The following is a 465,020-nucleotide window of genomic DNA, read 5'->3' on the forward strand; positions in this document are numbered from 1 at the left end:
TGGAACAAACACAGACAGATACGAAAGGGATTATGGGTAAAATGTGCCTCCGTTAAACACTGATTGGTTGACTCATTCATTCTATGTAAAAACCAACACATTAATGTGAGGTGTGTTGTTGGGTGTTTTACATATATAAATGTACTTGTAAAATATGCCATTTTTTATTGTTAAAAAATAGGCATTGTACAGAGCCCGCCTGGGGACATGGTAGTTATTTATTTATGTTTTGGCCCAGATTTATTGCGTTCCCTCGCAACTAGTTTTTCGTTCCCTCGCAATAAACCTAATATCATATTAAAGCTCATGCCTATCAGAGCACACAATGAGTGGAATCAGGTGGGGGGAGACTGAATGGCATATGCGCCCGTGCACACACATACGCACACACAGACACACAGAGCAGACAGCAACAGGATTCACGACAGATGAGGGAGTAAGTGCAACACCTTGCACAGCTGTAAGACCACTGTATGAAATATAGTTTATTTATACAACAGTGGTAGTAAGTAGCAACACTGTTAGTGTGCCTTATGCACGTTTATGTTTTCCTTCCTTTTTTTACCGTCCTCTCGTGAATCCTGTTGCTGTCTGCTGTGTGTGCGCACATGTGCATATGCGTTCAGTCTCCCACCCCACCTGATTCACTCACTGTGTGCTCTGGCAGACATGAGCTTTAATATGATATTAGGTTATTGTGAGGGAAGGCAAAAACTATTGCATGGGAATGCAATAATATGCGACGGGAACGCAAACGGTATTGCGAGGGAATGCAATAATATTGCGAGGGAAGGCAAAAAACTATTGCATGGGAATGCAATAATATTGCGAGGGAACGCAAAAGTATTGCGAGGGAATGCAATACTCTGGACCAAAAAAAAATTATAACCACCATGTCCCAGGTGGGCTCCCATACATTTGCAACAAAAAAAGTCAAGTTGTAATTAAATAACCGTCTGATATAACCTGTGTCAAAATAAATACTTCCATCTCCTGGCATCCAGAGCTCATACTTCCATGAACACTACTGGCCAGTAGATGGCAGCAGAGACCGTGAAAACTTACCAAAACAAAATTCCAGATAATCCGTGTCTACTACGTTTAAGATGCATACAAACACAATAACATCTATAAACCCAGAGAATGTATTAACGAGAGTTTAGGCACACTATACAAAGAGTTTAATGCAGTTGTCCGTTGTGGAGCCTGATCAGAGTGTCTCAAATTTGTGTCTCATTTCTTTTGTCGTGATACCCATAATACACCTCTCGACACAGCATGGCCACACTAAAACCTTCAAAATTAGTGCATTACTTTAAAACTAAAACATATATCTGATATTTTCACGTTATAAAACTCCAGACGTGATGAAGGAGGAGAAGAAGGAGAAGTGGTATAAAGGAGGGTTTTATTAAAAAGAAGACCTGAACGTTCAGCTACAATTTGCCAGAAGGTACACCTGAGATGCAAGCCTAGATTAATGCTTTGGTGAAAGAAAATCCTCCTCTATACCACTCCATCATGAAGCTGTATAACTGGGGATACAAAATGTAAAACATGCACTATTTCTCCAATCACAGCCACAGAACCTTATAACTTCTTCTGGGTTGTCTGGGTGTCTTGGTGTCTTTCCTTACTCTTCTCCTTGCACAGTCACTACGTTTTTGAGAACTGTCTCCTCCACACAAATTTACCAGAGTGCCAAACTGTTTGTATTTCTCCATAACTGATGCAAATAAAATCCAAGACAGCAAGAGATCTGGTCAGAGACGACAGCATGTGAGAAAGCAGTGTAAGGCCACTGACGCAGAGAGAGATGGTGTCATGCTACGTCATCAAATGCCGATTGGCAACCTTGCAAAAACAGAGAAATTGAGGAACCTTTGCAGGAGGAAGTTACACACAAGAACATGATTCTATAAAAATCCCTTCAAGTTCATCAAAGACCTTTTCACTAAGGTAAAGCAGAACCCTGAAAACTCCAAAGCAGGAACTGGAACAACATCTGGAAAAGGTCTATCATTGACACAAAAAGGTACGAACAGTCAGTTATCCTGTCAGGTTTCAGCTCCGGGCTGATATGCTTCTCGTATTCCCCTTTCCCAGTTTGATATTCTAGTCATTGTTTTGTTCATCTTGAGTTCATCATTTATTTTATTTTCAATATTCTGTAGTCTCTGGTTTTGTTTTCTGTTCATTTTGTATTTTCTGTTTTTCATACTTTAGTCATGTGGCTATTCAGTTGTAGTTTCTGTCCAGTTATTGTTTTTTCCATTGTGTTATGCTTTTGTTTCTGGTTTTATTTGCTGCTTCTTATTATGTAGTCTTTAGTTGTTTCATTCCTTTTTTTGTGCTACACAATATACAGTTGTCTTGGGTTTTGTTTTCTGTTATGCAATTATGCTGTTTATCTATAGGTTACTCTGTTTTGTTTTATTATCTTGTGGACTTCAGCCATGTGTTTAGTTTGTTACCTTTATAGTCACTGATTTTGGTCACCATTTGCATGCCCTCACTTATACTCTTGCACCTGACTCTCTTCTTTGTCTCTGTTTCCCCATGTGTTCACTTACACTCTTGCACCTGCCTGTTTCATCTTTGTCTGTCTGCCTTGATCACTCCTCTCTCTCTTGCATTTCTTCCCTCTTCTTGGATCACCCGACCACACCTCCCTACCTCATTGTGTTTAGACCTTGCCTTGTTTACCGGACCATGTTTTTGAATCAGCCCGTGATACAATATCTCTCCGTGACTTTGAACCCAGCCTGTCTCTCGACCACGTTTTTGCCTAGCACTTACCTGTATCTCTGCTTCGCTGCCTGCCTTCCCGTGTACCATACCCCTGCCTGTTCAAATGGTAAAGATTATTTTTTATCTACAACACCTTGACCTTGAGTCTGCATTTTGTGCCCTCCCACAATCTGTGCCATGCATCCTCGAGTCCTGACAGTACGAAATAGCCAGAACCTGGGCACAGCGGGCTCCAGCCTAGGTATGAACTCTGCTCAACTATGTCCAGACCTCGGCACCATCAAGGACATTTTTGCGGACATTAGATTCTTTTTTGTGTGCTCGGGACTGTTTCTTCCCAAAAGATAAATTTGATTATCTCAACCAGGCTTGAGATCTTGTGGAGGCAAACTCGTGGTTGTATGCAGCCTTCTCTAAATTATTAGAGCTGGATGACTTGTTTTTTGAGGTGAGACTCCCTGACTGGGTGAGGCACCCAGAGGCACACCTGCCATCCACTCTGTCACCTATAGACAGAGAGTCCGAGTGGAAAGACATAGATGAGGATGAGGATGAAGCCAGCAGCAATGTTGAATCCTCTTGAGAAATGGGGATTGAGGCTTCAGGACACTGCTATTTAAAATCCAGGACTTGTTTTTTGAGTTTTTGGGCAAACCAGGGCAGCAGCACAAGCAGCATATTTTTACCACTCTGGATGAGATACGACAGACTGAACCTAACTTGATCCGGACATTTCCAGAATTATCTTACATAAGGACCCTGTTTGAGCATGGTCAGCTCCCTCTGTTCATCAAGGATCCAATGGACTATCTTTTTGAAGCAGAACTTAATGAAGTCTGCCATGAAACACCTCAGGTGGTAACACTCTCCACTGCAGCCATCACGCCCCCATGGAGGGACCCTCTAACCACTCCTAGTCTGCCGGCCGCAACGATGTGCGCAGAGCTTAATCAGCCTGGCCTACGGCGTTGGAAGCTGTCAAGTTGCCTGGCTTCCCTGTTCACGCAGGGCCATCAGGAAGCTACACATCACCACATCAGCTGGCGACAACCGCTCCGCCTTCAGCAGCACACTGGCTCCGGGAGGCGTTGAGGCACCTCGGCATGCCTCAACGCCAGCCACAATGATCACGTCACGCATAACTTCATGGCTGCCCAGAGCGCCGGACAAAACCATCCCAGCGCGCACTTTGCCACAGACAGCAGCAATGCCTGCCACAGCCATCATTGCACTCACACCTCTGCTGACCTCAGCAGCATCAGCTGATGCTATTTCAGCGCCCATTTCTCCACTGATGTCCACAGCGCCAACGGAGGCAGTTCCATCACCACCGCCAGCAGCCTTGCCATTCAAAGCAGCTACAGTGCGTATCGCTCTGTACACAGCTTCAGACCCAGCTGTGCGCACAGGACCAACCTCGTCTCCAGCATGTGCCTCAGAGGGGAACTCAACCCAGAACATGATTTCAGGACCTTCACGACTCCTCTGTTCTACTGTGGCATCACCAAAACAAACCATGGACTCCATTGCCTTCATGACTGTGAGATTTTCTCCTTTTTATTTTTTCTTCTTTGGACTACTCTGCTGGGTGTGTTTGTTTCTACTATTTTGATTGGACATGCAGTCTGGTTTCCTAAATCAGTGTCTGGTTCCATTTTCATCAAGTCATCATGTTACATCAGTTATTATCAGTGGTGGGCACAGCTAACCAAAAAATTAGCTTTGATAACAGATAATCAGCTAACTGAAAAGTTATCTTTTATAAGCTAAACCGATAAACCATCCAAAAATTTATCAGAAACTACAGATAACGGATAAATTCCAGTATTGTCTCCAGTACACTTGCACCTACGAACAAGCTGATTTTGAGTTTTAACACCACAATTGCTTCTGGGAGCATCAAAGGCAATGACAGACCCAAACAATGAGTGAGCTTCCACCTCCGTCAGGCAGAGGTCTTGGAAAATAAAGCAGTGCTGACTTATGGTTGGTGTGTAAATAAAATTAATACTGATAGAATAACTCCATTAATGTCAGTTCTGTCATTTGTACAAAGTTAAAATATAACATATACTGTATATTGTAATGTTGAATAATGCACTAATTCTGAAGCTTTGTAACAAACACAGACAGATGGAAAAGGATTATGGGTAAAATGTGCCTCCGCTAACACTGATTGGTTGACTCATGCATTCTATGTAAACACCAACACGTTAATGTGAGGTGTGTCTTGTGTTGGTGTTTACAGATAAATGTGCTATTTGCCATTTTTTTATTTGTAAAAAAAGGCATTTTCAAAAAAAAAGCCAAGTTGTAATTAGATAACCGTCTGATATAACCGGTGTCAAAATAAATAGAACACTGCCATGATCAACTGGTGCCAGACTTCAGTACTTAAGCTGGGCTTACACTGTGTGAGTTTTGGCCCTTTTTCAGCTGATTTTTCACTCGTGCGAGAATTTTTTGGATCGCGCCGAGTTTCAGGTTAATCCCGCGTCCTGCATCATGTACAACCCCTGGAAAAATTATGGAATCACCGGCCTCGGAGGATGTTCATTCAGTTGTTTAATTTTCTAAAAAAAAAAAGCAGATCACAGACATGACAAAAAAAACTAAAGTAATTTCAAATGGCAACTTTCTGGCTTTAAGAAACACTATAAGAAATCAGGAAAAAAAAATTGTGGCAGTCAGTAACGGTTACTTTTTTAGACCAAGCAGAGGGAAAAAATATGGAATCACTCAATTCTGAGGAATAAATTATGGAATCACCCTGTAAATTTTCATCCCCAAAATTAACACCTGCATCAAATCAGATCTGCTTGTTAGTCTGCATCTAAAAAGGAGTGATCACACCTTGGAGAGCTGTTGCACCAAGTGGACTGACATGAATCCTGATCAAAAATGACTCCAAGATTTCCCACAGTATTACTAGAGGTCAGGGTAATGCCATCCAGAGTAAAGATCTGGTTAGACACCATGTTTCTAAGATTTGTGTACTATGATGAATTCTAAACGTGACTGAAACTCTTCAAATAGACCATTCCTCTGCAGATGATCAGTTAGCTGTTTTACAACTACCCTTTCATGAAGGTTTGAGAGAAAAGGAAGGTTGGAGATTGGCCTATAATTAGCTAAGATAGCTGGGTCAAGTGATGGCTTTTTAAGTAATGGTTTAATTACTGCCACCTTAAAAGCCTGTGGTACATAGCCAACTAATAAAGATAGATTGATCATATTTAAGATCGAAGCATTAATTAATGGTAGGGCTTCCTTGACCAGCCTGGTAGGAATGGGGTCTAATAGACATGTTGATGGTTTGGAGGAAGTAACTAATGAAAATAACTCAGACAGAACAATCGGAGAGATTGCCAAAGATAACGATATGTCTTTGGGATGGTTATGAGTAATTTTTTCTGTAATAGTTAAAATTTTATTAGCAAAGAAAGTCATGAAGTCATTACTAGTTAAATTTAAAGGATTACTCGGCTCAATAGAGCTCTGACTCTTTGTCAGCCTGGCTACAGTTCTGAAAAGAAACCTGGGGTTGTTCTTATTTTCTTCAATTAGTGATAAGTAGTAAGATGTCCTAGCTTTACGTAGGGCTTTTTTAACTCGTGTTCTCAAGAAACCACTTTGGCATGTGTTTTAGCTCCCAAGATGGTACTTTAATATGTATTTTGGCTCCCAAAGGGCACTTTGACATGCGTTTTGGTTCTCAAGAGGGCACTTTAGTATGCGCTTTGGCTCCAAAGACAGCACTTTAACACATTATCACTTTACCGAGGTGTTGCTAGGCTGGTAGCGTAGATTACGTTGACGCTACTTGGCTATACCCGCCCGCTGTGCATAAACAAATGACGTCATAGCGCGCAGCCCAAGAACTGTCCACACAGGAAAAGATAAAAAGGCAAGAAGTGTGTGTTGGTTCCAATATACAACCCCTGGCAAAAATTATGGAATCACCGGCCTCGGAGGATGTTCATTCAGTTGTTTAATTTTGTAGAAAAAAAGCAGATCACAGACATGACACAAAACTAAAGTCATTTCAAATGGCAACTTTCTGGCTTTAAGAAACACTATAAGAAATCAAGAAAAAAAAATTGTGGCAGTCAGTAACCGTTGCTTTTTTAGACCAAGCAGAGGGAAAAAAAATATGGACTCACTCAATTCTGAGGAAAAAATTATGGAATCACCCTGTAAATTTTCATCCCCAAAACTAACACCTGCATCAAATCAGATCAGCTCCTTAGTCTGCATCTAAAAAGGAGCGATCACACCTTGGAGAGCTGTTGCACCAAGTGGACTGACATGAATCATGGCTCCAACACGAGAGATATCAATTGAAACAAAGGAGAGGATTATCAAACTCTTAAAAGAGGGTAAATCATCACGCAATGTTGCAAAATATGTTGGTTGTTCACAGTCAGCTGTGTCTAAACTCTGGACCAAATACAAACAACATGGGAAGGTTGTTAAAGGCAAACATACTGGTAGACCAAGGAAGACATCAAAGCGTCAAGACAGAAAACTTAAAGCAATATGTCTCAAAAATCGAAAATGAACAACAAAACAAATGAGGAACGAATGGGAGGAAACAAGGTTACAATGGGCTAAGGAAAAGCAATCGTGGACTGTGGATGACTGGATAAAAGTCATATTCAGTGATGAATCTCGAATCTGCATTGGGCAAGATGATGATGCTGGAACTTTTGTTTGGTGCCGTTCCAGTGAGATTTATAAAGATGACTGCCTGAAGAGAACATGTAAATTTCCACAGTCATTGATGATATGGGGCTGCATGTCAGGTAAAGGCACTGGGGAGATGGCTCTCATTACATCATCAATAAATGCACAAGTTTACGTTGATATTTTGGACACTTTTCGTATCCCATCAATTGAAAGGATGTTTGGGGATGATGAAATCATTTTTCAAGATGATAAGGCATCTTGCCATAGAGCAAAAACTGTGAAAACATTCCTTGCAAAAAGACACATAGGGTCAATGTCATGGCCTGCAAATATTCTGGATCTTAATCCAATTGAAAATCTTTGGTGGAAGTTGAAGAAAATGGTCCATGACAAGGCTCCAACCTGCAAAGCTGATCTGGCAACAGCAATCAGAGAAAGTTGGAGCCAGATTGATGAACAGTACTGTTTGTCACTCATTAAGTCCATACCTCAGAGACTGCAAGCTGTTATAAAAGCCAGAGGTGGTGCAACAAAATACTAGTGATGTGTTGGAGCGTTCTTTTGTTTTTCATGATTCCATAATTTTTTACTCAGAATTGAGTGATTCCATATTTTTTTCCCCTCTGCTTGGTCTAAAAAGTAACCGTTACTATGATCTGCTTTTTTTCTACAAAATTAAACAACTGAATGAACATCCTCCGAGGCCGGTGATTCCATAATTTTTGCCTGGGGTTGTAGTATACATAGAGTAACGAGCTGTGTTTAACATCTCACGACCACCACCTGATCGGCAATCAGGTCGATGAAAATCAAACCTGTTTGATATTCTGGTCGGCCATCGTGAGGGTATCCCGCTGCTGAAGTGCTACAAGCGTCCAACCTCTAGTACTGTCCATGTGCAAACACCAGAGAGAGTATAAACAGTGATCATCTCTTTGGGAGAGCACCTTCTGTTTCTACCCCCCCCCCCCCCCCCCTTCAACTCATGTAAAGTCTTGTAATGTTTTTTTTTTTAACTTTGATGCCGCCCATCGAGAGTTTTTGTAAAAATAAGAAATGTAAATAAAGTTTAAAAAAAACTTCTGTTCAAATCAAATCAAATTTAACAATTTTATTTATATAGCGCCAAATCACAACAAACAGTTGCCCCAAGGCACTTTATATTGTAAGGCAAAGCCATACAATAATTACGGAAAAACCCCAACGGTCAAAACGACCCCCTGTGAGCAAGCACTTGGCGACAGTGGGAAGGAAAAACTCCCTTTTAACAGGAAGAAACCTCCAGCAGAACCAGGCTCAGGGAGGGGCAGTCTTCTGCTGGGACTGGTTGGGGCTGAGGGAGAGAACCAGGAAAAAGACATGCTGTTGAGGGGAGCAGAGATCAATCACTAATGATTAAATGCAGAGTGGTGCATACAGAGCAAAAGGACAAGGAAACACTCAGTGCATCATGGGAACCCCCCAGCAGTCTAAGTCTATGGCAGCATAACTAAGGGATGGTTCAGGGTCACCTGATCCAGCCCTAACTATAAGCTTTAGCAAAAAGGAAAGTTTTAAGGCTAATCTTAAAAGTAGAGAGGGTGTCTGTCTCCCTGATCCGAATTGGGAGCTGGTTCCAGAGGAGAGGAGCCTGAAAGCTGAAGGCTCTGCCTCCCATTCTACTCTTACAAACCCTAGGAACTACAACTAAGCCTGCAGTCTGAGAGCGAAGCGCTCTATTGGGGTGATATGGTACTATGAGGTCCCTAAGATAAGATGGGACCTGATTATTCAAAACTTTATAAGTAAGAAGAAGAATTTTAAATTCTATTCTAGAATTAACAGGAAGCCAATGAAGAGAGGCCAATATGGGTGAGATAAGCTCTCCCCTTCTAGTCCCTGTCAGTACTCTAGCTGCAGCATTTTGAATTAACTGAAGGCTTTTCAGGGAACTTTTAGGACAACCTGATAATAATGAATTACAATAGTCCAGCCTAGAGGAAATAAATGCATGAATTAGTTTTTCAGAACCACTCAGACAAGACCTTTCTAATTTTAGAGATATTGCGCAAATGCAAAAAACCAGTCCTACATATTTGTTTAATATGCGCACTGAATGATATATCCTGATCAAAAATGACACCAAGATTTCTCACAGTATTACTAGAAGTCAGGGTAATCCCATCCAGAGTAAGGATCTGGTTAGACACCATGTTTCTAAGATTTGTGGGGCCAAGTACAATAACTTCGGTTTTATCTGAGTTTAAAAGCAGGAAATTAGAGGTCATCCATGTCTTTATGTCTGTTAACCAATCCTGCAGTTTAGCTAATTGGTGTGTGTACTCTGGCTTCATGGATAGATAAAGCTGGGTATCATCAGCGTAACAATGAAAATTTAAGCAATGCTGTGTAATAATACTGCCTAAGGGAAGCATGCATAAAGTGAATAAAATTGGTCCTAGCACAGAACCTTGTGGAACTCCATAATTAACCTTAGTATGTGAAGAAGATTCCCCATTTACATGAACAAATTGTAATCTATTAGATAAATATGGTTCAAACCACCACAGTGCAGTGCCTTTAATACCTATGGCATGCTCTAATCTCTGTAATAAAATTTTATGGTCAACAGTATCAAAAGCAGCACTGAGGTCTAACAGAACAAGCACAGAGATGAGTCCACTGTCTGAGGCCATAAGAAGATCATTTGTAACCTTCACTAATGCTGTTTCTGTACTATGATGAATTCTAAACCCTGACTGAAACTCTTCAAATAGACCATTCCTCTGCAGATGATCAGTTAGCTGTTTTACAACTACCCTTTCAAGAATTTTTGAGAGAAAAGGAAGGTTGGAGATTGGCCTATAATTAGCTAAGATAGCTGGGTCAAGTGATGGCTTTTTAAGTAATGGTTTAATTACTGCCACCTTAAAAGCCTGTGGTACATAGCCAACTAATAAAGACATTTTGATCATATTTAAGATCGAAGCATTAATTAATGGTAGGGCTTCCTTGAGCAGCCTGGTAGGAATGGGGTCTAATAGACATGTTGATGGTTTGGAGGAAGTAACTAACGAAAATAACTCAGAACAATCGGAGAGAAAGAGTCTAACCAAATACCGGCATGACTGAAAGCAGCCAAAGAGAACGATATGTCTTTGGAATGGTTATGAGTAATTTTTTTCTCTAATAGTTAAAATTTTATTAGCAAAGAAAGTCATGAAGTCATTACTAGTGAAAGTTAAAGGAATACTCAGCTCAATAGAGCCCTGACTCTTTGTCAGCCTGGCTACAGTGCTGAAAAGAAACCTGGGGTTGTTCTTATTTTCTTCAATTAGTGATGAGTAGTAAGATGTCCTAGCTTTACGGAGGGCTTTTTTATAGAGCAACAGACTCTTTTTCCAGGCTAAGGGAAGATCTTCTAAATTAGTGAGACGCCATTTCCTCTCCAACTTACGGGTTATCTGCGTTAAGCTGCGAGTTTGAGTTATACCACAGAGTCAGGCACTTCTGATTTAAAGCTCTCTTTTTCAGGGGAGCTACAGCATCCAAAGTTGTCCTCAATGAGGATATAAAACTATTGATGAGATAATCTATCTCACTCACCGCGTTTAGGTAGCTACTCTGCCCTGTGTTGGTATATGGCATTGGAGAACATAAAGAAGGAATCATACCCTTAAACCTAGTTACAGTGCTTTCTGAAAGACTTCTACTGTAATGAAACTTATTCCCCACTGCTCGGTAGTCCATTAGAGTAAATGTAAATGTTATTAAGAAATGATCAGACAGAAGGGGGTTTTCAGGGAATACTGTTAAGTCTTCAATTTCCATACCATAAATCAGAACAAGATCTAAGGTATGATTAAAGTGGTGGGTGGACTCATTTACATTTTGAGCAAAGCCAATCGAGTCTAACAATAGATTAAATGCAGTGTTGAGGCTGTCATTCTCAGCATCTGTGTGGATGTTAAAATTGCCCACTATAATTATCTTATCTGAGCTAAGCACTAAGTCAGACAAAAGGTCCGAAAATTCACAGAGAAACTCACAGTAACGACCAGGTGGACGATAGATAACAACAAATAAAACTGGTTTTTGGGACTTCCAATTTGGATGGACAAGACTAAGAGACAAGCTTTCAAATGAATTAAAGCTCTGTCTGAGTTTTTGATTCATTAATAAGCTGGAATGGAAGATTGCTGCTAATCCTCCGCTTCGGTCCGTGCTACGAGCGTTCTGGCAGTTAGTATGACTCGCGGGTGTTGACTCATTTAAACTAACATATTCATCCTGCTGTAACCAGGTTTCTGTAAGGCAGAATAAATCAATATGTTGATCAATTATTATATCATTTACTAACAGGGACTTAGAAGAGAGAGATGTAATGTTTAATAGACCACATTTAACTGTTTTAGTCTGTGGTGCAGTTGAAGGTGCTATATTATTTTTTCTTTTTGAATTTTTATGCTTAAATAGATTTTTGCTGGGTATTGGTGGTCTGGGAGCAGGCACCGCCCCCAGGGGGATGGGGTAATGAGGGGATGGCAGGGGGAGAGAAGCTGCAGAGAGGTGTGTAAGACTACAACTCTGCTTCCTGGTCCCAACCCTGGATTGTCACGGTTTGGAGGATTTAAGAAAATTGGCCAGATTTCTAGAAATGAGAGCTGCTCCATCCAAAGTGGGATGGATGCCGTCTCTCCTAACAAGACCAGGTTTTCCCCAGAAGCTTTGCCAATTATCTATGAAGCCCACCTCATTTTTTGGACACCACTCAGACAGCCAGCAATTCAGGGAGAACATGCGGCTAAACATGTCACTCCCGGTCCGATTGGGGAGGGGCCCAGAGAAAACTACAGAGTCCGACATTGTTTTTGCAAAGTTGTCATTACTGCTGACATGAATTACAATCTTACCAAATTTACGCTTAGCCTTAGCCAGCAGTTTCAAATTTCCTTCAATGTTGCCTGCTCTGGCCCCCGGAAGACAATTGACTATGGTTGCTGGTGTCGCTAACTTCACATTTCTCAAAACAGAGTCGCCAATAACCAGAGTTTGTTCCTCGGCGGGTGTGTCGCCGAGTGGGGAAAAACGGTTAGAGATGTGAACGGGTTGGCAGTGTACACAGGGCTTCTGTTTAGGACTCCGCTTCCTCCTCACAGTCACCCAGTCGGCCTGCTTTTCCGGCTGCTCGGGATCTGCCGGAGGGGAACTAATCCCCATTAGTTCCCCTCCGGGAACTAATCCGAGGGGAACTTGTTTACATTTTGCTTCTGGAAACACGAGTCCTACGTGTGGTTTTTGAACATACAATCTGTGTGAGAACATAAATCCTACACTCTGAACTTTTACATCGTGCAGTTTTGACGTACAGTTTGACCTGGAGCCTGGAGCCCTGCCCAGATTTAGGGTGAATACTGCCATGAACACTACTGGCCAGTAGATGGCATTAGAGACCATGGAAACCTGCCAAAACAAAATTCCAGATAATCCATGTCTGCTATGTTTAAGATGCATCGAATTTAATAAACGCACACAAATGCTATAACAACATCTATAAACTCAGAGAATATATTCACAAGAGTTTTAGGCACAATATACAAAGAGTTTATGTTGGGAAAGTGTAGTGACACGGACCCACAACAGGGGGCGCAAATGAACGGTCAATAGATGAGCCAAAAGGTAACAATTTAATGTTGTGAATTGTGCACAATGAACATACAGACAATCTCAGAATATCATTACAGTCAATCCACAAAGGTGACGTGTGGGCAGGCTCGAGGATAGAAGACGTCCGTCCTGAGAAGAGCCGGAACCACACGATTTCCGCCAGCCACAGAACCTGGTGAATACTGGAGCCGCCAAGTCCCGAATTCCCAGGTGATCACCGTCCCCGACTGTCGGATCTGGTACTGCTGGCGAAGAACAAAGACAGTCAAGTGTGGGTGTGTGTACACCCAGTAACAACAGCGGTGGGAATGCCACCTCCACTTCTCACTCAATGCTTGCAGCGATCCCTCAGAGGAAAAAGAGTGCCGTCTTGCACAGCCTCCACAAAAAGGACCGGTACTCCTGCAAACACTCACAATAAACTGATTTACAAAAGATCACAAAAAGGCTGAGGATATTACCTCCAATGAAGTATGATATCTCGGCGATGAGGTGGAGATGACGTCTGGGTTTTATGGAGTGGGTTGATGAAGAATGAGTGACAGCTGTCATGACATAATGAGTAACAGCTGTCACTCCCGGCTGTGTCCGTGGCGGCAGCGTCCTCTTGTACCTGAAGCCCGCACTTCAGGCAGGGCGTCCTCTGGTGGTGGGCCAGCAGTACCTCCTCTTCTGGCGGCCCACACAACAGGACCCCCCCCCTCAACGGGCGCCTCCTGGCGCCCGACCAGGTTTATCGGGGTGTCGGCGGTAGAAATCGGCCAGGAGGGCCGGATCCAGGATGAAGCTCCTCTTCACCCAGGAGCGTTCTTCGGGTCCATACCCCTCCCAGTCCACCAGATATTGGAACCCCCGGCCCATTCGACGGACGTCCAGGAGGTGTGGTATGGTTTGAGTTTGGAGACGTGGAACACCGGGTGGATCCAGCTCCAGCTCCCAGCTTCACTGCGGCAGGGCTGAGGACCTTGAGGATGCGAAAGGTGCCGATGAACCTGTCCATCAGTTTCAGTGACTGTACTTGCAGAGGGATGTCCTTCGTCGACAACCACACCTCCTGCCCGGGCTGGTATGCAGGGGCCGGGGACCGCCGGCGGTCTGCATGGGTCTTCGCTCTCGTCCGGGCCTTCAACAAGGCAGAACGGACGGTGCGCCACACCCGACGGCACCTCCGAAGGTGGACCTGGACCGAGGGCACACCGACCTCTCCCTCCACCACGGGAAATAATGGGGGCTGGTACCCCAAACACACCTCAAATGGGGAGAGGCCGGTGGCAGAAGACACCTGGCTGTTATGCGCATACTCGATCCAGGCCAGATGGTTACTCCAGGCCGTCGGGTGCGCAGATGTTACACAGCGGAGGGTCTGTTCCAGCTCCTGGTTGGCCCGCTCTGCCTGTCCGTTCGTCTGTGGATGGTACCCGGACGAGAGGCTCACGGTGGCCCCCAGTTCCCTGCAGAAACTCCTCCAGACGTGAGAGGAAAACTGGGGACCATGATTTGAGACTACGTCAGTGGGTATCCCATGCAGACGGACGACGTGGTGGACCAGGAGGTCTGCTGTCTCCTGGGCCGTAGGGAGCTTTGGGAGGGCCACGAAGTGGGCCGCCTTGGAGAATCGGTCCACTATCGTGAGGATGGTGGTGATGCCCTGGGACGGTGGGAGACCCGTGACAAAATCCAGGCCGATGTGGGACCAGGGGCGATGAGGCACAGGAAGCGGTTGGAGCTGACCTTGGGACTTCCTGTGGTCAGCCTTGCCCCTGGCACAGGTGGTACAGGCCTGGATGTACTCCCGGACGTCGGCCTCCATAGACGCCCACCAGAAGCGCTGCCGGACAACTGCCACGGTCCTTCGCACCCCTGGATGACAGGAGAGCTTGGAACCGTGACAGAAGTCCAAGACTGCAGCCCTGGCCTCTGGTGGGACGTATAGCTTGTCTTTTGGTCCAGTTCCCAGGTCCGGGCTTCGTGCCAGGGCCTCCCGGTTGATCTTCTCTACGTCCCAGGTGAGGGTGGCCACGATAGTGGACTCCGGCAGGATGGGCTCCGGTGGATCCGACAGTGCAGTTTTGACCTCCTCTTCGTGTACCCGGGACAAGGCATCCGACCTCTGGTTCTTGGTCCCGGGGCCATAGGTGATCCAGAAGTCAAAACGCCCGAAGAACAGTGACCAGCGGGCTTGTCTGGGGTTCAGCCGCCTGGCGGTCCTGATATACTCCAGGTTCCGATGGTCAGTGAAAACCGTGAAATGCACAGACGCTCCCTCCAACAGGTGTCTCCACTCCTCAAGAGCCTCTTTCACCGCAAGGAGTTCTCGATTGCCGACGTCATAGTTCCGTTCAGCCGGGGTCAACCTGCGTGAAAAGTAGGCACATGGGTGAAGAACCTTATCGGTCTCTCCGCTCTGGGACAGCACGGCTCCTATCCCTGAGTCAGAGGCGTCCACTTCAACCACGAACTGGCGGCTAGGGTCGGGCTGCACCAAAACTGGCGCAGTAGAGAACCGTCGTTTCAACTCCTTGAACGCGGCTTCGCACCGATCCGACCAGGTGAAGGGGACTTTTGGAGAGGTCAGGGCTGTCAGGGGGCTAACTACCTGACTGTAGCCCTTAATGAACCTCCTATAGAAATTAGCGAAACCGAGGAACTGTTGCAGCTTCCTACGGCTTGTTGGTTGGGGCCAATCTCTCACCGCCGCAACCTTGGCCGGATCAGGGGCGACGGAGTTAGAGGAGATGATAAACCCCAGGAAGGACAAAGACGTGCGGTGAAACTCGCACTTCTCGCCCTTCACAAACAGTCGGTTCTCTAACAACCGCTGCAGGACCTGACGTACATGCTGGACATGGGTCTCAGGATCCGGAGAAAAGATGAGAATATCGTCCAGATATACGAAGACGAATCGGTGCAGGAAGTCCCACAAGACGTCGTTAACCAAGGCTTGGAACATCGCGGGGGCGTTGGTGAGGCCGAACGGCATGACCAGGTACTCAAAGTGACCTAACTGGGTGTTAAATGCTGTCTTCCATTCGTCTCCCTTCCGGATCCGAACCAGGTGATATGCATTTCTAAGATCCAGCTTAGTAAAGATTTTGGCTCCATGCACGGGGGTGAACACGGAATCCAACAATGGCAACGGGTATCGATTGCGAACCGTAATCTCATTCAGCCCCCTGTAATCAATGCATGGACAGAGTCCGCCATCTTTCTTGCCCACAAAAAAGAAACCTGCCCCCATCGGGGAGGTGGAGTTCCGGATCAGCCCGGCAGCTAATGAGTCCTGGATGTAGGTCTCCATTGATTCGCGCTCAGGTCGTGAGAGGTTGTACAGCCTGCTGGACGGGAACTCAGCGCCTGGAACCAAATCAATGGCACAATCGTACGGACGTTGTGGGGGAAGGGTGAGTGCCAGATCCTTGCTGAAGACGTCAGCAAGATCGTGGTACTCAACCGGCACTGCCGTCAGATTGGGAGGGACTTTGACCTCCTCCTTAGCCTGTAAACCGGGAGGAACCGAGGATCCTAAACACACCCGATGGCAGGTCTCACTCCACTGAACCACCACCCCAGACGGCCAATCAATCCGGGGACTGTGCTTCAACATCCATGGGAAGCCCAAAATCACGCGGGAGGTAGAAGGAGTTACAAAAAACTCAATCTCCTCCCGATGGTTTCCAGACACCACCAGAGTTACTGGTTGTGTCTTGTGTGTGATTAAAGGGAGGAGGGTGCCATCTAGTGCCCGAACCTGCAATGGCGAAGGAAGCGCCACCAGAGGGAGCCCTACCTCCCTTGCCCATCTGCTGTCTAGCAGATTCCCTTCTGACCCCGTGTCCACCAGTGCTGGGGCTTGAAGGGTTAAATCCCCGCTCAGGATTGTGACTGGGAGTCGTGTGGCAATCTGTGTGTGTCTCACTTGAATGTTTTGACCCCCCCCTTAGCCCAGTCTCTAAGGGCGAGTGTTGTCGTTTTGGCCGTTTGGGGCAGTTTTTCTGTATGTGCTCTTTTGAGGTGCAGAGAAAACACTCCCCGCGGATCAGCCTTCTCATTTTGGCCCTGTGCATTTCCCTAACAACGTCAGCAGGGGGAGCTGTTGCCCCACAGAGCGCTGCGGCTGTGGAGCGTGGGGAGGGCGGCCCCTTTTCGAACCCGGAAGGGAGAGGGGCAGCGCGTATCCGGTCACGTCCTTCGCCTCGCTCCCGACGGCGTTCCTCCAACCGATTGTCTAACCGTATAACGAGATCGATAAGCCCATCTAAGTCCCGCGGTTCCTCCTTAGCTACCAGCTGCTCCTTCAGGACTAACGACAGTCCGTTTATGAAGGCGGCGCGGAGCGCAACGTTATTCCAGCCGGACCTTGCAGCCGCGATATGGAAGTTGACTGCATAAGTGGCTGCGCTCTCGCGTCCCTGTCTCATTGACAGCAGCATGGTTGAAGCGGTCTCTCCTCTGTTAGGGCGATCAAACACTGTTCTGAACTCCCCCACAAACCCAGTGTATGCTGATAACAACAGTGAATTCTGTTCCCAGAGCGCCGTAGCCCAGGCGCGTGCTTTACCCCGAAGCAGAGCAATCACATAAGCTATTTTACTAGCATCTGATGCGTACATGACAGGACGTTGTGCGAAGACGAGCGAACATTGCATGAGAAAGTCCGCGCACGTCTCCACATAACGTCCGTACGGCTCAGGAGGGCTTATGTATGCTTCAGGGGATGGTGGGAGGGGTTGTTGAACCACCACTGGAACGTTCATATCCTGCACAGGGTCGGCAGGAGGACGAGCTGCAGCAGCGCCCTGAGCGCTCGCCGCTATCTGTGCGGAGAGAGCCTCCACCCTGCGGTTCAGGATGTTTTGCTTGGTCATCTGATCTAACCGAGCCGTAAAGGCGGTGAGAATGTGCTGCAGCTCACCAATCACGCCTCCTGCAGACGCCTGCGCTCCCTGCTCTCCCATTGGTCGTTCAACAGCCGGGTGACGCCCCTCAGAGTCCATGACGCTGGCCGAGATATCCTGTTGGGAAAGTGTAGTGACACGGACCCACAACAGGGGGCGCAAATGAACGGTCAATAGATGAGCCAAAAGGTAACAATTTAATGTTGTGAATTGTGCACAACGAACATACAGACAATCTCAGAATATCATTACAGTCAATCCACAAAGGTGACGTGTGGGCAGGCTCGAGGATAGAAGACGTCCGTCCTGAGAAGAGCCGGAACCACACGATTTCCGCCTGCCACAGAACCTGGTTAATACTGGAGCCGCCAAGTCCCGAATTCCCAGGTGATCACCGTCCCCGACTGTCGGATCTGGTACTGCTGGCGAAGAACAAAGACAGTCAAGTGTGGGTGTGTGTACACCCAGTAACAACAGCGGTGGGAATGCCACCTCCACCTCTCATTCAATGCTTGCAGCGATCCCTCAGAGGAAAAAGAGTGCCATCTTGCACAGCCTCCACAAAAAGGACCGGTACTCCTGCAAACACTCACAATAAACTGATTTACAAAAGATCACAAAAAGGCTGAGGATATTATCTCCAATGAAGTATGATATCTCGGCGATGAGGTGGAGATGACGTCTGGGTTTTATGGAGTGGGGTGATGAAGAATGAGTGACAGCTGTCAGGACATAATGAGTAACAGCTGTCACTCCCGGCTGTGTCCGTGGCGGCAGCGCCCTCTTGTGCCTGAAGCCCGCACTTCAGGCAGGGCACCCTCTGGTGGTGGGCCAGCAGTACCTCCTCTTCTGGCGGCCCACACAACAGTTTAATGCTGTTGTTCGTGTGGAGCCTGATCAGAGCATCTCAAATGCATTTCTTCTGTCATGAATGTAGTGAGATACACATAATGCACCTGGGCACAGCATCTCCACACTAAAACCTTCAAAATTAGAGCATTACTTTAAAACTAAAACATATATCTGATATTTTCACTTTATAAACCTCAGAAGTGACGTTAATTTAAATGACTTGTCCGAAATTAGTTTGGTTAAAATTTGAACCACAAGTTAAACCTGTATGCCTCTGGATGACTTGGGTGCTATTGCCAGCGTATTAGTATGGGGTCAAAAGAAATGAGTTTTTTCTTTTTTGTGACCATGCAGTTCTCCTTTGTCTGCAGAGGACAGAGCGGTTTCTTCTGGAACCAGTTCTCCTCTCTTTACGCAGGATAAAACTACACGTCTGTTACAAAACATTTAACAGGCAGGTGCTCAACTAATTTTAAATTTTTCAAATGTTTATAGCTATTCAGCTTTACCACATACGTTAGCAGTCTAAAAATTATTGGACCAAAACTTATCGGAAGATAATTATTCCGATAATGGTTTTCAAAGTTATCTGAAAAGCTAATCCGATAATGAAAACATTATCTTCGATAATTATCGCTGAACTGTGCCCACTACTGGTTATTATCATTTCTTTTGTTTTGTATGCCATGTTTTTCATGTTTTTCTGGTTTTGACATGTGTTCAAATTGAAAGGGAAACCAGTAATTTCTCCATATGACGGATGGGTAAAATTCTTCCTCGGTTTCTGGCCTAAGTTAACCATTTTTTGTCATTTTTGTCGTCAATCACATTCTGTTGGTTTGTTCTTCTTTTTCATTATTTCCCTGCTATGGTTTGGGTCTCTTTTAATTGTTTTGGTTCATTGGTGTCCCAGAGTTTTCATGATGTTTCATTTTGTTTTCTGCGTTGGTTGGGCCCCAATTCCAAGTACAATTTTTCTTTAGGTCTTTTTCCCGTCTTTTCCCGTGGTTTGTCTGTTTTCATTTGCCCCCTATTATGGAGTGTTTCTTTTTTTGCCTAATCCTTCCTCAGTTTGGTGCCCCCTATTGGTTGTTTATTAGTCTGTTTCCCTTTTGTTGCCCTGGTAACGGTTTTCTGGTTGGTTTTTTTGCTTTTCTTGTTCCTCACAGTCCTTTTGTTGATTTAATTGTCCTAGGTTACTTCCTGGCGAGGTCTTTATGTTGGTTTTTTTAAGGGGGTACACTCTTGGTTTCCTAGGCTCATCTCCCCTTTGTTTCTCCCCAGTCCCTCCTCCACTCAGTTGTTTTTTTTTTGGGGGGGGGGGTTACTTGGTTTTGGTGTTTTTTTTTGTTTTTTTGTTTTTTTTTATTCCTCGCTTTATGTTTTCAGTCTGGACACAGGCCATGGTTTCTTTGGTATGTCATGTCCGCTATGTTGATCCCCAGTGGTTTGTTCCCAATAAGGGATCTAGTTTTGATTCCTGCTTCCACTTTTGGTCCTCCCTCTCTTACTGCTGTGGCTTCCCGGCTGTCTTGCCACACTGAGGTACTGAGGCACTGTGAAACACAGTGCACTTCATTCAAAGTACTTATTTACATTGGTCTAATGGAAAATTGTGGTTTCCAGTTTAAATCTGCTGGAATCACTTTACAAAATCATAAATATACATTGTGAGAAACTAAAAAAATTAGCTGTAACAAATTACATCAATTTTTTTAAGTTGATCCAAAGTATCATTTTTTTCAGTGCATCTGTTTCCCCAACGAGTTGGGAACCTTTGGTTTTCATGGTCACCTTCCTGATTTTAGTGTTGGTCTATCTCTTGGTCGATCCCCATGGTTGTGGTTTTGTCCGTGGACTGTCACCTTTCTGTTTCTGTTTTTTCCCTTTTGGCCACTGGCATTGGGGCCCTAGAGTATAGCCCTTCAGTGTGGTTGGGCTGGGCTCAAAGAACAGCAACATAACCCGCACACTAATCCTCCCACTCCATATCCTAGGTCAGAAAAAAGTGTACGGTCAGCTCTAGGATTGACTCAGGAAAGAAGACACCCCTGCCCTGCATGGTCCCGTGGGCCGTGCCATTTAAACAACCATGCAGTTTTCATGATTGGGCATGGGACAGAAGCTCAGGCTTGATCACCCTGTAGCTGGTCAACTTTGATGAGGTTGTCTAGTGTTAAAAGGCCAAAACACCCCATGATTCAAAGGTATACTACTGATGATGTGTCCCAAAATCCGCATCCTTTCCATGTCTGAGAAACAGCTCCCATACCACTCTTAATATTAAGGTAAACCTCATGTGACTACATTGGCACAGTGGACAGGTTACCATCACGTCCCGTGTTTTATGATTCACTTCAGCCAGATGGATGGATTGTCTTGGCTGACAACTATTTTAACAAATTTGTGAAAAAATTTTTTCAAAAAGAAATCTTTTTCAGTCAAACATTTCTTCTATCTTGTACTAAGAATCATGAAAAATGGGCATGGAAACAAAAATATTATGTTTTGAAAATTTACATATATTAAAATACCCAATGTATTTATTAATCAAACAGTTTATTATTCTTAATGTTTCATGTAAAGCCAGCTGAGGTGGTTCAGGCTTCTGGTAAGGATGCCCCCTGGGTGCCTCCCTCGGGAGGAGTTCCAGGCACGTTCACCTGAGAGGAGACTGAGGCCTTGTCCACACGTAGCAGGGTATCTCACAAAAAGTTATTTTTGTACAATTCGCCCTATCATCCACACGTAAACACAGATGTAGGACCGTAAAAACGATTATTTGTAAAAACTCCGACCAAAGTGAAGATTTGGGAAAACTCTGGTTATGCGTTTGTGTGTGGAAGTGAATTCCGGAGATTTACACTCACAAATGTCACTGCCATGCGACCCAAACATGTTGACGTCAAATGGGCGACCCGTGTTTACATTCAGAAACATGGATGCTCTCAAAGTGTTGGTATTGTCCATTGTTCAGGCGCTTTTTGTGTGCATATATTTGCAAGCCCAATTCTTGCTTCACGTTGAAGATCAGAGGCGTAGAAGCAGTATTCGGTCAGCTGTATTCAGCAATATTATGACCCTACATCCACGTCCAAAGCATATTTTTCGGGCAAGGCGGTGATGCAGATTTTGGGTCAGACTGGGAAGTCGTTCTCCCGGAGGAATGGAAAGAAAATTTCCGAATGTCTCGGTCCTCACGCCATCAAGGGGAAGACTACAGTCATGCGTTCACCGGTTAGTGTGGTCAAGAAAGTTGCCCTGACACTGTACTACTTGGCAGATGAGGGAAGACTACGCAAAACCACGAATGCGTTTGGATTGTCCCAGCAAGTCGTTTCAAAAACTGTAAGGCAGGTGTGTAAAGCTATAACAGTACACTTGGGACCACAATACATACAGCTGCCAAAAACTGAATGTGCAGTGCAATCACTTGTTGCTGGTTTTGAACAGACGCATGGCCTTCCCCAGTGTTTAGGCGCTGTGGATGGCACGCATGTGGGGATAAAGCAACCGTCTGCAAATTGCACAGATTACCTCAACAGAAAGGGGAACTTTTCTTTAAATATCCAAGCCACTTGTGACTACAAATACTGTTTCATGGACGTTGTGGTCAAATGGCCAGGGAGCGTACACGACGCTCGTGTGTTTGCCAATTCTACCATAAATGAGTTTTTCAAAAAAGAAAAAATTCCTCCTTGTCCAAGGCATCTGGTTGACAACGAAGCACCTATTCCAGTGTACATTTTGGGTGACCCTGCTTACCCCTTGCTGCCGTATCTAATTAAAGAATACGCTAACAGTGGAAGCACTGTTCAAGAACAATATTTTGGACTGTCTTTGTGCAGAGCGCGGATGGTAATAGAATGTGCATTTGGGAGATTAAAGGCCCGATTTGGTGCATTGAGGAGACCTATGGACATCAACCTTGAAGAACTGCCCTTTGTAATTCATGCATGTTTTGTGCTGCATAATTACTGTGAGGCTACAAAAGACTCAATCGTGTTACTGAAGCTATTGAACATGACAGAAAACAACCAGCTGGACTCAGAAGCAGATGTCAGAGGTGATAGCTTAACACATGAAGGCAAACGGGTCAGAAGAGTCCTCACCCAGTATCTTGATCCATAAAAGACTGTGTTTTTGGGGAGAGATGCATTAAGAGAGCAAATATTAAGCTAAATTGAAAATACTTTTTCTAGGTTAGTGTTCATGAGGAACCCATTATAAAGTGTTTACATATATTGCAGAGTTACAACGCATTGATTTAATGCAATTTCAAATAGTTTAATTTTGTTTTTGAAAATATAAACACAGTGCATATCACTGAACATTTGACAGAAAATGTGCAAATAAGTAGTTAAATTCTAAATATCCAAAAACATACAAACCACCTGAAAGAAGTCTTTTGAGCTCTGTGCAAATAAAAGTTTCTTTCACACTGTTGTAACACTTTTTATTTGAACAAATGCCCTCAAAATTAGTCAAAGTGCTGCCTTAAATATAAAACAAAGTTAATATTTTTAAACCAAAACACCTGGCATGTTATTTAACATTTTTTACTTTCTGCCCGTAAAACTATAGGGAACAAAGAATTATTACTCATCACTAAAAAGTGCTTGGGTTTATGAAAAACCTGTGAGCCCTGTGCTCGGAGAAGGTGTGCTGTAATGGGATGCATCATGTGCATTAGTGTGGATGTGATTCTGTTGTGTTTCTCCGATTGAAGATGAGTGGTTTGAGAATGAATGAAATGACGGGTGTGGGTGGTTTGACTGTAGAGATGGTGTGTGTGGATAAAAGTGCCCTCTTGCTTCATATGGCATGTAATGTCATTGTTGTGGTGAAGGAGCCTGAATGACTTGTCTTAGGAGAGAAAACCCCTCAGCAATGGAAGTAGTGAGCATGTTGAGTGTATTTGTAATTTTTGTGAAGTTTTCATTTGCTTGTTTTTCTGAAGTTTCCAAAATGTCCAACAGTTTCTTTGCACGTCCACGGTCCTTTTCAATGGCATTAGTCCACTGGGTCTCAGCTGGCAGTTTTCTCTTCAGGCGGTCATGCCGATGTCCCTCCAGTTGAGCCTGTATAAAATAATAAAAGTTAACATTATTTTACATTACCTATTGTGATATTTATGTGGGAAAGATTTATTTATTTTACAAATAACATTAAGACATGTTTTAAAAACAAAGGAGAAGCAAATACATACCTGAAGCAAGTCTCTCCTCTGTTATACAACGGGTGCACTGCTCTTCTGCTCAGTGTCAGACACATCAGGGGGTTCTACGATGGACGAGATGGACGTAGCAGGCGACGGAACAGGGAGGCTATCATCCAAGTCATTTGTTTCTATGCCCGACGCCATGGTTGTTGTTGCGGGTGAGCCGCCCCATATTTGTTCACATTGCTCAAAGTAGAGAAGAACAACTCGACCATGACCACTCCTCCGTCCGCTGTCAACTGCAGAACGATATTTGCCCCTGACTGCCTTTATTTTTGTGGTCAATATAGCCCGAGTTAGCTCCCCCTATCCATGCGGAAAATCTTCAGAGGTCTCTGCCGGATATTGTGTTCCGAAAACATGTTCAATATGTCCAAGTACTTGCTCTGGCAAGACTCCCAATCGACATTTTCCTGAGTTTTGTTAACTTTGTATTCTAAAACTACACTTAGAAGTAATTTCGACTCCTTATCGGTCCACACAAACGAGGTTGGCGCCATGTTTTTAGTTTTTGCGGAAGTGATGACAAGAGATTGAGGCTCCTGATTGGATAGAATTTTAATCAGTACCGCCACCCAAAGGTTTGGTAGACTAATTACAACACATTTATACAGTTCGATGTGGATGGATTTTTTTTTAAAACGACGTAGTGTGGATGAAGTTTTTTCCCCAAACGGAAAGGGTAAGATATTCGGTTTTATAAATACCCGACAACGTGTGTACATGGCCTGAGAGGAGACTCTGGGGAAGACCCAGGACTAGGTGGAGAGATTATATCTCCATGCTGGGCTGGGAACGCCTCGGGATTCCCAAGACAGAGGTGGTTAATGTGGCCCGGGAAAGGGAAGTTTTGCTGGAACTGTTGCCCCTGTGACCCGGTTATGGATAAGCGGTTGAAGATGAATGGTTAGCCTTCTTGCGCTCGGTCGGGACGGTCGCATTTTTCTTTCCTACTCCCTCCCCAACTTTCCTGCTACTGTAGCGTGTTTGTCTGTGAGGCTGGTCTCTGAATGCAATTGACACTATTTTTTCTACAAGACACTCGGGAGCAGAGGACCCGACCTGTCCTGCCGGGACATGTGGCGGGTTACGTGATGGACAGCTGGCGGAGGTGGCAAGTCATGTACCTGTACACGTTGTTTGTGGAGGACGTTGAAGATGTTTACTTATTGGAGGCTGGGTGACCGGGTTTCTGCTGTGTGGAGCGGCCATAGCACTGGTTTACCGGAAAGTTAAGAGAGGTGGAGGCAGCATAATTGGCCCGTCCGGCTGCCCCGCATGATCGATCGATTGGAAGGGCAGTGTCCAGCTCAGTCGGTGGGTGTTAACCGCACGTTGAATCCATCTCGGGGAGAATGGCTGCACTGGAAAAACCGCTTTGATCGTCAGTAATGACCACATCTCTTCTCCTCTATTCAGATGTATTTGGGAGCCACTCTGAAGTTTCAGACAGTGGAATCTTCAGGCATCTGTTAATCTGGATATCTATTGGTTTCCAAACACCAGCTGCCCTTCAATGCCGCTGAGATAAATCCTCACCCCCGAGGAACACTCCTGATGCCCTCGCTCCTCGTCTTACCCTGCCTCTCTTGTCTTTCCCCCTCCCAGTCCTGTGATGTTGACTGTGGGACCTTGGACTCTGGTGGGACTGATTCAGACTGGGATCCCCCCCCCCCCCCCCAGAATGGACAGATAAGTCCTGTTGATGGTGCCAAGGGTGGCCATCCTACTGTCTGTCTGAACACTGGACACATTCAGTCTCGGCTGTCGTCTGTTGTCTGCTGTGATTGTTTACCACCAGTGCCAACCACCAGTGAGAGCCACTGGTGGTTGGCTCTCACTGTGGTATTTGTATCACTTCCTGTTCCGGAGCACAGCGGTGTTTTTCTGTATCGTTAGCTGTTTAATCTGCGCAGTTAGATTGATCTAGTTATCTAGATTACGATTTGTTCCAGTGTAATCTTTACGTGCCTTAACTAAAGCACTCCTTCTGCTGAATCACCTCTAAATTATTACACATTATTCACTTTGTGTGTTTTAGGAATCCGCTAGCTTAGCGTAGCTACTAGCTCTTAGCCGATTTAGCCATGGCGGCTTCTCCTGTCCTCTCCCGCACTTTTCTGCTCTGGGTGTGAAATGTTTAGTATTCCTCGGCCTCCTTAGCAGTAACGGTACTTGTAATAAGTGTAGCTTATCGTAGCTTTGGAGGCCAGGCTGGGCGAATTTAGACTCTGCTCCGCACCCGTGGGGGGGAAAATTCTACAGCTAGCCAGGCCCCTGTAGTCCGGTGGCGGACCAAGTAGGTTAGGCCCGCCATTAGTTACCCCCTGTCAGATCCCGAGGCAGCCGGGGAAAGCAGGCTGACTGGGTGACTGTGAGGAGGAAGTGTAGCCCTAACAGAAGCCCCGTGTACACCGCCAACCCGTTCCCATCTCTAACCGTTTTTCCCCACTCGACGACACACCCGCCGAGGATCAAACTCTGGTTATTGGCGACTCTGTTTTGCGAAATGTGAAGTTAGCGACACCACACCATAGTCAATTGTCTTCATGGGGCCAGAGCAGGCGACATTGAAGGAAATTTGAAACTGCTGGCTAAGGCTAAGCGTAAATTTGGTAAGATTGTAATTCACGTCGGCAGTAATGACACCCGGTTACGCCAATCGGAGGTCACTAGAATTAACATTAAATCGGTGTGAACTTTGCAAAAACAATGTCGGACTCTGTAGTTTTCTCTGGGCCCTCCCCAATTCAGACCGGGAGTGACATGTTTAGCCGCATGTTCTCCTTGAATTGCTGGCTGTCTGAGTGGTGTCCAAAAAAATGAGGTGGCTTCATAGATAATTGGCAAAGCTTCTGGGGAAAACCTGGTCCTTGTTAGGAGAGACGGCATCCATCCCACTTTGGATGGAGCAGCTCTCATTTCTAGAAATCTGGCCAATTTTCTTAAATCCTCCAAACCGTGACTATCCAGGGTTGGGACCAGGAAGCAGAGTTGTAGTCTTACACACCTCTCTGCAGCTTCTCTCCCCCTGCCATCCCCTCATTACCCCATCCCCGTAGAGACGGTGCCTGCTCCCAGACTACCAATAACCAGCAAAAATCTATTTAATCATAAAAATTCAAAAAGAAAAATAATATAGCACCTTCAACTGCACCACAGACTAAAACAGTTAAATGTGGTCTATTAAACATTACAGGTCTCTCTCTTCTAAGTCCCTGTTAGGTAAATGATATAATAATTGATCAACATATTGATTTATTCTGCCTTACAGAAACCTGGTTACAGCAGGATGAATATGTTAGTTTAAATGAGTCAACACCCCCGAGTCACACTAACTGTCAGAATGCTCGTAGCACGGGCCGGGGCGGAGGATTAGCAGCAATCTTCCATTCCAGCTTATTAATTCATCAAAACCCAGACAGAGCTTTAATTCATTTGAAAACTTGACTCTTAGTCTTGTCCATCCAAATTGGAAGTCCCAAAAACCAGTTTTATTTGTTATTATCTATCGTCCACCTGGTCGTTACTGTGAGTTTCTCTGTGAATTTTCAGACCTTTTGTCTGACTTAGTGCTTAGCTCAGATAAGATAATTATAGTGGGCGATTTTAACATCCACACAGATGCTGAGAATGACAGCCTCAACACTGCATTTAATCTATTATTAGACTCTATTGGCTTTGCTCAAAAGTAAATGAGTCCACCCACCACTTTAAATCATATCTTAGATCTTGTTCTGACTTATGGTATGGAAATAGAAGACTTAACAGTATTCCCTGAAAACTCCCTTCTGTCTGATCATTTCTTAATAACATTTACATTTACTCTGATGGACTACCCAGCAGTGGGGAATAAGTTTCATTACACTAGAAGTCTTTCAGAAAGCGCTGTAACTAGGTTTAAGGATATGATTCCTTCTTTATGTTCTCTAATGCCATATACCAACACAGTGCAGAGTAGCTACCTAAACTCTGTAAGTGAGATAGAGTATCTCGTCAATAGTTTTACATCCTCATTGAAGACAACTTTGGATGCTGTAGCTCCTCTAAAAAGAGAGCTTTAAATCAGAAGTGCCTGACTCCGTGGTATAACTCACAAACTCGTAGCTTAAAGCAGATAACCCGTAAGTTGGAGAGGAAATGGCGTCTCACTAATTTAGAAGATCTTCACTTAGCCTGGAAAAAGAGTCTGTTGCTCTATAAAAAAGCCCTCCGTAAAGCTAGGGACATCTTTCTACTCATCACTAATTGAAGAAAATAAGAACAACCCCAGGTTTCTTTTCAGCACTGTAGCCAGGGCTGACAAAGAGTCAGAGCTCTATTGAGCTGAGTATTCCATTAACTTTAACTAGTAATGACTTCATGACTTTCTTTGCTAACAAAATTTTAACTATTAGAGAAAAATTACTCATAACCATCCCAAAGACGTATCGTTATCTTTGGCTGCTTTCAGTGATGCCGGTATTTGGTTAGACTCCTTTCTCTCCGATTGTTCTGTCTGAGTTATTTTCATTAGTTACTTCATCCAAACCATCAACATGTTTATTAGACCCCATTCCTACCAGGCTGCTCAAGGAAGCCCTACCATTATTTAATGCTTCGATCTTAAATATGATCAATCTATCTTTGTTAGTTGGCTATGTACCACAGGCTTTTAAGGTGGCAGTAATTAAACCATTACTTAAAAAGCCATCACTTGACCCAGCTATCTTAGCTAATTATAGGCCAATCTCCAACCTTCCTTTTCTCTCAAAAATTCTTGAAAGGGTAGTTGTAAAACAGCTAACTGATCATCTGCAGAGGAATGGTCTATTTGAAGAGTTTCAGTCAGGTTTTTAGAATTCATCATAGTACAGAAACAGCATTAGTGAAGGTTACAAATGATCTTCTTATGGCCTCGGACAGTGGACTCATCTCTGTGCTTGTTCTGTTAGACCTCAGTGCTGCTTTTGATACTGTTGACCATAAAATTTTATTACAGAGATTAGAGCATGCCATAGGTATTAAAGGCACTGCGCTGCGGTGGTTTGAATCATATTTGTCTAATAGATTACAATTTGTTCATGTAAATGGGGAATCTTCTTCACAGACTAAAGTTAATTATGGAGTTCCACAAGGTTCTGTGCTAGGACCAATTTTATTCACTTTATACATGCTTCCCTTAGGCAGTATTATTAGACGGTATGCTTAAATTTTCATTGTTACGCAGATGATACCCAGCTTTATCTATCCATGAAGCCAGAGGACACACACCAATTAGCTAAACTGCAGGATTGTCTTACAGACATAAAGACATGGATGACCTCTAATTTCCTGCTTTTAAACTCAGATAAAACTGAAGTTATTGTACTTGGCCCCACAAATCTTAGAAACATGGTGTCTAACCAGATCCTTACTCTGGATGGCATTACCCTGACCTCTAGTAATACTGTGAGAAATCTTGGAGTCATTTTTGATCAGGATATGTCATTCAAAGCGCATATTAAACAAATATGTAGGACTGCTTTTTTGCATTTACGCAATATCTCTAAATCAGAAAGGTCTGTCTCAGAGTGATGCTGAAAAACTAATTCATGCATTTATTTCCTCTAGGCTGGACTATTGTAATTCATTATTATCAGGTTGTCCTAAAAGTTCCCTAAAAAGCCTTCAGTTAATTCAAAATGCTGCAGCTAGAGTACTGACGGGGACTAGAAGGAGAGAGCATATCTCACCCATATTGGCCTCTCTTCATTGGCTTCCTGTTAATTCTAGAATAGAATTTAAAATTCTTCTTCTTACTTATAAGGTTTTGAATAATCAGGTCCCATCTTATCTTAGGGACCTTGTAGTACCATATCACCCCAATAGAGCGCTTCGCTCTCAGACTGCAGGCTTACTTGTAGTTCCTAGGGTTTGTAAGAGTAGAATGGGAGGCAGAGCCTTCAGCTTTTCAGGCTCCTCTCCTGTGGAACCAGCTCCCAATTCAGATCAGGGAGACAGACACCCTCTCTACTTTTAAGATTAGGCTTAAAACTTTCCTTTTTGCTAAAGCTTATAGTTAGGGCTGGATCAGGTGACCCTGAACCATCCCTTAGTTATGCTTGCTATAGACGTAGACTGCTGGGGGGTTCCCATGATGCACTGTTTCTTTCTCTTTTTGCTCTGTATGCACCACTCTGCATTTAATCATTAGTGATCGATCTCTGCTCCCCTCCACAGCATGTCTTTTTCCTGGTTCCTCCCTCAGCCCCAACCAGTCCCAGCAGAAGACTGCCCCTCCCTGAGCCTGGTTCTGCTGGAGGTTTCTTCCTGTTAAAAGGGAGTTTTTCCTTCCCACTGTAGCCAAGTGCTTGCTCACAGGGGTCGTTTTGACCGTTGGGGTTTTACATAATTATTGTATGGCCTTGCCTTACAATATAAAGCGCCTTGGGGCAACTGTTTGTTGTGATTTGGCGCTATATAAAAAAAATTGATTGATTGATTGATATGACAAACTCCTTTGAATCCTTGAATGAGTTAGTATCATCTAAAGTCCCACTGAAACTCGCAATTAACAAAAGGACAGGAAAAAAATACTGTTTTGTGGTAATGTAAACTACTCTATATTATGCTGTATGTATATGATTTTAGCATTTAACATATGCTTTATTGGACTTGTGGATTTCAAATATAGAGTTTGTGTGAAGCAGTGAAATAAGCTTGCAAACAATGTTTTCTGAACATGACCAACATTTATTCATAAATTTGCAAAAGAATCCAAATGTTGAAGGGAACTTCTAGCAGTGATGTCATCGAGGCCCAACACCTTGCTGGAAGTGACATCATCAGTGAAGAAGACTTCCTCTCGGTGGACGCCACAGCAAGCGTGAAGGTTCTCACAGATTCCGGGCACGAAGAAATGTCTCCTCTGCCCACAACAGGTATCATTGACGTACTGCCCTGGAACAAAGGTTACAATTTAACAATTAAAAAAGGGGTTTGTAATAATAATAATAATAATAATAATACATTTCAATTATAATGCACCTTTCATTAATAAAAATGTCAAAAGTGTACAGGAAGAATAAATAAATAAATAACTAAATAAAACCCAGAATAAACAAGAGATTAAAAACAGAAAAGCTTAAGATAAAAAACAGTCAGCATAATAGAATAAAACCAAAATAAAATAAAATGGAATAAAAACACTAAGATGCAAGGGATTCAAATTATTGAGACCTGTGATAGGCCTGTCTAAATAGGTATGTCTTGAGGCTTCAGTTGTTTGTGGAGCCCTCAGATGGTCAGAGAGGGAGTTCCAATATGAGGGACAGCTAAACAGAAGGCCATGTCTCCCATGGTGTGAAGTTTGGTGCAAGGGGAAGGAGAAGATTAGTGTTGTAGAACGGAGAGAATGGGAGGATGTGTGAGGAGTTGAGGAGGTCTTTGAGGTATGTGGGGGCATTGCCATGGATGCATTGGTAGGTGATGAGAGCAATCTTAAAATGGATTCTGTAGGTGATGGGAAGCCAGTGAAGGTTATGGAGAATAGGTGTAATGTGTTTCTGTTTACGTACTATCATCAGAATTTTAGCTGCACTGTTTTAAATGTATTGGAGCCTATTAAGTTTTTTTTCCAGAGGTTTATGCTACAAATATTGTTACATTACAATGGATGTTAACCAGTTTCTGTTTTTAGGGTTGTGATTGGACAGATAATAATGTTGCAAATTAAAATAAACACAAAAACAGAGCAGATCTTAGTTTGTACCTTTGTAGTTCATTTCCATGCAGTGTTCCCCTCTTCCACCATTGTTGGTTGACCCTTGGCCCACTTCTTAAAGTAAAACCTGTCGCCGTTGCTCCACATCCATATACCCTCCTGAAAGAAAAAAACGTTAAAGGTCAGTATGCCAACATTATTAATGGGTTTGAACATTGTTTTTAAGTCTCTAAAATAGGTCGAGGTCGTGAGGCGTCACAGCGACCGTTTGTTCCTGTTGTTCAGTCACTTACTTCGACGGCATCATGACCCCGAGCCAGACTTGTCTGTACGCACCAGTCACTCTGTAAACATAACCTCTGAGGAATCCAGCACGCCATCGTCGGGGATCGAGGCCAGATTCCCACCACGGTGTGTGCAGTAACGCTAAAGAGGAAACAAAATAAATATAAAATAAGACAAGAAATGAATTACAAAACAAAGAACAAGCCACAATGAAATCAGAGACTATTTAAATTATTAATATAAATGCACAGATGTGACTGTAAAGTACAAATATCAATGACAGTCCAGTTTTTGTCTTTGTGATTCAGAATTAGTGGACAATGAAAATCCACATTGAATCTATTTCAAATGTCTCACTGAGCTTCAAATTCAGTCTCATGTGAATCTTACAAACAAACACTGTTTTATAAATACAGATTTCCTTTAGTCTTCGATGAATGTTGAACCTTGAAGACTTTATTTTGGCCTGTGAGCTCAGACTTTGTAGTTATAACTTATTTCATGTTTGCAGAGTCGTATTTGTACTCTGCTTGAGCCCAGGTCATTTGCTGGTAGAAGACATGTAACACCGTTTCCATAGCGGATCCAACCGTAAGGGCATCTGGCACAGCAGTGATCTGCAACACAACGGTCACATTCGAGAAACACAGCAATGTCAAACCTGAACACAGTTTCATGTTTGTCTGTTGTGTGTTGAAGAAGCTGAATTTGTAATCCATAAGCTGACATCCCCGTTTTTATTACAGCTGTAGATCCACAGTGTTTGGAACATTTTGCTGATTAATACTTACACAGTGGTCGACATGGCAGGTATGATTTGGTTAATAATTTCTTTTTCTTTAGTGCCTTTGAACACAAAAGAAGAAAACATAATTTTAAAAAATGAACTCAGTACACTGTTTAATGACTTTATCAGAATATCATTTATTCAGTACTTTTATTAAAATTTTTCCAGGACAGTGGAAGAAAAAGTGACTCTTCAAGCTCAGAAACATCAGTGGTGACTTACGTTTGTTTCACTCCAAAGTCCACAGACCAAGACGAGGAGCACAATGAACTTAAGAGCTGATGCCATCTGTGAAACGACAAACTGAATGTGTCACACAAACCACATGAACAAACACACCTGCTTCTGTGTTACACAGATGTGAATTTAAATTAAGAACTAACATTTTGGAAACTTATTCAAAGTTATTTTCCCAACGCTATATAAAAACACTCGTGAAAAATAGAGGATGCATTGTGAAATAAACAGTCACTTGTTCTTTTGACATGCAGAAAGTAAAGTGTTACCTTTCTGTGATGATCAGTCGTCGTTACACTTGAAGCAGCAGGTAGCTGGATGTGCTGGAAAAGGAAGCTCAGCCTTTATATATGTTGTCTGTCGGTGCTTTGGTTCCACAAGCTGCAACGTGGCATCGCTGATGCTGAAATACTTTGTGCCACAGCCTCAGGTGAAGGATCAGCTCGCTGTTTGTTGTTTGAGAGAAAAGCATATTGTCTAAATTATCCAGCCTAGATAATCTGCCACGAGCTTTGAGTTTGCTTCTGTACACCAAGACAATGGAGCTGAAATTAAACACTCAACATGTGCTTGGACCAGAGACAAGTTCTCATGCAAGAAAACAGATGAAATGTTGGTGATTAATCCAGTACATAAGTGTGTGAGAGTCGAGGACCCCAGTGGCTGGAGAAGGCCTCGGGGACACGCACGATTCACTTGGGTGTGGCACCTAGATAGTCAGTTTATTATATAGAGTCAAATCACAACAAAGTCACCCCAAAATGCTTCATAGGGTAAGATCTAACCTGACAAACACCCCTGAGCCAGCACGTACGGTGCACCCAAGAAAGTATTCACAGTGCTTCACTTTTTCATATTTTGTTGTGTTACAGCCTTATTCCAAAATGGATTAATTTTATTCCTAAAAAAAATATACACACAATACCCCTAATGACAATGTGAAAGTTTTTTCGTTGTTTTTTCTAAATTTATTAAAAATAAAAATAAAAAACCCCCTAAGAAATCACATGTACAGTGGGGTAAAAAAGTATTTAGTTAGCTCCTGATTGTGCAAGTTCTACTACTTAGAAAGATGAGAGAGGTCTGTAATTTTCATTATAGGTACCCTTCAACAATGAGACAAAATGAGAAAAAAAAAAATCCAGGAAATCACATTGTAGGATTTTTAAAGAATTTATTTGTAAATTGTGGTGAAAATAAGTATTTGGTCAATAACAAAAGTCCAACTCAATACTTTGTAACATAGTCTTTGTTGGCAATGACAGAGGTCATACGTTTCCTGTAAGTCTTCACCAGGTTTGTACACACTGTAGCTGGTATTTGGCCCATTCCTCCATGCAGATCTCCTCTAGAGCAGTGATGTTTTGGGGCTGTCGCTGGGCAACATGGACTTTCAACTCCCTCAACAAGTTTTCTATGGGGTTGACATCTGGAGACTGGCTTGGCTACAAGGAGCTTGAAATGCTTTTTACGGAGCCACTCCTTCGTTGCCTGAGCGGTGGGTTTGGGATCATTGTCATGCTGGAAGACCCAGCACATTGCATCTTCAAAGCTCTCACTGATGGAAGGAGGTTTGGCTTAAAATCTCATGATATGGCCCCGCTCATTCTTCCTTAACACGGATCAGTATCCTGTCCCCTTTGCAGAAAAAACAGCCCCTTCCTCCAAACACGAGTTGAGTTTTTACCAAAAGTTCCATTTGGTTACATCGGACCATATGATATTCTCCCAATCTCTTCTGGATCATCGCTCTCTGGCAAACTTCAGATGGGCCTGGATGTGTACTGGCTTAAGCAGGGGGACACGCCTGGCACTGCAGGATTTGAGTCCCTCTCTGCGTAGTGTGTAGCCTTTGTTACGTTGATCCAGGCTTCTGCAGGTCATTCATCAGGTCCCTCCGTGTAGTTCTGGGATTTAGTTCACCGTTCTCATGATCATTTCAACCCCACAAGATGACATCTTGCATGGAGCCCCAGATCATGGGAGATTATCAATGGTCTTGTATGTCTTCCATTTTCTTACAATTGCTCCCACAGTTGATTTATTTACACCAACTTGTTTGACTATTATAGATTCAGCCTGGTGCAGGTCTACAAATGTCTTCCTGGTGTCCTTCTACAAGCTCTTGGTCTTGGCCGTGGTTGAGTTTGGAGTCTGACTGTTTGAGGCTGTGGATAGGTGTATTTTATACAGATAACTAGTTCAAACAGGTGCCATTAATATAGGTAACAGGTGGAGGACAGAAGAGCTTCTTAAAGAAGAAGTTACAGGTCTGTGAGAGCCAGACATCTTGCTTGTTTGTAGGTGACCAAATACTTATGTTCTACCATAATTTACAAATAAATTCTTTAAAAATGCTACAATGTGATTTCTTGGAAAAAAAAATTCTCAGTTTATCTCTCATAGCTGAAGTGAACCTATGATGAAAATTACAGACCTCTCTCATCTTTCTAAGTAGGAGAACTTTGTAGCGGAAAGCTGTGATCAAACAGCCAACATCCTAAGTTTGCATTATGATGGGGCCCTTGGACTCTTTCAAAGAAAAGATAAACCCCATACAGCAAGGCCTGGTATATCTCCAGGTACCAAAGAGGAGACAGTTTAAGCCATGCACACTTGGATCTGTCAACAAAACCCACTATATTCAAGATTTAGAACTTCCCCAAAGTGCATTCTCCACATAGCTGGGAATTCTTATCAGTGGCCCAAACCAGATGCCACTCAACACCCCCTTTCACAGCTCTGCTATATAAAAAAAAATATATATAACCATGGAACAAGAGTGACCCCTGTGGAACGACTTGGGAAGGACAGGTTAATTGATGTCCTGCAAGTCTCAAACTCCTAACCTCGTTTTAAAAAAAGGGAGTTTCATTGTATTGTTGTAGCGAAAGAACAAAAAAAAGAGAAAAGGAAACATGTCACTCTTTTCTATGCATGCATGAAAGTGTTATATTTGATGTGTTATAACTCTGTTCATTGGGGAATGTTTACTTATTGTGTTCTTATACATATATACACTCAACAAAAATATAAACGCAACACTTTTGGTTTTGCTCCCATTTTGTATGAGATGAATCAAAGATCTAAAACTTTTTTCCACATACACAATATCACCATTTCCCTCAAATATTGTTCACAAAACCAGTCTAAATCTGTGATAGTGAGCACTTCTCCTTTGCTGAGATAATCCATCCCACCTCACAGGTGTGCCATATCAAGATGCTGATTAGACACATGATTAGTGCACAGGTGTGCCTTAGGCTGCCCACAATAAAAGGCCGCTCTGAAAGGTGCAGTTTTGTTTTATTGGGGGGGATACCAGTCAGTATCTGGTGTGACCACCATTTGCCTCATGCAGTGCAACACATCTCCTTCGCATAGAGTTGATCAGGTTGTCAATTGTGGCCTGTGGAATGTTGGTCCACTCCTCTTCAATGGCTGTGCGAAGTTGCTGGATATTGGCAGGAACTGGTACACGCTGTTGTATACGCCGGTCCAGAGCATCCCAAACATGTTCAATGGGTGACATGTCCGGTGAGTATGGCGGCCATGCAAGAACTGGGACATTTTCAGCTTCCAAGAATTGTGTACAGATCCTTGCAACATGGGGCCGTGCATTATCCTGCTGCAACATGAGGTGATGTTCTTGGATGTATGGCACAACAATGGGCCTCAGGATCTCATCACGGTATCTCTGTGCATTCAAAATGCCATCAATAAAATGCACCTGTGTTCTTCGTCCATAACAGACGCCTGCCCATACCATAACCCCACCTCCACCATGGGCCACTCGATCCACAACATTGACATCAGAAAACCGCTCACCCACACGACGTCACACACGCTGTCCGCCATCTGCCCTGGACAGTGTGAACCGGGATTCATCCGTGAAGAGAACACCTCTCCAATGTGCCAAACGCCAGCGAATGTGAGCATTTGCCCACTCAAGTCGGTTACGATGACAAACTGGAGTCAGGTCGAGACCCCGATGAGGACGACGAGCATGCAGATGAGCTTCCCTGAGACGGTTTCTGACAGTTTGTGCAGAAATTCTTTGGTTATGCAAACCGATTGTTTCAGCAGCTGTCTGAGTGGCTGGTCTCAGACGATCTTGGAGGTGAACATGCTGGATGTGGAGGTCCTGGGCTGGTGTGGTTACACGTGGTCTGCGGTTGTGAGGCTGGTTGGATGTACTGCCAAATTCTCTGAAACACCTTTGGAGACGGCTTATGGTAGAGAAATGAACATTCAATACACGAGCAACAGCTCTGGTTGACATTCCTGCTGTCAGCATGCCAATTGCACGCTCCCTCAAATCTTGCAACATCTGTGGCATTGTGCTGTGTGATAAAACTGCACCTTTCAGAGTGGTCTTTTATTGTGGTCAGTCTAAGGCACACCTGTGCACTAATCATGGTGTCTAATCAGCATCTTGATATGGCACACCTGTGAGGTGGGATGGATTATCTCAGCAAAGGAGAAATGCTCACTATCACAGATTTAGACTGGTTTGTGAACAATATTTGAGGGAAATGGTGATATTGTGTATGTGGAAAAAGTTTTAGATCTTTGAGTTCATCTCATACAAAATGGGAGCAAAACCAAAAGTGTTGCATTTATATTTTTGTTGAGTATATATATATATATATATATATATATATATATATATATATACACAAGGTCTGTTAGAAAAGTATCGTACCTTTTTTTTTTTCAAAAACTATATGGATTTGATTCATATCTTTTTATGTCAGCCAAGCTTGAACCTTCGTGCGCATGCGTGAGTTTTCCATGCCTGTCGGTTGCGTCATTCGCCTGTGGGCAGGCTTTGAGTGAGCACTGGTCCACCCCTCTCGTCGTTGTTTCATTGCGGGAAAATGGCGGAATGATTTGGGCTTTTTTTCCATCAGAATTTTTTCAGAAACTGTTAGAGACAGGCAGCTGGAAACCATTCGGAAAATTCACATGGCTTTCGGTGAAAATTTTATGGGCTTCACAGAGATTAAGGAGTGTTACTACCGCTTTAAGGACGGCCCACAATGGCGCACGGCGCGCCACGCTCCGAGCCGCGATCGACAGGCAGAAGCGACCATTTCATTTCTAAACAGATGGCTGTGTGGATCCGGGACCATCGTGTGCAATTTCTCTGGTTATCACAAGAGCTGGACATCAGCCATTTTCCGGCAGATTTCACTTTTAACAAGAGATTTTGTCATGGAAAGCCGCGCGGAGGCTTCGCGCGTCACCAGATTCACTGATGGAGCGAGACAAAGAACACCTCCGTTTTGGAGTGTCAGAGGACAAGTTGGGACATGCCTATCTCGGCTTTCAGTGGCTTACCAGTCGAGTGAGTATAAGACAAATTGTGGAGAGCTGGGCATGTCTCAACTTGTCGTCTGACACTCCAAAATGCATGAAGGTTCAAGCTTGGCTGATGTAAAAACATATGAATCAAATCCATGTATTTTTTGCATAAAATAAAAAGGTCGGATACTTTTCTCACAGACCTCGTACATACATACATATATATATATATGTGTGTGTGTGGGGGGGGGGGGGGGGGGGTATATAATTCCAGGTAAACCAGTTACAAGATCTATTCTGCAGGACTTGGTTTGGTTTCAAAGCGGAATGTTGGAGCCACGTTGATTTATATATATAAAACTAGACAAAGGAAACTCCAGAAACTGTTGTGAAAGTGTAGGTACACGGACCCACAACAGGGGGTGTAAATGAACGGACATTGGAATAAGCCAAAAGATAACAATTTAATGTTGTGAATGTGCACAACAGAACAACAGACAACACAATTTAGATTAACAGTCAATAATTCACGGTGACGTGTGGGCAGGTGTTTTGAAACACAAGGTTCGGTCAGATCGGCACACAGAAATGATCACACAGACTGCATTTTGCTAGAATAAAAAGGCGTATATTTATTCCCCATAAAAGCAGTTACATCAAACACAAGTGGTTGCAGCGCATTTTTCTCTCTTACCGTGACGCCTTTAAGGTGGAGAGCCAACACCTTCAGCAGAGTGCGCCTGTCAACCGGCTGGGCGTTCGTACGTTAACCCGCAGCAGACTCTATTGAAGCATGGTTCTGCTCCCTCTTTTCTAGTGTGTCCGCGAAGGGAGGGTGAGTGGCCAACTCAACCTCCCTGGCGCACATAATTCCTTTAATCAACAGGCATCTGAAAGTTCTTTCCTCTTGCAAAAACATCTCTTCACTCCCAGTCGTTAGTGGCTACAAAAACAAAGTTGTGTAATAATAACAAGTACATCCAGCTCTTCCCTCCCAGTTCAGACTGACCCCAGCATGCTAAAACAAAGTTGAATAACAAATACATTCTCAGGGTTACTTTAAGACAGGTGCAAAACAGCACAATAACATTTTTATTATACATTCCACTCTTGGTGTTTTGCACCAGTCAATTTATGTAACCACTAACAGATTCAGGTAAGGCTGGGCTCCAGCCTATTCCAACGATTATGTCCTGCCATAGCATTTCCCACATTTCTTCTAGTGATTCACAAACAAAATTTTGAGTAATATAGTCTTGATTATACCTGTTCCAAACAATATACTCATAACAGTGTCAATTTCATCGCATTCGTTGAAATATTACCCATTCCACCTCTCGCCTTAAACGTATAACATAGATACATGTAAAAGTGTTACAAAAAGTCATCACACATATTGCTATAATTAATAGTATCAAAGGTGGCACTAAGGTACTCCTGGCAGTGACAGACATCCCTGAAAAGATATCCCACCAATGATGTGCTGATGCTTGCTGTACTAATTTTGCCACGTTTTACCCGGTCACTAGCTATCAATGTAGACACCATGAGACTGGAGATGTTGGACGTATGTGACTCTATTAATTGCTGAATTTCCGTAGATTGTTCCAATGCGCATTTGAAACGCTCCAGGGAAAGACTCCATGGGGAATGCAATACATCCCATTGTACCGAAGTCAGCCAACTTGATACAGAATAATTAGTCAAACGATACGTCCGGTCTCCCCAATGTCATAAGTGCACATTGTTCAGGCAGCCAGTAAACGGAACCGAAGGTACTTGTGAATTATTTTTCATTGTTGCAACACACAGAGCATGTGGGCCGATCTGCCACAACATTTCTCTTGGTGTTTCCCTAGTCCAGTCACAAAGTATAACCTCTGAGTCGGTTAGACATGGATTGGCATATCCCGTTTGCAGCACACAGGCCATACCTTTATCTGTTTTGTCACACATTTTGGTATCAAAAGTCGTATTAGTTTTGGTTCTAACCACTCTCCATCCATATGCAAGAACCAATAACCATTAGCCGTTATCACAGGTAACACTTGATATTTACAAACAACCTTTGGTTGTGTCACATTGTACTGGGTCCAATACCCAGTACATACTGTTTCATTACATTGTGTATATTCTGGATGTAGCTTTAACCATAAGGTATCAGTTATATTCCAAATCCATTTCTAATCATGATAGTTCCCTGTGGTAACTATACGCTGAAATCTTTCTCTTTGAGCTTCAGCATGAAGAGTTTGTATAGCACATGCTGTCCAATTTCCCATATGAGATAAATTTTGGAAGACATTAAATGTTTCATTCCATAATGCCAATTGCCATTTGAAATTCTTTTGCCACAAATTAGTATTTTGTACTTGTCCTACCAATGCTGTGGGCATCCACTCTCCAACCTGATGAACTACTTGGGACGAGTATTTCCCAGTGTTTGATAACATTGTTCTGGTTACCTCATTATCTACTGTATTCGACACCCCCAGGACAGTTCCTGTTCCTCCTAATAGAGTGTCATACCACGCCCTTCGACGTCTTCTGCAAATTGGAATTTTTGGAAAGGTAACTTGCCAATATACCTTTGTCTTCACTGTTGCTTGTGGATCAATTTTCCACATTTTGATGCTTTCTGTAGTATGCTCTATCATTTCTCCTGAAATCATTCTTATCAAGGGTGTGGATCCTGACCCTAAAGGTCGATTGTTCAGCTGATCCACAGCAGTAGTCAAGTCCTGTTTCCAATGTCGCATAGTGCGATCTTTTGACAGCTTCCGTAGGGTCTCTTTAAGAAGCCCGTTAATTCGCTCTATTAACCCCGCCGCTTGCGGGTAATAGGGAATATGATAAATCCATTCAACATGATGTTCTTGGGCCCACTCTTTCACTTTATTTCCTGTAAAATGAGTACTGGCAAACCATAATACTGCTGTATTATTTTCAAACACTTAAGTGTGGCCATTTGATTTGCAAATTTACATGGATGCACTACCAAGATCTACAGCAGTGCATGCATGTCTACATCCCTTAGACATGGGCAGTGGTCCAATAAAATCTAACTGCCAAATTTGACCAGGACTTTTTCCACGATTTAACTGCCCATGCAAATGTTGAGGAACACCCTTCCGGTGGTGTTGACATTGTTCACACTCAGTGATTGCTGTTTTCACATCATCCAATTTTAGATCAATACCTCGATCTCTGGCCCATTTTAGGGTACCTTGAACCCCCCAATGTCCTGCTTTGACATGAGCCCATCTAGCCAATCCTGGGCTGGATTGTCTTAATTCAATCATTACTTTTACTAATTGATCTGCAGCTTTATTATATAAAGCTTCTGAGTCTTGTCCATTTGTGTGTGCATCTACATGCATCACAGTAATAGGAATTGTTTTAGCCTTTTCCCAAATGTCTTCCCACAATTCTCTTCCCCAAACTTCTTTAGAATGTATTTTCCAATTAGTGGCATGCCATGTAGGCATCCAGGTAAGTAGTCCTTGGGTCACTGACCATGAGTCTGTATAAATATGGAGGCCCTGTGGTCCTCCCTGCATGACCACCATATGCACGGCCTTCAACTCCGCCCACTGACTGCTTTTTCCTTCTCCTAATTCTTCCAGAGACTGACCTAATTGTGGGTTAAAAGCTCCTGCTTTCCATCGCCTTTTTCCTGCTTGATATTGACAGGAACCATCAGTAAACCATGCTCGACTTTTCTCATCATCTGACAAATCATCCCACCTTTTTCCTGCTTTAACAGGAAATTCCTCCAATGGTTGAACTTCAAAAGGTTCCTCATCTTTCTCAGGAGCATCAGCTACTTGTTCATGCAGCAATGACACCCCTTTTTCACCTGGTTTTACACGCTCTGACACATACCATTTCCATTTTATCACACTAGCCTCCTGAGCTGTCCCTATTCGGTGAGTGGTGGGATTACTCATCACCCATGAGAGAATAGGTATTTGTGTTCTCATCATTACCTCATGTCCTACTGTTTGTGATTCAGTTTCAATTAGAGCCCAATAGCATGCTAAAAGCTGTTTTTCAAAAGGTGTATAACGCGTACCCGCATCTGGGAGTTTCCTCGACCAGAATCCTAAAGGTTTGCGTACCCTGTTTTGTTTTTGCCATAAGCTCCAATTAGCATAATCATTTAGAGCAGACACTTGAAGTTCTACTGGTCCTGATTGCATTTTCCCTAAAGACACAGCCTGCTGTATGGCTTCCTTTGCCATATCAAATGAGCATTGTTGTTCCTGTCCCCATACAAACTCCTCTTTCTTTCTAGTGCATCGATATAAAGGCTGTAAAATCTGTCCCAAATGTGGAATATGATGTCTCCAAAATCCAAATAAACCAATATATCGTTGTGCATCTGTCTTACTGTGAGGTACTGGAAAGTTAGCTATTTTCTCTTTAGCTTTTGGTGTGATTTCCCTCTCTCCTTTATTCCAAACTATTCCTAAGAATTTCACTGTTTGAGCTGGTCCCTGAATCTTTGCTGGATTAATTTCCCAGCCAAATGATTTCATATGAGTCACTAATTTCGGTAGATATTCCACTACTTCTGCTTCTGTATCTCCTTGAAGCATTATGTCATCAATGTAATGTGAGATCATCATTCTCATTGGAACCTGGAACTGTTCCAAATGCTCTGCCACCACTCTATGACAAATAGTGGGACTGTGTAAATATCCTTGTGGCAATCTTGTGAATGTATATTGCCGTCCTTCCCACGTAAATGCAAACTGTTCCATCCTATCCTTTGGGATTGGTATAGTAAAGAATGCATTAGCCAAGTCTATAACAGCATACCACGTGCCGCTGTGATGTTGCACTCGTTCAATTATGCTCACAGCATCAGGCACGGCTGAAGTTAATGGAGGCGTGTGTTTATTTAGACCTCTAAAGTCTACAGTCATTCTCCATGTACCATCCGATTTACGGACTGGCCACAATGGATTATTCCATTTTGTTGTCACTGGTTTCAAAACTCCTGCCTCCAAGTAGTCTTTTATGGTTGCAGTAATTTCTGCTTGTCCTCCAGGAATACGATATTGTTTCTGATTAATCACACATGTAGCCTCTGGAATGGGAAAAGGTTTCATTTTTACTTTTCCCACCAGAATCATTCTTACGTTTGCTATCCCAAATTGAAATTTACCCTGTTCTAAATGCAAAGTCATTCCAGCTAAAATATCCATGCCAATTATCCATTCATTAATTGGAGTCACTATTACAGTGTACACTTTAATTGGCATATTTCCAATTTTAAGCGGTATCGATATATTTTTTCCATACACCAATTGTCCGCCTAATCCAGTTAAGGGAACTATAGGTCCCTTCATTTTCTCTGGATTTCCATGAATCAATGAGGCCTCCGCTCCTGTGTCCACTAAAGCCGAGGTGACTTGAACTGATTTTTTCCAAAATATTTCCAATCACACATGGGGTCTAATATCACTTGTGAACCATTGTTTTAATTCTCGGCGGGCCACAAGAGTTTGACCATCATCCTAATCTTCCTCGCAAGGGTCAAAGCTCCAAGAACGCCTTTCTTTATTTTTCCCCTTCTTTTTGTCTTTCTTTCCTTTCCGGACTGCAGCTATTTGCACCAGATCATCATCAGAGTCCTCCTCCTCCTCCTCCTGTAGGGGAGGGGCACTAGGTTTCACTCCTTTCTTTTCTCCCTGCACAATTTCTTTCAACAATGAGGCCAAATCAAACATATCAGGGCGCATCCCTGACACACAAGTCACTTTCAATCCTTTTTGTTTACATTTTTCAGCCAAGACGGAAGTTGGTACACCGTCTATTTCTTCGGCTTGAATTTCCAATTGCTTCACTTGTTGTTCTAATCTTGTCACCTTTTGTGATTTAGCACATTCTGATGAGCGGACTGTATCTAAAGTTAAAACCCGCTCTTTCCAGGCTTCTGCACAAATCCACATCATTTCACTAATTCCTCCCAATGGAGCTTTATCTTTAACCTCCACCCGTTTCAACATTTCACATAAAACTGGCGGAGTCGCGGTGGGAATTGCTCCAGTCCACGACCCAGGGCGTCCCCCACGTCGCCGTAGAAGCTGGCCTATTTCTTTAGAAGTGATCCCATCCCACCCAGGGACCACTTCTTCCTGTTGAGATGCCACCTCCGCATCTCTCTTTCCCAATCTAAAGCAAGACATTTCTGTGTGTAGTCTGAGCGTAACCGTATCCTGCCGACAACGCCAAAAATGTTTTGAAACACAAGGTTCGGTCAGATCGGCACACAGAAATGATCACACAGACTGCATTTTGCTAGAATAAAAAGGCGTATATTTATTCCCCACAAAAGCAGTTACATCAAACACAAGTGGTTGCAGCGCATTTTTCTCTTACCGTGACGCCTTTAAGGTGGAGAGCCAACACCTTCAGCAGAGTGCGCCTGTCAACCGGCTGGGCGTTCGTACGTTAACCCGCAGCAGACTCTGTTGAAGCATGGTTCTACTCCCTCTTTTCTAGTGTGTCCGCGAAGGGAGGGTGAGTGGCCAACTCAACCTCCCTGGCGCACATAATTTCTTTAATCAACAGGCATCTGAAAGTTATTTTCTCTATTACAAAGACATAATAAAAGCAGTTCTTCACTCCCAGTTCAGAATGATCCCAGCATGCTTCACTCCCAGTCGTTAGTGGCTACAAAAACAAAGTCGTGCTATCAATGTAATAATAACAAGTACATCCAGCTCTTCGCTCCCAGTTCAGACTGACCCCAGAGTGCTAAAACAAAATTAAATTCTCAGGGTTACTTTAAGACAGGTGCAAAACAGCACAATAACATTTATTATACAGCAGGCTCAAGGATAGAAGACGCCTGTCCAGAGAAGAGCCGGATCCCACACGCTTTCCACTGCCACCGGATCTGAAGCACCCTGGAGCCACCAAGCGCTGGGTCCCCAGGTGGCCACTGCCTGTGGCTGTCAGATCGGGTACTGCTGGCAGGAAGAACAGACAGGTGATGGTGGGTGCGTGAACACCCAGCAAACAGTCAGCAAGGGTGGGAACACCTCCACCTCTTAAACACAGTCACGCAGGAACAATAACGTGCAGCGCCTGAATGACTACTTATCCGAGGAGCGAAGAGCGTCGTCTCCTCCCAGCTTCCAGCTGCGGACCAGTGATGTTTTGGGGCTGTCGCTGGGCAACATAGACCTTCAACTCCCTCAACAAATTTTCTATGGGGTTGACGTCTGGAGAGTGGCTAGGCCACTCCAGGACCTTGAAATGCTTTTTAAGGAGCCACTCCTTCGTTGCCCGAGTGGACTGTTTGGGATCATTGTCATGCTGGAAGACCCAGCCACGTTGCATCTTCAATGCCGTCACTGAAGGAAGGAGGTTTTGGCTTAAAATCTCATGATACATGGCCACATTCATTCTTCCCTTAACACAGATCAGTCGTCCTGTCCCCTTTGCAGAAAAACAGCCCCAAAGCATGATGTTTCCACCCCCATGCTTCACAGTAGGTATGGTGTTCTTGGGATGCAACTCAGCATATTCTACTTCCTCCAAACATGACTAGTTGCGTTTTTACCAAAAAGTTCCATTTTGATTTCATCGGACCACATATTCTCCCAGTCCTCTTCTGGATCATCCATATGCTCTCTGGCAAACTTCAGACAGGCCTGGACATGTACTGTCTTAAGCAGGGGGACACACCTGGCACTGCAGTATTTGAGTCCCTCTCTGCGTAGTGTGTAACCTTTGTTACTTTGGTCCCAGGTCTCTGCAGGTCATTCATCAGGTCCCTCCATATTTTTCTGGGATTTTTGTTCACAGTTCTAATGATCATTTTGACTCCACGGGATGACATCTTGCGTGGAGCCGCAGATCATGGGAGATTATCAATGGTCTTGTATGTCTTCCATTTTCTTACAATTGCTCCCACAGTTGATTTATTTACACCAACCTGCTTGACTATTATAGATTCACACTTCCCAGCCTGGTGCAGGTCTACAATTGTCTTCCTGGTGTCCTTCAACAGCTCTTTGGTCTTTGCCGTGGTTGAGTTTGGAGTATGACTGTTTAAGGCTGTGGATAGGTGTCTTTTATACAGATAAGTTCCAACAGGTGCCATTAATACAGGTAACAGGTGGAGGACAGAAGAGCTTCTTAAAGAAGAAGTTACAGGTCTGTGATAGCCACAAATCTTGCTTGTTAGTGGGTGACCAAATACTTATTTTCCACCATAATTTACAAATAAATTCTTTAAAAATCCTACAATGTGATTTTCTGGATTTTTTTTTTCTCATTTTGTCTCTCATAGTTGAAGTGTACCTATGATGAAAATCACAGACCTCTCTCATCTTTCTAAGTAGGAGAACTTGCACAATCAGGGACTGACTAAATATTTTTTGGCCCCACTGTACATACAGTGTATCCAGAAGGGCTGGTGGCCAAGTGGTCATTGCGGTTGGATTCAGTGCAGAAGGTTCAAGGTTCAAACCCCACCCCTGCCACATTTCTCCTTGTAATGTGGAGTTGTGTCAGGAAGGGCATCCGGTGTAAAATGTGCCAAACCAACATGCAGGTCCAGCTTGGATCTGCTGTGACGAGTAAAAACAAGGGAGCAGACAAAGCAACTCAGTATACAGTTCATCCAGAAAACATTCACAGTGCCAGCTGTGTGCACAGACATCTTGAAGAGCAGAGGCGAAAAGAAAAGAAAGGGCACATAAAGATGGCGCTGCCGATGCCGCTGCCTGTTATTTCAGTTCTGCCCCCTCTTTTCCTATTTTTAATACTTTTTAATAGTGCTTATTTGTCTTTATTTGCAGTGGGTGGTACCCTGTGCAAGTATGCACATGGGTACCACCCACTGCAAATAAAGACAAATAGTTTTAATAGTTTTATGCTGCTTTCAGCACTATTTGAGGCAGCGCGGAGAAATCCCTTTGTTTCCAACTCTGGATGTCCCATTGTTTATAACCAGGATCAGCTGCTTGGACTAAGAGACTCTATGTACAGTGGGCCGGGTCCCCACTATGCTGAGCACCTGGACATACCTGCGGACATACAGAAGAGACTGAGAGGCTGCAGGGGCAGACGGATGAAGCGGAGAAGGACTTATATTCCGTCTGTGGTCATTGGGAATGTAAGGTCTCTCCACAACAAGAAAGAGGAGCTAACAGCACTGACCCATTTCCAGAGGCTGTATAAGGGCTGCAGTCGCATGTGCTTCACGGAGACGTGGTTGGATAAACGTACTGGACTCGGTCATTAACATGCACGGCTTTACACTCATCTGCACAGACAGGATGTTGATGGAGAGCAGAAAAAAAGAGGCGGGGGGCTCGCCGTTTATGTGAGTGAGAGATGGTGCAATGCAGCCCATGTTCACGTGAAAGATCAGATCTGCTCCTCGGACGTCGAGCTACCCGCGGTGAGCATGAGGCCGTACTATCTCCCACGGGAGTTTGGAAGTGTGATTACGCTCTGCGCATGTATTCCTCCCTCTGCAGACGCCGCTGCTGCCTGTGAGCAGATCCACAGTACAGTCACGCAGCTGCACACGTAACACCCCCGCGCCCTCCTCCTCATCACCGGGACTTTAACCACACCTCCCTCTCCGCCACCCTCCCCACTCTGAGACACACTGACTGGTTGTGACACACAATGTATTCTGTGTAATCATGCAATGTTCATGTCTAGTGCAAATAATGACTGCGTGCCACAGACTTTGCATATTACAATATTTCCTTTGCGTGCCCTGAACAAGATACATCGGGGGGTCCAGCTCATTGGGGGCACAATCGTGATGTGCCGGCAGGACTGGACGTGCCTGATCCATTTCGAGGTTCCATCGAACGTGACCAGAATGCTCCGAATGCAGTCAGACTGCGGTACAACTGTGCTTTGCCCGCCATTCGACTTTTCGTCGTTTGACTGCAGCTTGACAGTGGTGTGAAAATTCACTGCATCTGTGCTGATCCTGCAAATGTGCCCGACTTTGTGGAGTGCACACACGAATGCTGTACAAGGAGTTCGCATGCAGCTCGAAGTTGCACGAATGTCATTTGAATGTCCATTTGTACAGCATTCAAGCTCATTCATGCTCTAGTGTGACTGGGAGGACAGTCAAGACATTCGGCCAGGTGTCGACGTGCTTGAACAATTCGCACAGCCCCTTGATTGCAGTCCAAATGCTTCAAATTGCGTGGGAATTGCTGTATGAATATTACAACTGCAGTCAGATTGCGGTATGACTTCAGCGCGACCGCCGTTCAAATGCAGAGTGCATGTGCTCTAGCGCACAAATGTGCTGACTGCTGCAAGAGTGCTGTATGAGGCATTTGAGTGCAGCTCAAATTTGTCATTTGAATCCTCATTCGTAGAACATTTGGGCTCATTCATGCTCTAGGGTCATGGGGTATTACTAGATTTAAAAAGATATTCCCACAAGACTTAGCTATGCTAGCTCCTCAGCCTAGGCTTTAACATGTGGCATCTCCACCGACTAATAGCACTTCCAGGCTACATACAGTATTATTAACTCATGCATAATTGGTAACTTCAGAGACAGCTTGCTATATTAGCAACCTATCTCACACAGCAGTAGGATACAGGGTTGCACCTCACTCAGCATTAATCCCCCATGAACATTATGTGACCATTTGAGAAAGAGTGTTTTGAAAACTGAATACTTAAATGGATGGAATGGACTTATTTTAACTCATGTTCTCAAGAGAACACTTTAGCATGCGTTTTAGCTCCCAAGAGGGCACTTCAATATGTATTTTGGCCCCAAAAGGGCACTTTGACATGTGTTTTGGCTCTCAAGAGGGCACTTTAGTACACGCTTTGGCTCCAAAGATGGCACTTTAACATATAAGTAAGTAAGTAAGTAAATTTTATTTATATAGCACCTTTCACAGACAAGAGCCACAAGGTGCTTCACAACATAAAAGCACAGTACACCACACAAAACATCAGACAATGGCCGAGACATAAAAACATAAAACATAACACAGGATAGCAGAGCAGCCCAAAAGCTAAGCAAACGCTTGAGTAAAAAAGAAAGTCTTAAGTTGGCTTTTAAAAGTATTGACAGAGTCCAGTGAGTGCAGAGAGAGCGGGAGACCATTCCAAAGCCTGGGAGCAACAGCCTGGAAGGATCGCTCTCCTCTGGTTGCAAAATAGGTGCGAGGAACCATCAACAGATTTTGGTCCACAGACCTCAAAGCCCTGGCAGGAGCATAAGGCTGGATATGGTCACAGATATAGGGAGGCGCCTGGCCATGTAGAGCTCTAAAAGTTAAAACCAAAATTTTAAAATTGATCCTGAAGGACACTGGCAGCCAATGAAGCTCCTTTAAAATTGGGGAAATATGAGTCCTCCTGTTAGCTTGTGTCAGAATTCTTGCTGCAGAGTTCTGTACCAACTGCAGTCGACGCAACTCCTTCTTGTTTAGACACGAAAACAAACAGTCTAAACGTGTTGACACACAAGCATGAATAATAAGCTCTAAATCATTTCGAGACACCATTTTCCTGAGCTTAGAGATGTTTCTTAATTGAAAGAAGCAATTCCTCGTCAGCAGTTTACAATGCTGTACCAAAGACATGTCTTTGTCAAAAATGACACCCAGGTTTCGAAGACGTGATTTAGCAGACTGGCCCAGGTCTCCCAAGTACTGCTATATATTATTATCACTTTATCGAGGCGTTGCTAGGCCGGTAGCGTAGATTTACGTCAACGCTACCTGGCTATACCTGCCAGCTGTACGTAAACAAATGACGTCATAGCGCGCAGCCCAAGAACTGTCCACAGAGGAAAACATAAAAAGGCAAGAAGTGCGTGTTGGTTCCAATATGGATATTCCGGATGATTTTCTTATGGATAGTACGACAATGAACAGCAGCTAACGCAGCCAGGTTGATGAGGACGCACTGCCGAATTTGGAGAGCAGTGCGCACCAGCCGACACGACAAAAGTTAAAGTGAGCCAACTTTTTATGTATGTGTTACGTGTTGTGTATTTCAGTAAAGTGATAATAATGCAAATAACATGCTGTTGTTGTGCGGTATGCATTTTCTGAGTCCCTCTGTCCATGCCGTCGCCCGCAATGACAGATATTCGCCCTCGTCTAACTCGGGCGAATATCTGGGCGTGAACGTTGGGCCTCTGAAAATGCACCAAAAGCACCGCCCTCCAAAAGCATGTTATTGTATTATGGCTCTCAAGCGAGCATTTTAACTGCATAAGCTTCACTTTTGACAACATCCCATAAAGAAACATGAAAACAAAAATTTGGGGAAATTTTTGCAAATTTATTTAAATAAAAAAACTAAAAAAACACAAGTACTACGTATTCTCACCCTTGCTCAATACTTGTTGATGCACCTTTACAGCAATTACAGCCTCAAGTCTTCTTGAATATGATGCCACAAGCTTGGTGCACCTATCTTTGGGTAGTTTTGTCCATTCCTCTTTGCAGCACCTCTCAAGCTCCTGATTGGTGGATTGCTGCAGAGATGGTTGTCCTTCTGGAAAGTTCTCCTTTCTCCAAAGAGGAATGCTGGAGCTCTATCAGAGTGACCATTGGGTTCTTGGTCACCTTCCTAACTAACGCCCTTCTCCCCCGATCGCTCAGTGGCCAGCTCTAGGAAAAGTCCTGGTGGATCTGAACTTTTTCCATTTACGGATGGTGGAGGCTGCTGTGCTCATTGGGACCTTCACAGCACCAGAAGTGTTTCTGTACCCTTCCCCAGATTTGTGCCTCGAGACAATCCTGTCTAGGTCTACAGATAATTCCTTTGACTTCATGCTTGGTTTGTGCTCTGACATGCACTGTGTAGCGGTCATGCGCCACCTTTTGAACACAACTCACCATAAGCAGCCTCATCTCCAGCAGACATTGTGTCCCGTGCAGCGTACATGTGTAACAGTGCCGCAAATGATCAATGTGTGATTCCATGCAAATTAAAGTCTTTTGCCCGCTCTTGATATGCTTCCTGTCCGTGCTGGTGTGCCAGTCATTAACGCTCTTTTCAGACACACTGTCTTTTGTCAGTGTGCCACACAAAGATGTTTCCTGGAGCCAAAGTGCCCAGTCTCACCTCACAATGTGTATTCTATGCAAATTAATGTCTGCTGACAGAACCCCTGCCCAGGTGACGACCGACTGTCCATTCCTGCTTTATACATGTCAATAAGCCAAGACTCATACATCGAGGTGTTGAAACCTGTTCACGTGTTGAAGCCATGCGCTTTAACGGCATGCCCAGAGCTGCCAGATTGGGGAAAATGCACCTTTCACTCACGCCAACCTCCACGCTGGTGATCACGGCTCGATCACACAAACAGCTCCTGCTCTTGTGACGCCTCAACTTCCACAATGGGTAACCCCGCAGCTTCTGCAACTATCAATTGTGAGACCTTATATGTAGACAGGTGTGTGTCTTTGCAAATCATGTCCAAACAACTGAATTTACTCCAGGCGGACTCCAATTAAGGTGTAGAAACGTCATAGATGATCAGTGGAAACAGGATGCACCTGAACTCAATTTTGAGTTTCATGGCAAAGGCTGTGAATACATATGGACATTTGATTTCTTTGTTATTTTTAATTATTATTTTTTTTTATAAATTTGCAAAAATCTCCAACAAAAAAAACCAAAACCTTTTTCATAGTCATTATGGGGTACTGTGTGCAGAATCTTTAGGAAATATATATATATTTTTTTGCTCATTTTGGAATAAGGCTGTAACATAAAATGTGGAAAAAGTGAAGGTGTACGGTAACACTGGCTAAACACAGCATCATTTTCAGCTGATCAATGATTACTCATTTTTCATCAAGTTCTCCTCTTGTTATAGGCCCTTTTAAACTGTACACATAGATCATGTTTGTTTTGTTTTTTTTAAGTTATTGCATAAACAAGCTGGCTGTGATGGATTAATCCTCACTCATTTTTGAAGAGTCATTTCTTTTAAAGCCAGCTTGCCAAATATTTGAGTTGTAAATATGAGGATTTGGAACAGCCTCTGGGACGTCTTTCGCTGTTTGCTGACCGTAAGCCTCCTCTCAGATTGTCTTCACCCCCGCCTGCTCAAGACCTGCGCGTCGCCAAATTATCTTTTTTAGTTTTGATCAGACACAATATTGGTTTAATATTATGAGAAAGAAATTACACTATTTTAATTTGATGTTATAAAACAGTGCAGAAATACTGATGAGTTTGTTTTGCATTATCTGCCTTTACACCCATACTTTGTGCAATATTACTGTTTTATGCTCACTTAAAGTGAGTCTATGTGCAGTACACTCAGTAAATTTTCTATTCTATTTTTTTATGTTGTATAAAGTACACTGTATAACACTAAAAAATGAATGAGAATGTCTTTGTGAAGATAAACATGGGGCAACTTTTTTCTAATAAAAATGCATAAAATGAGACAAAAACAAATTTCAACAAACATTTATTTGTGAATTGTATGACAAACAGAAAGCAGCATTTATCTCAGTTATCAATCTATATTGGTCATAAAAAGACAAAGAAAAATAACCCCAACATTCAAACATTAGCATCAAATTTTCTTCTGTCTTTAACTTTCCTGTATTTTTTGGTTTTCCTCCAGCTTCCAAATACTGTATTTACAGAGAAATGCTCAGCGTTTCTGTGATGTGAGAGAGCCACATACGTCCACAGCATCCGGGTTCAGCTCAGCTGTTGACATTCAGCTTTTCTCAAAGAAACAAAAAATGGAAAGAATACAAACATCTCTTTCTTCACCCCAAAAGTTAACAAGAGGATTCACCGCATTCCTTGAACTTGCTTTTCTTTCATTGCATTCTCCTTTTTAATCGAGAATGACTAAAATGATAAGCAGTCAATCACAAATCTCAGATAAGCTGAAAGTTATTGTACTTGGCCCCACAAATCTTAGAAACATGGTGTCTAACCAGATCCTTACTCTGGATGGCATTACCCTGACCTCTAGTAATACTGTGAGAAATCTTTGAGTCATTTTTGATCAGGATATGTCATTCAATGCGTATATTAAACAAATATGTAGGACTGCTTTTTTGCATTTACGCAATATCTCTAAATCAGAAAGGGCTTGTCTCAGAGTGATGCTGAAAAACTATTCATGCATTATTTCCTCTAGGCTGGACTATGTAATTCAATATTATCAGGTTGTCCTAAAAGTTCCCTGAAAGCCTTCAGTTAATTCAAATGCTGGCAGCTAGAGTACTGACAGGGACTAGAAGGAGAGAGCATATCTCACCCATATTGGCCTCTCTTCATTGGCTTCCTGTTAATTCTAGAATAGAATTTAAAATTCTTCTTCTTACTTATAAGGTTTTGAATAATCAGGTCCCATCTTATCTTAGGGACCTCATAGTACCATATCACCCCAATAGAGCGCTTCGCTCGCAGACTGCAGGCTTAATTGTAGTTCCTAGGGTTTGTAAGAGTAGAATGGGAGGCAGAGCCTTCAGCTTTCAGGCTCCTCTCCTGTGGAACCAGCTCCCAATTCAGATCAGGGAGACAGACACCCTCTCTACTTTTAAGATTAGGCTTAAAACTTTCCTTTTTGCTAAAGCTTATAGTTAGGGCTGGATCAGGTGACCCTGAACCATCCCTTAGTTATGCTGCTATAGACTTAGACTGCTGGGGGGTTCCCATGATGCACTGAGTGTTTCTTCTCTTTTTGCTCTGTATGCACCACTCTGCATTTAATCATTAGTGATTGATCTCTGCTCCCCTCCACAGCATGTCTTTTTCCTGGTTCTCTCCCTCAGCCCCAACCAGTCCCAGCAGAAGACTGCCCCTCCCTGAGCCTGGTTCTGCTGGAGGTTTCTTCCTGTTAAAAGGGAGTTTTCCTTCCCACTGTCGCCAAGTGCTTGCTCACACGGGGTCGTTTTGACCGTTGGGGTTTTCTGTAATTATTGTATGGTTTTTGCAGTAAAGCTTTGTGATTTGACTTCCTCCATTGTCCGTTCATTAGCGCCCCCTGTTGTGGGTCCGTGTACCTACACTTTCACAACAGGATATCTCGGCCAGCGTCATGGATCCCGAGGGGCGTCAACCGGCTGTTGAACAGCCAATGGAAGAACAGGACGCGCAGGCGTCCGCAGGAGGGGTAATCGGTGAGTTGCAGCGGATCCTCACCGCTTTCACGACTCGGTTAGATTTGATGACCGAGCAGAACGTCCTCCTGAACCGCAGGGTGGAGGCTCTCGCCGCACAGGTGGAAGCGCCGCTGCGGCTCTCCCTCCTGTAGATCCTGTGCGTAACATTGACGTTCCACTGGTCGTTCAACGACCCCTCCCTCCTTCCCCGGAAGCATACATAAGCCCCCCCGAGCCGTACGGAGGCTGTGTGGAGACGTGCGCGGATTTCCTTATGCAGTGTTCGCTCGTCTTCGCACAGCGTCCTGTTATGTACGCGACCGATGCTAGCAGGGTAGCTTATGTCATAAATCTGCTTCGCGGTGAGGCACGCGCTTGGGCTACAGCGCTCTGGGAGCAGAACTCACGGCTCCTTCAGACATATGATGGGTTTGTGAGGGAGTTCAGAACTGTGTTCGATCACCCTAATAGAGGAGAAACCGCTTCAACAGTGCTACTGTCAATGAGACAGGGGCGTTGGAGCGCAGCGGCCTACGCAGTCGACTTCCGCATCGCGGCTGCGAGGTCCGGCTGGAATAGCACTGCCCTCCGCGCCGCCTTTGTAAATGGACTGTCTTTGGTTCTTAAGGAGCACCTGGTGGCTAAGGACGAACCGCGGGATTTAGATGGGCTTATCGATCTGGTCATACGGTTAGACAATCGGTTAGAAGAACGTCGTCGGGAACGAGACGAAGGGCGTGGCCGGGCACGCGCCGTCCCTCTCCCTTCCGGTTCCGACCGCGTCCCGCCTTCCCCACGCTCCACGGTTCCGGCGCTCCGTGTGGCTACAGCTCCCCCTGCTGACGAAGCTATGGACACGAGCAGGGCAACATTTAGGGCACCAGATACACAGAGGAGGCAGGTCCACGGAGTATGTTTTAATTGTGGCTCGACAGAGCACCAAGTGAGAAACTGCCCCGAGCGGTTAAACACCAACGCCCGCCCCTAGAGACTGGGCTAAGGGTGGGCCGAGACATTCACGTGGGACACACCCACATTGCCACACGACTCCCAGTTACGATCCTCTATGAGGAATCAACCCTGAAAGCCCCAGCACTGGTGGACACGGGCTCTGAAGGGAATCTGTTGGACAGCAGATGGGCCAGGGAGATAGGGCTCCCTCTGGTGGCGCTTACCTCGCCTGTACAGGTGCGAGCACTAGATGGCTCCCTACTCCCTCCAATCACTCATAAGACACCACCTGTAACTCTGGTGGTGTCTGGAAATCACCGGGAGGAGATCGAGTTTTTTGTGACTCCTGCTACCTCCCGTGTGATTTTGGGGTTTCCCTGGATGTTGAAACACAATCCCCGGATTGATTGGCCGTCCGGGGTAGTGGTTCAGTGGAGCGAGACCTGCCATCGGGTATGTTTAGGTTCCTCGGTTCCTCCCGGCTCCCAGGCTAAGGAGGAGGTCAGAGTCCCGCCCAATCTGGGGATGGTGCCGGTGGAGTACCATGACCTTGTCGACGTGTTCAGCAAGGATCTGGCGCTCACCCTTCCCCCCCACCGTCCTTATGATTGTGCCATTGATTTGGTTCCGGGCAGTGAGTTCCCGTCCAGCAGGCTGTACAACCTCTCACGGCCTGAGCGCGAATCAATGGAGACCTACATCCGGGACTCGTTAGCCGCCGGGTTGATCCGGAATTCCACCTCCCCGATGGGTGCGGGTTTCTTTTTTGTGGGTAAAAAAGACGGCGGACTTCGTCCATGCATTGATTATAGGGCACTGAACGACATTACGGTTCGCAACCGATACCCGTTGCCCCTATTAGATTTGGTGTTCACGCCCCTGCATGGAGCTAAGATGTTCACCAAGCTTGATCTTAGGAATGCGTATCACCTGGTTCGGATCCGGAAGGGAGACGAGTGGAAGACGGCATTTAACACCCCCTTGGGTCACTTTGAGTACCTGGTCATGCCGTTCGGTCTCACAAACGCTCCCGCGACTTTCCAAGCGTTGGTTAATGATGTCTTGCGGGATTTCCTGCACCGGTTCGTCTTCGTATACCTAGACGATATACTCATCTTTTCTCCGGACCCTGAGACCCATGTGAAGCATGTCCGTCAGGTCCTGCAGCGGTTGTTGGAGAACTGCCTGTTTGTGAAGGGCGAGAAGTGTGAGTTCCACCGCACTTCCTGGGGTTCATTATCTCCTCCAACTCCGTCGCTCCTGATCCGGCCAAGGTTGCGGCGGTGAGAGACTGGCCCCAACCCACAAGCCGTAGGAAACTGCAACAGTTCCTCGGCTTTGCTAATTTCTACAGGAGGTTCATTAAGGGCTACAGTCAGGTAGTTAGCCCCCTGACAGCCCTGACCTCACCAAAAGTCCCCTTCACCTGGTCGGATCGTTGCAATGCCGCGTTCAAGGAGTTGAAACGGCGCTTCTCGTCTGCACCCGTTTTGGTGCAGCCCGATCCTAGTCGCCAGTTAGTGGTTGAAGTGGACGCCTCGGACTCAGGGATAGGAGCCGTGCCATCCCAGAGCAGGAAGACCGATAAGGTCCTTCACCCGTGTGCCTATTTTTCCCGCAGGTTGACCCCGGCCGAACGGAACTATGACGTCGGCAATCGAGAACTCCTTGCGGTGAAAGAGGCCCTTGAGGAGTGGAGACATGTGTTGGAGGGAACGTCCGTGCCATTCACGGTTTTTTGACCACCGGAACCTGGAGTATATCAGGACCGCCAAGCGGCTGAATCCCAGGCAAGCCCGCTGGTCACTGTTCTTCGGCCGTTTTGACTTCCGGATCACCTACCGTCCCGGGACCAAAAACCAAAGATCGGATGCTTTGTCCCGGGTACATGAAGACGAAGTCAGAACGGAGTCGTCGGATCCCCCGGATCCCATCATCCCGGAGTCCACTATCGTGGCCACCCTCACCTGGGACGTGGAGAAGACCGTCCGGGAGGCCCTGGCACGAAACCCGGACCCCGGAACCGGGCCGAAGAACAGACTTTACGTCCCACCAGAGGCAAGGGCTGCGGTCCTGGACTTCTGTCACGGTTCCAAGCTCTCCTGTCATCCTGGAATGCGAAGAACCGTGGCAGTCGTCCGGCAGCGTTTCTGGTGGGCGTCCCTGGAGACCGACGTCCGGGATTATATCCAGGCCTGTACCACCTGCGCCAGGGGCAAAGCCGACCACTGCAAGGCCTCGGGTTTGCTACAGCCGCTGCCTGTACCTCATCGCCCCTGGTCCCACATCGGCCTGGATTTTGTCACGGGCCTCCCGCCGTCCCAGGGAAACAACGTCATCCTCACGATAGTGGACCGATTCTCCAAGGCGGCCCACTTCGTGGCCCTCCCGAAGCTCCCAACGGCCCAGGAGACAGCGGACCTCCTGGTCCACCACGTCTTCCGGCTGCATGGGATACCATCAGACATTGTCTCCAATCGCGGTCCCCAGTTCTCCTCGCACGTCTGGAGGAGCTTCTGCCGGGAACTGGGGGCCACGGTCAGTCTCTCGTCCGGGTATCACCCCCAGACCAACGGGCAAGCAGAACGGGCCAATCAGGAGATGGAGCAGACGCTACGTTGTGTGACAGCCGCGCACCCGACGGCCTGGAGTACTCATCTGGCCTGGATCGAGTACGCCCACAACAGTCAAGTGTCATCAGCCACCGGCCTCTTCCCTTTTGAGGTGTGTTTGGGGTATCAACCCCCATTGTTTCCGGTGGTTGAGGGAGAGGTCGGTGTGCCCTCGGTCCAGGCCCACCTGCGGAAGTGCCGTCGGGTGTGGCGTGCCGCCCGTTCTGCTTTGTTGAAGGCCCGGAGGAGGGCGAAGACCCATGCAGACCGGCGGCAGACCCCGGCTCCTACGTATCGTCCTGGGCAGGAGGTGTGGTTGTCCACCAAAGACATTCCGCTGCAAGTGGCCTCCCCTAAACTACAGGACCGGTACATAGGACCGTTTAAGATCCTCCAGATCATCAATCCCGCCGCAGTGAGGCTTAAGCTCCCGGCCTCACTGCGGATTCATCCAGTATTCCATGTCTCAAGAATCAAACCGCATCACACCTCACCCCTCTGCGCTCCGGGTCCGGCACCACCTCCTGCCCGGATCATCGACGGCGAGCCGGCTTGGACTGTGCGCCGGCTACTGGACGTCCGACGGATGGGCCGGGGTTTTCAATATCTGGTGGACTGGGAGGGGTACGGTCCCGAAGAACGCTCCTGGGTGAAGAGGAGCTTCATCCTGGACCCGGCCCTCCTGGCCGACTTCTACCACCGCCACCCGGCAAGCCTGGTCGGGGCGCCAGGAGGCGCCCGTTGAGAGGGGGGTCCTGTTGTGTGGGCCGCTGAAGAGGAGGTACTGCTGGCCCACCACCACCAGAGGGCGCCCTGTCTGGAGTGCGGGCTCCAGACATCGGAGGGCGCTGCCGCCTCACAGGAGCAGCCAGGGTGACAGCTGTCACCCATCACCTGAGACAGCTGATATCAATCACCAGGGAGGTATATCAGCAGGACGGCATCTCCACCTCATTGCCGAGATATCGCTCTACCAAGGAGGTAACGAACTCAGCCAGTTGTATTATTCTGAGAATTAATACTGTGTTGCTTGTGCTTAGGTCAGCTGAAGACCGTATTGGACGAAGTAGGATAAGTACTCACATTCCAATCCTACAGTACTATTTTGAGTAGAGGTGGAGGTGGTGTTTCCACCCGTGTGTTGCTGGGTGCGGCCGCACCCACACCTGACTGTTTCTGTTCCTTGCCAGCAGTACCGGATCCGACGAGCGGAGGCAGTGGCCACCTGGGAGTTCGGGACTTGGCGGCTCCAGTATTCCCGGGGTTCGGTGGCAGAGGAAATCGGGTGGTTCCGGTTCGACTCAGACAGACGTCTCCTATCGTCGAGCCTGCCCACACGACACCATTGGAATTCGGCTTACCACTATAATTGTAATCTGTTGTGTTGTTGTGCGTGTTCACAACAGTAAGCTTTGTGATTTGACTTCCTCCATTGTCCGTTCATTAGCGCCCCCTGTTGTGGGTCCGTGTACCTACACTTTCACAACAGACACTTTAAATTTGGATTGTGATATATGTCCACTTAAAATCAAAATGGGATTTCAAATTATTATCTGAACATGAGTGAATAAAGAAGCGCCATCAGCATAGTATGTGCTGTTTCATTATATCCAAATATGCAGAATTAAGACATCTTAGTAAAAGGAAAGGCACTGTAGTGACCTTCTCATTGACAGACAATATTCTGGCGAACACAAAAAATGTGTAGGAGGGTGATGTATTAATCACATATGAGGTAGAATACAATCTGGTTAATTGGTGAGAGGTTCTCTAACAGAAGGGAGAAAAGTTACTTATTTTTTACTACAGTGCATCCAGAAAGTAATCACAACACTTCACTTTTTTCCCACATTTTATGTTAGCCTTATTCTAAAATGACAAATTCATTTTTCCCCCTCAAAATTCGACTCACAACACCCCATAACGACAACATAAGTTTTTTTTTTAATTTTTGCAAATTTATTAAAAATAAAAACTAAGAATTCACATGTACATAAGTATTCACACCCTTTACTCACTACTTTGTTGACAAGTCTTCATCCAGGTTGTCTCTGTACTTTGTTGCAATCTTTCCCTCAATCCTGACTAGACTCTCAATTCCCACAGCATGATGCTGCCATCACCATGCTTCATCTAGGAATGGTATTGGCCAGGTAATGAGCAGTACCTGGTTTCCTCAAACATGATGCCTGGCATTCATGCCAGAGTTCAATCTTTGTCTCATTAGGCCAAAGAATTTTGTTTTTCATGGTTTGAGAGTCCTTCCGGTGCCTTTTGGTAAACTCTAGGTGGGTTGTCATGTGCCTTTTACTAAGGAGTGGCTTCCATCTGGCCACTTTAACATACATGCCTGATTGGTGGATTGCTGTAGAGATTTTTGTCCTTCTGGAAGGTTCTCCTCTCTCTACAGAGGAATTCTGGAGTTCTGACAGCGTGACCATTGGGTTTTTGGTCACCTCCCTGATTAAAGGCACCTTTGCACAAATTTGATCCCCTGCACTGCCTCGCAATTGGTCGTGCCAGTGCATCCTGCCTTTGTCCTGCCTGACACCACGCTATATAAAATAATCATTTCGTAGCCGATGATGCATTTGCTCTCAGAACCTGGCTGATGAAACCATTCTGTCATCCCTTCCAGAATCACAGAGAAATTATCTACAGCTGCAGGTTGTCTCGTGCACATTGTGCAGTGGAGAACGCATTTGGAATCTTGTCTCAAAGATAATTATTTATAATATATATTGTAAAGGATTGGTAAAACAGTAGCATTTTCATTCCTTCTAATGAGTTAGATAATGTATCTGTCAAGTTATGTAACATCTCGTCATAATCTCTTTGAAGCTCAGATGCCCTACGTGCAATGACATGTATTGACATGCAGTGTTTCCGAATAGATTGTACAATGTTCATGACTAGTTTGTGAAATTAATGCGTGGCAGAAGTTTTAAACATTTCAAAATTTTCTTTGTGCACTGGCACACAGCCACGCACAGTTTACAACTGTTTATGACGAGTTTACTCATTTGCATGCCAGTGCATGGATCAAATTTGCGTAAGTGTCAAGGTGCATTAAGGCCCTTCTCCCCCAACTGCTAGAGCGGCCAGCTCTTGGAAGAGTCCTGGTGGATCTGAACTTCTTCCATTTATGGATGATGGAGGCCACTGTGCTCATTGGGACCTTCAAAGCAGCAGAAATGTTTCAGTTCCCTTCCCCAGATTTGTGCCTCAAGACAATCCTGTCTCGAAGGTCTCCAGACAAGTCCTTTGACTTCATGCTTGGTTTGTGCTCTGACATGCACTGTAAACTGTGGGACCTTATATGTAGACAGGTGTGTGTCTTTCCAAATCATGTACAATCAACTGAATTTACCCCAGGTGGACTCCAGTTAAGGTGTAGAAACATCTCAGGGATGATCAGTGGAAACAGGATGCACCTGAGCTCAATTTTGAGCTCCATGGCAAAGGCTGTGAATGCTTATGTATACATGATTTCTTAGTTTTTTGTTTTTTTTTTAATAAATTTGTAAAGATCTAAAAAAATAAAAAAAAAACCAACTTTTTTCACATTGTCATTATGGGGTACTGTGTGTAGAATTTTGAGGAAAAAATGAATTTCATCCATTTTAGATTAAGGCTGTAACATAACAAAATGTGGAAAAAGTGAAGTGCTGTGAATACTTTCTGAATGCAAAGTAAGTGAGAAGGAGGCCTGCATTTCTGTCATTCTTTTCCATGTAGCAAATGCTCAAAACGCTTTACAATGATGCCTCACATGTGTTGGAGTTTCAGAAAAACCTGAATTGACACCAGAATTATTTGTGTCATAAACTGTGAATAGTCAAAGAATCGTTTGTAAAATTCTCCCCAAAGATAGCATGATTTATGCTGTAATTTGTTTTTATTGTATTATTTGAAAAAGATTAAACTCTAATTCACATACATAAATAATGTAAAAGTAAGACTGACATTTTCCCCATTTCATGTGAAAATTTTAAAATCTTCAGTCTCAGAATTGCTTCATATCCTGAAACACATGAAAGATCGCAATCAGATTCCAGCCACATTAAAGGTTTAACCTGTTTACATTTTAAGAATGAATCAGTGATGATCCTCAACAATGATTTATTTGGCAGTTTTGCAGCACAGAATTGCTGCCAGACAAAATTCTGTGGTATTGTGAGTAAAAAAACAAACATAAAAAACCCCCCCAAAAAACAGAGAACTTGGTATCTTACAGTCTGATACATTTGATAGGATTCTGGTGGTCATAATACTCCTCAAAAGTGACACTGAATGTGAAACACAAACATAGTATTTGACTGCTTAATGGAATTACTTTGCATATAAAGAATTAGATTGGTCAATGATAACAATGTGAAAGAAAAATAAGTTTTTATTTGTTAAAGGTGGCCATGTCCTCCAAAATGTAGAAAACCAAGCAATAAAAACAGTCAAACATTCAGGTCTTCAAAACACAACGTGTTTTAACCATACCCCATGTGGACGTTACAATTAAAATGTAGAATTTTAATGTATCCATTTATCTGTGGTACCTAGAGTTTCCATCTACAACTTTAACTGTAGAAAAGAACTTAAAAGTGTACAGTGTGTCTAAAAGCTGGATGTACGACTAAAGATACATTCATTTTTTTTCGGGTGCTTATAAATATTATTTGTTTCTTCCTGTAAATGTTAAAATATATCTGGTAAGTCTTGCTGTACTTGGGTTATAAACAGAAAAAAAAACTATCATTTGCCTGAGGACCATAAAATATAAAATGACAGTTGTCCTCATTAACTCAGTGTAACAGTTATAAACATTCTTGCTGTCCAAGAGGCTGGAATTTTGATGTACAAAATACAAAAATTTGTAGATGTAAACTGTTGCCCAAATATTATTGGCATACATAATCTTATTGACTGGAGTTTACAGAACAGTTTTTAATGTGATTGTGTTTTTCTTTTGTGTGGTTTTCAGCCAATCAGACGAATGACGTAAAAGTACCTACTGTGTAATTTTGGTCAACAATCATACAAAATATTCCTGTTGATTTAGACTGGTTGTAGACATTTGGTTTTCTGCCAGCAGAGAATGTTGCAGACAGAATACTCTTAATGTCCTATTTAAAACTGCTGAGTCACTGAACAGGCCATTGAAATGCTAAAAGCAGAAAGCTAACAGCAGTCTAAGTAGCACCACGATAAACTAAATACATCAATGTAAAAATAAACTTAATCAAAAATAATTTACTGTCCAAAACACAAAAACCCCTGATGTAATAAAAGTTCATACAGAATATATTGTTGACATTCTATTGTTTTCATCATTGTTCTTCTCAGCTCATTTTTTCTTAGTTTTTGGGTTTTGCAGACATAATATTTGAAGTTTAGATGTAGACAGCAAATAAAGAATGGACACAATGATGCATATTTACTCTCAATGTCCAAAAGTGAAGCCAAAAGTTCAATGATGCCGGGACCTGAAACCAGCTTCAGGTATTTACCGTTACAAGCACAGAATGGTACTTTATTAAATATCTGTCATCATATAAGGGCTGAGTGGATCCTTGTCATTTCATTGGTGCTTTGTATGTCACGTGACATGGGTTATTTGTCCCATTTGTGTTGCGCTGCATTTAGCGTGCAATTTGGTTCCATTTACTGTGCAAATTTCATTCCATATGTTTTGTACCATTGCACACTGCAAACCCCGCCCACAGACACACTAGCGGTGTGTAGCTAAACATGGCAGAGTTTGTTTTGCTGATGGATAATGATATGAACTAGCTAACTGATGGTACTAATTCTTCTAATACAAAAACAAACAAAAAAACAAATATACTACACTGTAAGCCATCTGTAGGGACAAAGAGCTGTTAGGATGAAATTAGGATGAAGAGCTGGATTCATTTCTGACGTGATTTTTTCCCTGGACTGAAGTCTTTTTTACTTTTGTTTTATTTTTGGAAGTACATGAAGTCAGTGCACGGCATCCTGAACTACATCATGAGAAATATTTTGAACTATGTGACTGTTTTTCCAAGTTGACTGGAAACAATTTTGGACACCTATTTAATGTATTTCATTTATATAGCACCAAATCACAACAAAGTTGCCTCAAGGTGTTTCGCACAAGTAAGGTCTAACCTTACCAACCCCTAGAACAAGACCACAGGTGACAGTAGTAAGAAAAAACTCCTTCTGATGATTTGATTAAGAAACCTCAAGGAGACCAGACTCAAAGGGATGACCCTCTGCTTGGGCCATGCTACCAACACAATTAATGAATATACCACAAACACCACTCCCATCTTCTGCTATTTATAAATTAATAAAATATCGAATGACAAGGATCTATTTTAGCCATTATATAAACCAAATAATGAATGTTTTTACATTCTTTCAATGGAACGAATATTTAATTTGATGAAAGTTGGAATGTTCGCTTCGTTGAATGGAACATTCCAGCTTTCACCTCATGAAATATTTGTACAATTGAACTCATAAACATTCATTATTTGTATAATGTAGGGCAGGCATTCAGCCCATCAGAAGAGGGCAATCTGTACCATGTTCGACCATTTCTTTGCATTGCTTTATTTTTTATTTTTTTAGCTCTCAAACTTGCCACCATAGGTTAATTTCTGATTTTTGGTTAGAAGGTAGGCCCTATGTAGTTTCTCTGGGCAGTTCATCCAAACAAAATCCACACCCAGCATGTCAATCCAGTTTTATATTGTATTTGTGTTGTGGAAGCAGCTTGATATCAGTATTTTTGTTGATGTTTTGAAATGTTAAGCTAGCTAATATGTGCAGTTAATTACATGCCACCGCACTCTAAAGTTAGTTTCTTTTTCTGAGCTAGAAGCTTGGCTGTGTGTATAAGTTTCTTTGGGAAATGAATCCAAATAAAATCCACACTCAGAATTTCCAATATTTATTTTTGGTACTTTTTTTTTATGTATAGTGTTAATCGATGGTGCTGTATTTGTGTTGTGGAAGCGGCTTGGTAACAGAATTTTTTTAATTTTGCAAATATGCACTGAAATACTGCGTGACTCAGACTCAAGTTAATTAATGTTTACTGGTTTGATGAATTGAAGATTTTACCTACATTAAAGCCAGCGGTCTTCCCATCATCATGAGTCATATTACAACACTACTTGTCACGTGGCCAGTAACTTAAACACCACCGTTCTAAAATTATTTAGAGGTACATGTGTGCAAATGAAGATCTGTTGTTGTTGGTCCGATTCATGCCACTTTGAGGATCGGCATTAATTTTTTTTTTAACCACAGTTTCATCACTGTGGTACATTTACATACCTGAAGAGAACTACACAAAGTAACACACAAAACCTATAGGAAAAACATCTCAAAGATGTATCTGAATCTTCATTCAGACATGATTTAGTATGTTGAAGGTGGGACAAATGGCCCAAGATAAAATCAGCCACTAGTTGGTGATGGAGACAATTTGGCTTCACTTTTCAATGGCTTCCTGAAAGTCCACTTTTATTTACAGTCTCTGGTCTTAGTGAAAAATAATCAGCATTATGTGGGTTTTAATACCATGCCCCTAACCATATGTCAAATGTGGACTTAAAATTTTCACAATCAGTGAGTGCTCTGAAAGCAGCTGGAAAATTACCATTCCTGATTTCATTAAAATGCTACATTTTCAAATATGTTTATCAAGCTCACACAATAAAAGTTGCTGAAAGAGTAGTAATGTGAGGAACAAAATCTGTGGAGGCTAGCTTGCTAAGGTTGACGTTTACGTGCTAGATAAGAATAAGCTGCCCTAGTAACGCTGAAAAAATAAAAAACAATAACCAAACACAGACAATACCTTAAAAAAAATTCTGATTATCTTATTGTTTGAAGTGTCATATGTTTGTGTCTGTGACTGACTGATGGCTGCTTTGATCCTTCAAAGCTAGTAGCATTAGCATCGTTAGCCATACTGTGTGTGTTTTCTTGCCTATTGGTCACGTTTCAACAAATGTTCTTATGCTTCAGGATGGAGAGGGACTGTGATCGCTAGCAAGTCTTTAATATCTTTTAAAAGTTATAAATTAGTTTCGCGTTTTCTGCAACACGAAATGCAGTGTACATCAGTTATTTTGATTAGAAATAAATGGAGTAATTTTCTTTGTTAATATGGATTTCTCTCACAAATCCCATCTGGATTTATAGTCCATGTTTTATAACATTACAGGAAGAAGGAAGATATGTTTGGGTTTTACCAGTGGGATTACTCAAAAATAATAATAATAATAATAATAAAAAAATAATAATAATTGATACAGTAGTTATAAAACTTGGAATGGTTGGATCTGGTTCTGGTAGCTTTGGTGAGGTTTTTTTTTCTTCTTAAATACTTTTCCATCTTGTTGCATGTCCCAAACACATTTACGTTTCAGTTGTATCAGCTGAGCTTCCTCTTAAATGTCTTACAACATTTTGATAAAACGTGGTGAAATGGTTGGTCCTACCCTGTAACAAGCCTGACAAAATTCTGTGGCAGATCCAGATTAGGGAATGTTTAAAACAAATAAATAAATAAATAAACATTAGAATTATTCTATAACATTGCAAGATCAAAGTGTTGTAACTTTGCAGAAACATGCACTCTAATAAGTGAAGCTCTAACTGCTAACTGAATGTAGTTGGGCTTTGCAGTACTGGTCCAACAAAACAAGGCATCTGTAGACAGTGCAATGAATTGTGGGAAACTAATTTGTAAATTAGTGCATTACCTGATTAAACTATTAATCAGTGTAAGAAATAACTACTCTTTGCTGACATGCTCTGCAGTTATGTTACATATTGTAACTGAAATGTTTGATGATGGTGCGAGTGCACAGCGCACCTTCAGCATAAATTATGTTGACATCAGTGAAAAAATATCTTGCAATTTGTCTACAGTAAACAGCTGAAATTATAAAAATTATTTCCTGACACATTTATGTAATTTTTTTGTTGTTGTTGTCTGTGAGGTTTGCTGAGATGGCTACAGCGCCACATAATGCCCCATTTTGTGGACAAAATCCCTGCAAGAATGCAGCTCCCAACTAACAAACAAACAGAAACCCTATGTGAGGTCAGGTTGATGGTCTCACTTTTAGATGTCACAAAATGTCCATAAAGGCCGTCCGCGTTAGTCACGCTGGGATACGTAGTCCGATAATCCTCTTAAGTGATCCCACAGGAGGAATGCTGAAAAATTTAATCTGCTGTGGCAATAAAGTTGTGTTTCACTGTAATGACGAATCAAAACAACTCGGCAACGTTCCCCAGAAGACAGCGGCTGAGAGACGGTTTCAGAGCTGCTCATGACACCGATGTCTGTAACTGAGTCACGGAGGTCCAAAAATATCTTCTCTTTTTCCTCCTATATATATATATATATATATATATATATATATATATATATATATATATATATATATATATATATATATATATATATATATATATATATATACAGTAGTGTTCAGAATAATAGTAGTGCTATGTGACTAAACAGATTAATCCAGGTTTTGAGTATATTTCTTATTGTTACATGGGAAACAAGGTACCAGTAGATTCAGTAGATTTTCACAAATCCAACAAGACCAAGCATTCATGATATGCACACTCTTAAGGCTATGAAATTGGGCTATTAGTAAAAAACAAAAGTAGAAAAGGGGGTGTTCACAATAATAGTAGTGTGGCATTCAGTCAGTGAGTTTGTCAATTTTGTGGAACAAACAGGTGTGAATCAGGTGTCCCCTATTTAAGGATGAAGCCAGCTCCTGTTGAACATGCTTTTCTCTTTGAAAGCCTGAGGAAAATGGGACATTCAAGACATTGTTCAGAAGAACAGCGTAGTTTGATTAAAAAGTTGATTGGAGAGGGGAAAACCTATACGCAGGTGCAAAAAATTATAGGCTGTTCACCTACAATGATCTCCAATGCTTTAAAATGGACAAAAAAAAACCAGAGACACGTGGAAGAAAACTGAAAACAACCATCAAAATGGATAGAAGAATAACCAGAATGGCAAAGGCTCACCCATTGATCAGCTCCAGGATGATCAAAGACAGTCTGGAGCTGATCAATGGGTGAGCTTCTGTCTGTCACAGCACCTGTAAGTGCTGTGACAGACAGAAGACGCCTGTGTGAAGCTAATTTATTTGCAAGAATCCCCTGCAAAGTCCCTCTGTTAAATAAAACACATGCGCAGAAGAGGTTACAATTTGCCAAAAAACACAACTGGCCTAAAAAGAAATGGAGGAATATTTTGTGGACTGATGAGCGTAAAATTGTTCTTTTTGGGTCCAAGGGCTGCAGACAGTTTGTGAGACGACCCTCAAACTCTGAATTCAAGCCACAGTTCACAGTGAAGACAGTGAAGCATGGTGGTGCAAGCATCATGATATGGGCATGTTTCTCCTACTATGGTGTTGGGCCTATATATCGCATACCAAGTATCATGGATCAGTTTGGATATGTCAATATACTTGAAGAGGTCATGTTGCCTTATGCTGAAGAGGACATGCCCTTGAAATGGGTGTTTCAACAAGACAATGACCCCAAGCACACTAGTAAACGAGCAAAATCTTGGTTGCAAACCAACAAAATTAATGTTTTGGAGTGGCCTGCCCAATCCCCGGACATAAATCCAATTGAGAACTTGTGGGGTGACATCAAAAAAGCTGTTTCTGAAGCAAAAGAAATGTGAATGAATTGTGGAATGTTGTTAAAGAATCTTGGAGTGGAATAACAGCTGAAAGGTGCCACAAGTTGGTTGACTCCATGCCTCGCAGATGTGAAGAAATCATGAAAACTGTGGTTATACAACTAAATACTAGTTTAGTGATTCACAGGATTGCTAAAAAAGCAGTTTGAACATAATAGTTTTGAGTTTGTAGCGTCAACAGCAGATGGTACTATTATTGTGAACACCCCCTTTTCTACTTTTTTTTTTACTAATAGCCCAATTTCATAGCCTTAAGAGTGTGCATATCATGAATGCTTGGTCTTGTTGGATTTGTGAGAATCTACTGAATCTACTGGTACCTTGTTTCCCCTGTAACAATAAGAAATATACTCAAAACCTGGATTAATCTTTTTAGTCACATAGCACTACTATTATTCTGAACACTACTGTACATATATATATAAGCACTTCTAAATCCAACATGGCTGCCAATCCAACAGCATGATGACAAACACGGTGGAATGTTGGTGTTCAAGCAGCCCGACTTGTATTGCCTTGTCGATCTATGAAAGTGAGTTTTTAATCTGAGGAAAAACTTTTCAAAAAAGTTGGCTTGTAAGTGGAGTCATGACATCATTTTACACGGTCGACTCTTTCATTTGCACTTGTTGTGGGCGTGTCTTCTTTCCTTTTGTGCTGGTAGTTTTGTGAAGGGCGGGGCTTGTGTTTTGAGTCCTTGGCATTAGATCGGTGTCTGTGTGTGAGGCAGAGTCTAGACGTTGACGTGTATCCGTGTTTTCGTGGCAGTGACATGCGGCATCTGTGAACAATCGGTATTCTAAATGTGGCTGTGCCTCACTGCGTGTGGCAGTAGGTGTCGTCAGTCCTGGTAAGCGTCTCCTTTCTCCTCGGCTGCCACTGGATAATCTTGTGGGCGGTGCTTGCACTGTCCGAGTGAATGGCGATTGGTCGGTCTTGATGATCGAGAGAGGCAGGGTGCGTGAGACTGGGAAGCGCAGTCACAGGGTGCATCCTGGGAAACAAAAATAATCCATTCTTATTACAAAGACTAGCAGTAGTTCAACAGACTGGTCAAAAGTTATTGGGACAGTTAATGTCCTAAAATAATTAATCACTTTGTTGACTGACAGAAAAATAATCTTCAAATATTTTGGTAAGAAGCAGACGTGGTCTTGGTAGGTTCCAGACGTAGGCCAGACAAGGTCATTTCAAGCTACCGTATTTTCTCCATTACAAGTTGAGGAAGTTGTTAACTAGTTTGGGAAGTCCTTTCACTTATATTCTGAAATGATTTGTACATTAAAAAGAATACTGCATTATCATTTATGGCCACAACATGGCATTGTCTACATGCATGGCAGCTGCTCCTGTATACTCAATGAGGTACTGTGATTCACATTCCGGAGCAGAAAGTGGCAGTAATGCACCATTATGCTGGATGCCAACTGGAATAAAACAAGAACAAGTTCTGAATGAGAAAAATGTTCGTCTTAAGAGAACAAGTGAATTTAATAAAGCATACTCTCAAACTGAAAGCCCATGGTTTTGAATAAAAAGAGGGAATATAACCTTCGTACTACTTCGCACTCCATTTGTTTGGACAAGAACAGCAACACCGGGTCAGCTAGGCTAAGGTAAGGCTATGATTTTATAAAAGAATTTTATAAAATTAATTAATTACATTGCATGTTTAACACAACTATGAACTGTTCAGGGGTGACATTGCAGCACCTTTTCAGGCAACATATCATATAAGCCAATACTTTCATCCCGTGCTTTTAACGTCGAGTTCACAGTGAAATCTTTTCGTCATTTTTAAAAAGGTGTTCCATTCAAGAAATAGCTCCGTTCTCACAGATCCTGTGAAACCATGTGAAAATGCTGTCATACACATGCCAGGCCTGTATGTGCACAAAAATGGAGAAGAAGACGTAGGTAATCAATGTAGCAGTGGAAGCTAAAACTTTAGAAGGAGACACACAGATTAAATAAAGTCTTTATTATCAGACCTGTTGCCAGGATTCATCATCACTGAAAACTGTTCTGCATGTGACACCCTTGTTTTGGAAACTGACGTCTGGAAAAGTGTGAATTCCTTATGTTGGAAGTTACTTGTTAAGGGCTTTTTTTTTTAAAGAAGTCCCTCGGTGTTTGTCTGCTCTGAGTGTGTTTTTTCAGCCTGAGCTGGAGGATGCCGGAGCTTTGTCCCACCCCCAAGAAGAATAAGAAAAAAAATAATATGCCAAATTACACTGTAAAATTACACTCTTAACATGTTAGGCAGGGTGATGACATCATCGTTTCAGTTTTCCACAGTAAGACACTTCTGGCATTTTCAGATTTATGTGATTAGATAAATATTTCACTCATAAACGAAAATAAACATTCATCAATAGAACTAATGGTTTTACACAAAATGAGTAAACCTGACTTTGAATGGCATCACGTTTGACAATGTCATTATGACATCATACTGCAGTGAGTGTAGTTTCAAGTTGCTGAAATGGATCAGTTTTTGCTGCTAAAATATCCATGAGTGGAATTAGAAAGAAGTGAAGTCTGTGTCGCCTCAAGAACTCCTTGTGGAACAGCAGTGGGGACGGAGAAACCAGTGACCCGGTGTCACTCCTGGCAGTTACCCATCAGAGAACACGGCCTCGGACAGCAACTAAATCATTGATGCTTTTGCTCTTATCCACAACAGGCGCATTGTGCTGTTATGTAGACATCAATGGTAAGTGAAAGATTTTCTCCTTTGCCTGCCGTTGGCATTTTTAACTGAGGCTAAAGACCAGTGGTGGGCACAGCTAACCAAAACGTTAGCTTCGATAACAGCTAATATCTTTTATGAAGCTAAACCAATGAACCACCCAAAAAAATTATCGGAAGCTACAGCTAACCGATAACTTTCAGTATTGTCTCCGGTACACTTGCAACTACTAACAAGCTGATTTTGAGTTTTAACACCACGATCGCTTCTGAGTCAGCACTTCTGTCTTTGTGCGCCCTGCCCACTGCTGGAAGCTTCTGTTTACTACATGTCTTGCAGCAGTGAAGCAGTTGAGAGGAGCTAAGCTCAACTGTACACACACACAAAAAAAGCGTCATTATTCTTTAACAGCATATAGCAGTGTCGCCGTGAGGCAGAGGTCTTGGAAAATAAAGCAGTTTTGACTAGGGTTGGGTATCGAGAACTGCTTCTTTTCAAGTATCGTTAAGAAATTATTCGATCCACCGATATCAATATCCTTTTTGCTTAACGATTCCCTTATCGGTCCTTCAGAGCAGCCGTTGTTTTTGAGGGTGTTTGCTGGGAAAATGATCATTCCTCTACATTGATTACAGACCCCGCAGCGGCTCTGTAATCAACCATTTCTGTAGCGCGACACCACTTTGAAGTGTGAACCAATGAAGCAATGCTTCGATCCACTAGTTCGTCGGTTCTTTGATTCGCTGCTCTTCAGAAATGACAAGTTCGCTTCTTAACCCCTCTCAAAGCCATTAAAATATCGTGAGTCACTTTTGTGTGGATTAAAGTGACACTGGGACTCTTGTCTTGTTGCAGTCAAGAAACAAGGATCGTCCTCCATTCTGTTGGCACAGCTCCAAACGCTGCGCTGCTCTCTGCCAAGACAGAGTCTGGTCGGAATTAATAACTTCAAAACGAATTGCTGCTTTAAATAATATGATGCCTCTTACAAGCATTGTGATAGACAAGAAACTACAATCAACTAAAATGTTTTTTTTTCCCCAAAATGAGATGTGCTGCATTCTTTATAAATTACATCCTGACGTGCAGACATTCATGCCAATAATGTCTGAAAGGAAATGCTTTTGACAATAACTACAGATTTTGTTTATTTCTATTTATGTCCAGAGATCAAGTTTCCACCATGTAGAGTTTATTATGTCCAAAGTTTAAGGATCTAGTGACCAATTTCATATTTATTTACTTTAAGACTCAATAAAATGTTGTTCAGTTTCAATTTAATCAGCTTATAAAGTGCCAAATCACAACAAAAGCCGTCTCAAGGCGCCTCACATAGAACAGTTCAACATAAAAAAATTAAAATAAATAAATAAATAAAAATTAAAAAATTCAAATACAGAATTAAAAACAGAAGTAAAAGAATAAAACAGATCAAAAATAAAAACTATTCATAAGAAAGAGAATAATAATAGGCTTTAAGTCTTGACTTAAAAATGTCCACGGACTCTGACTGCCTCATGGTCGCAGGAAGACTGTTCTACAGACTGGGTGCATGATAAGAAAAAGCTCTTTGACCCGCTGACATAGAAAACCTGTAAAGCCTACTTTTAGTACACAAAAAAATTAACAAGAAGTATCAATAAGGGAATCGATAAGGAATCGGATCGATAAGCGGAATCGATAATGGTATGGATATCGATAAAATCTTATCGATACCCATCCCTAGTTTTGACGCGACGCCACAAATTTGCTTCCTTCGCCTGGCGATGGACGTGCCACCATCGCCCGGTGTGTCGCTCTGCTTTCGCTGTGAAAATTTGCCCCAATGCGTCATCAAATAGGAGGAGCTTCCATTCCGCTCTCCGGCTCCGGTTGTCAGTCAAGTCACCATGGCAGACCTTGATCACACGGAGCGAGTTGCTGTGCTCTATTTGTTGTGGAAAGCTGACAAATGTCGCCAGCAGCGGGGAGTTTCATTATATGCTGCAGGAGCTGCATCTGGATGACGGCTGCTTTCAGCGGTCCTTCCACCTCTCCAGGACACAGTTTGAGGACCTCCTGTCCCATTCACGCGTGCACATGTGCGCTCTCCCCTCAAACTCTGTCATCAATGTGTTATAAACCAGTCACCATTTGTTTTATTATACATCTGTGTAGTTAATAAATAAAATTATCTTCATGGATGATTCATTCGTGCGCGCACGTGAAAAAAAAAAAAGGCGACTGCCACTGCTGCAGTTCTGCTGCTCGCTCTCCCCTCAAACTCTGTCATCATTGTTATAAACCAGTCACCATTTGTTTTATTATACATCTGTGTAGTTAATAAAATTATTTTCATGCACGAGTCGTTCGCGCACACACATGTAAACAAAGAAAACAAAAACTGTCTGCCGCTGCTGCAGTGTTGCTCGCTCTCCCCTCAAACTCTGTCATAATTGTGAAATAAAGGACAAAAGGGATATAAGTCCTGCTCACAGGCTGGCTGCCAGAGACAGGACATGTCCACATCAAGTATAAACTCCAGACATCTACACGTTACTACATATCCAGTCCCTGATTGGTCACTGCGGCGCTACAAGACGAAAAAGTTCAGATTTTTCAACTTGGGGAGGAGTGCGACGCGACAAGATATCGCGCCACAAATGCGGCAATCGCTCAAAATCGCGGCAATCGCTCAAAATCACTTCATTTGCGTCTGTTGCGTGGCTTGAAGTTTTGTGGCGCCACAACGCGTCCTTCCATAGGGATTACATGACAACCTGTTGCCGCTGTTGCTCGTGTTGCACCCGGTGTGAACGCGGCATTAGGGCGAATACTGCCATGAACACTAATGGCCAGGAGATGGCAGTAGAGACCCTGAAAACTTGCTAAAACAAATATTCCAAATAAATAATCCATGTCTGCTACATTTAAGATGCGTGGAATTTAATAAACGTAAACCAAATTTCAGACATCTTATATATATTACTCTGGAACAAAGAGGACAGACAGTGTTTGATATAAGCAAGACGTTAAAGAGCAAACAGGAAGCAATTGCACCTCGCAAAGATTCCAATTGAAAATAATGGAGAAGCAACCTGGGCTTCTTCTGGCATTTTTACATAAAACAAACACAATAACGTCTATAAACCCAGAGAATATATGAGGGCTGTCAATAAAGTAACGGTCCTTTTTATTTTTTTCAAAAACTATAAGGATTTCATTCATATGTTTTTACGTCAGACATGCTTGAACCCTCGTGCGCATGCGTGAGTTTTTCCACGCCTGTCGGTGACGTCATTCGCCTGTGAGCACTCCTTATGGGAGGAGTCGTCCAGCCCCTCGTCGGAATTCCTTTGTCTGAGAAGTTGCTGAGAGACTGGCGCGTTGTTTGATCAAAATTTTTTCTAAACCTGTGAGACACATCGAAGTGGACACGGTTCGAAAAATTAAGCTGGTTTTCAGTGAAAATTTTAACGGCTGATGAGAGATTTTGAGGTGATACTGTCGCTTTAAGGACTTTTCACGGTGCGAGACGTCGCTCAGCGCTCTCAGGCAGCGTCATCAGCCTGCTCAAGCTGAAAACCTCCACATTTCAGGCTCTATTGATCCAGGACGTCGTGAGATAACAGAGAAGTTTCAGAAGAAGTCGGTTTCAGCATTTTATCCGGATATTCCACTGTTAAAGGAGATTTTTTTAATGAAAGACGTGCGGACGGGTCCGCGCGTCGGGACGCAGCCGCCGCGACGCTCCGCCACAGGAAAAACACCTCTGTTGAAAGCCTTAAGGACAAGTTGGAACATGTCCTGCCTGTTAAACAATTTCTCATATACTCACTCCACTGAAAGCCATCAAAAGCCGCCTGGATTTTACAAATGGTTATCAACACGGAGGTGTTTTTCCTGTGCCGCTGCACCGCACCGGCTGTGTCCCGACGCGCGGATCCGTCCGCACGTCTTTCATTAAAAAAATCTCCTTTAACAGTGGAATATCCGGATAAAATGCTGAAACCGACTTCTTCTGAAACTTCTCTGTTCTCTCACGACGTCCTGGATCAATAGAGCCTGAAATGTGGAGGTTTTAAGCTTGAACAGGCTGACGACGGCGGCTGAGAGCGCTGAGCGACGTCTCGCACCGTGAAAAGTCCTTAAAGCGACAGTATCACCTCAAAATCTCTCATCAGCCGTTAAAATTTTCACTGAAAACCAGCTTAATTTTTCGAACCGTGTCCACTTCGATGTGTCTCACAGGTTTAGAAAAAATTTTGATCAAACAAAGCGCCAGTCTCTCAGCAACGTCTCAGACAAAGGAATTCCGACGAGGGACTGGACGACTCCTCCCACAAGGAGTGCTCACAGGCGAATGACGTCACCGACAGGCGTGGAAAAACTCACGCATGCGCACGAGGGTTCAAGCATGTCTGACGTAAAAACATATGAATGAAATCCATAGGCACAATATACAAAGGGTTTAACGCTGTTGTCTGTGTGCAGCCTGATCAGAGCGTCTCAAATGCATTTCTCCTTTCGTGAATGTATGGAAATTACCCATAATGCACTGGACACAGCACGTCCACACTAAAAGCTTCAAAATTAGTGCATTACTTTAAAACTAAAACATATGTCTGATATTTTTACTTTATAAAACTTCAGAAGTGACGTTTAAATAACTTGTCCAAAATTAGTTTGGTTAAAATTGTAAACATAAGTTAAAACTGTATGCCTCTGGATGACTTGGGTGATAATGCCAGCGAGCCAGTATGGGGTCAAAAGAAATGAGTTTTTTCTTTTCTGTGACCAGTTCTCCTTTGTCTGCAGGGAACAGAGCAGTTTCTCCTGAAACCAGCTCTCCTCTGTTTGTAGAGGATAGAACTGTACATCTACTCCAAAACATTTAAATCAAATCAATTTTATTTATATAGCACCAAATCACAACAAACAGTTGCCCCAAGGTGCTTTATATTGTAAGGCAAAGCCATACAATGATTACGGAAAAACCCCAACGGTCAAAACGACCCCCTGTGAGCAAGCACTTGGCTACAGTGGGAAGGAAAAACTCCCTTTTAACAGGAAGAAACCTCCAGCAGAACCAGGCTCAGGGAGGAGCAGTTTTCTGCTGGGACTGGTTGGGGCTGAGGGAGAGAACCAGGAAAAAGACATGCTGTGGAGGGGAGCAGAGATCAATCACTAATGATTAAATGCAGAGTGGTGCATACAGAGCAAAAAGAGAAAGAAACACTCAGTGCATCATGGGAACCCCCCAGCAGTCTAAGTCTATAGCAGCATAATTTAACAAGTAGGTACTCAAATCTTTGATGTCAGACTTCATAAATGTTTGTAACTGTTAAGCTTTGTTCACCACGCTTGCAAAAATATGTTAGCGGTATAAAAATTATCGGACCATAATTTATCAGAAGATAATTAGTCTGCTGATGGTTTTCAAAATTATCTGAAAAGCTAATCCGATAATGAAAACATGAGCGTCGATAATTAGCAGTTAGCGGATTAGCGAAACTGTGCCCACCACTGCTGTAGACTACATGTGTAGGTCTGTGGATATTTGTATTGAACAGTAGCCTAGTTTTGTGTGTGATTTTGGTCATTCTGTATGTCATTAGTGACGGTCGCAGATCAGAATGTGGTTATGTGTACGCATGCCCATGAATGTGGCAGAGGTGCAGCAAAGAGCCGTCGCGACACACGAGCCTTCATGTAACGGAGACCAGCAGGAGTCGCTGTGCATATGTAGTTAGTAAAACTTACTCCCCAACTGCCCAAAAGGAGCTTCTGGTCACAAGGCCAGAGCCCTGGGTGTTAGCCCTCTGGTCAGAGAGTCCGCCTCCCATGCCAGGGATTATGAGTTTGCATCCCAAGGAGAGTGAATGGGCGGAGGCAAAACAACGCAGAGTGCAGCCACGACACTTTTTTCATAACACCCTCATAAAAGTGCCAAGCTCCCCCATAGCACCTGCAGAATAAAAATCTCTGAAGCCACCACTGCTGCCCAGAGTTGTATGGCATGACTTACAAAAAGGATCATAACAGAGAGTTTTTTTGTTTTAGTGTGCTTTGGGGGGGGGGGGGGGGGGGGGGGGGGGGGGGGGGTCGGCTAAGATGGACTGACTGCACCAAATCTAACAAATGACCCTTTATTTTAACTAATTGTAGATTAAGAATGCCCACATTTCATCCACTTTAAAGTTTCTGGTAATGGCTCATATATTCTGACTTGGTAATAAAGACACGATGTAAGATGAAGATATTTAAAGATTTATTCATTATTACCTCCGCCAAGGAGGTTATGTTTTCGGTCGCGTTCGTTTGTTTGTTTGTTGGTTGGTTTGTTAGCAGGATTACTCAAAAAATCCTCAGTGGATTTCAATGAAATTTTTACCAGGGGTGTATCTTGGCCTAACTTTGAAGTCATTCAATTTTGGTAAGATCCAGAACACGATCCAGATCCAGTAATTTTTTTTAAGGATTCTTTATCATTGCAGGATAGGGCCAATTTCAACATGTTTTATCTAACTTCATGAAGACGGGTCACAAAGGCTGAACAAAAATTAAGTTACGACACAACAATAATTTAGCATTTGTTTCTCCTCATTGAATAAACTTGTTCTTAGAAAATTAAAAAACGTGTGTCGTTCATGCAGTTTTTCTTTATAAATACATTTGCTGAAGATCTAAGGGTTTAACCACTGAATCTGAAACATGACGGTAGATGCGTGGAATAAGTCACTTTGCCAAAGGGTATTCCATGTGACATCAGTGACCCTATGGCACTCTCCAAGTGCTACTACTAGTTTCAAAATTATTTTGATTTCATACTTCTGTCTGGTACTTCCATAACTCCTACTACCACAACTACTACTATAGCAACTAGACTGCTGGTACAGTAAATACAATAACTATTACTAGCTCTTACTACTACTACTACTACTACTGTTACTACTTTTCAATTTTTCCTTGATTGTGTGTTGATCAGCGGGAGATTCTTCGAGAGTTAGTGGTAAGGAGGTCTTCAGATTGCACCTCCCGTCTCAGAAAAAATATCTAGCTAATGTGTCCGTTACTGATTTGCAGTCTCTGGTGGCGTTGTTGCTTCCAACTGTTTTGATGTCCAGAGCACCATTGAGTGGCTCTGCTGGTACTGCAGGCACAGTTGAACAATCTTCCCACCCCATAAAATTTTTGAAGCACACAGGCACCCTCTGATAACGCCTCCACAGAGCAGCTGTGATCTTGAAGGTGCACTCAACCATTCTCCTGGCATGGAAAAGCCTGAGGTTGTAAAAACCCTCTTTTGTTCCTCTGGTCACCCAGCAAAGGGCCTCAGCTTGTCCTTTCTCAGAGGGAAGGCCTGATCAACCACAAACACATGGGGTACATGGCTCATTTCCTCTGCTCCAAGGAGAGGTCTAATACCTCTACTTAGACCAAGGCTGAAAGCTCTGCAGACAACAAACCTCCATCACTATTTTCTCCCATATGCTTCCACATCAACCATGCAAAACCGGCAGTGGGCATCCATGATGGCTAGGAGAACAACGGAGAAGGTTCCCTTGTAAGGAAACCCCCTCCCCAACCAGCCTACTGTCAAGGGGCACCAGCATGGACTCCCAAAAAATCCTGTACTGTATATTTGTATTGTCAAGTGTGTCAGTAGCATGGCACAAGCAGAGGGTCACCCCTTTGAGTCTGGTCTGCTTGAGGTTTCTTCCTCAAATCATCAGAGAGAGTTTTTTCTTACCGCTGTCGCCTGTGTTCTTACTCTAGGGGTTGGTAAGATTAGACCTTACTTGTGTGAAGCACCTTGAGGCAACGTTGTGATTTGGTGCTTTATAAATAAATGAAATTATAATTATAATGAAGAGGGAACCACTGCAGCTTGGATGATTAATTACACATTTCCCATAGAGTGTAAGCATACAGTTCGGAAAGGCCCAGAAGGTACTGAAAACAGTCTTCCTTCTTACGCACAGGCAGGCGGTCATCCAGAAAGCAGCTCCACACTGCCTCACACATATCCTTTAATATATGCAGCACTGGTGCATAGAATGAAGGACAAACATTGCCAGGTATTAATGTTTACTTTGTCATCATTGAGGAAGATGTAAATGAGATGATTCACCTCATTTACTTTTCAGTAATTAATAGAATTGGAATGCCAGTATGTTAGAGAAAGTGCTCTGCTCTCTACCCAGTAGGTGGCAGCAAAGCACTTTCTGTAAGAGGGTGAGTTTGAGTGAGAGGCAGGACAAAGTAACTGGAGACATGCACAGAGGCTCTCGGCTCCCTGATTGCAGTCTGTGCTCTGGTTACCTATTTGAGGAATACGCGTACTTCAAATTGTTCTCCGATTAGTCAGAAATGTGTGGAACTGGACTCCGTCTACCATTAGCTCTTGGACAAGGCAATGATATAACCTCTGTATTGCTGTGTCCGACAGATTGTTTGGTGCACCCACATCTTCTGTGCACTGCAGCTATCAGGCTGAGTAGTGACAAGTTCATTCATGCAAAGTACGAGGTCACACGTCCAACAACTGGTGTCTGTAGTGGTGGAAAGAACGCAAAAATGGAGAATCTCTGTTAATTGCTTTCTCCATATATGTTGTTGAGATGATGTCAGGGAAGCAAAGCTCACACACACACACACACGTCTTTTTTATTTGGTTTTAAATGTAAATGCTGAAACTGCTGTTGTTTCCGGAGACTATTCGTTTACCGGGTCAAAAGGATTGTACAACATATAACTTTCATCGAAAAAGACACTAAAAATTTGGTGCACAAACTTTAATTTATCACTTTAAACTGGATTTCATCTGATTTTAAACTCTTCCACACCAGTGACATGCTGTGAACAGGCTGTAAATGCTGGAGATGGACACATCTGGAGAGTTTTGTTAACAGAAAATGTAAAGCTGTGTTTTTGGTCTCAGACAGTGTGACAGGCATTTCACAGACTTAACTCAGTCTGTTCATTACTTCTTTTGAGGACTTTATATGTTCAGGCCTTTTTATGGTCGACAGCATGTCTTTAAAAGGCAACAGAATTTCAAGGAACTTCAGTTCAATGGAAATCCTTGGGCTAAGGACACATTTATTACATTTTGAAGTGGATGTGAGAACAAGATTTTTATTTTTATTTTAACCAAAGTCTTCCATTGATTTCAAGGTTATTTGGTGAAACAGCACTCCTCTGAGCTCTGAGCACCATTAATGTAAGATAAACAGAGCATTGATGGCACTTGACCAGTTTACAGGCCTTTTCAAAACTAGTTTTATTTCTTTTTTGCACCATCTTTTGCATCGATGGGGAGGTGATGACCTAGTGGTTAAGGCATTGGGCTTGAGACCAGAAGATCCTCAGTTCAAATCCCAGCCTGACTGGAAAATCACTAAGGGCCCTTTGGCAAGGTCCTTAATCCCCTAGTTGCTCCCGGTGTGTAGTGAGCACTTTGTATGGCAGCAGTGTCACATCGGGGTGAATGTGAGGCATTATTTGTAAAGAGCTATGAGCATCTGACGCAGATGGAAAAGCGCAATATAAATGCAGTCCATTTACCATTTTAGGGCCCTGTCCCACTGGGGAGAGGATTAATTGCGCATGAATTGAGTATACAAATTGCGGGCGTTCGTTGTCGTCCGCAACAAAAATGGCCAAAAATGACAAATGTCCCAGTACGAATTACGGATGTATTAATAATATACAGCGAATATATGATGAACAATCACGGTTATATAACGCATGTAGTGAGGAAACTGATCCGACACATTGAGATTATCACGGCAGTATTACGGGTGTATTATGCATGCATCACGCATGTGTTGCGCGTGCACGGCATCTGCATTGCGGTCATAAAAGAAGCGCACTCGGGCCGTCGGCATCACTATTTACACCAACAATACAGCCTCTGGAGCATTTGCTGGACTTGGACAAGTTGATCACAGAGTTAATTTTCATGTTGTCATGCGAGAGTTAATTGTTCATGAGTTTGGGGAGCGGGAGGGGGGAAGCCGCTTGGGTGTGAGACAGTGTTTTTTTTTTTTTTTTTTTTTTGCATGAGTTGTGGCTGAACAGCAACTCTTCCTTTTGTTGGTGTTAAATAAAAGTCCTGGATTGCAGCAGCTACGTCTTTGTGGATTTACACAGCCGAACCGGCACTGACTGGCAGGTATGTCGCTTTCTGCCACACTTTGGGTTTACGTGACGTGTTTGTTATGCATTCACAGACTGTCCGCAAATCAGCTGCAAAGCAGATGTAATAAAAACTAAAATAAAATAAAATAAAAATAAAATATTATTGATTGTACAACCCCTGGCAAAAATTATGGAATCACCGGCCTCGGAGGATGTTCATTCAGTTGTTTAATTTTGTAGAAAAAAAGCAGATCACAGACATGACACAAAACTAAAGCCATTTCATATGGCAGCTTTCTGGCTTTAAGAAACACTATAAGAAATCAAGAAAAAAAATTGTGGTAGTCAGTAATGGTTACTTTTATAGACCAAGCAGAGGGAAAAAAATATGGACTCACTCAATTCTGAGGAATAAATTATGGAATCACCCTGTAAATTTTCATCCCCAAAACTAACACCTGCATCAAATCAGATCTGCTCGTTAGTCTGCATCTAAAAAGGAGTGATCACACCTTGGAGAGCTGTTGCACCAAGTGGACTGACATGAATCATGGCTCCAACACGAGAGATGTCAATTGAAACAAAGGAGAGGATTATCAAACTCTTAAAAGAGGGTAAATCATCACGCAATGTTGCAAAAGATGTTGGTTGTTCACAGTCAGCTGTGTCTAAACTCTGGACCAAATACAAACAACATGGGAAGGTTGTTAAAGGCAAACATAATGGTATACCAAGGAAGACATCAAAGCGTCAATACAGAAAACTTAAAGCAATATGTCTCAAAAATCGAAAATGCACAACAAAACAAATGAGGAACGAATGGGAGGAAACTGGAGTCAACGTCTGTGACCGAACTGTAAGAAACCGCCTAAAGGAAATGGGATTTACATACAGAAAAGCTAAACGAAAGCCATCATTAACACCTAAACAGAAAAAAACAAGGTTACAATGGGCTAAGAAAAAGCAATCGTGGACTGTGGATGACTGGATGAAAGTCATATTCAGTGATGAATCTCAAATCTGCATTTGGCAAGGTGATGATGCTGGAACTTTTGTTTGGTGCCGTTCCAATGAGATTTATAAAGATGACTGCCTGAAGAGAACATGTAAATTTCCACAGTCATTGATGATATGGGGCTGCATGTCAGGTAAAGGCACTGGGGAGATGGCTGTCATTACATCATCAATAAATGCACAAGTTTACGTTGATATTTTGGACACTTTTCTTATCCCATCAATTGAAAGGATGTTTGGGGATGATGAAATCATTTTTCAAGATGATAATGCATCTTGCCATAGAGCAAAAATTGTGAAAACATTCCTTGCAAAAAGACACATAGGGTCAATGTCATGGCCTGCAAATAGTCTGGATCTTAATCCAATTGAAAATCTTTGGTGGAAGTTGAAGAAAATGGTCCATGACAAGGCTTCAACCTGCAAAGCTGATCTGGCAACAGCAATCAGAGAAAGTTGGAGCCAGATTGATGAAGAGTACTGTTTGTCACTCATTAAGTCCATGCCTCAGAGACTGCAAGCTGTTATAAAAGCCAGAGGTGGTGCAACAAAATACTAGTGATGTGTTGGAGCATTCTTTTGTTTTTCATGATTCCATAATTTTTTCCTCAGAATTGAGTGATTCCATATTTTTTTCCCTCTGCTTGGTCTAAAAAAGTAACCGTTACTGACTGCCACAATTTTTTTTCCTGATTTCTTATAGTGTTTCTTAAAGCCAGAAAGTTGCCATTTGAAATGACTGTAGTTTTGTGTCATGTCTGTGATCTGCTTTTTTTCTACAAAATTAAACAACTGAATGAACATCCTCCGAGGCCGGTGATTCCATAATTTTTGCCAGGGGTTGTATTGTTAAGCCTTAAACATAAATCTGTAATTTGTCATTAATGACTGAGAAATTTCCTTTCAAAATGAATATAGCTGAAGTGATATGTTTTTTTCAAATTATACGCCAATCTCCCTCTTACCACAGTTTTCTATAATTTTGGAAAAGGTATTTGTAATGAGGTTAAATGATTTCTTAACTAAACATCACATCCTTAGCGAGCAGCAATACGATTTTAGAAAGAATTGCACTACTTCATTGGCTGTAATGGATTTTGTTAAATTTCCAATGAGATTGATAATAAGCAATATACTGTTTTTTTTTTTAGATTTACAGAAAGCATTTGATCCTATAGATCATACTTTGCTATTGGACATGTTACAGAAGTGTGGTATCAGGGGATTGGCACATGATTAGATAACGAGCTACTTACACAATAGGTATCAGTGTGTCCACATCAGTGGGACAAATTCTGAATTCCTGAAGATTACATTTGGGGTGACCCAGGGTTCAGTTCTTGGGCCACTGCTGTTTCTTTTGTATATTAATGATATATGTTTGGTTTCCAAGTCCATAAGTTGTATTTTATTTGCTGATGATACGACTGTGTTTTGTAGTGGGGATTATTTGGGACACAGCTCCTGGACACGATGAAGAATGAATTACAGAATTTTAAATGGTTTGATTCAAACAAATTATTGCTCCATTTTGGTAAAACTAAATGTATTATATTTGGGAATAAGCCCAGGAACATAGGCAGAAACTTATTATTACATGAAACTGAAATTGTAACAGATAGAAAATTTCCTGGTATTTATATTGATGACAAATTAAGATGGAAAACACATTATGTTAAATCGACAATGTCTGCATAAAGCACAAGACTTCCTCTCCCAACATTCATTAACCATTTTATATCATACTTTAAAATATGACATACTGTGTTGAAGTTTGGGGAAATACACATAGAACTAATACTAACCCAATATTTCTGTTGCAAAAGAAAGCTATGAGAATTATCAGTAATAAACCATATCACGAGCCAACAAATCTGTTATTTGCTTGTTTACAATTTTTTTAATTCTGGGACTTGGTTGATTACATCACAATACAAATTATGTATAAAGTTAAAAATAATCTTTTGCCTCAACATGTACAGGATCTGTTTAAAATTAGTGACTCTTGCTACAATTTGAAAGGGACATTATTATTTGAGAAACTAAAGAGCCAAACAACTGTAAAAAGTCATTGTGTTTCGGTCAAAGGTACTAATATTTGGTACAATAATTGTCCTGATAACATTACATTACTTGCTACCTTAGTTAGCTTTAAAAGGCTTTACAAAAAGAATATACTGACCCGTTACACTTTGACAAATGAGGTTTACCAATTTTGTCATTGTCTTTGGGATTGAGCACTATTGCATCTTTGGTTGTGTTTTGACATTTTAGTACATTGATTAAGTTATTTGGTTCATCCACATTACTTTTGTATTGTTATGAGTATATATATTTATATTTGTATAGATTATTTTTTATGGTATAAGGGGAGGGTATTTACAAGCTTTGCTTCTGCCTTCACCCTTTCGACCACACGTGTTCACTGTACGTTGTTCTTTTTATATGTTTTGTTATTGTCTTTGTTGTTGTTCATCTGTGTGCCGAAAAAATTCATTCATTCATTCATTCTTTCAGACAATGTCAGAACCTTCTTACTTGGACTAAGGAGAAAAAGAACTGGACCAGTGTTCCAAACCCCTTTATTTTTTGGAGATGAAAACTAATTTTTGAATTTTATTTGGAAATCAAGGTCCCAGAGTGTTGCTTGAAGCGGGGCTGTGAAATGAAAATTGTGAAATACGAGGAAAATTTGCAGGGGTCTCAGACCCTGTGGGGCCCCAGAAACCAGATTTATTTTTTTTATCTAATGATACATTTTCAGCATCTCCTGGAAGAAAAAAACCCCTCACAATTAGTGCATATTTAAATGATCCTATATTCAATCTTTCATTTGAACTGTCAATGTTAATGTTGAAATAACAGAATTTGACATGGAAGTAGGACCTGGAAAAATTTTCCTTTTAATTGTAAACCAAATTATGCATTAACTTAGAACAATTAAACTACATGAAATTCATGAAGACTGAAAAGACTGTTAAAGTACTTCAAAAACCACAGCTAAAGCTTGGAGAATATTTTGAAAATCATGGTAAAATATTAGTAACATACCTTATTGTAAAAAATATTCCACTCCAAATCCACTCAAAGTCAGTCTCTTTTTCCCATGAAAAAAGTCTACATGAACAAAACTCATTTACATTCTTGTGCAAATTCATGTAAATCCATTATTCAAAGCCAATCTTTTTTTTTTAATGAAAGAAAGCCTAGATTAATGAATGAAAAGTCACATAATCTTGTCTAAAATCCTGTTTGAACAGCACAATGTTTATTTTCCAGAGAGAAAAATTCTTACCGTGTTTAGTGAGGGCACAGCTCATTTTCCCCGTTCTTTCAGGTGTGTTCATGAAGCCAGCGACAATTCCACAGATTCTTGTCTTTATCAGACTTTTTCAAATCATCTTTCTTGCCATCTTCTCTCTGTCCGACATCAACCTGTGACACAGACATGCTGCAAAATTCTTCTTTTAAAAACTTGAGAGCTCTAAAAGTTTGCAGTGTCCACATGCTATGTTTAGCTTAAGTGTCTTGCAGAAGCCACACAGCGTCGCCGCAGCAACCAACCAGTCCCGCTTTATGACGACTGTCATAACAGCTATGCTTTGAGTGGCATTTATACTCCGCGAAGTTCCACGGATCCCAGGAAAATGATTTGTATCTGTGACACACAGATCAGTGTCCGCGGACTTCTAAAACGCTTTGCGATACACATTTTAAAAACTCAGTGATGATCACAATTACAGAGTACAACACTAACAACAACGTAGTACTGTACACGTGTTTTCACGATTCAACACTAGCGTTGCCGCTATACGCTGCACTGTGTGAGCAATGCCAAAGAAAGAATTTCTTCACAAAATCTGGGTAATCCACAGAGTTCTTCTAACACTTTAATTGTACACACATTTAAGAGTGGTTTCTGTCTGTAGGAAGTCTGTGTAAAATAAAAATCTTACCTCCATCACTGCGCTGTTGAGCGTTTCCTTCCCTCCTCCCATTATACCAACCATCTCCTCTCCAGCTGTTTGTCTCATCAACCTTTTATTAACAATCTTTATCACACTGTCATTGGCTCCGACCAGCCCAGCCACTGTGCCGATCCCAGCCGATACACACTCTGGCTTGGTCTCATCCCCGCTGCAGAATCCCGCAAGAGTACTCAGACCTCCAACACCACTCAGGGAGTCTCTTTGAGCTCTGTCTGCAGACAGGATGACAGCTCCGTGCTCACGGCTGCTGCAGACATTCTTGAAGAACTCCTGGACTAGGCCTCCGTATCTCTGAGAGGCCGGATCAGAACCACAAGTCACCGCACCAGAGGGTTTCCCTGCCGCAGGGGTCTGCCGTGCTGGACTGGCACCCTGGCTGGCTCCTAGTGGTCAAAACAGAAATATTGTCACAAAAACAGTTTTTAGTTTTAAAACGATTCACACTGTGACCAGCTGACCTACAAAAATTCTTCCTCATATCTTACCACCTCCTTCGCCCCTCCACAGTGACTCTGTGCTTCCAGAGTGCTCCACCACGCTGAAAAGGCTGGAGAGCCCGTCCGTGAGCCCACTGAGGACGGGACTGTCCCTGGTGGTGGTGGAGCGTGCCCAGGCTGAGCCACCGCCTCCACTCACAGGTCTCTGCTGGAAACTCCATAGGCTGCGCTCCTTAGGGGAGGATGTCCCATCCAGTCTGGAGGTGGAGCCTAAAATATTTAAAATGCAGTGTTTTTGCTAGCTGTTTACAGCAAAACATTCAAAGAGTATAAGAACAAATGCCAAAAAAAATGTGTAAGTACCAGAAGAAACCCTGCGCTGTAATTTTGGTGAGCCATACTTCGGTGAGCAGCAAGGCCTGTCGATGCGGCTGTGGACTTTGTCCAGTGATGATGAAATCTGTCGGGATCTAGCCGACACTAACGAGGACGTGTTCACTGCCGTGGGCCGGGGAGACCAGGGTTTTGATTGTAACCCCATCCCCCGGCTGCCGGGGAAGTTGTCGGTTTGAAGTCCCACGCTGACGTACTGGGCAGCAGTCTGTGTCGACCTGGTGGACACGGCTACAGCCTGGGTGGCAGATACAGACACAAAACAGAAGAACAAATTGTAGAGAAATAGAGGAAGTTTTTAGTGTAATGTAATGTAATGCAAGTCCACTGGTCCCCTCTTCTGTTAGTGAGTGCAGATCATAAAGCTCGAGAACAGCCCTAAGAGTGGGGAGCCCTCCTTGATGAAAAGCCTGGGTGTTTATTTTTTTCAAACCGCGGTCAGACCTGGCGCCTAAAGGAGGCAGGCTGTAATCCAAGGCCAGCAATTATTAACAAAATGCTGCTTGCTGTCTGCATTGTAATATGGTGTTAAGTTTCACACATATCCCTGGGTGTGATGAACCAAAGACACCCACTTTAGATCAGAGCCCTCTGTGTGGCTAAGAACCCGTACACCTGCTTTAATGACAGAGGCCCCAAAGGCTGTGATATGTCACTTTTATGTCTTCACTCTTTCTTCTCTCGTCATATTTTAAAAGTATTTGCACTGCATCTGCCAATTACATTTCAATCATGGATCACATATATTTGGCAGAAACGTCCGCAAATATGACCAACTTTACAACACTGAGTCAGAAAAAGACGCTGAATTGACCCGCAATTCATGGAGGGAAACTGTACGTACAATTGGTTTGGAGGTTGATGATTGTATAAAGAAGTGGAACTCGTTGAGGGACAAATTAATCCAGCAAAAGTCACTGTTCCTGCGGCAAATTGCAGTAAAGCAACCACCAACGCGACAGAGAACTTTAGAAGGGTCACGCGCACATCGATGCCATTGCATGGCCATGGAGTTACGGAGTTGTAGAAGCATAAATCATGCCTTAGGATTTTAAGGTACCATTCTTCAGCGAACATAGAAAAAAGAGTGACTCGACAAATGTCATCTTTTTAATGCACATAATGCTCGGAGCTTATTTCAGGCAGGCGTTTATTTTATTTTTTTCAAACTAAGTTTTGACAGAGCCATTAAATGAGGCAGTCCCCTATTCAAGGTCAAGTATTTAATCAAGGAATTATGTAGACCTAATTGGTGTTGGGGATTCCCCATAGATCATTCGGCGCCTCCTGACTGTAACTATATATAATGGATTTTGTCCATTTTATACATAAAACAGATTTTGATTATAATGGACAAAACTCGCTGGTCCACCTGAATCCATGCGAGTATTCAAAATGTTACTTACTTGATTTCCTGGATCCTTGTTGGACTTCCGTTCCAGAGAGGAGGAGCGTATGGCCTGACGGACACAATTGGTCATCTCCTTCATGTCATCACTTAAGTTAGCCGAAATCTCTCCAATCTCCAGCCCATGGAATGTAGACGGCGATGATATCCCATCAACCACACTGTTGGCTGACCCACCAACACTGTTGCTGATGACGCTGGGGATTGAACCAGAAATGCAGCCACTTCTATTCTCCAGTAGCTCTCTGTGCTGGCTGGATAGTGAGCTTAACCACTGCTCATATGAAGACCAAGATGAAGATGGTGATTGTTGTTTCTGAATATCTTCCATTTCCATGTCAGCAGTGTCTGTCTCTGAAGTAGTGAACCCCAGGGAAGACCTCCTGATCTGGGCTTCTTGTTGCTCTGTTGCTTCATGGTTCCTTCTCTGGTGGTCCATGCGCCGTACAGCAGGAGGACTGTAGTAGATCCGGATACCAGTACGGTCTGGAGCAGTGCAACTCCTTTGAATTGTCTCCAGATTCAGTTCTGATGTCACTGAGCTGCTGCAGGAGCCACTGGGTCCATCCCAGGTTTGATATGTGTCCTTGACATCTGGAATCTGAGAACGGTTGAGGGAAAGGGGACAAGAGTCACCAGTTTTGAAGACCTTATTGACATAAGAGATTTGCTGTTCTAAATCAACAGGGATCTAGACCCTGATCGCACTACAAGTGTTGACATCTTTGAAGCTTCCCCAAGATCCATAGTTCCCAAATTAAGGTCCAAGCTCCCCTTGGTGAAGTCGACACCAAAAATCACACTGGTGCCCTCTGTATTGTCTGTTCTGGCATTCTCAAAGTTATGTTTATATACTTCACTGAGGAGCGCACTGGGCTGCTGGGTCTATACACTCCACCAAACAGCTAATTCGTGCGCGGGCTGGGAGGAGCCTCAATCTTTCTTAGGTACAAGTGGGGGAGGCTCCAAAGAAAAAAGGTTGGCAATCGCTGCACTAGAGGAGTTTGGCTTTTGCATCTTGATATTATTTCTACTTGCACATAACCAATTTGATAAATGTGCCATTAATTACCTTTTCATCATTTCACATACACCTAAATAAATTCATTTCAAATTATTCTGATATTTCTAGAAAATATGCAAAACCTTATGAAAAGCAAATTTAAAATGTTACAGGTTGATGTCAGTCTTTGATATTATGACAGCATTATAAGCAGAACCTGCTGGAACAGTTTTAATAAGAGGAAGGACATAAAAGTGCTGTGAGTGAATTTTTTTTTTTTTTTTTTTTAACAACTCCAATCCAGTCTTGGAGGTGTTCTTGTGTCAGTCAAGAGGGAGAAGCTTTGTGTCCATGACTGGAGGATTTATCTGTGAGCCCTCTGATAACAACTAAAATCTTGAAATACCTCATAAATGAGTACACTTGCTTGTTTAAGATACTTCAAACAAGCATTCATTGACACCACAGATTTGTGTGCACAAACTGACATTCACCATATTGCTGTGGTTCCCAAACGTCTTCCGCAGTGCACTTGTTTGGTGAATAAGAATATTTTCAATCTGGTATGTTGATGATATTACTTATTTGCAGTTCCTTCCAAAACAGTACATTAATAGTACATTAAACGTACAAAATAGTACATTAATGATGTCACTGTAACACTATCACTATAAACATATCTCCATAATGAAAGAAGACATGACAACAAACTCTGCAACTAAAAGGTAAGTCATAAACCAATAACCTCATTGGTCAAATATGACCAGTTCTTCCTGGTGAGGTCATCCAGCTGTGGGCGAATCAGAAGAGGCAAAACTGCCAACTGGAATTTCTTGAACTGGTCGTCTGTTCCGTTGACTTCTGGGCTGTGCAGCTCGGACGTGGAGTTCATCCTTTGTCAAAAACAAAGAAGCAGCTGAGCTGATAAATACATAAGAGGAAAAAGTGGAACAAAGAAAGTGGCGAGTAGTAGGATTTGGAGACATTACCTTGGTGACCCCGTTCTGTTCACAAAGTGTACGTCTGCAGATACTTCAACACCAGGCTTGTCAGATTTGGGCTTTGGGGGGGGGGGGGGGGGGAGAAAAGTAGAAACAATCACCACATGATGTCATCACACATCACTATCAGAGTTCATAGTGTGAACCATATTTCCAGAGTATATGTGTCTTTTCTTTTTTTTTCTTTTTTTTTTTTTTACTAGATTTGGCGGTCCTGTGACTTGTATCCCAAAAATCACAAATTTGTGGTTATTAACGTTAATAACAATAACTATTTATGTAGGGCTTTTGGAAGAACGTCAGAGAAAGAGGCATCACACAACACCAATGCCAAGTGGCTGGTGGTCCTAAGAGCACACCACAGGCACCTCCCAGAACAAGGACCAGTCAACATCACAGAACAACGTTACCAGGATCTATAGCAAGGATATCGGGATGTCATTCAGATTGGCTAAGTGTGGCCGAATGGTGGCAAAGAGAGAGAAAGTGATCCAGACTGAGGGGTTGGAGTTGCCAGAAGGCATGAAAGCCATTATACAAGGTGGCTACAAGTACCTGGGAATCCCACAAGTCAATGGAATCCATAATGAAGATGAAAGAAGTTCAGCCACAACCAAATACCTCCAGAGGGTAAGACAGGTGCAGTGAAGCCAAGTCAATGGTAGGAATAACATCTGAGCCATCAATAAATATGCCCTCCCAGCCATCACATACCCAGCTGGGATAATAAATTGGCCACAGGAGATCGATGCCACTGATGTCAAGACACTTGACAATTCAGTACATAGCAGCAGGATGCAAGATGCAAGTATACACTGAGAGGCACAACCAAGTATTGGAATCGTCTACAGGAACATCTGTGCCACATACGTATTAGAAGTCCCCAAGTCCCGATAGGAGATGCCACCAAAGGTGGTTGAGAACGATAGGGCTAAAGTCCTATGGGACGTCAAATTCCAGACAGGCAAGAAGCTGCTGGCCAACCAACTAGACATTGTGGTGGGTGACAAGAGAAAGAAAACTGCAGGTGTGAGTAAGGTGGCAATCCCAGCTGACAGCAACATCAGAAAGTAGAAGCACGAGAAAATCAAGAATTACCAATGGCTGAAGGAGCAACTGGAGCAGATGTGGAAGGGAAAGTACAAAGTGGTAGTACGAGGAGATGTAACCTCCAAATTGGAAGAGTGGCTCCAGCAGATTTTGAGGAACACACACACACAGCGGGTAAAATAAGGATGGAACATGTCACCATTTTTCCCAGAAAATGTATTTCTAAAGGTCCTCCCAACATGAAATTTTCACCAAATGTTGGTAAAAATACAAGTAATTCACATATACAAAGAAATTAAGTTATGTGTAGTAAAATGGAATGACACAGGAAAAATGTTGAACACGCTTACTGAAATTGATTTAATACTTCATATAAAAGCATTTGTTGGTAATGAAGCTTCAAGATGCCTCCTGTATGGAGAAACTAGCTGCATGCATTGCTCAGGAGGATTTTTGGCCTATTCTTCAGCACAAACAGTCTAACTCTTGAAAAACTCCAATCTTTAATTCATTCTATAGATCTTTTTTATAACTGCTGAGTGGATTCTTGTCATTCGATTGGTGCTTTGTATGTCACATGACATGGATTAATTAATCCCATTTGTGTTGCATTGCATTCAGAGTGCGGCTTGGTTCCATTTAGAGTGCAAATTTGGTTCCATACATTTGGTACCATTGCACTCTCATGTGCACGCGCGCACACACATGCACAAGTGCGCACGTCCTCATGTACGTGCGCACGTGTGATCATGCACACACCTGCGTGTGCATGTCCTCGTGCACGTGCAGGTGTGCGCATTCTCATGCATGCGCACGTCGCGCGCACACATGCTCGTGCACACACAAAATGACTGAGGTGATTAAGTTAACTGACGCTGCCACACACACACACACACACACACACACACACACACACACACACACACACACACACACACACACACACACACACACACACACACACACACACACACACAATCCAAAGCCGTCTGGATGCTAACATGAAATGCTGATGTGATTTTTTTGGCTGGACTGAGAAACTACACAGTCTTTTTTTTTATGGAAGTCGAAAGTCAGTGCACAGCATCACTGGACTACACATCACAGTGGAACACCAAAATGTAAGTCTCTTTTCTGTTGTTTATAAATTAATCAAATATAAAATGACAATGATCTATTTTAGCTGTTATATAAAACAAATAATGAATGTTTTTACATTCTTTCAATGGTACGAATATTTCATGAGGTGAAAGCTGGAACATATCATTCAACGAGGTGAAGCTGAGTACCACTGAACTCATAAACATTCATTATTTGTATACTATTGGATTTAAGTCAGGTGATTGGCTGGACCATTCTAGCAGCGTTATTTTCATTCTCTGAAACCAACTCAGTTTCCTTGGCTGTGTGTTTGGCATCACTGTCTTGCTGAAACATCCACCCTCGTACCCTTGGTAGATGGATTTGTTTTTTCATCAAAAATGTTTCCGTACATTTTTCCATTCATTCTTCTTTCAATGATATGAAAGTTTGCCAGTGCTGTATGCTGAACAGCCCGGTACCATAATGTTCCCACATCCAAACTTCACTGTTGGTGTGGTGTGTTTGAGGTGATGTGCAGTGCCATTTATAGTATGTATTATGGCATCCATGGAGTTCAGCTTTGGTGTCATCTGAGCAGATTATATTCTCAAAGTACATCACAGGCTTGCCTAAATGTTATGTAGCAAACTTTAAACAAGCTTCAACATGCTTTTTTCAGCAATGGAGTCTTGTGTGGTGAGCGTGCAAACAAGCCATAGTGGTTGAATGTATTACCTATTGTTTTCTTTGAAACAATTGTACCTGCTAATTCCAGGTCTTTCTGAAGTGATCCTTGGCTCTTGGACAACTCTCCTTATAATTCTTTTCAGTTCTCTGTCAGAAATCTTGTAAGGAGTACCTGGTTGTGGCCGGTTTAGGGTGAACTTATGTTCTTTCTAGTTTCAGATTATGGCCCCAACAGTGCTCAATGGAACATTCAGCTCTTTGCTTTTACTCATTATGAGATGTTTCTCATGTAACAACTTGTTAATCAGACACCTTTTTATACACCATCAGTTGGGACTGAACCAGGTGATATTAATTTGCACTGACAAGGAGCAGGATGGCTTTCTAATTACTGATCGATTTCAGGTGGAGTCTTGGCTTTCCATGTCTCGTTGCACCTCCCTTTCATATATTTACTGAGAAAAATGGAAACACACACACACACACACACACACACACACACACACACACACACACACACACACACACACACACACACACACACACACACACACACACACACACACACACACACACACACACACAAATGCTTCTACTGCTATGGGCCAGCAATCCATGTCCATCTGAGAATTTCTTTTGTTCAAACTTCATCAAATAACATCCAATATGTTATCCAACACCTGTTAATTTGTCCATCTTGGTTTATTTTTGAAATTTAATAAATTAAAAGTCTATATTAAGTAACAGCCATAGGTAACAGCAGCACAGACCACATTGGGTTCCTGTCTGTTGTTAAACTGACCCCCAGGGAAACGCTGTGTTAAAAAGTGAGTTTCACATACAGGAAAAAAGGTGCAACTTGTGCTCTACTGTGACTCATATCAGTTTTTTCCTGTTCAAAATATATTTTTTTGACAGATGCGACTTACACTCTGGAAAATATAGTAAATGAAGGCAAAGACATGCTAAAAAGATAGTAATCCAAAAGACACATGACTTTATACAACACTTACATATTTCATAAAACTGAAATAGTTTATAAATGAGTCTTTATCAATTGGAAATACATCAGATTGAGTTCATTTATTGTGCCAAATACAATTACTCAGACTACCAGCTCTGGCTGCCATGATGCTGACAGGCCTGAGGGAGGCACTATAAATACGTACACGCTAGACATCTGACAACAGACAAACGGTTTAAAGAGGAGGCTGAGTGGTTGTTAGATTAGGGGCTCATAAACACACTATCAGAAGGCTAACACTGCCGCTTCCTGCCAACTGTCCTATGGAGGACACAGGAAGTTCAGACAGAAAGATAAAGACAAGGCAATGGGCAAGCAGAGAAGTGGAGAAGAAGAAGAATCAAGGGGCTTGAAAGGAAAGAAGCCGTCGCTCTCAGAAATGTCAAAGGAAAACGATGTGGATCTTTAAACTAAACCTGACATCGTGAGACGTTAAACACTGATGCAATCCGTCTCAGTGACGTGGTGCAGCAGACTGAACCACTGACCTCTTTTCCTGGTGAGCTCAGTCTGGACCACAGCAAGGCAGCAACACCACAGCAGAGACAGTAATCAAAGTTAAGTGAAGGGAAAACACGGGCCGAAAATAGCTGCTGCCAACGTGCACTTCTGTCTACTTACAGAGCTCTAAAGCCTCTGTTACTTACAGAGCTCTAAAGCCTGAGTTCAGAAAATGGACTGCATCTATATAGCGCATTCCCATCTGAAGCAGAAGCTCAAAGTGCTTTACAATGATGCTTCACATTCACCCATTCACACCTGGATGACCTGCAAGATGCTCAACTGTACACCAGGAGCAACTCTAGGATTAAGGACCTTGCTCAAAGGGCCCTTAGTGCTTTTCCGGTCTGACAGAGATTTAAAGAGGATCCTCTGGTCTCAAGTCCACTGCTTCAACAAGCCGGTCTCACCGCAGTTCGTGATGGCATTACCAAAAGTCTATTAATCTATGGGTTTGTGATATTGTCACAAAAATGGGGTGCTTTTCATGACATGGGCACAAAATGCAGGGTGATTGGGGGGGGGGGATTATGGTTAAGCCCTTTTCACACTGGGGCCAACATAGAGTTGCATACTGCGGTGTACTAACTACGCCAGTGATTTTCAACCTTTTTTGAGCCGCGGCACCCTTTTTATATTTACAAAATCCTGCGGCACACCACTGTCATGTGTCACGTGTCACGCACCACTAACTCGTGTCTCTACACGGTGCGTTAGCACATTAGCAACACGTGCGGTACAGATATGACGTAACATAGTATACTATAGTCATGGAGCTGTATATAAGAACTAGAGAGCGCAGTCCCAATGCTGCACACTAAACGAAAACGTCCCTTCATGGACAGCGACATGCCGTCTCCTAACCGGGCAAAATATTGATGAAGTACCCGGATGTTAATGCATTTTCAATGGAGATTCGCGACTGAACACACTCAGAAAAATGCTCGCAAAATACGTGTTAAAATGTCATTTTGACCTGGATATCGAGCCAGTAAAATTAAATTACATTAAATTATGTCAGGAAAGTATTAAACTTACTCTGACACCCACACATTCACAAATATTAGTGTTGAAAGTGACACGGATCTGAGCTGATAAGCTGCGCTGCTCGGCTGAGCTGCTGCTGTTCAGCGCAGCGCGGCTCCTAAAACCATTACAATACATTTATATATATTATATTTTTACACAATTATCCTTTATTGACCGAGTTTCATTCATGAAGTCAGCGGTGTGTGTGTGCACATTTCTGTGTGTGTGGCAGCACAGCGCGGGTCATTAATCTCATTATTTTAAGGTGCAAAAAAAAAAAAAACTCCCCAGTCTTGTCAAACAAGTTTTAGTCACTAACGACAAGAATTTTAACTAGATATTTGGTCTAACAGTGGAAAATATCAACTAGACATAAGTAAAATTAATGATCCGTGTCATCGGGTGACACAGGTACGGCAGGAGACATACAGCTGTTTATCATTCAAATATCACGGACAAAGTGACAATAACCAAAACCACTTACTTATGGAAGGAAATATTGTCTCCCTTGTTCTTCCGTTTGTGACTTTGCCAACATGCGCAGCTTTCCAGCAAATTCCACCTGTTTCTTGACGAGACTAAGTGAACTTCTACGCACACAAATCACTAACTTGCCCGGAATTAAAATGGCGATCACGCCTCCTTGTCGGCACACGGCTCAGCGCTACTGCGCGCCTTGCTGCCATCTACTGGAATAAAAGAGCATTACACCATCTGCCACACTATTACAGCACATACACCCAATAATATTTGCTAATTGCCCACGGCACCCCTGACAATTGATCACAGCACCCTAGGGTGCCGCAGCACCCCGGTTGAGAATCACTGAACTACGCCAAGTTAAGCATTCTATGCCAAGTTTAAACAGCTCTACACCGTTTTTGCAACCTACGCAGCAGGAAGCTTGATAGACTTTATTCATCCCGCTGGACTTTGCTGGCAGTGAAGCTTCAAAACCACGGAAGAAGAAGAGGTGAGCCAAGCTTCCACGTTCAGAGGACATGTCCATGTTCACTCCTCACGGACTGATTGCCAACAAAAAGACATGTTCGCCGTCTACTTCTCATGGCGGATCGCGCACGGGACCGCCAGGAGCAACTCTGCTTTGCTTTCACCGCCTCCAGTTCTCTCACGATTGTGGCATGTTAATAAAGGCAGTGCGCGCGCCAGCTGACACGGCAAGAGTTAAAGTGAGCCAACTTTTTATGTACACGTTATGTGTTGTGTATCTCAGTAAAAAGTGATAATAATGCAAATAACATGCTGTTGTCGTGTGGTATGCATTTTCAGAGGCCCTCCGTTCACGGCCAGTCGCCTGCAATGACAGTTATTTGCCCTTGTCTAACTCGGGCGAATATCTGTCATTTTGGGCAACTGGGCGTGAACGTTGGGCCTCTGAAAATGCATACCGCCCTCCAAAAGCATGTTATTGTATTATTAACTCCTGGAAATATGTCTTCTGACTTTTTCAAATGTATCAAGCTGTTCATGTACCATTTTGAGAACGGAGCACATTTCCACACTGTCAAAAAAAAACGTAGGCAGGAGTGGACAACGACATACATGGCAGTAAGCAACTGAGAGCAAGACAAGGAACACAACCACATGCAATCACATAACAGCCTACACAGGGATTATACCAAAGCTGGGCAAAAACAGCGTACTCCCTATGCATCACAACGCAACTGTATGCAGGGTGAGGGGCGGAAAGACATGTTATGGCTATGATTAGAGTTAGGAGAAGGGGGAGGATTCTAAACAGTAATATTTTTAAAAATGCGGCACGAAAAGTGCCCCATTTTTATGACGGGGGCCCGAAAATCACTTCCCCCAATCATCAGGTGTTTGTGCTCATCAAAAGTGATTAAAAACTACATGACCAAAACAACAGAGAACAGACCCGTCTTCACTTTTTTGAGTCAGTTCAGCTTCTATGAGCTCCCCCTTCCTGTACATTACTGCCACGCAAAGGATGTGTGATGTTAACACAGCTATAAAGAACAACACCTGTGTCAGCGGAGGAGATGTTTATGTTCACGTACACACACAGAGCCACAAATGGTTTACTCTGCATTCCACATTGACTTTTAAGATTCATGAGCTGTCCACACAACTGTGACGTGTAAAAACACTCGGATGCTTTAATATGGAAAACTGGTGCTATCCCAACCAGAGGGGCAGCGTAAGGAAAAGTCGGTCACATTCCATAATGAATAAATAGAGGCAGATTAAATCAGCTCGCGCTGTCATACCTTTGGCGGCTGTGCGGCGGAGTCTCTCAGCCTCTGTTCCCACTGAGCCTTCTCCTGGCTGAACCTCTCCAGAAGCTCCAGCTTCTCTCTGTTCCAGTTCCTCTCTCCAATCTGAAGCTGATCGGCCCAAATGTGAGTCCAGACAAACAGCCCAAAAAGAAAAGACAAACATGTACAGCAGCACAATAAGAACGCTAGAAAATTTTTTGGAATTTGTATAAAATGAAATTCAGAAAATGGTTGAATAGATTAAAGCTGTTTTAAATCTTAACACCCAAATTGAAGACATTTGTTCAACTAAACAAATTACATATGTTAATGCACATACATTTGTTGTATTTTTGCTCAAGTTTTTTAATTCAACTATTTTCAAAAAAACTTATATGAAGTTTAAAGTCACAGTGAAATTCTTTGCCAATTCTTCACACTGAAAAAGTGTTATACGTTTTACTTATTAATATTTCAGATTTGCTGCGCTGACAGCTGATTATGTGACTGAATTATGAAAAATAGATGATCCATTCATCTTCTGAACCCGCATATTGTTCAGGGTCATGGGGGGGCTAGAGCCTATCCTGGTAGTTACTGAGGAAGAGGCGGGGCTCACACTGGACAAACCCCCAGTCTGCCACAGGGCTGACACACAGACAAACTCAGTCATGCTCTCATTCATGGCTACAGTCAATTTAGACCCCGTTCACTCTGGGGTTGGCAGTCTGGCTCGAGTTGGATAGGTTTTTTTCTGAATCTGAACAGGGCAAATCAGATTTAAGATGGATTATTTTCTATTCAGATCAATCCATGGATTGAGCTGAATTTGAGCCAGATTTGCCGAGGTCCCCCATGGCCCTTAACTGAAGTGGGTATTGAAAATGAATGGATTTGTTGAGGTTTGAAACCACATGTGGCTAGAATTCAACTAGCATGAGGATCAAGATGTCAAACTTCCTTAGTATGTCCGTGCGCCCACAATACCCGCTCCACTGTGGTGGCACCACAGAGATATGTATATGACTACTAGAGTTCACACTCCCAATTCTGCCTACTAAACATGAACGTCCCTTCATGGACAGCGACATGACACCTCCTAACCGGGCAAAATATCGACAAAGTGCCCGGATGTTAATGCATTTTCAATGCGGATACGCGAGTGAACAAGCTCGCAAAATATGTGTTAAAATGCCATTCTGACATGGATATCGAGCCAGGTCAGAATGGCATTCTTTGAGCATTCATCAACTTTTCCAGTTTGTTGTTGCCCCGTCCCAACTTTTTTGAAATGTGTTGCAGGCATCCATTTCAAAATGAGCAAATGTTTGCACAAAAACAACAAAGTCTATCAGTTTGAATATTAAATATCTTGTCTTTGTGGTGTATTCAACTGAATATAGGTTGAAGAGGATTTTCAAATCATTGTATTCTGTTTTTATTTACATTTTACACAACGTCCCAACTTCATTGGAACTGGGGTTGTGTATGAATATATATATATATATATATATATATGTCAATTATTAACTGACAGTATTCCAGAAAAGTTCTCCATCGTGCAACGCAGATGAGACACCTGCAGCTGTAAATGATTTCTGGTTCTACGTATGAGCAAATTATTTCATTAACCAATAGTTCTGAAAGCAAATGCATCAGCCACAAAATTATTATTTTATTTTATTTTACTGTTGAAAGTTTAAACAGATCCAAAATGTTCCAGCTTCCAAATTCTGCAGACATGAAAGCACAATATCACACAATCCAGACGGGCACACAGGCGGCATTAATTAATTCCACACGGTCCACATTAATTAAATCCATTTTTGTATAGTACTGAATAAATTCAGCTTTGAATAAAGTTCCATTCAAGGTGGTTTCTAAATCCTCACGTTTCATACACAAGTATGACACTTTACACCAGTTTATTGCCTAAAACTCACAGAAAAAGTAACAAGAATAACCAAAACTGCTTGATTATATATAAATGTTGTCTCCCTTCTTCCTCCGTTTGTGGCTTTGCCAACATGAGCAGCTTTCCAGCATTTTGCACCTGTTTCTTGACGAGACTCATTGAGCGTCTGTGCGCTCTGCCCACTGAGTTGCCCTGATCCAAAATGGCGACCACGCCTCCTTGTGGGGACACGTCTCAGTGTGACTTCGGACTCTAGTACTCATATATATGTCTCTGTGAGTGGCGCTCAGTGCGGCTGCAACAGCAGGGACACCAAAAAAAACCTCTTCTTTCTCTGCTGCACCTTCTCAGCAAGAAAATCCATCAGCTGTAGTACTTTCCATGTGTCACACACATCCAGAGCCACACACCTGCACTGTCATGTCCAGATCTGCATGCACACACACCCACAGTCTACTTTCCAGACATCTCTTTCAGCTTGAGCTGGACTGAGTCTGGACGTGTGGAGGATGAGCCGGATTTGAACAACAGTTCTGAACACTATCTGGCTAGAAAGTAATCTGGATTGAATCCAGCTCGAGTCAGATTGCCAACATCCCAGCCTGAACGGGACTTTAGAGTCAACAATCCATCTAACCTGCATGTCTTTGGAAGCAGGAGGAAGCCAGAGCACCCGGAGGGAACCCACCAGGTCGTATGCAAATGCAAGACCTTCTCATTGTGAGGTAACGCTGATAACAACTAACGCTATGGCCAAATCAGCTACAAGTAACAAGTGACAGAGGCAAAGCAACGACTTGCAATTAATTTTCAATCAGAGTGTGCATTCTTCAGTAGCAAGGGACAACGGCCACTCTGCCGCCAGCTAAGTGGGGCTAAAATAGACTAGAAGTCTATTTTATGCAAATGATGAGCAACACGACACGGTGACTGCCAGTCCACGTGAAGGCAGCATGATGTCGGCTGGATGTTCCCTTGAACAAAATAATTCAAGATGGCGGAATACACTCCGAAATAGCTGTATTTCTGTAACAGCTAATTTTTTATATAGTTTGTAAAAAAAAATATGTGAGAAATAGACACATCTAAATCTACAAATGTTTTTTGTAACCAGGAAACACCTCTGAAGTCATTTACAAGACATTTTATGGTTAGCGCGCATGCCCATAGGCAACAAAGCCAACCATTTGTGGTCATCACATGTAGCAAACATAAGCCTAGGGTAAGCCACCATGCTGCCCCAAAGTAGATGCATCTATTATGTCATAAAACAGTAAAAAAAAATACCAACTTCAAATGCCAGGAGAGTTATAGCCCATTCTCACATTCACACCCTTACCAAAAAATAGTACTGATAAGTATATAAAAAGTAAACTAGAAGTATACTTCAAACATACTTGCATATACTACTTTTTGGTAAGGGCAACTATGCATCCAAGAAGGTCACAACCTACAGCTGTAACAAACTGGTGTGCGAAGACCACGATTGCTCAAGAACATGATCTATCATGCAGTTTGATGGCATAAATGCATGCAAAAACAATTCTAGCACAGCTGTACTTTAGCAAACCCTTGGCAATTACTGAAGACCTCTTGGTACATGGAAGTGCAAAGGATTCCTAAAGCATTTCAAAGTTCAAGGTGGAAAAAAAATAAATAAATGTTTTTTTGAAAATCTTGAAAATTCCACCAAGGTTAAAACAAGACCACGGTTAAAACAATATCCTGGTCCATCGCACCTTCTCAGACCCCTTCTTTTGTTTACCAAGCTGTGGAAAAGGTTTCAAACTGTGATTATCTGTGACGTGTAGTCGTCAAAGTGAGAAGAGGGTTCCAGATGACATCTTCATTTAACTTGTTTTGACTTGGTAGCAGCTCAAAACTGACAGATATAGACATAAATGACTTAAATGATTTAATCAACTATTAAAATATTTAACAAAATATATGACTACTGAAACAAAAGAGTTGTTGAGTAATAATGAATTTTGTCTTTGAACATGTGCTGTTTGACATGAGGTGATGTTACGGATGACCTGTTCAGAGGCGGTAGAGTCTATTCACCTGCTTTGTTAAGTCCATCACAGCTGTATATGATTCGGCAAGGAGGTGCTGGTGCTCTTCACGCTCCCTCTTCAGCGCCACCTTCAGGTCAGGAGGCTCCAGTGCATCAGTGGAGGACCCACCGGAAGCTGCTTTTCCTGCTTTGGTTTCAAGCTATTAGGAGAGAAGCAGAGAGAGGTTAAAAAACAATTGGATCCCTCTATACTGTCTAATTTCAGGCCTATCTCTAAATTGCATTTCTGTCTAAAGTGTTAGAGAAAGTGGTTCTAATTCAGATCCAATCATTCTTGGTGGCCAGTGATATCTATGAGAAGTTTCAGTCTGGTTTTAAACCATGCCATCGCACTGAGACAGCGCTGCTGAGAGTTTTTAATGATCTAATGGTAACTGCTGACTCAGGAAACCCTGTACTGTTGGTGCTCCTTGATTTGACAGCTGCTTTTGACACTGTGGATCATGGGATCCTCCGAGCACAACTGGAAAAGTGGGTGGGCATCACAGGCTGTCATGGTTCCAGTCCTACTTGACTGACTGGAGTTTGCTGTGCAGCTAGGTGAATTCAACTCCTACTCAGCCCCTCTTGCCTCTGGAGTACCCCAAAGTTCCATTCTTTGGCCAATTCTTTTCATATTGTATATGTTATCATTAGGATCAATTTTATATAAATATAATCTTTCTTTTCATTGTTTTACAGACGATGTCCAGATCCACTTGCGGCAAATCAAATGCTGCTGGTCACCCCAAAAATGAGACTTTAAATGAGACCTTTGTGGCAGCGGCCTCTAGGCTCTGGAACAACCTGCCCTGGCAAATCTGTTCTGCTGGATCTATTGAGGTTTTTGAATCTTTTTTAAAGGCTCACCTTTTCTCTCTGGCTTTTAACCAAGCATAAGTGGACTTTTGGCAAATTTTTAATTTAAGTTTAATTTGTTTTATAGCACTGCGTTACATATTTTAGTATTAGTATTTATTGTATTGCTGCTTTTATTAACTATCTTGTTTTAAGGTGTACAGCACTTTGGTCAACTCTGGTTGTTTAAATTGCGCTCTACAAATAAAGTTTGAGTTGAGTTGAAAAATCCAAACTGTGTCCAACCCTTAGCCGGTGAGGCCGGTGGAGCGATTATTTCAAACTCTGCAGCACTGTTTTTCTTTGTCTTTCTGCCGGTTCATGATTAATATTAGATCGATTCAATTTGGAAAGATCAAACTGCCTGGACCAGTTCACTCTTAAGCTCTTCAGATCCATTTGTATTCTACTGAAATTCCTAAATTTATTAATTTATATTTATACATTCGGAGCTCATAACTACGCTGCTGTTTCTCTCACTCTCTTGCCCTCTAAGTTCTCTCACCTCAAAGTCACACCATCTCCTGTTAATCTGTCTCCATCTCTGAGTCTTCTCACCCCTCCTGTCACACCTCTATTTCAAGCTTCCCCCACCGACCCATTTTTTTTTTTTTTTGCTGCCCATAAATCTGCCCTTTTGTCTCGCAACTTGTCGGTGGGATGGACTCCAATTCTTCCCAGCTGTCCTATTTCCTAAATGTCATATTTCACAGGAGTGAAAGCACCAAAGCGATCAGTTTCACAACCCGGACACACACAGAACCAGACCCATCAATCCTCCTACGGTCTGGTTCTGTGGCGTCCATATGTGGTGCCCATGGAACTGTCTGGCAGCTGATCACAGCCCATCGCACACAGCCCCATTCCAGTCTCCTACGGCAACAGAATGTTTCTCATTAATGATGAATGTGGCCTAACGAGGCCCATTTCTTAACGAGATTTACTGTTGAGGCGTTTAAAGCCAGACAATTATGTTGGATGAGTGGCGTTTACTGGCAGACAAAACATGTACCTGGCTTGCTGCTCGCCATTTAACAAACTAATTTATTTTGACTGATTCAGCCAAAACTAATAACGTCAAACAAAAGCGTATTTGTTAAAGGGACAGTCTGTAATAGTTTGGGTCTAAAACAGTGTCCTCATATTGTAGTTTTTTTTTTTTAGCCCACCCTGCTGAGCAAGGCCTTTGTCGTGCCTTTCAAAGCCATCATTGGGTTGTGGTTGTTAAATCTCAGGGTTTTTTTATTTTATTTTTGAGGTGGGCTGCAGGGGCTTTGCAGGCAGATCCCTACACCGCGTCCTTGGACTCCTTGGGATTTGCGGACTGCATAGGTGAAGAACCACCAAGAACATCTTGGAAGCAGCTGAGAAGGCTTCACGGTGGCTCTGGTTGAGGAGGGGGGAGGCGTGGCGTAGTGCGCTACCTGGACACAAGTCGGGGGACTGATCACCCCCGGCTGGGTCGCCCGAGTGAGGGTGTATGACTAAGAACCGAAACACTCAGTGATCTTGGGAGAGTCACTGAAGATGTGTCCAGGTTGCACCACTAGGTGTATTGCAGGTCTGGCAAAAGCAGTGATCTTCAAATGCACCACTTTTAATTTCCCATCTTCTATAAATATGTAGGGCGGTACAGTAGCTTAGTGGTTAGCACTGTGGCCTCACAGCAAAAAGGTCATGGGATCGCTTCCCACTTAGTCCTTCCTGTGAATTGGAAAGTTTAAAGTGACCGTAGGTGTGTGTACAGGTGTGAATGTGTTTGTTTGTCATTTTATGGCCCTATGACAGACTGGAGTCCGGTCCAAGGTGAACCTCACAATACACCTAATGAATACTGGGATAGGCTCCAGTCCCCGCTCTACCCTTAAGCAGGAACAGAAAATGAATGAATGACTGTAAATGTTGGCAGCACGGTGGATTAGTGGTTAGCACTGTTATGTCACAGCAAGAAGGTTGTGGGATTGTTTCCCACCTAGAGCCTTTCTGTCTGGATTTTAATGTTGGTTATGGGATCTCAGATAAAGGACATAAATCAGTGTCTCAGTGATATTTTGATGTTTTTATGATTTTAATGTAAAACATGAATCATGTGACTTATTTAGAAGGAAATGAAGCAGCATCTCATCACGTCAGTCTTGCAGTAGTACTTCAGCAAGACTTCAGTTTGTTAATCACACAGAATGACCAAGCTTGTTTCCTGTCAGCCTGGTTGACAGGTGGCACAATGTTTGACACCAAGTTGACTTGCTCAGTGACAGCTGAACGTGCGGCTCCCAGCTGGCAGGATGCCTCGGCCCCGACATGGTTAGCAGGTCTGGAAATGCCTAAACACATGTATGCGCCTCATCAGGATGACTTGATGGCAGAGATTATAGTAGTACGTGCAGTTGACAGAACAGGAAGAGTTTCCAGCTGCAGAACAAATATGTGCAGTAATCATTCAAAGGCTGACCTTAAACTCATTAAGTGTTTAGTTTGGCCACTTCCTGGACTGAGGAATTCCCTTGACTTCTTACGTTAAAGCTCCTCAACCTCAGAGAGAGAAACTTCAGCCTGAAACACGGTTTCTTTAAAAGCTGAACTTTCATGCTTTTTTAAAAATGATCTGTCACATTTCTCCATGTAATGTGGAGTTACGTCAGGAAGGGCATCTGGCGTAAAACGTGCGCCAAATCAACATCTCGATCCACCTTGGATCTGCTGTGGTGACCCCAGGTGAAAAGAAGGGAACAACCAAAGGGACTTACTATGTTTTATTACTTATAACATTAATGAATTAGCTGCATCCAAGTAGGTAGAGTCACGTCAACTGCCCACAGTTTGATGAAGCTTGTCTGAATTAAGAGCAAAATGCCTTTGAGGAACTAAACAGGTCTGATCTGACTCAGCCTACCTGGATACCAAGACCTGGATGACAGAGAATCTCCACAGGACCTCCAGCTGCAGGTTCCTACACGGTAAATTTTTCAAAGTAAAAAAATACTCTGCCAGGAAAACATTTGGTCCCAGTCCAAATAGATGCCTCCCATCAGTTCTGGTCCACTGTCCACGTCATTCTGGTCAGGCCTGTGTCTCCCTGCTCTGGTGCCTCCTCCATGATCAATGCAATATTTATTTACCTTGTTATTCAATAAACTGTTACTTTGCTTTCACCACAGCTCCCTGCATTTTGGGTTCAAATCATTCATTGGCTCAGTCGTAACAAGTATGAAGTACTTTCTGCTTGTCTTCCTTACCTGTGTTATGAGACTCTTCAGTTCGGTCCTCTCCACTTCCCATGATGCCTTGGCCTTTGCAAACTGCTGCGTCAGTTCCTGGGAGCCTTGTCTCTCCTGACGCAGCTCCCCACTAAGATCTTGCAGCGCCACCTTCAAGTCTGCCAAGGTGCTGCTCACAGCGCTCGACTGCAAGAAGAGGTGAGCAGATCGCGTAAGCAATGAAGTCACGCCAAGAAAAATGTGTTTCAACAATTAAATTGTGCAAAACAGGAAGTGGGACCCAAAGAGATCATCACTGAGGCTCTGAATGTGTTGTCGTTATGTCAAAGCTTAGCGTCTTGCCGTTACTAACAGGAAGTCAACATAAAGAGATCATCACTGAGGCTCGGAACGTGTTGTCGTTATGTCAAAGCTTAGCGTCTCGCCGTTACTAACAGGAAGTCAACATAAAGAGATCATCACTGAGGCTCGGAACGTGTTGTCGTTATGTCAAAGCTTAGCGTCTCGCCGTTACTAACAGGAAGTCAACATAAAGAGATCATCACTGAGGCTCGGAACGTGTTGTCGTTATGTCAAAGCTTAGCGTCTCGCCGTTACTAACAGGAAGTCAACATAAAGAGATCATCACTGAGGCTCGGAACGTGTTGTCTTTATGTCAAAGCTTAGCGTCTCGCCGTTACTAACAGGAAGTCAACATAAAGAGATCATCACTGAGGCTCGGAACGTGTTGTCGTTATGTCAAAGCTTAGCGTTACTAACAGGAAAGCTTAGTATCTCGCCGTTACTAACAGGAAGTCGACTCAAAAAGATCATCATTGAGACTCTGGACGTGTTGTCCGTCTGTCTTGCTATGTCAAAACAAAAAGCGAGTTACTACAAGGACAAACAAGGATTTTAGAGGCATGTTTGTGGTGAGGACGAGGCTGTCAAAAGCCCATTTTCCGTGCACCTGGCAGCTACAAGGACCCAGCAGGCTATTTTGGACAGGTTCAGCCCTCTTGGGCACTACAATTCCACCTGCTTTGTGCACCAGACGCTGTTTATAAAATAATTATTTTGTAGCGGATTAATCATTTTCTGTCAGAGCTTGGCAGTTGAAAACACCTCTAATCGCTTCGGGAATCAAAGAGGACTGTTTCATCTGGACCCTTTTTTTTCTCTCTCTCCTGCTCCATGAGGAACGTATTTGGAACAGCTTAAAAGGTAAGTATTTGTAATGTTTTAATAGCTTGGTAAAACAGTTGCATGTTCATTCTTTCTTTATAAACAGCTGTAAAAGTATATTTATGATAGATTTAACATCTTGTTATAATGGATCAGATGAGCTCCGCTGTGTGTGCGCACAAACGCAAAGGCTGGCACTCAAGACGAGCATTTACACAAAACGCCAGCTTGCAAAAGATTGATTATGCAGACATTAATGGACTAACACAAAGTTAAAAGTTGGATCACGGTGTCAAAAATGACCGTAAGCTGTTTTTTTGGGGGATGTGATCCACACAGTTGCGGCAGTGAGTGTATATAATTAAAGCGGCCGCCTCATTGTGGTGTCTTTTTTTGTGGTCACAGAGAGCTGGGTGAACACACACAACTGCTGCATTTAATGACTCTGGAACACAGCAGCCTGGTGCACGGATGTGCACACTGGCTGGTGTCGTGCCAAAGTAGTTATCCCTGTCAGAATTTGTATCCCCTGGCGCGGGAGCGCACACTCACTCAGTGCAACGTCTTTTATGGACTGCGTTTAAAAAATACGACAACATCTTGAATGGATGCTGTGAACTGAAAACCCACAGTTTAAAGGGACCAGGTGTGGGAGGACTGGAGGTTTGGACCAAACCCATGCCTAAACGTGCTCCATGAATCATATGACAGGTCAGTGGTGGCTCACTAGAGGTTGATACCTGGCACATGTGAGGTACAAAGAGGCACATAGAGCTGCCTTAGTAGCGGATATGTGACGGCTTAAAACATGGATCATTCTTCAAATAATCTCTGACACACCCATGCGTGGCTCATTATTCACGTCTTATTATTCGGTGGAACCGAGGCTTTACAGGAAGTCGATTCAAAGAGACCATCACTGAGACTCTGGACGTGTTGTTGTTATGTCAAAGCTTAGCCTGTCCTACCTTGATAGTCGGGCTGAGTGGCCGTTCTTCTGCAGCAGCTGCTTTATCAGCCTGATGGGAGGGGCTTGTCAGGTTCTCCTCCTCCAGCAGAAGGTAAAGGTCCTTCAAACTGTTCATCTAAAGAACCAATCACAGAACATCACCTGTCTGTCAATCAATCGCTAAAACTGCTTTGAAAATATATGTTATTGCTGTTTGTGTGTTTGGAAATATTCCACACTGCTACACATTTAGCACAATGGAATGAAAAAAGTTTCTCATTGTTTATGGCTGCATACAATTTTTTTGTCGACAGTTCATCTTGATTAAGATGACTTCCAGTTAACTTTTTTACTATTATTTGTTTTCTGGAACTAACGGTACACAACACAGTACGATATTATCCCTTTGAATGCCCTCATACTTTGGGATAAACAAAAGAAAACCATTGTCCTGGAATTGTACGTATTTACACTATGTGTGAAAGGGCCCTTAAATGTGTTTTCCAACTTAGTTTATCGTCAATAAGGACCCCAAATTTAGTTTCATTTACAAGTTCAATTTCAATATCAATATCGTGGACTAGTAAATTTCTACATTCTCCATACAGTCGCGTTTTGTAGTGGGGAAAGAATGCGGAAATGCCAAAGAAAAAGGTGTATGATATTTCCGTCATCCTACCAGCAGACAACTAACCGCTGCTGTTTTCTAATGCAGCCATCATTCATTTAAATACTCTTTACACTTTATTTAAATATTCTTAATGCTTTATTTGAATACTCTTTACATTTTATTGAAATACTCCAGACCAGTGTTTTAAGCGGACAACTTTTCAACTGTCTTTTCTATTGCTTTTACACTATTTTAAAACCGTTATAACTGATGCTTTTTGCAACTTGCAATAAATGGACATGTGCACAAATTACCACATGAAGAAAACTTTTCTGGGTTTTGTGCTCTAAAAGTAAAATCAGTGACACTGGTCAATGAGAGTTTTTTGACGGATTCTGGGTAATTTGGGGGTGCTGAATCCAAATCTGGTGTTAGTTTTTGCCAATTACATCACTTTTTGGAGATATGAAAACAACATTTTTTTTAATTTATTTTTTTGCCAAAAATTCAAAAAAAAAAAAAAAAATTACTTTGTGTTTAAGAACCCATATATGGAATGTTTGTAATGGAAGGCAGCTACTCCCTTAAGAATGCATTTCCAAACCTACTTTTATGCTGCACCCTCTTTGAGCATGACCACAATATAAAACTACTAAATAAGTGAAATATAATGAAAAAATACAATCTATGGCATTATGCTCATCACAGGTAAGGCAACACTGAAAAGCTAATTTTTTGTTAGTTTTGTGTCTTTCTCACAGAATTAAATTTGCAGCTTTAAACCAAAACCATGCAAAAAATACACGAAAAGGTAACACTGTCACTTTAAAAGGATCAGTAGTGTTGCATAAATCCAAAACATATCTCGGCACAAAAGCAGTCACGTTAAGACATCATAAATTTTTGCAGCTGATCTCTTATGAACTGCATAAGGGACATCTTGCAGTAACCTGCCATCATGTTGCAGTTTCATCGACCTCAGTAATGTTCTTCCATCACTTTGATGTCTTGATGGAAACGCTCGCCCTGCTCCTCACTTACGTCGCCAAGGTTTTTGGGAAACTCGCTCAGGTGGCTGTGCAAGTAGTGCACTTTAATGCTCACCCTTCTCCCTAGTTCTTGCAGGCTGAAGTCTCCAGATACTTGAATGATATGGAGGCAAACCCATAGCAAGAAGAAGCCCCTCAACATCTGTGCAGTAAACAAGCTGGCCATCAGAGTGGAAGTACTTTCTCAGTTTCACCTCTCTATTAAGACAAGATGAAACGCTTATACCAGTTTTGAGATGATGTTTCTCCTGTTGCCTGGAAGCCAGCAGTTCAGCAGACTGCTTGGCAAATTTAAACCTCTGATCAGATCGTTCCAATTCGGACTGTCTACAGAGAAACTCGACGTGCATCCCATGCCTCATATGCTATATCCTCTACTTCTTCATCATCATAAGTGGATGAAGATGTGGAAGAAGTAAACTCGTCCTCGTCAATGTCTGGGAGCTTGTTGAAAATGGATACGGGTATTCCATCACTGTGGGGAACTGGTCGTATAGCAGATGGTACGTGGGGTATCACAAGTGCTGTTTGCTTTCTTATTAAATCCCTTGATGTGTACAGGCAGGAGTAGCCATCATCTAAGTGGATTTTAGGTTCTCTCCAAACCATTGGCACACCAAATTTGAGCTTAGCATTCTTTCCTTGAGACTGGGATCTCAGTGTTTTGACACAAGTTGTGCAAACTTGGTGAGGCACACAATTTTTGTCCTGGTCACCAAGTGCTAGTCCAAAATAAGCAAGGTGCCCTCTTTAGATAAAAGTACTGAAGTTACGTCTTTGAGGTGGTAAAGTGAAACAACCACAGACAGAAGAGAAAATATTTGGGTCATTGCAGCACTTCCTTTGCTTGGAAGTCGTAGACATGTTAACTATGGCAGACTCAGAGCAAAGTCTGAGCCTGTCACACAATAACAAATATATGTTAAGAAACTAATGCTGTTACAGTCAAACATATTAATCTTACGACTTTGTGTGGAAACAGCTTTTTTTTTTTTACTTCTTGGCTACTTTAAGTAAAAGCTACAGTCTCACACACCTCTTTGGTGCCACAAGCGATATTACAGATTTTGTTCACATTTCGTGAACCTGGTTTATAAACAATGCGCTTGAAGCTGCATTTGTGCATGATTAGTGGTGTCAAACCCGTGAGCGAATGCGCATTTTTTGCGTAATCCATCATTTTTCATTTTCATTTTATTTAAGGATTCCCATTAGTCTTTACCAAAGTCGAGACTATTCTTCCTGGGGTCCATTCTCAAATAAAAATATTACAATTACATCAAAGTATTACAATTTATACAGCTCATATGCACCAACTGTACAATTCACAGAACATACACAAGTAACAGTTATTTCTTCACAAAACAAACACAAGCACTGCATTCACTACATTAGGAGAACTATCTTATTGAGTATACATTTCTTAAGATTTTCTTTGAAAACTATATGATTTCATATTAACCTCACACCCAGAGGCAACTGATTCCAATATAAGATGGATCAATATATATCGGGTATCTAAAAAAAAATATGCAACATTTTATCAGCAAAGAAAATGGTTAAAACATATGTCTAGGAAATAAATTTATGGCTGGATAGAAAGCTGAAAGGATGAAGTTTTTCATACCAATGTCAATATTGGCCCTGCATTTTGTCAGTCTCTTAGACAACATGTTCAATGTAGGCCCTGCGTTGGCCAATTACGGCCTGCAAACACTTTGGGGAAAGTGTCCTGAGGAATGTTTCGGATTTTTCAGCAGATGTTTTCCTTCAATGCATCAATGCTTGGCATTAACATAAACTTCAGGGTCTGTGCAAGTAAAAAAGAAACATAATGTTGTGGGCTGGGGTGTTTGGCTGGCTTGGTATTTGTTTTCTGTTTCTCCCACCAGGTGGTATGCATTCAGGACTGAGTGGCTGAGCATTAGGACCTCACCCTGAACACCTGAGGCTTGTTTTCATGTGCAGGTCATCAGGACTCACAGCTGTGGTGTATTTTGTCTTAATCAGAGATTGCTGCATTTAAACCTTGAATGCACAGTGTGTGATTGCCAGAGACTCGACCTTGTGAGCAGACGTGTGAGATCGGTGTCAGGAGAACAATCTCACCATCACGGACGCAGAGACCGCTCCAGGTTTGACGCCACAGTATTGGGTGAGGTCTCACGCTCTTCAGCACACTTCCTGAGGTAATTTGGTTTTGGTGACTTTTATGAAGTAATGACAGTGGATTTGGTGTCCCTCACACCTTGTTGTATCGAGCTGTCACGTTATGCTAATTGTCTAATCAGCTTCTGCTGCAGTGGAGATTTGAACTGAGTTGTTCCGTGCCTGCAGGGTGAGAAGCTGATGTATAGATTTAAGCCAGGAAGTGTTTGCTGATTGCGTGCACCTTTGAGTTGTGTCTCTCTGTGTGGAGTTGGTCTCACCTCCATGTTTTCTTTCTTCACAGACTTGGTTTGTCGCGGCCACCTGGGGGGTGTCGGCGGGGTCCCTGGGTCCGAACTGCTGTGGCTCCGGACCGTTTGCGCTGTTGAGAGCGCGCCGTGTTTCCACCTCACCAGACCGCGGACTTTTTAGTTGTTTAGCACTGCACACTGTTATGTTTATTAAATTCTGTTATCCTTTGAACCGTGCTCTGCTTATTTTATGCTGGGTCCTTTCAAACACTGGGTCGGTGCTCCGACCGCGTCCGAAACATAACACATAAGTGATTAAGTTTGTAGCATTTAAGGGTCAAACCGAGTGTTTTAAATGTATATTTTTTTCAGACACCCTATAAATGTGTTTTTAAAGCAATAGTTTTTGGCAGAGGCAAAACAAAAATAGAACTAGAAGCTTGTCTTGTCTTAAACTCATCCCTATTAATCAATACGGAACATGCAGACTGCAAAAAAAAAAAAAAAAAAAAAAAAAGATGTGATAGAGGAAATCTGAGCTCAGATTCACCTAGCACCCCAAATTACCCTAAATCAGTTCTCAAAGTCCATGCAAGATTTTTTTTTTTTTTGACTAGTGTTATAGGCTGTTGTATAATGACGTTTTATGATTTTATTTATTTATTTATTTTAACTTTTTGTCAACACAGTCATAGACTACTGTTGATTGTGGACATGAATTAACAGACACATAATAAAATGCATGTGTTTTTCAGCACTCCCACTCAGAGTGGAAATGAGTCAGTGGAAAAAGACTTAAAAATAAAGTTGGTTTTCCAGGTCTATAAACTGCCATGAGCCAACTTAGCTTGAGGGTGCAATTTCATGCTTCAGTCCAAAACAAAAGTAGACTTTATACAAAGATGACATTTCATGATTTCCAGAACTTATGAAGCTCAGGCTGGTTGTTTTCATTACAGGTTCCAGTTAAAATCAAGAGATACGTTTCGAAGGTCTCAGATGAGGCACACACGGAAGAAGAAAAATGTTACAGTTCCCTGATTGGCCACTTGTAGCTAGGTAGAAAAGAGAGCAGGTTCCCATTCCAGTCCATGTTTAAAATGTCCAACTTTAGAGCAGACAAACTTTTTTACAGCCTGGTACAAAAAAACATTTTTGGGCTCTATAGATAGTTTCCTCCTCATCACAACTGAGAGATTTTTCTCTAACTTCTTCTTCAGTTTAAGATGTTTTAAACCATGATTAGGGGCATGATCACTTTGAGTGACAGCGGCTGAGCCAAGCTCCCACTCTGGAATGCTAACGGTGTTAGCACTTTTAGCTGGTAGCTTCACCTGTTAGGTCCATTTAATGCACAATTAATGAGCAGTTCCTAACTTTTTTATGCCCACACCAAGGCAAATTGTTATGAGAACCACCGCATCTGAGAGTGGGACAACCCATGTGTCTCCCACCACCTTTTATCTTTTGCGGACCTGCACTGACCTCACATATTGTCTTTGTGGAGTCCAAATGATGGTAATCCACTGTAGTGATGGTGAACTTTAATCCCTGCATACCTCTAAAATGTCCTTCCACTCTGTGTCCACCTTGCAGCCGAGCCGCCACTGTTTGAGGAAGCAACGTAGTTTGAGGCTGAGCAGTAACAGGGCCTGTTTGAGGTGCTGAGACTCCTGGACGAGAAGAGTCCTTTCCTGGCTCCATGACTTCTGCTGCAGCCGGGCCTGGAGACCCAAACTTTGCAGCTGGAAGTCCCAACGGAGCAGAGCCTTCTGGTGTTCTTGCTGGAGCTGAGAGAAGATGGGAACAGGGATGCTGTTTAAAAACCCTTCTCTTCTGTGTAAAGAAGAAGGACAAGAAGCTCAAAACAGACCACGTGGGAGCAAACTAGAACTCCTGTAAATCCAGTTCTAGTTAGAATTACTATTTAAAACAACTTCGAGGGAAACAGTGATGCAAACTTCTGATCCCGACGGTTCCTCTTGGTCTTACATCTTGTCACATCTCGCTGTATTAACAACAGCATGGAACTGCCCCGGGTCCGGGATGTCAACAACCTCAGCAGACTGTGGTCCAAAATAGTCATCTATCTGTCCAAGCCAGGGGAAATGTAGATGTCCCCTTGACCTTTTCAACTTGCTGGGGCCATTAATACTGAAGCACCTGCGTGCTGGATTTCAGCCAGAAAAGCATGCCAAATGCCCAAAATGTCGCAGCTGATGTTCCCTCGCAATGCAAGCAATTCTCCTCATCAAACTCTGTATAAGTACCCATTCTTTGAACACAAATTCTTTCCAGGAGTACCTGAGGATCCTCCAAAGAGTCCCAGTACCAAAGACATCCAGCCATTGCCTTATTTCACTGGTTAGCATCCAAATTTCACAACCATACAATAAGACAAGAAGCACCAGGACCAGAAAGACTTGGACCTTTGTTCTCCTATAAAGGTATCTCCATTGCCAGATGTCTCGTGCCAGGGAACCTGCCTCTGTAAGAACTGTACAGGCATCTCTCCCCCTCAAAAGCTGAGAACACAGAGACAAGATTGTCACTCACAAATTACGTGGATGCCGCTGGACTTTTTCACTGCACACAATAATTATGGAAATTTTGTGGACCCACTGACTGAGTGACTCTATTAACCCTATGCTTGCCCTGGTAATTGCAGGGAATATGCCACTCACATTCTGTATTTTACAGTCAATCCCATAAGGTGGAGAATGCACAGTTGCTCCAAGCACAGCCACAGAAGCCAATAATTTCTTCAGAGTTGTGTGGCTTTCTTGGTGGCTTCCCTCATTTGTCTCCTTCTTCCACAGTCGGCTTTTGACAACTTCGTCTTCCAGACACAGTTACCATGCACTACTATACTGGTTGCAAGACATCCCACTGGTCTACAGCCAAAATGCTTTTGAAATAAATATAATCAAATTTTACTTGGGCAACTAATGATGAAAATGTTTGAAATTGTTGATTAGCTCCAGTTTTAAGATATGTTCCTACTATGTGACTAAGGGTCAATATACAGCGCACCCAGAAAGCATTCACAGAGCTTCACTTTTTCCACATTTTATGTTACAGCCTTATTCCAAAATATACTCAACAAAAATATAAACGCAACACTTTTGGTTTTGCTCCCATTTTGTATGAGATTAACTCAACGATCTAAAACTTTTTCCACATACACAATATCACCATTTCCCTCAAATACTGTGCACAAACCAGTCTAAATCTGTGATAGTGAGCACTTCTCCTTTGCTGAGATAATCCATCCCACTTCACAGGTGTGCCATACCAAGATGCTGATTAGACACCATGATTAGTGCACAGGTGTGCCTTAGACTGTCCACAATAAAAGGCCACTCTGAAAGGTGCAGTTTTGTTTTATTGGGGGGGGATACCCGTCAGTATCTGGTGTGACCACCATTTGCCTCATGCAGTGCAACACATCTCCTTCGCATCATCCGTGAAGAGAACACCTCTCCAAAGTGCCAAACAGCAGCGAATGTGAGCATTTGCCCACTCAAATCGGTTACGACGACGAACTGGAGTCAGGTCGAGACCCCGATGAGGACGACGAGCATGCAGATGAGCTTCCCTGAGATAGTTTCTGACAGTTTGTGCAGAAATTCTTTGGTTATGCAAACCGATTGTTCCAGCAGCTGTCCGAGTGGCTGGTCTCAGACGATCTTGGAGGTGAACATGCTGGATGTGGAGGTCCTGGGCTGGTGTGGTTACACGTGGTCTGCGGTTGTGAGGCTGGTTGGATGTACTGCCAAATTCTCTGAAACACCTTTGGAGACGGCTTATGGTAGAGAAATGAACATTCAATACACGAGCAACAGTTCTGGTTGACATTCCTGCTGTCAGCATGCCAATTGCACGCTCCCTCAAATCTTGCGACATCTGTGGCATTGTGCTGTGTGATAAAACTGCACCTTTCAGAGTGGCCTTTTATTGTGGACAGTCTAAGGCACACCTGTGCACTAATCATGGTGTCTAATCAGCATCTTGATATGGCACACCTGTGAGGTGGGATGGATTATCTCAGCAAAGGAGAAGTGCTCACTATCACAGATTTAGACTGGTTTGTGCACAGTATTTGAGAGAAATGGTGATATTGTATATGTGGAAAAAGTTTTAGATCTTTGAGTTCATCTCATACAAAATGGGAGCAAAACCAAAAGTGCTGCGTTTATATTTTTGTAGATAAAAAAAAAAAATTTTCCCTGAAAATTCCACTCACAACAGCCCATAATGACAACATGAAAACAGTGTTTTTCTTTATTTTTGCAAATTGATTAAAAATAAAAAACTAAGAAATCACATGTACATAAGTATTCACACACTTTGTTCAATGCTTTGTTGATGCACCTTTGACAGCAATTACAGCCTCAAATCTATCTTGAATGTGACGTCACAAGCTTGGTGCACCTATCTTTGGGCAGTTTTGTCCATCCTCTTTGCAGCACCTCTCAAGCTCCATCAGGTTGGATGGGGAGCGTCAGCGCACAGCCATTTTCAGATCTCTCCAGAGATGTTCAATCGGATTCAGGTCTGGGCTCTGGCTGGGCCACTCAAGGACATTCACAGAGTTGTCCTGAAGCCACTCCTTTGATATCTTGGCTGAGTGGTTAGGGACATTGTCCTGCTGAAAGATGAACTGTCATCCCAGTTTCATCCAGGATGTGTCTCTGTACATTGCTGCGTTCATCTGTCCCTCAATCCTATTCACAGCAAAGAGTTCAATCTTTGTCTCATCAGACCAGAGAATTTTGTTTCTCATGGTCTGAGAGTCCTTCAGGTGCCTTTTGGCAAACTTCAGGTGGGCTATCATGTGCCTTTTACTAAGGAGTGGCTTCCGTCTCTTCACTCTATCATACAGGCCTGACTGGTAGATTGCTACTGGAAGGTTCTGCTCTGTGCACAGAGGAATGCTGTAGCTCTGACAGAGTAACCATCTCAGAGGTCTACAGACATTTCCTTCGCCTTCATGCTTGGTTTGTGCTCTAGCATGCACTGTCAACTGTGGGACCTTCTATGTAGACAGATGTGTGCCTTTCCAAATCATGTCCAATTAAGCTGTAGAAACATCTCAAGGATGATCAGTGGAGACAGGATGTACCTGAGCTCAATTTTGAGCTTTGTGGCAAAGGCTGTGAATACTTCCGTTTGTGTGATTTCTTAGTTATTTTAGTTTTAAAACTTTGCAAACATCTCAAAAAAAACTTTTTCCACATTGTTATTATGGGGTATTGTGTGTAGAAAAAAAATCATCCATTTTTGATTAAGGCTGTAACATAACAAAATATGGAAAAAGTAAAACACTGTGAATACTTTCTGGAGGCACTGTATAACTCTTTTGCTGACTGCGAAAGTGTTACAAAAACAGAACAGGTGAAATACTATTATATAAACAATCAGAGAAACCTGAAGAGACCTATGCTTATGATTTATCATGAAAACTCTACTGTCAACACCATATAATTACATAGAAATAAAATGTAAAAGCTTAAATATCTTGGAAACAGCAGCCAATCAGCCATTTTTATTGTCATATTTGAATTCAGCATGCCAAAATCCACAACAAATACCACATTTTATTTCTGAGGCAGACATCTACAAATTTGACATAAATTATGAAACACTTTCAAGAATTCAAAGTTCAGAATTCTAAAATTTTAAAGTAAATTGATTTTTGTGTGAATGCTGGAGGCGTGTGTGCACTCAGTGTCCTCTACTATTTTGTCTTTTGGACCAAACTGACCTGTACAAGTTTGACTGTGTTTTCCCTTCGAGTCTGTTCCTCCTCCAGCTCTTCGGGAGGACCCTGGACAGACACCTCTGCTTCAAAGAGGCGGGTTTGGAGATCACTGGACTGGCCGGGCTGCAGGAGGGAAGGAAAGATAGAAGGTAGGAGGATATATAAAAGGAAGGAAAAATCAGGTAACGTGATGATGCAGATTAAAAAAAGCAAAACACGAGGGTTGGCTGAAAAGTTCTGCTCCCAACGCGATTGTTTTAAATACAAGCAAGATATCAACCGGTACACAAATAATCCTTTACGTCTTGACTACTGTCCTATTGGCTACACCAAACTGTTTTTGCCTTTTTTGTAACACAGGCACATAGTAATTGGTAAAAAAAATGGTGACACACATGGACATGCGTTTGAAACAATGTGCTGTCACTGAATTTCTTGCGGCGGATGGTTGTGCACTCATAGACATTCATTGAAGAATGACTGTTGTCTATGGCGACGTGTGTGAACGTCAGTACAGTCATGAGGAGGGCAAGGAGTTCAAAAATCCAGCCGCGAGGAGTCCACATGGGCAGGCCCATAGAGGGCATTCCATAACAATCACAGATACACAGGATCAATTGCAGGTGCAATGGCATAGTCCTCACAGAATTTTTGAAACATGGCAACGCTGTCAACTCAGTCTGATATGTTGACGCACACTTGAAGTGGGTTTATCCTGAAGAAATCTGAGGAATTTTTACACTAAAAATTTAAGGTCTACCTAAGAAACCACTTGTTTTGCACAAAGTCATTCTAGTGGTACCAAAGAGACCTAGTACCAAAGACGCAATCACTGCCTTAGGTCACTGGTTAGTATCAAAGTTTCAGCTAGGCGACAGAACCCTAAAGACGTGGACCTTTGTTCTCCTACAAAATTATCAGCATCTCCAAACATCTCTATCCAAGGACCGCATTAGTACCTCAACTCTTCCCAATGCTTCTCTCAGTTTCAAAGGCCAAAGACTCACAGACATGAACTTCACTGCACACTGCCGAGTCCAGGAAGCCAGTGAAAGACTTTAAGACAGTTTCATAGTGTGTATAGTGTTACCACCGTGATTCGCCACCAAGAATTGTCACGTTCTTTAAGTCCTGCACGGGTGTTTGCAGAAACCTACCAGCGCATTGTCTGCTTCCTGGTCTTCCTGCTCCAGCTGAGTGATTTCCTGGTTTTCCCTCTCGTGGCTGTGTGATTGAACTTTGACCTCCAGCTCTGATTGGTCCCTAGAATCAGGCTGCTGCACGCATGCATGGGTGAGTTAATGAAGAAAAACAAAAGAGAATCATAGAGGAGGGAGGGATAAAACAGAGAGGAGAGAGGAGACGGGGGAGCAGGGGATGGGGGAGTGACAGAAATGAAATGGGGGAGAGGAGAGAAAATGGGAGAGGCGGTGAATGCAAACAAGACAAACAAACAACAATAACAGACAGAAAAACAAACAAATGGTGTCCATCTGTGTGACAACACTTAGAAAAAAAATAAAAACCAAACCAGAATGAAGGAAAAATCAACATGATCTCACAAGACGAAAAAAAGAATGTAGAGGAAGAAGAGCTTGGAGAGAGAGGAGAAGGAGAGTGTGGAGAAAAGAAAGAAAAGCAGGATGGTAGGCAAGATGAATGGCTGAGGGGGAGGAGAAGAAACAGGAACCAAGGAGCGATGGAGGAAGAGAGGAGAGTTAGGACAGAGAAGGAAGGAGTGAGAGCATGAGGATGGAAGGAAAAGACGGAAAGGAAGAAGTGCGAGAAAGAGGAAAGTCAGGAGTGAAAAAAGAGAAGCAGTGAAGGAGGTGAGGAGGAGCAGGCGAGAGGAGTTACAAAAGGAGTGATGGGGAAGGCAGAGTGGGAAGATAGGAGGGCAAGAAAGAGCATTAGGATGGAAGATTATAGACAAAGATGAAAAGAAAGAAGGGAAAGTCAGGTGTGAAAAAGGAGAGAAGCAGTGAAGGGAGGTGAGGAGTGAGAGAGAGCAAGAGAGAGAGAGAGAGAGAGAGAGAGAGAGAGAGAGAGAGAGAGCAATGGAGGGATGAAGGGGAGGAGAGGGGGAGGAGAGATCGGAGGGGATTGGGGACTCAGAATTGGCCTCTAATGGAGCTCAGAATTTAACCCTAAGAGCATTTTTCATTTTGAATGACAAGAAAACATTTATTAATTCATCAAAACAGCCTAATTATGCTAAAAGAATCGCAAGATTTAATTAAAACCAATTTTATCTCATTACATTTGCTGTAGAAAGATTAACATCAAAATGAGCTCAGGGTTTGATTTTTAAAATGTTTTCTGAACAGCTGAACTCTGTGATGACTATTCTTTTACTATTACTGTTATTTATAATTATTAATACTGGAATCTGATGCAGTCTGCAGTAAAGAACAGTCTGAACTGAAGTTTAAAGCTGTACTCCTTTTTTCACAATTTAACTCAGGACAAAGCTTTTATTTGGCAGCACTATAATTTGACTTGTTAGTATTCAAATAGAAGATTCACAAACTTTACCTAATCTGGAAACAATTTAGGATTTTGAACCATGTGGGCAAAAACTGCAATGACAAGAAGCAAGACACTGGGAAACTCAGTTTCCCAGAATGCTGTTTGAGAGTCTAACAGAACTGTTACTCCACATATGCTGGTTTTAGCAGCACAGAGTTGAAGAAATGCAGTGGATGTTCAATTGTGGCACAAAATGCTCAAAAGCAATGTGAAATGGAAACAGAACCATGGTGAACAACACAGCTAAAAATATGCATAAGCCACCACAGATTCCTTTGGGTTTTGCTGGATTTAAGTCCCTTCGGCTGCTTCCTTGTTTGCACTCGGGGTCGCCACAGCAAATCCAAGGTGGATCTGCATGTTGAATTGGCACAGGTTTTACGTCGCATGCCCTTCCTGACGCAACTCCACATTACATGGAGAAATGTGGCAGGGGTGGGATTTGAACCCAGAGCCATCTGCCCAGAGCCCTGCACTGAAACCAAGCGCATTAACAACTTGGCCACCACCCCTGCTGGGTTTTGCTGGATATCTGCTGGACAGATGACAGGCCTGCCGTGTCACCTGGCAATAATAATGTTAGTTACGGTACTAACTTGTTTAATCAAAATGAGTTAGTGGGGAGATGAAAATTTTACGATATTATTTGTTAGATGTATTTTTTAGAGATGTAAGTCAGAAATTCAGAGGTCCCAATTTACTTGAAATGTAGCATGAACTTAAAATCTTGTTGCAATTTTATGATGTGCCACAGAAAAAAAAAGTACTTTATAATAACTACCGTATTTTCCAGAGTAAAAGTTATGTCTTTCTGTCAAACGAGCTTTTACTTAAAGGGACTCCTATGACCCTTAGTGCTCGCAGTTTTAGGAGCCATTAACATTTTTCCACCATAGGTGCAAATACCGTATCTTTCAGAGTATAAGTCAAGTGACTTATACTCTGGCCATTTTGACTGCACTATTACTATAAGTGAGAAGTGTATTGCGTTTGACATCTTCCGCCACTGTCTGTTTGTGGGTATGTAAAAATAAAAGCACCTGCTTACGGCAGAATGCAGAAAAGACAAAATCTCTGCATGTGTGTGGGTGGATGGGCATTTGTGCATAAAATTTTGATCACGGACAAACTGGGGAGAGCTAACATTTGGCGTTTGGCATGCTTATGTATTTTGGGTCAAGGATGAAGGCTACAAAACAGAACATTGACAGGAGGTAGGCAAACATGCGTGCATGCGTATAATTTCGATCTCAGACAAACTGGGGAGAGCTGACATCTGCTGTTTGGTATACGTATGTACTTTGGGTCAAGGATGAACACCACCAAAACGGAACATTGATACGACAAATCTTTTTTTGGAGAAACTATGGATATTAGCTAAGAACACTGAACAATGGACGTTGATAACTACATTCTGGACCCACCTGCCATTCCAGCAGGGGGCAGGAAATTATCTATATGTTATAAGTGTGCATGCATGATTTTATTTTGAAGAAAGTGAAAACACTTATTTCCATTGTGGTCCATTTAAAAATCAAATGACAAAATAGAAGTAATAAAAAAATAATAACACTGCTAATATGAGCGAAGCGTCGCACAGCGGCGCGAAGCTCACTCATGGTACAGGGCGTCCTAAATAGGAAGTGCCAGTTTTCAAATCCACAGTAAAACAGGAAATGTTCAAATGTGAAACACTTCCTGGATTGACAGACAAGATCCCATGGAATCTCGCGGGAACTCAATGGCAAGCTCACACTCAAACAGGAAGTGTCAATTTATCAGTCACAGTGAGACAGGAAATGTTCAAATGTGAAACACTTCCTGGCATAGGGGGAGCAAGAGCGGAGGCCGGGGTTTCACTGGGCTCCCCTGAAATATGATTGGACACAGATGATTGACATGTCACGGCACCACACGCCTGGTTGAAAGAGCTGCATTTTCAAATCAGTGAATCACATTTACTGCTAGGTTCCTCCTGTCCCTGTGGGGGGTCGAAGCTGAAAGGTTTTTGCCATGCTAATGCTCAATAAAGTCTGAAGAACCTAAATGACATGGTGAGATTGCTCGTTCATGTCCGCGACATATGCATATTAATAATAATAGGGTGTATATGATAACAAGAACCTAAACAATTGATAAAAACATTAACACAGTCAATTAACATGAAAAAATTATGTAATTAACAGGACATAAAAGGGTTGAGTTCTTCCTCTAAAAACTGTTGAGGTCTAAAGGTTCTAAAAACATTGTGGTCTCACAAGCCATTCCAACTCATTATAGAAACTTTGCATAATTAATGACCGCCTTGGAAAAATGTCAGCTACCTATTTCATAAACACTACCCAATCTGGAGCCCATGGATCCCCATAGGCAACACACTAGTGTTTACTTATTGATCTATAAAAGGAAACTCTCTGTGGAACACCTACAACTTCATGTGTTACATCATAAATTAAACAGGACAATTACATCCCAGTCCAAATCTGAAGGGGCCGATCATGTGTGTAGTGGGCGGGGCTTGATCATCATCATCATCAATTTTATTTATATAGCGCCAAATCACAACAAACAGTTGCCCCAAGGCCCTTTATATTGTAAGGCAAGGCCATACAATAATTACGTAAAAACCCCAACGGTCAAAACGACCCCCTGTGAGCAAGCACTTGGCGACAGTGGGAAGGAAAAACTCCCTTTTAACAGGAAGAAACCTCCAGCAGAACCAGGCTCAGGGAGGGGCAGTCTTCTGCTGGGACTGGTTGGGGCTGAGGGAGAGAACCAAGAAAAAGACATGCTGTGGAGGGGAGCAGAGATCAGTCACTAATGATTAAATGCAGAGTGGTGCATACAGAGCAAAAAGAGAAAGAAACACTCATGGGAACCCCCCAGCAGTCTAAGTCTATAGCAGCATAACAAAGGGATGGTTCAGGGTCACCTGATCCAGCCCTAACTATAAGCTTTAGCAAAAAGGAAAGTTTTAAGCCTAATCTTAAAAGTAGAGAAGGTGTCTGTCTCCCTGATCCGAATTGGGAGCTGGTTCCACAGGAGAGGAGCCTGAAAGCTGAAGGCTCTGCCTCCCATTCTACTCTTACAAACCCTAGGAACTACAAGTAAGCCTGCAGTCTGAGAGCGAAGCGCTCTATTGGGGTGATATGGTACTATGAGGTCCCTAAGATAAGATGGGACCTGATTATTCAAAACCTTATAAGTAAGAAGAACAATTTTAAATTCTATTCTAGAATTAACAGGAAGCCAATGAAGAGAGGCCAATATGGGTGAGATATGCTCTCTCCTTCTAGTCCCCGTTAGTACTCTAGCTGCAGCATTTTGAATTAACTGAAGGCTTTTCAGGGAACTTTTAGGACAACCTGATAATAATGAATTACAATAGTCCAGCATAGAGGAAATAAATGCATGAATGAGTTTTTCAGCATCACTCTGAGACAAGACCTTTCTAATTTTAGAGATATTGCGTAAATGCAAAAAAGCAGTCCTACATATTTGTTTAATATGAGCTTTGAATGACATATCCTGATCAAAAATGACTCCAAGATTTCTCACAGTATTACTAGAGGTCAGGGTAATGCCATCCAGAGTAAGGATCTGGTTAGACACCATGTTTCTAAGATTTGTGGGGCCAAGCACAATAACTTCAGTTTTATCTGAGTTTAAAAGCAGGAAATTAGAGGTCATCCATGTCTTTATGTCTGTAAGACAATCCTGCAGTTTAGCTAATTGGTGTGTGTCCTCTGGCTTCATGGATAGATAAAGCTGGGTATCATCTGCGTAACAATGAAAATTTAAGCAATGCCGTCTAATAAGACTGCCTAAGGGAAGCATGTATAAAGTGAATAAAATTGGTCCTAGCACAGAACCTTGTGGAACTCCATAATTAACCTTAGTCTGTGAAGAAGATTCCCCATTTACATGAACAAATTGTACTCTATTAGATAAATATGATTCAAACCACCGCAGCACAGTGCCTTTAATACCTATGGCATGCTCTAATCTCTGTAACAAAATTTTATGGTCCACAATATCAAAAGTAGATGAACAACTTAGATTAAAATTAAGTAATCTGTTTTTTTGTTTTTTTACTTGTATTAATTTTAATTTATTGATCCATTCCTTGTTTTATTTTTAAAATACTGAGTTAATAATTTCAAATAATTTTTGTTAAACAATTTTAGCAAATTAAGATGCTTCACATTCAGGTGTTTTAATAAACTTATTCTTACACTTTAAATCAAATGAATGTGTGAGCCCAAATGATTTTATGTCACAAAACTGGCTTTGAAGTGGACGTCATTCTTTGCGGCACCCTCTTGTGTTACTGTGTGCAGCAATCTATGAGTAGAAATGTAACCGCGCTGCATTAAACTGTATGATAAATCACGTTTATGGTCCTGCTGATGACAACAAACACAGAAATGGTGCTTTATGCGCTCATAATAATCTCACTAGACGCCAGGCAACAAACAGGCTCCATTTGAGACCTCAGACAGCAGCGATAGAAATTACGATTTCAGACTGTTTTAAAACAACGTGAAGACTTTACTGTTAGCTGTTTGTACAATTAAATATTCATTTAGTGATTCACAGCAAAGATAAATCTTCAAGCATTTTTCATTTCATACACTAAATGTTTGTAGTTGTAAAGAAAAATGCAGACACGACCATTTTTTTTAAACAGCCTAATAATCCTTTTTCTTTGCTTTCTGTAAAGTAGTAACAAATTTGATAAACTTTTCTTCATGTTTTGATTTGTAAGAGAATGTGCAGTGTTACCAATGCATTTGTGTGTATAGAAACAAATGCTATTATAAGAATTTTGAACTTTACTCACTTGTTTTGATATGTTATTTTGAACACAACTGTGTACATTTTTCCTGTTAGAATGGTCAGAGTAGATGGTAGGTCTGCTTGAGGTTTCTTCCTATAATCAAAAAAGCTAAGGGAGTTTTTTTTTCTTACGACTGTATCAGTGCGCTTGTTCACAGCATGTGTTAGTGCTACACTTTTCTCATGTATGGCGTGTTTAAGTAACATATTATGAGTTGGTGCTGTATAAACAAGTTACATCAAACTGATCATGCTGCAGTTGATTTTTAGAGTTGATCATGACAGTGTTGGTTCAACTCTATATAGGTGTTATTTAATCCATTAAAAATTAAATGAATAAATAATTCAGCCTGATGCCTTTGTCTGCAATATTCCCACAGTTAATGCTCAATCAATGTTATAAAAATCAAAGTTATACATTTGAGAGTCTTGAATATTTTACTCTTTGGGCAGTGTTAATTTAACTGACAAACTCTGAATAAGTGTTCAAATTAATTCTGTCAGAGGTCATTTAACAGGTGGCCTATTTACTGTGTGTCTCCGAATACAGACCTATTGGAAAATCCCATTTTACATTCATCAAGAGTCGCTAAATCTTTGTTCTTTTTACGTATTTGAATGTGATTTTTTTTTTTAAAGCTAGTTAGCTGACCAGTGGGAGTAACCATGTTCCATGCTTCCATATTAACGTCTTATAGTAGATTTTATACTCTGCAGTCTTGCTTATTGCACATGCTTGCAGATCATAAAGCCAACATTTAAGATGAACACAGTATTTAATCTAATTTCACCTTGGCCCATTTAATTTTCCCTTTGTAAACTGCCTGTTAAAATTCCGATCAGATTTGAGCATGCCGTGGATATCCAGTCTTCGCTGTGAAGAAGAACCAAAGCAACATGTCTGGACGCAAACAACAAATGTGGACTACACATGGGACAAAACATTAATAAAAGTAACAAAATGTAAATGAAGATTCAAACTTGAAAGATAAAGAGCGACACAGGACAGCCTCTTTCTTTTACCTTTTCTTCGACAGTGTTCAGTCCATCCAGGTTATTTGCGGAACACGGCGCAGCCAGCAAAGAGTCACTGGATTTGGGTGAAAGTCGCTCGGGAGAGGTCCCTTCTACTTGGAAGTCTCTCCCACTTCCAGGGGATTTACCCAGATCATCTACGTGTTCCAGGAACACTTGAAGGTGGGTGTGGAGGGCCTGAAGCCTGCTGGTCAGAGCGCCAACCAGAGGCCGGTCTCCCAGGTCTGAAAGTTCTGAAATCTGTAGAAACAAAAAAATTCATTACATGCTGTGAAAAAGAAGCAACAAAAGCACTGTATCAATCAAAGCTGCTGCCTGCTCAAGCTGACAAACAATATGATGGAGACTGATACAAATCAAATACAGGGTGGTTAAAAAAAAGCGCCCCATTTTATTTTTCCTCCCAAATTTGAGCGTTACACCATTTTTTCCAAATTCCAGGAGACTGGAAGTGTAGCAAATGCCAACAAAGGACAGAGCGGTCGACCTCTTTCAGCCAGAACTCCCAGCAACATTCAGACTGTACAGGAACAGCTTGAAGAATCCCCGAGAAAATCAACTCGCCGTCTCTCACAAGAAGATGGCATTTCAAGGTCATCAGTTTTGAGGATCCTCCACGATAAACTTTAAGCTGTTTCCTTACAAAATACAAATTTTGCAGAGGCAGACTGATCACAATAAAGCATAACGAGTACCATTTTGTTGGGATATCAGTCAGAGGATTGAAAATGACCTTGGCTTGTTGGATTTGACAGCCACCACCTGAGTGGCCACATCAATAAACAGAACACATGATTCTGGGCTCAGGCTCAGCCTCATGAACACACCTATTGCCCACTTAGGCAGGAGAAAGTGACTGTGTGGTGTGCCATAGGCCGAAATGGCATCATCAGGCCCGTACTTCTTTGAGGACGAGAATGAGAGACGGGTGACAGTGGACAATGACCGATACATAGCACTCATATGGACTGAGTACATTCCTGCACTAAGAAAGAAAAAGGGGGTGAATATGAACACAGTTACAGTGAGGAAAATAAGTATTTGAACACCCTGAGATTTTGCAAGTTCTCCCACTTAGAAATCATGGAGGGGTCTGAAATTTTCATCTTAGGTGCATGTTCACTGTGAGAGACAATCTAAAAAAAAAAAAAAAAAAAAAAATCCAGAAATCACAATGTTTGATTTTTTAATAATTTATCTGTGTGTTACTGCTGCAAATAAGTATTTGAACCCTGGTGAAAATCAATGTTAATATTTGGTACAGTAGCTTTTTTTTGCAATTACAGAGGTCAAACGTTTCCTGTAGTTTCTCACCAGTTTTGCACACACTGCAGCAGGGATTTTGGTCCATTCCTCCACACAGATCTTCTCTAGATCAATCAATCAATCAATTTTTTTTATATAGCGCCAAATCACAACAAACAGTTGCCCCAAGGCGCTTTATATTGTAAGGCAAGGCCATACAATAATTATGTAAAACCCCAACGGTCAAAACGACCCCCTGTGAGCAAGCACTTGGCTACAGTGGGAAGGAAAAACTCCCTTTTAACAGGAAGAAACCTCCAGCAGAACCAGGCTCAGGGAGGGGCAGTCTTCTGCTGGGACTGGTTGGGGCTGAGGGAGAGAACCAGGAAAAAGACATGCTGTGGAGGGGAGCAGAGATCGATCACTAATGATTAAATGCAGAGTGGTGCATACAGAGCAAAAAGAAAAAGAAACAGTGCATCATGGGAACCCCCCAGCAGTCTACGTCTATAGCAGCATAACTAAGGGATGGTTCAGGGTCACCTGATCCAGCCCTAACTATAAGCTTTAGCAAAAAGGAAAGTTTTAAGCCTAATCTTAAAAGTAGAGAGGGTGTCTGTCTCCCTGATCTGAATTGGGAGCTGGTTCCACAGGAGAGGAGCCTGAAAGCTGAAGGCTCTGCCTCCCATTCTACTCTTACAAACCCTAGGAACTACAAGTAAGCCTGCAGTCTGAGAGCGAAGCGCTCTATTGGGGTAATATGGTACTACGAGGTCCCTAAGATAAGATGGGACCTGATTATTCAAACCTTATAAGTAAGAAGAAGAATTTTAAATTCTATTCTAGAATTAACAGGAAGCCAATGAAGAGAGGCCAATATGGGTGAGATATGCTCTCTCCTTCTAGTCCCCGTCAGTACTCTAGCTGCAGCATTTTGAATTAACTGAAGGCTTTTTAGGGAACTTTTAGGACAACCTGATAATAATGAATTACAATAGTCCAGCCTAGAGGAAATAAATGCATGAATTAGTTTTTCAGCATCACTCTGAGACAAGACCTTTCTGATTTTAGAGATATTGCGTAAATGCAAAAAAGCAGTCCTACATATTTGTTTAATATGCACTTTGAATGACATATCCTGATCAAAAATGACTCCAAGATTTCTCACAGTATTACTAGAGGTCAGGGTAATGCCATCCAGAGTAAGGATCTGGTTAGACACCATGTTTCTAAGATTTGTGGGGCCAAGTACAATAACTTCAGTTTTATCTGAGTTTAAAAGCAGGAAATTAGAGGTCATCCATGTCTTTATGTCTGTAAGACAATCCTGCAGTTTAGCTAATTGGTGTGTGTCCTCTGGCTTCATGGATAGATAAAGCTGGGTATCATCTGCGTAACAATGAAAATTTAAGCAATACCGTCTAATAATACTGCCTAAGGGAAGCATGTATAAAGTGAATAAAATTGGTCCTAGCACAGAACCTTGTGGAACTCCATAATTAACTTTAGTCTGTGAAGAAGATTCCCCATTTACATGAACAAATTGTAATCTATTAGACAAATATGATTCAAACCACCGCAGCGCAGTGCCTTTAATACCTATGGCATGCTCTAATCTCTGTAATAAAATTTTATGGTCAACAGTATCAAAAGCAGCACTGAGATCTAACAGAACAAGCACAGAGATGAGTCCACTGTCCGAGGCCATAAGAAGATCATTTGTAACCTTCACTAATGCTGTTTCTGTACTATGATGAATTCTAAAACCTGACTGAAACTCTTCAAATAGACCATTCCTCTGCAGATGATCAGTTAGCTGTTTTACAACTACCCTTTCAAGAATTTTTGAGAGAAAAGGAAGGTTGGAGATTGGCCTATAATTAGCTAAGATAGCTGGGTCAAGTGATGGCTTTTTAAGTAATGGTTTAATTACTGCCACCTTAAAAGCCTGTGGTACATAGCCAACTAACAAAGATAGATTGATCATATTTAAGATCGAAGCATTAAATAATGGTAGGGCTTCCTTGAGCAGCCTGGTAGGAATGGGGTCTAATAAACATGTTGATGGTTTGGATGAAGTAACTAATGAGAATAACTCAGACAGAACAATCGGAGAGAAAGAGTCTAACCAAATACCGGCATCACTGAAAGCAGCCAAAGATAACGATACGTCTTTGGGATGGTTATGAGTAATTTTTTCTCTAATAGTTAAAATTTTGTTAGCAAAGAAAGTCATGAAGTCATTACTAGTTAAAGTTAATGGAATACTCAGCTCAATAGAGCTCTGACTCTTTGTCAGCCTGGCTACAGTGCTGAAAAGAAACCTGGGGTTGTTCTTATTTTCTTCAATTAGTGATGAGTAGAAAGATGTCCTAGCTTTACGAAGGGCTTTTTTATAGAGCAACAGACTCTTTTTCCAGGCTAAGTGAAGATCTTCTAAATTAGTGAGACGCCATTTCCTCTCCAACTTACGGGTTATCTGCTTTAAGCTACGAGTTTGTGAGTTATACCACGGAGTCAGACACTTCTGATTTAAAGCTCTCTTTTTCAGAGGAGCTACAGCATCCAAAGTTGTCTTCAATGAGGATGTAAAACTATTGACGAGATACTCTATCTCCCTTACAGAATTTAGGTAGCTACTCTGCACTGTGTTGGTATATGGCATTAGAGAACATAAAGAAGGAATCATATCCTTAAACCTAGTTACAGCGCTTTCTGAAAGACTTCTAGTGTAATGAAACTTATTCCCCACTGCTGGGTAGTCCATCAGAGTAAATGTAAATGTTATTAAGAAATGATCAGACAGAAGGGAGTTATCAGGGAATACTGTTAAGTCTTCTATTTCCATACCATAAGTCAGAACAAGATCTAAGATATGATTAAAGTGGTGGGTGGACTCATTTACTTTTTGAGCAAAGCCAATAGAGTCTAATAATAGATTAAATGCAGTGTTGAGGCTGTCATTCTCAGCATCTGTGTGGATGTTAAAATCGCCCACTATAATTATCTTATCTGAGCTAAGCACTAAGTCAGACAAAAGGTCTGAAAATTCACAGAGAAACTCACAGTAACGACCAGGTGGACGATAGATAATAACAAATAAAACTGGTTTTTGGGACTTCCAATTTGGATGGACAAGACTAAGAGACAAGCTTTCAAATGAATTAAAGCTCTGTCTGGGTTTTGGATTAATTAATAAGCTGGAATGGAAGATTGCTGCTAATCCTCCACCCCGGCCCGTGCTACGAGCATTCTGACAGTTAGTGTGACTCGGGGGTGTTGACTCATTTAAACTAACATATTCATCCTGCTGTAACCAGGTTTCTGTTAGGCAGAATAAATCAATATGTTGATCAATTATTATATCATTTACCAACAGGGACTTAGAAGAGAGAGACCTAATGTTTAATAGACCACATTTAACTGTTTTAGTCTGTGGTGCAGTTGAAGGTGCTATATTATTTTTTCTTTTTGAATTTTTATGCTTAAATAGATTTTTGCTGGTTATTGGTAGTCTGGGAGCAGGCACCGTCTCTACGGGGATGGGGTAATGAGGGGATGGCAGGGGGAGAGAAGCTGCAGAGAGGTGTGTAAGACTACAACTCTGCTTCCTGGTCCCAACCCTGGATAGTCACGGTTTGGAGGATTTAAGAAAATTGGCCAGATTTCTAGAAATGAGAGCTGCTCCATCCAAAGTGGGATGGCTGCCGTCTCTCCTAACAAGACCAGGTTTTCCCCAGAAGCTTTGCCAATTATCTATGAAGCCCACCTCATTTTTTGGACACCACTCAGACAGCCAGCAATTCAAGGAGAACATGCGGCTAAACATGTCACTCCCGGTCTGATTGGGGAGGGGCCCAGAGAAAACTACAGAGTCCGACATTGTTTTTGCAAAGTTACACACCGATTCAATGTTAATTTTAGTGACCTCCGATTGGCGTAACCGGGTGTCATTACTGCCGACGTGAATTACAATCTTACCAAATTTACGCTTAGCCTTAGCCAGCAGTTTCAAATTTCCTTCAATGTCGCCTGCTCTGGCCCCCGGAAGACAATTGACTATGGTTGCTGGTGTCGCTAACTTCACATTTCTCAAAACAGAGTCGCCAATAACCAGAGTTTGATCCTCGGCGGGTGTGTCGTCGAGTGGGGAAAAACGGTTAGAGATGTGAACGGGTTGGTGGTGTACACGGGGCTTCTGTTTAGGGCTACGCTTCCTCCTCACAGTCACCCAGTCGGCCTGCTTTCCCGGCTGCTCGGGATCTGCCAGGGGGGAACTAACGGCGGCTAAGCTACCTTGGTCCGCACCGACTACAGGGGCCTTGCTAGCTGTAGAATTTTCCACGGTGCGGAGCCGAGTCTCCAATTCGCCCAGCCTGGCCTCCAAAGCTACGAATAAGCTACACTTATTACAAGTACCATTACTGCTAAAGGAGGCCGAGGAATAACTAAACATTTCACACCCAGAGCAGAAAAGTGCGGGAGAGACAGGAGAAGCCGCCATGCTAAATCGGCTAAGAGCTAGTAGCTACGCTAAGCTAGCGGATTCCTAAAAACACGCAAAGCGAATAATGTGTAAATAATTTAGAGGTGATTCAGCAGAAGGAGTGCTTTAGTTAAGGCACGTAAAGATTACACTGGGAAACAAATCGTAATCTAGATAACTAGATCAATCTAACTGCGCAGATCAAACAGCTAACAGATACAGAAAAACACCGCTGTGCTCCGGAACAAGAAGTGATACAATACCGCAGTGAGAGCCGACCACCAGTAGAGTCAAGTAAAAAAGTAAAAAAAAAAAAATAAATAAAAAGGTAAAAAAGTAAAAAAGTCTTGAAAAAGACTATTAGTTCAAAGTCCAAAGCAGCAGGTAGCAGTCTCTGTGTAAACAGTCCCAACAGAGAGCCAAAATTAACAGATACAGCAATGTTACTGGGCTGTCGTTGAGAAACACGGAGTTTGAGCTCCCTCCAAAGATTTTCTATTGGGTTTAGGTCTGGAGACTGGCTAGGCCATTCCAGAACCTTGATATGCTTCTTATGGAGCCACTCCTTGGTTATCCTGGCTGTGTGCTTCGGGTCATTGTCATGTTGGAAGACCCATCCACGACCCATCTTCAATGCTCTAACTGATTGAAGGAGGTTGTTCCCCAAAATCTCGCAATACATGACCCCGGTCATCCTCTCCTTAATACAGTGCAGTCGTCCTGTCCCATGTGCCCCAAAGCATGATGCTTCCACCCCCATGCTTCACAGTAGGGATGGTGCTCAGCATTCTTCTTCCTCCAAACACGGCAAGTGGAATTAAGACCAAAAAGTTCTATTTTGGTCTCATCTGACCACATAACTTTCTCCCATGACTCCTCTGGATCATCCAAATGGTCATGGGCAAACTTAAGATGGGCCTAGACGTGTGCTGATTTAAGCAGGGGAACATTCCGTGCCATGCATGATTTTAACCCATCACGTCTTAGTGTATTACCCACAGTAACCTTGGAAACAGTGGTGCCAGCTCTCTTCAGGTCATTGACCAGCTCCTCCAGTGCAGTTCTGGGCTGATTCCTCACCTTTCTTAGGTTCATTGATACGCCAAGAGGTGGGATCTTGCATGGAGCCCCAGTCCGAGGGAGATTGACAGTCATGTTTAGCTTCTTCCATTTTCTAATAATTGCTCCCACAATTGATCTTTTTTCACCAAGCTGCTTGGCAATTGCCCCGTAGCCCTTTCCAGCCTTCTGGAGGTCTACAATTTTGTCTCTGGTGTTTTTGGACAGCTCTTTGGTCTTAGCCATGTTAGTAGTTGGAGTCTTACTGATTGTGTGGGGTGGACAGATGTCTTTATGCAGCTAAAGACCTCAAATAGGTGCTTCTAATTTGGAATAATAAGTGGAGTGGAGGCGGACTTTTTAGAGGCGGACTAACAGGTCTTTGAGGGCCAGACTTTTTGCTGACTGGCAGGTGTTGAAATACTTATTTACAGCAGTAACATGCAAATAAATTATTAAAAAAATCATACATTGTGATTTCCGTTTTTTTTTTTTTTTTTTAGATGACTCTCACAGTGGACATGTACCTAAGATGAAAATTTCAGACCCCTCCATGATTTCTAAGTGGGAGTGGGCAGTGTCAGGTTAGTCGGCGGGGGTCAACCGCACGTTGGAATCCACCTCAGGGAGAATGGCTGCACTGGAAAACCGCTTTGATCGTCTGTAAGACCACATCTCTCCTCTATTCAGATGTATTTGGGAGCCACTCTGAAGTTTCAGACAGTGGAATCTGCCAGGCGTCTGTTAATCTGGATATCTATTTGGTTTCCAAACACCAGCTGTCCTTCAAGGTCGCTGGGATAAAATCCTCCCCCCGAAGAACACTCCTGATAGCCTCGCTCCTCGTCTCCCCCGCCTCCTTGTCTTCCCTTGCCCCTCCCTTCCCAGTCCTGAGATGTTGACTGTGGGACCTGGAGACTCTGGTGGACTGATTCAGGACTGGGATCCCTCCTCCTCCTCCCCCCCCAGGATGGACAGATAAGGCCTGATGGCGCCTCAAGGGCGGCCTTTCCGGGCTGTCTGTCTGGACACTGGACACATCCAAGTCTCGGCTGTTGTCTGTCGTCTGTTGTGTTTTTTTTTTTTGTTTTTGTTATAACTGTGTTCTGTGCTATGGGTTTTTTTTTTTGCTCTCCAGTGGTGCTGCGGGAGTTCAACGCAGCAGCAATGGAGGTTTTTCTTTTCCCTTTCTTTCTTTGTGTGTGCTTTTATATGTGTTCATGTACTGGACCGGCTTATGTGTGTTGTTGTTTGTTAAGTGTGTCATGAGGCCGGTCAAGATTTGCTCAGCCCTGCTCGTGACCTAGGGCAGGGATATACATCAGTAGCTGGTCCCCGGGCGCCAAAAAGGTGACCTCTGCTCCTAACAGGCAATTAGGATGGGTAAAATGCAGTAAACACATTTCATTGTGCAGGGAACATGTTCCTATGTGCATATGACAATAAACTTCTTTTGACTCCTTGAATCCTTGTAAACAAAGCTTAATAGTTACACACATTTATGAAGTCTAAAATCAGTTGAGTACCTACCCATTAAATGTTTTGTAGTTGATGCGCAGTTCTATCCTCTGCAAACAGAGGAGAGCTGGTCCTAGAAGAAACTGCTCTATCCTCTGCAGGCAAAGGAGAACTGGTCACAGATAAGAAAAAAGCTAATTTCTTTTGACCCCATACTGATACGCTGGCAATATCACCCAAGTCATCCAGAGGCATACAGTTTTAACTTATGGTTAAAATTTTAACCAAACTAATTTTGGACAAGTTATTTAAATTAACGTTATGTCTAAAGTTTTATAAAGTGAAAATGTCAGATATATGTTTTAGTTTTAAAGTAATGCACTAATTTTGAAGGTTTTAGTGTGGACATGCTGTGCCCAGTGCATTATGAGTAATCTCAGTACATTCATGACAGAAGAAATGCATTTGAGAGGCTATGATCAGGCTCCACATGGACAACAGCATTAAACTCTTTGTATATTGTGCCTAAAACTCTCGTGAATATATTATCTGGGTTTATGTTGTTATTGTGGGTTTTTTTTTTGTTTTTTTTACGTAAAAATGCCAAAGAAGCTCAGGTTGCTTTTCCATTATTTTCAACTGGAATCATTGCAATCGCTTCCTGTTTGCTATTTAGAGTCCTGTTTATGTCAAACAATGGCTGTCGTCTTTGTTCCAGAGTAATATATATATATATATATATATATATATATATATATATATATATATACGATGTCTGAAATTCAGTTTGCGTTTATTAAATTCCATGCATCTTAAACGTAGCAGACGCAGATTATCTGGAATTTTGTTTTGGCAAGTTTTCACGGTCTCTACTGCCATCTGAGCAGTATGAGCATCTGGATGCCAGTCGATGTTCTATTTATTTTAACCCCAGTTATATCAGACGGTTGTCAAATAACAACTTGACTTTTTGTAAATGGCTTTTTTTTACAAATTAAAAAAAGGTATATTTTACAAAAGCATATTTATATATAAACACCAACACCCCCCCCCCCCCCCCCACACACACACACCTCACATTAACGTGTTGGTTTTTACATAGAATGAATGAGTCAAACCATCAGTGTTAGCGGAGGCACATTTTACCCATAATCCCTTCAGAATTAGTGCATTATTTAAAAATTAAAAGATATGTTATATTTTAACTTTGTACAAATGACAGAATTTACATTAATGGAGTTATTCTATCGGTATTAATTTTATTTATAAATTAAAACCATAAGTCAGCACTGCTTTATTTTCCAAGACCTCCACCTCACGGCGACACTGTTATTGGGTAGAGAGTTGAGCTTTGCTGCTCCTCTCAACTGCTTCACTGTTAGAAACTATGTAGTAAACAGGAACTTCTAGCAGTGGGCAGGGCGCACAAAGACAGAAGTGCTGACTCATTATTTGGGTCTGTAGTTGCCTTTGATGCAACCAGAAGTGATCGTGGTGTTAAAACTCAAAATCAGCTTGTTAGTAGTTGCAAGTATACCAGAGACAATACTGGAAGTTATCAGTTAGCTGTAGCTCCCGATAAATGTTTGGGTGGTTTATCGGTTTAGCTTTATAAAAGATAATTTTTCAGTTAGCTGATTATCTGTGATTGAAGCTAACTTTTTGGTTAGCTGTGCCCACCACTGCTGCAAATACAGTTGGACAGTTCAGTAGCTCCCTCTAGTGGATAACTGCAGTATAGCTCATTTCCTCCATGCAAGTCAGGAGCTACATTTACACATAGGTTTGAAATTGGAATTAATCCATTCACAGTGGAATCATTTGTTCAGTAAATCAACACACATCGTTCACACAAAATCAGTCTGGTTTGAAATGTGCATGAAGGAGGTCCTGTTGCTCTGCACAGTTTCATTTCAACGATGGACTCATGTAGTGCCGGTGGCCTGATCGTAATTGTCTTTTTTCGCTGCTCACACTGTATCAGGAGAGATGCTCCAGTCAAGACAGCGACAGCCGTGGAACTACACGGTTTTATTCTGCGCTCTTTAATTCAAATTCTACCTCACCTCAGACCAAAGTCCACAACAGTGATGAGAGGTTCATGTAGATTACAGGACAGCTCCTTGTGTTTGTTCTTAGACAATAAAATGGTCAAATAAAGGAGTTGCCACCGAGACTGTTTGCATATCACCAATCTTCTGTTGCTATGCAAGTGCTGAGCATGAACAGAAAGTTACGGCGACAGAGGACAATCTGACCAGGCACTGTCCCCTGGAGACTCCGTGTTTCACTTGGCCGTATCAGATGGTGGTTACTTTTGAGAGGTGAGGATTGACCAGTTGTCTGCCTGGGTGGTTGCCATCCAGGACCTTGGGCAATTCCATAGTGGGGAGGACGTGGGACCAGCTTGCTCCCAGACTTGACCTGGATTCTTGTCATTTTGATCACAGTTTTGGTCAGATTCAGCTGTTTCATTCTTTATGTTCAAATTTGTAATCATTTAAAATATTTTAGGAATTTTAGGTTTTCATTAACTTAATGGGACATCACTCATCTTGTTGACACAACCTGATCTTCTGTAGCTGTTCTACTCTGTTTAATTTAACACAATCATGTCATTTCTGTTTGAAAACTGCATCATTTATGATGTTTGCTCTCACGGTTCAAGGATGAAGGTGTTAGACATTTTTGGCAAACACACATTGTGACATCCCAAAGACATTTTGTGGTTTTGAGCTGTTTTAATAAAAGTGAAGACAGAAGAAGTAAACTGGATAAAAGTAGAGCTGATGTTGACATGCTCTCGACTGCCAACTCAAGATAACCCAGAGATTGAGAAGAAAGAAATAAACATCCGGGGTGAAGCAGCAATCAGCACAAAAAAGATGAAGTGTGGATGAACGTATAAAAGGAACCTGGCTGGGAGGCGGAGCTTTCTCCAGGTCACATGACTCTGCCGCCTCGGTGCTGCAGACTTTATGGTAGATGGATGGGGTTGAGGAGAGGCAGTTGGACTCAGGGGAGGTCAGGAGCTGAATCGCAGTGGAAACCAAGCGAGCCTGGTCCCTCATGGCCAGCAAAGCATCATGGTCCTCCTGCCCCAGGCACCCGGGCAGCGAGGTTGTTTGGTCAGCATTGTCTTGCATCTTCCTCTTTCTTTCCTTTACCTCCACGGCATCGTTCTCCTCCCCTACCGGCCCCTTTCTCTCTGGAGGGCTGACAAAGAAACAAAGACACACACACACAAATAAATAAGGAAATAATAAATATGTGACGCTGGGTCACATGAAATTACTCCGACGGTGTGTAACATAACATCTGCCTGTTAACAATTAGGCCTTGTCCACACGGATACAGCATTTTCCTAAGCTGATATTTTTTTTTTTCATTTTCAAATAATGTTCCATAAACACGGCCCTGTTTCAAGATTTATCTGCATACACACGAAAACTCTAAAATTATAGAAAACATTGTAGTACATATGCCAGGCCTGTATGTGGTGCTGGAATACTTCCACAGAAAACAGAGAAGAAGGCGTGTGTAATAGCTGACCAGGATAAGACCTAAAATAAGATGATTTTATATTTAGTCAGTGTGTGAATGGATTTTAATATTTAAAACAATATAAGTCAGAACTGTATGAATGGTCGTGTGAGGACTTCACTGCATGTCTCAGCCCAAACCAGACGGCACCAGCGCTTTATCCCACCAACAAAAAGTCTTCTGCAATTATTGTATTTGCATCACAGATCTCTCTTCATTCACACCAGCATTCATCAGACATCCGTCATCTCTTCAGCGTTCTGCTCATGAGGAAAATAAATCCACTAAGACAAAAAAAAAGTATGTTAAATTAGACTGTTAACAACAATGCGTCATTCATTGTGAGTGGCTGATGTTAGATAGACAGGGCTACAACCTCATTGTTTCAGGAAAGCTGTGTATTGCTCGTCCAGACAAAAACACCAAGGCAGTGTTTTCACATTCATCCACTCCGGGACACGTTTTCAGAAAGTATCATTTTCGGCCACCAAAAATGCCGTTTCCGTGTGGACAAAACACCAATACGATACATAACTTGCGCAGATACTGTATGCCTGCACCCATTTCCGTGTGGATGGGGCCTTACTTTGTCAGAAGGCACATGGGAGACCAGCAACTAAATTTCCTTTCACAGCCTCATTTGTGAAGAATATACTTACTTTTCAATTATTAAAAATAGGGAACTACGCAAACATGAAAAGATGTTATTCCTGAAGTCCTGACCTGACCTGATTTGCATGTGATTACCATCAAATTAAAGCTGCTCTACCATAACAGAGTGTCGGTCTGTGTGGGGTTCTAACCCTGTCCACTGCCTACAGAACAGCACAGCAGGCCCTTTCCTTGTGAATGATGAGCCCACCTGGAGGCTACACCATGCAGTTTCTTGAGGCTGGGGTCAACTGAGCCTCATGGCTGTAGGCCACCAGACACTCACCTGTGAGCTCCCCCCTTCCCCCCATCAGGCCTTGCTCCAGGAGGAGGCCCCGTTTTCACAGTCTTTTTTAAAATTTTCTTACCTGGGGCCGATTTGCCAATGGTGACCCTACCAAGAGCTAATGCTCTCAACAACATAACTCCCAGGATCACCTACACACATGCCTACACAATGTTGCACTGAATTATGGGAGAGTACTAAAAAAAGGGACCAGAGAGTGTGGTCCAATTATAACGCAATCACACTTCTCAGCGTCCTTGGGAAAGTCTATGCCAAGGTGCTAGTAAGGAGACATAGACTGACAGGTGAACCTCAGATTTAGTAGGAGTAATCCCAGTTGCATCCTGATCATGGAACAGTGGACCAGCTCTTTTGGAGTATGGCCAACCAGACTACATGTGTTTTGTGGACTTGGAAAAGGCGTACCTTAGAGCTCCTTGAGCTGTCCTGTGGGGGGGGAGCGGTGCTGGGGGAGTATTGGACCACTGCAATGCACAATCTGTATCTGCATTTTCAAAAGCGCTTCAGATGCGGTTCCAGTAGGTGTTGGAATCTGCCAGGCTTGCCCCTGGTCACCAGTCATGTTCATGATTTCCAATAACAGGATTTCAAGGCAGAGGCAGGGATCTAAGAGTGTCCACTTTGGTGACCTCTCAACTGCATCTCAGCTTTTCACAGATGATGTGGTTCTGTTGGCTTCATCAGGCAGTGACTTCTGATGTGCACTGGGCAGGTTTGAGTGTGAATCGACCTGGATGAGGATCAGCACCCCTAAATCTGGGACCATGGTCTTCTGTCAGAAAAGGCTGGATTGTCCCCTGTGGTTCAAGAGAGAGTCTTGGGTCTTGTTCATGAGTGTGGGTAAGACTGATGTTGTGGTGAAGAAAGAGCTGAGCAAGAAGGTCAGGCTGTTGATTTACCAGTTGATTTAAGCACCTATCCTCACCTCTGGTCATGGACTTTGGGTAATGACAGAAAGAACAAGGCTGCAGATACAAGCCATAGAAATAAGATTCCTCATATTACACAGGGTGAGAAGCTCAAATGTCCAGAGGGGACTCTGAGTAGAGTCATTGTTCCTTTGCATCACAAGGAGGAAGCTGAGATGGTTCAAGTATCTGGTGAAGATGCCTTATTATTGTCTCCCTAGGAAGGTCTTCCAGGCACTTCCAACTGGGAAGAGGTCCAGGGGAAGACCTTGGACATGCTGGAGGGATTACATCTCACAGCTATCTTAGGAACACCTCGCGATCCCCCAGGTAGAGATAGAGGACTTGACTGAGGATAAAGTGTGGAATGAACTGTTTATTCTACTGCTACCCAGATAAGTGGCAGAAAAAGAATGAAATGAAAGATCAGTGAGCTCATATCAATTAATATTCACTTAAAACTTTACTTTTCTGTGATAGACAACTAAAAAGAAAAACAACCTTTAGTCAATGTCCAAATATACAAGAGCCGGTGGTACCTGGATGTAAGGCACTCAGCCGAGTCCCCGGCCTCTGCGTCTGTCCCTGGAGACAGACGCAGGAAGGAGGAGGAGGAAGGGGTGTGGTAGGAGGCAAGGTCACAGCGTTGCAGGTTGGACAGCAGCACTCGGTTCTCGTACTGTAACTTCTTCACTTTCCCGCTTAGTTCTCCAATCTGAAGCCTCGCCACTCTAAGCTCCTCCTCCTGTGCTGGAGGGGCTGTGCTGATAAGCACCGCTGCCTCCTGTATAGAAGGCACCGGGCTGTCATTGAGCAGCCCGTCCGTCAGCGGCGTGAGCAAATTAGATGACAACGCAGGCAGTGAAGGCGGGAGTTCAGACTTGTAGCGGTTAATCTCATTCATGAGGAGTTTGTTCTGTTCTTCCATTTCAATCAGGGACCTCCTCAGCAGCTCTGCCTCCTCCTCCACAAATTGGAGGTGTCTCTGAAGTTCCATGACGTTTTCAGAGGAGGCTCCTCCCCCGAGGACCATTGCTCCTCCCGCCAGGGCAAGTCCAGACCCCAAACTGCCTCCAACCGAAAGTTCTTGAGAACCATCTAGAGGAAAAGAACAGAGTCAAACTGAGATACAACACTAACAAATAAAAGAAACTAACATGTACAAGGGTGATTCTTAGACTACGGGCACTTATTGTGTCCTTTGATCATATTGTATGAAAAACAGAAAAAAGGGGAAATTTCACACTTTTATAGTTATCTTTACAATGAAAGTGTTTTAAGAAATTTGTTCTAGTAGTCTACAACCCCTGGCAAAAATTATGGGATCACCGGCCTCGGAGGATGTTCATTCAGTTGTTTAATTTTGTAGAAAAAAAGCAGATCACAGACATGACACAAAACTAAAGTCATTTCAAATGGCAACTTTCTGGCTTTAAGAAACACTATAAGAAATCAGGAAAAATAATTGTGGCAGTCAGTAACGGTTACTTTTTTAGACCAAGCAGAGGGAAAAAAATATGGACTCACTCAATTCTGAGGAATAAATTATGGAATCATGAAGAACAAAAGAACGCTCCAACACATCACTAGTATTTTGTTGCACCACCTCTGGCTTTTATAACAGCTTGCAGTCTCTGAGGCATGGACTTAATGAGTGACAAACAGTACTCTTCATCATTCTGGCTCCACCTTTCTCTGATTGCTGTTGCCAGATCAGCTTTGCAGGTTGGAGCCTTGTCATGGACCATTTTCTTCAACTTCCACCAAAGATTTTCAATTGGATTAAGATCCGGACTATTTGCAGGCCATGACAGTGACCCTATGTGTCTTTTTGCAAAGAATGTTTTCACAGTTTTTGCTGTATGGCAAGATGCATTATCATCTTGAAAAATGATTTCATCATCCCCAAACATCCTTTCAATTGATGGGATAAGAAAAGTGTCCAAAATATCAACGTAAACTTGTGCATTTATTGATGATGTAATGACAGCCATCTCCCCAGTGCCTTTACCTGACATGCATCCCCATATCATCAATGACTGTGGAAATTTACATGTTGTCTTCAGGCAGTCATCTTTAGAAATCTCATTGGAACGGCACAAAACAAAAGTTCCAGCATCATCACCTTGCCCAATGCAGATTCGAGATTCATCACTGAATATGACTTTCATCCAGTCATCCACAGTCCACGATTACTTTTCCTTAGCCCATTGTAACCTTGTTTTTTCTGTTTAGGTGTTAATGATGGCTTTCGTTTAGCTATTCTGTATGTAAATCCCATTTCCTTTAGGCGGTTTCTTACAGTTCGGTCACAGATGTTGACTCCAGTTTCCTCCCATTCGTTCCTCATTTGTTTTGTTGTGCATTTTCGATTTTTGAGACATATTGCTTTAAGTTTTCTGTATTGACTCTTTGATGTCTTCCTTGGTCTACCAGTATGTTTGCCTTTAACAACCTTCCCATGTTGTTTGTATTTGGTCCAGAGTTTAGACACAGCTGACTATGAACAACCAACATCTTTTGCAACATTTCGTGATGATTTACCCTCTTTTAAGAGTTTGATAATCCTCTCCTTTGTTTCAATTGACATCTCTCCTGTTGGAGCCATGACTCATGTCAGTCCACTTGGTGCAACAGCTCTCCAAGGTGTGATCACTTCTTTTTAGATGCAGACTAACGAGCAGATCTGAGTTGATGCAGGTGTTAGTTTTGGGAATGAAAATTTACAGGGTGATTCCATAATTTATTCCTCAGAATTGAGTGAGTCCATATTTTTTTCCCTCTGCTTGGTCTAAAAAAGTAACCGTTACTGACTGCCACAATTTTTTTTTCTTGATTTCTTATGGTGTTTCTTAAAGCCAGAAAGTTGCCATTTGTAATGACTTTAGTTTTGTGTCTTGTCTGTGATCTGCTTTTTTTCTACAAAATTAAACAGCTGAATGAACATCCTCCGAGGCCGGTGATTCCATAATTTTTGCCAGAGGTTGTATGATGACTTTTTCACCTTTTTTCAGCATCATTATATGCAAATATTGCTGTTTTGTGCTTGTCCCACACCCAGACGTTTGATCTTCAATGATAAAAATGAATGGTAAAGAAATGTTTTTTCTAATGTTTTAAAATATCTCAATAAAATATCAGTAAAATAATCAAAACATAATTGGGGTATTCAATGTCATACAACTGTTGTGATTTTTTTTTAAACAAAATGTAGTTGTCCCACACTACTGCCGTAATTTCCACCACAACACTGTAATGTCCCTTTAAACAGTTTGTATGAAAGATTGTTTGGGTAGTTTCTATGGAGATAAACAGTGACATCAGAGCACATGTATATAGCGCCAAATCACAACAAACAGTTGCCCCAAGGCGCTTTATATTGTAAGGCAGTGATGTGGTGGAAATTACATTTACAAGGCCAATAGTGCTCGTAGTTAAAGAATCACCCACAAACGTGCATAAAATAGTTGCTAAAGATTAAAATTTCAATCACAAATATCCAAAAGGGAGAAACACCTTTTAGGGAACAGATGAACAGACAGTGGGATTCAACCTGTTTGTCAACGTGAAACTTGTGAAGTACAATGATGAGTATAAGAATTAAATTTCCTTGTTGAAGCAACTTATTTTATCACCAAATGTCAAATGTGCAGTTTAACATTTTTGAATGTTTATTCAGAACCAAAGTTCTGTCCTCTATTCAGGGCTCTGCCTCAGCTACACAATAATGGCGCTGCGCCATTATTGTGACTTTTAAAGTGAAAATACTTTCAATGTAGTCATGGCAAAAAAAAAAAAAAAACTATGCGAAGAGGGACTGCTGCTGCACGTGCACAGTCGTTAACACAGGCTGTTAAAAACAGCTGGAGACAGCTTGGTGCACGCTCACAAGTGTCTGGTGTCAATGCAGTAACGATGAAAAATCTGACTGCAAGAAATACAGTTGGCACCTTCACACGGGTGGGTTAAGGCCAGTTAAAACTGGCTACAGTGATCGCTACAGACAACAGGCTCCGCCCACATCTGGATACAAAAACTGACAGACTCTCTGAATAAATTAAGAAAGTTGAGGACAAAGTGTTCGTTGTCTCTTCTCTGTATGGTCTTGAACTCACTGACTGCTCAATGCAAGTGCACAGCTGAGAAAGAAAGAAACAGTTGAACCAAGATCAATTGTTAATATTAGATAAGATGTAAAGCTGAAGTTACAGGAAATGGCTTCCACTAGTATTTGAAAAAGGGAAAATCCAAGAGAAGCCAACCTGACTTCGAATGACTTCATGCTCTAAATTTCTGGAGAAGAGACCTACTATTGTCTTAAAATCAGAAAACCTGCTGGACAACTGTCAATTTACTGTCAGTCTTAAGGATTCAGTAAGTTTATCAGCACGTATCACCAGGCTGTGGCAGATAGATGGTTACTTTCAAGTGGGGATGTCTACCAGGGTGGTTGCCATCCAGGACCCAAGGCGCACACTCCTAGATCACAACTAACCTGATCTCAGTCAAATGACAATGTCCAGGATGTCTGACGTAGTCAATGCATTCATAAGACTTCAAATGTACAAAGGGTGGGCTAATGGCAATGGCATTTTTCCCGTGTTTGAATGATAAGGTGTAGACTTAATTAAGGATCCAGGCAACACCTTGAGGACCCTTCATGTCATCCATCTCGGCTCGTAGTCCTCTGTTTTCAACCTCCAGCTCCACAATCCGTCGACTCAACAGGTTGGCCTCTTCTTCCACCAGCTTCAGGTGGATGCGGATTTCTGCCTCACGGGTGTGCGGTGAGTCAGCAACCTGGAAGGAGACAGAGTAAGAAGACATGAGAGAGGATTACCTCCAACACAAAAGTAAGCTGCAGAGTGATGAGACTGTTTTGTATCATCATGACTAGAGATGGGTACCAAAACTAGGTATTAAATGAGCTCCAGGGCTAAATTATTAAAGAATTACCGCTTTCGGTACTGGAGAAATGAAGGAAATTTATTACTACTTTGTAGAAAATAGCTCTCTCAGTCTCTCTCACTTGCCTGTGTGCAGAGCGGAGGCAGCTCGTATCTCTCCGTTTGTGTGTCTTTCTCTTTTGCTGTCTTTCTCTCAGAGCATGCCGGTGTGGTGGTCTGTACACCCACTGTATGATTAGTGTTCAAAACAATGTCTTTCCAGTTTGCTACTGTTGATTGTTTATGTTAAATTAAATGCAGAAAATAAAGCATTGATAAATCTGTTCTTAATTTCAAGAAAGTGCCGATAAGAATCCCTTTAAGTACTGGACTGATAAACAGTACTGCTAAGAGTAGTAGTACTATGAAAAAAATAATGATACCCATCCCTAATTATGATGAGGTCGATACAACAGTTTTTTTCATACAGTGAAAAGACAAATGGACATTTGTTTTACAATATTTAAAGCTAAGACTGGCAACTGGAATCCTGTAACAGCTAATTTGTTGAAATGAATATCATAGACCTAGTTTTCTGCACGATTTGGTTTGATTTTTTTTCTTTTCTTTTCTTTTGTCCAGTGTTGCTGGCCTCAGAAATTAATGAGCTTTGTGGTACCACAACACTCAGAGTTTTGGATTGTTTTACAACACAAATGGATCATTTCAATGTTTCCCAGCCATTATCTTTTTTTTTTTTTTTTTTAGCAGCGTACTGTTTGTACGAAATGTACTATTTGGGTTTTATATGACTACAAAGGATGGAGGTGCTTTGAGGAACCATCAAACTCTAATGAGCTGCTGGCATCACTTTGCAGAAAACAGGCAAACATAAAATTATTAAGCTCTAAATGTTAAGAAAACCCCTAAATCTGAGATTTGGCTTCCTTAATGTGATACCTAAAAAAAAAACAAAATTAATATGGGTTTAGCAAAAATATGCCATTTGATAAATCCAAGACCTCCTTTAAAAGTATTCATTTCAACTCTTTAAATGATTACGTAAAGTCTGACGTCAATAAACTCTCGTGTTTTTCTGTTACAGACAGCTGAACCTTGAAACTCGGCAGCATCAGAGAAAACATTGTGCAGGAATTCACGACCTCGGTTTGTGGAGCGGAACACCCAGAGAGGTCCCCGAGGACACAAAAAAAGGTGCTTTTTCAACCAGTGAGGTAACAAAGTGAGCTGGAACATTTAAAAGTGATTCAAAAGTCAATGATACAAAGCAGAAAACCCTGGACACGGACCAGGTCCAGGATGACATCCTGGCAGATTGGTCAATAAGTGTCCTATTTCCAAGCAAGTGGGACAAAGTCACACAAGTTGTATTCCAAGTCCTGACAACAACAACAATAATGATTTTAAAATGCTTCTGAAGTAACAAATTTCAAACCACTTCACACAATCGATTTCATATCAATATATTAACCAACACAAAAAACAGTTACGCGATCAAATTGTTTATATACAAATTGTAAACAAATAAAACAGTTTTAAAAGTAAACAACAGAAACAAGTAAGTTGCCCATAAGGGTCAGGGACACAACTGGAAGTTGCTTCTTTTTTTTTTTGTCTGTCTGCCAGTCTTATTTTACCCAACAGTTAACTTCTCAAAGGAACAGTCCAGACCTTTTGATTTGAGCAGCTGTTGTCGCCATCTTGTGGGTGAGATGAGCATTTCAGGATTTTTCGACACTTGAAACCCAAAATACAGTAAACAATCAAACAAAAAAGAAAGTCATTTGTAAATGTCAGAAAAATGTAAGATTTTTGGGCAGGCAAATCTTTGACCTCCTAGTATTACTATATAAAACTGGATTTTGAGAGTTTTATGGTTCTTGAGTTTTAGGATGTGGAAGATTTGGGCATACAGACAGAAGGATGGATGGAAGGACAGCAATTTCACAAGCACAACCTACATTTGTGAAAAAGTAAAATTTTAAAACACTTGACAGAAATTTGACAGATTCTACAATGATTGAAGCACAGTTTAAAAAAACAGTTCCAACTCCTGCAGGTTTTTTAACTGTCGGAGTAAATCTGCATCCTGAGACTGCAGAGCACGAGATGGAACATAAGGTTTTACAACTTCCACAAGATAAGAATGTGTACAACTTATTTCATCAGCCAACAGCATGACCTTAAAATCTACTCTCACACTCCCAAGAAGACATCATACAGAGGTACAATGTGGTCAAATTTCACAAGATTTTCTCACCTTTTGGATTAGGAAGATTTTGATTCTTTGAATAACGCCATGCTGTTTCATGACCATATTCAGCAATCGTTAATTTAAAAACACATTTTCAAACCTCCAACATTCTGATTACTCCATGTTCCTGCTCTTCCCCATCCATTAAAATCAAACTCAGAAGCCGTCCTGTGTCCCGTTACCTCCTCCACGGACAGCGACGCCTCAACATCTCCGTACAGCGACCTGTACTTGGCCAGCTCCTCCTTCATGGCCTCGCTGTCCTTCACCAGCTTAGTCAGCTTCTTGCACATCAGAGCTGATTCCTCTTTGGCAAAGTGGAGCTGACACCTCAGGTCAGAACTGTCCTCCTGCTGACACCAAAAGACATTTATGCTTAAACAGATTCAGAACACAGATTTCTGGTCACGTAACATGGATCTGGAATTTTTCAATTTTCCAATGTTTGATCCTCCAAGAACTGATGACAATGATGATGACAAGAACCAGTTGAGAAGATGCAGAGGAGGACCAAAAGTTAGAAAGAGACAAAGATGCTGTTGGCAAAGAGAATCACCGAAAGCAATCACAGCCTAAGGTCTGCAAAACTGTGCTTAATGCAACTTGTGTCTGTTGCATCACACATTAAACAGGTTCATGATAGAGTGGAATAGAGAAAGCTCTTCTCCAAAAGGAGATGTGAACTTTCAGTTACAGATTGCCAGAAAGCACATGGGGTGTATGAGCCTAGATTAAAACAGAGCCTTCTCCATTCCATTGTAGAGTTTCTCCAGTCACGGCCACAAAAAGTGTCATTTTTGAAGAAGAGAATAAATGCTATGTCCATTAAATATTAACGTGTTTTTAACATTTTCAACGTTATTTCATTTATTAACTTAGACTTTGACAGAAACATGCAAAAAAGAACTTTGAACTTACAAATATTACAACATAGATATAATTTATATATAGCTATGAGCCACGATCACATAATTTACCCACCACTAAAATGGTCCTAGCTAGAATCCTGCTTATGTACATGTGATATCTTAGTGTTTTATTTTTAATAAATTTGCCAAAAATTCAAAAACGTTTTTCATGTTGTCATTATGGGGTGTTGTGAGTAGAATCTTGAGGGGAAAAAAATGAATATACTCCATTTTGAAATAAGGCTGTAACATAACAAAATGTGAAAAAAGTGAAGCGCTGTGAATATTTTCTGGATGCATTGTAACTCCTTCACAGCAGTCTGGGTGTTTTGCGGCTTCCCTCACTTGTCTCGTTTTTTCCACAGTGACTCCATTTTTAACAAATGCCTACTCCAGGCATTTACTTTACAGTCCCATACTGTTTGTAATTCTTAATGATTGACATATTCAGTGACTTATAAAAGTTCATGGATTTATCTCCTGAAGAAAACTAACCGTAAAAGTGATGAATTAGTTGTGTTATTTAGTTTTATTTATTGCTTCCTGGGAATCATCAGATGACATGATTTGATTTGTGATTGGGGGCATTGCTCCTGAGCCCTTCCTGTTCTACCATATGCACCCGACAACCTAAAGCTAAAACAAATATGGGTTCAGGGTGCAGTTTGATGCATTTCTCAGCCAAGTCACCACAGGACCATCTGATCACACTTTCATAATGTCCAGAAAGTCACCATATGTCAGATAAATAATAAATCCAGCAGCACCTCGAGAGCTCAGTTTAGACTCAATGAAATAAAATAATAAAAACACAAGAAAAAATAAACATATGAATATAATAAAAAGAACATCAAAAAACAAACATGAATATAACAAAAACAGCAAAAAAACAAACATAAATATAACAAAAAACATCAAAAACACAAACACGTAAATATAATAAAAACAGCAAAAAACAAACACATGGATATAATAAAAACAAATGAAAAAACAAATACATAGATATAATAAAATTACTGATGTTGTATGAAGCCTGATCAGCTGAGTTACATTCTACTGTTCCATAATTTGCACAAATGTAATTACACTCTAATCACTTGTATTTAAGATGTTCTTGGTACAGAAATTCAATAAACCAGTCAGATACACAATTAATTTTTTCTTTACTGTAAGAGCAACAAAAAACAAATTATCATCTCATCATCTCATCTTCAACCGCTTATCAGAAGCGTTTGAAGATGAGATGATGAGATGGGGTCGCGGGGGCAACAGCTCTAACGGGGGACCCCAAACTTCCCTTTTACGTGCCACATTGACCACCTCTAACTGGGGGATCCCAAGGCGTTCCCAGGCCAGTGTGGAGATATAATCTCTCCATCTAGTCCTGAGTCTTCCCCGGGGTCTCCTCCCAGATGGACATACCTAGAACACCTCCCTAGGAAGGCGCCCAGGAGGGCATCCTTACCAGATGCCCGAACCACCTCAGCTGGCTACTTAGCAGCGGCTCTACTCCGAGCTCCCCACGGATGACCGAACTTCTCACCCTATCTCTAAGGGACACATGTAGACATTATTTAATTTTTAAAAATTAAAGAGACGAGGTGCAACTCTACTCAGATTTTGGCTGGTTTTTTTTGGGTTTTTTTTTGTCACATTGTTCTCTGCATAGCTCCTCCAACAGCTCAGGAGAACATATGTCACAAAATGTAAAAACTCACTGCCAGTCGTTGCGCCTTCCTTCTTCTCCTGCTGTCCATGTGCAACTGTTTTCAACGGAGCCAACGAGCACAATCTGTGGAGTCGTGTGCCAGTCCTCCTGTACTTCCCTCTAAGCCTTCACATCGGCACTACAGCAGGTGTTCCAGCACACATCTCCAGGGTGCGAGGTGGCGCGCTCACTCCTGAGGCTGAAGCAGGGCAATTGTCGAGTTGCCGACTATGGCATCAACTTTCGCATTCTGGCAGCCAAGAGTGAATGGAATCCCGTCGCTCTCCTCGACGTATTCTTCCAGGAGCTGGCAAGTGACATCCAGGATCAACTCATCGCCGTCAATCTTCCAGGACCTTGATGAGCTCATCTCGCTGGCAGTCCAGACCGATCATTGCATGTCGGATCAACCCCGCAGAGAAGCTCGGCTCATCCCGCCACATACATCCACTCCACCGACATGGCCGGCAGTGTCCCATCGCTCCACAGTCAACTCTCCGCAAGCATTGAGGACCCATGCAGCTGGGACGTACTCGTCTTTCCCCGGAGGAACATCCCTGACATTGGGAGGTTACATGATCTCCAGCTGTCCAGTCAGGGGTGCCTCCATGCGGTCCAAATCTACTGTGCGGGTAAGTCAAAATTCCATTTCCTCCTCTTTGTCTCAGAATAAAAATCCCGTAAAATTGATATCAGCTCTTTCTTCAGTCTCCATCCCAGTATTTATTGACACTGGTTCAGATGATAAATTAATGTTGTCTTCTGTCACCAGGTCCTTACACCTTAGATTATTTTGCCTCTCCCGCGCTCTGGTGGTGAACGCTGTGGATGGCCACGAGTTGGGTGAAATCACTCACCACACTCTGTCTGTTTGTTCATCGCTGAAAACTATTCTGAATCTATTAGTTTTCATGTGTTCGATAATATGACTCACCTGGTAATTTTGGGGCACCCCTGGCTACAACAGCATGGGCCGAACTTTAACTGAACAAAAGGACAAATCAGCTCTTGGGGACCCGCCTGCTCACAGAACTGTTTAATAAGATCTGAACTACCACCACCTGACACAAACCTGGATCTCGAGGGGGTTCCATCTTGTTATCATGACTTAGCGTAGGTATTCAGCAAGGCTAGAGCTAAATCTTTACCACCACATCACAAATACGACTGCGCCACTGAGCCTCTCCCTGGGGCGAGCCTGCCCCAGGGAAACTGTATTCTCTGTCGGCACCTGAATGCACCGCCATGAATGACTATATATAGGAGTCTCTCATGGCTGGCTTAACCGTTTAATTGTCAACTCAACCTTTTGGTAGAGCATATTGATATCTACGAGCATGTTAAAGGGTTAATTCGTCCCTCGTCGTTTTTCTTCGTTGAGAAAAAAGACAAATCTCTTCATCCCTGTATTGATTATTGTAGCTCGAACGATATCACTGTTGAGAACCGTTACCCTCTGCCCCCTCATTTCTTCCACCTTTGAGTTACTGGAGGGCGCCAAAATATTCACTAAGCCGGACCTATGCAATGCATATCATTTTGTCAGAATCAAGTGGGGAGATGAATGGAAGACTGCGTTTAACACGCCCCACTGGTCATTACGAATACTTGGTTATGCCGTTTTGTCTCACCAACGCGCCTGCGGCCTTCCAGAATTTAGTCAACAATGTGCTGTCTGAATATCTGAACAAATACGTGCTTGCCTATTTGGATGACATACTCATTTTCTCTCCAGACTTTGAATCACACACCCAATACGAGGTCTGTTAGAAAAGTATCGGACCTTTTTATTTTTTTCAAAAACCTTATGGATTTGAATCATGTGTGCTTGCATGAGCAAACCTTGAACCTTTGTGCGCATGCGTGAACTTTTTCACGCCTGTCGATTGCATCATTTTCTGGTAAGCAGCCTTTGTGTGAGGTGTGTGTCATGCGCTCGGCATTTTTTCATTCCAAGGAAAAAGACGGAACGACTGGCAGCAGCGCCGCATCAAATTTTGACAGAAACTGGGCGACAGCCAGGTGGAAACCATGCAGATGATTCAGATGGCTTTCGGTGACTTTTCAGTTGTGTGACTATCCGAGCAATTGTGGAAGAGGTGGACATGTCACAGCATGTCCTGTGAGACTTCAACACAATGATTTTCACCGCCACTCTTTTCATGGCTAAATCTTCTGTCAAAGTGGAATGTGCCGAAAAAGTGCCGATGTCCACCTCTTCCACAATTTCTCGGATAGTCACACAACAGTCCCGCATCACCACAGCGTTCACTTTGGAAATGATCTGGTCATTTCAGCATGCTGATGGCCGACCGGAGCGTGGCTCTCTCTCTACCGTTGTGCGGACGTCTTTAAACCAGTTGTACTGCTCCTTAATCTGTGTGATGCCCATAGGATCATCACCAGTCGTTCCGTCTTTCTCCTTGGATTGAAAAAACACCGAGCGCACGACACACACCTCACACAAAGGCTGCTTACTAGAAAATGATGTAATTGACAGGCGTGAAAAAGTTCACGCATGCGTACGAAGGTTCAAGGTTTGCTCACGCAAGCACACGTGATTCAGATCCATCAGGTTTTTGAAAAAAATAAAAAGGTCCGATACTTTTCTAACAGACCTCGTATGTTCACTCAGTATTGCAGACGTTGCTGCAGAATGAACTGTATGTTAAAGCTGAAAAGTGTGAGTTCCACAAATCCACTGTGTAATTTCTTGGGTTTGTAATATCTGAGGGAGAATTTCAGATGGACCCAGAAAATGTTGCAGCAGTATGCGAGTGGGCTGTCCCCAGTAGTCGTAAGGAGGTACAGAGATTCCTGGTGTTTGCTCATTTTTACTGTAAGTTCATACATAAATTCAGTACTATCGCAGCTCCTTTAAACAGCGTAACCTCATCTCTTCGGTCATTCTCCTAGACGCCGGAGTGTGAAGAGGCATTCAGGGTCCTAAAACAACGTTTCACTGCAGCCCCCATGCTGCTCCTCCCTGACCTCGCGCTTAAGTTTGTGGTTGAGGTTGATGTATCTGACGTAGGTGTGGGTGTGATCCTGTCTCAAATGAACTCCACGGATAAAAAGTTACATCCATGTGCCGCCTTGTCCAAAAAATTGTTTGCAGCTGAACTTAACCATAGCATCAGCGACCGCGAACTGCTGGCGGTTAAGATGGCCTTGGAGGAGTGACAGCACTGGCTTGAGGGGGAACAGATGCCATCTTCACGTATCTCTGCACCGTGAAGCATCTGAATGCCAGCCAGGCTAGATGGGCAGTCTTTTTCAGTATATTTACCTTTGTGTTATCTTTCCGACCTGGTTCCAAGAACGGCAAACCCGATGCTCTGTCACAAGAATATGATAGCCCAGATGTACTGTCCGATCCATTCTGTCCCCCCCCCCCCCGTTTCATTTCAGCTATCACATGGGAGATTGAATCACAGGTTAAATTAGCTCTTGAGAGGACGCAGGTCTGCCCGAATGTCCTCAGGACAAGTTGTTTGTTCCGGTCTCACTCGGGGGGGAAATGATTAGGTGGGGTCATGACAATCATTTTTCTTGTAATCCGGGAGTCTGTGACTCAGAGGTTTTGGTGGCCACAGCTTGCCAAAGATGTCATAGAATGTGTCAATGCTTGCCAGGTCTGTGCTAGCCATAAGTCTTCTACTCGTCCACCTGCAGGCTCGTTGCACCCTCTGCCTGTTTCTAAATGGCCATGGTCATATATTTCTATGGATTTTGTTGCTGGACTCCCTCCTTCTCAGGGTAACACTGTTGTTTTAACAACTGTGGACAGGCTGTCTAAGATGTGCCATTGTGTACCTCTGCCCAAGCTTCCCACAGCCAAGGAAACAGCAGAGGTTATGCTGACTCATGTGTTCTGTTTGCATGGATTCCCATAGGACATTGTTTCGGATCGGGGACCTCAGTTCATCTCTGGCCTTTGGAGGGAGTTCTGCTGTTTGCTCAGGACCACCTCCAGTCTGAGATCCGGTTACCATCCCAAAGCCAATGGACAGACCGAAAGAGTTAATCAAGAACTAGAGAAGGGTCTCAGGATTCTCTCCTCACAACATCCCTCCACCTGATCTCTACAGTTACCCTGGATAGAACTAGCCCACAACAGTCTGCCATCATCTTCCTCTGGTTTCTCCTCTTTCTACGTTGTATACGGTCATCAACCATCTCTGTTCTCCTCCACATACTTACGGTCCCCTGTGCCTTCAGCCCTCAGCCTTGTCCTCCTTTGTCAGCGAACCTGGGAGCTGGCCAGCCGAGCTTTATGCCGTTCCTCAGCATTGTATAAGACTGCAGCTGAGCATACGAGATCCTCGGCCCCGGCTTATATGGCCGGTCAGAACATGTGACTTTCCACTCGTAACCTACCCCTGAGTGGCATCTCCAGGAAACTTGCTCCCAGGTTCTTTGGTCCCATTCCCATTTCTAAAATAATTAACCCAGTCTCTGTCCATCTCTGTCTTCCAAGGTCCATGTGCATTCACCTCACATTCCATGCCAGACACGTCAAGCCATTCCGGTCCAGTTCTTTGTTCTTTGGTAATTTGTAGCTCATCACCTGGGTGTGTTTAAGATCCACCGGTTGCACCTGTTCCCCGCCAGATCGATGCACCTTGTGCCTTCATTTCCAGCTGTATTCACAGTGTTTCCTCATCCTGCTAGCCTCCTTGTGTTTATGACCACCTGCCTGTTTCCTCAACCATGCCTTAGCCTGATGTTAGTTGTAGTTTTGCTCTTGTTGGACTGGCCTTATGTGTACTGGATCCAGCGTACTGTTTCAGTAAACTGTTTTAACCTACAGAGCTATGTGTCAGAGTCCTATATTTGTATTCAGCCATTCCTGTCCTCCGTGCCTGATAGTTGGCTTGTTCTTACAGCTGCTTAATGGAGGGGCATGTATGTGATGTTGTGCCATAAAGCAATTCGTATTTCTCTCGAGACCTAGTCTCACTGAAAGAAGACAGGTCAGGGTCCCATTTTCCCCCAAAACTGTAAAATTAAGGTAAAAATGTTGCATAGTTCCTCATTTAACTTGAAAACAATGAGAGCTTTTTTTTTTTTTTTTTTTACTTACTTGAGTGTTTCGGCAAATAAATGTCGGGGATATAAAACAAAAACTAAAGTACAAAAACAGATACAGCAAAAACTCCTCTCATTCATTCTTCAGGGTTGTGATATGTTTGATCACTTTCTTGTTTTTAAGTTTAAGTTTCACTCTGCTCCCCATTTGGTCCACATCTGTGTGTGGGCGTGCACCACACTCTGTCACTGCACACCTGAGTCTCATTCACAATCATGCACCTGTCTTCAGTGGTAGATCCAGGATTTTGTAAAAGTGAGGGTGCGGATTTGTGAATGTGTCTTGGTCTTGTTTCCCTACAGGGCATCTGGAGGCATGCCCCCCAGAAAATGTTGAATTTTTAGATGCCATTTCCTGCATTGTGGCGCATATTTCACCACAAAATGCAATCACAGAGAAAATATGCTTAATAACCTGTTTTTTTTTTTTTTATTTGAACCTGTATTATACAATCTTGAATGTGATGCTATGACTTTATGATGACCTCTCCTACCGTGGTCAATAAACCTTTAATTTAGAACTAATCCAGTGTGTTTTCTGCCTGTGTTTGGGTTTGATTTCTCTGTAGGCCATTAACAACTTCAACAACACGACATCATCAGCGTAGAATGATATCACAGGAGAAACTGCTCTAAATTTTCCCCAGAGATCAGTACATTGAGGCATTTAGTGTGGATGGCTTCAGTTTTCTTTTTGCATTTTTCTGTAGGTATTGAAATATACACCACATACGTGTCAGTGTTAAATAGCTGTGCCATCAGCAATTAAATAATAGTAAAGACTCTTCTCTTATTCTGTGTCCTGTCATACACTCTAACACTGACTGAGCTATAACTCTCTCATAAGCAGTGTATGGCAGTGTTTGTTTTACATGCTTTCCAGCCACATTAAATCAGGAGAGCTCCTGGAAATTTACAGCCTTTTATGGCATGTGGCTCCAAAAGGAGACATGGCTCACATCAGTGGGCAGACAGTGAGAGAAGCTGGTGAAACAGTTCCATTAGATATTTTATGAGCCTGGACTTTGTTAATATTTGTGTAGTTTATTGTTCTGTAGCTCCTTTTACAGAGGATAAAAAAAAAAAAACTGTTGAACATTTTTTGAGTGATTTGGGGAGAAAAATGTTCAAGGTTTGGGTGGAAGAAGAGATACGAATGAAGAGGGAGCTTTAAAGTGTGATGTTGAGACTTGATCTTTAATCCACATACACACAGTGACTCAATATTCAGGGATTAGATTCAGCACAAACGCCCACAGGACAAAAAGCAGGGCAGGAAAGTGAGACGGGGAGATTAAGGGGCGAAGGGAGCATTCAAGGCCTTAAACTGTCTGCTGTAACTACACGAGGCACACGGAGTGACTCACAATCGATCAGGTATTTAATAAGTAGCACAGCAAAGACTTAATGACACGCGGTGCAAAGCAGTGTGCAGCACGTCACTGTTAGTTTCTGATTGACGCAGTTGTCGTTATCTCAGAGAGCCGCTGCTATCGCAGATGATCAACACACTTGCTTTGAAACTTTGTGCACAGTTTCAGTTCCTCGCCAGAAAACCTCTCATTTCTGCCACCTGCTGACTCCATCAGCTGAGCAGCAGTGCATCAAGGTCACAAGCACACGGACAGTCTGCTGTAATTTATGTTTATGCACAAAATACACCCATGATTAAGTGAGTAAATGCAACCCGTGCACTGCCTAATTTTACTCATATTTTCTGTTTTTCTTTTTTCTTGTGAAACACCTTGTGCTTTATCTTAAAAGGTGCTATATACGTTAAATGTAACAGTAATAATAATAATAATAATAATAAATAATAATAACAATTATAGGAATTATCATTATTATTATTTATTGCAGGGCTGGTGGCCAAGTGATTAAGTGTGCGTGTTTCCAGTGTGTAAGGTTCTCGGTTCAAAGCCAAGCCCTGCTCACTCTCCATAATATGGAGTTGCATCAGGAAGGGCATTCGGTGTAAACCTATACCAAATTGACATGCTGCTCCATCTCAGATTTGCTTTGGCAAACCCAGAGTGAAAACAAGGGAGCAGCTGAAAGGACTAACTTATTATTATTATTATCATCATCATCATAATCAGCTAACATAAACGGACAAAACCCGTTGATGTATATGAATTTTCACTTTCTCTGTGACACAGATTAACGTCACACTCTCAATTTAAGTTGTAAAGGATTACATGTCTAAATATCTTATTGACTTTCAATAAAGAAAAGAAATTTGGAGAAAAAAAATTTAACAACTCTGTCTGTGTGTGTGTGTGTGTGTGTGTGTGTGTGTGTGTGTGTGTGTGTGTGTGTGCGTGCGTGCGTGCGTGCGTGCGCGTTTCACCTGTACACACGGTTTCTTGTCAGGTTTGTTGTTGGGGTCGTGATCCTCGTTTCTTTGAGAGTTCTGTAAAGACACACAAACATAAACACCCCCTGAGTAACTGCTGACACCACCAGGGCTCAATTTGAGGCAAAAAAAAAAGAAGTTTGAAACATACTTTGGTTTTCATTAGCATACCTTTAGTTGGCAAATATGAGACTGTGTCAACCTTTGGTTTGTGAATATGTTGTGGTATTTAATCCAATTATAGACTACAAAATATATATCACTGAGCACCGAAAAAAGGTCTGTCTGACTTACACAACTGGAAAAAGCTTGGACACGCTGTGTGTCCAAACTTTTGAACATCTGGCAACAGACTAATGACGTATTGACTGTTTAAATTAACTTAATTAAATTACTGACTGTTTAAAAGATTAAAAGTCGAAACGTGAGACACATCAATCATAAAGTCAAAGTCACACTGTGTTGGATTGATATCGTTCTTGTCCATTTTTGTCCTGTAGAAGTACTTTTTCTCATTTATTGAATGTGTTCCTTGTCAGCTGATGTCCGGCGAGTCCACTGAAAAGCTGATGTCCATTGATGTCCGCTCAAGTTGGAAACTTTGAGCGGACATCAGACGGGGAGCTTCCCTGGTGGTTGCTGTTTGTTACCGTTTTGTCCTGTACTTGTTCGTTAATTTGCTAAAGGGTGTCCAGTAGACATGAGCTTTATCTGTGTGTTATCTGTTCGTCTTCTTTTCAGCCGGATTTACTGGGTGTCCTCGTTCCATTAGAGCCCAAAATCAACCGTAGACCAACGGATTATGCGATTTTGCCACCAGACAAATGATTTCAATCTGTTACTAATCAGTTTACTCACTCCATCACAGTGTGACAACATTTTAAGGGCTTCTTTGCCTTTGTTAAGTGCCGTGTGACTGGGCCATAAGTCAGGAAGGACATCTGTTTTATACTAAAATATGCAAGTTAACACACTCACAATGAATGAATAAAAAGTCTGCGGGTCACAGAGCTTTCTCTTATCGTGCACCTGTTCTGTGGAATGATCTCCCTGCTTCAATAAAACAGATTCTGTAGAGACTTTCAAGTCCAGACTTAAGATGCATTTATTCTCCCGTTCATGCGGCTAGCACACTGGCACAGCATGTTACTATGCTCTGACCCTTTTAAATTCATTTATTAGTAAACTGTAGTTTTTCTGGCTGACTGATTCTGTTTTTCTTTTCTCTCTGTCTGAGATGTGGTTGGATCACATGCTGCATTAGACGATTTCTGTAATGGACGCTAAACGCACTGCAGGAACAGATTCACTGAGTGGCTCGATGTCCCGACCCCACCCCACACACACACACACACACACACACACACACACCCCACACACACCACACACACACACCACACACACATATGGTGGACTCGACATCTGCATGGACTCTCATCAATTGCTGTTGTGTTGTTGTGTTATGTTCTGCAATGAAAACCTTTTTTGGTAGTATGACGTCAGCAGTGGGGCCACCTGTCTGAGTCTGGTCTGCTTGAGGTTTCTACCTCAAATCATCAGAGGGAGTTTTTCCTTACCACTGTTGCCTGTGTGCTTGCTCTGGGGTTAGACCTTATTTGTGTGAAACACCTTGAGGCAACACTGTTGTGAGTTGATGCTATATAAACTAAATTAATTGAATAAATTGAATAAAAAACATCCTCTGTCCATTCATCCAAAATTCCCGCCGTAGTCGATCATAAAAAAAATAAATTAAAAAAAAATCACTGTCATATATTATATTTTTTAGGGCTTATTTGCATTTATTTTTGCTTGCATTTTATTTATTTTGTTTACTTATTTTTGGCCTCAATTCAATCTTGAAAAAAAAAGGCTGATGACAAAATTTTGTTTTTATTTGCCAAAACTAACCCTGGAGGTGCACTCGCTTACATTTAATGGTAAACTATCTGATACACTGGCAAAGCAACACAGGACAACAGAAAAATAAAAATAATTCACAGCGATTCTTCTGAGTAGGAACAGGTGACAGGACACCGCCTGGCTTCGAACCCTCACCCCTCGCACCACACTCGCTGCTTCATTTACACGTAGCGACTTAATGTTGCTGAATAAATATACTTACTTAGAACTTCCCAATTTTGCTTCAAATTAAAGCACTGATGGCATTTTGTTGAGAATTTAGGAAGGTCTCAAACTATTTTACATTTTGCAAAATGAATTACAGGCGGCACGGTGGATTAGTGGTTAGTACTGTTACAGAGTCATAGAAGACAAAGTTGTTTGGCTTTGAGAAAAAGCACTTGAAAGGCAGGGTCACAGGTCAACAGTTCAGCCCAACACACATACACGGGTGATTTTTGAACTGCTGTTTGGTGAAAAATCTGCTTATGATTAAACACTCGTGTATCACCTTTCTATTAGTCACATGACCTTTCACCTTTTGTAATCTTAAAGGGTCAAACACAAGGTCATGCCTATTTATCTTAAACAGAATATAGCCCATATGAAATAAACTAATTTTGGACAGAAGTGATCAAATGTTACGGCACAGAACCGCACGTTATTACAGTATCGCTGAAACACAAAGAAATTGTTGTGAAAGTGTAGGAACACGGACCCACAACAGGGGGCGCAAATGAACGGACAATGGAGTAAGTCAAAATAACAACGCTTTACTGTTGTGAATGTGCACAACGAATACAACCAATCACGGAAATGAACAAACAGTCAATTCACAAAGTGTCGTGTGGGCAGGCTCGAAGATAGGAGACGCCTCTCCAAGGTAAGACCGGAACCACACGGCTTCCTCCGCCACAGGACCCCGGGAATACTGGAGCCGCCAAGTCCCGAACTCCCAGGTGGCCACTGCCGCCGCGTGTCGGACCTGGTACTGCTGGCGAGGAACAAAGGACAGTTAGATGGGGGCGTGTTTGCACCCAGGACTCCGAACAGCAGGGAAGTTACTCCACCTCTCGTTGGAACAGTAATCCACAAACTAGCACAATCCAAAAAGATACACTCCGTTAGCTTCGATACGTTACCTCTCCGGTAGAAACGATATCTCGGCAATGAGGTGGAGGTGCCGTCCTGCTGATATACCCCACTGATGATGCCGTCAGCTGTCTCAGGTGAGGGGTGACAGCTGTCACCGTAGCTGCTCCCGTGAGGCGGCGGCGGCCCTGTGGTGCCTGGAGCCCGCACTCCAGGCAGGGCGCCCTCTGGTGGTGGTGGGCCAGCAGTACCTCCTCTTCAGCGGCCCACACACAGGACCCCCCCCTCAAGGCGCGCCTCCTGGCCCGGGTGGCGACGGTAGAAGTCGGCCAGGAGGTCGGGTCCAGGATGAAGCTCCTCTTCACCCAGGCGTTCTTCGGGACCGTACCCCTCCCAGTCCACCAGATATTGAAAGCCCCGGCCCATCCGTCGGACGTCCAACAACCGGCGCACTGTCCAAGCCGGCTCGCCATCGATGATCCGGGCAGGAGGTGGTGCCGTACCGGGTGTACAGAGGGGCGAGGTGTGATGGGGCTTGAGCTTTGACACATGAAATACTGGATGGATCCGCAGTGAGGCTGGAAGCCGAAGCCTCACTGCGGCGGGATTGATGACCTTGAGAATTTTAAACGGTCCTATGTACCTGTCCTGCAGTTTTGGGGAGGCCACTTGTAGTGGGATGTCCTTGGTGGACAACCACACTTCCTGCCCGGGGCGATACGTAGGGGCCGGGGTCCGCCGCCGGTCTGCATGGGTCTTCGCCCTCATCCGGGCCTTCAACAAAGCAGAACGGGCGGCACGCCACACCTGACGGCACTTCCGCAGGTGGGCCTGGACCGAGGGCACACCGATCTCTCCCTCAACCACCGGGAACAATGGGGGCTGATACCCCAAACACCTCAAAGGGGAGAGGCCGGTGGCTGATGACACTTGACTGTTGTGGGCGTACTCGATCCAGGCCAGATGAGTACTCCAGGCCGCCGGTGCGCGGCTGTCACACAACGCAGTGTTTGCTCCATTTCTTGATTGTCCCGCTCTGCCCGTTGGTCTGGGGGTGATACCCGGATGAGAGACTGACCGTGGCCCCCAGTTCCCGGCAAAAGCTCCTCCAGACATGCGAGGAGAACTGGGGACCGCGATCGGAGACGATGTCTGATGGTATCCCATGCAGGCGGACGACGTGGTGGACCAGGAGGTCCGCTGTCTCCTGGGCCGTTGGGAGCTTCGGAGGGCCACGAAGTGGGCCGCCTTGGAGAATCGGTCCACTATCGTGAGGATGACGGTGTTTCCTGGGACGGCGGGAGGCCCATGACAAAATCCAGGCCGATGTGGGACCAAGGGCGATGAGGCACGGGCAGCGGCTGTAGCAGTCCCGGAGCCTTGCGATGGTCGGCCTTGCCCCTGGCGCAGGTGGTACAGGCCTGGATATAGTCCCGGACGTCGGCCTCCAGGGACGCCCACCAGAAGCGCTGCCGGACAACTGCCATGGTTCGTCGCACCCCTGGATGACAGGAGAGCTTAGAGCCGTGACAGAAGTCCAGGACTGCAGCCCTTGCCTCTGGTGGGACGTAAAGTCTGTTCTTTGGTCCAGTCCCGGGGTCCGGGCTTCGTGCCAGGGCCTCCCGGACGGTTCTCTCTACGTCCCAGGTGAGGGTGGCCATGATAGTGGACTCCGGGATGATGGGTTCCGGTGGATCCGACAACTCCGCTTTGACCTCCTCTTCGTGTACCCGGGACAAGGCATCCGATTTCTGGTTCTTGGTCCCGGGCCGGTAGGTGATGCGGAAGTCAAAACGGCCGAAGAACAGTGACCAGCGGGCTTGCCTGGGATTCAGCCGCTTGGCGGTCCTGATATATTCCAGGTTCCGGTGGTCAGTGAAAACCGTGAATGGCACGGACGTTCCCTCCAACAGGTGTCTCCACTCCTCAAGAGCCTCTTTCACCGCAAGGAGTTCTCGGTTGCCGACGTCATAGTTCCGTTCAGCCGGGGTCAACCTGCGGGAAAAATAGGCACACGGATGAAGGACCTTATCGGTCTTCCCACTCTGGGACAGCACAGCTCCTATCCCTGAGTCCGAGGCGTCCACTTCAACCACTAACTGGCGACTAGGATCGGGCTGCACCAGAACGGGTGCAGACGAGAAGCGCCGTTTCAACTCGAACGCGGCATCGCAACGATCCGACCAGGTGAAGGGGACTTTTGGTGAGGTCAGGGCTGTCAGGGGGCTAACAACCTGACTGTAGCCCTTAATGAACCTCCTGTAGAAATTCGCAAAGCCGAGGAACTGTTGCAACTTCCTACGGCTTGTGGGTTGGGGCCAGTCTCTCACCGCCGCAACCTTGGCCGGATCAGGAGCGACGGAGTTGGGGAGATGATGAACGCCAGGAAGGACAAAGAGGTGCGGTGAAACTCACACTTCTCGCCCTTAACAAACAGCCGGTTCTCCAATAACCGCTGCAGGACCTGACGTACATGTCGGACATGGGTCTCAGGATCCGGAGAAAAGATGAGTATGTCGTCTAAATATACGAAGACGAATCGGTGCAGGAAGTCCCGCAAGACATCATTAACCAATGCTTGGAACTCGCGGGAGCATTTGTAAGACCGAACGGCATGACCAGGTACTCAAAATGACCTAACGGGGTGTTAAATGCCGTCTTCCACTCGTCTCCCTTCCGGATCCGAACCAGGTGATACGCATTCCTAAGATCAAGCTTGGTGAATATCTTGGCTCCATGCAGGGGCGTGAACACCGAATCCAACAAGGGTAAGGGGTATCGGTTAGAACAGTGATTTCGTTCAGCCCCCTGTAATCGATGCATGGACGTAATCCGCCATCCTTTTTCCCCACAAAAAAGAAACCCGCACCCATCGGGGAGGTGGAATTCCAGATCAACCCGGCAGCCAAAGAGTCCCGGATGTAGGTCTCCATTGATTCGCGTTCAGGTCGTGAGAGGTTGTACAGCCTACTGGACGCTGGAGGGATTACATCTCACAGCTATCTTAGGAACACCTCGCGATCCCCCAGGTAGAGTAGAGGACTTGACTGAGGATAAAGTGTGGAATGAACTGTTTATTCTACTGCTACCCAGATAAGTGGCAGAAAAGAATGAAATGAAAGATCAGTGAGCTCATATCAATTAATATTCACTTAAAACTTTACTTTTCTGTGATAGACAACTAAAAGAAAAACAACCTTTAGTCAATGTCCAAATATACAAGAGCCGGTGGTACCTGGATGTAAGGCACTCAGCCGAGTCCCCGGCCTCTGCGTCTGTCCCTGGAGACAGACGCAGGAAGGAGGAGGAGGAAGGGGTGTGGTAGGAGGCAAGGTCACAGCGTTGCAGGTTGGACAGCAGCACTCGGTTCTCGTACTGTAACTTCTTCACTTTCCCGCTTAGTTCTCCAATCTGAAGCCTCGCCACTCTAAGCTCCTCCTCCTGTGCTGGAGGGGCTGTGCTGATAAGCACCGCTGCCTCCTGTATAGAAGGCACCGGGCTGTCATTGAGCAGCCCGTCCGTCAGCGGCGTGAGCAAATTAGATGACAACGCAGGCAGTGAAGGCGGGAGTTCAGACTTGTAGCGGTTAATCTCATTCATGAGGAGTTTGTTCTGTTCTTCCATTTCAATCAGGGACCTCCTCAGCAGCTCTGCCTCCTCCTCCACAAATTGGAGGTGTCTCTGAAGTTCCATGACGTTTTCAGAGGAGGCTCCTCCCCCGAGGACCATTGCTCCTCCCGCCAGGGCAAGTCCAGACCCCAAACTGCCTCCAACCGAAAGTTCTTGAGAACCATCTAGAGGAAAAGAACAGAGTCAAACTGAGATAACACTAACAAATAAAAGAAACTAACATGTACAAGGGTGATTCTTAGACTACGGGCACTTATTGTGTCCTTTGATCATATTGTATGAAAAACAGAAAAAAGGGGAAATTTCACACTTTTATAGTTATCTTTACAATGAAAGTGTTTTAAGAAATTTGTTCTAGTAGTCTACAACCCCTGGCAAAAATTATGGGATCACCGGCCTCGGAGGATGTTCATTCAGTTGTTTAATTTTGTAGAAAAAAAGCAGATCACAGACATGACACAAAACTAAAGTCATTTCAAATGGCAACTTTCTGGCTTTAAGAAACACTATAAGAAATCAGGAAAAATAATTGTGGCAGTCAGTAACGGTTACTTTTTTAGACCAAGCAGAGGGAAAAAAATATGGACTCACTCAATTCTGAGGAATAAATTATGGAATCATGAAGAACAAAAGAACGCTCCAAACATCACTAGTATTTTGTTGCACCACCTCTGGCTTTTATAACAGCTTGCAGTCTCTGAGGCATGGACTTAATGAGTGACAAACAGTACTCTTCATCATTCTGGCTCCACCTTTCTCTGATTGCTGTTGCCAGATCAGCTTTGCAGGTTGGAGCCTTGTCATGGACCATTTTCTTCAACTTCCACCAAAGATTTTCAATTGGATTAAGATCCGGACTATTTGCAGGCCATGACAGTGACCCTATGTGTCTTTTTGCAAAGAATGTTTTCACAGTTTTTGCTGTATGGCAAGATGCATTATCATCTTGAAAAATGATTTCATCATCCCCAAACATCCTTTCAATTGATGGGATAAGAAAAGTGTCCAAATATCAACGTAAACTTGTGCATTTATTGATGATGTAATGACAGCCATCTCCCCAGTGCCTTTACCTGACATGCATCCCCATATCATCAATGACTGTGGAAATTTACATGTTGTCTTCAGGCAGTCATCTTTAGAAATCTCATTGGAACGGCACAAAACAAAAGTTCCAGCATCATCACCTTGCCCAATGCAGATTCGAGATTCATCACTGAATATGACTTTCATCCAGTCATCCACAGTCCACGATTACTTTTCCTTAGCCCATTGTAACCTTGTTTTTTCTGTTTAGGTGTTAATGATGGCTTTCGTTTAGCTATTCTGTATGTAAATCCCATTTCCTTTAGGCGGTTTCTTACAGTTCGGTCACAGATGTTGACTCCAGTTTCCTCCCATTCGTTCCTCATTTGTTTTGTTGTGCATTTTCGATTTTTGAGACATATTGCTTTAAGTTTTCTGTATTGACTCTTTGATGTCTTCCTTGGTCTACCAGTATGTTTGCCTTTAACAACCTTCCCATGTTGTTTGTATTTGGTCCAGAGTTTAGACACAGCTGACTATGAACAACCAACATCTTTTGCAACATTTCGTGATGATTTACCCTCTTTTAAGAGTTTGATAATCCTCTCCTTTGTTTCAATTGACTCTCCTGTTGGAGCCATGACTCATGTCAGTCCACTTGGTGCAACAGCTCTCCAAGGTGTGATCACTTCTTTTTAGATGCAGACTAACGAGCAGATCTGAGTTGATGCAGGTGTTAGTTTTGGGAATGAAAATTTACAGGGTGATTCCATAATTTATTCCTCAGAATTGAGTGAGTCCATATTTTTTTCCCTCTGCTTGGTCTAAAAAAGTAACCGTTACTGACTGCCACAATTTTTTTTCTTGATTTCTTATGGTGTTTCTTAAAGCCAGAAAGTTGCCATTTGTAATGACTTTAGTTTTGTGTCTTGTCTGTGATCTGCTTTTTTTCTACAAAATTAAACAGCTGAATGAACATCCTCCGAGGCCGGTGATTCCATAATTTTTGCCAGAGGTTGTATGATGACTTTTTCACCTTTTTTCAGCATCATTATATGCAAATATTGCTGTTTTGTGCTTGTCCCACACCCAGACGTTTGATCTTCAATGATAAAAATGAATGGTAAAGAAATGTTTTTTCTAATGTTTTAAAATATCTCAATAAAATATCAGTAAAATAATCAAAACATAATTGGGGTATTCAATGTCATACAACTGTTGTGATTTTTTTTAAACAAAATGTAGTTGTCCCACACTACTGCCGTAATTTCCACCACAACACTGTAATGTCCCTTTAAACAGTTTGTATGAAAGATTGTTTGGGTAGTTTCTATGGAGATAAACAGTGACATCAGAGCACATGTATATAGCGCCAAATCACAACAAACAGTTGCCCCAAGGCGCTTTATATTGTAAGGCAGTGATGTGGTGGAAATTACATTTACAAGGCCAATAGTGCTCGTAGTTAAAGAATCACCCACAAACGTGCATAAAATAGTTGCTAAAGATTAAAATTTCAATCACAAATATCCAAAAGGGAGAAACACCTTTTAGGGAACAGATGAACAGACAGTGGGATTCAACCTGTTTGTCAACGTGAAACTTGTGAAGTACAATGATGAGTATAAGAATTAAATTTCCTTGTTGAAGCAACTTATTTTATCACCAAATGTCAAATGTGCAGTTTAACATTTTGAATGTTTATTCAGAACCAAAGTTCTGTCCTCTATTCAGGGCTCTGCCTCAGCTACACAATAATGGCGCTGCGCCATTATTGTGACTTTTAAAGTGAAAATACTTTCAATGTAGTCATGGCAAAAAAAAAAAAAAAACTATGCGAAGAGGGACTGCTGCTGCACGTGCACAGTCGTTAACACAGGCTGTTAAAAACAGCTGGAGACAGCTTGGTGCACGCTCACAAGTGTCTGGTGTCAATGCAGTAACGATGAAAAATCTGACTGCAAGAAATACAGTTGGCACCTTCACACGGGTGGGTTAAGGCCAGTTAAAACTGGCTACAGTGATCGCTACAGACAACAGGCTCCGCCCACATCTGGATACAAAAACTGACAGACTCTCTGAATAAATTAAGAAAGTTGAGGACAAAGTGTTCGTTGTCTCTTCTCTGTATGGTCTTGAACTCACTGACTGCTCAATGCAAGTGCACAGCTGAGAAAGAAAGAAACAGTTGAACCAAGATCAATTGTTAATATTAGATAAGATGTAAAGCTGAAGTTACAGGAAATGGCTTCCACTAGTATTGAAAAAGGGAAAATCCAAGAGAAGCCAACCTGACTTCGAATGACTTCATGCTCTAAATTTCTGGAGAAGAGACCTACTATTGTCTTAAAATCAGAAACCTGCTGGACAACTGTCAATTTACTGTCAGTCTTAAGGATTCAGTAAGTTTATCAGCACGTATCACCAGGCTGTGGCAGATAGATGGTTTACTTTCAAGTGGGGATGTCTACCAGGGTGGTTGCCATCCAGGACCCAAGGCGCACACTCCTAGATCACAACTAACCTGATCTCAGTCAAATGACAATGTCCAGGATGTCTGACGTAGTCAATGCATTCATAAGACTTCAAATGTACAAAGGGTGGGCTAATGGCAATGGCATTTTTCCCGTGTTTGAATGATAAGGTGTAGACTTAATTAAGGATCCAGGCAACACCTTGAGGACCCTTCATGTCATCCATCTCGGCTCGTAGTCCTCTGTTTTCAACCTCCAGCTCCACAATCCGTCGACTCAACAGGTTGGCCTCTTCTTCCACCAGCTTCAGGTGGATGCGGATTTCTGCCTCACGGGTGTGCGGTGAGTCAGCAACCTGGAAGGAGACAGAGTAAGAAGACATGAGAGAGGATTACCTCCAACACAAAAGTAAGCTGCAGAGTGATAGACTGTTTTGTATCATCATGACTAGAGATGGGTACCAAAACTAGGTATTAAATGAGCTCCAGGGCTAAATTATTAAAGAATTACCGCTTTCGGTACTGGAGAAATGAAGGAAATTTATTACTACTTTGTAGAAAATAGCTCTCTCAGTCTCTCTCACTTGCCTGTGTGCAGAGCGGAGGCAGCTCGTATCTCTCCGTTTGTGTGTCTTTCTCTTTTGCTGTCTTTCTCTCAGAGCATGCCGGTGTGGTGGTCTGTACACCCACTGTATGATTAGTGTTCAAAACAATGTCTTTCCAGTTTGCTACTGTTGATTGTTTATGTTAAATTAAATGCAGAAAATAAAGCATTGATAAATCTGTTCTTACTTTCAAGAAAGTGCCGATAAGAATCCCTTTAAGTACTGGACTGATAAACAGTACTGCTAAGAGTAGTAGTACTATGAAAAAATAATGATACCATCCCTAATTATGATGAGGTCGATACAACAGTTTTTTTCATACAGTGAAAAGACAAATGGACATTTGTTTTACAATATTTAAAGCTAAGACTGGCCAACTGGAATCCTGTAACAGCTAATTTGTTGAAATGAATATCATAGACCTAGTTTTCTGCCGATTTGGTTTGATTTTTTTTCTTTTCTTTTCTTTTGTCCAGTGTTGCTGGCCTCAGAAATTAATGAGCTTTGTGGTACCACAACACTCAGAGTTTTGGATTGTTTTACACACAAATGGATCATTTCAATGTTTCCCAGCCATTATCTTTTTTTTTTTTTTTTTTAGCAGCGTACTGTTTGTACGAAATGTACTATTTGGGTTTTATATGACTACAAAGGATGGAGGTGCTTTGAGGAACCATCAAACTCTAATGAGCTGCTGGCCCTCACTTTGCAGAAAACAGGCAAACATAAAATTATTAAGCTCTAAATGTTAAGAAAACCCCTAAATCTGAGATTTGGCTTCCTTAATGTGATACCTAAAAAAAAACAAAATTAATATGGGTTTAGCAAAAATATGCCATTTGATAATCCAAGACCTCCTTTAAAAGTATTCATTTCAACTCTTTAAATGATACGTAAAGTCTGACGTCAATAAACTCTCGTGTTTTTCTGTTACAGACAGCTGAACCTTGAAACTCGGCAGCATCAGAGAAACATTGTGCAGGAATTCACAACCTCGGTTTGTGGAGCGGAACACCCAGAGAGGTCCCCGAGGACACAAAAAAGGTGCTTTTTCAACCAGTGAGGTAACAAAGTGAGCTGGAACATTTAAAAGTGATTTCAAAAGTCAATGATACAAAGCAGAAAACCCTGGACACGGACCAGGTCCAGGATGACATCCTGGCAAGATTGGTCAATAAGTGTCCTATTTCCAAGCAAGTGGGACAAAGTCACACAAGTTGTATTCCAAGTCCTGACAACAACAACAATAATGATTTTAAAGTGCTTCTGAAGTAACAAATTTCAAACCACTTCACACAATCGATTTCATATCAATATATTAACCAACACAAAAAACAGTTACGCGATCAAATTGTTATATACAAATTGTAAACAAATAAAACAGTTTTAAAAGTAAACAACAGAAACAAGTAAGTTGCCCATAAGGGTCAGGGACACAACTGGAAGTTGCTTCTTTTTTTTTTTGTCTTGTCTGCCAGTCTTATTTTACCCAACAGTTAACTTCTCAAAGGAACAGTCCAGACCTTTTGATTTGAGCAGCTGTTGTCGCCATCTTGTGGGTGAGATGAGCATTTCAGGATTTTTCGACACTTGAAACCCAAAATACAGTAAACAATCAACAAAAAAGAAAGTCATTTGTAAATGTCAGAAAAATGTAAGATTTTTGGGCAGGCAAATCTTTGACCTCCTAGTATTACTATATAAAACTGGATTTTGAGAGTTTTATGGTTCTTGAGTTTTAGGATGTGGAAGATTTGGGCATACAGACAGAAGGATGGATGGAAGGACAGCAATTTCACAAGCACAACCTACATTTGTGAAAAAGTAAAATTTTAAAACACTTGACAGAAATTTGACAGATTCTACAATGATTGAAGCACAGTTTAAAAAAACAGTTCCAACTCCTGCAGTTTTTTAACTGTCGGAGTAAATCTGCATCCTGAGACTGCAGAGCACGAGATGGAACATAAGGTTTTACACACTTCCACAAGATAAGAATGTGTACAACTTATTTCATCAGCCAACAGCATGACCTTAAAATCTACTCTCACACTCCCAAGAAGACATCATACAGAGGTACAATGTGGTCAAATTTTCACAAGATTTTCTCACCTTTTGGATTAGGAAGATTTGATTCTTTGAATAACGCCATGCTGTTTCATTGACCATATTCAGCAATCGTTAATTTAAAAACACATTTTCAAACCTCCAACATTCTGATTACTCCATGTTCCTGCTCTTCCCCATCCATTAAAATCAAACTCAGAAGCCGTCCTGGTCCCGTTACCTCCTCCACGGACAGCGACGCCTCAACATCTCCGTACAGCGACCTGTACTTGGCCAGCTCCTCCTCATGGCCTCGCTGTCCTTCACCAGCTTAGTCAGCTTCTTGCACATCAGAGCTGATTCCTCTTTGGCAAAGTGGAGCTGACACCTCAGGTCAGAACTGTCCTCCTGCTGACACCAAAGACATTTATGCTTAAACAGATTCAGAACACAGATTTCTGGTCACGTAACATGGATCTGGAATTTTTCAATTTTCCAATGTTTGATCCTCCAAGAACTGATGACAATGATGATGACAAGAACCAGTTGAGAAGATGCAGAGGAGGACCAAAAGTTAGAAAGAGACAAAGATGCTGTTGGCAAAGAGAATCACCGAAAGCAATCACAGCCTAAGGTCTGCAAAACTGTGCTTAATGCAACTTGTGTCTGTTGCATCACACATAAACAGGTTCATGATAGAGTTGAATAGAGAAAGCTCTTCTCCAAAAGGAGATGTGAACTTTCAGTTACAGATTGCCAGAAAGCACATGGGGTGTATGAGCCTAGATTAAAACAGAGCCTTCTCCATTCATTGTAGAGTTTCTCCAGTCACGGCCCACAAAAGTGTCATTTTTGAAGAAGAGAATAAATGCTATGTCCATTAAATATTAACGTGTTTTTAACAGTTTTCACGTTATTTCATTTATTAACTTAGACCTTTGACAGAAACATGCAAAAAAAGAACTTTGAACTTACAAATATTACAACATAGATATAATTTATATATAGCTATGAGCCACGATCACATAATTTACCCACACTAAATGGTCCTAGCTAGAATCCTGCTTATGTACATGTGATATCTTAGTGTTTTATTTTTAATAAATTTGCCAACAATTCAAAAACCGTTTTTCATGTTGTCATATGGGGTGTTGTGAGTAGAATCTTGAGGGGAAAAAAATGAATATACTCCATTTTGAAATAAGGCTGTAACATAACAAAATGTGAAAAAAGTGAAGCGCTGTGAATATTTTCTGATGCATTGTAACTCCTTCACAGCAGTCTGGGTGTTTTGCGGCTTCCCTCACTGTCTCGTTTTTTCCACAGTGACTCCATTTTTAACAAATGCCTACTCCAGGCATTACTTTACAGTCCATACTGTTTGTAATTCTTAATGATTGACATATTCAGTGACTTATAAAAGTTCATGGATTTATCTCCTGAAGAAAACTAACCGTAAAGTGATGAATTAGTTGTGTTATTTAGTTTTATTTATTGCTTCCCTGGGAATCATCAGATGACATGATTTTGATTTGTGATTGGGGGCATTGCTCCTGAGCCCTTCCTGTTCTACCATATGCACCCGACAACCTAAAGCTAAAACAAATATGGGTTCAGGGTGCAGTTGATGCATTTCTCAGCCAAGTCACCACAGGACCATCTGATCACACTTTCATAATGTCCAGAAAGTCCACCATATGTCAGATAAATAATAAATCCAGCAGCACCTCGAGAGCTCAGTTTAGACTCAATGAAATAAAATAATAAAAACACAAGAAAAATAAACATATGAATATAATAAAAAGAACATCAAAAAACAAACATGAATATAACAAAAACAGCAAAAAAACAAACATAAATATAACAAAAACATCAAAAACACAAACACGTAAATATAATAAAACAGCAAAAAACAAACACATGGATATAATAAAACAAATGAAAAAACAAATACATAGATATAATAAAATTACTGATGTTGTATGAAGCCCTGATCAGCTGAGTTACATTCTACTGTTCCATAATTGCACAAATGTAATTACACTCTAATCACTTGTATTTAAGATGTTCTTGGTACAGAAATTCAATAAACCAGTCAGATACACAATTAATTTTTTTCTTTACTGTAAGAGCAACAAAAAACAAATTATCAGTCTCATCATCTCATCTTCAACCGCTTATCAGAAGCGTTTGAAGATGAGATGATGAGATGGGGTCGCGGGGGCAACAGCTCTAACGGTGGGACCCCAAACTTCCCTTTTACGTGCCACATTGACCACCTCTAAACTGGGGGATCCCAAGGCGTTCCCAGGCCAGTGTGGAGATATAATCTCTCCATCTAGTCCTGAGTCTTCCCCGGGGTCTCCTCCCAGGATGGACATACCTAGAACACCTCCCTAGGAAGGCGCCCAGGAGGGCATCCTTACCAGATGCCCGAACCACCTCAGCTGGCTACTTAGCAGCGGCTCTACTCCGAGCTCCCCACGGATGACCGAACTTCTCACCCTATCTCTAAGGGACACATGTAGACATTATTTAATTTTTAAAAATTAAAGAGACGAGGTGCAACTCTACTCAGATTTTGGCTGGTTTTTTTTGGGGGTTTTTTTGTCACATTGTTCTCTGCATAGCTCCTCCAACAGCTCAGGAGAACATATGTCACAAAATGTAAAAACTCACTGCCAGTCGTTGCGCCTTCCTTCTTCTCCTGCTGTCCATGTGCAACTGTTTTCAACGGAGCCAACGAGCACAATCTGTGGAGTCGTGTGCCAGTCCTCCTGTACTTCCCTCTAAGCCTTCACATCGGCACTACAGCAGGTGTTCCAGCACACATCTCCAGGGTGCGAGGTGGCGCGCTCACTCCTGAGGCTGAAGCAGGGCAATTGTCGAGTTGCCGACTATGGCATCAACTTTCGCATTCTGGCAGCCAAGAGTGAATGGAATCCCGTCGCTCTCCTCGACGTATTCTTCCAGGAGCTGGCAAGTGACATCCAGGATCAACTCATCGCCGTCAATCTTCCAGGACCTTGATGAGCTCATCTCGCTGGCAGTCCAGACCGATCATTGCATGTCGGATCAACCCCGCAGAGAAGCTCGGCTCATCCCGCCACATACATCCACTCCACCGACATGGCCGGCAGTGTCCCATCGCTCCACAGTCAACTCTCCACAAGCATTGAGGACCCATGCAGCTGGGACGTACTCGTCTTTCCCCGGAGGAACATCCCTGACATTGGGAGGTTACATGATCTCCAGCTGTCCAGTCAGGGGTGCCTCCATGCGGTCCAAATCTACTGTGCGGGTAAGTCAAAATTCCATTTCCTCCTCTTTGTCTCAGAATAAAAATCCCGTAAAATTGATATCAGCTCTTTCTTCAGTCTCCATCCCAGTATTTATTGACACTGGTTCAGATGATAAATTAATGTTGTCTTCTGTCACCAGGTCCTTACACCTTAGATTATTTTGCCTCTCCCGCGCTCTGGTGGTGAACGCTGTGGATGGCCACGAGTTGGGTGAAATCACTCACCACACTCTGTCTGTTTGTCATCGCTGAAAACTATTCTGAATCTATTAGTTTTCATGTGTTCGATAATATGACTCACCTGGTAATTTTGGGGCACCCCTGGCTACAACAGCATGGGCCGAACTTTAACTGAACAAAAGGACAAATCAGCTCTTGGGGACCCGCCTGCTCACAGAACTGTTTAATAAGATCTGAACTACCACCACCTGACACAAACCTGGATCTCGAGGGGGTTCCATCTTGTTATCATGACTTAGCGTAGGTATTCAGCAAGGCTAGAGCTAAATCTTTACCACCACATCACAAATACGACTGCGCCACTGAGCCTCTCCCTGGGGCGAGCCTGCCCCAGGGAAACTGTATTCTCTGTCGGCACCTGAATGCACCGCCATGAATGACTATATATAGGAGTCTCTCATGGCTGGCTTAACCTTTAATTGTCAACTCAACCTTTTGGTAGAGCATATTGATATCTACGAGCATGTTAAAGGGTTAATTCGTCCCTCGTCGTTTTTCTTCGTTGAGAAAAAAGACAAATCTCTTCATCCCTGTATTGATTATTGTAGCTCGAACGATATCACTGTTGAGAACCGTTACCCTCTGCCCCCTCATTTCTTCCACCTTTGAGTTACTGGAGGGCGCCAAAATATTCACTAAGCCGGACCTATGCAATGCATATCATTTTGTCAGAATCAAGTGGGGAGATGAATGGAAGACTGCGTTTAACACGCCCCACTGGTCATTACGAATACTTGGTTATGCCGTTTTGTCTCACCAACGCGCCTGCGGCCTTCCAGAATTTAGTCAACAATGTGCTGTCTGAATATCTGAACAAATACGTGCTTGCCTATTTGGATGACATACTCATTTCTCTCCAGACTTTGAATCACACACCCAATACGAGGTCTGTTAGAAAAGTATCGGACCTTTTTATTTTTTTCAAAAACCTTATGGATTTGAATCATGTGTGCTTGCATGAGCAAACCTTGAACCTTTGTGCGCATGCGTGAACTTTTTCACGCCTGTCGATTGCATCATTTTCTGGTAAGCAGCCTTTGTGTGAGGTGTGTGTCATGCGCTCGGCATTTTTTCATTCCAAGGAAAAAGACGGAACGACTGGAGCAGCGCCGCATCAAATTTTGACAGAAACTGGGCGACAGCCAGGTGGAAACCATGCAGATGATTCAGATGGCTTTCGGTGACTTTTCAGTTGTGTGACTATCCGAGCAATTGTGGAAGAGGTGGACATGTCACAGCATGTCCTGTGAGACTTCAACACAATGATTTTCACCGCCACTCTTTTCATGGCTAAATCTTCTGTCAAAGTGGAATGTGCCGAAAAAGTGCCGATGTCCACCTCTTCCACAATTTCTCGGATAGTCACACAACAGTCCCGCATCACCACAGCGTTCACTTTGGAAATGATCTGGTCATTTCAGCATGCTGATGGCCGACCGGAGCGTGGCTCTCTCTCTACCGTTGTGCGGACGTCTTTAAACCAGTTGTACTGCTCCTTAATCTGTGTGATGCCCATAGGATCATCACCAGTCGTTCCGTCTTTCTCCTTGGATTGAAAAAACACCGAGCGCACGACACACACCTCACACAAAGGCTGCTTACTAGAAAATGATGTAATTGACAGGCGTGAAAAAGTTCACGCATGCGTACGAAGGTTCAAGGTTTGCTCACGCAAGCACACGTGATTCAGATCCATCAGGTTTTTGAAAAAAATAAAAAGGTCCGATACTTTTCTAACAGACCTCGTATGTTCACTCAGTATTGCAGACGTTGCTGCAGAATGAACTGTATGTTAAAGCTGAAAAGTGTGAGTTCCACAAATCCACTGTGTAATTTCTTGGGTTTGTAATATCTGAGGGAGAATTTCAGATGGACCCAGAAAATGTTGCAGCAGTATGCGAGTGGGCTGTCCCCAGTAGTCGTAAGGAGGTACAGAGATTCCTGGTGTTTGCTCATTTTTACTGTAAGTTCATACATAAATTCAGTACTATCGCAGCTCCTTTAAACAGCGTAACCTCATCTCTTCGGTCATTCTCCTAGACGCCGGAGTGTGAAGAGGCATTCAGGGTCCTAAAACAACGTTTCACTGCAGCCCCCATGCTGCTCCTCCCTGACCTCGCTCTTAAGTTTGTGGTTGAGGTTGATGTATCTGACGTAGGTGTGGGTGTGATCCTGTCTCAAATGAACTCCACGGATAAAAAGTTACATCCATGTGCCGCCTTGTCCAAAAAATTGTTTGCAGCTGAACTTAACCATAGCATCAGCGACCGCGAACTGCTGGCGGTTAAGATGGCCTTGGAGGAGTGACAGCACTGGCTTGAGGGGGAACAGATGCCATCTTCACGTATCTCTGCACCGTGAAGCATCTGAATGCCAGCCAGGCTAGATGGGCAGTCTTTTTCAGTATATTTACCTTTGTGTTATCTTTCCGACCTGGTTCCAAGAACGGCAAACCCGATGCTCTGTCACAAGAATATGATAGCCCAGATGTACTGTCCGATCCATTCTGTCCCCCCCCCCCCCCCCCCCCGTTTCATTTCAGCTATCACATGGGAGATTGAATCACAGGTTAAATTAGCTCTTGAGAGGACGCAGGTCTGCCCGAATGTCCTCAGGACAAGTTGTTTGTTCCGGTCTCACTCGGGGGGGAAATGATTAGGTGGGGTCATGACAATCATTTTTCTTGTAATCCGGGAGTCTGTGACTCAGAGGTTTTGGTGGCCACAGCTTGCCAAAGATGTCATAGAATGTGTCAATGCTTGCCAGGTCTGTGCTAGCCATAAGTCTTCTACTCGTCCACCTGCAGGCTCGTTGCACCCTCTGCCTGTTTCTAAATGGCCATGGTCATATATTTCTATGGATTTTGTTGCTGGACTCCCTCCTTCTCAGGGTAACACTGTTGTTTTAACAACTGTGGACAGGCTGTCTAAGATGTGCCATTGTGTACCTCTGCCCAAGCTTCCCACAGCCAAGGAAACAGCAGAGGTTATGCTGACTCATGTGTTCTGTTTGCATGGATTCCCATAGGACATTGTTTCGGATCGGGGACCTCAGTTCATCTCTGGCCTTTGGAGGGAGTTCTGCTGTTTGCTCAGGACCACCTCCAGTCTGAGATCCGGTTACCATCCCAAAGCCAATGGACAGACCGAAAGAGTTAATCAAGAACTAGAGAAGGGTCTCAGGATTCTCTCCTCACAACATCCCTCCACCTGATCTCTACAGTTACCCTGGATAGAACTAGCCCACAACAGTCTGCCATCATCTTCCTCTGGTTTCTCCTCTTTCTACGTTGTATACGGTCATCAACCATCTCTGTTCTCCTCCACATACTTACGGTCCCCTGTGCCTTCAGCCCTCAGCCTTGTCCTCCTTTGTCAGCGAACCTGGGAGCTGGCCAGCCGAGCTTTATGCCGTTCCTCAGCATTGTATAAGACTGCAGCTGAGCATACGAGATCCTCGGCCCCGGCTTATATGGCCGGTCAGAACGTGTGACTTTCCACTCGTAACCTACCCCTGAGTGGCATCTCCAGGAAACTTGCTCCCAGGTTCTTTGGTCCCATTCCCATTTCTAAAATAATTAACCCAGTCTCTGTCCATCTCTGTCTTCCAAGGTCCATGTGCATTCACCTCACATTCCATGCCAGACACGTCAAGCCATTCCGGTCCAGTTCTTTGTTCTTTGGTAATTTGTAGCTCATCACCTGGGTGTGTTTAAGATCCACCGGTTGCACCTGTTCCCCGCCAGATCGATGCACCTTGTGCCTTCATTTCCAGCTGTATTCACAGTGTTTCCTCATCCTGCTAGCCTCCTTGTGTTTATGACCACCTGCCTGTTTCCTCAACCATGCCTTAGCCTGATGTTAGTTGTAGTTTTGCTCTTGTTGGACTGGCCTTATGTGTACTGGATCCAGCGTACTGTTTCAGTAAACTGTTTTAACCTACAGAGCTATGTGTCAGAGTCCTATATTTGTATTCAGCCATTCCTGTCCTCCGTGCCTGATAGTTGGCTTGTTCTTACAGCTGCTTAATGGAGGGGCATGTATGTGATGTTGTGCCATAAAGCAATTCGTATTTCTCTCGAGACCTAGTCTCACTGAAAGAAGACAGGTCAGGGTCCCATTTTCCCCCAAAACTGTAAAATTAAGGTAAAAATGTTGCATAGTTCCTCATTTAACTTGAAAACAATGAGAGCTTTTTTTTTTTTTTTTTTTACTTACTTGAGTGTTTCGGCAAATAAATGTCGGGGATATAAAACAAAAACTAAAGTACAAAAACAGATACAGCAAAAACTCCTCTCATTCATTCTTCAGGGTTGTGATATGTTTGATCACTTTCTTGTTTTTAAGTTTAAGTTTCACTCTGCTCCCCATTTGGTCCACATCTGTGTGTGGGCGTGCACCACACTCTGTCACTGCACACCTGAGTCTCATTCACAATCATGCACCTGTCTTCAGTGGTAGATCCAGGATTTTGTAAAAGTGAGGGTGCGGATTTGTGAATGTGTCTTGGTCTTGTTTCCCTACAGGGCATCTGGAGGCATGCCCCCCAGAAAATGTTGAATTTTTAGATGCCATTTCCTGCATTGTGGCGCATATTTCACCACAAAATGCAATCACAGAGAAAATATGCTTAATAACCTGTTTTTTTTTTTTTTTATTTGAACCTGTATTATACAATCTTGAATGTGATGCTATGACTTTATGATGACCTCTCCTACCGTGGTCAATAAACCTTTAATTTAGAACTAATCCAGTGTGTTTTCTGCCTGTGTTTGGGTTTGATTTCTCTGTAGGCCATTAACAACTTCAACAACACGACATCATCAGCGTAGAATGATATCACAGGAGAAACTGCTCTAAATTTTCCCCAGAGATCAGTACATTGAGGCATTTAGTGTGGATGGCTTCAGTTTTCTTTTTGCATTTTTCTGTAGGTATTGAAATATACACCACATACGTGTCAGTGTTAAATAGCTGTGCCATCAGCAATTAAATAATAGTAAAGACTCTTCTCTTATTCTGTGTCCTGTCATACACTCTAACACTGACTGAGCTATAACTCTCTCATAAGCAGTGTATGGCAGTGTTTGTTTTACATGCTTTCCAGCCACATTAAATCAGGAGAGCTCCTGGAAATTTACAGCCTTTTATGGCATGTGGCTCCAAAAGGAGACATGGCTCACATCAGTGGGCAGACAGTGAGAGAAGCTGGTGAAACAGTTCCATTAGATATTTTATGAGCCTGGACTTTGTTAATATTTGTGTAGTTTATTGTTCTGTAGCTCCTTTTACAGAGGATAAAAAAAAAAAACTGTTGAACATTTTTTGAGTGATTTGGGGAGAAAAATGTTCAAGGTTTGGGTGGAAGAAGAGATACAGAATGAAGAGGGAGCTTTAAAGTGTGATGTTGAGACTTGATCTTTAATCCACATACACACAGTGACTCAATATTCAGGGATTAGATTCAGCACAAACGCCCACAGGACAAAAAGCAGGGCAGGAAAGTGAGACGGGGAGATTAAGGGGCGAAGGGAGCATTCAAGGCCTTAAACTGTCTGCTGTAAACTACACGAGGCACACGGAGTGACTCACAATCGATCAGGTATTTAATAAGTAGCACAGCAAAGACTTAATGACACGCGGTGCAAAGCAGTGTGCAGCACGTCACTGTTAGTTTCTGATTGACGCAGTTGTCGTTATCTCAGAGAGCCGCTGCTATCGCAGATGATCAACACACTTGCTTTGAAACTTTGTGCACAGTTTCAGTTCCTCGCCAGAAAACCTCTCATTTCTGCCACCTGCTGACTCCATCAGCTGAGCAGCAGTGCATCAAGGTCGCAAGCACACGGACAGTCTGCTGTAATTTATGTTTATGCACAAAATACACCCATGATTAAGTGAGTAAATGCAACCCGTGCACTGCCTAATTTTACTCATATTTTCTGTTTTTCTTTTTTCTTGTGAAACACCTTGTGCTTTATCTTAAAAGGTGCTATATACGTAAATGTAACAGTAATAATAATAATAATAATAATAATAATAATAATAACAATTATAGGAATTATCATTATTATTATTTATTGCAGGGCTGGTGGCCAAGTGATTAAGTGTGCGTGTTTCCAGTGTGTAAGGTTCTCGGTTCAAAGCCAAGCCCTGCTCACTCTCCATAATATGGAGTTGCATCAGGAAGGGCATTCGGTGTAAAACCTATACCAAATTGACATGCTGCTCCATCTCAGATTTGCTTTGGCAACCCAGAGTGAAAACAAGGGAGCAGCTGAAAGGACTAACTTATTATTATTATTATCATCATCATCATAATCAGCTAACATTAAACGGACAAAACCCGTTGATGTATATGAATTTTCACTTTCTCTGTGACACAGATTAACGTCACACTCTCAATTTAAGTTGTAAAGGATTACATGTCTAAAATATCTTATTGACTTTCAATAAAAGAAAAGAAATTTGGAAGAAAAAAAATTTAACAACTCTGTCTGTGTGTGTGTGTGTGTGTGTGTGTGTGTGTGTGTGTGTGTGTGTGCGTGCGTGCGTGCGTGCGTGCGCGTTTCACCTGTACACACGGTTTCTTGTCAGGTTTGTTGTTGGGTCGTGATCCTCGTTTCTTTTGAGAGTTCTGTAAAAGACACACAAACATAAACACCCCCTGAGTAACTGCTGACACCACCAGGGCTCAATTTGAGGCAAAAAAAAAAGAAGTTTGAAACATACTTTGGTTTTTCATTAGCAATACCTTTAGTTGGCAAATATGAGACTGTGTCAACCTTTGGTTTGTGAATATGTTGTGGTATTTAATCCAATTATAGACTACAAAATATATATCACTGAGCACCAAAAAAAGGTCTGTCTGAACTTACACAACTGGAAAAAGCTTGGACACGCTGTGTGTCCAAACTTTTGAACATCTGGCAACAGACTAATGACGTATTGACTGTTTAAATTAACTTAATTAAATTACTGACTGTTTAAAAGATTAAAAAGTCGAAACGTGAGACACATCAATCATAAAGTCAAAGTCACACTGTGTTGGATTGATATCGTTCTTGTCCATTTTTGTCCTGTAGAAGTACTTTTCTCATTTATTGAATGTGTTCCTTGTCAGCTGATGTCCGGCGAGTCCACTGAAAAGCTGATGTCCATCTGATGTCCGCTCAAGTTGGAAACTTTGAGCGGACATCAGACGGGGAGCTTCCCTGGTGGTTGCATGTTTGTTTACCGTTTTGTCCTGTACTTGTTCGTTAATTTGCTAAAGGGTGTCCAGTAGACATGAGCTTTATCTGTGTGTTATCTGTTCGTCTTCTTTTCAGCCCGGATTTACTGGGTGTCCTCGTTCCATTAGAGCCCATAATCAACCGTAGACCAACGGATTATGCGATTTTTGCCACCAGACAAATGATTTCAATCTGTTACTAATCAGTTTACTCACTCCATCACAGTGTGACAACATTTTAAGGGCTTCTTTGCCTTTGTTAAGTGCCGTGTGACTGGGCCATAAGTCAGGAAGGACATCTGTTTTATACTAAAATATGCAAGTTAACACACTCACAATGAATGAATAAAAAGTCTGCGGGTCACAGAGCTTTCTCTTATCGTGCACCTGTTCTGTGGAATGATCTCCCTGCTTCAATAAAACAGATTCTGTAGAGACTTTCAAGTCCAGACTTAAGATGCATTTATTCTCCCGTTCATGCGGCTAGCACACTGGCACAGCATGTTACTATGCTTCTGACCCTTTTAAATTCATTTTATTAGTAAACTGTAGTTTTTCTGGCTGACTGATTCTGTTTTCTTTTTCTCTCTGTCTGAGATGTGGTTGGATCCACATGCTGCATTAGACGATTTCTGTAATGGACGCTAAACGCACTGCAGGAACAGATTCACTGAGTGGCTCGATGTCCCGACCCCACCCCACACACACACACACACACACACACACACACACACACACACACACACACACACACACACACACACACACACACACACACACACACACATATGGTGGACTCGACATCTGCATGGACTCTCATCAATTGCTGTTGTGTTGTTGTGTTATGTTCTGCAATGAAAACCTTTTTGGTAGTATGACGTCAGCAGTGGGACACCTGTCTGAGTCTGGTCTGCTTGAGGTTTCTACCTCAAATCATCAGAGGGAGTTTTTCCTTACCACTGTTGCCTGTGTGCTTGCTCTGGGGTTAGACCTTATTTGTGTGAAACACCTTGAGGCAACACTGTTGTGAGTTGATGCTATATAAACTAAATTAATTGAATTAAATTGAATAAAAAACATCCTCTGTCCATTCATCCAAAATTCCCGCCGTAGTCGATCATAAAAAAAATAAATTAAAAAAAAAAATCACTGTCATATATTATATTTTTTAGGGCTTATTTGCATTTATTTTTGCTTGCATTTTATTTATTTTGTTTACTTATTTTTGCCTCAATTCAATCTTGAAAAAAAAAGGCTGATGACAAAATTTTGTTTTTATTTGCAAAACTAACCCTGGAGGTGCACTCGCTTACATTTAATGGTAAACTATCTGATACACTGGCAAAGCAACACAGACAACAGAAAAATAAAAATAATTCACAGCGATTCTTCTGAGTAGGAACAGGTGACAGACACCGCCTGGCTTCGAACCCTCACCCCTCGCACCACATCGCTGCTTCATTTACACGTAGCGACTTAATGTTGCTGAATAAATATACTTACTTAGAACTTCCCAATTTTGCTTCAAATTAAAGCACTGATGGCATTTTGTTGAGAATTTAGGAAGGTCTCAAATACTATTTTACATTTTGCAAAATGAATTACAGGCGGCACGGTGGATTAGTGGTTAGTACTGTTACAGAGTCATAGAAGACAAAGTTGTTTGGCTTTGAGAAAAAGCACTTGAAAGGCAGGGTCACAGGTCAACAGTTCAGCCCAACACACATACACGGGGTGATTTTTGAACTGCTGTTTGGTGAAAAATCTGCTTATGATTAAACACTCGTGTATCACCTTTCTATTAGTCACATGACCTTTCACCTTTTGTAATCTTAAAGGGTCAAACACAAGGTCATGCCTATTTATCTTAAACAGATTATAGCCCATATGAAATAAACATAATTTTGGACAGAAGTGATCAAATGTTACGGCACAGAACCGCACGTTATTACAGTATCGCTGAAACACAAAGAAATTGTTGTGAAAGTGTAGGAACACGGACCCACAACAGGGGGCGCAAATGAACGGACAATGGAGTAAGTCAAAATAACAACGCTTTACTGTTGTGAATGTGCACAACGAATACAACCAATCACGGAAATGAACAAACAGTCAATTCACAAAGTGTCGTGTGGGCAGGCTCGAAGATAGGAGACGCCTCTCCAAGGTAAGACCGGAACCACACGGCTTCCTCCGCCACAGGACCCCGGGAATACTGGAGCCGCCAAGTCCCGAACTCCCAGGTGGCCACTGCCGCCGCGTGTCGGACCTGGTACTGCTGGCGAGGAACAAAGGACAGTTAGATGGGGGCGTGTTTGCACCCAGGACTCCGAACAGCAGGGAAGTTACCTCCACCTCTCGTTGGAACAGTAATCCACAAACTAGCACAATCCAAAAAGATACACTCCGTTAGCTTCGATACGTTACCTCTCCGGTAGAAACGATATCTCGGCAATGAGGTGGAGGTGCCGTCCTGCTGATATACCCCACTGATGATTGCCGTCAGCTGTCTCAGGTGATGGGTGACAGCTGTCACCGTAGCTGCTCCCGTGAGGCGGCGGCGCCCTGTGGTGCCTGGAGCCCGCACTCCAGGCAGGGCGCCCTCTGGTGGTGGTGGGCCAGCAGTACCTCCTCTTCAGCGGCCCACACAACAGGACCCCCCCCTCAACGGGCGCCTCCTGGCCCGGGTGGCGACAGTAGAAGTCGGCCAGGAGGGCCGGGTCCAGGATGAAGCTCCTCTTCACCCAGGAGCGTTCTTCGGGACCGTACCCCTCCCAGTCCACCAGATATTGAAAGCCCCGGCCCATCCGTCGGACGTCCAACAACCGGCGCACTGTCCAAGCCGGCTCGCCATCGATGATCCGGGCAGGAGGTGGTGCCGTACCGGGTGTACAGAGGGGCGAGGTGTGATGGGGCTTGAGCTTTGACACATGAAATACTGGATGGATCCGCAGTGAGGCTGGAAGCCGAAGCCTCACTGCGGCGGGATTGATGACCTTGAGAATTTTAAACGGTCCTATGTACCTGTCCTGCAGTTTTGGGGAGGCCACTTGTAGTGGGATGTCCTTGGTGGACAACCACACTTCCTGCCCGGGGCGATACGTAGGGGCCGGGGTCCGCCGCCGGTCTGCATGGGTCTTCGCCCTCATCCGGGCCTTCAACAAAGCAGAACGGGCGGCACGCCACACCTGACGGCACTTCCGCAGGTGGGCCTGGACCGAGGGCACACCGATCTCTCCCTCAACCACCGGGAACAATGGGGGCTGATACCCCAAACACACCTCAAAGGGGGAGAGGCCGGTGGCTGATGACACTTGACTGTTGTGGGCGTACTCGATCCAGGCCAGATGAGTACTCCAGGCCGCCGGGTGCGCGGCTGTCACACAACGCAGTGTTTGCTCCATTTCTTGATTGTCCCGCTCTGCTTGCCCGTTGGTCTGGGGGTGATACCCGGATGAGAGACTGACCGTGGCCCCCAGTTCCCGGCAAAAGCTCCTCCAGACATGCGAGGAGAACTGGGGACCGCGATCGGAGACGATGTCTGATGGTATCCCATGCAGGCGGACGACGTGGTGGACCAGGAGGTCTGCTGTCTCCTGGGCCGTTGGGAGCTTCGGGAGGGCCACGAAGTGGGCCGCCTTGGAGAATCGGTCCACTATCGTGAGGATGACGGTGTTTCCCTGGGACGGCGGGAGGCCCATGACAAAATCCAGGCCGATGTGGGACCAAGGGCGATGAGGCACGGGCAGCGGCTGTAGCAGTCCCGGAGCCTTGCGATGGTCGGCCTTGCCCCTGGCGCAGGTGGTACAGGCCTGGATATAGTCCCGGACGTCGGCCTCCAGGGACGCCCACCAGAAGCGCTGCCGGACAACTGCCATGGTTCGTCGCACCCCTGGATGACAGGAGAGCTTAGAGCCGTGACAGAAGTCCAGGACTGCAGCCCTTGCCTCTGGTGGGACGTAAAGTCTGTTCTTTGGTCCAGTCCCGGGGTCCGGGCTTCGTGCCAGGGCCTCCCGGACGGTTCTCTCTACGTCCCAGGTGAGGGTGGCCATGATAGTGGACTCCGGGATGATGGGTTCCGGTGGATCCGACAACTCCGCTTTGACCTCCTCTTCGTGTACCCGGGACAAGGCATCCGATTTCTGGTTCTTGGTCCCGGGCCGGTAGGTGATGCGGAAGTCAAAACGGCCGAAGAACAGTGACCAGCGGGCTTGCCTGGGATTCAGCCGCTTGGCGGTCCTGATATATTCCAGGTTCCGGTGGTCAGTGAAAACCGTGAATGGCACGGACGTTCCCTCCAACAGGTGTCTCCACTCCTCAAGAGCCTCTTTCACCGCAAGGAGTTCTCGGTTGCCGACGTCATAGTTCCGTTCAGCCGGGGTCAACCTGCGGGAAAAATAGGCACACGGATGAAGGACCTTATCGGTCTTCCCACTCTGGGACAGCACAGCTCCTATCCCTGAGTCCGAGGCGTCCACTTCAACCACTAACTGGCGACTAGGATCGGGCTGCACCAGAACGGGTGCAGACGAGAAGCGCCGTTTCAACTCGAACGCGGCATCGCAACGATCCGACCAGGTGAAGGGGACTTTTGGTGAGGTCAGGGCTGTCAGGGGGCTAACAACCTGACTGTAGCCCTTAATGAACCTCCTGTAGAAATTCGCAAAGCCGAGGAACTGTTGCAACTTCCTACGGCTTGTGGGTTGGGGCCAGTCTCTCACCGCCGCAACCTTGGCCGGATCAGGAGCGACGGAGTTGGGGGAGATGATGAACGCCAGGAAGGACAAAGAGGTGCGGTGAAACTCACACTTCTCGCCCTTAACAAACAGCCGGTTCTCCAATAACCGCTGCAGGACCTGACGTACATGTCGGACATGGGTCTCAGGATCCGGAGAAAAGATGAGTATGTCGTCTAAATATACGAAGACGAATCGGTGCAGGAAGTCCCGCAAGACATCATTAACCAATGCTTGGAACATCGCGGGAGCATTTGTAAGACCGAACGGCATGACCAGGTACTCAAAATGACCTAACGGGGTGTTAAATGCCGTCTTCCACTCGTCTCCCTTCCGGATCCGAACCAGGTGATACGCATTCCTAAGATCAAGCTTGGTGAATATCTTGGCTCCATGCAGGGGCGTGAACACCGAATCCAACAAGGGTAAGGGGTATCGGTTACGAACAGTGATTTCGTTCAGCCCCCTGTAATCGATGCATGGACGTAATCCGCCATCCTTTTTCCCCACAAAAAAGAAACCCGCACCCATCGGGGAGGTGGAATTCCAGATCAACCCGGCAGCCAAAGAGTCCCGGATGTAGGTCTCCATTGATTCGCGTTCAGGTCGTGAGAGGTTGTACAGCCTACTGGACGGGAACTCAACTCCTGGAACCAAATCAATGGCACAATCATACGGGCGGTGCGGGGGAAGGGTGAGTGCCAGATCCGTGCTGAACACCTCCGCAAGGTCATGGTACTGCACCGGCACCGTCCCTAGATTGGGCGGGGCTCTGACCTCCTCCCTGGCCTGGGAACCGGGAGGAACCAAGGAACCTAAACATACCCGATGGCAGGTCTCGCTCCATTGAACCACTACCCCGGACGGCCAATCGATCCGGGGATTGTGTTTCAACATCCAGGGAAAACCTAAAATCACACGGTAGGTGGCCGGAGTCACGAAAAACTCGATTTCCTCCCGGTGATTCCCCGACACCACCAGAGTTACTGGTGGTGTCTTGTGAGTGATTGGAGGGAGTAGGGAGCCATCTAGCGCCCGTACCTGCACAGGCGAGGTAAGCGCCACCAGAGGGAACCCTATCTCCCTGGCCCATTTGCTGTCTAGCAAATTCCCTTCTGAGCCCGTGTCCACCAGTGCTGGGGCCTTCAGGGTTAAATCCTCATAAAGGATTGTAACTGGGAGTCGTGTGGCGATGTGGGTGTGTCCCACGTGAACGTCTAGGCCCACCCCTAGCCCAGTTTCTAGGGGCGGGCGTTGGTGTTTAACCGCTCGGGGCAGTCCCTTACTTGATGCTCAATCGAGCCACAAACAAAACACGCCCCGCGGGCCAGCCTCCTTTGTGTGACCGGTGCCCTAAATGTTGCCCTACTCGTGTCCATAGCTTCGTCAGCAGGGGGGGCTGTAACCGCACGGAGCGCAGGGGCCGTGGAGCGTGGGGAGGGCGGAACGCGGTCGGAACCGGAAGGGAGAGGGACGACGCGTGCCTGGCCACGCCCTTCGTCTCGTTCCCGACGGCGCTCATTTAACCGATTGTCTAATCGTATAACAAGATCGATAAGCCCATCTAAATCCCGCGGTTCGTCCTTAGCCACCAGGTGCTCCTTGAGGACCAACGACAGTCCGTTTACGAAGGCGGCGCGGAGGGCAGCGCCATTCCAGCCGGACCTCGCAGCCGCGATGCGGAAGTCGACTGCATAGGCAGCTGCGCTCCGGCGCCCCTGTCTCATTGACAGCAGCACGGCTGAAGCGGTCTCTCCTCTATTAGGGTGATCGAACACCGTTCTGAGCTCCCTCACAAACCCATCATATCAATCAATCAATCAACTTTTTTCTTATATAGCGCCAAATTACAACAAACAGTTGCCCCAAGGCGCTCCATATTGTAAGGCAAGGCCATACAATAATTATAAAAAACCCCAACGGTCAAAACGACCCCCTATGAGCAAGCACTTGGCAACAGTGGGAAGGAAAAACTCCCTTTTAACAGGAAGAAACCTCCAGCAGAACCAGGCTCAGGGAGGGGCAGTCTTCTGCTGAGACTGGTTGGGGCTGAGGGAAAAAAACAGGAAAAAGACATGCTGTGAGGGGGAGCAGAGATCGATCACTAATGATTAAATGCAGAGTGATGCATACGGAGCAAAAAGAGAAAGAAACAGTGCATCATGGGAACCCCCCCACAATCTACGTCTAAAGCAGCATAACCAAGGGATGGTCCAGGGTCACCCGATCCAGCCCTAACTATAAGCCTTAGCGAAAAGGAAAGTTTTAAGCCTAATCTTAAAAGTAGAGAGGGTATCTGTCTCCCTGATCTGAATTGGGAGCTGGTTCCACAGGAGAGGAGCCTGAAAGCTGAAGGCTCTGCCTCCCATTCTACTCTTACAAACCCTAGGAACTACAAGTAAGCCTGCAGTCTGAGAGCGAAGCGCTCTAATGGGGTAATATGGTACTATGAGGTCCCTAAGATAAGATGGGACCTGATTATTCAAAACCTTATAAGTAAGAAGAAGAATTTTAAATTCTATTCTAGAATTAACAGGAAGCCAATGAAGAGAGGCCACCACGGGTGAGATATGCTCTCTCCTGCTAGTCCCCGTCAGTACTCTAGCTGCAGCATTCTGAACCAACTGAAGGCTTTTTAGGGAACTTTTAGGACAACCTGATAATAATGAATTACAATAGTCCAGCCTAGAGGAAATAAATGCATGAATTAGTTTTTCAGCATCACTCTGAGACAAGACCTTTCTGATTTTAGAGATATTGCGTAAATGCAAAAAGGCAGTCCTACATATTTGTTTAATATGCGCTTTGAATGACATATCCTGATCAAAAATGACTCCAAGATTTCTCACAGTATTACTAGAGATCAGGGAAATGCCATCCAGAGTAACGATCTGGTTAGACACCATGCTTCTAAGATTTGTGGGGCCAAGTACAATAACTTCAGTTTTATCTGAGTTTAAAAGCAGGAAATTAGAGGTCATCCATGTCTTTATGTCTGTAAGACAATCCTGCAGTTTAGCTAATTGGTGTGTATCCTCTGGCTTCATGGATAGATAAAGCTGGGTATCATCTGCGTAACAATGAAAATTTAAGCAATACCGTCTAATAATACTGCCTAAGGGAAGCATGTATAAAGTGAATAAAATTGGTCCTAGCACAGAACCTTGTGGAACTCCATAATTAACTTTAGTCCGTGAAGAAGATTCCCCATTTACATGAACAAACTGTAATCTATTAGACAAATATGATTCAAACCACCGCAGCGCAGTGCCTTTAATACCTATGACATGCTCTAATCTCTGTAATAAAATTTTATGGTCAACAGTATCAAAAGCAGCACTGAGGTCCAACAGAACAAGCACAGAGATAAGTCCACTGTCCGAAGCCATAAGAAGATCATTTGTAACCTTCACTAATGCTGTTTCTGTACTATGATGAATTCTAAAACCTGACTGAAACTCTTCAAATAGACCATTCCTCTGCAGGTGATCAGTTAGCTGTTTTACAACTACCCTCTCAAGAATCTTTGAGAGAAAAGGAAGGTTGGAAATTGGCCTATAATTAGCTAAGATAGCTGGGTCAAGTGATGGCTTTTTAAGTAATGGTTTAATTACTGCCACCTTAAAGGCCTGTGGTACATAACCAACTAACAAAGATAGATTAATCATATTTAAGATTGAAGCATTAAATAATGGTAGGACTTCCTTGAGCAGCCTGGCAGGAATGGGGTCCAATAAACATGCCGATGGTTTGGACGAAGCAACCAATGAAAATAACTCAGACAGAACAACCGGAGAGAAAGAGTCTAACCAAATACCGGCATCACTGAAAGCAGCCAAAGATAACGATACATCTTTGGGATGGTTATGAGTAATTTTTTCTCTAATAGTCAAAATTTTGTTAGCAAAGAAAGTCATGAAGTCATTACTAGTTAAAGTTAATGGAATACTCAGCTCAATAGAGCTCTGACTCTTTGTCAGCTTAGCTACAGTGCTGAAAAGAAACCTGAGGTTATTCTTATTTTCTTCAATTAGTGATGAGTAGAAAGATGTCCTAGCTTTACGGAGGGCTTTTTTATAGAGCAACAAACTCTTTTTCCAGGCTAAGTGAAGATCTTCTAAATTAGTGAGACGCCATTTCCTCTCCAACTTACGGGTTATCTGCTTTAAGCTACGAGTTTGTGAGTTATACCACGGAGTCAGACACTTCTGATTTAAAGCTCTCTTTTTCAGAGGAGCTACAGCATCCAAAGTTGTCTTCAAAGAGGATGTAAAACTATTGACGAGATACTCTATCTCCCTTACAGAGTTTAGGTAGCTACTCTGCTCTGTGTTGGTATATGACATTAGAGAACATAACGAAGGAATCATATCCTTAAACCTAGTTACAGCGCTTTCTGAAAGACTTCTAGTGTAATGAAACTTATTCCCCACTGCACGGTAGTCCATCAGGGTAAATGTAAATGTTATTAAAAAATGATCAGACAGAAGGGAGTTTTCAGGGAATACTGTTAAGTCTTCTATTTCCATACCATAAGTCAGAACAAGATCTAAGATATGATTAAAGTGGTGGGTGGACTCATTTACTTTTTGAGCAAAGCCGATAGAGTCTAATAATAGATTAAATGCAGTGTTGAGGCTGTCATTCTCAGCATCTGTGTGGATATTAAAATCGCCCACTATAATTATCTTATCTGAGCTAAGCACTAAGTCAGACAAAAGGTCTGAAAATTCACAGAGAAACTCACAGTAACGACCAGGTGGACGATAGATAATAACAAATAAAACTGGTTTTTGGGACTTCCAATTTGGATGGACAAGACTAAGAGACAAGCTTTCAAATGAATTAAAGCTCTGTCTAGGTTTTTGATTAATTAATAAGCTGGAATGGAAGATTGCTGCTAATCCTCCGCCACGGCCCGTGCTACGAGCATTCTGACAGTTAGTGTGACTCGGGGGTGTTGACTCATTTAAACTAACATATTCATCCTGCTGTAACCAGGTTTCTGTTAGGCAGAATAAATCAATACGTTGATCAATTATTATATCATTTACCAACAGGGACTTAGAAGAGAGAGACCTAATGTTTAATAGACCACATTTAACTGTTTTAGTCTGTGGTGCAATTGAAGGTGCTATATTATTTTTTCTTTTTGAATTTTTATGCTTAAATAGATTTTTGCTGGTTATTGGTGGTCTGGGAGCAGGCACCGTCTCTACGGGGATGGGGCAACGAGGGGATGGCAGGGGGAGAGAAGCTGCAGAGAGGTGTATAAGACCACAGCTCTGCCTCCTGGTCCCAACGCTGGACAGTCACAGTTTGGAGGATCCAAGAAAATTGGCCAGATTTCTAGAAATGAGAGCTGCTCCATCTAAAGTGGGATGGATGCCGTCTCTCCTAACAAGATCAGGTTTTCCCCAGAAGCTTTGCCAATTATCAATGAAGCCCACCTCATTTTTTGGACACCACTCAGACAGCCAGCAATTCAAGGAGAACATGCGGCTAAACATGTCACTCCCGGTCCAATTGGGGAGGGGCCCAGAGAAAACAACAGAGTCCGACATTGTTTTTGCAAAGTTACACACCGATTTAATGTTAATTTTAGTGACCTCCGATTGGCGTAACCGAGTGTCATTACTGCCGACGTGAATTACAATCTTACCAAATTTACGCTTAGCGTTAGCCAGCAATTTCAAATGTCCTTCGATGTCGCCTGCTCTGGCCCCCGGAAGACAATTGACAATGGTTGCTGGTGTCGCTAACTTCACATTTCTCAAAACAGAGTCGCCAATAACCAGAGTTTGATCCTCGGCGAGTGTATCGTCGAGTGGGGAAAAACGGTTAGAGATGTGAACGGGTTGACGGTGTACACGGGGCTTCTGTTTAGGGCTACGCTTCCTCCTCACAGTCACCCAGTCAGCCTGCTTTCCCGACTGCCCGGGATCTGCCAGGGGGGAACTAGCGGCGGCTAAGCTACCTTGGTCCGCACCGACTACAGGGGCCTGGCTAGCTGTAGAATTTTCCACGGTGCGGAGCCGAGTCTCCAATTCGCCCAGCCTGGCCTCCAAAGCTACGAATAAGCTGCACTTATTACAAGTACCGTTACTGCTAAAGGAGGCCGAGGAATAACTAAACATTTCACACCCAGAGCAGAAAAGTGCGGGTGAGATAGGAGAAGCCGCCATGCTAAATCGGCTAAGAGCTAGTAGCTACGCAACCTAGCGGATTCCTAAAAACACACGAAGTGAATAATGTGTAAATAATTTAAAGGTGATTCAGCAGAAGGAGTGCCCCAATCAAGGCACCAAACAGGCCATGAAGCAGCACAGGCAACGCACAACAACAGCGAACGTACGACAACGGTGCTAAAATAAAATAAAAATCAACTAAACACGCTGTGGAGCAGCACAGATAACGCATGACAACAGTGCTAAAAGAAAAAAAAATAAAATAAAATAAAAAAAATAAAAACGAAAGCGTTAGCAAGCTAGTTAGCTTGCCAACGCTGATGAAAGTTAGCTGATAAAAGTGCTCCGTCGCGATGTTTCGACCGTTAGAGGTCTTCCTTAGGCGTTGGAGCACAGTAAAAAAGTTAAAAAAAAAAGTAAAAAGGTAAAAAAGTCTTGAAAAAGACTGTTAATTCAAGTCCAAAGCAGCAGGTAGCAGTCTCTGTGTAAACAGTCCCAACAGAGAGCCAAAATATGGTTTGACCGAAACAAACTGTCATTAAATAAGACAGGGATGAAGTGGAGGTGTAAGAGACTCATATGTCAGAAGGAGCCGTGAACTTTGCTCCCAGAGCGCTGTAGCCCAAGCGCGTGCCTCACCACGAAGCAGATTTATCACATAAGCTACTTTACTAGCGTCAGTCGCGTACATGACGGGACGCTGTGCGAAGACGAGCGAACACTGCATAAGAAAATCCGCGCACGTCTCCACACAGCCTCCGTACGGCTCTGGGGGGCTTATGTATGCTTCAGGGGAAGGTGGGAGGGGTCGTTGGACAACCAGTGGAATGTCGCTGGTACGCACAGGTTCTACGGGAGGGAGAGCCGCAGCGGCGCCCGGAGGGCGCGCTTCCACCTGCGCGGCGAGAGCCTCCACCCTGCGGTTCAGGAGGACGTTCTGCTCGGTCATTAAATCCAACCGAGTCGTGAAAGCGGTGAGGATCCGCTGCAACTCACCGATTACCCCTCCTGCGGACGCCTGTGCGCCTTGTTCTTCCATTGGCCGTTCAACAGCCGGTTGACGCCCCTCGGGATCCATGACGCTGGCCGAGATATCCTGTTGTGAAAGTGTAGGAACACGGACCCACAACAGGGGGCGCAAATGAACGGACAATGGAGTAAGTCAAAATAACAACGCTTTACTGTTGTGAATGTGCACAACGAATACAACCAATCACGGAAATGAACAAACAGTCAATTCACAAAGTGTCGTGTGGGCAGGCTCGAAGATAGGAGACGCCTCTCCAAGGTAAGACCGGAACCACACGGCTTCCTCCGCCACAGGACCCCGGGAATACTGGAGCCGCCAAGTCCCGAACTCCCAGGTGGCCACTGCCTCCGCGTGTCGGACCTGGTACTGCTGGCGAGGAACAAAGGACAGTTAGATGGGGGCGCGTTTGCACCCAGGACTCCGAACAGCAGGGAAGTTACCTCCACCTCTCGTTGGAACAGTAATCCACAAACTAGCACAATCCAAAAAGATACACTCCGTTAGTTTCGATACGTTACCTCTCCGGTAGAAACGATATCTCGGCAATGAGGTGGAGGTGCCGTCCTGCTGATATACCCCACTGATGATTGCCGTCAGCTGTCTCAGGTGATGGGTGACAGCTGTCACCGTAGCTGCTCCCGTGAGGCGGCGGCGCCCTCTGGTGCCTGGAGCCCGCACTCCAGGCAGGGCGCCCTCTGGTGGTGGTGGGCCAGCAGTACCTCCTCTTCAGCGGCCCACACAACAGAAATGTCGGCGCTGAATGCAGCGTTACGCTCAGAGTGCCGCGTCTAGCTTGTTTGTTTATGTGCTACATTAAATTAGTTTTGCTTTCGCTCACAGAGCTGGTTAAACATTTCACACTCTGTCCTCTGACAGTGTTTTCATGCAGGTATCTCTTTTTCATTCGGGTAAATGAACTTCATTCAAAGATGGTCAGATGAAGGCTGGCGAATTAAAAAAGTAAAGCTCTCCAAAACACGACAACACACGGCATCTGTGTCACATGACCCAGATCTCTACCCTCGTGCTGTGTCCTAGATGCCATTGCTATGGTGAGGTTTATGGTTCCCATGGCGATTACTGCGACAGTGATATGAGCGTAGAATTACAGCCGGGAGGTAAAGTCACACGGGAGGGAGGCGTGTGAATGACCGGAGGGAGACATGGAGGCCAAAACAAAAGGAAAAACAGACTACAGGAGTGATTTAAAGACACGAGGAGCTGCACACAACGTCTGCACTCTGTATTACAAACTCATAAATCATCATCTGCGTGTTTCCACTGAAAGCCGTCACACATCCCAGCAAACCAAACAGATGCTGCAGTACAACCCGCTAAACTCATCTGGCTCCATCCGTTTCCATGGAAACTGGCTACTCTGTGCCCATCCGCCGACAACAAAAGAGAAAATGGAGGGAGGGATGTGGGGATGGAGAGAGAGAGAAGTGAGATGCACCTAATCAAAGACTGAAGCCACTTTGTGGAATTACTCACACTTATGGAAAAAAGCGACCCGGGAGCGGCTGAAGGTGGACACGCCCACAAGAGACTTCTTCACGGAGAACATGTTTGTCACATGAGGGAAATAATGTTTTATTTTGTCATAAACAGCAGCGTGGTCATCAGTTCCAGAGATCTGCTGAGAAAGTTCATCCTCAGCTCGCTTCTCTCCGTGGATCCTTTCTGCGTCTTGCTCAAGGACACTTCAACACTGAAGGCACCTCATGTTGTCTTCTTTAATTCTAAGTCTTTTTTGTTTTTGTTTTTTTTAGTGCACCGCCTTCTGTCCTCAACAATAAAATATACGAAATGTGAAATAAAAATCTGACTTTAGAGGCACAAATCTCATCTTTCATGGTGTAAATGTAAAAAATACAACATCCACATTGGTCAATACTGCGTAGTAAAATTCATAAAGCTTGATTTAAGTGCAGGTCAAAAACCATTGGTTACAAAAACTATATCAAGCGAATATCTCCGTTGTCAAGGATACAACATCAAATCAGGCTCAAATCTGCATTTGTTCTGTTGTGTTGATTTTCGCCAACACGTTGAAGCAGGACATGGAAAAAGACTTATGCATTTATTTTTGTATTCGCTGTTCTTATTCTGTTGATATTTGTGAAATTATCAGCGAGAACAAGCTGTCAGTCCAAACACAGACATCTTTCTCACATTTGATTATTTATCTTCAGCAGATCTGATGTTGATATTTTATTACATCTGCCAAAGGACGTAATAACATCATCAGCATTTATTTATTTATTTGTCTGTCTGTTAGCAGGATTACGTCAAAACTATTGCACAGACAAGATTTTCACTACAAATAGATATCAGGCCATGGAAGACTCCATAAAATTATGGAGGTGATCCGTTAAAGATATTTACATATCTTTAAATCCCCCTTCAAATATATGGACCTGATTGACAACCTGAAATATGTGATGTGATGGAAAATACTGTAGTTTTGCATAAAATATCCACAGTATATGTACAGAACACAAGGTACGTACCATCTTTATTTATAAAGCAGTTTACGACAATCAAAGCTGTACCAATGTGCTGTACACTAAAACATACAGTTAAAACATTAAGACATATATTTAAACAAGTTAATAAATAAATATAGCGTGCACGCACACACACACAAACACATACACACATTCACAATATGCAAAGAAACATATGTTTAAGAAACAATGAAAATGAGGGGAATATAACGTCTGCCACCTTTCACATCTCTTTTGTAGAAACTAGGTTATAAATATAAAGAGTGGCAGATAGGAATCAACAGAATACTATAAATGCAGCATGAAATTGACAAATATGAATATTTGAAAGTGTGATTCTCACTGGATGAGCAGCTCTGCAGGGGAAAGAATTAATAAAGATGGGTTCAGATGATTTTTATCCACGATATGTCAGTATGTATGTTTGTTTTTTGGTTTGTCTGTAATCATTGCATTTTTCACCTTTAACTCACTGTGCAGCACACAGAGATATCCAAGGGGGAAGTAAACTGTTACACCGAGGGAGTTTTTCCTTAACAATCCTGTTTCAACTTTCTGCCACAGAAACATACGAGGTCTGTTAGAAAAGTGTCGGACCTTTTCATTTTTTGCAAAAACCTGATGGATTTGAATCACGTGTGCTTGCATGAGCCAACCATAAACCTTCGTGCGCATGCGTGAATTTTTTCACGCCTGTCGATTGCCTCATTTGCTGGTAAGCAGCCTTTGTGTGAGGATGGGTGCAGTGCACTGGGCGGATTTTCATTGCAAGGAAAATGGTGGAACGACTGGAGCAGCGCTACTGCATCACATTTTGCCAGAAACTGGACAACAGCCAGATGGAAACCATTCGGAAGATTCAGACGGCTTTCGGTGGCTTTTCAGTCATGTGACTATCCGAGAAATTGTGGAAGAGGTGGGCATGTCACAGCATGTCCTGTGAGACTTCAACACGGAGTTGCTTTTGCTCCGCCGTCAGCAGCTTCGTGCCGAAGCCATCGCCATGAATTTCACCACCACTGTTTTCATGGCAAAATCTTCTGTCACAGTGGAATGTGCCGAAAAAGTGCTGATGCCCACCTCTTCCGCAATTTCTCAGACAGTCACACGACGGTCCCACATCACCACAGCGTTCACTTTGGAAATGATCTGGTCATTTCAGCATGTTGATGGCTGACCGGAGCGTGGCTCGCTCTCCACCGTTGTGCGGACGTCTTTAAACCGGTTGTACCGCTCCTTAATCTGTGTGATGGCCAGAGGATCGTCACCGAAAGCCGTCTGAATCTTCCGAGTGTTTTCCACCTGGCTGTCGCCCAGTTTCTGGCAAAATTTGATGCAGTAGCGCTGCTCCAGTCGTTCCGCCATTTTCCTTCCAATGAAAATCTGACGAGAGACTACACCCATCCTCACACAAAGGCTGCTTACCAGCAAATGACGCAATCGACAGGCATGAAAAAACTCACGCATGTGCATGAAGGTTCAAGGTTTGCTCATGCAAGCACACGTGATTCAAATCCATCAGGTTTTTGAAAAAAAATAAAAAGGTCCGATACTTTTCTAACAGACCTCGTATGACATCATGATGTAAAACCAAGATCAGGAAGATTCTTTCAGCTTCTGAATTAAATATCACATTCCAACATCTTGATCGGATGGACCATTCTGCATCAGTATGCAATTATTGCATTGTGTTGTGCAATCTGGATCCAGGTAAAGCTCGGGTCACAATGTGATTCACATATCTTTTATTTTGAGTCCCTGTCAACCCTTGGTAGACATCAGAAATCTCCAATTACTGTTTTTTTTGTTTGTTTTTTTTTGTTTTCTTTTGGTCTGAATTCTTCCAGCCAACCTTCAGCAATCTGAATATTGCATTTTGAATATGGCTTTTTAAATCTGAGTTTGAGCTTTTTCAAATAAACCTTCTTCCGTATTATTTCCACAGTAAGTTGACAGATGATGAGTGGAATTCTGTGAAGTGGAAAATAGCAAATGTTTGGCATTTTCAGTTCGAAAATGAATTAAAAACAAAGTAAATAACTTCTAGCTTCCTGAAACTTTATTTTAATGAATTGCTTCCGGCAGCTATTTTCTAATGATCTGAAACTGGCGGTGTTACAGCGCAGCGTCAGCATGAAGGACATTTTCTTATTTGCATAATTTGTCTTTCAATCCATCCATGCATCCATCATCCATCACTCTCTGTATCCTGACTCTTCTATCTCTCTGCCATCACTCTTTCCAGGTTCTCTTCCACTCTTCCTTTGCGCCACTTTCTCTGTAAATCTCTCCTTTCTCCTCTCTCTCTGCTGCAGGCCATTTTAAGAACAGTTTATCGGAGAACTAAAGGTCTATAAATGGTTCGATGAGCCTGTCTGATAATGGGCCTATTGATTGTGCATGGGGGCTGAGCCGACCTCGGAACTACAAGATCCGGCTTTCAGCTGAACATCGCGGCACAAAAACAACTGAATCTCAGGCGGCACACTCACTGTACGGAACATCACGTTTTGTTCCACTGTCGTGTGTGACTCCTGATTTTCCACCAAAAACTATGACGTCTTTAACGATGAAGAAAAACAAAATTATATAAAGCATAAATCCAACCAAGATGCTCAGTGGGATCGGAGTTGGACTACCAATATGTAGTCTTGGGTTCAATACCTGGTCACAAAATAAGGTACTTACTCTACATTGCCCTGGTCTACCCGGCTGTAAATTGGTACCAGCCCTGGCTGGGGAAGTAGCCTATGATGGACTAGTGTCCCGTCCAAAGGGGAGTCTTGGACTCTCACCCTTTAAACACAATGATATGTGGGGATAATCACCAGCACCAACAAGAGCATCCTCGGGGCCTATATGGGCACTTTCACATTAAAGGGTACAATCCCAATTCCAGTGAAGTTGGGACGTTGTGTAACATGCAAATAAAAACAGAATGCAATGATCTGAAAATCCTCTGCAACCTATATTCAGTTGAATACACCACAAAGACAAGATATTTAATGTTCAAACTGATAAACTTTATTATTTTTGTGCAAATATTTGCTCATTTTGAAATGGATGCCTGCAACACATTTCAAAAAAGTTGGGACGGGGCAACAAAAGACAAAAAACCAACACTGAATACCCGTGACCTTCGATCCCTCAGGTGGCACTGCATTAAAAACCAACATCATTGTGTAAAGGATCTTACCGCGTGGGCTCAGAAACACTTCAGAAAATCATTGTCAGTTAACACAGTTCGTTGCTACATCTGCAAGTTAAAACTCTACCATGCAATAGGCGTGTCAGAAAAAAATCGATTCACATCCGAATCGTGATTCTAATTTATTACGATTCTGAATCGATCCAAAATGTCCAAGAATCGATTTTTAAAAAGCTTTTTTTTTTTTTTTACATTTTCTTGCTTACTCGCTGTGTGTACTGTTTGTCAGGCAACGGCTTCCGTACTACAGCGTCCCTGCGAGGGGGGGTGGCTTCAAACACTCGTGCGCTGCAGAGTTCAGTGGCTGTAGCTTAGCATGATGGACAAAGAGCTAATTCAGCCAGCACCGTCTTTGCTGAAGGCAAATGTTTGGGCGCATTTTGGATTTTATTATTTGCTGTGTAAGAAGGAGCTTGACATGACTTATGCAGTGTGCAAAATCTGCAAAATGAAAGTCAAGTACTTTGGAAACACTTCAAATCCACAAGCCCACATGCTATGCCATCACCCGGAGCTAAAAGAAGCGGAGCAGCGGTCTCTGCCGACTACTGACCAGCGCTTCGCTAAACTGCCAGCCAACTCTGAACGAGCAAAGCAGATAAGTAAATTTACATCCAGAATCACTTGATTAACCTTGTAAAGCTGCATTTTCTTAAACATAAACATTTTTTAAGCAATATAACTATTTCTCAGAGATCTTTGAATCGAAAATCGATTCTGGATCAAATCGTTACCCCAAGAATCGGAATCGAATTGAATCGTGAGTTGTTGTACGATTCACATCCCTACCATGCAAAGCGAAAGCAATCCATCAACAACATTTAGAAACACCGCCGCATTCTCTGGGCTCGAGCTCATTTGAGATGGACAGAGGCAAAGTGTAAAAGTGTGCTGTGGTCTGATGAGTTCATGTTTCAAATTGTTTTTGGAAATCATGGACATTGTGTCCTTTGGACAAAAGAGGAAACAGACCATCCAGATTGTTACCAGTGCAAAGTTCAAAAGCCAGCATCTGTGATGGTATGGGGGTGTGTTAGTGCCCATGGTATGTGCAACTTACACATCTGTGATGGCACCATCAATGCTGAAAGGTACATCCAGGTTTTGGAGTAACACATGCTGCCATCCAAGCAATGTCTTTTTCAGGGACGTCCCTGCTTATTTCAGCAAGACAATGCCAAGCCACATTCTGCACGTGTTACAACAGCGTGGCTTCATAGTAAAAGAGTGCGGGTACTAGACTGGCCTGCCTGCAGTCCAGACCTGTCGCCCATTGAAATGTGTGGCACATTATGAAGCGCAAAATATGACAACGGAGACCCCGGATTGTTGAACAACTGGAGTCGTACATCAAGCAAGAATGGGAAAGAATTCCACCTACAAAGCTTCAACAGTTTAGTGTCCACAGTTCCCAAACGCTTATTGAGTGTTGTTAGAAGGAAAGGTGATGTAACACAGTGGTAAACATACCACTGTCCCAGCTTTTTTGAAACCTGTTGCAAGCATCCATTTCAAAATGAGGAAATATTTGCACAGAAACAATAAAGTTTATCAGTTTGAACATTAAATATCTTGTCTTTGTGGTGTATTCAATTGAATATAGGTTGAAGAGGATTTGCAAATCATTGTATTCTGTTTTTATTTCCATTTTACACAACGTCCCAATTTCATTGGAATTGGGGTTGTAAATAGTGAAAAACGGCATTAATTGTGAAATTGTGACTAAATTCTTTATTTCAGTAATATTAGCTTCTTGTACATCAGGCCCACATGGTGAATACCACACCAGTTATCAATCAATCAATCAATTTTTTTTTTACATAGCGCCAAATCACAACAAACAGTTGCCCCAAGGCGCTTTATATTGTAAGGCAAGGCCATACAATAATTATGTAAAACCCCAACGGTCAAAACGACCCCCTGTGAGCAAGCACTTGGCTACAGTGGGAAGGAAAAACTCCCTTTTAACAGGAAGAAACCTCCAGCAGAACCAGGCTCAGGGAGGGGCAGTCTTCTGCTGGGACTGGTTGGGGCTGAGGGAGAGAACCAGGAAAAAGACATGCTGTGGAGGGGAGCAGAGATCGATCACTAATGATTAAATGCAGAGTGATGCATACGGAGCAAAAAGAGAAAGAAACAGTGCATCATGGGAACCCCCCCACAATCTACGTCTAAAGCAGCATAACCAAGGGATGGTCCAGGGTCACCCGATCCAGCCCTAACTATAAGCCTTAGCGAAAAGGAAAGTTTTAAGCCTAATCTTAAAAGTAGAGAGGGTATCTGTCTCCCTGATCTGAATTGGGAGCTGGTTCCACAGGAGAGGAGCCTGAAAGCTGAAGGCTCTGCCTCCCATTCTACTCTTACAAACCCTAGGAACTACAAGTAAGCCTGCAGTCTGAGAGCGAAGCGCTCTATTGGGGTGATATGGTACTACGAGGTCCCTAAGATAAGATGGGACCTGATTATTCAAAACCTTATAAGTAAGAAGAAGAATTTTAAATTCTATTCTAGAATTAACAGGAAGCCAATGAAGAGAGGCCAATATGGGTGAGATATGCTCTCTCCTTCTAGTCCCCGTCAGTACTCTAGCTGCAGCATTTTGAATTAACTGAAGGCTTTTTAGGGAACTTTTAGGACAACCTGATAATGAATTACAATAGTCCAGCCTAGAGGAAATAAATGCATGAATTAGTTTTTCAGCATCACTCTGAGACAAGCCCTTTCTAATTTTAGAGATATTGCGTAAATGCAAAAAAGCAGTCCTACATATTTGTTTAATATGCGCTTTGAATGACATATCCTGATCAAAAATGACTCCAAGATTTCTCACAGTATTACTAGAGGTCAGGGTAATGCCATCCAGAGTAAGGATCTGGTTAGACACCATGTTTCTAAGATTTGTGGGGCCAAGTACAATAACATAGGATAAGTTATCTAAGTTGTACCGTGATTTGTTAAAAAGTTATGGCTGGAAATATTTATGGGTGTTTTGAGAGTAAATTTGTGCATCAAAATGTAAGTGTACGAGGTCTGTGATAAAAGTAACGGACCTTATTTTTTTCAAAAACCATATGGATTTGAATCGTGTGATTACGTCAGACATGCTTGAACCCTCGTGGGCATGCAAGAGTTTTTTCACACCTGTCGGTTACGTCATTCGCCTGTGGGCAGTCTTTGAGTGAGGAGTGGCCCACCCTCTCGTCGTTTTTTCATTGTTTAGGAATGGCTCAGAGACTGCTGCTTTGTTTGATCAAAATTTTTTCAAAAACTCTATGGCACAACTGAGTGGACACCATTCGATAAATTCAGCTGGTTTCCGGCTGATGAGAGATTTTGGTCTGGTAGTGTCGCCGTGAGGACGGCCCACGGTGCCTGACGGCGATCTGCGCTTCGAGCAGCGAGCAGCGTCTCGCCGTTTCAAGTTGAAAACTTCCACATTTCAGGCTCTGTTGACCCAGTCGTCAGAGAACAGAGAACTTTCAGAAGAAGTCGGCATGAGGAGTTTATTCGGACATTCCATTGTTAACGGACATTTTGTAATGAAAGAACGTGCGGGCAGAGTTGCATGTCGGGCCGGACCCGACCGCGGGGGGTCGCGACAGGAAAAACACCTCCGTTGGAAACCTTAACGGGCAAGTTGGAACATGCCCAAGCTGTTAAACAATTTCTCAGTTACTCACTTGTTGATAGCCATCAAAAGCCGCTTGAATTTTACAAATGGTTTTCATCACGGAGGTGTTTTTCCTGTCGTGGCGCACACAGATTCACCGAGTCGTCACGGAAACGACTCGGCGAATTTGCGCGCACGTCTTTCATTACAAAATGTCCTTAAACAGTGGAATGTCCGCATAAAGTCCTCATGCCGGCCTGTTCTGAATGTTCTATGTTCTCTCACGACGTCCTGGGTGAATTAAGCCTTAAATAAGAATGTTTTCAGGTCGAAACAGGCCGACGACGGCGCCTGGAAGCGCTGTGCGACGTCCCGCTCCGTGGGAAGTCCTTACAGTGACAGAAACACCCCATAATCTCTCATCAGCCGTTAAACTTTTCACCGAAAACCAGCTTAATTTCTCGAATAGTGTCCACTCGGATATCCCTCACAGGTCCAGAAAAAATGTTGATAAAGCAACGCGCGCCGTCCGCAGCGGCTATTCAGACAAAGAGATTCCGACGAGCGGGGTGGAGCACTCCTCACTCAAGGCCTGCCCACAGGCGATTGACATCACCGACACGTGTGAAAAAACTCACACATGCGCACGAGGGTTCAAGCTTGTCTGACGTAAAAACATATGAATCAAATCCATTTATTTTTTGAAAAAAATAAAAATGACCACTTTTTTCATCACAGACCTCGTATATTTCAATTTGCACTCTTATTAAATTATAAAAGGGAAGACTATATTTTAAATATTAAAAAAAACTAATTTGGCATCTACCAATGCTATCTCATCCATTTATTTATCGCTGGTGGAGGTCTTTTTTTTCCAACTTATCTACTTATTAATCACCCTTGAAAACCAATACAAGGCTCCAAAAAAATCCTAAAAAGATAAACCACACCAAATATATTAATTTTTACAGTTACCTTACAAAACACCTGACCTGTATCTATAAGGGTTCAAAATAGATATAATGCATGTTGCAAAATGTGACTTCTCTTGGTTAAACAGTTTGTTCCCTCCAAGACAACAAAGTGTGGGCCAGATTCAGACAGACAGGATTTTTGGAGGAATGAAGGAGTCCGATGGCATACGCAGCTCTGCTTTAGTTAGGGATTTGTTTCTGTGATAAGGAACATATTTTCTAAATAGGACATACTTTATTTTTATGCCTCTGTGACATATTTCGGGTATCCTTTAACATGAACGTGCCCATAAAGGACTTACTTAAATAATTACAGCTTGTGCCCATTTCTACAAATTCAACAGATCCAAGATGTGCATTTTGTGAATATTGAGGCAAAGAGAATGTTTCGATAAAAATGTGAATGAAACTGAATGAAATGTGATTGGAAAGGCCAACCAACCCCTCCCACCACACAGAACCAGACTAACCCCATTAGCCCGAGGGTGTTAATAAAGAAAAAAAATCATCTTTTTTTTCTCCTTTGGAGTGAAAGAGATAAGAGAGAATGAGAGAGAGGCCGTCGTTCCTCCATCTCAGATGAGGAGGCGGAGCAGTGTGAGCTCTCTCTCTCTTCTAATCGGACCTGATCTACTGCTCAACCAGCTGTGAGTCGCAATCAAAAACATCGAGAAACCCAGTGAAGGCGAGAGGCGGATGAGAGAAGCCTGAAAAGAGTTTAGAAAGTCTGAAACGTGCCTGCAGCAAAGCCGAAACAGGACCGGACCATGTGGCAAAACAGCAAGAGCACACGATCCTCCTCATCTGGATCAGCACCAGAAACTGGACTTTTACTATCATCAAAGTACAGCGTCAGTCAGATTAAAGCACAGAAATGCTGAGGAGTGGATTTAAAAATAAAGTGCCACGTGTCTTTCGACTGTGTAACAGCTGCTAAGAAACAGAAAGGTTTCAAACATTCTGAGAGTGTTAGACAAGAAGAAGAACCACAGAAATCACATTTCTAAACCAGTCAGGCTTGAAAGCTTGAGTGCTGCGGTGCTGAGAGCAGCGGATTTTCAGCAGCCACACTCACTTTTAACCTTTATTTAACCTCACACACTGGTGGCTCGGCTGGTCACCAGACCGAAACTTTAGAAATTAAAGAAACTGACAAACAACCTCATTTTAAGCTACATTTAACTTCAAACCCACACGTCTGTTTAGAGACAGAGAGAGAAGGAAGACCTGTTTGCTTCTCCAACAGCCACATAAAATCCTTTCTGTGGGGTTGTGAGTACTTGTGACTGTATTATCTGGTTTTAAACACATAACCACTGTGAAAAATAATCTTAAAATAATAATTATTAATTTCTTTGATTTTGTACAGTTCTGTTGAAAAACTGTCTCTCTCCCTCTCTCTCATGGACCCCATTCACTGTGTACATCACTCAACCATCTCCCTTGCTTGTTTTCACTTTTAGCTATAGCTGCGGAGTTGTTTGGACACATGGCCATGTTATTTGGCGTTAAGAACCAGTTTTAGGACCAATGAAAATAATTTCTGATTAACAACAGCCCCGTTTCCACTGCATGGCCCATTTTAAGGGTCCGACAATCAATTCAGTTCAATTCAATTATTTATACAGTATCAAATCACAACATGTCACCTCAAAGCACTTCACAAAGGTGCTGACTAACCTTAGTAATACCTTTGTGTCTGCACCACAGGCATCACCCCTGAAAAGTAAATGGACTGCATTTATATAGCGCTTTTCCATCTGCATCAGACACTCAAAGCACTTTACAAATAATACCTCATATTCACTCCGTCGTGCTGCCATACAAGGTCCTCACTACACACCGGGAGCAACTAGGGGATTAAGGACCTTGCCCAGGGGCGTCTTAGTGATTTTCCAGTCAGACTGGGATCCTCTGGTCTCAAGCCAACACTTTAACCACTCGACCATCACCTCCAAAGTGATTTTTCTGAACCTTTTGCAGTGTGGGGTATGCACTTTGACCGGCCCTGAAATGCCAATGGGGCTTGATGCTGATTGGTTGAACTCATGCAGGAGAAGAGAACATCATCAAGCCTTAGGTGTAAAAATAACCAGAAAAGAGCAGAAGGGCTGTTTCACACTCAAGGTACACAAGTATGTGTCACTGGCACCAAAAAAAATCAAAGTGGTTACTTTGGTCAAGTTATTCATCCATATCTAACTGCTGACTGGGGTACTTAAATGGCTAAAGTTTCAGACCTGTCACATGTTTGCATCCATGAGCTCATCTGCTACACTTTCTGGAGAGGACTTGTTTTGACTAACATAATAGTTATGTAAAGTATACAGACTAAGATTAGTGCATCTACCCATATGCACTATCTACTAAAAACAGTTGATGGTAAATATGTACTCAGAGTATACAACTGCTGTTGTGTTTCTGCATTCTCAAATAGTGATGGACTATGAGCATTTCTGGAGAGGACAGTTTTTGACAGACGGTGAGTTACACCCCAATATTAAAGACGTTTGAGCAAATTAGGTACACATCATTTTTGGCATCACAGATAGTGATTACCTCTTTCAAAAAAAAAAAAAAAAAAAAAAAAATTCACCCAACACTGATGCTTGTGTTTGAAATGCCCTCTGTTTTCCAGAGAGAACATTTTTGACATTTTATTTTTGAATGCCTGTTTTAAGTCGTTTCTGCACTGGGCAATGATCCTGGGAGTTAGTTTGTTATACAGTAGGCTTTGAGAGAGAAATTAGTCTATTTAGTGGTTATCTACTAAATAAATAATAGTTCTGGCAGCCCATCAAAATTAGACATCATGGAAATTATACAGATATTTTGGTAAAAACTGGTATAATTAGAGTTCTGCTGGTAAACAAATGGGGAAACCAAGCCAAATGACCTTTGCTGCTGATAGCCCAGTAGTAGTTATCCATGTACGACAAACTAAACTTTGTTGGCTATTTCCACCTTGTCATTAAACCAAACTGTATCTTTAAAATCCACTTATGTACCCTGATTATAAACCAGCCCAGAAGAGCCAGAATGGGGTGAAAAAGGCAACGGATAGACTGACGGGGAGGTACAGGTGATGGATAAAGTCCAGTGAGGATTTGAATTCACAAGGTGGAATGCAAAAATCTACAGTGGTAGACGTGGGACCCCGCAGAATTAAAGACACTGTGAAACAGGCTGAGAGAAAATAGAAAAGTTGGATGATTACAATCATCTGAACACACCATGAGAAGGACAGCTGCACAAAAGAAGAAAAAAATGTTATTCCTGCTTTTGCCTTCAGACTCGAACACCAACGCCGCATGCTATCGAAGACTAGAACGCAATCTTTATTGTGTTTTGTTGCATATAACATTAAGGTTAAACTTTGTTTGCTAGCTCGCACTAACATGACATGCTTGCTGTCACTGCAAACGTGGTGTGTTCTCAACGCAGTGGAAGCAACAGCTGAGAAACAAACACCGAGACATTCCTATAAACGTTTAAGAAATCCGGGAAGTGGTCCAAGTTCCTGCGGTGGAAACGGATCCTTGTATTTCTTTGGGAAAAGAGTCATAATTACTGTAAACAGCAAACCAAAACAGAGACAAAGTCTCTGGACAGTTTGAATGTGGACGTCTGCTGGATCATATCTGTGGAAAGCTTTATGATGTCATACATCAAGAAGCAGATCAAAGGAAGATTTCTGAATCAGATCCAGATCACCACCAAAGTTCAGACAAAATTCCTCCTTGACTGAAGAACAACTTAAAATATCAATGAAATCATTCATGACGTTTTTAGAGCTGTAAAAAATCTGGGACAATCGCAAATCCACTGTCACTCCCGTCAGTTGGCAGTGCTGAAGATATATTCCCACATTTTCCCATTAGCCAGGAAGACTTTGTGCTTACTGCTCGCGACTGTAAACTTTCATGTGTCTTTACACAAACAGCGGCAGGTGACATCTATTTGCCATTTTAAAACTATTTCTGGGAGCTCATTTCGTGGCTGTAGAGCATCTGACAGGTAACCCAACATTTCCTGACACAGCGGTGACCTTTTGCTTTTCCGTGGCTCCATCTCGACTCCGCACGGCCACCAACCGTTTGAATGCAGAGTTACTGTGTAAATCTGACATTAATACTGAAGCAATCTGCAGTCAAAGCTAATGGTGATGGCTTTCAAAGCCTTTTTCTGAAGCTGCTTGGCTGTAAGACCCCAGCAGGCTGAGTTAGCCGTTACTTCACGAGGATTTTATTAGGTTGTGAATGCAGGAGCCAGAAGAAAAAAGCCCGTCAAGGACCGAAACACAAAAGCAAATCCTCGTCTTTGAGGGCAGAAATTAGATCAGATAGTCAGGAAAAGTGCATGCTGTGTGTCTGTGCCTGAGAGAGAAGTGAAAGGAGAGTGATGGTGATGAAACCGATTTGTGTTAAGTGTATGCACCGACGGTCACATCAAGCCTAGACGCGTCCCCTCCTCCGCTTTCCCACAGAGAGGCTGCTGTTCTGTCGGGTTAGCATTTCTCTCTCCGAAGGGGTAAATGATGTTTAACGCGTTAATGGCAAAGATTAACTAACTGATCAAAGTGACCCAGCTGTAGTGATAGATTCTAAGCAAATTTTGGGAGATTTTGATTTTTTTTTAAAATGGATTCGTCTGCCGAAAACCAACCATTTCAATCCCATTTAGTTTGTTTTGTGTGTCGACTGCTTCCCTGGATAGATTGTGTCCCTGAAAAGAAATTGGCAATGGTTTCGTGTCAAGTGCCTAAAAGCTTTGTGTTGCACCTTCAGTGGGAAAAAAAAAAGAAAGACACTGTAGTGGTTTCTTAACACACACACACACACACACACACACACACACTCATCTTCAACCGCTTAGTCCAATTAAAGGTCACGGGGGGCTGGAGCCTATCCCAGCAGTCAGAACACGAGGCGGGGTACACCAGGACAGGATGCCAGTCTGTCACAGGGCCACAAACAGACAAACAGTCACACCCACCTGCACACCTACGGACAATTTAAAGACTCCAATCCACCTAACCCGCATGTCTTTGTACGTGGGAGGAAACCAGAGCACCTGGAGGAAACCCACGCAAACACGGGGAGAACATGCAAACTCCACACAGAAAGGCTACAGGTGGGAACTGAACCCATGACTTTCTCGCTGTGAGGCAACAGTGCTAATCACTAAGCCATCGTGCTGCCCGTTTTTTTAACAATGCTATGAAATTTGTTAAAAATTAATATAGTGGATGTGGGTCAGTGCTTTGTGAATAAAGCCACCCTACAGGCCCTGTCACACCTTGACAATGTAGCCTGCATATGCCAACCATACGTATGTCTCATAAATTAATGCAACTGTCACACCTTGATTTAATCAGCATATACTGACAGCCCCGTTTTCACAGAGTGGTTCAGTTCGGTAATGCACGGTATTATACGTGTCGGAACAGTTAAGTCTGGCTTGGATTGCATTTCCACCGCAGACAGAACACCCTTTACTTGGCAGGTGGAACACTGAAATATTGACGAGCACGTCATCCAGCGCACATGCAGTGTCGCACGATGTCTCCACTCCACACACATGCAAAACCTTTTATTTTTGTCTTTGTGGATCATGGGATTTATTTTCATCACATGCAGACAGAATTGACTGATGCCTGTGGTCAGTGGTGGGCACAGATAACCAAAAAATTAACTTTGATAACAGATAATCAGATAACTGAAAAGTTATCTTTGATAAAGATAAACTGATGAACCACCCAAAAATGTATCGGAAGTTACAGATAACCGATAAATTCCAATATTGTCTCTGGTACATTTGCAACTGCTAACAAGCTGAATTTGAGTTAACACCACAATCGTTTTTGGAAGCATAAAAAGCGACAAAAGACCCAAACAATGCTGCCCCCTTCTCGAGGCTACAGCACTGAAGCACCCTGAGCGCAGCCACAAAGCCAGCTCTCTACCAATCACAATGCTCCGGTCAGGTGGAGGTCTTGAAAAATAAAGGCATCCTGACTTATGGTTTGGTGTGAATACTGATAGAATAACTCCATTAATGTCAATTCTGTCATTTGTACAAAATTAAAATATAACATATACTTTTAATGTTGAATAATGCACTAATTCTGAGCTTTTGTAACAAACACAGACAGATTGCAAAGGATTCTGGGTAAAAGTGCCTCTGCTAAACACTGATTGGTTCAGTCATTCATTATGTAAACCAACACGTTAATGTGACGTGTGTCGTGTGTTGGTGTTTACAGATAAATGTGTTTTTGTAAAATATTAAATTTTTTATTTGTAAAAACAGGCATTTTTATGGAGCCCTGTAAGTGTCATCGCAAAATGTTTTGCATGTGGAGAGAATGTGTGCATGTTTTATTAGTGCCGTTTTATGATGTTGTAAAACGTGCACTCAATATTGTGTTGACACATAAATGTTGGCTTTACACTGTGCAAGTTTTGGCCCTTTTTCAGATGATTTTTCATTCGCGTGAGAATTTTTTGCTCTGAGTTTCAGGTTAATCGCGCATCCTGCATCGTGTAGTGCACATGGATTAACAAGCTGTGTTTAACATCTCACAACCACCTCCTCATTGCCGATCGTATGGTCGAATGAAAATCAAACCTGTTTGATATTATTCTGGTCGGCCATCGTGAGGGTGTCCTGCTTCTGAAGAGCTACAAGCATCCAACCGCTCGCACTGTGCCTGTGCAAACACCGCAGAGCTGTCTTGTAATGTTTTTTGCTGTTGTTGTTTTGTTTTTAAACTTAATTTGTATAAAAAATAAAAAAAAGCCATTTGCAAAGCCAAAAAGTTGATTTGACAACCATCTGATATAACCGGGGTCAAAATAAATAGAACACTGCCATCTACTGGTGCCCAGGCGCTTAGTACTTAGGGTGAATACTGCCATGAACACTACTGGCCAGTAGATGGCAGTAGAGGCCTTGAAAACTTGCCAAAACAAAATTCCACATAATCTGTGTCTGCTACATTGATTTAAGATGCGTGAAATTTAACAAACGCAAATACAATAACGTCTATAAACCCAGAGAATATATTCACGAGAGTTTTAGGCACTAGAGTTTAATGCTGCTGTCCGTGGAGCCTGAACAGAATGTCTGAAATGCATTTGTCCTGTCGTGAATGTACTGAGATTACGCATAATGCACTGCTGGGCACAGCATGTGCTCACAAAACCTTAAAAATTAGCACATTACTTTAAAACTAAAACATGTATCTGATGTTTTCACTTTATAAAACTTCAGACATGACAGTAATTTTAAATAACTTGTCCAAAATTAGTTTGGTTAAAATTTGAACCATAAGTTAAAATGTATGCCTCTGGATGACTTGGGTGATATTGCCAGCGTAACAGTATGGTGTTAAAGGAAATGATTTATTTTTTTTGTGACCAGTTCTTCTTTGCCGACAGAGGGTAGAGTGGTTTCTCCTGAAACTAGCTCGCTTCTGTTTGCAGAGGGTAGAACTATACATCTCTTAGGAAACTTTCAACAGGTAGGTCTCAACTGATTTTAAATTTTAAAAATGTTTGCTGCTGTTCAGCTTGGTTTACTATGTTATCGGTCTAAAAGTTATCGGACGATAATTCATCGGAAGATAACTAGTCCGATAATGGTTTTTAAAGTTATCTAAAAAGATAATCCGATAATGAAAACATTATCTTTGATAATTATCTGTTATCGGATTATCGGAAGTGTGCCCACCACTGCCTGTGGTAAAGGCTGAGCCGTTAATGAATGAGTGGCACTGTGGCAAAAAATGCCGGCATCAGGCTAAGACACGCGCCCAAAGCAGAAAAACACACAGGGACTTGTTTCTTCAACCACGACAAGGAATTAACTTATTTTCAGATGTCGATTTCCAAAATCAGGATGCTTTATGTGGATACGTGTACGTCAGGCTGTGATGATGAATCCAACTGAAACAAACAAGATTAAGATTTTACATTTACTCCATGTGTGAATGGTTTGAATATCTGAAACAGTCTGTTCACATGAGGACTGCAGCTTTGAGCCAATCAGTGGACAGCAGTAATGGACGTATTTCAACTTATAAGTTAATCATAAGAAATGCGTGTTAACAATCGCATAACTTACCTACAACTTATGGTCCGTATGTGAGGGACGTATGAGTCGTACGCTAGCATACGTCGAAAATGTTGTGCATGCCCAAATTTTTTGAGGTGCTCGGCATATTACGACATATAACCGTGTGCTTCAACGTGCTCTTAACTTACACAAAACTTACCCACAACATTAGACATACGCCAGCGTATGCCATCATTTAATACTATTGGCATACGCTGGCGAAATTGTCAAGGTGTGACAGAGGTATACACTACCTCATGTATTGGCTTTGATCACTGGATTTGAATTCACTCTGATGTCGTTATGTTGTACTGACAGCTCTGTTATTAGCTCTACACTTATGTTATTAAAGGCTTGGTTGTGTTTTTGTTCTGTTTCTTGGTGGTCTTTGTGCTGCTATCGTCAATATGTTTCCTGCGAGCTGCTTGAAAGAACTGAGCCTGATAAATAAAATTGTACTGAATTGAAAATGAAATGAACTGAGTGAGAAGGAAACAGATTCATAATTACCTGGCAAAAACGAAATACAGCGAATTGCAACAGTGAAGTAAATTAATTCCACTAAATTTATTCAGTCAGGAAATTAATGAAAACAAAAAGACTTCAGCTGTTCTTTTCTTTACAAATATATCTCTGTGTAATACTTGCTGATCTTGATAGTTTAAATAAATGCAAATGGTTCTGCAACAAATAAAAACATTTAAAACTAGAAGCACTCAGAGAGTGCAAACCTCCGCCAAGGCCATGGGGTCACTGAGGCCATAACATCTACACGCCGTGGAATCATTGAACCTAAAAAAGTCTAACAATGATGTTTGCTCAGTAGTAAAAAAAGTTTCATCTGCTGTGACTGGATAGCATGTATCCTTAGCACTTGGCATCACAGTTTATTGCAACTTGCACCTTTCCCAGAAGCTACTGTCATCTGAGCACTGATATTGATATTGCATGTGCTTATAGACAAAAACAAATAAGAGACAAAATTCAATTTATTATTCTACCAAAATAAATTATTATTTATGAAACACTTCTCTAAATAAATAACAGTAAATTCTGAAATAGAACTATTTTTTAAGTGTTGCATGTGCTACACAAGGCCATAGGGTCACTGACCCTAAATAGATTCTCTCCTTGGCACAGTGATCTATTCAACAATTCAGTGTTACAACCAAAACTATGATACATACACTTTTCTTTCCTTTATATTTGACATCCTTGACCATGAAAACATACCACTAGAACTTGGAATCACTTTTATGTCTTTATTAGTTCAAAAGTTATTGTATAAAAATGATTTTTCGGTAATGGCGGTTTTCTTCTGGATCTAGCTCCATAACATTTGAAGCTACATCAAATCTGATGACACCTTACTGAATCACTACAGATTCAGCTACAATTTGGTGTTAGTTGTGCATCTCTAGCTTCATTTGTCACCTCACACTGACACATTTTCTATTTCCCTATATTTTTGCATATTCTGGATCACCAGATCCGGAATCCGGATCCGATCATCACCAAACTTTGTTGTTTGATAGAATATTTGACTATGTTACATCTTAATTTTTTTCAAGCCTTTCTGCCTTGTTTTTGTGGAGTTAGAAACTATAATGTCAAAATTCCCCCTATCCCGCAATGGTGAAGAATCCTTTAAAAAATTCCTGGATCCGGATCGTGATCCGGATCACCACTAAAATTAAATCACTTGTTCCTCTTGTCATTTCTAACCACTCCACAAAATTTAATAAAAAAATCCGTTTAAAACTTTTTGAGTTATCCTGCTGACAATCAGACAGACAGACAAACAAACAAACAAACAAACTCGACCAAAAACATAACCTCCTTGGCGGAGGTAAAAATGTACACACGGCACACTGAGAAAGTATTCACAGTGTTTTACTTTTCCCACATTTTGTTACATTACGGCCTGATTGCAAAATGGAGTGAATTCATTTTTTACCGTCAAAATTTTACCCCATAATGACGACATAAAAAGTTCTTTTTTATTTAAATTTTTGCAAAAAAAAAAAAAAAAGAAGTAAAAACTACGAAATCACATGACCTAAGTATTCACACCCTTTGCTCAATACTTTGAGCAAAGGGTAACTAAAAGTTACTTTTCTGAGTACTTAATCTTAAAAGTAACTACATTCAGCAGCTGCTGAAATAGCAACTGCTGAATGTAACTAATAAAGTAACTAGTAATCTAACTTGGTCACTTTTAAGAGTGAATAATCAGGAAAGTAACTAATCAGCAAAATAACTAATAGTTACTAACTAAACGTTAGTACTCAATCTTAAAAATAACCAAGTTAGATTATTAGTTATGTTATTAGTTGCATTCAGCAGCAGCTGCTAATAAAATAACTGTATAAAGCAACTAATAGTGTAAATTATCAAAGTTACTGTGGCAACACTGATTATATTGTTGACTCATCCCTTCAATATAATGATAATAAATTAAGTCGATAAAGTAAAAGTACTATTGGGTTCTAGTTTGTAATGTGCTGTTGGAAGGCTAAGTGGACTAGTTGCTTTTTGGGTAATTGTAAAGTTTGGCGGTCAGGAGACCTCCAGTGCCTCACAGCAATATCCTTCATCATTCTAACCTGCACCTGGTAAATAAACCATTTACCTTCCTGCTTCACTGCCCTTTGCTACAGACTAACACTTTTTAGTGTTTATGATTAATTAGTTGAATGGTTGCTTTAATTCGGTTTCGGTATTTATAGAAATAAGTGTGTCATGAAGCCATGTGTGTTAGACATCTCTCAATATTCCACCTTATAAATACCTAAACAATACTGTGCTGGACTCCAGATGAGGATTTATGTTAATCAGTAAAATGCAGACTTGCTGAAAACTCTGCAGTGCCGAACCTAAATGATGCCCCGTGAAGGATGCTGTGGACAGAGCGCCGTAGTTTGGTAAATCACCTGAAGCTAAAGCCGCGTGTTCCCAGCAGACACGTTCCTGTGGCTTTTGTTTCTCCATTTAAATCCGATTACAATCCAGTTCCCGCTACAGCAGCGCGGCACGGTGACTTTATGGAAATATCACACAGGATCTAACGGCCGGTGCGCGTCTCTGAATGTTTTTTGTGGCGTACTGTTGCTTTTCTCTGATGTAAAACAACAATGATCCTGTGAAGGTAAAGAAAATATCGAAATGAACAATTAGCACAGCATGAGAATGACAGAAATAGTGATGAGATGAGATGATGCCAATAACGGTCATCATACTGCCACTAGACATGGGCCGACAACCGGTTTCACGGTATACCGCTGTATGAAAAAGCCACGGTATCAAAACCACTAAAATTTTCCGTTATAAAGTCCCTACGGTATGAGCACGTTATGAGAATTCTTGACAGGCAGAGCGGAGGCAGCCGCTGCTGCCCTTCCCCCTGGTGCGCACCTCTGTCTCTGTTTACAAACAGGCAGCTAACGTTAGCTAGCTCTGCATCATGGCTGAAGGACGCGAAGCCTGCGCTGAACTTTTCCCTCTGTCTAAAAGGACCAAGTTGGCTTTTTTGTTTTATTTTCTGTGGAATAGCCCTTCAAGCCAAAAACAGTGGCAACAAAGCACCGTAGCTATGGCCTGTGTCAGATGCGGGGCGATTCAAGATACCCGCAAAGGATTACATGGAAGGAGTAAAGTTTATCCCATCTTTGAAACCACTGAGAAGTACAAGCGGTGGATTCGAGTCGTGCTTGTGGTCGACCAAATTTCTCCCACAAACATCTCAAGAAAGACAAATAGATCTATTCCAAGCACTCTGTTGGTGATGCTGGGCCATGTATTGAGCATCCGGAGTTCTGGACATTATTCCAGCCACGTTTCTCCCAAAGCAAGTAAGACATGTTTCCCACGGGGCAGATGCTACATGCCTGAAAGAGTGACTATTATTTCGGTATTTTCTCTAAAGTTATCAGTGGTATAGTGCTTGTAGCGGTAGACATTGCGTCAATTAGTGCGCCTGAATCACGTGCGCTTCATTTGCAAATAGCCATAATGTTGTTAATGCACATTTTAAAGCTACACATAATACCGTGAAACCGCTGTATTTTTGCCCACGGTTATCATACCGTCCAAATCTCATACCAGTCCATGCCTAATCGCCGCAAAACATTAATGTGCACCAGCCACCTCATTTTCTCCTCTTTCTCTGTCCGTCTTCCTCACCACGGCTGCTCTTTGCATCTTTTCTTTCTCTCGCTATCCTCCCTCTCTTTATCCTTCAATGAACAGGAACAGACGGATTTGAAACAAACTCCTCCTCCATCTTCAGACACAAACAAAAAAATAAACCAAGGATGGAGAGGGAGAGGCAAGAAACGAGGAAAAGAAGAAAAGTTAAAGGAACAGGAAGGGTGAGGTACAAAAGAAAGAGGAAAGAATGAAGGGATGGCGCAGAGAAAGGAGGATTTGCAGCTCTTTGTTAGCAGCGGTGCCGCTCACTTCCAGCCGCTTCCATTATGCGTGTGTGTGTTTGTGTGTGTGTACACGTGGTTTCAGCAGGCATCAAGCCTGGATGCCAAATGATTCTTTCCGCTCATCCTGTCGTCAGTCCTCAGGGTCCTACTGCCCCAAACACTCATTACAGAGCAACCAGTCCAATGAGCTCAGCCCAGGCGATTATGGTTTGCTTTTCTTTAACTGCTTTCTCATGAAATGCTTCTTCTATCCAGATGTTTTCTTCTTTAAATCCTGTCCTCCTCTTTCACTCCAACTCCGCCTCCAGATGAGGTCACAGGACAGTCAATGACTCCCGTTACCGGGTTTGCCAGCTCTGACACAAGCTGTGTCTCAAGGGGCTACATCTTGTCGACCGCACGCGTCATAGTAAGAACGCAGCCAACAAATTCCACCCAAAAATGAAAGAAACAAATGTATCCTTCCCTTGTTTTGATTAGTTTAAATAAGCACAGAAAATGATTACAAAATTAAGGGTTCAGGGATTAAAGCTAGAAAAAAAATTGTGATTGAATTTTTTTTTTTTTCATGGTCAAATCATAAGATGTTCATCATCTACCTTTTTGTAGAAACCCTTTCTGTGATTGTGTTCTAGAATTTAAGGTAAAACAAGGTGGAGACAGAAGAAAAGAAAAGAGCAAATTGTTCTCCTGCTGAACAATGATGCTTTATGATGCTTTTCTAATGCGGCATCATATTATAGAAAGACTTCAACCTACACATTATTTAGATACTACACATTTTAAGGGGACAACTTTTCTACAGCTGTTACTTCATTCAATACACTACACAGTAAACAGCTACGGAGACGTCCGAAAACAAAGTACTCGTGAGTACTCCAGTGTTTCCGACAAGTGACGTAGCTTCTAGAAGCATCCCAGTGTGCGATTCAATGGAATGTAGCAGCTAACGATAAGAATGGAGGCACAGATTAATTCTACAGTTGACATAAGTGTGATGTCGCGTTATGACTCGTTTTTAAGTGAAAACTGTTCATTTAGATGCAGTCATGGCAAAAGCAGCAGCCCTGCACCTGCACAGCCATGAGCCATAAACACAGCTTGTCAATAACAATCCTTGCTGCAGGATCAGCTTTGTGCACAATTAATTATGAGTGTTATCAATAAAATCTACAAAAAAAAACATCTGCTGCCATTGAAAAAAACATCATGGAGACATTTATGTTCACAGCGGCAGGAGCCTCTCATCAGCTGCACAGTGTGCGCGCACACACACATACAACCCCTGGCAAAAATTATGGAATCACCGGCCTCGGAGGATGTTCATTCAGTTGTTTAATTTTGTAGAAAAAAAGCAGATCACAGACATGACACAAAACTAAAGTCATTTCAAATGGCAACTTTCTGGCTTTAAGAAACACTATAAGAAATCAAGAAAAAAAGATTGTGGCAGTCAGTAACAGTTACTTTTTTAGACCAAGCAGAGGAAAAAAAATATGGAATCACTCAATTCTGAGGAAAAGAATTATGGAATCACCCTGTAAATTTTCATCCCCAAAACTAACACCTGCATCATATCAGATCTGCTCGTTAGTCTGCATCTAAAAAGGAGTGAACACACCTTGGAGAGCTGTTGCACCAAGTGGACTGACATGAATCATGGCTCCAACACGAGAGATGTCAATTGAAACAAAGGAGAGGATTATCAAACTCTTAAACGAGAGTAAATCATCACGCAATGTTGCAAAAGATGTTGGTTGTTCACAGTCAGCTGTGTCTAAACTCTGGATCAAATACAAACAACATGGGAAGGTTGTTAAAGGCAAACATACTGGTAGACCAAGGAAGACAAAGCATCAACTTAAGCATCAACTCAACAATCACAACTTAAAGCAATATGTCTCAAAAATCGAAAAATGTACAACAAATGAGGAACGAATGGGAGGAAACTGGAGTCAACGTCTGTGACCGAACTGTAAGAAACCGCCTAAAGGAAATGGGATTTACATACAGAAAAGCTAAACGAAAGGCATCACTAACACCTAAACAGAAAAAAACAAGGTTACAATGGGCTAAGGAAAAGCAATTGTGGACTGTGGATGACTGGATGAAAGTCATATTCAGTGATGAATCTCGAATCTGCACTGGGCAAGGTGATGATGCTGGAACTTTTGTTTGCTGCCTTTCCAATGAGATTTATAAAGATGACTGCCTGAAGAGAACATGTACATTTCCACAGTCATTGATGATATGGGGCTGCATGTCAGGTAAAGGCACTGGGGAGATGGCTGTCATTACATCATCAATAAATGCACAAGTTATGTTGATATTTTGGACAATTGAAAGGATGTTTGGGGATGATGAATCATTTTTCAAGTTGATAATGCATCTTGCCATAGAGCAAAAACTGCAAAAACATTCCTTGCAAAAAGACACATAGGGTCAATGTCAATGAGCAGATCTGATTTGATGCAGGTGTTAATTTGGGGGATGAAAATTTACAGGGTGATTCCATAATTTTTTCCTCAGAATTGAGTGATTCCATATTTTTTTTCCTCTGCTTGGTCTAAAAAAGTAACTGACTGCCACAATCTTTTTTTCTTGAGTTCTTATAGTGTTTCTTAAAGCCAGAAAGTTGCCATTTGAAATGACTTTAGTTTTGTGTCATGTTTGTGATCTGCTTTTTTTCTACAAAATTAAACAACTGAATGAACATCCTCTGAGGCCGGTGATTCCATAATTTTTGCCAGGGGTTGTACATACACACACACACACACACACACACACACACACACACACACACACACACACACACACACACACACACACACACACACACACACACCACACACACACACACACACACACACGCACAGATTTCAGTGCCAAATTCACACTCAAAGTACAAAAAAACAAAACACAAAAGGGGTAAAATCCTGAAAATGCAAGACTCACCCAGAGGTAGATTTATTTCAAATGTAAACTCCACAAGATCAAAGCCCCCACACACAAGTGTGTGCATGCATGTTCGTCAGCTGCTGCTCCACCTTTAGCTCTGTCACGATTGTGGCACGTAAAGCGTTAACTCCTGAAAATAATGCATTCTGTATTTTCCAATGTAACAAATCCATCTCCGTGTGGAGGGCATGTCCCCCTCACAACCCCACAGCACCCTCTTTTCATCTGGATGCACCCCTGGTTTGCAGTCTCTGAGCAGGAATAATCAAGAATTTGTGTATTTATGTGGAAAGGGCAACTTCACTGAGAGGTAAGAAGGTTTTATGAGTGTATTTTATGTCATGCCGTCCTCAGAAAAAGATTTTAGATGTATTTTGTGAAAAAAAAAAAGTGTTAGTGTTTGTTATGCATCATTGCACTGCAGCCGTTTCTAGTTTAACCACAGTGAGGACACTCACAGAGACACTCAGACACAGCAGACTTTGAAAGAAAAGAAAAGTTAAAAAATATGTTGGTAAAACGTTGCTTGCTGTGTCAGTTGTCACCGTGCTGTGACACAAACACCCGCCACCCTGTCCCCTCCTCCCTGAGCACACGGGCAGACGAGGACTCATTGCCATGAGGAAAAAGACAAAACAAAACAAAAACCGAGACACTATTATAAAATAGATTTTTGAAAATTTTATATCTTGCATTCACCATCAGGACAGTATCAGGGCAAAACCTCCCTTATGGCAGCCCTGTTGATGGAAATCCTTTGTAGTGATGGCGAACTTTAATCCCTACAGATTATGCTGACTATGCTATCTTTTTGCACATAGTTGTAAAGGTTGCCAGGCAACAGGCGGTAGGGGCAGGATAAACTAATCATGAAATTGTAATATGTGCGGCAGTTTGAGGCTGGACCGTCTCATTTCAGAAAGGTTGGTTCTCCCTTGCAGTCTCGCAAGGCTAGATCTTTGTAGCACACAGCCTTAGAACGATACAACCCCATATTGAGACAGCCACTGACACGTCGATCCTGTTCTTGATGTGTTCTTCCTCCTCTGACCAACATTTGGATACTGAGTTGGTCTTCAGTGATAAGTCTCTTACACAAAAAGTCTGAGAAATCAATTGCTTTGGTAGTTTTGCTGTCTAATGCTGATTCCTGAGCTTTGGGGATGCACTCAGAGTAATTCCCTTCCTGGACTATAGTACGTCCCTAACGGAAATCAGTCAGGTACTGCTTTTACTGCTGGGTGAGTGGAGCGGGGGGGCATCAGGTGGCAGTCCTAGGTGGGACTGAAAATGGTGACATTCTGTACAGTAGGTGGCTCAAATCATTGATCCACTCCACCCCTTAATTTTGGTGCATTTACATGTTACATTTACATTTACAAACATTACATGTTTACATGTTCAGAGCAAGGTGCACACAAGCACTGTCATAACTTTCTAGGGGTGAAATTCTTGTTTTTGGATCACACTTTGGCTTGTATCACCATGTCACAATGAAAAACTACTGCAAACCCAAGTCACGGTACAGCAGTGTATCTAGGCAAAGGTAACTGAGGAGCCATATGACCAGACATCACTGTAATGAAGCAAAGTAAAGACTGTGTGTACAAATACAGTGCAGCAAGGATGGCAAATGTGTCGCTACACTGAATTAGGTCAGGTCCACTTTACCACAAGACCGCCTTAGACCCTGGTTGACAACGAATCAGGAAGAAACCAGTCCATCCCCACTTCCCAAAAGTAGACATCTTTCTCCTGCAGCTAAGTGATATGTGGGTGCATCATTGGCCTTTTCTAATTGCTGGTGTCCTCAACATCGAGGTGCCTGGAGGCTGGATCATGCTCAGAGGAACGTGCCATGTTGCCAGAAAATCCCGAAAGTTTTTTTTTTTTTTGATTGGTAAGCATAAAGGCAACATTAAGTCCTAAAAAAATAATAAATGGTAGTGGCTAGCTTCAGCTGGAACTGACAGACCATGTTTCCAGAGACTAGGATACTAAGACGAGTGAGATTAGGTGGCATTTGTAAAAATGGACTAGAAAATGGACTAGTGTTTTCTATAAACATGATAAATCTGTATAAGACTGTAGGCTGGGCATAATTTGAATGGATTTGCTTGAATTTGTTCAATATAGCATCACAAAATTTGGCAAATTGCATAAAAACGCTAGTGTTGGTAGACTGGAAAGGTCAGTGTTAGGATTATTTCTGTGGTACGGTGATGTTCCCTCACAGTGTAAGCACGAAGAACTATTTGAGAGAAAGACATTCCAGCAGTACACACAGACCCTGCAAAGAGACCTCGTACCAAAGACATCCAGTGCCTAAGTCATACAGTCAGACTGGAACCATCAGGACCCACAGGAATTGGACCTTTGTTTAAGTGCAATGATAAACATTGCCATCTCTATCCAGTGACCTCATGATTCCACAAGTTATTCCTCTGTATCACTCAATCTCAATGGTCAAAGGACTGAAGATTTTAATACTTGACCTGACCTCCATTACTCAGGGCAGCCGATCCAGAACGCAAAGGCTGCAGTATCCATTTATCTCCCCCACCCAATATGCCGTGACAACCACAGACCATAAAAGGTTGCCATGGTGACAGCTTCTGCAGCTTGTTGCCACAGCATCCTGTTGGCATCAAGCTGCACTGATGAAAAGATGAAGGAAGAGAAGTAAATGAGGGGAGGATGAATGATAAGGAGGTTAGAGGTGGACAGGGAGGGAGGCGGGAGAAAGGGATGAAAGGAGTGAGGAAAGTGGAGAGAAGGAGTGCAAACTGGATCTTCAGAAAGATTTCAATACGAGGCGTTGCATTTTAAAGCACGAACAATGACATGATGATGTTCACTTTGTCTACTTACGTCTTTTCTCATTTTCACAAAGTACTTTGTTAATCAGACCACAAAAAGAAATTATTTGCACCCTGCTTTTTGTCAGGTGACCCTAACTGACATAAATATAACCTGGAACAAAGAGCCAAACACAGGAGGAAGAGGAAGCCTGAGACTGAGGAACTTCATGAAACAAAGTACTACTTTGCATCACGTGATTTACAGGACATGTCTCTGCTGTTCAAGCTGCCTGATAACACAGATGTATTTCTTAGATTTCACAGTTACATTGATGACAACACTTATAAGTGTGCACAAAGCTGAGGGTCTGGCAGACTTTTTTAAACAGGCTGCATTCATGATGGCGGTGCACGGGCACTAAGACAGTAGAGAGCAGTTACTGTTTTTACCATGACTGCATCAAAATGAGCAGCTATCACTTAAAAATGAGTCATCATAACAGCATCACACTAATGTAAACTTTGTAAAATCTGCAGCTCCGTTCTTAACATTAGCAGGTGCATTCCATTCATTCAGTCACGTGCTGGGACGTTTCCTCAAAGCTACGTAAATGCTGTCGGAAACACTTGGATAAATGAGTACTCGTGAGTACTTTGTTTTTGGTAGTCTCCATAGCTGTTTTTTGCACATTCCGTATACGTTGAGACCAGTCATGGAAGTGCACAAAGTAATCCCAGTGCATCATCCGATGGTCACTAACAGCCTATAGCTTTGTTAGAATTTCGGTGGGACGTCCTTTTACTAACAGCAGTGATATGACTGGTTTTGCATTTCTCATCACGTTGTAGCCATGTAATGACACCAACTGCATAAAAAACTATCAAAATGATGAGAATCTTACTGCAGCTTGTAAAACAGTTCCTGCCACACTTTCTTTCTATTATACATGTTGTGATTTCTCTGTGTGCAGGAAAAAACTGTTTCATTTGTAGACAAACATATAATTTTATTACAAAGCAGTGCAAGTCTGCCATAAACATGAGCTACAGTTTAATATGCACACACTGCTTTGTAAACATGCTAAAATATTCATGTTTGTTAAAGGGGTCCTATTGTGTTTTTCAGCAAGCTAATATTGTTTACCAGACATCTTAAAAAGCCAAAAACAGTCCATAGACATTGAGATGGTGCACCTCAAAAAATAAATGTATTAATTTGTAAATAAATTTAAAAAACAAACATATGTTCAAGTTTTTGATATAAAACGTTTCGGTGCCTGTTGCTTGAATTGGAAAGAAGCAGGTGTTTGCCACACCCCTTCCTCCTCCCAGACGCTGTATGTGCATCTTGCACACAACACAGACTGGCTCAGAGGCTATGTGTCACAGGAAAAAGGCAAAAGTCCAAATATAGGCTTTTGTGACATATGTCACAAAAGTCTAAAATGAGCCATTCCATTTAAAGTGTGGGTGACACATTATGCCATGTTTTATTGAATATTTGAGACTAAAATTAAACAACAGTTTGAAATCTATCCTTTCCTGGTATATTCGGATTTTCGAACTTCGCGGCACTAAAAACCAGGAACTAATGGCCCAGTCACAACGTTAAAGAAGAAGGGGAAAGTGACATCAGAACAAGAACTATTGTCTTAATAGCCCCATTCATTTTTGGATTGATTTATGGATTTTTACAGGCTACTGACAGCCCAGTTTCCACCGAGTGGTTTGGGTTGGAGCTGCACTGTGTTTTCGGTATGAGAGCAGTTATTCTCACCGCCAGAATCCTTTTGATTGGCAGGTGGAAAAAATTATATTGATGAGCACGTAAGCACAGTGTCTGACTTCTCCATCTGACATGGAGGCAAAACTGAGTATTTTCAGATTTTTTTGTTTTATTGTTTTGTGGATCATGGCACAACTTCATCGCGTGAGATGTTATGAGCAGAAGAGGAACTCTGGGAGTCTTTCAACTTGCACCGCAAAGCGGCTCATTAAGGGCAAAGACTCGATCCATCAGCCGCAATAACATCTGAGGCTGTAATCTGGCACCAAACTCCCGTGTGATGAATGGACTTTTCTTCAGTCAAGACAGAAGGAATTAAATTATTTTCAGATGTCGTTTTGTAAAGGTGGATACGTTTAAAGATGAAACAGATAGGTAAGACATTATTTACTCCTTCTGTGAATGGTTTTAATATTTCATAATAACGTGTTATGCTACTAACGGACAGTACACTAACTGTATTCAAAAGGTAAACTATATTTATTTTAAAAACAACTGATTATTTTCAGTCCCTCGTGTCATTTTTCAGATTTCTTTTTCTAAGAAAAAAACTAAATAAAAAATCCAAACTTCCTCATCATGTTTTTTTGATGTCAAGGACAGTAAAACAAACTTTCTTTTTTTTTAACAGCTGATTATGAGCACAGAGCTGGGAGAAAAAGTTTATCATCTGCTGCATGCAGAAATCGCCTGCATTATTTATTTATTTTAAAATCACCATTTTATGTTCTGAACTCTGCCAATATCGTCACTGCAGTCAGACTGGAGGTTTTACTCCAATGTTTAGTCTCTCTCATTGTCATCTAAATAAGGCTCAAAACGATAACACTTTAAGGCCCAGTGTCAAAACAGTGTTTTGTTTTTATCTTGGCACAATATGCACCCACCACCAGAAACCAGAAATAAAAATGCAAAACACAGTTTCTATTTTCAGAACATGTGTGTGTGTGTATACCTGCTCTGGGTGCTTTTAAGTTGAAAATCCCTTAGCTATTCAGAAAGATGCTGTAACATCTTTTCATTTTTGCTAGTTTGTTGCTCAAAATCTATCACACAAAAAAAAAAAAAACTCATCCATGATAGCAGATTGAGTAGATGCTTGGTTCTTTGCTGAGGGTGAGAACTTTTTAATTGCTGCAAATTATAAGATAGTTTTTTGCTATTTATTGTTGTCACAGAAACAAATCCCACAAGGAGCACTTTTCCAGTTACTAGATGGTTCATTTTGTGGCTAATATAGGATTACGAACAGAACTTTACTGTGTTTTAGTTACTTCGTCTTTACTTTCATATAGGAGAGGCTGTAGTTTGCTGGAACAATGTTATGTGGTTGGTAGGGTGCTTATATATGGTTTACATTTTGTGATAACTTCAAACAGCCAAATGCCATGGGGATTATGGGTAATTTGTAGTGGCTAGTTGGCTAAAGGTCAGGTCAGCTCTGGGAACATTTCCTCATAAACCGCAGTACAGAACCATCTTAGATCATAGCACTCCAACTGTCCATCACCATGTCATCAGAATCTCCCTAAAAAATAAAAATAACTAATTTGACAAAAAGTCATTCCAGTGGTGCTCAAGGATCCTCCAAAGAGATCTAGCGCCAGATCAAGACAACCAACTGCAATTTCATTTAGCTAAAGAGGCACAGAAAAAAAAATCCATCTCTGTGATGAACGGCCCATCAATGTGTGACAAATCCAGAGCGGAACTGACTGAGTGATCATTTAATGTAGAACGCAGAATAGTGTGCCACAGAGAACCAATGCAGGCGATTTCACAGATGAACTCCTCCCGTTTCCATTAAGACTGACACTGAGTGGTTGAAATGAAAATGTGCAGACTGTTGACCGTCTGTGACAAATGTTTTTCCATCCTTCACTCAGAGGAAGTAGCAGTGACGCAACATTACCCACCATCACTGATCCACCCATCAGTTACACTGATGATATATAATATGGTTCGGCTTGTATCCCAGAACCCCCCCCCCCCCCCCACACACACACACACTCTGGCTCCACCCCTAAAAACATTCATTATTTGTTTTATATACAGAAACAACAGAAAAAAGACTTAACATTTTGGTATGGTGCTATGACATCAACAACAGAACCAAACTTGCATACCAAATGCAACGCAACACAAATGTGATGAATAATCTATGTCATGTGACATACAAAACAAAAAATCAAATGAAAAGGATCCACTCAGCCTTTATATAATGTTCAACATTTAACAAGCAGAGATGTCCATCGAGCATAAAACACATAACTGACTAGTTTATAATCATTTAATTTACATTTAATTCATAATTTACATTTACAATCATATAATCATGACTCTTTCAAGGTTTCATTCTTTTAGAGCCGCATCAACATTTAATCTTGTTATATTTTGCAGATTAGAGATTTTCCAGAATGGTGGTTAGATTTGCGTGGACAGATGGACGCTGTGAAAGTGGTTCTTTGGAGCAACACGAGCGTTTCCTTTCAACTCGCCTCCAATAAATAAATGTACTGCCAACGTCTCGGCCATGGCTGGCGTTTAGAAGTGCAGCTAAAGGTCAAAATGTTGATATTCTTTAAACATTTCACTACCCATGTTCATGTTTTCACTTCCTGCCACCAGGATGACCCATTTTTAAAAGCAGCCCACAAACCTTGGCTGAAGTCCAATAGTCCGGACCACTTTATCTGTTTCTCTGTGTCTCAGCAGGATGTTTCAAAAAGTTCTGAGTGGATTTGAAGCCAATTTTATAAAAGGATCCTTTTGACAAGCCAAAACCAAACCCTGTTCCTCCCAGTAGTTTGTTCCACTAGAGTAATTTCTTCCAGATACTTTTTCCTCATCAACACCTGTAATGCCCTTGATAACGGTATCAGGATTCAACTCCCAGCAGCACCTGGTCTCATTAACACTTAGCAAAGACAGGAGCAAGCAGACATGTCTGAGGCTGATCGGCATTTCACTTCACGAGGAAACAGATGGAGTTGGTCCTCTGCCAGAACTCTGGAGTTCACAGATCCTTCATCATCACCACAAGAAAGTGTTATTAGACACCAGGATTATTCCACAGCACCACAGTTATTTTAGAACTGTGGTGCTGTGGAATAATCCTGGTGTCTGCTACACTTACTGACTCTCATCAACATGTTCAAAAGGTTGAGTCGGGTCAACTTCAAACTTTGATGTCTTCAAAGAACTACAAGTCGAGTTAACCTGACTCTACCTAGTTGGGTACCACAACCTGGACGACTTGGAATGTCCATCAACATCTCATCAACATGGTTTGTCATTTCTCTGAGACAAATTGTGTAATTTTGAACTAGCAATGGCACCACACCACTTCTTCATGTCCGACACAAGACCGATAACAGCACTTTCCGTGTCTGCTGATACAGAAACCAATCTGTTCCTGTTTTCCTATTTTAGAACAACTACAGTACTCATGTTGGAACACCCTGAGCGTTCCGTGCAAAATTCTGCCTGAAGAGGGGTGGGGCAGAACACCCATTCCTCTATAGATTTCATTAAATGTCTGACTGAATCATAAATACAGAATAAATCAGGAATAACTCACCCATGTCATGTCAGACAGTGTCACATTTGTTCCACCTTGTGCACAACTCTTATACTGCAAACTCTGAAATTGATGTTATTGTCATTTGACTACTACCAGCGCACAATGACGATGTCGTCAAAGGAAGTCACAAGAAAAATGTCGCAAAAACTAATCAATTTTTGCTTTTTATAATGTGTTGTGATGACAAAATTCATTTATTTTAGCGTGGGCATTTAATCAACTTTAATAAAAAATTTATTTCATGTGGGTCAACAAAGTCTTATGAAAAGGGGGGGGCAGATGTTGGGGGAGCATCCCAACGCGCAGATATACTAATCTGTTTATAAATACACTTGTCTGGATGTACTTTGCTAACATCACTGTCTAATAAAACATCAATTTAGAGTGTGAGACATTGCTCACTATGTGTCCCTCTCATCCCCTGCTCTGTGCAGGAGGCGCGGTCAGCCCCCTCAGCCTGCTCTCTGTGTGTGAGGCAATCAGAGGGAACAGTGAACCAGCCATTCGAAGAAAGTGGCCGCATTATTCAAACCAGAAACTTTGGAAACATAAATGGATTTGGTCAATTTAGAATTTAGATCTTCCAAAACATAAACCTGAACATGAAACATGAACCTAAAAGCAAAATCTCAACCTGGTCATCTCAGGTTCGATTCTGCTATCTCTGATGGGTATTATGAGTCAGATTTAACCAGCAGGCATCACAGCTGTTTCCTGTTGTAACTGGAAAATCTACTTCCACACAGTAAATTTTGCTGAGTAAAATATACTCTGCCTGGATAACATTTGGTCCCAGTCTAAAATAGAGTCTAAATAGAGTCAAATCAGCTCTACAGACTTGTCAAATCAAGTGTTTCTACACCAATAAGTGTTGATTTTACACTGTGATAGAGTTGATTTAACTCTATTTTGACTGGGACCAAATGATATCCCAGTAGAGTAATTTTTACTCTGCAAAATTTACTAGCACTAAAACCATTTTTTTTTAGTTTTCTACTGTTCATTATTAGTTTTATCATTTTATTTTAGTTCTATCTGCTGGTCAGTACATTTTATTTTCACTCAATATTTTATTTTGATTCTCCTCATGGATGTGGGCTTTTGTTTTGTTATGTATGTTGAACATTTTGTATTCTGTTCAAAATGAAATAATATGTATAATCATAAGTTATATAAATACATTTTTATAACTCAACTTCAACCAGTTTCACAAGGGTTAAATTTCATCTTTCCCTCCCTCTTCCTCTTTTCCTCAGTAGCAGGCACCTGAGCTGTCAGACATCATTACCACAGAGAGAAACCATATGTGGGTTTGAACACACAAACACAAGCTCCATCTGTTCTGTGTGGCAGCGGGACTCCCAGCAAACCACAACACAACACCGTATTATCGGCTAGAAACAGAGAGTAGCGTCCCCAGCAGGTGTCCCGAAGACTCGTGGTAACAGTTTAGATTTTACTAGCGCGTTGCTCATGGGGATCCATGGGCTCTAGATTGGGTAGTGTTTATAAAGAGGTAGCTGACATTTTTCAAGGGTGGTAATAAATTATGCAAAGTTTCTATGATTTGAAATACCGTGTGAGTCCAGAAGGCAATTATCAATGTCCATTGTTCACGGTTGTTTGGTAATACGCATAGTTTCTCTAAAAATATTTGTCCTATCAATGTTCTGTTTTGGCAGCATTCATCCTTGACCCAACATACATAAACATATCAAATGAACAGCAAATGTCAGCTCTCCCGTCTTTCTCCGTGATCAAAGTCATACTCAAGCATGCATACACGTACAGAGGCCACTTGGCCTTTAATATATAGATTCAATAACTGACTGTCACTCAGTTAAAAACCTTCAATTAACCTTCAGTTCAACATCACCAAGAACAGAGTCAGCTGATGGTGGCAAACACTCACAGACACAAACAAAAGAAACAAATGAGGAGGACAAAGTTTGAAGGGTCAAAGCTAGGCACTGGGCATGAAAGGGACAGCTTTACTGTGTTCATCAGACACGGGCATACTGTAGTCCAGATATGACATCAACCAATCAGAGTGACACCTGCCCTTCACTGTAAACTGGAGTGCACCAGGCACACAGTGCCATGGCATCAAGGATCTAGACACAAATGAAAAGATTTATGGATCATTAAAGGATTAGCGCCAACCTGTCAGAGGACACCAGCCACCAAAGCTGCCTGAGGTGAAGCAGTGCAGCAAGATGAGGTTTTTTTTTTTTTACCGGGAGGTTTTTACTCTTATCTCGTTTAAAAAATGTTATCAAAACACTTTTGTTGTATTTTATGCTTTGCTCCCAATCTATGGCAGTTTTTGTTGTTGTTGTTGCTTTTTTGCCTCTTTTAGCCATAATAAATCATAATATTATAACACTGCTGCAGGTGTCTGGTGGCGATATGTGCAGGACAAATGTATGTACAGTAGGTATATATGTACATATTATATGTATGTAAAGCAAGTCTGACTGTTGTGTTCTTTATACAGCACTAGACAGAGCGGGACTTTCAACCTGGTTTTGGTGGTCTGAGGTGCAAATGCTTTCTGGTGACAAACAATATCAATGCACACTGGTAAACTGGTAAGGTGCAACTTCAATAAAGATTTGAAGAATTTCTATCTTTGCTCCTCCTTTTCCATCTTTCAGGGCCCCTTCCCACATAGTACGAATGTGGTCGAATTGGGCATGAAGTGCACATGAAGCAGGAATCGTATGCAATATGTGTAAACTCGGAACTGCCTCCAATGCCTTGTAAACCTGTTGCACACACCAGCAGCTGAAAGACAGAATGTGCCCTGCGAGAGCGCATTCGATCCCTCCCACGGCAGGTGTTGGCCAAATTCCAGGTGACATACATGAACATCCGACACTGCTAGCTTGGCACTTAGAAAATATGTGGCCATTCGCACTATTAGCATGAAAACAGTCAGCAGATGATCACTTTCGAGCTGGCAGTGAAATTAGTCTAAGTGCCCCCACGAGTGTGGAGTTGCCGAGTACAGATGTGGCGTGCCAGAGTGTCGGCTCCCCCCACAACACATGTGTGGGTGTTTCACGTGATTCACGCGCTCCCGCTCCAACACGTGCGCGGGTGTGTTGTGCCCCCTGCAGGCGAGGCGCCTCTCATCTGATCACAGAGTGACACCTTGGTCTTTGGGCTGAATGGGCAAGGGGGCATGGCTGGCTGCCAACAGCAGCGGTTGTTGACAACTCTGGTCCTGGACGTCACAGCTGCAGAACACGTACCGTGTTTTGATGGACGCACGTGTGTGTGTGCTTGCTGTCCTCATGTGGATATACATAAAAACATATATCGCTTTTGCGACAGGCTGGAGAGCGCGCACATGGACAACTGTCACAGATGTAACAGACCATCAGTTCATGTGGACACGCAGCAGCTGAATATCACATTTGTCTGACAGGACACATATGTCCTGTGAGCGGTGCACCCCAGGACTATATGACAAGCCAACAGTGCAACAAATACCCCACTTACAGTCACATATCAGCAGAAACATGCTGTAACAAACGCTATTTGTTCAGTTATCACAGCGCTTTTTTCTCTTTTTTAAAAAAAATACGTTTATGTCCTTGTTGATTTCAGGTATTTTTCGGCACCTTTTACAAGAAAGTGATGGTAGCGCAGTGGTAAAGTTTCTGGCTGGCAATCAGAACTTTTGTAAATTGCAGGTTGAAATCCCATGGGTGGCATGTATTGTGCTGTTTCACAGCAGCTGCACGATGTGGTTACACATGCTCCAGCTGCTCAATTTCAATTTATTTTCATTTATATAGTGCCAAATCACAACAAAGTTGCCTCAAGGTGCTTCACACAAGTAAGGTACCAACCCCTCACGGTTTCGTGCACGCAACTGTGTCATGCACGAAACCGTCACAGCGGGTTCCTTCATGCCTGCCCGTCGCTCGATGTTTTTGTGGTACACTCATAGGAGCTGTTCCACCGTGATTTGCCCCGATTTGTACTTATTCGTACTATGTGTGAAGGGGCCCTCACCTCTGCACCTGACCAGACCTCAGGTTTATACCAACATGTCCACATGAATACAACTGATATTTGCACCGGGTGTAAGACAGAACCTCTTGACTTTTAAATGTCAAATTTTTAATTAAGCTGTTCTTTGCAACAAACAGAGTGACGACACGGCAAAGTATTTCATAAATAAAGTTTTGTTCCACGGGTGACCAGAACAGGCACACACACCAGAAAACATCAGTGATTTCTCTGTTTGCCTAAACAAACTGAACGCAGCCTCTATATCGGTTTACTGGCTTCCTTCATCTGAGTTCCGTCAGACTCGTGTAATCCAGACCATCCGCCGTTTGTGTCAGGAAATCAAACCAGATAACAAACGCTGATTGGAGCTTTATGTTCGCACTATGTGGACAAAGAGGTCGTGACCTCATCTTGTTTCAAAATAGCTCACACTGCTGTGGATCCATGCTCGCTGTACAACGTGCATGACTGTGGCCACATGTAAAGTTTAATTGTTTCTGGATCGATTTGTGGGTTGCAGAGAAAATATTTAACATTTTGATACAAATTTGATCTGCAGTTTGTTGTTTTCATTTTCATTCCTCTTCTTTCTTCCTCTCGTTACTGCTTTCCTTTTATCCCTCTTTCTTGTCTTCCTTTCACTTTCTTTCTGTTTCTTTCATTTCTCCTTCATGCCTTCCTTTCTTTCTTTCCTCCTCCTTTTCCATCTTTCACTTTTTGTTCCCTCTTTGTTCTTGAGATTCTTTCATTTTCCCTCTGTCTTGATGTTTTCACCCGCTCTCTTTTCTTTTGCTTTCTGTTCATTTCAATTTGCTGTCTTCCCTCCTTCTCTGATTCATGCGCCTGCTCTGATTGGCTGATAAATATTTGAATTTTCAAATGGGGACCCTCCCTCCCTTTGTGCTGTAACAACACTCTTTTCAAGAAACTTTTCTCTGCTTGTTGTCTCTTATGGTTTTTTCCCTCATTATTATTACTGTTTGTAAATTAAAATGTGGTGTGAATGTTGGTCATAATAACAGGAAGAACCAGTTCGGTTTCGACAGTGATCCCAGATCAGGATGTGGATCAGGAATATTTTGTCGCCTCCTGCATTAGTAACAGAGTCACTCTTGGACAGTGAAAGTGTAGATGTAGATGTAGTTATTTCATCTCAGTCAGACTGTGTTGATAATAACTCAAAAACGAAAAATACCATCATCGTAGAACTCACCAAAAGTAAAAATAAAATAGGATGGACTGATTAGTTTGGGATAAACCTTGATGCACCAGATCAACCAAAAGAGCAGTTTTATTTTGTCCATGTAATGTGACACAGACACAGGTTTGTGGCCAAGCTGTTAAGTGCACTTGTTTGCAGCGCAGAAGGTTGCTGGTTCAAAGCCATCTCTGCCCATTCTCTATGTTATATGGTGTTGCGTCAGGAAGGGCATCCAGCGTAAAACTTGTGCCAAATCAATTTGCAGACCCACCTCCAATCCACTGTGGCGACCACAAGTGAAAACAAGGGAGAAATTAAAGGGAGAAATCAAGACATGTCTGCCACCTGCTGGAGATTAGTGGGCACTAAATGAAGTCCTATTTAAGCCTTGAGTCCCATTGGTGCCTTTGCTTACCCCCAAATTTCATAACATAAAATTTGAACTTACATGTAGCTTGGCTGCCACTGGCTGAAACACTAACCATATCATATATTCATCTGAATGCTCTGCCCACCAGCAGTATGCTCCACCCACCAGCACTCACCTTCATGCCAGCGTCAGCTAACATGTTGTTGCTAGCAACCACAGCAATAAACGTGATGGCCAAAATGTGGCCAATATGCGACAAAATATGCAACAGAATAGGAAAGTAAAACCTGAATTAATGAGTAGATAGAATGTGTGACTGGGGATGGTACCACAACTTTTCAACGGCACTGCAAATTGGTGATAGTTAACTCGAAACAGCGCTCTGAAACATTTCAAAACTTTTAAAATGCCTGTGTTTTCCCATGAACCCAAAGATAGCGCGTACTGACTTGCCATCTACTGAACACTGTCACCTGCTGGACAGGTCATGAACATGCATCTGTATCAAATTATGAACTGAATATTTCAAAGGTACAGTCAGTGTAGGGTCTGTTTGTGCATTAGCCTGTATGCTGCTTGTTTTGCTTTGCGAGCCGTTTCATTTTGTCAACAACTCACTAAAAATGTTACTTTGATTTAACAATAAAAATTACTGCCAGCTGCACAGCTCCCTGTTCAGAAACAGTACCTGGTCCAACTCTGAACACAGATCCAGATGTTGTGGATGGTTGGCTGCTGGCGAAACACAAACTCACTCCTCTGTAATTTTGTGACAATGTCTGACATGATGGCGATGATCTCATCACAAAGAGGAAATGTTCTCCACACGGCATAACCTGACCCGATCTGACTAACTTATCTAACAGATACAAACAAAACAAACAAATTTAACACACACATATTAGCGCTGAGTTGTGGTTTTTATCGTCATGTTGCTTGACTGATGTCATTACAAAGAAGGGGGATGAAAAACATCCCAGAGATCAAAGATAAGCAGTGTGGTGCCATTACAGTTTATTGTGTGGTTTTCCTGCTTGAACCAGATTTTCCCCATTAGGCAATAAAGTCTGCAACAGCATGAAATACAAGCAGAAGAGAAGACAAGAAGGATGGAGAGAAAGAACGTCATCAGAAGACCAGCAAACAGCGCAGAACAATTTATTAAAAATATTTTTATAACAGCTGAGTGGATCCTTGTCATCTGATTGGTGGCTTGTATGTCACGTGATTATTCTATTCGTACCATATTCGTACCGTGCATATCATGTGTCATGCTCAGTTGTCACATTACAGGGTAACATATGTCACATTTCATAGAATCCAATGTACATCGACATTGTTTGACATGTACTTTGCAACCAAGCATTCAACACAGTCAAACTATTCCATTTATTGATCCCATTAGCTCAACCAATAATTTGCATCACATTTTACAAAGATTGGAGCAACTCTAACTTTTGACCCCTGTACAAACTGAAATTGACCTTTGTCCTCATTCTTGCCGTTTTTACCCCATAACTCCATAACATTCAGTCATAGATAGTCCAAACTATGCCTTTTTGGAATGTTTGTGATCAGACACATAATGTGATATAGCTTTCAAAATGATTGGAGCATTTTTAAATTTTGACCCCTGTGTAAGTCTTCACTGACCCCTACCTGGCCGCCATTCAAGTGGCCCGCACTTTTTTCTCAAACACTGATTTATGAAGAACATTCATGCCAAATCTGATGCTTGTATCACCAAGTGCAGGATTGTTTCAGTTATCTGCTGCACTATAGGGAATTAAGGACCTTGCCCAAGGGCCCTTAGTGATTTTACAGTCAGGCTGGGATTTGAACCAAGGATCCTCTCACCTCAAGCCCAATGCTTAACCACTAGACCATCACCTCCGCTGAGGTGATGGCTTGTGAGAAGTACTTAAAAAGTTTATTTGTCTTGGAACAGTATGCCAGGTGTACACTATATGGGGGACTTGGAGAGACAGCGGTCTGGGATCCTGTTACATTCTACCTGATCCATATGTGGGCAGCCTGACTATACGGGCGGAGTTAAGCGGGATGCTTTGGCTTCTGGCTCTACAACAGTCTGCAGCAGCACCTGCATTATTGATTCCCAATCTGCCTGTTGATCTCAAGTTCTATTTCGCTTCATTGTAATTCTCCCCATCACCTCACATATGCAACGATTATTAAATCATCACTTACAGCTACTTCGTTCTAGCAATCCAACACAAAAACTTGAATGTGCCGGCCAGAAGGACTGCAGCTCATCGGTTGCTGAGGCAAAAATACTGATGTGGGAGGAGTTTGGAGAGGCCATGAAGAATGATTTGCCAATCATCCTCAATGCGGTTCTGGAAAACTGTGAGACAACTCAGGAAAGAGAGGCAGTTCTTCACCTAAACTGTGTTTGCCAAGGCTGGAGACCAAGTTACTGGGACTGGAAATATCACTGGGTGGCGGAAGGATCTCCTCAACCCTACTGATATGCCATCCTCAGAGGAGACAGGGATGGAAGGCTCGGGCAGATCTGGTGCCATCTTTGTGGCAGAAGTGATGGAGGTATTCAAACAACTCTGAGCTGGCAAGCTGCCAGGAGTGGACAAGGTCTGACCTGGGATGCTGAATTCTCTGGATGTTGTTGAGTTGTTATGGCTGACACGCATGCACAATGTTGGATGGAAGTCAGGGAAAGTACCTCTGGATTGGCAAACTGGGGTGGTGGTTCCAATGTGTAAAAAATATGTTCCAAATATAGAGGAATCACACCTCTCAGTTTCCCCAATAGAGCCTATTCCAGGGTGCGAGAGAGGACAAGTAGACCAATAGTCAATAGACCAACAGATTCAGGAGCAGCAATGCAGGTTACGTCCTGGTCATGGAATGGTGCACTGGCTCTTTACCCTCACACAAATAATGGAGAGAACTTGGGAAATTGGCCACCTGTCTATATGTGTTTTGAGAATTTGGAAAAGGCCTATGACCATGTAACTTGTGAGGGATGCTGCAGGAGTACAGGGTAGCGGTTCTGCTCCAACATTTGATCCATTATTTATAAATATCCAAAAAAGTAGGAGCTGCGACCGCATTCTCAGAAACGCAGCAATCCTGTTCCCAGTGGGCACTGAACATTACCACGGTTGCCCCTTGTCACCAATCCTGTTTGTAATTTTCATGGACAGGATTTCAAGGCTCAGTCATGGATTGGAAGGTGTCCAGGTTAGTGACCTCTCAACTGGATGAGTATTTTTAGTGCATGTTGTGGCCCTGTTGGCCACATCAGAAATTGCCCTCTGATGTACTCTAGGCAGGTTTGAGGCCAAGTGTGAAGCCACTGTGATGAGGATCAGCACCTCCAAATCTGAGACCATGGTCCTGTGTCAGAGAAGGGAGGGCTGTCCATCTCTGGGTCAAGGGAGAGCTACTGCCCCAAGTGGATGAGTTCAAGTATCTGGAGGTCTTGTTCACGAGTGGGAGAGTGCAAGACGATAGATGATTGTTGCTGCATCTGAGATCGTGAGGACGTGGCTCTTAATTTACCAGTCGATATAGGCTTCTGTCCTGACCTGTGCTCACGGGTTTTGGGTAATGACTGAAAGAACATGAACATCGATACAAGTGACAGAAATTAAGTTCCTGCGTACATGTATCTGGGCATCCACTCAGGGACCGGGTGAGAAGCTCGTACAGTAGTGTTCAGAATAATAGTAGTGCTATGTGACTAAAAAGATTAATCCAGGTTTTGAGTATATTTCTTATTGTTACATGGGAAACAAGGTACCAGTAGATTCAGTAGAGTCTCACAAATCCAACAAGACCAAGCATTCATGATATGCACACTCTTAAGACTATGAAATTGGGCTATTAGTAAAAAAAAAAAGTAGAAAAGGGGGTGTTCACAATAATACTAGTGTGGCATTCAGTCAATTTCGTCAATTGAGTTTGTCAATTTTGTGGAACAAACAGGTGTGAATCAGGTGTCCCCTATTTAAGGATGAAGCCAGCACCTGTTGAACATGCATTTCTCTTTGAAAGCCTGAGGAAAATGGGACATTCAAGACATTGTTCAGAAGAACAGCGTTGTTTGATTAAAAAGTTGATTGGAGAGGGGAAAACTTATACGCAGGTACAAAAAAATTATAGGCTGTTCATCTACAATGATCTCCAATGCTTTAAAATGGACAAAAAAACAGAGACGCGTGGAAGAAAATGGAAAACAACCATCAAAATGGATAGAAGAATAACCAGAATGGCAAAGGCTCACTCACTGATCAGCTCCAGGATGATCAAAGACAGTCTGGAGTTACTTGTAAGTGCTGTGACAGTTAGAAGATGTCTGCAGGAAGCTAATTTATTTGCAAGAATCTCCCGCAAAGTCCCTCTGTTAAATAAAAGATGTGCAGAAGAGGTTACAATTTGCCAAAGAACACATCAACTGGCCTAAAGAGAAATGGAGGAATATTTTGTGGAATGACGAGAGTAAAATTGTTCTTTTTGGGTCCAAGGGCTGCAGACAGTTGTGAGACGATCCCCAAACTCTGAATTCAAGTCACAGTTCACAGTGAAGACAGTGAAGCATGGTGGTGCAAGCATCATGATATGGGCATGTTTCTCCTACTATGGTGTTGGGCCTATATATCGCATACCAGGTATCATGGATCAGTTTGGATATGTCAAAATACTTAAAGAGGTCATGTTGCCTTATGCTGAAGAGGACATGCCCTTGAAATGGGTGTTTCAACAAGACAATAACCCCAAGCACACTAGTAAACGAGCAAAATCTTGGTTCCAAACCAATAAAATTAATGCCTCGCAGATGTGAAGAAATCATGAAAAACTGTGGTTATACAACTAAATACTAGTTTAGTGATTCACAGGATTGCTAAAAAAGCAGTTTCAACATAATAGTTTTGAGTATGTAGCATCAACAGCAGATGCTACTATTATTGTGAACACCCCCTTTTCTACTTTTTTTTTTTTACTAATAGCCCAATTTCATAGCCTTAAGAGTGCGCATATCATGAATGCTTGGTCTTGTTGGATTTGTGAGACTCTACTGAATCTACTGGTACCTTGTTTCCCATGTAACAATAAGAAATATACTCAAAACCTGGATTAATCTTTTTAGTCACATAGCACTACTATTATTCTGAACACTACTGCATATGCAGGAGGGACTTGGAGTAAAGCCGCTGCTCCTTCACATCAAAAGGAGCCAGCTGAGGTGGTTCGGGCTGTTAGGGATTTTGTATATATGTTATCACTGTTAAACATTTGTACATTTGTCTTCTTTCTCATGAGAACGGTGTTGTGCTGTTTTGCACTTCACCCTGAGAATGTACGTGTTATTCAACCTTGTTTTAGCTTTGTCTTCTTTCTCATGAGAACGGAGATGTGCTGTTTTGCACCTGTCTTAATGCAATCCTGAGAATTCAATTTTGTTTTAGCACTCTGGGGTCAATCTGAGCTGGGAATGAAGGGCTGGATGTACTTATTATTATAATATAACTTTGTTTTCGCAGCCTCTAACGACTGGGAGTAAGAGAACGTTTTGACTATTGTGATGTGGTGTTTAGTGTGAAGGAGTGTGAAAGACAGGACACTTCAGGCAGATGCAGAACAGCTGGTACCTGCAACAGACGAACGAGATGTGCTGACCTGAAAGTGTTCTTCCTTACAGCTGCACTTATTGACGTATGCGTTTATGTTATGGGAAGAAACTTGTCTTGCGTCATCACCCCCACCCTTAGGACAAGTTTTTTGTTTATGTGATGAGGGCGTCTCTTAATAAAAAGAGCGGAAAAGCAGGCCAGACTTTAGTGTAGCCTTGGTGTACAGCCTGGCCGCACTCCGCGCGTAATATTTGACTTTCTGTCTCACTGGTGTTTCTTGACTCTGTTTGTCTTGTTAAAGGTTTTAAAAATGTTTGGAGGAGAAAATACCCAACACGGGCATCTGATGATGACGATGTTCCCTGGTTGTCTCCCATGGGAGGTCCTCCAGGCATGTCCATCTGGGAGGAGACACTGAGGAGGACCCAAGACCCACACCCAGCTGGATTGGGGAATGACTAGGCACAACCCAGGAGATGTTCGAGGGCCTGTCCAAAGATAGAGAAGTGTGGGATGAGCTGCTTGGTCTGCTGCCACCGTGACCCAGACCCCAGCGACAGAGCCTGAATGAAAAAACATGACTACCTGACTGACATTTACGATTTTAGCCCGTTGTGTAGACTGCGAATCTCAAAATCCCCCAGGAACAGTAATTAACTGAGAAATCTAAAGCAGCGGGCGCTTAAAAGTGCACTTAAGCACTAACTTTGATCTTATGTAGTTAAAGTTCAGACTTGTGACTCTGCCGTGGGTGATGTTTGTGGTAATTATGAGAAAGTCTGTTTAAAGCGAGATGATTTCCAACAGAGAGCATCAGGTCTAAACAAGCGGATGATAATCAGCGGATGATCACATTTTAAGCAGGTTTGAGTCGGTCTTCTGTGTAAATCAATCAATCAATTTTATTTATATAGCGCCAAATCACAACAAACAGTTGCTCCAAGGCGCTTTATATTGTAAGGCAAAGCCATACAATAATTATGTAAAAACCCCAACGGTCAAAACGACCCCCTGTGAGCAAGCACTTGGCGACAGTGGGAAGGAAAAACTCCCTTTTAACAGGAAGAAACCTCCAGCAGAACCAGGCTCAGGGAGGGGCAGTCTTCTGCTGGGACTGGTTGGGGCTGAGGGAGAGAACCAGGAAAAAGACATGCTGTGGAGGGGAGCAGAGATCAATCACTAATGATTAAATGCAGAGTGGTGCATACAGAGCAAAAAGAGAAAGAAACACTCAGTGCATCATGGGAACCCCCAGCAGTCTAAGTCTATAGCAGCATAACAAAGGGATGGTTCAGGGTCACCTGATCCAGCCCTAACTATAAGCTTTAGCAAAAAGGAAAGTTTTAAGCCTAATCTTAAAAGTAGAGAGGGTGTCTGTCTCCCTGATCTGAAAAATGACTTCAAGATTTCTCACAGTATTACTAGAGGTCAGGGTAATGCCATCCAGAGTAAGGATCTGGTTAGACACCATGTTTCTAAGATTTGTGGGGCCAAGTACAATAACTTCAGTTTTATCTGAGTTTAAAAGCAGGAAATTAGAGGTCATCCATGTCTTTATGTCTGTAAGACAATCCTGCAGTTTAGCTAATTGGTGTGTGTCCTCTGGCTTCATGGATAGATAAAGCTGGGTATCATCTGCGTAACAATGAAAATTTAAGCAATGCCGTCTAATAATACTGCCTAAGGGAAGCATGTATAAAGTGAATAAAATTGGTCCTAGCACAGAACCTTGTGGAACTCCATAATTAAACTTAGTCTGTGAAGAAGATTCCCCATTTACATGAACAAATTGTAATCTATTAGATAAATATGATTCAAACCACCGCAGCGCAGTGCCTTTAATACCTATGGCATGCTCTAATCTCTGTAATAAAATTTTATGGTCAACAGTATCAAAAGCAGCACTGAGGTCTAACAGAACAAGCACAGAGATGAGTCCACTGTCTGAGGCCATAAGAAGATCATTTGCTAAGATAGCTGGGTCAAGTGATGGCTTTTTAAGTAATGGTTTAATTACTGCCACCTTAAAAGCCTGTGGTACATAGCCAACTAATAAAGATAGATTGATCATATTTAAGATCGAAGCATTAAATAATGGTAGGGCTTCCTTGAGCAGCCTGGTAGGAATGGGGTCTAATAGACATGTTGATGGTTTGGATGAAGTAACTAATGAAAATAACTCAGACAGAACAACCGGAGAGAAAGAGTCTAACCAGATACCGGCATCACTGAAAGCAGCCAAAGATATCGATACATCTTTGGGATGGTTATGAGTAATTTTTTCTCTAATAGTTAAAATTTTATTAGCAAAAAAAGTCATGAAGTCATTACTTGTTAAAGTTAAAGGAATACTTGGCTCAATAGAGCTCTGACTCTTTGTCAGCCTGGCTACAGTGCTGAAAAGAAACCTGGGGTTGTTCTTATTTTCTTCAATTAGTGATGAGTAGTAAGATGTCCTAGCTTTACGGAGGGCTTTTTTATAGAGCAACAGACTCTTTTTCCAGGCTAAGTGAAGATCTTCTAAATTAGTGAGACAGGGCAAATGGGGGCAAGTGCACGCACACACACACACAAGACTGCAGTGTACCACAGTGAAAGTGCATCACGGTCAGCGAACATGTTAATGACGTGTAGCCGTTTGGATTTCCACCCTGTTAATGCAGCGTACTGATCTCTCCTGGGTCTCAAACTGTGGGGCCGCAGAAAAAGAGGACAAAGAAGCAAAATACAAAGTGCAAATTATTTCAAATGAAGATGATTCATATAAAATAAAAACTATCATGTAATCAATATTCACATGACCAAAAGGACAAAGTTTAATGTGTCATGTGGCTTGAAGCTTCGTATGGAAGTTAAAATAATCACATGTTCATTAAGTTCTTCTATTACAGTTCAGTTGTATTACAGACAGTCACAGACAAGTCTGTAATACAGCTGCATTGTTTCTTTCTGAAGGCTTGAGTCATGCTTTTGGGCTTCCTGTGGAGTCTAAGATAGTTTACATTCATTCATTCATTTTCTATACCCACTTATTCCAATTAAGGGTCATTGGGAGGAAACAGTCTATCCCAGAGGTTATTGGCCTGGGAAGTAGGGTTCAACCTGGACAGGCAACCAGTCTGTCACTAGAGTTTACATATTGTACACCTTGACTGAAAACTTTCAGACTCAGTTTTTCCCACCTGCACACATCTGTAAGCTTCATACAGAGAAAAAAGGACCAAATTAACACCCAAGAATTAATGAATGTTTCTTCTAAAAGTCTGCCAGAAGTTCAGGATCACAACTACGGAACTGATGAAGGAGTTGGAGGCATCAAATACAGTTTGTTTTTCAAAGGAGAAGATCATTGGGGTCAAAGTTTTGATTTTCACTTTGATGTCCACTAAACATAACAAATATATAGGTAGACTTGCTCAGATGAGGCCAAATTTGGGGTCAATCATTGGGGTCTGTCTCCCACCAGGTCCTTTGGCCAATTTTTACCAAACTTGGTATGTGACTGAAGGTCAACCCCAGAATGACTTTTGAAGGGTTAATTTTGGTAAACATCAAGGTCTTTGTGGTCAAGGAAAATGGTTTTTGGCCTGACCTGGAACAAATCTTGCAACTTAGTTCTCAAATTACTCAGGCTGGGTCAAACAAAGCCCAGTCATTTAAGGTCAAGGCCATTGGGTGAAATTCAGTGACCACATCCTTACTGACGCTATTCTTACCCCAACCATCTGTCATAGCTCTCAGTGTCTTCAAGTCCATGGGTAGTATCTTCTAATTCAGTCAAATTAGAATCTGAATCAGCCTAAACTGATGAGTCTGGGTTCAGATGCCCAGTATGGGCCATGAAGCAAAGTTATGGGTGGAAAGGGTGTTGTTTGCAAGCTGGAGTTTGATTTCATAAAACATTTCCACGTTTCTTTGAAAATTTTGAAATATTCATTTCCTTCTACATAGCAGAGCTTCCCACTGCTGTCAGCTAATCAATACATAAGCTAAATGCAGATATCAACTCACCAGAGCCAAACGTTATTGGACAGATCCGTCATTTTGTTTCGATAATGACTGTCCCTCGCATCAACCTGTCGGAGTCATTGGTGCAGCAACGGAGATAAGAATCAGTACCAACTTCATACTTCTGTGCACTGGGAGGTATCAGTAGCTGGATTAGACTTGGACTGGACCTTACCGGGTTCCACCTATGCTTTTGTGGATTGGTCTTTTGAAATGTTAACTATAGTACCGTCACGTCTTGGATCAGTGTGTCAAGAAAACCATCCAGCCTCGTCTGTCAGTGACAGAGTCATCAACTTCTCTGCGTTATGCAGTTATAACCAAAGTGGTTTCTGTTCAGAAGGTAATTTACTTTTCAAACAATTACACAATCAGTCCCCCCACCTCATTATGAGTCTCCTATTCCAGCCATTCTGCAGCCTTTCAGTGTTACCCCAAAGTTCAAAAGCCAGCATCTGTGATGGTATGTGGGTGTGCTCGTGCCCATGGCATGGGCAACTTACACATCTATGATGGCACCATCAATGCTGAAAGGTACATCCAGGATTTGGAGCAACACATGCTGCCATCCAAGCAACGTCTTTTTCAAGGACGTCCCTGCTCATTTCAGCAAGACAATGCCAAGCAACATTCTGCACGTGTTACAACAGCGTGGCTTTGTAGTAAAAGAGTGCCTGCCTGCAGTCCAGACCTATCACCCATTGAAAATGTGTGGCGCATTATGAAGCGCAAAATATGACAATGGAAATCATGGAAACCCCGGAATGTTGAACTGAAATCGTACATCAAGCAAGAATGGTAAAGAATTCCATTAAGAAAGTTTCAACAATTAGTGTCCTCAGTTCCCAAACACTTATTGAGTGTTAGAAGGAAAGGTGATGTAACACAGTGGTAAACATACCACTGTCCCAGCTTTTTGAAACGTGTTGCAGGCATCCATTTCAAAATGAGCAAATATTTGTACAAAAACAATAAAGTTTATCAGTTCGAACATTAAATATCTTGTCTTTGTGGTGTATTCAACTGAATATAGGTTGAAGAGGATTTGCAAATCATTGTATTCTGTTTTTATTTACATTTTACACAACATCCCAACTTCAATTGGGAATTGGGGTTTTACACTAATGAATGAATATTTAACATTTAGGACACAAATTAAACATCTTAGTCAGCGTGGCATCACTAACATTATGATAAATTAGATGTAATTATAATTGTGCAATTATAATCTGAATTACAGGCCTACTAGTATATAATTTGGCCAATAACATTAGCTGATATGAGCTTTTCACAAACACATTAGTATCACTGGTATTTTTTTTATTTTTATTTTTTTACAATGCTGCCAAGCATGGCTGGGACCCCACCACCCCTTGGTTCCATTATCTACAAGAGACAGTGGCAAAACAACCAGCTGCCATTCATTTTGAATCAAAGTGGCCATTTTATAGCAAGAACAGACAAAGCTCACTATGCAGCTAGTAAGGCAGGGCCAAAATAGATTTTGATCATTCAGCATTGTATGCAAATGCTGAACTAGAAGCACTCAGAGAGTGCAAACCACCGCCAAGGCAATGGGGTCACTGACACCATAACATCTACACGCCGTGCAATCAGTGAACCTAAAAAAGTCTAACAATGATGTTTGCTCAGTAGTAAAAAAAAAAAAAAAGTTTCATCTGCTGTGACTGGATAGCATGTATCCTTAGCGCTTGGCATCACAGTTTACTGCAACTTGCACCTTTCCCAGAAGCTACTGTCATCTGAGCACTGATATTGATATTGCATGTGCTTACAGACAAAAACAAATAAGAGACAAAATTCAATTTATTATTCATCTAAACTGCAAATATATGATTTTTTTTAACATTTATGAAACACTTCTCTAAACAAGACCATAGGATCACTGACCCTAAAGAGATTCCCTCATTGGCACAGTGATCTATTCAACAATTCAGTGTTACAACCAAAACTATGATACATACACTTTTCTTTCCTTTATAATATAAAAAATATAAAAATATAATATATTTGACATCCTTGACCATGAAAACATACCACTAGAACTTGGAATCACTTTTATGTCTTTATTAGTTCAAAAGTTATTGTATAAAATGATTTTTCTGTTTGAAGCTACATCAAATCTGATGACACCTTATTGAATCAGTACATATTCAGCTACAATTTGGTGTTAGTTGTGCATCTCTAGCTTCATTTGTCACCTCACACTGACACATTTTCTATTTTCCATATACCTTTGCATATTCTGGATCACCAGATCCAGAATCCGGATCCGATCATCACCAAACTTTGTTGTTTGATAGAACATTTGACTATGTTACACCCTAATTTTTTTCAAGCCTTTCTGCCTTGTTTTTGTGGAGTTAGAAACTAGAATGTCAAAATTCCACCTATCCCGCAATGGTGAAGAATCCTTTAAAAAATTCCTGGATCCGGATTGTGATCCAGATCACCACTAAAATTTAATCACTTGTTCCTCTTGTCATTTCCAACCACTCCACAAAATGTCATCAAAATCCGTTCAAAACTTTTTGAGTTATCCTGCTGGCAAACAGACAAACAAACAAATGCGACCGAAAACATAACCTCCTTGGCGGAGGTAATGATGTGCCATGGGGACTGCCAGTCCAAGTGAAAGCAGTGCAATGTACATTGGTTGGTTGTTGGTTATATTTAGTCATTTATAATAAAGTTTTAATGTTTAAATAATGTTTAAGCAGGAAAACATCAAGCCTCATTTACATTTTTTGTCATAAAGGTTTTACAATGAAATGTTAAGAATCATTGCTATTTTATTATCAGACCTGGTTATTAAAGCTGGTTGGACACAAATGCAGGACACAAACTTACAGCTCTGTAGGTTTACTGAGATTGTTAGCTGGGGTCTGTACACAGTAAGGCAGTCGAAAAGAAGCAAAAGTACATTTATCATCAGGCTGGAGGTGTGGTCAAGGAAGGCAAGCAAGTAGTCAAAAAAACACGAGGCAAAACAAGGCAAAGCAAAAAAATACAAAGGCAGAGCTGGAAAGAAGGCACAAAGCGCATCAATGTGGCGAAGAACTAACACACAAAGTGATCTTATATAACCCCAGGTGATGAGCAGTAAACCAGCAACAGGTGTGCATGGAAAGCACCAGAACAAGGGTGTGGCAAGAGAGAGGGAAATAATGACCACCAAGAGATAGAGAAGAGAAACAGACAGACATACCCAAGCAGAAAAACCCCAGCAAGAGAATACACTTGCAAAAACCAACAAACAAAGAAGAATAACAATCAGACCAGAGAAAGGAAAAAAACAGATAACCAAACAAACTCAAACCCTGACATTTATGTATATATCACCAGATATATCTGTATCATCATTTTTTTACTCCCTAATATTGTTATCGGCCTCTATAAAATCCATATATTTTGGGCAATAATCCCAATACATATATTCTGTTTTTACCGCTGATGACTGCTGCATGAGCAGTTATACATTTGTATTCTGGTCACGTTTATGAAAGCATTGATTCAAATAAAAATCAAAAAAACAACCTCCATTCTGCCATGTGTACATGCAGCACAGAAAAAACACTTAAAGGCATAAATCTCATCTTAATTAAGATTAATTAATAAATCACATCAGCTCTGCTGCTATTTTCCAACACAGTTTTGCTTAAATTTAACACCATAGATGTTTTTTTAAGTTGCCCCAGTAGCTACATGATAATACGTGGTAATACTGACAGTATTATCATATAGTACTGTATCGGCAGCACAGTATGATAACACACTGTAGTACTGCCACTATTACTATGTAGTACTGTATTGGCAGAACTGAAAGATAAGACACCGTAGTACTTGTCAGTACTTCAGTGGCCGCTGAGCTGAATCTTTTCAAGCTGACTGTTCCATCTTCTTCATCACATTGTCTACTCTGTGCCGCTCTTCATCAGCTCCACGGATCCTCACGCTGCCATGTGTCAGTACATGCAATACTGCGATTCCTCAGTACTGGATGATCGCCCTCATCAGTTCTCACAATCTGTTACATTCAGTCATGCACTCCGATTTGTGGAAGATCGTCATGACGACCAGTGGGATGTGAAATGTTTACTTTAATGGTGATAACTGTGTTTGTCAACTGATTATAATTGAAGATAATCCAGCTGTGACAACAAACACCAGTGATCCAGTGATGTTCATAAACTGTTACCAGGTCTTTTCTTGTTTTCGTATTAGGGATAACAGACTGAAACTGCTAGGCTGATTATCGGTCTATCCCTATTAAACACACTTAGGCCCATATTTTATATATATATATATATATATATATTAATTATTCCCTTCGCCACGAAGCACTTTCTGACATTGCTGTTTTTGAAAGGTGCCATATAAATGAAGGAGATACTTGTGGTTTGCTCGTGATTACAGTTTGTAATAAACTGTGTTAAAGCTGTGAAAACACCAGGTTTTAGTTTAGATTCATAGGAAGTAAAAAACTAAAAACACGCAGGAAAACTTTTATGTGCTATATCAACACATAGTAATTTCAATTTCAATTTATTTCATTTACATAGCACCAAGTCACAACAAAACTGCCTCAAGGCGCTTCACACAAGTAAGGTCTAGCCTTACCAACCCCAGAGCAACAGTGGTAAGAAAAATCTCCCTCTGATGATTTGAGGAAGAAACCTCAAGCAGACCAGATTCAAAGTGGTGACCCTCTGCTTGTGCCAAGTAATGGATAATATAAATATTTTAGCGGATATTAAAATTTTCAAATTAATTTTGAAAAGTTGGCTTCAGAGGGATATTGCAATCTTTGGAAGAATTTTATTATTAAAAATGAATTATGTCTCCAGACTAATCTATCCAGCCTATGTCCACCTATGTCTAGGAAATATATAAAAGAAATGAACGATGTCCATCTTAAATTCATATGGAAATATAAATTATATAAGAAAGGAGGATGTTGTTAAAAGCCTTGAAGATGGAGGGCTGAATGTTCCTTGATTTTGATGTTATGAATGGAATGTTGTTATTTTATTCAAAAGTTGTTCACAAATGCATATATTTCAAGACCAAGATTCAGATGATTCTCTGGAAGAATGAATTAAGACTTTTAGGAAATCATTTAAAATTGTAAAAAAAAAAATAATAATAAAGCTTCAAAATTTCAACATTTGATTAACAACTTTGGAGACACCATAATAAATTAGTTTAGCTGCCTGGACAAAAATAATGTTATTTTACTTGCACAACAATATTTTAGTTTAAGCACAATTTGGATCTGATTTCACAACAAAAATGGGCCTAAACAATGAAACAAACAGCCAAAACCTAATATTATCTTCAATGACCAATTTTTATCTTTTAATATTAAATAATTTATTTTAGAAACATTTTTTTTTTTAAAGTTGGGTTTTATTTAATCGGGTTTTTACAACCATGTTATCAAGTGATAACCGGGAAAGGAACCTGGTTGTACATCTACAAAACAAACAAACAAACAAACAATGTTGTGTGGGCTGCTGAAGAGGAGGTACTGCTGGCCCACCACCACCAGAGGGCGCCTTGCCTGGAGTGCGGGCTCCAGGCACCAGAGGGCGCTGCCGCCTCACAGGAGCAGCCGGGGTGACAGCTGTCACTTATCACCTACGACAGCTGTCACCAATCATCTGATCAGCAGTGGTATATCAGCAAGACGACATCTCCACCTCTTTGCCAAGATATCGCTCTACCTAGGAGGTACAGTACTCAGCCGACTGTGTTGTCTTTTTGACATTAACACTTTGTTACTTTTGTGCGTTGAATAGCAGACATTCTTCCGACGAGAGGTGGAGGTGGTTTTCCCGCCATACGTGTTGCTGGGTGCAAACGCACCCACATTTAACTGTTTTTGTTCCTCGCCAGCAGTACCAGATCCGACACACGGAGGCAGTGGCCACCTGGGAGTTCGGGACTTGGCGGCTCCAGTATTCCCGGGGTCCGGTGGCGGAGGAAATCGTGTGGTTCCGGTTCTGCTTTGGACAGACGTCTCTTATCTTCGAGCCTGCCCACGTGACACATTTTGTGAATTGACTTCTTTGTCTATTATTGTAATCTGTTGTGTTTGTTGTGCTTATTCACAACAGTAAAGTGTTGTTATTTGACTTCCTCCATTGTCCGTTCATTTGCGCCCCCTGTTGTGGGTCCGTGTTCCTACACTTTCACAACAGGATATCTCGGCCAAGGTCATGGACCCAGAGGGGCGTCAACCGGCTGTTGAACGGCCAATGGAAGAGCAGGGCGCACAGGCGTCTGCAGGAGGAATGATCGGTGAGTTGCAGCGAATCCTCACCGCTTTTACGGCTCGGTTGGATCTAATGACCGAGCAGAACGTCCTCCTTAACCGCAGGGTGGAGGCTCTCGCCCCTCAGGGCGCTGCTGCGGCTCCCCCTCCTGTCGATCCTGTGCGCAACAGTGACGTTCCACAGGTCGTTCAACGACCCCTCCCACCTTCCCCTGAAGCATACATAAGCCCTCCAGAGCCGTACGGGGGTTGTGTGGAGACGTGCGCGGACTTTCTTATGCAGTGTTCGCTCGTCTTCGCACAACGTCCCGTCATGTACGCGACTGATGCTAGTAAGATAGCTTATGTGATTAATCTGCTTCGTGGTGAGGCACGCGCTTGGGCTACAGCGCTCTGGGAGCAAAAATTCACGGCTCCTTCTGACATATGATGGGTTTGTGAGGGAGTTCAGAACAGTGTTCGATCACCCAAATAGAGGAGAGACCGCTTCAGCCGTGCTGCTGTCAATGAGACAGGGGCGCCGGAGCGCAGCTGCTAATGCAGTCGACTTCCGCATCGCGGCTGCGAGGTCCGGCTGGAATAGCACTGCCCTCCGTGCCGCCTTCGTAAACGGACTGTCGTTGGTCCTGAAGGAGCACCTGGTGGCCAAGGACGAACCGCGGGATTTAGACGGGCTTATTGATCTCGTTATACGATTAGACAATCGGTTAGAAGAACGCCGTCGGGAACGAGACGAAGGGCGTGGCCGGGCATGCGCCATCCCTCTCCCTTCCGGTTCCGACCGAGTTCCGCCCTCCCCACGCTCCACGGCCTCTACGCTCCGTGTGGTTACAGCTCCCCCTGCTGATGAAGCTATGGACACGAGCAGGGCCACATTTAGGCCACCAGATAGACAGAGGAGGCCGGTCCGCGGAGCATGCTTTGTTTGTGGCTCAATAGAGCATCAAGTGAGGGACTGCCCCGAATGGTTAAACACCAACGCCTGCCCCTAGAAACTGGGCTAGAGGTGGACCAAGACATTCACGTGGGACATACCCATATTGCCACACGACTCCCAGTTACAATCCTTTATGAGGATTTAACCATGCAGGCCCCAGCACTGGTGGACACGGGCTCTGAAGGGAATCTGCTACACAGCAGATGGGCCAGGGAGGCAGGGCTCCCTCTGGTGGCGCTTACCTCACCTGTGCACTAGATGGCTCCCTACTCCCTCTAATCACACATAAGACACCACCAGTAACTCTGGTGGTGTCAGGGAACCACCGGGAGGAGATCGAGTTTTTTGTGACTCTGGCCACCTCCCGTGTGATTCTCGGGTTCCCTTGGATGTTAAAACACAATCCCCGGATCGATTGGCCGTCCGGGGTAGTGGTTCAGTGGAGCGAGACCTGCCATCGGGTATGTTTAGGTTCCTCGGTTCCTCCCGGTTCCCAGGCTAAGGAGGAGGTCAGAGTCCCGCCCAATCTTGGGACGGTGCCGGTGGAGTACCATGACCTTGTGGATGTGTTCAGTAAGGATCTGGCGCTCACCCTTCCCCCCCACCGTCCGTACGATTGTGCCATTGATTTGGTTCCAGGCGTTGAGTTCCCGTCCAGCAGGCTGTACAACCTCTCACGACCTGAGCGCAAATCAATGGAGACCTACATCCGGGACTCTTTGGCCGCCGGGTTGATCCGGAATTCCACCTCCCCGATGGGTGCAGGTTTCTTTTTTGTGGGTAAAAAAGACGGCGGACTTCGTCCATGCATTGATTATAGGGGGCTGAACGAAATCACGGTTCGTAATCGATACCCGTTGCCCTTGTTGGATTCAGTGTTCACGCCCCTGCATGGAGCCCAGATATTCACTAAGCTAGATCTTAGAAATGCGTATCACCTGGTTCGGATCCGGAAGGGAGACGAGTGGAAGACGGCATTTAACACCCCCTTAGGTCACTTTGAGTGCCTGGTCATGCCGTTCGGCCTTACAAACGCCCCCGCGACGTTCCAAGCATTAGTTAATGATGTCTTGCAGGATTTCCTGCACCGATTCCTCTTCGTATATCTAGACGATATACTCATCTTTTCTCCGGATCCTGAGACTCATGTCCAGCATGTACGTCAGGTCCTGCAGCGGTTGTTGGAGAACCGGCTGTTTGTGAAGGGCGAGAAGTGTGAGTTTCACCGCACCTCTTTGACCTTCCTGGGGTTTATCATCTCCCCCAACTCCGTCGCTCCTGATCCGGCCAAGGTTGCGGCGGTGAGAGACTGGCCCCAACCCACCAGCCGTAGAAAGCTGCAACAGTTCCTCGGCTTTGCAAATTTCTACAGGAGGTTCATTAAGAGCTACAGTCAGGTAGTTAGCCCCCTGACAGCCCTGACCTCTCCAAAAGTCCCCTTCACCTGGTCGGATCGGTGCAATGCCGCGTTCAAGGAGTTGAAACGGCGCTTCTCGTCTGCACCTGTTCTGGTGCAGCCCGATCCTAGTCGCCAGTTTGTGGTTGAAGTGGATGCCTCGGACTCAGGGATAGGAGCCGTGCTATCCCAGAGCGGAGAGGCCGATAAGGTCCTTCACCCGTGTGCCTATTTTTCCCGCAGGTTGACCCCGGCCGAACGGAACTATGACGTCGGCAATCGAGAACTCCTTGCGGTGAAAGAGGCTCTTGAAGAGTGGAGACATCTGTTGGAGGGAACGTCCGTGCCATTCACGGTTTTCACTGACCACCGGAACCTGGAGTATATCAGGACCGCCAAGCGGCTGAACCCCAGGCAAGCCCGCTGGTCACTGTTCTTCGGCCGTTTTGACTTCCGGATCACCTACCGCCCCGGGACCAAAAACCAGAGATCGGATGCCTTGTCCCGGGTGCATGAAGACGAAGTCAAAACGGAGTTGTCGGATCCACCGGAACCCATCATCCCGGAGTCCGCTATCGTGGCCACCCTCACCTGGGATGTAGAGAAAACCGTCCGGGAGGCCCTGGCACGGAGCCCGGATCCCAGAACTGGGCCGAAGAACAAACTTTACGTCCCACCAGAGGCCAGGGCTGCAGTCCTGGACTTCTGTCACGGCTCCAGGTTCTCCTGTCATCCAGGGGTGCGTAGAACCGTGGCAGTTGTCCGGCAGCGCTTCTGGTGGGCGTCCCTGGAGGCCGACGTCCGGGATTATATCCAGGCCTGCACCACCTGCGCCAGGGGCAAGGCTGACCACCGCAGAGCATCAGGACTGCTCCAGCCGCTGCCTGTGCCTCATCGCCCCTGGTCCCACATCGGCCTGGATTTTGTCACGGGCCTCCTGCCGTCCCAGGGCAACACCACCATCCTCACGATAGTGGACCGATTCTCCAAGGCGGCCCACTTCTTGGCCCTCCCGAAGCTCCCGACTGCCCAGGAGACAGAGGACCTCCTGGTCCACCACGTCGTCCGGCTGCATGGGATTCCAACAGACATCGTCTCCGATCGCGGTCCCCAGTTCTCCTCGCAAGTCTGGAGGAGCTTCTGCCGGGAACTGGGGGCCACGGTGAGTCTCTCGTCCGGGTATCATCCTCAAACCAACGGGCAAGCAGAACGGGTCAATCAGGAGGTGGAACAGGCCCTGCGCTGCGTGACGGCCGCGCACCCGGCGGCCTGGAGTACCCATTTGGCCTGGATCGAGTATGCCCATAACAGCCAGGTGTCTTCAGCCACCGGCCTCTCCCCTTTTGAGGTGTGTCTGGGGTACCAGCCCCCGTTGTTTCCGGTGGTCGAGGGAGAGGTCGGTGTGCCCTCGGTCCAGGCCCACCTGCGGAAGTGCCGTCGGGTGTGGCGCGCCGCCCGTTCTGCTTTGCTAAAGGCCCGGACGAGGGCAAAAGCTCATGCAGACCGTCGGCGGACCCCGGCCCCTGCGCATCGGCCAGGGCAGGAGGTGTGGTTGTCCACAAAGGACATTCCCCTAAAAGTGGACTCCCCTAAACTACAGGATCGTTACATCGGTCCCTTCAAAATCCTCAAGGTCATCAGTCCAGCCGCAGTGAGGCTTCAGCTTCCGGCCTCACTGCGGATCCATCCTGTTTTCCATGTGTCCCGGATAAAGCCGCATCACACCTCACCCCTCTGTGCTCCGGGTCCGGTGCCGCCTCCTGCCCGGATCATCGATGGCGAGCCGGCTTGGACTGTGCGCCGGCTCTTGGATGTCCGTAGGATGGGCCGGGGCTTCCAGTATTTTGTGGACTGGGAGGGGTACGGACCCGAAGAACGCTCCTGGGTGAAGAGGAGCTTCATCCTGGACCCGGCCCTCCTGGCCGATTTCTACCGCCGCCACCCGGACAAGCCTGGTCGTTGAGGGGGGGGTCCTGTTGTGTGGGCCGCTGAAGAGGAGGTACTGCTGGCCCACCACCACCAGAGGGCGCCTTGCCTGGAGTGCGGGCTCCAGGCACCAGAGGGCGCTGCCGCCTCACAGGAGCAGCCGGGGTGACAGCTGTCACTTATCACCTACGACAGCTGTCACCAATCATCTGATCAGCAGTGGTATATCAGCAAGACGACATCTCCACCTCTTTGCCGAGATATCGCTCTACCTAGGAGGTACAGTACTCAGCCGACTGTATTGTCTTTTTGACATTAACACTTTGTTACTTTTGTGCATTGAATAGCAGACATTCTTCCGACGAGAGGTGGAGGTGGTTTTCCCACCATACGTGTTGCTGGGTGCAAACGCACCCACATTTAACTGTTTTTGTTCCTCGCCAGCAATACCAGATCCGACACGCGGAGGCAGTGGCCACCTGGGAGTTCGGGACTTGGCGGCTCCAGTATTCCCGGGGTTCGGTGGCGGAGGAAATCGTGTGGTTCCGGTTCTGCTTTGGACAGACGTCTCTTATCTTCGAGCCTGCCCACGTGACACATTTTGTGAATTGACTTCTTTGTCTATTATTGTAATCTGTTGTGTTTGTTGTGCTTATTCACAACAGTAAAGTGTTGTTATTTGACTTCCTCCATTGTCCGTTCATTTGCGCCCCCTGTTGTGGGTCCGTGTTCCTACACTTTCACAACAAACAAAAAACATTTTAGATTCTTTGTTTCTTGAAAGTGATTATTTTCATTTAAGGAATGAAAAAAAAAAAATTGCATCTGATTTTGTTAGTGTGCCAATATTCAGACATTTCAAATTTAATGCTTTGTTTACCCACTGATGACAAAACATACATATATCAAAAAAAAAAAAAAAAAAAAAAAAAAAAAAATATATATATATATATATATATATATATATATATATATATATATATATATATATATATATATATATATATATATATATATATATATATGTCAAAATTGTACTGTGTCAAAAAAAGAACAAAACTGCACAATGCTGTACCTCACTTTACAATACAAAGCTTGATGGTCTCTTTCAATACAAAGCTTACAGCTGTGAAAGGGCATCACACTGCACATGTAACCATAGCAACACCCATCACACCAGTGATGTAGTTATAGCAACCGTGGTGCAGCCAGACCAGCATCAGCAGGAGGTTCCGGTGACTCCACATCTCGGATTCCACATCACAGCACGAGCCGGCAGCACAGTGATGATGTCACAAACCCCGCTTTAGAGAGGCAAAAAGAACAAAGAGGGGGGAAAGGAGAGAAAAGGAGCGATAACAGAAAAGGAAACAAGGAAACGACAGACTCAGAGCAGCAACCTGCTCAACCTGAGTGGTGCAACAAGAACCAGAACCCAAAGTCAAACCCTTTGATAATACAAGATTTTTAATTTGTATTATTAAAAAGGTTTTTTGTTTTGATGATTTTTCCCCCCCCCCCCCCCCCAAAAAAAAAAAAAAAAAATGAAAATACTGACAAAGATTGACCAATCTGACAGAGTTAATAAATGTAAATAAATTCTGGATAAGCAAAGATTTGGACCAAATTATAAAGGGTACTTATTTGGCTCATTTTCCGCCCCTCCAATATAAAAAATAAATAATAAAATAATAAATAATAAAAACAGAAAACCTGCCAGTCTGTCAGCGTGACAAAGCACCTGGACTCTGACAGCACTTCTATTACACATGGGAGCCATTCAGGTGCATGCTGGGAGTTAATGATCATTCAACATCTGATGTGCCTGAGATCAAAAAAAAAAAAAAAAAAAAAAAAATCCACCTCACACCTGCTTGTTCACTTATAATGTTTCCCAACAAAATAGATAAAGAACTGCAACAAACAGCAATAAATTAACTTAACGGGAAATGATAAGAAGAAATATATGTATGTAGTGAGGAAAATAAGTATTTGAACACCCTGCGATTTTGCAAGTTCTCCCACTTAGAAATCATGGAGGGGTCTGAAATTTTCATCTTAGGTGCATGTCCACTGTGAGAGACATAATCTAAAAAAAAAAAAAAAAAGAAATCCTGTAAAAATCAATGTTAATATTTGGTACAGTAGCCTTTGTTTGCAATTACAGAGGTCAAACGTTTCCTGTAGTTTTTCACCAGGTTTCCAAACACTGCAGCAGGGATTTTGGTCCACTCCTCCATACAGATCTTCTCCAAATCTTTCAGCTTTGGAGTTTCAGCTCCCTCAAATGATTTTCTATTGAGTTCAGGTCTGGAGACTGGCCAGGCCACTCCAGGACCTTGAAATGCTTCTTACAGAGCCCCTCCTTAGTTGCCCTGGCTGTGTGTTTGGGGTTATTGTCATGTTGGAAGACCCAGCCATGACCCATCTTTAATGCTCTTACTGAGGGAAGGAGGTTGTTTGCCAAAATCTCGCAATACATGACCCCATCCATCCTCCCTTCAATACGGTGCAGTCGTCCTGTCCCCTTTGCAGAAGAGCACCCCCAGAGTATGATGTTTCCACCCCCATGCTTCATGGTTGGGATGGTTTTCTTGGGGTTGTTCTCATCCTCTAAACATGATAAGTAGAGTTGATTTCAAAAAGCTCTATTCTGGTCTCATCTGACCACATGACCTTCTCCCATGCCTCCTCTGGATCATCCGGATGGTCACTGCTGAACTTCAAACAGGCCAGGACATGTGTTGGCTTGAGCAGGGGGACCTTGCTGCCCTGCAGGATTTTAAACCATGACAGCATCATGTGTTACTAATGTAATCTTTGTGACTGTGGTCCCAGCTCTCTTCAGGTCATTGACTAGGTCCTCCTGTGTAGTTCTGAGCTTTCTCAGAATCATCCTTACCCCACAAAGTGAGATCTTGCATGGAATCCCAGACCGAGGGAGATTGATAGTCATCTTGTGTTTCTTCCACTTTCTAATAAATAATCATAACAGTTGTTGTCTTCTACCAAGCTGCTTGCCTGTTATCCTGTAGTCCATCCCAGCCTTGTGCAGGTCTACAGTTTTGTCCCTGATGTCCTTAGACAGCTCTTTGGTCTTGGCTATGGTGGACAGGTTGGAGTGTGATTGATTGAGTGTGTTAACAGGTGTCTTTTATAGAGGTAACAAGTTCAAACAGGTGCAATTAATACAGGTAAAGAGTGCAGAACAAGAGGGCTTCTTAAAGAAAAAATAACAGGTCTGTGTGAGCCAGAATTCTTCCTGGTTGGTAGGTGTTCAAATACTTATTTGCAGCAGTAACATACAAATAAATTGTTAAAAAAAAAATCATACATTGTGATTTCCTGATTTTTTTTCTCTTTTTTTAGATTATGTCTCTCACAGTGGACATGCACCTAAGATGAAAATTTCAGACCCCTCCATGATTTCTAAGTGGGAGAACTTGCAAAAATCGCACGGTGTTCAAATACTTATTTTCCTCACTGTATGTATCACCGCTGGGGGACAAAGAACTGAGCTCTGTGGGAGTGAAATCTTAAAATTCCTTCCTGTTGCTTGAATCCGATAGTTTTTTTGTACATCTTCTTGTTGCTTAATGTTGACAAATTATACTGTATTTGATGTCTTTCCGACGCCCGATTCTGTTTTTTCTCCTCTCTGTTTGAGGTGCAGCTCCATCCAGAGATGGGTGTGGTGTCTGTTACTGAGACCCTCCTGTCCTGTGCACCAGCAACATTTCCTGTATATTTGTTTTGTGAATTATTTTGTAAAGTGTGTCAGTAGCATGACCCAAGCAGAGGGTCACCCCTCTGACTCTGGTCTGCTTGAGGTTTCTTCCTCAAATCATCAGAGGGAGTTTTTCCTTACCACTGTCACCTGTGTGCTTGCTCTAGGGGTTCGTAAGGTTCGACCTTACTTGTGTGAAGCATCTTGAGGCAACTTTGTTGTGATTTGGCGCTATATAAATGAAATAAATTAAATTAAATTAAACAGTCAATATCACCCAGCTCAGTTTCACTGTGAGATGAGATTTCTTTTGTGTGTGCCACAAAGAAATGTGCTTATCTGAAGGAATCGTCCTTCATCGTCTGCAGCAGCGTCCTTCCATCGTTTAACTGCTCCGTCAATGTGGAGTCGTCGCGTCATTACAGACAACTCAGTAGAGCGCATTCAACAACAACAACAACAACAAAATAAAAACACGAACCCTGAACCTGAAGTCCATCTTCTGCCTGAATTTAAGGGGTCACATTTTCAACAAGCTAACACAAGCCACCAGGAGCCTCATTTATAAATTTCATTTAATTTAACCTTTGTTTAACCAGGTTAGTCCCATTGAGATCAAGATCTCTTTTACAAGGGAGACCTGGACAATTATAAAAAGTTTCCGATTCACCTAACCTGCATGTCTTTAAATGTGGTAGGAAACCGGAGCACCCAGAGGAAACCCACGCAAACACAGGGAGAACATGCAAACTCCACACAAAAAGGTCACAGGTGGGAATCGAAGCCATGACCTTCTTGCTGTGAGGCAACAGTGCTAACCACTAACTAAACCACTGTGCTGCCCAAAACAGCACAGAGGATTCACACTAAAAGTCCACGTACAAACTAAAAAAAAAAAAAAAAACAGTTAACCTGATCATATGCACACCTGCAAGCAACATCTGCTTCATAGATCACACTGAGATCTCACACCACATAGACCACATTCAACCACAAACTATCAAAGCAAAAGACCTTATGAATATTCAAACATACACACAAAGACTGAAAAGTCAAAAGAGCAGGAAAAAAAAAAAATCAAGGTGCTTCTGTGAGATCACAGCAGTGCCATCACACACACACACACACACACACACACACACACACACACACACACACACACACACACACACACACACACACACACACACACACACACACACACACACACACACACACACACACACACACACACACACACACAAATGAAAAACAAATGCAGTGAGAGCCAACACTAGATGGTGTTGGCAAGCCAACAAGTACTTTGGAATGCACCTGTTGGTAATGTCCATTCACTGAAGATTCCAATTTTTTTTTTCTTATCTTCGGCATCACACTCACTTATGGACATAACTTTAACAAGTTCACCACAATAACCAGAATGAAACTGAAAATGACAATTATTTTTTGTTACAGTTGTCCCTGAATCATTTGCGCTGCTGTGGTGTAATTTAGCTGTTGTCTTTATGAAGACAATCTCTATCTAATAAAATTTATGCAGTGAAAATAATGTGGGCCCATTAATTAAAATAAAATTGCAAAAATGAAATGATTTGTATTTTGAAGAACCTTGTCCAAATGATGGGAATAATCCAGTCATGTCCACCACCAATATATTTACATTTCAACAGCTGCGGCACACGGAAGAAATATTAAACATGGTTTATTTATTCTCCCTCACACATTTATTCCCTCTTTCCTATGGCTAGCATACTGACATAATATGGAAGTTGTCATGACGGGCGGCGCGGGTGGACCCATGATACAAACTCCCAAACCAGGCTTTGAGGTATAAGAAGTCGTCATGTTTATTACAGGCAGAGGTTCGGCAAGGGCAAGCAGGGCGAGGCACAAATGTAGTCATTTCCAGGCAGGAGTCTGAGGCACGAGCAAACACTGGCATATAGGCTGAGGCAAAAAGGCGCGGTCAAGAAACTCAGAGCAAAGAACTGGTACACGGCAAGACTAATCAGGACAGAGACAGAGAACTTGAAGGCTGGAGAGTGTGCTAGAAGTGACAACAAATCTGGTGAGGGACTGTGAGACTGCAAGGGTTTATATGCATGTGGACTAATTAGGAACAGGTGGTGTTAACAAGGTGCACTGAGAGGAAGGAGCCAGAAACGGGGCGTGGCTAATGAACAAAGATACTACATTGCACAAGACAGTGAGGGAGGACAACACAAGGTGGAGAGAAGAAAAGACAAGGATGTGTGAACAGGTGTCAAGAGTGTGACTAAATGAAAACACAAAGCAGACAGAGTTAAAGTGAGAGACAGGGACATATGGCAGGTGCAGAGAGAACATAATCAACTGGCTGTGAGAGATGAAGACCGGAATGCTAGTGCAGGATGTGGAGTGAAACAGAAATAAGCACAAAGCTACAACTGGATATAATATTACTCAAGAGGAATCAAACATGAACATGAGGACTAAACTAAACATGAACTGGCAACACGGACGTGAACACGAGACATGGAGCAAAATACTAAAATTACATTAAACACAAACTGACTAAAGAAAACAAGGCAGTAGGACAAACAATAAGAAAAAGCAGTGAACAAACAATAACCAAAACAAATCCTGACATAACAGTACAACAAATATTTTAACCAAGAGGAACAAGTGATAACTAAATAATCAATGACTAAAAACAACTAGAACAGAATGAAAGGCCAAAGTAAAAAGTAATAAAGAAAACAAAGTGACAAAACAGAGAATAACCATATGATGAAAATAAAATAACTAGTGAATCATAAGAACAAAGTGACAAGAAAAACATGACAGAATAAATCATCATGAAAATAAATATTAATAAATGAAAGCCGAAGCAGACCGAAAGCAACGGAAAGGAGGAAAACAAGGGCTCAGTGCCCTGACCCGGCTAAACCTCTGACAGAACTATGCTTCCGATCCTTTAAATTAATTGTATTAGTAACAGAACATGTCTTGGCCTCAACTTTATCTAAATTCATGGTCTGTTAGTGAAGCTTAGGGCTAGTGGCTAGCAATCACCTTAGCATGTTCTCTGCCTTCCTGTCACTTTATCAATCAATCAATCAATCAATTTTTTTATATAGCGCCAAATCACAACAAACAGTTGCCCCAAGGCGCTTTATATTGTAAGGCAAGGCCATACAATAATTATGTAAAACCCCAACGGTCAAAACGACCCCCTGTGAGCAAGCACTTGGCTACAGTGGGAAGGAAAAACTCCCTTTTAACAGGAAGAAACCTCCAGCAGAACCAGGCTCAGGGAGGGGCAGTCTTCTGCTGGGACTGGTTGGGGCTGAGGGAGAGAACCAGGAAAAAGACATGCTGTGGAGGGGAGCAGAGATCGATCACTAATGATTAAATGCAGAGTGGTGCATACAGAGCAAAAAGAGAAAGAAACAGTGCATCATGGGAACCCCCCAGCAGTCTACGTCTATAGCAGCATAACTAAGGGATGGTTCAGGGTCACCTGATCCAGCCCTAACTATAAGCTTTAGCAAAAAGGAAAGTTTTAAGCATAATCTTAAAAGTAGAGAGGGTGTCTGTCTCCCTGATCTGAATTGGGAGCTGGTTCCACAGGAGAGGAGCCTGAAAGCTGAAGGCTCTGCCTCCCATTCTACTCTTACAAACCCTAGGAACTACAAGTAAGCCTGCAGTCTGAGAGCGAAGCGCTCTATTGGGGTGATATGGTACTACGAGGTCCCTAAGATAAGATGGGACCTGATTATTCAAAACCTTATAAGTAAGAAGAAGAATTTTAAATTCTATTCTAGAATTAACAGGAAGCCAATGAAGAGAGGCCAATATGGGTGAGATATGCTCTCTCCTTCTAGTCCCCGTCAGTACTCTAGCTGCAGCATTTTGAATTAACTGAAGGCTTTTTTAGGGAACTTTTAGGACAACCTGATAATAATGAATTACAATAGTCCAGCCTAGAGGAAATAAATGCATGAATTAGTTTTTCAGCATCACTCTGAGACAAGACCTTTCTGATTTTAGAGATATTGCGTAAATGCAAAAAAGCAGTCCTACATATTTGTTTAATATGCGCTTTGAATGACATATCCTGATCAAAAATGACTCCAAGATTTCTCACAGTATTACTAGAGGTTATGGCTGATGAACTATACCTTAGGTATGGTTTTTCCAGCCGACTGATTCTGCTCTTTTTCTCTCTGTCCGAGGTACGGAGGGCATTGCATGGGAGTGGTGTCTGCAGACAACGGGATGCTGGACTGACCGTGAGATGCCATGACTGAAGCTGATCCAGCAGATGTTTTGATTTCCTGTTTTCTGTTTCTTCAGCTTTGCAAAGCTTTGTAAAAACCTTGTAACTGTTAGAATGGCCCAAGCAGTGGGTCACCCCTCTGCGTCTGTTCTGCTTGAGGTTTCTTCCTCAATATCACCAGAGGGAGTTTTTCCTTACCACTGTTGCCTGTGTGCTTGCTCTAGGGGGTTAGTAAGGTTGGACCTTACTTGTGTGAAACGCCTTGAGGCAACACTGTTGTGATTTGGCGCTGTATAAAATGAAGTAAATTGAAATTTGTTCAGATCTGAGTAAGCTTATATATTTAAGTTGAACAGTCAATCTGGAATAATTATGGCTGCCCATCACATTGAACAATGCTAATAAAAAAATAAATAATTATGGCATAGTACATGACATGCAGGGCTGAAAGTAAGCCGGAATGCAGTGGAACTCGGTACCAGAAAGAACAACTTTTCACCTCTGTTTATAATCGGAGAAGAAAGAAAGAGGAACTTCCAGCAACAACAGCCAAAAAAACGGAAGGTTGCTTTGTGTCTCCAGTTACTTTTTGATTTTTAAAGAGCTGCAAGCTTGATTCACAACACCAAATGGAGATGCATTTCGGAGCACACAAACAGTGCGTTATTCTGCCTTCTGAATTAACACCTGTACACAAATGCACATCCTGTGCAAAAAATATCAGGGGGAGGAAGGCAAACAAAAAACAAAAAAAGATTTGTGAAGCTGCCGATGTTCGTGCTCAGCAGACTCAGTGGAAAACCCGACAAAATCACCGCAAAGCTGCCGTTGGTGCGCGAGCCCTTTCAGTTTTCAAGCAACTTTGTCCCAATGGCAGTTCTAGACCAATTTTATTGAGGGAGGCCTGTCAGAGGGGCACATTCAACCCAGAGCAAAAAATACAAAGATTTGAAATCTTATTTGATTTATTTTTATTTTCATAAAACTACTGATTAGCCATATAATATCACATTATATACATACACACATATATATACACATATATATATATATATACACATATACATACACACATATATACATATACACATATACATACACACACATATACATACACACATATATATATATATATATATATATATATATATATACACATATATATACACATATATATACATACACACACACACACATTTTACAGACTGTATTGACTTGAGAAAATAATCTGCAGATAACTTGATAATACAAAATAACTGTTAGGTGCAGCCTTGATTCAGTTTCTTGGGCCCAAATTATATAAGTACATTGACTGCTCTACTATCACAGCAAGTGTATTCTACGGTTTGGTGATTTATGGCGAACTGATCAACAAATGAGTCAAGACTCAATGCCTTTGCCCTCCTAGACTCAATGCTCAGTACACCCAGACTGCTTAATCTCTTATCATTCATGGTGGATCTGAGGCATGTTTTCACAAGTTTTAACTTAGAAAAACTCAGTTCACAAGAAGTAGTACTCACTGCAATCACAACTGATATTTTACAGAGTCTGTAGAGCTAAAAAAAAACTTCTTTATGTGGCTCAATGAACTGTATGGGCTCTTCTGTATTGGCGGGTCTCTGCATCCCAGTCTGTATTTTCCTGTCTTTAAGTCTGAGCAATTTTCTCCAAAATAAATGTAAATTTGATGAATACATGAAAATAATCAGCAGGATGTGCTGCCTGTGACATGCTGAAGTAGATTTTAGTGTGCTGGACAAATCATTTGTAGTAGGCTACAGTAGACTACAATGTCTAATATTTTCAACATGCTGCAAGCACGTAAAGCTTTTTGAGTGGCAAAATTCCTGCAAGAACTGAATCTTGCTTTCACCCCTGATATGTCATTATATGTGTAGTGCTGACACTTAACCCCTGCCCTAGTCTTCATATGTATGGGTCACAGTTTGCGTACATCGGTGAACATTTTGTAGTCTTGCAGGTTTTAATCGTAGTTGCTATAATTGTCATGTGCGTCATTTAGTGCCCATTTTGCAGATGCGTAATTGTTATAAACGAAGACCCAGGTGTCTTACAGTCTGGCCCAGTTGGACATGCATCCTCATACTCACCTCTATAGAACGTCAAATCCTTACATAAGTGATCCCAAACGTTACATAGGACCAAGTTGTATGTAGCTTCTAGACATAATAAAACCCATATTCAGGACTCGCTTCCCCCCCAAAATAACATGTGCTGTCCTCCAAATAAAGACAGAGAGTTACTCCTCTGGACTCTGAAAACAAATTTACGACTAATGCAACGTTATGACCAAGTGGTACCTAAGGATCCTCTGAAGATCCTTGGGTCCTGCTGGAATGCATGTGTCAAATGAAGATGAGTATCACCTGCACTGTGAGGGAGCACCAGCTATGGCAATTTAGCCACGTGGTGCATTTCTCTCTGCTGAGGATCCCAGCGGCTGGAGAAGGTTAAAAGGAGACGCCCGTGCTTCACATGACTCTGGAAGACAGATCATTATTTCTCTTTTTCTACCTGGGTGGTTGCCATCCAGGAATCAAGGAGATCTATAATTTAAATAGACAGCTCTTCATGCTGATAGACTCTAAAACTGTTGGACCCATTCAACAAATGGAAGTGCTCAGTAAGTGTTCTGCATCATTTTTAACTCCTGCTAAAAGGATATTGATTATTTGATCCAAAGCACACGAATGCAAACAGGCGTCAGAGGAAATTTAACATCATTCAACAAAACCAGCAGAGATGCGGTGACAAGCTACTGAATGATGATCTTTGGGGTTTGCACAGCTGCACGGCACAAGCTTTTGTTGAAGTGTTCGGCCTTTTCCGAGAGCAGAGCTTGGAGCCATCAAATTCTGAGGCACTCCGCTCGTTTAAAAAATTTAAATGCTTTTATTGATTTGTCTGCTGGTGAGTGTGCACGTGAGAAGCCAGGAGTGAAAGCTCAGACAGGCCGAGGCCGCTGCTAAACAGCTCGCCGATTATCTTAGGCCTCTTGTTTTACAAAGCACCAAAACGGCTTATAAAAATCACAGTCGAGTTTGTGCTCACATCTATTATTGTGGAAGAGAATAATTAAACAGAACATTAGAAAAATACTAAGACTGCATATGTTCTGGAGAAAGCTTGTGTGATGCCACCCACAGGTTTACTACAGAGACCCGGGACTGGGCGTCGCCATGTTCACAGCAGCGGCCGCACTAATTCTGGCTACGTCACGATGAACTTGTTAAAGCATAAAGGGGCAGGGCATGGGTGGCTCAGTGTGTGATGAAAGAAGCCTGAACACGCCCCTATCGTCAAGTCCGAACCAGGTAAGCTGACAGGCTAACCTCGGTTCAGGTGTTTATTTAGTGACCGCGCGGTGTTTGTTGTAACGGTGTTCTTTGGTGGGGGTTAGGGTTAGGGCAGTGATGAAAGTGGCCATTGGGGAAAAAAAACTAAAAAAAAAAAAAATTCATGACGTTGGGGTTGCCACAGCTAGTGGGGGGGGAGGGGTCTGGGGGAAACACTACATGCAATTTGGTGCAATCTGGTGCAAAATCCCCTATTGCTCCCAGTGTGTAGTGAGCACCTTGTATGGCAGCACCCTGACATTGGGGTGAATGTGAGGCATAATTGTAAAGCACTTTGAGCATCTGATGTAGATGGAAAAGCACAATATAAATGCAGTCCATTTATTTAATATTTACCTTTTTTATGTTAAATCGACCTGTTATGGTCTTCTGAAACAGTTGATAGATGTATTTTATAACTTAAAAACGGGACAGATGCTAATGCATTAGCATGTCTATGGCATTTTCAATGTTAAAGTTAGCATTAAGCTGTTCGCATCGCAGCACATTTGTGTGCATTTGTTTTCTGTATAATAATTAATGGCTCAGCGTTCGTTGTCGTAAAAGAATCAAAATGTAATTTTTTAAAATTTATTTTTATTCATACATTAATAATAATAGCAACAACAACAACAGTAATAATAACTAATAATGCTACAATACAATTTTAGAGAAAGAGACAAAAAGAACCTGATGAAAAAACATAACAGAAAAGATAAAACCAACTAACAATGAACATAAATAAATATAGAAATAAATAACTGTTTCCTGTGAAAACCTAGTGACTCTTACACCTCCACTTCATCCCTGTTTTATTTACGTTTAATGACAATTTGTTTCAGTCAAACTATATTTTCAATTTGTTAATTTCGTCAGTGATTTCCTCCAAAACTATCTGCAAAACTAGACAACTGCTACATTCTAGTAAGAGCAGAATACTACTGGAATGAATTTGAAGAAGGAAAGTTGGGTTTTTTCTCACCATCCCTAGGCAGAACTATAATCCACAGTCTGTCCGATGGATTAGAATGCGGTGTTATTACTATTCCATAAAAACCACATTTGAATTGGACTGTTACTGTTCTGTCTCTACAGTCATCTAAACATATTACTTCAGCTTTTACAACAACTGACTGCGTCTTAACATGACCAAAAATTAAAACTGATGCAAGTAAAGCTGCACCTACTGTTCATGAAGTTAATATCTCTTTTAGTTCTCAGAAACACTGATTTGAGTTTAAACTAGATTCTTATTCACTTCTATAAATGGGAAACTCAATAACAAGGATTTTTCCATCCATTCATGATGTCAGCATTTCTGGGATACTCACAATTTATGTGTCACGCAAAACAATGCACAAACGTTTTTCACACCAATATTTGACTTTTAGAGCATGTTAAATGTTTATCATATTTCACACCCACGTAACAGAAAAAGCATAAAATGCAGATTTAGCAGGCTGGAGTTTGCATGGAGACAATTTGAAGTAAATTCTTCCCAACAACAGATTTTGAAACACAATATAAAAAAAAAAAAAAAAAAATCAAACACTTACCAGGAGTGTTAGCTTTTCTATATAAACGATGATTAAAATGGACCGTTTCAGTCCATTTTGCTTGTCATTTCAGCACGGTGCAGAGTTCAATGTAAAATCTGTAACGGCGCCTCTCGCTGCTGTGTGAGTGAACGGCGGCATGTAACATTTATCCTTCAGTCACGGATCCGGACGTTAAAACGTGAGACTTAATGTCCACTGTGACGTCTCAGATATGTTTCCAAAGGATTTTACAAATACGAACATCATTGAAATCAGACCACAGACTAAATCCGACGTGCGTCAGAAAAACAAAAATAATCTCCATTCGTCACATGTCCCAAGCCTTGTGATTGGCTGCCAGGTCCAGTAAACACCAAAATATCCGACAGGAACAACTCTGACAACATTTTGCTTCAGCCGATGCTTGATTTTGCCAGAAACTTCCACATTTTCCTGCAAAGAAAACGGAATTCTGGAAATCTTTCGTCGCTGTAGGGTAAGGACCTAACACGGGTGGGCAATCATGTGCCATAAAGGGCCAAGACATTGCAGGTTTTCCTTGCTACCAATCACCTTCGCAGGTGATTTCATTAATGTTCAGGTGTCTCAGCAGGTGATTTCATTGATGACCAGGTGTTTATGTGCAGGGGAGAAGCTCATCAGCAACCCACCTGGTGAGGTGATTGGTTGCAAGGAAAACCTGCAGTGTCTCGGCCCTCATTGCCCACCCCTGACCTAACGGATGAAGCTACAGACAGCTGCTAAAAGTGCTAACACCGTTTGTATACTACATTAAATACGATCAGAACTTCACTCTGCATGAACAGATGATCCGTTAGGACGTTTCACCACAACAAGACAGATTTTTCCAGGTGTTTGTAATAAAATACTCAAAACAGCAACACACAGCCTCCACAACAGCAAGCAGCTGCATCAAGCTAACGGTGAGCTAAAGACGCTATGAGAGGTGTAGAAGTCCAGCTCAGTCGCTGTCACTCAAGGCAACCACGCCCCAATTATACATAACTTTATGGCTTAACCACCCCCCCCACACACACACACACACACACACACACCGCACATTTGTCATGGAGGAGGAAACTATCTACATAAAGACCAAAACTGTGTTTTTGTACCAGGCTGAAAATGTTAATTTCTGCTGGAAAATCTGACATTTTAACATGGTCTTCAGGGGTCAAAATACATTTTTTAACCTACTTGTACTGGTGTTAGCAACAAAAAAATCACTTGCATCAAAAAAAAGTTACTTGCACAACCAAAGGTCAGTCTTATATCAACATTACAACTCCTCCTCTGATGTGTCAGACTCTTCCTCTCTGGGGCGAGTTAGAGGGGAGAGCAGCAGCAGCAGCAGACAGTTTTTTTGGGGGTTTTTTTCCACGTGCGCGTGCAAACGTACGAAACCTGGGAGAGGTCACTTAAAGTGATTTTTTTTTTTCTGGCCATGATAATTTATGCGCACGTTTTGCTTTAACTGAGCCCACAAATTAATAAAACGTGCTGTCAAATTACTAACACGTTCGCACGTTTCCTGGCTGTGATAATTCGTGCACACGTTTTAATGGCCATAATTCGTGTGCATGTTTTCTTTTAATTGAGCCTTCGAATTATAATAAAAGGTGCGCACGTTTTCCTTTCATTCAAAATGATATGACTTAAATTGTTATCCTCATGATGGGGAGACGCTTCGCCCTCAGCATCCTTTTTAATAGGCTTAAACTCCAGATGATGCCATGCTGGGTAGCCAGAGTTCTCTGTATGTCCTTGTGTGCCCAAACCATGATGAAATACCCTGACCACATCCATTTCTAATAAAACGTGCGCACAATTGCACACATTCTCTCCACATGCAAAACATTTTGCGATGACACTTCCAGGACTCCATAGTTTACATGTACGCGCGCGAACGGGACAGGGGGTCCTCAAACTGCAGCTCCTGCAGCAAATAATGAAACTCCCCAAATTGGGAACGTCTCATGAGGATGTTGTGAACCCAGGGACGGGGCCGCTAACGACGTTTGTCAGCTTTCCACAACAAATAGAGCACAGCAACTCGCTCCATGTGTGCGAGTCATAAAACGCAGGGAAGACGAAGACAACACACTGGAAATTGTTTTTTCCTTATTTATTCCTTTATTGATTCATTCTACTGGTGCTTATAGTTGATAAAACTTGGATAGTTACTTGCACCAGTGATAGTGCCGTATAAAATTACGTGCACCGCTCAAATAATACGTGCACAAACTAGCACATGCACATACTATTTCGACCCCTGGTCTTTAATGGGAAACTGCTCACTTTTGGAGCCTCAAGCAGCCACTCAAGCGCCAGCAAATTTTCTTCACCTGTAGGGCTTCATTTGAGGACACTGAAGCTTGCCGCTTGGAAAAATAGCAAGTGGAGAGAAGGATGGATGGTTTTGATTGGTTGTAAGCTGCAGGTATGTATGGATGACATCTTAAATGATTCTGCTTTCATTTTATTTGTTGAAACTGCATGTAGTGTGTGTGTACACACACACACACACACACAGTATTTAAAAGATCTCAAATCTACACACTTATTGTGCAACATAACATTTCTAAAGTACTTTCTCCAGAGTTCATTAGCAACATGTTTCTATTAAAGGCATATTTCACATTCTCACATGTGACTTTTAGCAGGTGAATTAAACACAACAGACCCTGAATCAAATATTTTTCTATAGAGACTATATATACAGTCAGTGATTTAATATCTGCCTCCTCCAAATACATATTTTGCTATTCCATGAAGATCCATGTAAAATTCCTCAGAAATGAATAAGCCACCAACAGTGTTATTGCAAGCAAAAGGTCAACTTTAAGTGCATCTGCATGCACAAGCAATCAATCAACTGCAAATTATTACAGTAAAAAAAAAAAAAAAAATGCCATCATGGTCAAAAAACAGGAGGTTCTCTGGTCCTCACATGTATTGATCAGCAGATTACAGTTATTGATGGAAATTCTGCAGACTCACTGACTGACTGAATTACTCACATGCATGCCAAAAAAGAGAATGCCAAAAATTATTATTTTTTTTTTTTTTGGATCAAATGACTGATTCAGATCCACAGCAAAATTTAATGTGTTCTCCCTTGGCCCACGTTCTGCCACTCAAACAAGCAGTAGGTCCTATAGAGGCCTTAAGGACCGTTGGTTTCCAGATTCTTTAGTGTGAAGTGGGTGAGAGCCAATGACTCCCACTGGACGCCACTTCTGTCCAACACCTCTACCAAATTTTATTTATGTTTTTTTTTGTTTGTTTTTTTTGCATACCAACTTTCTCCAGTGGCCAACTGTGGTACTGCAACAAAAATCTGAAAAATGTTTTCCCCAAACTGTAGACCGACATCACAGAAACAGAACCTTCGTGAAGCTGTCTGTGGAGACTCTCAGTCAGATATAAAAAAAAAATAACATAAAAATAAAAAATAAAAAAAATCTTTAGAATAACTCTGAAAAGATATTATGTAGCAAAAATGTATTGTTTTCCCCCCGTCATAAATGACAAAATATTGATCAACTAATTATCCACATAGTCAACTACTCATCTAATCATTTGTGCTCTAATTTTCATTTTACAAAGAATAAAAATGATCAAGAGACGGAATTCAACTGGTGAAGGCAAACATTTGTTTTGAATCTCGTGTGGATCGAGCGTTTCAAGCAGTTACACCAAGACGACTCTGGAACGCTCGCCGTCTGTCTTAACGCTGCACACACTCTTTTAAAAAGCAGCTGAAGACACGTTTATACAGACGAGCTTTTAGCTCGTCTTGTTTTTGTGCTGTTTTCTATTTTTATTGTGTTTGACAGAATTTTATTTTTACTGCTTCTTGTGAAGCACTTTGTGATTTTCTTTATCTGTGATAAATGTTATAGAAACACATTTTAGTTACCGACTTAGACGTGTGTCCAGACGTGCACAGAAAGACCTCTGCATTTGTCATTTAGGGAATAAACCCTGTTCTGTCTGATGATTTGTGGACGTTAATGCTGGATTCTGCGATAGCAAATTGAGTTTTACCAGTGACGCGTTAGCGGAGCCGGTAAAGCGGGTATTTGTGATTCATAACCTTTCAGCGGAGTCCACCTTCTGCCTCACAGGTGAGATAATCTCCCCCCAGTTAGCTTTTAACAGCTGAAAACCTTTTAATGGTCCAGAGTGATGGAGAGTCGGGGGGGCAGCATCCATTGTTCCTCTCCTCCATCATCCATCTGCTCCATCCTTTTGTGGACTTGCAGTAAAAATCAGCCTGCAGGACAAGTGTGGACCCGTCTCTGTCTGCCCGTCTGAAATTAATTGTACAGGTCGACTGAGATGGAAAAAAGTGGCTCGTTTTGGGGGATGCTCTGTATTCTTTCTTAAAGAAGACATTAGGACATTTTTGGGGGCTTCTTCTGCCAAAGTGCGCACACCATTCTTCATAACCAAGAGACAGTAAAAACTGGATTTATTGTAAACAGGGCACTGGGGTGTGCACCAGGTGATGTCATTTTGTTGGGTGTAATGTGTCAATTTGCACCTCCACAGCACAAGGTCACGCGCCTCCAAGCTACTCTGACATTAAACTCTGCAGAAACCTCAGAGTTATGACAGTCTGCAAAGCTTTTAAGTACATTTCGCAGAGGCCAGCTGGGTGTTGACGTGTCCCTGAGCAAGACACAAACCATAAAACTGCACAACCCAGAGGCACACTAACCCTTACATCCACCCCAGATAATTTTGGTAAGACTTGGACTTTTTACAATACAATATTTGAGGTATTTGATTTATCAGTGTGCTCACAGAGAGGTGTAGGCTGGGATGTGACATCTCAAAAACAGTGTTCCAAAGTCACTCAATTAGACCCTGTTCAGACCAGATAAGTAAACCGGGTGTAACAGTATATCTTCTCCCTTGGAAACCCCCCCCATTTTCTAATGACTCACTTTTCAGTTAGTATGTTCATGCTTAGTTAGTTTCTTGTCATATTAGTATTTTGTTCTGTCTTCAGTTTGTGGTTTATCTTTGTTCTTGTGTCTCTCCATCTCATCTGATTGTGTGTTCACTCCACACCATACCACTACACCGTCTCCTCTTTGTCTCACTCTTGCACCTGTCCGTTTCATCTTTGATCACTCCCTCCTCTTGGATTCACCTGACCACACCGCCTTCTTGAACATTCTTCCACACATGCACCTTGTTCTCCTAATCAGCCTGCCAGTATTAAAGCCCTCACAGTCCCTCACTTCCCTGCCAGTTTGTTAATCTTGTATCTCATCCTTGCGTTCTGTTTCTGTCTTGTTTGCCTTGTGTTTTTCACCTTGCTTGTTTTCTCTGATCTCTGCCACACTGCGAACCTGACCCCTGCTTGTGTACTGAACTATGAATCTGCCTTTCATCTACCTGTACCGCTGCCCCGCTGACTGCCTCACTGTGTACCGTACCATTGCCAGTATTTTTGATAAAGCCTTTTTGACCTTACACCTCAGCCTGCATCATGTGTCCTACCTCCATCTGTGCTACGCCACACCCAGCCATGACAGATTAAAGGTTGCTCTATCCTGATTGGGCCTTACCAAGGTTTGGGTGAGCTTTAATCAGTGCTGCCCTGTAGGAATGTTGCCTTTGAGGGGTGGTGGGAGATTTCCAGGGTGAGGGGAAAGATATCCTAGGATACTATCCAGCTAGAAAGTGAGCCTGATTGAATCAGACTCCAGCAGGAATGCCAACACCAGTATAAACAGGGTCTAATAAAGTAATTGTTAAAACCTGATCATATTCTTATAAAGTGCACGAGCCCGCTGAAAGGAAATGAGCTTTACAGGTGAAAAAAAGTACTGCTGATACTCGTGTTTGTGTTGCATGACGATTCCCAAAGCTAGGACATGGTTGATGGTTGACTACTTGGGTGATTTCACACAAAGATTAACATTTATTTTTGGCTCATGACTCTCTGGTCAGTTCAGATCTGGGAGTACGTGCTGGTGCTGCCTCCACCCCAATGAATCTCACTAGATCTTGAATGGCAATCACCCAAGCAGACAACCAGCCCATCCCCATCTCTCAACAGTAACCATCCGTCTTTCACTGTCAGGTGAAACATGGGCATGTCCTTGTCCTCCAGCCACTGGGGTCCTCAAAACCGAGGTACGTTTATACTGGACCACGCCAATGAGGTCACACCACCTGAACAAATTTCATGGCTGATGTTTCCTCGTAATGCAAATGATACATATCATCTGAGTAAATAACCTCTGATTTGACACAAGGTTATTCCAGTGGTACCCAAAGACCCTCTGAAGATTCTTGGGTACTGCTTCTTGTGTTAGTTTATTGAAAAGGTGGCCTCCTTAAAATTAAGCAAAGGTTTTACTACAGGTTCAGGGTTGTTTGTTTTTGTTCTATTGGCACCCGAGGATGGTCTGAAGAGACCTTGTACCAAAGTCTTCCAGTCATTGCCTTTGGCTAGTATCAAAGTCTCACAACCATACTGTAAGACAGGAACCACCGGGACCTTCAAGACTTAGACCTTCGCTCTCCTGCAAAGTTCATCACCAAACACCTCTATCCAGTGACCTTATGAGTCCATAAGCTCTTCCCAAGTGTCTCTGGATGTCAGAGGTCAAAGACCCAGAGATATTAAAGTCCCTGCCAAGAAAAGTGAATGATTCTGCAAGTTTGACACCAGACACATCCCGTCATAAGCTTGGCTCTTAGTTCTGATCCAGAACAATCACAAACCAACACACACACTCCTCATGCAGCTTTCTCGAGTACTGCAATTGGAGTATCCATTGATTCTTCAAAAAAATCACAGCATCAGCCATGAAGTAAAGGTCAGTAGACTGTTAATCCCCAACAAAGACACTGAGGCAGCTGGTTTCCAAAACCCTTACCAACATCCAGTCCTTGCACGCATGGAACAGCATCTGAGCAAACCTATCCCTTTGTCTTATGGCCCATGAAAGAAAATAATTTGGGGGCTTCAGGTGTGTCTACTGTGTTTCTATGTTTGTGTTTACTGGCTCTGCAATGTAATTGACTAACTGCTCTAAGTTGTTTTAACCATCAAGCTAGAACACTTACAAACACCCCTTTTGAGACCAATGGCAACAACTGGATTTGCCCACAATACTTTTTCAAACTGGCATTCCTTTGAAGTTTTTATGGCCTAATTAAATAAAGTGAAGTACATTTAGTACCAAATTGAAGATTGATGTAATTCTGTCTGCAGGGTGTGTTCGTCAGTGGTGTCACCACATCTCCCTCCATTAATCTAGCCACCCATCATGTTTCTACCCCACAGTCCACTCTGGTTTCTCCTTCTGTCTCATGGTGTGTGTTATTGCTCTCCAGTTGTCCCTTTGTATCGAAACCAGTATTTGGCCTTGCATTACACCTGGCCTCCCTTACTGATTGTGCTGCCTTTATTGAGGCATGAAATTACCTCTCTACCCCCTCTGTGTCTCAAAAGATGTTGGAATGTTTAAAAATTAAATTCATGGTGATGAGAAGAAACACAATGTTAACCATGGGTTTAACGTTTAATATCAAACAGGCGGTGAGCGAGCACACAGCTTTCACCGGACCTGACAGCAATTGTTAAAAATGTTGTTGGTTGTAATTTTCTCCCCTTTAGTACTGTAAAATACCAGAAAAATACAGGGAAACTAACACAATATAATCCACTTTTTTGACTTTGAGGTCAGTGGAGTTGTGTACACGTGTGTGCAAGTGGTCAATGTGTACATAATATCTTGACAAATACTTTGTGTATCAACTTCAAACTTAGTACACAAGGTCAGTTCACTAAGACCTCAGACAACAGTCCCCAAAAGCTTGTGATACCTTGACAAAATCTTTGTATATCAAGGTAAAACCTCACGAAACAGAACACACGAGAATCATGATCTCTCTCTCTGTATCTAGATAGATAGATAAGATAGATAGATAAGATAGATAGATAGATAAGATAGATAAGATAGATAAGATAGATAAGATAGATAGATAGATAGATAGATAGATAGATAGATAGATAGATAGATAGATAGAGGTGTGTTCCAGAATGTTTCTAGCGCCTTAGACCTCAACAATTTTCAGAAGAATAACTCAACCCTTTCATTTCCTGTTAAATACATAATTTTTTTATGTTGGTTGGTTCCGATCCTCATCTATGGTCATGAGATTGGTGGTTGGTGGTTGGCTCTCACTGCGGTATTGTATCACTTCCTGTTCCGGAGCACAGCGGTGTTTTTCTGTATCTGTTAGCTGTTTAATCTGCGCAGTTAGATTGATCTAGTTATCTAGATTACGATTTGTTTCCCAGTGTAATCTTTACGTGCCTTAACTAAAGCACTCCTTCTGCTGAATCACCTCTAAATTATTTACACATTATTCACTTTGCGTGTTTTTAGGAATCCGCTAGCTTAGCGTAGCTACTAGCTCTTAGCCGATTTAGCATGGCGGCTTCTCCTGTCTCTCCCGCACTTTTCTGCTCTGGGTGTGAAATGTTTAGTTATTCCTCGGCCTCCTTTAGCAGTAACGGTACTTGTAATAAGTGTAGCTTATTCGTAGCTTTGGAGGCCAGGCTGGGCGAATTGGAGACTCGGCTCCGCACCGTGGAAAATTCTACAGTTAGCCAGGCCCCTGTAGTTGGTGCGGACCAAGGTAGCTTAGCCGCCGTTAGTTCCCCCCTGGCAGATCCCGAGCAGCCGGGAAAGCAGGCTGACTGGGTGACTGTGAGGAGGAAGCGTAGCCCTAAACAGAAGCCCCGTGTACACCGCCAACCCGTTCACATCTCTAACCGTTTTTCCCCACTCGACGACACACCCGCCGAGGATCAAACTCTGGTTATTGGCGACTCTGTTTTGAGAAATGTGAAGTTAGCGACACCAGCAACCATAGTCAATTGTCTTCCGGGGGCCAGAGCAGGCGACATTGAAGGAAATTTGAAACTGCTGGCTAAGGCTAAGCGTAAATTTGGTAAGGTTGTAATTCACGTCGGCAGTAATGACACCCGGTTACGCCAATCGGAGGTCACTAATTTCTAGAAATCTGGCCAATTTTCTTAAATCCTCCAAACCGTGACTATACAGGGTTGGGACCAGGAAGCAGAGTTGTAGTCTTACACACCTCTCTGCAGCTTCTCTCCCCCTGCCATCCCCTCATTACCCCATCCCCGTAGAGACGGTGCCTGCTCCCAGACTATCAATAACCAGCAAAAATCTATTTAAGCATAAAAATTCAAAAAGAAAAAATAATATAGCACCTTCAACTGCACCACAGACTAAAACAGTTAAATGTGGTCTATTAAACATTAGGTCTCTCTCTTCTAAGTCCCTGTTGGTAAATGATATAATAATTGATCAACATATTGATTTATTCTGCCTAACAGAAACCTGGTTACAGCAGGATGAATTTGTTAGTTTAAATGAGTCAACACCCCCGAGTCACACTAACTGTCAGAATGCTCGTAGCACGGGCCGGGGCGGAGGATTAGCAGCAATATTCCATTCCAGCTTATTAATTAATCAAAAACCCAGACAGAGCTTTAATTCATTTGAAAGCTTGTCTCTTAGTCTTGTCCATCCAAATTGGAAGTCCCAAAAAACAGTTTTATTTGTTATTATCTATCGTCCACCTGGTCGTTACTGTGAGTTTCTCTGTGAATTTTCAGACCTTTTGTCTGACTTAGTGCTTAGCTCAGATAAGATAATTATAGTGGGCGATTTTAACATCCACACAGATGCTGAGAATGACAGCCTCAACACTGCATTTAATCTATTATTAGACTCTATTGGCTTTGCTCAAAAAGTAAATGAGTCCACCCACCACTTTAATCATATCTTAGATCTTGTTCTGACTTATGGTATGGAATAGAAGACTTAACAGTATTCCCTGAAAACTCCCTTCTGTCTGATCATTTCTTAATAACATTTACATTTACTCTGATGGACTACCCAGCAGTGGGGAATAAGTTTCATTACACTAGAAGTCTTTCAGAAAGCGCTGTAACTAGGTTTAAGGATATGATTCCTTCTTTATGTTCTCTAATGCCATATACCAACACAGTGCAGAGTAGCTACCTAAACTCTGTAAGGGAGATAGAGTATCTCGTCAATAGTTTTACATCCTCATTGAAGACAACTTTGGATGCTGTAGCTCCTCTGAAAAAGAGAGCTTTAAATCAGAAGTGTCTGACTCCGTGGTATAACTCACAAACTCGTAGCTTAAAGCAGATAACCCGTAAGTTGGAGAGGAAATGGCGTCTCACTAATTTAGAAGATCTTCACTTAGCCTGGAAAAAGAGTCTGTTGCTCTATAAAAAAAGCCCTCCGTAAAGCTAGGACATCTTTCTACTCATCACTAATTGAAGAAAATAAGAACAACCCCAGGTTTCTTTTCAGCACTGTAGCCAGGCTGACAAAGAGTCAGAGCTCTATTGAGCTGAGTATTCCATTAACTTTAACTAGTAATGACTTCATGACTTTCTTTGCTAACAAAATTTTAACTATTAGAGAAAAAATTACTCATAACCATCCCAAAGACGTATCGTTATCTTTGGCTGCTTTCAGTGATGCCGGTATGTGGTTAGACTCTTTCTCTCCGATTGTTCTGTCTGAGTTATTTTCATTAGTTACTTCATCCAAACCATCAACATGTTTATTAGACCCCATTCCTACCAGGCTGCTCAAGGAAGCCCTACCATTATTTAATGCTTCGATCTTAAATATGATCAATCTATCTTTGTTAGTTGGCTATGTACCACAGGCTTTTAAGGTGGCAGTAATTAAACCATTACTTAAAAAGCCATCACTTGACCCAGCTATCTTAGCTAATTATAGGCCAATCTCCAACCTTCCTTTTCTCTCAAAAATTCTTGAAAGGGTAGTTGTAAAACAGCTAACTGATCATCTGCAGAGGAATGGTCTATTTGAAGAGTTTCAGTCAGGTTTTAGAATTCATCATAGTACAGAAACAGCATTAGTGAAGGTTACAAATGATCTTCTTATGGCCTCGGACAGTGGACTCATCTCTGTGCTTGTTCTGTTAGACCTCAGTGCTGCTTTTGATACTGTTGACCATAAAATTTTATTACAGAGATTAGAGCATGCCATAGGTATTAAAGGCACTGCGCTGCGGTGTTTGAATCATATTTGTCTAATAGATTACAATTTGTTCATGTAAATGGGGAATCTTCTTCACAGACTAAAGTTAATTATGGAGTTCCACAAGGTTCTGTGCTAGGACCAATTTTATTCACTTTATATATGCTTCCCTTAGGCAGTATTATTAGACGGTATTGCTTAAATTTTCATTGTTACGCAGATGATACCCAGCTTTATCTATCCATGAAGCCAGAGGACACACACCAATTAGCTAAACTGCAGGATTGTCTTACAGACATAAAGACATGGATGACCTCTAATTTCCTGCTTTTAAACTCAGATAAAACTGAAGTTATTGTACTTGGCCCCACAAATCTTAGAAACGTGTCTAACCAGATCCTTACTCTGGATGGCATTACCCTGACCTCTAGTAATACTGTGAGAAATCTTGGAGTCATTTTTGATCAGGATATGTCATTCAAAGCGCATATTAAACAAATATGTAGGACTGCTTTTTTGCATTTACGCAATATCTCTAAAATTAGAAAGGTCTTGTCTCAGAGTGATGCTGAAAAACTAATTCATGCATTTATTTCCTCTAGGCTGGACTATTGTAATTCATTATTATCAGGTTGTCCTAAAAGTTCCCTAAAAAGCCTTCAGTTAATTCAAAATGCTGCAGCTAGAGTACTGACAGGGACTGGAAGGAGAGAGCATATCTCACCCATATTGGCCTCTCTTCATTGGCTTCCTGTTAATTCTAGAATAGAATTTAAAATTCTTCTTCTTACTTATAAGGTTTTGAATAATCAGGTCCCATCTTATCTTAGGGACCTCGTAGTACCATATCACCCCAATAGAGCGCTTCGCTCTCAGACTGCAGGCTTACTTGTAGTTCCTAGGGTTTGTAAGAGTAGAATGGGAGGCAGAGCCTTCAGCTTTCAGGCTCCTCTCCTGTGGAACCAGCTCCCAATTCAGATCAGGGAGACAGACACCCTCTCTACTTTTAAGATTAGGCTTAAAACTTTCCTTTTTGCTAAAGCTTATAGTTAGGGCTGGATCAGGTGACCCTGAACCATCCCTTAGTTATGCTGCTATAGACGTAGACTGCTGGGGGGTTCCCATGATGCACTGTTTCTTTCTCTTTTTGCTCTGTATGCACCACTCTGCATTTAATCATTAGTGATCGATCTCTGCTCCCCTCCACAGCATGTCTTTTTCCTGGTTCTCTCCCTCAGCCCCAAGCAGTCCCAGCAGAAGACTGCCCCTCCCTGAGCCTGGTTCTGCTGGAGGTTTCTTCCTGTTAAAAGGGAGTTTTTCCTTCCCACTGTAGCCAAGTGCATGCTCACAGGGGGTCGTTTTGACCGTTGGGGTTTTACATAATTATTGTATGGCCTTGCCTTACAATATAAAGCGCCTTGGGGCAACTGTTTGTTGTGATTTGGCGCTATATAAAAAAAATTGATTGATTGATTGATTGATTAATTTACTGTCTTAATGTATTTATAAATTTAGGTTCTTGTCATCATATACATACTATTATCTTGAGTATTATCATTTTATTTTATTGTTACTTCTATTTTGTCATTTGACTTTTAAATGGACCACAATGGAAATAAGTGTTTTTACTTTCTTGTGTCATCCGTGTATTTCTGTGTAGGCTCTCAGTTGTCCAGGTGGTTGCCATAGTAGAGAAGCTTGAATCTTCGACTGGACTGGGTTGCTTGACGTGAGGACATTGCGCTTCAAATCACAGAAGCTTCCTCAGCTAAAATTCTTGCTCTGGTAGTCTGACTTCTGTCTTGACTCTTGTAGAGACGAATAAACCAGAAGCCAACAAAAGCTGGAGTTTTTTTTAACCTAACCAGACCCCACCTACCGAGAGGCTGACTGCTATAGGCTAGTGACTAAACAATAACTCTAATTAGCACCTATTGTGCTCTAGTTAGCACTCTCCTAATGACAGGACGGAAGCCTCCCCTGACGGCTCCCTTGACGACTCTCTCCTGATGACGTGAATGACTCATTACCATGAACAAAAGATTGAAACTGCTTTGACCTGAGTACCACATTGTAAACAGGGGACAACGCGTGTCTGAGACCCGCTCCGCGGTTAAGACTGGGTTTCAACTGCTTTACAAAGAATGCTTCCTTGAAATGGTTTGAGAGAGGTGTCATCAGGAGAGAGTCGTCAAGGGAGCCATCAGGGGAGGCTTCCGCCCTGTCATTAGGAGAGTGCTAACTAGAGCACAATAGGTGCTAATTAGAGCTATTGTTTAGTCACTAGCCTATAGCAGTCAGCCTCTCGGTAGGTGGGGTCTGGTTAAGTTAAAAAACTCCAGCTTTTGTTGGCTTCTGGTTTATTCTTCTCTACAAGAGTCAAGACAGAAGTCAGACTACCAGAGCAAGAATTTTAGCTGAGGAAGCTTCTGTGATTTGAAGCGAAACGTCCTCAAGTCAAGCAACCCAGTCCAGTCGAATTCAAGCTTCTCTACTATGTCATCTGTATATTTTTAATCTAACTTACTGAATAAAATCACGTACACATTGTTATACTGTAAAGATGATTTCCCACCACCTGCTGGAATGGCGTGTGAGTCCAGAATGTAATTAGCAATGTCCATTGTTCAGTGTTAGCTAATATCCGTAGTTTCTCCAAAAATATTAATCCTATCAAGGGCCGGTTTTGGCCACATTCATCCTTGACCCAAAATACATAAGAAAACTAAATGGCAAATGTCAGTTCTCCCCAGTTTGTTCATGTTGAAGTTATACAAGTTATACACACATGCACGCAAAACTTTTTGTTTTTTTCTGCATTCTGCTGCAAGCAGGTGCTTTCATTTTTACAAACTCACAACCAGAGATGGTGGCAGAAGACATCAAACAGTACAGTTTTCACTCATGGTAACATGACACTTAACCAGACTGACTAAACCAATTGAACTACAAAAACACAATAAATCAATAACACTAACAACACTGTTAAACAACATGAACCACAATAACAACATTTAAAACCTCAAACTTCCATGGTGCATTGCAGTACAACATCCATTGTTCGCTGTTGGTACCTAATATTGCTAATTTCTCCAAAAATATTAGTCCTATCAGCTGTCCATTTTCACAGCATTCATCCTTGACCCAAAATACATCAGCATACCAAACCGTAAATGTCAGCTCTCCCCAGTTTGTCCATGATCAAACCCATACACACGCATGCACTCACACACGCACAAAGAGGCCACTTGGGTACAGGACTTGGTGGAGAGATTATATCTCCACACTGGACTGGGAACATATCAGGATCCCCAGTTAGAGGTGGTCAATGTGGCATGGAAAAGGGAAGTCTGGGGTCCCCTGCTGGAGCTGTTGCCCCCGCGACCCAAAACCCGGCAAAGCGGTTGAAGATAAGTTTTAAACACACACACACACACATATATATATATGTGTGTGTGTGTGTGTGTGTGTGTGTGTGTGTGTGTGTGTGTGTGTGTGTGTGACATCACAGATTTGTAATTGAAACACTCTGCAGGGTTGCAGGTTTTAGCTCCAGCAGTGGTGAAAAGTGAGAAAAATGAAAGGTGGAAGGGAGAAAAAAGTGACAACAGATTTGCCTGCAACATTTCTTAAACACAACCAACATGTGCACAACATTCATCAGCACATATACAAACCTCGCTGTGCATGTGTTTAATAAAAATGCTGTCAGATGAGCAGCAGATGGCTTCATGTGCAGATGTGTGGAACACTGCCCAGCTGGCACTGGAAGAAGGGCAGGAACATCCAGGATTCCGTCAGTCACATTAACGGACTCCACGACAAGGCAGGTGCTCAGACACACCTGCAGGCAGCCTAATGAACAAAACCTGCATGGGATTGGACTGTGGGAGGAAAGACAAACAAACCCACCAAACCAGTCATGTGGGGTTCAAACCCAAGACCTTCTTACTATCAGGCAGCAGTGCTAACCGCTGCACACCTGTGACACTGGTGACATACTGTTATTTCTGTAATATGTACTGTCCCGTGACCGTGTTCTTTGGCCTTGGCGGTTTGTTCTTGGGCTGTGCAGGTCTCTTAGACCTTGAGTTCCCTGAAGGATTCTCTGCTCTCCTATATTACGGTGTGTACGGTATGTTTGCAGGCATCACGTGAACCATGAATGCGTCGTTCTTCATGGTCCCACTGCAGCTCCCATCGACCCACAGATGCTGCCGGCAGAATCTCCATTGTCCTTCCTCACCTCCACTTTCTTTTTATTCCTTTCTCCTGACATTTCTTCTATAGATGTTCTCTCTCTTTGTTTTATTCCTTTGTTTTGTCCTTCAGGTTTAATCCTCCCGGTCTCCCGTCGCCTGTCTGCTTCATCTTTTTACAAAAATTTTTCTGTATTATATCTTTTTCTTGACTGTTGTGCAATCCACACAAAAACTGAGCTGAAATGATTACTTAATTTATGGATTAGTCAATCACCAGAAAAACATTCAGTCATTCATCTTCTACTGCTTAGTCCAATTAAGGGTCACGGGGGGCTGGAGCCTATCCCAGCGGTCATAAAGCATGAGGCGGCGTACACCCAGGACAGGACGCTAGTCTGTCGCAGGAGCACAAACAGACAAACAAGCACAGACACACCCACGGACAAAAGACTCCAACCCACCTAACCCGCATGTCTTTGGATGTGGGAGGAAACCGGAGCACCTGGAGGAAACCCACGCACACACGGGGAGAACATGCAAACTCCACAGAGAAAGGCCACAGGAATTGAACCCACGGCCTTCTCGCTGTGAGGCAACAGTGCTAACCACTAAGCCACCATGCTGCCCACCAGAAAAACAACTTTTTACTATTTTGGTAGATGATTCTACATATATATATATATATATATATATATATATACACATATATATATATATATATACACATATATATATATATATATATATACACATATATATATATATATATATATATATATATATACACATATACATATATACACATATACATATATATATAGCCAAGTTGACTGTGTGCATGCCTGCATGGGTTTGGCTTCAATCACGCAAAAACCAGGGAGAGCTGATATTTGCTGTTTAGTATGCTTATGTATTTTAGGTCAAGGATGAAAGCTGCAAAAACATAAAGTTGATAGGACTAATATTTTTGGAAAAATAAGCAATATTAGCTAACCAGTAAACAATGGACATTGTGCTGCAGTGCACCATGGGAGTTTGGAGTTTTGGGGTTTTAAATGTTGTTATTGTGGTTCATGTTAGTTTAACAGTGTTATTAGTGTTACTGATGTACTGTGTTTTAGTAGTTGAATTGGTTGTGTCAGTTTAGTTAAGTGTCATGTTGTTGTTACCATAAGTGAAAAGAGTATTGCTTTTGATGTCTTCTGCCACCATCTCTGTTTGTGCATGTGTAAAAATGAAAAGCACCTGCTTGAGGCAGAATGCAAAAAACAAAAAAACAAAAACAAAAAGCTCTGCGTGCGTGAGAGCTACTGAGTACAGCATTGCTCTTTGGTGTGCTTATGTATTTTGGCTCAAGGTTGAACTACGCTAAAATGTAATGTTGATAGTAGTAATTTTTTGGAGAAACTATGGACATTAGCTAACTTTGCTAATTATATTCGGGACTAACACGCCATTCCAGCAGGGGGTGGTAAATCATCTTCACATTAAAAGCGTGTGTGTGTGTGTGTGTGAGAGATTTTATTTAGTAAGTTCAATGCAAGTATATAATATAATTGTAAAAAAGTAAAAATACATGGATGACACAAGAAAGTGAAAACAATTACCATATTTCCTTTGTACATTCTGGGAAGCGCTAAAGTACCAAATACTATCCTGCCTTGAATACCAGCCTGCCTTGTTTAGGCACCGGGTCTGCACACGGTTTAAAGAAAAAAACACCCGGGCTATTAATCAAGGAAATATATTTTCATTGTGGTCCATTTAAAAATCAAATGACAAAATAGAAGTAATAATAATAACAATGGTACTAGTATGTATATGATTACAAGAACCTAAACAGTTTATAAATACATTAAGACAGTAACTTAACATTAAAAAATTATATAATTAACAGAAAAAAAAAAACGTTGAGTTTCTCTTCTAAAAACTGTCGATGTCTACGGTTCTAAAGAACTCAGCCACATGGGGTGTGCAGCCAGTACATTCTGAGTGCCGGTGCCAAGCCCGGATAAATGAGGAGGGTTGCGTCAGGAAGGACATCCGGCGTAAAACAAGCCAACCCAACTATGCAGACTCAGAATAGAATTCCCATACCGGATCGGTCGCGGCCCGGGTTAACAACGTCTGCCACCAGTGCTATTGTCCAACAGGGTGCCGGTGGAAATTGGGCTACTGCTGGGCGAAGATGACGAAGAAGAGAAGGAAAACGCTGCCACGAACAGCGGGAGAAGAAGAAAACTAGAAGGGTGGAAATGAGAGTGGGGACTTTGAATGTTGGTAGTATGACTGGTAAAGGGAGAGAGCTGGCTGATATGATGGAGAGGAGAAAGGTAGACATATTGTGTGTGCAAGAGACCAAGTGGAAGGGAAGTAAGAGCAGGAGCATCGGCGGTGGGTACAAGTTGTTGTACCATGGTGAAGACAGGAAGAGAAATGGTGTTGGGGTCATTTTAAAGGAAGAGTATGTTAAAAGTGTGTTGGAGGTTAAGCGAGTGTCTGACAGGGTGATGAGTGTGAAGTTGGAAATTGAAGGGGTGATGATGAATATATCATGCAGTGCATATGCCTCACAGGTACGTTGTGAGATGAAGGTGAAATAAGATTTCTGGAGTGTGTTAGATGAGGTGGTGGAGAGTGTGCCCAAGCATGAAAGAGTGGTGATAGGAGCAGACTTCAATGGGCATGTTGGTGAAGGGAACAGAGGTGATAAGGAAGTAATGGGTAGATATGGTATCAAGGATAGGAATGGGGAAGGACAGATGGTAGTTGATTTTGTAAAAAGGATAGAAATGGCTGTGGTGAATACCTACTTTAAGAAAAGGGAGGAGCACAGGGTAACATATAAGAGTGGAGGAAGGTGCACACAGGTGGACTACATTCTTTATAGGAGATGCAAGCTAAAAGAAATCACAGACTGTAAGGTGGTAGCAGGAGAGAGTGTCACTAGACAGCATAGGATGGTTGTTTGTAGGATGACTTTAGAGATAAAGAAGAAGAGAGTGAGAGCTCAACAAAGGATCAGATGGTGGAAGCTGAAGGAGGAAGACTGTTGTGTGAAATTTAGCGAGCAGGTGAGAGAAGCACTGGTTGGAGGGGAAGCAATTTTGGACAACTGGAAAAGTACTGCAGATGTGGTGAGGGCAGTACTGGGTATGACATCTGGACAGTGGAAGGAAGACAAGGAGACTTGGTGGTGGAATGAAGAGGTGCAGGAAAGCATAAGGAGAAAGAGGTTGGCGAAAAAGTTTTGGGATAGTCGGAGAGATGAAGAAAGTAGACAGGAGTACAAGGAGATGCGGCGTAAGGCGAAAAGAGAAGTGGCAAAAGCAAAGGAAAAAGCATATTGCGAGCTGTACAAGAAGTTGAATAGTAAGGAAGGAGAAAAGGACTTGTACCAATTGGCCAGACAAAGGGACAGAGCTGGAAAGGATGTGCAGCAGGTTAGGGTGGTAAAAGATGCACATGGTAATGTGCTGACAAGTAAAGAGTGTGTGCTGAGAAGGTGGAGTGAATATTTTGAAGAGCTGATGAATAAAGAAAATGAGCGAGAGAAAAGGCTGGATGATGTGGTGAGAGTAAATCAGGAAGTAGAAGAGATTAGCAAGGAAGAAGTGAGAGCTGCTATGAAGAGGATGAAGAGTGGAAAGGCAGTTGGTCCAGATGACATTCCAGTGGAGGCATGGAAATGTCTAGGAGAGCTGGCAGTAGAGTTTCTAACCAAATTGTTAAATAAAATCTTGGAAAGTGAGAGGATGCCTGAGGAGTGGAGACGAAGTGTGCTGGTTCCTATTGTCAAGAACAAGGGTGATGTGCAGAGCTGCAGTAACTACAGAGGCATAAAGCTGATCAGCCACAGCATGAAGTTATGGAAAAGAGTAGTAGAAGCTAGGCTTAGAAAACAGGTGAAGATCTGTGAGCAGCAATATGGTTTCATGCCGAGAAAGAGCACTACAATGTTTGCTCTGAGAATACTGTTGGAAAAGTACAGAGAGAGGTGAAGAAGAGAGTGCAGGCAGGGTGGAGTGGGTGGAGAAAGGTGGCAGGAGTGATTTGTGACCGAAGAATATCAGCAAGAGTGAAGGGGAAAGTTTACAAAACAGTAGTGAGAACAGCTATGTTTTATGGTTTAGAGACAGTGGCACTAACAAAAAGACAGGAGGCAGAGCTGGAGGTGGCAGAGTTGAAGATGTTGAGATTCTCTTTGGGAGTGACAAGAATGGACAAGATTAGAAATGAACATAGAGGGACAGCTCAGGTGGGATGGTTTGGAGACAAAGTCAGAGAGGCGAGATTGAGATGGTTTGGACATGTGCAGAGGAGGGACCCAGGGTATATAGGGAGAAGGATGCTGAGGATGGATCCACCAGGCAGGAAGAGAAGAGGGAGACCAAAGAGGAGGTTCATGGATGTGCTGAGAGGGGACATGCAGGTGGTTGGTGTGACAGAGGAAGATACAGAGGACAGGGTGAAATGGAAACGTTTGATCTGCTGTGGCGACCCCTAACGGGAACAGCCGAAAGACAAAGAAGAAGAAGAAGAAGAAGAAGTCTAAGGTTCTAAAAACATTCTGGACTCACACGCCATTCCAACTCATTATACAAGCTTTCCTTAATTTATTACCACCCTTGAAAAAGGTCAACTACCTCATTTATAAACTACCCAATCTAGAGCCCATGGATCCCCACGGGCAACACGCTAGTGTTGATATAACTAACTTCTTTGGTTCCAGTTTCACTCTAAAGATGATTTACCGCCCCCTGCTGGAATGGTGTGTTGGTCCCAAATGTAATTAGCAAAGTTAGCTAATATCCATAGTTTCTCCAACTTCACTGTCGGTGTTAACATTTCTCCATTTTCCTCCATTGTAAATGGAATACTTTTCCATTTTTACTTTTAATCACACAAAACCAAACATTTCGAGACGTCACTTTGGATTCCAGCAAACTCATTTTGTGACATTTTATACATTAAACCATTATTTGATTTGTTGCAATAACATTATTTTGCAGCAACTGAAGATGTGATTAATAGTCTTTAGCAACTTCATAAGCATGTGAGGGTTCAAGTTCAGCTTTTTGTTTGTTTGGTTTGCAACTGTTACCCTGTAAAAGTGTCAACTGTCAAGTTTAAAATTCTCTTTTTCAAAAAGATCGATGAATTGGCTAATCAGTAAAATTACTCGATAGAAAACTAGTTGTTCGTGGCCACCGTAATTAGGAGATTTCTCATGAATTAAAAAAAAGTCCTGAACCCAAAATGGGCCAACGGTTCTTTCAGCACAGATCCAATAAAACTCTGCTCTTTCAATGAGGAAAACTTTAACGTGGTTTTACAGTCCCACGTTCTCGGGTCATCTTCTCTTTTTCTGGACAACATTCTGAGATTCTGACCCACCTGAAACCTAAAATCAGATAAATCACAGTGGAGTGTTCTCTCGAAACACACACACACACACACACACACACACACACACACACACACACACACACACACACACACACACACACACACACACACACACACTCAGACTCTGGTGTTCAGCTTCCCGTTCTTTGAAGACACTTTTCTCACTAATCAATCACTGTGACCCAGATAGAGCAAAGTTTAAGGCCAGTCTGCTCTGATGTTCTGACCCACTTTACGGCCCGACCATCCCCTGTAGATAACTCGAAGCAACCAGTCCCGATGTTCAGAGACAGACGACAGGGAAAAGCAGAGATCTGTAGGAACGTTGACAAAATGATGACGCCTGATCTGAAGTGAAGAACCCAACATGCCTGTTTACACATGGAATAAACAAAACAACAACAAAAGTCCAGTCACGTCCTCTTCAACATGTCAGACAGGGACTATTCTCCTTCATGGACAGTTTTATGTGGCGTGCTTCCACTGTGTGAAGTTTCATTAAAATCCATCAACCAGTAAAGGAAGATTTGTGCTTCCAGACAGACAGACAGACAGACAGCCAGATGGGGTAATTAATTTCTCCTGCCGTTAAGCACACTGTAACAAATCCAGTGCAAAGGCTTTACGAAGGAAAAAAGTCCAGTGTTAGTTTAAAAAAAAGTGTTACACTGCAAAAAAAAAAATCTAAGGAAGTAAAAAAAAGTGTTACACTGCAGAAAAAAACATATCTTAAAGAAAATTTGACTTATTTTTGTCTAAATAGAAAAATATTCTTGTCAAGCATTTTTTACATAATAAAAAATGTCTGAATTGGGGAAAATGTATCTCACATTTTCTTAAGTTTTTTTTCCAGATGACATCAAGCTGTATTTAACCGCAATAAGGAAAGGCGATGGAGTTCAAATCATCCAAGCAAAGGAGCAAGATTGTTTTCCTTATTTTAAGACAGAGGCTAATCTTAAAATAAGATTTCTGTCTAGTTTGAAGGCACAGTTTGATTATTCAGTGACTAGACATTTTGCTAGTTTTGAGAATTCTAACCAAGTAATTTTTTTACCCCATTGGCAGATGTTTTTGCTTTATACAAGACTATTTGGATAGATTTCAGATTATTTGTCTTATTTTGAGAGGGACAGTTTTTGCAGTGTAGTTTAAGGCATCTGGTTTATCAGCATAATTCTTCAGTAAATAGCTGGAAAAAACCCATTAGCAAGGATTCAAGCCTCACCCACTACAGCCAAACTGATATGGATTTTTTGAGGCCAATGCCAATAACGACATTTGGATGAAAAAAATGCAGATAATCGATAAACCTGCTGATTTGCCGATAGCTGATAAATAAGCCGATATTATTATAAAGTTTTTTTTTTAAATGAATAAAATGTTCTTTTTGGACCCTTAACAAAAAAGGTATGAACTAAAAGCTGAAGCTTTATCCTCATACTGATTAACTTTATAACAGAGCAGAATTTTCAAGTTAAAAAAAATGCAAAAATGCAATTGGAGCAGTTCGGGGGCTATTCAAACGGGCCAACTAGTAAGATATCACTCCTGAAAATGATCTTTGCCATATCACGTGAGGTAAATCTGCCCTATGATTGGATTTTGGAAAATTCCGATTGGACACTCACCCTGCGCACATCATCACACATCTTCTATGAGGAGTACCAAGATGGCTGATGGTGGATCGAAAGTCCTCGGAGTTAACTTTTCAGCAAAAAAAAAAGGAAGTTTCTATCTCATATCATTAAAAAGTTATTTACAATTTAGTAAAGCTGGGTCCCAGCCATCGTATACGACGGCGTCGGCCCCAGAGGGTTAATGGCGAACGGCAATAATTCCCAGAACCCTTCCGGACAACCAGTGAATCTGAATGTTTCAACCTCTTAGCAATAAACAAAAGTTTTTCATGCTAGAAATAAGGTCTACACAACTTGGGCTTAATAAAAAGCGTGAAGCACATTTGACACATTACAACATAAACTGAGTTAATCAAACTGAGTTGAACTGAAACGGGAGAAATGTGAGGTGAATGTAATCGCAAAGTTATTACAAACAACATCCTTATAAACATATGCTTTGTTGTTTTTACACACATTATTGACTCATCTTTGGCTGCCTAGACGAGAAGTCAACAGGTAGTTTTCTTCAATGGCAGTGTCCAATGGCGCACGCTTATTAGCCAGCACATTTTATTCACATTATCATCAACTTGCTCTGTTTCTTAAGTTCAGTGCCGATGCAGCGATATCAGCTAACAGCAGTGTCACAGTCAGCGCTGCAGTGAAGCAAGGTTTAAAAACATATTTTGCGCTCCATTGGCTTCAAATGTCCACCAAGTCCACTTCTGATGTATGATGCTTGTGACATACCCTTCTTACCAGCCAATCAGGTAGCAACTTACACAAACAGGTTTTTCTCCTCTTCAAGTCTCATCAAGTTTTCCTCCTGGAAACAGACAGGACAGGTGTGTAGCTAGAGAACACACACACGGCACCCCCTTCTCATGTTCCAGACAAGTGTTGTCATCAAACCGCGTGTGAGATCACATTTGTGTGAGTGTTCACAGTCACTGTCCATCGTGTGACCTTCCACTTGAAAGTGAGAACGTGGCTTTAAGCTTTAAAAAAAGAACTCGAGTGACAAACGGCACCGTGTGCGGTGAAAACGTAAACACATCTCAAGTGGAGACAACCTTTAACAATGATGTCATCAAGAACAGCGCCCTCACCCGTGAACAGCACAGAAATGCCCTGGAGCCGCTAACTCAACACACAAACAAAACACGCGTGCGCACGCACACAGCAGAGTTTCAGTCACCTTTTCCCCACATTCATCAGCTCACTCCAAACAATAGGCAGCACTTCCTTCAAGTAAGAAATAACAGGGAACAGTTTCCTCATGCAGCAGTAACCACAGAGACACAACTTAAAGGCCCTAAAACACGTGAAGGAATCGACATTAAACGCACCATCAGGAAAAGATAAACAGAGCTGAACACGGAGACATTTGCACATTTTCTGGACTATTAAAAAGCATTTGTGCGTGTCAAATTCAAATCAGCTTTAAAGGCAAATATATTAATAAGAAACCTTCACTGGAGCAAAGAGCCGTGACAATGAAGCAGCACGGTGGCTCAGAGGGCAGCACTCTTGCTATTTGTTTTTTATATTACCAAGAAAGACATAGCATCATGGCGAGCTGTCCCTTTGACTCCACTATGTGTGCTAACGAGGTCATATGAAGTGCTGCTTCATGACACAGTTGGGTTCACTAAATGCATGCTTCAAACATTGTGTGAAGAATAAAAGTTGGTATTTGTCTCAGGAGACGTGTATTGCCATTGATGATAACCTGCATGTATGTCTGGAGCGATTCCACATCCAAAGATGTCACACGCAAGGTTGGGTAGGATTACTTTGAAAGAATACATGTGGATTACATGTATGTATGTATGTATGTACGTACATTTGGTTTACTTGTAATCTGATTACTTTTGGATTACATTTCAAAGTAATCCTACCCAACCTTGGACACGTATGCAAAATCTGTGCACCTTTTAATAGTAGCATTTGTTTTTGCTTTGTTTTGTTTTTCAGTACTGAGTGATGGTCTTAAATTGAACCTTGTGACACTGACAGATTCACCAGAACACAGATTCACAGAGAAAACCTTACCGGGTGAAGTGACAAATGTATTTCTGTAAGTTACTTTGTTCCCGGTGTTCTGACTTTTTGTGCTGCGCCGATATATTCTGCTACCTGTATCTGCGGGCAGCACAATCTGATAAAGATGTTCTGCCAACAATAATGCTGACTGAATGCATGTGCATGAAACTGTGATAACATTAAATAAAAAAACAACAAGAAAGACCCGAACGAGCAAATATCATCAAAATAATTCTGCCTGAAACTTGATACCAGTTGATTGAAACAGCACAAAATCTGACTGAGGCGTCACCTCATATTTCACCGTGCAGGTAAAACTCTGCATTTTTTTTTAGTTAACGTTATTATTTCATTTATTTTCCTGATTTTGCTAAGATAAATTTATGTACTGCTTCACTGCTGAGTGACTGGTGTCCATCGTTTGTTCCATGTGGTGATGGCGGACGGTGAGACGTAGTGGCAACACGTGCGCGGTACAGGGAGTCTACTCTCTAGTTGGTCTGTCTTTCTCTTTGTAACACTGTAACGGTGGTGGTCTTTAATTTAATCACGTCGCTCTGTGCGCCGCGTGATTCAGTGACCACGACTTTAAATGAGAGAAATGGTCAATCCATGAGCATGTGTCCAAGTCAAAACACTGAGCTTTTGGTTGTCAGTTGACTTTTATCGACCCTGTACATGTGCACACACACACATCTTGTAAATGACCTTCAGTCAAACATGCAATAAAGAACGACAGAGAGAATGAAAAGAATTTAAAAATTGACACTGTGGGGAGCTGCAACGGCAGAATGTGACGTTCTGCATTTTTGTCCTTCGCTCTGGACCCACTGAAGATCCCCCCCCCCCCAGTTAAGGTTATTATCTCCCTGTTTGCCAGCCCTCGTACCACGTCCCCACACGGCACATCCTCTCTCATCCCATCATTCCAATGTGCCGTCTATCTTCTATCATTTTTATCCATCTTTTCTGGATCTTTCCCCTTTCTTCTCCTTTATGCATTTATTCTCCCCGTGTCTCCTCAGGGGATTCCTTAATCATCCACACTACTTTGTATTCCTCCATTTCATTTCAGACCATTCCTCCATCTGTGTACCGCTCCTCTTTTTATCCCTTGGTATGAAATGCGGGGGGTTACAGTGATCAGCGTGTCCGTCCATCCACCCATCCGTGTTAGCAAAATATCTCAAGAAGCAGTTGACCGATTTTATTCCTATCTAGCATAAGTGTGTACTTGGGCGATCCCCCCGACAACAGTCAATTACGGTGACCTTGGGGTAAATTTCAAGGTCACAGCGACATATTCTAGATATTGTTATTACTACCCTTGCTGGCGTGATATCTCAAAGACCAGCTGACCAGATTCATTCATATTTAGCCTAAGGGTGCACTTGGATGATCCCCAGACACTTTGTACTACTGATTTGTGGGGACTGGGGGAAAATGTCCTCTCCTGATGACTCTTGCTTCACACCTCCATCCTCCCATAATCCTCAGTTATGTTTTGTTAGAGCTCACGGCTGGAAGAAAAGCTTTTTATTTACTCTTCTTCTACTGATCTTTTTGCCACCTGTGGACAAGCGAGAAGGTTTGTGCATTTAGAAATGAAGGTGTGACATTATTAAACTGTCTGGAAGTCAGATCTGGAAATGTGCACTAGTGCGGCATCCGCTGCACACTACGGAACTGGCATCCTGGATGACAAGCATCTAGGCAGATGGTTCATGTGGCAAATTCTTGTGTTGTTTTTATCTGTTATACTTTGATATAAAAGTTTCAAAAACCACCACATTCTCCATGTAGGATGAGCATCCGGCGTAAAACTTGTGCCAAATCAACATACGGGGGGATCTACTGTGGTGACCCTGAGGAAGACAAGGATAACCTAAAGAAACAGGAGAAACACCACATCAGTGGCGTCCAAAGACATTCCAGAAAGGGCCGAGAGGCTGCAGGAACAGCCTCTTGGCCCTTTAAGGTCATGCACTACATGACCTTGTCGTCATTATTATTCCAAAGTGGGCGAAGTGTCCCAATGCTGAGTAGATTAGGGATTAGAATGTTTTGCTCAAGCGCGCTTTGACACTTAGTTACAGTTGGGAATCAAACCCACCAACCCTTCGGTTATTGGGTTTGATGGTGAGCTGCAGACGCCCTTTCGATTGTCGCTGATTCGCCGATAAACTTCTAGCACCATTATGACGTATAATCTGTGCGAGAAGCAAAGTTTCACCCTTATCAATATTTAAGTTTGATATGCATCAGTGACCAGAAAATGGTCAATCAAGCGGGAGTTCATTTAACAGAGATCCATCCGTCATCCTTCAAAAGGTCACCGCCCCTCAGTCATTCTTTATTCGATCACACGGTGAGCAGAACACCACTTCGCTCTTCGTTATTCCGCTCGTCCGCTCATCTTCTCCATCACAGAAATCCTCAAAGTCCAACAGCAAAGTCGAAAAACAAGCCTCCACATAAATCTGTGTTCACTCACTCGCCGTGCATCACAAACACAATTCATCTCATCACAGCCCGCTGGTGTTTTTTCTATTTTGCTGCTGCTGCAAAAGATGATTTAATTTGTAGTTAAAGGACGACACCACCTTGAACCGCAAAATCCATTTTACACTCCAAACGTTGGTTAGCTCCCTCTACCACGCCAATCAAAGTTTTCATCCACCCCTCCTTCTATCTCCTCCAAACAGCCTCCTTCTCTCCTCCTGCAAGTCCGTCCCTCTGGAAGTCTTGCCCCTCCCTTCGGAACTGACCTCGCCTTCTTCAAAGGTCAAAGAGCTGAAGTGGATCGATGGTCTGGGAAATGACGGAGAAAACAGAAGGAAGAAGAAAGACAAAAAGGTAGGAGTGAGAGAGGGAGGAAAAGCAAGTTGAGGAGGGCTAATGAGAGGAGGAAAAGATGGAGAAAGGAGAGATTCTGAGGGAAGTGGGAGACGAATGAAGACATCCCTGCATCAGTGTTCCTCTGGGCCTCGATGGAAGCAGAAGGAGAGAAGGGGAGGGAGAGAGAGAGAGAGAGAGATGATAATATGTGGGAAGGGGAGGGAGGAGGAGACAAGAGATGGAAGATGAGGAATTTCTGCAACAGCTAATGAAGATGCCCAAAGCTTTATAATGCCGCCTCACATTCACACACAGGCACTCATGCCAATGTGCTCTTTCGTGAGGTCCTAAACTGCACACCAGAAGCAACTTGGCGATTCAGGCATTTGCCCAAGGGACCTTCGGACTTGCTCAGACTGGCAGTTAAAATCTGATTCATGAGCATAACCTGATTTGAATCTGATCCCATGTTGTAAGTCTGAACGGCTAAAAATCACATGAAACCTCTTTATTGCAAATCCGTTTCTACGAGTATGTGAATTTCTAGGTTGTCCGAAATGTAATTTCACATCGTATTTCGACAAAGTTCTTTTCTTTTGAACACTCAGATGGGATTTTGGGTGCGTTCTGATGCGTCACATGCACAGTTTCAGCTGAAACTGATGAAGCCTTTTATTCCGCTCCGTGTTTTTTCTGTGACCATTTTTTGATACATTGTTGAAAGTGAGTATTCATTTTGGCTGTTTTTGCATGCGGGTGTGTGCACACTATTTGTTATGGCTTGGCTGCATGTCCAGCGGTCACACAACAGCACACCTCATACTGAACGTTTTATAATATATAAACTTAAAAAGAGAAATATTTAAGTAGATATAAACTCACCATAAGCTTTGATTATTTTTTAATAGTCCTCATCCTGTAAGTCACAGAGCTCTGAACAAAGCCTGACCCAGTCCGACAGGGAATGAAGAAGGAATCCGCTGATCTCAAGTCCACCACTTCAACCTCAAGACCACTGGTTCTGAAACTGGACCACCTGACCTCCATATTTCCCATCTGTCCCTGCTCTGCCACAAGCTGATTGGCTCATTCAGGTGTGCAGCCATTCAAGTACTAACAGACACCAGACAGACAGTCTCTGGTCCTGGCTTGTACCCACACAAAAGGGGAACACGAATGTCAGCATAAAACAGTAAGACAGACAACAAAACAAAGTGAGGTGTAAAAGGCAGACGTGAATAAAGGAGAGACAGATAAAGATGTCAAAATTGAAAGGCATTTCATGCAAACTGCAACATCACTTTATTTTCATTTGTTTCGATTTGAACAAAATGCTTCCCGACTCCAGTTGTTATGTTTTCACTTCAGACATCAAACCTGTTTTGTGTTTTCATTGTTGCACTCTGTGGCTGCACCACTCGGCACAACAACGATGTTCCTGGAGGAGCCACAGAGAGGCAGGAACAGAAAACGTAGAGGAAAAGTCGACTCGAGATGTGAACAGAGAGATTCTACAGACACCTCTGGGATAACACTTCAGAAAACTAAAATTAATTCTTCTTCTTTTCCTTTCAACTGCACCTGCATGTCCTCCCTCAGCACATTCATAAACCTCCTCTTTGGCCTCCCTCTTCTCCTCCTGCCTGATGGTTCCATCCTCAGCATCCTTCTCCCTATATACCCTGGGTCCCTCCTCTGCACATGTCCAAACCATCTCAATCTGGCTTCTCTGACTTTGTCTCCAAACTGTCCCACCTGAGCTGTCCCTCTGATATGTTCATTCTCATCACTCCCAAAGAGAATCACAGCATCTTTAGCTCTGCCTCCTGTCTTTTTGTTAGCACCACCATCTCTAAGCTGTAGAACATAGTACTCAGTACTCAGGTCTCACGACTGTCTTGTAGACTTCCCCTTCATTCTTGCAGATATCCTTCTATCATAAATCACTCCTGCCACCTTTCTCCACACTGCCTGCACTCTCTTCTTCACCTCTCTACGACAGTCTCCTTTATTTTGGACAGCTAGCCCAAAGCATTTGAAATCATCTACCTTCACCACCTCAATCCTTGCAACCTCACTAATCCACCATGCTCCCTCTCATTCGCACACATACTCCTCACTTTCATTCCCCATCTCTCCAGAGGCAATCTCCTCCTCTCCAGGCTCATGTCAACCAGCTCTCTACTCTCACTACAAATCACAATGTCATCTGCGAACATCATAGTCCACCTGTCCAGCACCACTGTGAACAAGAAAGGACTCAGAGCTGATCCTTGGTGTAATCCCACCTCCACTTTGAATGCATCTGTCATTCGTACTGTCCATGCTGTCCTTGTACATATATTGCACCACACTCACATACTTCTCTGCAAGTCCAGACCTCCTCATGCAATACCACAACTCTTCTTGTTGCACCCTGTCATAAAGTTCCTCTAAATCAGTGGTTCTCAAATTGGTCATTCAGGACCACCCATCCTACACATTTTCCATCTCCTTGCTCTGCCACAAGCTGATTAGCTCATTCAGTTGTCAGTTAGTACATGATTGTTTGCACCTCTATGCCATGAATAGGTTAGGTAGTCCTTGATAACCAGGTTGAGAACCACTGCTGTAAATCCACAAACACACAATACAAGTCCTTTGGGCCTTCATGCTATTTAAACCACAAGATTGAAAATCATGTTCTCATGTTAGCAGATACACCATAGACTGGTCACATATAGTGTCTTCATAGCTTTATGTCAGTATCAGTGTCGATACAGACATGTATCATATGGGTGCAGCTCTAATCAGAATCTTGAAACCCTAGTAATATTTCAAAATAAAAGTCATGTGCTTTCACTAGTGAAGGTCAACCGGTTCACTTTGTGAAAAAAATGTAATAAATCTGCCGTTGTCAGAATTTTTTTTTGTCTTAGATCATCTAGCTTGCACAAACCATGCCTGCCTTTGAACAAACACATGGCTACACTGTAGCAAAAACATTGCATGAAGTTCTACTAACATTTTGCTCAGCGCGTCCGCACTAACAGACCGCATCATACAGAAAGTATTACCAGCAGTGCTCACATTTACAGATTCATCCAGCCTGACTGAAGTTGGTTTATTCTCCACCGTTCAAGTCTTACCTTGTCAATCTCCTGCTGCAGGACCTGTTTGGCGACCTCAAGGTCCTGCAGTTGTACCCTCAGATCCTCATTCTCCTGCTCCAGACGGGTCCTCTTCTTCTCCACGCTGTCCAGCTGGCTGTGAAGACGGATGGACACGTCCTTCGCCACCTGAGACAAAGAGCATTAATATAGGTTAATGCATCTTTTAGTCAGTCAACAGTGAGATAAGGTTTATACTTTATTGTCCTTACTTTGATTAATATCATTAGTTTTCTGTTTTTGCACACTTAATTGAAAAAAAAAAAAGGTCATTTCCTCAAATACCTGAGTATTTAATGTTGTCTGATCTGTTGTAGCGTGAGTCCTTAAGTGTGATGTCACCGGGAAGGTATCAAGTCGTGTTCCCCTCAAATCAGAACTAGGCCAGTGTTGATGATCTGTTCTGCTAACATCATGTTCTTGCCCACGCCTATTTGTTTGTGAGCTGTTGCGACAGCTCTTCTGTTGGAAGGTGTTTGTGTGTTTAATACTTCGCACTTTATAATTCTATATAAATGCTTGTTTACACATATTTTCATCACCGTGTATGTTTGGTGCCAGTTTGTATCATCACGATTCACGTCTACAAACTGTATCTCTCTGCTCATCTCTCAGAGAACACAGTTTGTAATTGTATTTACTGTGTGTGTGCACAACATGAATGTGTTTGTTTCTGCCAAAACTGGTGCCAGCGTGCAGCTGATTTCCACAATGCCCCTCTGTGCTGCCCGCTCTCCCGACACTGGCTGCTTGAGCTCCAGCATGCTCCAATTCATGTTTTAATAAGTGCACGCACTCAGTTTGTTCTCCTTCTTCACATTCCATTTGTCAGGTTCTCTGGAGTCTGTACTTTCCTAATCATTCTCCCAGTATTTGTGTCACTTCTGTTACAATCTCCTGTTCCTCATTTCCAGTTTGCGTTCTATTGTGGGCTTAATGTTTTACACTTCTTATAAATTACATTCTACTTTCATAATATGTTATTTTTGCACTTTCCAGCAAATTAAACATCCACACTAATGACATAAGTATTTGTTGTTACTTTCAGAAGGTAAATAACATTTCAACCAATATTCTATCCCCTCAGACTCAAAGATAGCAAACAAAGATTCCCTCAAACATTTATATGTGTAGTTTTTGTAATAAGTCCTCCCCAAGACAACAGTTTGAATTTAAACTTGCTTTAACGACACAGAGATTCATATTTGAAAAGGGCAGTATATGGGTCCGTCAGTGTCTGAAGTAATGGGTCATTTTATGCATATGATGGGCCTTTCTCAGACATCAATGCGCCTATGCAAATAAGCATAAAATAAAATGTAACGCAAACACAATGCTAAAATACCCTCGGCCCTATGAGCATTGTGTTCTTTATAATTTGCAGTTGCTTAATTAATTACTATTGTCTTACATACAATGTTCAATAAAACCCCTCTATCAATCAAACAAAAACAATATGCTAACCATGCTAACGTCCGCAAAATGGCTTGTAAATAAGTTCAGAGGTGTTATTAGGTTCCAAAAACTGTTTTCAGTTTTAGAAGTGCTTATGTGATAATATATGAGAACCATGTATATAAACACACAAAACAAAGCGATTTTGGAGAGACCAGTCATTGACGTCACAGTGCAGCTCTACTCTGATTGGCTGTCACGCCTGCCACTCAAAAACAAAACTGAACAGACTGAAACAGAATATGACTTTTTAACCTCTTAAAATTGGTCAAGATTAGCCATCTTTGAACTTGTCCAAGGTCTGTGTCCCAAGAATGTTCCCTGTATATTTGAAGACTCTGACAGTAACAGGACTGGACTTATGCTGAACATAGACAGACGAACAGACGCAAAGCCTTTGCAGTCCCCGATGGCCATATTTGATGACCTCAGATAATATACAAGATTTGTCTTATCCATTGTAAGAGCCACAATCTGAGCCAGTTGAAGTTAAGTATGATGCAAATTTCATGGTGAGTGGTCTTGACAATCTTGGAACGCTATGCCAGGCCACCTTCAATTTTTGCCAATTTTAAGGTTGTTTTATTTGTGCACAAATGGTGGCATCTCAGAAAACAATCATCCGTAAGAATTAAAATCATTGTTGGCAGCATTGGCATTCAGCGAACACTACAATCCATGAAATCTTGCACTAGTTAAGTCCCTTCAGCTGCTACCTTGTTGTTCACTTGGGCTCGCTGCAGCAGATCTAAGGTGGATCTCTGCATGTTGATTTGGCACAGGTTTTATAGCAGATGCCCTCATGATGCAACTCCATATTGCATGGAGAATGGACAGGGGTAGGTTTGAAGTAGGAAACTTCCACACTGGAAACAAGCAGATTTAACCACTTGGCCACCACCCCTTCACGTCAACATCTGTAATTAGCTCATGGCATCATGTGCCATTGCTGCTGGATGCAGATTTAATATGGTTACAGCGCTTCAATACAAATGTGAATCTGTAATATTTTAGTGTAATATTTCAGAATAAAAAGTAAGTTGATGTTTGGGAACTTTTCAATAAGTTCCTTAAAAATTAATGCATCAATGACACAAAGTGCATTGAACTGAGTCACCGTTCACATTGGTGATCTCCCTCTCTGTTTTCTTTTAGTTGCTTTTATTGACCATCATTAATGCTGAGAACTATTAGCTACAAGTAGCTCATATTGGCTATTATATCAGCTTGCTGAGATATATATATAATATCTATATATATATATATATATATATATATATATATATATATATAATATATATATACACATACAATATTAATATACATACATATATACACACACACACACACACACAGCATAATTATCTGACCCACATTCCAAAACATTATCAGCAAGACGGGGAGGTGATGATCTTGTGGTTAAAGCGTTGGGATTGAGACCAGAGGATCCTCAGTTCAAATCCCAGCCTGACCGGAACATCACTAAGAGCCCTTGGGCAAGGTCCTTAATCCCGTAGTTCCTCCTGGTGTGTAGTTGAGTACCTTGCATGGCAGCACCCTCACATCGGAATGATGTGAGGCATTATTTGTAAAGCGCTTTGACCGTCTGATGCAGATGGAAAAGCACTATAAAAATGCAGTCCATTTACCATTTATTTAAGATGCTTGAGTAAGTGGCTGAGGCTCACACAAAGTGTAACTAACATCAGTCTGTACAGCCAAAACATGTCAGCAACTAAACACTGTGACATTTACCACTCTGTGTTGTTCTCTGCACTGGGGTATTCCATTTTGCCAAATCCTTACTAAAGTGTCCAACAAAATCTGGTCCGATTTAATATTTTAAAGTATTTACCTTTTGAGTATTTTTATATTTTTCTTAATTTGGTTTGTGAATCAGTTTCCTCAAAATGTTTTCATTGAACTAACTTCATCAGGTTTTACAGTATGCAGACTGTACAGTTAGACATTTGAAATATTAGTTGATGTAAATATGGTACAAGAAGTATATTATTCAATGCCATGAGAACATACTTAACTGACTGCTCCTCAGGAGTATTTGCACCAGTGGAGGTTTAATGGCCTCCATTTACTTGTGTCCTCCTACGCTGCCTTCTCCTCCGCCACACGTCAGTACCATAACAGCCTCCTGTTAAACTCCTTTGTCTCTGACTCTGAATAAATGCTGTACTGTTTTTAAATGTGCAAAGGCATTTAAAGCCAATAACGGTGTAGTTTTACAGTCACCAAGATATGGGATGTAATTAGAATTCAGCTATGGTGCTGAACAGGGTGAGATTTGTTAAAGAGAAAGGGGAAGGGATGGGGGAGTTCATTAAACTAAAAATTAAACATAGGAACAAAAAGCCTACTATACAAGAAATGTATGGCTGTTCTAAGATTGCAACTCAGGCTTATTTTCATTACTGAATGGCAGCAAGAAGGTCGCAGGTTCGATTCCCACCTGTAGCCTTCCTGTGTGGAGCTTACATGTTCTCCTCGTGTTTGCGTGGGTTTCCTCCGGGTGCTCCAGCTTCCTCCCACATTTAAAGACATGCAGGTTAAGTGAATTGGAAACTTCATAATTGTCCAGGTCTCCCTTGCAAAAGAGGTCTCGATCTCAATGGGACTAACCTGGTTAAATAAAGGTTAAATTAAAAAAAAACTGATTATAACCTTTTTGATCTGATGGAGGAAACTAGATTTCTCTAGATTGTATTTGTTTGTGTACAAACAGCTGCTACAACTTTTCTGCTTTACAAGTCAGATGGAACCGGTTGATATTCAGAATGAGACCAAACAAATGGTGAACTCTGTGGAAATAACTACTTGTATAGAACTTTCAGTATGAACACGCTCCAAAGTGTTTCACATCAAGAACTGTGAGAAAAAAAGTCAACCTCATAGAAATATCACTCACCGCAGTCGGCACATGCACAGAAAGACAGGCAAGACGCCCAAACAATGACTTACTCTGAGCATCATGAAATGCTCTTTGACGCGACTGACATCTGACACCAGTAGGACGAGCACGTCTGTCACAATCGCCACTCCTTCAGTACACAGACCGTGGGAGCAACCACGAAATAAAAGCAGGTGTATCCACCCAACAAGATCTGGTCACCTCAGAGAGCAACAGTGGAGGATGGGTGTTACAGATTCCCACTGGTGCCCCACCACTGTAGCAGTTGGCCAATGATATCAGTCGATATGAGCCATTGGGGGGAGGTGATGGTCTAGTGGTTAAAGTGTTGGGCTTGAGAACAGAGGATCCTCGGTTCAAATCCCAGCCTGACTGACCTTGGGCAAGGTCCTTGATCCCCTAGTTGCTCCTGGTGTGCAGTGAGCGCTTTGCATGGCAGCAGCCTCACATCGGTGTGAATGTGAGGCATTAATGTGTAAAGTGTTTTGAGCACTATAATGCAGTCCATTTACCATAGATGAACATATCGCTATCTGCATTTTTTTTTCAGATATAAAAACTTTTATTTCATGAACAAACAAGTCAGAAAAACACTTTGACTATTGGAAATGGTGTCATTGCATAGTTTGTCCTGCAGAGGGCGGTCCAACCGCATGGTTTATACTGTGAAGTGGAGCCCGACCGATATATTGGCCGGCCGATATAAGCCCTTTTCAAAGTACTCACTATCGGCCGAAATTTTGCCAATAGAACGCCAATAATTTCTCATGAACAGAACAGTTACTGAAATAATGTTTGTGTCGGCAATGTAAAATGTCCTTGCACTCTTTGTCTAGTAGATGGAGCTCTGACTCCATTCACTGAGAGCTGCTTACACCACTGATTAAATGTGTTCATCGCCGGCCCCTATAGTTCGCCGTCACACTGCACTGATTGACTGACAAAAGCATATAAGTAAGAATGTTGTTTGTAATAACTTCGTGATTACATTCACCCCACATTTCTCCCGTTTCAGTTCAACTCAGTTTGATTAACTCAGTTTATGTATTAATGTGTATGTGCTTCATTGCGTCGGTCACGCTTTTTTTAAGCCCACATTGTGTAGACCTTATTTCTAGCATGAAAAACTTTTGTTTACTGCTAAGACGTTGAAACATTCAGCTGATTGGCTGATTATCGGCTATCGACAAATCAGCCGATTTATCGATTATTTGCATTTTTTTTCCATCCAAATATCGTTATCGGCATCGACCTCAAAAAATCCATATCAGTCGGGCTCTACTGTGAAGCATGGCTGGGACCCCATTAACCCTCAGCTGCCATTCATATCCAATCAGAGTGGGGGTTGCCACCAGCTAGGTGTGGCTAAAATAGACACCCCCCCCCAAAAGCCCATTTTATGCAAATCCTAACCGATGCGACATTGCGACTGCCAAACCGAGTGAAGGCAGCATGACGGCAGCAAGATGTAGGTGGGTAGTTGTTGGATATATCCTATTTCTTTATGGCAAAGTTCAGGTTTAAACTGTAAAACATGTAGCCTCAATGACACTTCATCATTATATAAGGTTTGATAACAAAATGTCAGGAATCACTGCCATGTTTTTTGTATTATCTACAGATCTATCAGTATCATGAATGTTTCAATATCGGTATCAGTCACGTTTCTGTGTAGGTTTTCAGTTGTCCAGGTGGTTTCCATAGTAGAGAAGCTTGAATCTTCGACTGGACTGGGTTGCTTGATGCAAGGACGTTTCGCTTCAGATCGCAGAAGCTTCCTCAGCTAAATTCTTGCTCTGGAAGTCTGACTTCTGTCTGACACTTGTAGAGACGAATAAACAAAAGCCAACAAAAGCTGGAGTTTTAAACCTAACCAGACCCCTCCTAGTGAGAGGCAGACTGCTATAGGCAAGTGACTAAACAATAGCTCTAATTAGCAACTATTGTGCTCTAGTTAGCACTCTCCTAATGACAGGGCAGCTGTCCCTCCTAATGATGGATGGATGCCTTTCCTGATTGCGCCCTTGATGACTCTCTTGATGACGTGAATGACTCATTACCATGAACAAAAGACTGAAACTCCTTTGACCTGAGTACCCCATTGTAAACAGGGGATAAAGCGTGTCTCAGACCCCCTCCCCGGTTAAGGCTGGGTTTCAAACGTTTCACAAAGAATGCCTCCTTGACCCCTCTCTCAAACCATTTCTTCTCTATGGCTAATATTTTAACTTCCTTGTCCTCAAACGTGTGGTTAGTGTCTTTAAGGTGGAGATGAACTGCAGACTGAGGTCCACTGGCGCCCTCTCTGCGGTGCTGGTATAGCCTTTTGTGTAAAGGTTGCTTAGTCTCACCTATGTAGTGTCCGTTACAGTTTTCCTGACATCTGATAGAATACACTACATTGCTCTGTTTGTAACTAGGGATCATGTCCTTAGGGTGAACTAATTTCTGTCTCAAGGTGTTAACCGGTTTAAAGTAAACTGGGATTTTGTGCTGTCTGAAGATCCTCTGTAGTTTTTCCCCTACTCCTGCTAAATAAGGGAGAGACACTCCTCTTCTTCTTGTCTCTGTCTCCTGTCTATCTGGTCTCTTTGTTCTCTGGGACTTCTGCACTTTGTCCAGGGACCATCGTGGGTACCCACATACTGTGAGGGCTTCCGGACACGTTGTTGTTCTTTAGCCCTTCCCTCTGCAGTTGTGGGCACCTGTACGGCTCTGTGTTGAAGCATCCTGATCACCCCGAGCTTGTGTTCAAGGGGGTGGTTTGAGTCAAAGAGCAGATATTGGTCAGTGTGAGTTGGTTTTCTGTAAACCCCTGTCTGGAGCTGCCTGTTCTCTCCAATCGTAACATCACAGTCCAAGAAGGCTAAATGGTTGTTTCTGGCATCCTCACATGTGAACTTGATATTGGCGTCCACCGAGTTGATGTGTTCTGTAAAGTCCTCAACTTCCTGTTGCTTAATTTTAACCCATGTGTCATCAACATATCTGAACCAGTGACTGGGAGAGATGCCTGTGAAAGACGTCAAGGCTGTCTTCTCCACTCGCTCCATGTACAGATTGGCCACAATGGGGGATACCGACGACCCCATCGCACAACCATGAATCTGCCTGTAGTAATTCCCCCTAAACAGGAAATACGTGGTGTTGAGACAGATCTCCAAGAGTTGGCAGATGTGGTCTGGTGTGAGTTTGGTCCTTTCAAGTAGAGACACATCCTCCAGCAGTCTCTGCCTCACAGCTGAGACGGCCTCAGCGGTGGGATGCAGGTGAACAATGAAGTCACATCAAATGACAATTGTTTCATCTGCCTCCAGCTGCAGGTCCTTGATCTTGTTCACAAAAGGCCAACCAGCACCGCATTCTAGCTCTGTGACGACTCGTAGAATGCAATGTGAATATCTGCAGCGCTTCTTTGCAGGATTCACAAGAAGTTGTTGTGGATCACTGTCAGTCTATACACAGATACTCTGAGTACTGTACAGGATAGAGGCAGAGACTGAGTTTTTCCAAGTGAAGACTGGCATTCATCAGGGATGCATTCTGGTTCCTATACTGTTCAGTGCTTGCATGGACTGGGTGTTGGGTAGCGTTGTGGAAACCAGTGGTTTTGGTGCCTTTGTTGGTGAGGAAAGGTTGACTGGCCTTGACTTCACGGCTGATTCTTTCATCTTTGCAGAATCAGAATGTCAGGATTTGTAACCTGGACCTGTAACTTGACCTGAACCAAGATCCAGGCTTCAATGATTTGTGGATGGCGGCCATTTGGAGTGTATTGCAGGCAATGATTGTGTTGAACTTGTAGAGACATTAAAGTCACTGGTTCATGGGCCTTTGAGATCAAGATGCCTGAGATGACCATAACATCCCTGTACAGAAGTGTACAGTAATGCTGATACCACTGCAGCATAACGATGGTCCAAATCTTCACAGCCCTGTCTGGTGCTTCCTGTCATGCTGCATGTCTTTGGTATGAGGTCTCTTCAGAGGACCCTTGGGTATAACTGAAATGACAGTGTTAAATAAGCAGTTACTTTGGAAGCCTCAAATGCAGAGTATCACTTGCTTTGTGAGAGAACTTCATCTATGGCAATTTGGCCCTGTGACATGTTTTTCTGGGCATAATCTAGCACACAGGTGCCTCAGTGTTGAGTACTCCAGAGGCTTCAAAAGGCCATGGGGTTGTCCACGTCTCACCTGGCTGCAGCGGTCAGATGGTTAATTGACTTCAAGAGGTAGAGATGGACCAGTTGTCTGCGTGAGCTGCTGCTATACAGGACTCAAGAAAGTGTGGTGTGATGATGCGCTGATCCATAGCACCAGTTAGCTGTGTTTTGTTTTGGTTTTTATTTCAATAAATAACAGTAACGTAAGAACAGTCAGCATATTTGCCCTCTTCCCAGCATGCACTGCAGGTCAGTTCAAACTCTCCAGAGAACTTGCTTGTTCATGCAGTAAGTGAGTTTTGCAACATAATGAAGGATCCAGCTTTGAACAAATCTACAGAGCATTTTCTATTTAAAAAAATAAAATAAAAATAATAACACGTTTATCGTTTTGAATTTAGCTGAACTCTGCTTTATGAAATTACAGTCTGTAGCTTCATGTTGGGTAACGATGAGGTCACTAAAACCACAAAAAAATGACAGTCCTTAATGGTGGTGGTGAACCTATTGTTTCCTATAATGATCTGTGAAATGTGCTTACAAAAAACAACTGTGTTGAGGTATTGACCGCCGGCTGTTTCCCTGAACCACTCTGTTTATCACAGACGAGTTTATTGCACAATCAGCTTCTGCTCAATACAGAACTCTTAATTGGTACTGGAACTAAAATGGATTCTGTGTCCGCTACTTGTTTTCAATACTGGCTGAACATGTTCAACCTTAAATTAAACCAAATGAACATTGATGTCATTGTATTTCTAATAGAAACAATAGGTCTCCACAATGGTTGTGCAAGAACTACTCAGGTCTTTGTAACAGCACAATAGTCAGATTCATAATAGCCCTGTTCCACAGGACACAGTTCTATTACAATCCCCCACGAACCAGAAAAAGTGCAAAAACGGGATGAAACGGCTTATTTCAACATGCATCCTATCAGGGTGGCTTATAAAGTGCAGATCTGGCAACAGGCTGGCTTATAAAGCTCTTACCTGGCAACCCGCTTGAAAGCTGCGCCTGGCTGCGTTCTCAGTCAGAACCGCGACAAACGCTACTTTTGCTTCAAATTTTTACCCCAATGGAGCACAATTAAACAAGTTTCAAGCTGTACTCACCAGGACTACCCCGTTTAAAGTGTTTGAACGTGACTGAAGTGGTTAAGATCACAAACACCCAGAAATGGCCGTGTAACAATGCCGATTTGGCAAATCGGGGTGAAATTTTTAAACAGTTTGAAAATTTCACCCCGATTTTAAAAACTGATGCTGATGATGGCAGTAACTACAACATATACCACGTTTGTTCAAGATGGATCAAGAAGTTACTGTGATGCTTCAAAATGTGCCCCGATTTGCTATTCGGGATGAAAAGGGCAGGAAACAGCGCTCTGTGGAATAGGGGTATTACAGACGCACTAGAAGTCAGATATATGTGACTGTCAAAAGCAGTTGTTTTAACAATAAACCATTCTAATGCCAGGTGTAAATACTTAGTGTAATTTTACCACATTCATTTGGCGTAGACTAGTGATAGTGGGTGTCAAAATCAAACCCTGCATCTGTGTCATGACACCTGGGTAACTGATCAAGCAGGGGATTTTGTCTGTTGGGGTGAAATAGAGTGGGGATCTTGTGTGGCCACTACGGTAACCAGTGTTGCCACAGTTACTTTGAAAAGTAATCCAATTACTGATTACTGATTACTGCTTGAAAAAGTAACTTAGTTACTTTACTGATTACTCAATTGTAAAAGTAACTAAGTTAGATTACTAGTTACTTTTTAGTTACTTCCCCAGCTGCCGACAACAACCCTCTGCCACCTCAACATGACAATGATACCTGTTTTGCCAAAACTTACTTTATAGTCACCCTTTCTTGACTTCAATGAAAATAAATACTTGTTTTATAAAAAGTAAAATAAGGAGCTCTTTCTTGACCTCATATTTAACTGTTGACAGCACTGTAACAGTAAAACTTGCAATTTCTAACCTACATTGTTTATAAATGTAACTATTGAATTCTTTTTAAACATTTTTCTAACATTTAAATTCTCTCTAAACACTTTACTTGTTGAAATTATTATTATTTTAAGTAGTATTAGTAGTTGTAGTAAAAAAAAGGCTTCAAAACTGGACCTTTAATCTAGGGGTGTTGTGAGGGGGCACATCCTTGCCCCACGTCCCCATTCCATCTGGATTCACCCTGCTTTGGCGTTTGAGCACAAAGAATGGATAACATTTATTTATGCAGAAAATATGAGCAGATTTACAGGTAAGAAAGTTTTATTGCGTTTTCACAACATGTGTTCCTCAGAAAGAGAATTTAGGTGCATTTGAGTGGAAAATAGTGTTAGTTGTTGACGTGTCGTGGAGGATCAGCTGTTTTTAACGAGCAGATAGAGTGGCTCAGCTCAGAATTCTAAATAAAGGAGAAAAAAAAAAGCATAAAAATGTCTTTGTAAAGCTCAGTGCAAGTGTGCTGTTGGCACCGCGCTTTAAGAGGTGATGACGAGTCATAGTTGCTGCAAAAAAAACGTGGATGAAAAGCTCACAGCTCACTTAAAGTGGGCAGTTCAGTTGAACCCCGACCCCCTGCCCACGGACCAACTTTAATGCTGCTATCGTCCCACAATGCAAAAATAATAGTAACGCACACTGACTTGGAGAAGTAACTTTAATCTGATTACTGATTTGGAAAGATTAACGCTTTAGATTACACGTTACTAAAAAAAGTGGTTAGATTAGAGTAACACATTACCGGCATCACTGACGGTAACCATGAAGGCTGAACAGGAACTCTGAACACGAGACCAGTAACAGGGCTCTGGTAAAACGAGAAGTCCTCAACAGAGGATCAGGTGGAGGAGGTAATAGTCTGTAACTCAAAAAGATGGTTGAAGGCTGCAGCAGGTCCTCAGACCTAGATCGTCTCGGATTTCCCAACCATCAGACCAGGCTAAGGATCTGTCAAGGACTGTGTGTTTGTCAGTGTGCAACAACATTCACACGTTAAACATCTCAAGCACGGGCATCTCTAGATTGACCTTGGATGTAGATTTTCTTTGCGTCTACCATCTTGTCTGGGAATCGATCAAGAGACAGTCTTCCTTGTCACTGAGGGGTTGCCACCACGACTAGTGATAGTATTTGCAGCAAGTTCTTGGTCGATCCCCATGGGGGACAAGAACTTAGCATGTGCAGGAAGTCCCATCTGAACCATTTAAATGGATCTTGCGTGTAAAACCTTAATAGCTTGAGAACAACCTGAAGGGGTTTTTCCGGTATGTTCACCAGTTTCTTGTGCATTGGGGACATTTTCATGTGTTATCCGTCTCCCTGGAGTGTCGACAGTGGGGGTTCCTGCCGCAGCGTCTCATTATCATTCCTGCTTACATGTGAGTTCTCAGCATTCTGGGACCACAAGCAGCTATACTGGTCCTGTATCAGGCCTGCAGACTGTGAATTCAGATGCAAAGAATGTCACTTATAAAACGCTTGCATGGCATGTCCGTGTTCTCTCAGGGGATATGAACTGTTAGTAACTCGGAGACGTTATCGGTCTGGATGTCAGCGTGATGCTGTTGACCTTTTTGACACTTGCCCGACCGGGCTGGCATCTCACAGGCGTTCAAAAGACTATCATTAGTAATTTGCTTGGTGCCTATATATAAAAGCATAATGTGTGAAAGACGGGGAGCATGACAGCTGTTTCGTGCTGGCTGTGATCTATCTTTAAAGGGGGGGAGAAAGAGAGAGAAGGGGGGGGGCAAAGAGAGACATGTGATGAATTCCTTCAATCCTTGGCAGGTTATCTGACACATGATTTCACATTCAGTGTCTCAGAGAATTCCAAACCCATGGCGGCAGGTACAGTCGCCATCTATTGCACAACGGGCCGCCACCTATAAACTGTAATATCTTAAACATTATTTAATATTATTTTGTACCTTCTCACAACAAAAACACCAGTTATGTGGCTTCATTATTCACTTTGGTGGACTTTCTAATCTCATTCAGTTTTTTGTTACATGAGATAGTTTGTTTTGAAGTGATTTGATGGCTCCAACCAGTTTTTTTTTCTTAATAATCTTACTGGTGGTCGGCTGACAGCAACGCAATGTTAAAAAGCCCACTGCTGTCAGCATCAATTAGAGTTAGTAGTCAGAGCTTTCAATAGAAGGCGTCAAACGTCAGGATCTGACATCTGCTCCAGAGATTTTGGCTGCTGCTAACATGACAAAAGTTAGATATTACCCTCAACGCACATTATGTAAACTGACGTATTTACATAATCAACAGAATCAATTATGTCGATGCATCACCGAAGCCAGACTCTAAATGCGTTTTTGCACTGGAGACTTTTTTCATGAAACACTGTCACCATTTGCACGATCCATTGGTGCTGTTAAAACCCATTCTCAGTAACTCCTGTTTCACACCAGACACCTGCAGTGCTAAAGCCAAAGTATCATTTTTTTTTAAAATGTATTAAACTTTATGATTCTTAATATGATCTGCACGATAATTCAGCACATGAATATGGCTACTAATTTGCACCCCACAGGTTACATGTGGCCCAAGTTTGTCAGGGTGTCTAGATTTAAACTGAAGAAAAAAGTGGGTGCACATACTACACCCTGAGGTCTCTCAATGGTGATTGAGATGAGTCAGACAAGAAATATGCACAATAAATTCTCATTATACCCAAATGTATTGTTTGCAGAAATGCTACTGGTGGTAGGGAGGTTTGTGATCTTGAAACTGAGTGATCCTAGTCTTTGGGTGTTCTTTAATATGAAAAATGCTTTTGTATTTTTCTGTGAAAACCAGAAAACCAACAATCAAGCTTTACAGGACTGTGGTAGGATTACATAAATAATGAGGGCATTTAATTTCAGATTCTGTGTTTCTAAATGCTTCATATTTTTCTGTGCAATGCAGCTTGGAATTTTTTTTGTCTGTGTGTGTGGGGGGGGGGGGGCTGTGTGTGTGTGGTGGGGGGGTTATATTCGGGACTAACACGCCATTCCAGCAGGGGGTGGTAAATCATCTTCACATTAAAAGCGTGTGTGTGTGTGTGTGAGAGATTTTATTTAGTAAGTTCAATGCAAGTATATAATATAATTGTAAAAAAGTAAAAATACATGGATGACACAAGAAAGTGAAAACAATTACCATATTTCCTTTGTACATTCTGGGAAGCGCTAAAGTACCAAATACTATCCTGCCTTGAATACCAGCCTGCCTTGTTTAGGCACCGGGTCTGCACACGGTTTAAAGAAAAAAACACCCGGGCTATTAATCAAGGAAATATATTTTCATTGTGGTCCATTTAAAAATCAAATGACAAAATAGAAGTAATAATAATAACAATGGTACTAGTATGTATATGATTACAAGAACCTAAACAGTTTATAAATACATTAAGACAGTAACTTAACATTAAAAAATTATATAATTAACAGAAAAAAAAAACGTTGAGTTTCTCTTCTAAAAACTGTCGATGTCTACGGTTCTAAAGAACTCAGCCACATGGGGTGTGCAGCCAGTACATTCTGAGTGCCGGTGCCAAGCCCGGATAAATGAGGAGGGTTGCGTCAGGAAGGACATCCGGCGTAAAACAAGCCAACCCAACTATGCAGACTCAGAATAGAATTCCCATACCGGATCGGTCGCGGCCGGGTTAACAACGTCTGCCACCAGTGCTATTGTCCAACAGGGTGCCGGTGGAAATTGGGCTACTGCTGGGCGAAGATGACGAAGAAGAGAAGGAAAACGCTGCCACGAACAGCGGGAGAAGAAGAAAACTAGAAGGGTGGAAATGAGAGTGGGGACTTTGAATGTTGGTAGTATGACTGGTAAAGGGAGAGAGCTGGCTGATATGATGGAGAGGAGAAAGGTAGACATATTGTGTGTGCAAGAGACCAAGTGGAAGGGAAGTAAGAGCAGGAGCATCGGCGGTGGGTACAAGTTGTTGTACCATGGTGAAGACAGGAAGAGAAATGGGTTGGGGTCATTTTAAAGGAAGAGTATGTTAAAAGTGTGTTGGAGGTTAAGCGAGTGTCTGACAGGGTGATGAGTGTGAAGTTGGAAATTGAAGGGGTGATGATGAATATATCATGCAGTGCATATGCCTCACAGGTACGTTGTGAGATGAAGGTGAAATAAGATTTCTGGAGTGTGTTAGATGAGGTGGTGGAGAGTGTGCCCAAGCATGAAAGAGTGGTGATAGGAGCAGACTTCAATGGGCATGTTGGTGAAGGGAACAGAGGTGATAAGGAAGTAATGGGTAGATATGGTATCAAGGATAGGAATGGGGAAGGACAGATGGTAGTTGATTTTGTAAAAAGGATAGAAATGGCTGTGGTGAATACCTACTTTAAGAAAAGGGAGGAGCACAGGGTAACATATAAGAGTGGAGGAAGGTGCACACAGGTGGACTACATTCTTTATAGGAGATGCAAGCTAAAAGAAATCACAGACTGTAAGGTGGTAGCAGGAGAGAGTGTCACTAGACAGCATAGGATGGTTGTTGTAGGATGACTTTAGAGATAAAGAAGAAGAGAGTGAGAGCTCAACAAAGGATCAGATGGTGGAAGCTGAAGGAGGAAGACTGTTGTGTGAAATTTAGCGAGCAGGTGAGAGAAGCACTGGTTGGAGGGGAAGCAATTTTGGACAACTGGAAAAGTACTGCAGATGTGGTGAGGGCAGTACTGGGTATGACATCTGGACAGTGGAAGGAAGACAAGGAGACTTGGTGGTGGAATGAAGAGGTGCAGGAAAGCATAAGGAGAAAGAGGTTGGCGAAAAAGTTTTGGGATAGTCGGAGAGATGAAAAAGTAGACAGGAGTACAAGGAGATGCGGCGTAAGGCGAAAAGAGAAGTGGCAAAAGCAAAGGAAAAAGCATATTGCGAGCTGTACAAGAAGTTGAATAGTAAGGAAGGAGAAAAGGACTTGTACCAATTGGCCAGACAAAGGGACAGAGCTGGAAAGGATGTGCAGCAGGTTAGGGTGGTAAAAGATGCACATGGTAATGTGCTGACAAGTAAAGAGTGTGTGCTGAGAAGGTGGAGTGAATATTTTGAAGAGCTGATGAATAAAGAAAATGAGCGAGAGAAAAGGCTGGATGATGTGGTGAGAGTAAATCAGGAAGTAGAAGAGATTAGCAAGGAAGAAGTGAGAGCTGCTATGAAGAGGATGAAGAGTGGAAAGGCAGTTGGTCCAGATGACATTCCAGTGGAGGCATGGAAATGTCTAGGAGAGCTGGCAGTAGAGTTTCTAACCAAATTGTTAAATAAAATCTTGGAAAGTGAGAGGATGCCTGAGGAGTGGAGACGAAGTGTGCTGGTTCCTATTGTCAAGAACAAGGGTGATGTGCAGAGCTGCAGTAACTACAGAGGCATAAAGCTGATCAGCCACAGCATGAAGTTATGGAAAGAGTAGTAGAAGCTAGGCTTAAAACAGGTGAAGATCTGTGAGCAGCAATATGGTTTCATGCCGAGAAAGAGCACCAATGTTTGCTCTGAGAATACTGTTGGAAAAGTACAGAGAGAGGTGAAGAAGAGAGTGCAGGCAGGGTGGAGTGGGTGGAGAAAGGTGGCAGGAGTGATTTGTGACCGAAGAATATCAGCAAGAGTGAAGGGGAAAGTTTACAAAACAGTAGTGAGAACAGCTATGTTTTATGGTTTAGAGACAGTGGCACTAACAAAAAGACAGGAGGCAGAGCTGGAGGTGGCAGAGTTGAAGATGTTGAGATTCTCTTTGGGAGTGACAAGAATGGACAAGATTAGAAATGAACATAGAGGGACAGCTCAGGTGGGATGGTTTGGAGACAAAGTCAGAGAGGCGAGATTGAGATGGTTTGGACATGTGCAGAGGAGGGACCCAGGGTATATAGGGAGAAGGATGCTGAGGATGGATCCACCAGGCAGGAAGAGAAGAGGGAGACCAAAGAGGAGGTTCATGGATGTGCTGAGAGGGGACATGCAGGTGGTTGGTGTGACAGAGGAAGATACAGAGGACAGGGTGAAATGGAAACGTTTGATCTGCTGTGGCGACCCCTAACGGGAACAGCCGAAAGACAAAGAAGAAGAAGAAGAAGAAGAAGTCTAAGGTTCTAAAAACATTCTGGACTCACACGCCATTCCAACTCATTATACAAGCTTTCCTTAATTTATTACCACCCTTGAAAAAGGTCAACTACCTCATTTATAAACTACCCAATCTAGAGCCCATGGATCCCCACGGGCAACACGCTAGTGTGATAACTAACTTCTTTGGTTCCAGTTTCACTCTAAAGATGATTTACCGCCCCCTGCTGGAATGGTGTGTTGGTCCCAAATGTAATTAGCAAAGTTAGCTAATATCCATAGTTTCTCCAACTTCACTGTCGGTGTTAACATTTCTCCATTTTCCTCCATTGTAAATGGAATACTTTTCCATTTTTACTTTTAATCACACAAAACCAAACATTTCGAGACGTCACTTTGGATTCCAGCAAACTCATTTTGTGACATTTTATACATTAAACCATTATTTGATTTGTTGCAATAACATTATTTTGCAGCAACTGAAGATGTGATTAATAGTCTTTAGCAACTTCATAAGCATGTGAGGGTTCAAGTTCAGCTTTTTGTTTGTTTGGTTTGCAACTGTTACCCTGTAAAAGTGTCAACTGTCAAGTTTAAAATTCTCTTTTTCAAAAAGATCGATGAATTGGCTAATCAGTAAAATTACTCGATAGAAAACTAGTTGTTCGTGGCCACCGTAATTAGGAGATTTCTCATGAATTAAAAAAAAGTCCTGAACCCAAAATGGGCCAACGGTTCTTTCAGCACAGATCCAATAAAACTCTGCTCTTTCAATGAGGAAAACTTTAACGTGGTTTTACAGTCCCACGTTCTCGGGTCATCTTCTCTTTTTCTGGACAACATTCTGAGATTCTGACCCACCTGAAACCTAAAATCAGATAAATCACAGTGGAGTGTTCTCTCAAACACACACACACACACACACACACACACACACACACACACACACACACAACACACACACACCACACACACACACACACTCAGATTCTGGTGTTCAGCTTCCCGTTCTTTGAAGACACTTTTCTCACTAATCAATCACTGTGACCCAGATAGAGCAAAGTTTAAGGCCAGTCTGCTCTGATGTTCTGACCCACTTTACGGCCCGACCATCCCCTGTAGATAACTCGAAGCAACCAGTCCCGATGTTCAGAGACAGACGACAGGGAAAGCAGAGATCTGTAGGAACGTTGACAAAATGATGACGCCTGATCTGAAGTGAAGAACCCAACATGCCTGTTTACACTGGAATAAACAAAACAACAACAAAAGTCCAGTCACGTCCTCTTCAACATGTCAGACAGGGACTATTCTCCTTCATGGACAGTTTATGTGGCGTGCTTCCACTGTGTGAAGTTTCATTAAAATCCATCAACCAGTAAAGGAAGATTTGTGCTTCCAGACAGACAGACAGACAGACAGCCAGATGGGGTAATTAATTTCTCCTGCCGTTAAGCACACTGTAACAAATCCAGTGCAAAGGCTTTACGAAGGAAAAAAGTCCAGTGTTAGTTTAAAAAAAAGTGTTACACTGCAAAAAAAAAATCTAAGGAAGTAAAAAAAAGTGTTACACTGCAGAAAAAAACATATCTTAAAGAAAATTTGACTTTTTTTGTCTAAATAGAAAAATATTCTTGTCAAGCTTTTTTACATATAAAAAATGTCTGAATTGGGGAAAATGTATCTCACATTTTCTTAAGTTTTTTTTCCAGATGACATCAAGCTGTATTTAACCGCAATAAGGAAAGGCGATGGAGTTCAAATCATCCAAGCAAAGGAGCAAGATTGTTTTCCTTATTTTAAGACAGAGGCTAATCTTAAAATAAGATTTCTGTCTAGTTTGAAGGCACAGTTTGATTATTCAGTGACTAGACATTTTGCTAGTTTTGAGAATTCTAACCAAGTAATTTTTTTACCCCATTGGCAGATGTTTTTGCTTTATACAAGACTATTTGGATAGATTTCAGATTATTTGTCTTATTTTGAGGGGACAGTTTTTGCAGTGTAGTTTAAGGCATCTGGTTTATCAGCATAATTCTTCAGTAAATAGCTGGAAAAAACCCATTAGCAAGGATTCAAGCCTCACCCACTACAGCCAAACTGATATGGATTTTTGAGGCCAATGCCAATAACGACATTTGGATGAAAAAAATGCAGATAATCGATAAACCTGCTGATTTGCCGATAGCTGATAAATAAGCCGATTTATTATAAAGTTTTTTTTTAAATGAATAAAATGTTCTTTTTGGACCCTTAACAAAAAAGGTATGAACTAAAAGCTGAAGCTTTATCCTCATACTGATTAACTTTATAACAGAGCAGAATTTTCAAGTTAAAAAAAATGCAAAAATGCAATTGGAGCAGTTCGGGGGCTATTCAAACGGGCCAACTAGTAAGATATCACTCCTGAAAATGATCTTTGCCATATCACGTGAGGTAAATCTGCCCTATGATTGGATTTTGGAAAATTCCGATTGGACACTCACCCTGCGCACATCATCACACATCTTCTATGAGGAGTACCAAGATGGCTGATGGTGGATCGAAAGTCCTCGGAGTTAACTTTTCAGCAAAAAAAAAGGAAGTTTCTATCTCATATCATTAAAAAGTTATTTACAATTTAGTAAAGCTGGGTCCCAGCCATCGTATACGACGGCGTCGGCCCAGAGGGTTAATGGCGAACGGCAATAATTCCCAGAACCCTTCCGGACAACCAGTGAATCTGAATGTTTCAACCTCTTAGCAATAAACAAAAGTTTTCATGCTAGAAATAAGGTCTACACAACTTGGGCTTAATAAAAAGCGTGAAGCACATTTGACACATTACAACATAAACTGAGTTAATCAAACTGAGTTGAACTGAAACGGGAGAAATGTGAGGTGAATGTAATCGCAAAGTTATTACAAACAACATCCTTATAAACATATGCTTGTTGTTTTTACACACATTATTGACTCATCTTTGGCTGCCTAGACGAGAAGTCAACAGGTAGTTTCTTCAATGGCAGTGTCCAATGGCGCACGCTTATTAGCCAGCACATTTTATTCACATTATCATCAACTTGCTCTGTTTCTTAAGTTCAGTGCCGATGCAGCGATATCAGCTACAGCAGTGTCACAGTCAGCGCTGCAGTGAAGCAAGGTTTAAAAACATATTTTGCGCTCCATTGGCTTCAAATGTCCACCAAGTCCACTTCTGATGTATGATGCTTGTGACATACCCTTCTTACCAGCCAATCAGGTAGCAACTTACACAAACAGGTTTTTCTCCTCTTCAAGTCTCATCAAGTTTTCCTCCTGGAAACAGACAGGACAGGTGTGTAGCTAGAGAACACACACACGGCACCCCCTTCTCATGTTCCAGACAAGTGTTGTCATCAAACCGCGTGTGAGATCACATTTGTGTGAGGTTCACAGTCACTGTCCATCGTGTGACCTTCCACTTGAAAGTGAGAACGTGGCTTTAAGCTTTAAAAAAAGAACTCGAGTGACAAACGGCACCGTGTGCGGTGAAAACGTAAACACATCTCAAGTGGAGACAACCTTTAACAATGATGTCATCAAGAACAGCGCCCTCACCCGTGAACAGCACAGAAATGCCCTGGAGCCGCTAACTCAACACACAAACAAAACACGCGTGCGCACGCACACAGCAGAGTTTCAAGTCACCTTTTCCCCACATTCATCAGCTCACTCCAAACAATAGGCAGCACTTCCTTCAAGTAAGAAATAACAGGGAACAGTTTCCTCATGCAGCAGTAACCACAGAGACACAACTTAAAGGCCCTAAAACACGTGAAGGAATCGACATTAAACGCACCATCAGGAAAAGATAAACAGAGCTGAACACGGAGACATTTGCACATTTTCTGGACTATTAAAAAGCATTTGTGCGTGTCAAATTCAAATCAGCTTTAAAGGCAAATATATTAATAAGAAACCTTCACTGGAGCAAAGAGCCGTGACAATGAAGCAGCACGGTGGCTCAGAGGGCAGCACTCTTGCTATTTGTTTTTTATATTACCAAGAAAGACATAGCATCATGGCGAGCTGTCCCTTTGACTCCACTATGTGTGCTAACGAGGTCATATGAAGTGCTGCTTCATGACACAGTTGGGTTCACTAAATGCATGCTTCAAACATTGTGTGAAGAATAAAAGTTGGTATTTGTCTCAGGAGACGTGTATTGCCATTGATGATAACCTGCATGTATGTCTGGAGCGATTCCACATCCAAAGATGTCACACGCAAGGTTGGGTAGGATTACTTTGAAAGAATACATGTGGATTACATGTATGTATGTATGTATGTATGTACGTACATTTGGTTTACTTGTAATCTGATTACTTTGGATTACATTTCAAGTAATCCTACCCAACCTTGGACACGTATGCAAAATCTGTGCACCTTTAATAGTAGCATTTGTTTTTTGCTTTGTTTTGTTTTTCAGTACTGAGTGATGGTCTTAAATTGAACCTTGTGACACTGACAGATTCACCAGAACACAGATTCACAGAGAAAACCTTACCGGGTGAAGTGACAAATGTATTTCTGTAAGTTACTTTGTTCCCGGTGTTCTGACTTTTTGTGCTGCGCCGATATATTCTGCTACCTGTATCTGCGGGCAGCACAATCTGATAAAGATGTTCTGCCAACAATAATGCTGACTGAATGCATGTGCATGAAACTGTGATAACATTAAATAAAAAAACAACAAGAAAGACCCGAACGAGCAAATATCATCAAAATAATTCTGCCTGAAACTTGATACCAGTTGATTGAAACAGCACAAAATCTGACTGAGGCGTCACCTCATATTTCACCGTGCAGGTAAAACTCTGCATTTTTTTTTAGTTAACGTTATTATTTCATTTATTTTCCTGATTTGCTAAGATAAATTTATGTACTGCTTCACTGCTGAGTGACTGGTGTCCATCGTTTGTTCCATGTGGTGATGGCGGACGGTGAGACGTAGTGGCAACACGTGCGCGGTACAGGGAGTCTACTCTCTAGTTGGTCTGTCTTTCTCTTTGTAACACTGTAACGGTGGTGGTCTTAATTTAATCACGTCGCTCTGTGCGCCGCGTGATTCAGTGACCACGACTTTAAATGAGAGAAATGGTCAATCCATGAGCATGTGTCCAAGTCAAAACACTGAGCTTTTGGTTGTCAGTTGACTTTTATCGACCCTGTACATGTGCACACACACACATCTTGTAAATGACCTTCAGTCAAAACATGCAATAAAGAACGACAGAGAGAATGAAAAGAATTTAAAAATTGACACTGTGGGGAGCTGCAACGGCAGAATGTGACGTTCTGCATTTTTGTCCTTCGCTCTGGACCCACTGAAGATCCCCCCCCCCCCAGTTAAGGTTATTATCTCCCTGTTTGCCAGCCCTCGTACCACGTCCCCACACGGCACATCCTCTCTCATCCCATCATTCCAATGTGCCGTCTATCTTCTATCATTTTTATCCATCTTTTCTGGATCTTTCCCCTTTCTTCTCCTTTATGCATTTATTCTCCCCGTGTCTCCTCAGGGGATTCCTTAATCATCCACACTACTTTGTATTCCTCCATTTCATTTCAGACCATTCCTCCATCTGTGTACCGCTCCTCTTTTTATCCCTTGGTATGAAATGCGGGGGGTTACAGTGATCAGCGTGTCCGTCCATCCACCCATCCGTGTTAGCAAAATATCTCAAGAAGCAGTTGACCGATTTTATTCCTATCTAGCATAAGTGTGTACTTGGGCGATCCCCCCGACAACAGTCAATTACGGTGACCTTGGGGTAAATTTCAAGGTCACAGCGACATATTCTAGATATTGTTATTACTACCCTTGCTGGCGTGATATCTCAAAGACCAGCTGACCAGATTCATTCATATTTAGCCTAAGGGTGCACTTGGATGATCCCCAGACACTTTGTACTACTGATTTGTGGGGACTGGGGGAAAATGTCCTCTCCTGATGACTCTTGCTTCACACCTCCATCCTCCCATAATCCTCAGTTATGTTTTGTTAGAGCTCACGGCTGGAAGAAAAGCTTTTTATTTACTCTTCTTCTACTGATCTTTTTGCCACCTGTGGACAAGCGAGAAGGTTTGTGCATTTAGAAATGAAGTGTGACATTATTAAACTGTCTGGAAGTCAGATCTGGAAATGTGCACTAGTGCGGCATCCGCTGCACACTACGGAACTGGCATCCTGGATGACAAGCATCTAGGCAGATGGTTCATGTGGCAAATTCTTGTGTTGTTTTATCTGTTATACTTTGATATAAAAGTTTCAAAAACCACCACATTCTCCATGTAGGATGAGCATCCGGCGTAAAACTTGTGCCAAATCAACATACGGGGGGATCTACTGTGGTGACCCTGAGGAAGACAAGGATAACCTAAAAGAAACAGGAGAAACACCACATCAGTGGCGTCCAAAGACATTCCAGAAAGGGCCGAGAGGCTGCAGGAACAGCCTCTTGGCCCTTTAAGGTCATGCACTACATGACCTTGTCGTCATTATTATTCCAAAGTGGGCGAAGTGTCCCAATGCTGAGTAGATTAGGGATTAGAATGTTTTGCTCAAGCGCGCTTTGACACTTAGTTACAGTTGGGAATCAAACCCACCAACCCTTCGGTTATTGGGTTTGATGGTGAGCTGCAGACGCCCTTTCGATTGTCGCTGATTCGCCGATAAACTTCTAGCACCATTATGACGTATAATCTGTGCGAGAAGCAAAGTTTCACCCTTATCAATATTTAAGTTTGATATGCATCAGTGACCAGAAAATGGTCAATCAAGCGGGAGTTCATTTAACAGAGATCCATCCGTCATCCTTCAAAAGGTCACCGCCCCTCAGTCATTCTTTATTCGATCACACGGTGAGCAGAACACCACTTCGCTCTTCGTTATTCCGCTCGTCCGCTCATCTTCTCCATCACAGAAATCCTCAAAGTCCAACAGCAAAGTCGAAAAACAAGCCTCCACATAAATCTGTGTTCACTCACTCGCCGTGCATCACAAACACAATTCATCTCATCACAGCCCGCTGGTGTTTTTCTATTTTGCTGCTGCTGCAAAAGATGATTTAATTTGTAGTTAAAGGACGACACCACCTTGAACCGCAAAATCCATTTTACACTCCAAACGTTGGTTAGCTCCCTCTACCACGCCAATCAAAGTTTTCATCCACCCCTCCTTCTATCTCCTCCAAACAGCCTCCTTCTCTCCTCCTGCAAGTCCGTCCCTCTGGAAGTCTTGCCCCTCCCTTCGGAACTGACCTCGCCTTCTTCAAAGGTCAAAGAGCTGAAGTGGATCGATGGTCTGGGAAATGACGGAGAAAACAGAAGGAAGAAGAAAGACAAAAAGGTAGGAGTGAGAGAGGGAGGAAAAGCAAGTTGAGGAGGGCTAATGAGAGGAGGAAAAGATGGAGAAAGGAGAGATTCTGAGGGAAGTGGGAGACGAATGAAGACATCCCTGCATCAGTGTTCCTCTGGGCCTCGATGGAAGCAGAAGGAGAGAAGGGGGAGGGAGAGAGAGAGAGAGAGAGATGATAATATGTGGGAAGGGGAGGGAGGAGGAGACAAGAGATGGAAGATGAGGAATTTCTGCAACAGCTAATGAAGATGCCCAAAGCTTTATAATGCCGCCTCACATTCACACACAGGCACTCATGCCAATGTGCTCTTTCGTGAGGTCCTAAACTGCACACCAGAAGCAACTTGGCGATTCAGGCATTTGCCCAAGGGACCTTCGGACTTGCTCAGACTGGCAGTTAAAATCTGATTCATGAGCATAACCTGATTTGAATCATGATCCCATGTTGTAAGTCTAACGGCTAAAAATCACATGAAACCTCTTTATTGCAATCCGTTTCTACGAGTATGTGAATTTCTAGGTTGTCCGAAATGTAATTTCACAGCGTATTTCGACAAGTTCTTTTCTTTTGAAACACTCAGACTGGGATTTGGGGTGCGTTCTGATGCGTCACATGCACAGTTTCAGCTGAACACTGATGAAGCCTTTTATTCCGCTCCGTGTTTTTTCTGTGACCATTTTTGATACATTGTTGAAAGTGAGTATCATTTTGGCTGTTTTTGCATGCGGGTGTGTGCACACTATTGTTATGGCTTGGCTGCATGTCCAGCGGTCACACAACAGCACACCTCATACTGAACGTTTTATAATATAAACTTAAAAAGAGAAATATTTAAAGTATATATAACTCACCATAAGCTTTGATTATTTTTTATAGTCCTCATCTGTAAGTCACGAGCTCTGAACAAAGCCTGACCCGTCCGACAGGGAATGAAGAAGGAATCCGCTGATCTCAAGTCCACCACTTCAACTCAAGACCACTGGTTCTGAAACTGGACCACCTGACCTCCATATTCCCATCTGTCCCTGCTCTGCCACAAGCTGATTGGCTCATTCAGGTGTGCAGCCATTCAAGTACTAACAGACACCAGACAGACAGTCTCTGGTCCTGGCTTGTACCCACACAAAAGGGGAACACGAATGTCAGCATAAAACAGTAAGACAGACAACAAACAAAGTGAGGTTTAAAAGGCAGACGTGAATAAAGGAGAGACAGATAAAGATGTCAAAATTGAAAGGCATTTCATGCAACAATGCAACATCACTTTATTTCATTTGTTTCGATTTGAAACAAAATGCTTCCCGACTCCAGTTGTTATGTTTTCACTTCAGACATCAAACCTGTTTTGTGTTTTCATTGTTGCACTCTGTGGCTGCACCACTCGGCACAACAACGATGTTCCTGGAGGAGCCACAGAGAGGCAGGAACAGAAAACGTAGGAAAGTCGACTCGAGGATGTGAACAGAGAGATTCTACAGACACCTCTGGGATAACACTTCAGAAAACTAAATTAATTCTTCTTCTTTTTCCTTTCAACTGCACCTGCATGTCCTCCCTCAGCACACTTCATAAACCTCTCTTTGGCCTCCTCTTCTCCTCCTGCCTGATGGTTCCATCCTCAGCATCCTTCTCCCTATATACCCTGGGTCCCTCCTCTGCACCATGTCCAAACCATCTCAATCTGGCTTCTCTGACTTTGTCTCCCAAACTGTCCCACCTGAGCTGTCCCTCTGATATGTTCATTCTCATCACTCCCAAAGAGAATCACAGCATCTTTAGCTCTGCCCTCCTGTCTTTTGTTAGCACCACCATCTCTAAGCTGTAGAACATAGTACTCAGTACTCAGGTCTCACGACTGTCTTGTAGACTTCCCCTTCATTCTTGCAGATATCCTTCTATCATAAATCACTCCTGCCACCTTTCTCCACACTGCCTGCACTCTCTTCTTCCCTCTCTACGACAGTCTCCTGTATTTTGGACAGCTAGCCCAAAGCATTTGAAATCATCTACCTTCACCACCTCAATCCTTGCAACCTCACTAATCCACCATGCTCCCTCTCATTCGCACACATACTCCTCACTTTCATTCCCCATCTCTCCAGAGGGCAATCTTCTCCTCCCGAGCTCATGTCAACCAGCTCTCTACGTCTCAATACAAATCACAATGTCATCTCGCGAACATTCATAGTCCACCTTGTCCATTGCACCACTGTGAACAAGAAAGGACTCAGAGCTGATCCTTGGTGTAATTCCACACCTCCACTTTGAATGCATCTGTCATTCGTACTGTCACATGCTGTTCCTCTGTTACATATATTGCCACCACACTCACATACTTCTCTGCAAGTCCAGACCTCCTCACTGCAATACCACAACTCTTCTTGTTGCACCCTGTCATAAAGTTCCTCTAAATCAGTGGTTCTCAAATTGGTCATTCAGGACCACCATCCTACACATTTTCCATCTCATTGCTCTGCCACAAGTGATAGCTCATTCAGTTGTCAGGTAGTAAATGATTGTTGCACCTATATGCATGAATAGGTAGGTAGTCCTGATAACCAGTTGAGAACCACTGCTGTAAATCCACAAAACACACAATACAAGTCCTTTGGGCCTTCATGCTATTTAAACCACAAGATTGAAAATCATGTTCTCATGTTAGCAGATACACCATAGACTGGTCACATATAGTGTCTTCATAGCTTTATGTCAGTATCAGTGTCGATACAGACATGTATCATATGGGTGCAGCTCTAATCAGAATCTTGAAACCCTAGTAATATTTCAAAATAAAAGTCATGTGCTTTCACTAGTGAAGGTCACCGGTTCACTTTGTGAAAAAAATGTAATAAATCTGCCGTTGTCAGAATTTTTTTTGTCTTAGATCATCTAGCTTGCACAACCATGCCTGCCTTTGAACAAACACATGGCTACACTGTAGCAAAAACATTGCATGAAGTTCTTACTAACATTTTGCTCAGCGCGTCCGCACTAACAGACCGCATCATACAGAAAGTATTACCAGCAGTGCTCACATTTACAGATTCATCCAGCCTGACTGAAGTTGGTTTATTCTCCACCGTTCAAGTCTTACCTTGTCAATCTCCTGCTGCAGGACCTGTTGGCGACCTCAAGGTCCTGCAGTTGTACCCTCAGATCCTCATTCTCCTGCTCCAGACGGGTCCTCTTCTTCTCCACGCTGGTCCAGCTGGCTGTGAAGACGGATGGACACGTCCTTCGCCACCTGAGACAAAGAGCATTAATATAGGTTAATGCATCTTTTAGTCAGTCAACAGTGAGATAAGGTTTATACTTTATTGTCCTTACTTTGATTAATATCATTAGTTTTCTGTTTTTGCACACTTAATTGAAAAAAAAAAAGGTCATTTCCTCAAATACCTGAGTATTTAATGTTGTCTGATCTGTTGTAGCGTGAGTCCTTAAGTGTGATGTCACCGGGAAGGTATCAAGTCGTGTTCCCCTCAAATCAGAACTAGGCCAGTGGTTGATGATCTGTTTCTGCTAACATCATGTTCCTTTGCCCACGCCCTATTTGTTTGTGAGCTGTTGCGACAGCTCTTCTGTTGGAAGGTGTTTGTGTGTTTAATACTCGCACTGTTATAATTCTATATAAATGCTTGTTTACACATATTTTCATCACCGTGTATGTTTGGTGCCAGTTTGTATCATCACGATTTCAGTCTACAAACTGTATCTCTCTGCTCATCTCTCAGAGAACACAGTTTGTATTGTATTTACTGTGTGTGCACAACATGAATGTGTTTGTTTCTGCCAAAACTGGTGCCAGCGTGCAGCTGATTTCCACCAATGCCCCTCTGTGCTGCCGCTCTCCCGACACTGGCTGCTTTGAGCTCCAGCATGCTCCAATTCATGTTTTAATAAGTGCACGCACTCAGTTTGTTCTCCCTTCTTCACATTCCATTTGTCAGGTCTCTGGAGTCTGTACTTTCCTAATCATTCTCCAGTATTTGTGTCACTTCTGTTACAATCTCCTGTTCCTCATTTCCAGTTTGGGTTCTATTGTGGGCTTAATGTTTTACACTTCTTATAAATTACATTCTACTTTCATATATGTTATTTTTGCACTTTCCAGCAATTAACATCCCATAATGACATAGTATTTGTTGTTACTTTCAGAAGGTAAATACATTTCAACCAATATGCTATCACCTCAGACTCAAGATAGCAAACACAGATTCCTCAAACATTTAGTATGTGTAGTTTTTGTAATAAGTCTCCCCCAAGACAACAGTTTGAATTTAAACTTGCTTTAACGACACCAGAGATTCATATTTGAAAAGGGCAGTATATGGGTCCGCAGGTCTGAAGTAATGGGTCATTTTAATGCATATGATGGGCCTTCTCAGACATCAATTCGCCTATGCAAATAAGCATAAAATAAAATGTAACGCAAACACAATGCTAAAATACCCTCGGCCCTATGAGCATTGTGTTCTTTATAATTTGCAGTTGCTTAATTAATTACTATTGTCTTACATACAATGTTCAATAAAACCCCTCTATCAATCAAACAAAAACAATATGCTAACCATGCTAACGTCCGCAAAAATGGCTTGTAAATAAGTTCAGAGGTGTTATTAGGTTCCAAAAACTGTTTTCAGTTTTAGAAGTGCTTATGTGATAATATATGAGAACCATGTATATAAACACACAAAACAAAGCGATTTTGGAGAGACCAGTCATTGACGTCACAGTGCAGCTCTACTCTGATTGGCTGTCACGCCTGCCACTCAAAAACAAAACTGAACAGACTGAAACAGAATATGACTTTTTAACCTCTTAAAATTGGTCAAGATTAGCCATCTTTGAACTTGTCCAAGGTCTGTGTCCCAAGAATGTTCCCTGTATATTTGAAGACTCTGACAGTAACAGGACTGGACTTATGCTGAACATAGACAGACGAACAGACGCAAAGCCTTTGCAGTCCCCGATGGCCATATTTGATGACCTCAGATAATATACAAGATTTGTCTTATCCATTGTAAGAGCCACAATCTGAGCCAGTTGAAGTTAAGTATGATGCAAATTTCATGGTGAGTGGTCTTGACAATCTTGGAACGCTATGCCAGGCCACCTTCAATTTTTTGCCAATTTTAAGGTTGTTTTATTTGTGCACAAATGGTGGCATCTCAGAAAACATCATCCGTAAAGAATTAAAATCATTGTTGGCAGCATTGGCATTCAGCGAACAATACAATCCATGAAATCTTGCACTAGTTAAGTCCCTTCAGCTGCTACCTTGTTTTCACTTGGGCTCGCTGCAGCAGATCTAAGGTGGATCTCTGCATGTTGATTTGGCACAGGTTTTATAGCAGATGCCCTTCATGATGCAACTCCATATTGCATGGAGAATGGACAGGGGTAGGTTTGAAGTAGGAAACTTCCACACTGGAAACAAGCAGATTTAACCACTTGGCCACCACCCCTTCACGTCAACATCTGTAATTAGCTCATGGCATCATGTGCCATTGCTGCTGGATGCAGATTTAATATGGTTACAGCGCTTCAATACAAATGTGAATCTGTAATATTTTAGTGTAATATTTCAGAATAAAAAGTAAGTTGATGTTGGGAACTTTTCAATAAGTTCCTTAAAATTAATGCATCAATGACACAAAGTGCATTGAACTGAGTCACCGCTTCCCATTGTTGATCTTCCCTCTCTGTTTCTTTTTAGTTGCTTTTTATTGACCATCATTAATGCTGATAACTATTTAGCTACAAGTAGCTCATATTGGCTAATTATATCAGCTTGCTGAGATATATATATATATCTATATATATATATATCTATATATATATATATATATATATATATATATATATACACATACATATATATATATACATACATATATACACACACACACACACACACACACACAGCATAATTATCTGACCCACATTCCAAAACATTATCAGCAAGACGGGGAGGTGATGATCTTGTGGTTAAAGCGTTGGGATTGAGACCAGAGGATCCTCAGTTCAAATCCCAGCCTGACCGGAACATCACTAAGAGCCCTTGGGCAAGGTCCTTAATCCCGTAGTTCCTCCTGGTGTGTAGTGAGTACCTTGCATGGCAGCACCCTCACATCGGGATGAATGTGAGGCATTATTTGTAAAGCGCTTTGACCGTCTGATGCAGATGGAAAAGCACTATAAAAATGCAGTCCATTTACCATTTATTTAAGATGCTTGAGTAAGTGGCTGAGGCTCACACAAAGTGTAACTAACATCAGTCTGTACAGCCAAAACATGTCAGCAACTAAACACTGTGACATTTACCACTCTGTGTTGTTCTCTGCACTGGGGATTCCATTTTTGCCAAATCCATTACTAAAGTGTCCAACAAAATCTGGTCAGATTTAATATTTTAAATTATTTACCTTTTGAGTATTTTATATTTTTCTTAATTGGTTTGTGAATCAGTTTCCTCAAAATGTTTTCATTGAACTAACTTCATCAGGTTTTACAGTATGCAGACTGTACAGTTAGACATTTGAAATATTAGTTGATGTAAATATGGTACAAGAAGTATATTATTCAATGCCATGAGAACATACTTAACTGACTGCTCCTCAGGAGTATTTGCACCAGTGGAGGTTTAATGGCCTCCATTTACTTGTGTCCTCCTACGCTGCCTTCTCCTCCGCCACACGTCAGTACCATAACAGCCTCCTGTTAAACTCCTTTGTCTCTGACTCTGAATAAATGCTGTACTGTTTTTAAATGTGCAAAGGCATTTAAAGCCAATAACGGTGTAGTTTTACAGTCACCAAGATATGGGATGTAATTAGAATTCAGCTATGGTGCTGAACAGGGTGAGATTTGTTAAAGAGAAAGGGGAAGGGATGGGGGAGTTCATTAAACTAAAAATTAAACATAGGAACAAAAAGCCTACTATACAAGAAATGTATGGCTGTTCTAAGATTGCAACTCAGGCTTATTTTCATTACTGAATGGCAGCAAGAAGGTCGCAGGTTCGATTCCCACCTGTAGCCTTCCTGTGTGGAGCTTACATGTTCTCCTCGTGTTTGCGTGGGTTTCCTCCGGGTGCTCCAGCTTCCTCCCACATTTAAAGACATGCAGGTTAAGTGAATTGGAAACTTCATAATTGTCCAGGTCTCCCTTGCAAAAGAGGTCTCGATCTCAATGGGACTAACCTGGTTAAATAAAGGTTAAATTAAAAAAAAACTGATTATAACCTTTTTGATCTGATGGAGGAAACTAGATTTCTCTAGATTGTATTTGTTTGTGTACAAACAGCTGCTACAACTTTTCTGCTTTACAAGTCAGATGGAACCGGTTGATATTCAGAATGAGACCAAACAAATGGTGAACTCTGTGGAAATAACTACTTGTATAGAACTTTCAGTATGAACACGCTCCAAAGTGTTTCACATCAAGAACTGTGAGAAAAAAAGTCAACCTCATAGAAATATCACTCACCGCAGTCGGCACATGCACAGAAAGACAGGCAAGACGCCCAAACAATGACTTACTCTGAGCATCATGAAATGCTCTTTGACGCGACTGACATCTGACACCAGTAGGACGAGCACGTCTGTCACAATCGCCACTCCTTCAGTACACAGACCGGGGAGCAACCACGAAATAAAAGCAGGTGTATCCACCCAACAAGATCTGGTCACCTCAGAGAGCAACAGTGGAGGATGGGTGTTACAGATTCCCACTGGTGCCCACCACTGTAGCAGTTGGCCAATGATATCAGTCGATATGAGCCATTGGGGGGAGGTGATGGTCTAGTGGTTAAAGTGTTGGGCTTGAGAACAGAGGATCCTCGGTTCAAATCCCAGCCTGACTGACCTTGGGCAAGGTCCTTGATCCCCTAGTTGCTCCCTGGTGTGCAGTGAGCGCTTTGCATGGCAGCAGCCTCACATCGGTGTGAATGTGAGGCATTAATGTGTAAAGTGTTTTGAGCACTATAATGCAGTCCATTTACCATAGATGAACATATCGCTATCTGCATTTTTTTTTTCAGATATAAAAACTTTTATTTCATGAACAAACAAGTCAGAAAAACACTTTGACTATTGGAAATGGTGTCATTGCATAGTTTGTCCTGCAGAGGGCGGTCCAACCGCATGGTTTATACTGTGAAGTGGAGCCCGACCGATATATTGGCCGGCCGATATAAGCCCTTTTCAAAGTACTCACTATCGGCCGAAATTTTGCCAATAGAACGCCAATAATTTCTCATGAACAGAACAGTTACTGAAATAATGTTTGTGTCGGCAATGTAAAATGTCCTTGCACTCTTTGTCTAGTAGATGGAGCTCTGACTCCATTCACTGAGAGCTGCTTACACCACTGATTAAATGTGTTCATCGCCGGCCCCTATAGTTCGCCGTCACACTGCACTGATTGACTGACAAAAGCATATAAGTAAGAATGTTGTTTGTAATAACTTCGTGATTACATTCACCCCACATTTCTCCCGTTTCAGTTCAACTCAGTTTGATTAACTCAGTTTATGTATTAATGTGTATGTGCTTCATTGCGTCGGTCACGCTTTTTTTAAGCCCACATTGTGTAGACCTTATTTCTAGCATGAAAAACTTTTGTTTACTGCTAAGACGTTGAAACATTCAGCTGATTGGCTGATTTATCGGCTATCGACAAATCAGCCGATTTATCGATTATTTGCATTTTTTTCCATCCAAATATCGTTATCGGCATCGACCTCAAAAAATCCATATCAGTCGGGCTCTACTGTGAAGCATGGCTGGGACCCCATTAACCCTCAGCTGCCATTCATATCCAATCAGAGTGGGGGTTGCCACCAGCTAGGTGTGGCTAAAATAGACACCCCCCCCCAAAAGCCCATTTTATGCAAATCCTAACCGATGCGACATTGCGACTGCCAAACCGAGTGAAGGCAGCATGACGGCAGCAAGATGTAGGTGGGTTAGTTGTTGGATATATTCCTATTTCTTTATGGCAAAGTTCAGGTTTAAACTGTAAAACATGTAGCCTCAATGACACTTCATCATTATATAAGGTTTGATAACAAAATGTCAGGAATCACTGCCATGTTTTTTGTATTATCTACAGATCTATCAGTATCATGAATGTTTCAATATCGGTATCAGTCACGTTTCTGTGTAGGTTTTCAGTTGTCCAGGTGGTTTCCATAGTAGAGAAGCTTGAATCTTCGACTGGACTGGGTTGCTTGATGCAAGGACGTTTCGCTTCAGATCGCAGAAGCTTCCTCAGCTAAAATTCTTGCTCTGGAAGTCTGACTTCTGTCTGACACTTGTAGAGACGAATAAACAAAAGCCAACAAAAGCTGGAGTTTTAAACCTAACCAGACCCCTCCTAGTGAGAGGCAGACTGCTATAGGCAAGTGACTAAACAATAGCTCTAATTAGCAACTATTGTGCTCTAGTTAGCACTCTCCTAATGACAGGGCAGCTGTCCCTCCTAATGATGGGATGGATGCCTTTCCTGATTGCGCCCTTGATGACTCTCTTGATGACGTGAATGACTCATTACCATGAACAAAAGACTGAAACTCCTTTGACCTGAGTACCCCATTGTAAACAGGGGATAAAGCGTGTCTCAGACCCCCTCCCCGGTTAAGGCTGGGTTTCAAACGTTTCACAAAGAATGCCTCCTTGACCCCTCTCTCAAACCATTTCTTCTCTATGGCTAATATTTTAACTTCCTTGTCCTCAAACGTGTGGTTAGTGTCTTTAAGGTGGAGATGAACTGCAGACTGAGGTCCACTGGCGCCCTCTCTGCGGTGCTGGTATAGCCTTTTGTGTAAAGGTTGCTTAGTCTCACCTATGTAGTGTCCGTTACAGTTTTCCTGACATCTGATAGAATACACTACATTGCTCTGTTTGTAACTAGGGATCATGTCCTTAGGGTGAACTAATTTCTGTCTCAAGGTGTTAACCGGTTTAAAGTAAACTGGGATTTTGTGCTGTCTGAAGATCCTCTGTAGTTTTTCCCCTACTCCTGCTAAATAAGGGAGAGACACTCCTCTTCTTCTTGTCTCTGTCTCCTGTCTATCTGGTCTCTTTGTTCTCTGGGACTTCTGCACTTTGTCCAGGGACCATCGTGGGTACCCACATACTGTGAGGGCTTTCCGGACACGTTGTTGTTCTTTAGCCCTTCCCTCTGCAGTTGTGGGCACCTGTACGGCTCTGTGTTGAAGCATCCTGATCACCCCGAGCTTGTGTTCAAGGGGGTGGTTTGAGTCAAAGAGCAGATATTGGTCAGTGTGAGTTGGTTTTCTGTAAACCCCTGTCTGGAGCTGCCTGTTCTCTCCAATCGTAACATCACAGTCCAAGAAGGCTAAATGGTTGTTTCTGGCATCCTCACATGTGAACTTGATATTGGCGTCCACCGAGTTGATGTGTTCTGTAAAGTCCTCAACTTCCTGTTGCTTAATTTTAACCCATGTGTCATCAACATATCTGAACCAGTGACTGGGAGAGATGCCTGTGAAAGACGTCAAGGCTGTCTTCTCCACTCGCTCCATGTACAGATTGGCCACAATGGGGGATACCGACGACCCCATCGCACAACCATGAATCTGCCTGTAGTAATTCCCCCTAAACAGGAAATACGTGGTGTTGAGACAGATCTCCAAGAGTTGGCAGATGTGGTCTGGTGTGAGTTTGGTCCTTTCAAGTAGAGACACATCCTCCAGCAGTCTCTGCCTCACAGCTGAGACGGCCTCAGCGGTGGGATGCAGGTGAACAATGAAGTCACATCAAATGACAATTGTTTCATCTGCCTCCAGCTGCAGGTCCTTGATCTTGTTCACAAAAGGCCAACCAGCACCGCATTCTAGCTCTGTGACGACTCGTAGAATGCAATGTGAATATCTGCAGCGCTTCTTTGCAGGATTCACAAGAAGTTGTTGTGGATCACTGTCAGTCTATACACAGATACTCTGAGTACTGTACAGGATAGAGGCAGAGACTGAGTTTTTCCAAGTGAAGACTGGCATTCATCAGGGATGCATTCTGGTTCCTATACTGTTCAGTGCTTGCATGGACTGGGTGTTGGGTAGCGTTGTGGAAACCAGTGGTTTTGGTGCCTTTGTTGGTGAGGAAAGGTTGACTGGCCTTGACTTCACGGCTGATTCTTTCATCTTTGCAGAATCAGAATGTCAGGATTTGTAACCTGGACCTGTAACTTGACCTGAACCAAGATCCAGGCTTCAATGATTTGTGGATGGCGGCCATTTGGAGTGTATTGCAGGCAATGATTGTGTTGAACTTGTAGAGACATTAAAGTCACTGGTTCATGGGCCTTTGAGATCAAGATGCCTGAGATGACCATAACATCCCTGTACAGAAGTGTACAGTAATGCTGATACCACTGCAGCATAACGATGGTCCAAATCTTCACAGCCCTGTCTGGTGCTTCCTGTCATGCTGCATGTCTTTGGTATGAGGTCTCTTCAGAGGACCCTTGGGTATAACTGAAATGACAGTGTTAAATAAGCAGTTACTTTGGAAGCCTCAAATGCAGAGTATCACTTGCTTTGTGAGAGAACTTCATCTATGGCAATTTGGCCCTGTGACATGTTTTTCTGGGCATAATCTAGCACACAGGTGCCTCAGTGTTGAGTACTCCAGAGGCTTCAAAAGGCCATGGGGTTGTCCACGTCTCACCTGGCTGCAGCGGTCAGATGGTTAATTGACTTCAAGAGGTAGAGATGGACCAGTTGTCTGCGTGAGCTGCTGCTATACAGGACTCAAGAAAGTGTGGTGTGATGATGCGCTGATCCATAGCACCAGTTAGCTGTGTTTTGTTTTGGTTTTTATTTCAATAAATAACAGTAACGTAAGAACAGTCAGCATATTTGCCCTCTTCCCAGCATGCACTGCAGGTCAGTTCAAACTCTCCAGAGAACTTGCTTGTTCATGCAGTAAGTGAGTTTTGCAACATAATGAAGGATCCAGCTTTGAACAAATCTACAGAGCATTTTCTATTTAAAAAAATAAAATAAAAATAATAACACGTTTATCGTTTTGAATTTAGCTGAACTCTGCTTTATGAAATTACAGTCTGTAGCTTCATGTTGGGTAACGATGAGGTCACTAAAACCACAAAAAATGACAGTCCTTAATGGTGGTGGTGAACCTATTGTTTCCTATAATGATCTGTGAAATGTGCTTACAAAAAACAACTGTGTTGAGGTATTGACCGCCGGCTGTTTCCCTGAACCACTCTGTTTATCACAGACGAGTTTATTGCACAATCAGCTTCTGCTCAATACAGAACTCTTAATTGGTACTGGAACTAAAATGGATTCTGTGTCCGCTACTTGTTTTCAATACTGGCTGAACATGTTCAACCTTAAATTAAACCAAATGAACATTGATGTCATTGTATTTCTAATAGAAACAATAGGTCTCCACAATGGTTGTGCAAGAACTACTCAGGTCTTTGTAACAGCACAATAGTCAGATTCATAATAGCCCTGTTCCACAGGACACAGTTCTATTACAATCCCCCACGAACCAGAAAAGTGCAAAAACGGGATGAAACGGCTTATTTCAACATGCATCCTATCAGGGTGGCTTATAAAGTGCAGATCTGGCAACAGGCTGGCTTATAAAGCTCTTACCTGGCAACCCGCTTGAAAGCTGCGCCTGGCTGCGTTCTCAGTCAGAACCGCGACAAACGCTACTTTTGCTTCAAATTTTTACCCCAATGGAGCACAATTAAACAAGTTTCAAGCTGTACTCACCAGGACTACCCCGTTTAAAGTGTTTGAACGTGACTGAAGTGGTTAAGATCACAAACACCCAGAAATGGCCGTGTAACAATGCCGATTTGGCAAATCGGGGTGAAATTTTTAAACAGTTTGAAAATTTCACCCCGATTTTAAAAACTGATGCTGATGATGGCAGTAACTACAACATATACCACGTTTGTTCAAGATGGATCAAGAAGTTACTGTGATGCTTCAAAATGTGCCCCGATTTGCTATTCGGGATGAAAAGGGCAGGAAACAGCGCTCTGTGGAATAGGGGTATTACAGACGCACTAGAAGTCAGATATATGTGACTGTCAAAAGCAGTTGTTTTAACAATAAACCATTCTAATGCCAGGTGTAAATACTTAGTGTAATTTTACCACATTCATTTGGCGTAGACTAGTGATAGTGGGTGTCAAAATCAAACCCTGCATCTGTGTCATGACACCTGGGTAACTGATCAAGCAGGGGATTTTGTCTGTTGGGGTGAAATAGAGTGGGGATCTTGTGTGGCCACTACGGTAACCAGTGTTGCCACAGTTACTTTGAAAAGTAATCCAATTACTGATTACTGATTACTGCTTGAAAAAGTAACTTAGTTACTTTACTGATTACTCAATTGTAAAAGTAACTAAGTTAGATTACTAGTTACTTTTTAGTTACTTCCCCAGCTGCCGACAACAACCCTCTGCCACCTCAACATGACAATGATACCTGTTTTGCCAAAACTTACTTTATAGTCACCCTTTCTTGACTTCAATGAAAATAAATACTTGTTTTATAAAAAGTAAAATAAGGAGCTCTTTCTTGACCTCATATTTAACTGTTGACAGCACTGTAACAGTAAAACTTGCAATTTCTAACCTACATTGTTTATAAATGTAACTATTGAATTCTTTTTAACATTTTTCTAACATTTAAATTCTCTCTAAACACTTTACTTGTTGAAATTATTATTATTTTAAGTAGTATTAGTAGTTGTAGTAAAAAAAAGGCTTCAAAACTGGACCTTTAATCTAGGGGTGTTGTGAGGGGGGCACATCCTTGCCCCACGTCCCCATTCCATCTGGATTCACCCCTGCTTTGGCGTTTGAGCACAAAGAATGGATAACATTTATTTATGCAGAAAATATGAGCAGATTTACAGGTAAGAAAGTTTTATTGCGTTTTCACAACATGTGTTCCTCAGAAAGAGAATTTAGGTGCATTTGAGTGGAAAATAGTGTTAGTTGTTGACGTGTCGTGGAGGATCAGCTGTTTTTAACGAGCAGATAGAGTGGCTCAGCTCAGAATTCTAAATAAAGGAGAAAAAAAAAGCATAAAAATGTCTTTGTAAAGCTCAGTGCAAGTGTGCTGTTGGCACCGCGCTTTAAGAGGTGATGACGAGTCATAGTTGCTGCAAAAAAAACGTGGATGAAAAGCTCACAGCTCACTTAAAGTGGGCAGTTCAGTTGAACCCCGACCCCCTGCCCACGGACCAACTTTAATGCTGCTATCGTCCCACAATGCAAAAATAATAGTAACGCACACTGACTTGGAGAAGTAACTTTAATCTGATTACTGATTTGGAAAGATTAACGCTTTAGATTACACGTTACTAAAAAAAGTGGTTAGATTAGAGTAACACATTACCGGCATCACTGACGGTAACCATGAAGGCTGAACAGGAACTCTGAACACGAGACCAGTAACAGGGCTCTGGTAAAACGAGAAGTCCTCAACAGAGGATCAGGTGGAGGAGGTAATAGTCTGTAACTCAAAAAGATGGTTGAAGGCTGCAGCAGGTCCTCAGACCTAGATCGTCTCGGATTTCCCAACCATCAGACCAGGCTAAGGATCTGTCAAGGACTGTGTGTTTGTCAGTGTGCAACAACATTCACACGTTAAACATCTCAAGCACGGGCATCTCTAGATTGACCTTGGATGTAGATTTTCTTTGCGTCTACCATCTTGTCTGGGAATCGATCAAGAGACAGTCTTCCTTGTCACTGAGGGGTTGCCACCACGACTAGTGATAGTATTTGCAGCAAGTTCTTGGTCGATCCCCATGGGGGACAAGAACTTAGCATGTGCAGGAAGTCCCATCTGAACCATTTAAATGGATCTTGCGTGTAAAACCTTAATAGCTTGAGAACAACCTGAAGGGGTTTTCCGGTATGTTCACCAGTTTCTTGTGCATTGGGGACATTTTCATGTGTTATCCGTCTCCCTGGAGTGTCGACAGTGGGGGTTCCTGCCGCAGCGTCTCATTTATCATTCCTGCTTACATGTGAGTTCTCAGCATTCTGGACCACAAGCAGCTATACTGGTCCTGTATCAGGCCTGCAGACTGTGAATTCAGATGCAAAGAATGTCACTTATAAAACGCTTGCATGGCATGTCCGTGTTCTCTCAGGGGATATGAACTGTTAGTAACTCGGAGACGTTATCGGTCTGGATGTCAGCGTTGATGCTGTTGACCTTTTTGACACTTGCCCGACCGGCTGGCATCTCAACAGGCGTTCAAAAGACATATCATTAGTAATTTGCTTGGTGCCTATATATAAAAGCATAATGTGTGAAAGACGGGGAGCATGACAGCTGTTTCGTGCTGGCTGTGATCTATCTTTAAAGGGGGGGAGAAAGAGAGAGAAGGGGGGGGGCAAAGAGAGACATGTGATGAATTCCTTCAATCCTTGGCAGGTTATCTGACACATGATTTCACATTCAGTGTCTCAGAGAATTCCAAACCCATGGCGGCAGGTACAGTCGCCATCTATTGCACAACGGGCCGCCACCTATAAACTGTAATATCTTAAACATTATTTAATATTATTTTGTACCTTCTCACAACAAAAACACCAGTTATGTGGCTTCATTATTCACTTTGGTGGACTTTTCTAATCTCATTCAGTTTTTTGTTACATGAGATAGTTTGTTTTGAAGTGATTTGATGGCTCCAACCAGTTTTTTTTTCTTAATAATCTTACTGGTGGTCGGCTGACAGCAACGCAATGTTAAAAAGCCCCACTGCTGTCAGCATCAATTAGAGTTAGTAGTCAGAGCTTTCAATAGAAGGCGTCAAACGTCAGGATCTGACATCTGCTCCAGAGATTTTGGCTGCTGCTAACATGACAAAAGTTAGATATTACCCTCAACGCACATTATGTAAACTGACGTATTTACATAATCAACAGAATCAATTATGTCGATGCATCACCGAAGCCAGACTCTAAATGCGTTTTTGCACTGGAGACTTTTTTCATGAAACACTGTCACCATTTGCACGATCCATTGGTGCTGTTAAAACCCATTCTCAGTAACTCCTGTTTCACACCAGACACCTGCAGTGCTAAAGCCAAAGTATCATTTTTTTTTAAAATGTATTAAACTTTATGATTCTTAATATGATCTGCACGATAATTCAGCACATGAATATGGGCTACTAATTTGCACCCCACAGGTTACATGTGGCCCAAGTTTGTCAGGGTGTCTAGATTTAAACTGAAGAAAAAAGTGGGTGCACATACTACACCCTGAGGTCTCTCAATGGTGATTGAGATGAGTCAGACAAGAAATATGCACAATAAATTCTCATTATACCCAAATGTATTGTTTGCAGAAATGCTACTGGTGGTAGGGAGGTTTGTGATCTTGAAACTGAGTGATCCTAGTCTTTGGGTGTTCTTTAATATGAAAAATGCTTTTGTATTTTTCTGTGAAAACCAGAAAACCAACGATCAAGCTTTACAGGACTGTGGTAGGATTACATAAATAATGAGGGCATTTAATTTCAGATTCTGTGTTTCTAAATGCTTCATATTTTTCTGTGCAATGCAGCTTGGAATTTTTTTTGTCTGTGTGTGTGTGGGGGGGGGGGGGGGTAAGCACAGTGTGATGTTTTAATTTTATTGAAATGCAAATGTAAAGTGTAAAAAATTGAGTCAGTATCCCTCAGTGTGAGTACTACACACTATAACCAGCATTCAAAGCCACACACACACACACACGCGTGCTAATCAGGCAGATATGTTACAAAGCCAGGCAGCCTTCTGCAGAGGATGACAAAGAAGCCACACGCCCATACATCTGGTAAGGGGATAGTTTCAACAAAATTATGCAACCGCTTCTTCATTACAAGCACATCCTTAGAAAACAGCACATAAGACAAACGAAAAAGGTGCTTATACACAAGCAAATAAAACTCAAAATATTACAATAAGAATGCACCAGAAGCCATCACAGAGCACCTATTGTTTTTAAAATTTCTCAGACGGGCATGCCCCAGACCACCCTAGCCACCTTAGTCCAAGTCCTTGGCTGCCTTTTCTGATGTCTCCATCCATCCATACTAGTAAATGGTAAGTGGACTGCATTTATATAGTGCTTTTATGCTTTACAGTGATGGCTCACATTCACCTGTTCACACACACCCATCTCAGGGTGCTGCCATGCAAGACACTGACTACACACCAGGAGCAACTTGGGGTTTTAAGGACCTTGGCCCAAGGGCTCTGAGTAATTTTCCGGTCTGGTCACATTATCGTTCTTATAGGCTGTGCTTGTTAGCCTTCGTTGTTCGTGCGATTATCCATAAACTACAGATTATTCCAGATGTCCCGATGCCATTGTTGGTGTACCTCCCTTATGTCGTTTAGCTGCAGTCTACACTGGACTTGACCTCACAACCTCAGGTAATGGGAGAAGAATGCTCGAACAAAGACACCAAAATCAAAGGAGCCAAACATCTATTGGCACAGCACCGATCCTACTGGTTGCTGGTAGATTAGTACCAGATATTCAGTTCAGATACAGCCTCATGTAATTGTAGTAGGGTTACCATAATGAGTAAGTACAGAAAGTGAAAGAGGGAAGTCAGCAGTTTGGACATATTTTAAAATAAATGAAGATAACAACGGTACGGCAGATTACAACCATTTATCTGCAAAGAAACTCGAACAGTACAAACTGTCTTAAGGGGTTTAAACAACTTCATGAAAACATGCTGATTGTTGCCACTCACTTGAAGGCCCCAGTGCTGAGGATACATTTGGGAGATGGGAGAGGACTGGCCATCCCTAGACATCACATGCTCCCAGACCAGACAAGACCTGACCTGACCTGTGTGTTTATAGCAAAGAGAAGTGAAAACTAAACGAGATGTCTGTCAAAGAGCAGGTGAATAAAATAAACTGCCTTCAAAGTCGCTGCACATTGTAGCAATTATTTCTCGAAAGTGTAAGTGTATATTACTTGGTATTCCACTGAGTGACAACAGATACTAGGATACTCATATTAGTCATCTCTATTTGTCCATTAAAAAAAATTATACTGAAGCACCCTTATTGATTTTCACGAGATCTGCTGTAAAAATGCTGCTTCTTCTCAGTTCTGCTGTGGTTATACTGCCCCCGTGGTTAATTTTGGTATTGCAAGTTGTGGATAGATCACTACGAATTTAGATGATGCCCCCCCCCCCCCCCCCAAAAAAAAACATATTAAAAAAGGCACACGCAGCGACGCTTGCAGATGCACCAATGTGTTAAATAGTGAATACATTCCAGCTCTGCACATAGTAGTAAAAAAATAGTAGTAAAAGTGCTGCATTGTAGGAAAACGGAGTACACAGCGCACAAAGTAGCAACAGGAATACTGCGATAACTTTAAATGAGTCACTGAGCTGCTGCAGAAACGCATGGATCCAGAGTTCCTACTCTGAGAAGGATGTGAAGCGCGACAAACTTCTGACAGCATGACGACGCACGCAGCGCTACAGCGGGGGCGTGTCTGAAGGATCCCGTCGAATGACTGAAGGGCTCGTTTTCTCTCACACACACACGCACACACACACACGCACACACACACACGCACACACACACACGCACACACACTCTTCAATACAGTGGTGAATTACATGCCCCCCCACATCACCTCTGCCACTCCATCCTCCTTGCTCACCCCAAGCTGAGTTTCTCCCCCTTTGCTCTTGTAGTTCTTTTAGTTTGAGTGCGGAAGGTTCCTGGTTCAAACCCCACCCCTGCCACATTGCTCCATGTATGGAGTTGCGTCAGGAAGGGAATCTGGTGTAAAACTTGTGCCAAATCAACATGCAGATCCACCTTGGATTTGCTGTGGTGACCCCGAGTGAAAACAAGGGAGCAGCCGAAGAGTCTTACTCTCCTCTTTCAGTTTCCACACTCATCTCACTTATTTCTCCTTCCTGTCTCTCCTCTCTGCCCCACATATTTCATTTTTTCTCTCTCTCCTCCCACACTTTCCTATGCTCTTTCCTCCCCTTTCTCCTTCACCCATCCCTTCTTGGTCTCTCCCTTCATCTCTTCTCCTGCTTCCCCCTCACTCCCCCTCCCTCTTGATCATCTCTACTCCCTCATTTCCTCCCTCCTGCACCCATGCCATTCCTCCTCCCCTCACTGCCTCCTCTCTTCCTCATCTTACTCCTCTCTCTCTCTCATGTCCTGATATCAGTCTTGCATGATTGTCCCTCTCTCGTCTCCTCCCCGCCTCTCTCTCTCTCACACACACACACAGACACTCCAACAGCGTAGGAACAGCTGATGAACACATCTGTGGGGTTGCAGTGGTTTACAGTAATCCTCGTGGGAAGAAGGTCCTCAGAGGATCTGAACGCTGCGACGGAACCCCACAAAGAAAAAGCAATGGAGAGACAAATGACAGATGGTGAAAAAAAGAAGAGAAAAGCTGGATGACTGAGAAACATTTACCAGGCAGCTCTTAAAGACACCGGGACAGTCTGAGAGTTACAACAGCTACACTGTATTTGTTGACGTTTATACTGTAGAGACTGAACACGTGCCATATGTGGCATCAGTATTTCACAGAGCGGCAATAAGGCTCTCATACTTAACACGCTCCACCGTCGTGGCGTGTTAAGTCTCCTTATTTGGACATACGGCGGTCACAATAAACACTGGTTCAGCTTCCACACAGATTCTGAAAACGCCCTCAACAAGTCGGTCTACTGAACACACAATCACCATAACGCAGCCTTCAACATTAAGGACCAGCAGGATAACATTTTGACTTGTGTGTATATATATATATATATATATATATATATATATATATATATATATATTTATTTATTTTTTTTATTTTTTTATTTTTTTTAAAGTTTAACTGAAAATTACCCCCAAAATAGCCATTTATGTAAGAAAATACAGTGTTGTACCATGTGCAATAAACTCTCAATCTATAATATGTAGCCCTAAAACTATATATGCGTATATTCTGAATCATGACATGGGGGAACAAACTGGTACCATTTTTTTTTTTTAAAGTTAAACTGAAAATTGCTCCCAAAATAGTCATTTATGTAAGCTTGGTGCTCAAAGTCGGTGCTCCAGTCATGCTCCTGCGGAATCTCGACCTACCCAAGCTCTGCAATGGAACGTGACTCACAATTAAGAAGTTGATGCCAAGAGTCCTGGAGGCCACAGTAATGACAGGCAAGGACAGGGGAGAAGATGTCTTTATACCAAGGATTCCACTTATCCCATCAGACTTGCCATTTGAGTTCAGGCGTCTGCAGTTCCCAGTCAAACCCAGCTTTGCAATGTCCATCAACAAGGCTCAGGGACAGTCCCTTAAGGTGTTTTGGACTGAATCTAGCAGGACCTGTGTTCTCCCATGGCCAGTTGTATGTCGGCTGCTCCAGAGTTGGTAACCCAGAACAGCTGTACATCCACTTGCCAGGTGGCATGACAAGGAACATTGTCTATCAAGAGGCTCTTCAAAACTAATGGTCAGAAAACACTAAGTGAATTTCATGAAGAAATATTTCTCCATTCTAATATTTACATTTGCTGTTTAAAGCCATTTTATGTTTGTAAAATTGAAATGTAAAAACAGTGAAATACACCACTACCTAAACTTTGATTAATTGATATTTACATTTACTGTTACCTACCTTTTGTGTGTAATTTTGTTATAAATTTGATTGCAAAAAAAGTCTGCATGAAGGACTTCAAATGTGTTTGTCTTTTAACCAAGTATTTACACTTAGTTTGGGGAGTCCACCTCTTATAGTTCTGCTGGACAAACTTTAGCCCATTAAATATTACACATCAGCATTACAAAAACAAATGTTGGGCAATTGTTTTGATTAAAATGATTGGCATTTGGCTTATGCCAGGTAGCCCAGCTAGTGTGTGTGTGTGTATATATATACACACACACACACACACACACACTTTTTTTAAAGAACTCAACACTATTGAGCAAACTTTTATTCAGTTAAACCTGAATGGATGCAATCAAACATAACTTACTGGTCTGTCTGTCTAGTCAGTAACAGTTAATGGTAACTAGAGGCCACATGATATGGATATCAGGGAGTTAAAAAAAATTACAATACTGATATATCTGCCGGCCGTGTTGGTAGCATGGCCCAAGCAGAGGGTCACCCCTCTGAGTCTGGTCTGCTTGAGGTTTCTTCCTCGAATCATCAGAGGGAGTTTTTCCTTACCACTATCGCCTGTGTGCTTGCTCTAGGGGTTGGTAAGGTTAGACTTTACTTGTGGCAGCTTTGTTGTGATTTAGCACTATATAAATGTAATAAATGAAAATTGAATTGAAAAAGTGTAAAAAAACAAACAAACAAAAAAGCAAAAAACAAATAGGACGCTACACCATCATCTCCCACAGATGAATGGATGCCAGGAGGGAATATATGACAATGACTAATTTTATTATCAAACACTTATGAAAAATAAATGTAACTGAGGCTTGATATTATACAGTTTAAACATGAACTTTATTGTCAATAACTGTAAATATAGCCAACATCCAACCAACCTACATCACACAACATCCCGCATGAAGCCAAGGCGTAGTAAATCTCGGATAGTGGAACTCAGTATTAAAAATGCTGAGAAAATACAGAATATGTTCGCTTTAAACTTTGCACTTGTCCACTTTGGACAACACAATAGAATAACCCACTGTTACGCTGGACAAGTGTTCACTGTGAACCATGGAACAAGAAACAGGTTACCTAGTTTTACAAAAAAAAACAAAAAAACAGACAACCTGTTTAAGGTATTGGGCCACGTTGATAGAGGGACCAAGATTTCAACATATTTTTGAGGAACCTGAAATATAAGTAAGTAAAGGACTTCACAGAATAAACAGAACATCAGTGTGAAGAAAGACAAAGGAATTATATAAAAAAAAAAAAAAACACCTCTGACCTTTAAACAGAACAAAAACAGAAATATATAAATTTAATAAGTCGGAGATGTAAAAAAAAACAAAGAAAGAGAAAACGATTAATCAAATATCTGTGAGTGCCAATTTCCATTAAATTAGCAGCAACAGACACTTTTTTCAATTTTAGTCCACATAATTGTGTTTATAGTGTTTTTGGGTCTTTTTATTTGTTGCTCTTGTAATATTCTATAATGTATTTGACAGTTGTGTTTAAATATGTGTATACTTGGTTTTGTGGTAAATTTTTGTACATTTTTCAGACTTACTTATAGGTTTGCTCTATTAGACATGTATTTCCTTGTACAGTGACAATAAAGATCTCAACACCAACCCTGGATGTTTGAAAATGTCCCTGAAGAGAATCTGATTTGGCACAAATGTGACATTTCAGCACTGCGTCTGAGAGGAAAAAAAGGTTGAAATGACATTACAGTTAACATTCTAAATGCCAACTTTAAATATTTGTCTTTACTGAGGCGCAGAAGAAACTGATGGACACCTAAAAAAATGTTTAAAAGGGCACATTTTATGTGACGTGACTTTGTTAAAATAACGAGACTCCCACAGTGCTACAGGAGGTGTTTCTTAAAATTTTATTCATTAATACTGGATGTATTTCAGCTGAAAACAGGACGAGAGGTCCTGATGAACCACGACAATATCACAAAGTCCGTCCTTAAACAGATGCACAGTTCAAAACCCTGACAAAGTGATGCCTCGCTGAGTGTCACAAGTATCTAACTACTCAACTATTTGTGTGTGTGTGTGTGTGTGTGTGTGTGTGTGTGTGTGTGTGTGTGTGTGTGTGTGTGTGTGTGTGTGTGTGTGTGTGTGTGTGTGTGTGTGTGTGTGTGTGTGTCCGTCCAGATGTCTGCAGGCTGTGGAAATGAGAGCAGTGTGCGACTGGAACAGGAAATGAGCTGACAAATGAACAAAGATCATTTTCCCACATGAGAAATACGACCACGTGACAAACATAAATAAACAGATCACATTCAAATTTCAGTACTGACTGTCTGACTGTCTGCAGGTCAACCCTGGGATTTCCCTTACAAGGCTTATTTTGGCAAAGGTCAAAACTGTTAGGGTCAAAGGTCAATGAATTTGACTTTCAGGCTGATTTTGGCCAAACTTGGGACACACCCACCCATTTGGTTGGACTCCAGAATTGCTCAGACAAGGTCAGCCAGAGGTCAGTGAAGGTCATTTGGTTCAATGGTCGTGTTGTTTAAAGAAGGCGATCGCGTCCTGACTGATGCTACATTTACCCGCCCATCTGCCTGAGCCCTCAAAGTCTGAATACCCGCGGCTACGTTGTGTTTTTATGACAAAGTGATACAAACCGCGTCTCCACCATCGATTGACCTTTTCAGATAGACATCATTTGCTCTTTCAAACCTGCACCTTCAATTTTAAAAGTTACTTCACAGTCTGTTTCAAACTGAACAGGACTTACACAGAAAGAGTATCTGCTGCAGGAGATTCCTCTCAAAGTGGAAACACCTGGATGACAAACGCACCATCTCGAGAACTCCATCCAACATTCAGGCTGCAGACGGTCGGCGTCTGTGTGCCTCTGCAGCGCACGTACACCCGCAAAGTGCCTCCACTGAATACGTCCATGAGGACGTTTACATTGGAACCAGCTTTGCTGCAGTCTGAGTGTCACAGCCAGGGGGCAGTAAAGAGCTCCTATTTATGTGTGTGTGTGTGTGTGTATATATACACACATTTGCATGTAAATGAGTCATCAAATCAGAGCTGGAAAAATGCCAACAGCAGTTAAACCAATTACTTGAGTAAAGCCGCTCAGTGCAGAGCAGCTTAGCAAGTCAAGGTCAAGGTGCACATTACGATGAAACACGGCGCCACATTTCAACTGATGCAACAAAATCCACCTCAGAAATTTTTATAGAGGAGAAATGTGTTCATGTTTGTGTTCTGTGTTGTGTGTAACCAAGTTAGATTACTAGTTAGCTCATTAGTTGCATTACTTATTAGTTACAAGTTGTTGAGAACTGCTAATAAACTTACTGCATAAAGTAACTAAAAAAGTAACTTTTCAAAGTAACTGTGGCATGTAGGTTAGGTGAATTGGAAACTTTATAATTGTCCAGATCTCCCTTGCAAAAAAGATCTCGATCTCAATGGGACTAACCTGGTTAAATAAAGGTTAAATTAAATGGATAAACAGCAAAGTTGGTCTGCACAACTAAAATAAACCATTAAATCTGATTGAAATGGTGCTAAACAGTCAGTAAAGTGGTTTGTTGTGTGGAGAATAACAGTGTGTAGCACAGAAAACTCTCAGCAGATATTCTGAGCTCAAAAACCCCTCAAAAACCCTCGGCTGATGAATGAGACGGTTTGTCCGCCTCCAGTCCAGCAGTTTTTGTACAAACTCGACTTTCATTCATTCATCCTCAGCAGTGATCACTTTACTTTGATGTTTGTCTTTCTTCATTAGCTTTTTGGAGGGGGGTTGGCCTCTTTCTTCTTCTCTCCCCCTACCTCATCCATGTTCCTCCACTGATTGGCTGTCAGCGGTTTGAATTTTCAAATGTATGACCAATCGCGTTGCAGCTTCCACTCTGTCTCACACACAGGATGTTCACTCTTCTTGCTCGGCCCCGCCTCTTTCCTTCCTCCCTTCCAAAACAACCAGACCGTCAGACAGCTGAGGGACGCGGCAGTTCCCCCTCCCCCCGCCCCCCCCCAAAAGAGCTCATTGTGTCATTCATTACGCGGAAAAAATGTCAGAGGAACACTGTGAATCTGCCATTCACCCACAGTGTGGCACAAAACGCACATTCCTAAAGTGCTGCGAACACACTGTGAACGCGTCCACAGCTGTGGACAAAGCATATTAAAGTGGCCGTTCCTCTCTGTGTGCTCTGTCTTTAACTGTGCACAAGTGCACGTGCCCTAGTATGGCGTTCAGTGTGTTTAAGGCAGCGTGACCGCTAGTGTGCATGTTTTAAAAAGGGGGAATTCTTTATAACGCTAACACAGGAAGTCTCACCACAGCCGTGTGACTTGAACAGTGCAGAGAAAATGGGTCATAAGTCCGACTCGATGCACAAAAACACGGCTTCAGTGGAACACCCCGTCTACGCCGCCGCGAGCTTGTTAAGCCAAATGGCTCGCTAACATCTGCAGCCAGCGCTCAGCCTTGGAAATGACAGAAAACTGACAAACAAGCTCATTTCAAGCTAAATGCATCTTTAACCACACCTGCTCCTAATTTTCATCACGTCAGTCATGATAACATTGTTCCCTGAAACAAGCCCAGGAATTTCCAGCAGGTGGCAGACAGCTCTGTGGTATACACAGCATTGTGTAAGCAAAACAAAGTTGTGTTTTGAATTGATCTGTTACATCAAAGTTAGCCACAATTTAATCAGTTTATCCTCATTATATGCAATTTTAATTTGCAGGGTTACAAGATGATTGTGTTTCTTGTTTCTGAACTATCACATAAACCAGCTGGAGGAGGTGAACTCTTCTATCTAGTCACTGCATTTTACAGGCTGGACAGAAAAAATGTATAGAGCCCTATATTTTATTCTGACTCCAATGTTGCTTATGACAAGTAACCAGAAAAGTGCCTTTGTCATCGATGTCTAGAGTATATACAATGAGAATGATGCAAGCTATGCTAAACAAATGTAGATTTAAAGTCAGTGTTTTTAAATGGGGGCTTAAACAAAGAAATGTTGTAAAAGAGCTGCTACCTTAACCTAGTTCGTCACAGTTAATTGTCATTCTGGTCAAATCCCTGTGCCAAAGAAACCATGTTTGGCCACTTTGACTTAGGAGCTGTATTGTCAGTCTAATTATATTAAAATAAAATAAACCCATGTAATATCTATGACACTACTTCGTCAAACCCAGTCACTTACTTTGACGTCTTGTTCCAGTGCCCGTATGAGTTCTCCGTCTACCTGCCCCGTTTGGGCCACACGCAGAGAGCGCCGCTCTGCCTTCCTTAAGCGGTACTGCAGGATGCGGCAGGTCTTATTTGCCTGAGGAGCAGAAACATCTGATGTTACTTGGAGTCCGTCTGCACCGGCCGCGTCTCAGTCCCATCACATCAAATGACTCACGGTAAATCAACAATGATAAGAAACAGAGCTCTGGTATTGGAATAACATCAATATCGGCAGATATAAAATTCAGGTATCGGGATCGGATCAGAAGTGAAAAAACGTGGATTGGTGCATCCCTACTACAAATATTCCTTGATGTGCACAACTTCCGTTTTTGTCGAATGTACACACACACACACACACACACACACACACACACACACACACACACACACACGTAAGGTCTCCGGCAGACGCTGTTAAAACGTAAATATTGTTTACGATTGATTGATAGAGGGACTTTATTGAACACACACAAGTTGTACTAAGACAATAGGATCTTAATAATTAATTAAACAACTGCTTATAATAAAGAACACATTGTTCATACAGCTGAGGATATTTTAGTATTGCGTTATATTTATTCAATTTTAGAGCCCGACCAATATAAGCCCTTTTCAAAGTACTCACTATCGGCTGAAATTTTGCCGATAGAACACCAATAATTTCTCAAACAGAACAGTTACTGAAATAATGTTTGTGTCTGCAATGTAAACTGTCCTTACACCGTTTGTCCAGTAGATGGCGCTCTGACTCCATTCAACAGAGCTGCTTACACCCCTGCTTAAATGTGTTCATCACCGGCCCCTGTAGTTCTCTGTCGCACTGCACTGATCGGCTGACAAAAGCATATAAGTAAGTTTATAAGGATCTATATCCTTATCTTGAACCTATATCTAAGTTGCAGCAACAAGAGGTACAAGATCAGATGTATTTCACAACTCTTTTTAAGGATATGTATTTGCTAATTTCACAAAGGTTTAATTCTTGATTGCATTTTTGAACTTGAAAATTCTTCTCTGTTATAAAGTTAATCAATATGAGGACAAAGCTTCAGCTTTTAGCTCATACCTTTTTGTTAAGGGTCCAAAAAAGAACATTTTATTCATTTAAAATAATAATAATAATAATAATAATATTGGCTGATTTATCGGCTATCTGCAAATCAGTCGATTTATCAAATATCTGCATTTTTTTCATCCAAATATCGCTATCGGCATCGGCCTCAAAAAATCCATATTGGTCGGGCTCTATTAAATTTATGTCATGTTGTGCAGAACAGTTTTCTCTTTGTGTTCCAAAATGCTTCTTTTAAACACTAAGTGGAGCATCATCATTTTGTTGCTGCATTTTTCCGAGCGCAAGAGTACGAGCGCCATCTGAACAGGTCACATGGAGATCCTCTGCTCTCTGCGGAGGAATGAAACAGCCGGTCCTCATGGAAAGAGGAAAGAGTTGCTCTTCCATTCTGGCTGGGAAATCTCTGAGCAAATCTCAGTTCTTGAAGCCAATCCTCAGTGTGACTGTCTACATAAATCACATGAAATGGTTGATGTTTTTTGTAGTCTTGTGTAGTATTTTAGTAGTTTCTTTTGGCTTTAAAGTAACACTGTAACAAAGATTTAAAAAAATATGGCTTTACCTCACAAAGGTTGGCCCTCAAAATGCAGGCAATAGTGTTTCAGAGGGTTCTAAATTTCCCCCAAAATACTCATGCCTGCAGTGCTCGCCGCACGGCTGTGCCATGTTGACTTTTCCCCCATGAAAAGGAGGACGTCATTATGGGGGAAAAACTGTTTTGGTCGGTTGTAGTTTGTCTGTATTACAACGTTTGGAAAGAGATGTCATTTGATTTAAAATGGTGATTTGCTTTGAAGTAATTGACTGCGGAATGATCTGTCTTTCCAATTTTGCTCAGCAGAGAACCACAGCAAATTCCACAACGTACACACACACACACACACACCTGAAGATATTATTATTATTATTTTCCTTTACATGAGGGCCAGTATCTTCAGTTTACAAATCAGTGAAGCGGGAGATATTAATGGTTCAGTCCACGGCAGAGAATCGCGTCATTGGCTGCCACACAAAAAAGGCACGTTAATGAAGAACAAATAAAAACTGTCAGATTCTCACTTCTGCCTGCAACCGGGCCTCATTCACACTGTAGATGGCAGTGCTATGCATTTTGACTGATGTACTGGATGGCAGTGTGAATGAGGCCTGGTTATATCACACGGTTGTTGCCGAATCATCACAACTTAAACCGAATTTTCAGTTTTGCAAATGCCTTTTTTTTTTACAAATGAAAAAAATGACATATTTTACAAATACACATTTATTTGTAAAAACTAACACTCATGTCAACTTGTGTGTTGCTTTTACATATAATGAATCAACCAATCAGTGATGAGTGGAGGCTCAGTTTACCCATAATGCATTTTGGCATATGTGTGTGTTAATGTTCAAAACTTCAGAATTAGTGCATTATTTTAAAATTAAAAGATATGTGTTATACTTTCACTTTGTAAAAATGATAGACTTGACATTAATGTAGTTAAACTATCCGGATTAATCATGTTCCCCCAAAGCAAAATTATAATTTTTTTTTTTTAACACATTTTACAAACTTCATGTCTTGACAGTAGCAAGGCTCCCATTTTGACTTAAATGGGAATTGGTCGGTAATTCATGCAGATACAGTTTGTCCACAGTAGGTTCTGTGATGAATGATATGTGCACAACTTAATCATCGGTCTTATCAGACGGTTTCACCGTGCAGCAAAGTACAGAAGAGTTGGGAGGGAGAGGACTAATTTGATTTATAAATCAAAACCATAAGTCAAACATGCTTTCCTTTTCCGGACGTCTGCCTCACGGCTGGACCGCTGTATGCTGTGAAGGCTAATGACTCTTCCTTACAGCAGTGGGCAGGGCGCACAAAGACAGAAGAGCTGACACATTGGTCGTGCTGAGTTTGTGATAGTCTTTCACTCTAATCAGAAGCGTTGGTGGTGTTTAACCTCAAAACCGGCTTGTCAGTAGGTGAGAGTGTACCGGAGACACTCCTGAAATTTTCCAATAAATTTTTTGATGGTTTATCGGTTTAGCATTGTAAAAGCTAACTCTTCATTTAGCTGATTAGCGGTTATCAAAGCTACGTTTTTGGTTAGCTGTGCCCACCACTGCCTACAACAAGTGTCGGATCAGGACTCTGGATGACCAGATACTCAAATGACTCAAATGACTGATCAGGTTCAGGGGCATAAAATACTTGATGGGGACATCCCTAATATTCCGTCCACAGTGCACTGGCTTTGTCTGTAGACTTGGACTTGGCTCTCTTGCAAAGTCACCCACCTCTTTGGCAGCGTCTGTTCTGCACATTTCAAGTTTTAGAAGAAAATCAAGCCGGGGTTCACAGGCAGGTTGAGGGAGTCAGCAGTTTGTACCTGTTCCACTTGCTGGCGGAGTTCCTGCAGCTGGTACACGTCTTCTTCCATGTACATGTCGCGCATCTCCAGCATTTCAGACCTCAACTCCTCCATCTCATCCTGCAAATCGGGAAAGAAAGTGCAACTGTCACAGACATGAAATAATTGGACTTCGGTAGGACTGTGTAAAATCCTGTCTACGCCAAAATAGCTGCTGCTGCACAATGACGACATTTCCTAATTCAGGCTGTCTGAGCAGAGCTGAAAACGCTGACGCGTATGTGCGAGCAGTGAGCCAATCATTTTGCATCTAACAGCACAGGCACTTTAGATTTCAGCAAATATGTCATAAAAATCATCACGATTAAAAGACCATTTTAAATGAACCTCAATGCCCCATAACCCAGACAATCCATCAGAGCTCGGCATCATTAACCCCGACATCACAATCATCATCATCATCAGGACCACCATCCTGGAAATGGGCGTCTACGTATAACTGTCAGATAAAAGGGGTCATTAGAACTCGAGACCCATGTGGGATAAGGGGCACAATACTGTCGGGAATGATGGAACCTGATGCTCTATTGATTTGCTCTGGAAACTTTATGTCCAGAGAACATCAACGGTCAAGGTCACATTATCACATTAGACGATGTTTAACAGTCGCAGATGACAATACTTCTTTCTTTTTTTTTACTATTTAAGTCATACAAAAGGATTTTATTTGGCACCATTATGATTTTATTCCTTAGTATTCACAATCTTATGCCACCAATATGCGCAAAATTCATCTCACAGGGACAATTTCAACCACACAGTTAAAAATTGCAACAAATGTCATGACACACTGAAAATTGAATTTCCCAGCATGCCATTCAAGGGTCAAAGGACACTACTGCATTTAATCAGTTCAATGAAGCCAACATCAGTAGTGTATCAGACATTCAAAGAAGCAAAAAAAAGGAAAACTATATTTTGAACAGATTTTATTATTTTGGCAGAAACACGTGGCGGGCGTTCCTCAAACTAAGCTTGGAAATAATAACTAAAACTCACTTAAAACCCTTTTGAAAGAACCTTTTTCTTGGTATAGAACAGTTTAAACTCAGTTACAAGCCAATTACCTCATTTTAATTTGTTTATTTGTAATTTTTTAAATATATAATCCCTCCAGGTCTTCCCTGCGGTCTCCTCCTAGTTGGACATGCGTGGAGGGCCTCCCTAGAGAGACAGCCAGAGGGCATCCTCACCAGATGCCCAAACCACCTCAGCTGGTTCTTTCGATGTGAAGAAGCAGCGGCTCTACTCAGAGTCCCTCCTGGATAGTTGAACTTCTCACCCGGTCTAGAAGTGTAAGCCCAGATACCCTACAGAGGAATCTCATTTCCACCGCTTTTATTGGCTACCTTGTTCCTTTTGCCATTATCCAAAGTTCATGCCCATAGGTGAGGATAGGAACATAAATCAACTAGTAAATTGAGAGTCTCGCCTTTGGGCTCCTGTCCTTCTTCACCACGATGGTCCGGTACAATGTCCGTAAAACATCAGACACTGCCTCAATCTGTCTATCGATCTCTCGCTCCACCACCCAACGTGGGAACAAGATCCTGAGATACTTAAAGTCCTCCACCTGAGCAATACCTCTCACAGGACCCAGAGGGGACAGTCAACTATTTTCTGACAGAAATCAGTTCAAAGGGTTTTAAACTGAATAAAAATTTCCAGAGATCAATGAATTATCAAATTAGGCACCTTTTCTCTATTCTTCAACACATTCATTGATTCAGCTCTAATTAAACACAACACATTAGTTTCAAATTCAATCTCATTAGATAAACAATGTACAGATGAAATAATGTCATTTATAAAGTGTGAAGTTTACAGATTCCAATCATTTCTGTCCAGACTCTCAGGCTGGATCAAGTCTGCATGTGATTAATTCACTGTCACTATCTCCTGCTCGTGTACACATATTAGCGATCAATAATTCATTTCAGCTTGCGAGCAGAGCGTGAATCATGAGTTGAGCTGAGTTGTAAACACTCGTGTGTGTGTGTGTGTGTGTGTGTGTGTGTGTGTGTGTGTGTGTGTGTGTTGTGAAATGAACCACGCCCACCATAAGTCTTACACACAGCACTGTACATGACAGCCTGCTTCCCAAAAGCGTGCGATGCGATGATGTTCAAGTGTAATAAGTGCACACTTGTGAGCAGCCATAGTAGCACGGAGCAGCGTAATAATTTACTACAGCAGAGAATGTGGGTCAGCCTCGGCCCAGCACCGCCTGCACGGCTGGAGAATACCTCCCTGTGTGGACTTGTTTCGATATGTGTCCCGAGGACCAGTCTCTTCCCTCTAAAGTGGACATTCTAGCAAAGTGAGGACATTCTAGCTGCTCCGCGCTTTTATCACGTCTCTCATAGGGCGGTTTCACCATAAAGAGTTTTAGTGCAGGAGATAACAGAATATTTGCAGAGGAATCCTTCAAATCCGGTTACAAGCACCAAAGTTTGACTGTGTATACCTTTTGGTATATATTTTAGAAAAATAATGTTAGCCATTTGAATTTGTAATAGGGGCCAATTGAAGAACTGCATAGGGGTCAAAAAAAAATAAATGTTCCAATCATATTGAAAGCTATACCACATTATGTGTCTGATCACAAAGATTCCAAAAAGGTATAGTTTGGACTATCTATGACTGAATGGTCTGGAGTTATGGGGTAAAAACAGCAAGAATGGTGACAAAGGTCACTTTCAGTTTGTACAGGGGTCAAAATTTAAAGTTGCTCAATTATGGTAAATCATGATGCAAATTATTGGTTGAGTTAGTAGGATTTTAAAAAGGAATAGTTTGCCCCATGTGTCATGCTTAGTTATCATGTTACAGGGTAACATATGTCACATGTCATAGAATCCAATGGACGCTGACATTGCTTGACCTTTACTTTGAAGACCAAACATTCAACATAGTCAGAACTATTCCATTTGTTCATCCTATTACTTCAACCAATAATTTGCACCATGTTTTACTAAAACTGGAGCAATTTTAACTTTTGACTCCTGTACAAACTGAAACTGACCTTTGTCACCATTCTTGCTGTTATTACCCCATAACTCCAAAACATTTAGTTATAGATAGTCCAAACTATACCTTTTTGGAATCATTGTCATCAGATACATAATGTGGTATCACTTTCAATATGATTGGAACATTTTTTTAAATTTTGACCTTGTGCAATTCTTCAATTGACTACTACTTCGTTGGCCCCCTATTGAAAATTTAAATGGCTAAAGTTATTTTTCTAAAATATGTACCAAAAGGTATACAAAGTCAAACTTTGGTGCTTGTAACAGGATTTGAATGATTCTTACAGTTATCTGCTGTAATATTTGGGTTTAGGTTTGAGGGAGAGTTGGATTTAGTGGATGATCACACCAGAGAATGGCAACCTGACTTCAGTCTGTGCAGTCTACAGACGTAGGCGGGGCTTCCACTTTGGTGTACTGTACCATAAGCATAACAACTAGAATGGACACTCACAGCGAGCCTCACACTCGCCATACAATCAATCAATCAATTTTTTTATATAGCGCCAAATCACAACAAACAGTTGCCCCAAGGCGCTTTATATTGTAAGGCAAGGCCATACAATAATTATGTAAAACCCCAACGGTCAAAACGACCCCCTGTGAGCAAGCACTTGGCTACAGTGGGAAGGAAAAACTCCCTTTTAACAGGAAGAAACCTCCAGCAGAACCAGGCTCAGGGAGGGGCAGTCTTCTGTTGGGACTGGTTGGGGCTGAGGGAGAGAACCAGGAAAAAGACATGCTGTGGAGGGGAGCAGAGATCGATCACTAATGATTAAATGCAGAGTGGTGCATACAGAGCAAAAAGAGAAAGAAACAGTGCATCATGGGAACCCCCCAGCAGTCTAAGTCTATAGCAGCATAACTAAGGGATGGTTTAGGGTCACCTGATCCAGCCCTAACTATAAGCTTTAGCAAAAAGGAAAGTTTTAAGCCTAATCTTAAAAGTAGAGAGGGTGTCTGTCTCCCTGATCTGAATTGGGAGCTGGTTCCACAGGAGAGGAGCCTGAAAGCTGAAGGCTCTGCCTCCCATTCTACTCTTACAAACCCTAGGAACTACAAGTAAGCCTGCAGTCTGAGAGCGAAGCGCTCTATTGGGGTGATATGGTACTACGAGGTCCCTAAGATAGGATGGGACCTGATTATTCAAAACCTTATAAGTAAGAAGAAGAATTTTAAATTCTATTCTAGAATTAACAGGAAGCCAATGAAGAGAGGCCAATATGGGTGAGATATGCTCTCTCCTTCTAGTCCCCGTCAGTACTCTAGCTGTAGCATTTTGAATTAACTGAAGGCTTTTTAGGGAACTTTTAGGACAACCTGATAATAATGAATTACAATAGTCCAGCCTAGAGGAAATAAATGCATGAATTAGTTTTTCAGCATCACTCTGAGACAAGACCTTTCTGATTTTAGAGATATTGCGTAAATGCAAAAAAGCAGTCCTACTCCTCCTATGTCTTTGTGCTGATGTGATATTGTAATATTGCCATGGGTCAAAGATTTGAACTATTGTAAAAACGTCATTGTGTTTCTGTTAAAGGTATTAATATTTGGAATTTGTGCCCGGATAACATAAAACCACTTGGTAACCTGGTTACCTTTAAAAGGCTCTACAAAAATCATTTAATTACTTGTTATGCTGTGATGAATTAGGTTCAACTTCAAGTTCAAGTTTGTTTATTTGAATATGTGTATAGTACACAAGACAAGACAAAACAGCATCATTACTACATAAAGAAAGTACATATTCAAAAAGGAATGGGAAGAAGTATAGACTTAATCGTCTATACTTTTAGGTTTATTGGTTTTGTTTGTTTAGGTGCACTACTGTTGGCAAGTTTGTCTTTTGAAATTTTAGTTCAGTGATTAATTTATATTTTGTATTAGTTAATACGGGTATATGTATATTTTTATATACATATGCATACATTTTGACTCTTTTGGTCAAAGGGATGGGTGTTTAGAAGCTTTTGCTTCTGCCTGCACCCTTACAGGCACATGTGTGCGTTGGATTGTTTTCTTTGTTATTTTGGGTCTATGTGTGCTGAATAAATTCATTCATTCATTCATTCATATGCAAAGTAAAAAACACAGGAAATTATTAATTTTCACAATAAGTGAGTAAAACTGAGTTTAAATGAAACTGTCTCAACATAGGCATGAATAAGAGACAAATATCATTTTCACCCATTTATCCAGGTCCAGTTCCCCCAGTCAGTGAAAAAAAACGCAGTAACTTTGGGTGGCCTCTTAACTGTTTTGAGCAATGTGTCCTGGGGTGAAAGTATATCTATATTCTTTTGGTTTCTTCTATTTTTGGCCGGTGTGGCCACAGCACATGTGGCATGGATCTGCATGTTGATTTGGCACAGGTTTTACACCATATGCCCTTTCTGATGCATCCCCACGAGGACAAAGAGAATGTGGCATGGTTGAATCGGTGTGTAACTTTGCAAAAACAATGTTGGACTCTGTAGTTTTCTCTGGGCCCCTCCCCAATCGGACCGGGAGTGACATGTTTAGCCGCATGTTCTCCCTGAATTGCTGGCTGTCTGAGTGGTGTCCAAAAAATGAGGTGGGCTTCATAGATAATTGGCAAAGCTTCTGGGGAAAACCTGGTCTTGTTAGAAGAGACGGCATCCATCCCACTTTGGATGGAGCAGCTCTCATTTCTAGAAATCTGGCCAATTTTATTAAACCCTCCAAACCGTGACTACCCAGGGTTGGGACCAGGAAGCAGAGTTGTAGTCTTACACACCTCTCTGCAGCATCTCTCCCCCTGCCATCCCCCCAATACCCCATCCCCGTAGAGACGGTGCCTGCTCCCAGACCACCAACAACCAGTAAAAATCTATTTAAGCATAAAAATTCAAAAAGAAAAAATAATATAGCACCTTCAACTGCACCACAGACAAAACAGTTAAATGTGGTCTATTACATATTAGATCTCTCTCTTCTAAGTCCCTGTTAGTAAATGATATAATAATTGATCAACATATTGATTTATTCTGCCTTACAGAAACCTGGTTACAGCAGGATGAATATCTTGGTTTAAATGAGTCAACACCCCCGAGTCACACTAACTGTCAGAATGCTCGTAGCACAGGCCGAGGGGGAGGATTAGCAGCAATCTTCCACTCCAGTTTATTAATTAATCAAAAACCCAGACAGAGCTTTAATTCATTTGAAAGCCTGACTCTTAGTCAGGTCCATCCAAATTGGAAGTCCCAAAAACCAGTTTTATTTGTTGTTATCTATTGTCCACCTGGCCGTTACTGTGAGTTTTTCTGTGAATTTTCAGACCTTTTGTCTGACTTAGTGCTTAGCTCAGATAAGATAATTATAGTGGGCGATTTTAACATCCACACAGATGCTGAGAATGACAGCCTCAACACTGCATTTAATCTATTATTAGACTCAATTGGCTTCGCTCAAAATGTAAATGAGTCCACCCACCACTTTAACCATACTTTAGATCTTGTTCTGACTTATGGTATGGAAATTGAAGACTTAACAGTATTCCCTGAAAACCCCCTTCTGTCTGATCATTTCTTAATAACATTTACATTTACTTTAATGGACTACCCAGCAGTGGGGAATAAGTTTACAGTAGAAGTCTTTCGGAAAGCGCTGTAACTAGGTTTAAGGATATGATTCCTTCTTTATGTTCTCCAATGCCATATACCAACACAGGGCAGAGTAGCTACCTAAACTCTGTGAGTGAGATAGATTATCTCGTCAATAGTTTTACATCCTCACTGAGCACAACTTTGGATGCTGTAGCTCCTCTGAAAAAGAGAGCCTTAAATCAGAAGTGCCTGACTCCGTGGTATAACTCACAAACTCGCAGCTTAAAGCAGATAACCTGTAAGTTGGAGAGGAAATGGCATCTGACTAATTTAGAAGACCTTCACTTAGCCTGGAAAAAGAGTCTGTTGCTCTATAAAAAAAGCCCTCCGTAAAGCTAGGACATCTTACTACTCATCACTAATTGAAGAAAATAAGAACAACCCCAGGTTTCTTTTCAGCACTGTAGCCAGGCTGACAAAGAGTCAGAGCTCTATTGAGCCGAGTATTCATTTAACTTTAACTAGTAATGACTTCATAACTTTCTTTGCTAATAAAATTTTAACTATTAGAGAAAAAAATTACTCATAACCATCCCAAAAACATATCGTTATCTTTGGCTGCTTTCAGTAACGCTGGTATTTGGTTAGACTCTTTCTCTCCGATTGTTCTGAGTTATTTTCATTAGTTACTTCCTCCAAACCATCAACATGTCTATTAGACCCCATTCCTACCAGGCTGCTCAAGGAAGCTCTACCATTAATTAATGCTTTGATCTTAAATATGATCAATCTGTCTATTAGTTGGCTATGTACCACAGGCTTTTAAGGTGGCAGTAATTAAACCATTACTTAAAAAGCCATCACTTGACCCAGCTATCTTAGCTAATTATAGGCCAATCTCCAACCTTCCTTTTCTCTCAAAAATTCTTGAAAGGGTAGTTGTAAAACAGCTAACTGATCATCTGCAGAGGAATGGTCTATTTGAAGAGTTTCAGTCAGGTTTTAGAATTCATCATAGTACAGAAACAGCATTAGTGAAGGTTACAAATGACCTTCTTATGGCCTCAGACAGTGGACTCATCTCTGTGCTTGTCCTGTTAGACCTCAGTGCTGCTTTTGATACTGTTGACCATAAAATTTTATTACAGAGATTAGAGCATGCCATAGGTATTAAAGGCACTGCGCTGCAGTGGTTTGAATCATATTTATCTAATAGATTACAATTTGTTGATGTAAATGGGGAGTCTTCTTCACAGACTAAGGTTAATTATGGAGTTCCACAAGGTTCTGTGCTAGGACCAATTTTATTCACTTTATACATGCTTCCCTTAGGCAGTATTATTAGAAAGTATTGCTTAAATTTTCATTGTTACGCAGATGACACCCAGCTTTATCTATCCATGAAGCCAGAGGACACACACCAATTAGTTAAACTGCAGGAATGTCTTACAGACATAAAGACATGGATGACCTCTAATTTCCTGCTTTTAAATTCAGATAAAACTGAAGTTATTGTACTTGGCCCCACAAATCTTAGAAACATGGTGTCTAACCAGATCCTTACTCTGGATGGCATTACCCTGACCTCTAGTAATACTGTGAGAAATCTTGGAGTCATTTTTGATCAGGATATGTCCTTCAAAGCGCATATTAAGCAAATATTTAAGACTGCTTTTTTGCATTTGCGCAATATCTCTAAAATTAGAAAGGTCTTGTCTCAGTGATGGTGAAAAACTAATTCATGTATTTATCTCCTCTAGGCTGGACTATTGTAATTCATTATTATCAGGTTGTCCTAAAAGTTCCCTGAAAAGCCTTCAGTTAATTCAATATACTGCAGCTAGAGTACTGACGGGGACTAGAAGGAGAGAGCATATTTCACCCATATTGGCCTCTCTTCATTGGCTTCCTGTTAATTCTAGAATAGAATTTAAAATTCTTCTTCTTACTTATAAGGTTTTGAATAATCAGGTCCCATCTTATCTTTGGGACCTCATAGTACCACATCACCCCAATACAGCGCTTCGCTCTCAGACTGCAGGCTTACTTGTAGTTTCTAGGGTTTTTAAGAGTAGAATGGGTGGCAGAGCCTTCAGCTTTCAGGCTCCTCTCCTGTGGAACCAGCTCCCAATTCGGATCAGGGAGACAGACACCCTCTCTACTTTTAAGATTAGGCTTAAAACTTTCCTTTTTGCTAAAGCTTATAGTTAGGGCTGGATCAGGTGACCCTGAACCATCCCTTAGTTATGCTGCTATAGACTTAGACTGCTGGGGGGTTCCCATGATGCACTGTTTCTTTCTCTTTTTGCTCTGTATGCACCACTCTGCATTTAATCATTAGTGATCAATCTCTGCTCCCCTCCACAGCATGTCTTTTTCCTGGTTCTCTCCCTCAGCCCCAACCAGTCCCAGCAGAAGACTGCCCCTCCCTGAGCCTGGTTCTACTGGAGGTTTCTTCCTGTTAAAAGGGAGTTTTTCCTTCCCACTGTAGCCAAGTGCTTGCTCACAGGGGGTCGTTTTGACCGTTGGGGTTTTACATAATTATTGTATGGCCTTGCCTTACAATATAAAGCGCCTTGGGGCAACTGTTTGTTGTGATTTGGCGCTATATAAAAAAATTGATTGATTGATTGATTGATTGATTGATTTCCAGTCATCTGTAGCTCACACTGTGTTCATGCTGACTGATCTGTAGGGCTGCAGCTACTGAATATTTTTGGAATCGAGTATTCTATTGATTATTTTATTGACTAATCGAGTAATCAGATAAAAAGTACCTTTATGTTTTTAAACAATATCAGTAGTGGCAGGGCTCTCCCTAAGCAATGGCACAATGTTTCTGTGCCATCATGCAGATTTTTAAGTTTAGGGTGTTCCCTGTCTCTGTTTTGCCGGGTTATTAATTTTTTTTCATATTAAGAGTTTTAGAGCTTTGCCAAACCATAAGCCCAGGCAGTCTTTTTTCCTTCTTATTGCATATTTAATTTGCACTTTTTCTTACTGTGATTTATTCAGTGTTTAGTGTATATTTATAGATGCCGTAAAGAGTGTAGCTCAAATCAAAGTCAAATTCTTTGTTTTCTGTGGATACTTGGCGAATAACACAGCCTTTGAAAAACGGCTGTGGATTGCAGTGTTTCCACAAATGTTGCCTGTTGATAAAAACTCTTACCAAATCTGAATTAAAGCTTTTTTTTTTAATCATTAAACATGACTCATTTAAAGTGCGCGTCCTTCTTCATCTGCAAAGGTGGAGAACGGCCAGTGGAGCAAAATGTTTTTTTTTTTAAATATATACAAACACTGCTTCACTTTAAATGCGCAATAAGTCCATTTCAGACGATCCACGCGGACCCTTTCTCTTAAAAGGCTTTATTTTACTCAGCATGTGGCTTTGCAAACTTGTAGCATCGCCTGCTACATTGATTAGCGCTATGGTCTTCGTCTGTATTTTTTGTGGAAGCGTTACAGTGCCACATACAGGCCTGTCGTATGTACTACAGCTTTAAACGAAGCCTCGAGGCAAAGAATTTGCCTTGAATATTTTTTGTAATCGAATTATTCGAATTACTCGAATCGTTTCAGCCCTACTCATCTGATGGAGGGCAATCCCATCCAGGGCCTATTTACAAGGATTTGCATATTTAAATAGGTACATGTGCGCTCAATTTGACATTGACTGGGATGTACAAATGGAACGTGCTTGGATCCATGCGTATGCACACTTTGATAGATCTGAATATTTTTATGTTTACGCCTGTTTCTGGGTTTTGCCATATGGCATGTTTCAGTAGGAAATCCATGCAAGTCGTTGAACATGAGGCCCCTGGTATTGAAAAGTAGCTTTGTTGAGAATCCCTTTCTTCTTCACTTCACAGGTAAACGCCCACTTTTGACTTGTATGTACGGTTCGTGCAGATGGGTTAGGGCACAGCGATAGTGGACCGGATATGCCTCAAAGAGGATCATGGGAGATCTGTGACATCAATGCAAACAATCTATGCATTTGAGCTCGATAATGTCACGTGAATGCTGATAGAAATACCAGATAAGTGACAAAATAACAACTGAAAATCTGCCGTCACATAAAAACCCAGCTTTGAAATGGAATTACACCGCCAAGATGGGGAACCAAACAAGAATTAAAATTCTTCAACACTGCAGAAAGACTCCTCTGGGACAGGGCATGGCACTAATCAGCCCCCCCCCCCAAAAAAAAAAAAAATTAATCACTGACAATTACTGCCTCGTCTGGTCACCATTACTACTTAGGGGCACACTAATGTAACTGATCCTTCCCCAAATCAGCCCCTCCTGAGACTGACGAGTGCGCATGACTGGTGAACCCACATATATCACTTTTCACCGGCTCAGCCCTGTTGGTTTGCAGACGGACACCTTCAGTATGAACAACTACTGTTGACACGTGGCCTCACTGTCACGCCACGCCATGTCAGGCTGATGGTCTGCTTATTCAAGTCAGGTCAAGTCTGGTGGCCATGCATTACCACATCCACAACAAGATGGAACCAATTTGGGCCCTGGATAGCAACCACCCAAGCAGACAACTGGTCTATCCCCGCCTCAGAAATAATCATCTATCTGGCACGGGCACCTGGACAAACATGTGATTTTGGTCTCCTCCAGTCACTGATGTCCTCAACACTGTGGCACTCATGTGCTGAACATGCCCACACTGAGACTCCCCTCATCCACCACCCGCCATGCCAATCCAGACCGATAGTCTGTTTATTAAGTATTAGTATCGGCCTGCCGATCGGCCGATATAAGCCCTTTTCAAAGTACTCACTATCGGCCGAAATTTTGCCGATAGAACGCCGATAATTTCTCCTTAACAGAACAGTTACTGAAATAATGTTTGTGTCGGCAATGTAAAATGTCCTTGCACCATTTGTCCAGTAGATGAAGCTCTGACTCCATTCAACTGAGAGCAGCTTACACCCCTGCTTAAATGTGTTCATCATCGGCCCCCGTAGTTCGCTGTCACATTGCACTGATCGGCTGACAAAAGCATACAAGTAAGTTTATAAGGATGTTGTTTGTAATAACGTTGCGATTACATTCACCCTACATTTCTCCCGTTTCAGTTCAACTCAGTTTGATTAACTCAGTTTATGTAGTAATGTGTCAAATGTGCTTCATTGCGTCAGTCACGCTTTTTATTAAGCTCACATTGTTTAGACCTTATTTCTAGCATGAAAAACTTTGGTTTACTGCTAACAGGTTGAAACATTCAGCTGATCGGCTGATTTATCGACTATCGGCAAATCAACCGATTTATAGATTATCTGCATTTTTTTCATCCAAATATCGTTATCGGCATCTGCCTCAAAAAAAACCCATATCCGTCGGGCTCTATTAAATATATTTGATGCTGGCTCAGGTCGACTGTGAGAGACTTGAACTCACTATAAAAAACAAAAATACAATTTAATGTACAATTACACTTGTTTACTCATTAAAAACAGAGAACCACACACAGTAGAAAAAGTGCTGCAATTCATAAAATGTTTGGTAAATTGTGTGGGACTTAAAAAGGACCGTCTGCATGACCACAATGGTCGATTCAGTGTTTGAAACGACCAAAATATAAAACCGCCATACATGTTATATTATTGGAAACTATTTCTCTAAATCATAAAATCATAAATCTGAAAAGGAGAAGTTACAAACGCCTGTTTTTTACATCAGAGCAAAAAAAATGTGGCGCTCCCCCCCCCCCCGTGCCAACCAACAGACTTCGGACCGTGTGGTGAAAACTCATGAAATTTGGTACACTTAGTGGCAACAGTCCTGCCAGTTTCATCTCTGTGCCTCCAGCACTCTCCCCAACCAATAAGGCTCCAAAGCTTAAGCTATTTATGTGTTTTTGTGGTATAGCATGACATCCCAAAAACATCAAAATCCACTGAGATAGACATTTGTGAAATATGTGCAAACAACGGGTGAAAGATAATATCTGGAAAGTCGCTGATTAGACTCAAACTCGTGCTTCTATATTGTAGGTTCACACATCAAAATAACCAACACCGACCTTTAACTGACAGTAACCTTCCCAGAGAACTAACGATTATCAGCCTGGCTGTAAATATTGAAACTGATGGTTGCCATTTGAGTAACTGCAGTAAAAACGTCCGTTTTCATCTTTTGGATTCAAATCCACACAAGTGAATTTCAGAAATCTATCAGAATCAGTGAAGATTAGTCATTTTGTGCTTCAGTGCATCCAGAAAGTATTCAAATTTGTTATTTTATATTTGTTATTTGTGATGCTACAGTCTCATTGCAAAATAGATTAATTTTTTCCTCAAAATTCCACAAAAAATACCCCATAATGGCAATATGAAAAAGTTTTTTCTTTTTTTGAGATTTTTTGCAAATTTCTAAAAAAAAAAAAAAAAAAAAAAAAAAAAAAAAAAAAGAAAGAAATCACATGTACATAAGGATCCGCAGCCTTTGGCTTGAAACTCAAAATTGAGCTCAGGTGCATCCTGTTTCCACTGATCATCCTTGAGATGTTTCTGCAGCTTAATTGGAGTCCACCTGGAGTAAATTCAGTTGATTGGACATGATTTGGAAAGACACACACCTTTCTACATATAAGGTCTCACAGCTGACAGAGCACAAACCAAGCATGAAGTCAAAGGAATTGTCTATAGACCTCTGAGACAGGATTGTCTTGAGGCACAAATCTGGGGAAGGGAACAGAAACATTTCTGCTGCTGTGAAGGTCCCAATGAGCACAGTGGCTTCCATCAGCCATAAACAGCATTTATGGATGATGTTCAGAAGTTTAGATCCACCAGGACTCTTCCTAGAACTGGCCGCCCATCTAAACTGAGTGATTGAGGGAGGTGGGCTGTAGTCAGGGAGGCGACCAAGAACCCGATGGGTACTCTGTTAGAGGTCCAGCATTCCTCTTTAGAGAGCAGAATCTTCCAGAAGGACAAAAATCTCTGCAGCAATCCACCAATCAAGCCTGTATGGTAGAGTGACCAGACGGAAGCCACTCCTTAGTAAAAGGCACATGGCAGCCCACCTGGAGTTTGTCAAAAGGTGCCTGAAGGGCTCTCAGCCCATGTGAAACAAAATTCTCTGGTCTGATGAGACAAAGATTGAGCTCTTTGGCGTGAATGCCAGATGTCATGTTTGGAGGAAACCAGGCACCATCCCTACAGTGAAGCATGGTGGTGGCAGCATCATGCTGTGGGGATGTTTTTCAGTGGTAGGAACTGGGAGACTAGTCAGGATTGAGGGAAAGATGAATGCAACAATGTACAGAGACATCCTGGATGAAAACCTGCTCCAGAGTGCTCTTGACCTCAGACTGGGGCAAAGGTTCATCTTTCAGCGGGACAATGATCCTAAACACACAGCCAAAATATCAAAAGAGTGGCTTCAGGACAACTCTGTGAATGTCCTTGAGTGGTCCAGCCAGATCCCAAACCTGAATCTGATTAAAGATCTCAAGAAAGATCTGAAAATGGCTGTGCACCGATGCTCCCCATCCAACCTGATGGAGCAAAACTGCCCAAATATAGGTGCGCATAGCTTGTGGCATCATATTCAAGATGACTTGAGGCTGTAATTGCTGCCAAAGGTGCATCAACAAAGTACTGAGCAAAGGATGTGAATACTTATGTACATGTGATTTCTTTGTTCTATTTTTAATAAATTTGCAAAAAAAAAAAAAAAAAAACTTTTCTTGTTGTCATTATGGGGTGTTGTGAAGAGGGAAAAAAGAATTTTCTGTAACATAAAATGTGGAAAAAATGAAGTGCTGTGAATACTTTCTGGATACACGGTATACTGGACACAACATTTAAACAAACTCTCTGTTCTCTAATCTGCCACTTTGTATGTCATCCAATAAGAAACTGATGTGATTATCGTGAGATAGAGAGGAACATCATGGTGTTAAAGCTGTACAGGAGGCAACTGACAAATTTCAAACTCAAAACTTCAGGTTGGAGTTGATAACGGGTGCCATGCTAATACCACTTCACAGTTTGCATATGGTAGGTATTATAATAATGATAATAATACATATATTTATGAAGCACTTAAAATGAAGAAAAAAGTCAAAATTCTGAAAACAGGTTCAGAATAGCATTAAATGGGCTGCATTTACATAACACTTTTCCATCTGCATTAGACACTCAAAGCGCTTTACAATCATGCCTCACATTCACCCTGATGTCAGGATGCTGCCATACAAGGTGCTCACTGCACACCGGAAGCAACTAGCGGATTAAGGATCTTGCCCAAGGGCCCTTAGAGATTTTCCGGTCAATCAATCAATCAACTTTTTTCTTGTATAGCGCCAAATCACAACAAACAGTTGCCCCAAGGCGCTCCACATTGCAAGGCAAGGCCATACAATAATTATGAAACACAGTCTACGTCTAAAGCAACATAACCAAGGGATGGTCCAGGGTCACCCGATCCAGCCCTAACTATAAGCCTTAGCGAAAAGGAAAGTTTTAAGCCTAATCTTAAAAGTAGAGAGGGTATCTGTCTCCCTGATCTGAATTGGGAGCTGGTTCCACAGGAGAGGAGCCTGAAAGCTGAAGGCTCTGCCTCCCATTCTACTCTTACAAACCCTAGGAACTACAAGTAAGCCCGCAGTCTGAGAGCGAAGCGCTCTAATGGGGTAATATGGTACTATGAGGTCCCTAAGATAAGATGGGACCTGATTATTCAAAACCTTATAAGTAAGAAGAAGAATTTTAAATTCTATTCTAGCATTAACAGGAAGCCAATGAAGGGAGGCCAACACGGGTGAGATATGCTCTCTCCTGCTAGTCCCCGTCAGTACTCTAGCTGCAGCATTCTGAACCAACTGAAGGCTTTTTAGGGAACTTTTAGGACAACCTGATAATAATGAATTACAATAGTCCAGCCTAGAGGAAACAAATGCATGAATTAGTTTTTCAGCATCACTCTGAGACAAGACCTTTCTGATTTTAGAGATATTGCGTAAATGCAAAAAGGCAGTCCTACATATTTGTTTAATATGCGCTTTGAATGACATATCCTGATCAAAAATAACTCCAAGATTTCTCACAGTATTACTAGAGATCAGGGAAATGCCATCCAGAGTAACGATCTGGTTAGACACCATGCTTCTAAGATTTGTGGGGCCAAGTACAATAACTTCAGTTTTATCTGAGTTTAAAAGCAGGAAATTAGAGGTCATCCATGTCTTTATGTCTGTAAGACAATCCTGCAGTTTAGCTAACTGGTGCGTATCCTCTGGCTTCATGGATAGATAAAGCTGGGTATCATCTGCGTAACAATGAAAATTTAAGCAATACCGTCTAATAATACTGCCCAAGGGAAGCATGTATAAAGTGAATAAAATTGGTCCTAGCACAGAACCTTGTGGAACTCCATAATTAACTTTAGTCTGTGAAGAAGATTCCCCATTTACATGAACAAACTGTAATCTATTAGACAAATATGATTCAAACCACCGCAGCGCAGTGCCTTTAATACCTATGACATGCTCTAATCTCTGTAATAAAATTTTATGGTCAACAGTATCAAAAGCAGCACTGAGGTCCAACAGAACAAGCACAGAGATAAGTCCACTGTCCGAAGCCATAAGAAGATCATTTGTAACCTTCACTAATGCTGTTTCTGTACTATGATGAATTCTAAAACCTGACTGAAACTCTTCAAATAGACCATTCCTCTGCAGGTGATCAGTTAGCTGTTTTACAACTACCCTCTCAAGAATCTTTGAGAGAAAAGGAAGGTTGGAGATTGGCCTATAATTAGCTAAGATAGCTGGGTCAAGTGATGGCTTTTTAAGTAATGGTTTAATTACTGCCACCTTAAAGGCCTGTGGTACATAACCAACTAACAACGATAGATTGATCATATTTAAGATTGAAGCATTAAATAATGGTAGGACTTCCTTGAGCAGCCTGGCAGGAATGGGGTCTAATAAGCATGTTGATGGTTTGGATGAAGTAACTAATGAAAATAACTCAGACAGAACAATCGGAGAGAAAGAGTCTAACCAAATACCGGCATCACTGAAAGCAGCCAAAGATAACGATACATCTTTGGGATGGTTATGAGTAATTTTTTCTCTAATAGTCAAAATTTTGTTAGCAAAGAAAGTCATGAAGTCATTACTAGTTAAAGTTAATGGAATACTCAGCTCAATAGAGCTCTGACTCTTTGTCAGCCTGGCTACAGTGCTGAAAAGAAACCTGGGGTTGTTCTTATTTTCTTCAATTAGTGATGAGTAGAAAGATGTCCTAGCTTCACGAAGGGCTTTCTTATAGAGCAACAAACTCTTTTTCCAGGCTAAGTGAAGATCTTCTAAATTAGTGAGACGCCATTTCCTCTCCAACTTACGGGTTATCTGCTTTAAGCTACGAGTTTGTGAGTTATACCACGGAGTCAGACACTTCTGATTTAAAGCTCTCTTTTTCAGAGGAGCTACAGCATCCAAAGTTGTCTTCAATGAGGATGTAAAACTATTGACAAGATACTCTAACTCCCTTACAGAGTTTAGGTAGCTACTCTGCTCTGTGTTGGTATATGACATTAGAGAACATAAAGAAGGAATCATATCCTTAAACCTAGTTACAGCGCTTTCTGAAAGACTTCTAGTGTAATGAAACTTATTCCCCACTGCAGGGTAGTCCATCAGGGTAAATGTTATTAAAAAATGATCAGACAAAAGGGAGTTTTCAGGGAATACTGTTAAGTCTTCTATTTCCATACCATAAGTCAGAACAAGATCTAAAATATGATTAAAGTGGTGGGTGGACTCATTTACTTTTTGAGCAAAGCCGATAGAGTCTAATAATAGATTAGACTGGTCAGGCTGGGATTTGAACCGAGGATCCTCTGGTCTCAAGCCCAACGCTTAACCACTAGACCATCACCTCCCCAGTATTAAGCGGAGTACATCACAGAGCAAAACAGCTGAAACCACAAAACAATTATCACTCACTCATCTTCAAACGCTTATTCCAGTTAAGGGTGAAGGGGGCTGGAGTCTATCCCAGCAGTCACTGGGTGTGAGGCCGGGTACACGCTGGACAGGACACCCATCTGTCACACTTTACCTTTCTGTGTGCCGGCCAAAATCAGGTTTAAAGGTTACAGGTTATTTTCTCCATAAAGTGAAACCAGCTCTAAGTCCTTTCCACACACAGAAAAGGTGAACTTCCTGTTTTTTAGTGAATATGCAAATGTGGTACGAGGCCAGATATCAGTATCAATGGTCACATTTACGCTCATATTTAAGTTATTTGACGGTTTGAGGTCCAGAGGGCCCCTGTGAAGACTGAAGCGGCTCCACGTTGAGGAATCATTTGTCTCCAGCCTGAATGTGAGTAAGATCTTTTGGAGTGAGTTTTGCTGGATGCCATCCAAAGTAATTGTTTACACACAGCGTCTGTGTGAAGTAGTAAATAAAACATTAAATCTGTTGACTGTGGTAAACAAAGAGATTTGCAGAGTGTGGGCCCCCACATAAGGACCACCACATAAGAGCCCCCACATAAGGACCCCCACATAAGAGCCTTGACATAAGGAGCCCCACATAAGAGCCTCCACATAAGGATCCCCACATAAGGATCCCCACATAAGGATCCCCACATAAGGACCCTTACGTAGACCCCCACACAAGGACCCCCACATAAGGACGCTTACATAGACCCCCACACAAGGACCTCCACATAAGGACCCTTACATAGACACCCACACAAGGACCCTTACGTAGACCCCCACATAAGGACCCTTACGTAGACCCCCACACAAGGACCCCCACATAAGGACCCTTACATAGACCCCCACATAAGGACCCTTACGTAGACCCCCACATAAGAACCCTTACGTAGACCCCCACATAAGAACCCCCACATAAGGACCCTTACATAGACCCCCACACAAGGACCCTTACGTAGACCCCCACACAAGGACCCTTACGTAGACCCCCACACAAGGACTTCCACATAAGGACCCTTACATAGACCCCTACATAAGGACCCCCACACAAGGACCCCCAACATAAGAGCCCCTACATAACAGCCCCCACATAAGGCCCATATTTTAAAAAGGAATAGTTTGCACCATCTATCATGCTTAGTTATCATGTTATGGGATAACATATGTCACATGTCATAGAATCCAATGGACATCAACCTTTTTTGACCTTTACTTTGGAGACCAAGCATTCAACATAGTCAAAACGATTACATTTATTAATCCTAGTCGCTCAACCATTAATTTGCATCACTTTTTTTTTTTTAACCAAAATTGAAGTAACTTTAACTTCTGACCCCTGTACAAACTCAAACTGGCCTTTGTCACTATTTTTGCTGTTTTTACCCCATAACATTCAGTCATAGATAGTCCTAACTATACCTTTTTGGAATCCTTATGATCACACAAATAAGGTGGTATAGTTTTCGACATGATTAGAGCATTTTTAAGTTTTGACCCCTGTGTAATTCTTTCTTGACCCCTGTAGCTCATTAATCAAATCAAATCAATTTTATTTATATAGCACCAAATCACAACAAACAGTTGCTCCAAGGCGCTTTATATTGTAAGGCAAAAGCCATACAATAATTACAGAAAAATCCCAACGGTCAAAACGACCCCCTATAAGCAAGTACTTGGCGACAGTGGGAAGGAAAAACTCCCTTTTAACAGGAAGAAACCTCAAGCAGAACCAGGCTCAGGGAGGGGCAGTCTTCTGCTGGGACTGGTTGGGGGTGAGGGGAGAGAATCAGGAAAAAGACATGCTGTGGAAGAGAGCAGAGATCAATTACTAACGATTAAATGCAGAGTGGTGCACACAGAGCAAAAAGAGAAAGAAACACTCAGTGCATCATGGGAACCCCCCAACAGTCTAAGTCTATAGCAGCATAACTAAGGGATGGTTCAGGGTCACCTGATCCAGCCCTAACTATAAGCTTTTTCAAAAAGGAAAGTTTTAAGCCTAATCTTAAAAGTAGAGAGGGTGTCTGTCTCCCTGATCCGAATTGGGAGCTGGTTCCACAGGAGAGGATCCTGAAAGCTGAAGGCTCTGCCTCCCATTCTACTCTTACAAACCCTAGGAACTACAAGTAAGCCTACAGTCTGAGAGCGAAGCGCTCTATTAGGGTGATATGGTACCATGAGGTCCCTAAGATAAGATGGGGCCTGACTATTCAAAACCTTATAAGTAAGAAGAAGAATTTTAAATTTTATTCTAGAATTAACAGGAAGAGAGGCCAATATGGGTGAGATATGCTCTCTCCTTCTAGTCCCTGTCAGTACTCTAGCTGCAGCATTTTGAATTAACTGAAGGCTTTTCAGGGAACTTTTAGGACAACCTGATAATAATGAATTACAATAGTCCAGCATAGAGGAAATAAATGCATGAATTAGTTTTTCAGCATCACTCTGAGACAAGACCTTTCTAATTTTAGAGATACTGCGCAAACGTAAAAAAGCAGAGTCCTACATATTTGCTTAATATGTGCATTGAAGGACATATCCTGATCAAAAATCAATGAAAATTTAAGCAATGCTCTCTTGCTTGCCTCTACTGGTGGTTGGCTCTCACTGCGGTATTGTATCACTTCCTGTTCCGGAGCACAGCGGTGTTTTGCTGTATCTGTTAGCTGTTTAATCTGCGCAGTTAGATTGATCTAGTTATCTAGATTACGATTTGTTTCCCAGTGTAATCTTTACGTGCCTTAACTAAAGCACTCCTTCTGCTGAATCACCTCTAAATTATTTACACATTATTCACTTTGCGTGTTTTTAGGAATCCGCTAGCTTAGCGTAGCTACTAGCTCTTAGCCGATTTAGCATGGCGGCTTCTCCTGTCTCTCCCGCACTTTTCTGCTCTGGGTGTGAAATGTTTAGTTATTCCTTGGCCTCCTTTAGCAGTAATGGTACTTGTAATAAGTGTAGCTTATTCGTAGCTTTGGAGGCCAGGCTGGGCGAATTGGAGACTTGGCTCCGCACCGTGGAAAATTCTACAGCTAGCCAGGCTCCTGTAGTCGGTGCGGACCAAGGTAGCTTAGCTGCCGTTAGTTACCCCCTGGCAGATCCCGAGCAGCCGGGAAAGCAGGCTGACTGGGTGACTGTGAGGAGGAAGCGTAGCCCTAAACAGAAGCCCCGTGTACACCGCCAACCCGTTCACATCTCTAACCGTTTTTCCCCACTCGACGACACACCCGCCGAGGATCAAACTCTGGTTATTGGCGACTCTGTTTTGAGAAATGTGAAGTTAGCGACACCAGCAACCATAGTCAATTGTCTTCCGGGGGCCAGAGCAGGCGACATTGAAGGAAATTTGAAACTGCTGGCTAAGGCTAAGCGTAAATTTGGTAAGATTGTAATTCACGTCGGCAGTAATGACACCCGGTTACGCCAATCGGAGGTCACTAAAATTAACATTAAATCGGTGTGTAACTTTGCAAAAACAATGTCGGACTCTGTAGTTTTCTCTGGGCCCCTCCCCAATCGGACCGGGAGTGACATGTTTAGCCGCATGTTCTCCTTGAATTGCTGGCTGTCTGAGTGGTGTCCAAAAAATGAGGTGGGCTTCATAGATAATTGGCAAAGCTTCTGGGGAAAACCTGGTCTTGTTAGGAGAGACGGCATCCATCCCACTTTGGATGGAGCAGCTCTCATTTCTAGAAATCTGGCCAATTTTCTTAAATCCTCCAAACCGTGACTAAGCCAGGGTTGGGACCAGGAAGCAGAGTTGTAGTCTTACACACCTCTCTGCAGCTTCTCTCCCCCATAAAAATTCAAAAAGAAAAAATAATATAGCACCTTCAACTGCACCACAGACTAAAACAGTTAAATATGGTCTATTAAACATTAGGTCTCTCTCTTCTAAGTCCCTGTTGGTAAATGATATAATAATTGATCAACATATTGATTTATTCTGCCTAACAGAAACCTGGTTACAGCAGGATGAATATGTTAGTTTAAATGAGTCAACACCCCCGAGTCACACTAACTGTCAGAATGCTCGTAGCACGGGCCGGGGCGGAGGATTAGCAGCAATCTTCCATTCCATCTTATTAATTAATCCAAAACCCAGACAGAGCTTTAATTCATTTGAAAGCTTGTCTCTTAGTCTTGTCCATCCAAATTGGAAGTCCCAAAAACCAGTTTTATTTGTTATTATCTATCGTCCACCTGGTCGTTACTGTGAGTTTCTCTGTGAATTTTCAGACCTTTTGTCTGACTTAGTGCTTAGCTCAGATAAGATAATTATAGTGGGCGATTTTAACATCCACACAGATGCTGAGAATGACAGCCTCAACACTGCATTTAATCTATTATTAGACTCTATTGGCTTTGCTCAAAAAGTAAATGAGTCCACCCACCACTTTAATCATATCTTAGATCTTGTTCTGACTTATGGTATGGAAATAGAAGACTTAACAGTATTCCCTGAAAACTCCCTTCTGTCTGATCATTTCTTAATAACATTTACATTTACTCTGATGGACTACCCAGCAGTGGGGAATAAGTTTCATTACACTAGAAGTCTTTCAGAAAGCGCTGTAACTAGGTTTAAGGATATGATTCCTTCTTTATGTTCTCTAATGCCATATACCAACACAGTGCAGAGTAGCTACCTAAACTCTGTAAGGGAGATAGAGTATCTCGTCAATAGTTTTACATCCTCATTGAAGACAACTTTGGATGCTGTAGCTCCTCTGAAAAGAGAGCTTTAAATCAGAAGTGTCTGACTCCGTGGTATAACTCACAAACTCGTAGCTTAAAGCAGATAACCCGTAAGTTGGAGAGGAAATGGCGTCTCACTAATTTAGAAGATCTTCACTTAGCCTGGAAAAAGAGTCTGTTGCTCTATAAAAAAAGCCCTCCGTAAAGCTAGGACATCTTTCTACTCATCACTAATTGAAGAAAATAAGAACAACCCCAGGTTTCTTTTCAGCACTGTAGCCAGGCTGACAAAGAGTCAGAGCTCTATTGAGCTGAGTATTCCATTAACTTTAACTAGTAATGACTTCATGACTTTCTTTGCTAACAAAATTTTAACTATTAGAGAAAAAATTACTCATAACCATCCCAAAGATGTATCGTTATCTTTGGCTGCTTTCAGTGATGCCGGTATTTGGTTAGACTCTTTCTCTCCGATTGTTCTGTCTGAGTTATTTTCATTAGTTACTTCATCCAAACCATCAACATGTTTATTAGACCCCATTCCTACCAGGCTGCTCAAGGAAGCCCTACCATTATTTAATGCTTCGATCTTAAATATGATCAATCTATCTTTGTTAGTTGGCTATGTACCACAGGCTTTTAAGGTGGCAGTAATTAAACCATTACTTAAAAAGCCATCACTTGACCCAGCTATCTTAGCTAATTATAGGCCAATCTCCAACCTTCCTTTTCTCTCAAAAATTCTTGAAAGGGTAGTTGTAAAACAGCTAACTGATCATCTGCAGAGGAATGGTCTATTTGAAGAGTTTCAGTCAGGTTTTAGAATTCATCATAGTACAGAAACAGCATTAGTGAAGGTTACAAATGATCTTCTTATGGCCTCGGACAGTGGACTCATCTCTGTGCTTGTTCTGTTAGACCTCAGTGCTGCTTTTGATACTGTTGACCATAAAATTTTATTACAGAGATTAGAGCATGCCATAGGTATTAAAGGCACTGCGCTGCAGTGGTTTGAATCATATTTGTCTAATAGATTACAATTTGTTCATGTAAATGGGGAATCTTCTTCACAGACTAAAGTTAATTATGGAGTTCCACAAGGTTCTGTGCTAGGACCAATTTTATTCACTTTATACATGCTTCCCTTAGGCAGTATTATTAGACGGTATTGCTTAAATTTTCATTGTTACGCAGATGATACCCAGCTTTATCTATCCATGAAGCCAGAGGACACACACCAATTAGCTAAACTGCAGGATTGTCTTACAGACATAAAGACATGGATGACCTCTAATTTCCTGCTTTTAAACTCAGATAAAACTGAAGTTATTGTACTTGGCCCCACAAATCTTAGAAACATGGTGTCTAACCAGATCCTTACTCTGGATGGCATTACCCTGACCTCTAGTAATACTGTGAGAAATCTTGGAGTCATTTTTGATCAGGATATGTCATTCAAAGCGCATATTAAACAAATATGTAGGACTGCTTTTTTGCATTTACGCAATATCTCTAAAATCAGAAAGGTCTTGTCTCAGAGTGATGCTGAAAAACTAATTCATGCATTTATTTCCTCTAGGCTGGACTACTGTAATTCATTATTATCAGGTTGTCCTAAAAGTTCCCTAAAAAGCCTTCAGTTAATTCAAAATGCTGCAGCTAGAGTACTGACGGGGACTAGAAGGAGAGAGCATATCTCACCCATATTGGCCTCTCTTCATTGGCTTCCTGTTAATTCTAGAATAGAATTTAAAATTCTTCTTCTTACTTATAAGGTTTTGAATAATCAGGTCCCATCTTATCTTAGGGACCTCGTAGTACCATATCACCCCAATAGAGCGCTTCGCTCTCAGACTGCAGGCTTACTTGTAGTTCCTAGGGTTTGTAAGAGTAGAATGGGAGGCAGAGCCTTCAGCTTTCAGGCTCCTCTCCTGTGGAACCAGCTCCCAATTCAGATCAGGGAGACAGACACCCTCTCTACTTTTAAGATTAGGCTTAAAACTTTCCTTTTTGCTAAAGCTTATAGTTAGGGCTGGATCAGGTGACCCTGAACCATCCCTTAGTTATGCTGCTATAGACGTAGACTGCTGGGGGGTTCCCATGATGCACTGTTTCTTTCTCTTTTTGCTCTGTATGCACCACTCTGCATTTAATCATTAGTGATCGATCTCTGCTCCCCTCCACAGCATGTCTTTTTCCTGGTTCTCTCCCTCAGCCCCAACCAGTCCCAGCAGAAGACTGCCCCTCCCTGAGCCTGGTTCTGCTGGAGGTTTCTTCCTGTTAAGAGGGAGTTTTTCCTTCCCACTGTAGCCAAGTGCTTGCTCACAGGGGGTCGTTTTGACCGTTGGGGTTTTACATAATTATTGTATGGCCTTGCCTTACAATATAAAGCGCCTTGGGGCAACTGTTTGTTGTGATTTGGCGCTATATAAAAAAATTGATTGATTGATTGATTAATCAAAAATGACTCCAAGATTTCTCACAGTATTACTAGAGGTCAGGGTAATGCCATCCAGAGTAAGGATCTGGTTAGACACCATGTTTCTAAGTTTTGTGGGGCCAAGTACAATAACTTCAGTTTTATCTGAATTTAAAAGCAGGAAATTAGAGGTCATCCATGTCTTTATGTCTGTAAGACAATCCTGCAGTTTAACTAATTGGTGTGTGTCCTCTGGCTTCATGGATAGATCAAGCTGGGTATCATCTGCGTAACAATGAAAATTTAAGCAATGCTGTCTAATAATACTGCCTAAGGGAAGCATGTATAAAGTGAATAAAATTGGTCCTAGCACAGAACCTTGTGGAACTCCATAACTGACCTTAGTCTGTGAAGAAGATTCCCCATTTACATGAACAAACTGTAATCTATTAGATAAATATGATTCAAACCACCGCAGCGCAGTGCCTTTAATACCTATGGCATGCTCTAATCTCTGTAATAAAATTTTATGGTCAACAGTATCAAAAGCAGCACCGAGGTCTATAATTAGCTAAGATAGCTGGGTCAAGTGATGGCTTTTTAAGTAATGGTTTAATTACTGCCACCTTAAAAGCCTGTGGTACATAGCCACAGGCTATAGACCATAGGTCAGCTCCAGGATGTCTCCACATCTGAAAATAAACATTAGTTAATTTAGATATGTGTGCCAAATTCCATGTTTTTTATCACAAACTGAACGACTGTTTTGGTTATCTGCTGCACTATGATGTGAAAATGTTGGGAAGCACTTGGTTTTTAAAGCCACTTACTTTGAGGTAGTCGTTCTCGGACCTCAGCTCCTCGATCTCCCGGATGAACTCCTCCTGCACGCCGTCCATCAGCTCCTCTGTCAGGTCGGAGAAAGCCAGAGATGTGCTTCCAGGGACCCGGCTGTCAAACGAGGTGACCGAGCGCTCGTCACCGGGGGACGCGCTCCCTTCCCCGTTCTCCGCGGCCGCGGGTGGCCGCTCCTTCTCCGCGCTCTTGGCCTTGGCTCTGTCCCGGAGCGGCTTGTCGGCCTCCGGCCCTCCGCCCCGGCTGCTCCTGGACTCGGTGTCGCTGCTCACGGCGTCCGTGGAGAGCTTGTTTTCGTCCGAGGCGCAGTCCGACAGCTCGGAGCTGCTGTCGGTGGCGGACAGCTTCCCGGCGGCGCAGCCGGAGTCCTTCGACAGGTCGGCGGATCCGATGCTGGCGTCTGACGCCTTCCTCCGGGAACCTTTACCCGCTTTCCCGGCAGAAGTCTTTCCCAACGCGGCGGAGGAGGACTTTCCGGGCGGTTTGCCTCCTCCGCTGCTCTTCTCACCTTTACCGTCCTTTCCGCCAAAACCTCCCCCAGGACTGCGCCTCGACACGCGGCTCCCCAGGTGAATGGATCCCGGCTTGACGCTCAGGGTCGGGGTCCCGATCCCTCCCCGGACCTTGGTGAGCGCCCACCCGGGCCCGTCTCTGGGTCTGGCCGGGGACGGAGCCCGGCTGGTTTTCTTCTTCCCCGGCGGAGGCTGACCGGGGAGCTCCGCGGCTTCAGGCCGGGCTTCGAGCTGTTGCTGCCCGCTGTCCGAGCCCTCCGCCCCGCCTCCGCTTTCCATCTTGTGCCGATGGAGTCTCCGGTCCTTGGGGGAGTTCTGCACATCAACCTCCTTTGTTTTTGTCATTCATTCCCTTTAAGGCCCGAACAGGAAAGAAACGAAAGCTCCGGTTCGGAGGAGCACAAGTTCCAAACTGCAGGAGAAACAAAAGGACGCGGAGCGGCTCCTGAGGAGGAGCAGAGCGGAGCACCGAGGAGGAGGAGCCGGAACCGGGTCCGAAAATAATCACGATAAAGTCCAGTTTTAGTCCCGCCGAACATAAATAAACGACACCTCTTTGTTCGGACGGATTTCTCCAGGTTCGTTACACGAACCGGTTCTAGAGAGACAAGATATTCTCTCTCTCTCTCTCTCTCTCTCTCTCTCTCTCTCTCTCTCTCTCTCTCTCTCGCTGTCGCCCCCTACTGCACGTCACAATAAAATGTCAGCTACTCAAATGTGCCGAAAGTATTTAGAGAATTTGTAGTAAGACAGATTTCTAAAAGTCACAAAATTCATGATCATCTCTATCAAAGAGGCCACAACAACAACAACATCTATTTATTGATTAATCTTTAGCTGTCAACAGGATTTTAATGAAAACAGGGTCAGATGTGGGTTTAGTAAAACCCATTCAGCATTAGTTTGGATCTGCATCAGTGGATAGATACAAGCTTTGATGTTTAATGCTAATCTCTGATTTTGGTTTGTCAGATTACAGCAGGGGTAGGCAACCTGTTCCAGAAAGAGCCATGAGGGTGCAGGTTTTCTTTGCAGCCACTGACTTCACCAGGTGATTTTACTGATTAATATAATTTTGAGCAGATGGAATCAGTTAATCAGTGAAATCACCTGGTGGAGTCAGTGGCTGCAAAGAAAACCTGCACCCTCATGGCTCTTTCTGGAACAGTTTGCCTACCCCTGGATTACAGGATCAAAGCAACGAGCACTCAGGATCTAGGTCAGGGGTGGCCAAGTTCGGTCCTGGAGAGCCACATTCCTGACACTCTTAGTTGTCTCCCTGCTCCAACACACCTGAATCCAATGAAAGGCTCATTAAAAGTCTGCTAACGAATCTTTCATTGGATTCAGGTGTGTTGGAGCAGGGAGACAACTAAGAGTGTCAGGAATGTGGCTCTCCAGGACCGAACTTGGCCACCCCTGATCTAGGTCAACTAACTAAGATCAAAGGTTAGGAACATGATTTTTGATGAGTAATCAGAAGCAAACCTCAGCAATAAGGATCAAAGCACAGTGAACAGGACCAAAGATTGGCAAGCAGGATCAAAATGTGGTGGCCAAGATCAAAGGCCAGCAATCAAGATCAAAGGTCATTGAACAGAGTCAACAGTCAGATCAAAGGTTAGCAATCAGGATCAAAATCTACTGAACAGGACCAAAGGTAAGGAATCAGGATCAAAACCTGTTGGCCAAGATGAAAGGTCAGCAATCAGGATCAAAGGGCAATGAACAGGGTCAAAGGTCAGCAATAATGCCCAAACCTGTGCATTCAGGATCAAAACCTTGCTGCCATGGTCAACCATCAGGATCAAAACCTGGTAATCAAGATCAAAGGTTAGCAATCAGGATCAAAATCTACTGAACAGGACCAAAGATCAGTAATCAGGATCAAAACTTATTGAACAGGGTAAAAGGCCAGCAATGGTACTCAAACGTCAGCAGTCAGGATCAAAATCTGTCTGCCAAGACTGAAGGACAACAATCAGAATTGAAATCAAGTGAACACAGTCAAAGGTCCACAATCAGGAACAAAGGCCAGCAATCAGGCTCAAAGTCAAGCAAACACAGGCAAAGGTCAGTAATCAGGATCAAGTCCAAGTGAGCAAGGGGACAAAACCTGCCAACCAAGATCAATGGTTAGCAATCAGGACCAAAAACCTATTGAACAGGACCAAAAGTCAGCAATCAGGATGAAAACCTGTTGGCCAAGATGAAAGGTCACCAATAAGGATCAAAAGTCAATGAACAGGGTCAAAGGCCAGCATTAATGCTTAAACCTGCACAATCAGGTTCAAAACCTTGCTGCCATGGACAACCATCAAGATCAAAACCTGGCAATCAAGATCAAAGGTTAGCAATCAGGATCAAAATCTACTGAACAGGACCAAAGATCAGTAATCAGGATCAAAACTTATTGAACAGGGTAAAAGGCCAGCAATGGCACTCGAACTTCAGCAGTCAGGATCAAAACCTGGCTGCCAAGATTGAAGGTCAACAATCGGAACTGAAATCAAGTGAACACAGTCAAAGGTCCACAATCAGGAACAAAGGTCAGCAATCAGGCTCAAAGTCAAGCAAACACAGGCAAAGGTCAGTAATCAGGATCAAGTCCAAGTGAGCAAGGGGACAAAACCTGTTAACCAAGATCAATGGTTAACAATCAGGACCAAAAACCTATTGAACCGGACCAAAAGTCAGCAATCAGGATCAAAACATGTTGACCAAGATGAATGGTCAGCAATCAGGATCAAAGATCAATGAACAGGGTCAAAGGCCAGCATTAATGCCCAAACCTGCGCAATCACATTCAAAACCTTGCTGCCATGGTCAACCATCAGGATCAAAACCTGGCAATCAAGATCAAAGGTTAGCAATCAGGATCCAAATCTACTGAACATGACCAAAGATCAGTAATCAGGATCAGGATGAAACATTGAGTAGATGTTGTGGTTCAGTCAGAGGGTCACCTGATAGAGTGATCACGGCTGCTGGCGCGGTGAAGGTGTACGATAACACAGGAACTCAGGTTACGGCTTCGCTTTGCGCCCTACGCCGCTCAGATATCAGCCACAAACACCATTACACAAATATCAATGCTATTTCTTAAAAAATAAATGTGTTTGAGCACAGCACAGTCCTTGCACACCTTCAGAGCACGTGGACGAGTGTTTTAAATTCAGGTTGTTTCCCCACCGAGTCTGGATTTCCATGTGGATTATATGTTTAATTATTAATTCCAGAGACCACAATGGAAGTCCAGTGTCTCGCTCAAATGACACAGTTCATGAACTTTGTGTAATAAATCCAACGTGCTGCTGAGCCACAAACTCACTCATATAATAATAATTGTATTATTGCAGGGAAATAACAGATTGCTTATGAATATTTTCAGTCTAATAATGGTCTGATGCTTTTTCCACTGTTAAGCAGCAGAACGCACATTATAAAGTGCACTTCATAATATGCTATGAAACAGCTGAAGTGGTTCAGAGAAGGGACCGCGCATCGCCTCCAGTCTGCAGATGCTGACGGGTCGTGAAAATTGAACATCCACTCGGTTTCACTCTGCAGCAGATTGATGTATAAATTTATGTAATCCAGCAATTAGTCCCAACTTTTGCAAAACTGATCTTTAATGAGATTACACCTTGAATTGTTTTTCTTTTGTGTGTGTGTTTTTCTGATCACATAATTTTATTGTCTGTAATTTGTTACACTTCCTGGTTGTGAACCTATCTGTACAATTAATACATATTGTTTAATTATGACTCATTATATGCAGTAAATCATTAAAAGAAACAGTCAGAAAAGTGATTGTACAAACCATCCAAACCAAAACAGAAACCTGGAGGGAGGAAACCAGATGACAAATATTCATTACGAGCAGACTTTATCTATGATCAAACACTGATGTGTCTTTAGTTGCTGTTGTGTCTGAATAATAGTGTGCACAATTTCCCGTTTTTGTGTTGAATTAAAAAAGGCAATAATGGCAATTTGGTGTCTTTGCAAACTATCATGAGTGCAGGAAGTGGACAGCTGACAGTGATGCATCTGATGTGATGCGTTCTCCTCTTTAACACTTTTTAATTTCACCTGCTTGTGATTATTTTCTGCAGAAGCTAGATGTTTGTACATTTGCACATCTTGGACTCAGTTCAAGCCTGTTTTAATAGCAAACCAAGATTTTAAAGAAACAAATAAATAATAAGTTTGGAAGAACACACTACACACCAGTCAAACCAACACACGAGTTAAACAATTCTGTTCAGGTGGCTGAAAAAATTATCAGGTGGCTGACAAAAAAAAACAAAACAAAGCAAAACAAAACATCAGGTGGCTGAAAAAAAATATAGTCAGATGGCTGACAAAAAATAAACGGTTAGGTGGCTGACAAAGAAAATGTCAGGTGGCTGAAGAAAAAAAAACATGAGTCAGCTTACAAAAAAGCAGCAGGTTGGAACAACATCCATTAACACTCACACACTCATTAACATCAGTTTGTGCAGATGGAATGAGTTCGTCAGTGAACTCACCTGCTGGAGTGCAGAGAAAACACCCTCTTGGTCCTTTCTGGAATACTTTGGACACCACAGTTTGAAATGGGTCAGGCAGGACGTGCTTATCTTAGTTAGGAGAGAATCATCTGGGAAAGTGCCTCATTTCTCTGGAACTTGTCCGTTTAAGGCTTCTGCGACCTTTACCATCAAAAGTGACATTTTTGTCTTGTGTCCCTCAAATAAAATTACTTTGGAGGCACAAAACGTATTACATCTGCCAAGGACATAATAAAATCATTGGATTTTATTTATTTGTCGGTTAGCAGGATTACATCAAAACTACTGCACGGGTTTTGACTAAATTTTCACCACAGATAGAGTATTAGGTCATAGAAGAACCCATTAAATTTTGGAGGTGATTTGGATCAAAATTCTGGATCAAGAGTTCACTTTATAGGCTTTGAAGGATTACACCCCCCCCCCCCCAAAAAAAAAAATAAAATTGCAGATTCTCAACAAATTTTCACCACAGGTAGATATTAGAGCATGGAAGAGTCCACTGCATTTTGGAGGTGATCTGGATTGGTGGACATCAGATTGCTCTTGTTTAACCTTTAAAATGAATGAATGAAGATAACACAGCATATAAATTTTTAAATATATAGTTAAACTTTTTTTGTTTCGTTTATGATCCCAAATCAGAAAAAGACAGGACAATATGAAAAATGTAAGTGAACCCCCCCCAAATTTATTGGGAAGTCTAAGGATTAATCATTACATTTACAGCCAGTTTTCTTCAGACAAATCAGGGGATGAACACATGAACATTTTCAAGTCACTGAATGTCTCAGACTTAATTTACAGGAATCATTCAGAAACAGGGTGGTACTGTGAGGTAAATGTGTGTGGACTGTGGAGTGGGTAGCTCTCCAAAATGAAGTTACCATGCCGGAAGGAGACAAGTGAGGGAAGCCACCAGGACCTCCATCACAGCTCAGAAAGGCCTCAGTGGAGAAAATGGGAAGGGTGCAACTTTTATTTATTTATTTTTTAATTTGCATTTCACATATTGGCCCAACGTTTTTCTGATGTTGCATTTATGAAATTTCAGAACTACTCGAAAGAAGTGTGAATGGAAGAGAACACTGAACTCTATCCTAAGTTCTTTTGGCTTTTCTTCTTTGCCTGAGGCTCCCCACAGCCAATCGGACATGGATCTGCATGTGGATTTGACACAGATTTTACACCGGCTGCTCTTCCTGACTTGACTCCACATTACATTAAGAATGTGGTGGAGGTGGCCTTGAACCAGGAACCTTCGCTTTTGAAAATAGTGCTTGAACTGCTCAGGAAAAACACACTAGTATGTGCAGGTACACTCTGAAGTAAATTGAACAGAACGATGCAGGCTCATTTGACTCCCCATGTTTTTGGAAAGTTAATAAGAGGAAACCCACTTTGAAATAAATAAAATATAAAGCTGTAACCCCCCCCCCCCCCAAAAAAAAACAATCAGCCAGTGTGTAATTTTATTTTGACTGGATTGATGAAGTCATCCTGCTTGTTTGTTTGTTTCCCTCTCAGTCAGTCACATGTTGATCTTGAACATAAAAAACAACTTCGTAACCTCAGGTTCTAAAACACTTTAGGAAAATAACAGCCTATTAAAGTTCTGTGTTCTCACCCGCTGAATGTGATTTCTGCTCCTGAGCGTCACTGCGGTTTCTCCACATCAGGTTTTCTTTATTTTAAATGTGTGTATGCAATGTTTATTGAACATGCTCATTTATCAACATTTTTATTGGGTTTTGACAATTTTAATTGATGTCAGTGTCTCAAATTAGGCACAAATGTTGCCTGCAACTACTGCTTGTGACACGCGCACATGGTGCATAGAGTTACATATATGAAAGCTGGAGTGACACCTCCCTACACAACTAATGTGACTCTGCAGCCACCATTACCAAAAAGGGGGGGAAAGGACAAACAAAGTACCCAAATGTGCAATACAGCATGTGTGCTGAGTGAATGTGGAGGCCAAAAAGCCAGAAAGAAGACAAAAAGAACAAAGAAATAAAAATAAAAACCCAGACGGACACAGCTGTTTGCCCTCTTTGGTAATCAATCAATCAATCAATCAATTTTTTTATATAGCGCCAAATCACAACAAACAGTTGCCCCAAGGCGCTTTATATTGTAAGGCAAGGCCATACAATAATTATGTAAAACCCCAACGGTCAAAACGACCCCCTGTGAGCAAGCACTTGGCTACAGTGGGAAGGAAAAACTCCCTTTTAACAGGAAGAAACCTCCAGCAGAACCAGGCTCAGGGAGGGGCAGTCTTCTGCTGGGACTGGTTGGGGCTGAGGGAGAGAACCAGGAAAAAGACATGCTGTGGAGGGGAGCAGAGATCGATCACTAATGATTAAATGCAGAGTGGTGCATACAGAGCAAAAAGAGAAAGAAACAGTGCATCATGGGAACCCCCCAGCAGTCTACGTCTATAGCAGCATAACTAAGGGATGGTTCAGGGTCACCTGATCCAGCCCTAACTATAAGCTTTAGCAAAAAGGAAAGTTTTAAGCCTAATCTTAAAAGTAGAGAGGGTATCTGTCTCCCTGATCTGAATTGGGAGCTGGTTCCACAGGAGAGGAGCCTGAAAGTGTTGTATGGCTGGGGTGGCCTGGCTGCCTTTTTGTTTCTGTCTTTTGTCCTGTCTTTTGTTTTTCCTTCCAGGTGGCTTGCATTTGGGACTGAGTGGCTGTGTAGCTGAGTTTATCAGGACCTCACCCTGATCACCTGAGGCTGATCACCTGCAGCTCGTCAGGACTCACAGCTGTGGTGCATCTACATGGATTGGAACATGGTGGCATGCCTCCCATTCTACTCTTACAAACCCTAGGAACTACAAGTAAGCCTGCAGTCTGAGAGCGAAGCGCTCTATTGGGGTGATATGGTACTATGAGGTCCCTAAGATAAGATGGGACCTGATTATTCAAAACCTTATAAGTAAGAAGAAGAATTTTAAATTCTATTCTAGAATTAACAGGAAGCCAATGAAGTGAGGCCAATATGGGTGAGATATGCTCTCTCCTTCTAGTCCCCGTCAGTACTCTAGCTGCAGCATTTTGAATTAACTGAAGGCTTTTTAGGGAACTTTTAGGACAACCTGATAATCATGAATTACAATAGTCCAGCCTAGAGGAAATAAATGCATGAATTAGTTTTTCAGCATCACTCTGAGACAAGACCTTTCTGATTTTAGAGATATTGCGTAAATGCAAAAAAGCAGTCCTACATATTTGTTTAATATGCGCTTTGAATGACATATCCTGATCAAAAATGACTCCAAGATTTCTCACAGTATTACTAGAGGTCAGGGTAATGCCATCCAGAGTAAGGATCTGGTTAGACACCATGTTTCTAAGATTTGTGGGGCCAAGTACAATAACTTCAGTTTTATCTGAGTTTAAAAGCAGGAAATTAGAGGTCATCCATGTCTTTATGTCTGTAAGACAATCCTGCAGTTTAGCTAATTGGTGTGTGTCCTCTGGCTTCATGGATAGATAAAGCTGGGTATCATCTGCGTAACAATGAAAATTTAAGCAATACCGTCTAATAATACTGCCTAAGGGAAGCATGTATAAAGTGAATAAAATTGGTCCTAGCACAGAACCTTGTGGAACTCCATAATTAACTTTAGTCTGTGAAGAAGATTCCCCATTTACATGAACAAATTGTAATCTATTAGACAAATATGATTCAAACCACCGCAGCGCAGTGCCTTTAATACCTATGGCATGCTCTAATCTCTGTAATAAAATTTTATGGTCAACAGTATCAAAAGCAGCACTGAGGTCTAACAGAACAAGCACAGAGATGAGTCCACTGTCCGAGGCCATAAGAAGATCATTTGTAACCTTCACTAATGCTGTTTCTGTACTATGATGAATTCTAAAACCTGACTGAAACTCTTCAAATAGACCATTCCTCTGCAGATGATCAGTTAGCTGTTTTACAACTACCCTTTCAAGAATTTTTGAGTGCAGCATGCTCCTTGCTGGCACACGGCCAGGCATGAGTCCTCATTCAAGCTTTCGATATGTGTAACTCTATGACATTGTGCGAGCAGGTGAGTACCACTGGTACCGTATCAGTCGTGAAAGCAGAGCAAGAGATGAGGTGGCACTACGACACTCTCCCCCCAAACGATGTTTCACACTGGCTAAAAAAAACATCAAGATTCTTCAACTTAAAAGACGCTGCTGCTCAGGGGGAGGAGGAAGAAGAAGAAGGGAAAAAAAAAGAGTTATGGACATAGTTTTCAAAGCCACAGCGAGCCGCATGCGACTCGTAACTGACTTGAGTGGGCAAATGCTCACATTTGATGATGTCTGGCTGCTGATCAACTTCATGCGAATGGTGAGAAATGGTGGTCATACCAGATACTGACTGGTTTTCTGCCACCCCCCCCCCCCCCCCAATAAAGCAAAAATGAACATTTCAGAGTGGCCTTTTATTGTGGCCAGCCTAAGGCACACCTGTTCAATAATCACGCTGTCTAATCAGCATCTTGATCTGCCACAACTGTGAGGTGGGATGGATTATCTCAGCAAAGGAGAAGTGCTCATGAACACAGATTTGTGAACAATAATTGAGAGAAACAGGGTTTTTGTGTGAATAAAAAAATGTTTTAAATCTTTGAGTTCAGCTCATGAAAAATGGGAACAAAAACAAGCTGTCATGATCCTGCCCTTGTCATAGTTTTATACTGATTTCTGCTTCCTTGTTTGGTTCCTTATAGTCCGGTCATGCTCATGTTATCATTGGTTTTGTTTTCTGCTCTTCATTTATTTATTTGTGGTCTTCTTTTTGTGATTGTGTGGTTTTGTCTTAGTAGCTGTTTTGCTGTATTATTTTTGTTTACTGTGTTACCTTTTATTTATTTTTTTACTCTTGGTCCCTTAAGTTACTGCAGTCTTAGTTTAGTTCTGTTTATCACATTTATCTCTGCTTTTGTCACTGGTTTGGTTTTCCATTGATGATTTTGTAGCCTCTGGTTTTGCTTCATTTACTTTCTGTGTTTAGTAATCTGGTTATGTTCCTTTAGGTATTTATGGCATTCTGTGTTCATTTATTTTGTGTTGTCCTTCATTGCATCATCTGTATTCTTGAATCAGTGGTTTTGTTTTGTGTCTTTTTTCTGTCATTTTAGGCTGGTCACGTTATGTCCTTGGTTGCTCCCTTTGTTTAGTTCACGTTAAATATTGCTTGTCTTGAGTGTGTCATGTTTTTCACCGTTGGTTTTTCTGTCACTTATTTATCTTGCTCCTGTGTGCTTTGCTTTTTGTCTCACTGCACCCTCTTGCACCTGCCCTTGTCTTTCTTGGTCACGCCCCTTACAGAACCTTCCTCACACCTGTTCATTTACACTTTGATTAACCAGCTCTTTATTTAATCCCTCACTTCTCCACCAGATTGTTGAATGTATTTCACTTTCCAGCTGTTCCTTCTCTTATCAGCCTGCTGATATTTTGACTTCTTCTTGCCTCTGAACACCTCCATACCATGTTTTTTGGACCAAACCTCAGCCTCACTCACGCCTGTCTGTACCTTTACTTTGCTGCTGGCTCACCCGTGTACTGAATCCCTGCTTAACTATATTAAACCTTTTTTTCTTACAACCCCAATTCCAATGAAGTTTGGACATTGTGTAAAATGTAAATGAAAACAGAATACAATGATTTTCAAATCCTTTTCAACCTATATTCAATTGAATACATCACAAAGACAAGATATTTAATGTTCAAACTGATAAACTTTATTGTTTTTCTCCAAATATTTGCTCATTTTGAAATGGATGCCTGCAACACATTTCATAAAAGCTGGGACAGTGGTATGTTTACCACTGTGTTACATCACCTTTCCTTCTGACAACACTCAATAAGCGTTTGGGAACTGAGGACACTAATTGTTGAAGCTTTGTAGGTGGAATTCTTTCCCATTCTTGCTTGATGTACGACTTCAGTTGTTCAACAGTCCGGGGTCTCTGTTGTCGTATTTTGTGCTTCATAATGCTCCACACATTTTCCCCACACTTACACTCTTACTATGAAGCCACGCTGTTGTAACACGTGCAGAATGTGGCTTGGCATTGTGTTGCTGAAATAAGCAGGTACGTCCCTGAAAAAGATGTTACTTGGATGGCAGCAGGTGTTGCTCCAAAATCTGGATGTTCCTTTCAGCATTGATGGTGCCATCACAGATGTGTAAGTTGTCCATGCCATGGGCACTAACACACCCCCATACCATCACAGATGCTGGTTTTTAACCTTTGCGCTGGTAACAATCTGGATGGTCTTTTTACTCTTTTGCCCAGAGGACACGACATCCATGACTTCCAAAAAAATTTGAGATGTGGGATCATCAGACCACCGCACACTTTTCCACTTTGTGTCTGTCCATTTCAACTGGGCTCGGGCCCAGGGAAGGCAGAGGTATTTCTGGATGTTGTGGATGTATGGCTTTCACTTTGCATGGTAGAGTTTTAACTTGCACTTGTAGATGTAGCGATGAACTGTTAACTGACAACATTGTTCTTAAACTGTTGGACTATTTTTTTTCACTCAGTTGCTCACAAAGTGGTGATCCTTACCCCATCGTTGCTTGTGAAAGGCTGAGCCTTTTGGGGATGCTTCTTTTATACCCAATCATGACACCTGTTTCCAATTAACCTGCTCACCTGTGGAATGTTCTAAACAGGTGTTCTTTGAGCATTCATCAACTTTCCCAGTCTTTTGTTGCCACTGTCCCAGCTTTTTTGAAACATGTTGCAGGCATCCATTTCAAAATGAGCAAATATTTGCACATAAACAATAAATAAATATCTTGTCTTTGTGGTGTATTCAATTGAATATAGGTTGAAGAGAATTTGTAAATCATTGTATTCCGTTTTTATTCCCATTTTACACAACGTCCCAACTTCATTGGAATTGGGGTTGTGCTCCAGTTTGCTTGTGAGAGTTTTGCATTTGTGTCCTGCTGTTTGTGCCACATCTGCCAAGTGTTACGTTTATATTTCTGTTCAGTGTAAAAATCAAAGGACATGGGAGTACAAGCAGCACACAGACGTGCCACTTTGACCCCTAGTACTCCCCTTCAGCAAATTTAATCTCCAAACCTGGACAAAGGCAGAATCCAGCTACGTGTGCCAAATTTAGTGTCTCAGCAAAAAAAAAAGAAAAAAAAAAGGGGGGGGGGCGTAGTTGGAGGAAACTGGGGGGAAAATGACTGCAGTGTATGGCAATGACGCATTACGGAACTTAAAAATTACGGAACTCAAAACAAAAAAACTGTAGTCGAGTGTAAAGTAACAATGTGCACGTGAACCATTTAAAGGAGGGACATCATTTTGTAGCACAGGTGTTTAGTATTTAACAGCCGTGCAAACTCTGGGGTTGAACAGCTGCTGTAAAGTTTTTGTGTTAATGGAGGAAAACACGTTTAAATCTGAAACAAGGATTTTGTTAGTCGACATTCACAGCTTGTGTGAATATAAAGATCTGACCATGGTACATCTGCCGGCCTCCACCTCAAACACACATCTGTAACAGCGTAAAACAAAAAAAAACCCTAAAAAAAATTATAAAAAATAAATCAACTGCACAAAATAATATGCAGTTTTGCTCGTGATTACAGCACTGCAACGCTTACATACAAACATATGTCTGAGTCCAGGAGAAAACCTTAACAAAACAGAGACACTTGCAGACATCAAGTCCAGTTTAATAACATTAACAAAACATACAGTCTGTGTTGGTGCTTTTAGCATTTTATCAGCTGAAGTTACATATGGTATGTAGATTTAAATTACAGTACTAGTGTTTGACAAACATTTGTTCCAGAACACAACTTTAAAAAAAAGTACCAAACCAGAATTTTGTGGTTTTAAATCCACCGAAATGTGATAATTCTCTATTTTTTATGTTTAAAACAGATACATTTCTAAATTAGCTTTAAAGGGCTCCTCTGAACAAGTTTGAAATAATTTAAACAGGATATTAGAGTTTGAATTCAGAATTAATGAAAGCTGATTTTTAAAACTGTTCTACATTAAGCTTTGAAATATTTAAACAATTTTAAAATACAACTTAAATCTGTTAGACCCTTTCCAACAGATTTTCACCACCACTAAAATGCAAAATGTTTAATCTGGAGTTGATTGGCTAAATTTTTTTTTTGTTTTTTTTAAAGCAGTTTTATATTTTAGAGAAAAATCAAATTGCAAATCAATGGACTGATTACAAAACAAAAGTAAAGACTTTAAGCTTTAAATGGTTTGTTGATTGCAACTGAAAATCAGGAATGATTTCTTGCAACTTTTGATTTATATAACTTTTTTTTTTTTTTTAAGAAATTAGACAGATGCTTGTCTGAGCAGAAAATACGTACCTTTAAAATAGTAAGAAAATCAGTACGCTTTCCAAAATAAAACTGGTGATTTGCTTTAAACAGGGTTGAACAAGGAGCGAGAAACCCCTCAGACTGACACTTTGGGGAAACAAAAAGTTCAAACTGTATGCATCTTAACCACACCTGCTCCTAATTTCCATCATGCATGTGGTCAGGTTATAAGCCCACATGTCCTCCAGGTGGTAAGCACACAACACACAAGTTCAGCACCTGCTCCTGAAGTCTATCATCATCCTCTGAACCTGCTGAGTTTAAAGACGATCACATTCATCATTTTTGAGTTACTGTGTTTACAACCTGGAGGACGGACTCATTCATTTGCTCACCAAACTATACAGCATATACACAGAGAATTGTCTAAAGCCTCAGAAAACTACTGGTGTAATCATGTACTGCCCTCCATGAAATCTGCAATGGAGTTTGTTGATCAGAGTATAGAGGCTGGAAAACTAGACTGAAGTCATGAGGACAGTCACCTGTGCAGGACAAAGCTGTGAACACCAACCGTTACAAATCACAATTAGATAAAGGGACAAAAAGAAGAAAAAGAAAGTCTGAGGTTTGCTGAGGTGACAGTTTGCCAACATTCACGATGGACAGCAGAGCCACTGATGCGAAACATCAAAGCTGACTAATACACAGGTGGAAACACATTGTTCCACCCAAACAGACTGACCTAAAGTCTGTCCATATATAGATCTGAAGTCAGAGACATCACAGGGGATTTCTTGCTAAAGACATCCATTTCAGTGCATCCAGAAAGTATTCAGAGTATTCACATTTTGTTATGTTAGACTTATTCCAAAATGGGAGTAAATTCATTTTTCCCCCTCAAGATTCTACTCACAGCACCCCATAATAACATGAAAAGTTTATTATTTTTGCAAATTTATTAAACATAAAAAACTAATAACTCACATGTACATAAGTATTCAAACCTTTTGCTCAATACTTTGATGCACATTTGGCAGGAATTACAGCCTCAAGTCTTCTTGAATATGATGCCACAATCTTGGTGCACCTATCTTTGGGCAGTTTTGTTCATTCCTCTTTGTAACACCTCTCAAGCTCCATCAGGTTGGATGGGGAGGACTGATGCACAGCCATTTTCAGATCTCTCCAGAGATGTTCAATCGGATTCAGGTCTGGACTCTGGCTGGACCATTCAAGAACATTCACAGAGCTGTCCTGAAGCCACGCCTTTGATATCTTGGCTGTGTGCTTAAGCCCCTTTCACACTGGTGCAAACGCAGAGCTGTGTATTGTGGCATACCATCTGCGCTGAGTTGAGCAGCTCTACACTGAGTTTTTGCTCCATATGCAGCAGTATGTTGAGGGCTACGCGTGTAGGACGGAAGAAATTAAACGTTAAATTTTTTTGGCGTAGAGCACTGGATGCAGAAAATAAGCAGTTTTAAGCAGGTCTGCGCAGCACGTTGCTACGGCATGCAAGTCTGTGCAACACTGCGCTCCTGTACACATCCAAAAACTGAGTGCGTGCATCCAGAGTGAATCAGCTGGAGAACATGATCACGCAGCTGCAGTGCCTGTGTTCTCAGAACAGCTGATCTGACTGATGGATGTGTGTGTGCTCAGAACAGGGAATTGATCCTCAACTCATAAATCCAGAAACAGAACAGAAACAGCAGGTCGGTTGGTTGCTCTCTCTCTTTAAAATAAAAGCACTGTCGCTGCATGTCGGTGCGCTCATCAGACGCCCTGATCGATCAGGTCTGATCAAGTCACTGGACCTGATCGGAGCAACCAGAGCTTTAAAAGTTTAAAGAGTCACAGCACTTCATTCACAGCAGCCTTTACCACAGCCAGACTCAGCATCTGTACACAATGAAAATGATCTACCAAGACAAAAAAACAAAACAAAAAAACCCCCCCGAAAAACGTGCACTACACCACGCAGTAGAGAACAGCGCACACTTCCAGAGGCAGAAAATGGCAGCTATGGCTACCTACGTGGCAGTATGCAACTTTAAAAACCTGATGATACAGTCAACTGTTTTTCAAGCGCAATGATGTGTTCTGCACAGCCGGCATGCATTAACTGAAAAAGAGTTGAATTGGTTATAAATAGCGGCAACAGCTACACGCAACTGTGTGCAGACATTAAAAAGCAAACACACGCAGCTGCAAGCAAATCTATGAACGCAACGAACACGGACAAAGGCTGAGTACGCTTGCATTTTGCGTGTACTTAAATGAAACGCCGAAATACGCAGCTCTACATTTGTGGCAGTGTGAAAGGGGCTTTAGGGTCACTGTCCTGTTAAAATTTGAACTGTTGCCCCAGTCTGAGGTCGAGCGCTCTTGAGCAGGTTTTCATCCAGGATGTCTCTGTACATTTCTGCATTTATCTTTCCCTCAATCCTGACTAGTCTCCCAGTTCCTGCCACTGAAAAACATTCCCACAGCATGATGTTGCTACCACCACGCTTCCCCGGAGGGATGATGCCTGGTTTCCTCCAAATATGACACCTGACATTCACACCAAAGCATTCAATCTTTGTCTCATCAGACCAGAGAATTTTGTTTCTCATGGCCTGAGAGTCCTTCAGGTGCCTTTTGGCAAACTCCAGGTGGGCTGCCATGTGTCTTTTACTAAGGAGTGGCTTCCATCTGTCCACTACCATACAGGCCTGATTGGTGGATTACTACTGGAAGGTTCTGCTCTGTGAACAGAGGAATGCTGTAGCTGTGACAGCGTGGCCATCGGGTTCTTGGTCACCTCCCTGACTAAGGCCCTTCTCCCCCAGTCACTCAGTTTAGACAGGCGGCCAGCTCTAGGAAGAGTCCTGGTGGAACTGAACTTCTTCCATTTATGGATGATGGAGGCCACTGTGCTCAGTGGGACCTTCAAAGCAGCAGAAATGTTTCTGTTCCCTTCTCCAGATAATTCCTTTGACTTCATGCTTGGTTTGTCCTCTGACCTGCACTGTCAGCTGTGGGACCTTATATGTAGACAGGTGTGCGTCTTTCCAAATCATGTCCAATCAACTGAATTTACCCCAAGTGGACTCCAATGAAGCTGTAGAAACATCAAGGATGATCAGTGGAAACAGGATGCACCTGAGTTCAATTTTGAGCTTCATGGCAAAGGCTGTGAATACTTATGTACACATCTTATGTTTGCAAAAATCTTAAAAAAAACAAAACTTTTTTTCACATTGTCATTATGGGGTATTGTGTGGAATTTTGAGGGAAAAAAATGAATTTTATCCATTTTGGAAACAACAAAATGTGAAAAAAAAATGAAGCACAATACTTTCTGGATGCACTGTAAACAGATCAGCAGGGAACATGAAACCTTTGCAGATTTAATTCCCAATTTAAAAAAAAAAAGACTAAGATTTTCAGTCACTACCTACAAACTGTTTTACACCATTTAATGTAACCACGTTACATTCAGCGACAAGTTTTAATGGATCTGAGATTTAGTCACAAGTCTGTGCATATAACGTGCAAAAATTGTAGTTCAGTTGGTGGGGTTATGGCTGTGGACAGCCACATTTGGTTCTGAAGTTACCTTATTGTGAGACGATTGTGCATGAAAGTTCTCTCCGTTCCATCAAACAGCACTGAACATTAAATTTTTGATGAACTCGGCCAATCCAAAGCAGTCAACCTTGACTGATTATCTGTTGGCTGTTAATATCAACAGATAGGAACCTTTTACAAGCATATCAAGTTATTTTCAACTGCATTGAAATAGTGGAGCAGATAAGTATACCTTTTTAGTGATATAAGCATCAGATTTGGCATGAACGTTCTTCAGAAATCTGTTTGAGGAAAAAAGTGCTGGCCACATGAAAACCCAATATGGCAGCCAGGTAGGGGTCAATGAAGAGTTACACAAGGATCAAAATTAAAAAATGCTCCAATCATATTAAGTACAGCACATTGTCTGATCATAAATATTCCAAAAAGGTATAGTTTGGACTATCTATGACTGAATATTAATGGGGGAAAAACAGCAAGAATGGTGACAAAGGTCAGTTTCAGTTTGTACAGGGATCAAAAGTTAAAGTTGCTCCAAATATTGTAAAAAGTGATGCAAATTATTAGTTTGCACCATGTTTTGGAATATTTATGATCACAAATAATTTGTTGTACTTTTCAATATGACTGGAGCATTTTTAAATTTTCACCCGTGTAATTCTTCATTGACCCCTACCTGGCTGCCATATTGGATTTTCAAGTGGCCAGCACTTTTTTCCCCTCAGACAGATTTCTGAAGAACGTTCATGCCAAATCCGATGCTTGTATTACCATGTGAAGGATTGTTTCAGTTATCGGCTGTACTAAAACTCAAATAAAGGAGAAAAGCCTCATTTACAATTCTTTCAAGCATGGCTTGGACCCCCATCACCCCTTAAAGGTGAAGAAAAGCGACGAGCTGCCGTTCATTTTCAGAGTGGACATGAGACAAGTGGTCATTGTGCTGCCAGCTAAGTAGCACCAAAATAGCTGAGAAGCCCATGTTGAAGGCAGCGTGACGGTTGGTTATATTTATTTATAATAAAGTTAATGTTTAACTGTATGACATATGAGAGTTTGATGATTCCCCCCCTCAAAAACTAAATAAAACCATAATCCACATCCATCAGGCTCTAGTGAACAGCCCAGGTAGACAATGCCAACAGGCCACAGAACATAACATTATTTTCCAGACTTAAACACGCTACATGGATCACACAAAGAAACTGGTCTTAAAGGTGTAATGCTGTAGCATACTTCAGTGGTCACATGACCCACTAGAGGGCACAGGCAAGCACCAAGTGCAATGACAAAACAGCTTGTCCTTGCAAAAACACTCATAACACAAAGCTGCTTATGGATACATCCACTGTTATATCATTGTGATCCATTTTTCATTGTTGCTGATGTCATCTCCCTGAAAGATGGGGGGGCGGGGCTACTGGCAAAGCACCAAAGTGATGACTCGCATTTCAATCAGAGTGGGCATGTTTCATCGGCAAGAAACAACGGTCACTATGCCACCAACTAGGTGGGGCCAAAACAGACCAGAGGTCTATTTTATGCAAATACCGAGTGACGCGACACGGCAACTACTAATCCCAGTGAACAGGCAGCGTTTATATCAGCTGGTTGTTCCCTTGAACAAAATAATCCCAAATGGTGGAATACACTCCATATCAGCTGCATTTTTGAAACCAAATAACATCTTTGAAGTAATTTACAAGACATCTTGTGTAGACACGTGCATGCCCCAGGAACACCAATTACACAACAAAGCCAACCGTTGTCGCTGCCATTTGTACTTCATGTGACTGTCAGGTCGGGCTAGACCGCAAGATTCTTCAGATTTCCACTGTGACATCAAAATAGGAGAGAACATAAACTTGTAATTTTCTGGCACAGATGCATGTCCGTTTAGAGACTTGTGAGCTGTTCTCGAGCATTAGTGCCACACATTTTTGTGTTTCTTCCAAGTCCATGTTAAAGTTTACTCCCACCATTTGTTCCACAGATTAATAAGAAGCATCAGCAACAATGAAAAATAGATCACAATGAGGAAAAAAGCTGAAGCTGCCTGCCAGCATCCTCAAGTAATAAGATACCTTTACTGAACACAGGCGATTTCATTCCCCCTCTGCAGCTGCAAAAGCTCAACCTGTTGCACTTATACAAGGTTCTCTGATCGACTGAGGAGTTAGGGTTAGAAAAGAGTTTGTAGGGGACACAAAATAAGTTAACCAGACAAAACATTCCAGATGTGGCACAAAGTTGTCAAAGCAGCACATAAATTGGAAAAGGGACAACAGACTTGACCTCAGAGTCTCGGGTGTTTCAGTTCTGGTACTTTTATTGTGAAAATTATGATTTAATGATTGCACTGATGAGTTTGTTTTGGTCCAAAATTTTGCCGCTATATATGCTGGCATGACCTCGACCCTGGGAATCAGTTTTTACCTTTTAACTTTGAGAGAAAAGGCAACAATAAGGGGAAAGTCCAGTGCAGAACAACCCAGCGTAAAGCTGCAGACAACTTAAAACAGTGACATGATTAGATCTGAAGTCATGCTATAATGACAGTAAGCTTAATAATAATAATGCAAATTTTAAGGGTTCAGTTTCTAAACCTTGAATCATTCACATTCTTTAAACACACTCAGTTAATATGGCTTTAAGTGTTTGTACATACATCTATGAACATATTCACACAATGAATGCGCACGTGCTTGTGCACGCGCACACACACACGCACACACACAATCTCCGTGTCACTTTGACTGCAACTCCCCAGATTCGACCCACAGACGGAGGATCAATTACACATCTACATCAGATTGGACAATTATTGTTTTCTGCAGACCTGAATCAAGTCTTCAGGTCCAGATTTAGAATCTCTGCCAGGATTTAAGATTTTGATTTTTCAACAAGAGTGGAATTTTTTTATTTATTTAAACCCAACAAACACCCTGCTGTAAAAAACAAAAACAAACAAATCAGAATAAAAAAAATCTTACACAACACTAGAGTTGTAACAAATGGAGATTACTAGAAAGGCTGGATACAATGGACGAGCAACCAAAATCAGGTTATGGTCATTCGGCCACGTTCTCATTACAGGATGAATTTATCCAGATCTAAAATTCTCCCTCAAATGTGTCAGACATTTCTGAGTAAAAAAAGAAAATTTTCGTTTTCGTATCAGATTTGGGACACTCTTGGTACGTGGTTCTGAATCCTTCCTGCGTCAGTAACAGCTGTTAGCAAGGCTATGACTGAATGAGTTTCTCGTCAGCATGATCATCGTATGAATTTGACTTTCACAGTAAACGATTTTCAATATACTGCTTTCAATAAATTATGGGCTTCCTTGTCAATTTACAGAGCCTCCTAAAGTGTGATGGTGGTGGGTAAAGTGTTACTTCGTGAGATCTCACGATAGGTTTGCGAGATCTCAAATGATTCACTTGAAGGCTGGCTTGTGGAATCATGGATGAGGAAGGAGGAGGATGAGAGTTCCTGCACTTTAGAGTGGTCCCACAAGAGGGCACAACTCCTATGTAGAGGGACAAGGTGGGCAGAAAATGCACTTGCTGGAGTTTTGCGAGATCTCAATGTCCTTTAAAGGACTAACAATTGTATACCACAAAAAAACAAGCACAAAAAACCCAAAGCTTACAAATTAGATAACTCAGTACAAAGTCTGACCATTTGAATTTACTTGTATATGTACTTTTTAAATTCTCCAGGATAGGTTTCATAAATAAGTATATATGGCACTAGTACTGGCAAAATGGCTTCAAACTAGGCATCGGATTGGACCACTGGAGGGGAGGAGGTAATTCCATTTTGGCTTCTGTGTGTTTTGAAATTCTTACTTAAACTGCCTGAAAAATAATTTTATACCCGTTTTTAAATTGAAACATTTTACCACATTTATCATATTGTGCAAACGTCACTTAAGTGACCATGGAGTTAACAGAAACTTGTTCACACCGAGATGAACAAGAACTGAAATACGGGTCCCAGTCCACCCAAATAATTCACACTTTGGACGCAAATATTTAACCAAGATAAAAAAAAGAAAACATGTCTACTCCAAAACAAATTGGCACATTTGAAGAGACTTTATATTGTTTTTCCCTGATTTAAATTAAGAATTTTTATTGTAAAAACAGACTTTATTCTCATATTGTGACATTTTTCTCCAAATTACAGGTTTAAATTTGAATTGCAGAATTTCCATCATATTTGAATCCTGTAGTGATCCTAAATTCTCCATTAAATGTGCAGCAAGCAGGAATAAGTGCAAGATCCCAGATTCCTCAGGCAGACACAACCACATCTGCTGAAGGGCCACTGAGCCAAACACCAACGTTTACCTGCTGCTGATCCTGATGACTTGAAAAAGAGCTAAATTTCAGCAGATGGTACAAAAGCTAAGGCTGAGATGAAGGTGTGAAGTGCGTTTTCAGTGTCAGCTGAGTCAAGCTAGCTCAGCTAGCGCAGTTAGCCAGTGATCCAGGTGGCGATTTGAGCGTTCAGAGCTCAGAGTTCGTTAAAGTGTGGGCGACCACGTCTTCAAAATAAAGAAGGTGGAACAGCGAGTCTTCAAATCAGGAGCGAGTCGGGACGATGCTTGAATGGTACTTTTGTTCTGCAGATAAAATATTCCGGCAGATGTACAGAAGCTACAGAGTTTCTGTTCCTTTGGACCTTCCCACCCCCCACCCCTCCACTGTCATTTCCATGGAGATTGTCAGCTTCCATGCTGCTGTCAAGGAAACTGCATTTTTCTAAGAGGTGTCTTGCAGATTAAACATTTAAGCAGCAGTTCATAATGAGTTCATGCTTTTAGCCAACAGGACGTCAATAAATTTTTTTTACTTAGCGATCTGTAGTTTTGTCGTTTCTGTTTCTTCTCACCCAAACCAGCATGGCCTTCCCTGATTTGTCTGTCCGTGAACATCAATCACTGACTAGTCTCACTTGTGTTTCCTTATTAACGATGAAAGGTGACTGAATTTCCTCACAGGACAAAATGTGATTATAAAGATGATAAAGACTCGGATTGTGTTTCAAATGTGCTCGGAATAGGCAGGAGACTTCCTGCCTGTAGCGGTGGTGAGCAATAAAAAGGTTAGTGTGCTGGAGGCGGCGCGGCTGCAACTGGACATCAGCTGATGGAATGATGCAAAAAGCCTGGAGGGAGGAGAAATCCTTTAACTACTCTCCAGCAATGAAGTGTTAAATGAAACATGGGATCGGGGCTTTGGGACTCGTCTTTGCGATTGGTGTTGGGTTTGTTCTTGGTGGAAACCTAGATTCTTATTAGGTGTCTAAAATGACTGACAGGCAGACTGCTGCAGGTTATCATTGACAATGAAGGCTAGCGGGCTCTCAGTAGATATCAGGTAGGTCTTTGTAGTTCCTATTGAAGTAGTCACCGGTGTAGATCCATTCCTGGGAGCCAGTGAAGGGGTTGATACCCATCTGGAACCACCTGGACACAAGAACCACACAGGAAACACTGAGGTTAAACAGCAGCTTCACTCCTGAGTGATCTGGAGCATTTCTCTTCAAACATGCCATCATTTACATTTGTGTGTTTGTTTGTTCCTGTACTCCTCTCAAGTCCTTTGGCCAAGTCCCACCAGACTTGGTATTTAGTTCAACACTGACCCTGGAACTACCATTAAAGGGTTCATTTTGGCAAAGGTCAAGGAATTTGAATTTTAACCCCAATTTGGATCACATACAGCGCACATGTGCAAGTAGATTAAAGAAGAGCCATGGCAAGGTCAGCCAAAGGTCAATCATCCGGGTGAAGGTCAAGGTCATAGCAGTCAAAGGTCACAATGTCACCAGGAAATGAACTCAATCAAATCGAACAACATTTATTGATATCGTCCATTACAGCAGACAAAAGATGTCCAAAGTGCTTTACAGTAAAACCAAGGAATAAACTCCTGGATAATAAAAGCAAACTTACACTAAAATGAAACAAAAAAACATAAGGCACATAAAAGCAAAACATGTCACAGCAACACTCAAGATTAAAAGCCTTTTTAAATAAGTCTTGAGCTTTGATTTAAAAAGTGCCCAGTCAGAAACAGGAGGTAACTTGTTCCACAGTTTGGGGTCAGCTAAAGCAAAAGCACGATCACCCCAAAGTTTGTATTTTGACCTCAGGAAAAAGTTGACCAGACGACAGCAAATTTCAGAGGAGTAGGACAGTGCAAGACCATTAATGGCTTTAAATACAAATATTAAAATCGATTATAAAACAAACATGGAGCCAGTGGAGTGAGTAAAGTACCGGGGTAATATGCTCACTTCTGGAAGTGTTTATTAAAAGACAAGCAACAGCATTTTACACAAATTTGAGGCATGTAAATGAAGACTGGTTAACACCAGTGTAGAGTGCATTACAATCAATCAATTTTTTTATATAGCGCCAAATCACAACAAACAGTTGCCCCAAGGCGCTTTATATTGTAAGGCAAGGCCATACAATAATTATGTAAATAATTATGTAATAATTACAGTAAGTAAATCTGGAGCTGATAAAAGCATGAATGACTGTCTCAGGATCATGTCTGCTGAGGAAGGGAAAGAAGGAAAGAAATTGCTTTGGCAGAGTTTATCTCTTGATCAAACCTCAAACAGCTGTCAAATGTCACTCCCAAATTCTTACCAGCTGGTTTTTGATAATTAGTCAGAACACCAAAGTTTGAGGGGACAACACTGGGCATGCCAGAAGGTCCAAACATAATCGTCTCAGTTTTAAGGTGATTCCAGTAAAGTGCGTTTTGAGACATCCACTGCTTTACATCATCAACTGAGCTGTTTATTTGGAAATTCAATCCTAAACAAGGTGACCACATCTGAGTGACCCTATACTTAGCCCGCCCACCTGCCATAGCCATGAGCAGCGCTGTGCCCACAGGCACTATTGCCCAATTAGGTAGCAAAATCCAACCCCACCTCTGCAATGTGACAACTGGGTAACAGACTGAGTGAACTACAGAGGCGACCTGTGTGCCTCGCAGTCGCTATGGTACCCAGGGAGACCCAACAGGGACGATGAGCACGAGACTGTTAACAGGGCTCTGGGGAAACAAGAAGTCCTCAATGGTGGATCAGGCGGACGAGGTGATGGCTTGTCACCCAGTGGCTGTGAAGGCAGATTAAAGCTGCAACAGGTCATCAGACGCCGATCATCTGGGATTTCCCAGTCATCAGACCAGGCTAAGGATTTGTCACAGACTGTGTGTTTGTCGGTGTGCAATGACACTCACATATTAAACAAACCCCCACACAGGTGTCTCTAGGTCAACCCTGGATGTAGATTTTCTCAGTCGTCTCTGCATCCAGCATCCCATCCAGGAATCATTCGAGAAATGATCTTCACCACAATGATCACCTAACTATTGAAAAACCGCATAAGACATAAGGCGGCCTGATGAATCATGAAATCATGCACCAATTCCATCTTTGTTCTTACCCACATGCCAAACCTAATGCATCACCACATCCATCACACTACAGAACCGCTTTGGGTCATGAATGGCAACGACCCAAGCATACAATCAGTCCATCCCTAGACCTTGAAAGTAAACATCTATGTGCTGCAGTAGCCAGGTGAAGAGACTCTTCTTGGTCTCTCTACATAACACAAAGTCATTCCAGTGGTAAAGGGTAATCCAAAGAGAACAAGTACCAAGGACTTCCAGTCATCACCTTAGGTCACTCACAACCACACAGTAAGACAGGAAGCACCAGGACCTTCATTCTTGTGCTAAGACACTGGCTGTTCAGTGACCTCATGACTGCATACAGATACAGTTCTGGTGGAAATGTCCATAAGTCACTGGGTTTGTGATTTGTTCTGGATTTGTTCTAAGATACAAGTTTTCAGACACCAACTTCTCACTCAGCTTCTCCAGTGCTGCAATCTGGATATCCACTGATTCTGCAAAGATCACAGCATCATCCCCAAAGTTAAGTTCAGTAAACCTTTCCTCTCCAACAAAAACATCTACGCCACAAACACCCACTACATGCAAACATGGAACTAAATGCACATTGTTAAAGAATTTCCAAAGAGTGAGGAGACAAGGACAAAAGACTACAAATTGCATTTCGTCACCTTCCTAAAATAATGGCCTAAGTCGTTTTTCATGTTTATGAGAAATTCACATTTGGAAAAAGATCTCTTAGGCCATTGTAGTAGGAAGGTGACGATTTTATTTCTTAGAAAGCAATCCACACAAATTGAGACTGGTTAGATGTTTTTAAGTATACAGATGTTGGATAAAAGACTGGTGCGACCTCTCACTGTTAGCAAACAAGACAGCAAAGATTAAACATGGTTTCAGACCACTGCAGGAGATCCACTACTGCTGTTACCTGTGTTCAAACTAGCAGTCAGGTGACAAGATACAGTAGCCTGTCACAGTTTTTGACTCCCATTACTCAGAACATTAACGAAGATTAGTATAAACTGTTTTAAAGGTCAGCCTGTCAAAACAGATCAGAATACAGGAGTGCTTTGAAACAGTCATGGTTTATGGCTCAGTTTCCTTAACTCCTGACAATGAGAGCAGGTGGCTCAGTGGAGCTGCTGTTGGTTTGAATCATGCTCATTCAGAACCCAACACACTTATTGAACCAGGTCACCCAAATGGTACCTACCTTGGAAGGGGAAGTATCCTGCATCAGACTGGTGTCGCCTCCAGGGGGAGTCAGACAGTCATCCACTTCATGCTCCAGAATTCGGAGATTCAGGGCCTTTTGAGAACTTAAAAGTCCTCAAAAGGCCCTGTACTCTGGAAAATATTTTCCAGAGTAGAAGTTGTGGGGCATTTTGTTTGTAGAAAACAACAAGCTATGTTCACGGTTCTAAACGGATCACTGAGTACACTCTGGAAAGAAGTCAAACATTGTACATCTGTATTCCTACCTAGTAGACCACTCCTCCTCATTCTTGGCTCGCTCTTTTCTGGCCGCTCGCTGCTTCTCTTCCAGCCTCTCCTTCTCCTGACTCGCTTCATCTGAAAAACAACAATCGCGACGTCAGGTTTAAAGATTTTACAAGCAGTTAGACACTGTGAAAATTATAAATACTGCTTTGTTTTATGTTTTACTAAATGTTCTGTTTGACTGACTGTAACCTTTCTGTTAGTTAAATGTTAAAGACATGCTCAGTGTAAGCAGCCTTGTTGTGGCATATCTGATTAAAAACCATCACCTGAGGTTGCCTTATCACACAAATGATCACTGAGGGACACTGCAAAACTCTGATCAATCACAATGCAAGGAGAACACAGTGGGACATTGCTTCAAGACCACCAAGTGACCCCTGATCCACGCCACGGTGAAAGACATTCTCTTAGATGAAAGGGACTCTTTGATCGTCACAGCCCTGTCATTCTTGGAGATGGAAGGCCAATCATTCAGCATTCATTTGGGACTTTGTTTTTAACATCCTGTTTCTTTTTAATGAACTCTGTGTTTTTGTTTGAACAGATGCATTCTTCTGACACTGTAACTGCCCCCCCACCGGCCCTGACGTGGTTAAAAGCAGCGCTCAGAAAGCCACACTTTATTTACACTGTTCCAATCAGAACACCCTGGTTGGCACAGCGTCCGAAGCTTCGTAATAAAAGCTTGTTATTTGACAAACGGTCAATGCCTTGATTCTTTGACAGACAAGCCTAAAAATCCTTCAGCCTCCACAACACCTACAGGTGGTGATGTGTTTGGAACACGTCTTCTGTGATCTCGGTTTCGGCACCCAACTCCACGAGCATAAAACGCACCTGATTAATTAACACTTGTACTTCGGCACACGAGTTAATGTGTTCAGACGATCTCATCATCTCAGTTTAAGTTAGATCAGTTGTGATAATTTAACTTACAAATATCACTCAATGTTTAGTTTCATCTTCCTCATCTGTGATTGCAAATTGTTCTGTGTGCAAATTACGTGATTGTTAAATCTAAAACCCCAAAATGATTAAATTGATTTTTTTTTGGTTGTTTTCATACATTCAAAAAAAAAAAAAAAAAAAAAAAATCACAACTTTCATGAATAAAAGCTCATGATTCTCTTCCAATAGCAAAAGCTGACACTTTATTAGATTCAGTTATTCTATTAATTAGATCATGAAAAAAAAAAAGAAGCCAAACTCTGCAGCTTGGAGTCTAATCCCAAAAACCCGCCAAGGAACAACAACCATTCTGACTCAGGTAAAGCAAATTCTTGTGTGAATAAATGGTTATTTTATTTCAGTCCAATCCATTCCATAAGAGACCATCACAACCTGTCAGTAGATAGCAGCATAGACCAACTTTTCCTCTTCTTTTCACATGAGGATTCTCATGCAGTCTAAAAGCCTGACAACCAGATGACTGAGGGCTCATGCTCTTCCATTTCATTTATTCTATTTTATTTTTATATTTAATCATTGCTGCTACTGACTGATTGTCACCAATGAAATTTTGCTGTTTATTACAATGACAAAAAAGTCTCTTATCTCTTGAGAATTAGCCTGGCTACGCCATGCTACAAGTACACTGCTGTGAAGACGTTATGCCGAAACAAACAATTCCATTGACAGAAAGACTTAAAAACTACATTACCCATGTTGCCATTTTCCATGGCTCGGATGTCGGGCCTGAACCGACAGTCAGTGGGGGGCAGAACATTCCACATGCTGGGCTCCAGCTCGTTCAGAGACATGGCAAAGCTTGTAAAATTGTACATCTGGGGGACAACAAAGAGATTTTGTAAATTTAGTCCAGTCAATTACAAATCAAAATCAGATGAATTAATGAATACATTAACAATCTGGAACAAAAGAATGAGAACACACACACACACACACACACACGATGCAGGTCACTAAAACATAGAAATATGAGTAGGAAGCCCTGGGATAACAAAACCAAGCATGCAAATAACCTGGAAACAATATATAAATTGCCCATAATTAGACTTGTAATAATTACATTCTGCACATATTTACTTATTTTTTTAATATTATATTTACTTAATGTTGTGTACTGTCATTATCAGATTACATTCCTGAAACGTACAGATTTTTCCTTTGGAAAAGCTTTTATTGGAAGATTACGAAAATAAAAGGCAACTACATGACACGCACGCACACCAGTGGCGCAAATGCATTTTTTGGAGCGCTCACTCGCATCGTATGTCGGATGTATAAGCCCCCCATCCACAGCTCCCCGACAATTCTTTAATACCGTAGCAGAATGTGGCGGTCGGGATTCTATCCTCCAAAGCAGAGTGCTTCCTGGAACAACAGACACCGTCTCCTGGATTTCTGGCATGTCGTCGGCATCATCATTCTCCGCTCTCTGTGGCTCCTCCTAGAAACAGGTAGCTCACTGTCACTTTACAATAAAGTGGGAACAACATCCCTCACATTCTTACAAATGCTTCAACATTTGATAGGGTTTTTATATATATATATATATATATATATATATATATATATATATATATATATATATATATATATATATGCCTTGCCTTACAATATAAAGCACCTTGGGGCAACTGTTGTGATTTGGCGCTATATAAATAAAATTGATTGATTTACACATACACACATACATATATACACACACACACACAAAAATATAAAACGCAACACTTTTGGTTTTGCTCCCATTTTGTATGAGATGAACTCAAAGATCTAAAACTTTTTCCACATACACAATATCACCATTTCCCTCAAATATTGTTCACAAACCAGTCTAAATCTGTGATAGTGAGCACTTCTTTGCTGAGATAATCCATCCCACCTCACAGGTGTGCCATATCAAGATGCTGATTAGGCACCATGATTAGTGCACAGGTGTGCCACAATAAAAGGCCACTCTGAAAGGTGCAGTTTTATGACACAGCACAATGCCACAGATGTTGCAAGATTTGAGGGAGCGTGCAATTGACATGCTGACAGCAGGAATGTCAACCAGAGCTGTTGCTCGTGTATTGAATGTTCATTTCTCTACCATAAGCTGTCTCCAAAGGCGTTTCAGAGAATTTGGCAGTACATCCAACCAGCCTCACAACTGCAGTCCACTTGTAACTACACCAGCCCAGGACCTCCATATCCAGCATGTTCACCTCCAAGATCGTCTGAGACCAGCCACTCGGACAGCTGCTGGAACAATCGGTTTGCATAACCAAAGAATTTCTGCACAAACTGTCAGAAACCGTCTCAGGAAGCTCATCTGCATGCTCGTCGTCCTCATCGGGGTCTCGACCTGACTCCAGTTCATCGTCGTAATCGACTTGAGTGGGCAAATGCTCACATTCGCTGGCATTTGGCACGTTGGAGAGGTGTTCTCTTCACGGATGAATCCCGGTTAGACAGCGTGTGGCGTCGTGTGGGTGAGCGGTTTTCTGATGTCAATGTTTATCGAGTGGCCCATGGTGGCGGTGGGGTTATGGTATGGGCAGGAGTCTGTTATGGACGAAGAACACAGTGCATTTTATTGATGGCATTTTGAATGCACAGAGATACCATGACGAGATCCTGAGGCTCATGTTGTGCCATACCATCCAAGAACATCACCTCATGTTGCAGCAGGATAATGCACGGCCCCATGTTGCAAGGATCTGTACACAATTCTTGGAAGCTGAAAATGTCCCAGTTCTTGCATGGCCAGCATACTCACCGGACATGTCACCCATTGAGCATGATGGGGATGCTCTGGACCGGCGTATACGACAGCGTGTACCGGTTCCTGCCAATATCCAGCAACTTCGCACAGCCATTGAAGAGGAGTGGACCAACATTCCACAGGCCACAATTGACAACCTGATCAACTCTATGCGAAGGAGATGTGTTGCACTGCATGAGGCAAATGGTGGTCACACCAGATACTGACTGGTATCCCCCCCAATAAAACAAAACTGCACCTTTCAGAGTGGCCTTTTATTGTGGACAGTCTAAGGCACACCTGTGCACTAATCATGGTGTCTAATCAGCATCTTGATATGGCACACCTGTGAGGTGGGATGGATTATCTCAGCAAAGGAAAAGTGCTCACTATCACAGATTTAGACTGGTTTGTGAACAATATTTGCGGGAAATGGTGATATTGTGTATGTGGAAAAAGTTTTAGACCTTTGAGTTCATCTCATACAAAATGGGAGCAAAATCAAAAGTGTTGCGTTTATATTTTTGAGTGTATATATATATAAAATTCAGCAAAATGCATTCAAACTAAACCAGTTTCTCACGTTCCTATTTTCTCCGCCCAAACAGCTGAGCCAGACGGTTGGCGTCAGCTGAGTTGTGTGTTGCCACATTGTGACAACACACCAGTCTCTGCCCACGTGGTTCAGATACGTCTACAGACTGGAGAGCGACCTATTTCATCAGGGGACTACAGACAGACGAAGACTTACTCTTCCCACTGAGCTGTGGCTTGCTTGACTAAATTATGCAAAAATATTGCTTTTGGCCACTAACTGCCTGAGATGAAAATTAATCTCAAAGTTAGTTTTTCTTCAGCCAGTCTGGAACAGATCAGATTAAAAAAAACAAACGTTACTGAAATTAATAAGCCAGTGCCATTTTAATTAATGCAGTTTGAATTCACGGAAAACTAGGCCTGTGGAGATTAGCTGATACAAATCGTTATCTAGATACAAACGTGCGCGATGCAAGTGCATCGATTTACTCAGTGTGCTTCAACTTCAATTGACGGGTTGTATCATGTTGCATCGCTCGCATTGATTTTTTCCAAGGCACACTGAATGCACCACGGATGGTTCGGGACACCGGAGTGGCCGTTGCTTTGAGGGTGTTTATCGAGAAAAGGATTATTTCTCTACGTTGATTGCAGACTGCAGCGGGTCTGCAGTGTGCTTGAAGCAACGAAGCAGCGCTTCGACCCGCTGTTCGCGGTTTCTCTTCTTCACTGGTTTTCAGAAGTGGCAAGTCCACTGGCATGAGCACCAGCCAGTGCATAAACTGAAGCTGTCCATCAGGTAAAGGAAACAACAATAATAATCTCTGATTTGTGGGACTAAGTGCACTGCTTCAAAGAGCCGCGCAGATTTCAGTTGGAATTAACAACTTCAGAGCGAATCGCTGTTTTAAAATCAAATCACACCTCTTTCCAAACATTATAATACAAAAACTACAGCAACCAAATGTCCCCCCCCCGCCAAATTGAGACGTCCTGCGTTTTTTATTAATTACATCCTGACGTGCAGTGCAGCCGGCTGAGCTCAGCGAAGAGTTTTTTCTATTTACATCCAAAGATCAAGAATCCAGTGACCAATTTCATATTTATTTACTTTAAGACTCAATAAAATAATGTTGACATTGAAAACCTGTAAAGCCTACTTTTAGTATACAGAAAATTCACAAGAGCTATCGATAATGGCATCAATATAAATAAAATCTTAATGCCCATCCCTAATTGTATCACACCAAACTGCATTGTAAGGCATTGAATCGGCATCAAATACATATCAAATCGCATCGACTCAGGAACGGGGTGAAACGTATCACATCGTCAGTATCATCATGTACTGCATCGCTGGTTGTGTATCGAGGTGCGTATCGAATCGTTGTCAGTGATGAGATTGACATGCCTACAGAAAACCTATTCTGAGATTTGAAGTGTAGGCAGATCTCACATTTTTTTGCTTCTTATTGTCTCCTTTCTTCTCAGACCTCTTGTGAGCCTCGTAGGCCTGAGGATCAATGCTCCACATGCACTCTGTCCACTTCCCGTATATGACACAGTGCTTCTTTTTACTAGACAGAAATACAACACATATCGTGGAGGGGGATTAAAAACAGGAGAAATAAGACTGAGATGTAGAGAAAACTGGACAAAGACAAAAATAAGAAAGTCACAAAAGAACAAGAAAATGCAGAAGAATAGAAAACAAGTACCCCATTTCACAGACTATATGTCACAGTATTAGTTGCATCTGTCAAAAAATGTCATGAAGAGGGGGAAAAAAAAAAAAAAAACACTCCATAAGTTATAGGTATTTTTGAAACATGTTGCAGTTTAATGCAACGAGACATCCTGTCAGGAAAATAACATCTATTCCTCTCCTTGGCAGCTACCTGGGAAGGGAGACAACTGTGCCACTAACAAAGGAGAATTCCATCTAGTTCTCACAACTGCATATCAGAAAAATCAATTCAGAATAAACTGGTTTGTCAACAATCGGTCCCCCAGTCAGGCGATTTCCCAGTCCCACTGTCTATAACACTCAACATCCACATTTTATTATTTATTTTACAAGCGTCTTTGAGAAAGATGTGTAATTTAATCCAATTTTGCAAGAGTGTGACCTTGAAGACTTTGAGAGGAAGTGATGTCATGTCAGGAATCTCAATGGGACAGCGGTAGTGTGGACATGGACTTTAAAGCAGTTGCCACTGCTAGCGACGTCTATGTTTACCAGCTTTATGACAGTGCACGGACAAAGAATGAAATTATGCAAAAGTGACGTTTGCCATCGGATGTTTAGTGACCATCATGTGGAACTTTGACGTACAGTGCATCCAGAAAGTTTTCACAGCGCTTCACTTTTTCCACATTTTGTTATGTTAAAGCCTTATTTCAAAATGGATGAAATTCATTTTTTCCTCCAAAAATTCTACACACAATACCCCATAATGATAATGTGAAAATGTTTTTTTTATTTCTACAAATTTATTAAAAGAAAAAAAAAAAAAAAATCACATGTACATAAGTATTCACAGCCTTTGCCATGAAGCTCAAAGTTGAGCTCAACTACATCCTGTTTACACTGATCATCCTTAACATGTTTCAACAGCTTAATTAGAGTCCACCTGGGGTAAATTCAGGTGATTGGACATGATTTGAAAAGACACACACCTGTCTACACATAAGGTCCCACAGTTGACAGTGCATGTCAGAGCACAAACCAAGCATGAAATCAAAGGAATTGTCTGTAGACCTCTGAGACAGGATTGTCTTGAGGCACAAATCTGGGGAAGGGTACAGAAACATTTCTGCTGCTATGAAGGTCCCAGTGAGCAGAGTGGCCTCCATCATCCATAAACAGAAGAAGTTCTGAACCACTAGGACTCTTCCTAGAGCTGGCTGCCTGTCTAAACTGAGCGATCTGGGAAGACCGGCCTTAGTCAGGAAGGAAACCAATAACACGATGGTCACTCTGTCAGATCTCCAGCATTCTTCTGTGGAAAGAGGAGAACCTTCCAGAAGGACAACCATCTCTGCAGCAATCCACCAATCAGGCCTGTATGGTAGAGTGGCCAGACAGAAGCCACTTCTTAGTAAAAGGCACGTGGAAGCCCACCTGGAATTTGCCAAAAGGCACCTAAAGGACTCTCAGACCATGAGAAACAAAAGTCTCTGCTCTGATGAGAGAAAGATTGAACTCTGGTGTGAATGCCAAGTGTCATGTTTGGAGGAAACCAGGTACTGCTCATTACCTAGCCAATACCGTCCCTACAGTGAAGCATGGTGGTGGCAGCATCATGCTGTGGGGATGTTTTTCAGCAGCAGGAACTGGGAGACTAGTCAGGATTGAGGGAAAGATGAATGCAGCAATGTACAGAGACATCCTGGATGAAAACCCGCTCTAGAGTGCTCTTGACCTTAGACTGGATCGATGGTTCATCTTTCAGCAGGACAATGACCCTAAGCACACAGCCAAGATACCAGATACAACATATCAGATTTGTCTTCCATGACATGTCCTCCTCCTATTCCTTATCACTGTGTCTTCAGCTGTCTGAGGCATTCTTGTAGCAGCTGATCTTGGAGGGCCAACTTTCTGATGTATTCATCATCCTTACACTCACAAATCCTCAGTATCAAAGGAGTGGCTTCAGGACAACTCTGTGAATGTCCTTGAGTGGCCCAGCCAGAGCCCAGACCTGAATCTGATTGAGCATCTCTGGAAAGATCTGAAAATGTCTGTGCACCGACGCTCCCCATCCAACCTGATGGAGCTTTCGAGGTGCTGCAAAGAGGAATGGGCAAAACTGCCCAAAGATAGGTGCACCAAGCTTGTGGCATCATATTTAAGAAGACTTGAGGCTGTAATTGCTGCCAAAGGTGCATCAACAAAGTACTGAGCAAAGGATGTGAACACTTATGTACATGTGATTTCTTAGTGTTTTTATTTTAAATAAATTAGCAAAAATTTCTAACAAATGTTTTTCATGTTGTCATTATGGGGTGTTGTGAGTAGAATTTGGAGGGGAAAAAAAATGAATTTACTCCATTTTGGAATAAGGCTGCAACATAAAATGTGAAAAAAGTGAAGCGCTGTGAATACTTTCTAGTCGCACGGTACAGTCATGTTCAAAATAAGTGCATTTAAAAAAGTGACTAAAGTTTGAAATCCTTGTTATAGCTTTCAATTCCATACACACAAATGCATTGGGAACACTGCCCATTCTATTCAAAATCAAAAGTGGGCAAGGCCAAACTCCAAAGGTCATATCAAGGTCCAAAAAACTAAAAATCTTAACTGTCAGATATGTTCTTGAGCTACTGATGAGCTACCTGTGTACCAAATTTTAGCTCAATATCTTTAAAAACTCCTGACCAATGGCTCTAGGTGGCATATAGCAGCCATGTTTGACATTGGACTGGAATGCCTCAAACAAACTCTGGTGTCCTTACAGGATGGAACATTTATGCCATTTGTCAACTTTACTACCTCAGCAGTTTCAGAGAAGAAAATGTTTCCACGTGCCACCGCTGATGCTGACATATGACATAAGCCCACCGGACTGTAGGTCCAAGTGAGTTATTCCAGCAGTCAGGGAGAGAGGTGAGGTAGAAATCAGCGGGATGCAGTTCTGTTGCAAGGTATGTATTTATTATTAGTTAATTAGTTTGACCAGTCTGGTTTACACCTACTGGATGTACTTTTAACACTGGCTCCACCATTTAGAGCGGAACCTGGAAGACTACTGACTGTAAATCTCTTCAAAGTAAAATTTGTACAATTTACGTACAATTTGTACATGTTCAATAAAGCCCCTCTATCAAACAATCAAAAACAATTTACATTTTTACGGCATCTGCAGGAGGCCTTGCGTTTGCGCATATATGAGCTTTTGACAAAAGCGGAAGTACAAATCAAGGAGTATTTGTAGCTCACACTCTGTGCATTTGCAAGAATTAATGAGACAAATTTTAATGATTGTGAAGCATGGAGGAGTACAGTCCAGCAGTTAGCGTGAACACTAATGTCCGTGTATTGTATATTGTAAATCAGTTCAGAGGTGGTATTAGCATTTTCAGGTTTAGAAGTGTTTATTTCTCACTAGCTTTTACATAATGAGAAAGGTGTTGTTTCTAGCCAAAAAAACAAAGTGAAGTTAGCTACTAGCGACACGTCTGGGAGATCATGCCATAAAATTAGGTACAGAATGTGACATTGTAACATCTTAAAATAGGTTAAGGTAAGCCATCTTTGAAGTTGTCCAAGGTCTGTGTCCCAAGAATATTCCCTGTGAATTTGAAGACTGTGGCAGTAATACAACTGGACAGACAGACAGACGCCAGGTCTTCGCAATACACAATGGCCATATTTTGGCCTTGGGTAAAAATGACCGATTACAGTTAGCCTATCCAGCCTCCTCTGTTACGGTTGTGGCTGTCTCACAAAGGACATGCAAGTTGCGTTCCAGCCCCTCCTCCTCATTCAGCTCACTGTAAAGGAGTAGCATCATACAAATAAACAGCACCATCTTGTGGCTGCAGAGGACAATGCAGGTTCTTTTGACATAAGTCATGTTGAAATTGCAGGACTGGCCAACAAGAAAAAAAGCACAACTTACACTCTGGTAAAATATGGTAAAGTAATGAAGAGGAGAAAAAGAGGTAGAAGGAAAAGAAACCATAAGCACCTTTAGTTGGGGAAAAACAAAACAAAACTCTGTTACCATAAATTCATTATTCCTTAAAATCATTTGCTTATGCAGTACATAAATTTTTTTTACAAAAAACAAGAGAGCTGCTGAAATTAGACACAAATCCAACCTTTTATCCAGAATGTATCCCTCCACTTTGTGCAGCTCTTTGCCGAACATCCCACAGGGTTTAAAACTCAGCACACATTTGTCTCCAGTGCTTTGGAAGAAAGGAGGCGTGAAAAAAGTAGTTAACATTTTTTGCAATGGATTTTATTTGTTATTAAAATGGAACCAAATATTTATAATCTGTCTTGTTCAATGCAGACCAGTGAAGTACCACCTTAAAAAATTTGGCTTTCCAAGTACCACCACGACAACCAGAATTAAAATAATTAATTCCTCTCAATTTATTTATATAGTGCTAAATCCCAGGATAAGTTGCCCCAGAGCACTTCACAAGGCTGAGGTGTAACCTGACCCTCCCCCTGAGCAATCACAAGGGCAACAGTGGTGAAAGAAAAATTCTGGAAGAGAGGGTTCAGTCGGGTCGGGTTCAGTCACTTCAGCTCAAAGACACTGAACGGAGAGAACCTTTGTGAAATGATGTCATAACCCCGCCTCTGTAACCTGAGCCGCTCATAATTAATGACATGTTATTCTTGTTAACAGTGTGATTTAATATATATATTTTTGTTGTCTTGGTGGATCATTAATAAGATTTATTTTGAGCAGAATGCTGAAGTGTGGCAGAAGCAGACCTGTTGGCCCCAGCTCACAGTGGAAATTAAAAAAAAGTCTTATTCTGACCCGTTTCGTCCTTTCAGATGGATTCATCTTCACATCCTCACAGAAATGGTTGTCCATGTAAGATGCCCTTGTTTTGGAAGACGACATCTGGAAATAATTTAAATCCTTCTTGTGGAAACTGAACAAATAAAGCGCAAGTTAAAATCTTGAGAATAATTAATTGACGTGCACCTGAAATGTATCGACAATGACGGACGATGTAACATAATGAGCCTACATGCATGTGGGAGATTTTCCTCACTTTATAACTGCTTTCTGTCACAGCAGAAACTGATTTGTAGCTCGATATCTGAAGCGTATATTAGCAGAGTCCAACTCTTGCGAAGCATTGCTTCATTTTGCTTCACTTTCAGCAGAGAGCGGTGTCAGATCAATTTCGCTTAAGTGTCAAAGCCATTAAATCCTTCATTATGAATAGTCTGCTCCATTTGCTTGTATTAATTCAATGAAAAGATGAGTTAGCCTCAACCTTATCTGAAATAAAGCAGCTGAGTTAATTACACCATAAAAACCGAGTTTGTTCGGTTGACTCTGCGTACCACCAGAGGAAGCCCACATACCACAGTTTGACAAGTATGGATCTAGACCTCCTCACCCCATTAAAGAATCCCAGTGTGTACTTCACCAGCAATTTACAACAGATTACATTAAAAGCATTTTACAGGACAGATTCTGTACATCAGTTACCTGTGGTTAATTATTTCTACTGTGCCGTACTGCTCGATCCACAGTTTGCCCAGGATGATGTTGTGGACACAGCAGTAAGGGTTACTCCACGTGTACACCTCGCTGTGCCTGAAGGAGAGAATTGAAGAAGTGATATAATGGGATGGGAGAAGATGGCACAAATGAAGTTGAAAGATGTGAGAGGTAAAAGCAGACTAAAGCATGAAGAGAAGAACTGGTGGACGTGGCTCTGCATTATGGCAGAATAATAAATTGATGTAATTATGACTACAGACATCTTTACACATGCTAAACTTCAGACCAGATTCAAATGAGACCTGTGGAAACCCAACCGGACCGATTTAACGATCATCTGTTCCGTAAGGCGAGCCAAAATATTCCTAAACCTGTGCAACTAAATAAATAAAAAATAAATAAAAATAGCAACATGAAGCATGACATACGCCCCCCTACCTGTGTGCAGTTTGTGGTCATTTCCGTTATCAAAAGGAACTTACCTCTCAAAGAACAACCCTCACAAAAATTTTCAGATCAAATGCTGAAAGCGTTGTCAAGTTATCTGATGGAAATTAAATGTTAACAGACACTGGTGCAGAGGCCTCGACATAATGCCAAGACCTTAGTAAGTCAGGGGCATATGATGTGTTCAGAAGCCTTTAGGCCATAGGCTCGCTCTCAGGAAGAGCTTAGAAATTGACTTCCATTCCAGTATCATGGGTAATACTTTCTATTGTGGTATTCATTAAGTTAAATAGTTAAACTTCTTCCACAAAAAGTTCCACGAGCAGGCTCTCTGCAGTTCGTGAGAAATTGCCTTCTGAAGTCGTGAGATTCATGAAAATTTGGACCTTTTGGCCTCTGGAAGCATTTTTAACCGTTGTTATCTCAAAAAGTAATGAGGCCATACACTTAAAACTTAAGACTTATACAGACAATCCCATAAATGTTGAATATGTGGAAAATTAAGGTGGACAAAAGTGCTTGTTGTGAAGTAATCTTATTTTAAAAAATTAACAATTCAAAGATTTTCTGTCATGGAAATAAGCACAAAAGGGACCAAATTTTACACATACAACATTTCAGATTAGATTTAATAAACAAATCTGAACGACTAATTGTTCTGAATAAGTTCTCAACATTAATTATACACGTAAAGACCCTGAGGTCCATTTTCTAAAAATATATAAACAAGGGAAATGTATACAAAGTCAATAAGCAACATATCACAATCAACATCAAAGGTCTTACGAGCTCTCAAACTACCTCGCTCACTAAGCAGAATATTACTGACAAACTATTTCCAGTTCAGTATCATATCAAAAAGTAATTATTAAATGTGTTAAATTTTGTATGCAAAACAGTACATCATATTAAATATGTACACAGAGAAATGTTAAAAGGAATCTTTGACCTTGAGTAACTTAAAACATAGGAATAAGACTGAATGTGCCAGTGATGCAAACTCGCACCAAAGAAACTTTTCTATATCATCAAAATGAAATCTACACCTACCACAACTTTCTGTTTCTGCTTTGGCTAACTTATCCTTAACTCTTTCCACTCTTGATGTAATTTTTCTTTTTCTTGCAGATCAAACAGACTTCAGGTAGAACTGCTGAAGAACCATGGATTTCACTTTTTGAGCGTAATCTCTTCAGCGAGGGACCAACACACTCTGAAAATGGAATTGCAATACTAATTTAATTGAACTACAGATTAAGAAATGGCTGCCAGGAGAGCTACTGAAAGAATCTGAAGTCTCTTGTGGACACCCCATCACCTGTGGCTCAAGAACAGAGCAGATACTATTATTATTATTATCTATTTTTTAAAATCTGCAAATCAGGTAGCAACCAAATGCAATCATTCTGCAGACACCGACAAGGTTGACGGTGGACAGCAGAACACCAGCATCTCTGTTCTGATTAGCGGCACAAAATTAAAGTCATCTCACACTACTACAGATACTCGTCACAATAAAAGCACTTCAGAGAGAGAAACAGAGTGCAATCAAACACACAACTGGCGTTACCAAGGAGATCTGAGTCAATTTTCCTTTTCCAGACTCACTTGAGTAGTTCTAGCGTGATTGTTCCCCTAGGCTCTGCTTCAATGCTCTTGCCCCAGAACTTGAGTTTTGGGTAAATGGAGCCGTGGAAGACGAAGTCCCCGGCCAGGCTCTCTGCGTGGAAGGCGCTGATTGGGGGATGGTGGGATACCTGCTCTGATATCAGTCTGAAGCCCTGCTCCTCTCTGTCCAACAAAAGGCAGAAAGAGTGTTGAGGAATAAGTTTTGCAAAGTGAAGGACCTGAAAAAGGCGAGTGCTAGTACCTGGTGAGTTCATAGGTCTCTCCCAGTAGTGGGTTGAAGGGTTTTCCAGTCCGGTCCCACTGAGATGCCACTGCTGACACAGCAAAAGCAGCTACCGCCTGAAGAAGCAACAGATAAATATCATCACATGCTCCACAAAGCCACGGCCTGGCCCCAATAATACATATTTTTTTTAAATGTAATAAAAACGAGAAGACAAAAAAAAAAATAAATATATATATATTTAAAGCTCATCAGAAAACGGGAATCAAACAATTCTGAAATATGTGATTATACTGCAGCTCATCCTTGGTCAGTGCTGATCACATGTTCTATGGTCCAATGAAGCAGTTGTTTTTGTATTTTGGTTATGCAGACAGTGGGTGTATTTGCTCTTTGACCTGCATGCGTTCTATGGAGTCAGACACTGAGCAGGCTTTGTTGATGAGGTAAGTGTGTTCCATGTATTCTGTGATTCTCTGCAGGAAGCTCAGTGGCTCGTTGAAGACGATTGGCATGGTGATTTTGGACAGCTCCTAAATAAATCACAAAGCAAATGTATCCTGTAACACTTCAGTCAAACTCTTAGAACAGTGTACGTGTTTACAGGACACTTGGACAATCTCTTAAAAATGAAATAAAACCATTAAAGGAGAAAACATATCTAAAACACTGAATTTTACCATTATATAGGCCCGGCGGCCACCCTTTCCCATTTTTTCCCAACAAATCCTATAATCCTCTACATATAGAAAGTGAAGAAAAAGCTGAAGTCGCATATTGTCCACAAATTCATCCCTCTAGGATCTGTCAAGGTTAGAAAACCCAGAAAACCATACTTTGTAGCACTGAAATCCCTTTCTTTTCTTAACTAGGCCAACTATTCACCACCTTGTTCTTTTAATGAACGCTGTTGCAGAAAATATACTGAAGACAGGAAAGCTCTTGTAAAATGAACAAAAACAAAAAACAATAATCAATCTCAATGTGAAATTCAATAAAATACAAAAGACTGAAGTTTCATGTGTACTGGATTTTGTCAGTGCAATAATGAACTGTTTAGTGTCCTTACGTAGCCAATGCATTTCTTCAGTATAGTCCAAATACTGATGTTGTTTCTGAAAAACATGGGGGCTGGTAATGCCGTCCTAAAATACAAGAACATTAACAAAGTCAACACACAAAAACAGATAACGTCCCCAACAAGCTGCAACCCATCCAGCTTATTTTTCCACAAATACATTGGCACACAATCCCCCTCCCCCCTTATACACATGTTACACTGATAGCTAGTGCAGCTATAAAGACCACTAATGATTTAACTCTATTTTTTTTTCCCTTCCCTTCATTCTTCGGTTCAGTTTTCCCGGTGTAAGAATTTGCTGCTTTTGTATCTCATGTCCTTGTTTACTTTTTTTATTTATCCTTGAATTACCAAGGCTGGTTAGAAGAAGAACACGCCCTGGCCACACACACAGACACCTGGAAGCTGTCCAGTACAAACACAGCCTGATTTGTTGGCTCCACAGCAGCAGCAACCTTCCCTACACTGAAGCTGGAACCGGCAACTCTCCAGTTATAAAGTCCACTGGTCTAACATTAGGTTATAAATCAGGGAATGTCAAGATTTTATCTCGAGTTAAAAGCCATGCTCATTTAAGTCTTCAATTCATTCAGAATACGAGCTCCACTTCATTGGCTTCCTGTTCATATGAGGTCATATTATCAAGTTTGATTGTTGACAATTTTTTAAAATAGGCCCTCCTACCTTGTAGTAGGGCTGTGCAAAATTTAGAACTAAAAATTAAATACAATTACAATTCCATTATTGAATTTCATTTGAATTTTTAACTGAGGTAGCAGACATGATACAGAATTAGAAGTCTAAAATTTCAAATTTTGCCCAGCCCTGCCTGTGAGATCCTGTAAAGCCTTATGTAGCGGCACAGACTCCGTGATCACAGAACGCAGATTTACTCTGTGCTACACATCAAAAAAAGAAGTTAGCGGGTCACAGAATTTTGTACATGTACGTTTCTTTTCACTCTTGACAAAGAATATTTTTATAGGGCGTCACAAAAAACATTTAAAACACTTGGTTTGACCCTTAAATGCTACAAACTTAATCACTTATGGTTGTTTGTTTTTTTTTTTGTTACATGCAGAGACCCTGAAGTTTATGTTGATGCCAAGCAAGACTCAAGAAAATGCCATTATTAACCATACGACAGCAAACAAAAATTGAGTTTTGGCACCAGACCAAGAGTGTCAAACAGGTGCAGTGACTTTATGCGAGACTGACAAAATGCAGGGCCAATATTGACATTGGTATGAAAAACTTCAACCTTTCAGCTTTCTATCCAGCCATAAATTTATTTCCTAGTACAGTGGTTTCACTGCTGCAGAAATGCTGTAGGACCTGTGCTTTTTGACGCCGTTCTCCTGTGGCAGTGACCCGTTGTTCTTCTGACTGCTGCCATCAAACACCAGCGCATCTTTAAAACTGGCCTCTGACAGCCCTTCACACGACTCGTCCGAGTCCAAGCCTGAAAGACAAAACCAGAGATGGGTTTGGTCACAGGCTTGATTCCTGTAACAGTCTCACTCTGTTCCTGTTCAGTTATCACTGTGATTTTAAGCAAAAGAGAACATTACATGGGACCAATAATAAGAATTAATTCAGACCACAAACTCTGTTACACAGCTTCATGGCCGAGTGAACACAGAGGATTTTGAGTAATAACTATAATAGGCTAATTTATTTTTCCCCTTCATATTTTAGCTTAATGGGGCGCCAACCTGTTTCAAATAATGTCCAATAACGAATTTCACAATTATGGTAACTAACACCATTTTATCTCCATGCTTTAAAATGTTATTAAAAAAAATTGGCCAAAACTGTTAGGAATATAGCATAATTTGCAATTATTATTGTTGTACAACCTATGCTTTCTGTCTTCTTTCAGGAGTTGTGGGATGAAGAAAGAATGCTTTTTTTTTTTTTTAAAGTAATTATATGTATCTAAAGATATTCAGATGTGATATTTTAAAATGTGTCAGGAGGAACAGAGTAGTGTGCCTTGTAAGTGTTCTACTCCTGGCAATTTTATCCACTTTTTTGTAATAACCTTTTAAAGTGTCGAGATAAAACACTTCTATTTATCATAACTTTAAAACCTCATTATCAGGCATTATTTGAATCAAGTTAACTTCTCAATTAAGTGATTGCTAAAATATGAATGGAAAAATAAAATTAGCCATGTTTTTTTATAAGATATCCCTTTTCTTAAAAGGACAACAGGACATTTCAGCTGCAGTTTACCAGAAAGAAGAGATTTAAGTCTAGATTTGATCACATTTCTTGTAGTCAATCCTGTCCCATTCCACTAAGAAAGCTGAATACACACACACACCTCTGTTCTGCCGATCCCATCCACTAAACCCTACAAGTCTTTCAGGTGGTGACTTGGTGGCTTCCCTCACTGACCTCCTTGCACAGTTTACTCAGTTTTTGAGAACTACAGATTCAGGACCAATCAATCCCGACTTCTCAAAGAACAAATGGCTATCAAAGTTATGATTTACTGTCAGTCCAAGGTGTGTAAATACCTGCCACATGCATATTTTATAAATTGCTTTATGAAAACATCTTTTATTATTGAACAACTTTGGACATTTCATTACAACTCCAGATTACCTACCTGCCTGCAGGCAGAAATTAAGACCTGCAAAGCCTGTAGTGGAGACGGTAAGAAAGTTTTGACTGCACAGACTGGAACGCCTTCGAAGCAGCATCTACAGACACTCATGGACTCTGACATCTTAAATCAGACCAAAACCTTCTGCACACATAGCAACAACAAACCCTGGTTTACTGGGAAACTGATGCTGCTCCGCCAGGCCGAGGAGACCCACAGAACTGGGACAGGTTGTTGTACAAGAAGGCCAGGAACACGCTGACAAAAGGAGATCAGAGTAGCAAACAGGAGCTACTCTGATAGGGTGAAAAAAAATTTGTAGCCAATGATTCTGCAACAGTGTGGAGAGGTCTTCAGCATGCTGCCAACTACAGAGGACCAACCCCCACCCCACCCTGTGGACAACCACCGACTGGCTGAGAAGCTGAACCTGTTTTACACCAGATTTGAAAGAGACCCTCTCACACCCCAACAACAACCTTCCAACCTGGACACCTCTTTCCCCCTCCCCTCTGCAATGCCACCTGCACTAATGAATCGTGAAGAGGAAATATGGCAGCAGTTTCACAGACAAAAGATCAAGAAGGCTCCAGGACCTGATGGTGGTTCTCCCTCATGTTTGAGAACCTGTGCTGATCACCTGGCTCTCATCTTCACCCAGGCTTTCAACAGATCTCTGGAGCTGTGCAAGGTCCCCTCCTGCTTCAAATGCTCCACTATTATCCCAGTCCCAAAATAACCCTAAATGGACTGCATTTATATAGCACTTTTACATCTGCATCAGAAGCTCAAAGGGCTTTACAACTATGCTTCGGATTCACCCAGTCACACTCACTCCCACTGATGTCAGGCTGCTGCCATGCAAGGTGTTCACTACACACCAGTTTAGTTTTGCATGAAATATCCACAGTATATGTATAGAACACACAGTACCATACATACCATCTTTATTTATAGAGCACTTTAGTACAACCAAAGCTGACCCAATGTGCTGTACACTAAAACATTAAGACATACATCTAAACAAGTTAATAAATAAATATAGTGCACACACATACACACAATAGTGTGCAAAGAAACATATGTTTAAGATACATAATCAAAATGAGGGGCTTATAACGTCTGCCACCTTTCTCAAATCTCTTTTGCACAAACTAGGTCATAAATATAAAGAGTGGCAGATAGGAATCAACAGAATAATATAAATGTAGCATGAAATTGACAAATATGATTATTTGAAAGTGTGATTCTCAATGGATGAGGAGCACAGCAGGAGAAAGAATTAAAGGTATAAAGATAAATAAATAATTTTTATCCACTACGGCTATAATCTGAAGTTTGACTGAATTTAGGTGACATTTGAAGTGAAACACTGAAGGTTAAGGTCAATCACTTATCCCAGGTAATGGCTTATAAGCAAGGCCTATCACTATGTGCACGCCAAATTTGGAGGCAAAATTTCAAAAATTGCAACCAGGAAGTTGTCTAGTTGAATTGTGTTTGACCATCCTGTGACCTTGACCCTTTTGTGTACTGAAAGGTACCTTGTTAGGGCTGCTACCTGTGAAGTTGCAAGAGTCAGTGATATAAACTGTGAGTTAAAGGTGAAAAATGCAATGATTACAAACAAACCACAACACCACCACCCCCCCCCCCAAAAAAAAAAAAACAAAAACAAAAAAAAACCCACATATATACTCACAACCATATCTTGCAAAACTTCATTTTGGCAAGGTATTGGGGTGGGGGGAAGATATCCTAGGACAATTCCCCCCCGGGTGGTGAGGCATCTAGTTATCAAGTCAGGTTATACAGGGGGGAAGATAAACTGTTACAGCGGCACCAGATCACCTCCAAAATGCAGTGGAGTCTTTCATGCCCTAATATCCATCTGTGGTACAAATTTGGTGAGAATCTTAAGTAGTTTTGAAGTTATCCTTCAAAGCCTATATAAAGTGAAACTTGATCCAGAATTCTGATTCTGATCACCTCCAAAACTTAATTGAGTCTTCCATGGCCAAATACGTATTCGTGGTGCAAATGTGGTGAGAATCTCTGAAGTAAATTTTGAAGTTACCCTTCAAAGCCTATATAAAGTTAAATCTTGATCCAGAATACCTCCAAAATATAATGGAGTCTTCCATGCCCCAATATGCATCTGTGTTGAAAACTTCATCAAAATCCGTACAGTAGTTTTGACGTAATAGACAGACAAATAATAAATAAATAAGGTGACAGGAGGTGACAGTCGGGTGGTTAAGGGTTGGGCTTGAGACCAGCGGATCCTCAGTTCAAACCCCAGCCTGATTGGGGGGGGGAATCACTAAAGGCCCTTGGGCAAGTTCCTTAATCCCCAAGTTGTTCCCTGTGTGTTACCTTGACATCGCTGTGAGTGTTTGTCAGGCATAATTGTCAAGTGCTTTCAGCATCTGATGCAGATGGAAAAGCGCTATATAAATACAGTTCATTTACCATTTCGATAAATAAACAAGAGCAATCAGAGATTTCTGATGTCCACCAATCTGGATCACCTCCAAAATGAAATGGAATCTTATATGCACTACTATACATCTGTTGTGCAAATCTGGTGAGAATCTGTGAAACAGTTTTGAAGAAATCCTTCAAAGCCTATATCAAGTGAAACTTGATCCAGAATCTGAATCACCTTCAAAATTCAGTGGAGTCTTCCATGCCCTAATATCCATCTATGGTGCAAATTTGGTGAGTACCTGTGAAGTAGTTTTGACATAATCCTTCAAAGCATATGGAAAGTGATACTGATCTTGAATCCGGATCACCTCTAAAATTTAATGGAGTCTTCCATGGCCTAATAAGTATCCATGGTGAAAATCTGGTGAAAATCCGTGGAGTAGTTTTGATGTAATCCTTCAAAGCCTATATAAAGTTAAACTTGATCAAGAATCAGGATCACCAACATTTAATGGAGTCTTTCGTGGCCCATTATGTATCTGTTAAAATTTCATCAAAATCCGTGAAGTAGTTTTGACGTAATCCTTCAAAGCATATATAAAATGAAATCTTGATCTTGAATCCGGATCTTGTATCCAGATCACCTCCAAGATTTAATGGGTTCTTCCATGGCCTACCATCTGTGGTGAACATTTCATCAAAATCTGTACAGTAATTTTTACATAATTTCGCTAACAGACAGACAAATAAACACCAATGATTTAATTACATCCTTGGCAGATGAAATAGAGTGCATATGATAAGAACCTAAACAAGTTATAAATACATTAAGACAGTAAATTAAACATTAAAAATTACATAATTAGGAAATAAAAGGGTTTATAGTTCTTCCTCTAGAAACAGTTTATTTCCTGTGGACCCCCACGGGCTATACGCTAGTATAAATGGTAAAGGTTTTGCGTTTCAAAAGTACTACTTTATCATCATCATCATTATTGAGTTATTATTATCATTATTAATTAAATGCTTAGCATGTTGGCTTGAAGTTGTAGAGGCAATGGAACATTGGATGTCAGCTGAGGGTGATTACTACTCTGAATGAATAATACATCTGATCCCAGTATACAGCTGCTTAGATTACCGTATTTTCCGGACTATAAGTCGCACCGGAGTATAAGTCGCACCAGCCACTTTATCCATTATAAAGAAAAATAAACCATAAATAAGTCACACCGGAGTATAAGTCGCACCAGCCACTTTATCCATTATAAAGAAAAATAAACCATAAATAAGGTCCACTGGACTATAAGTCCCATGGACATACAGGTATGTTAACATGAAAAGTTCAGATGATAATATTGTGACGGTTACCGTTTTCGGATGCATATTTCACCAGTCGCAACTTGTAATCTGCAGAGTATGATTTTCTTTTTGGTGGCATTTTTTCGGGCCTTCTCCGTTGTCTTGTTATGTTATCAGTAACGTTAAAATTTTTATTTTTCTATGGTAGTCAGAAGTTGCAGGAACAGTCACACAAGCCTCGAGTGCCCTCTCGTGAGCTGCATTTTACCTACGGATATGTTTGTATTTTGCGGACCACATTGCGAGCCGAACCATGCAGCGCCTACCTGCGCAGCTCATGACCGCCCAGCGGTGTCGATCCAGCTCCTTCCAAGTGCAGACGCTAATCCTCCGCCGTCGCTCAGTGCTCCCATGCAGCTCTCAGCGTCAACTCTGCTCACACTGATATCCAAGGGTTGAAGCTGTCTTGTTAGCCGTCCCGGAATAAACACCATGTTCGTCTGCTTCAAACGCTTTTCACAATCATCGACGCCAGCTCCTTCCAAGTGCACACGCTAATCCTCCGCCGTCGCTCACCCAATGCTCCCACGCAGCTCTCAGCGTCAACTTAAACACTCTGCTCACACTGATATCCAAGGGTTGAAGCTGTTCTGTTCACCATGCCGGAATAACAGCAAGCACCGTGTTCGTCAGCTTCACACGCTGTGGGTGAGGTGAGGAATACGCATCCAAAGTTCTGTTCTCTGATTGGTTATCGCGACCAGCGTGAACTATAGGATGGCCGTCATACTACAGTGCCCATGACGCATTGCATTTCCTTTTCCGGTGGCCATTTTAAAACATAGATCGACTCTGTCACGTAAAATTGTTTTGTTACAGTAAATTAATTGAGATCCTACCGGTATATTTTTCATTTATAAGTCGCACCGGAGTATAGGTCGCACCCCCGGCCAAAACATGTAAAAAAGTGCGACTTATAGTCCGGAAAATACGGTAGTAAGATCATCATATTATTGATGGTGATGCACAGAGGAGCACCTCCACACTTTAATCTTTTATTTATTTATATCGCCATGGAAAGACCAACCTACTAATGACATAATGGCAGGGGCACAGATCAAAAACAACTGGCACAACAAAAGAGATGCTACTAGCAGCTGTCATCCTGCTAACTGTTCTGTCCAGTCCATTGGCCACGAACCAATCAGGAACAGTAAAGTTGTGAAAAGGACAAAAAACTGCAATGGCTAAACATGACTGACAAAACTATGAATAATCAGCTGTTTAAACCAGGCACATGTACTTCAATTTCAATAGCATGTTCATCAAGATTCCAAAATGAGGAAAAATTTAAATTTCTTTAAAACAATGTATTTAGTCATCTCATCTCTCCCCAAACAAACACCTGAATCAAATCAGAACAAGAGAATTTTTAAGGCAAAAACCTGACTAGCAGCCTGGCCGGGTGGTTGCTATCCAGGACCAGAGGTGATTGTGTAGTGTGGCGTACACTGTGACACAGCACCCTCACATGCTCCCAAACCTGATGCAACTAAGGCAAAAACCTACGGGCTGATCCGTCACGACATTTATACACAGCCTGCTCGCTTACCCCCTTTAGATGGAGTGAATCCAAAAATTACCAAAAATCGTCCCACAGTAGGCCAAACATTCACATCACACATCATAAAATGTGTGATACTATGAAACTATTAAATGCCATTAATAAAATGTACAGCAATACACAAAATTCCCAAACTAAAGTGCTGATAATACAGAAAAAAGGAGAGAGTTACACTCCGGTACAACTTAGACTCTGGAAAATGTAACTAAAAAAAAAACAGCTGGACAGATTTTCATCAAACATGGTGGGAATATTACCTTATCAAGAGAGAATTAACTTTGACATATTGGAGAAAAATTGACTCATTTCTTTTTGCCAATGGTGATCTATGAATAACTTGCACGGTTTTTCAGGATACACTCAAAACCGTGTACATATGACAGGCCTGTATATGGCGCTGTAGTGCTCCCACTGTGGAAGCATTTTGTGGAACAAAACAACAGAGCAGATGAAACTTTTGAAAAAAACGACACACTGAGCAAAATAAAACCTTTCAAGAGACAGAGGGTCTGTGTTAATCATCTGAAATAGACTTGCTGAATATTTAAAGAGGTGTGTTTTTTTTTTTGTTTTTTTTAATGCACGTCACTGTGTGTTAACTCACTGGCTAGCTTTAAGTAAATTAAGTTGAACTACTCAAAAAATGGCTTTATTTTAATTAGATCAGTGTTTTTGGCCACCAAAAACTAGACAAGTTTAGGGCTGCAACAAACGATTATTTGGATCATCGATGAATCTGATGGGGTTTCGACACAATTAATCGGATTAGCGAGGAATTTTTAAAAAATGTGCCAGGGAAACAATTTTTCTCTCCTTCCATCACTTTATTTAACAACAGAACCTTATTTGAAAACTTAAAATACTTGAAAATCAACAAATCGTCAAATCTCCCTTGGCTGTTGAAATATAAAATAATAAAGAATAAAAATAATTATTTCAAATGACATTGTTTATCAAAGTGCTGAGTTGCCATAAAACAACACTGAAACATATGTTATAAAATATATGAAAAAAAGAGGTATTTCTGTTGCTGCAAATGAGCAATTAGCATAACCAGTTAACCATAAAACCTAAATCAAAAACTGTAGCCTGACTCATATGTGCAACATTCTCTGTATAACTTGTAAACTATGTGGTCATGTCACAATGACACGTGACTCATGTCTCTTTCTCTAAAATTGTATTGTAGCATTATTAGTTATTATTACTATTATTATTGTTGCTATTATTAATATATAAATAAAAATAAATTTAAAATTATAATTTGTAATACATTTGACTCTTTTACGACAACAAATGCTGAGCCATTAATTATTATACAGAAAACAAATGCACAAACATGCTGAAATGCCAGCAGCTTAATGCTAACTTTAACACTGAAAACGCCATAGACATGCTAACGCGTTTGCATCGGCGTTAGCATAAAATACATCTATCAACTGTTTCAGAAGACTAACAGGTCAGTTTAACATAAAAAAAGTAAACATTCGTCACAGACATATGCTCGTTAGGGTTTTAGTGGGGAAAAATTAAAGATAAAAATAAAATAAATGAAACCAACGAAGCAGCAGCTCAAAGCACTCCATTGGTTCAAGATTCAAAGCAAAGCTCGGTTGATTATGTGAAACAAAACATTTGTGGTAAAACAGTTATTTAGCAACTAATCAATGACTAAATTAGTTGACGACTATTTTAATCGATTAACTCGATTAGTTGTTTCAGCTCTAGACAAGTTGTCTTTTTTCAGCTGAGAACGTGACTGTTGCGTGTAGCTCAGCAAGGGAGAAGGCGCATGTCACACACTCTCCTTACCAGGACCTTTTATTCAAGTAACTTCAACATCTTCAAAGTTTTTTTGGTCTGTCATGAAAATCGAAAGCGCATTTTTACCCTCATTACTTGGCAATGTAAATGCGCATGCTTAATTTAATTATGGCACACTAAGTCTCCATGATGTAACAATCACACACGTGCGCACTGCGGTGGCGCTGTTCAAATGATATATCGTGCGGTCCTATTTTGGAGAGGACTGGACAAAGGTGAAGCTCAACAACAATAAGTGGTGCAATTCTGCGAGATCTCCACAATCAACAAGGGCTTGAGAGATTAAGATTTCTATTGATCAGCAAAACATTTCTGATTGAAAGGTATAAGTAATGTCATGATGAAGTCACATGACTTCCTGCTCATGAATTAGTCCAGTTTTGAAGTAAGAGAATGCTAAAGACCAAAAAAAAAAAAAAACCTTTTAATCAAATTTGAGATTCTAAAAAAATGAATGAAGGTCGCAGGTTTTTGCCATCAAAACTGTACACACTGAAAAACTAGCAAATACTAACATGAAGTACTGGACATGGACACACAGTATCCCCGTGTGCAGAGCGTGAAAGGTTTGCATCAGCCCTCTGATACCCTTCATTTTAGATGTAATGTTAGAACTTTAAAATCTGCATCCCGCAACCAGAAAAATGGTGCTGAAAAACTCTGTAGGCCTTAGTATTTGCACACTAAAAATTGATCAGGGTACCCAAAAAGAATTGGACTGACAGGCATAAACGATAACAGAATTGATAAAAATTTTACTGATTCCCTTCTCCAAGCTTGCCAGGAGTAGCAAGCTGCTATTTATTGACAGTCTAATATTCCTTTTTCTTCATTTTCTGTAAAGTAATAAATTTGATACAATTTTCTTCATGCTTTTATTTGGAATAGAATGTGCAGTGTTCCCAATGCATTTGCATGTATGGAAATAAAAGCTATTCTAAAAATTTTGAGATTTACTCACTTTTTTGCCATTATTGTGAACTCAGTGGTTTCTATTAAACTGTTCAATAGCAGCTCAATCCTGGCCTATTTAGACTATTTGTAAACTAAAGACATCATTTAAGAATCTTTAGCTTCCACAGCTAGTTCAGAATTTTTTTTTGTTCTTAACAGAATTTCGTATAAGCACTCACCTGTTACGGCATCGAAGAACTCATCCTCATTGCTCATCTTCCAGAGACAAATGTAAGCAGTCGTTACAGACAGACGTACAACTTCTAGCACATGTTCCTTTTGTGGGCAGTCTCTCAGTGCTCCTGTGGAGATGGGCCTATTTGACAAGGTCCTTCAAAGGTATCACCACACCAATGACACAATATCCCAGCCACAATGGGATTTGACAGACAATTTCGCAGAGCAGAACGACAGCAGGAAGTGTCGATCAGAGGAACTGTTTTGTTTGGTTAGCAGGCAATCAGTGGACAGCTGGTGTGACTTCAGAGTTCACGGTTTCATTGCTGTTCTGGAACAATGTGAATGAGGAACCTGCAAAGACAAAGGTGGGGAGCGTTATCATTGCAGTTTACTCAAGATTTACTCATGAGAAAAATAATTTTACAACTTTTGTATTGGAAACAATGTCCTATTTCATATGATACAACAGCTGATTGTCCTTTCCTTGTATGTGGATCAGTACAATATTTTTACTTGGTGACTTGCTGTCATGAGAAATTTATGCCAGAGAGATTTTAAGGAGATGAATGCATTTGTTTGTGGGAAATCATCAAATCTGGCTGTGTAAAGAAAACTTTAAAGCAGAGTCACAACACTGTGATGACAGCTAGAACTGACAAATGACAGACGGAACATTACAGGGAATGTTAATATTTGGCTTTGTGCTCGTTTCACCACTGTGGTGTGGCAAGCTTAAGAGTATAAAATACACGCAGTAAACAGAGAAGTGCTGCAGGAAAACCTGAGGCAGTCTGGGAGATTTGCTTGTTTTCCAATTAGATAAAAACCACAAACTAAAGCAATTTTCAAAAGACAATTATCCAAGTCAACATGTGCAAAGCTCAAAAGTCCAACCACAAAGAAGAAGACAAAAAAAAAAAAAAAAAAAAAAAAAAGAGGCTGGAACTGCTGACAAACAAATATTGATTTGTATGAGGATAATACACTTACCCTCCAAAAGTATTGGGTCCTTTGGTATTTCACAAAATTTGTTTATGCCATTTCAAATACAAAAAGTAAATCAAGCTACAATATAAAGTTTCTTTTGGAGGGCACTGTATGAATGAAAATGTCCATTTATGTTTTACATTATATAATTTAGATTTCATTGAAGAGATTATTCAAGCCCGTCAGATTTTTTTAACATTTTAAAACATATAATTCTGGGACTAACATGGCGACACATAGAAAGTGCAGTGTTTTGCTGAGCTCCGGTGATAATCATTTATTTATCTGAGTGTTTTACACGTTTGTATGGTGCAAGTTTTTTTTGTTTGTTTTTTTTTTGTTTTTTTTTTACATTGGAGTGACTTTATAATGTTCACAGACAATTATTTCACCAAAATATCAGCTACGTCCAAACCTAAGACGAAACACTCAAAGCCCATCGACCACACCAAAGGCATTAGTTAATGCTATGGAAGCGGCCAAGTGTGAAAGAGTGAGCAGCAGAGCTGATCCAAACATGCTCCACGCAATGGCACATAACCGATATCAACACCAAGGTTATAGACGCTAAAGTGGATACAGTAGTCACAGCTATAAATGACCATAAAAAAAAAAAAATCAAACAGGTGGCTCATGTTGGCAAGGAGGCGAGCAGGATTGCGAGCGCGGAGACCACAACGGAGTTACTACAAGCTAAAGTGACAAAGCTGGAGAAACAAGTGAGCAGAAAGGTGGAACACATTGACTATTTGGAGAATCCTGCATGTACGTGTAACGGACATGCCATGGGACTGGATGAAGGTACAGAAGGAACAGATGCCATGAGTTTTATAGAGAAATGGATATCAGAGTATCTCAAAATGACAACCAAAGTAGGACAGCTTAAGTTGGATCGTACGCACAGCTCCTTAGCACCAAGACGTGGTGCTAATCGACGGCCCAGACTGATGACTGTAAACTTTCCCAACTTCAGTGACAAGCAACATGTTATGAACGCAGCCTGTGACCTTGGTATGAATGTAGATCAGCCTACACACATTGGACCAAGATTTCTTTTCTCCAACGATTACTCAGCAGCACTAGTATGAAAACGCAAGGCCTTTCAGTAGGTGAAGCAGTGGTTGAGGAGGATGAATATTGATTATGCACAGATCTATCCCGCCACACTCAAGATGATGGTTAACGGGACAGAGAAGAGGTCTGACACACCAGAGGGAGCAGCTGTAGTCCTGGATTTACTCGCTAAATGGTCTATCTGGCTCAGCACAAATGTGGACAGAATAGCTCTTCTCTCTTCTATTTATATTCTAAGTATTGAACTCTGAGTTTTGATTAGACTACATCAGTTACCACTGCATTTCACTGAATTACAATTTGCCATTTGAATTACTATCACATCGCCGTATGCAAGGAGAAACCAGGTTTTTTTCCCCCCTATGGTTAGGGCAACTATAGCGCAGATGTTTCAAATCTGCAGTGATTAAACCATTAATTAAGAACTCTAATCTTGACCCTAGTGTATTAAAAAACGATATAGGCTGATATCAAATCTATGATTTTGCTCTAAATTTCTGGAAAAAGTGGTTTCACGGCAGCTCGTGGACTACCTTACTGAAAATCTCTGAGCCACTGCAGTCTGCTTTTAGAAAATATTATTCCACAGAGACGGCTCTCACTAAAGTGGTGCATGATCTTGTGCTTGCAATGGATTTGGACACCACTACGGTTCTGGTGCTGTTAGATCTTAGTGCTGCGTTTGATACCATGGATCATCACATTCTACTTGACAGGCTGGAGAATCATTTTGGGATTACTGGGAGTGCCCTTGCATGGTTGATGTCATACCTGACCAGTCGTTCTCACTGTGTTTTGTACAATAACACTACCTCTAACCTTAGTGACATGAAATTTGGGGTTCCACAGGGGTCCGTCTGAGGCCCCCTGCTTTTCTCCCTTTAGCACATCTTGCAGCGTTTTGGGGTTACCTTTCATTGCTATGCTGATGATATTCAGTTATAAAAAAAAGTTCTAATCATATTGAAAGCTATACCACATTATGAGTCTGATGACAAAGATTCCAACAAGGTATAGTTTGGACTATCTGATGTAATGTTCTGGAGTTATCTGCTGTACTATTAATGCTGACAAATTACACTGCATTTGTTGTCTTTCTGATGCCTGATTCTGTCCCCCCCACCCCCCCTTCTCTGTTTGAGGTGCAGCGCCATCTAGAGATGGGTGTGGTGTCTGTTTCTGAAACCCTCCTGTCCTGTGCACTGGTAACATTTCCTGTACATTCATTTTGTGAATCATTTAGTAATTTGTGTTAGTAGCATGGCCAAGCAGATGGTCACCCCTTCGAGTCTGGTCTGCTTGAGGTTTCTCCCTCAAATCAGAGGGAGTTTTTCCTTACCACTGTCACCTGTGTGCTTGCTCTGGGGGGTTGGTAAGGTTAGACCTTACTTGTGTGGGGTGCCTTGAGGCAACTTTATTATGCTTTGGGGCTATATAAATTAAATAGGGTGAGTGGTTGGTTATTTGCTCAGAGCAAAAGGAAGGTTGAAGTGTCCCACAGGTTTCGTAGGGAATTTTAGTCTATAGTTAGCATTAGATACTGATAGTTAGCATTAAAAAACATTTGCATACCTTCACAATTCGATAGTGCTCAAGTCTGAAGAACTCATGTTCTGTAGTTTTTTAATTCTCAGAATTCACTGAGAAAAGAATTTACCAGTGTTACATTCCTGAAATTTCCATTTTCTGAGTTCTGAATTTGGTTTTTCTCCACATGAACAAGTAAAATCTTTAGCACAAAACTGAGCTTTGGCCTTTGTGTCAACAACAGATTACAGGGTTTTCTACAATTTAGATCAGTGATTCTCAACCGGGGTGCCGCGATCGATCGTCAGGGGTGCCGTGGGTATTTTTCATATTCGCGATTACCATTAATTATTTATTTTATCCATAAAGCATAAAACGACTCAGCCTCGCGTGCTTCAGCCTCGCGTGCTGCAGCCTCGCTCTCGTCTTAAGGCGGGACAATAACAAGGAGGCTGACGGCCGATTAAAACCGTGCCGTCTCCTTCAAAAGCCGTCTAAAATGCGGAGCTGTTGGTGTGTGTGTGCGCGCGCGGAGTTATCAAGCTGCAGACTGCGAGGGAGGGGGTGGGTGAGGGAGATTCCTGAATGCAGGCGCGACACGTTCAGTGCGCAGCGAGCGCGGAGCAGAGAGGATTGTAAACCCAAGTGAACGTTAACAAAACGGAAACATGAAGCTGCCTTTACTTCTCTCTGAACTTTCTCTAAAGGTGTGATTCTGCCGTTACCGTCCTGTTCACACCATGTGCGCGTCGTATGCTGAATTTATGAGATCATGAGATGAAATAAATGGTCAAATATCTTTAAAAACATATTTAAAAAATGAGAATATATGAATGAACTGAGCCACAAAAAAAAAAAAATGTTCAGATGCAGAGATCACAAAAAGCAGGTGAGAACTCTGAACTTTAACAGCTGTTATTTTCCAAAGGTATTTATTTGTTCAGTCTTGAGCTTAATGCAGTGTTTAAGCACAAAACGTGACTGATGAGAAACAATTTCAGAAATGCAACAGAAACAACCACAAATCAGAAAAAGTTGGGACTGTATGTAAAATGAAGATAAAAATAAAAATGTTGCACCATTCCCAGTTTCTCCACTCACAGAAGCCAAACGTTCTTCCAGAGTTGTGTAATTATACTACAATAGTAGAATATAAAGAAGGGAAAAAAAAGAAAAAACAAAAACAATATATTCGTCAATCGCAATTATTTGTCTGACAATTAATCGTCTCCAGAAATTTGTAATCGTGACAGCCCTACTTGAGATCAGAGCGCAAAATGCTTGAGGATTTTCGAAATGCGGTGTTTTCTGTATCGATTTTCTATTGCGATAATTGGGTTCTGCGCAAAACCAGAGGTAATAGAATTATAATATTATTTTGGTTGGTGGTGTGCCGCAGGATTTTGTAAATACAAAAAGGGTGCCGTGGCTCAAAAAAGGTTGAAAATCACTGATTTAGATAACAGGTGCCAACTTCAAATGAGCAGCTGGTGGCACGCACTGCAAGCCAAATCACCCCCCAAATCAAATTTTGGGGGGGTTCTAGGGACATTTTTTAAGAACTTTAAATTTACAGTTAAATTTACATTTTTTTTTTTTTTTTTTAATAAAAGGATGTAATGGTGTTATATGGGCAGCATGGTTGTTGTTGCTGTCGTCTATTCGGCTGTTGCCTCACAACATGAAGGTCAGGGGATTGATTCCCACCTGTGGCCTTTCTGTGTGGAGTTTACATGTTCTCCCTGTGTTCGCGTGGATTCTCTCTGGGTGCTCCGGCTTCCTCCCACATCCAAAGACACGCAGGTGTGCATGTGTTTGTCTATATGTGGCCTATCGACACCCTGGCTGACAGGGTGTCCTCCGCCTCATGCCCTATGACTGCTGGCACAGGCTCCAGCCCCTGTGACCGTTAATTGGAGTAAGCGGTTTAAGATGAGTGAATGTTATATCTAGAACTTTGAAAGCTCAGCAGCTGAGTGAGGAGAGGCACAGGTTGTGACTGTAGCTGAGTTCCGTAATACACAGATGTCTCCGTGACAGGGATCGGGGCTACAAGGAGCCAGTGACCAGCATTCAGCAAAAAGGTCACATTTATTTTGTAAACAAGAAGAAAGCCACAGACTACTCAACCATGTTAAAAGCAGGTATTCCAATTAATTAAGTTCTAAATAAAAATTCTAAATAACAATGACATTTTCATTTTTACATAAAAACCCTGAAATAAACATCCACAATGTTTCTTTAATCTGAAACAAGTGACATTTTGATCAAAACCATACGGAATAAAGTTCCTCTGCTAAGGAATCCCGTATTTCCTCTTAGAGCAGCCTGCAATAGTTGTACAACAAGCACTTAACCGGCAATATTTCATCACACATCTGAATCATCTGACCGGTGGCCAACATGACCACATTTGCTGTTTTCAGCGAAATCTTGAAGCCAGTCATGTGATATATTACTTACAGGTAAGAGCCCATAAATAAGACTGGGAGGAGCCAGACATTTTTATTTTGAGCAACAGGATACACTACCTTGCCTAATGCCCTCCACCCTCAATCATTTCTGTACCAAACAACACTGAATTCATGTGTGATGCTGTGAACATGAGGCCTCAGTAATTCTGCATGCCTGAAAAGCTTCAAACTGCTTACTCATGGCTTTTCTAAAAACAGTTGAGCAATAGTCATACTGTGTGCGATTATTAGGGAAGTGAGCATTCTGACCTCATTTCTTGGTATACTCTCCAACTCAAAGCTGATATAAACCTGAATTCTTATTGGATGTTAGCATTATCAGGTGATGTGTGTTTGTGTTATGAGGGAAGGTGTGGCCTAAAGTGATTAACACCTTATATTAAGGTGTGCATAATTATCAGGCAGTTGCTTTATCTCAAGCAACATGGAAATAAAAATTTAAGACATCGAAAAGTCAAAAATAATAAAACAGCGTTCAGAAGGATGCAACACTCTTGAAATTGTGAAGCTACTGAGTCAAAAATCACCAAAACAACGAAATGTGTTGCAAATAGTCAAAAGTGTCGCAAACTAATTATAAAATGAAACATGACACCACCAGGAACACATTATCCTTCAGTGCAATTAAATTCCAGACTTGTGACACACCTGGACTATCCAGATGTACAAGATGTTCAGTACTTAATAATTTAGTAATAACTTAGTAATTTTTCACAGGTGTTAAGAACAGATGTAAAGAGTGACTCTTGCTGAACCACATGGATTGGATCACTAATTGACAGACAGCACCAAGACGGAGTATGAGCTAGTTTGTTGTTTTCCGGTTGAAGATGGACTGAAAACACGCACGCGCACACACCTCAGAAACCTACTGCCAGTTTTTAAGAGATACTTTCTTCAAGCAAGAAAATCTGAATTATTCAAGAATGGTGGGATTTTTTTGTTGATGTTGTTAAATGCAGGCCAATGCTCCATTTCATGCAGCCAAGTACTCCACTGCTTTGGCAAGTCAGCAAAAGCCTCAAAGATGACAGGATAATGACATGGGCCCCCCTCCTCACTGGACTGAAAACCTACTGAGAACTTGTGGGCCTTTCTTAAATATAAGATTTCGAGTGAGGGAAAACAATACACCTACAACAGCATTTTGAACGCTGTGGTTGTTACGGCATGAAAAGCTGAGCATTAACAGTTCAAGAAGCTGATAGGCTCCCGAGATGGAAGGTTCATGGCAGTTATTGAAGAGATGGGTGGCCATATTGGTCACTGAATATTTTTGAAATGTCAAGTGTGTTTTTCCATTTAGGGTTGTGGCCGATCCGATACCAACGTAATTTGTGGATCTAACCTGTGTGATTTTCCGGTACTGGAGAGAAACCTTTCTCATGCTGCCTGCTCTCTGCTCTGTTTACTGCTGAGTGGGAGGGGGGAGGTTTCTGAGCTGAAGGCAAGCTGTTTGTTCCACAGACAGTCAAAGGTTTTAAACCATGGATAATGGCCAATTTCTGCCTGGCTCTCAGTTTCAAATGCTCTATGCCGCAGAGCATGGATTTTCTGAAAAATGAACCGAATTGTTCCTGAATAATCAGAATCAGCCGTTTCAATGTCCCGAGTCTGTGAAGCTGCAGCTCGGAGTGCAGTGCAATGCTATCTATCCATCTATCTCTCTCTCTCATGGGAAAAATCTTGATTAAAATCCTTCAGTATTAATACAGTTACTTGCGTGAGTGCTGCTGATGATACACCTAGAAATTTATGGGTTATGTTACAGTTGAAAGGCTTTGTGTTTCCAAAAAGTTCGAAGTTTGCACAGCAGGAAAACACCGAGCGAGCGAGATAATTTTTTATTTTTACTCTAAACACTTGCTTTGACAATGTAAACATGTTTCCCATGTCAATAAAGCTCCATTGAAATTGAAACAGACAAAGAGAGAGGAAGAGGACTTATTTTTTACTGTTAACACTTGCCTTAGCAATGTAAATGTCTCCCATATCAATAAAGCGCCACTGAAATTGAAAATGGAGAAGGCGAGACAGACAGTGTTGTCTTTTCTCTTTAAGTCTATAAAAATAAGGCTATAAAAGTCTATTAAAAATAATAAAGCTACTTAATTTTTTCCAAAACATCAAATCTAGGCTTTCATCTTAGATGTACCTTCTGGCAAATTGTACTGTATTAAACTGTATTATTCGTAAAATTGTATTACTAATTGGAAATCAGGTCTCCTTTTAAAAAAAGAATCCTCATAAAATCAGCAATAATGAAAATTTCAAAGCAAACAGAGCTCTAGTATCGGATCGGAAAAGTATTGGTATCGGCAGATATCCAAATTCAGGTATCAGGATCACATATGAAAAAATGTGAACCGGTACATCCCTAATGGAAATATTTAACTGTACAGGTGCTGTTCAGTATAACTTATCCCGAAAAACAGTTACTGTAAGAACTGAAAATGTATCTTGGATAAACTGTTAATTACTTCTTAATCAATGCTGTGTGACCAAGCATAAATTTCCATTATTATCATCTCAATTACTTTTAACAATGTGGTGATGTCAAGCATCAATTCCCATGACATCATTTATAGTCTTGTTTTGCGGTACACAGCAATCTATTTAATACATATACTTTTTTCTGCTCAACAGGTTAATATTCTACCAGATTTTCTCCATCCCATTTATATTATTTAGGTGTGAATAGCATTTTAAGCTACATTTAATTTTTACTCTCTGGGCTTTTAAGGAAGCTTGACTTCTGTGTGAAGTAGCTGTGCAGATAAATGAACAGAGTTGTTGCAGCTCTCTGACTGGCTGCAACAAGCTCTCAGATCATGTCACCCGTTCCGCCTGAACGCCCATGACCTGTTACACAATTATTTCAGACATGGCACCACAGAGATTGCACCATATTTGGACAACAGTAATAATGATTAAAAAAAAAAGAAAACACAGACACACACCCTAAGAACATAATACTATAACAAGCAGTGACAGATTCATGTATGTGGAAAAACATTTGACAAGTTATGTCAACCTTGGAATCGACATAATTCATTAATACACAAAATGACACTAAAGCACAAGTTCACTGATGAAATCAGATTTGATAGACATTTATTTTTTATTTAACCAGGTTAGTCCCACTGACATCAAGATCTCTTTTGCAAGGGAGACCTGGGCAATTATAAAGTTTCCAGTTCACAGGCAAAGAAGAGAGAGAAGCAGGAAGGAGAGTTACACCATCTACATGTACAAGGTGCTTAACAAGTCCATCCCGACACGGGCATTTCTTCCAAGGCCATGGGCAAACATGGGCAGCAGCAACACATCTTTGCACAAAAGTATAACAATATATTTTTGACATGCAATATTTTCGTCAAGGTGCAAATTAATGAGATGAAAATAATGCAATATAAACAATACAGTCCACAAGCCACGAGAACGAACACACACACACACCAAACATAGCAATAATGGCTAACAGCAGACTGGATTTCATAGAAGCCAACAACTGTAGGGAACCGCAAGGACTGTACAGTCCATCGAATGGCATCATGAGCCAACTGGATCATTCCACGGCTAAATGCTTATGTATTGTGGATCAAGGATGAACGCTGTGAAAACAGAAAGTTGACAGGACAAATTTTTTTGGAAAAGTTTGCAATTTTAGCTAATCAAACAATGGATGCTGTGCTGCAATGCACCATGGGAGTTCAGGATTTTGAAGTTTTAAATGTTATCGTGGTTTATGTTAGTTTAATAGTGTTGCTGATTTATTGTGGTTTTGTAGCTCAATTGGTTTAGTCAGTTTAGATAATCTTGCTCTTACTATGAGTGACTCAAGTTTCATGTTGGTACCATGAGTGTAATGCGTAGTGCTTTTAATGTCTTCAGCCACTGTCTGTTTGTCAAATTCAGTAGTGCATATGTACAACTTCGATCAGGGACAAACAGACCACAGCTGACATTTGCTGTTTGGCATGATTTTGTATTTTGGGTCAAGGATGAACAGCGCCAAAACGAAACACTGATAAGACTAATAGTTTTGGAAAAGCTAAGAATACTGGCTAACATTATTAATTACATTTTGGACTTACACGCCTTTCCAGCAGAGGGCAGTCAGCCATCTTTATATTAAAAGCACGAGTAAGTGCATATAATTGTAAATACATTAAAAATACATGGATGACAAGAAAGTGAAACACTTTTCCATTGTGGTCCACTTAAATAAATCAAATGGCAAAATAGAAGTAATAAATAATAAGAAGAATAATGATAGTGTGTATATGATAACCTAAACACTTTATAAATACATTAAGACAGTAAATTAACGGGAAATAAAAGGGTTGAGTTCGTCTTCTAAAAACTGTTGAGGACTAAGGTTCTAAAAACATTCTGAACTCACACACCATTCCAACTTTATTACCACCCCTGAAACAAACAAATAAACAAAAAAGTCAGCTACCAATTTTAGAAACACTATCCATTCTAGAAACCATAGATCCCCATGGGCAACACGCTAGTTACATTTAAGAGCCAAGAACAGATTAAACAAATCAAAATGGCCACTAGTATCATCCTCCAGAAATGTTGGGTTTCTCAGAATGCAAAAGATGGAGAGCCACACCCTACTTTTTCTGGGTGCAGCTCAAAACTTCGTAGTTGCTTGCATTCATAGTATAGCGGTGTAGCAAATAATTTGTGATGAAATAGCTGAATTAGCAGTGGTCAACCTTGACAAAACACCCCAAAATCTCTATCCTCTATATAGATGTGCCTGACAAATAGGAATGGGTATTGATAAGATTTTAAATCGATAAATGACATTATCAATTCCCTGCATCAATCTGATTCCTTATCGATTTCCTTATCAATATCTCCTGTGAATTTTCTGTGTACTAAAAGTAGGCATTAGAGGTCTTCTATGTCAACAACATTTTATTGAGTCTTAAAGTAAATAAATATGAAATTGGTCACCAAATCCTTGATCTCTGGACATAAATAAAATCTGTACATGGTGGATCCTAGATCTCTGGACATAAAAAGAAACAAACTATAGTTTTTCTCAAAAGCATTTCCGTACAGACATTGACACAAATGTAATGTAAAAGCAGCGGGTCGGAGCACTGCTTCGTTGCTTCAAGCAGAGCCGTGCGGCAGAAGCGGTAGAGTGCAGACCCGCTCCAGGGTCTGCAATCAATGTAGAGAAATAAACATTTTCCCGATAAAACACCCTCAAAAACAACGGCTGCGCCGAAGGTCCGATAAGGGAATCGTTAAGCAAAAAGACTATTGATGTCAGTGAATTGAATCACTTCTTAACGATTCTCAAAAAGAACCTGTTCTCGATCCCCATCCCTACAGACAAATGATATTAAAATGTCCAATCCTCAATCCTTAAAGGCAGCGGGCCAGAATTATTTTCCTTCATGCACATCATGTTGTGTGCTGTGACTCTTTAATGCTTCATTTCAATCCACCAGTTTAGAGGGAGTTGTGTATACAGTAACAACATTAAAAAGCTGCACTGACATCTTAAAAACGTAATTTCCCCACAACAGGGTTAAAGAAATATTTTTTGAGCCTACTGGTCAGGACCAGTAGCACTAATTTTGTTACTGGTCCTGTGGTCCAAGGTAGTGGCCCCAAGTATTTGGAAGCTCAGAGTCGTCACCGGCGAGCATCAGTGTAGCATTAATCATCACATCATGAGCATGTATTCAATCAATATTGTATTTGTAAATCTATAGCATGATAAAATGTTTTCATTTTGTGTTGAATGTATCCATCCATCCATCATCATCTTCCGCTTCATCCGAGGTCGGGTCGTGAGGGCAGCAGCTCAAGCAAAGCCGCCCAGACCTCCCGATCCACACCCACCTCTCCCAGCTCCTCCGGGGGAACCCCGAGGCGTTCCCAAGACACATGCAAGATGTAGTCCCTCCAGCGTGTCCTGGGTCTTCCCGGGGCCTCCTTCCGATGGGACGTGCCCAGAACACCTCTCCAGTGAGGCGTCCAAGGGGCATCCGGAAAAGACTCCCAAGCCACCTCAGCTGGCTCCTTCCGATGTGGAGGAGCAGTGGCTCGACTCCGAGCTCCTCACCCTATCTCTAAGGGAGCGCCCAGCCACCCTGTGGAGGAAACTCATCTCGGCTGCTTGTACTCGCGATCTTGTTCTGTCGGTCATGAGCCAAATCTCATGACCATAGGTGAGGATCGGAACATAAATCAATCAGTAAATCGAGAGCTTTGCCCCCTGCTCCGCTCTGTTCACCATGACGGTCCGATACAGCGACCGCATCACTGTAGATGCTGCACCGATCCATCTGTCGATCTCACGCTCCATCCGTCCCTCTCTCGTGAACAAGACCACAAGATACTTAAACTCCTCCACTTGAGGCAAGGACACTCCGCCGACCTGTAGAGGGCAAAGCACCTTTTACCGGTCGAGAACCATGGCCTCGGATTTGGAGGTGCTGATTTTCATCCCGGACGCTTCACACTCTGCTGCAAACCACTCCAGTGCAAACTAAAGGACCTGATTTGACGAAGCCAACAGAACCACATCATCCACAAACAGCAGAGACAAGATTCTGTGGTTGAATATATATATATATATATATATATATACATATATATATATATACATATATATATATATATATATATATATATATATATATATATACACATATATATATATATATATACACATATATACACACACACACACACACACACACACACACACACATGATCCTCTGCTTTCATGTGAATGTGCTCGCCTTATGCAGCCCAAACAGCCTTTACTCTTGTTACTTGCTGTGTGAGCTCTATAATATCAATGATTTTTTCGGGGCAATAATTATATCTACTGATTCTCCTACTAATATAATCAAAAATGTATGAATAGGCCAAGGGTTTGCAACCTTTACTGTCAAAGGAGCCATTTTGTCCCATCTTGCACAAATAATATTCTTCTAGAGCCACAAAACATTTGACCTTTAAAATGAATGAATAAGGATAACACAACTTATGTTTTTCTATATACAGTTCAACTATGTTTTTAATTGTTCTTTTTTTAAACTCCAAATCAGAAAAGTTTGAATGATATGAAAAATGTGGTGACAAGGGACCCATAATGATACTGACATTTACTTTGACTTCTATTTACTGCAGACTATATGAAAGCAACATATTCCATGTTTTGAGTGTTCAGCTTTATTTTATTATATCCATTCCTACATTTAAGGCATGCAGCATTCTCCAAGAAAAAAAGAGGTTGAGACAGGGTAGCTTATTCTAAATGTAAGAATTAATCATTTTTCCAGCCAGTTTTCTTGAGAAATGTCAGCGGATCAAAACGTGAACATTTCCAACTCACTGAATATTTTTTAGACTCCATTTATATCAATTATTCTGAAATACAAACAGTGTGGTATTTTATGGTAAATCTGTGTCAGGTAGGCAGTTCTCAAAAACTAAATGACCATGCTGGAAGGAGACAAGTGAGGGAAGCCACCAAGACAACACTGAAAGAACTTTTGGTTTATGTGACTGTGAGTGGAGAAACTGGGATTTTATTTTTAATCTTCATTTTACATATAGTTCCAGCATTTTCTGATTTGTGGTTGTTTTCTGTTGCATTTCTGAAATTACATAACTACTATAAAGAAAAATGTTAAGTTTTTTGATTTTTTTTTTTTTTTTTTTTTACTTTGTAGAACTGATGTAAAACACCAAACTCTTATAAAGAAGGAAAAAAATACCCAGGCTTGTGCAGGAAAACTGTTATAAACTGAACAGAACAAAGCAGGCTAATTTGACTCCCCATGTTTTTTGAAAATAAGAGGTATCTTACTTTGAAATAAATAAAACATAGCTGCAGCCTAATAACTTAAAAAAACAAAACAAATGCAGTTTGTATTTTTATTCTGACTGGAGTACATTTTAGTGTGATGGAGTTCATCCTGTTTTTTTCTCCTCCTCAATCACGTTTTGTGCTTGAACATAAAACTACATTAATTCACAATCTAAAATACATACTTTTAAAAAATAAAAGCTTATTAATGTTCAGAATTTTCACCTGCTTAATGTGAGAACCTGCATATTGAGATACTGCTCTGTTCAGGTCAGTCTAGCAGGGGGAAAATATCTACTAGACATAGGTCAAAAATGACTGGTCCGTGACCTCGGACCAGCAGAGTTCTCTACTCCTGCACAATCAAATTTACACTGTTACAAAATTGAGAAAAACTAACTGCTTAGAGCCCTTATAAAGTCTGTATCTGTCAATAACAATTATACATACAAAGATGAGATTACCAGAAACTGAATTTAAGTGGGCAGACTTGAAATAATTTTAATAACTCACAGTACAATTTAAAATGGCAAAGTAACACTAGACCACTAATAAATGTGTAAAACGCTTTTATCAAAACATCAATGACCCTGTCAGCCAACATTTTTCTTCCATTTCATTGTCTTAGTGTCTCCTTATCCAAACATACAGATAACAGCTTGTTACTACGACAACTATACCCCCCCCACCCCCAAAAACAAAAGCAAAACACGATCCACAATCTCATTAGTGTTCATTCAAAAACACTCACATGAGAAAGCTTCCAACATGATTGTTCCATTGATGAACCCAGTTTACAGAGAGTAGCCTAGCAATGAGGCTGTGTGCTGTTCTCTCAGGGCTGAGAGAAAAACATCCAAAGCCACCGGGACAAAAAAACAAGAGACAAGGTGTTGTCATACAAGCTGGGTCACTGTACTGAATCATAAAACATACACACAGATCTGGCTAGATGACACACATACTCAAGAATTGACATGCAAATAACAGTGACAGAATTTTATTGTACATGTTAACTGCCTAGTCTGAAGAAGGCATTCAAGTAAGAATTTCACTGGGCTCTGCATCATACATATGACAGTAATACTTTGAATAGCGATGAGCTGATGCATATTTTTTTCAATTTTATTGCCAGATTCATTTGACTGAACTGCTAATTAGGGATGCACCGATCCACAATTTTTCACTTCCGATCCGGATACCTGAATTTGGATATCTGCCGATGCTTTTCCAATCCGATACCAGAGTTCTGTTTACTTTAATATTATTATTATTGTTGATTTTATATGAGGATTTTCTTAAAAAGGAGACCTGAATGTTGAGCTACAATTTGCCAGAAGGTGTATCTATGATGAAAGCCTAGATCTGATGTTTTGGTGAAAGAATTAGGTACTTTTTATAGCCTTATTTTTATATACTTAAACAGAAAAGACAGCACTCTCTTTCCCTGCATCTCTTCCTGTCTCCCTCTTGCTCACTCTCTAACTCGCTCACTTTCTCTCTCCCTCCGTCTCGCCGTTTTCGTGCTGCACAAACTTCAGACTTTTAGGAAACAGAAAGCCTTTCAACTGTAAAATAATTAGCAGCGATGCTCACGTGCAGGATTTTAATGGAAACTTTTTCCCTTTAAGCGGACAGAATCTCTGCTCGGGTTCTCCTCCTCGGCTGCACGCTGAGCTGGCGTTTTACAGCCTCGGGTCAGTGAAGCGGCTAACTTTTTAGCACACATTTTCAGCAACAATTCAGTTAATTTTTCAGAAAATCTGTGCTCGATGAACAGACAATTTGAAGCCGAGAGCTGGGCAGAAATTTGCCACAGTGAGAACACTGTGGAAGAGAGCTCTCTCAAAGAGCCCAGCTTCAGAAAACCTCCCACCTCCTCCCGGTCAGCAGCAAACAAGCAGAGAGCAAACAACAGTAGTTGAGAGGATTCATAGTGGTTCTTCTCCGGTATCGTAAAATGTTGTGGGCTGGATCAGTATTTTCCGATACATGAATTACGTCGGTATCCGAGATCGGATCGGTCCCATCAATACTGCTAATACAAGGGCTTTTCCTAACCTCCTTAAAACTTATGTGCCTTCCAATCACAGGATTTGAGCTTGCTGAGTGCCCCCAGGGTGAAGAACTCAGCAGGTTTTAGAGCCTTGGCCTACTGAGCTCCTGCACTGTGGAACAGTTTGCATTAGAAATTTCACAAAATATCCCCTCTTGGGGTGGGGGGGGGGGGGGGGGGGGCATAAGTCACACTGGAGTACAAATACAGCACTGAAATGAAAACTGTGAAATCAGAGGAAAAGCTGCAGGGGGTCTGGGGGGCGTAGCCCGCCAGGAGCCGGGGTCTAGGGCATGCAGGGCCCCAGAAACCAAATTAATTTTGTATCTAATGATACATTTTCAGCATCTCAAAAGAAGTGCATATTTAAATGAGCCTAGATTCAACCTTTCATTTGAATTGTCAATGATAATGTTGAAATAACAGAATATGGCATGGAATTAGGACCTGGAATGATTTTCCTTTTAAATGCAAACCAAATTATGCATTAACGCAGAACAATTAAACTACATGGAATTCATGAAGACTGAAAACACTATTAAAACATTTCAAAAACCACAGCTAAAGCTTGTAGAATATTTTGAAAATCATGGTAAAATATCAATAACATGCCTTATAGTAAAAAAGTCACTTATATTCTTGTGTAAATGTCTGTAAATACAGTCAAAGCCACAGTGTCTTTTTTCCAATGAAAGAAAACCTAGATTTTAAAAAGTCACATAATCTTTGAACAGCACAATATTTTCCAGAGACAAAAAAAAATTCTTACCATGTTTCCTGATGGCACAAGATTTTCCTGTTTCTTGTAGCTTTAGAATGTGTTAAATTCAAGACAGTGACAATTCCACGAATTCTTGTGCATATTAAACTTTTTCAAACCGTCTTTCTTGCCATCTTCCTCCCGTGACAGACATGCCACAAAATTCTTCTTTTAAAAACTTGATAGCACTAAAAGTATGCAATGTCCACATGCTACTTTTAGCTTCAGCATCTTGGAGTCTGCACACAGCGTCGCTGTAGCAACCAACCAGTCCCGCTTTACAACAACCATCGAAACAGCCATGCTTTAAATGAGGCATTTTTCTCTGCAGATTTCCGCGGATCCGAGGACACTGATTTGTATGTTACACAGATCAGTGACTACGTTTACATGCCGTTAATATTCGGGTTAAGGTCAATATTTTGGTTTTTGAATATTAGGAATAACCCGTTTACATGCTTAAGCAGACAGAGTTACTCCTGTATACGAGGTCTAATAGAAAAGAAACCGACAGTTTTATTTTTTTTTTTTAAACTATATGGATTTGAATCACGTGTGATTACATCAGCCAAGCTTGAATCCTCGTACGCATGCATGAGTTTTTTCACGCCTGTCGGTGACGTCATTCGCCTGTGAGCACGCCTTGTGGAAGGAGTGGTCCAGCCCCGCTCATCGGATATCCATTGTCTGAGAAGTTGCTGAGAGACTGGCGCTGTGCTTGATCAAAATTTTTTCAAGAACTGTGAGGCACATCCGAGTGGAGACCATTCGAGAAATTCAGCTGGTTTTCGGTGTAAATTTTAACGGCTGATGAGAGATTTTGGATTGTTTCTATCGCTGTAAGGACTTCCCACGGAGCGGGACGTCGCGCAGTGCTCCGAGGCGACGTCGTCATCCTGTTTCAAGCTGAAAACCTCCAAATTTAAGCCTCTGTTGACCCAGGACGTCGTGAGAGAACAGAGAACTTTCAGAAGAGGTCGGAATCAGCAGTTTATTCGGACATTCCACTGTTAAAGGAGATTTTTTCAATGAAAGATGTGGGGACGGATTGGCGCGTCAGCTCGCAGCCGGCGTGGCGCGCCCGCCACAGGAAAAACACCTCCGTGTTGATAACCATTTGTAAAATCCAGGTGGCTTTTGGTGGCTTTGAGTGAGTATCTGAGAAATTGTTTAACAGCAGGGAATGTTCTTAAGGCTTCCAACACCTCCGTTGGAAGCCTTAAGGACAAGGCTTTTCCCTGAAAAGCCTTCAGTTAATTCAAAATGCTGCAGCTAGAGTACTAGTGGGGACTAGAAGGAGAGAGCATATCTCACCCATATTGGCCTCTCTTCATTGGCTTCCTGTTAATTCTAGAATAGAATTTAAAATTCTTCTTCTTACTTATAAGGTTTTGAATAATCAGGTCCCATCTTATCTTAGGGACCTCATAGTACCATATCACCCCAATAGAGTGCTTCGCTCTCAGACTGCAGGCTTACTTGTAGTTCCTAGGGTTTGTAAGAGTAGAATGGGAGGCAGAGCCTTCAGCTTTCAGGCTCCTCTCCTGTGGAACCAGCTTCCAATTCGGATCAGGGAGACAGACACCCTCTCTACTTTTAAGATTAGGCTTAAAACTTTCCTTTTTGCTAAAGCTTATAGTTAGGGCTGGATCAGGTGACCCTGAACCATCCCTTAGTTATGCTGCTATAGACAGACTGCTGGGGGGTTCCCATGATGCAATGAGTGTTTCTTTCTTTCTCTCTTTTTGCTCTGTATGCACCACTCTGCATTTAATCATTAGTGATTGATCTCTGCTCCCCTCCACAGCATGTCTTTTTCCTGGTTCTCTCACTCAGCCCCAACCAGTCCCAGCAGAAGACTGCCCCTCCCTGAGCCTGGTTCTGCTGGAGGTTTCTTCCTGTTAAAAGGGAGTTTTTCCTTCCCACTGTCGCCAAGTGCTTGCTCACAGGGGGTCGTTTTGACCGTTGGGGTTTTTACGTAGTTATTGTATGGCCTTGCCTTACAATATAAAGCGCCTTGGGGCAACTGTTTGTTGTGATTTGGCGCTATATAAATAAAATTGATTGATTGATTGATATTCCGGTTATGAAAGGGTTATTGGCTGCATGTAAACGCAGTCAGTGTCTGTGGCCTTATAAAACATGCACGATGTCAAAAAAACATTTAAAAAATTGCTTTGTGATAGGCATTTTAAAAACTCAATGACGATCGCGATTACAGACTACAACACTAACAACCCCACCCCCATGACGAAATCTGCAGAATTCCTCGGATCTGCGGAGTTCTCTCAATAAGTTGCACCTTTTTCTTTATTATCAATTCTTTAATTTAGTCTTCTGGGTGTGTTGTTAAAATTGTACACTGAACAAAAATATAAAAAACACTTTTGTTTTTGTTCCCATTTTTCACAAGCTGAACTCAAAGATCTAAAACATTTTCTATATGCACAAAAGACCAATTTGCAGAGATGATAATCCATTCCACCTCACAGGTGTGGCATGTCAAGATGCTGATCAGACATAGTCCTGCAGTATGTGACATAACCTTGTTTTGGGTGTCTTTAACCAATCTGGGTAATGCCTCTCTAGCACCCTTGGGCAATTTGCATAATATGCAAATGAAGGCAGCCATTACCAAAATTTCTTTTTTCGGCAGTAATTCAGGTAATATACTAGCTAACAGAATAAAAATGGTATTTATACCCATGTTTTCAGGGTTTGCGGTACAGAAACCCATTTCCGAAATGATCAGGTGTTTTGCATATGCAAAATTATGCAAATTAGTACCAACATTATGCAAAATTACTGTTTATTTGTCCATATATACATGAACGTAAATGATAAACAATAACAATGCATATATCCAGGCCTATTGGGTTTGGTTACAAAAATGCCATTTCTTTGTTAATCTAGTGTTAATTTGCATATGCAAATCATGTAAATGAAGGCAATTACCAAAATTTAATTTGTTCGTTATGGCAGTTTTATTATACAAGGTAAAAGAGTAAAAACAGTCTATCTACACCTATCCTTTCAAGGATGAGGGATTAAGATAAAGCCATTTCCAAACTGATCACAAGATAATAAATAATGTGTTTGCTGAGGGAAAAGTAATTCAGTGTCAAAAGTTACAAGAAAGTTGAATTGGAATTTGAGGTAAATAATGCAGCTCTTTCTACCAGTCTAAGGGCTGAGAATATCATCATCATTAACAGAGCCTTCATCAGCTTCCTCAGTTTGTTTGTTAAATGGATTCCTACAGACATTTGGCTCACCATGACATGTACAGAAGAATGTCCATGGTAGATGAGCAGCTTCACATCCACACTGTGCATTTTGACATGATTCATCTGATGCACAACCACACCTGATCATTTTCGGAACATATGGTGGTGCGAGTGCAACATCTGAGGGGGTTGTGACAGGTATGAGAGTCTTAGAATGTTCATCCTTACTCCAGCCATACTGTGTAACCTCAATGTTTGGCGGGTGTGGTGATAACGCTGATCTCCAAATTGCAGCCTGAAGGTGAGCCTTGCTGACATTTTGTGCAAATGCTTCCCTTGTGGATGGAAGGCATTTCAGATAAGGTGCTGATGTCACACGTTTTTTCGACATCTTTGACCACAATTCCACTCTAACATCAGACATAACTTCCTTGTTTGATCCATAGCACTGTGCCATGAACACTATAGCCTCTGCAATCACTTCTGCCAGTGGAATATGCAGGTATCCAAGCTTGGTAAGACAATGTCCTGCCTTCAAGGTTTTCAAAGCTGATCCTTTGCCTATCCCAAACAGTTGGGCTACAGTGTCACAGCCAGACAAGCAATGCATGGCGAGCAAGTTGGCTACTATGTGTGAATGTTCCTTAAGAGTTTCTGCAATATCAATGACTGTTCGGTCACTTCCCGTTGCTTCCAATATAAGGTTGCATGAGAGGTGAAGATCTGCATAATAATGCAACAGTAAGATGAATACATCTGTATCGTCAGACACAACTGAAATACTTTTAACGCCACATTGTGCCAATCTAGCCATCTGCTGCAACATTATCACATCAGCCTCTTCATGAAATGTTTCCAAGTCCGACCTCTCCCAGCACGTCTTTGGTGACTTCAACTGGTTTGGAATCCTTTCCAGCAACCACAAGTTTGTGGGGACCGCACAGCTCCTTCTTCACTAGTTCTGCACTAATAGATCAATTATATGAGTTTTATTCTCCACTACAGTGAGAACCACGTTCTGTGGGGGAAGAGGACTTGTCAAGTTGAGACGATGGCGTCGGCTAGCAGTTTGACCTGACCGATTTGATCTTGTGACACTTTTAATACTGTACTCATGGTAGCGATCAAACACAACAGACATCTGAAACCTTTGTTTTGTTGATCACAAAGGTACAGAAATTGTCAATGTAATCCTGCACAGTTCCCTTGCAAGGCCAATGTATGCACCAGAGAATAGCACAGCCATCAATGATAGTTACCTTGGCATCATGTACATGACGTGAAGACAGAGTAACTTTAAGTTTCTTTTCAAAGAGGATTTTCCAGTGGCAGTGCGCATATCGCCAGTGTCTTTAAACATTGAGGTTGGCAATGGTGCAAGTTCATGTCTAAGTACATCTGTGAAATCAATGTCACGAGATTGCTGAATGCCCAACACCCTTGAATATATTAGACTCACATCGTAGACATCTTTGTCTCCCACCTTTATCGACTTTTTTGTTGTATTCATTGTGACCACCTCCTTGCTAATTGGTCCATTGAATCTGTCGGGCAGAGAATTCTCGAAAGAAACCATCTGTGCTGTTCCTATTTAAGGCCTGCTCTACGTTCACAACACATGGAGCGATAAGTCCAGTCACAATAGTGACTATGCCATCTGGATGGTCTGATGAATCCAAAGGATCTATGGACAATTGAAGTTTGTCTTTAATTTTGGCTCGATCCTGGTTATCAGCTCGAATTCGAGACGGCTTTTCTTCTTTGTGTGTTGTGACTTCTGTCTCCTTGTTACTACTTGTCATCTCGGTAACTTCTAACTTCGAGCAGATATGCACGCTGAAAGCCCACTTCTTCAAGGCAGATGGTTTCAGTGTAATGCCGATGATGCCCCCAGTGCCATGACCATAACAAATAAATGTACTCTCAATGGGCCTCATGTATCAACGTGCGTACGGCGATATTTGAGCGTATATGGGGTGTACGCCAAAATGGCTGTGCCACTTGGTATTTATCAATGTGGTCGTTGGCGTACGCTGCGCTGAAAATATACACCAGGTCGAGAGGTGTAAATTATACACCAAAATGAACCAGCTCTGGAATCCACATAAAAATGAATATGATCGGCCTGATAAACAGTGTCATCATACAAATCAATGCATATGTTACATAAATAACACTTTCCTGATTATACTACATAAATCAATACAAATCCCACTTTTGCGGGACTGCTGGTCTATCGAGCACGATCCGTGGCCACAGCGCTGACTGCAAAGAAAGCGCTGCACGCCTTTTTCGTCAGACTTCGAGCCTGCAGCCAGAGCAGCGCTGAGCTTAACTACGTGGTGTGATCGTTTTAGACAATGAAATTGATAATTACAACTGTAGTGTTGTCATTCCGCCTTGGGGCAACTGTTTGTTGTGATTTGGCGCTATATAAGAAAAAAGTTGATTGATTCCCTTCGCCTGTGCTGCAATCAGGTTGTGTTGTCTCCATTCATTTGTCACAATAAAATAAATAAAGAAATACATTTTAAGAATAACGAAATCTGAAAAATTAGGCGTCTTATTAATTGAGCAAGCAAATATCCACGTCAAGAATTATTGACATGCGAAAAGAGAATACAGTGGTCCCTCGCTATAACACGGTTCACCTTTCGCGGCCTTGTCGTTTCGCTGAGTTTTTAGTCCAATTTTGCATGCCTTTTTTTTTTTTTAAACAGTGTTCTGTGGTCTGCGTATCTGTTTATAATTATCTTCTCGCCCAGAAGAGAAAAAAAAAAAGAGCGCCAACAACTACTCATAACTGTGTTTGTCACTCGGAAACAGACACCTGCAGAGAGGTGTTAGTGGAAAAATGCGCGGCGTCAGGACGCAGAGGCACGATCAGAGGAACTGGTCAGTCACTATTAATAATTTCTTATGTGTCCAACCTTGTATGTTGATCGTTAAAATTAAATTCATTAGTTCTAAAAGCCATCATAATTATTTATAGGAAAACATTCTATTTTTATTTCTCAAACAAAAGTTTGGGCCTGAAAACAGTTTGGTCTTATTTTTCTACTAAGGTTTGAACTTTGAGAGTGTTTACACACGAGAGAAAAGTGAGAAAATGTCCATGCCTGATTGAGAAATTGTATAAAGTGGTTTTACAGCTTTAAAACGTCTATAATAATTGTAAAAAAAATAACGCTGACTACGTCGCGGTTTTGCGTATTACGGGCTATTTTTAGAACGTAACTCCCGCGATAAATGAGGGACCACTATAACACTTTTTTGATTATACTACAAAACAATTGATGTGACGGCCGCTTTTGACGCTCTACTGGCACGCGTCGTGATTGGTGGAGTTCTTTTTCTTTGCCGTCTTCCTGGCTTCCATGTCGTAAAATGAGGGTGTGTCTGAAGTGGAGTCTGAATATTTATGGTCTTGTTTATTATAATTACGATTGTTTTCAGCCGCCGCATTTATCAAGGTCATGTCAGGCGTACACCGGAAATGGGCAGGTGCGCACTGCTTGATACATGTCACGGCAACTTTGGTGTACTTCAAATTTACACCGTAAATTTACGTCACAAGTGCGCAACTTTGATACATGAGGCCCAATGTACATATCTGACCAAATTGCATTCCACAATCCAGGCTTGTGCCTCATTACGTGATAGCCTTTCATGAAATGGTTCAGAATATCTTTTGGTAATCGTTCCATAGAGCACAAATAAGTTTCCCCTTCATTATTCCACTATTTAACATCTTAATCCATGGATAACAGATTTTCCGTAATGGCCGACTTCATTTGCACATTATCCAAATTGCCCAAGGGTGCAAGAGGGGCATTACCTAGGATCTTCATATGCACCACCCAAGGATATCAAAAGTAAGTCCCTTCGGCTGCTCCCTTGTTTTGCACTTGGGGTCGCCACAGCAAATCCAAGGTGGATCTACCCAAGGATATCAGAACTGCAAAAAAAACTTTGGTGGTATGCCAAAACAAGGTTCACCCAAAAATCAGCATTTCACTGCAGGACTAACAGCTTGATTATTGACCAGGTGTGCCTTAGGCTGGCCACATGAGTCAGAATTCAACTGTTTCATTGTCATTTTAACTTGTTCACAGCCATTTCCAGGCTTCTCAGAACAAAACCAGATCATATTAAGCAAGTGGACAACCAGCTTGTTTAGCACAGTCAATACATGGAAATGAATGATCTGTCTTTTTCAGCAAAAACCCAGAATCAACAGGAAAACATCACTTCATGAACAGAAGAAATTGGGGAAATACTATTTTTTTCAAAAAAAAACAAAAAAAAAAAAACAAAGAACTGACGGCTAATAGCCTTCTTTGCAATGAATAACATTGCTGGAAGCTGTTGTGTTGCTTAAACTGACTTTTTGTTGTGGTCATGTTTCCCCATGCGAAGCGTACTTAAAGTGGTCACACCAGAACCATTCAGCTTCCTCAAGTGGTCTGACAAGTAATCTCTAAGCTTGTCCTTTTCATCCAGCCACAAACATTTAAACTTGTTTTGGATTATGTCATCAGTCAGCGAAATGTTATGACTTTACTGTGTGGATAAGGCTGAAATCTCACTTTTGTGTCCTAACACTTCATCCTACCTCCGAAACATGGCAGTTTCTAGACACGAGCCCAAATGCTCAAACTGTCTGAAAATGCTATAGTTAAGAGCAACAACTTATGATCATTTAAGTTAAATATAATTTTATATAATGGCTGAGTGGACCCTTGTCATTTGATTTGTGCTTTGTATGTCACGTGACATGGATTATTCGTCCCATTTGTGTTGCATTTAGCCTGCAAATTTGGTTCCATACATTTTGTACCGTCGATTTTGCGACCAACTGAGGGCGACGCTTCATCGCTGTAACATCGACTATGCCAAGTGGGAGACCCTTGCCGAAAACCGCACTGAGTGGAGGCGCACCATCATTAAGGGAACAGCCCACATGGAGAAACAACGGCGTACAAGAGACAGCAACGTAAAGAGCGGCTTCCCCTTCCTCGCTCAGTTGGTCAGAGTCCGACAATTTAACCAGACCAACCGCAAATAAGTACTTTTATGCATTTTTTTTCTTGAGGCATTTTGTGAATGCAGAAATGCGCTCTGACCTCAAAACAAGCTTCTGTGACATAAACCAAACGTACCAAATGTCTTCTTTGCTGTTTAATGGCAGCTGGCATCCTTATTGTTGCGTTGCTGCCACCTTCTGCATCAGTCCGTTATAGCAGTACTAAACCCTCTCAAAAGCCAACACTTCCCCCTCCCACTTTAATTTAATCTTTATTTAACCAGGTTAGTCCCACTGACATCAAGATCTCTTTCACAAGGAAGACCTGGACAATGATAAAGTTTCCAATTCGCCAAACGTGCTAATCTGGTCTAAAATACTTCCAACAGAAACTTCTTTCAGGCCTAATATGACAATATGTTTTAGGTTTTTTGGTCATTTTTTTGTCATCTTTAAAATTAATCCAGAATATGCCACTGCCACGTATATGGACTCCTTTTCTTTCTTTAAAGAAGCAGCTATCAGATAAGTTAGGCCACCAAAGTCTGCCAATAAAAATGTTTATTTTAAGAGGAGTTGAATTGGTTGTTCATTAAACTGACTTATTTTCTCTGTCAGGAATTACTGATAAATTAAGTTCAAGTAAATTAATTTTTTTATCCGATTACTCAATCACTAAAATAATCGGTAGCTGCAGGCCTAAACCGAACAGAATGATGCAGGCTGATTTGACTTCCCGTTTTTTGAAAATAAGAGGCACCTTACTTTGAAATAAATAAAACATGTAGAAAGGGCCAAGAGGGTGCAGTTTTTCTTTGTAACCACCGACTCCATCTACTCAAAAGTTATGTTATGTCGTTTTCACACCGGATGCCACGCAACGCCACAAATTCGCGTCCCTCACCTGGCGATGGACGTGTCACCATTGCCCGGTGTGTCACTCTGCTTTTGCGGCAAAAATTTGCCCCAATGCGTCAAATAGGAGGAGCTTCCATTCCGCTCGCAGTCAAGTCAACATGGCAGTCCTTGATCACACGGAGCAAGTTGCTGTGCTCCATTTGTTGTGGAAAGCTGAAACGACGCCAGCGGCACCGTCCCTGGGTTCACAACATTCTCATGAGTCGTTCCCAATTCGGGGAGTTTCATCATTTGCTGCGTCTGGATTACGGCCGCTTTCAGTGGTACTTCCGTCTCTCCGGGACCCAGTTTGAGGACCTCCTGTCCCGTTCGTGCATGTGAAAAATAAGAAAAAAAAAAAAAGACTGGCTGCTGCAGTTCCTCGCTCTCCCCTCCAACTCTGTTATAAACCAGATATCCTTTGTTTTATTATACACCTGTGTAGTTAATAAAATTATCTTCATGGACAAGTCGTTCGCACGTGCACATGTGGGGGGGGGGGGGACTGGCTGCTGCTGCTCGCTCTCCCCTCAAACTCTGTCATACAGTGAGGAAAATAAGTATTTGAACACCCTGCGATTTTGCAAGTTCTCCCACTTAGAAATCATGGAGGGGTCCAAAATTTTCATCTTAGGTGCATGTCCACTGTGAGAGACATAATCTATAATAATAATAAAAAAAAAATAAAAAAAATCCGGAAAAATCACAATGTATGATTTTTTTTTTTTTTTTAAATAATTTATTTGTATGTTACTGCTGCAAATAAGTATTTCAATACCTGTGAAAATCAATGTTAATATTTGGTACAGTAGCCTTTGTTTGCAATTACAGAGGTCAAACGTTTCCTGTAGTTTCTCACCAGGTTTGCACACACTGCAGCATGGATTTTGGCTCATTCCTCCACACAGATCTTCTCTAGATCAGCCAGGTTACTGGGCTGTCGCTGACAAACACAGAGTTTGAAAAACAGAGATGAAAAGTCAGATTTTCAACTGGGGAAGAAGGTGACGCGATGCAACGTGATGTCGTGCCACAAACGTGCCAATCGCTCAAAAAGAATCTTTATTTGTGTCCATCGCATCGCATTACATGGCTTGGACTTTTGTGGCACCACAACACGTCCTTCCATAGAGATTACTTGTCAACCTCTGGCCGCTGTCGTTCATGTGGCATCTGGTGTGAACGCGGCATTAATCAGTGAAATCATCTGGTGGAGTTGGTACTTACAAAGAAAACCTACACCCTCTTGACCCTTCCTGGTATCAGTTTGGCACCTATGCCATAGCAGGTTAGCATGCATCATGTAACTGTGCGCAGTGACACATCAGGATTAAACTATACAACTCATCAAATCAATTCATTATCAACAATGACCCACATCTTTACTTAAAGTAAAGATGTGGGTCATTGTCGGTGGGTCACTGCCACAAACAACTATTTTGATAGTCGACTAGTCAACGATTATTTCTGCGATTAGTCGACTGGTCGAATCATACGTAAATCGCAGCTTATTGCATTTTATCGAATATTGATAGAATTACTGATTCTGCTTATCAATCTGATTCCATATCGATTCCCTTATCAATACCTCCTGTGAATTTCCTGTGTGCTACAAGTAGGCTTTACAGGCTATGTGAACAACATTTTATTTAGTCTTAAATAAATATGAAATTGGTCACTGGATCCTTGATCTTTGGACATAAATAAACTCTACATGGTGAATCCTTGATCTCTGGATATAGATAGAAAAAAAAAAATCTATAGTTTTTGTCAAAAGCATTTCCTTTCTGACATTAACGGCATGGATGTCACTCCATACGTCTGAGCTCAGCTCAGCTGGCTGCTGGAGTCTGCAGGTCTGCACCCATACAGTCTTGGGCTGCTGCACATCAGCCAGGAAATCTCATTTTGGGAGGAAAAGAAAAGATCGATTGCAGTTTATTGTTTGTATTACATTTGGAAAGAGGTGTCATGTGACTTAAACGGTGATTCGCTTTGAAGTTATTAATTCCAAGCAGAGTCTCTTTTTTTTTTGAATGCACGTTTGACATTTATTTCAGCAGCTCCGCCGTGAGCATGCCCAAAAATTCAGAATGCATCATGAACACATCTCGGTTCCACACAGGGAAAGATGAATCTTCTCTGAAAATGCAGGGATTCAAGCAAAACAAGGTTTTTACATTTGCCGACCTGCAGCATTAGTAAAAATTAAACTGCAAAGTTAACAGGTAGGTTGTTTGCTTTGGCATTTTTGCTCCAGAAAAACAAACATTCAACTATTACAAGTAATGGAGCAAGAGCATAAAAAAGACCCCCAACGGTTTACTTTCACAATCATTAAAAATAAAATAATATCCAATTTGCACTGTGGAATACATGAGTGTTTAACCCTCTGGGGCCGACGCCATCGTATACGATGGCTAAGACCAAGCTTTACTAAATTATAAATAACTTTGAATGATATGAGATAGAAACTTACTTTTTTTTTTGGCTGAAAAGTTAACTTCGCGGACTTTCAAGCCAGCCATTGGTCATCTTTGGACTCATCATAGAAGCTGTGTGATGACGTGCGCAATGTGACTGTCCAAACGGAATTGGTTCACCGTCACATGGTTTTCCAAAATCCAATCGTAGGGCAGATTTACCTCATGTGAAAAGCCAAAGATCGTTTTCAGGAGTGATATGTTACTAGTTGGCCCGTTTGAATAGCCCCATGGGTGCTCCAATGAGTACATACTATTACTACATACTCTACGCACAGCAAGAGTGAAAGCAGACGGAGAGCCTCTGATGACAATCTCACGCGCTCAAACAAAGAGTGTGTAACTATCAGGACTGCTCCACTAGTTTGCATGTGAATGTTACTGGATAACTCTGTTGCTTTCTCTGCGTAAAGCACTGTTTACCATATCAATGGACAACAAAACACATAGACCTTTTGTATATATTGTTCAAAATGTGCATTTGTGTTTATTGTTTGAACCTTTTTGTTGTACAGTATTTCACACAAGACCCCAAATTACCTTTATAAAGTGTCAAAACAGTTTATTATAGTTTGCTGTGTGTTTTGAATAAATGTGTGGAAAATTATTTTCGCGTTATTTCTTCCTTGCCTATTTTTGATTGTAAACCTTTATTACACTTATAAAACACAACAAAAACATATATATTATGAAAGCACAGGTTGTCCTGAAAAAAATAGACATAAAACTTGATTGTGGGATGCAGGGAGAGCTGTTAACAGCAATAATAAAACATTTATGACAGGCGAGTGAACTGTCCAAAAAATGCCCTTGGACCCCAGAGGGTTAAAACAGAGCACAGCATGAGAATGGAGTCGTGGCAGTTCACCTTAAAATATATAGATATAAAACCTGCATTAAAAGGAGCACCTCACCAAATCATGGTGTATAAATTAAGTGCTTAAATTATGTGGGACGTGAAAAAAAGAAAAATATCCAGTGAGAACACTGAAAAATGATTTCCAGATGTTTAGTAAAACATAATGTTGTGGAGTCTATCTTTCTGCCTTCCACAGAGGCACAGGGAGCAGCCCCATACCCAGGGGAAGCACGCAGGACGCCGGCATGAGTCCAATTGGGGGGAGCCCCAGAACCACACCCCCAGGGCCATGGCCCCAGAAGGCGTGAGCAAGCGGCAGGAAAGACGGGGGAGCCACCACAACCAAATCCAAAGCATGGGCAGGGACCACCGAGCCATATGAGGGCGGGGCCCAGCCCCCAGACAAGAGGCGAGGCCCAACCCCCGAGGCCAGGAAGCACACAATCTTTCTAACTTGACTCAGTGGCGCAGTGTTGGAGCAATGGAACTAGGACATTCTCATTTCAAAGATTAAAGCAAATGATCGTCGAATACTAATTAGTTGTCGACAGTTTCAACAGTCGACATAGTCGTGACAGCCCTATTAACAACTATGCAGTCTGTGTTTAGGGACGCACTGATCCACATTTTTTAACTTCCGATCCGATCCCGATACCTGAATTTGGATATCTACAGATACCGATACTATTCCGATAACAGCTTCATGATGAAGTGTTTAGAGGAGTATTTTCTTAAAATGAACACCTGAAAGTTCACCTACAATTTGCCAGAAGGTACATCTAAGACAGAAGCTCAGATTTGATGTTTTGGTGAACGAACAAAGTATTTTTATTTATAGACTTAAAAGAGAAAAGACAGCCCCCCCCACCAGTCTCTCTCTCTTTCTCAATTCCAATGGAGCTTTACTGACATGGGAAACATATATTTACATTGTCAAAGCAAGTGTTACAGTAAAAATTAAAAGTCCTCTCTCTCTCCCTCTCTTACTGGCTCTCTGTCTCTCTCTCCCTCATTCCCTCTATCCCTCTCACTTGTGCTCTTACTCGTTCGCCGTTTTCCTGCTGACCAAACTTCGAACTTTTTGGAAACACAAAGCCTTTCAACTGTAAAATAAACCATAACTTTCTAAATTTCTCATCAGTGACACTCACGCGACTAACTCTGGATTATTATTGAAGAATTTTGATTTGAGTTTTTTTTTTGCCATTCAGTGGAGAGAAAGTGAAGCTCTGTTCAGCTCTGCTCCTGACTGTGCTTTGGGTAGCATTTCACAGCCTCAGGACGGTGAAGTGGCTGATTTTTTTTCAACAACAATTCAGTTTATTTTTCAAAAAAAAAAAAAAAAAAATCCGTGCTCGGCAGCACAGATAATCTGAACCCGAAAGTCGTGCGGAAATTTGCTGCTACGCGTGGTTTAAAACCCTCGGCTGCATTGCATGGAAGCTTCAGCTCAGAACCCCCCCCCCACAGTGAGCAGTAAACAGAGAGCAAGCAGCAGCAGCAGTTGAGAGGTTCCACAGATGTAGCTTTCTCTGGTCTTGGAAAATGCCGCAATTTGGATCGGTATTTTCTGATCATATCAGAAGCTGATACCAATACTGGATCGATCGATTGCAACTTTATCTGTGTTGTTGTTGGAGGTGGATGGGGAAACAACACACCAACTACCTGAAGCCAAGACTAGACAATTACCTGATTCCCTGCCCAAACCACCCCCACAAGGAATGCCACAACACCACTTATTTTGTTAAAGTTTTTGCACAATCCAGTATCCCCAAACAGCCCAAGTTAGCATGTTCCAGTGATACCAGCTTCCAAGTAAAACTTGCTAGGATGCTGTACTTCTCACAGGTGTGGTGATAGAAGCCTGCTCAGCATCCTACCTCAAAATGTCTTGCATGTGTCCAGCCTTAAATTCAAACGACACTCCCAGCTCACGTAGACAATGCTCTTGCCAAGTTGGAAAAATCCGGTATAGCTGATTTCTGAATGTCTGACAAGTCATCCTAATGGTCCTGCAGTCAACAAACTGTGATGATGACACTGGTCTAAATTACAGCTGAAATTAATCTGTCATCATCGAGCAGTCTGCTAATTATCATTTAGACAACAGTATGCGCAAGACATTTTGAAAGAGAAAAAGTTTATGTAAAGTAACAAATATGACCAAAACAGAATATCGCAACTTTCTGTCTCAACAGAGACAGCACGTCTCATTTTGTGCCATTTTTTTCTGCATCATAAGCAGAAGCGGCGGGCAGCTAATGCAGCAGTAAGAAGTCTGTCAGTACACACCTCAGGGTTAATGACCGGCAGTACATGGACCTTTATACACACTGCTTTGTTACGCATTTCTCATGACTCAGATGTAGAGGACGATGTAAGCAGTGACAAACCAAATAGGCAGAGGAACATTCTGTCTTTCGGCTGAGGTAGTTCAGTGTGATACGAGGTAACTTCAGCCTGTGTGTTTGCTCAGATAAGGGGAGCTGATGTTGACCTGGCTCTTCCTTTTCTATCCCTTCTCAAATGTTTCTCATCCCAGGAAAGCAGACAACAGATCTCTTCACACAATTTCAACAACATGCTTCATGAATTACCCAGTCAGCTAAAGCTGAAAAAGCTGAGGTTACAGAATCCAACACATCATTCCTATTCTTAAAGAATGGAGCAGCATAAAAATGTTAATTATCAATTCATTTGTAAATTATCTATGAAATAATTTAATATTACTCGAAGTAACTACTAGAATGTCTGCCGCTGGTTTTTCCAGCCAGAAGTGCAAATCCACTAATTGACAGTATTGAAAAACGAGTAAAAAGGAACCAGTGTTCATAGCTAAAATGCTGTAACCAAAGTCTGACATTTTCCCTAAGAAATTTAAAAGTTATAATTGTTAAAACTAATATATTTTCTGATGATGGACTAACTAAAAGTCCAAAGTATGACTGATATAAAAGCGCAACAAAGTGGAGTTCTTTTTCAACATGGGTGAAGAATATTTTTGCATTGACTGATTCATTGATTACTTGTTTCAGCTCTTATCAAATGTCACCCTACAACTTCCAACCTATAATTTTCCTTTTTGTAAGCCACATAGTATTTAAGCCCGTTATCACATATTGCATCATACTGTGGTAGTGGGACTGTACCTCAGACAACAGAAAGACTCTCCGAATACATCATCAAGACAACAACTACAGGATATCTACAGGACCTGATCTTCCCAAAAAGTCAGATTAATGGCCTGAGACAGCTCACACCATGGTCACATAACAGACATGCACAACCAGACTGAGGAACAGCTTCTATGACAGGACACACAACAGCGACCCTTTCTCTCCTCACACAGACTGTCAGCATGACAGAAGTCACAAAATCCCCCCCCCCCCGCCCCCCACCTCCATACACTACCACTGAGCATCCATTCATAAGTGTTTCTGTGGACTCAGAACCAGACATTGCTTTACCTCATTTTAGTCCATCTACTTGTGCATATCACATTTCAGGGCTTTTTTCCCACTGAAATAATAATATCTATATTATAATAGTCAAGTGGCCACTGTGTGCATGTATGCGCATGGCTTTGATCACAGAGAAACTGGGGAGAGCTGGCATTTGCCGTTTGGTATGCTGTATTTTGGGTCAAGAATGAACACCACCAAATCGTAACGTTGATAGGACAAATATGCTTGGAGTAGGGCTGCAACTATGGATTATTTTAGTAATAGAGTATTCTGTCGATTAATCGAGTAATCGGATAAAAAGTACTTTTGCGTTTTTAGACAACATTAATAGTCCAGGGCTCTCCCTAAGCAATGGCACAATGTCGCTGCGCCAAAATGTTGACATTTTGCTGAAATGGCGATGAGATGTGGCTTTCTGTTTTGTTTGTCCAACTTGTAAAATGTAACTATTATTAAGTTTTTTTTTTAATATAAAGGTTGGTGGACGGGATCCCTGTGTGATTTTTTTTTTAATCCCTCTTTCTCTGCGATTCAGCTGGAGGTTGAACATGCAAGCCTCGCAGTCAGTTTTTTTTTAAAATTGTTATTTTATTTAAGTGACCATGTCTGAAAACTCGCGTGGGGCTCCTCGCTTGGGCACATGCCCTTTTTCTCTTCCTCCAATATTTATTTTCTATACTTCATGACTGGCTCTGCCATGGCTATGAACAAGTAAGAAATAAAACCTTCATTGGTTTGTTCTTATTCTATCGGCCGCATAGTCAGGCACTTCCATGACCCCAGGTCATTCATGTGATTAGCATCGCTGGCTAACATGAAAACAACCAAGCTAGGGTTGATTGTTTAAGGAATGCACAGATTGTTTAAGGAATGCACAGATTAATTTGTTGCAATTTTCTTCCATTTTAGCCACCGTTTCAATTCAACAGTAAATAATAGTCACAAATATACACTGTATCTTTACTGTATAACCAACCATGTGTTTTCACGCCAGTGAGTGATGTGATGCAGAAGCTAACCCATACACTGTATATATAATGAATGGAGCCTGCATGACGTTTTCCAGTAGTTTTCTATAGAACCCCAGAAGAAGCAAAATGAAGCTCATGTCTGGGCCAATTTCAGTATGGCACAATGTTCACAGCAGCTAAACAACAAATTCATTAACGCATCAGGGGGATGGTGCGCTGATAGAGATTGTCTCTTGAGCGAGCAGGAAGTGATTTCGCCATGACCCATAGAATAGCCACTAGCTGGCCGATGCCTTTCTGTAAAGCAATGTTTCTTGGGGGACCCTCATTCATTGGAGACTGGGCCCAGTGCCCCTGAAGTTGCAGAGCTAGTTTTCAGCTATGAGACACTTGGGCGGGAGGTTCCACTCTCTGCAGAACATCAAATCATTTAGCAATTACAATTACGCAGAAACTATGAAATTAAGGTTAAAATATTGCATAGTTCCCCTTTAAAACGTATGTCAAATAGAGAGAAAATAAAAAAAACTAAAGCCTCACATCTAAAAAGGCGAATGAAAAATACAAGATTATAAGAATACCTTAAAGTGTTCGTTGGTTCTTAAAAAAAGCTGAATCTGTAAATGGAAGTAATGTTAATCGACTAATCACTTCATATTAACACTACTTTCATAGCAGCCACTAAATGCTGCTTGCTTCTAAATTAAAAATCTGGAAGTTATTGTCACTCCTGATGATTACATCATTTAACTTGATGCAATCAGCAATTACACTGCAAAGTAGGAGAAAAAGAAAAACAAACAAACCCACATCACAATCAAAAATGCTATGCTAACCAAAACTACTTGCTAACACTAGCAAATGACGAACTAATAAATGCGGTGGAGATTCCTGAGCAATAACTCCGTGACCAGGACAATGACAGTAAATTTAAATGTTAAAAGATGATCTGTTGTCGGCAAAAGCCGACAACCAGAGCTCTGACAGCTTTCTGACACCTTAACGTTAACGGGAGGGCAAAAAGAAAAAGGTGGCTAACTAGCATAGTTAGCACAAAATACAAAGCGCATTCTGCGGCCTCAAAAAGACAGAACAGCTGAACAGAGACTGAAGCGCTAAGTGTGTGGACGAACACGCAGTCGTCTTACCTCTTTGCTGTGCCTGGTGTGAAGATTTTGACCAGCCCAACACAGAGGATGAAGAATTTACTGCTCAGCTTTTGGACTGACACAGAAGCGGAAGATACTGACAGTGGGGGCATGTCTCGGCCAATGACAGACAAGGGGTCCCACCAATCACAAGTGACCATGAAAGACGGAAGACAAAACTGATCTGATGACAAACATGCGGTCCCCCGGAGACCAGAAAAAATAGGCACACCTCAGTGAGGCGTCGTAAATATTACCTATAATATGTATATGTCGCAGACATGACGAGCGAGGCTCTTCCGCATCTCAACATGTCATTTAGGTCCTTCAGACTTTTTTTAGTAAATGCTTCGGTGGAGCATGAGCATGGCTAAAACCTTTCAGCTATTATATTAGAAAGATTAAAGAAGAAAATAAGATAATAAAATCAAACCTTCGCTGTGCCTTGTGATAGAATCACTACGATGACCGCTGCAAGGTGGCAGCCGCATTTCTTGTGACTCAGCAACCAACGCGGCGTCTACTCCTCTTTATAATGTCTATGTTCGTCCAAAATGGCGGCTGTATTTCTTGCGGCTCAGCAAACAACGCGGAGTCTACTCCTCTTTATAATGTCTATGTTCATCTGCCGTCTGTTTGTGGCTTTTTACAGCTTTTTACGACAATGTTGTCCACCGGCTTGTGGCCTTTTCTCACTGATTTGTATATATTACAGGATAGCTCATTTGCCCACACCACTGATCTGTATATACTACAGGATAGCTCATTGGCCCACACACACTCCGGACAATCCCCTGAAGCAAACAGGCGGCCATCTTGCCACTCCTAATTTATGCGGACCGCACATAGAACGTCAAAAAATTATAACTGAGCTGATGCTCCCATTTACTTATTTTTGTTCTTCAGATAATGTAAGATTGATCCCTCCTAATCCATGCCTGCCATGATTAGCTATTTAATTTTCTTTCTTTCTTTTACTTTGATACTTTCTTTCCTTCTATTCTCACTTAGTCATATCTCACTGGGACAAATACTCAGTTCTAAAAATTATCATTCTTTAATCAAAGTTTATACAAGTTTTGTGGAATCATCAGCAAGCTTATATATATATATATATATCTGTGTGTGTGTGTGTGTGTGTGTGTGTGTGTTGTGTGTGTGTGTGTGTGTGTGTGTGTGTGTGTGTGTGTGTGTGTGTGTGTGTGTGTGTGTGTGTGTGTGTGTGTGTATTGTTACCATATCATGAACAAAAATATAGTGGATTTTTTTAAATAGTTGCACTGAAAGAATAAAACACCACTTAACGAGCTACAGGAGAGTTGGTTTTCCCTGCAATGACATTTATTACACACAGCTCTAATTAAGCCTAATATTAGTAATAAAGCTCATAGCAACAACACCTAAGGCTCCAAATCGATGCACAAGTAGACCTAGTGTATTGAAAAACTATCGGCCGATATCAAATCTATCATTTTGCTCTAAACTTCTGGAAAAAGTGGTGTCACGGCAGCTTGTAGACTATCTTACTGAGAATAATCTCTTGAGCCACTGCAGTCTGCTTTTAGAAAATATCATTCCACAGAGACGGCTGTCACTAAAGTGGTGAATGATCTTCTGCTTACAATGGATTCGGACACCACTATGGTTCTGTTGCTGTTAGATCTCAGTGCTGCATTTGATACAGTGGATCATCATATTCTACTTGATAGGCTAGAAAATCATTTAGATTACTGGGAGTGCCCTTACATGGCTGACGTCATACTTGACCAGTCGTTCTCACTGTGTTTTGTACAGTCGTTCTCACTGTGTTTTGTACAGTAACACTACCTCTAACCTTAGTGACATGAAATTTGGGGCTCCTCAGGGGTCTGTCTTAGGCCCTCTATTTTTCTCCCTTTATATAGCACCCCTTGGGCACATATTACGGCGTTTTGGGATTACCTTTCACTGCTATGCAGATGATACTCAGTTATATATGCCGATAACTGCTGGTAATCTCGTTCACATAAAATCCTTAGAAGATTGCCTTGCAGCAGTGAGAAGTTGGATGTCTAGAAACTTCCTACTTTTAAACTCTGATAAGACTGAAATGATGGTTCTTGGTCCAGTGAGACATCAGCATCAATTTGACCAGTTAATGCTCAGCCTAGGCTCGTGTGTCATACATCACACTGACAAAGTCAGGAACCTTGGGGTAATTTTTGATCCTTCGTTGTCCTTTGGCCTCCATATTAGAACTACTAATAGGACTGCTTTCTTCCACCTGCGAAATATAGCGAAGATTCGTCCCATCCTGTCTATGGCTGATGCTGAGACCCTGATCCATGCATTCATCTCTTCTAGTTTGGATTACTGCAATGTTCTATTTTCTGGTTTACTGCAGTCCAGTATTAGAGCTCTCCAACTGGTTCAAAATGCTGCAGCCAGACCTTTGACATGAAGCAGAAAGTTTGACCACATTACACCCATTTTGGCCCCTCTTCACTGGCTTCCTGTCCCAGTGAGAACAGATTTTAAGGTTCTGCTACTAACCTATAAAATTATTCATGGACTGGCACCTCCCTACCTAGCTGACCTAATTAAACCTTACGTACCAGCCCGGGCTTTACGTTCTCAGGGTGCAGGACTACTTTGTGTCCCTAGGGTGAATAAGAAGGCTGCAGGTCACAGAGCTTTCTCTTATCATTCCCCTGTTCTGTGGAATGATCTCCCTGCGTCAATAAAACAGTCAGATTCTGTGGAGACTTTCAAGTCCAGACTTAAGACGCACTTCTTTTCCCTTTCATATGGCTAGCATACTGGTACAGTTTTGTTTTACGCTTTTTACTCTTTTAATTCATTTTATTAGCAATTGGAGTGGGCTGCGGCCTCAACTTTACCTAAATTCTGGGTCTTTTAGTGAAGCTTAGGGCTAGTGGCCGGCGATCACCTTAGTATTTCTTCTGTTTTTCTTGTTGATTAATGCTGGCAAATTATACAGTATTTTTTGTCTTTCGGATGCCTGATTCTGTTTTTTCTCTGTTTAAGGTGCAGCTCCATCCAGAGATGGGAGTTGTATTTGTGTTGGTGACCCTCCTGTCCTGTGCACCAATAGTAATTCTTGTATATTCATCCGCGAATTGTTCTGTGAATTGTTTCTGAAATTTATGTCTGTAGCATGGCCCAAGCAGAGATTC

General features: G+C 42.0%; 2 protein-coding genes and 2 long non-coding RNA genes across 6 annotated transcripts; 1 reads left to right on the forward strand and 3 right to left on the reverse strand.

Moving 5' to 3' along the window:
* Positions 1–32,807: 32,807 nt before the first annotated feature.
* LOC117511569 lies at positions 32,808–33,477 on the reverse strand. The gene is made up of 3 exons (XR_004560970.1): positions 33,317–33,477; positions 33,033–33,098; positions 32,808–32,869 (listed from the first exon to the last, which is right to left on the reverse strand). It is a non-coding gene; the product is annotated as an uncharacterized LOC117511569 (long non-coding RNA).
* A 35,891-nt stretch (positions 33,478–69,368) lies between these two features.
* Positions 69,369–376,274, reverse strand: soga1 (suppressor of glucose, autophagy associated 1). The gene is made up of 24 exons (XM_034171735.1): positions 375,279–376,274; positions 349,691–349,792; positions 346,209–346,331; positions 296,256–296,405; positions 180,619–180,681; positions 147,850–148,017; positions 145,153–145,306; positions 141,046–141,604; positions 138,013–138,313; positions 126,838–127,089; positions 119,604–119,723; positions 118,450–118,569; positions 114,242–114,472; positions 108,644–108,760; positions 106,530–106,697; positions 102,444–102,596; positions 98,477–98,593; positions 90,839–90,909; positions 90,595–90,742; positions 88,845–89,447; positions 87,409–87,676; positions 87,097–87,315; positions 86,576–86,991; positions 69,369–69,782 (listed from the first exon to the last, which is right to left on the reverse strand). Exons 1-24 carry the CDS (start codon positions 376,158–376,160, stop codon positions 69,630–69,632), a joined length of 5,658 nt encoding a protein of 1,885 aa, XP_034027626.1. The 5' UTR covers positions 376,161–376,274; the 3' UTR covers positions 69,369–69,629.
* Positions 376,275–394,603: 18,329 nt separating this feature from the next.
* LOC117511828 (oxysterol-binding protein-related protein 2-like) lies at positions 394,604–461,961 on the reverse strand. Of its 2 annotated transcripts, XM_034171737.1 has the most exons (16): positions 461,845–461,961; positions 427,027–427,378; positions 417,435–417,561; positions 416,088–416,163; positions 415,417–415,551; positions 415,037–415,134; positions 414,775–414,957; positions 412,705–412,812; positions 411,338–411,427; positions 406,965–407,085; positions 403,544–403,669; positions 402,920–403,043; positions 401,247–401,328; positions 397,887–397,891; positions 397,669–397,779; positions 394,604–397,603 (listed from the first exon to the last, which is right to left on the reverse strand). In XM_034171737.1, exons 2-15 carry the CDS (start codon positions 427,061–427,063, stop codon positions 397,673–397,675), a joined length of 1,419 nt encoding a protein of 472 aa, XP_034027628.1. In that variant the 5' UTR covers positions 427,064–427,378; positions 461,845–461,961; the 3' UTR covers positions 394,604–397,603; positions 397,669–397,672. The 2 variants fall into 2 exon arrangements, with proteins under 2 accessions (XP_034027628.1, XP_034027629.1); XM_034171738.1 differs by lacking the exon at positions 397,887–397,891 and having other exon boundaries at positions 397,669–397,775; positions 401,238–401,328.
* Positions 411,889–430,464, forward strand: LOC117511829. 2 transcript variants are annotated; one of them, XR_004561092.1, is made up of 3 exons: positions 411,889–411,902; positions 430,100–430,104; positions 430,332–430,464. It is a non-coding gene; the product is annotated as an uncharacterized LOC117511829 (long non-coding RNA). The 2 variants fall into 2 exon arrangements; XR_004561093.1 differs by lacking the exon at positions 430,100–430,104 and adding an exon at positions 415,392–415,394 and having other exon boundaries at positions 411,890–411,902.
* Positions 461,962–465,020: the final 3,059 nt, after the last annotated feature.

The sequence above is a fragment of the Thalassophryne amazonica genome, chromosome 6, assembly GCF_902500255.1.
Source record: "Thalassophryne amazonica chromosome 6, fThaAma1.1, whole genome shotgun sequence".
Lineage (NCBI taxonomy): Eukaryota > Metazoa > Chordata > Actinopteri > Batrachoidiformes > Batrachoididae > Thalassophryne > Thalassophryne amazonica.

What these genes read in the sequence shown, in the direction of transcription:
- soga1 (XM_034171735.1), bottom strand. Translation starts at nt 376,160, where the DNA reads ATGACAAAAACAAAGGAGGTTGATGTGCAGAACTCCCCCAAGGACCGG. An exon ending in TGCAGCAGGAGATTGACAAG is followed by an intron (nt 180,682 to 296,255) that starts GTAAGACTTGAA and finishes TGTCTTTTACAG; the next exon opens with AACTCTCAAAAGAAACGAGG. An exon ending in GGTCATATTTGACCAATGAG is followed by an intron (nt 89,448 to 90,594) that starts GTTATTGGTTTA and finishes AACCGTTCTCAG; the next exon opens with ATTCCAGATGTCAAGGACAC.
- LOC117511828 (XM_034171737.1), bottom strand. Translation starts at nt 427,063, where the DNA reads ATGAGCAATGAGGATGAGTTCTTCGATGCCGTAACAG. An exon ending in AACGGCGTCAAAAAGCACAG is followed by an intron (nt 416,164 to 417,434) that starts GTCCTACAGCAT and finishes CTTGTATTTTAG; the next exon opens with GACGGCATTACCAGCCCCCA. An exon ending in ACTCCATAGAACGCATGCAG is followed by an intron (nt 415,135 to 415,416) that starts GTCAAAGAGCAA and finishes TTGCTTCTTCAG; the next exon opens with GCGGTAGCTGCTTTTGCTGT.